The following is a 576716-nucleotide window of genomic DNA, read 5'->3' on the forward strand; positions in this document are numbered from 1 at the left end:
GCTATTTTTTTCTTACCCTAATGCCATCATATGGAAGGATACATGGGAGACTTCGGCATTAACCCTCAATATCTGCGTTTGTCTGCAGGCAATGCAGCCAGGACCCAATGAATTCATGCACAGGGGAGAATTGTGCACACAGCTGGAGTTTCTGCGACGTGTATTTCCAGTGAAGCTGCTTGCACTGCAGAAGAGGCAAGCTGCTTTTCAGAGTAGTTTAAGAACAACTGGGAAGCAGGATGCCTCTTCCTCTATGTGGTAGAAACCACAAAGGTCTCTGCCTTTCCAGCACCTTCCCATTTTATTTATTTATGATCAAATAGGAATGCCTCCCCAGAACCAGCAGTGATCCCTTGATCACAGAAGAACCACTGCTTTAAATATAGGATGGGGTGGATTGATTGGCCTAGTATGATTCTGTAGTTATAAAAACTTTGCCCACACTGTTTCCTACTTGGCAGGGGGTTGGACTGGATGGCCCTTGTGGTCTCTTCCAACTCTATGATTCTATGACTGCTATATACGAACAAACCCCACAAACAGCTGCACATGAAGTCCAGCTGTTGAGATGCAAATTTGCCCTTTAGATGTGTACTTTTGGGGTAGGGGTGGGTTGTGGCACCAAGGAGTGCTTGGAAGTCACAGGGAGTAGCAAGAGGTACGTTCTCCCTGCAAGGCGAACGAAGAGTGGAGAGGAGGACAGACCAGCGCTCTGATTGCTTGCCTCTGCTTTCGTATATTAGGCAGCCAGTGCTTTTGGCTGGGAGCCCAGACAGGGCTTTTGTAATCAAAACATGATCTTGTATGCTGTGCAGCCAGTACTGAGAAAGGCCGTCTGATGGCTCTCCTCTTTTAGCTCTGCTGTGGAATCCGCCGAGCTTCACCTCTGATGTCCAAAATGCACCGATCTGTGAGTGCTGCCTTTGTTGTAACTGGGAGGGATGTGGGGGAGTCAGCCTTGCATTCAGCAAAGCCAAGAAATGACTTCTTCTTCTTGCCTTTCGCCTTTTGCTTTGTGTTGTCATTTTGGGGTGCTTCGCTTTCGGCCAGCAGATGTGTATCTGAGAGATGTGGGAGGGCAGAAAGGTGCTTTTTTTTGGTACAGCAGGTTAGGATGTGACCAGGTTAGGATGTGAACATCCTTCAGGAGGATATCAGCTTCCCTCTCCCCCGCCCCCGCCACAAAGAAGGGGAAGGAGAATTTAAAACAACAACAACAACAACAACACAGAATGTTGGGTAATGATGGACACTTCCCATCCCAAAGACCGGGAGATTGGCGCTGCCTCGAGCAGCACAAAGGCCGGGCATGTTTACGAGAGCACTTGTGCATTGGCTAAGTAGATGACAAAATGCTGGGTTGAGAGGCCCTCTCTTCCCCCACCCCCCAGGCTTTCTTTATCTCCTCAGCCCTGCTTCTTTTCTGAGTCTTTCATATCATAAATAGCTGACTTTGAAAGCGGCAGGTGGGGGGTGGAATCCTGTAGCCAGAGCCAAGATCTGCGAGAGAATCCCATCCACCAAGAACTGACAGCGAGTGGGTGAACTTGAAATGTTGGGTACAATGCCAGCCCCCCCCCCCGCCACCCTCCATGAAGCTTCACTATCCTTCCCCCCTCCTTTTCTGTTGCATTTGGATAGCGAAAGATATCTATGCATGTCTGATCCTCCCTCCCCTTCTCCTCTCCCATTGGGCTCTCTGTTTTCCAAGCAAGCAAGAATGCCTTCTGATTCACAGCCACTGCACGTTTCTTCTGCTAAAGCCATTTATAACTCCCCCGAACTAGTCACTGTGGCATACGGGTACCTCACTCCCCAGAAGAGCTTTTATGCCAGGGGTGTCCCTTTCCATCCAAAGTGGCAGCGGAGTCGGCATTCTTTCCAGTAGCTTGGCAGTGGAAATATACCCTCTCGTTACTAACTGGCTGCAACTCAGCAGCAAACAGCCAGGAAGAAAATCGCTGACCACGCTGCAACGTGTTGGTCCATTTTCACCAGTGAATCAGTGTGTGTGCCAGCCATCAGTCAGGCCTCAAAGTGCTGCTTTGCACTTTTGGGGTCATTCAGCTAGGCTTATGTTGCTGCTTTGCTACTGCTCTCTCTGTGTGTGGGTGTGTGGGTGTGTGTGCATGTGCAAGGAAAGGAATTTCTTCTTCAGCCCCAAATCTTGGAGATAATTGAAAAAGATCAGCGAGTGGGCCTGCAACAAAATGTTGCAGCAAATCCTCATCCTGCACTCCAACAGTGATGATAGGAGTTGTGGTCCTACAACATACAGATGGCACCACTTTGGCTCCCTCTGCTTAAGGCTTTCTTGCTTGGTAACCCTTTATTTGACTACTATTCACTATTCCAGGTGTTCTGGAGACCAAGAAAGTGGTATAAAACTTAAGTTTTGTTAACATACATACATACATACATACATACATACATACATACATACATACATACACACAAACAAAAATATCAAAGCATTATGTTAAGTCCCAGTCACATTTCACCATGAATGTTATCCCCACTGGGGTGGAATCTAGACACATATTTTTAAAAGTTGTGAAAATGCTTTTTAAAAATAAACGTTTTGAAAAATATATTGAATCTGCCATAGCTCACTATCGCCATCTTGTGTCCCATTTGTATAAGGCATTTTAACACACTTAAAAATGTTTTATTTGCAGTCGTGTACCAGAATCCTGGAAATGAAAGTGGGGCTGGTGGGAAATATTATACAAATCAGAGAAATAATAATAATAATAATAATAATAATAATAATAATAATAATTTATACCCAGCCCGTCTGGCTGGGTTTCTCCAGCCACTCTGGGTGGCTTCCAACAGAAAAATAAAATAAAATAATCTATTAAACATTAAAAGCCTCCCTAAACAGGGCTGCCTTCAGATGTCTTCTAAAAATCTGGTAGCTGTTTTTCTCTTTGACTTCTGATGGGAGGGCATTCCACAGGGTGGGTGCCACTACCAAGAAGGCCCTCTGCCTGGTTCCCTGCAACTTGGCTTCTCGCAACGAGGGAACCGCCAGAAGGCCCTCGGCGCTGGATCTCAGTGTCCGGGCAGAACGATGGGGGTGGAGATGCTCTTTCAGGTATACTGGACCGAGGCCATTTAGGGCTTTAAAGGTCAGCACCAACACTTTGAATTGTGCTTGGAAACATACTGGGAGCCAATGTAGATCTTTGAAGACCAGTGTTATGTGGTCTCAGTCCCAGTCACCAGTCTAGTTGCCGCATTCTGGATGTAGTTTCTGGGTCACCTTCAAAGGTAGCCCCACGTAGAGCGCATTGCAGTAGTCCAAGAAATATTTATTTATTTATTTATTTATTTATTTATTTATTTATTTATACATACCCTGTGCATTTGGCTGGGTTTCCCCAGCCACTGTTCCCATTTGAAAAGTCTTTCAAATCATGTAGATAAACTAAGGTGACATATTGAAAGATCTTCATTGAAAGATCTACATTGGGTCCCAGTACGTTTCCGAGCAAAATTCAAAGTTTTGGTGCTGACCTTTAAAGCCCTGAAGGCAGCTCTGTTTAGGGAGGCTTTTAATGTTTAATAAATTATTGTATTTTATTTTTCTGTTGGAAGCCACCCAGAGTGACTGGGAAAACCCAGCCAGATGGGCGGGGTATAAATAAATAAATTATTATTATTATTATTATTATTATTATTATTATTATTATTATTATTATTATTATTAGAGATTCTCAGGCAGTCACCCAGACCTGCTTTGTAGCTTCAGCACAGTGGTGGCATAGTGTACCTTTTAATTTTTTTTACTAATAGCTGCATAGCCTGGCTCTTTTTGAAGTCGACTTTGATTCCCTGCATTCTTTGCCAGATTGAGCATTGTTATATTTTCACTAAAAGGCGCATTGCAAGAGCAAAACATTGGCCCTGCCTGCACCATACGTACATTTAAAGCAGTATCATACCACTTCAAACAATCATTGTTTCCCTCAAAGAATCCTGGCAACTGTAATTTGTTAAAGGTGTTGAGAGTTGTTGAGAGACCCCTCTTTCCCTTCACAGAGATGGAGCTCTCAGGGTGGTTTAACAATCAATCCCTCTTCCCAAAGAACTCGGAGAATTGTAATTCTGTGAGGGGAAATAGGGGTCTCCTAACAAATCTCAGCACCCTTTACAAACTACAGCTCCCAGGATTCTTGTCGGGGGTGGGGAGTACAAGATAGAGTCCTCGTTTTTATTATGATTATACATGCTGTATTATGTCTACCTGGTTTTTATCCCAATATGACTCTTGGAAGGTCGCCCATGAGGGAATAAGACCCTTGGGCTGAAAAAGCCCCCCACTGGAGATAATGGTCTGACTCAACTTATTACATTCCTAGCATATGTTGCTATTAGTATATGGCTTTATTAAATGGCTTGAATAACCAACCTCTGCACAATTTAGCAAAGGATTCTATGGAATGTGGCTTGGTCACTGCACATTTTTGTAAGATACACAATTAAAGGAGTGTATTTCAGAATCCACATTGCTCTGATTCCAGGGCTGGCCCACCCATGAGGCAACGTGAGGTGACTGCCTCAGGCTGCAGGATCCACCAGGGCAGCAGATCCTGGTGTTGATACCCCCCCCCCCACACACACACACTTAATCCTGATGTAGATCTCCCCTCCCCTTTTCTTCCCTGCTTGAGAGGGAAATGCCATTTTGCAGTCTGCCTCAGGTGGTAAAATGGCAGCCTTGTCTGATTCCATTCCGCCTACCTAGCCCCTAACTTCCCCCCTGATTATGTATGGATGTCACTCGCCCACACAAAGGTGACATAACAAGCATTAGGAACCGGGTTGGATCCAAATCTAATTTAAACAATTTTGCAAAAGTGTAACATCCCTGCCTCTCTCCACTGAATTTCCAAAGCTACCCACCCACTCTCTTTGCCAAGACATTTGATAATGATAAAAGAACCCAATATTTTCCTCACCTTGGGGGGGGGATATTTCTCATAAGGAAAATTTGCACATTAGGCAGACTTGATATTTAACACCTAAACTGAATTTGTAACTTAGGAAATTGTGATTTACCATGAATTTTTTTTGGGGGGGGGGCTGGTAAATATTTGGGGAGGGGAAATGTTTTCGATTAAGTGCCAAAATATACACAAGCTCACAGATACCAGCTATTACTGCTCTAACTCAACCCATTTTGCAGAGAAAAATAGTGCTTGAGAAGCCACACCACCTGCTTAATACAGATTCTTCTTTTGTCCAGATTTCACTGATTCCTTTTGCAAGGAAATCACATTTTGCCCTAAAAACCCAGTCTTACTTTATAAGAAGAGGTCTGCTGGATCATACTAAGGGCCCATTGAGTTTGTCATCTTCTTTCCAGGAATGGCCATCAAGATGCTTAGATGCTTTTGATCAGAGCCAGCATCAGTAACCTTGCATATCATTGTCCCAGGGCATTGTGGCAAATTTCAGTGGCAGCTGGAATCAGCCATCCAATGCTATTCAGTGTTGCTTTTGCCTACCTGCCCACCGCAACAGTGCCAGGGCTTACCAATAGAGGAAGTGGTTGACTGATTGAGGAGGGGGCCACTAGAAGTATTTACTCAGGATTTCCTCAAACCTGCAGCTGGCTCTGCTGTTGATCCTCCCTTCATTTAGAAGTGCTGCTCTTTCTGGTGGATATATTTGGATTTTGATCTTGTTAATGCTTCAGTAAACTACCCTTATTGTAGCATGCCTTATATCTTACATGAAACCTCTGCTTTGGCATACAGATCTTAGCAGAACACACACGCACACAGGTTTGTCAGTGTCAATATTATAGTATAAATATACTATTGCATATAGTAGGCCACATACTTATCCAAATTTATATTTTTTCATTACAATTTTAAGTTAAAATGCTATCTGGCTATGTTTATTCAAAATAGGACACTGGGTACCTATCTTCTGTGACTTTAAAACAGTGCTAAATGTTTGATTGCTGTGGGTGATGAAAACCTTTGTCTTCCATCTTTTTCTTGGTTGAAAGAGAGAAGACAAAGAAGAAGAAGAAGAGTTTGGATTTGATATCCCGCTTTATCACTACCCAAAGGAGTCTCAAAGCGGCTAACATTCTCCTTTCCCTTCCTCCCCCACAACAAACACTCTGTGAGGTGAGTGGGGCTGAGAGACTTCAGAGAAGTGGGACTAGCCCAAGGTCACCCAGCAGCTGTATGTGGAGGAGCGGAGACGCCAACCCGGTTCCCCAGATTACGAGTCTACTGCTCTTAACCACTACACCACACTGGCTCTCAAGAGATCCCATGGTATGGCCAAAATTCCTTCTTTGGGAGGAACAACTACATATGAATTTCAATAAATAACAAGGCTATCACCTTGCTGAAACTAAGACCAAATGGGTCCCATGATGGAAGAATGGTGGAATATAAATGTAAAAAAGTAAAATCTGTACTATTAACCATATGTGTATCTGTTATCTGTTTTACTGACCATATGTGGAAATCCCCTAAAGCTCTTTCGTTTCATTAGGATGCCACTGTGGATGATGCAGTGTTGCGGAAAAAAGAACAAAAAGATGTCGAACTGGATAAGAAAATCATAGCTTTGCGGAAAAAGAACGAAGCCCTTATGCGAAGATATCACGTATGTTTGACTTCTTAGCTCAGTTTCGGGGCCTCCTTGGTGAACGTTTGAAGCCCTATACGCTGATAACTCCTTTTAAAAATTCAGTTTGTTGCATTCTTTGTTCAGCTGACACCAGTAGCTTGATGAGGCCGAAGTAACTTGAAGTAGGTGACATAGGAATCAGCATTTATTCCGACCAGGATTGGAATTTCAAAATTATTATTCTGCATAAAAGATCAGGCTGCCAGAATTAATAAGGAGCCTAAACCAAGGAACCTAAGTGTCACAGGCGCGGTAGCGGCTACTCTAGAGTAAAGACTCCTCAAAGCGTTGTCTTTTCATCCTTTTATTTAGTGCTGATTATTTACAGTGCGGAACAGTGCTATGTACATGTTGTCAGTTAGGGGTCAGAACTTCCGAATGGAGATTCGCGCATTTTCTTCCAGCAAAGTAGTCTAGGAATACTGAATCTCCGCCCCCGTCGTTTCCTGCGCAATTCCGGGGTCGGCGGGATCGGCCTTCTTCCCTTGCCTCCCACTTCCCTTCCCACGCTAGGCTACCTTGCCTGAGCCTCGGTCACCACTTCCTGAGTCTCCGCTGGAGATATCTCCCTCCCCACTAGCACTAGCGCTGGGAGACGAACTGGTACTTAAGATGGGAGGGACCTGCCTGTAGCTTCTGTCCCTCACACTAAGGAACAGCAATCATGTTGGGGAATGGGGAGGAAGCCTATGGCCAATAACTTCTGCTTGGGCACTGTTGCAAGATACCTCCTCAATTATATAGACTTGAGGCCTATTCATACTGTTTGTCTCATGATTTCTAGTCACGGGTCCTATACTTTTTTTTTGTTCCGCCACTTTACCTGAGAAAACCAGCTGTTCACTGCTGAATGTCAATTGGGTTTTCTGTGGATTGGTACTTGTTCTGAATAGCAGTAAACATTAGGTTTTCCTGGGGAAAGTGGGGGCAGGACAAAGAAAACCCCTCTTGGACCCATGTCTAGAATTGGCGGGACAAACCAAGTGTGGAAGGGCCTTCAAGGTGCCCCATAGGAGTCAGAATACAGTAGTACCTCGACTTACGAAGGCAATCCGTTCCGCGGCGCTCTTCGGAAGTCGAAAACTTCGGAAGTTGAAGCGTCCGTTTTGCGCATGCGCAAAGCGCGATTTTGCACTTTGTGCATGCGCTGACCGCGCGCGGGGCGAAAATACTTCCGGGTTAGCCGACTTCGGAAGTCGAAACCTTCGTAAGTCGAGACATTCGTAAGTTGAGGTACCACTGTACTGTATGGTTTACCATCCATTGACATTTCTGGGTCAGATTAACCTGAGCTTTGGAGCGTGTTGTCATCAGTATGCTAATACCAGCTCTATATTTCATTCAGGAAGTGTGCAATAGCAGTCTACCCTGAATCAATGTATTGAGACTGTGTTTGGGCATGCAGGATTTAAGAGACTGAAAATGAGACTGGAGACAGGCAATAATCTTTGCAAGAGTGGAGGCATCTTTCTTTTGAGGCCTCTTGGTCAATCAGATGATGCCAGAATATAAAACCTGTGAAACCTGTTTACCAGAGGTGAAAATAGTGTCTACATACCATTGTTGTTGTTTAGTCGTTTAGCCGTGTCCGACACTTTGTGTCCCCATGGACCAGAGCACGCCAGGCACTCCTGTCTTGCACTGCCTCCCGCAGTTTGGTCAAACTCACGTTCGTAGCTTCGAGAACGCTGTCCAACCATCACGTCCTCTGTCGTCCCCTTCTCCGTCCTCTGTCCATATCAAATAATAATAATAATAATAATAATAATAATAATAATAATAATAATTCCCATAGATCTCAGGGCGGTTCACAACATAAAATCATAAAATCACAATATGAGAAACACAAAATACATAATAAAAACAAAAACAAAGACAACACAATAACCTTCCACAACACATTTTGAAAGGGCACTAGTAGATGTCAATCAGCCAAAGGTCTGGTTAAAGAGGAATGTTTTCTCCTGGCTACTAATAAAGACGCCAGCTGAACCTCCCTGAGGAGAGCATTCCACAAACAAGGAGCCACTACAGAAAAGGTCTGTTCTTATGTTGCCACCCTCTAGACCTCTCATGGAGGAGGCACATAAAGAAAGGCATAAGATGATGATCTTAGGGGTCCAGGTAGGTTCATATGGAGAGAGGTGGTCTTTAAAACTATCTTCAACTCTCTGAAGAAGAAGAAGAAATCACATGTCTCAGTAAAGCCTTGGTAAATATAGTCATCACCTGGATGTTGCTATTGTCAAATATATTGGCAGCGGAAAATGTGTGCTGATGAATGTACAGTTTCTCATAGCTTCCCTATGTTTCTCCCTTTGTTTGAGATTGCTTTGTTTCTAGCTTTCCGCTTGTTGTAAGCTGATCTGATAGAGGAGCTGGCTGTCATTTTTGCAGGAAATAGAAGAGGACAGGAAGCGAGCAGAGCAGGAGGGAATGGCTGTCACTTCGAGGAAAGCCAGGCCAGATGGCCTCACCATCACCATCACCAAAGCCCATAATGTAAGCATTATTTCCCCTTCCTGCTAAGGAAGGATTTTTATACGTTCCATTCTTGCAAGATTAGAGAGGTCTTAGCTGTGATAGATTATGAAATCAATATGTAATAAACATAGAGACCATCAGGCTTCAGGCTCTATCGGCTCTCGGAATGATTTACAGGTTCCTAAATGTAACAGTGGGATGCGGGTGGCGCTGTGGTCTAAACCACTGAGCCTAGGGCTTGCTGATCGGAAGGCTGGCGGTTCGAATCCCCGCAACGGGGTGAGCTCCCGTTGCTTGGTCCCAGCTCCTGCCAACCTAGCAGTTCGAAAGCACGTCAAAGTGCAAGTAGATAAATAGGTACCGCTCTGGCGGGAAGGTAAACAGTGTTTCCGTGCAGGGCCGTCTCTAGGCCCGGGTCAGGTGGCGCGGGGCACCAGGGCGCCAGGCCACCAGGGGCGCTGCTGCGCCCACTGAGAGGCGCGGCGGAGGCTGCCCCAGGCGCGCCAGATGCAGCCCTAGGTGCGCCTCTCACCTGTTCAGGCCGCTCTCTGGAGGCGCGCGGGCCTGGGGCCGCCTCCGCTGCATGCAGGGGCATTGCAACAGAGGCAGGCAGCTGGGAAATGGGGTGGGGCGGGGGGCGCCGGAGGGATCCGGCGCGCCAGGGCGCGGGCATGCTTAAGACGGCCCTGTTTCCATGCTCTGCTCTGGTTTCACCAGAAGCGGTTTAGTCATGCTGGCCACATGACCCAGAAAAACTGTCTGTGGACAAATGTCGGCTCCCTTGGCCAGTAAAGCGAGATTAGCGCCGCAACCCCAGAGTCGTTCGCGACTGGACTTAAGTGTCAGGAGTCCTTTACCTTTACCTAAATGTAACAGTAATACAGTATGTGCAAGTACATGTGTTTGGGGATGGCTCTCCATTGAGGAGTAAATTTAAACACCTCTGTGAACTATGGTTTAAAAATAATAATACAGTGGAACCTCGGTTAACGAATGCAATCTGTTCCACGGAGGCGTTCGTAAACGGAGGCATTCGCTCCTCGAAGGCACGCTTTTGCGCATGTGCGAAGCACCAATAGAGCGCTTCTGAGCACGCGTGTGCTGCGCAGATAGCTTCTGCGTATGCGTGAGCTGCGCAGAAGTGGTCTGCGCATCCGATGCCGCGGAACCCAGATGTAAACACTTCCGGGTCCGCGGCATTCGTAAACGGAGGCGTTCATAAACAGAGGTAGTTGTAAACCGAGGTTCCACTGTAGAAGAGAATAGACTATGAAAGACTGGAGTGAGCCCAGCACACACTATTGGATCAACTATTTCTCATGAATAAAGATCTACACCATGACGACCCTATTGTTTTCCTAAACCTTTGACATTTCCGCCAAATGTCAGATTCATAATTGAAGAGATGCTTTTTCCCCTCTCCAGATTTATAGGTTGCCTAGCAAATTGGACAAAAGGACCAGCTATTTCTTTGGAAAGAATTTCTCAGTATATGTATCACTGGCAAAAAGTGTGCAGTCATAGAGCCCTCCTGACATTTTCATAGCCTCTTCTCCCCAGCTGTTGAGGGAAAAGAGAAAGGAAGGAGGTTAATATGGTAACATCCTGACCATTTCCTAGCTAAGTGTTTGTCCTATTGGCAGGAGAAAAGAGTCGTGAGTGAGAAATGGGGAAGCAGCGGCCCTCCTGCCTCCAGTTTTGGGATCGGAAGTGAGGAGGAGGAAGATGACGAGGAATCTGATCACTTGTTTACATTCAGGATGGGGAAGAGGGTTCAGTTGGCTGTTACCATGGACAATAAAGCCAAGGTGAGTCCCTAGCCCGTTTTTTAAAAGTGCTGAATCTATAGAGATGCCAGCAAATTCAGGTTGCAATGATGAAACACAAGTAAAAGTATTCCAGTTGAAACAGAGCAACATACATTCAGCAAAAAAGGTGGGTCCCACATTGTTAGTTAGCATAGTGAACGCTTTGCCCAAAAAATCCAATACAGTTCATGTGCAAGCAGGGTTTGAATTTGGTTCTCTAATATCCCAACCCAGCATGATCCACAAGGCCACCCAATAACGCATACCTGCCAAGTTCCGGCCTGAGAAATAAGGGACTGGACCGGAAGTAGCAGACCGGAAGTAGCGCTGCCGCCATTTTGGAACTGGGCGGAGCATGCTCAGAAGCGACTTTTGATGCTGCTCTGCCCTGTTCCAAAATGGCTGTCACACCAGAGTCGCACTGCAGCCATTTTGGAACTGGGCAAAGCAGCATCAAAAGTCGCTTCTGAGCATGCTCCGCCCAGTTCCAAAATGGCCACTGCGCCAGAATAAACTGGGGAAAAACAAAAAAATCCGTTTTTTCGGCTGGGGGCAGCTGGAAAAATGGGGGTTTCCCGGGGAATATGGGAGACTTGGCAGCTATGCCAATAAGAGTCACGGTAGGGCAGGTTTTGAATCTGGTTCCCCAACACTCCATTCCAGCGAGGCCACCCAGTGAGCTTCATCTGTGAGCAAATGTATTTACAATCCACACAGGATAATTTTACAGGACTAATCAAACTTTTAATGAAGTCCATATTATTGCTTGCTGAGTAAGTCAGCATTCGGGTGGTAATCTTTGTGAGAATGTTCCTCCTATACAACATATAGGCTTTAGCCAATTTGGAGTCGTTGTCACAAATACCCGGTAGTAAATCTCCAGCAGTCGAAAAAGAAAGCAGCTTGCACTCAGATTGTAAGTGACCCTTCAGTCTTTTACTGCCTGATAGGATTGTAAATTCATTTCCACCACTTCAGAAAGCTCTCTAGACATCTTTGGGGACAGCTCGGTGACGACATCTGTTTCGTTCGCAGTGGCAGTCAAAACAACACATCACATTAGGCTGTGTTGACATACAAGCAGAGTGTAATATGAATCTCTTACAATAACATTAAAGAAGGCAATGGCAGATCCTTGACTTGAGCAACATGTTTGGGTTCAACTAAATACTGTCAGAATCAAGACCTCAAAGACAGGAAGAGGACATGGGGTTGGTGCTTCGAAGCTCCAGTAGCAGGGCTTCCCCCCCCCCAGCCCCAGTTCTGACACCTCTAAGGTGGGCTCCACGAGAAGGAGGGAGGTGTTCATGGTGAGTTCCGGCACATCTTTTTCTAGAAAAATAGCCCTGCCCAGCAGTATGAAAGCTTGAAATACAAGTCTTTTCTGTTCTTAGGCATTTCTAAAAAGAGCGTTTCCATGAGTGCTAATACAGGTTGAAGATGTCAGAAGCAAAGAGGGTTGGGGGCAGTATTTTACTAACAAGTCCCATTAGTGCAAGAATTTCTGCTTGTACAACAGGACTCCCCCCCCCCCGTCCCTTTCCACTATCCACCTGAAATCTCTTCCAGAGGGTTGGGGAAACTCCTAGAACAGATTAAGGGAGTGTATGGGAGAGGAAATGGGGGGAAACATTCTGTTGCACAAGCATAAATTCTAAAAAAGCCTTAGCACTACATTGGATTCCACCCTTCATGTGTAGTCAGATTTTTTTCTTGCAGTTCAAATCCTGTTATTAATGCTGCATGCGGTAAATTTTGGTATGAAAATGTGTTTCAGTCATTTCTCTCATTCATTTTCATAAATTACTGCAAAGTGAGCCAGGTGGAATGGTTCTCCTTTCCTGCCCTGGCATACTGTTCGGGGGTTCTCCCAACTCCCCTTGAGCCAATTTTAGGGTGCATGAGGGAAGATGGAGCAGAAAGCCCTGCTGTGCTAGCAGAAGTCTTTGACATCATTAGTTGATTCTGTTACTCTGAGTCTACGCGTTCTAAGTAATCTGTGTGCTACCCTCAAAACATAGTGATCTTTTCAATTACATGGAATAAAAATTATAACATCTCTGCTACATTTTGCTTAGTCGTGCTGGTTTTCATCCAGGAAAACAATTCCCATGATGAGAATTTTTTGGCTCGGAAGCTAAGAAAATTAATCAACCCCGAAGGGAGTTAGCTGATCTTTACACAGCCCTCCTAAATGCTGACAAAAAATTAAGAGAACACTTGTTACTTTAGTCTTGATTAGTTTAGTGCAACAAAACTAATAACTAATAACCTTATACGTTATCCACAAAGGTTCATTATCTTGAATTTCTGGCTGAAATATTTCTTTTCGGAATTAGATTGATTACAACTGGTAGCTATCAATGAATGGAATTTGCTATTTACTATACTTGTTTTTTCAGCGCCAAATAGGCATACTTACTCTAAATATGCACCTTTCTATACATACTGTACAGGGCAAGAAACAGCATACTCTGATTCTGCTTTTTCTAGGGAAAGCGGGTTGTGAGTGAAAAACGAGGGTCAGAGTGTCTTGTGAGCCCAGGGGAGGCCCCAGACATCAGTGAAGAAGAGATTGATCAGTTGGTTGCTTTCCGCAGGGGAAGAAGGATGCAGATTGCTATTACAATGGACAACAAAGGCAGGGTGAGTATTTTCCCAAATGGCTCCCTTTGGTTCCAGTTCTCTCCTTGGACTCAATCCCATCGCCCAGCCCCAGTGTTAATACATGTTTCCAAGGCTGCTACCTCCTGATGCAGAGGTGCTTTTGGGAAGCAGAAAATTATTTGGAAACTTGCTTTCTGCTCCAATGCTGCAACAATCCACTTATGCAGCTACCTCTCTGATGTCTTGTGGGGTGAACATGGAAATCTTGCTTACTGCAGCAGACTGAAAAGAGAAGGGGTGATGGAAAGGCTATACAGTAGAATGCAAATGCTCCCTCAGTCCATCTTAGGGGTCTCTCTCCCAGTGCAGTTGGGGAAAACTCTTTCCTGGCATGCTAGAGAGCTATTGCCCACCAGAGATGACAGTACTGAGCTAGTTGGGCCAGTGGTCTGACTTGGTATAACTTAAGGCAGCTTCCTAAGGCCCTTCCAAACTGATATTATTATTTTTTGGCAAGTGTCATCTGCAACATGTCATTGATGCAATAATAGTGCATTCGTGGTGTATTCATCTGGGAACGTCCATGCTTTGTTAGTTGTTCAGTGATGCTTCCTCAGCTGTGACATCTTGAGATAGCATGCAGTAACTGCGCTAGCGGAACTCAAGCAAGAGCTTTAGGTGCCAGTTTCTGACACCTTCAATGCTGCAGCTACAGCTCCCAAACCACTCTGTCTGCTCTGACTCTGAGTCTTCTACCATTTAAGTAGCCAGTGAAGCAGGTAAGTCCCTTGAAATGGCTCTGGGAAACAGTCCCATCTTTGCCCTTCCCTAGGATGTCGTCATAGCACTGTCCATGGCCTCCTTAGGTAAATCAAGAGGAATCACATCCTAAAGTTTATTTGTACAGTGGTACCTCGGGTTGCAGACGCTTCAGGTTACAGACGCTTCAGGTTACAGACTCTGCTAACCCAGAAATAGTACCTCGGGTTAAGAATTTTACCTCAGGATGAGAACAGAAATTGGGTGGCGGCAGCAGCATGGTGGCAGCGGGGGCCCCCATTAGCTAAAGTGGTACCTCGGGTTAAGATCAGTTTCAGGTTAAGAATGGACCTCTGGAACGAATTAAGTTCTTAACCAGAGGTACCACTGTACTGATGACAGTGGGTGATGCTGAGATCTAAACCACTGAGCTTATTGGGATTGCTGATTGGAAGGTCGGTGGTTTGAATCCGCACGACAGGTTGAGCTCCTGTTGCTCTGTCCCAGTTCCTGCCATAGCTGCCAAGTACCCCGTGTTTCCCGGGAAACCTCCGTTTTTACTTACCGTTTCCCAGAGGTCTCCCATTCCAGCTCCTCTCCCGTTAATTTCCCTTCCCCCCCCCCTGTCTGTGGCCATTTTTCTGGTGCCGCTTTGCCCATCTATGGGCACCAGAAAATGGCTGGCGCCAGCGCCAGAAGTCGCGCCGGCGCCAGAAGTCGCACCTACGCATGTCCGGAAGTACGTAGATGCAACTTCCGGTGTCACTTTGCCTATCTATGGGCACCGAAAATGGTCGGCGCTGACACCGGAAGTTGCGTCTACGCACGTCCGGACATGTGTAGACGCGACTTCCGGTGCCAGCACCGGCCATTTTCAGTGCCCATAGATGGGCAAAGTGACACCGAAAGTTGCATCTACGCAACTTCCGGTGTCGTGCAGCTGCCGATCCTGGATTTCTCCGCCGGGTACTTGGCAGCTATGGTTCCTGCCAACCTAGCAGTTCAAAAGCACACCAGTATAAGTAGATAAATACCGTGGCAGGAAGGTAAATGCCGTTTCCATGCACTCTGGCTTCTGTCATGGTGTTCCATTGTACCAGTAGCGGTTTAGTCATGCTGGCCACATGACCCAGAAAGCTGTCTGTGGACAAACACTAGCTCCCTTGGCCTAAAAAATGAGATGAGCTTTGCACCCCATAGTCGCCTTTGACTGGCCTTAACCGTCCAGGGGTCCTTTTTACCTTTTATTGACCATTTTTGTATTGCACCCTTCCCCTGAAGAACTCATGGTGTGGTACACAGAGTTACCCTCAGAAAAAGCTCGGCATGTGAGTCAACAGGAGAGATGATGACTTACCCAAGCCTAACCAGTGAGCTTCATGGCTGAGTAGGGTGTCTGTCCCCGACACCCATTGAAACTCAACACAGCTCTCATAATTCATTCTACAACACTGGAAAGTGGAAATGTTGGCTGGGCCCACTGCAATATCAATTGACTTAAGATAAATCTGTCAAATTATGTGATCATCTAGGCCTCAGGCATAAAAGCAAAACATTTTATAGGAAAATGTTCAGTCCCTTGCATCTCTAGCCAGGACTGGCCTCTCCTCCTGCCCTCACTCGCATGTCAGTTAGGCTTAGAGGAAAAACACTTCTCATTTTTGCCAATGGGAGGTTTATCTTTAATTCTAATTGTCACACTGTGGGGAAGGGGCACAGTTCATTGGGATGGCAGCTGTGGAAGGGCTTCTGTCCTCGTGCACTGTGAGAGCAAATGGGATGTTGGGTAGAGAAAGAAGATTTTGGCCCTCCCAATCATTTGTATGTACCCCCCAAAAATTACTCCTGAGGGAATACAGCTCTTGACACAAAAACAGTTCTGTTACTTTTCACCTTTAAGTGAGAATATTTTAAGATCTTGAGGACAAAATCCTGATATTTATAAACAAAACAAATCTCTTTTTTTAATGTTACTACCTCTACACCACCAACAACAATTGTCTTTTATCAGGCCGCTGTTAGGCACAGGAACAGGAACAGGAACAGGAATAATAATAATAATAATAATAATAATAATAATAATAATAATAGCACCCCTGTTTAGAAATTGCGCAACTAAGTACAGGGGAAAGTGATATAGGATTAAAAGGCGCAGAATCCAGTTTTTCAGAATGTCACTGATTCTAACCAAGAGGCAAGACTGTCTCCCTCAGAAGGACGTTGTCCAGCCACTATCTGAGGGCCCACTTCCTTGCGGCATCTTCTGAAGCGTGTGCTTCTGCGCTTTCTGGGCCAAGGTTTTTAAAAGCAGACTTTGGAGCCGAGCTCCAGCTGCCTCAAATAGATGGTGCCCGAGTGACATTCTGCTGACAGAGAAGAGGATTAGCCCAAGAAGAGCACAAGCTGTGCGTCCTATTCAGTCTTCAGGCTGTAACTCAGCTGCCGGGCCTACACTCTGCCCCACGCCTGCGAGGACAGAAAAGAAAAGGCTGTTGACATGGTGAGCGGGGGGGGGGGGCATGCGAGAGTTTTACAGCCCCAGATGGGCAAGGCTGTTTTCTCAGGCAAGATGGATGACGGGCCTGCAGGGAGCACATGGACACATTGAAGCAGAGAGTGTAAATCACGCTGGGAGAGGCGGCCGGCGCAGCCAGCTCAAGCCTCTCTCTCTCATGGTCTGCATTTCCCCAGAAACAGTGCGCCATTGTTCTCGGGCCCAGGCCCTGCGACGCCTCCCAGCGTGAAGTACATGCAGATTTGGGCCTGGAGTTTAAAGAGCTTTTAAACAGTACATTTGGCAGTAAATGCCTTTTTGTGTAAGGCTGCGAGTGACTCAGGGCTTTACAGACTTTGCCATACGGTTGAGGCATGTTAGATAAACACAGAGCTGGCAAAGAATGAAGAGGAGAGGAGGCACAAAAGTGGTTGGGAACGGGGGAAAGAGGGGGAGCTTTTTGTGAAATGTGCTCCGCTACTGAATAGCCTAAAGGTGATTTGTGTGGAAACTCTATCTTGCAGTGCGGTGCAAGCTCTTGGGAAATACAATGTCAGACCTTCCAAGTGCCTCTGTTTTCCAGGGATTTACAGAAGCCGTCCCTGCATGCCTCTGATGGGCCAGGTTTACATTGTAAATATACAGACATGTGGGGAATTTGTTCATGTGCAATGTAGCATGATGTTACTAGGATGTAAACTGCAGTTGGCTAAGTAGGGCAACCCTTTCCATTCACTGAATATTTACACAGCACTTTTCCCCAAGTGCTGAAAACATTTCCCAAATGGAACTTTCCCATCTGCCTTAGTGATGGGAGAGTTTGAAATACGAACTCTCCCAGTGAGAAAAAGGGCTGCAGCTCAGTGAGAGAGCTTATGCTTTCTGTGCGGAAGGTCCCATGTTGAATCTCTGGGATCTTCAGGTGGCATTGGGAGATACCTCAGGCTGAAATCCTGGACAGCTGCTGCCAGTCAGTGTGGACAATGCTAAGCTGGCGAGAGTATGGCAGAGGTGGCTAACCTGTAGCTAGGGATTTTGGAGAATTCTGTCAGGAACAGAAACCAGGAGTGTGCGGAAATTGCCACAATTGGCATGTTCATTGGATGTCAGTGGGACAATGTTCACTACTGTGTTTCTCCGAAAATAAGCCATACTCCGAAAATAAGGCATACCCCGAAAATAAGCCATAGTGTTAGGCAGTTTAACCTTGTAGATTAAACTGTACCATACTTAATAATAATAAAAAAGACATCGCCTGAAAATAAGCCACCGTGTTTTGTTTTGTTTTGAGGAAAAATAAATATAAGACGGTGTCTTATTTTTGGAGAAACACGGTAACACACCTACTCAAATTTAATTAAACAAACCACAGTCCCTGACCTTCAGATGTTACAGGGCACTGTAGTTTATTTAAAAGTGGAAATGTATGCTTCTCATTGGCTCCTGTTTTGCCTGCCAGAAAGCTGGGAGAATGGGAGAGCTTGTGACCCGGAGCTCAGGAAAACTTGTTCACACAGCAAGAAGCAATGTTTTCCATTATGTTGATCTGACCCATAGTCAAATTATCTGGCTACGGCGGAAAGTCCATTTCCCCAACAAAACAACATTGTATGCCTGGATCCTCACAACGAATGAATTGCAAACCAAGCAATTATTACGTGAAAAACTGATTGCTTGGAAGGGCCCCCAAGGCTTACTGTTCCTTTGATGTGCTATGCCATGCTCTAACCCCAAGAGGGAGCTAAAGGAGTAGAAATGAAGCCGGTATTTGCACATTCCGTCTCCTAAAAGGGCACCATCAAAGAAAGAGCTCTGCCCATCCAATTTTTGAAAATCCAGAGAGATGACAAAGAGCAGGGCCAGAGTAAGAGCACATGTAGTTACATATAGCTTGAGTTGAATGCAAGGAATAAGGGACAGAGCTAAACATTGCCAGGAAATTGTATGTTTTGAGGAGCGATATGATGGATGTGAGAAAAGCGGCAGCACATAAATATTGAGTGGTGGTGGAATTCAGAGTAGGGTTTTTTAACCATTTGGATCCCTTCCAGTTGGGATTCAGACCTCATAATGGGACTGAAACTGCCTTGGTCGCACTGGTCAATGATCTTTGGCGGGCTAGGGACAAAGGTGAGAGTTATTTCCTGGTTCTGCTGGATCTCTCAGCGGCTTTTGACACCATTGACCATAACATCCTTCTGGACCGTCTAGAGTGGTTGGGAGCTGGGGGCACTGCCATACAGTGGTTCTGCTCCTTCCTCCTGGGCCGCGTTCAGAAAGTGGTGGGGGGGGATGAGTGCTCAGACCCCCTGGGCTCTCCCTCAGGGCTCTGTCCTCTCCCCCATGCTTTTTAACATCTACATGCAGCCGCTGGGAGAGATCATCAGGGGGGTTGGGCTGGGTGTTCATCAGTATGCGGATGATACCCAGCTCTACCTCTCTTTCAAATCAGAGCCAGTGAAGGCGGTGAAGCACCTGTGTGAGTGCCTGGAGGCGGTTGGAGGATGGATGGCGGCTAACTGAGGTTGAATCCTGACAAGACAGAAGTACTGTTTGTGGGGGACAGGAGGCAGGCAGGTGTGGAGGACTCCCTGGTCCTGAATGGGGTAACTGTGCCCCTGAAGGACCAGGTGCGCAGCCTGGGAGTCATTCTGGACTCACAGCTGTCCATGGAGGTGCAGGTCAATTCTGTTTCCAGGGTAGCTGTCTATCAGCACCATCTGGTACGCAGGCTGAGACCCTACTTGCCTGCAGACTGTCTCGCCGGAGTGGTGCATGCTCTGGTTATCTCCCACTTGGACCACTGCAATGTGTTCTATGTGGGGCTACCTTTGAAGGTGACCCGGAAACTACAACTCATCCAGAATGCGGCAGCTAGACTGGTGACTGGGAACCGCCACCGAGACCACATAACACCGGTCTTGAAAGATCTACATTGGCTCCCAGTACGTTTCCGAGCACAGTTCAAAGTGTTTGTGCTAACCTTTAAAGCCCTAAATGGCCTCGGTCCAGTATACCTGAAGGAGCATCTCCACCCCCATCATTCTGCCTGGACACTGAGGTCCAGTACCGAGGGCCTTCTGGTGGTTCCCTCGTTGCAAGAAGCCATGTTGCAGGGAACCAGACAGAGGGCCTTCTCGGTGGTGGCACCCGCCCTGGGGAACGCCCTCCCATCAGATGTCAAAGAAAAAAAACAGCTACCAGATTTTTAGAAGACATCTGAAGGCAGCCCTGTTTAGGGAGGCTTTTAATGTTTAATAGATTATTTTATTTCATTTTTCTGTTGTAAGCCGCCCAGAGTGGCTGGGGAAACCCAACCAGATGGGCGGGGTATAAATAATAAATTATTATTATTATTGTCCAGCCATTCTGTAAAAAAAATAAAAAATCTAAGTTGGTTTGTTTTATTAAGTATAGCAAATATACCAAAATCAAAACAATATATTCAAAATCATATTAATCCTTCAAAGTAAAAATTGATTAAAAAATAAGAATCCTTTTTAAGAGCCAATGCCTTAAACGGCCTGATACGGGGAGGAGTTGGAGTCTTGGCTGCTCAGCGTAAAGCAAGCAGTGTGGAGCTTCACCTTAGGCAGAGTGCCCTGGCATCTTAATGCCACCGCAGAAAAGGTCGTGGCCTAGCGCAGGGATGGGAAACCTCACACCTGGGAACCAAATGCTGCCCTCCAAGCCTCTCTCTCTTGGGAATCTGCCCTTGGGATTCTCCCCAGGCCATACCCACCTCCCACTCAGCAACACCCATCACTGGCTCTGCTTTGCATTCTCCCTGAGTGTTTCTGGCCTGGCTGGAATCTGCCCTTGAACTCTGATAATGCTTCCTTATTGCTTGCCTAGACGGGGGATAGAGAGGGCTGGGTATGCAGAAATGAGCCTACCCTCTCTTCACTCTGGCCCTGCCTGCCAGTGACATGTGAAATACAGACGGGCCTGGCTCTAGGGGTAGTCTCGGGGGCGCCAGGGCGCCGGGCCGGCAGGAGGGCGCTGCGCTGCAAAGCCGCGTGGAAGCCATGCTGCGCGCTGCCCCCGCCCACCAGGGCGGGGGCGCCAGAGCGATCTCCGCGCCACGGCGCCACGGCGCCCGACCGGCTTGAGATGGCCCTGAATCCAGAAGATTGGCCTGAAGGAAATACAGCCCTCAGGTTGAAAATAGCTTCCTATCTATGGCCTAGGCTAGGGTTTGGGCTAATTCATATGTGTGGGTGCTTCTTGCGATACTCTTAAGATCCCAGTTCATCTTCACAGCAACACTTTAGGGTAGCTTAGGCTACTGAGTTGTCCAAGGGCTGAGGAGGATCCTGGCTCACCAAGAGCAAGTGTATGTGGGGTTTAGTGCTATTTCCCTTAAAATATATCCCTTGCGATTGCCAGCGGATACATGTACCCTCCTCAAACCAGCGCACTGCAGAAGGTTCCTGGTATTTGATATCAGCCTCTTTCTGCTTCAGTGGAGACTAAATGGAATTGCAGTATCATTTCCCTCTCCCATACATGACAGTAAAGCAAATCCCCATGGTCTAAGAAGGAGAAACCTTATTACTACCGGTATCATAGCCTGCCCTCCTGCCCAGTGCCCAATATTTTCCCTGGCACCAATATCCCAGTTGTCAGCAGAGAGTTGAGTAATCTCTCTCTCTCTCTCTCTCTCTCTCTCTCTCTCTCTCTCTCTCTCTCTCTCTCTCTCTCTCTCTCTCTCTCTGTGTGGGTCTTTTAGTATCGGGTTTCCTCAGAGACCTCTCTGTACTCTGCCCCCTCTTTCATTTTGGTAATAGCTGCATTTAACAGGCTGCTGTTTTATGCAACAGTGCATTTAAGTTTCAGAGTAGTGTATCCAGATCCAGTGAAGCATAATGGTTAATTAGTATGCAGCAAATCATGTTTAAATTGGACGTCTATGGTTTGTGGACTGTTTGAATTGCTTTTTTATTAACAGTGTATAGAGAGATCATATATCATGAGTTAATACGCTTCCTGTCTAAAGAGGTAAGTGCCACATCATGATTGTAGGAATGAAATGAAATTGGGGTCAGATGACAAATGGAGTAAATGGAGGCGAGTCCTTCTGAGCCACCCGATATTTTCAAAGTTTTCACTTTTTTTGGGGGGGGGAATCAAGGGGGGATGGAGGGGTGAAGGACAAAGAGATAATTAAGCAAACTTTACTTTTTACTAGCTCAGTAGTAGGGGAAGGGATATAGCTCAGTGGCAGAGCAAATGCTTTGCAAGCAGAATATCTCAGTCTCAGTCTCCGACATCTCCAGGTAAGGGTGGCAAAAATTATTGTCTGAAATCATGGAGACCCATTGCTAGACAGTGTAGTGTAGAGACAATAAAGAAGTAGAGGTGCTTTTAGACTGTCACTATTTTGGAGTGGGAGCCAATCACATACTGGCAAATTCAACTTGTGTAATAATAAACAAGAGGCCTTGAGCAACATACCTGCTTCCCCAAAAGATCAGACTTTTTGTGATAAGGGAAGTTATGGGAAAATGCATGGGAAAGTGTGATAGAACCTTATGACACAACAACCATCTAACCTATACTGTATAACAAAAATGATTGCCTTGTGGGAAGAGTCTCATAAGTGAAAATAATAATAATGAAATTTAATGACCATTCATTCTGATACGTTTGCAGGGTGGTTAGAATAGATTACCTCAAGGTATAAGGGTTATCCCACCCTTTGGCTGCGTTTTCCTACCCCTTTCACCAAAAATCTACTCTTTTGGGGAAGCAGGTTTGTTGCACAAGAACTCCCAGTCAGCAACAATCGCAGAACCTGAAGTTGCTGGTATTTGAGTGAAGCCCATGTCAATAGAGATTAAGCACTTAAATGGCTTTATTGCCCATGGTAGCAGCCAACTGAATCCTGTTCCCTATCCTGGATGTAAATAAGTGACTGGCTTTCTCAGCATCTTCTTCCTCTTCACTTCCAGTCTCACAGCTGGAGGCAGTAGAACGCTTCACCATCTCTTTTTGTTTTAATGACCCTGAACAATTTAGTATAATCAGCAAACCTGGCCACCTCACTGCTCATCCCTAACTCAATATTGTTTATGAACAAGTTAAAAACACAGGTCTCAATACCAATCCTTCACTTTCTGCACCCCTCCATTTGAAGAACTATTCGTTTATTACTACTCTCTCCTCCTTCCTGCTACATTACCAATTCCATATATTTCCAGTTCACTGCTGTTAAAGGCACAGGAGGAGAAACAGATAAAAAGATGGCAACCTTCAGTGCTGGATAGAGATGGGGAACAATTCCTCCCCTTAAATCACAGCATTTGTGTGCGTATTCTATTGCACTTCATGTATTTCTGCTGTAAAAAATAGACGAATTCTGCAATAAAATGGGCAAGCATGTAACGTAAACTATCTTTGGTGAAATGTGCTCTCTTGAGACATAGACAGAAAAAATGAATGCTAGATACGACACTGAAATGGGGTTTCTGCCTTGTTATTACTGTGCCTGTCTCTGTGACAGTTTGATGTTCAACTAAAAAAAGGCCCCAAGCAATTAGCAGGAATAAAGGTTGCTCATTCAAGCTCAGACTTGCCTTCTCAGCATCCTCTGTTTCTTTGAACTGCTCCAGGGAATTGTCTTCTTTGTATTTTACTCTTCTCTTCATGTTTAAAGCTCAGGAGAACTACTGACTCTGTACTCTCATGTAGCTTTCAAAAGCTACCACTTTCAGATGTTGCAAAATCAGCTCAGGAATACTTTTATGTCAGGAGCCTTGAATCAGCCCAATATTATTTCACTAGGCACAGGGCAAGAAGTGTGGGGCTGTATTTCTCCATGGGACAAGCTTTACTATCCACAGTCATTCATCTCTTCTGTGAACATATCCAGAATTAAATCATGCCCGACAGCTGTCTGTCATGTTTGGGAGGATATTACATGATATTTGCTCGTTTGTCTTTACCACTACGGAGAAATTGAAGGAGGAACTATCCCCAGCTTGCATTTACTGAAATATCAGGATTGCAGGGGTGGACCCTTGCAGGGTAAATTCTCCCTTCAAATCCCATGGGAAGTGGCTGTAGCTCAGTGGTAGGGCATTTGCATTGCACATAGATGGTGTTAAGTACAAACCCTGCATCTTCAGGCAGGACTGGGAGAGATCCCCATATGAAAAGCTAGAGACAAATCAATACACCAGCGTTTTCTCAATCTCGTGTGCCCAGATGTTGTGGGATTACCACTGGCGGAGGAAGAGGAGTGCGGGGGGAGCACCCTGCCCCCGGCAGCGTGATCCTGGTGGGGTTCCATCGTGGCTGCCCCCCCGCCCATGCTGGGTGCCCCACCCCCACAGGCGGCACCCCCACCCCCAGAACGCATGCCCCACCCCCAGGATGTGCACCCTGCCCCTGTGGGCAGCGCCCCCGGGACATGACCAGCCCCGCCCCCACCTGCTCTCCGCCACCCCCGGTGCCGGAGCTCCGCCACTGGGGACTACAACTCCTACCATCCCTAGGAGGATGGGAGTTGTAGTCCAACAACATCTGGGGACCCGAGGTTGAAAAAGGCTGCAGTTGACAATACTGAGCTAGATGGAGCAATGGTCCGACTCAGTATAAGACAGCTTACTATGTTCCCCAAACTGGTCTAGAGCCCCACTGGTGGGGGGAATTCTAAGATGAAGAGGGGACTTCTGTTTTTGGAAACCTTTAAAACACACATACACAAACACACAAACACACACACACACAAAACCTCTTTGCTTATAAAGTGGTGTTTTGCCTCTGAAAGTTGGGCTATATTTGCATCTGCATCCATAAATTAGCATATGCAAATTTTATGCAAATTTCTGTCATGGGCCTCCCTGAACGTGAACAAAATGTACAAAACCCCATTTAAATAAAAAAAATAAACCAGGATGGGTGAGACAAACTGGCTTTATCCTCTTTTTTCCTACAACTGTTGCCCTATAGTTGCGTGCGTGTTTAAACCCAACCAGTCACTTTCTATCACTCAGGATGCTTCCAGATGGGATGAATTGTGGGGTGGATGCTTCGCATGCATGCAGGGTTGCTGTTGTTTTTGTGGTATCTGCACAATGTTGTTCTTCTTTCTGGGAAAAATTTGAAACTGTTGGCAATGTCCCTTTTCTGATACCTCAAAGATCTGCTTACAGCATTAAATCCCTGTCTGAAAACACTCCAACCACGATACTTTTAAATGGATTTCATACCTGCTCTCCTGTGTGCATGATGATGTACTTAGTGTCAGCTCCTATCGCATTGGTTTGCCTATCTGCACAGCCAGTCTGGGTCAATTTTGTGATGTTTGGCTATGCAGTGTTGAATGTTATCTGTTAACTCTGTTCCATCCTGTTTCCCCCTTTGTTCTTGTTATTTTTTAAACCAATTCACAAACCAAGAACTTATACATTGACCGCTAATAATGAACCATATGTTGCAGACATTACTGCAGATATATTATTCTGTTTTTGTGATATACAAATGACATGCGGAAACTTGGTCTATTAATTTGCATCATTTATTATCCTTGTTTATAAAACCCAATAAAAAAGTTATGTTATAAGAAGAAGAAGGTAGGATTCAGGTAGGGGTGGATGACGATTTGGAGATCTTGAGTTCGCTTTTGCTTTTCACTCCTTCAGAAAGTGGTGGACTCTCCTTCCTTGGAGGTTGTTAAGCAGAGGTTGGGTGGCCATGTGTCATAGATACTTTAGTTGAGATTTCTGCATTGCAGGGGGTTGGACTGGATGACCCTTAGGAACCCTTTCCAACTCTACAATTCTATGATTGTCTGATTCTATCACTCCTAGTGGGACTGCCAGTTTGCACCCAGCACAGCTGTTGCAAAGTCAGGCAATTGTTCCTGCAGCTGCCATGTATGGTTACAAAACTCAGACCAACCAAAGTAATAAATAGTGAGAGCTTTTTGGCAGCAGAAGACCTAGAAGTTGACAGGATTCTGTATGAATTGGTAGCCAGCTGCATCAGCTAGACAGGAGACAAAGCAGCCCTGTGTGCTGTACGCAAAGCATGTCTGGCTGTTGTTAGGAAGCTGGCTGTCAGAAGAGAGAGCAGGATTCATGCTCGTACCAGTCTTTCTCCCATTCAGGTGAGTGGAAATAAGGAGAGCTGAATTTTCATGGAAACTGTCCGTCCCGGGTTCCGGTTTCCGCCTGCAGGAATGGCGGACCTGTTTTCCATCTCTCTGACCTTCGTGAGGAATTTGGCGGTTGCTAGGGGAGTAAATGGCAACCCCCTACCCTCTCCGGGGGTTACGGAGAGGGGCCGCTGGCCCGCGATGCCCCCAGACCCACTCCGACTGTTTTTGGAGTGGGGGGAGCTTGGGCTGAGCACTTACGAGGGCCAGGACTCCCGGACGCTAATCTGCATGGCGGGGATTTCCATGGTTAAAGAAGATAATTAGGCTTAAATCTATGGACATACTTCAGAAGGAGGGGAAGAAGCGCTGTTTACTGCTGAGAAATTTATGCTGCTGAGGGAGAGGAGTCAAAGACTGTACTGCATCTGGAAGAAGGATTGATGGGGACGGAGCGATAAGGGAAGTGAGTTTTTATTTTTTTTTCTTCATATTGTTGCCTCGTACCTTCCCGGACGCGATGTCCTGGCTTGTTTGGAGTGAAAGAGAAGCAAAAGACTGTGTGAGTTGAACTTTATAACTGTTGTTACTGAGCATATTTTTTAAAGATGTGGAGTTGCCGATGAGAAAAGCCCCCCCCCTAGTCGGACGGAAGGAGTTCTGGACGCGTTCGGAGGATTTATGAGCTGTGACGCACTTTAAATTGGAGCAGCGACCTGAAGCTAAGTTCAGCTATAGGGCAAGGAGATCCATTAATTTACCAAGAGTTTATGGTTTGATGTTTGGGTCTCCTGCCTGGAAAAGCTGTAAATTCTATAATGATCGTAAATCTTCATGGCTATGAGAGAAAACGAAAGTGATTTGAGCTTTTTAAGATGGCGCTGCTTCGAGCTGCTTCGACGCAACAGGGAGCTCCATTAAGAAGATTTATGGGGAGGCTGGACTGATTAACTCACACAGGAGAAAGAACATCTGTGAAACTTTGTTTGATATTTATCTCAGCAGCTGGGAAACAATCGGATGAAAGTGGAAAACATCTATGTGACTGTAAGGGGAAGATCTGGATTATTATGAACTTGGAGGACGATTTGAACTTTAGAAAAAAGACGGCAGTGGACAGTTGCGAGGAATTCCCAATTTCTTGAAGCATGGGAACCCAAATAAAAAATTCTTTAGATGATTTGGCATAACATTCGGTTTGATTGATATATATATGTGTATAATTTGAAATATTGAATGTGATATAATTGGTTTTAATTGGAAAATTAATAAAAATATTTTAAAAAAAAGAAAAAAAAAGAAACTGTCCGTCCCAGACACCAGGGTATTCTTCATTTTGGATAATCTGCCTGTTGCTCAGTTGTGACAATTGAACAACACATTTATAAAGTGCCTGGAGCTGTTCAAACAGACTATTAGTATGCCTACAATTGATGCTTATTTAAATTATTAGCAATTGGCACCTAACCCAAAAAAATCCAAAAATTATGTTCTTCTCTTGCAAGACTAAGCATATGTTAAGAAAGAGATTTGATGGCTGGTTTCTTTTAGAACATAGTATCATTTATTCTCTTTATAAAACATGCTCTTTGAAATGTACGGTATGTTTGCCCATATCTTTGATTTGGAGAAAGGCAGCGCTTTTTTCTTTAAAAATATTTAGGGATACTCTCATTTTGACTCAAGGAAATCACCATTTTATAGCTCAAATCAGGAAAAAGAAATACAGTAAATGGACAAAAGTACAAAGATTCACAAAATGTTTAGGGGTATGCATCCCCCTGCATTCCCCCCCCCGGGGGGGGGGAAGCACTGGAGAAAGGGCTATAAAAATCACCATGTCAGAAATTGCCACAAGGGCAAGGGTGGTACAAACCCCCAGAAGTTTGTTTACAACCCCCAGCCTGCATGAATGCATGCATGTCGATTGGTGGGAGAACGTGAATAAAAGTTTTTGGCCTCTGTATGGAGTCGTTGGCCTCCATGATGTCCTGGGAGACAATGGAGGAGAGTCCTGTTAATAGTAGCCTGAAAGCCCCTCTTCACTACCCCAGGAGAGAGTTGGGGTGGGTTTCTTGGATGTTTGAAGCTGAGTCTTGGATCCAAACTATGAGAGATAGGTGCATCTGGAGCATGTGGAAGTTTTGCATTCTACTTTTTATTTCTGTGTTGGGCATTATTCTCTCTCCCCTGTTTGGTTTCAAGCTGTCAGATTAGGTTTGTTTGTTCATATTGTTTCAAACAAACTTGTACAGATGTTTTTTTGTGTATTTATTTAGTGATGCTATTATTTCTCATTGTGTGTGTGTGTGTGTGTGTGTGTGTGTGTTTGTTATATATTGTTATATATCAGATGTCAAAGAAATTAAAAACTATCCGACTTTTAGAAGACATCTGAAGGCAGCCCTGTTTAGGGAAGTTTTTAATATCTGATAAATTATTGTATTTTAATGTTTTGTTGGAAGCTGCCAGAGTGGCTGGAGAAACCCAGCCATATGGGTGGGGTATAAATTATTATTATTATTATTAATTCAATTATTCACTTGATACGTTGCGAGCCACTTGGGGCACAGTTTTGTGGGAAAGTATCATACAAATAAATAGATGAGGCTGATCATGAAAATCTTGCAGTACGGAAGCCTCTGTTCAGCATTTCAGCTACCCCCATTTCACCATACCTGCCAAGTCTCCCGTTTTTTGTGGGAAACCCCAGTTTTTAAAGCCGTTTCCCACTGTTGTCCCAAATGGCGCAATATCCCGTAATTCCCCCGGATTTTCAAAAATTGGGCAGAGCGGCACCGGAAGTCACTTCTATGAGTAGAAGCGACTTCCGGTGCCACTCTGCCCATGTCTGGGCACTGGAAATTGGGCAGCGCCGGCACCGGCACCTGGACATGCGTAGAAGTGACTTCCGGTGCCACGCCGCTGCTGATCCCGGATTTGTCAATCCGGGAGTTGACGGGTATGCATTTTACCCCCGCCCCCAGTTTTCTGCCCCCTCCAACAGCCAGCCAAGATCCTCAATGGACTGTTATGAGGGCCTTCCACTTTAGGGATTCCCACCCCCAAAATATTTTTGCACTTCTGTGAGGTTCAAGATTCCTCCAAGTCTCCTTCCCTCTTGCGTACTGGGATGTGGGGTGGCTTTTGGACTACATAGCAAGATAATATCGGCTGATGTGAACTCCAGCCCTAGTGGAACATGAAGTTACTGTTTTCGAAATGGTGCCACTTGCTAAAAGCCTTTATTGTTGCTCAGTGGCTACTGGGGAACTTGGATAAATCAAGTGGATTATGTGTACATGATGCTGGGCTTTGAGACTGGCGCCAGCAGAGAGATATGTATTGTGGGTTCCTCCTCATAATAGTTCAGATGAACTGCTGTTCTCTGATTAATAATGTAAATATTACAAAACTCCAATAGGTCTCCAGCGACTGCTTTCCAAGAGAAACTAAATCTGATCAAGCATTGCCTTCCTGGAACTTCTCATTGCTCTGGGAAGTGGAGTGAGTGTAGCACGATAAATTCTAAGCATCGTTATACACTCCTCTCTTTCCCTGAGTGGTGATAAGTCCCAGGAATAGCATTTCTGAGTCATTTCCTTTGGCTGAGAATGTACCGGAGATTTATGGTGCCTTGGTAATATCTCTTTGTTTACAAATAAGCAAGCAGAGATATTGCAGACAACACAAGTGCTAATCTCACACGAGCTCCTCATGAAGCTACAGCTGTACCTCTGCTTTAGCCAACTGCAGCGAGGAATATAGCAAGCTGCCATATTATCAGGGCCAGGCTATTTGCCTATTTAGCCTAGTACTGTCAACTCTGACTAGCAGTGACTCTCCAGGTCTCAAACTGAGAGGGCTTTCCCATCACCTGTTGTGGGGCCTTCAAAATGATAGGATGTGTTCTGCCACTGAACAATAGTCACTTGGCAAAGTTTCATCTTTCTGTGTCTCTGTGGCAATTCTGATGCTTCCACTCCAGATGTCCTCCAGCTGCATGCCAAGGCCCCACAACGCAGTTGCTCCCTATGTAATGAGCAACTATACAAGACAGCAGCATATAGATTTTTAGTTCAAATAGGCCACAAGTTTATTGGTTACAGGTGTTGTTCAGACTACTCCTGAGTAACGAGCTTCCACATACTTGTCTTTCAACAGTCTTTATTGGTGCACGTTATTTACAGTGTAGTGAGCTGTCGGTTCATGACTTCTCATTCCGTTTCAGAATCCGGCACTGCCCCTTTTCGCGACTTTGACCAACATAAAAGCCTCGGGACAGTGAATCTCCTCCCCTTTCTCCTCCTACGATCTGCTTTCTCCCTGTCCACCCTTCCCGCCTCTCTCTTCCCGCCTGTGGAGCAGGGGCTCTCCCATGCTGCCAGAGACCTGGCACTCCTTCTCCGTCTCCTGACTAGCCCCTTCAGACCCCGCGCTTTCATGACTGCTTGGAGACGGACTGCTCCTGATGAGAGGGGGGGTTCTCTATAACTTCTCCCCCTTACAGGTGTGAAAGGTTTGGCATTGGGTGAAGCCACTGCTTTAAATCCAGCCCATCTACTGTGAGTGTATCTAAGGGTAAATCACAACATGGGGGAGGCCCTATGACCTACATCAAATAGGAGTACCCCCGAGGGTGTCCCCTGTGGAGAAGTTCTATGGCCCTAGTCCCCATCTGGGCATCAGACAGAAGCAACCCTTCATAGATCCCTTTAACAGAATAACCTTAACCAAGAAGGGGAGGCAGAGGCTACAACATCACCTCCAGACCAGACTAAGACCTACCCAATGCCTAACCTCACAAAGTTGTGAGAATTACTATGAGGTTGGTGAAAACCAAGTGGCCAATGCCAATTGGCCAAGAGGGAAAATTCCTGCCCAGCCCTGAATAATGGCGACTGATATGGGAGATCCAATGAAAAAATCGAAGAGGAATGCCTGGCCACAATTTATTCCCTTAGGGGCAGGCCCATTGACTGGTTAGACCCTCCCCCTGGCAGGCCTGCAGTCTTCCCCAGCTGGCCACCAGATCACTGATGTTAAAGGAAAGCGGAATGTCCTTAATACTGCATATATATTTGTGCTCATGATTAGGGTGGTAATGGGAGATTCCTCTGTCAATACTATTTGCCCTGGAGAACTTTTGAGGCAGTCATACTGCTTCTAAACAGCACATAAGGTCCTGTTAAAATCCTGTAACTATTCATGCTACAAATGCTCTGGGGTTTTTTATTGTCCTGCTTTTGTTGTGTTAGACTCCCTCTAGACAGTAATAATGTAGAAGCATTCAAGAAGAATCAAAGAACGATTAATAAAGCAAAATAAATTTACCACCAATGCACTATTACTGGGTCAAGAACATGTTTCAGAATACACCTGTAATATAACAGCCATCTGGAGAGGTCCTTTGTCAAGAGTTTTTGCAAACTCGTGTACAAGCAGAAGCACTTCTTTTTTTGTTTATGTTCATTTATCACAATGCATCAAACAGCCCTTCTGTGACTGGAAGGTGCTTTCTGCATGCAAAAGGGTATCATTGGGGCCAACCCACAACCAATGTGATATTTTCCCTCTATAAAATGAGAACAATAACCTGCATCACAAGATTGTGGTGAGGGCCTGCACGATAACTGAGGATGATCTAGCGAAAGCTAAGCACCTTGCAGTCCCACTGAGAATGAAAATTTTGCTTAAATCATTCCCATGGACAACCAGATGGCTTCAGAGTGTTTAACTCTAGCTGAATCATGCTCAGAATTTGTAAAGCACTTTTCAGATCAAAAGTGCTATCGAAATAGCAAGGACTAACTAACTAACTAACTAACTAGAGAAATGTTCAAATGCTATTTGTGTGTGCTAATTTTGGTTGGAAGTGCTCATATTGATGGTAAAGACAAGGCTTTTAACTACAGATCTGCTTTTCCTTTCTGGCAGCAGTGTGGAATAGAAAGGATTTGGTAAGAATTTTGCTCTTCTTCCACATCTTGTTTCCCAACCTTTTCCTCTGTTCCATTGTCTGGACCTGAGAATCCTTGGTTTCTTCTGTATTGTCTGTTCTTAAAAAAATAAAATAACAATAAAGAAAAAATCCTGGCAGGAGAATCTGATCTTGTGCTGATGCTTCTTTGCTCCTGAATAAATGTTCCCTTTTGTGTCCTTGCAGGTGGATGAAAAGAGAATGGTGGAGAGGAGGTGGTCAGAGGGTGACAAGCATTCAGAGAATGTGCTTGTCAGAAAGGTGAGAGCAGTCTTTAATGACGATTTCCATGAACGGAGCAGGGTTGACTGCCTTAATTCACTAACCATCAGTGGCTGGATGTTGACAACATAAAACACCAATTCACAAGTCAATTCTGACTAAATGCACAAGAAGATTCTGATTAAACCTAAGGAAGAACTTTCTGACAGTAAGAGCCGTTTGACAATGGAACAAACTACCTTGGGAGGTGGTGCCCTTGCCTTTATTGTTGGTTTGCTTTTTTTTAAAAAAAACATTTTGTGGTTTGCCTCAGGTGCCAAAATGTCTTAGGCCAGCCCTGACAGTAGCTAGCAAAACATGCACAGCTGAACTACTTAAATCAGCACGGGTTGGCTTTGTGCCCTGATTTGCTACAGAGAGCATCCGGAGATGGCCCTAGTGCTCATGCCTTGGCCACAGTATTACCACCAGTACTGCATGGTCAATGACAGCAGTGAATGTAGGGAGAGACAGAGCTACAGGAAATTTTACTTAAAGTCTTTAGAAAGAATTCTTCCCCATCAGCGAATAAGGCAATTTTGCTTGCCACTATGTTTATCTCACACTGAGGTGACTTGTGGACACAAGACACGTGACCTCATTGTAAACAGAGATGTGTCAGACGCTAAAGGGGGGGGGGGAAGCAAGCACCTGATGCACCATTAATCGATGGCTTGATCCAGCCAATCTGTCTCCAGTACAGTATGGTGCAATGCTAAGTACCTGTAATGCCGTTTTGTGGAATGCCATCACCGTGCTGTTCAGCACACAGGCCACCAGAGGGTGCCAGAAGCACAGCACAGCTTTAGCCATCCCCACCTGAACATTACATTTTCAAACAGCAAAGGAACAGGAGGGGGAACTTGCTTGCCAAGTCCACTGCTTTAATTTGACAAGGACGGGAGGGACCTGCTTTACTTCGAGTGCAAAATGAAGCCATGGTGCTTTGCCTGAGGTTGAAAAGGTTTGTGGCAGGAAAATGCTCAGGCTGGGCATGCGACGCCTGTTCTGTCCCTGCGCCATCCTTGCACCACCGTGGAAATTCTTTCACTGCTCCATCAAGCCTTATGACTAAGACCTGTCACACACTATTCATTCTTGCAGCTGTAGTAAGCTCTTTGGGAAGGAGGGGTGTTGATCCAGAGGCTGCTAACTGCCGGCATTAATAACGAGAAACATGTCACTCTCAGAACGCAAGGGGGTGACTCTTTTTTTGCAATAGATTTGGCCCTGCTCACTGTTCAGTACAGACCCAGAAGGAAGCCTTGGCTCCCTTGAGCCGACGAATGCTCGTAATTAACGGAGCACAAATTGAATAAGCCTCCCTTTCCCGGTGAAGTGATTCATTAGCCTGAGCTCCAGCTGCAGCCCAGGGAGCACGGTGAGCTGATCTGATCTGTGTCACTCCCTTATGGCCCAGGAAGCGCAGCTGTGGCCAAGCTGAGCTGAGGCCCTGGTCAGTATGGTAAACAGCTCCCTGCCCTTGCCCTGAGCTGGCTCCCACAGTGAATATCTGCTGCTCACTTCCTTAATACAAAGTACAGTCATCCTTGGGAAAGCTGGGGTGCTCCTTACATCTCACATTGCCCAGAAGATATGTGATTCAAGCAGGCAAATCTGTAAACATGAGCTGCCACACTTTCAGTTAGAGTTGGCTATATTCTACAAAGCAGTTCACCATCCCTTCTGATGGCAGTTCCACCCCTCTTTTAGACTGAGGGGGTGTCGATATTTGGGGATCTACCACTCTTTTTTAAGCTATTAAAAATAAACATATTCTGGCTAAATCCAGAGTCTCTCACTTGAGCTCATAAGTCAACAAACAGTGGACTCCAGCTGGGATTCTTGCTGATTGATTTGCCAGGTTTGGAATATTCATTCCAATGCTCCTGCACAGTAATCTCCTAGATGTCCTGGATTCCCCCCACGATTCATAGATTTCATTCACATGCTATTCCAGTGCTCCAGCATGCTCTCTGATATAGAAATATATCTTATTTCTCATTTCCTCCTCCCAAGCATCAGACTCCTGAGTCTGGCAGTGGGAAGCAATTTTAGGGAGGCCAGAAACGGAAGTGGCTGGAGGGTGCCCTGAGCCTCTGAGGTGCTTTTCTATTGCTCACAGTAGAGATCCTAACTTCTTGCTTCTCCACCCACATGTGGGATGGGCTTGTCAGGCTCCTAAATTCCCTTTGGTAGAGAAGTGTTGCTGTTCTTTCTCTCCTTTGCCCACCCACATAGGTGTGTCTCCTTGGCAACAGGTTCCTCAGCCTCTAATTTTCCTCAGTTCTATTCTGATCTGCAATGAAATGCCAAGGATGTTAATTCTTGTTCATGGTGTGTGTGTGTGTGTGGGGGGGTGTCTTTGAAGGGGAGAAATATGGAATATTGATTTATCCACAGATAATGAACGTCACAGGACGTGTATATTCAGCAATATATTCTGGAGCCTCCCTTCAGTTCAAAGAGCTGCTGGTTGGCTCCCACATCTGGTAGGCTACACTAAACTCTTGCTGTGTTGATGGCTTTTCTTTCAAATTCATTCCTTCTTGTTCTGAGCAGCCACTTTTCGCTAAGGTCTTAAGCATTCAAGCAAGACCAGCATTCAGCTGCTACAACGCGGAATGGAACAATAAATCATGAGGCCTCAGGCAGCGCAAGCAAACAAATTTCCTGCTCAAAGTACATTGTTCTGACTTGTATACTGGAGGCTCATTATGCAGCATGCTCTGAGCTCCCTGTCCTTCTGGGACCAACTATACAGGTACAAACATTTATACGTAATGCACCACTAGAGCACTTTCCCCCAACATAGTGCCCGCCAGATATTTTGGACCACAATCCCCTTCAGGCCACGTCAACATGGCAATGCTGCCTGGGGCTGATGGGAGTTGTAGTCCAAAATATCTGGAGGGCACCAGGTTGACGGAGGCTGCTCTGTAGTGTGGCATAGTGGCTCGTTCATGAGGTGTTAACTAGGAAGGCCCAGTCTCAGCTGTCATCTCACTAGGCGGCCAGAGTTGAGCCACTCTCCCTCAATCTCACAATCCCATCTGCGGTATGAGATATATAGTGCCCTGCCTAACAATAGGACTCTCCTTTTGTTTATTTTACATTATTGTATTTTTCCTGCGGGAGAGAAGGAGAGAGGGTGGTTTTGTTTTTGTTTTTGTTTGCCTCAAGGTCCAAAAGAACCTGTTCAGCCTTGGGTACCAGGCCCCTTGATTTGAGGAGGGCACTGTTTACTGCTCCAGCTCAGGTAGTGAGCATCTGTTTTAACAAATCTTGTGAACAATGAGCTGTGCAAGCCATTTGTGTAACTGGGTGTGCCAGATGAGCAGTTAGCCATTTGCATTTGCCACCTCAGGAGTGTGTGTGGTGTCAACTGTTTGTTAATCGGCATTAGGTGCCTGTGCAGAATTATCTGTTCTGGCAAAGCATTTTGTCAGGTGTTGAATCTTGGAGTGCTTCTTGGAAGAGCATCAACACAAAAGTGTGCCTGGGTCGTTTGGAAGCCCACACAGAGGAGATAGTTCCTTTGTTCCTTAGGGTCCCCAAACATTGGCACCTAGATGCCTCCATTGCAGGCCCCTTTGACGTTCTGCAGCTCAGGAGGATATAGGAAATAAAGAGCATTTTAGCTACCCAAGACTCTCAAATTACTCAAGCAGGGGATTTTGATTGGGGTGATGTGCAACAATTTATTCCTAGCCACAATCTCCAAATGATACAAGTTTCCATGGGGTTCCAGGTACTTACCCAGGCTTTATGTTTCCTTTGGAATGAGGCACAGCAGAGACTGTGCTGTCTTTAGGTTATATGACTTATTTACACATAATATCCAGCCTATGATGGAGGGGTTGACTCAGGCTTTGTCTTCAGAACTATCAAAGAGCTGAAGGAGGGGCCCCACCCATTTGTTGTCTGGCAAAGAGCCCCTTTTTCCTTTGTTCTCTTAATGGCCCATTCACCAGATAATCACCTCATGAGGAAGCTAGCCTGTTTTATATTTTAACACTTGCTGGATTAAAGGATTAAAGGATTCTGGCACCCACAAACTCATAACAATATAAAGAGGAAAGAAGGCAGGTCAATACATTGTTTTTCTTTTAGGTTGGCCATTTATAATTAGTGTTTTATTCTCTTTTATAATGTTCCGCTGTGCTGTTTTTCTTACTTTGCTGCATTTTAGTTATTTGATTGTTTTAGGTTTTTTTTTAGTTTTTGTAGTTTTGTAAACCACTGTAATATCTCCATGAATTGTGGTGTATAAATACTTTAAATAAATAATAAGCTAAGTAGTATTTTTACCTGGTTTTTTTAAAAGCATAATTATACTGCCTTTTGACTATACAGTCTTTGAGGGGGCAGGACACGAGTGGTGCTGTGGTCTAAACCACTGAGCCTTTGGGGCTTGCTGATCGGATAGTCGGCAGTTCGAATCTGTGCAGTTTCTGTGTGTTCTGGTACTTGTCATGGTGTTCCATTGCACCAGAAGCAGTTTAGTCATGCTGGCCACATGACCCGGAAAGCTGCCTGGTGGACAAATGCCAGCTTCTTCGGCCTGAAAAGCAAGATGAGCACCGCACCCCATGGTCACCTTTGAGTGGACTTAATCCAGAGATCATTTACCTTTGAGATGGCTTAAAATATTAATAACCAATAGGCTCAGTTTGCAATAAAATCCAATTAAAACAGCACGAAACAGTGGGATATGTAAGCAAAACAACAAAAATAGCAGCAGATAAAAATAGCTTCCCAAACTGGAGCAGGAGCCGAGAAATGGAACCGCAAGAGAATAGCAGCTCAGCCATTCAATACGGAGGTGTAAAAAAACTGCCTTCATTTAGTCCCTAAAAGCCAATGATGACTTAGCACCTTATGATTCCATGGGGGGGGGCGGCTACAGAGATGACTTTCTTCCCTGTCAGCACCTACCTTATTTCTGAATGTGAGGGCGCCTGTCCAAAAAAGACAGCTTCACGGGGTCAAGCAGCACAAAAAACCCCAACGATCTTTATAAAAGCCCCTCCAGACATCATTTTGATTCTGCGTTCATGATTATGGTGCTATTGGAAGTGGCCATGCGCAATCCAGCTTTCAATGCTAGTTGCACCTACAAACATTTCAGGGTGGCCAGACTGCATTGTTTCTAATCGGTGTATATCCTGTAGCCTGAAATCCCATAACTTTTCACATCACAAATGTTCTGGGTTGGTTTTTTTATTGTCCTTTTTTGTTGTTGCACCTGAGCCCCTCTGGACAGCAATAATGTGGTGACACTAGGAAAACAGCCCAGAGCAACTAAAAAAGCAGAATAAATCCACCACTGAGGCAATTCTTATTATGTCAAGAACATGCTGCAGAATATGCCCACAATAAAACACTTTGCTTGCGACACCACTTTTGAGAGCTGATCAAACTAGGCCCAAATAGTAGCTTCCTGACTGGTAAACATGATGGTGAAGTGAAACTTGTGCAAGCTTAGCGACACCTACTTCCTCCTTCGCATTACTTCCCCTTTGACTACCCTTTCTGAAGCCAGGATAGCTGCATCCAAGTGCTGATGGAGCCGAGTTGTCATTGAGAAGCCCTTCAAGCAGCCACCCATATACGAATTGGATTGGCCATAACGCAAGAAGGTGAGATGGTCAGCCAAAGGAACAGCAGATCGAAACAGTCTAAGTCGAGATTCATAATTGCTGCAGTGATCATCAACATGAACTCTGGATGCCCAGGAAGTCCTTCCACGTCAATCACATATTGTTTTGTTTCAATTAGGAGAGAGGAAAATCTCCCCAGAAGAGCCCAGTGGATAAGGGCTCTACCCTGACCGGGAGAGAGCGGTCAGAATACATGCGGTGGAAGCAGGAACGGGATCAGATTGACCTGGAGCGACTGGCACGCCACAAGAACGCAAGGGGGGAATGGCGGCGCGCTTGGGACACAGAAAAATCAGAGCACATGTAAGTTGTCTCCCAGTCAACACACACTCTGCATGCTGTAGGCCAGGCATGGCCAAACTTGGCCCTCTAGCTGTTTTGGGACTACAATCCCCATCATCCCTGACCACTGGTCCTGTTAGCTAGGGATGATGGGAGTTGTAGTCCCAAAACAGCTGGAGGGCCAAGTTTGACCATGCCTGCTGTAGGTCATCTTTTACCAACACAGTGCCCTCCAAATGTTTCGGACCAGGACTTTTTCAGCCGGAACTCACCGGAGCTCTATTCTGGCACCTCTCAGGTGGGTGCCATTGCCATTCAAAGAGAACAAGTGAAGTGTTCATGGTGAGTTCCGGAGCATCTATTTTCTATAAAAAAAAAATAGAACTGTTTTAGACTAGAACCCCTATCAGCCTCCCTGTGCTTGCACTTGATGGGGCTGGTGGGAATTGCAGTCCAAAACATCTAGAGGGTACCAGGCTGGCCAAGGCAGATTGTAGCTTGCAAAGAGGTCAGTGATAGGAAAAATATCCTGGTGGGAGCTAGAAAGCTGATGGGAAATAATATGCTTCATGCTACTCTTGGGCCTTTGTGGGCTTTATGGGGCTTGTGATTGCTAGAGAAAGAGGGTAGTATATCAATGTCTCTGCCTAAATAGATGGCTCAGAGTCAACTACCCACAGAGGATCCATTATAAAATGGACTCTCCTTCCTTGGAGGTTTTTAAGCAGAGGTTGGATGGCTATATGCCATGGATGCTTCAGCTGAGATTCCTGCATTGCAGGGGTTGGACTAGATGACCACCGGAGTCCCTTCCAGTGCTACAATTCTATAATTCTATGAACATCAGTGCATGTGCAAGTTAAGGAGAAGAAGGCAACTCATGTTCATAAGAAAAGGGCCCGTTGTAAAGGAGGACCTCACAATTTATATTCGTTTAACTAAAAGCCAGTCTAATTTATTACTGAATGCCCTCCATATAGTCCAAAGGGATTCCGAAGGGAGATACTGGTTATTTTGTATTTTAAAACTGACCTAAAAACACAGAATTTGCAGCCAGCCACTTGGCAAAACTGTTTGGCAGCAGTTTTCAGGGCAGGCAAAAGCAAGGATTGTTTTATAACAAGGGGTAGGTTCACACAGTCATTTGTTAATGTGTTAAATTTAACATGAGCAGCCTTTTGGGAAGATTCTTCTCTGCCCCAGCTTCATACCTGAACTATTACTTTCATTTGCAGGTTTGATGATACTAAAGATGGAGAGCCAGCTTTGGATTGTGTCCACAACAAGAAAGGTGAGCAAAGGACTGGACATGTATTTACCGGCAACTGCTTTTCTGACAGCATTTAACTGTTCTAGAATTGCCTTCCTTTTCCTTTTTGTGCTTAAATTGTGGGTCTGTTTGCCCCCGCTCCCCAGACTCCTTCACGAGGAAGGACAGAACAGACATTCAATAAGTGAATAAATAAGTTGATGTCAGGGTCAAACAATGCATCTCTTGGCTATCTCATTTGCTCTGTCTCAGATATCCAGCCCTCTCCCAATGTGGCTCCAAGTCTGAAGGCTACTTCTTTCATACCTTTTAAAAGTCATGCCTCTGTCAGAAGATGCTGGGCCCTTGTCACTCCCATCCCAGTTTTTCATGTCTTCATTTTGAGGTGTGACTCACAGTAGTAGTTTTATGTCGTTGAAGTGGATGGTGGAAGACACCCCTAAACCTGGTGTGCAAACTTTCAAGAGCAGTTGCTAAGCCAATGCTGTTTCTGTGTGGCTCTCTAGGTGGGGGGGAAAAAAAGCAAGTGTCTGGGAATAGCAGTGTTAAGCAGTGTGTCCAGCGTTTTGGAATGGGGGTTGGGGAATCATGGGCAACTCTCAAAGATTCTTGCACTGCCTTCTTTCTTTACTCATGTGAGTTCTTTATTTCCGTACGGGTCGGGGATATGAGACAGCTCCAGCGTTAAAGTGCAAATAAAACAATAATTTTTGTTCTGCACCATAAAGGAAAAGTCGAAGTACAGCTTGCTTCTTAGGGCTCTCGTGTCTGCTGCATGGTATTCTCTTGAGACGTTCCCCAGAACTCAATCCCTGAACTCTACATTCACCAGAAGGGACACTCCAATTGCCTATATTGACTAGGTCAAAATCCACTGTTGCCTTTGTAATATGATGAACCATAGACTCTGACTACTTTGAAAATTGAAAAGTTTCTATTTGGGGGGTAGGGGTTAGAAAAAAGAGACTGAAGACAATGCACAATGCCTCTAAGTGAGGCACATAGAAATCAAATTCCATGTTCCGATTCACAAAACAAAAGATATTTGGAAGCAACTTTCCAATAAATGTTGAAGATTTCTACCTGCACGTAGATTTCTAAAAAAAATGTTCACCTTTTTTTGCTCACCACTGTTATACTAGTTGCTTTCTTGGTTCCCTTTTCACCAATGTACAGATTTTTATATTAACCTGATCCTCCCTTTCCTAGATGTGCAAACGGTTTTGACGTCAAATTAGGCAATCTGTGCTCTGCTGCTGCTGCTGCTGCTGGGGGATGGAATTTGTTGTTACATGATCCTGCTCTGTTAAATGCTTTGTCCTTTCAAGGAGGAAGAAGTGCCAGGAAGTCCCAGCACCGATCCTTGCCTTCTGAAGGAAAAAGTGAGTAAGTCTCAGGAACAGGGTTGAGTTGAGTTCAGCTGTAATGTAAATGCTGGCTTTCTTTTCCATGTCAGAAGTATCACAGAAACATTTCCTAGGTAGGAAGTTATTGCCCCCAAGACCATCTTGCCACCACTCCAGGCCGCTGCCCCTTGCAGCGCGATCCCAGTGGGGTGCCATCGCGGCTGTCCCCACCCCTGCCTGCGCTGGGCGCCACACCTCCACAGGCAGCATGCCACACCCCCAGAATGCGCACCACGCCCCTGTGGGCAGCACACTATGCCCCCAGGACGTGCGCCAGCCCTACCCCCGCCTGCTCTTCCCCCCCCCCCGGTGCTGGAGCATGAAGCTCCGCCACGGCTCCAGGCCCAGAGTTAATGTTGCATTTGTAGAGGCCCTGGATATCATACAACTTTCCCTGACCTTCAGGTGCTAATTGCGACTATTTCTGTGGGTTTATGCTTCCTTCCATTGCTACCGTATACTGCTGTTGCTATTTCTTGCACCTTTCTGTGACATCACAGCTCGATGGGATTATTTGGGACACTGAAGTAAAGGAGAACTGAAATCCCCCTCCCCCAAAAGCAGGATTCATCGAGCCTATCCTGTCTCTTTCCTTGCAAAGAGGGCACACTGCTGGCTAACAGCCAAGGACAAAGCTGACGAGAAGCAGAGCAGAAATGCTGTATGCTAGGAGGCAGGCTGGGAATGGTTCCATATAGGACAATCAGAGTGGGCATGTTGCAGGGGTTATAGTTTCCAGACATGCGAGCCAAAGCTTTGCAACCAGGGAGCATTCTGGGAATGGTTGAAGAGGACTGCACCAGGAAGTTCCATGGACTTTGTGGCTGAATAGCATCCAGAGATGGCACAAGGGGTGGGGGAAAGAGTGGTATTTGGATAACCAAAGAAGCAAGCAAGGAAATAACTGAATCAGGACAGGAAGGATCACAAAAAAACACTCCCACTGTTTGATTTTGGAAGTTTGCTTATACATTTCTATGCAGCCTGCCTCCCCCTCTCCCCACTATGAAGAGCCAGGCAATCTCCCACCTCTACACTGACCAGATCCAGACCTGCTTAGCTTCAGCAAGCTTGCTGAGTGGCACACGCCTTCAGACCAAAATCCTGGAACCCCATGAAAATGGACACTTTTATCTTTCTCAGTGCAATCCCCTCATCCCTGGCTAACTGCATGGGTGACATCCAACTAAAAAAGGCCAGTGCAGTGATGTTCAGCTGCACAATGTAACTTCTCGACCTTCTCCTCATCCCATGCTCTCCCCTCAATCTGCTCCAGAGAGTAGGGAGAACCCCTGGAACAGAGGTGCACAGGGAGAAAAAAAGGTGGGGAGGTTACACTAGAGCAAAATGCTTTAGCTGTGCAATGTAACTGTTTCATTGGATACCATCCAAGGATTCTGTAGCCCTTCCACTTCCAGTCCTCATGGCTGCTGGGCCCTTCTTTAGCCATGGAGGTCAGAACTGTGGCGTATTGTGGCCTGGTGCTGGACTGGCTAGCCTTGGCTCATGGCATTTTTCTTTTAGGTGGAGGTCAGCACAGAAGAAGCACCAGTGAGTCTGCTGCCAGAACATTGCCAGTAGTGAGCAGTAAAGCCAGAGGGAAGGACAGACTAACAGGCAGAGCCAGAAGGTAAGGGAGCAGCTTTCAATGGGACTTCACTGCCTCTGGTGGGAGTCCTGCTCAGTCAAAATGGGCATCTCCACTCAGGCCTTATCCACACTTAGGGTTGCCATATTTCAAAGAGTAAAAGCCAGGACATCCTGAAATTTGTTGAGCTTTTTTTTACGGAAACCCCCAAGTTGTTGAGCTTCTTTAAGGAAAACCCGCTTTTTCTGTTGACTTGCCTAAGATCCAGGACAAAGCACCGCCTTTCAGAAATCCCCTTTCTGTCAATTCCACCTTTGAAATCCCAGTAATCTCTGGGAAAATCCAGACATATGACAGCCCTATCCACCCTTACCTTTAGCCCCATGTTTTCCAAGCTCAGGTCCACGCTTCAAAGCTGTTCTTTTCCCCCACCCTGGAGCGTTAGTTCCCCACAAAAACCCGCTCTATAAAGCGGAAGGGAAACAAATGGCAATTGGGGTTTCCCACAAATTGCCATTTGCTCCAATTCAGCGGTTTGTTGAAAGGGAGACGTCAGTAACATAAAATGTAATGGAGACTACTACTCCCAATTCTTAAGAAAAGGGAAATCTTCTTTACTTATTACAGTGCCATCCTAACCATGTGTAATCTGAAGTAAGTGGATTCAGTGAGGTTTACTCTTGGAATCGTTTCACAAATTAACTGAAACAAACTATTTGCAGAACAGTTTCCCTAGCGCCCAACTTCATACCCACTGCCACCGTCTCCAGCTCATGTACTGTTTGGTTAGTTGCTGATCTCAGGATGGCTCTTGCCATCCATTCAAAAAATTGACTTTCAATGGACAAGCTTTAAAACTTACCAATTACAGTCCGGGGGGGGGGGGCAGTATCATGAATAAACTGTTTCAAGACTAGATTGTATCACTAAGGGAAATGCACATAAATACCCAAAGGCAATGACTCCAGGAAGATAATTGCAACAAATCATATTTCCTTTTTCCAGACTATACTGAAAATGAGTTTAATTGCATGAGTAATTCTTTGTTAGTCTTTCCCAAATCCAGGGTGGGGGCTAGAATAGTGCCAATGGGAGGTTTCCCCCCCCCCCCTAGCTGCATAATTTTCATCAGGATTGTGGTTGGGTAGGAAAGTGTTAAACTTTCTTTCTCCAGTACACTACAGTACAGTACTGTGATCTCAGTGAAAATCTTCCTGCTCCTGTAATTAAATAAAGCCCCCTGGTCCCCACCCCACAAACATATCCTGAGTCAAGGAGTGCCAAGACCAGAAGCTAGAATTTGACTTACTCTTTTTGGAATTTTCTAGCTATTAGACCACACTATTGATAGAAGCAGTTTATGTACATCAAAGATGGAGTGGCATTATCAGGGCGATTACACTAGGGGGTGGGGGGAAAGACCACAGTATACATATGCACAAATTGTGCCTTTTAAAATGAGACTATAACAGAATCCACAAATGAACAGAAATTCCATGCAAGTATGATTAGATTCCTCCTATCCTAAATTCCATTAAAATCTAGTCCAGAACATCAGAATTGCTCTTAAAAGTGCACTTGGCACATTGCCAATCGTCTCCTATGATTTTAGTCTCAGAATTGTCCACATATGGACAGTAACGCAACTGCAAAGCAGGACAGTATTTCCACGGCCACAGTGGGAATGTGCCGCTCACATTAGGCAAGCAGTTGTTATGCATGAGAAGGGAAACTTATTCCAGCAGAAAGATGTTGTTGTTGGGCTTTTATGGCCTATTAAATATAGTCTGCTTATTCAACTTTATGTGTGTATCACAAATCACACCTGTTTTTTTTATTCCTTGCTGGTGTTTGGGTTAGAGCTTTCAAATTAAATCGGTGTGTTTGGACTTGCCTTTATAAATAAGATTGTTCCTGAGACTTAGCCCCTACCCGTACAGCAAACTTAAATCTCTTGCTTCTTCCAATAAGTAGCATTGCTTCTGTCTGTAATTAAGTGCAATTATGCCATTTTCGTTTCTCGCAACGTAAAAATGCTTTAGGGAAAGGGTGAAAATACAGCTACATTTGTGTTTTAAAGCTCCACTGGAGTGCTGAAACAAAGCAAACCTGTAAGACCAACCACTACAGCACAGGCAAACCGAAAAATATAGATACGGTTTGTTAAATCAGGGGTAATGGATGGCTTATTCTTTTATCAGCTTTGACTTTAACTCCCCCACCCTGAAACCTGATAAACTAGATCAGGGGTTAGCAACCTTTTTCAGCCATGGGCCGGTCCACCGTCCCTCAGACCATGTGGTGGGCCGGACTATATATTTTTTTGGGGGGAGGGGAATGAACGAATTCCTATGCCCCACAAATAACCCAGAGATGCATTTTAAATAAAATCACACATTCTACTCATGTAAAAACACCAGGCAGGTCCTCCCACAAATAACCCAGAAATGCATTTTAAATAAAAGGACACATTCTACTCATGTAAAAACACGCTGATTCCCGGACCGTCTGCAGGCCGGATTGAGAAGGCGATTGGGCCGCATCCGGCCCATGGGCCTTAGGTTGCCTACCCGGTAGATAACACCATAGCAGTACTTGGAAAGCAGTTCTTCCCCACTTGTAATCATTAGGGTGGAAGCTGAGGCTGGAAGACAAGAAGTGACCATTGAGTCTGGTAATAAAGTAAACAGTGGAGTACAAGAGAAGAATGGTAACTCTGATCACAATGCCCACTGAGCAACTACTTTCAGTGCCACCATAAGATATATACAAGGTTATAGCCACATCCATAAAATACCACTGTGCCCCTCTCATGAAAGTGTACTGAAGTCATTGGGATCGAGTTCCTGGGACAGTCCCTTGCTGGAGACACAATTCCCAGCCCAGAGAGTGTAACTTCAGCACCAGAATCAGGCCATTTGCAAACCCAGCTTCTCCAAGCACACCAAGGTGAAGCCCGCCCTCCAGCAGAAGATTGTGAGTGCCCCATCATACACTGCTTCGCCAGCAGCAGGTGTTGTCCAGCAGTGGCAGTGGTGAAATGGCATTTATTTCAGAAAGGCAGTTTCCCACTCACCTCCTAGAGTGCTACGAACAGCAATTCCCTATAGGAGTTCAGAGTAGTGGCAACAGCACTGCTCAGTATCCAACAGTGCTGCTGCTTCCGCCACCAACCTCTGCTGATGAGGTGTATTTAATTTTTTATAACCACCCACCTATCTGCTGACACACCTGAAGTGGCGGCATGGTGATGTAAACACTAATGACTGAAGTCCGTAGCATGGCCTGGGTACCAACAGTGCTAGAACTCATATAAAAATAGTAATGCACATGTGACCTGAAAACAGGTACAAAAGAACAGCTGCCAGTGGAACAAATGAACAGGAAAAATCTCAGCTTCGTGTTCATTAATCTCTTTTTCTAAAGGGCATTAGCAACGCCCTCGTTCTGTGTTAATACAGTACTGTAAGATTGGGGTTTAAACAGAAGGGGTTTAATTTATCCAGGAGTAGTGCTAGAGATTGACAACAGTCCTAGCAAAGTTGCCAAGTAACAACTCCCCCCTATAGTTTGGAAGATTGGCTGATAGTTCTAAACTGCTGCTGTTCACAATGGCTAGGAAATATCTGAAGGGGAAATAACTGTTATGACTTGGTGGGGGGAAGAGGGGCTGTACGCCCTTCTAATTCCTGGATCCAGCAAGTGTTAAAATCTGAGCAAAGATTCGAATTCCTGGAATAGCCAGGCTAGTTTCCTGGTGAGGTAATGGGTCATTAAGGAAACAAAGGGGGTGACTCTGTGCCAGATGATAAATGGTACAAACTTGCTGGGAGTTAGAAAGACAAATGTCAGAGTGGATGGAATCAAAGGCTGTGTCTATGGGAGAAGCAAGACCCTCTTGGGGTGTTAATGCTGTGAGCGCCTCCATCACAGGGTCACAGGGTCAGGTTGTATTTATGTGTAAATAAACCACATATCCTAAAGACACCACAGTCTCCACTGTTTCTCATTCCAAGAAAACTGAACCCTGGGTAAGCACGTGGAACCCCTGGAAACTTGCACCGCTCCAAGATTGGGGTGGCATGCAACATAATTCTTGCATGCACCCCCAGCTAATAATGAGGTGATCTCCCTGTGAAGAGAAATTGCCTTGACAGTGACAAAGTCTGGCACAGAAACGGAGATTCCTTCCAAACCTCCTGTCCATTGAGCATTCATCCCAATTTGGTTGCACAACATTTGTGGGAAGGTTCAAAGAGGGCCATTTAGTGAGCATTCACAGGGAGGTGATGCAATATTGTGTCGTGCAAGTAGTATTCCACATTTCCCACTGCATTTTACTTTCCTTATTGCAAAGTCCGATTTGAGTGGGGAGGGAGAGACAATTCAGCTTTAACTGTGCAACCTGAATTTGTTAGTATGAACTAAGAAATCCCTGGCTTGGGTTTTAGAGCTGCCTAATCACTAATGGTCATTTTAAGCAAAGCACTACATATGAGCCTGAGGCCCCCATCTGCAATGGGGTGTGTGCAGGAATAATGTGACCTGCTTTCACATGTAATAATAATAATAATAATAATAATAATAATAATAATAATAATAATAATAAATGTCAAATACTTTGAACATTTTTAAAAAAGTTCTGTATCAGTTATCCTGATCATCAGAGTTCCTGGGCCTCGAGGTGCGACACGATAGGCAGAAATTCAAATAGTGAATTTTCCTCTATCACTCCATCTGCACACTGGGGAAAACTGAGTCACTTGGATTCCTACTTTCCTGGAAAAAGTGCTCCAATTACCGGTAGTTGTATTTTCCCTTGTATACTGAAGAATATAACCTCCCTGTAAATATACTGTATATATTGCTTTGCTAAATTTTGTACTATTTTAATAGAAACTTTAATAGAGTCTGTGTCAGGAAAAAAGGCAGCAACTGACCTGTCACTTTGCGTGTGAAATAGAGGATACTCTGGAATACACTCCTTCTCTTGGTGTTAGTTCGCAAACTGTGGCAGACAGCTCCATAAATCACTGGTACATGCTGTTAGTCTAATGACAAATGTCTGGGAATAGAAATTTGATTTTATGGTTTTTATTATATTACACTTTTAACAACCAGCTTGTGAAAGATTAATGGCCCCTGATGAACCTTTGGAATTAAGATGAATATGCTCTTTAGGTGCTGCGAGTGCAAATGTTGTGATGAATCTGGACAATCTGAGCATCTTTATAAGAAGGATTGCTGCAAGAGCTAATATGGTTTATAGGCAGTTTCCAAAAACAGAGGCAAGCATGAGCAAGAGCAGACCTCCTGTGCTCTCACTCCCTGGTTTTTGAGAACCGCTTAAAGAAACAATAACAAGGAACACAGACTTAATCCCAACTCATCCTCCTCATCCTCTGATATCATAGTTAGTAGATAGTCAGTGGTTACATGCTTCACCTTTTCTTCCTAATGACTGGTTGTTACTGGTGGAAAACTTGGAATCTTGTCTAGGGTTGTGTTCAAGACCCTCTGCAAGGAGATGGAGCTCCCAGGTTAGGCAAAACAGCTATTATCCAAAAGGGAGTCCTATCAACATTTGACAACCCTCATTTTTGTGTGTGCTGTTTTACAGATGGGATGCCAAGGAAGGTGAAGAAATGCCCTTTGTAAAGGATGAACCTGATAAGCAGGTGAGTCTCCTCTATAGAGTGTTGCTTAGATCAGGAATGGAGAACCCTTTTTGATTCTGTGGGCCAGATCCTTATCAGCATCTATCCTTGCAGGCCAACTGTGATGGTTGGGTGGGGCCACCTACCTGTCCTTTTGGAGCTCTTTGCAATCCATTTTTGTTTTAACAACCCTGGACAATTTGGTTTCATCAGCAAGCTTTGCCACCTCAGGTGGGCATGCTTTGAGGGAAACAGCCTCCTGAGAGAGGTTGGCACCCCTGGCAAGCCAGGTTTGGTCCACTGATCAGAAGTGCCCGACCAAACAAAATAACACCAAGCCTTGCGCCATCCTTGTACTTTGCATTAATCCAGAAGAACTACAGCCCTTGGTTCTTAACTCATCAAAGTTAAGAGTAGAGTCTCGCATTAACTGGGGGCCAAGCTGGATAAGATTCCCACTGATGCCTGACCAGGCTACTGGAGGTTTTTGTTTATTGAACTGAAATGCATCTAACAGGGGGTTGCAGATCTGATTAGAGTAAGGCAGTGGAGGAGAGAAAGAAGATGTTTAACTTTCCCCCCTCACACTGCTTTAGTGTAGATACACACACACACAGAAACACATCTAGTTGCTTTCCCTCCCATGATGGGAAAGAAACGATCCTGTATCCTCCCTGCCCACCCTCAAGGATTGGGTTGTAACGATGATGTAGCTATGAACTCTGCTGTCACTGCTCCCAGATTTCCAGCTTCATATAGCTACATTTCAGTTAGAAGCAGCAGCAGCAGATTGATCAAACAGCTCCGAGCATCCCCTCTACTTTGGCACACAGAAGCTTGCACTGGGAAGGTGAGAAAAGCTAATCCTTTAACCAATGCTTATGAGTATGAGGGAAGATCCCTGTGTTACCAGAGTGGCCCGGGAATTTCTTCAACGTTGCCTAGTCCCAGATCACTCCAGGGCCGTTGAATTAATTCTTTATTACAATAAAACAATGATCTTATATTATATATGTATAATATATGCTGTCTCTCCAATAATAAATCATTAATAGGCCAAATCCTATGCAGTGTATTTCAAAATATGCCAAATTGATTTTGAAGGGTTTGGCCTAATATGGAGATAGTTGGGTAAATGAGAAATTATTTCATTGCAATGAAGAACTGTGCATATTTTAAAGTACTGTACATTTTCCCACTCTGGTTGCTAGGTGTTGTTTTTTAAGGGCCACTTGTGCCTCAGTTGTTTGCATGCCCCAGCACTGCTTATAAACAGGAATTATGTGAGCCAGGCAAATCATTTCCTGCGTCAAGTGTGGTAGTGTGGTTAGAGTGCTGGGCTAGGACCAGGTCCAAATCCTATCTAAGGCTGTAATCCTATAACCCCATGTTCCCTTTGAATTCAACAGGGTATAGTTCTGAGTAGGAACGATTAGGATTATGTTGTAAGCCATGAAGCTCACAGGAGAAGGAGAAGGAGAAGGAGAAGGAGAAGGAGAAGGAGAAGGAGAAGGAGAAGTTGTATACTACCCTAGACTCCTGTGGGTAGTGATAAAGCGGGATATCAAATCCAAACTCTTCTTCTCTTCTTCTATACCCACAAGTCTCAGTAGCTGTGCTTTAGTTTTCTTACTAGTGAAAGGGAGACTTAACTTTAGCTACCGTACCTCTGGTAGCCAGCTACTGATACCGGTACCAACTGCTTTGTATGGGTAATCTGTTGTTTCTTTAAGTCAATTTTGTAATAAGTAAGTAAGCAAAGTTTTGTCTTCTGTCATTCTAGAGATCCTCAAGCAACGAGCAACTGAAAAAGCAAGCTCTGGCTAGTGAAGCAGTCAAGGAGCATAACTTCTCAGCAGGCCTAGAGAATAATATAAAGCCCCCAGAACCGAGTGCTCCCTTGCCTCAAGCCCAAAGAGATGAATGGAACCAATCTGCAGGTGGAGAGCAGGGTGCAAATGAAAAAGCCAGGAGGTACCTAACCCAGGACATGTCTCCCACAATTAGTGCAGATGAGACCGGAGCAGATCTCAAACTCAGTAAGTCAGTAACTGGGACTGATTTGTCTCTCAAGGGCAACTATATGAACAGCAGCTCTTGTCAGGGAGTGCCTGGGAATGTGGTGCAGACTTCTGGGTACAACCTTCAAGAAATCAATTCCATAGTCTATGAAGGTGGCTTAGACAAAAGTGCATATTGTGAACAGAACCCTTGTGGGGAGCAGGCAGGAAACCATAGTGAGCTGTTGAACAAGGAAGAAGGAGGTGGTGAAGGCCAAGGGCTGATCACAGTAGGACAAGGAGAAGAGAACCAAGTTGGTGGCCTCCAGAAGGAGATAATCCCTGCAAAGGAAAGTGACGCTGCAGCCTGCCTTGTTCAAATGGAGGAGTCCAGGCCTCCATGTAAAGAAATTCCAGACCCGATGAATGAATTTGTACAGGAAGGGGCACAAATGAGGAACAAGGAAGATGGCCAACCTCAGTTGTGCAGTAACAAAACACAGGATTAAGACCGAACACACAGGGCTCCGTAGAGGTCAAAGGTGAGTGCAATGCTAGTCCCTCCACTTGGCGTTTTATGTAGATTTCTAGCCTGCTCTGTCCCAAGAGCTCAAGCCTGGTAGCTCAGTTACACCTAAAAAGATGAGACGCCACCATCCAGGAAGTTCTCCTGCCCATCCCCTACTGAAATGAATCATACTTGCACTGGTAGGACTGTTTGCATTCACTACACTGAGGTTTAAACAGGAGAACCCCCTCGTGGATTCAGTCCTTGTCGCTTAGGAGCACAGCTCACAATCTTTGACTGGCCTCTTTGTGTTGAAGGCATTATTGTGATGACTCTTGAAAGCTGCATTTTCTATAGGTTGGTCAATTCCCACTTACTAGGCACAGATCCTAATATTATATGGATGAATCTGCCATTACGCAGCTAAACAGTTCACAGCAGAAGATAGTAAGCAACAACCGGCTTCCAAATGATTGCAAGCTGTAATGAGAATGCAGCTCTCTTCTTCAAAGCTGCAAGTCTTAATCTTGGGCAAGCCTGCTGTGATCCTACTAAAGATAATTAAGACGATTCATTCATTTGTTCAGATTATCTAGTTGGGGGTGAAAAGGAAACCCCCTGCAGAAGCAGAATGCTCTTCTCCAGCAGTAAGGTAGGTCTTTTCTTACAGGTTATACTTTCCAGACTTTTAGGTTCAAACAAACATATTCAGCTGCCATTCCCAACCTTGCTCCGAGATGTTTCCTTCCCAGAAAACCACCGATATCCACAGAGCAAAGCTGAGAAACATTGAGTAAAATGTCTAAACTAAGATTTTCCTGGCAAGTGCACAACAGCTTACAAACACGGTATTTTAATAGCAGCTACAAGCTGTGACTTTGGGAGTTAAAATTCTTCTTATCTTGCTCCTTTCCTTGCGCACAGTCTCCCAGAGAATTCAGCAGACTTCCTCCAAAGTGAAGAAATTGTGGCAGCTTCCTAACGAAAGCCCAATATTACATAAACTGGCAGTATCTCATGTGACATACTGGGAGTCATGCTTGTTCTTTTAATAACAAAATACTGAATACTGGTAGTACAGAAGGTCAACAATTTGAAATCTGTTTGTGGCTAGTTATTGGCTACTTTAAAAAAAGTTATTAGTCATTCTTTTAAAAATTCAAGGGTCTATCTAAAAATTTGTAAGTCAAAAAATCCCTATCTAAAACCGCCGCAGTTTTTTTCCGGATGTCAAGATATTTGTAAGCGTGCGGCCATTACCCCCATTCGTAAGTCAAAAAATTTGGTTGTCGAGTCGTTCGTAAGTCGAGGTACCACTGTAAATAACACAGAAACTGAAGTCTCGGATTTTGAAATGGATCATATGATATTTCAGACATAGGTAAACCTCTGAAGAGCCGAATAATCATACTTTTGAAATGTTAAAGCTGTTTAGTGTGCTTACAACCCATGTTAAAACAATGTTGATGCAAATTGTTAAAACACACTTACACACATACATGACTTTGCAGAATTCTTTTTGTATTTTATCATTTATTTTATTTTATATTAGTCCTGGTCTTCTGATCTGCAGATGTAAGAGATGGTGCTAAGAGGAACCATATGTGAGAAACTATAGCAAAACCCTTTGCTTGTAACACACAGTTTCTTTTTTATCATCAGCACCATCAATCACTATTACTTATTAATAAGACTTGTCTAACTTGATGATCTGAAATTGCCTTAGGTTAAAAAAAAATTACAACTTGGTAGAATGTTGATGTTCCTGCCCATCCCACACATTTCATGTCAAGTTGTAGGACCATCTTTCTTCATATTGCCATCCATCAGTGGAGCCCTTATGTCGGTGACAGATTTCGCACATAGAGTTGTTAGCTGTGACCCATTTCTCCAAGAAAAAGCTCAGGAACACGTGACTTTAACTCTTTGCAGCCGGTATCTTATCCATTGATGCAATTTCTGTCAGAGAATGAGGAAATGCTGCTTTTTTTATTCAGAATGAAGATTGCCTCCAAAAGCTGCCTAAGCATTTCCCACAGGTCTAAAGAACATCACCTCCAACCCTTAGCACCGTTTATACATGCCATTGTATAAAATAATATGCACAGACTAACAGACACTCCAGATAATACATAATGGGCGAAGCAGACAAAACAGAGGCAAGGAAGAGCCTTCTTTTGCCCTCATCTTCTACCAACCCATCCCTCAACTGCTTGCTAGAATCTGTCCCTGGTAGCTGCCTCCATGGGCATGGCCAGGATTTTTGTTGGGGGGGGGCAGAACCGACGTGATTGGTCAGTTAAGTGTTTCTATTGTTTTACTTGATCAGCTGCCCCCCCCTGCCCTCCCCTTGGCTATGCCCATGGTGAGAGAGCCAGTGTCCGCCACTGCCAGAGCAATCACACTGAACTCTCAGGAAATCTCAAGGGTCAGTGTGGGGTATTGTGAGTGTCAGACTAGGATTCCCCAGATCCTTGCTCATTGAGCTCAAACTCCCACTCAGCCATGACACTCACTGGCTGGCATTTGTGGAAGGGACATAACTCAGAAGAAGAAGGCCTTAGGTTGAATCTCTGGCATCTTCAGGTGGAGCCGGGAAAGGCTCTGGAACTCATCTATCCCACATCTTGTTCCCTTACGGAAGATGCAATACACACCCCCAGGCAGATTCCACCTTGCAAGAATGTTTATTTCACTCTGCCCCAGTTGGCACCAGAACCCTAATGGGCATGTTTGTTCTTAAAATTCAGGACAATAATATATAGATTATCATCATGGCCAAGAAGGGGCAAAAGAACCTCTTACTTAGGCATAAGAAATATCCTGGGTGTATCACACATCTACAAACTTCATTTCTCACTTGCCCCCAGCAGACAAATTGAGAAGTGCTCATTTTTCACTCTCAGGCATATGCACAGAAGGAGGGAAGACCTGAGGCACAGGGATCCTCTCCTTGCAAGGGGTAGCCCAGTTGGTACAGCATAAGACTCTTCATCTCAGGGTCATTGGTTCAAGCCCCATGGTGGGCATTGTAGCAGGTCCGACTAGATGATTCTCGGGGTCCCTTTCCAATTCTATGATACTATGAAATAATCAGGTTACTGTAGATAAATGGTGGGTTTTCTTTTCCTGTGGTGTCCGGCTCCTCCCCCAATAATTGCTTCAAAAGATTTACATGTAAAATCTGCAACAAGATGTTGCTGTGTGGAGTGCTGCTGTTCACAATTCCAGCCACTCCACTCCATTCCATTTCCCACTTTGCCATGGTTTTCCTTCCCATGAGAAGAGCCTTCTAGATCAGGCCATTAGCCCACCTAAGTCCAGCATCCTGTTCCCTCAGTGGCCAACCAGGTGTCTCTGGGAAGCCCTCTCCCCAACAGGCAGACAGACAACCTTCCATGGCCAATGGAGTCAGTTTGAAAATCCCACTGGAGGCTAAGTGCAACCAGTACCTCTAGCCTTTCTTCACACGAGTTGCTATCTTAAAACTTGATCGTCCTCATAGCTGCTCTCATCCTCTGCTTCAAAATGACAACAACCCAAAGCACAAGCCCAGAATCCCCTGCAGAACACGCCCCCCCCCCTGTTTTTAAGTTAAGAGTGCCAGGGAAATCAACAAAGGAAACAAACTACAAAAGCTTTTCATTCAGTTATGTCGAGACAATTAATTTCAGAATCTCAAAGAGAAAATACAGCTGGGGTAAACTTCCAAAGCACAGTGGGGTGCTGACGTCAGCGTTCTCCCCTGACGTAAACAAGAGCAGTACAGCCAAAGTCTTGCGAGCTGCGGAGGTCAGTCTTAGAATGCAAGGCAGTGCAGAAGGAGTTGGCATGACTGAGCAGTACACGGAATTCCTCCCCTGATTAAAAGCATAGGAACTTAGGCAACAGAAATGTTAACTCCCCCCCCCCTCCATTCCTCCATTATATCTGAAAAGATGTGGGTATAATATAATAGCTAGAAACTGGGTTTTGTTTTGTTTTTTTAAAAAAGAAGAGGTTCTTAGAATTTGCACAGAAAGATCATGGAATAGAAATGACAGGCTACATGGCCCATTTCTCAATACCTCTTAATACTAAGCCGTGCTTACAGTAGAATGGACTGTACTGCAAGGTTTAGGACTGCAGCCTTACTCAGAAATATTTAGTGGGGGGGGGGTCATGACAGATTTGGGGGTGGGAGGCTTTTCCTTACCTGCCAACACCCATTTTGTATAAGAGTTACCCCGAAAGATTTATAACAGGCTGCCACACACTAGTCAGTCCAATTGCTTGGAGAGATCCTGAGTCCTGATGCCAGGGACTTCTCCCTTCAGCCAGCTTCAGGGAAAAATAAACCACTCTGGACAGCTCCCAACAAAATATTAAAAACACAAGAAAACACCAAGCGTTGAAAACTTCCCTAAACAGCCAGGACCGCCTACTGAACAGGCTGTAAGCAAGAAAGCAGGTGAGTGGGGCTAGCTGGCGTTGGTGGGCCTGTGCCCCATTTACCCTAATGCTAGCTTCCACTAACTAGCTCCCAGAGGTACTCAGCTTCTACAGATAGGATCACAGCAAGAACTGATTCAGCCTTTGCCAAGTAATTGACTTTTGGGGGTGGTGGTAGGGAGAGGAGATGGGAAAGGTTCGTGTTTTCCATTAGGGGGTGTTTACAGCGTGCTCATCCTCACAGCGTCAGAACCTCTCAATGATCAGCAACTTGTGCTGGACGAACTCTCAGCTGGGTGAGTAGCTCACACAAGAGGCCTGCTGCAGCGTTAATTTGCCACACAGCAGTTCCTGACCACCCTGATGTTGCTTTTGTTTGTTTTCCAGGACAACGTGCTGAAGCAAATCTGGTTGCAAAAGAAGATGAGCACAATCTCCCCCTCTGACGCTGACCTACAGCACCTGGCCTTCAGCTCCCAGTGACTCCTCCCCCTGCAGGTGTTTGCCTGTCTAGAAGCCACTTGTGCCCTGAAATTGCCTATTCGGTGCCGAAGGACAGAAAAGGCCTACTTACAAGCAGCCTCCTGAGGAGAAAGGAAAGGAAATCATGGCACTTGTATTTTGTACCTAACTCCCCCCCCCCTATTGTGGGCATGTGATGGGCCATGTGTTGTCTACTGTATGCACTTTATTTTACTGAATAACTAATGATATTTATAAGTTGGGTTTGCTTTGAAGATAATTCCCCTTATTTTTCTCCTCAGCACTGACCAACGGATCTATTCTTTTGTTGCTTCCAAAACCAAGTGGCAAACTTTACAGAGCCTCTGGCTGGGCTTGAGTTTTATGGATGTTTGGCCAGTTAGAGACAATTAAGAAGAAACCATTTTCTTAACAATAAAGGTGGCTGAGGAGATAGTAGATCCAGCAGCCAGGAAGACTGCATTGTGGCTTTGCACAAGTGTGGCAGAATGATGAGAAGGGACCGGTGGTGTCACAGGTTCCACACAATTTATGGCTACAAGTTCATTGAGGTTTCTCTAGAATGCTTTCTCTCTTCAACCTTCCTGGTTTTGAACTCGTGACTACCATGAACTTCCTCGTTTAATACAGGAAACAGTACTCCCTTCCTAGGTATTTTGGCTCTAAGAGGAGGCAGCTCCTCCTCACTGCCGCCTGTTCCCTTGGCCTCTCCCTCTGAGGGTAGAGGGAAAGTCGATGGTCATGTGTGTATGAAGGAAACAGGCAAATTGTTATCATTCCCAATAGCAAAACATCCAGACTGAACTCCTTGATTTTGGCTACACTCCCAAATCAAAACATTCGTTATCATTCCCAGATAGCAAAACATCCAGACTGAACTCCTTGATTTTGGCTTCACTCCCAAATCAAAACATGGTGGAAGAGAAACCAGATGTGCAAATCAGATCAGACAGCACCGAGATATGACCGTGCCGGTTGTGTGTCATTTCAGTTGCTGGCCTGCAGGGTTCCCTGTACCTGGGAAATGGTATTGCAGCATAATTCCATAAAGCAGAACAAATTTTTTTGCAAAGCATTGTCTCCTCACTTCTAGGATATGATAGGAGCCAATTGCACTTGAGCACCAGGGTTCTGTGACACAATCTAGCTATGTGTGAGAAATGGCTGGCAGAGGCGACTCCAAGCACCAGCAACAAACGTCTGCATTATGGACTGGCTCTCCCCTAACAACCCAATGGGCACAATCCAGCTGAAGTTACACACCATTGCAGCTCATTGATTCCAATTATAACGTTGAAGAATGTGCTCAGCACTCCTCTCCCAGGAAAACAGCGGGACCTGACTCCAGATCACTTATTAACTTGCTCATAAGTGATCGGGAGGAAGGGGTGAGCAGGGAAATGACCAGGTTTGCTGGCAACACCAATTTTTGTTCAAGTTGGTAAAAACAAAAAGGGATTGCAAGGAGCTCCAGAAGAATCTGTCTGATTTGGGTAAACGTGCATTAAAATGGCAAATCTGGTTCAACGTAAGCAAGCGTAAAGTGATGCATGCTGTTTGCGGCAAAAATTCCTAACTTTACATACGTTTTGGCAGGGTCCGAGTAAGAGGAAACTAACGAGGGGGAAAAGATGTAAGCTATTGTGGATTTTGCAATGAAAATGTTGACCCAATGCACAGCAGCTGTGAAAAGGTGACATCCATGCTGGGGACAATTAGGGAAGGGGTTGAAAATAAAACTGCCATTATTGCTATGTCCTTAAACTATTTTATGGTGGGGCCACGCCTGGAATACTCTGCGTAGTTCTGGCCCCACATCTCAAAGAGGATATTGTAGAGCTGGAAAAGGGCAACTAAAATTATATTAGTTCTGAAACCCCTCCACGGAACCGGGGCTTTTAAATTTAGTAAAAAGGAAAGTAAGGCCGGGCAGGATAGGATAGTTTTGTAAAATTATGCATTGTGTTCAGAAAGTGGGTGTAAGTTTTTCCTCCCACTTTCATAACACTAGAACTCGGACTCATCCACTAAGGCAAAATGATGGGAGATTCAGAACAGACAAAAGGAAGTACAGCACAGAGTTAACCTAAGGAATCTACTACTAGCAGATGTGGCAACGGCAGTCAAATTAGACAGCTTTGAAAGGAGAAGGGATTTAATTTGTGACAATTTAATGTGAAAGAGAGATGCCATTATTATATAAAGTAAATTAGTAAATTAAGTGTTATAGAGAGCTGAATAATTCAGGTTGTGTGTGGATGCTGTTTGCATCTGATAGGTCAGAAGAGAACACCAGCTTGTGGGCACAGCAGTCATATGGGACTTATACAACAGTGTATCCCTGTATGGAGTAAAACACAATATTAATTCTCTTTCACTAGATCGATTCTAAAAGGTAATGTTCAAGTGTGCAGAATTACACACAGCTTACACCTAGTTAAAATTCCAACTTTCAAAGGAGCATGATAGACACAAGCTTTCTCTAATTTTTGCTGGGTTAAAGAGATATCAGCACCAGAAATCTGTCACATTAGAATTGTTCTCCCCATGATGTCAGCATTCAGAAAAGACATACCTGCAGCAGACCTATTGTTATTTATGACCACCATGTGGCTGGGGAGAGAGATTGCAAAAGAAGGGCTCTGCATTTTTTTGCAAGAGATGTCTGGACATCCATAGCTATCCCGTGACCCAGTATTTTCAGTGAAGCAAAGCAGCATGTCTGGAGTGTGCATGCAGAGATATTTGCTTGGCTTCTCAGCAACAAACTCTTACTAGCCCTAATAGTAATAGTGCTTTACTTTTGGGCCAGAATAATGAGAGACATTGCATTTGATATTATTCAACTAGCAAATGTGTTTTGGTTTTCCCACTTACTCAAATGGAAAGCACTCAGATGGCACTCAGATAGGCAGCCTGTTAGCAAGAAAGCAGAGAATGTTGTGCAATTAGCATGTGCTTCAGTAAAAATAATAGTTTGAATTTCTGAGAGCCAACATTGGCCTCCTTCGGAAACAAACAGATCAAATGATTTTTAGGTTTGGAAGTTCTTAACCTGAATAGATTTGATTCCTATGTCCCATAACACTCAGCATTGATTGATTTGTGAATATACATAGACATATTACCAGATTATGAACTAGAAATATATATATATATATATATATATATATATATATATCCCACTTTTCACCATGTAAGGGACATGGTATGACTGAAAGAAAAATAAGCACAATCCTCATTGATTTTTAGTGGGACTGAAACACACATAAATGCTTTGGGTACGTATCGGTTGTTAGTAAATCAATTTGTTTATATATCACTTAACATAATTTTGAGCAGGATTTCCACCAGTTGTTCTTCCAGCATAATTGTGAGTCATCTTAATAGTGCAGTGTGGAAAACTTGAATTTTAGGTTGCCTCGTTGGCAAAAATAAAATAAAATAGAGAGCTATTCTCAAGCCTAGTAATAAGCTCCATTAAGTTCCACTTATGGAAGAGGAACTGTTAGTCAGCCTTTTGTTCCAGAAGACTGAAATCATGTAAAATCCAGCAAAACAGTAAGAAGCATATGGGCAGGAAAAAACAATGTAATGTATGAAAAGGCACTAAGGGGTGGTACCTTATCAAAAACACTGGTCCTTCCCAAGTATAGAATCTTTATGCTTATCTGCACAGTTTTATAGCAGTCTATTGAGGCTTTCCCTGGGAATTGTCTTAAGAGATCCTTTCTCTCCGCCCCTGCCACCAGCCCTACCATTTAAAAACTAGTTTTCCCTTTGAAGAGAGAATTGATATTAAATCAGTTTAAGGCTATGTACACACTAGTGGCTTAACACAGCAAGGCCATTTCTACCCACTCACCCAAGTCGTGTTTTTACATTGCTGTATACAGCAGGTGGGGGGGAGGTATCTTCACTCAATGTGCAATACTTGTTTGTTGCCCTGCACCTGCAACCCCCCTGAACGTCTCTTCGTTGAAGCTGTCATCTGCACATGTGCAACAGCCACCTCAAACGGACACACCTCAGCTTACATTTTCAAGTTGGATGGAAGCTGGTTTGAAGGAACAGACATTAAACAGCAGTATTTCTCAATAAACTACAGGATACCTATGGATTGTGGCTAACAGCATGTGTACTCTGCTCCAAACACCATCGGTGGAAACGCACTTGAGTAAATGGAAATTTAATGGAAATAAAACGGTCTAAGACTGCACTGTTAATAGTACCGATTGAAGGGTCTGCATTAACTCTGCTTATTGACATTTTTTAAATATAAAAAAAAACCTTGATACCGATTCTTGTTTTCCAGAATTTATATGTGATGTTTGAGAGGCGAGTGAAATGATTAGAAATACCGTGCTTATTTTTATTAAATAAAATGGTCGAGGTAAAGAAAAGTTTTGTGGCTTCAAAACTTGGGTAGAATTTTGAGAGATTAGCAACTGCTACATTGCTAGGAACAAATAAAAGATTCTGCTAAAATGCAGGTAAACAACCGTTTTCAACACAAAGATTGACTTCTTGACGTTTACACAGCTGTGTTCTCCATTCCCGGAAATAGTTGTGTCTGTACAGAACACCACCCAGAACATCTTTTCAGCAAAACAAAATGAGTGGCTCCCTCCTCAGGAGCCTCAGAGCCGATTCACATTATCCCCGTAATGAGGGAACCTGGGACCTTGTGCATACAAAGCAGATGCTCTGCCACTGAGCCAAAGCTCTTTCCTTGTAACATTGTATGGTAAAAGCCCCTGCATAGCTGTATAACCTATATGCGAATATCTAGAATACTTGGAGGTGGTCGAAAAAGGAGTTAGCTAGACTGGCACACTCTGGCTACCTCAGATCTAGTCAGTGCAGGTCTTCAGAGGTTTGGATGTGCCACTCCACCTGGCACCTTCCTCCTCCTTGCCAGCCTTCTGGTTATTGACATGTAACCATTGGGAACCCCCCTTGATATTTCCCAGGATCCTTTATCAGATTCCTGTGTCTGCTTGTGGATGAGTGTAAACAAGCATGATGATCCAGACGAGTGGGGTTGGACAAATTGCAGCAGGTAGGTCAGACTCAGTGGTGTGGAGAACAAGACATGGGAGGACAGGTTGAAGGAACTGGGTATCTTCAGCCAGGAAGATGCAGGGAGGACATGGCAGAATAATTCAAATACTTGAAAGGCTCTCATATAGAAGAGGGCAAAGACTCTTTCTCTTCTTCCCCGGAGGGCAGAAACAGATTTAATGGGCTTAGGTGACAATAGGGTAGGCTTTGGGTGAGAACCAGGAGCAATCATTTGATGATAACAGCCAATTCCCTAAAGGGGCTCTTCCACGGCGGAGATCTCCAAGCAGAGGCTGGACAGCCATCTGTTAGGGATGCTTACGCTCTGGATTTCTGGCACAGAGTAGAAAGATGAATTACAAAAGTCCACCTCCAGCTCTGATTCTGTGGGTGCTCCTGGGCCGTGCTTTAGGCAGAGGGCATAGTTCTTGCACTGACTTGGCTATGGCACAGTCTTCTCACCCTCACACATGCACCCTCAAAGATGGATAAAGCAACACATTGGCCTCAGCTTTCAAAGTTGCTGTTTCGAAGGAAAAGTAACCTACGTACACACGCACACGTGCACGCACGCACACACACACACACACACAAACACTGCATGCTTATTGTGCTATGAACTGATAATCCCGACCAGGACTCTTCTGTGGAGACGGCAAAGCTGCCTTGGAGATAACTGGAACTCAAATGGAGCAATGAAAGTTGGTTCCACTCAAAGTCATTCTCTCCAAGAGGTAGCTGTTTCCTCTCACAATATTGGCTGGCAGCCAGAGGTTCTTGTTCCTCACTCTTTGAAGCTTTCCGCAAGGAGGGGGAAGCTGCAGGAAGTACCCTGGGTGCAACAAACACAGTACCAGCCAGGAAACCTACCTTACTGGCATGGGCTGCTCAGAAATGGTGAGATTTATGATCAGCTCCCAACAAATCATTACAGTAGGTCAATACTTACCTTGTGAAAGAAATCAATATTGCAGGCTGGAGAATTCTTAAGTCCCTGTAAGAACAGATTTGAAGGTAAACAACAACCCTTTTTTTAACATAAAATTAAATAAAAAAGCATTGCATTGAATCCAGATTGCAAGTGGGTGGATTGGAAATTCCACAAACAGTTCTGGGTCACTCAACATGGATTTGTTATCCTGCAGTTTCCCCCCTCCATTGATGTGGCTAAAGCAAAAAAATCCCAGGTATTCCTCAACAAAATCAGCAATGCCAGACAATTTCCTCACTTTGCCCTAGAATCCACCATTGCAGGACAGTGCAAAGTGCATTTGGTGCAAAGATTCTCAAAATACGGTCTGCAATCTCTGTTCAGGTGGTTCACAGCAATGTTGCAGAACAGCCAATACTAGCCTGCACTTGGTTTATTATTGAACAATCTAACAGTGCCTTGGGCCTTTGACTGTCATAATACGGTACTGGTGAATATTACAGCTGTACCGGATGGGTCTCATTAGGGTTGTAGTCCCAAACATCTGGAGAGCTCCATGCTGGGGAAGGCTATTCTATGCCTTCGGAGATGACAAGCAGAAATCCAGCTGGTGCTCAGGATTATGGGAAGGAACATAGGAAGGTGATTTATACCAAGGAAGACCATTGGTGCAACTAGCTCAGTACACTGGCTGGCAGAAGCTCTCCAGAGTTTCAGATGGAGGACAATCCCAGCAATACCTTGAGATACCAGGGATTGACCATGACACCTTTTGACATGGAAAAATGCAACTTCTGCCAGCATGATTCAAGCTAAAGGAAAGGAGATTCGGACTACACATCAGGAGAACTTTCTGATGGCAAGAGCTATTTGACAGTGGAACAGACTCTGTTGGGAAGATGTGGACTCTCCTTTCTTAAGAGGTTTTTCATCAGAGGTTGGATGCTCACTTGTCATGTATGATATAGCTGAGATTCCTGGAGAATGGACTAGAAGACCCTTGGGATCTCTTCCAAGTCTACAACTCTATGATAAATGGTGGGTTTTCCTTTCCTATGGCGCCCAGCTCCTTCCCAAATAACTACTTCAAAATATTTACATGTAAAACCTGCAGCAAGGTGTTGTAGTGTGGAGTGCTGTTGTTCGTTCACCATTCCAGCCACTCCATTCTGTGATGGGAACACAAAGAGTTCACAGTATGCGCTTGAACAAGCCACTGGAGTCAAGTCCTATAGAAATTTGCAACCGCGGGTGCTTGAAAGATTCAATTTCAAAATCTCTCTATGGTCCAGAAAGTTCATTTTCACATGCATATTTTTTTTAAGGTATGCTTTAATTATCAAACAGCATCTTCCAACAAAATGACCAACATTTCAGAAGTTAGAAAATCACAATAATAAAGTTCTGAAATCCTCCATGAAATGACCAGCAGAAGACAATGCTGTTTCAATCGTTAAAGTTAAGCAGGTTTCACCCTGGGCAGTGTCTGGATGGCCCTACTAGAAGCTTTGTGTAACTCTCTCCAAAATCCTTGAAGGAAGGACATGTAAGTACCGGTATATGAAAATAAATGCATACCCTTGTCAAAAAAGAAAAAAGAAAAAAGCTCCAGTATTTGTTGGCAGTATTTCATCTTAAGAGACACTTTGGATTTGAGCCTCTGGTCTGCAAACCCCACCCAATAATCCTTGATATATCACAGGGGTTCCCAACAAAATTTTCTCGAGGACCCCTCATCGAGCCGCTATTGTGACAAGGACCCCCATTAATTCCTAATCCTAAAATTAAAAAGTGAGAGCCAAATTAAGAGTCTTTTTATATTTTATATTTATACGTTTTTTTACAGTTGCTTGAACATCAAATGCATTATCTTCCTCTTCATCTGTAGGCCTTTGTCGTTTTAACGAACCACTTTTTAACCAAAGGTCCATTTTTAACTACGCGAGCTGTAGCTTCCGCGAAAAACAATGCCTTGTTTACAAACACTACTGTTTTGCAAAGAGGCAGCACACGCCAGGGAGGAGGGAGGGGAATGGAGAAGACAGGGTACCTACGCAGTAGCACACAAATGAAGCCGACGCGCGCAAAGCATCTTGGGGAGGTGAGTGTTAGTAGAATGCGCGCGCTGCCTCTTTGCAAAACAGTAGTGTTTGTAAAGCGCCACCTAACGGCATACAGCAGAACTACTGCCTCTATCTAATTCTAGTTTTGTGCTAGACTCTGCTCATGCAGGAAGCGGCCAAAACAAAAAATCTGTTATCATACAAAATATATTTAATATATTTTTTATTCTAATAGCATCTTGCGGACCCCTCTGGCATAGCTCGCGGACCCCTGGGGGTCCCCGGACCACCTGTTGGGAACCACTGATATATCAGGACTCGCCACAGCAAACCATTGGTGAAAAATACTTTGTATATGCTCAGAGGACTCCATCATTGCTTCATTAGAACACGGCTGGGTACAAGCATTAAACAAAGAAGTCTGAATTCCAGTTCTGATAAGCTAAAAAGTAAATGTGATATTAGGAGCTCATCCAAAGAGGAAGATAATGGATATTGTATAAATTAAATAAATACAGTTGACGGGCACTGGAGGAGAAGTCCGCTGCTGCTGGACCTACTAGTCAGTCCATCTTACATACGAAGGGCCCCAGCAAAATCAAATACTTCCTATTTTCAGTCAAAAAGCTAGGTCCTTGCTATCTTTTATGCTGCATTAACTGCTGTTATATTTTTAAACTGCTATTCCATTGTGCTCCATTGGAAAGGAGATCTTAAAATTATTTTCCATACTGATTCGTCCCTGGACCCAACTGACTGAAATTGGCTTGCAAGCCTGAAGGAAGCTATAAAGACTTTTAATTAAGGGAATTTAAATTACAGAATACGGAGCTTAAATAAAACATGGGGAGGCTATTTAAATCTGGCTACCCAGCACAAAGCTTCTGTTCGGCATCATCACCGTACACCATTTGTCATGTAGCCTTCAAGAAAAGGAGGTGCTTGGCAGCAATTCACACCGGCAGCTACTCCATCCTGGTCCCAGAGGCACTCGATATTCAGGGCTGATTCTACATTTACCTTTTGTACTGGTACACATAACGGAGTACCCAAATGCATGCATGCCCCGTCAAACCCAATGTGTGCATGCATAAAGCAAAAGAACAAAAACGGGAAGCAGCAACCAGGAAAGGTTCGGGCCACAATTTCTGAGTTTTTTATACCCTGCGCACAATTGATGGAGAGCATCTGTAGTTGTCATGTGTGAACCCATGAAAGACAGGCATCAGAACTCTGGGTACCATTAAAGGAATTATAGTATTGTCATACGATAATACTATCGTATTCGCTCCACAATGGCAGCGTCTGAAGGGAAGTTGCTAAATAATGATTATGATCAAAGGTATCCCTAAATAATTTGAGAGGTGATTGGACTTGAAACATCTGCTGGAATGCTCATTCAAAAGTGACTCTGCACAAATAAATAAATGCAGCCACATCTCTGCAGTAATTTTGCCCGAAATATCTAAATACAGAAGCGTTTCTGCAAGATTTGAGTCAAAGCCCAGGTGGTGGAAAGGCGTGTTCTCAAAAAGGGCATAGATGGATAGATCCTCAGTCGGTACAGCATGAGACTGAATCTCAAGGTCATGGGTCTGAGCCCCATGTTGGGCAAAAGATTCCTGCATCGCAAGGGGTTGGACTAGATGGCCCCTGTGGTCCCTTCCGGCTCTATGATCTTCAACAGGAACAAGGCACACTGCAACATTTTGCTACAACGTAACACGCCACCTGTGTAACACAAAACTGAGATTCAGAAAATTCAGTGAACCCCTGATGTCTGCTGCACCTCTGCTCTTACAGTTATTTTATCTACTACAGCAGCACTAGATATTTGGTTGGGAGTCGCCCAGAGTGGCTGGGGAAACCCAGCCAGATGGGCGGGGTATGTATAAATAAATAAATAAATAAAAATTAACTCCTTGGCTGTGGCTGTTTTAAAAACAGAACACAAAACAAAGACAGAGAGAGAGAGAATACAACTTCAGACTTGTTCACACCAGACCTTAAAAACCTTTAAAAGCACCTTTCAATTTGATTTATCATGCCAAAAACAAGGTGTGACTCTTAATCTCAGGGTCATGGGTCCGAGCCTCATGGGCAAAAAGATTCCTGCATTGCAGGGGGTTGGTCTAGATGACCCCCGTGGTCTCTTCCAGCTCCACAATTCTACGATTCTTTGATATCTAAGAGCTGTTTCATATGTTATGGCTATCATTTGGAGGCTGCTTTCAAATGCTTCATGTGGTGACTGCCACCATGTGGGAAACCACTCATCTACAGAGGCTTATGCTACGGAGATTGATTTTTCTCCATGCCATTTTCACCCTCTCCTTTGAACCTTTGTGATGCTATGGAGAAAATCGCAACATCCATATGGTTAAGAACACAAACAGCTCAACATGCAGTGACACAGATCATCTGTAGCAATGACCCTCTGCAGGGCCACCATGCTTTGCAAGCCAAGCCCAAAAGCCCCTTCACAAGCTTCTAAATGCTTAGAACCGCTAGAACAGTCAGGCTTCACTAATACGCTCATCTTGGACTAAGACCCCACCTTATTTTACACAGTCCAACCTTTGCTGCAGAGGTTCCAGAGGAAGAAGCAGTTCATCAAGTGATGCATCACCCATTAAATCAAGGGCAATATACCTTAACGTATCAGGCTTGAGACTGGTGCCCAGAAAGGCTGAGCAGCCCAACCTTCAACGAGGCCCAAGGGAAACGCAATGCTCAGTATAATATATAACACAATGGACTTCATGTCTGCTGCAGGCATCCCATTATTGAACCGCTAAGGATGCTTTTAGTAAGGCATTTGCTTCCATCCACAATTGCAGTGCTTTTGCAAATCAGAGTTACACGGAATACCACCAGTCAGATGAGATCTGTGGCGGAGCAAGGTCAGGTGGTACCCGGTGTGGAAAATTTCTTGTCTCACCCTCCCCATTGAATTTTTTTTTTACCTGTAACAATGGTTTGACTTTATATCAAGGGGGGAGCCAAAGTTATTGAGCTTTTTGGGGGGAGATTGCATGTCTTGCAACGAGGAACCTGCTGGCTGCCATAAAGCTGAGGGAGAGCCGGCGGATGGACCATATCGGCAACGGGAAGCCTGCGCACGCCAAAGCAACAGCATCTCTCACAGCCGTTGACTGCCGCACAGCATTTTGTCACCCCCCTCGGAGATGGTACCCGGGGAGAACCGCACCCACCTTGCGACACCTCTGAATGGAACCCAGTTTTGATGCAGGGAATGAACTGACTGACACCTGGTCAGAGTCAGGCCAAGCAATTATTATCCCTTGATGTAGGAAGCAGGGGCCCCTTTTCGACCAGAGGACCGCATTCCTTTGTGGGCAGTCTTCCGGGGTTGCATGCCAGGGGTGGGCAGGGCTAGAAGCGATAACTGGGTGGAGCAACAGATGCAAGACTTATCATCATCCAATAGGCGACATTCTAGCCACACACAAAACTGAAGTTTCTACACCACTCACATTAACAGCTCTCCATCTAGGCAACCGAAAGTTCAAGGACCAATGTCAGCCAGGAAAGGAGCAGGACCAGTGAGATGGCATGACCTGGGTAGGGTTCTAAGGGCCAAGTAGAGCGACCTGGGGGGGGGCACATTTGGTACCCCCACCCCTGCCTTAAAGGGGTAGCTCTCGCAGTTCTACGAACCAGGAAATGTTGCTTGCTTATGAGCCTATCGAGCATTTAAAGTCGTCGGACAGTTTTCTAGCAAACTTCCATCTTGCCTCTTTATTCAACACTCTGTCTGCCGCAGATATTCTTGTTTCTCATTTGTTGTACACAACCTGACCATCAACTTTTAAGGCTTTCGGCAGCGACAGTTTCCAGCGGTCAGGCATGCATCTAATGAAGTGGGCTCTGCTCTGATAAAGTTTATGCGGCGATTAATGTGTCATTAATGTGCCACAAGACCATTTTAAGGCTGTGCTCCTGCTCCTGGAATCTCCCATTCGCCAAGCCCACAAGCTGCCACATCGTTTCACCTAAAAAAAATACTGCTCTCTCCCCAGAGTTCACCTGTGGTTATCACACTGGAAGTGCAGAACATAGCTGCACAAGTTTCCTGGCATTTATTGCAGTTTGTAGCATAATTATTAGTGATAAGCAACAGCAACTCTTCTGCATGTGCTTCTACATGATACCGTGAAACCTTTAGATCTTTTAAAAACAGTGTTACCATATTAGAAATTAACACCCCAGTGCTCACTCCATCAATATATTTTTATGTAGGAGGAATGCCACCAGGACTGCTGCACAATGATACCCTGACATTTTGTGAACGTTTTCACTAATGTTACAATACCCTTTAGAGCAGTGTTTCTCAATCTGGACTGTTGCTGGACTACAATTCCCATCATCCCTAGCTAGCAAGACCAGTAGTCAAGAGTGATGGGAGATGTAGATCCAACAACAGTTGGGGACCCAAGATTGAGAAACACTGCTTTAGAGGCTTATCAAAAAAGGGGAGCAGGGGAGAGAAAATGCAGCATATTGCAAAATTGTTTGTGATCTCTTATGGTACTGAAAATCCAAATATCAAATGTTCCCTAGCACAACCCTGTTTCTATATTACAAGTGGAAGAGATCTGACAGCATCATTATATAAAAGGAAATTATATAAAAGGAACTCATATAAGCATTACACAAGGGAGGGCTGACACACAGTTTGACCAGGGGTGGAGAACCGGTGAGCCTCCAGATGTTGCAGGACAACTCCCATAATTCCTGACCATTGTCCATGTTATGCTGGCTTCAGGAACAAAATAGAGCTGGGGGGAGTTGGGGGGCACATCTGAAGGGCCACAGGTTTCCCATCCCTGAGCTGTGAGCCATGCATTCTGCCTATCCTCTGGCCATCAAATAGTGGCACACAGATTCATGAGCCATTAAATTGTCCATGCAGCTGTAATAGTTGATACAGTTAGCTAGGTAAATGTAAAGGTAAAGGTAAAGGACCCCTGACAGTTAAGTCCAGTCGCAGACGACTCTGGGGTTGTGGCACTCATCTCACTTTACAGGCCGAGGGAGCTGGCGTTTGTCCGCAGACAGTTTTTCCGGGTCATGTGGCCAGCATGACTAATCTGCTTCTGGCGAAACCAGAACAGCGCACGGAAATGCAGTTTACCTTCCCGCCGGAGCGGGAAGGCAGCCCTTTTTAGGGAAGCTTTTAATGTTTAATAAATTGTTGTATTTTAATATTACTGTTGGAAGCCGCCCAGAGTGGCTAGGAAGGCCCAGCCAGATGGGCGGGGTATACATAATAAATTATTATTATTATTACCTGCTTGCACTTTTTGGGGTGCTTTCAAACTGCTAGGTTGGCAGGAGCTGAGATTGAGCAACGGGAGCTCACCCCATTGTGGGGATTCAAACCGCCGACCTTCTGATCAGCAAGCCCAAGAGGCTCAGTGGTTTAGACCACAGCGCCACCTGCGTCCCTAACAGTTAGCTAATCTCCAACAAAGTCAGCAAATCCTGGATGTGTTAAACAATTAATAAGCATTAATTGTTCTGACATGCCCCGGGCTCATTAAAACAGCTTGATTCCTAACAACCATGAATAACCATTTCTTTAAAAAAGAAAAAAAAAAGAAACCAGGATTTACCGTATATATATATTGTGTATATATATTGTGTGTATATATATATATATATATATATATATATATATATATATATATATGTATGTGTGTGTGTGTGTGTGTGTGTGTGTGTGTATATATATATATATATATATATATATATATATATATATATATATATATAAATTTCTGCACATCTGCACTCTTTGAAGTGGGGCTGCTGCATCCCAAGCACCAACCTAGGCAGGAAAAGAAGGTCTAGACAGCAAGACACGCCTGTTCACAAGGAATGTTTACAAAGAATCAACAAAGGATTTAACCAGTTTCATCATCTGACACAGCCATGAAATTCACGGCAATTATCTTGAAAGTCTCCCATGACATATCTCAACCCTATGTTCTTTAGCTGTATTTTGGGGAGAAAAGCAGCCAAGCTCACAAAGAAGGAATTTGCAATGTGTCATAGTTAATAACTACCCTAAAATCATACCCATGTGGCTATAATTTTGTGAACCAAAATAGGATTGTTATGGGCTGTGCAATGCATGCAGCTAGCTTCCTATGGTCAGCATAAAGACGGAACCTGCCTGTCCCCCATAATGTTCACGGTGTTCCTGGTTTTGAGAACAAATACCCTACCAAGACCTTGGTCAGTTGACTTGGGATGCAGCCAGGGGATATGGTCCAACCTCCTAGGGACTGTACTATTGACACCTCACCTGCTGCAATCAGCAGCTCAGGAACAAGACCACTGGTCCATCTAGCTCAGAATCATCTATACCCTGATTGGCAGCAGTTCTCCAGGATTTCAGACAGGGAACACTCCCAGACCTACCTGAAGAGGCCAGGAATAGAACCTGGAACCTTCTGCATGCAAGGCAAATGCTTTACCACTTCACCATTGCCCAGTCCTATGCAACAGGTGGCAAATGGGCACATGAGTCCAAGGGGTGCTGTCAGTGTTGCCTGTCAGAAGTACCCCAGCAAAATAAAAAGCTCGGGGGAAAGGAATCATAGAATCGTAGAGTTGGAAGGGTCTCTGAGGGTCAGCCAGTCCAACCCTCTGCAATGCAGGAATCTGAACTAGATCATACATGGCAAATGGCCGTCCTACCTCTGCTTATAAACCTCCAAGGAAGGAGAGGCCACCACCTTCCAAGGGTCTTCCACTGCTGAAAAGAAAGTTTTTCTGGTGTTTCGTCGGAATCTCCTTTCTTGCAAGTTGAAGCCATTGGTTTGAGTCCCACCCTCCAGAGCAGGAGGGGGAAAAAAGCTTGCTCCATCTTCCATGGGACAGCCCTTAAGGTGGTTGTCGCAACGATTTCAAACTATTCTTACCTCCCTAGCATGGGATTGCTTACACTTTCTCTATGACAGTATGATCCACGCCAACCTGAACTGTTTTGCAAATAAATGGGCCGGCTTTATAGCACTCTTACGTGCATCATCAAGCAGTGGTGGGTAGATGAGATGTTTTCTACACGCGAGTGGCGTGCATACTTGGTCGCTGGAATGTCAGAAACAAAAGTAGCTTTCAACTCCTGTTTGAAGAGTGAATTTGCTGACTTTCAACTCCTGTTTGAAGAGTGAATTTGCTGACACGTTAACAGCCAGTCGACAGGACTTTAGGGTGAAGCTGCCCTTATATGGCAGGCAGTTTTTCAAGAAAGGGCCTTATTCTGAATGTATATGAAAAGATGCCCAAACACAGGAATTCTAGCTTCTCTCTGACAAAGTGGCGAGAACATTAAGCAGTGCTCATTTAATTTAGTTCACTTCTCTTCCCCTTCCATCTGCTTTACCCAGCAGACTTAAGAAAGCCATTAGCTGTTTGCAAAAAGAAAACATGTTTGCTCATAAGTCCCTGTCCGCCTTCCCACAAACATCCCACAGCCTCTGAGGAATCCCCAATCACAGAGCAGTCCCAGCCACAGCAGCTTCCTATTGAGTCTTTTCTAAAAAAATGTTTTAAAGCTGAATGATTTCTTAAGTGCCATGGGATCTTGGGAATGCACATTTCCCATAAACCCAGCTTCCAAGTATACTGAACTGTCCTGGCACGCGATGAGTCTTCTTCCTTCCTTCCTCTCCCACTCATTCCCATTTGATGAGAGTGAGCAGAGATGAATCCCAGATCAACGTATCGAGAAAGCAGCGTTTCTCACCAAGTCTGTTCCTGCCAACTCGGAGGTCCAAACAGCACAATAGTCTAATCCTACCCACAACATAAAACCATCGCCACCACAATGGTCCCCTCCCACACATCACCTTCTGAATTGTTAGTAGCGTGCAGCAGGCATGTAAAAAGTCATGTATGTGGGATCAGACACACATTTTCCCACACTCTGCACCCGCCCACTGGGAAGCCACAATTGGGCCCACTGTGCAAACAGACATCAAACAAAACAACCGACAAGCTAACTGTACATTTCCTTTGAGTGTCTTCCATGTAGGAATTTTTTATAACACATGAAACAGTTCAACTTTCTACAGTTGCACCCTCAACGATCAAAGACATGCAAAGCTAGTCCCAAACAGGTTGCCCTTAATCCACAGAAAACCAGGCTTGCTTTAATCTGAATTAAAGCTAATTGGAGTTCCTGTGCCCACAAAGTTCTTTTTTCTGCCATTTGACTGTAGCGCTTCTCCTCCTGACCCCTGCAACATACAGTCCTCTCCAAATCACATAAATGTTCAGATTTCCCCAGCCTCATGTCTGGAGTAACATGCAAACCAAACAGCTGGTTAAAAGAGGATCTAGAATCTAGAGAGGAAGCAATTTTTTCCATGGTGGGTAAGGCTGACAGGCTACTTGCCATTTTCTGCATCAGTAAATAGGGAAGGGTAATACTCTCTTAAGGAATGTGATTTTTTAAATAAAAAAACAAGTCAAAAACATTTGAGTTTAGGCAGAAATCTCTCAGTGTATTTTTTTCACCTTAAAAATATTTTTTAAAAAATATACAGAACTTCTGAATACAGACATAGCTTACATGGCTGAATTAGATATAGACATAGAGCATGTTCACAACTTCGAACTTAAACCTATTCAAGCCTGACGTTCAGTGACAACCTTACAGAAGGTTACCGGTAGTGGCTTGGCAGCCCAATATCAAAGCAATTTTGCCAACATTTCATTTCGTTTCTTCCCCCAGAGTAAATCACTCAGAAGTATCACACATTTGTCCTTGCGTGTTCAAAATGTCTGACTAGCAGTATTAACTGTACAACATATCAAAAAATATACTGGAAATCCCTCTAAGGGCACATTTTTTTTCTATTTATTTGAATCAATAAAGGGGGGTAAGGTGGAAACCTTGTATTTTCATTCAAATGCCTGTGGCCTCCCCAAAACAACACATCCATCAGTGGTCAGTTCACTATTACATCTTCAGCTTTAAAAAAAACCACGGCTGCTCTTTTTTGTTTTTTGTTTGCTACTACAGCCACTGGATCCAGCTGATCAGAAGGGGGCAGCTTGCAAGCTTGCTTAGTTCAAAGCAAGTCAGGGAGCAGCTACACAACACCCTGGTCCAGTGGTTTCCTGGGCCGGCATGCTGCTACCGGTACCAGTGCTCAAGACTAGTTCAGACTGCTCACACATACCATTACCCAGGGACTAATTCCCACTGTGAAAGCAGTGGGGCTTACTTCTGAGCAGGCATGAATAGGATTTGCATTGCATGCTTCCAAGCTCCCCTCTCCTGCTGCACAGTGGACTTAGGGTTACAATTTTGGAAGGAAAAATCAATCCCCTTGTCACTCACTGCAGGAACACAGATCAGCTAGCTGATATACACAGCAACTGCCATCCCACAGCAGACAATACACATGTGTGACACATTGCAATGCACATGTTCCAGAGAGGAAGCCATATTTATCTTTTCCAGGGGGGGGGGGAATCAACAAGAGGCTTGTGGAACCTCTGACTAATATATTCTGGGGTAAACTCAAGTGTTTATTATACCCGATGCAATAAAGTTTTAAGAGACTACAAGATTCTTTGTGCAGATGCTTTTCCTGACAAAAAGATTTATGCGCCTGTGGGAAAAAGAGTACTGTACGAAGTGATGGAAACGATCAACTATAGAACTAAACGCTATGAGCTACGGAGGGAAAATGCATGTTTTAAAAAACCTGAATATCAGCTATGTCTAAGCACTACAGTGGGTTTTAAACCATGTTCTGCTCTCATTAGATTCTTCAGCAAAAACGTCAATGTTGTCAGCTCATACACTAATGTATTTCAAATCCCTAACAGACAAGTTTAAAAATATAAAAGATTAGGCCTCTGGCATAGGTTCAAGAGAAGAGACTAGATTCAAGTCAGGTCCTGGGGAAACTAACCTTGGCCATTTACAGGTATATATTTCTATGTGGTTGTGTTAGCTGCTTCACTGTTCCAATGCTCAGAAGTCTGCACTTACAGGAATGGTCCTATGGCATTAAAATGCAATTGTTTTATTTCTGGAAGCCCCAGCAGCAGTTGCAACCAACCAAGGGGAACAGAAGTGGCAGAAGGATGGTTTGGGGATTTCCAGACAAAAACCGTGACCAAAGGGTAGCTGTTTCCACTTGCTCTCATTCTCTGCTGGGAAGCCGGTTTGTGTGTGTGTGTGTGTGTGTGACCATTTGCAGTGGGCAGGGTAGAGTTAACCCAAATTGGGAAGGTCAGCATCCAGGCCAGCAGCAATATCAGTTTATGTCAAATAATTTAGGACTGGCAGCAATGACAGCATACAGCTGAAACAGAAGGAAAGTTAAACGAAACTCAAATCTGATGTAACTGGCCTGGGAAAAGGTCAGGAACAAATACACCAAAGGTTAACTCTCAAAAGCAGCATCGCCATGAGGCCGGAGAAATATGACAACAGAATGAATTCCTTTCGGGCATGTTTACAGCAAAATATTAACCGGAATGCCTCTTCCTTGCTTACAATTTGGAAAAGAATGGTTTAACAAAAGAGGTGCTGAGCAAGCAGTAATAAAGCACAGGGTCAAATCAGCAGTGCTATACCCAGGGCTTTAAGGAACTGGGCATCCTTTTCCACCCCAGATTAGCTGTGACTTGCAAAGGAAGCTTTCCCCAATAGCCCTTTAAACACCATTCAGCACCTGCTCCTTCTCTCTGTCCGAGTGTGTACAGAATATAGATTATATAGGTCCTCTCTATGCATTAACTAATGGGATCTGTATACAAATAGGTTTATGCACAGGGATACAAAGGAAATGCCTCGGGATACATTTCAGATAGGCTGACATACCTGAGCTCCATTCCACGTGGTCCCCCCCCCTTATTTCGGGATTAATAAAGCGTATTTGTAAAAACTAAAAACCGGTACAGTTTTCCCTGCTCGAGTCCCAGAGAGAGAGGCGGGGAAGCCAAGGGCCAAGACAGGAGGAGAAGCGTCCTTCATCTCCCAGCCTTTCCGAGTCCACAGCCGAGAGCGCGCGCTCGAGTCCGGGGCGAGGGGCGGTCCAGGCTCCCTGCTTGCTCCAGCGGCCGTCGGGGCTCCCGGTCGGATGGCTTCCCTTGTACTGTACTCCGCAGTCGCTGTCTCCGCCGGAGTCGGTGCAGCACGGTGGGGTCGGTCGAGGGATGGGGCGGCGGGGAGAAAGGTTGTGCCTCCGGCCTCCTGGGCCGGATCGAGTCCCTACGGCGCCGAGGCGTCGGGCTCCAGCGTGGGCGACACGGCAGCGGCGCCTCCGCCGTTCAGCGGCCTCGTGGTCTCCCCGGGGTCGGGCGCGAGCGGGCCGGTGCCGGGGCTGGGGGCCGTCCCGGGCGGCTGTGGCGGGGTGTGCGGCCCGCCGCGCACGGGCTGCCAGATGAGACTGTAGTAGACGGCCAGCACGATGGCGGCCAGCGAGACGGAGAGGACGTAGGCCAGTACGGTGGCCAGGCGCACCCACTTCTTGTTGGTCTTGGCCGCCATGCGCGCCTTCTTGTCCCCGGTGTAAGTGGCCGGCTTGCCCCGCTCCCCGCCCGCCCCCGCCTCCTTCTCCTTCATGGGGGCGCGGCCTTTGGCCCGCTGCTCCACCGCCCTCTCCGTCTTGCTGAGGCTCCCGAGCGGGATGGGCCCCGAGGGACGCGCCGCCACCGCCGCCGATCACATCACGACATGCCCCGGGGCGCCAGGAGAACGAGGCGCTGCTGCTGCTGCTTCTGCTTCTGCAGCGGGTGGGCCTCGCAGGCGGGCGGCGGGCGGCGATCGACGGCCTCGGCGGCGAGCTTGCGACGCGCCCGGCTGCAGGGAGGCGGTCGTGGGTGGAAAAGCCCGTCGGCGGAAAGGCAGCGTCGCTAGCCCTCGACCCGCGGCGAGGATGCTGCTGTCGGGGCGCGCGCCTCCTTCTCTCTCTCTTTCGCAGCAGCAGCAGCAGCAGATGAATCCTCGGCGGCGCTCAGCGGCCGGGCTGTGCAGGCAGCGGGTATTAAAGGGGCAACGCGGAGCGAGCGCCGACGGAGGTGGGAGCGGATGCTGTGGCGCCTTAAAAAGGCAATGCAAGAGCAGGAGGACCACCGGCCCGCCGCGGCTCTGCACTGGCAGCAGGCCAGGGGCCGCCGCCCCCTCCGTCCAGGCAGGGGGAGGGGGGAACAGCTCCGGCGGATCACATATTGGGAGGGGGAGCGACTCGGGGGGCTGCGATCCCAACTCCCTTTCCCCTGGGAGTAAGGCTCATTTAATGGAGTCACTACGTACTTCCGAGTACATGCGGTAGGGTCGCGCTGGGGGGGGGGGAGAGAGAGAGAGAGAGAGAGAGACAGGAAACGAAAGGTACACACGCAAAGCTGCGATCCGGCTAAACAAATTTGCAATCTTTGGCTATTGAGGCTGGTGGGGTGGGGGGAGTCGCATTGAATGAAATGGGACTTCCTTCCGAATGTCCCTGCATTGCTGAAAGTCGCTCTAAAGTCCTAAGCCATTCGAGAGAGAGGTCCGCTTCAGACACTAGTTTTCCCTAATCCCTCCTCTAGCTGATATTAGTGTGCGGGCGTGTGGGAATGGTCAAATATTGAGGCGCCCGTCAGTGATCCCGAAGTGACAGGTATGGAAGACAACATGGGGACTCCCGGATTTTGTCCGGGAAGAACTCCTGAACTAGTTTGGGGGCCCGTTCATCTCACTGTGGACAACATTTGTGAGTCTCATAGCTCCCATTTCTCACATAGCAAAAGAAGCCAAGAAAGCCGCTTTTTCAATCTATCTAGCCATTGGGGGGGGGGCTTTGTACCAATATGTGAGCACCTGGAGTCTGGACACTGCAAATTGACCGTTTGAAAAACGCTTTCCTGCCTCTAGAAATCTAATCTGCCCTGCCCAGGATGCTGGTGTGTCTATTAGAGATTCTAGTACACACAAATGACTTTGGCAGAAAGTCTGATTAGCCTCTTGATTGGCATCTGGAAGGCGTGTGTGATCTTGGTTAGAAATCCAACATTTTGTATTTTTGTTTCATGGGAGCAAGGAATTGAGGGGGAAGAAGCTAGAAAAGTGCTCAATGGTTCCAAACGTTCAAAACAGATTTTAAGAACAGGACTGTTAGAATGAAGTCACCTTAAGATGCTCTGTTACTGCCATTTGACTCTTAATGCAGTGATGTGCCAATATGACATGTTGAGAAGAAAGGATTGGGATGTAATAATCCCTCTGCTGATTTTATACATATGTGACAGAACTGCCCTTTAATATAGGCATATTGGATCAAAATACTAAATGAGGTGGGTAAATGAATGACAGTATACCATTTTATTAGGACCATTTGATCTCTGATCTGCTGGCTGGCTAAATTCACAGTCTTAAAGTATAAGTATGTGACAAAAGTTTGAAATGTTGCACAAATGCTAACATCCAATAAATTGATGAAATGTCTAGATAGAAAAAGGACTGCTGAAACATCTTTGAAATGCAGTGTTCATACACCTCAATCACTCAAAAGTCCTAAATGGATTTGCAGAAGTTCAATTACAATATAACATTTCAAACTGTTTTAAATCTTTTTTTTAATAATAAGAAAACTGTTCTGTGATATGAATCTACCGTAATTTGTTCTATCTGAAGGTATAGGAAAGGAATGGTTCTGTATTTCCTCTTTTTTTAATATGACAGGCAAATAGCTATACATTAATTCAGGTGGGTATCATCTACGTCCTCTTGCTTGCTTGAGTCTGTGATAGGCTGCTGTGTGTTTGGCTTTCTCTGGAGAAGTGAACTCTACCCATCAAAGGTAACAGGGGAGCTTGCTGTTCTGTACAACAGCACACACCTTCAACTGAAAGAAGGACAAGTCAAGAGCTGGTCTTGTAGTGGGAAATTCCACATTCTTATCACTTCAAATAATTGATTTGGCTTTTGAACATGTATAAGCAAATGGCTGAAATAAGTTCAGGGACCTTTATTTACATAAATGCTCCATGTATCACATGTCTGGTGCTGGAGGAGACTCTTGAGAGTCCCATGGACTGTAAGAAGATCAAACCTATCCATTCTGAAGGAAATCAGCCCTGAGTGCTCACTGGAAGGGCAGATCGTGAAACTGAGACTCCAATACTTTGGCCACCTCATGAGAAGAGAAGACTCCCTGGAAAAGACACTGATGTTGGGAAAGATTGAGGGCACTAGGAGAAGGGGACGAACAGAGGACGAGATGGTTGGACAGTGTTCTCGAAGCTACGAGCATGAGTTTGACCAAACTGCAGGAGGCAGTGCAAGACAGGAGTGCCTGGCGTGCTATGGTCCATGGGGTCACGAAGAGTCGGACACGACTAAATGACTAAACAACAACAACAAATCACATGTCAGCAACTAGTGGCCCTAAATTCTAATCAAGCCCTCTGACTTCCGAACATAGCTGCCAAGTTTTCCCTTTTCTCGCGAGGAAGCCTATTCAGCATAAGGGAAAATCCCTTTAAAAAAGGGATAACTTGGCAGCTATGCTTCCGAATTGTCAACTCAAATGCAAGGGGACAGCATATTTAAAGAGAGGCCCTTGACATGTGAATGGCTACCAGTTCCCTTTTACAGGTGAGGTGGGACCCTGGGCTTCCAGTTCATGCCATTTCTCAAAGTGACCCTCTGTTTATACAGGTATTACCAACCTTTATGGGCCCATTTGCAAATCTTGTGGGCATCACACACCAAACTGTTCCATAGGCTACAACAGAATGCACATTTCAAGTCTAATTTCAATGGGAGAAGAAGACCCTGTGGGCACCAGAGGAAGCCTATGTGTGCCCCTGGGCACAACTTTGGCAACACCTGCTCCAGCAAAGCATGTTTTGGAAACGGGCCTTTTGAGCATCTTCCATTATAGCTGCTTAACACCTCTCATTCTAAAGAACAGCCTTATGTTTTCAGTCACCTTGGTCCCGTATCACAATGGAGGAGCTTTATGTCACCCAAGCCAATGCATGTCTGCTCAGATGTAAACTGCATTAAGCTCACTGAGGTTTACTCCCAGGTAACTGCGCACAGGGTGGCAGCCATATGGTGGCATTAAACTAATTTTTACACAGAATAGTTCCACTAAAATGAATGAACATGACTAAGTTAGGCCCATTAATTGAATACCATCCATAATGACTAATCTGTATGCCACCTTAATTAGTTATTGCCACTCTGTCCTGAAGATGTAGCTTTGCAGCTTCACACAACTTCATAGTTGTGGGTGGCTCATTTGCCATTATAGGCTTGGATTGCTGGCTGACTAAAACAGAACAGTTCTTGTTGTCAGGATGTTATTTCCCCTCCATATTAAAATCCAGAAACAAATGCATAAGGGGAAGTGAATACACACACACACACACACACCCCCCCTAAACACACATTCATGTTAAGGAAAATAGGATGAAAAATTAGTGTAATAATAATGGGCAGGGGGAATTTCCCCACTACTGTATTAAGATTCTCGTTATTTGAATAACAATCCTACGTATGTTCAGCCTCCAACATTTTCCTTCTTGTCTTGTAGATCTCTCTCTCTCTCTCTCTCTCTCTCTCTCTCTCTCTCTCTCTCTCTCTCTCTCTCACACACACACACACACACACACACACACACACACACACACACTCCCCATCTTTGTGTTCTGGCTGGCTATTGGTGAAGGAAATCCTTATTAAATGGGAATTGGTCTTCCGGTTCCCAGGAGCCCAGCAAATCTGTCTTAAGTGGGCAATGCTATTGAATGGAAGAGAAAGAGCAGCACAGTCACAGATGCAGCTATTCTGCAATATGGTAACAGCTGATCGGAGCTCCAGCAGGATATGAAATTATTGGTTTCCAAATTGCACTGCTCATTAAAAGGCTCTGCTGTTGCCCAGCAGCTGCTGGGAAACCTAAAGAAATAAAGTGGATCAGGCATATATGAGGATGCTGGGCTATGAGCATGGCTGTCAGCGGTGAGAGATTCGGTATGGTGATAGTATTTTCGTCATACAATACATTAGGGGTGCCTAATGTGGCCTGTGGGCCATAGCTGCCAAGTTATCCCTTTTTTAAAGGGATTTTCCATTATGCTGAATAGGCTTCCTCGCGAGAAAAGGGAAAACTTGGCAGCTATGCTGTGGGCCTTACATCCCCCCTAAGGTTTTTCATGGCCCCCAGAGGACCCCCTCTATTTTGTCACTGTCAGCGGTATTTAATTTAATTTAATTACTTATTCGCCCATCTCCTCTCTGATCTCCTGTGTTCTGGGTGTTCTCCATTTGTTTCTCCAGGCAATTTGGGACCCAAAATTTCCCTGCTGAAAGTGTTGAAACAGATCCCTCTTCCTTGTTGAGAGGTGCCAGTGACTTTCTTGTTTCAACTGCTTCTGCAGCACCCTCTGAGTTTGTTGGAACCCCTGGAACTGTGACACAGAAAAAGCATCTGAGAATCAGCCTCTAGTTCTTTTTTTATATAAAAAAGGTAAAGAAAAAGAGACTTCAGAAATCAGAGATTTAGATCTAGGATGTTTTCCTTAGAACTTGTAGGGTGGAGAGCTGGATCAATGACTTAAGATGTCTGGCTACTGCCCTGGCAGTTGGGCTTTGGCTTTTCTCTTTGCTGTCAGCAAATCAATGGATGTGTGCTTTTATTGATACCTCTTTGAGATATACTCAGTTGGATAAGGAGATGTGCTTTGAAAATAGCTTTGTTTATCCTACAGCAGCTCTAAGGTACCATGTGGGTGATGATGGGCACAATTAACCTTTCTCCTACGCAGATCTGGGGGACATGGGTTGTAGACAAGAGGCTGGGAATGGGTAAATTGAATCTGTCTGATGTCAAAAGGCAGGGAGTTCCAAAATGTGGGTGCTGCAAGTATCATGTGGCACCTGTGACTGTGCCAGTTCTGTAGATCAGAGTAGTCAAGTGGGCATATATGGGGTAAGGCAATCTCACAAGACATCTGCACTCAGTTCACAGATGTCAGGGGCACGGTTACCCCTATAGTGGCTTGACATTGAGGGCTGGGCCCAGAGAGTGGCCCTGATTGTGCTTCAGACTGCCAGTACCCTCCATGAAAAGTTATAAGGAGCAGGGCTTGTGCTTAATTCTTCAAGACCTGGCATCACTAACCCAGCATATTTCAAGCTCCTGTCCTGGCCAGGTCAGTCTGTTGCAGCAAAAACGAGAGAGGGAGAGAGTGCACCAGCCCTAGGGCGTCATCAAGACCAATGGATTTTATACAAGACGCAGTACAAGGGAAAGAAGCCCACCCAAAGGTCAAAATGGGGCATGGCTTAGTTACATATAATAATAAATAAATAAATAAAATTATTTATACCCCGCCCATCTGGCTGGGTTTCCCCAGCCACTCTGGGCGGCTTCCAATAGAACATTAAAATACAATAATTTATTAAACATTAAAAGCTTCCCTAAACAGGGCTGCCTTCAGATGTCTTCTAAAAGTCTGGTTGTTGTTTTTCTCTTTGACATCTGGTGAGAGGGTGTTGCACAGGGTGGGCGCCACTACCGAGAAGGCCCTCTGCCTGGTTCCCTGTAACTTGGCTTCTCGCAGCGAGGGAACCGCCAGAAGGCCTTCTCGGTAGTGGCACCCTGTAATCACTTTGGATTACTGCAGTGTGCTCTCCAAGTGGCAGCAAATGAGATCTAATTTAAAACAACTGCTCTGTCATCTGTTGGGAACTGTTCGCTACAGCCCTGTACATGACTTCAGTAACTGTGTAAAGATCCTTCCAGGTTCTCTATTGTCTCCTACACAGGGAGCTTCCTGTCTCAGAGGTGATTTTCTCGAGCATCGAGTTCTACCTGAGGCCTGGTGTGTTGTATGTTTCTGCTCCTGGTTTTATTCTTTGCTTCTGGCTCTGAGTTCCTAGCTTCTAAGTCCTTCGCTTGACCCAGCTATGCCAGCATCCATTCTGTTTCCGGGTACAGTTTAGAGTGTTGGCCGAACTTTAGACCAAGGAAACATGAGTGATGTCTTCTGTCATATATGCCTGCCTGTTTTGTTTTGTTTTGTTTTGTGATCTGCAGAGGAGGCTCATGTCTGCATCCCAGCAGTGATGGGAGTTGTGACTTGCTGGGATTTGGAAAAGGGCTGTTTCTGTGTCTAAATTATGGCTCTCCCCACCTTGGAAGGGCAGCCTGACCCTTCCCTTCCGACCTTCCACTGTCTTATTGATTTTATTCTGGCAGGCTTTTGATCGGCTGACTAGTTGAGTTATAGCAGTGTGGTTCCTTATTTTTAAGCTGTTTTTATCTGGTGTCTTGGGATTGTTGTTTTGCTTATGTGCTAAATTTCCTATGTCGGATGGAAGATTTGATCCATTTTTAATCTGTTGTTGTAAGCCAGGGGCTGGGACATATTTGTTTAGCCCAAAGGCCACAAATTTAACTGTTCCCATTGTAGAGCAGGCTAGCTTCTACACACTCAAATATCCCTCTCTTTCCTATAGCCAGACAAGCATAGCTGCCAAGTTTTCCCTTTTCTCGTGAGGAAGCCTATTCAGCATAAGGGAATTTCCCTTTAAAAAAGGGATAACTTGGCAGCTATGGACAAGCAAAAGATACTACCAGAGTTCAATGACACATTCCCAGGCAGCCTGGGGAGAGTTCTGAGAGTCAGATATAGAGGCCTGGTTAGTTGCATTTGACCCCCGACTCCTGTTGTGAGCTGTACTTATGGCAGTGTTTCTCAACCTTTTTTGGGCCACGGCACACTTGTTCCGTGAAAAAAATCACGAGGCACACCACCATTAAAAAAGTTTAAAAAATTAACTCTGTGCCGCCCTATATTATAATTATGACTGTAAGAAACACTTGCCAAATATTGCTTTCCGGCGGGTCAGTGTTGTGTATTGGCGGCCGCCAGGCTCGTTTGCACTGAGCTTTGGGAAAGAGGAGGAGAAATATTGCTTTCCGGCGGGGTAGTGATGTATATTGGCGGCCGCCAGGCACGTGACAATGCAAATCGCCCTTCTCGTCGCCGCATGTCGCGGCACACCAGCCAGCGTCTCGCGGCACACTAGTGTGCCGCGGAACAGTGGTTGAGAAACGCTGACTTATGGTACTGAATTTACACTACTGTATAAAGATGGGGATAGTGCATTGTGCAGACGACGACTGAAATTCAACCACCTAAATAGAGTAAACCAGCACTTAAGTATTCAAAGACATGCATATGCAGGCAAAACATAAAAAGAACAAATCTATATTTTGCGATTGAGAAAATGGAACTGAAGATATAGAAAAGGCTGCTAACCTGGACTTTGGCTTGGTATTGATCGCAGGTGCAAACAGCAATGGCACTGAGCTTGGGTTACTATGGTACAAGAGTTTACAGATCCCTGCTCAAACAAGACACAGCATCTCCCAGGCAGACACTTCCTTTCTCTGCCCAGGCAGTGTGGATCATTGTCCATCTAGCAAAAGCCAAAAATTTATATTTGTGTTAAAGACTACAAAACACCGTGTGGGAGGAACTGACAGTACAACTTCAAACAAATCCAAGAATTTTTTTGCTGAGATTCATAGAAAGAAGAAAATGCATAGGATTTCTTGAAAGGGATTTGTGCATTGCATAAGTCGCTGGTGCCAAATCGGGCGGGGGGGGGGGGCTGGGTGTCTCCATGTCTCCACTCCCAGAAAATTTCCAGTGTGGGTACCCAAGCATATCCATGGCCATAGCAGAAGCAGAGGCCCTGGCCCAGTCGCTTCCACTGCAGCACCGGAGAGTCAGTAGAGAGGCAAGGCAGCAGGCAGTTTGCACACAGCGCATGCGCCATGACACCATGACATCACACACACGATAGCACAAGTGACATCATGAGTTCTTGGGAGGAAAAAGAGGGCATAAATGGAAGAAATAAGAGGTTTTGGTTTTAAATAAGAATCCTCCACATCTGTTAGAGTCTTAACAATTAGAAGTTTGTGAAGGCAAAGCTGAGGTAAATCCCTGGCACTCATATTCCTGGACAATTCTTAACACAAAGATCACCTAGAACAGGGGTCAGCAAACTTTTTCAGCAGGGGGCCGGTCCACTGTCCCTCAGACCTTGTGGGGGGCCGGACTATATTTTGAAAAAAATATATGAACGAATTCCTATGCCCCACAAATAACCCAGAGATGCATTTTAAATAAAAGGACACATTCTACTCATGTAAAAACATGGTGATTCCCAGACCGTCCACGGGCCGGATTTAGAAGGCGACTGGGCCGCATCTGGCCCCCGGGCCTTAGTTTGGGGGCCCCTTACCTAGAAGATAGTAACACACTTCTCTTGCCTTTAAAAAAATAAATAAGATTTCCTGAACTCTCACCCAACTGTCTTCACATTATTAGAATGGAGCTCTGGAGTCATGCAATGCTCAACAACTGTGGGTCTTTGGCACTGAAAGAAGCAGACAGTTTGAACCCCCTGAGGGGCTGAGCTTCCTTTACCCTCATTAACCTAGCTTGAAATGCAGCAAAGGGATGCAGACTAGACTGCTGTAGAAATTATTCTGTCCTCATAGAAGCTCAACCGCAGGATTCATATTGCTGGCCCCTGGCAGTGGTGTGCCTTCCAAAGGGTAATTACAGTCTCTTGAGCAGCGATCACTCATTTTTACTGGCTATAAATACGCTGCCTTTACAGAGAATCACTTCATTCTTGTACTACGCACGGACTTAAAGCCACGCTGTGTGCCTTCTAATTTTCACCCCATCATGTTCCTTCAAGTTCAGCCTCGTTCCAACTGCAGAACTGGGACACTTCATTGCTTAACTTTGAGGCGAGGGGCGGGGGTTGCCCTAACGCTACAGATTTTTCCTTTAATATGTTTACTCTCTTCCTTCTCTGGTTTTATTTCTTCCTGCAAAAATAAAATAAAATCACATTTTGCCCTCTGATTCCCACACCCCATTATACTTTAGCTTATAATTGCTTCTAGAAGGAAATATTTTCTCACACAGTGGAGTCCCCCCAGTGTCTCACAGGGAAAAGTACAGTCTCTGGCTACACCTTCCCTGTATATTTGAAGCACTATTATACCATTTTATAATAGCCATGGCTATTATAATCATGGCTCCCCCTGCCTGCAAGAATCCGGACAACTGTAGTTTGTTAAGGGTACTGAGAGTTGCTAGGAGACCCCTATTCTTCTCACAAGGCTACATTTTTCAGAGTAGTTTATCAACCAACCAACCAACTCCTCTTTCCAGGGAACTCTGAGAATTGTAGCTCTGAAAGCAGTATCGGGACTCTCAGCACCATTAACAAACAGCAGTTCCCAAGATTCTTTAGGGGAAACCATGACTGTTAAAGTGGTATCATAGTGCTTTAAATATATGGAAAACAACAGGATATGGCAGTGTGGTGTAGCTTGAAAGAAGAGCCTCTTCAGTAGATCTAGCTGGGTTGGGGGGGGGTGGAAAGGGACACGGCAGTCGTTTAAGGGTCCTGGTCCTAAGCCAAAAGAGATTTTTCCAGAGGAGATTTCCCCCAAAGTAAAGGCATGAAGTAGCCTCTTGGTAGGAAAAGCACAGGCACTGTGCAGTCTGACAATGAAAGAGCTTTTTTGGAATCCCTTGGGCTTTCAAAACGTTTAGCGGTTGTGCACTTCACAAATGCCAAAATGTGCAAAAAGTGACATCTCCCTGCCTTTGCAAAGTGCTTGTACTGGAAAAATACACAATAGTTTTACACTTTTCAAGCTTCAATCGTATGCAGTCTATGAGGGCTGACTTATGAGTAAACGGGGGGAGGGGGTGTTATGCTACATGAGAAGCCGGGGCTTGAGTTTTGGGGAAGAACTTGAGAAACTGGAAGCTGTCTAGAAGTACCAAAAACATTATTAAAATATTTTATTTTACTTCAGCCGTGTTCTCAGATGCTTCCATTTTTAAACTTTTCAGCCTTCGTTGTTCTGTTGTGGATAGGTCGGCCACTTCAACATTGCTATGAAAAAAGAGAGCACTGAGGACACTGTATTTGCATAAAACTTCCAAATGCTGATTTATATTGTCTGGGTGAAAGTTTAGAAACAGCGGCTATGATTTGAGCAAAATTACAATGCATCTCACTGGAGTGGGGGGGGGGGACTGGAAGTGTAAAGAAGCAGAGGGAATGTTTTGTCATAAAAAGGTAAAAGTGTATTGGGAAATGATTTATAATGAATTGGGAAAAATGTTAAAACTACTTTCCTCCCAAAAAATCCAGAGTCCTTTTTCTTGGGAATAACCCAGACAGAAATTCTTAGGTGTCAGAAAAGTTATTTATGTATGCAACAACTGCAGCCTGTGTTTTGTTAGCCCGCAAATGGAAAGTGAGTAAGGTTCCAACCAAAGGAATGGCAAGTTAGGAAGGTTCCGGTTTCCGCCTGCAGGAATGGCGGACCTGTTTTCCATCTCTCTGAACTTTGTAAGGAATTTGGCGGTTGCTAGGGGAGTAAATGGCAACCCCCTACCCTCTCCGGGGGTTACGGAGAGGGGCCGCTGGCCCGCGATGCCCCCAGACCCACTCCGACTGTTTTTGGAGTGGGGGGAGCTTGGGCTGAGCACTTACAAGGGCCAGGACTCCCGGACGCTAATCTGCATGGCGGGGATTTCCATGGTTAAAGAAGATAATTAGGCTTAAATCTATGGACATACTTCAGAAGGAGGGAAAGAAGCGCTGTTTACTGCTGAGAAATTTATGCTGCCGAGTGAGAGGAGTCAAAGATTGTACTGCATCTGGAAGAAGGATTGATGGGGACGGAGCGATAAGGGGAGTGAGTTTTTATTTTATTTTTTTTCTTCATATTGTTGCCTCGTACCTTCCCGGACGCGATGTCCTGGCTTGTTTGGAGTGAAAGAGAAGCAAAAGACTGTGTGAGTTGAACCTTATAACTGTTGTTACTGAGCATATTTTTTTAAAGATGTGGAGTTGCCGATGAGAAAAGCCCCCCCCTAGTCGGACGGAAGGAGTTCTGAATGCGTTCGGAGGATTTATGAGCTGTGACGCACTTTAAATTGGAGCAGCGACCTGAAGCTAAGTTCAGCTATAGGGCAAGGAGATCCATTAATTTACCAAGAGTCTATGGTTTGATGTTTGGGTCTCCTGCCTGGAAAAGCTGTAAATTTTATAATGATCGTAAATTTTCATGGCCATGAGAAGAAAGCGAAAGTGATTTGAGCTTTTTAAGATGGCGCTACTTCGAATTGCTTCAACGCAACAGGAGCTCCATTAAGAAGATTTATGGGGAGGCTGGACTGATTAACTCACACAGGAGAAAGAACATCTGTGAGACTTTGTTTGATATTTATATCAGCAGCTGGGAAACAATCGTGAAAGTAGAAAACATCTATGTGACTGTAAGGGGAAGATCTGGATTATTATGAACTTGAAGGACGATTTGAACTTTAGAAAAAAGACGGCAGTGGACAGTTGCGAGGAATTCCCAATTTCTTGAAGCATGGGAACCCAAATAAAAAATTCTTTAGATGATTTGGCATAAGGAATGGCAAGTTAAGTTGACGGAATATGCAGAACTTGCAGATTTAGCATATAAAATAAGAGAGCAAGCAGAACATACATTTAAAGAAGAGTGGAAAACATTTATTGAATATATGGAAAATAACTGTATACAGCTGAAAACGCTGACAGCATTAAGATAAATTCAAGAGCAAACATCTGAGAGGTTCTGGAACTGAGTTCCTGTGGGTTCCAGCTGAAAAAGTGCTGAATAAATTTATTCAAAAACAGGTCCCATTCAAAGCCATGGGACATACCTCAGAGTACAGTACACATAATTAGGACCACACAGAAAGTTCATTCCAAAGGACTTACTCTTTCCTGAAGTGCAGGGGTGGGGAAGCTCAGGCCCAGGGACAAAATGTGACCTTCCAGGTCTTTCCATCTGTCCCACAGGACCTTCCCTGACCTCACCCCCTCCTCCCTAGCCACACACCTTCTCCTCAGGCCACACGCCATACTGGCTCTCCTTTGCACACTCCCTGAGTGAGTTTGCCTGACTAGAATATGCCCTTGAGATTCCTTAATGCTTCTTACTTGCATGGATGGGGAACAGAGAGGGGTGTGTGTGAGTGTGTGTGTGTAGAAAGCTGCCTATGGTAGAAAAGTAAAATCAGCATTTGTTGCACCACCCACTTTTGCTTATGGCTCACCCACCACTGACAAAAAGGTTGGCCTAGAAGGGAATGCACCCCTTGGCTAAAGGAGATGGTAAATTAGAAGCAGGTGGGTCTGCAGGGTTGGCCCAACCTATTTTGCCCCGTGACAAGGCAGACCCTCTTGCTGCTGCACCAATTGGAAGGTCGGCGGTTCGAATCCCCGCGACGGAGTGAGCTCCCGTTGCTCGGTCCCAGCTCCTGCCCACCAAACAGTTCTAAAGCACGTCAAAGTGTAAGTAGATTAAGTAGATAAATAGGTTACCACACCAGTGGGAAGGTAAACGGTGTTTCCATGCGCTGTTCTGAAGTGGCTTAATCATGCTGGTCAGAAGCGGCTTAGTCATGCTGGCCACATGACCCGGGAAAACTGTCTGTGGACAAACGCCGGCTCCCTCGGCCAGAAAAGCGAGATGAGTGCCGCAACCTCAGAGTTGTTTGCGACTGGACTTAATGGTCAGGGGTACCTTTCCCTTTACCCCCTAATATTTGATAATATCTGAACTGGGGTTAGCATAAAACATTAAGCAAGAAAAGGGAATTGTTCCACCTGTTCCATTGAGCGTAAGCTGGATGCAGTGATCCATGCTACAAAGACACAGGACATCCAGCCACTACTCACAAGCTCGATGTGTTTGGCAAAGGCATTGTCCGAATGAGGTGCACATCCACATGGAACCATGTGTCATGGTGCTCCCTAAACCTGCTCACTGCCTCCTCATAGATGGAACAGGGAGGTGATTGGGCATACTTGTCAATCTGACTCTCTATTTGCACATATTATCAGACATGGAAGTGACTCATCATCCGGTGTCTTTAAACGGTACTTTGTAAAGCAGTCCCCAAGGGAACCCAACGGAAGCGATTATGGTTTATGCAACCAAGATGTTATTTTGCTGAGGTGTTATTCTTTTCAGCAAGAATTGCTGCATAACTGTTTTTTGTTTTTGTTTTTACACTGTTTGTTCTGCTCAGCGATGTTACCTAATATGAACCTAACCTCTTTTCAAGGCTAAATTTTCCCTGAGAAAAATAGCAAGATGGAAAACATGCTGTGGCAATTATGTCCATGCAGAGCCAAACATGGGAAAACTTCGTAAAGTGTTTATACTGCTGAATAGTCTTGTTGGTTACAATTCTGAGGTGGCGTGTTTAGTTTTAAATGCACCAATAATGCCAGAAATGAGGGAGCTGTAGCTGTTGAAGCCTGAGTCTCTCTTGCCGTGCCATCCTGTGAGAATTTACTCAGACATCCATCCCACTCTGTTCAGTGGGGTTTTCTCCAGACAGGAATGGACAGGTCTGCCAATTCCAGTTTCTCATTTTTCTAGTCTTCAGTTCATTTTTCCACATTTCAGCATCGGTTTGTGAATTTTCTTTCAAAGTCCTAATAAAATTTAATCAACGTCCTAATTCAATGAACATTTTTTGCAAGCACGCTTGCCTCGTATGATGCATTTTTGTGCTATTTTCACCAATGTATACATTTTTATGCAGCCTTCCCCCCACCACACACCACTTTTGTACACATGATTTGGTTGTAGAACTGCATCGCAAAATTCGGAGAAGTGCAAATATATGTGTTTCGGTTCGTCTATTGTTTCAGAGAGTGTGAATTAAGAAATTTGCATTAAAATCCAAACACCAGCCAAATTTCTCTCCCATCCCTACTCCCAGGTAAATGTGCACAGGATTGGAGCCCTAATCTTGTCTGCTCTGCTGTCCCATCTACAACAGAGGGCAGGATGCTGGGTTTGCACAACTGCAAGAGAGGAATATGGACCAAAGAACTAAGGGAGGGATGGTGGAATCAGAAAGGAACAGAGCACCTTGCTCCCCCCCCTCCTCCTCTTCTTCTTCTTCTTCTTCCTCGAAATTTCTATTTGGTTTTACAATTATAAAATTATAACAATACCATCATGTATTTTTCCACATTTGCAGATTCCTCCGAATCTCTGGATTTCCCACCTTCCCTCCATGGGTCCTATTATTAAATCTTTTCTACTGCATCTTTTGCAGTAATCTATATTTTATATCATTCCGTTGTCTCCATAGTACTTGCTACATTACAAGTGTTACTGAAATCCTGCTAGTGTTTTCATTTTATTATATTTTTAATATTTTGTTGGAAGCCGCCCAGAGTGGCTGGGGAAACCCAGCCAGATGGGCAGGGTATAAACCAGGGGTGTCAAACTCAAATTTATCGGGGGCCGCATCAGCAGTTTGGTCACCCTCAAAGGGCCGGTTGTATCTGTAGGACTATGTGTCCACTCTTTATTATCATAAATTATTGTCACTGCATTCAATTATTACTGTTTTTTGTAATAATGTAAGTAATAACTAGCTCTGAAAGCAGAAACATAGTCAGAATAATGGCAAGTAGATATTCAAATGTACAATTATTGTACAATTTATTGAAAAATGATTTTTGGTAACTGCACTGGGTGGTGGAGGCTCGCTAGGGTTTCATGCAGGACCTTTGCAGAGCTACTAGTACCTGGAGATGCTGGGGTCCTTCTGCATGCAGGACAGATGTTCTGCCAGTGAGCCACCACCCTTCACCAAAGGGACTGGCTGAGGTTGACTCACTGGAGCTGCTCTCCTGGTTCCAGGGTTTAAGGGCCAGAAGTATAAAGCAGCATCCTATGTTTCCGAGGAGAGGGAGAGGGAGGGGAGGGAGGGAGGGGGGAGGAAGAAAAGAGGGAGTGGGAGGGAGAGAGGAAGGAAGGAAGGAAAGAGGGGAGAGAAAGAAGAGTAGGAAATAAGGAAGGGAATAAAGAAGGAAAGAAAAAGAAAGAGGGAGAGAAGACGGAAAGGGAGAAGGAAGGAAGTAGAGGGAAAGAAAGAATAATAATGAGGGAGAGGAAGAAAGAAAGAAAGAAAAGAGGGAGCAGGAGGGAGAGAGGAAGGAAAGAAGTGAGAGAAAGAAGAGTAGGAAAGAAGGAATAAAGAAGGAAAGAAAAAGAAAGAGGGAGAGAAGACGGAAAGGGAGAAAGAAGGAAGGAAGGAGAGGGAAAGAAAGAATAAGAATGAGAGAGAGGAAGAAAGAAAGGGAAGGGGGGGTCGCCGCCTTGATTCAGCGCCAGTAAAGAGCGCGAAGGGACCCAGGGGCAAAAAGCATTTCCCCAGCCCCAGCTGTTTGTCGGCGCTTTGTTGGCGCGGCGCTTCAGCAGCAAGGTCCCACTGCTGGGTCCCGCTGGCTGGGGCGCTCGGCGGGCCACATGACGAGGTCTGGCGGGCCGGATTTGGCCCCCGGGCCTTGTGTTTGACACCCGTGGTATAAACAATAAATTATTATTATTGTTGTTGTTATTATTATTATTATTATTATTATTATTATTATTATTTGCTTCCAGTGGGCTCCAAGATAAATGATAAATTTTCCCCATTCTTTGTTAAAGTTCTGGTCTTGATTCCTGAGTTTTCCGGTCAGCTTTGCCATTTTGGCATAGTCCAACAATTTGATTGGCTATTTTTCTCTGGTAGGGACTTTATCTTCTTTCCATCTCTGGGCTAATAGCATCTGGCCGGCTTTCGTCGTATACATAAAAAAGTCTTTTCTGTACCTCACTCTTCAAGGCAGCCAAGCTACCGATATTAAATGTTCCTCCACCTGAGAGCATGGTCACAACTTTATCCATTGTGATATGGAAATTGCCACCATGTTCTGAAATGAAGAGATTTTAACAAAGCCCAGCTTGGGAAGAAAGATATAAAAATTACAGAAAGTTACACTACTGCACAGTATCAGGTTTGGCCAGGCTCCTATGACACAGCATGCTTAGCCTAATGGTTTATCCAGTTCCCTTAGAACCTGATATTTTATTTTTTATGATTTTCAATTTTATACATTTCAATAATTTTACAATCATTTTAACATTTTGAAATTTGACTTCCTCGCCCCTCTTTCTGTGGTTCCTTAAATTTATTTTTTATATTTTCTGCATATTCCAAATTAGCTTAACAACTTAATAGTTTATTCCTCTATTTTAAATGTATACTCTTATAAAACTGCAGGTTATTACAATGACCCTGCCAATGTTCTTATCTGTTTACAGTTTGTTTGTAAATATTCAATAAACCATTTCCATTCTTTGATAAACAGTTTGTTATCTTGATTTCTTATTTTTCCAGTAAGTTTCACCATTTCTGCATATTCCATAAGTTTTTGTATCCATTCCTCTTTCGTCCTGACTTCTTCTTCTTTCCATTTTTGGGCAAATAACATTCTTGCTGCTGTAGTTGCATACATGAATAAATTTCTATACAGTTTAGGTAGTTCTGTCCCTATAATTCCCCAAAGGAAAGCTTCTGGGTTTTTTTGTTTTGTTTTTACAAATGTTATTTTAAACATCTTTTTCAATTCATTATATATCATTTCCCAGTAAGCTTTAACCTTAGTACAAAATCACCACATATGATAAAAAGAACCTTCTTTCTCTTAACATTTCCAACACTTATTTGTTTTTGATTTATATACTATCGATATCGCATTTTCATATAATTTTTTCTTAAACCATAGCATGCTGTGAATTTTATATCTGTATTCCACAATTGTTCCCATGCTTCCATATCCATATTGTATCCAATATCTAAAGCCCAATGTATCATTGAGAATTTTACAGTGGTACTTCTACTTACGAATAACTCTACTTACGAATGTTTCTACTTACAAATGGAGCTCCGTCCGCCATCTTGGATGCGGTTTAGATAGGATTTTTTCTACTTACGAATTTTTAGATAGGGTTGCTTCGACTTACGAATTTTTTCTCCCAATGCATTCCTATGGGATTCAACTTACAATTTTTTTCGACTTACAAATGTGCGTTCGGAACGCATTAAATTCGTAAGTAGAGGTACCACTGTACTTGCTCATTCTTTGTCTTCCATTCCAATAGTAGCTTATACATTTTAGACAGCACTTTTACATTACATTCCAACAGATCTCTCTCCAATTGTGATGTTTGTTTCCCAAACCCTCTTTCTTTCTTAAATACTTTGTTCAAATGATGATATTATATCCATGTTAATTTTCCAGATAAATCCTTAAATTCTTTTAACTGATACTCTCCACCCTCTTTTAATAAATTTCTATAACTTGTCCAACCTTCTATCATATTCTTTTTCTTTACTGTTATGCAGTGCTTTTTTTTCTGGGGGGACGCAGGGGTATACATACCCCTAAACATTTTGTGAATCTAAGTTTGGCCTCATTGAGGGGCAGTATTTCAATATGAGTAGGAAAATGAGAGTACCCCTAAACATTTTTTTACAAAAAAGCACTGCCGTTAGGGCTTCCAGCGGTGAGAGCCAAAGTGGTGTTTTTGCCTCGAATAGATTTTTCTATTTATCCCATACTCTATACAGATTTTTCCTAGTTATATGATTTGTAAAATCCTTTATGTACTTTCACCTTTTCATACCATAAATAAGAGTCCCAACTGAAAAGATTATCATGACCGTCTAAATCTAAAATATGTGAATTCTCCGATGTCATCCATTCTCTTAAATGGGAGAATTTAATTTTGTTTTCAATGCTTTTTATAGCAAGAGTTTTCTTTAGAGGCAAGAAGCTGCAGCGCCAGCAGGGCAGGCAAGGAGCTCCAAATGGATGTTCTTTGCACCAGAAAGATTCACACCAATTTGAAAAACAGTGTGATAAGAGCTTTTAAGGGAGTACATCGCCTTCTTACAGTTATACCGCCAAGTGCTACCAGATGGGAAGAAACACGAGCAGCCCATCAGAAAAATCGAGTGATGTAAAAACATCTAGAGAATTAGAGGTTATTTCAGAGAGCCATTTTATGTCCCACAGAGACGAGTAACAACTTTTGCAAGCATCTGAGGTAGCGGCACCATCAGGGCAGGGCTTTGGACGGAGCAGGTGTCCAGCGTTTCACACAGCAGAACTAAGCAGGATAGTTCCCAAATGTGGCAAGGGTTATCCCATTTTGAAGTGAGCAAAGCAAAACACTCTACCATCTAAAGAGAGCCCTCCTTATAAAACTAGAGACTGCAGAGTCAAAAATCACCTAACTGCTCTGAGTCTATGGCACATGATTTAGCTTTTTTTCTTTTCTCTGGCAGATATAGACTTTCTTGTTCCAACTGGCTTTTAATGAAAGAGCTGGTGCCATGCTTTTTTTTAAAAAAATGTGATTATTGATGTCATTTAAATAAATTTTATATATGTATATAGTTTTAATTCTGTCAATGTTTAATAGTTTTTAATTATTGTTTTCTCTATGTTTTAGCGGTTTTTGTTTTTATCTGTCTTGAGTCCAGTCAGGGGAAAAAAGTAATAGTAAAAATATTAAAAACTCTGAAAGTTTGGGGGACTCCTATTATGATGGCTATTTTATTATTAGGCTGTCTGTCAGTACAGTCATACCTCATGTTATGTCCACCTTAGGATGCGTCTTTTCGGGATACGGACACGCCAAACCCGGAAGTCCTGGAACGGGTTACTTCCGGGTTCGGCGCGTCCGTGACCTGCGCGCATGCACAAAGTGATGAATTATATCACGCGCCTGCGCAGCTGCGGCACTCAGGATGCGACCTGTTCAGGTTGCAAACGGGCCTGCAGAACGGATCCCATTCACAACCAGAGGTACCACTGTATGCTTTTTTATTATGATTTATGATTTTATTATTGGTGTTCTGTAATGTGTTTTTAATGTTATACACCACCCTGGGATCTGTTGATAAAGTGTGGTATATAAATTGAAATAATAATAATAATGGCATAGTTTTTACAACAGAAGACGGAGAAGTTGAGTAGAGCACAAAGCAATGCAGTTCTGCACAACTGAGGCCTCTGTTTCCAGGAACATCTATGAATGTCTTGCATTTTAATGCCTATTGCAGAGGGAGCTTGAGGTTAGATATGGGAAAGTGCAGCATTTAGGAAACGTGCAAGGCCGTTTTGGCTTAGCATCTCATTGGCTTATCATGAGGTTGTCTGGCATAAGGCCATACACTGCAAATACACTTTCTTAGAATTTCTCAGGTCAGCAATGAGAAGCAAAGGTCAGGTCACGCTAACCCAGCATTAATTCTGGGCTACGTATGTACAGTGCAGCAGGGGTGCCAACTTGAATAAAATATTGGGGAGGGAGGCACATAGTTGATCACAAGATGCGGTGCACACACACCATTTGAATGGCAATGCCCATCAATTATTATTTTTTTGGGGGGGAACCTCCTCAAATATTTAATGGGGGGGGGGGAAGTGACCTCAGCCCCTAGGAGTTGGCTCCCATGCAGAACAGAGATGTGGACTTTCTGCATCCCTGGCACCTTAGCAGAGCCTGTTGTATGCTGTCATGGCAGTGTATGTAATTTCACAGGTCAGCCACTAGATGCCAATATTTCATGCAACTGTTGAAAATCAAAAAAACACTTATAAGGGAAGTGGAAGTACAAAGAGGCTGAAGTAGCATTTAGATATAGTAAGAAGGGAATAAGTTTAAATGCAACATAATTACCAAGAGTTCTAGATCCAAATGATATTTTGAAATATTGGGGATGTGCGGTTAAAATGGATCAGGAAAACTTTTTATAATAAGTATTTTAGAAGAAGAAATGGTTTAAGAAGTAGAGAGTGCTATATTAGTTATTAATAGAAACGTGGAAGGGGGGGAGGAGGAAGTTCACAGAGTAAGAACTATACATGATATTGTTGAATAAATATTTTTTCTTTTTACCTTTTTTCTTTGTTTTTGGTTTTTTCTTTTTTTTCTTTTTTGTATTTTTTCCATATTTTTTCCTGTATGTGTTATAAAATCAATAAAAATATATTTTTAAAAAAGAAAAAAGAAAATCAAAAAACGTAAAAGGGAAGGTTTTATTTGGTATTTAGCCAGGTATCCTCAGAATACTTTGATAGAGAGAATGAATAGAATAGAATAGAATAGAATAGCTCTTTATTGTCATTGTCCCCTTGCGGAAACAACGAAATTTTTTGGTTGCTATCTCAACTCAAATAAGACACTCCACATAAATTAAAATACTAATAAGCCAATGCAATACAGATCGATATAACAAATAAATAAGATGACTTCAGAGTCCAGAGTTTCCATTTAAGGCCAAGATTGCTCTAGGAAAGAAACTGTTCTTGAGATGGCTTGTTCTCGCCATCATTGTTCTATATCTTCGTCCCGATGGCAGGAGCTCAAAGAAGTGATGACCTGGATGCGATGGGTCTCTTGATATATCTAATGCCTTTCTGTGGCACCTGATGGTATAGATATGTTCTAAGGTAGAAACCAGGGGGGAGATGCGATGGAAGAAGAATGGAAAGATTTCAAATTATACTTTAAAAAAATATGCTAAAGTAACATATTAGATCAGAAATAAAGTTGTAAATAGACTGTGGAATTTATGAATATGCAATATGAAAGAAAGAAAATAGATTATATAAGGTGATTAAAAAGGTATAGAATTTGCTAAGTATAAATGTATTAAAGAACCACAGGGAGGGGAACCCGAGGAGGTCCCAATATACAATGTGATGTTAAATAAGAATTTCTGTGTTATATGTATTTGTTTTTCCTCTATTTTTTCTATTTTTCTATTTTTGATATTTTTTCTTTTTCTTCTTCTTTTTGTATTTCTGAAAATTCTAATAAAAATGTCTTTTTTTAAAAAAAGATATGTTCTAAGGTAGAGAATGAACAGCCAATGGATACTCTCTGCTGTTTTAATAATTCTACACAACACTATCCTTTCCCGAGAAGTGCAGCTTCCGTACCACACACATAAGCCATAAGTGAGCATGCTCTCAATGGCACAGCGAAGGAAGGCAAGCAGCAACTTTTGTGGAAGATGATTTTTCCTTAAAATTCTCAAAAAATACAGGGAGCGTTGCTGGTATAATGGTAGAACTTAGGGGAGAGGCCAAAATCTACATGAGTTTGTGACATACAGAACAAGTGTTTATCATTAGATGTGTCTCTAAGGCAGGGAATGCCTTAGCAGCCATAGTTCCTCTCTGGCCCTTCCCTTTGCTATCTTCCCACACCTGGAGCCCAAGCATCAAGTAGCAGAGAGGGTGGAACCACATTTCCTTCTTTACAGGTGATAATTCTAGCAGGGCAGCTATGTTAGACCCTTATAGAAAATGAAAGAGTCACCTTTAGAACTCACTGTTGACAATTATTTCATAATACTAGAACTTGGGGCCATCCAATGAAGCTGAATGTTGAAAAGAATTGGGACAGACAAAAGAAAGTCCTTCAGAGGAAAAAAAGCGAGGTCCCAACTAAAGAATGGCAACTTAAACTGATGGAATATGTGCAGCTTGCGGACCTAACATATAGAATAAGAGAACAAGAAGAACATAGGTTTAAAGAAGATTGGAAAATGTTTATTGAATATATGGGGGGAAATTGTGTGCACTTGAAAATGTTAGCTGCATTAAGATGAATTCAACAGTGTAAATAAGTTTTGATGGATGTAATAATGGAATACTGAATGGTTTAGTTTATGTAAAATATGCAGAGATTTATGTTATGCAAAATGAACCATGGAAAGAGAAGAAGGAAAGTCATTGCTATTTCAAGGCTGTTATATGAATATTCTAAATTGTAAAACGGAACATTTAATAAAAAATTGTGTGTGTGTGTGTCCTTCTTTGCACAGTGAACTAAACCACAGAATTCGCTCCCTCTAGAAGTAGCAATGGCCACCAATTTGGATGGTTTTAAAAAGGGATTAGACAAATGTGTAGAGAGACGGCTATGAATGGCTATTAGCCACAAGACATTTTGGCACCTGAGGTAAACCACAAAATAGTGCCCCCTCCCTGCCAAGGAAGAAGGAGTGAGTGAATATCTACATCAGGAACAAGACAGAAATAAATATCTATCTCTATCGGCCCTGTGAATCCAGCCACCTGAGGTGGTCACCCCACTTTGCCTCATGGGTGGGTCATCCCTGGGACTCCCTCCACTGTCAGAGGCTGTAGGGTTAGGAATACCTGTTGCTGGGAACCATGAGTATGGAGCACACTGTTACACTAACATCCTGATTGTGGATTTCTCATAGGCATCTGGTTGGCCACTGTGAGAGCAGGATGCTGGACTGTGTGGGCCTATGACCTGACCCAGAAGGGTTCTTCTTATATTCTTATATTAATTTAGTAGTTCATGCATCTGGATGTCTCCAAACTGTCCCTATTTTGCAGGAGGGATTCAAGAACATACCATGAATTTTGGTTTGAGCAATTAAAGTGTGCTGTTGCCCTAGTGCAACAAATCCACTTTTAAAAAGAAGCAGGCTTTTCATGGTTAATACTGATGGGGAAAGTATGGAATGACTGAACAATTAACAGGAAGGCAAATAAACACTCCACAAAAATGAATGCAGGATGAATGCTCACTGTCATACAACTACCCAGTAAACAAATCAGAATAAATGCTGAACGAACGCAAAATATACCAGTAGTTTAACCTCTGCATAAGCTTTGTGGAAGCAAATCAGGATGAATGCTCAATAAACAGGTTGTCTGGAGGAGTCCTGAATCCATGTCAGTTTATTCCACAATAAATCCTTTCGATGTTAGGATGCCACAATCTTTTTCAGGTGAATTTAAGGTTAAGGCTCGCTGCAACCTGGCAGCCCTCCCCAGAGGGACCACAATCAAATGCAAGACTTTTGAACGGAAATCTTCCTGGGGCGGGCGGGCGGGGGGGAATAATTATAGGCAAGATGTGGCAGATCAACTCTTGCACTTTGGAATGTGCAATGCCCGTGGATTTCAACATATCCAAACCTTTTTATGTGGCTCCACAGATTCTTCTTTTTCTTCCTATTGGTTACGACTGTAATTGTCTCACAGCAGAAGGGAAACCTAAGAGTCCAGTTATACAAGAGGAAGTAGGTCTGGATTCCCATCACCTGAACACAGGTGGGGAACTAAGCAATGTGTGTAGGTCAGGGTAGATTGCAAGCCCAACTTTCCTTCTGAGTTTCAAGGTCAGTAGCACATTTTTTTTACAGCTAATAAAAGCAGCCACAAGAGCTTATTTGTGCTGCCGCACCTCTCCTAATCTGGCTTGCTTCCCCCACCTCCCTCACCCATGCTGAAGTAAGATTCAAGTACCTGTCTGTCAGCTTCCGTATGTAAAATTAATAGGAAACACCATCTTGTCTTTCATCTCAGGCAGGTCTTGGACCAGCCCTGGAAAAGAGAGAGGAACTGCAGATGGGAGAAAGGTTTAAAGTGACTCCAGAGGAACATTTCTGTGTGAACTGGCCTTTAGGAGCCAAGTGATATAAAATGTTCCAGATGGTGATTGGTCTTTTGCTTCTGATTACAGCCAGAGAATGGACAGAGAAACCTCCCTATATTGTTAATGTTGCAATGATTTCCCACAAATAAATGAATCAGCAATATTCAGAGCTGTGCCATAGAATCTTAAAACTGTCTTTCCTCCAGATACAGCCCGATTTTCACTATACTGTACAGCTAAAGCATAATAGCTGATCTCTGATTTTAAGATATTTATATTGTTTTGTTTTGTGTATTATTGTTGTAAACTGCTCTGATATTTTGTGTCTCTCTAGTGTGTGTGTGTCTGTGTGTGTGTGTGATTATGATACCAGGTTTCATAAAAAGTGATTGAACGATGTGTGGCAGTTCCATCCTCATTTTCTCACACTCACAATGGGTAAAATAACACTTTTGCATAAGGGAGGATTTTTATGAAATCTCAGTTTGTATATGGAAATCACTTAGATAGCAAGTTGGGTGTTTGAGCAAACCTCCTGTTTGCTGTAGTCAAAAAGGCAAAATGCTTTTACATGCTTCCTTTCGATGCAGTTTGCTCTTCTCTGTTTAGTCACCGCAATGTGTTCTGCCAGTGCATAAAACATTGCACTGGAAATATTCCAAGCTACGTTCAGGATGGCTTAGCCATTAGGCCAGATGAGGCAGCGTGCCTCAGATGGTAGATGATTTTAAAGGGCAACAAACTGTCATGAATTCGTTTTCAAATTACATTTTGTAATTACCATGAAAGTCACACAATTAATATGGATTTGAAGGTCTCGTGCAACTTTTCTGTGATCAGGAAGTGATGGGGAAATTCTCTGGAAAGTGTGGGATAACTCTTGCTCTGATGCAACATCATCTAACTTCCCTACAAACAAATCAGGTTGACTCTTGTTAATTAGCTGGCTTTAGTCTAATCTCTGTGCAACGAAATCAGGATGAATGCTTAATAGAAATAGGTTCCCTTAAAGCACACTCAGTTCACACTGCAAAATACGGCTAATTGATAGCTGGGAAAATGCAGTATCACAATAAAAGAAGCACATATGCTAAAACTGGAACAATACAGAGAACAGATACACTGAAACACTTCTGTTTCAGTGTATCTGAAGAAGTGTGCATGCACACGAAAGCTCATACCTACGACAAACTTAGTTGGTCTCTAAGGTGCTACTGGAAGGAATTTTTATTTTGTTTTGTTTCGAATACAGAGAAGATTAACATTGCCCCTGCAGAACAAAAGAAGTAATAATTTGAGTAATAATAATAATAATAATAATAATAATAATAATAATTTTTATTACTTATATGTCTGGACCCTTGCTACAATGAGCAATGCAGGCATTCATAATGCAAAGGTATACCTATCTGCTCAGAAGTAAATCTCATTAAGTTCAATGGGAGTGACTTCCAGGTCACCGTGGTTATGCTTATTCTGTCTATTAGATATTGTTCATAAACAGGGCCAGCCCAACCATTAGGCAGAGCAAGACAGCTGCCTCGGGCAGCAGATTTTGGGTGTCATGGAAAGACAGCAAATGGTTTGCTGTCTAATTTATTATAACTGTATTTTGCTACCATGCAGGAGGGGTGTTTGTGGGATGTTCTATCTCAGATGCTAACATAACTTGGTTGACCTTAGATACTATGCACCTTGGCTTTGGGTTGGGGAGGGGGGGTCACCATTTCCTATTGTGCCACAGGCAGTGAAATGTCTAGCGGTGACCCTGTCTATATAATTTTGAAAGCAGAATAGAGCGCCATTTTTAAAAAAATCGGTTGTACATCCATGTGGGCCTCCCATACTCTGAAACATCGTTTTAGCTACCATTCTTTAGTGCCATTTGTGAAAAGACTTTGTTTTACCCCAAATAGTTTTCACTGCTAGTGAGATATTTTGGTACCAACAAGCGCCCCCCCCGCCCCGCCCCAAGTTTCCAGGCATACCGGTAGCTGTGCGCGTATTTGTGTTGTGCGGATAATACCACTCCCTTAGCTTTTTAGGGAGGAAATGTTACCAAAACAACAGCTTTGAAAAGGAACTCTGAAATCCTTCAAGCCCTTTTGAAATACTTCATGAATCAACTCTAAAGTTGAGAGGAGGGAAGCAGAAGCTTTTATGAGGAAGTTCATAACAGGAAGCCCTTGCTTGTGGGTTTCTGCAAGGAACAGCCTGCTGATCGACTCCGCCTGCCCACCCCACATTCTCTGGGCTGTTGGCTCCCCAGAGCTCACCTGTTTCTTCTGGAAAGCTGATAATTTGCCATGCAGATCAGCGTCTCTGCTTTCAGCCTGTGGAGCCGTCCTGGTGTTTTCTCTGGCCTATAAAGCATCTCTGGCTCCTGAAGCAACAGAGAGCGTTATGTGAGGAGATCCAGAGAGACAGGAAGGAGGCAGCTGAGAACAAGAGTCCTACGGGTCAGGATCTGAATGCCAAGATGTCAGTGCTTACCCCTATTTTGAGCCCCCCTGAGGTGAAGGAGTACATGTCCAGAGGCGAACGCTTTATCAAGTGGGATGATGTGAGTACCGTGGTTTTTAATTCACCCTGGTTTGGGGCTCCTGGGAAGCAGGAAGTGGAAGGGTTCTAGACATAACTACCCAACTGTGTGTGAGAGTAAATCTCTCCTTCTGTGGTTGAGGGCAATAAATGAATGTTTGCATGTGGTAAGATTTAGGGGGAAGCAATGAGTGATGAGTAAAAAAGAGGAAAGCTATGCAAAATAATTATAAAGTTGTGGTGCACCCACTCCTGCATTTTTATTGTGCATGTGAGATATTATTATTATTATTATTATTATTATTATTATTATTATTATTATTATAATATTCCACCACTGCTATGAAGTGTGGAGGAATAGTATGTATCTATCATCTATCTATCTATCTATCTATATCTATCTATCTATCTATCTATCTATCTATCTATCTATCTATCCATCTATCTATCTATCATCCTCTTCTTCATTTAATATCTATCATCTTCTTCATTCTTCAAGCTTAACCTGTTGAATACCCAAAGTAAAACATATATCAAATAAATAACTATAATAATAACAGCATCGAACAAAGAGCAACAAGCCATGTTCATACGAAAGAGCTGGTCCCCAGCCAGTCGAAACAAATTTAAGTTTTGACAGTTCTGTAAATAACAAATGATAAAGGTGAATCTGCCCTGGGAAGAATCACATTAAAGAGGCCGCGGTTCTGCAAGTTCATCCAATTATCTGTGAGATCTTTCAAAAATAAGTCAACCACAGTCTTCGTATACGCTGTGTTATCTGGCACAAATGACAAATTCACCGAGTTGATCTATGATTAATATCTGTCTTTGAATGAATAGGAAACAACTGCATGTTTCAAATGATGTGTCTGAAGAATATTGGCAAATGCAGAGGCCAGTGTGGTTCTTCCACAGGTCTATGTGGCTCTGCAGCATCTCATAACCTTTGTGCAGAAAGCGACATGATGTGGGGATGTCATTGTGCCACTTTATGTGCAGTAAGCCATAGCATGCTTTGGTGGTGTCCTCAAACTATGAAAGGTCTTTAAAAGAGGGTTAGACAAATTCATGGAGGAGAAGGCAATCAATGGGTTTCCACTATCAAAGGCAGTATACCTCTCTGAATACCAGTTGTTGGAATCGCTGGTGGGGAGAGTTATCTTGTGGCCACATCCAGCTTACATGCTTCCAACAGGCATCTGGTCGGCCACTGTAAGAACAGGATGCTGCACTAGACAGACCACTGGCTTCTTCCAGCAGGCTCATCTTCCGTCCTTTTTGAGGCCTCCAGTTTGGCACTGGGGTGATTGCATCATTAACCTGTGTTTCCAAGTAGTGCTTTAGAGCAGGGTTAGTGAACCTCAGTTCCAGGGGCCAAATGTGGCCCTGCAGCCATCTGTTTTTGGCCCTTAGGTCTCTCACCAGCTAGCCCCACAACCTTCACTGGACCTACTGCGCACTCCAAGTGTTTGGAATGTGTCCTTAAACTCTAACAATGCCTCTTGCTTATCTGGATAGAAAATACAGAGAGGTGCGTGAGAACGTGTAGAAATGTACAGAGGCAAAGTTTACATCCATCGCTCGACACCCTTTTGCCTCTGGTCCCACCCACCATTATCACGTGGCTCTCTGGAGGAAGGAAAGAAGGAAATGTGGCCCTTGGGCTGAAAATGCTTCCCTGCCCCTGCTTTTAGGGCTTCAGCTGTATGGAATATTGTTCTGCGTTGGTGACGATATTCATTCCCTGTGTTGGAATTCAGGTCAAACCAGAAAAATGTTTCCCATTGTTGATGCCCAAATGCACTCCTTCCTGTTTTGTTTTGGTGTTTGTTTGTTTTTTGTTTTTTTAAAAAAAACTGGTATAGATTATATGGATTCACGTATGTTAATTAAGGAGATACCTTTGGATGAAGTTAACTAATTATAGAGGGCAAAAAAAAAGTTATTGAGTACCTTTATATTATCATTGCTCTTGAATTCTCAAGCAGAAGTTTCTTATTGACAATGTAATATCCCAAGCCACTAGCTGTTTCAATGTGGGTGGCAAAATCCACAGGCAGGAGTGTAGCACACAATGGCTGTGCTAGTCGATAGTTTTTCCTTCAGCAGCCTTTCCCCTTCTCCAACTCGGATGCTAAAGTGCTGAATCAGTCATGGAGGAATCTATCACCTGGCTGCCCCTTCAGGTAACAACTGTGTCGGTTGTTACTGTCAACTGACTCAGCAGCCACAAGTTTTCTGTAAGTGGAGATGTGTCACTTGGAGATAGACCATGTAACTATGACTTTAATGATGAAACAGAAAGCTCTTAAGGGCAGGCTTCATCATGGTCTTCATTCTGTGCGGTGCGATGCTGCTCAGTACATCTGAGTGTCATAGATACTTTAAGAACTAAAACCAGCTCAGAGTCTTGGATGATGCAGAACAAGGTTGATCACACAAAACAAGGCCGGCACACCTGTCACCTCTATCATATTAATTTCCACTCCTTCCCCATTTCCAAATCAAGGTGTTTGCTGTCAAAGACATCCAAATGCGGACTGAGTAGTTAGTTTAAACGAATACAATAAAACTGCAAAAACAAAGCAGTAAAACCACAGAAACTCAGAAGCTGCAGCAAATCTACCCCACTAAAAGTCCCATGAATTGGATTAAGACTTCAGGATCTCTTCTTTTATACAAGTGTGACTGCTGCACATTTTTACTTCCACTTTCTTCTCCTGATGCTCTGAGATGAATAAAAGGGAATTGTAGCCAAGGTAGCAGCTGATTCACATCAGAGCATCTGGAGAAGAAAGTGGAAGTCATTATTACACAGTGAAATTAGCAACTAATAAACACCTTTAAAAAATAGACTCTTAAGTTCTGGGATCCAGAACAAACTTTTTCTGAAGTTCTATCCCATGCTTTAAAACCTTCTCCCCCAATCTCTCTCTCTCTCTCTCTCTCTCTCTCTCTCTCTCATGGGGGGAGGAAGGGAAAGGAGAATGTTAGCTGCTCTGAGACTCCTTTGGGTAGTGATAAAGCTGGGTATCAAATCCAAATTCTTCTTCTTCTTCTTCTTCTTCTTCTTCTTCTTCTTCTTCTTCTTCTTCTTCTTCTTCTTCTTCTTCTTCTTCTTCTTTTCTCTCTCTCTCTCTCTCTCTCTCTCTCTCTCTCTCTCTCTCTCTCTCTCTCTCTCTCTCTCAAAAACCAAATAATGAAGAAACTGGGGTGGCAGAATGGGCAGGAATAAGGGCAGCACAAGAATTCCACTCAGTTGTAGAAAAGTTTGTACTGATTTAATGTGGGATACATTCCTCTATTTACCATACAGCAATTCCTAAATATATGTGGATAGAAGTCAACTTAAATGATAAAGTCATCAACATAGCTGCCAAGTTATCCCTTTTTTAAAGGGATTTTCCCTTATGCTGAATAGGCTTTCTCGCGAGAAAAGGGAAAACTTGGCAGCTATGGTCATCAACTTAAATAAAGTCATCATCAACAACAACAGCTAACATGGAGTCACCCAGATGTTGATGGACTCCATCTCCCATCATCCCGCTGGCTGTGGCTGATGGGAGTTGGAGTCCAACAGGTAAAATGTCATCCAGCCCACCTCATGCAGCTATGCAGCTAAAGTGACATTTCCTCTCCCTCACAGATAATGTATATTAGAACACTTAAAGACAGTTTCTGAGCTATTTACTACCTTTGTTGCTTTCTTTTACTATATAACTTGCTTTGATGCACTCGAGTGCAAAAAGTGACTAATAAATACAGATAATAAACCAACCAACCTCCTATTTTTCTGGTTTTGTCAGGTTACAGCAAGTGCCTCTCCTGTGATTCTGCGGGTAGACCCAAAGGGCTTTTATCTCTATTGGACTTTGCAGAGTAAGGTAAGCCCTGATCCTCAATCTTTAATTGGAGATGTTGATGTCAAAAGATACCAGAGTCATAGAATCATAGAATTAAAGAGTGTCATCTAGTCCAGTGCTCCCCAACCTTTGTATCGCTGTGGACCAGTCAACGTTTGATAATTTTACTGCGGCCCGCTGAGGGGGGGACGTTGATTGTTTATATTTTATTTAGATTGTTTGATTTAATAATTTTAATTTAATTGTATTTAATGTTCCTTGGGCAGCCCGGTACCAATTGATCCACGGACCGGTACCGGTCCATGGCCCGGGGGTTGAGGACCACTGATCTAGTCCAACCCCCTTCAATGCAGGAATCTCAACTTAAAGCATTCATGACACATGATCATCCAACCTTGGCTTAGAAATCTCTAAGGAAGAAGAGTCCACCATCTTCCGAGGGAGACTGTTCCACTATCAAACAGCTCTTACTGTCAGAAAGTTCTTCCTTAAGTTTAGTTGGAATCTCCTTTCTTGTAACTTGAATCCATTGATTTCAGTTCTCTGGAGCAGGAGAAAACAAGCTTGTTCCTTTAGCCCTTTAGATATTTGAAGATGGCCCCCATATCTCCTGTCAGTCTCCTCTTATCCAGGCTCATGGGTGTAGACAGGGGGGGCAGGAGGGGGCAGCTGCCCCCCCCCTAGAAGCAAAAAAATATTGTATTTTACAGACCATAACCAGCACTTTGCCCCTACAAAAACTTAAGGGGAAAGGACTTTGCTTTAGCAAGAGCAGCTCTCCACTTGCTGGGGGCGGGGGGGGGGCGGGAACACAGCTGTAACAAAAACACATCAAATAAATAAAGCAAAGTGGCTACCGGTACTTAAGCAGTTAAGACAATGGAGCAGAATATCCCTTCAGGCAAGGTTCACCCTATTCACCCTATTGTTCTTCAGTGGGAGCTGTTAATGAGCATTCAGGGATCGCATTAACAGTTCTATTGGCGATTTAATGAGGGTGCAGAGGATTCAATTTGACTAAGGTGGCCCTGCAAGGCTAAAAGGAAGTGAATAAGAAGGGGGGGCTGTAGCTTTGATAGACACAGTGATGTTTATAAAAAGCAGTGGTGTTCCAGTCTGCCCCTCCTCCTGCATCTGTATACTGTAAATCAGGGGTGGCCACCTCCCAAGAGACTCTGATCTACTCACAGAGTTAAAAACTGGGAGTGATCTACCCCCTTTTGGGTGGTTCAGGTCAAAGCTGTTGAGTTTTTTTAAGGAAGGGGGTTTAGGTCAAACTTGTTGAGCTTCTTTTAGGAGGGAGGGAGGCCCATTTTTGTTTAGGGCTTCAGGTCATAGTTCAGCTTTTTTTAGGGAGGAGGAAAATTTTGGGTGAGCTTTTTTTAGGGGTGCCAGTGATCTAGCAGTGATCTACCACAGACATCCAGTGATCTACTGGTAGATCACAATCTACCTGTTGGACGTGCCTGCTGTAAATCAAGCAGAGAAAAAGCTGCTTACAAGGCTCCTGTTGCTGCAGAGTTCTAGCATCACAGCGTCACCCAGAGGCACCCACAAATGTGAGTTATCCCTCTCTCTATTTCTTCCTTCCTTTCCTCCCTCTTCCATCCTCAATAAAATACTGGGGGGGGGGCAGATAAGCCCAACGTAGAAAGCCCATCAACATGGGGGGGGATGACTCTTTAAAATACTGTATTTACCAGTAATTTTTTTTTGGGGGGGGAGGCACCTAGGCCTCTAGGAGTTGGCTGCTATGCCTAGGACAATTCAAGAAAGCAGAATGATGCATATGCTATGGTAATATATCAATAGAATCATGGAATTGTAGTCGGAAGGGACCACAAGGGTCATCTAGTCCAACCCCCTGCAATGCAGGAATTTTTCCCCAATGTGGAGCTTGAACCCACAACATGGTTGAAATATTATGCTGATATGCAGCAACGCCTCGGAGCCGTCATGACTGCGGCCCTGTCTTGCCTTGCCCTTGCCCGCCCTGCCACCCCCTCTCCCATGCCCGACCCTCCCGTCCTCTTGCTGCAGAGTTCCAGCTTCACAGCATCACCCAGAGGCACCCACAAATATGAGGTATCCCTCTCTCTATTATTCCTTCCCTCCCTCCCTCTTCCATCCTTAATAAAATACTGGGGGGGGGCAGATAAGCCCCACATAGAAATCCCATCAAAATGGGGGGGGGGTGACTCTTTCAAATACGGTATTTACCAGTAATTGGAGGGGGGAGGCACCTAGGCCTCTAGGATTTGGCTGCTATGCCTAGGAGTAGGACAATTCAAGAAAGCAGAATGATGCATATGCTATGGTAATATATCAATGGAATCATAGAATTGTAGTCGGAAGGGACCACAAGGGTCATCTAGTCCAACCCCCTGCAATGCAGGATTTTCCCAAGGTGGGGCTTGAACCCACAACATGGTTGAAATATTATGCTGATATGCAGCAACGCCTCGGAGCTGTCGTGACTGCGGCTGTGCCTTCCCTCGCCCTCACCCGCCCTGCCACCCCCTCTCGCCTGCCCGACCCTCCCGTCCTCTTACTGCAGAGTTCCAGCATCACAGCATCACCCAGAGGCACCCACAAATATGAGTTATCCCTCTCTCTATTTCTTCCTTCCTTCCCTCCCTCTTCCATACTTAATAAAATACGGGGGGGGGGGGCAGATAAGCCCCACATAGAAAGCCCATCAACATGGGGGGGGTGACTCTTTAAAATACAGTATTTACCAGTAATTTTTTTTGGGGGGGGGAGGCACCTAGGCCTCTAGGAGATGGCTGCTATGTCTAGGACAATTCAAGAAAGCAGAATGATGCATATGCTATGGCAATATATCAATAGAATCATAGAATTGTAGTCGGAAATGACCACAAGGGTCATCTAGTCCAACCCCCTGCAATGCAGGAATTTTTTCCTAAGGTGGGGCTTGAACCTACAACATGGTTGAAATATTATGCTGATATGCAGCAACGCCTCGGAGCCGTCGTGACTGCGGCCGTGCCTTGCCTCGCCCTCGCCCACCCTGTCACCCCCTCTCGCCTGCCCGACCCTCCCGTCCTCTCCAGCCAAGCAGGGTAGCCGCCGCCGTTGCCAGCCCCAGAAGCACAACGTGGCCGCTGCCGCTGCCGCCACGATGTCGTCAGGCCAGCTGGCCCTGTAGCCCCGCCCACGTTCCCGCTTTGTGGCCCCGCCCCTGAATGACCATGGCTTGCCCCCCCCTAGTTTTGATCCTGGCTACGCCCCTGTCCAGGCTAAATATACCCAGCTCCCTCAACCATTCCTCATAAGACTCAGTTTCCAGACCTTTGATCAACTTGCTTGCCCTCCTCTGCATATGTTCCAACTAGACAGCATCCTTCTTAAATTGTGGTGCCCAGAATTGGACATAGTACTCCAGGTGTGGTCTGACCAAGGCAGAATAGAGTGGTATTGTTACTTCCCTTGACCTGGACACTATACTTCTGTTGATGCAGCCTAGAATACCATTAGCTCCACACACACCCTCTGCATCACACTGGTAACTCATGTTAAGCTTGTATCCTTTTCACACGTACTACTGGCAACCCCATCTTACATTTGTGCAGGTGGTTATTCCTGCCTAAGTGTAGAACCTTTCATTTGTCGCTATTGAAATTCATTTTGTTAGTTTTGGCCTGGTTCTCCAATCTGTAAAGGTAATCTTGGATCCCGACTCTGTCTTCTGCAGCATTAGCTACCCCCTTAGTTTGATATCATCTAAAAATTTGATGAGCACCCCCTGAAATCCTTTATCCATGAAATTTATAAAGCTGTTGAACAACAGCAGGCCCAGGGCTGAACCCTGTGGGACCCCGCTTGTCACTTTTGCCCCCAGGATGATGAGGAACCATTTGGATTTGAGTCTTTGAAGGGCAAAGCACATAGGTCCCATCTATGAAGCTCCCATCTCCTAAATCAGACCATTCAGTCAATCTATCTAACCCAGTCCCAAACATCTTCTCTGACTGATTTTGGGGGCAAACTATGTCTTAAATGCAAATGTGTGAAGCACACAGTCCTCGTGCCTCACCTTTTTCCTGAAGAAAAGCATCTTTGAGAGGAACCCATTGTGAGTGATGAAGCAAGAAGTGGGGAGAGGGTGAAGGTGTGCTTACTTTTTTCTCTGCTGGCTGTAACTTGGTAGTAAAACATCTGCTTTGCATGGACAAGGAAGGTCTCAAGTTCGATCCTCTGCATCTCGAAATAGGACAGGGAGAGACCCCTGTCTGGAACCTGTGAGTCAGTGTAGTGACCCTAGGGTAGATGGACCAACAATCTGACTCTTTGTGAGGCAGCTGCTTGCTATGCAGCTGTGGTTTCCAACTCCTGGTCCATTCATGTGGAGTTCTAAGCAAATGTTTGCACGTATGGTTGTGGGGGGAACAGCTTGGTGGCAGAAGAAAAATGCGAACGATCCCCTTTATTCTAACTCCAGATGGGCTCTTCTTGGAGGCTTCAGAAAAAGCAGCCATAGCATTACACCTATCTTTGTATCATGCAAAGTTTTGAATTTATGACGGAGGTCCCTGACCCAGTTCTGCTCTTTGACATCCTTTTATCTGGAGATACCAGGCACCAAACTTCTGCATGTAAAGAGGGTGTTCTGCTGCTGAGCTCTGGCTCCTCCCAAGCTAGAAGTGCATCAATTACATTTGCTGACTGACCAGCATGTGCATCTGGGGAATTCTGGAGAAAAGCAGTGAGTCAATGGAGAGTAGAAACGAGAAAGCTAACTATTTTATGTATGGAGATGCTTCATGGGAAGTGATGATGGTGATTTTATTCTTAATTGTGCGAGAACACTCTTTTCTCATGCAGTAGTGTTCTAAAATATTAAACATAGCTCATTTTAAAAGCCTATATTAAATGCATGAAGATTTTAAATCTGTTTATTTATAATGGTGTGTTGTTTCACCACATTGGTGTTAGCTGTCCTGGACTCTCTTGGGTGGAAGGGCAGAATAGAAATGCAATAAATAATACCCCCTGCCTGTTGGCCACTTCTTTCTACTTCAGGCAACCTCCAAACTCGCTTTTTCTCTCAACCTTATACATCACCTATGATGTGGCTCTAAGCCTCATAGGAAGCTGACTTATGCCAAGTCAGCTAGAAGCTTTGTCTACCCTGACTGGCAGAAAACTTTCCTATCAGCTGTTACCTGATCATTTCTAACTGGAGGTGCCAAGGATGGAACATGGGTCTTTCTGAGTACAAACCATGTGCTCTTTCATTGAGTCACACTTCCTCACTTGGAAGGGACATCACAGACATTAATTCTGCACTTAACCTTTCTGATGCTCTTAATCTTTTGCTCCTGATTTGCATGGAACTGTACCTGCGCGGGGGTGGGTGGGTAGAAAACACAAAGTACTTGTGCATCCTGTTCTCCAGTATCTCTGTCACGGCTGGAGGTGCTACGTGTTCTTTAGGCACCCTCTTATTCTCAGTTTCTCTTTGACACATCCAATTTAGCTCTTCCAAAGAGCCACTTCCCACTGTCACCTGGCCAAAACCATGTACTTGTTGTTCACTGTTTGTGTAAAAGTTGGGACTTATAGAAGCACTAGGTGGCCTTACATGGAGAGATGCCTTGAAGATCTGAGACTGGGATAGATTTGTCCTGCGGATTTGGCAAAGCAGAGAAAAGAAGGAACATAAGAACATAACAAGGGCCTGCTGGGTTAGGCCAATGTCTCGTGGCATCTAGTATGCTGTTCTCACAGTTGCCAACCAAATGCCTATTGGGAGCTTGGAAACTTGCCATGGGTTCCTGGATATTTGGTATTTGGATACCAAATGGATCATAGAGTTGTTGAGTTGGAAAGGATCATGAGTGCCATCTAGTCCAACCCCCTGCAATGCAGAAATCTCAACTAGATCACACATGACCAGTGACCATTCAACCTCTGCTTTAAAACATCTACCTTCTAAGGGAGACCATTCTACTGTCAAATAGCTCTTACTGTCAGAAAGTTCTTCCGAATGTTTAGACGGAATCTCCTTTCTTGTAACTTGAAGCCCCTGGTCCTGTAACTTGAAGACCTACCCTCTAGAGCAGGAGAAAACAAGCTTGCTCCATCTTCCATGTGACACCCCTTTAGATATTTGAAGATGGCTTTCATATCTCCTCTCAGTCTCATCCATTCCAAACTCCCTCAACCACTCCTCATAAGGCTTGGTTTCCAGACCCTTGATCATCTTGGTCACCCTTCTGTGCACCATTCCCAGCTTGTCAATATCCTTAAACTGTGGCACTCAGAATTGGACACAGTACTCCAGTTGTAGTCTGACTGAGGTAGAATAGCGTGGTACTACTTCTCTTGGAACACAATACTAGCCGAAACCATGGCTTAGATCCTGTGAGCACAGAAGCAGCATGAAGAGGAACAATCAGCTGTAATTCTAGCTCCATACACCAGTGCACTCCACATTTATTCCCAAACCAGTTAGGCTTAACTGTGGCTCCAAGTGATATGCATGAACCAGCCCAGCGTAAGGATGTTTGGTATGTGGAGCAATAATCCATATGAAAAGGAAGACCATCTGTCTCCTCCTCCTCCATGAAAACTGAAAACGCAGTGAGATAGAGCAGGCCGGCAGGCACTGAGCGCCTCTGATCGTTTAGTTCTGCTTTCCAGTTAAGTATGATACTGTGGTTTGGGGCTGCTTCCTTCTCTTAATTACAGGAGTAACTGAAGCTTGAGAATAAGACAATAGCAGTAACTATGCACAGTAGAACCATGTCAGGAGGTTGACAATTTGTCAGATTTCACTTCCTCTTAGAAGACTAGAAGTGGTAGAAATCCAACAGGAGGGATCATTCAGTTTGTAACGTAAGGGCTAACTCTGCTATCAGTAGGTCTGCTAACCAGATAGGGTGGCGGAGGATTTGTTTGGCAACAAGGCAGAGTGGCATGATGTTTGCTGAGTCAGCTCGTGCCCTGATTGGCTATGTAGCCCTGAGGGCGCTATGTACAAGACCTTAACCAGTGTGGTGTAGTGGTTAAGAGCGGTAGACTTGTAATCTGGGGAACCGGGTTCGCGTCTCCGCTCCTCCACATGCAGCTGCTGGGTGACCTTGGGCTAGTCACACTTCTCTGAAGTCTCTCAGCCCCACTCACCTCACAGAGTGTTTGTTGTGGGGGAGGAAGGGAAAGGAGAATGTTAGCCGCTTTGAGACTCCTTTGGGTAGTGATAAAGTGGGATATCAAATCCAAACTACTCTTCTTCTTCTTCTTCTTCTTCTTCTTCTTCTTCTTCTTCTTCTTCTTCTTCTTCTTCTTCCTCTTCCTCTTCCTCTTCCTCTTCCTCTTCCTCTTCCTCTTCCTCTTCCTCTTCTTCTTCTCTAAGAAAGGCAAAGCTTCTCTCTTTCTTTCTCTTCAAACTATACACTGTTTTCATTCAGTTTTGTTCTGCAACGTGTTATCAGGACATTCCTCTCTGAAACCTGTCTGCATTTTTTAAGTGACTTTGCTGACAATAAGAAGATCCCAGGTGGATCAAACGAAACACACATCTAGCCCAGCACCCTCTTTTCCACAGTGGCCAACCAGATGTTTCTAGGGAGCCCACCACAAGGCATGAATGCAATAGCTGTTGCTTCCAAGCAAGTGATATTCAGACATATAATTGCATTTGGACCTGGAAACTCCATTCACTCATCATGGCCAAAACTGATAGTTGCGCCTTCAAATGTTTGTCTAGAATAACATGTCACACTAAATTGAGACAGTTACCTTGTAATCATGTCAAGTCACACCCTTAACATGCTTAACAAACTACAACACCCAGAATTCTCTGGGGGGAGCCATGAGTGGTATCATAGCGCTTTGAATGTGTGGTGTGAATCTGGCCAGGGTTCTCCACCACACCCAAGGGGAACTGGCTAGCTTAGGGGTGCAGGGCAGGCCAAATGTTGGACACAAAGCTCTGACCTCCTGACACCTGGTTGCTGCTTATTCACGGCTCTGCCAGGTACTAGTTTGCTGCAGTATAGGGACCCTTTGAGTTAGGGGTGAGTTTTCTAGAGAGTGAAGTGGGGCCTCTTGGCATTCTGCTGCTTGTAGTTACTGGCAGATAGCTCACTAATTTGTCAACGGAAGAGATGGGTTTGTCTGAGGGTAGTGATAACTCAGGTGTCTCATTTGCCTGGAAAATCCAATAGTCTTATGATTAGAATACTAAGCAAAATAAACAAATATGGGAGTAGGATGGTGGTTTGTTTAATTTCACACTGGGGAGAGGCCAGTGGCAGGCTGGTTTCCCGCTTGCGAAAAGAGCTTGTAAACAAAGGTGAGCTCAAATGCTGTTGGGTAAGCTAACAAACAGTCCAGTTCCGAAGCCAGTTTTTGTACAGGAGGGGTGACTTTTTGTACAAATGCATAGCAGTATACAAAAAGTTCCGTAAGAATGGTTTATCCATGTAGTTCTCTTGGGGATAAGAATTCTATTCCTATCCTTTTAAAGGTGTTGCCAGAAAGGGTACACGAAAATGTAACATTGACATGTGTTTGTCATCAGATTCCATGGGATCCTGCATCCTGTGAGATGCCAGATTTTGAGTGGTGAAGTTACTGGGCGGTGGGGTGATTAACTTTCCCCTCCCTGTTATTTTCTCTCTCCCAGTTACACACCTCCTGCTGCTTCCCCCTTCTAAGTTTTTCTTCCAGAATGAATGAAGTGAGCAATTTGGAGTGTGGAAATGGCCAGCAGGGAAAGGGTTGCACACACACACCCCTTCTCTGCTCACAAATTGAAGTGGCTTTTAAGCTATTGGTTAACACTTTGGCACGATGAGTTTACTGGCCCTTGGGCTAGTAAGATCCACGCCAAACTCTCGCTTTTTGGAATTTCGCCTTTAGAAATTCTGAAGTATGATCTTACTACAGCAAAAAAGATTATTACCCAAAGATTGGACGATATAGAGATGCAACACAATCTTATGCTTGGTGGGGGGACATGTTCTCTGCGACATTTGGGCGTTAATCCTTCATTTCATGTGCCAGTTTACTTATCATCCCTTCCTATTGCCACTCATCGTTTTGCTTTTATTAAGGCACGTTTTAATGTCTTCCCCTCAAATGTCCTCCTTCACAGATTTTCTAAGGGCCAAGTTTCGGTTTTATGTGCCTGTGATAACTCCTCGATTGAAACCCTGCAGCACATAGTGTTTAGATGTCCTTTATATTGTGCTGTCCGTAAGAATTTATTGCTCCCACTAATTCAAAAACTCCCCGGGCATCTGGAAGATTCTCACCTTGCTTTTTTATTGCAAGACACAAATGCGTTTCTAACTCTACAAATGGCTAAATTTTTAACTTCTGTTTTGACATATAAGAGACAGAATGGATTGTTATAAACCACTTGAAATTCTTTTATTATATCCTTATCTAATTCTGTATACCCTTTAAGCTATTTTACCTTTTAATTGTAAATCAAATTGTACGCGTTTCTGCTCTTGTTTTATTATGTCTATGAGCTTAAAGCTGAAATAAAGTGATTTGGATTTGGAGCTGATGCATCTAATATGCCATTTGGCTTGAATCAGCAAACAAGAATTGTGATATCCTTGGAAATTTGCTTGTCAGCATTTTAAAATACAACCAAGGGAGATTTAGGCTTCTTGAGCTCCCTGCTGTTATACCCCATTATGAAAGTAAAAACAAAACAAAAAAGATCTGCATTGATGCAGATCAGTGGCATATTACATTAAAGCTTCCATCATTTGACTGCTGTTGCTAAGCAGTAACCAGGGAAGGGGGGGGGGGTCATGCCCATGCTGATGGGTGCTAATGCCTCTGACAGCCAGCAGACTTAGAAAGTGTAAGTACAAGAAGGAGAAGAAGACATGCAAAGCTATTGTGTGGGTTACCCTGCTCACTGTATTTGCAGAGTAGCATGAACCAATGACGTCATCACAATGCGTCCTCAGCAGACTAAAGACCTCTGCAGAGGCAAATTCTCCCAGCAAGCTCCTCTTTCAGATAACCTAACACAATGGCTCATAATCCTGCATGGAAAATGCAATGGAGGTTTAAAAATGCAATGGTCAGATTACTGGCTGGGGTTCCGTTTAGATCTCTCATGTTTTAAAACACCTGTATTGGTTGTCAGTTTGTTTAAAAGGGCATACATTAGTATGTGATACTCAAAAGAAGACAGCTAGTGAAAGATCCAGTTGCCATTTGAGTATAATACACAAATGTTTCAGAACCCTGCATTTATCTCGCCAATATTTCCACATAATACTCACGTGAGAGTCGCTGTAGTAGTTAAAGCTAAGAAGAATTCTAATTTTCTGAAAATATACCTTGCATTTTATATACTGTAACAGTTTCCAAACATCAAAGTGATACTGGGCTAGCTGTTATGTTTTGGACATTACCAATTACTGCTTAGTAGTGGTAACATTCTCTGGGCCTGACCCTAATGGAATCTGTTGAAAAATGGGTAATGCTTAATGCATGCTGTTTTGTACATTGAAGATGTGATTAGGCTGCTGAGTAATGGGTTTGTGAAGGCAAGTGCTTTCCTTTCCTTTGCAATTGCTCATGTCTTGAATGTTAATTTCTGATATTTTGCAGGAAATGGAATTTTTGGATATTACAAGCATTCGAGACACTAGGATAGGGAAATTTGCACAGATTCCCAAGGTGAGTTTGTGGCATAGTGTATAGGATTAGTAATTGTTATCCATGCAGTGCTCATTGGGAGATGCCATTGCAACTTGTTAATTGACTTCTTCCTCTCATATTGACTGAGCTGTTCTTTTCATTTATGGTAGCAAATTGTGTGTTTTGTAACACTGGACTGTATGAAATGTGTGACCAGTGAAACATGTATCCTTCTTTGCACTGCTAAATTTGGGAGTGGACTGTGGGTGCAAAATCTGAAAATGTTCAGGAGAAACTGCTAAACAGTGCCTGTGTAAGAGGTTACAAAATAGGTAAAATCAAATGGGGGGGGGAGTTTAAGTCTGGAATAAATGGGCATGTGTAGGCCCACATTTAAAAGAGAAAGAAAACATTCCCAAGAAAGCTAAAGTTGGTGCAAGCAATATCCAGTGTGCATGGGGTGTTTTTGTCAAAGTCCCACATTAGCAAGACAACATCTCATAGTCCTTGTTTTTAGGGCAGAATTTTACATGGTGAAAAACACAGGATTGCTGCAAAAATATTAGCCCCATGAGAAGTTTGTTCCCTTCCTTTCCATAATATGTGGTGAAACTTACCTGTGGGCTGGCATCAGGAACCAAAGGTGTGAAACATACACATTTCCTGACAAGTATGGTACTGTAAGTTTCACTATAACTTATGGAGGAGACCATCTCTCTCTTTAAAAAGTATGATTATTATTAAAAATCAAACCAAATTACTTAATTTAATACAATTTCTTAAAACCAGGTTTCCCGCTCTTGTTGCAGTCATATGTCCAATATATTCCCCCATAGCTGCTCAGTTCTTATTTAGTCTCCAGTTGACATCCTTCACTTGCCATTAGACCATACTTCCAGCTGTCCTCTTTTTCACCTTACAATCAGCGCCTCATTTCCCTCTTGTAAATATATAATCCATTTCACTTGTAGCCCTTCATGTACATTTTTGTTGCAGACTTGGAGTGCTAAAAGAGTTCAGTTCTTTCTCTCGTTCGTTCACTTCTTTGCAGTGTTTATCTGAGGGGCACAAGGTCACATTCCATTCAGTTCCACTGTTATCAGGCTGTCATGCGAGCTACAGCCATAAATATCTCACAGAGTGAACTCTCCAGACATCTGCCATTAAATTCCCCTCTGGAGTTCTTTCTCAGCACACACTTTCCTAAGAATCACCCTCTCTTCAGCAACTATCCAGTTTCGTTTTTCTTTTCCCCTACTGCATTTCTCCAACAACACCCTGGTCTGGCGGTGGTGATGAATAAAATCCATTCAGCCTTGGTCAAAGGGGGGGGCATAGCAAAACCTTATTAAATGCCTTGTAAAGCATAAATCAAAAGCCCCCCACCCAGGGGCGTATGAAGGGGGCAGGGGGCGGTCCACCGCAGATGCCACCCTGGGGGGGGTGACAAGATGGCCCGCTGCCTCCTCCCAGCTGTAGAGCGGCCGAGGGTATGGGTGCCGCATGTGCGGCGTCCGTACCGACTGCGCTTGCGGGGCAGCCCATACGGATGGCGCTCAAGCAGCAGTCCATACGGGCTGCCATGCATGCGCTGCTGGGCGGTTTGCCACGCCCGGGTGATGGAGAGGCTTCCTCCGCCACTGCCCCTCCCCGTTTTTGAAGAGTCAAACAAAGTAGCAACTACCCATGCCTCTTCATCGTAGGGGAGGACAAGAAATAGAAAGTCCATTGGAAAACCATAACAAAGCACAAAGCTCCTTGTCCTCTCTCTTTCCTTTGAGGCTGTTGTAAGGATTCTCAAGCTTCAGAAAATATTCAAATACCTTCAGAAAACCAGTCCCGGTTATTTCAGCAGCTGATTGATTGCAGCCTCTTAGCATGTGATGCTTAGAGAGCGCCTCTTGATTAATGCCAATTATCTATATTGAAGAGGAACCTTCCACAAATCATGCCGGTAATGGAGGCTTGTCCATGGCAGCAGCACACTCCCAGATCGCTCCTGTTCTGCCTTTCAAGTTGGCAGACACGGGATTGCGCGACACTGCGGGATGCAGTGAACTCCCCACTGAAGAGCATCGAGAGGATTTATGCCTCATTTCCTCTCTTCCCCCTGCCTGAACTTCTCTGCAGCCCCCAGAGGGCTGCGGAGAACAACCGCCATTGATCGTGGGCATGGCCAGAAACAATGGAGGAGACAATCGCAACACAAAGCTGCTATTATTTTCTGACAGCTCTGAGCTTATGGTAGCATCTGATCCTGTTATAGTATTTCTATAAGAAGTTGAATAATCTATGCTGGGATGGGAGCACGTTAAACTTTTCTGTAAACTAGGAATGGGGAACAAGTGACTCCAGATGCTCCTAAATCACATCCGTGTCAGCCAGCACTGAGAAGATAAGAGTTGTAATCCAACAACATCTGGAAGGCCACAGCTTCCCCATCCCTTCTATAAACAGTAGATGAATAAAGTCCTACACTATTCAATGAGTAAAGGGAATTATAATTTTTTAAAAAATGCTATATTGGTTAATGTTTTCTGATTTTCAAGCTGAAACATTCCACTTTGAATTTCAAGCAAAAGGTTGACCCACTTCTTCTTGTTTCAGGCAGGCAACCTGTGCTCCCCTCTGCATTCCTACTTGGAATGTTCATGTTTGTTTATCCTTTGCAGAGCCAGAAACTCCGAGAGGTTTTCAACTTTGATTTCCCAGACAACAATTTCTTTCTCAAGACATTGACTGTGGTTTCTGGTCCTGATATGGTGGATCTCACTTTTCACAATTTTGTTTCCTATAGAGAAAATGTTGGAAAGGTATTGAAAAACTATAAAAGGGGTTGGGTTGGGGCATCATGAAGAGTTCTGAAATTGGCACCAAAGGGAGTGATGGGAAGATGGGCAAACTGTCCACTAGTGACTTACTTTTCAAAGAGTGATCACATGTTATTCACAAAAAGAGCAGTTTATGCTGCCTTGCTCATCAATTATCCTGGAAATTTGCGCAAGCAAAAAAATAAATGGAGCTTCCATGCTGAGTCACAGAAAGCCAGTGCTGGGTTTGGCTATTTGGGTTTTAATCCCTGCCTGGCCATGAAGTTTGCTGGATGCTTTGCAAGACTATTTTCAACTTGAGAAAACAGGAATTGAGAAAATAATGTCTGCTTATTTACCTTCAGCTTTTTGGAGGAAAGACAGAATATAAGTTAATAAATAAACAAACTTTTGTGGAGGTTTTTTTTAACCTAGATGCTCTTTATTTATTATAGACAGGTACCTGTAAGATGTACTGAAGTGCACTTTTTAATTTTGAGAAGGTGGGTCAAACAGGGAAAAGAATAATTTGTTCCACTAAAATCCTGATTTAAAGCTTATATACCAGAAACGAAATATCATTTATTTCAATGGCTGTCTAGCTGGAGGGCATCACTTTAGAAAGGATAACAAGGGCAGAGAACGAACAAGTTCCATGTGGAACTTGGCCATAACACACTTGCTCAGCGCCACTGGAAGTGAGGGTGTTGCACAGTTCATTTCCGAGTCTTTCAATGTGTACACACATCTTGTTTTTTCAGGCTTGGGCAGATGATATCATGGTCATTTCTAGGAACCCCTTTGTATATAATGCTTCCCGCTATTCCTTCCTGGAGAGAATGTAAGTAGTTATCAAATAACTTCATACTGTACTACCAAGTGTTTTTTAATTATTCCTTCAAATAGCATGCTAAAGTGTTGAGTGCCCACAGAAAGGGTGGCCACTGAGAAAGAAGGGATAAGACTTGGGGTGCTTAGGGAAACCCTAAAGTTTGCAAAGTACAAAAAAGTAAGGTGTCAGTGCCTCCCCCCCCCCAAAAAAAGCCAGCCCAGTGGGGACAGAGCATGTTCTGTAGTTATGGAATACTGGATGTCAGCTGGGAAAAGGAAAACTGGGGGAGAGGGTTGGATGTCTTGTTTCGGTCCCCTATGTCATATAGTGTCCCAAAGGAGGACGTGGCTAGCTAGGACCTGATCTGGTGGTGATACACTGCAAGCGTGTATCATTCCAACTGTTACACTTCTTTTGTATTTTGATGACATGAAACTAGTCATGTGCTGAGATGAGAGGAATGTACTATAAACAATTCAATCCAGAAAGCTTAAATATGACATCAACAGAAGATTCTTTTTAGCATTGTGATGCTAATTCTCTGGCAAGTTCTACTGACTTGTATTAATCATCTCAATATGAAATGTTGTTGCCTTTGGGTTTAGCTTGGGGTGTCAGTAAACAAGTTGCCCAAATCTCTGTTTCAATTCACTTCACGATTCCCTGTGACGCGTCTGTGGAATTTAATAACTTTTCCAATCAATGTGGAATCGAATTCCAGCTTTAAACCTAACAACAATTCACCTCAGGCTTTTTTTAATGGTTTTCTTACTTTTCCCTATTGTTAAGGCTACCATACTTCCCTTGTTCCGTTTTTTTCCTCTTAGCCAAGGATTGTCTGTTTTGAATGTTTCCACAGACTGGTGAAGCTGAAACTGCAACTTAATAGTGAGGGGAAAATTCCTGTTCGGAAGTGAGTATGACATGTGCCTTGTGCTTCTTTTGACTAATGATGCTGTGTGGCAAACTTGAATGACTGCACTATCTATTAAGGGATCTTCTTGGACAAATGGCTGCCCAGGGGTTCTTTTGAGAGGGGATGCTTAGAGAGGTGCAGTCTGATATACAGTTCAGAGGGCTGAGGTAAAATTTATCATGTTTCAAATCCCAGGACAAATCAAGCTGTTCTACAGCAGTCACTTTATGTTGTGAAACCAGCTTTGCCTCAACTTAATTGTTTATTTATCTGTTTGTTGCATTTTTACTCTGCCTTTCCTCCAACGACCTTAAGGTGGCATAAGCAGTTCCCCCTACCCCAAGTATATCCTCACAGCAAGCCTGTGAGGTTACATCCATACCATACTTTTAAAGCACATGGCTTCCCCCAAAGAATCCCGGGAACTGTAGTTTACTCCTAACAGAGCTACAGCACCTTTAAAAAAAACTACAGTTCCCAGGATTCTTTGGGGGGGGGAGCCGTGTGCTTTAAATGTATGGTGTGGTGCACATTAGGCTGAGAGAATGTGACTAGCTTAAGGTCACAAATTTGAAACTGTCCAAGCCTTGAACAACTTCATCCCCCTGGCTTCCAATCCCAGTAAGACTCACTCTCCCTGGCTTCCTCACTTGGGGAAAATAAATAATAATAACAATTTTAAAATATATAATAATAATAATAATAATAATAATAATAATAATAATAACAACAACAACAACAATAGTAAGGATAGCAGAAGACAGATTGCGTTTTCATTTATCTGCAGAGGAACCTAACTTGGTACCATTCAACGTCAGATTGGCAAGAAAAAGTAAACATAGAAAAGAAGAGTAGGCTCCTGAATTTATGGAATCCTCAAAATCACTTCCATTGCCAGATGCCAGATTGCCAGAAACAAAGAACTGCTGAGGGGTGTGACACTTTGTCTCTTAGTGAGGCAAGTCATCTTCTCTTTGTTGTTGTTTAGTCGTTTAGTTGTGTCCGACTCTTCGTGACCCCATGGACCAGAGCACGCCAGGCACTCCTGTCTTCCACTGCCTCCCGCACTTTGGTCAGACTCATGTTGGCTTCCAGAACACTACTCTACTCTACTCTGCCACAAAAAAAAAAAGGATAGCATGAACTGCTTGGCTTTTCTCAGTCACAGTTACTCCTAAAAGAAAAGGGGAAGGAAATATCAGATAACTATTGCTTATAGTTCTGGTTGCATTATTGGAGCCTTTGCTGAACTAGTTCATTGGAGACAACTAATGACCTCTATGTTGGGCAATTTGCCACTTTCTCTGTATGGACTACCTTTTCCACTGGAAGTTTCCCCAAATAGCTCTTCCCCAATAACTTTCCCTCTCACTTGCCCTTTTCTTTCTCTTTCAGTATTTTTCAAGCATTTCCTGCAGACAGAAAAAGGGTAGAAGCAGCATTAAGTGCTTGTCATCTTCCGAAGGGCAAGGTAAGAAGCATATGTCTGCCCAACAAATTTATATTAATTTTATACCGGCTTATGTCTTCTTCCAAAGACTTTTGGGAATTGTAGGTTGGAAAGTTCTGTTACAGGTGCAACAGTACAACACTACCTATTTAGAGCTAAAATGCACATAATGTTAAATGTATCTTTGTATTTAACTAGCTGTGTCTGATGATTATTTGGATTGCAGGAACTGTGAAGAGAGAATTTACCAATGTCCAACTCAATAGATCCCTTTTGGTTTGGCTCAGCCTCGGAATCTCTGAGCTCAGCCTCAGAAGGTATTTGTGTTCAGCGAGAGGTCTCAGTCCTAGAGTACACATTCTCCACTACTGAGGGATGTGGATCTGGCACATTATTATTATTTATTAAATTTGTAAGTTGCTTTATCTTGCCAAGACAAACCAAAACGACTCACAAACAACCAAATGAACAACAACAACAAAACCCCACATAGATACACTGAGACCAAGTGGTGTTGGAGGTAGAAATACATTTAAAGCATGCATATCTGGGCTTGGGCAGGACAGGGCATCCAGGACAGAGGACCCAACCTCCAGGGTAGGCTTTGGATCCCTTCATTTTGGAAATGAAGTCCACAAAAGTGTTAATAACAGTCATCAAGAATTGCTGTTCTGCTTCCAGAATGATGGCATCAATCCAGAGGACTTCCCTGAAGCTGTGTACAAAACGTTCCTGATGAATCTATGTCCTCGCCCAGAGATCGATGAGATATTTACCTCACAGTAAGCCTCCATTATGTAGCAGCCAGCATGTGTGGGAGAGAAGGGATACTGCACAGGCAAAAGGAGGCAGTGAGATCCAGCTTGAATTTTGCAGACTGCTAAACTGACAGCACTGTTACCTTTTAAATGAAAAGGTGGTGAAGGGTAGCAAGATTATCCATATTCCTCCCACCATTTTGTTAACATCCAGTACAGAATTAAGTGTGCTTATGGTCAGACTAAATGTGAGCATGCTGTTGCCATCGTTAACTATAATGCCTAGTTATCCCCATAATTTCTACTTAGGCCAACATTGCAGTGCATGTTTCTCCAGCACTCAATTCATGCTATTGGATGACCGTTTTAGCATGATAATAGAATAGAATAGAATAGAATAGAATAGAATAGAATAGAATAGAATAATTTATTGGCCAAGTATCAACCATACTTGGAATTTTGCTTCGACTACATTGCAATGTAAAGAAAAACGTACCTCATACAAACAGTATTCCCCTCACAATACAACAGCACAGCGAAAAAGACCCCATACCACCAACTGGTAAACCCCCGGTCCCCCCACATCTTGTAGTACTGCTGATACCAAATGTAAAGTATCAGATAGGGCAAGGGTAAGAAGGAACTAGTCATGTCAAAACCACAAATGAGTGCAGGAAAAGTTGTCTCGCTGCTAAGAGGGATTTTCCAGAATATCTAAAGACACCACTCTCTCTTTGTCCTTTTTCCATTGTCTTTGCTTAGCCATTCGAAAGCCAAGCCGTACATGACCAAAGACCACTTGACAAAATTCATTAACAAGAAACAGCGAGATTCTCACCTCAATGACATGCTTTTCCCTCCTGCCAAGCCACAACAGGTACAGGGTCTCATAGACAAGTATGAGCCCAGTGGGATGAATATTCAAAGAGGTGAGTTTATTTTTTCCATCAGCAGAAGTATGTATCGTAATATTGTTGTTATTATTTCTGTATCACTACAATTCCAGGGGGGGGGGGAACACCCTAAATGGATTACAACCATTCTTAAAACATCAAATGTAACATTACAAAAGATCAAAATAAAACATTACAAATGAAAAACCAGATAGAGATGGTCATAGAGGTCCACTTTTAAGGCAGCCAGGGATGGCCTGCCTACAAGGCTCAGTGAGGCAGTTGCTTCAGGGCAGCAGGCTCAGGACAGCTGGGAGGTACAGCAGATCTGGGTCCCTGAGGAGCTCCCTCCCTGCCTCCTCCTCTGGCGCCACCTCTGCCTCGCCTCATCCCACTCACCACGGGCCTCCATTTTTTAATTGGCGATGGTGGCAGGAGGTGGTGGCAGAGGATGAGGAGTCGTGGGTGGTCGTGGGTGGTGTAAAGTCATCGGGGGAAGAGGAGGAATCTGTTTATTACATGGAGGTCTTTCAGTAGCCTGGGCCTAGGGCAGCTTAAAATCATTGGGTGTAGGGACTTCCGGTTCGTCGCGGCGGTGAGAAGGACGCAGGGACTTCGCGTGCCGAGGTCCCTGGCTTCTCGGAGGGGGGGGGGAAGTCCGCAGAGCGAGCGGACTCCCCGTAAAAGCATCGGATAGAGAGTTCCGATGACTTAGGCGTCCAGCGGCTGCTCCGTTTGGTGGATCCCCCGCCGCCCGAGAGCTCAATAGAGCGATCGTGAGCCGGCGGGGTTTAACCGCGGGAGCCATTTTGGGCCACATCTTACCTCCGGGAAGCGAAGCTCCGAGTCCTGACCCGGCAAGCGGCGGATTCTTCCGATTTAAATTAAAGATTTCCAAAGAAGTAAGTGGAACTTTGATCTGATTCTAAATTTGCCGATTGGAAAAATAGGAGAGACCTTAAAGCAACGGAAGTCGGTCTCTTCCTAATGGGAAACTGGGAGGCGATATAAAAAAAAAAAACCTAAGCCGAACAACGAAAGAATTTGGAGTTGTGGACCCGAGAGGGGAAAAAAAAGACTTTTTTGGAACCATCTCAGCCCCCGAGTCCGGCACCCCTTGAGGTACAGCGGCATTAAGGGGAAGAGTGTTTTGACAGCTGTCAAAAGCTGTCAAACTGTCAAAAGACTGGGTGGATTGATTGCATTGTTGAACAGTTAAAAATTGTTTGAAAACGTGATAGAACTATTTAAATTGGAAGTAAGAACGGATTTGGGATTGAGTTAAGAACTAAGGAAAAGAACAGCCAAAATGGAGTCGATCGTCTGAGAAAGGAATTTTCCAGTACCCATTGTTCCCTACCCCCTGTTTATCTGCGGTTACAAGAAGTATGAAAACAAAGCTTTCTCGAGCATTCCAGGAGACTGTGCTGAACTATTTGCTGTCATGGGAAGACTTTTACAAGGAACGGCAACATCTCAACTTATCACCAGTCGAGACTGAAGTCCAAGTCCAGGACTTAGAGGACAATTTAGATTTGGAGATTGCTGAATCTGAGACTGTGTGTGAGGAGAAACAACTGGATGAAAGTATTGAAGAGGACTTGGACTATGACAAATTTGTTTGGGATGAAGCAAAATATGATTTCCAAAAGGAAGAAAAACAAGCAGAACAAGAAGATGAGAGGCAAAGGAATTTAAAGACTAATGGAATTGAGGATCCTGGAGGGGTTAAAATGTGGAGTGGTGTTTTTGAGGGATGGGAAGGACAGGGGCAGGGGGGGGGGCAAAGGTCTGGAGATGGATTTGGGAAAGAATGGGTGTGGGGTAAAAACTTTAGTTAAAAGGTATTGTTTTGGTTTTTGAAAGACGGTTTTCGAAATCTTGGCATGATAATGGAAACGCTGAACCAATTGGGGGGAAAAGACCTAGGGAGAGGAGATGGAATGTAAAAAAGAAAGGGAAAAAAGTTATGTTTTCTTAAGGGAGCATAAGAATGGTTTGGGAAAGAACTTTTAAGTTATTGTAAATTTTTGTAAGTTAAGTGAGGTGTTTAGGCAAGAAAGCTGCCTACCCCCCTCTCCTTATTCTGAGGCACTCAGTGGCAGGGGGTGCCCAGATGGGTGAGGAGGAAATGGAACCTTGGAAGTGCTGTGCCCTGTGGGTTCCTCTTGTGGCAGGAGGGAACCTGTGGGAGGGCAGCATGAAAAAGGAGGAGGATTGAGTTAATACTATAAGATTAAGATTTGAAACTGAGTTGGAAAATTCGCCACAAGTATCAGAATTTGTTAGGAAAACCATGAGGAAGACTACCGAGGGAGTCGCAATTAAAATGTTAAAATAACAAGAACTGGGAAGTTTCAACTTTTCCCAATTTTCTTTTTCTTTTTTTTATGTTTGTAAATATGATTATGAAAGAGTTGGGGGATGCAAATCCCCATAACTCCTTCCTCCCTGTTCTCTCAGTGGCAGGGGGGGGATAGGGGGGAGGAGGGAGGGGGGAAGCTGAACTCAACTCACAATTGGACCCCTTTGATTCTTAAAGCACACGGGTTCCACTGGTGGCAGAAGTGGACCGGTGGGTGGAGGGAAAATGAAGGGACAGTGCTATATTGTATGTTTTGTTTGTGTCTGTCTTTTTTGAAAATCAATAAAAAATCTTTTTTTTAAAAAATAAAATCATTGGGTGTATCTGACTAAATAATACTCAGAGTAGCCCCACTGAAATCAATCACTCATTGCTTAGATGGGCAGGAATAAGCAAACTCAGTTCCTCCAGGCCCTTGTATTTTGTTACCAGCAATAGTAACATTTTAAAAATTATCTTGCAGGGCAGCTGTCTCCAGAAGGAATGGTTTGGTTCCTGTGTGGTCCTGAAAACAGTATAGTATCACAGGACAAACTCTTGCTGCACCAAGATATGAGCCAGCCACTCTCTCACTACTTCATCAATTCGTCCCACAACACCTACCTAACGGGTATGCAGCCATGAGGAGATATGTCCATTTCTACTAGCTGTTGTATTGCAAGAGGGTAGCTACTGACCCTTGACTTAGCTTTGTAGCTTACTTTCATTATGAAAACTGTTCATCAGACCATGACTTATTTATCACTGGTAGGGAATGCCTGGCAATGCCTGGGAATTTGTAGAAACCAAAAAATATTTCAATTTTTAAACAATTTTTAAATTTGTGAATGGACCTGTCACACCAGAAATCAGGCAAAGTCATGTTTTGGTCCAAAATGGAATCAAAATGGCACTCAGCATCCAAACATTGATGAAGACCACTGCCCCCACCTCGACAACCCTTGTGCCAATATTGGTGATGATATTTTGAAAGGTGTCCAAACAAATAGAGAACAGATGGACAAACTATTGTCCAAAATTTAAAGTAGAATAGACCATAACTAGCTTTATTTATGGGACGCAGGTGGTGCTGTGGGTTAAACCACAGAACCTAGGGCTTGCTGATCAGAAGATCAGCGGTTCAAATCCCTGCGACGGGGTGAGCTCCCGTTGCTCGGTCCCAGGTCCTGCCAACCTAGCAGTTCGAATGCAAGTCAAAGTGCAAGCAGATAAATAGGTACTACTACAGTGGGAAGGCATTTCTGTGTGCTGCTCTGGTTCGCCAGAAGCGGCTTTGTCATGCTGGCCACATGACCTGGAAGCTATACGCCGGCTCCCTCGGCCAATAACGCGAGATGAGCGCCGCAACCCCAGAGTCGGTCACGACTGGACCTAATGGTCAGGGGTCCCTTTACCTATCTTTATATGTATGACACTGGCTTGATTGTGGTGTAGATATTGTTTCATGTTCCTTTTACGTATATGCTCTACTTATTGTTATTTTTGTTTTGCTACAGTCCACATGTCTATTTCTGTCTACCTACCCTTCTCTTCATTCAAAAGATATGGCAACATAGATTATGATGACAGGCTTATTTTTCCTCCTCTCCCCTTTCTTTCCTTCTTTCCTTCTTTCTTTCTTTCTTTCTTTCTTTCTTTCTTTCTTTCTTTCTTTCTTTCTTTCTTTCTTTCTTTCTTTTTCTTTTTTGCAGCTGGACAATTTTCTGGAATCTCTTCTCCTGAAATGTATCGGCAGACCCTATTGGCTGGCTGCCGCTGTGTGGAACTTGATTGCTGGAAGGGGCGTCCTCCAGATGAGGAGCCTATTATCACCCATGGATTCACCATGACAACCGAAATATTGTTCAAGGTACAGATATCTTTAGATGGTTCTTTTTTTTTACCTTTTTTTTTAGAGATTTCACAAATTTTCAAAGCACAAATTTAAAAAATACTGAAAACACCAACATTCATAGAAGAAACAGAAAAACATAACAAACCTAGTCAGATAAAGCAGATAAAATCTGTGAAAATAAAATAATCTTCGCCTGGTGCCAAAATGACATCAGATTTGATTCCAGGTGAGTGCAGTGGCAGAGGAACCCTCTCTGGCACTTGGGGTGGGACCCAGTGTGCATGTGCAACGTCCGTACGGACTGTGCAGGTACAGCATCCTGTACAGATTGCACATGCGCAGCATCCCATATGGTCGCTGTGTGAGAGGCCGCCCATACAGACGCCCGTACGGATGGCGCACGAACAGCGCACAAGAACGGCAGCCCGTACGGACGTCACACGAGCGGTGCCCATAGTAACTACATGTGCGCCCTTGGCCGCTCTACAGCTGGGGGGGGGGGAAGCGGGCCATCTTGTCACCCCCCCAGAGTGGTGCCCGGGGCGAGCCGCCCACTCCACACCCCTTCATACGCCCCTGGGTGAGTGTACCTGGCAAGGACATTTTTAAAAATCAGTCCGCCACCACTGAGAAGCCGCTTCCTGATAGCCACTCAGTGTATCTACCTCAGGCAGTGGGAGAACCCAGAACAGGGACTCTGGTGACTATTTTAGTTGAGGCAGAGACACTGGGAGAGAGGGAATCTTTCAGGTGTTCTTGACTCAAAGGGCTTTAAATGTTAAAAATATAAATTGTTTACTCCATTGTTTTACAGTATATATTTATTTTTAGTCTGGACATTAACAGGGCCTTTAACACGCCCGCACAGTTGAAATGATAGAAACAAAAGATTTAAGAGGCACTGAAGCAACTGGGGGGGGGGGGAAATATCAGCATCCTCACAGAATAAAATCAAACTCAGCTGACATTTTAAAAATGCCTGGGATACCATCTTTCCTGCAAAGAACTCAAAGTAATGTCCCCTTGAGGTAGATATGGAAAACTGAAGCAACCATTGCTCCTCCGCCACCCAAGCCCAATACTAGCCATTGCATGACATTCACTCTTGACTGAGGCCTAGACTGGGACAAAGAATGTGCTGAGACACAAAAAACAACCTTAGCCAGACATTAGGGCTCTTCACAATGTAAAGTGTCCATATGTTCATATTGCATTTGCTTTATTGGTTTGTTCACACACACCCAGCCCCCATTTTCATTTATCAGTGTGAGAACTATTCCTTCTGGCTTAGCTTCTACTCATCTATGTCATCTAACATCAAATAAAATACAGTAAAATGTATTTTCTTTGTTGCTTACAGTTATGAATCTACTTCCTTTTTTATTTTGCTGGTTAAATGGGGCATGTCTTACAAAGCTAAATAGTTTTAATTTAACACCAAAGATACACCAATACAGCAAACTGAAAACCTGGGTCTTATGCAGGCATAGGCAAACTCGGCCCTCCAGATGTTTTGGGACAACAACTCCCATCATCCCTAGCTAACAGGACCAGTGGTCAGGGATGATGGGAGTTGTAGTCCCAAAACATCCGGAGGGCCGTTTGCCTATGCCTGGCCTTACATATGCAAGTTTAGTACTTAGAACATATAAATCATTAGTGACCCAAACTACCTGCTCAATGTCTGCTGTGACCGAGTCCTGATGTCTACCTGCATTTTTTTTCTCCCAAGCTTTTTGAAGACCTTGCAAAGCCCTTTTTCTGGATGCAAAAGTGCGCAAAGCATATCTGTCCTGGCAGGCATACCCAGCTAGATTATAGTGGACTAGTACCTCCAACAGTAATTGCATCAGCAAGGAATGAGCAAAGATGAAAGGCCGCTTTCCCTTCTCCTACTTTAATGATCAGCTTCTCTATTATGCTTGTGGTTTCGGTGTTCATAATTTCACATTCCAGATCTTATGACATCATGGCCCCCTTTACACTGCGCCACCCAATCTGCAAAACAAATAGAGTGCTATTGTGCTTCACTGGAGCTATAATTACATGGAAGGATTGCTCTGCACCACAACAATGAACCTTGCAAAGGAATTACAGGCCATTAACACAGCATGCACCTTTCATTATAGCTTAAGTAATGTATGTTTCCTCCCCTCTTCCCATGGCTGCCTTCCTCTCCAAAATATTGTAGCTGTAGGTGGGGGAGGTGACACTCTCCTGCTTTCAACCTGCAGCACTTTCCTTTGAAATGCAGATTAAGTAGAGGGGCACTGTAACAGCCTCCTCCTAGTTCTCTGCTGCTTGTTCAATCAGGAACAGTTGCTTAGCAAGAGGTAATATCAAGTCCTAGGCCATGTTGAACCTTAGTACTAACTCTGCGTATCAAGGCTCAGCTTCCACAAAGAAGTCATAAAATAGCACAGTATACAATTGCATGATGTCACAGAACGGAGCAGAAGAAAGAAGGCAGATAATTAGAGATAAAAGCAATCTTTACCGTAAGCTACCAATTACTTGTGCCGGGAGGGGGATAAAGAAAAGTTAATGACAAATGCACAGAGGTTTCACAAAAGTATGATTACAAAATAAATACAAAAAGCTGAGAAAGTGTCTGTGGGATTTGTTTGGAAATCTTACTGTGACTTCCATTCGTGCATTTCCCAAACTGTTGCTCTCTGAGAAGTGTTTTATATCTAAGGGATTTGAAGTCCATGTATTTAAAAAGTTGAAAGTGCAAGCTCAACAAACATGTGCTTACAGGTGTGCATGGCTCATCATGCAGCTGTGATTAGCTACAGGAGAACATGGTGTTCCTTCCTGACTTTTCTAATGCTAATACAAGGGCTAGGAAGGAATTCGAAGGGTAGAACTGATGGGCAAGAGGAGGAGGTGCTTAACCTTGGCCTACTGGTTTTCTCCAATCCACCCCAGAATTAAATACGTGGTAAAATAACAGTTGCATGATGTCACAGAAGTAATGCAACAGGAGAACAAGAAGACAGATAGGTTTGAGGGGTGGTGGGGTTTTTTGTGGGGCTGTTCATGATTTAAATCTGTAAAATGATCCAGAGTTACATTGACACTGTAAGACATAAGCCACATATGATATCACAATGAACACGTGTGGCAAACTCTCAGTGGGATGCTGGCTCTGCTCCTGACCATCATGTGTTCAGCAGGATGCATACAATTGCAGATGCATGTAGCAATATACACAAAAGGCTCTCTTTCTGAGATCACGAGCCACGTGTTTTCAAGGGTTCCAGTGGTGTAGAGGGAGCTCTATGGGAATGCTGTTGTATATGCAGAGGCCCTATTCAGATATCCAATGAATGCATAATCCCTCTGTCCCCTCTATGAATTCGCTATGATATCTACATATGGACCATGGAGGGACGTGTTCATGGTGAGTTCCTGCATCTCTGTTCACTGTATGCTGTTATGGAAATGGGAGGCCCTTTAAAAAGCTTTGGATATATCATAAGGTTCATACAGAAATGACTGCTGCCATTCTGAAAGCTGGATAACTAACAAGAACAAGGAGTTCCTTGGTTTGCAAAGTACCAATCTCTCTCTTTCTCTTTCTCATTTTCCTCATGCCTTATGCAGGATGCAATTGAGGCTATTGCAGAAAGCGCATTCAAAACCTCCCCTTATCCCGTGATCCTGTCCTTTGAGAACCATGTGGACTCGTGAGTATTAAGTGTCTGCTGATTAGATAAGAAGTTGAGATTGCACTCTGGACAAAGGGTAGAGAGGTGGGTAAGAAATGTGTCTAGTCAGAATAAGGTAAAAAAATAATAATATTGCTGCACTGTTAGAACCCACTTACCTGGGAATCAGCCCCTTTCAACTTAATCAAACTTACTTCTCAGAAGTTATTAGGATACAATGGCACAAGCGTGGCAGAGTGTGGCAACATTTTAATTTGCATAGGACAGCAAGCTTGGGCAAACCATGCATATGCTAAGAGACAGATGGGGATTTTGGGGTATGAAGCAGGGATGATGCCAGTCTTCAGGCGTGTGTGTTTTATACCTATATTTTCTTACAGGCCAAAGCAGCAGGCTAAGATGGCTGAGTACTGTAGAACAATATTTGGGGACATGCTGCTGACAGAGCCACTTGAAAAATTTCCAGTAAGTGAATAGGGGTGCCAAATTGCTACATGGGATGAGGTTATAGAATCATAGAATCATAGCGTTGGAAGAGACCACAAGGGCCATCCAGTCCAACCCCCTGCCAAGCAGGAAACACCATCAAAGCATTCCTGACAGGTGGCTGTCAAGCCTCCGCTTAAAGACCTCCAAAGAAGGAGACTCCACCACACTCCTTGGCAGCAAATTCCACTGTTATCATGCAAGCAGGTGTTTGCTTGGTCTGCAGTTGCCCTGGCAGTTTGTGCTGCGTCTTCACTAGAGGAGTAATGCAAAAACCTAAACTTTGCATGAATGCTAACCTCCTTCTTTTCTTCTGGGCAGTTAAAACCAGGAGTCCCACTGCCAAGCCCACAGGATCTCATGGGGAAAATCTTGATTAAGAACAAGAAGAATCAGTTCATACCTGGGGAGAACCAAGAGACTCTGAAGAAAGCAAGAAGTCTGGAGGATGTCGTAAATGATCAGCCCACACCAGTAGACAAGGATAGTATAGGTAGTATATTCCATAGGGATAGCCCTGTAAATCTTTCACAGCAAAAGCAACAGTCTTGTGGCACCTTACTGGCTAACAAATGTTATTACTGCGTAAGCTTTCATGGACCAGAGTCCACTTCATCATATACAGGGTACATTATGACAAGGGATGGGCTTTACTTGGGGAGGGGGGTGGGAATTCAGATAAGCCTTGGAATCAGTTTTTAAGGCTCTGACATATGCACAATGATTTGGTGTGGAAACAGGGGGCAACACTGCCATTTTAGAACAGAATTTCACTTATAAGAATGAGTGGCTTTATCAGTGGCTTCAAAAGCGCCTCCAAAGTAGGTATGAGGAAGAGGAAATCTGATTCAGTTCTCACTTAAAGGTGAGCCTGTAGACATCCAGATTTGGTAGATGGATTGGGAAGGATGGAAATTGCAGCCTGAAGGAATTTCAGATCCTAAAGAAGATTTTAGACAAACAGCTGGCAGATCTTGGTTGCAGTCATAGGTGGCAACTCCATGGGGCACTGGGTGCCTGAGCACCCATAAAATTCCCTGTAAAGGGACTAGACACCTACAATTTCAGTGCCAGGGCCAAGCACACTGCGTCGTACACATGGCCCTGGGCACTCACGGTCACAGGGTCAAGTTGGTACTCCTGGTTGCAATAATCACAAATGAACTAATTTCTGTTTTGATTTATCAGTCAAGTCAGGTGAGGTGACTGAAGAAGTACCTGAAGTAGAGGACGACATGGGGAACCTGGATGAAGAGGAGATTAAAAAGATGCAATCTGATGAGGTACAATGTACTGATCTTAGTTTAAAGAACTCATGAAAAGTAACATTTTTCTTTTTTAATCTTCCTACCTTCCTGCTGTTTGGTAGAATTGAGATTTCCACCTGTCCAGGACTGGTCCAAGACATTGTGCTGCCTGGAAGTCTACACATTCCCCACCCCCTGTTCTCTGTGGGCCAATTAGGAAGTCCCTGTCCTAGCAATACTGCTGAGGCAGGGGAGCAGCTGCACACACCCCACCCATTTGTGCACTCTGGTCCTCGTCCGACTAGAGAGACCCACAAAGGAGATAGCTTGCTTCTCCAGCTGGATCAGAGCAAACTATACTCAGGAAAAAGATACGTGGTTCTCATTGACTGCTCTTCTGAGTTCTACGCACAACTTTCTGACTCTAGTTTAGGGCTGTGTCTGCCACTGGGCTTTATCAATAAAAACCATTTTGTCTGTCTGTTTGTATGATATGCCTTTTCCTCTAACTGTCCTAATTTTGCTTAGGGTACTGCAGGTCTAGAAGTGACAGCATATGAAGAAATGTCCAGCCTGGTTAATTACATCCAGCCCATCAAATTCGAATGCTTTGAAAACTCAGCACGTAAGCGAAGATTTATTGTCTCTGTCCTATGTTTTCAGGTATTTAGAGCAAACCTAATATATACTCTATCTGCATGCATTTAGCTGTCATCTATTGGCTCCACTGCAAAGGTTGAACAACACATTACATGCTTTTGGAATACTGTGTAGGGAAAAAAAAGTCTTCCTAAGGTGGTGTGGAGCAGAGAATGTGGCAGCCCAAGAAAGGTGTTAAATACTTCCCTCTTGCTGATTCTGTGCTCCAGATTACCTACTTCACAAAACTGTATTTCCTTAAAAGAAAACAAACTAGTTGTTAGGGTTTTTATTTTAAGAAAATGCAGTTTTCTTAAGACTGGACAAAGGTGGTGTATCTGGAGGGGGAAGGGCAAATAGGCCAGGTGAAATCCAGAATTTAGGATTTAGGGCAGAGCAAGGCAAGGTGCGGTAGAAAATGCATCAGGTTTGGAGCACAGTCATGCAGCACTAACCAAAGCTACTAACCAGCCTCCTAACAGATTATTCCTACTTCCCTTTTATAGAGGTTATTAGGAGGCTAGAGTTGCAGAAGTAGGTAACCCTACAACCCAAAGCTATGCTGACCTGTAGATAAATGTTCCTGGCTTGCAGCCCCTGAATCAGATGCTTTTCTTCAGTATGGCTGTGTAAACCCAGAAAATTTCCCCTGCACCTGGAGTTACTCTGGTATCTGCCCCAATGTAATTGAGAACTGAAAGGTAGAAGATTGCATACTTGAAACCATGTATCATGAGCCATGTTTTCATTACATCTGCCAAGGCATATCAAAAGATTCATGAGCTTGGGTGAAGTATTGAGTGTCCTTGAAAGGATTTATGGAACTGATGGGAAGCCTGATGAAATGCAGAGCTTCCCCCTCTCCAAGTTTTGATTCCCAACTGATTTAGTGTCAGACAAAAAGCTGGGGGCTTATGAATCCTCATATTTTTACTAAATAAAATTGCGGGCTGCTCTATGCTACATAAAACTCCTGGAAAAGAAGTCTGGAAATGGAACAAATGACTAATTAAGATGATGCACTTACTATAAAATAAGCTTCTTCTTCTAAAAATATTAGGCAACAATAGCTGATTCTATTCCTAAAAGGACCAGCAGTTCCAGAAGAAAAAGAGAAATAAATGTCATGGACATTTAAAATAAATAAATGTCATGGACAGGTGCAGAAGCACCATGGAACACTTTGCAGTGAAGTTATGGGCACCATCCCTCTAGGTTTCAAAAATGTGCCAATCGTCCTTCTTGCAAGAAATGCTGTTTACCCACAGATTTGATTAGCAGTTGATTACTGATTACTCCCACAACCAAAACACTTGCTGAGGTGATACTGTCTGAGGGCTCAATGCTGCTTAAACGACTCCCTTGGGAAACGATCATGCAGAGAGTGGTCCTCAAATCCACCTCCATCAAAACCCAAATCAAACTTGATATTTCTTACTACTCTGCATCAGAGGATCATGCATAGACGATGTCTTTATTTGTGAATAGCAAGGGACTGATAGTGAAGAAAAAAATGGTAGACAAGGAAGGTCTGGAGATGGAGCATTGTGCATGATTTATGTTTACCTTGCTTGTTCTTCCAGAGAAGAACCGGAGTTATGTCGTTTCCTCCTTCACTGAGATGAAGGCTTATGACCTGCTGACCAAATCGCCCATCCAGTTTGTAGAGTATCCTTTTTCTTTTTTTTCTTTGGTGCACCTGCAAGTGCACCTATTCACATATTTAAAAGTTCGTTCTAGGTCATGGCACATGCAGCCAATCATAACGTTACTGTCTGGAAACAAGAGGTTGTATCCAACCAAGTGGTCCTGTTTGCACAAGGACTAATGAAACTGAACATTTCTCTCTCTCCTCTCCCTGCGTGGCCCTACACACACACACCCAAATTTGCTCTGCAGGATTTAGAGAACCCCCCAGAACAGATCTGAGAATGCACAGTGGGGGAAAAGGGGACGCTCTGTTCACACAAGTGGAAGCCCTTGCATGAACAGGGAAACTTCAGTGGATAGAATCCCATGATGTGAACTACTGCGACCTTCCATGACTCAAGGCCAGTTCCCAAAATGGAACTGTTGTATATAAGGTGTACCTATTGATTTCTACAGGATTCCCACAGAAGTTGTTGTTAGCTTTGCAGCACTGTGATATTAAACTTTAAAGGTAAAGGTAAAGGGACCCCTGACCATTAGGTCCAGTCGTGGCCGACTCTGGGGTTGCGCGCTCATCTCGCATTATTGGCCGAGGGAGCCGGCGTATAGCTTCCAGGTCATGTGGCCAGCATGACAAAGCCGCTTCTGGCAAACCAGAGCAGCACATGGAAACGCCGTTTACCTTCCCGCTGTAGTGGTTCCTATTTATCTACTTGCATTTTGACGTGCTTTCGAACTGCTAGGTTGGCAGGAGCTGGGACCAAGCAACGGGAGCTCACCCCGTCACAGGGATTCAAACCGCCGACCTTCTGATCAGCAAGCCCTAGGCTCAGTGGTTTAACCACAGCGCCACTTTAGTAAACCTTTAAAAACACTTTAGCAGTGTAGTGTTCTCTTTGAAGTGCTGGCCACAGCAATGCAAGGGCGGGGGGGGGGCAGGGGAGAGTGCAGAGTTCACAGCAAAGTTTCACGTTCTACCAAATGAGAGTCAGGCAAGTCAAGGTAAATAAAAACTCCAGACTGGTGAAGCAAGGGAAGAGTCAGAATATAGGCAGCACCCTGGACAGCTCCATGAAAAACCCATACTGGGAACCCTGCAAGAGCAAAACTGCCAAGGGCATATATATTGCAAAAAACTTTGGAGATGGGATTCCTATTAGGAAAATTCAGCTACAACAAGAGGCAGATGAGCCGAATTTATCCCAAGGGTACCCGGATGGATTCTTCTAACTACATGCCTCAGATGTTCTGGAATGTTGGCTGTCAAATGGTGGCATTAAACTTCCAGACAACTGGTAAGTGGTGGACCTCGTACAGCCCCTTCCTGTTCGTAGGCTATCAATAATTTTCTGACCCTTTTAATTTCACCACCACCCATAAATTTCACAGAGCTGCTTCACTACCCTGCTATGTCTATTTCTTTCTTTGCTTTTTCTCTTTTCTTTTCGCCTGTCCTTTCAGAATTGTGTCCCTTCATTTACGTTTATTATTATTACTGGATGCCCCCCCCCATATTGGATATTTCCCCATATCACCCCAAAATGCAAAGGGTCAGCATCAAAGTTTGCTGCATTTAATTAGAGATCTTTCCAATGCAAAGTATCCACATGTGCTGAAAACAGATGTTTATAGCCACAAAAGAAAGGGCTGCCAGATGTGCAGTTTGGCACACCTGATTTTTCCATCCCCTCCAACCTGCCAAAGCCGGTTGCCAATGCTCCTCCTGAGAGTTGGAAGACCCTCTGGAACAGAATGGGATGGGGCTGCAGTATTGGGGGAAAAGACTGATGAAAATCAGGTGCCCCCAACTTGTTCATGGAAGGGCTTTTTGCTAAATTAAAGCTACCTTTGGATATAATCCAGGTGCCTTTTCAAATGAAGCAGGTAACACGAATGCCTGTAACACAAATGGTCAAAGGACTGCCTGTAACACAAATGAATCTGCTTCCTTTTGCCCCAAACAGCAGTCCAGAGCCATCTGATAGAATATGGCAACCTAGAAATGAAGTTTCAACAGGCATTTTTTTACATACAGAGATATAGATATAAAAGTGACCCGCAGTGACTTACAAAATGATACAAACATTAAAGCCAAGTATAAAAAACCAGAACAAAACTAAAAGCTAAAAAACAACCCCACAATATATATATAAATGCAAGTCTAACACAGCCCACCCTACTAAACGTTAAACAAGAAAGAAACCACAAGTATTCCTATTTCCTAAAATCTGAGATTGGTAAGGACAAATTGCCACAGGGTGATTTTTGTCCCTGATAGAAATGACTATATAGACTCACCCTAGGGCTCAGAACTTCTTAGGATTGGGAATATATAGGAATATATAGGAAGCAGGCAGGGAGGGACACTGGAAAACAGTGGCAAAGTCAATGCTTCCTGATGGAAAGGCAGAAAGGCATGACTTCAAGATGAGCACCATGAAGGCAGGAAGCTAAATCAGCATACACAGAACAGTAAGTGGAGCTCATAATGTAATTCAGGCAGGAGGGCACTAACCTCTTTGGATATTGAATGGCCAGGTATAACTGAAGTAGAATTCACAGATTCTATTCAGATGTGTTTTGGGTTTTTTGTAATTGTGGAAATGGAGTATATATTGTGTGTATATTGACAGTATGAGTGCAGCACTTCATCTTGCCTACAGCAGTTACCATATGTTGCTGGTGCAGATGACATTACCAGATACTTGCTGCAGTGCTAGTATAGCAAGTCAGAGCACATGAGGGATGCCTGACCTGTAGTGGATGTGTAATGTAGTGCATACACCTGTGACCTCCCTCATAGCTGCAGCCTTGCATAGTTTCTACTCTCATTTCACTGTGAGGAAGGGCAGGGGTTCACTCTCCCTTGGAACACAATGGCCAGTATGACTTCTGTTCCATCTCTTCAGCAATGTTCCTTTCTTCCTTACACTCATGCATAGAAGAGCAGAGTTGTGTGATGAGGAGAAGAGTAGGAGGACAAGGAAAGGATAAAGCGAACAGATGGGAACTTGCGGGGAGGCGGTGTAATAAATTTGGGACTTCGTGGAAAAGGAGACAGGATGAATAAAAAAAAAGTACATGAGAGAATGAAGGTGTCGATAGAATTGTATGATGAATGGGACAAGGAATGTAGTGAGAAAGTGGACTGAGGTGTTCATTCATGTACTGTTAAAACTGGATACCCAATAGAAGATATTGGATACCCAATAGAAGTGGCAGGAAGATCCAGTTCCTTCATTATCTTCCATTCTTCCTTATTAGCTTGATTTATTGTCCTATGTATCTCAGTGCCTGTGTGCAAACATCCACCAGCACTTTGCTCATGAATGTTTTCCTACATCAGTATCATTTCCATTTAGGAGAAAGTTTTATATCATCACATGTGACAAGTACAGATGTGCTTCTTTCACCACATGTGTACAGTCTATTTGCAGCTTCCCAGCATGTGTACATGAAATGAAACATACAGCTTACATGATGGTGCCTATACACACACACACACACACACACACACACACGTGACATCAGTGTTGGAACATAATTATTAGTAAGGTATCCCTACATCTATACATCTCATGAAGTAGACTGCTGCGTGGAGTTAACTCTGCAATAAACCGATTAGAATGCCAATGCCATCCTGGGAGTTAGTACCACTGAACTCAATGGGGTTTACTCCTGAGTAGATGTGTGTAGGAGTACACTCATATAAAGGTGCCAGAGCATTTATAAACAAATGGGCACTTTCAGAATCTGTTCTGGCATGTGGCCCTATAGTTGAAAATTGAGTAAGCCCATAGGTACCGAGATGGCTAATCCCATTTATGTAAAGCACACTGAGGACTTTGAAATGAATATGCTGCTGAAGCACAATTTCATCTGCTTTTCATTCATACTGTACATACATGCTAACAGACACTCCTACCTTTGTTTATTCCTGTTGGCCTGATCCCTTAACAGATATTCCCATGCAGCAGAACCTGGCTCTCTTTGAATTCAATGGGCAGAGCGGCTATCTTCTCAAGCATGACTTCATGCGTCGCCCAGATAAGCAATTTGACCCTTTCTCTGTGGATCGCATTGATGTGGTGGTGGCAAGCACACTCTCAATAACAGTAAGTAACAACCGCTAGGTTGCTTCTGGATTTAGAGCCCTTATAACAAGTGTATAGTCTTGAGGCCCCAAGACATTTATCACCCAGCAAGGCTCTTCGTGGAAAAATGCACCTGCAGTACCGTGCAAGGTGGTATTTTGAAAAAGGCTAGTTTCCTTCAGTGTTTAAATGTAGTGAATCAAATGAAAATGGAGAATGAGCAACTGCCTCTCTGAATCATTCTTAGCTGCAGCAATAGAAAGAAAGAGGATGACACAAGTAGCACTAAAGCAAGAAAATGCATCTGAAGGATAAAGTAGAGAAGAACCACAAACTAAGGACTTTTCCCAATGAACTAATTATTGTGTAATCATCCTGATTTGTTTTCACAAAGTTTGCATGGAGGTTATACAACATCGTATTGAGCAGTCGTTATCTCACATTTGGCAGCTTTCCAGTGTGTTTTCCCATCAATTTCCTTCCTGCAAAAAGTTCAAGTTGTGAGGTGGGGGGGGGGATTGTTGCACCAGAGCGACAATTCCACTTTAATTGCACAACATGAGTTTGCCAGTATGTAACTGAATTCCATCTGCAATATAGTGACAGTCTCTAATGATATAACAATGGATGATGCAAACTGGGTTTAATTAAATGCTCCATTGATCTTGTTTACATGTATTCGTAGATACTTTCTGGTCAGTTCCTCTCAGAACGTAGCGTGAGGTCGTATGTAGAAGTGGAGTTATATGGACTGCCGGGTGATCCAAAACGCAGATACAGAACCAAGATGTCACCAAATGCCAACTCAATCAACCCTGTATGGAAAGATGATGCTTTTGTCTTTGAAAAGGTAACAGTGCCACATGCAACAGGTGTCTCTTCTAAGAACAAGCTTCTTTGACAGTTCTAGACTTCCATGGACTGAAATCAACTTTCAAACTATAGTGTAAATTGGGTTTGTGGGGTTAAGTGATCTAGGAGTCACTTGCTTACATTTTACATTTTCTTTGACAACTTTCATGCACAGCGTTTTTTACAATACTGATTTCCTTCTTCCTAGCAACCTTGTGAAGCATATAATTGACATTTCCATTTCACAGATGGAGAACTGAAGCTGAGAGACTGAGGCTTATCCAAAAAATTACCCACTGAGCTCCTGTCTGAACAAGTTTTTTAAAATTAAAATGTTCCAGATCCAAGTCCACTGTTCTTATTTTATGAACCCACAAAATATTTTGTTCTGTGTATTTAAAGGAGACCTTGCAAATCAAATGGACTGCTGACCTTCTGATCAGCAAGCCCTAGGCTCTGTGGTTTAGACCAGTGCCACCTGTGTATCAATTAGGTTGATACAATGCTGCATACAAATCAGTGTTGTGCAACTGCACAAGTGCTGTGTTTTCTCAGCCAGCTATAATCTTCAGGACAGTAGTGGAGAAAACATATAATAATAATATTTGTTTGTTTGTTTGTTTATACCCCGCCCATCTGGCTGGGTTTCCCCAGCCACTCTGGGCAGCTTCCAAAAGAAATATTAAAATACAATAATTTATTAAACATTAAAAGCTTCCCTAAACAGGGCTGCCTTCAGATGTCCTCTAAAAGTCTGGTTGTTGTTTTTTCTCTTTGACATCTGGTGGGAGGGCATTCCACAGGGCGGGTGCCACTACCGAGAAGGTTATTATAGGGAACAGAGAGCTAGCAAAAACAAATGAACTGGAAGTATAAAAGAAAAATTGCCCTCAAACTGAGTGAGCCTAAAGTCCAATAGTTGGACAATCCAGGAGTTCATGATTCTTGAGAACTCCATTTTCTAAAATACCGTATTTTAAGTCAATTGAAGATAAGCATCATTTGATTCTTCCTTGACAGATTTTGATGCCAGAGCTAGCTTCTCTCAGAATTGTGGTTTGGGAGGAAGGAGGAAAGTTCATAGGGCAACGTGTCATTCCCATCACTGCTGTGCGTTCAGGTGAGAATGGACTATTTTTGAGATTTCTGAAAATGGACTCACTTTCTTCGCTAGATCATTTGGTTGACTGGTAATTTCGCTGCATGAATCCATGGTATTAAACTTGATGCTTATAAATTTTACCAAATGCCCTCAGCTGCATCCTCTGTTAACTGAAAAATCTGTCAATTTAGTCTATTTGTATATAAAAGCTGTTTGGTCATTTTGCCCGTGCTTTTCTAGAGCCCCTTCACTAACTTCTACCCTATCATTTCTGCAGAGTCATAAATATTCATAGTGAGGGTGTGTCATGATTTGTATATGGAAATTATTGTTTTCCTCACCAGACTGAGACATTGCCACAGTTAATTGAAATGAACAGAGCTTCCGCAACGATAGCTCAGTTGGTAGAGCATGAGACTCTTAATCTCAGGGTCATGGGTTTGAGCCCCATGTTGGGCAAAATATTCCTGCATTGCAGGGGACTGGACCACACCAGATGATCCTTGTGATCGCTTCCAACTCTACAATTATGTGATCCATATATCTATGATCTGTGATCCACAACTCCTGGCCATTTCAATAGGACTTATACAGGATAACTTCCCGAGGGCCTGTGCTCCATGAGTCAGCTCCCATGAGTCAGCTCCTTACTGGCATGAGATAAGGTGAGGCAACCACCTCAGGCAGCAGGATCCAGAGGGGCAGAAGAGCCAGACTCCAGGGAAGGCACCGTGGCAGCAATGGTTGCAGTGTGCACCTTGGGGGTTGGCTCCGGCACCTCCTCTGTGCCTACCCCCCACCATGCCACCTCCACAGCACCCTCTTGGCAAATTGGAGGCACTACTGGTCTCCCCACACACTTAGTTCCTGATGTAGATCACTATTGCCCCTTGTCCCTGATGTGGATCTTCACTCACCCCTTCTCCCCTGGTGGGGGCACCATTTTGTAGTTCACCTCAGGTACCAAAATGCCTTGGGCCAGCCCTGCTTACTGGTACACAGAACCTGCCATTGCAGGTGACTTGCCGCACCTTGCATCATGCAAAGCTGATTTCCGATTGCCTCCAGCATTTTCCAAAACAGTCCCTCAGTAGCATTCTGCTTGCCACCTGTTTCTATTGGGATATGTGCTTTCTGTTTTAGGCTACCACCATGTTTGCCTTCGTAGTGAGAGCAACATGCCACTTACAATGCCTTCTCTCTTTGTGTATGTGGAGATGAAAGACTATGTTCCGGATTCGTGGGCAGGTACCGTATTCCAAAAACCTGAAAGAGGGGTGTGGTTAGCTTTTGTTTAGTGGCATCTTCATAATATCTACCCCAGAGTAGTTTACAATGAAAAGAAAATCTACAGTGATAAAATGTACAATGGCTCAGTTAAAATAGATACAAAATAGCAAATTAATTAAAGCAGCAGAAGCCTGCAGATATTACCAGAGTTTAAATCGCATCACCCTTATAATATTGAAAATATGCATCATTCAAATGCCTGAAGAAATAACAATGTCTTCCTATGACATTTCACCAAAAAGATAATCCAGCAGGTACCTTGGGAAGGAGTTCCATATTGGGGGTGCCACAGATCTGCCTTCTTGATCTGCAATGGTGGTGACACTCTGGGAGGGGGCCCAGTAAAAGTTCTTAATATTTGGGCAGGTTAATATGGGAGGTGATCCTTACAGTATCTGGATTCTGTGCCATGAAGCATTTCAAAGGTTTAACCACCACCATGAAGAAAAACAAGTTAGCAGTGTAGACCTTACTACAAAATGGTCTGACCGTAACAACTGGATCACAACAAACCATCCACGATTGGCCCATTTTCACCAACCCATTACTAGGGTTGCCAGACTCAATAGAGGACAGGACTCCTGTGCCTTTAATTGCCCTGCTCTCTTTTGAGTCTGGAAACCTTAAAGAGAAACCAGCAGACCCTTTGCTTGGAAATTAAACAAAGGGTCTGCTGGTTTCTCTTTAAGGTTTGCAGACTCAAAAGAGAGCAGGGCAATTAAAGGCACAGAAGTCCTGTCCTCTATTGAGTCTGGCAACCCTACCCATTATAAGCACCAGATCCAGAATGCGACTTGCCAACTCTGTAGGCCCTTTAACAACTTGAGGCATGTTGGTCAGGTGGTCATTATTTGCAATAGTTGTTTCTTAAGGGCTGGCTGAGCTATTCATAAATCCAGTGATTTTCATAAATTTCTGGGAGGGGTGAAGTGGAAATGTGTCCTGAAGTTTGGCTAATGTGGGTAGCCATCTCCTATCCATAAGGCATGTGTCCCAAGAATGTGTCCCTACTCAAAGAGATATACCCCCTTTTCAGGGTTTACACCAGCTTAAGTTCCACTGGGCTCAGCATAGCCAGCTGGGATGCAGGAGATCCTGAGCTGAGCATGAGAGAGTTAAGCTGGGGTAACCCAACTATGCTGAAAACCCCTGGCTCATCCAGATATATGCTGAATCCTAACCTGCTCATCCTGGCAGAACTTGCGGTAGGGTTGCTCCCTTAATGAACCTGCACTATTATGCATGAATCTGGAGACCTGAGAGAATCAAAGCTCAGGATATATCATCTCTAACATATTCCTAGAAACATAAGCAGTAAGGAATAAGTAGGAGAGGGATGATGTGATATTGTTGAAAATCCTGGATTATTTTCCTAGATCTCACCATGGCGCTCTCCAACCCAATAAAGTTTTTTAACGCACATGACAAAAAATCAGAGAAAAGCCAAGAGGACACTCCTGAGGTGAGTTCCACAGATACTTTTATTTATTTACCTACTCAGAATAATTGCATTCCACTTTCACTTGTACAGTTGAAGGTGACTAACAGCAGAATTAATGCAATAAATGTTGAAGTTATTGCAAATGGCACTTATCAAAAATGCCTGAAATGGTGACTAGAGAATGGATGGAGGTTCCATCTGGGTTTTATTTGCTTAGGGGAATCAAGAGCAGGAATGTGGGAAGGGGACCAGTTCTTAAAAGGAGACTTTTTCACCCTAGGAGGGGCCTATAGGCAGAAGCTGGCAGCAGAATTTGGATCCTGAATAAAGTTCAGTTCCCAAGAATAATCTTAAAATGATGATCCAGAATTCTACCCATTTTGGGTATTACAGAGTTGGCTTGAAATACATGGAATTAATTTTACAAGGGGGACACTAACTGAAAGGAATGAGTGAACACACTTGGACTTATATTTTTATTAGTTTCCTGCATGTGTACAATGACATCACAGCATCCTATACTGTGCATCTTTAAATGTGTGCATTTCCATATTGAATTAGAATATCCATTTTCCATAAAAGGAGAGGCAGCCTCAAATGCTAGTTTTCTCTATGGAGAAGCTAGCTACTGGCAATTTTAAAAAAAATGAACATTCATTCATTGGGATAGGAAAACCTACACCCACTAGATCTTTTTTAAAAAATTCAAATAGGATGTATCTGGGGACTATCTTTCATATCAAAAGCAGTTGCTTCAAGCATTGCATGCCGCATTAATTGTATCTACAGGATTCTTTGAAAGAGTTAGAGATGGGAAGGCATTCTTAGCATTGCGTTTGAAATTATTTATGCCACTGCAGGCAGTTAAGGTTTTAAATCAATGGATGGTTTTGACTGATTGACCAAGTTAATGGATTAAATATTGCAGTAACACAGTCTTCCGTAGAAGACTCCTGTGCCTGGCACATTAGTGCACTACTAGTAACCACAAGCATCACCTTTCCCTGCCACAAGCTGCAAGACAACCCCCTCCTCAATTCTAGTGTATTTATTGCTTGTTCCTCAATCTCCTGTTTGGCTTGCCTGTTCAGCCACATAGACACAAGCCAGTGTCTCCTCAGCTTCCAGCAGGGACAAGAAGGTGCCACCACCAACCAGACTAAAACCCAAAGTCCACAGTGAGGCAAGTTTGCAAGAAGATTAAAAATGCACCTTATGGCTCCCTCTTATGCCTCCAACAGTTTCAGTGTGGCAAAATACACAATGCCACAAAGCAAAACTGAGGGGAAAGTGTCCAGTTGTTTCTAGCGATCCGTTTTGCTATAACTGATGCACAATTAATTTTTGTTTTAGGGGCCTGACTTGCAAAAAAGTCTTTCATCTGTTCAACTCAATACCAACGGGATACATAATGCCACAGGGACCTTTAGTACCCCTCCTTCAAACGGGCCTGGAGGTAATGCTATGGATATGGTTGGGGCCGAGCACAGCAGCTTAAATATACGCTGTTCAGATTCTGAAAGGAAATGATATTGTTCCAGGAGACAGGAAGCAGGATTGACATTTCTCATTTCATTGGGACTCACTTAACATCCTGGTCATGATGAATTTCAATGGCTGTTATCTTTCATGAGACAGAATAAGCTCACTCATATGTCGTGTGTTTTCACCCCTCAGGAACCTTGACTGGAAAAGGAACCTCGACAGGAAAAGAAGAAACCACAAAAGAACCTACAAAGGGAACTATAGGTATTTCTAACCCTGTTCATTTTAGATACCTGATAACATTTAAGTTCAAATTAATTTATGTCCCGATTTTGCAGGGACAGCCAATATGGCAGTCTCCATATGTTGTTGGACTCCAACTTCCATCAGCCCTAGCCAGCATAGCTGATAGCAAGGTATGATGGAAGTTGCAGTCCTGCAGCACCTAGAAGGCAACATGTTGGCTAGCCTTGTGCTACTGTAACTGTGCTGGAAGTGAACACATTACAAAATGTGAGGTAAGTCAATCACAGGCCCCGATTCACCTTTCCCCATATTCTTTTTATATCCTGCACAGAATTGATAGCAGCTTCTGGAAATAGCCACAGAATCCTGCAAAGCACATCCCAACAGCATATTTTCATTTTCTGGGATTACCTGGACCTTAAAAATATGGAGTTGGACTGATTTAACTGACACAACAAAATAAAAAAAATCCTTCCAATAGCACCTTAGAGACCAACTAAGTTTGTCATAGGTATGAGCTTTCGTGTGCATGCACACTTCTTCAGACTGACACAGTTAAACAATCCAGCCAGTTTTCTTCATAGGAATCATGTAATCTTATACAGTTTTTTAAAAACTAAAATATTAAAACTGCAGGTTTATTGTTGCAGAAAAGTAGTTAGTGCTACAGATTCTTACTTTATTATTTCATAAAATGTATACACCGCTTAATTGTAAAATACCTCAAAGTGGTTTACAAAAATAAAACAATAGAATTGCCCATCACTTTTTATCTGCATATTTTAAGGGGTGGAAGAACACATGCACATACACCTTTTAAGTAGTTAGATGTGTGCTGGAGGGCCTCTAAAATATAAGAATAAACAGAAGGTTTGTAAGGCTAAGCAGAAGGTTCATAAAATTATGGAACAATGTTGCAAAGGTAGGTGTTGACTTTGTTATGGCTAGCCACTTTTTAAAAAGGTGTGGCTAAATGAGTGCTCCTGCACTGAAGACAGAAAATAGGAGATCTCACAGTGTCCATAAGATTCTACAGCAATATTTACACTTTCCAAATAAATAAATAAATTGAACTTCACACACAGACACACATTTTAAAAGTTAAAAAAAAGGTTGTGGGTTGCAATCTATGCAAGAGGGGGGAAATCATTAACCGTCTACTCTGCATTGCATATCTGGAGGATCCTGTGTCTTAGGAATGGCTTTCCAGAGGGCATGACAGACTCAGAGGAAAGGGGGTCAGGTAATCCCTGTAAGACAATGTGGATTCCAGCGTCACAAACAATATCCAACAAGGGCCTCTGATATTTGCAGAGTCCCATCTGCGCAGAACTCTTTTGTGGAGGCAAGTGTTACGTTTTCCCAGGGATAAAATATTGTGGTTTGTGTGCTGAGATGCTGTGATATTTGTGCAGTCATAGGATCACCTTGAGAGGAGATGGAATATACGCAGGCATGTCCAACCAGTAGATCGCAATCTACCGGTAGATCCCCGGCTGATCCTGGTAGAGTGCGGGACCCGTATCAATCGTGGGACTAAATAAAAGTTCACCGAAAGTTTACAAATAAAAGCTGAAGAACTCTGGGCAATCCTACCCCCAGAAAGCTCAACAACTCTGGGCTCAACAACTCTAGGTAATCCACCCACCCCACGCATGTTCCTCCTCCCTCCAATGACAACGGACTGCTAGATTTTTTTATACTGGGAGTAGATTGCAGTCTCTTGGGAGTTGGACATGCCTGGAGTATAGCAAAGAAAGGTCATTCAAGTGGACGGTGAAAATGAGTGGCAATTTAGCATCTCGTTTAAGCAGATGCATCTCTTTTTCATGCTGTGTTTCAGAGCTGCAGACGGCGAGCTTTGAGGAGCTGCAGCAGATGAAGAATTTTGGAAAACTGTTGAAGAAGCAAGAGAAAGACCTGAAGGAGATGGAACGGAAGACAGTCAAGCGCAAGGAAGAGCTGATGCAGAAATATGCCGTCCTTTTCATGGAGCTGGGCACGCAACAAGCTGGCAAAAAGAAAATGCCATGCCCACCTAAAACCCAGAAAAAGAAAAGGTAGAAATTGGATCATGAGCAGAAAAGGCTGTGGGATCCTTATTGGCCATCAGAAGACTTGCTTTTAACTGTAACTGTATTTAATACAATTCTTTCATGATGTATGTATCATGGCATAAAATGAATTTGTTCCACTACTGAGACATTATAGGACTTTAGGCTTTTCCAGAGGAGAGAGATTTAGGTATGTGCATTACAGAGAGATTTGGGTGTGTGTTACGGATTTGTGTGTTGATACTGTGTCAGTACTAGAAAAGAGTGTGAGGAGAAACCCTTGGCAGGTGGCAGGAACAGTGTACTACTATTCTCTACTATTCTCAGTGGTAAACATACCTGCCACACAAATACACAACCAAACAGAAGGGGAATGCCACAATGACAAGGAAGGAAGCAAAGGTGCAATTCAAAGCACTGAAGAAAATCCAATCACATATGCATCTCATGTAATTATTTCATCACAAAGTTCAGAGATCCCAATGCATTTTAAGGAAATGCCTCTTCACAAAGGAAAACAAATAAAAGGGTATTTAGTACACAACAGCTGTAATAAACAGCTGTTACATAAACAGAGAATTGCAATACCACAGTTTTGCTATGTACCCGCTTTCTAAATATGACAGCTGCAGGGTATAAAGGAAGCAAAATCAAGGATTAATGATGGCTCCACCATTCGCCTTCCTGCTTAAAGAGCAAGTTATTTATATTATTTATTTATATGATTTATATACTGCCTTTTTGAGAAGGCACCCTTGGCAGTTTACAGTTCTGCTACTGCCCCACCCACTCACCAGCACAGAGAAGCATACAATATTCCTGCACTGCAGGGGATTGAACTAGATAATCCCTCAGGGTCCATTCCAACTCTACAATTCTGATTATAGAGTTCTATAATCAATTCTACAATTCTATAATCATTGCAGAGTTGGAATGTCCACAAGGATCAGGAATCTTTTACCCCAATGTGGCAATCGAACCCATGATCCTGAGATTAAGAGTCTCATGCTCATAAAAATAAAACGCAAACAATTCCCTCTCCCAGCCGTTCATCTCCCTTTGCATGGGGCAGGTGATGTTCATTGGTCCTGAAAGGGGACAGTCTGACTGGCAAAGGCCTAAGGGTGTCCCTGCCTGCCTGCCTGCCTCTCTTCTTTCCCACATGGCAGAATAAGGCCCATAATCTACAGCTGTTAGAACATACTGGCAATATTATGCCATGCAGAGATCTCATGGAAAAATGGCTCCTTGGGGGTAAGGCAGTGAATTGGTCACAATATTGGCCATATTGTGAGAATTGTTCCTCTTTGTCTGAAGTTGCAGGAAGTGGACTGTGGATGACAGCAGCTCAGGAAGGAACGCCGGTGAGATGGCAGAGAGTCCTCCTGACAACAGAGTCTTGGAGCTGAAAGAGAAGCTGGAGAAAGAGCTAATGCAGCTAGGAGAAGAGCAGTATGATGCAATTCGGAAGAAGAAAGAGCTCCATGCCACAGAGGTACAGACAAGAGGTTTATTACCCTTTCCTTCCTTACCATTTGCTTGCAGTAGTTATAGAGCTCTCAACAGAGCTGAGTTGAGTTGAGTTGAGAACAACAGAGTTCTCAGAGCAGCCCACAACAGGAAATGAAGCCGTTTAAAATCTAATAGCAACAAAAGCAGCAATATAAATATAATACAGCATAAAAACATAAGTCACATAGAGTCATAGCTGTCAACTTCTGGATTGGAAAATAAGGAATCAGCAGCAGCGCGGCACCGGAAGTCGCTTCTGTGCATGTGTGGACATGCGCAGAAGCGACTTCCGGTGCCGGGCTGCCCATGTCCACCTGTCTGGGCACCAGAAATCACTTCTGCACATGCCCGGCCATGCGCAGAGGTGATTTCCAGCAGCACTCGGCAAGTGAGCGAGCAGCCAGCCAGGAGCCGGGACATTTACGGGGCATTTTACAATCCAGGTTAGCAGCGGGAAACGGATTTAAGTTCGGTGGTTTCCTGCCAAAAACGGGAGGGTTGACAGCTATGCATATAGTAAGCACAGATTGAAGACAGATTAAAATGCCTGGAAAAATATATATTTACCTCACACTGAAATGGCACCAAAATATGCCCCATGTGTGCCTTTTTGAGGAGGGCATCCCATAGTGGCAATGCCACCACTGAAAAGGCCCTAGTGCACATCATTTGGTTAGGGGCATTCAGAGGAAGATCTTTGAGGATCTCAAGGCATGAAGTCAGTGATCCCAAGTGCTACTGCCTGAGCACAACTCAGATCATTTTGTTGTAACCGAGTAGCTTCAGACAAATCTGTTCACAAGAAAGCATTCAGCACAGGAATGGCAGGTAAGGGTGAGGGAAAACCACATGTTTTCCACTTGCTTGTTCTGTAGATTTTAATACAAGAGAGCAACAGCATCTCATCCTCACTGCTATGCCCTGGTTGTCTGATGTTCAAGTCTATTTGTCACAGACAGTGTCAAATATGGTATACACCAAACTAGCTGTTATAGACCCCATTGAGGGGTTCCTATTTTATGGCTGAATTTAGGTTGGAGCCAGATTTATTGTAGGAACTCTGCTCATGGCTGTTCCTGCTGCAGCAAGGGAAGGCTACAATTTTGCTGATTCCTCCTTCTCCCTGCAGCAGGAGGTCTGTTAAGGTCTGTTCCAGCTTGTCAGGGACCCTTCCAGGACAATGAAAAAGGTGGCACAGCAGGCTGCAGTGCAAACAGAAGTAGGAACTTGCAGAAATTGCCGCTTTCTCCCTTCCTCCAGCAAGAGCTTCCACTGGATAAAAGGCCCTCCCACAAATGGAGGAGCAACTTGCAGTTTTAGAAACAAAAGAAAAAGAGTAAAATTAAATTCTGACATTCTACCCTGTGTTTTATTCTTTGGACAGCAAATTTCTAAAATAATTGAGCTTGCAAGAGAAAAGCAAGCCTCTGAGCTAAAAGCACTAAAGGAATCCTGGGAAAGGTAGGTAACAAAATAATGTGAGTTTTTCCAGCGTTTTCATCTACTAATTTTGCATGGCTTAATTTTTGCTTGTGTTTTCCCTGTTCAGACTGGGCTGCAGCTGATAGGAAGGGTACAGTTATTTTGAAACGGCTCTGTGCATGCAGTCCTGGTTGGTGCTAGTCTAGTTCATCTGTCATTTGGCTGGGCAAGAAATAGAAGGGATGGTCAGAAGGGATTTGCATGATGTAACCTGCACACAATACCTATGCATTTTCTCTCATTCCACTGGGATCATTTAACTCCAGCAAGGAACATTTTCAGGCCTGTAAACAAAGAGCATTATGTGGTGCTTCCTTTACTAACCTGTGCTCTATTACTGTGAAATGATTGAAGACATTAGGTAGACAAGAAGACAGCAATTTACAGAGATAAAAATGTGTTATTGCTGAAATTGATCAACTCTAGGTGATATCTTCCTCTACAGTGACACTAAAGAAATGAAAAAGAAACTAGAGGTGAAAAGATTGGAAAAAATTCAGACCATGGCTAAGAACACAACTGACAAGAGTGCCCAGGAAAGGTACTGTGGCAGACTGATTGGCCTCTTTGGAGTTTGTATCTGCTGAACTCTTTCACAGGGCTGGGCATTAGCTAGAAATAGAGGTGGACAAATCTGTCAATTTTGACCCTTTAAGTCATGGGTCAGCAACCTTTTTCAGCTGTGGGCCAGTCCACCATCCCTCAGACCATGTGGTGGGCCAGACTATATTTTGGAAAGAAAAATGAACAAATTCCTATGCCCCAAAAATAACCCAGAGATGCATTTTAAATAAAAGGACACATTCTACTACTATGGATGGCAGCTAACAGATTGAGGTTGAATCCTGACAAGACAGAAGTACTGTTTGTGGGGGACAGGAGGTGGGCAGGTGTGAGGACTCCCTGGTCCTGAATGGGGTAACTGTGCCCCTGAAGGACCAGGTGTGCAGCCTGGGAGTAATTTTGGACTCACAGCTGTCCATGGAGGTGCAGGTCAATTCTGTGTCCAGGGCAGCTGTCTATCAGCTCCATCTGATACGCAGGCTGAGACCCTACCTGCCTGCTGACTGTCTAGCCAGAGTGGTGCATGCTCTGGTTATCTCCCGCTTGGACTACTGCAATGCGCTCTACGTGGGGCTACCTTTGAAGGGGACTCGGAAACTACAACTAATCCAGAATGCGGTAGCTAGACTGGTGACTGGGAGCGGCCACCGAGACCACATAACACCGGTCTTGAAAGATCTACATTGGCTCCCAGTACATTTCCGAGCACAATTCAAAGTGTTGGTGCTGACCTTTAAAGCCCTAAATGGCCTCGGTCCAGTATACCTGAAGGAGCGTCTCCACCTCCATCATTCTGCCCGGACACTGAGGTCCAGCACCGAGGGCCTTCTGGCGGTTCCCTCGTTGCGAGAAGCCAAGTTGCAGGGAACTAGGCAGAGGGCCTTCTCGGTGGTGGTGCCTGCCCTGTGGAATGCCCTCCCAACAGATGTCAAAGAGGAAAACAACTACCAGACTTTTAGAAGACATCTGAAGGCAGCCCTGTTTAGGGAGGCTTTTAATGTTTAATAGATTACTGTTTTATTTTCTGTTGGAAGCCGCCCAGAGTGGCTGGGGAAACCCAGCCAGATGGGCGGGGTATAAATAATAAATTATTATTATTATTATATTATTATTATTCATGTAAAAACACGCTGATTCCCGGACTGTCTGCAGGCCGGATTGAGAAGGCGATTGGACTGCATCCGGCCCTCAGGCCTTAGGCTGCCTACCCCTAGTTTTCCTTTTTCCACTCTTAATTTTAGTTCTCCACATTTCTGCAGCAAATTGCAATTTATTTTTTTAATCCTCTTGAAAATTCATCTGTATTTTAGTGCAAATTTATCCTAATAAACACATTTTGACTAATGCATGCATTTTTGCAAGCAAATCCCAGTGATGTAATGCATTTTAATATTATTTTCACTAATATGTGCATTTTAATGCACCTTTCCCCCTAATATTTTTGTATATGGTTTGGATAGAGAACTGCTATTGCAAAATTTGGAAAAGTGCACATTTTGAAGGATGGTCATATTTCAGTTTGCATATTGGTTCAAGAAGTGTGAATGAGGTAGTTAAAATGGAAACAAAACAGAATTTCTCCTCCATGCCTAGCTAGAAACAATTTTTTACTTGCAAATAGCCTAAAACTTAAAAACAGTGTGAGAATTCTGGTATCCTGCTAAACCAATGATGGCTAACCTTTTTTGACTCAAGGGCAACCTTGGGTCATCCTTGAGCAACCCTCTAGGGGCCACATGTCAGCCATGGGTGTGACCCACACACTCTCCCGCACAGACTTGCTCATCCTCAGTTGATCTGCGTATCACACACACTTCACATACCCTCTCAGCAATCCTGAAAGACAGTGATTGACCTAAGGTCCCAAGTGAGTTTCATGGCTGAGTGAGAATTTGAACCTAACTCTCCCTGGTCCTTGTCAGACACTCTTAAGTACTGCGCAGCACTCATTCTCAAGTTACTACAACATAATTCATTTGTGCAGATTTCCTTAACTAATACACATTGCTATCATAGCTGCCAAGTTTTGCCTTTTCTCGCGTTGAAGCCTATTCAGCATAAGGGAAAATCCCTGTAAAAAAGGGATAACTTGGCAGCTATGATTGCTATCATCATCATCACTACAGGGAAATCCTGTAAATCTATCATTTTAGTACAATTCTCTACAACACAATGCCATTTGCTGGCAAATCATGTACCTTTAACACCCTGTCATTTTAATTCTTAACTGGGCATCTGTGATAAAACTCCCAGTCATGACTAACTGAAGCCTAATCCCTTCAGAATTATCAAAGTGTGTTGATAGGGTGGTTTTTTCCCTACAGACTGAAGAGAGAAATCAACAATGCGCACATTCAGGAAGTGGTACAGATGGTCAAACAGGTAAGGCTGTCACGAAAACTAGTTGGATAAGGCCTCTGGCAAATCTTAGTCCAATTGCACAACATATTTATTATGTTCATAAGCAATAGTACACTCTTGGGATCATTTCACTCAGCTTAGCCTAGGCCCAAACCATTTATTGGAGGACCTGCACCTTTACCATCCCACTGGAACTTTGAAATCTCTTTGGAGCTTCTCTCGCTGTGTCTGCCCCCTAGGTCAGGAAGGTGGGTGGCCACAAAGGAGAGAGGTCCTTCTCGCAATGACAGTATTAACTAGTTCTTTTTTCTTTTATAGTCCTTGGTTGCAAGCAGCTTTGGGTAGCCATTTGCCCAGAAAAGTGGCCTTTAATATTTAAACATTTTTTAAAAATAAATAGCTATGCCTTAGCTGCTAAGAAACCCTGAGAATGCACTCCTGCTTTGTCAGCTTAACACATTGCTGATGGACCACAGGGATTCTAGTCAGGGATGTTTCTAGGGGGTGGCCCAGGGGCCTGAGCTCTGAGTCTTCTTCTTCTTCTTCTTCTTCTTCTTCTTCTTCTTCTTCTTCTTCTTCTTCTTCTTCTTCTTCTTCTTCTTCTTCTTCTTCAGGTCCCAGAACTCCTGCCGCTGAATCACTTTTTACTGGGCACACTGCAAAGTGCAGTGCTAGTGTGAAATCCCACCCACTCACTAACTTAATTTGCCCAGAGGCAGTCTATACTGTTATGCAAACTTGTGCCATGAGTGTATGCCCCAAGTACCTAGCAATAACATTTGCCGCTTTTATACTATCTGAAGAAGTCTGCATGCACACAAAAGCTTATACCTAGAACAAACTTAGTTGGTCTCCAAGGTGCTAACTGGACTATTTTTTTATTTCGCTTTTATACTGTTGCTTTGAAGGTAATGGCTTTTAAAATACTTTCTTTCCCTGCTTCAAGATGAATGAAAAGCAGGCTAGGGATCAAGAAGTACTGGAGAAAAAGCAGGCAGCCTGCCTAGAAACTATCAAGGAGAAAGAAAACCAGGTATCTTGTAACCAAATTCACACCAAATGTTCCACACAGCTATTTAGCAGGCTGGTAAGAGGATGGGAGAATCAAAGGTCTAGAATAGACCCCAGAGATAATTTACTCCAACCCCCTGCTCTAAGAAGTATCCAGCAGAGAAAGCCAACAATCCTTTTGAAGCCCTAGTTTTGCTATGGAATGGTCGAGATGAAATGGGTGCTTGACACTATCGCTCCCAAGCATCCTCTCCAGCTTTGTGGCACCCAAGTGGGTGTTTGTCATTCTGGGGAGCTTCAGGCAATGAAGCAAGTCAGACAAAGACTAGAGGGCAAGTGGTGCAAACCTTACTCCGAAGCCAGCTGGGCACAGATTAGTGCACATAATCACGCAGGAGGCAACAGCAAACAAATTACCCAGTGTTGGGAGTACCACTGGGAAAGTGGTGTTGGGCAGGGGCTAACAGCACAGCACTCACACACACCAGTGTGTTTGACCGTACTTGCTGTGGTACCTGCTGAAGTGCTGAAGGTCTCAGCAAATAGCTCCTGAAGAAACCCCAATGCACAAAGGACTGTTTGTTGTCCCTGCCCAGCTCCTGTTTGCACTGGTTAAGCCTCTCCTACTTCAAACCTACCCCATCCAACATCCTTGCATTTCAGTGGGTGCCAAGTTTCTATGCCCACCCTCCTGTGCAGAGCTTCTCTTTGTGAGTTCACTAGTGGTGGATGTTATACCACAACCTCATGGCAGCCATTTTATGTTTTGCCACATGATGATGACAGCAGCCATTTTGTAACGGTCACCCACAATACTTTCCCAGTATTCCATATGTGCTCACTGGTTCAAAACGGCTGCTGACCTCTTGTGTAGGGTAAAGTCAGCCGACGTGATTCCAAAATCCTGGTTCCTACCCCCTTCCCCAACACTATTGGCTGCTGAGGTGCCTTGCACGAGAGAATTGGCATAAGGTGGGGGGGGCACAAAGTAATCCCTCCTGATCCAAATATGGTCAGCTACTTTTCATTTAAAAAATTATCCTAATAGCTCCCCATCACAAAAGTGAGCATGCCTAATTTGGCCCTTAACAACCGAGGCTTTGTAAAACAGGCTTTTCACCCAGCAGCGTCATTTAAAATCCCACAAACAAGCAGCTACTGGGCTTCTTCTGAGCATTTGAGCAACATGTGTGTCTCACGTACTGACCCCTCTCTCCGTACAGCTGCAACAGGAGGCGTACATGGAGTACGAAGGCAAAGTGAAAGCTCTCAGCGCAGAGGTGCAAGTTTTAGTGAATAACTGTGTGAAAGATGATGCAGCGAAGAAAGAGGCCCTATATGCTGCCAGTGAGGGGAGCGAGGGGATGAAACAACAGCTACAAGAAAACAACCTGATACCTGTTGCTGAAAGATGTGAAACTCAGACAGCTGAGAATACGGCAGAGGATGAGGAATCTAGCGATATACTGGTGAGCAGGCTGTGAGTCTCTCACCTGACCCTGTTCTTAAGGCACAGATTTTTTTTAATGACTCATTTTGTTCCAGACGTTACAGTTCCATAGAACTTAATGGGCTGTCTCTTGTCGGACTTCCACGAGCTCGTTGAATCTTTGATTATTGTGATCTGGTAACCCAGATTAGTTTGCGTCTACACTGGAGTTTCTGTCTTTCAGGATCTGTAGTGACAATACAGGATAGAAATAAACTTTAAAAAAAAAACCCCAAAACTTGTAGTTGGAATACAAAAAGAGCCCTGAAGGATCAGAATAAATGTCCAGTTAATCTAGCATCCCATATCCCTCAGTAGTTCAAAAGTTTTTCCTGGCAGGGCATGAGGTTTTTCCTCTTCCAGGGCATGGTTGCCCACCCAACCTACCGCAAAGTCCAAGGGTTTATGACTGTTTAACAAAAGAAGTGTCTTCTTTGCGGGTAATAGTATGGTCAAAAGGGAGGCCTGAAATAATCCTAGCTACCAGAGCACTCACAGATCAGTTGCCACTATCGCTAAATCACTTTTTATGCACACTTTACACAAGGATATGTATTTTTATGCACATTATTTAGCTAGTAAAAACTGCAAAGCAAAATTCAGATATATGTAAATTTTGACGGATGACTGCATTTTGGTTCGCAGAAAGTTTCTGCCCTTCAGATATTTGAAGATAGCTATACTATTTGAAGAACATCACCACTACTGAACATCTTACGAGCTTTGCATTTCTGCCTTGTCTTTCCTTCACACTGCACCAAGCAGTTGGTCAGCAATGTCTAGCGGTTTATTTCTTGTCCGACAAATGAGATACATTCAGATTAGCTCACTAGCCAATCCATTTCCTTTGTTGGCACCACCTCCTGTGTAATTCCTAAAATCTGTTGTTCAAAGGGTTGTTAACAGCTTCCAGAAAACAGTGCACTGTTTTCACTTGACAAATAATCCGTTCCTCCATAGGGCATTACAGTGCTATGAAATTAAATACCATGTTAATTAATCTAGGGATGCTTGGACCGCATGTGAAGTCACCAGAGGGAGACCAGTTTCACCCAAAGGGACCTACAATAACAATTGCAACTGGAAGAATAATAATCACAACTTCAGGGAGTGGCTTTGGGTTCTGCTTCGCTGCTGGGCTCATCACTGGCATTGCATTCTTAAAAGAGCACCCCACTTTATGACCAAGTTCTGATCAATATCAAAGCACTTGTCGACATTCTCTGCATTGTAAACAGCTGAATGAGTGCTGCTACCGGAATAGTATTTAGCCCAGATTAATTTAGATGAAAGAGCTAATCACAAGACACTATGGGTGGCATTTTATTTAGAGTAGATCCATTGGAATGAATAGACCTGACTTACTGATTGACCACATTTATATTCTTCAAGAAGCTCAAGGGGGCGTACATGGTTCCCCCCAGGTCACTCAGTGGCCTTCATAGCTAAGTGAGGGTTTGAACCCTGGTCTCTCGGGTCCTAGGGTCTGACTCTCTAACTACTACACTCATTAACTTCATTCATTTCAGGGGATCTACTCTTGAGTACGTAAATCTTACTTGAATGTATTGCAGGGGGTTGGACTAGATCAGGGCCGGCTCTAAGGCAAGGCTGGGTGGCGCCGGGCTGCCAGGGGGGCACCGTGCGGCTGCACCCGCCAGACAGCCGCTGTGGGAAATGGGGGGGCGCCAGAGCGATCTTCGCACCATGGCGCCCGGGCGCCCGATATGCTTAAGACGGCCCTGGACTAGATTACCATCGTGGTTCCTTCCAACGCTACAATCCTATGATTCTATGACACCCAATATTTTGTGTGTGCAAGTGCATATGCTCAGTGTATTCATATTGTATCCTAATTTGCAAATGCACAGAGCAATCTCACCTGCCTGGGTTGCAGAGAGGATTCATGGTGCAGCAACGACTGAATCCATAGCCCTGCTGCCCCATAGGGGCCAGGGGGGATGGCAACTAGTTCATTCTTAATTATACCAGCTTCAAAGCTGGTCAATGGGTTTGGGGGGAGGGCAGCTGTTCTTCAGATTGACAGTCTCCCCCAACATGCTTTGCTCTGTGCTCCACCACAAGCACAGCTTTCTGCTGCAGGAAGGGTCCCAGTGGTGGCTGGCTAAGTGATCCACAGCATCCTATATCCTCCCCTTCCATCCTCCCAGTGAGCACAAGATTGTTCCCTAATAGGCCAAACTCTATAGGTTGCTATAGATTGTTTTGCAGCCGGCAGGCTGGAAAGCAGCAGAAGGCACCTCACCTGATTGCTGGCTTATTAACTTCATTGTAATTATTTCCATGACACTTTCTCCAAGAGCTTTACAAACACCAGTAAGGAGCCAGAAGCAGATGCCTTAAGCAGAAGCTATTGCTGCGAGAAGACTTTTCAAGCAGTGCGGAGAGTCAGGCAACCAAAACGTCAAAAGCAAATGCCCAGAAACATACCCTCTGCAGCATTAGAAACTCATATACATAAGCTAGGCACCAAATGGATCCTTAAACCAGGGTTACAGTCACCAAAATGGAATGTGTAGTTTTCCTTTGGGGGCCAGTCAGCTCAAAAGTCGTATTTTTCAAGGCAACCTTTAGGTTCCTGAAATTTGTTCCAATTGTGCAGATGAAATATAATGGATAGAATTCTACAGGATGTGTTACTACCGTGTTTCTCCGAAAATAAGCCATAGTGATAGTCAGTTTAACCTTGTAGGTTAAACTGTACCATACTTAATTTTAAAAAATAAGACATCCCCTGAAAATAAGCCACTGTGTGTATTATTGAGGAAAAATAAATATAAGACGGCGTCTTATTTTGGAGAAACGTGGTAGTGTGTGAAAACAAGATCCAAGGATCCCCAGGCATGCACCTCCAGATGGTGGAGACGTCAGATGCCATCCTTGGTGCCCGGGCATCTTCACTTGGTCCCAAGTGGCTGATAGGCACCTGATACCCGGCCAATTTTGAACGCTGACCCACTGGAATTGATGTGATGCTGACACTGTTCTCATGCTCCAGACACTCACAGTACAATCCTTTGCATGCCTGCTGAGTTCAGTGGGGTTTACACCCAGTGTATAGAACTGAAGCCTGAAAGTCTCAAAAGCATAGCCATAATAAGAATGGCTAGAACACTATTTTTAAAATGTTTTCAGCCCTGGTATGTTGGTCCAAGTCACAGGACCCTGCCAGGTGCTGCTCAGCCCACACTTAATGTGGGCTCCACCAATTCACCCTAAAAGGCCCTGCATCTGATGCTAGTGGTGACCTCTGGCTTTTAGCATCCTACCACAAGCACCCCTTTGCATCTGACTGCAGTCATGTGCTGAAAGCTGGTGGGCGCAGAGCTAAGAATTCACCAACAGGCCACTGCACACCTGTCATGAGTATCCGGCTGCTGGAGCTGGTTCTTGACGCAGAGAAAGCTGTCTGGCAGTAGTAGCGGGGCAACAGCTGTGTGCTGGTGGGATGATGTTGCTTGGCCCTTAGAAACCATGATTAAAGAGGAAAATGCAGCACCTGACATACAGGGGCTCCCACTGAGTTGGTAGACTACCATGCATGTGGAGGTTCCTGCAGAACCTAGCAGGGGACAGAGAATAAGGGGAAACCTCAGTTCTCCTTTAAAAGTAAAAAGCAGTTTCTAGACCTCGTGGGTAAGTTTGCCATTGGCAACTTGACTGGCAGTAAGAGCATGGGGCTCTGATGTTCAGAGGTGGGTCCTGACTCAAGCGGCAAACTCATGCCACCAGCTGGTGTTGCCTAGCCATGCTCCCCAACACCCATGACATCTTGCTTCCTGACATGTCGCGATTTCTGTGCACTTTCTGTAAGCCAGATAATTGACAGAAATATTCAATGTATGCTGAATTCATCACAAAAATAAAAGTACACTACTACTTGCAAAACAGCCTGAATTTCTGCCATAACCTAAGGCAGGGGTAGCCAATGTGGTACCCTTCAATGTTGGTGGACTACAACTCCTGTCATCCCTGACCATTGGCCATGCTGGCTGGGGCTGATGGGAGTTGTAGTCCAGAAACTCCAGAAGCTCATGGATCTGCCTCACAACAGTGGGGAGCTGGTTACCAAGCTTGGGAGCCACCATCAGAACTGGGCTCCTCTTCACCTGCCAGAACAGGTGGGCCAGGAGAGTGGTTTTTCACCCAGTCTCTTGTAAAGAGATTCATGCGTTAACTATTTTTATATATGAAATTGTTTTAATTGTTAAATTGCTTCAATTAATTTCATAGGAAGACATTCATTAATGGAAATAAATAAATAACCAGGCTGCAAAACCTGAATGCTGCAAATGCAGAATTTTTGAGAGGGCAGCACAGAGATGAAATGAATGCAACTCTGGGCTGGTTACTGCATTTCACAACGCACAGCAAAAGGTGTGCACAGCCTCCCCTGTAAACCACTGACTTTGAGGTCATATGAAAGGATATGAAAATTTCACCTAGGATGGTGCATTTGCTGCAAGCCATCCAGGAGCCCCTGCAGGAGGAGGTGAGTACGAGGCAGTCAGCGCAATCATGGACCACTTTGGATTGTGACTACACCCCTCCTTGCACTGATCCCAGTATTGTTACTAACCATATGCCCTGCAGGAAAGTTGTGAACAAAAGACCCACAGGAGGTGCGTGGGCTACAGGAACTGAATGTACTGCATACACTGTACACACATTTGATCCTCTGAAAAGCTCATGCAGGAACAAAGGGTGAATTCACACATGCACAGTTGACGGCTGTAACTTTACAGCCACCCAGAGAGTCTTCCCATCACCTTAACAAAATAGTGGTCAAAAGGCACAGGTGAGACCTTCTTCACTCCCTGATAAGAACTACCAAGTGATGTGCAGATAGATTCTGTCCATGGAACCACACACTATCAATGATATAACCTTGAGCCCTGAAAAAGTTCAGGCATAAGGATCCCTCAAGTCATCTTCCAGGGGGCTGGACTTGATTACCCTTTGGGTACCTTCCAACTCTAAAAATTTTTTATTTTATTTTCTCGTCTCCCTCCCTCTCTGAGGATTTCACAACTAGGAGAACACATGCGTGTCTTGTTTCAAAATAATAATAATACCCCAATTCCCCGCATATCTATTGAACAAATACCGTTCCAGTGTTCCTCGGTTTTTAGACTGTTGCCACACTCAACCAATCCTGGCCAACTGAGATGTGGACCTGCCACCATGAACCAGTCACACGTCACACCACTGAAAGCACACTAATAACAAGGACAGCGCATTGAGCGCACGACATCGCCCTGCCTTCATTCGAGGTGGGCGGGGAGTAGCTGGAGGGGCTCCGGGAACCCTCGAAGATCCTTCCCCGCCGCCCGCCACCCCAGCGCGTAAACCTGAGAGCGGAGAGTGATTCTCCCTCTCTCTCTCTCCTGAAACTCCAAGGCGGCGATCGCCATGGCGACTTGAGGCGAGGTTATAAAGCGGCTCCGGGGAGTCGGCGCCTGGAGTCGCCGTCGGGCCATGAGCCGCGGGGGGTACGAGCAGCAAGCCATGCTGCGGCCGCGGGACCTTGGCCCGGGGGCGTCGACGCGCACTTTCCTGGAGGCCATGAGCGCGGGCCGCCTGCACCTGGCGCGCTTCGTGCTGGACGCCGTGGACGGCACCATCGTGGACTGCCGAGCCGACCGCGGCCGCACGCCGCTCATGTACGCCGTGGCGCTCAAGGACCCCGCGTGGCGAGTGGCCTTCGCCAGGCTGCTGCTGGAGCGCCGCGCCGCCGTCGACCTGCGCGACGACGCCGGGCGGAGCGCGCTGAGCCTGGCCTGCGAGAGGGGCTACCTGGACGTCACCAAGCTGCTGGTCCAGTACGGCGCCGACCCGGACGCAGCCGACTCGCGAGGCTGGAACCCGCTCATGTACGCCGCGTGGCAGGGCCGCGCGCCCGTCGTCGAGTGGCTGCTGCGCTCCTTCCGACGCCTCGGCCTTTGCCTCGAGCGCGCCGACCGTGCCGGGCGCACCGCGCTGCAGCTGGCCGCCAGCGAGGGCCACGGGCGCTGCGTGCGGGCGTTGCGGGCCTCCGGAGCCTTGATCCTCGAGCTCCCCGAGCCGGCGGCGCCTCCCGGCGGCGACCCACCGGCTGCTCGGTCGCCTCGCGGGGACGGCGGCGCCCACAGGTGGGAGCAGGACGACGACGACGACGAGGAGAAGCAACGGGGTCCAGACGCCGCAGCAGCGCAGCCCGGCTCCGACGCGGGGAAAGGGAGCGCCTCGCTGCGAGGCCGCCCGCTGATCCGCAGGGCCACTGCGCCCGACTGCCAGAGCCTGCTCGGCTACTAGGCGGCGAGGGCGGGAAGAGCGCGCCGCTCTCGGCTCCGGCTGCGCGTCCCCTCGGCGCGGCCAGGTCCCGCTTAGCCTCGCAGGCGTTGCTTTCCCCAGCGGATCCAGCCTTCTTCGTCGGGTTCCGACGTGCCGGCCCCTTCGTCAGCGACCATTTGGACCATTGCATCGTTGCCCGCGCCTCCGCGCATCCTGAGGCTCTCCCGATTTCGTTGAACAGCACCCGGGAAGCGCAGGTGTTAGGTTTTCTTTAGTTGAAACAAGTAGCAATGTGCACTGTAATAAGGTGCGATGAATTGTTATTTACTGCTTTCTCTTGTCAAGAATGTTGTAGAATGATAGGGCATAAGGGTTTCGTCGACTTCAGCAAGAGGTTTGAAGTGTACTTCCTTCAAAATCAACTTAAAAGCATAAAATGTCTTTTGTCACCTACACATTCATCAGTTTCCGCAAATGGAAAATCTCAGGAGCCTCATCCATGGCAGATGCCTCAAAATTGGATGGCAAAGTACCATTTTGTCAAACCCTAATATCTTCCAGCTATGAAAAAAATATATTGGTAATCTGTTGCTATATAGTATACAGAGAACAGTCAAGTAAAACTAACATGAACATGGCTAAATCAGTAAAAGTGCTGAAAGGTCAGTTCAGGGCACCACAGCAAAATAAAAATTTCGCATTTTCTGGGTATGCTTCTTTCTGTAATGGGTGAAATGGATCAGTGGTGATTTGGGTAAAGAACAAGAGTGTCTATATGATGTTCAGATTGCTCCATTTTCATGGCAGTTTCTGTAAGGGCTTCTAAAGAAGATTTTGCACCCTGTCTGATTCTTAGGAGATGTTTCGTGTTCACTTATATCTGTGTGGATTTCTTTATCTAAATGGAATTTCACTCGTGTACATTGTCTTTGAATCCAGCAAACAAGCCTTAATAAGATAGAAATTTATTTGTAACTAGGTGCCTCATTTGCCTGAAATGATTTGGGATGTTTGTGGACTTTCACTTTTTGCTGCATTTTTGTGTGCAAGTTTTATTTATTTAGTGACATTGCATAAACTCTGAAAGTAACAGGGAAGGGCAAACAAGATGTCAAGTGGGAGTTGTGTGATCAGATCAGCTGTTATTTAGCCACAGAGGGGGGAAATGATAAGGGCTCATATTGTACCTGTCTCCCCAGCCCCCTTCTGTGACTAAGGTAAAGGGAAGGTAAAGTTAAGGGAAGGTAAAGGACCACTAGACAGTTAAGTCCAGTCAACGGCAACTATGGGGTTGCAGCGCTCATCTCACTTTCAGGCTGAGGGAGCCGGCGTTTGTTCACAGACAGCTTTCCGGGTCGTGTGGCCAGCATGATTAAACCGCTTCTGGCGCAATGGAACACCGTGACGGAAACCAGAGCACACGGAAACGCCGTTTACCTTCCTGCCGTTTACCTTCCTGCTGAAGGTATCTACTTGCACTGGCATGCTTTTGAGAACTGCTAGGTTGGCAGGAGCTGGGCCAGAGCAACAGGAGCTCACCCCATTGTGGGGATTAGAACCGCTAACTTTCTAATTGGCGAGCCCAAGAGGCTCAGTGGTTTAGACCACAGCGCCACCCGCATCCCAGTTTCAACTGGATGAGTTATTGGAACACATTGTTGGTGTTATTTCTTTATTTACATATTTATTTGTTTGTTAGTTAATAGTATCTTATTTATTTGGTGGTTGTTAATGTATTTAGATATTTATTTATTGTTGTTATTGTTGTTGTTGAGGGTTAACCCACCTTCCCTGGTAAGGCAACCCCAATCCAAATTCTGTTTCTTCAAACAGCTTTTAACAAAAGAAAATTACATTGGAGAATCCAATCCTGGATTTCTCACATCATATCTTCCTTTTCCCCTGAAGTATACAAGGCTATAAAGAAGACTGTGGAGGTGGAGGAAGCTGTTTTAGAACAGTTTGGGCTGTAGTCATAAGCCCACTTACCTGGGAATAAGGCCCACTAAATTCAACAGTACTAATTTCTGGTTAGATATGGTTTAGCATTGCAGCCTTACTGTTTGGCAGCAGCTCTCCTGGACTTTCAGGTCTGGCTGCTACATCACTTGCTACCTGTTTGTTTTTGAGATGTCAGATTTAAACTGGGACTGATTTTTTATCATCAAAAATAAAATAAAAACACGTGGTGGTGTTTAAGTTTTTGAAAATAGGAGGGCAGTGCACTTGAAAAGAACATACCAACTTGGAAAATTATTAGCAGTTTAGATAATAGTGCGTGATCATTTTCTTTCATTTTCCTTTCATAACATCTTTGTAAATTGTAGTACAGTAGTACGGTTTTCCACCAGAAATAGAGTTGAAGCTGCATTGGTGTCCATCTGACGAGTCTGCAGCTGATCCCCATCTATGAATTTCTTAGAGCCAGGATTCTAGGAGTTGCATTTTAGTAGCATTGACTGCACAATTCAGAAACACATTGTAAAGCTTTGATCTAGGCCATTAAGAGGGACACTGACTGCAAAATGCAGTGTGTAGCTATAATACAATGTCAGTTCCATGCCCACTGTCCAACACACTGGTTTCATTTACTGACAGATGCTCTCACTTGTTTGCATTCAGTGTTGAACTTCAGTTGTCTATGAAGGCTGTGACTTGTTCCTTTTGTTTCTCTTTTTTAAAAGCACATTGTGTTTACAGCAGAATGGACTCAGAATTTTATTCTTTCAAATGTTGGTTTGTTCTGGTAAAGGGTTATGTAGCTGATCAAGATGACCTTCTACAGAATGCAATAAAACTAGTTTCCTGCTAATTGTATGGCTCTTTCTTTCTAAGGAATCCATTGCTGAGTAAACATTTCCCCCTGTCTACTTTGGCAGTTTAATATTCCACAGCCTTTAAATGTGTTGTGGGAAGAGGGGGTTATTGTTTTGTTTTGGTTATAACTATTTATTTTGTGCTTTTATCCTGTATATTTTTATCTTGTGAACTGCTGTGAGATCTTCAGATGAAGGGAACTATATATATTTAATAAATAAAATAAATAATACAATCAGATTACGGGTCCTCAGAAATGACACCCCCTCCTTTTTAGGAATTCAGTGGCAGAGTAACCTCCATATGCATTTTGGGAGTACTTTTTGTTTTCATCAGTCACAAGTATGGATGGCAGGATCTGTCCATTTCAGTTTTCTCTGTTCCATACTTTTCCAATCTTAAATTCAGGTTATCCATATTTCTGCAGCAATTTGTGATTTTTTTCCCCCTTCAGCATTTCAGTGCAAATTTCTCCTAATAAACACATTTTTGTCTGCACTTTTGACCAAGGTGCACATTTCTGCAAGCAATTTCTCCCAAGACGCATTTATGTTATTTTTCAGCACACTAATTTTAAAGCACTTTTGTACAGATTGTTTAAGTCAGGGAACTGTATTGCAAAATTTGGATAGGCGCAAATTTCAAAGGATGGCTGTGTTCTGGTCTTCATACCGTTTCAGAAAGTGCAAATTTGGCTCTAAAAGCTAGGTGAATTGAATGTCTTCCCCCACCCCTAAGTCACAAGCCTTTTTTATTTTCAGAAGATGGTGCCCATTGCCTGCTACTTGGGTTGTATTTTGTAGTTTAAATTCAAACTTTTATGTTTCTTTACAAATGATTTATAGGCACATTCTAGTAAGGTAGTTCTGTGACAAAGGCCACTGAAAACAAAGGAGTTCCACTGATTTAAATGGTGTTTGTCATGAAATACATTTGCTAGGTTGTGCTCTGTGTTTTTTCTGTGTTTGTGCAGTCAGAGAAATCTGACACATCATCAGAAGAATAAGAGAACATTGAGTTATAGAAGCTTGTACTGGTATTTTGTGATTGTTACTGCTTGGGGGAGGGGGGATTTTCCATAAAAAAAAGAAAGAAAGAAAGCTGCATGCTCTTTTTAAAGTAGTGCTGCTTCCATGTATTGTTCTAATGAAAAACAAACAAACAGATCTTCAGGATCTATAATGGAGTGAGGCATCTGCAGAACCTATATTCCCTTGCCTCCAGAGTAAAACAATAGGATCGTACCCCAGTCCAGGGGGGGTCCTTTTTTGAAGATCCCAGTCCTTCCAAATGGCAGGGCTGCACCTCTGCCTCATTGCTGCCGTCCGTTTCCATAATAAAGCACTACTGGCCCAAATGGACTTCACACACCCCTCACTGCCTTGTTGGCCATTCTTGACTGAAACTACATGGAACTCATTTGGGCCACTGATTTTGTCTGTCAAGTTTATAGGCCCGAAACTTTCCGTGGCAAGTTTTTTAAACTCTTTGAGTTAGGAACTCTGTGGAGCACTTTGGAATAAGGATAAATGTGTTTTCCAAAAACATTTCAGCATTGCCATGGGTTTATGAATAATCAAAATTGTGTTTTAATTTAAAACAACAAATGCAAACAACTCACGGAAAGGAGAAATATTTAAGTTAAAAAGAAGGAAGAAACCTGGGAGTTCTTTGCACAGGATTCCTGGAACATACAGACATATTGTACAACAAGCTCTCCCCACAATATTTCAAGTTTTTTTGTTGTTGCTGTTTTTACATGTTTTCATATGTTTACCACTTGGTGGATTGTGTAAGGGCAAATTCTGAGGCAGTAGAAGTGACACCTGACCCCCCTCCAACCTACCCCTCCCCACTTTCCATAACTCCTGCCCATATGTATCACAAAACTGAATTCCAGTTATGTTTACAACTATGCTCCACACAATAACACACATAATACAACCTAAACTAATCGGTGCCAACTGATCTGGACATTACACAGATAAGACTTAACCATATAAAATCTCTGCATCAATCTTAGATAAGAATATTAGAAGTGGTCCACCTACATCCAGGAGATTATAGAACCGTGAGCACACATTTAAACTCTGTTCCATGCATTTCCCCTATTCTCAACAACATAGGAGGTAGGTAGAGTCTTAACATTCTCACTGGCAAAACAAATATTGCTCAGTGGAATGGGAGAGCTTCAACGTTTTATTGACCTTGCTACAGAATTCAGAGCTGGTGAAAAACACCACCCAGCAGCTTCCTCAAAGCCATATCCTTGGTCAAGTCCAGTGTACTTAGAGGGGCCTTGATATAAGCAAACTGAAGTTCTTATCTGGACAACCCTTGTGCTGCCTTCTACTTCCAGTCTTCACTGGAGAAGGCACTACGTTTACATGCCACGGAGTTTCAAGCATCAGGTTCCAGCATCTCTGGAGAAATGTCTGCCATGAAGCACTGCTTGCCAGCTGGTGTAAGGTTGTGAAATGACAGACCACTCTTAAGGTTTGAAAAGCCATAGGCCCCATATTAGTCCCTACTGTAGAAAGAAAGAAAGAAGGTCGTGGGGAAATGATTTGAAAGCAAACAAGGTAGAAGAGTCTTTTGCAGCAGGATCAAGTAGCCCATACACGAGATGAGATGATTCTTTTAGGGAAGCCCATTGCCAAGCTTGTGCCATCCAGATGTTTTGGACTCCATCTCTCATCAGCCCCAGCCATCACTGTCCAAATCATCTGAAGGGCACCAAGTTGGAGAAGCCCGTTTTCAGGTTAAAGTAAGGATGTCTACCTTCAAATGTGTTTTAAAGAACAAATACCATCCTACGAGAGGAATGTTGTTTCAGTTCAGTCAGTAGATGAAGTCTCTGGAGGTTTCAGGTATGTACAAATCAAGTTGCGAGAATCTTCTTACAAACACCAAACATACTCCTGAAATAGGATCTATCCCAGAAGCTTCACAATATATATATATATTAAGACTTGTAGGAGTCCAGCTTTTGATTGTCTTCGGCAATGAAAAAGAGAAAAAGGTAAACATTAAAAAGCAGCTAAAGATGGTGAAAATTCCCTCTCGCATCTCGGAAAGGACGCTGACAAGTTCCAAGAGAAAGACTGCGTTCAAACACTATGATATACTAGGTGCTTCTCAAGTCTGGGGTCAGCAGGTGGAGGTCCGTTTCCTATACCGCTGAATAAGGGGCACCAGGCACTCTGGAAGTCCCGTCTGAAGCAAAAAGGGGTGGTCAAGGAGTTCTTGGGCTGTTGCTCGCTCTAACGGGTCTCGTGTTAACATCCGTTCCAAGAAGTCTCTTAAAACTGGAGACGTCTGTGAAAACAGAACACTTCAGATAAGCCATTTCAGAGCAGGAGGGTGGATGAAGGGCAGTATACACATTTAATAACAACTAGTAGTAGTACTTAAGGACATATTTAAATACAGTGGTACCTTGGTTTACAAACACAATTGGTTCCGGAAGTCTGTACTTAACCTGAAGCGTACTTAACCTGAAGCGAACTTTCCCATTGAAAGTAATGGAAAGTGGATTAATCCATTCCAGACAGGTCCGCGGAGTACTTAAACTGAAAATACTCAAACCAAGGTGTACTTAAACCGAGGTATGACTGTATACAGACTCTGCAAATGATGCTTGTGTGGAGAAAGTCCTCCCCTGTGTTGTTTCAGGTGATTGTGTAGAACTCTTTGCTCCATTGCTACTTTACTTAAATGTGATTGATAACGTGATCTAAGCAAAAAGTGGAACCAATGGGCCCAGGAAGCATTTTACTAGCAGCCTTGGTCAGGTCCAGTGTTTGATTTAAGACGCAACGGTGTTCCCCAAGCTTTTATTGTGAGAGGCATTTCTTGTATCGGCCACTAGATGTCAGCACCAGCCTGTAGAACCAACAGCTGGAATCAATACTAACTTCTTGATTCTGACTGAGTCTAAAGAAATCTCAAGTAGTCAGTATAAAAGGTGGGATACATAGACACAAAGGATACAACTATCATAAAGCAACAGCCCAATTGTACTTGGGTTCTATGGCCCAATTTTCAGGGAGCAGGAGCTGCACTTAAATGTTCTCCACGGCAGTTTCAAATATCAAGATCCTTCAACATGGAAAGAACTTTCACACAGGGGGAAAAATAGGGCAAATCCACATATATTACCTTGCGTGCTAATAACATGTGCCTTTGTTTCACTGTGCAGATCTGCTACATAAGATGTATGTGAGATTATCATAAGCAACCACCTATACTGGTTTTTTCATGCCTTTCAGTGTACAACCAGGTGCTACGAAGTACCTGGCTGTGATGTTTCTTACAAACTGACTGACCTTATGAGAATTCTTTATTTTGGGAGGAGGGCTGTCACGGAGCCTCTTCATTGCTTGGACTGGAGAATCACTGAAATAAGGGGGTTCTCCATCCACCATCTCGATCACCATGATTCCCAAAGACCAGATGTCTACCTGCAGAAGCAAAATATTGCATCAGTACAGATGGCCTGTGAGGTACGCAGGTGACACTGTGGATTAAACTACAGAGCCTAGGGCTTGCCGATCAGAAGGTCGGCAGTTCGAATCCCTGCGACGGGGTGAGCTCCCATTGCTTGGTCCCAGCTCCTGCCAACCTAGCAGTTCAAAAGCACGTCAAAGTGCAAGTAGATAAATAGGTACCGCTCCGGTGGGAAGGTAAACTGTGCGCTGCTCTGGTTCGCCAGAAGCGGCTTAGTCATGCTGGCCACATGACCCGGAAGCTGTACGCCAGCTCCCTCGGCCAATAACGCGAGATGAGCGCGCAACCCCAGAGTTGGTCACGACTGGACCTAATGGTCAGGGGTCCCTTTACCTTTACAGATGACCTGTAGAAATAAACCCATGGTCCTCTGGCATTTACAGAATGTCTTACCTGTGAAACAGACTAGCAAAGAGGTACTGGGGGCCTTATATCAGCAAAGAACCTAAAAGGCCAAATCAGTAGTGGGGAACCTGTGGCTGCCCAGATGTTGTTGGACTCCAACACCCATCATACCTGACTATTGGGTAGACTGGCACTGACTGGAACTGATGGGAGTTGGAGTCCAAAAACAGCTGGTTTCCCCCTGGGATAACTAAAAGGACTCATTCAACCTCCAAATTGTAGCACAAAAGCATTGCTTCACAATGTTCCTCTTAGGATTGTCATTGCCCTTCCTCTTCGCTTTTACACACAAACTCACACTCACCCAAAACTTCCAAGTTCTGCTAAACAACAATAATAATAAATAATGATTATATTTTGTTAAATAGGAAAGTTGCCTATTTCCATGTTTTATTCTGGATTTGTGGGCTTTACTTTGCTACTTTTAGACTTCCAAAGCTGTAAGAGCAGTTTTATATTCATGCTAACCTTTCACTGGGGTGGAGATGTAAGTGCTGCTGGAATTAACGCAAAAGCAACATAATCCAGATTCTTGCATCCTACCATCAAGCACGGTTCCCACCGTGGTGGGCCACACACTTCACAAGTAACAACGTAGCAGAGAGCAGGAAACACTGAGCCATGCTAGGTCAGATACGCCTATGTATGTCAAGGCATTGGTTTCAGAAACCATCGTAAACCAGGTTGAAACGGATATGCCCTGCTCATTTGCTGCCTCTTTTGCAGTCCAGGAATGATAGTTACCTCTGTGGTGTAGGGAGACCTTGAAATAACTTCCGGAGCCATCCAGTACGGTGTCCCCACTAAGGACTTCCTTTTGGGGACGTCCTTACTGATTTGAGCACAGAAGCCAAAGTCGGAGAGTTTCACCTATCCCAGAGAAGCAAAAGGTTACCCTAAAGTTACCAGGAAAATAAAATGGGGCAATGGGGCAACTAAAGCAGGTTGTGGGAAAACATGGAGGTAGCCTGGGTCCAGAGATGCCAACTTGAATGTTGGCATGGGGTGGGGACAAGTAAGCCCCACCCCACATAATCACAAGACACACCATTTGAATAGCAATGCCCATCAACTCAGGGGGAGGCAGCGCTCTCAAATATTTTATTGGGAGGGCTGAAGGGACCTCAGTCCCTAGGACAGGCACCCCTAACCTGTGGCCCTCCAGATGTTTTGGCCTACAACTCCCATCATCCCTAGCTAACAGGACCAGTGGTCAGGGATGATGGGAATTGTAGTCCAAAACATCTGGAGGGCCGAAGGTCGGGGATGCCTGCCCTAGGAGTTGGTTCCTATGCCTGGGTTGCAGGAGTAGGAGGTGTAAAGGGGGCAAAAAGTGAATATATGAAACTACAGTCAAACCTCAGTTGTCGAACGCAATCCGTTCCAGAAGCTTCTTCAGCTTCCGAAATGTTCGGCAACCGAGGCACGGCTTCCGATTAGATGCAAGAGCTTCTTGTACTCAAGCGGAAGCCGTGTCAGACATTCGACTTCCGAAAAACGTTCGAAAACCGGAGCATTTACTTCTGGGTTTTCAGCGTTCAGGAATTGAAATGTTCCAAAATGGAGCCATTGGAGAATAGAGGTTTGACTGTACTTCATAGAGTCAAACCCTTGGATAGCCTAGTGCTGTCTATGCTGAGCAGCAGGAGGTTATCCAAGTCCTCAGACAAAAGCAGGGGTAGCCAACTTGGTGCCCTCCAGATGTTGTGGACTAAAAACCCCATCAGCTCCAAGCAGCATGGTAATACTAATAATTAATAATTCTACCCCACCCATCTGGCTGGGTTACCCCAACCACTCTGGGCGGCTTTCAACAGAACATTAAAAACAGAATAAAACTCCAAACATTCAAAACTTCCCTAAACAGGGCTGCCAGGGATCATGGGAGTTGTAGCCCAAGGTGTCTGGAGCTTCATCACATTGGCTGCCCCTGGGCAAAAGTCTTGCCCAAACTGCTGCCTGAGGACCATAGTAGGCAAGACATCATCTATGAGATTAAAAAGACCCCCAGGCAATTGCTAAAGGTCAAGTGTGGGCATGAGAGGCCTGATCCGATTGGGACCCTGCCACCGAGGGAATGGGGCGTCAACCTTTGGCCTGATCCCTCCTGCTGGGGTTCAAATCTGGACTGGGCCCTCTGCTGCCTGCTATTTTCTTGGCATGGGGGGGGGGGAGTCCCCACTTGCTCCAATGGGAGGTGTGTGCGCCCCACGCCCTGCAGGTACAGAAGGCCCTATCTGGATTGGGAACACAGGGAGGCAAAGAGTTAAAGCCCCCAAATCCCCCCCCCACATACACTGGGTTCTTGATCTGGATGCTCCCCAACAGTGCTTGCAATTTACTTTTTAAAGCCATTGGCAATTGCAAATTCATGCGGAATGGATGTCCACCATGGGCCTGAAATGTATCTTTAACTACGAAATGAATTTGTGACTTTCAGTGCAGAAAACTTGCTATGGCCCAGGGGAGCTGGAGAGAGAGCGTTGTCAGGGAGGAGGGAAGAAGAGCCCAGACTGCGAAGGAATTATTACCCTTCCATCAAGGGTCAGGAGAATGGAGTCGCTCTTAATGTCTCTGTGAATCACACCTTCGGAATGCAGGTAAGCCAGTGCCTGCAGGACTGACTCACACACTGTAGCAATTTGCTCTTCGTTCAGCCTGAAACAAGAAGCAAAAATAAAATAAATCGGAAGTCATTTTCTTTCATAGAGCAGAAGCAATTAAATATCCAATTATGTTTGACGGCATGAGATTTAAGTGAACTTCCTGCTCCGTCCAGAGTATCGGAGCTTGTAATGGAATGGTGGTAGCCACAACCATTGATCTAGAAAAGATCTGTTCCTCAGATGCCCCCTATATGAAGAAGCTCGAAGGGAGATCCTGGACCCCATACTGGTGAGCTTAGCAAGCCTCCCGGAAAAGCAATTATACAACCTGCTCTTGCTAGGCAAAGACCTGAAAACAACCAGGGCGGTCGCCAGATTCTGTGCCCAAATATGCAGACACAGACTTTCTTCCCAGCCCGTCTGATTTTTTCCTCAATGGCACCCCGAGCGAGCTAGGCTCAGCTTTCTGCAGCCACTATTTTAAGGGTTAAACTTTTAGCACTGTTATATAATTAATAATTTTCTTTTAAATTTTGTTCAAAGCAACTTTTATACGTTATGCTCCCGGAAACTGTTTTTCAAAGGGATCCGTTTTATTTTTATTTTATTCTTATTTTATTTTACTTCTAAGAGCTGGTCCTCGACCGTAATAATAAATGAATGAAATGAAATGAATGATCTAGAAAAGGATTAGACAAATCCACAAAGTACGGGGCCTGCAGTGACTTAAATAGCTATGTGGAAGTTTCATATACAAAATGCGCTTGCAGAATTCCAGAATTTTGTGGGAAGGATTCATAGAATCATAGAATTGAAGAGCTGGAAGGGACCCTGAAGATCATCTAGTGCAACCCCCATTAATATGCAGGAATATGCAGTTGTTCCTTACAGGGATCAAACCTGCAACCTTTGCGTTACCAGCACCACGCTCTAACCAACAGAGCTATCCACAATTAAAGCGAATTAAAATGCTCTGTGGCCCTAGTACAACAAATACACTGTAAAAAAGAAATAGATTTTTTGGGAGGAGGGGTAGGAAAGTAGAGAAACGCATTGAAAAGTGTGGGATGAACAAATGATTAATGAAAGACATATACTGTAAACACTCCATAAGGAAATCAGGATGAATGCTCATTGTCGTATAACCTCCCCTTGCAGGGGCATAGCAAGGGGGGCATAGGGGGGCGGGGCGCCCCGGGTTCCAGTCTGGGGGGATGACGCTCAGCGCGACTCCCAAGCCTCGCCTCGCTCGGCACAGCGGCCGCTAAAAAGCCTCGCTGCCGCTCTGTCCCCTCGAACAAACAGGAACAAATGCTCAATAAAGGCAAGACATAGTCTAACCCCCATGTAAGTTTTGCACAAGCCATCCAGGTTGGGGCAGCATGCTGGAGTCACACAATATCACCTTTATACATTGCACCAGTGGGAAAATGCCAATGTAGAATTTATTAGCAATCTAACACTGTAGAACTTGATCTCAACAAATCCTGGGAGTGGGCAGCTTGCGACAGAAAGTAATTGTCCCTCTTTGTGTTTTTATTTACATTACCAATCTTGCTAGGCCTATTCACCCCCAGTGGCTGCTAGCTGGGTGTGGCTGATGGGACCTTGTGTATATTGGACTGCATTCTTATTTATTCTCACAGTGGCCAATCCGATGCCTATGAGAAGCAACAGCACACACCCTATTTGTGCTCTCCTGCAATTGGCATTCAGAGGAATATGCTGCCTCTGACGGTGGAGATAAGACACAGATACCAGGGCCAGTAGTTCTTGATAGCTCCATGCACCATCAATTTTTCTTATGCTCTGATGGAAGCTGTCATTTATTTATTACATTTGTATCCTACCTTTCCTCAAGTATCTCGAGCCAATTTACATCGCTCTTCCTCATTCTATTCTTACAACAACCCATTGAGGATTGATCAAGCTGAGAGACGGTTACTGGCCCAAGGTTGGGTAAGTTTAGCCTGGCTAAGAGGAGACAGAGGGGATAGGATAGCCATCTTCAAATGTCTAAAGGGCTGTCGCATGGAAGAGGGAGCAAGCATGTTTTCTCCTGCTCCAGAGGGTAGGATGGTGAACCCAAACTAATGACTTCAGGTAACAAGAAGGGAGATTCCAATTAAACATCAGGAAGAACTTTTTGACGGTAAGAGCCGTTTGACAGTGGAACAGTCTCCCTCGGGAGGTTGTTAAGCAGAGGTTGGATGGCCATCTGTCATGGATGCTTCAGTTGAGATTCCTGCATTGCAGGGGGTTGGACTAGATGACCCACAGAGTCACTTCGAACTCTACAGTTCTATGATTCTATGATATTTTAGGCAGGAAAGGAGGGAAGAAATGCGTTGCTTTAACCTACCTGATTTGGGACAGAATATCCGTGAGGGCTCCTCCCTGGAGAAATTCCATCAGCACCCAGAGCTCATCACCAACCAGATAGCTTTTGTACATCTCCACCACATTGTCATGTTGGTAGTCTCTCATTATCACCACCTGAGAAAGATGCGGATAGACATGTAACTGAGGCTTGCCTCCAGTGCAGTGCAAAGTAACTATCAGTGCAAGGATTTCTGTGTGCGCAATGGGATTTTCCATCGGATACAGTTTGCACTAAGCAAACTGGATCACCAAACGATGTAACCACACATCAAAAATAAACCCCATTTACATCCCAAACGCTGCAGATCAGTGGCCTGCCTGGAGTATTCACTGTCTTCATTCATCTCCCTACTCTATACTAGCTACTACCATCCTCTTTTGTAATCTGGCCCATATTCTCTTTGTCGACTGCCTTTAGAAATACAGGACTGGTTCCAGTTAGGCATGTTTTAGTCCCATTGAAATCAATAGGGCAATTTAGTCATGTCTAAATCAAGTCCCTTCGATTTCGGTGGACTAAAGCTCGGCAAACTTAAATCTGGATCCGCCCCATTCAGTTTTCCTTGCCATCCCATTCATCCCTTCCCTCATCTAGTCACCTCATTGAAAAGGAGCTCTCGTCGCTGCTGCTTCCGCAAGTCCATCATCTTCACTGCCACCTGCCGCCCAGAATGCTTCTCGCGTGCAATGCAGACAATACCTGTAGACCCCTCCCCAATCTTAACATAGTTTTCCAGCATCGTCCTGGGGTCGCCTTGGTCCACCACCATCCTCAAAGCAGCTTTGAACTGCTCGTGAGTTACGACAACCGGGTCCTCACTGGATGGCTGGGCTTTCGAGTCCAAGGGAAGGTGGAGGTTGCTGGAGCTGGTTTGGGTGTGTCTGTTCCGGGGGGAGCCCGCGGGTGACGGCCGGCCTGGAGGCAGGGCCGCTGCAGTCTCTGTGGTTGGGGATTTCTGAGGGGTCCCAGCTTCTGAAATCCGAGCATACTCTGGCGCTGGCTGGTCCGAGGGAAGGGACTGGGATTTGGCGGCAGGGATGTGCGGTGAACCCCAGTGCTGTGGCGGCCGGAAGAAAGGACTGGGCTGGAGGAGAGCAGGAGAAAATGGCATTATTAGGAGGGCTATCAATTCAGTTCTACAAAATCTCAGTCCATTACTCAAATGAATTTCTGTTGAATCATTAATGGCTTAAGGGTGCAATCTGAACCTGCTTTGCCCTGGGATGGAGGGTATGGAAGTGGCCCCTGGTCCAGCCCTGCCGGGTTCCACTGGCCCCTACCTGTGGAGTGATGCAAAGCTCTTCATCCCACCTGCTGAATGGGCAGGCAAGCAGGAGTAATAATAATAATAATTTATTATTATTTATACCCCGCCCATCTGGCTGGGTTTCTCCAGCCACTCTGGGCGGCTTCCAACAGAAAAATAAAACACAGTAATCTATTAAACATTAAAAGCCTCCCTGAACAGGGCTGCCTTCAGATGTCTTCTAAAAGTCTGGTAGTTGTTTTCCTCTTTGACATCTGTTGGGAGGGTGTTCCACAGGGCAGGCGCCACCACCGAGAAGGCCCTCTGCCTAGTTCCCTGCAACTTGGCTTCTCTCAACGAGGGAACTGCCATAAGGCCCTCGGTGCTGGACCTCAGTGTCCGGGCAGAATGATGGAGGTGGAGACGCTCCTTCAGGTATACTGGACCGAGGCCATTTAGGGCTTTAAAGGTCAGCACCAACACTTTGAATTGTGCTCAGAAACGTACTGGGAGCCAATGTAGATCTTTCAAGACTGGTGTTATGTGGTCTTGGCGGCCACTCCCAGTCACCAGTCTAGCTGGTATGAGCCCCATGGTTGGTAGCCGGCAAAAAGCCACAAGTGGGGTGTTCTGAGGGCGATGTGGGGCTGATCCCAAGCAAGCCCCCATGCCCAATGCATCAGGCCCAGTCACAGCACTTTGCTTATCTTTCCCTTTCCACTGTGGCTGGCATGCACAGCAAGACCAGGGGGAGACCTGTGACCTTGTGTGATGTCCACAGGGACACCCTGCTCCTCTAAAATTTGAACAATCAAAAACTATAGGATGAACTTCATGAAGTTTGTAACAGTGACAAACAAGCCCAAATGGTTCTTAGCTTACTGGTTGTGATTTCTTTGGTGTGAAACAAATTGCAACCTCTTGTTTAGATGTAACACTAAGTCAGCCGTTTGTTTCCTTTCCACGCTAGCAGGGATGAGTGAAAAGGCTCAGACAGGTGCATTCACAGGAAACTGCTAAGTATGGTTTACCATGACATGTGAATGAGGTCACCGATTTACAGTGACACCCACACCAAATGTACACATCTCTATCAGCAAACTGCTGGTTATGCTTGGAAAGGGGAGATTTGTGTTTTCCGAGGCACCTTCTAACATGCTGCAAACCTCCTGAAAAACTGGTTTGGTGATGACGGAAGTACAACAAGGGGAAATGCTTGTTGTAGACATCCAGAGAAGGCTAAGAACATGCCCTTGAAAACAAGTTTTCTGTGGTATATGCAAGAACACTCACAATGCATTAAAAACATAGTTGCTCAGTTTTATTTGTTAAAGCTAGTTGACTTTTCAAAACATGCCCACTGGAAACTTAAACAATTTGATTCCATGTAACAAAACATTTCACACTTCTAGTATCTGTATGACAACAAATCAATCAGTCATTAGCTCTTCCAAAAATAATAATAATTATCTGTTCTTCAAGGCAGCAACCAAACAAAAAACCTCAAAGTATACTCTCAAAAATTAAGTGATAGACCTCTCTTTGCCTGAGATCTGCAAGAGCCAATGCTAGCCAGAGTATCTATCCCCACGCCCTACCATAAAAAGTGAATATATACTTTTGGCCACTTTGTAAACGGATCTAAGATTGATGGATGAAAAGCACTCTGTTAAGAACCCAACTGAAGATGCAGTGAGAGATTCAAGTAAGAGAAAATGTAATTACCCAAATTGGAACATTGGCCATAATAACAGCGCTCTCTTGGGGAAAATGCCCAGAGTTTCAATAAATGTAAGTGATCCTCGTGTCACTGGCACAGCGACTTGCAGTAGTACTGCACTAATGCTTTTTTTTGCATTGGTTTTGGGTTATTTCAAAAGAAGTTAGATTTCTTTCCTGAAGAATACAAGAATCCCCCAGGCCACTGCCGAACAGAACCAGCCTTACTTTATGACACAACACAACACAACACAAGCGCAACCTAAGAAGAAAAGAGGTCTTGAAGATCAGCATTTTGCTACAGCTCAACTTTAAACACCTAAATTAATAGAGAGCAGCATGAGATGAACATTGTTGCTATCATTTACATTTATATCCCATCCCACTTTTTATCCAAGTAGTTCAGGGTGGTGTGGATGGGGGATTACTTCGTTTTATAATCACAACCACCCTGTGAGGTAGGCCCAGCTGACAAAATATGGGTTTCATGACTTGGTGAGGGAAGAGATTTGAATCAGTTGAAACCTCTCAGGATATGGACAGGTAAAGTGGCACCCAAGACACAGACGCATCAAGAAAGCAGCCCTTTGGTTAGCTGGGCTGGAGAAAGCAGTGTCTGTGGGGGGTTAAAGAAGCACATCCACTGTGGGCCCAGACTGAGTCGCAGGCCTCTTTTTCTAGGTTCAAATGCTGTGCTTATTAAGCAGCTGAAAGTCAGTGGCCTTAACCTTAAGGAGGTGTGGTTTTGACAAGCTAATACATAATATAAGAGAGAGGAGAGGAAGTTTTCCTGTTTTCCCAGCACTTATTATACTCCACCTTGATTGTACATAGTGCACTATCTAAGATAAGCTTTTATTTTTTAACCTATTGACCTCTGTGGGTACACACACACACACACACACACACACACACACACGGAAATGCAAATTTATTTTGCTTAGTAACACATTGTGGGTTGGGGACACATACACACAAAGTTACAAGTAACTGCCTGTTGAAAATTACTTTCCCGTCTTCTACCTGCACCACCCTTCCATTCCAGCTCAGACATGTTCCTGGAGGAAAGGTGTTTTCAAACCTCCAGCTTCGTTTTACAGACATGTTTTATGTAACCTAGAGCACCCAAAAAAAGAGGTGCCATTGCTCACCGAGGCCTTCCTTCCTAATGATTAGACCAAATATCTAAATGTTTATAGGATGCACAAAGTTCTCTGAAGGCAGTGAGCAGCACTATAAACATAAAAGCTCATTATCGTATTATAAACTTTCTAATTTAAAAAATAAAATACAAAAAGGAAGCAGACATACTTTGAAATATAATCCAGGCAGTAGAAACACTTTGCTAGCATCATAGAATCACAGAATTGTATAGCTGGATCCAATAAAAGTACATCAGTTAAAAGGTGCTCGAAAGAGAAAGGTTTTTAAAGCATTTATGAATGCCAAGTTTGAAGGGGCCAACCATGCATCACTTGGAAGGGAGTTCCACAGAGTATAGCTCACCACTGAAATGACCTGCCCCTCCTGCTATCAGTCTAAGAAGTGTTGGCTCCATAATTTGGAGGGCCCTCAGGCAAGACACCTCTGTGGGTCCCCCTCCCTGAGTGACTTGACCTCCTTACTGTCTAGGGATGGAGGAGAAAATAGATCAGTTCACACTGAAAGATGAACCCACCTAATTCTTACCTTCTGAAACGATATGCGAACTGAAATACCTTTCCACCACCCCTCCCCACCCTTTCTCTACATATAAGCATTTGGAGACTTCTATTCAGTGTATCTGAAGAAGTGTGCATGCACACGAAAGCTCATACCAAAATAAAAACTTTGTTTTTCTTTAAGGTGCTGCTGGAAGGAATTTTTTTATTTTGTTTCGACTACGTCAGACCAACACGGCTACGTACCTGTAACTGAAATACCTTTCAAAGACTATGCTTCTCCAAATTTTGCAATGTAGTTCTCCAGGCAAGTTGTGTGAACAAATATATATACCGGTATACCAGTGGGCATATAAATCTATTAGTGAAAATAATATAATCCTATATAAAAATGAGTTATATTAGGTAACGTGCATATTGGGCAAAATTACATACGAATATGGCTATACTGTACAGTCAAACGTATCTGAAGAAGTGTGCATGCACATGAAAGCTCATACCTATGACAAACTTAGTTGGTCTCTAAGGTGCTACTGGAAGGATTTTTTAAATTTTTGTTCAGTCAAACTTTGGTTCTTGAACAGCTCCATTTTCTAAAGTTTCCGCTCCCAAACGCCGAAAACCCGGAAGTAAATGCTCCGGTTTTTGAATGTTTTTCAGAACCCGAATGCTTGATGCGGCTTCCCCTTGAGTGCAAGCCGCTCTTGCAACCAATTGGAAGCCGCGCCTCGATTGTCGAACGTTTTGGGAGTCGAACTGTCTTCCGGAACAGATTACAGTACATTCGACAACCGAGGTTTGACTGTATTAGCAAAAATTAACTGATGATGAATTTTCATAAGGACTTTAAAGTAACACACAAACTGCTGTGGAAAGCTGAAATTGGAAAAATGAGAAACAGAGAGAAACCGAAACTGACAGAGTCACCAATTCCTACTTGTGTGATCCATACCATTTTGCTTTCCCCCCCTTTCGCTGAAAGGAAAGACACAGAATGAGAAACCGGCAGAGCCCTCAAGGTGCTCTGCAAACACCCTTTAGGGGAAAGAGTGGCGATGCTGCAATCTAGGTCAAGTTAACATGGGCTGCAGCCTGACTCGCTCACTACTTGCAATCTGCTCTCGCTGAGCAACCACAGTGTGTGTCATCCTCTTGCATTTATGAACATGTTCTGAGTCAGCCAGAACTCAACACACTTTCAGCTGAGCTTCCTTCTCTTGGCTGGCCCAGAACAAACGTGGCTAGTCAATAGCAGCAACCAGCTGACACTGCAGGAGTCGTGCACAACCAGCTTCCCAAGAATTCACAGCATTAAAGGCTGAATTGGTTTTTAATCCTGGATGTCTGAAAGCACCATACAGAATCAGATTGAGGAAGGGAAAGCCAGGAGGGCCATTTTTAAAATTAGAGGTATTCAACACGCACCCCATATACTGTCCATGTGCATTCTACTCACGCACAACCGTGTATATGTGAAGTGCCGGAAAATAATGAAATAAATAGAATCATATCAGGAAGTGGTGCGAGAGTAAAGAGTCCTTGTGGCTAGTGAGGAGATGGCTCCTGGAGTTCAAAAAAGACATCAGTGAGGGCAGAGGAAGCCCCAAAGAGGCCAGAGGTGCAATGGGGCTTTGTTTAGACTGCTCAGTCTCTCCGCCTAACAGCTAATGTGCAATAACACAGGGAATTCCGTTTTGGATTTTGTTCTGGCATCTGTAAACTGAAAGCGATTACTGAAGAAATCCTAGTTACAGGTAGGTAGCCGTGTTGGTCTGAGTCGAAACAAAATGAAAAAATTCCTTCAGTAGCACCTTAAAGACCAACTAAGTTTTTATTTTGGTATGAGCTTTCGTGTGCATGCACGCTTCGTCAGATACACTGAAACAGAAGTAACCAGACCCTTAAATCATGAGCTATACTCAGGTTGATTTAATACGGAGAACAGATGGAACTAGAATTGTAACTGAGGCATTTAATTTCATAAAAGCCGTTTTGGTAAAAGTAAAAAAGGCATTGGCACAGAGTTTGTGTGAGGTGGGAGACATCAGGAAGGCCAAGGATCTGTGTGGGGCCAAAGGAGATGTGCATACAGGAATCCTGCCTCCAGCACAGGGGTTCTCAAGCTTTCTACCTTCAGGTGAGACCGTGGAAAATTACTGAGGCCCACCAGCCACAAAATGACAGTGCAGGGGCAAAGCCCGCCAGAAAGTGGCAGATGGAGACAGCATTTGGCATATCCACCCATCAATGACTAGCATAATTTTCCATGGATATCAAATCAATCTTCGATAAATTCAAAGACAGATAACAGAAAGAGAGCTCAGACCAAAAAAATGCAAGACCAAAGCACACGAGTCAGGAAGAGAGTGAGGAAAGTGACTAAAAGCAGAAGGAAACAAAAACAAAACTCAAAATAAAGCAAATTACATGGCAAGGAAAGATATTCAATTCTAATGCTGGAGTATCTGCAACTGGCTAAATTGACCGACTCAGTGAGAGGTTTATCAACGCAAAAGGTATCAAGAGAATGGGTTATATACAAAAGTTACTTAAAATTATACTATCCAAACAACTCTTTGCTTGCAGAAATTGAATGATGTTTGCAAAAGATAAGCTCGATAAGAATAAAAAATGGAAGGAAAGAAAAGACAATACAAAATAAAAACCCGTGGAACAAAAGAAGCAAAACATTGTATAATGGGAAGGATGGGAAGTTAAAGCTAGAAGAGAAATATGTACTCGCTATGGTCTATTCACATTGCGATTGTTTATTTTTGTGTTTATTTGTTTGTTTGTGTTTGATAAATTGTAATTTTGTAAATTTAAATAATAAAGAATTATTCTAAAAAAAATTTTTTTATAAAAAAAGATAAATTCTTTACCACAGCATTTTCCTTGCTGCGAGAAGTTCCACGGCTCAACTTTCCTCAAGCTACTACAGATGTTGGCTCTGGAGGTATTGTGACTCAGCCTCTCCGATTTAGACAGAATTTGCTGGTCCAGAATCTCTACATGGAGAAGGCTTTTTCTTTTATATTTTCCCCTTCCCACTCCTACTTGCCCCTCTAAGTATTTTTACCCATCTCTTGTAGTTTCTTATCCCATTCTCCTTTCACACTCAACTTGTACCTTACTTTCAGCACATGCACCCCAGCCTGCCTGTTTTTTTCATCCTCCCTCCAGTCCTTCTACATTCACTTCTTCCTCCTGCGACAACTTTCCTCTCTTGTTCCCTTCCTTTGTATTCCCAGCTTGTTTGCTATATACATAAATAAATATAATAATAAAAAATATGACTGGGTTGCTTGGGGCAGAGCAGGCCAGGAAGGAGGGGACAATGACACTGCTTAAGAACCACTGATCTACCATTTTATTTTCTTAAACAAATGCAACCTTGAGAGCTTACGTGAATGAATGGCCATTTGAGGGCAGGGGTGTGATAAAGGAGCTGCATTCACCGTATTTCCAACGGGTATTTTCTCACTCAAAATTCAGCCCCAATTACGATTTTCTCCCCATGAGAATAATAATAGGTAGTCTCAAATTCAGGAACATCTGGGTCTTTAGTACACAAAGATCAAGTTTAATTGCATTTCCGTATCATCATGAGGCCTAGAAACATACGTTTTGAAGAAAAGTGGGGAGTCCAAGGACTAGTCGCGTAGCGGTCCAGAGTAATGGAGAGTCGAAGACCTGATACTATTCCGCAGCGGGGTCCCTGTCTCCAGCATCCTACAGCCACCCAATGAGCATGAAAGGGGAGCTTTTTAGTCACTTCATGCTCCAAAGCTAAGCATCTAGGAACACTGAAAGCATACAGTGCTCCAGTTTCAAAAGAATGGTGTGCAAGTTCTGCTCCATAACAATAGGACTTCACAGAAAACACAACTTAAGTCCCTCCAAAAGAGGGTGTTGGAGCTCCAAATCATTTGCCCACGTATGTGCACAGAAAATAGTAGATCTGGCTAAAAGGCAAAAGATGGAGATCTGCACTGATTGGGGCAATGCATCCCTAATTATAGCTATTGTATAATTATAAGATTATTGTATAATCCAAGAAAGTTGCATGATCTTAGAACGGAGCATGAGTGTGACCACCATGAATTCGTCACCACGCTACTGCCAAGGACAATGACATTGACAAGCAGATTACGATGATTGCAGACATAGATTTGCTTGTTTGTCTTGGCTCCCTCGACAGCTGTACTGTGGGCAACAAGAGGAAATACAGTTTGCCAAAGAATATACCAGCATATATTGTGCATCCTCTGTGGATTGTGTCGACGGTGTAACACCAGTGCAAATTTAGGCCAACAGCTGCTCCATAATGCAAACATAATCCCTGGCCTGACATTAACCATAAACTATTAGACGCCATATTGACCTTCAGAACTGTACTTGGAAGGAAACTGTAAAGCTGGAAAGGCACAAAATAAACATACCGTACCTTTATGTTTCAGGCTCTCTCAGGCACAATATAAACTTACCTTTATCTGTTGGCTGTTTCCAATCTTGTTTGAGGTGCTGGACGAGGGGAACACACTTCTCAAGAGCCTCCTCTTCAAGCTGTTGTCTCTCGATTTGGAGCCAGGACTGCCTTCCCCGGGTGGCCTCGAATTAGCTTGGCTCCCTTGGATAGGCTGAGCGTAATGCTCTTCTGAGCTCCATCCCCTTCCAGCATCTTCACTGTTTGCCCCAGGAACCGGGATGTATTGCTGGCGCTGAAAACCTGAGGAGAGTGGGATAAAGCGGCTGTTTGCGCCCTGGAATTCTGAAGGGCCAAGAGACTGCGCTTTCATTACGAGGCCATTGGAGTGAGCCTGTCCGTCCAATGCAGGTTTATAATCTGGCCATAAAGTCTGCCGTCTCGAGGACTTGCTCCCACCATTGCAGTTGAGGTAGTTTCCATATTTGTCTGCCCAGTCTGGTTCCGCACACTGTAGGTACATGTCAGTGGGTCCATCTTCTCCCAGAAGCCCCAGCGACTGGGCTCTTCTCCTGCTCGTGGGGCTTTTCCCCCTCAGGGTATTTGAACTGATGAGGGAAAGCTTCTGGATGTCATTGAGTATCCCAGAGATATATCCTTCCACTTCAAACGTACTGGCTCTCACAACCGTCTACCACAAAACAAACAAAAGCTATGTTAACATTCTGTGGTCACCTGTTCAGCCATTCTCAGAAGATTCTCTTTGACACTACTCAGTGTGTAACTTGAACCTACCGGATATTCCGGCTTATAAAATGACTGGGCGTATAAGACGACCCCCAACTTTTCCAGTTAAAATATAGAGTTTGGGATATACTCGCCGTATAAGAAATACAACCTGACATATAAGACGACCCCCAACTTTTGAGAAGATTTTCCTGGGTTAAAAAGTAGTCTTATATGCAGGAATATACAGTACCTCTCACCAGAATTAGAGATTTATGGGATGAAGCACATTCTGCTTTACATGCATACATACATATGCTGTGAAGCGCCTTGAGATGTACAGATGAAGGGTGGTATACAAATTTAATAAAGATTACATGCAAAATTTTATTTGTATGCCACTTTTCCACAGTTCAAACCATGCTCAAGGCAGCTTACAACATAAAAATATACATAACTACATGACAAAAGTAGTCATAAACAATAAATAAAACATTTAAAATACACAAGCAAACTGAAGAATTGCCATATAAACCAACAATCTAAAATAAAGATATAAAAAAATCAAGAGCAACAACTCCCCCCACAACAAAAACCCCAGTCCAAGTCTCTGTCCAGCACCATAGTTTTTGTAGCTGGAGTCCGTCAGGGCCCTGCCCTCCCAGGTAGGTGGAAAACGCCTGCAAGACTGGAAGCAGGTCTTCCAGGATTCACAGCCGAGATGGTCATCTACTCTGTGATGCTGAACTTGAATTGGAAAAAGACTTGGTGCTACCTACAAACAGACTTAACATGGCAAGGTGCTGAGAAATATACCTCATGCAAAGCCACTGCCCCCCACACCTCAGATAGACTGTTAGGATTCCTGCTCTGTGTTTGCAGTCATGGGATTGTTGTCTATCACATGATGGTGTATGTTTTCATTCCACAGTGTGGGAAGTGACGGAGACAGGATGTTTTGGTATTACTGTGTTCCGTGAAGTGGGACTATTGTCCTTTGTTCTTTTTCTCTTTGCTGTCTGGTGAGAAAGAGGAAGGAGCTAAGTCAGAATGCTCCAAGTGTATTATATGTAAATAAAGTAGATTGGCCAAAATGCTGAGCTATTGAGTCTGTTACGCGAGCCGCCAATACTCTGCAGGATCTTAAGTGTGCTGATGTCTGTTGGTATCAGTCGCTGTGATGTTCGGGCTGGAGAAAGCTTTTGAAGCTCCCGAACGACAGACCAGGAGGGATAGAACTTGCCAGTTGGGCATGTGTCTCTGCCAGGGTCCTACACGAGAGTAGGATGATCCTGACAGTACATTTGTGCCTCCTGCCATTTGCTTTTAATTGCCAGTTGCTTTTAAAACTGGAGACATGTTCAGTCATTGACAAACACACAACAATAGTTGCATTAATCCAAGGGGGGAGGGAGATGCACCCATTCAGCTCACCCTGCAGCAGCTCCAACCAAAGTCTTGCTCATGCATTAAAGACATATCTCTAGCAGTGCATCCTGCACGTCTCCTTTGACCCATGGAGAGCCTTTAGGAGGTTTTGGCATAGGCGCGAGGTGAATGCAGCCGTCCCCACTCTGGCCACTAACTCACATTTTTGACAACAATGGAATAGGGGTAGTATCTGAGGCTCAATTCAAGCAATCATAGGGCTGAGGGAGCGGGGCTTGTTTCAATCTGTGCAGACAATATGGGAAGGGAAGAGTTTGGAGTTAAGCCCACAGCAAATGCACACATGATGAACCAGCTATTTGGGTACAATCCACAGTCTTGTTCTATCTGCCTGCTACCCCTTACTGAGTGATGTCTCAAAATGCTGTGGGGGAAATCATCTGCAATACTAAATCTATAATAATGATAGCTTTACGTTTTCACCGACCAACTCGCCCACAGTAAGAAACTGGCTCCATTCTGAGACAAATCATATTGTGACCATGTGCAAATAATGTTGATTCTGGAACGTAATATAGCACACACGTCTCTCCATCCCAGACGCCTGCCCCTCCCACACCTTACCTACCTTGCAGCTTAGCCAACTCATTTACTTGGGAAGTAAGAAGCTTAAGAATCTATTAACTAACACCATCTATTTCACCACAGGGAAGCAGATACAATACCCATGCCTTCTCCTGGCACCATTGCCAATCCGTATTGCAGGGGGGGGGGGAGAGGACTTCCCCTGGAGTGAGAAGAGAATTTCTTCCCTTTGCTAACATCTCTGCAGTGCCTTCATAAAACACAAGCTGAATTAACTGCAGCAGTCAAAACAGTAGCTTCTCCTGACTACTGACTCCCTTACTCATGTAAGGATGCAGTTCACTGTAATAGATATAAATATGGTAGAAGACTACCAGAGAGCGTTCTCATATGCATATGTGCTACTCCGGTAATCGGTCAGGAAGGCCTGATCCAGGTTTAAGCCAATCCTATGACCCAACCATAACTACCTCTTTCCTCTCTTGCTACCTACTGTATTCTGGCTGGTGGTAGCGATTCTAAAATAGGTAGAGAAAAGCTCAAACAAATATGCTGCCCTATCAAGAACATGGGAATCTGCACCAGGACCAGGATGTTCTTCTCTCCACTTCTGCCATGGAAATGCATCCATCTACTTGTGCAGGCACGCATATGTCTCTCTTGCTTTTTGCCAACAGTCTGACTTGCTCTGTCAGCCACCCAGCTGGCTCAGGAGACGGGCCCTGGCAGGTGGGTTGGGCTTCTTGCTCTGTATGTGGTGATAATTTAATAAAAAAGAGTTGGGGGTGGGTGGGGAGGAAATGGCTGGAACAAACACTCAGGTCAAGGAGCCCACTCAACAGCGATTGCTTGGCTTCTTCAATCTCTCAAACAATAATCTCCCATATTCATAATTACTGGGTTACTGCAACAGAACGGGCTTCAAGATAGTTTGCTTCACACATGCTTTCCCAAGATGGAATGAGATTCTATCTAGTCAGTTAAAGAAAAATAAAGGACAACATCAATTCAGAAGTGAGATTAAGAGTGCCCAGACGGGAAAGAGAAAATTGCTCCTATACCATTGAAAGTTGTTGCTAATGTATTACTGTAATCACAAAAAACCTGTTTTAAAAAACCAACACCTAAAACCATATAAAATAGACACCCATGGCAAACATCCAGCTGGGAAAGCCTGTTGGAGCAAAGATGTCTTCAATTGTTTCTGGAAAGTGTGGATAGTGGGTGCCTGTTCGATCTCAACAGGAAGAGTGTGCCACAGAAAAGGGACAGTCACTAAATAGGCCATTAAGTCTAGCTTCCCGTTCTCACAGTAGCTGAACAGTTGCCTGTGGGAACAGGGCCGTCTCAAGCATGTCAGGCGCCATGGTGCGGAGATTGCTCCGGCGCCCCTGCCCTGCCCCGTTTCTTGCCGCGGCAGGTGGGCAGGTGCAGCGTGCCACACGGCGCCCCCCTGCCGGTCCGGCACCCTGGTGCCCCGCGCCACCCAGCCTACCCCTAGAGCCGGGCCTGTGTGGGAAACCAGCAAGCAGGATCTGACCAGCAAAAGCCCTCTCTCCTACTGTAGTGTGCAGCAACTGGCATTCAGAAGCATTGCTGCCTCCAACTGTGAAGGCAGAGCAAAGCCATCATGGCTAGTAGCCATTCATAGCCCTCTCCTCCATGAATTTGTCTAATTCTTTTAAAAAGCCATCCGAGTTGGTAGCCATCACCTCCTCTTGTGGGAGCCAGTTCCATGGTTTAACTACGCATTGCATGAAAAATTACTTTCTTTTATCTGTCCTGAATCTTCTAACACTCAGCTTCATTGGGTGTCCACAAGTTGCGTATAAGAGAAAAAGGAAGAACTCCTCTAGCCACTTACTCCATGCCAGGCATAATTTTATAAACTTCTATCATGTCACCTCTTATTTGCCTTATCTCCAAACTACAAAATCCCACACCTTGCAACCATTCTTTATAAGGGAGTTGCTACATCCCCTCCGTATCTGACAAACTGAAATGTAAAGGAGGGACTATTTAATTCAGATTCCAGATGATTGGGGAGAGTTCAGATATTTCCTCCTCACCTTCATAGGCTGAAGCTGCACCCGGGTGATCCTTGAAGGGTCTACGACGGGTTTGGGCCGCCTCAGAGTGTCCAATATATTCTGCCATTGCAGAGGCAGGCCAATAAATTTCCCCTCCTTTGGATCAAATGAGGTGTGCACACGGTGCTCAAAGTTCTGTGGAGCAGAGATCTCGGGGCGTTTCTTCTTTTTCTTGCGGAACATCGTGCCTGGATGAGAAAGAGAAGATAAGCTGATTTATTTATTTTTGGACCACAATACAAGAAGCTGGTCACACGTTCCAAATGTAAGGCTCAGCTGGAGATCCACATTCCCCATGCAGAGCTTTCTCTCTTTTCAGATTTCAGTTGCTTGCACAGCTCTTCAACTTCACAAGGAGCTCTCCTGAGCCTGCTCACTACCACAGTTGGGATATTTTTGCTCTGAATTTGGGTCACAGGCAGAGCATGAATACAGTAGGAATAATGTCTACTGTAACAGCCACAGACTTTTCTGGCAATATTTGCATTATGCATCACACTTCAGTGTCACACTTACTAACATGATAGCATTCCATATTGTTCATTGGAATCGTCACAGCTAATGCCAGGCATCCCCAAACTTTGGCCCTCCAGATGTTTTGGACTACAATTCCCATCTTCCCCGACCACTGGTCCTGTTAGCTAGGGATCATGGGAGTTGTAGGCCAAAACATCTGGGGGGCCGCAGTTTGGGGATGCCTGGCTAATACTATAGCTCCAAGCAAAATATGTACCACATATTCTGAATGTATTCTTTGCCATCCTGCCCTATTTTCTGGGGTCAGCGCAGCCCGTAATAGCTGGATGGTTATAATACTGCACTACTGTGACATGCTGACTTCAGAGGGAAGTTCATTTTGTCGGCAAACTACATCACAGTGCCCACAAAAGAGCCTAGATTTAATTAACGAACAGGTTTTAAAATGGACAAGATTCAAATGTTGCTCATGAATGATGTAGACAGAGCAGCCATTCCTTCTCTGAAGACAGTTGGGAACCCAAAACCCAAGCATCTAAATGGTAAAGACAAAGGGGTGGTGATTAAAGGTAACCTGATTTTCACATAACACTAATAATAATAATAATAATAATAATAATAATAATAATAATAATAATTTTTATTTATACCCCACCCTCCCCGGCCAAAACCGGGCTCAGAGCGGCTAACATCAAATGTATAACACATTAACATAAAATCAGGCAATCAATTAAAATACACCCTAAAATCAGATCAGGATCAGAATAAAATCCAATTAGATGGCAACCTGCAGATTAGGGTTGGGGGTCTTAAATGCTCACCATGCCCAACTGTTTGTGCTGAACTTATATGAGCCTGAGAGAAAAATTGGAAGGCCACTTTCACGCAAGTTCTTATGAAAGGGGAGGGGGAGTCAGACTGAACCCCAACCAAAGGCCTGGCGGAACATCTCCATCTTGCACTAAACCATGGTTTAGTGTGAACACACAGGTTCCTGCAGAGGAGATCACAGCAGCTGAGTTCCTCCCCCAGTTCTGCAGCTGCCATGCTGCCCAAGGTAAGCCATGGTTTGGCTTAGTGTGACATCCAAACCTGGGTTTCTGGCTTTCTCTTGCTCCAGCTGCAGTGGCAGACCATGGGGTCTAAAATTTCAGCAGCACCCTGTGTGACACCAACATTCATACACACACACTCGCCTCCCGTGCTCCATTCTCACAGTGCGACCGACCCAACCATGCTACTCTAAATCTGCTTCTGCCAGCTGTAACCAAGGTAGTCCACAAGCTGTACTATGGTGGTTTACAGGGGGAGAAGCACAGCAGCCACCATCTCTCTAGAAATCCGCACATTTACACTTAGCCAAACCATATAACCACTCAGTCACATGCAAACCGAGCCTTTACCAGATTACCTTAAAAGGAAAACTGCTGAACTAGCAAACAGTGTATGAGATGAGCTGGCCACTCTGATCAGCAAACTGGTTGATAAATTCTAGCTCATCTATGTACGGTACCTGTCCAATGTACATCAAACCTACAGAATGACACACACCTGCCCAGGTTTGCATTCATCTAGATGTCAGAGTGTCCAAACACAGTGCTGGCACTACTGGGTTATCCTACTTTACACTGCCCCCCTGTAAAGCAGTATATTATGGTACCATACTGCAGTCATACACATAGATATACACACAAGAACATATGCCCTGTTCTTCTGCTGAAAAATGGCTCCCAGAGTAGTTAACTGCCCTGAGACCTCCAGGTATAGGGCGGTATATAAATTCAATTAATAATAATAATAATAATAATTTACAAAGATCAGTAATAAGACAGTCCCTGTTCTCAGGTTTGCAATCTAAAAGATACAACATAAAAGGAAGATGGAGGGAGGAGGATATAAGCAAATGTAGGTACCAATTCTTAGTTATTAATTCTTCTAATGACCAGTTGGAATGGTCAAGCAGAGGGCAGTTCATAACACTTTTGGCTTCTTTCTTTTTGCTATAGGTCACTCATGCTTCCACGTCTCCATTGTATCCAAAGTTCCCCAGAGATTTCTGTCTATTCTTTAGCTCTCTGCAAAATACAAACAAAAATGGTGTGATATCCCAGGGGTTCCCTAAAAGGCCCTGGCTCCTACCTGTCCACCAATTCTAGACTTCCCCTTAGGTCAGTCCCCCCCCCCAAAAAAAAATACACAGCTGCCTCCACCTATTGAGTTAAGCCAGGCATCCCCAAACTTCGGCCCTCCAGATGTTTTGGACTACAATTCCCATCTTCCCCAGCCACTGGTCCTGTTAGCTAGGGATCATGGGAGTTGTAGGCCAAAAATCTGGAGGGCCGCAGTTTGGGGATGCGTGAGTTAAGCACTACTTTTATTCATGATTACATTCATACCTCACCTTTTCTCCCATGAGCTCAAAGTGACATAAATGCTTTTCTTTCTCTATATTTTATCCGCACAATCACCCTCTGAGGCAGGTTAGGGCGTGAGATAGTGACAGACCCAAAGTTCTCCTATGGGCTTCATGCATGAGTCAGGATTTTCACTCTGGTCTCCCAGGTCCAGTACTCTAACTGCTACACTGCAGGAAGATTATTCTTTTATACAATTCACTATATAAGCCAAAGCCATTGCATGGGGTGAGATATGCTACCCTATAACCCTATATTCTCCCAAACCAAAAGACATTCAGAAATGTGAAGCGATGAAACATATTTATTTATAGAAAATAACACCCAGAAGAACAAATACAAAACAAGGAACAATGGATCTGTTTAGCCTCACACTCTGATTCCCCCACTGGAAAAGCTATTCTGACTACCAGCCTTTGAAGCAGTCCTCTCTCTCTTTTCCTGTTCCCACTCCTCTCTCTCTCTGCCCAACTGTCTCCTAACTGCCCTTCTCGAGAGATGGAGAGTATCTGTCACTCACTCTGACTCCACTCTCCATTCCATCACACACAAACACACCTGCTGTCACTCATTCTTCTGCTAACACTGCTCCTTTCAAATAACTGCCTGAATTTGGTGCTTCATGACAAGAAACAGAGGGTGATTTTGGTATAAATAGCAATATGCATTTTGGATATGCTCACTGCTTACTTATTACTCCCATCAGCAGGGGTGCCATCTTGAATAAAATATTGGGAGGGGGGCAGGTAAGCCTCGCCCCATAACTGATCACAAGACACAGCGCGTGCACACCATTTGAATGGCAATGCCCATCAACTGTCGGGGAGGGGGCTCAAATATTTTATTTCAGGGGCCAAAGGGACCTCAGCCCCTAGGAGTTGGCTCCTATGCCAATTACGGTAGTAAGAAAGAAAATGAAGACAGGAATAAAACTCCATAAGTGGGGTGTGTCAATGCTCTTAAAAAGATCACTGTAGTTCCCTCAGATATACTCCCAGTTAGTGAGGCAATCCATGAGGTAGAGATTGTTCCAAAAGAGTAATTTTGACTACTGTCAACAGCTTCGACTGGACTAAAGCTGGCAATTGGTTCATTGTGGGCGGGAAAGATTGATGGCTAAGCTTATAGTGTCAACAATATGGTGTCCAGTTCTGGGCACCACAGTTCAAGAAGGATACTGATAAGCTGGAACGTGTCCAGAGGAGAGCAACCAAAGGCCTGGAAACAATGCCTTATAAGGAACGGCTTAGGGAGATGGGTATGTTTAGCCTGGAGAAGAGAAGGTTAAGGGGTGATATGATAGCCATGTTCAAATATATAAAAGGATGTCATATAGAAGAGGGTGAAAGGTTGTTTTCTGCTGCTCCAGAGAAGCGGACATGAAGCAATGGATTCAAGCTACAAGAAAGAAGATTCCACCTAAACATTAGGAAGAATTTCCTGACAGTAAGAGCTGTTCGGCAGTGGAATTTGCTGCCAAGGAGTGTGGTGGAGTCTCCTTCTTTGGAGGTCTTTAAGCAGAGGCTTGACAGCCATCTGTCAGAAATGCTTTGATGGTGTTTTCTGCTTTGCAGGGGGTTGGACTGGATGGCCCTATGATTCTATGAACCTTTTAAAGAAAAAAATGAGTGCCCGCTCCTATGTCTAAGGATGATATATGCCTAGCAATGTTGCTGGTAGCAACGGGAAGATGCCAAGGCATCATGAAGCTTCCATCAATACAAATGAGCTACTAAATGAAAGTGAGTTAGCCAGGAGTCATAGGAAGAGATCAGGAAGTTGTGCCCTTGGTATTAAACAAGTGTCTCGGCTGTCAAGAGAGTATGAATAATTCCTACCATTATCTTGACAAATAGTCTGATGTAGGAAGTAATGAGATTGTCATCTAAAACATTGTCATCTACACCATTGCCCCCAAAGTCCAGTCAGCTGTGGTCCCCCAAGCTATTTTCAATATAGCCATAATTGTAAAAAGACAAAAACCACCACCTCCTATTACCTTGGGCATCGAAAGCAGAGTGGCAAGCCAACCAAATGTGCCCTTCAACATCCAACAGAAAGCCCCACCTCAGCACAAAATAAGAAGAACAACATAATTAACAGACTCAGTAATTTTGTGATCTTGCTACTTTAAACTTTGCTCTTCCTTTTTCTCCTCACTGGTTATTCCCTTGGAGCCACTCCCATACCAAGGGCCTGTGCACAGAAGGTGAAATGAACCACACTAATGTCACCTTAGCGTGGGAAATTGTGTGACATGTAGTCAAGTCACAGTCAGCCTTTTTGCCACGTTATGATTTCCCAACAGATTGCAAATGTCTCTTGCGTGACACATTCAAGGCAGCCCACAGACATGAGACTAACAGTACTACCCCTATGCATATTTACTCAGAAGTCCAATGAGTCGAAAGAGCCTTACTCCCAGGTAAGTGGGTATAACATTGCAATCTCAATGGCTCTGGATTCCAGCAATAGCGAACATTGCTAGAATCTAACGGTCACTATGGCCAGAACACAGGAAGTTGCCTTATACTGAGCCCAGACCATTGACCCATTTAGCTCAGTATTTTCAACACTGGTTGGCAGCAGCTGTCCATAGGCATCTGTTTGGCCACTGTAAGAGCAGAATGCTGGCCCAGATGAGCCACTGGTCTGATCCAGCAAAGCTCTTCTGATGTTCTTATCTTACATTTGGCCCATCCACCTGAGCCAGCCTAGTGAGTTTCTATAACTTTTTCCCCAACTTGCTGCCATGCCTCATTCAAAACATGCATTTGAAACTTCCTTCATTCTCAAGACAAAAGATCAACCAGTGACCAACATGCTAATATTCCTCCAGGTTCCCTTCGGCTCCAACTAATTTCAAGGTTCTTTGGATCCTGGACCATTTCTTTCTTCCTTCCAACCACACCCCCCAAAAAACGCTTGAGTAATTTCGGAAGCTTTGAAAATAAATGAACGAAGGAACCATGGCAGTGATGAGCAGCAATTAGCATCACCGTTCTATGACTCAAAGTCTTCTTGAGTTATGGACTCAACACTTTTACACTGCAGTTGTGGTCTGGAACTCTTGGCCAGCTCTCAAGCACACACCCACAAAGACTGCCAGAATCTAACCACAATTTCCCCCCAAAAAAAACACCCAAGGAAGGCAGTTACACAGATGCAACAGTTACCTGGCTCAGAGAGACACACGGGCACCTTCAATAGCAGACCCATATTTGCTCACAAGTAGTGAGGATGATGAAAATTTCATCCAATTTTGCATTCATAACACCTTGGGTTTCCTAGCAGCATTTGCGTTTTATTTCCACCAGCTATCTTAGACCACAGCCTCATACGAGAAAGGTGGGCATTGGTTTAAAAGGTCAGACTAGCAAGATTGCTGGGAGGGGGAGAGACCCACCATGCACAAAAACTGATTTCAAAGAGAGAGAGAGAGAGAAATCCTCCTGTTTCAGTTTTAATAACCTGCTTGCATTTTGCATTTTGCTGAAGCCACACCATTCTCGTGCATTACAGTTCTGCTCCCAGCACTCCTGGAGCATATTTGCATTTCTCCCCCTCCCCACCCCCTTTTAATATTAATATATATATATATACAAAAAGCCTAAATCAAACACTTTTTGAGCTGGTAGAAAAAGAACAAGAGACATTTTAATTCACAACTGGAATTGGACCTGGTAAGTAAATGTAAAATGCATACCTGAGGCTTAAGCAATTAGAGAAGGTCCCTTTTTGACATAGAGCCTGTACTTCCAAGACACTGACATTTCAGTAATATGCTAGTCTTTAGTCTCTGCCGCCCCCCCCCTCCGTTTAGTGCTCACATCTGTACTGAGAGAACAGCCACCAGCGGAAATAATCAGTCCCTGCCATAAAGGAAAAGGCGCTCGAGACTCAGATTCTCTCCACGATCCACCCCTGCTGCCCGGGAGCCACGTCAAGATTTTTTTCAACTCCGGATATAGCTTTTTCATAGATAATACAATCCCAAAGGCTGTCACATCTCCCAGTGACTGCGAGGAAAAGCACAGCCGGCAGATTCAGAGCAAGAGGGAGGAGGGACCAGCTGGGAAGGAGGGGCGAGGCAAGAGGGGAGTAAAAAAAAGGGGGTCAGGCACCGTCAGGAAGAGGGGAGTGGGGAGAGGGAGAATGAAAGGATCGGGGGCTGGGAGTGTGTGGCCCCCCGAGTCCCCTGGCAGCAGGAGAAGCTGGGAAATGGCCAGCCTGCCAGAATAGATGCCGAACTACTGGCTCTTGGCATGGACTCGCTGTGCATTTTAATAGCGGGGATCTAGCGTCACGTTTGCGATAGCCCCCTGGCCGCATGGTGCATTTGTGAGCTGTGTGAGAGCAGCAGAACCGTGGAAAAGAATGGGCGTGCCTAGCAGGTTCGTTCATTTCAATGGGTCTACTCTGAGCAGGGCGATCATCAGGTAACGCCCCTGAGCGGGGTTCACCTAATGAAGCCTATATCAGCTTCATTAGGGATTCTGCTTGCGTAAGGGGGCTGTCTCTGCCCCCCCCCGCACACCCCCTAAAATTGTCTTGGGGTGTGTGTCAGGAAAACCCCAGAGCTGGATGCGAGAAGAGAGGGGCGGATCATTCCATCTGGCGAACTGAAATGCTTGCACAGACTGAACGAGCACCAGAGCCCTAGTTTCTCCCCTCCCCAGGCTTATTAACTTTTCCTCTCTCTTTTTTTCTCCCTCCCCTCCTTCTGTTGTCTTTCCTGCTACTGAAATTTTGTTCTATGGGGCAGGGATCTCCCCCTCTTTGCTTATGTTGATCTCTAAAGCCTTAAGTGCAGCAACCAGTGGCTTTTTTCTGACCTCTTTGCTTTCACCTCCTGCCCTACAACTGCCCATGGCAGCCATTTTGTGCTGGCACCCACAGAATATTTGGCCAAGATGTGAGTAGCCTACTGGCATTTCATTTTTTTTACTACTATTACAAAAAGGCACTGGAGGTAACTACTGTTGTTGTTGTTGATGATGATGATGATCATTACTTTTAGCAATACAGTACTTTTAGTTCTTTGTCCTAATTTTTTTGTTACAGGCCGAAGAACAAGCATAGTATTAACACCACTCTGAAGGCAGCAGGTGTGAAGAATTAGGAAGAAGATAGATAGACATGAGGTGAGGTTAAATGCACCCCCACCCCCAATGTGGGGTGGGGCAGGTCAGCATGCAAATTGCATCAGCTGAGAGAGGGGAGCTGATAACTAATCAGATCCCAGCAGCTGCGGAGAGGGAATTTAACCCTTCCTCCCCTTTTGTGTACCTGGAGGCAGACCTATCCTCTCAAGCTAGTATTTGTTTTTGGGAGGAAATCCCACACTGCCACCAATGGAGCCCTCAAAGCAAATACAAGCATCATACTTTGGGATTTTCCCCGACTGCTGCAGAGGAAGAAAGGGTTACATTTCCTCTCTGTGCCAGCCTTGATCTCATTAATTTCCAGCTCTCCCCAGTGAATACAGTTTGCTTAAAAAAAATACACAGAACCTCACATGTTAGATGCAAAGTCACATTTAAGTCATGTGTACTTTTATTCCTAAGTGGGGTATATATTGAGGGGAAACAGAAGAAAACTTAAGACTTGTGCCAAATGAAAAAAGGTCCCATCTACTCATTACTGGAGAGATTACTTTCCTCTGGTTGCTAATTATTCAGCAGAAATGATTTCAGACATTTCCCTTGATCCTCATAGCTATAGAGATGCTCCAGATTCCCAGCTATTAAGACCAACATCTCATTAGAATGCTGATGAATGTTATTGTATTACTATGCAGGCCAGAGCTGCTAAACAGAAAGCAGGAAATTCTCCTGTACACCTGTATTTGTATACCCAATATATTACACTATGCCCAGCCTTGCAGACACACAGAAACCATTCTGTATTATCATTATTTATACCTAAACACAGGTGCTTGTAGCACCTGGCAGACAAGCAAAAAGGATGGGCCCTTTCCCAAAGGGGTGTAAATTAATAATGTAAATCAGATTTTACCTTGCAATCTTAGATTGGGAGGTGGGGAGACAGGGAAGGTGGAAGCCATGGTTTGGCATTCGAAGGGAGGTTCCTAAAGTACATGTGGTGGCAGTTGGGATGACTGAATTCCTCAGTCCAGAGCTGGGGGATCTTGTGTCCCTCCAAAGATGTTCCTGAACTACAGTTCCTATTGCCTCGACCAATGGCAATGCTGGCTGGAGATTACGATCCAGAGGATTGCAGGTACCCCATCTCTGCCTTACTCCATTGAAGAGCCAGGATGCTGTACATTTCTTTTGCTTCCTTACTTGGGAGGAAATTCCTCACCCACCTCCGTCACATTGTACAGTCACTTTTTGTTAGGCTGTTGCATTTTATTTCTTTCTCCCCAATAATGAAGCTCTGCAGTGCCATTGGTATCTTTAAAATGCCAAGAGCAAACTGATGATGGGATGCCCTAAATCCTTTTGTGGACACAGATTACCATTCCATTAGAAACAAGCTTAAGAGGGAGACAGAGAGTGAGTGAGAAGGAAAAACTATTTGTTTTATTGCTGGGTGTATTTGGGGACAGATAAGAAAGAAACTGCAAGAGTGCAATGTCTTGTGAAAAATTATACCAAGAGGGCTGAAAGGGTAAAAAAATAAAATATAAATGAAAGCCTAAATTGCATTGTTGTTTTGTTCTTTTTCTCATTTTTAAATGAATGGTATCTGGTGGCTAGGGGGTATATTGGCTCTTAATAATATGAATGGCAAATTCCATTTAGTGAGCCTGTGTGTTTCTGTAGATAAAATCTTAGGGTGTGGACAAATGGGAGTGATATTCTGAAAGTGACCTCTTCAAATGTGACCTTGCTGTGATCTAGGGATGGGCAACCTCTCCCAAGCTCACCTCAGTTTGCCTTGGAATAGAGGCGTGTTGGAAGTTTCAGGAATAACTGTTTGCTTTGGAAAGGTGGTGGTGGAGGAATCATAGAATTGCAGAGTTGAAATGGAACCCATGGTTCATCCAGTTCAACTCCTAGAAATGCAGAAATCACTGCTAAAGCTTCCAGTGAAGGAGAGTCTACCACCTTCCAACTGCCAAGCAGCTTTTACCATCAGAAAGTTCTTGCTAATGTTCAGTCAGAATCTGCTTTCTTGTAATTTGAATCCCTTGGTTCAGGGCCTACCCTCTAGAACAATAGGAAGCAAGCTTGCTCCATCTTCCATGTGACAGCCCTTCAGATTTTGAAGATGGCTATCATATCACCTCTCAGCCTCCTGTTCTCCAGGCTAGACATCCCTAACCCCCTCTTCTAACATCCTTCTTAAATTGTGATGCCCAGAACTGGACTCGGTACTCCAGGTGTGGTCTGACCAAGGCAGAATAGAGGGGTACTACGACTTCCATTGATCTGGACACTATACTTCTGTTGATGCAGCCTAAAATAGAATTAGCTTTCTTTCTGCTGCATCACACTGTTAATCATGCTAAGCCTGTGGTAAACTAAGACCCCTAGGTAGGGAACATTCCTGGGTTTGAACCTGCGACTTTTTGCATGCAACACCATGTGCTGTACCCCTGAGCCATGGTCCTTCCCCCAAAGCTTTAGCTCCACAGTTTCCCTCAGTTCCACAGGGCTGATGGCAAGTATAACTGCTCCGGTCAGTTCTGGAGAGTCCCATGGCTACTCTTAATTATTGGCAGAACAAATTACCGATCTCACATGTTGCATGTAGTTAGAATGGGCAATACAGAGAAGAAGAATGCAGAGAAGCCTTGAACTGGAGCTTATGTTGTAATCCAACAAACTTTTGGTCAATATGTCTTACACTATATTTTACAACCAGCCATTGCTAATGATTGCCAAACTCCTACACATACAGTGTACCAATTCAGCATTTGCATATAAAATTTCATCACTTAATGACTGCAAGTGATAATTTCCATGGGTGAAACAGCTATCATCAATGAAACAGAGCGAGCTTTCATGTCATCGCAAATCGCCTGAAACACAATGGCCTTTAGCGGAGGCCATTATGTACATGCCTCTCACTAAATGTTTGGGGGGAGGGTACCCCTGGGTCCAACATTGTCACAGGAGACTCTGGTGGGCTTGGAGTGTCTATATCCAGCTCTAACTGGTTTGCGATGCCCAGAACTAGATGAATCTAGATGAACTAGATGAACTAGAACTGGACTAGATGAATCCCAAGCCGGAATTAAGATTGCCGGAAGAAATATCAACAACCTCAGATATGCAGATGACACAACCTTGATGGCAGAAAGCGAGGAGGAATTAAAGAACCTTTTAATGAGGGTAAAAGAGGAGAGCGCAAAATATGGTCTGAAGCTCAACATCAAAAAAACCAAGATCATGGCCACTGGTCCCATCACCTCCTGGCAAATAGAAGGGGAAGAAATGGAGGCAGTGAGAGATTTTACCTTCTTGGGCTCCTTGATCACTGCAGATGGTGACAGCAGTCACGAAATTAAAAGACGCCTGCTTCTTGGGAGAAAAGCAATGACAAACCTAGACAGCATCTTAAAAAGCAGAGACATCACCTTGCCGACAAAGGTCCGTATAGTTAAAGCTATGGTTTTTCCAGTAGTGATGTATGGAAGTGAGAGCTGGACCATAAAGAAGGCTGATCGCCGAAGAATTGATGCTTTTGAATTATGGTGCTGGAGGAGACTCTTGAGAGTCCCATGGACTGCAAGAAGATCAAACCTATCCATTCTTAAGGAAATCAGCCCTGAGTGCTCCCTGGAAGGACAGATCGTGAAGCTGAGGCTCCAATACTTTGGCCACCTCATGAGAAGAGAAGAATCCTTGGAAAAGACCCTGATGTTGGGAAAGATTGAGGGCACTAGGAGAAGGGGACGTCAGAGGACAAGATGGTTGGACAGTATTCTCGAAGCTACCAACATGAGTTTGACCAAACTGCGGGAGGCAGTGGAAGACAGGAGTGCCTGGCGTGCTATGGTCCATGGGGTCACGAAGAGTCGGACACGACTAAACGACTAAACAACAACAACAACTGGTTTGCCAACTATGGCCCCCTTTTGAATAGAGATGACTTGGCCACTGTACTCCATGCTTGGATAGCTTCCAGATTGGATTATTGCAACGTGCTATACATGGGGCTGCCCTGGAAGACAACTCAGACACTTCAGCTGGTCCAAAATGCAGCAGCCAGATTACTGGTTGGGGGTCCATTTTGAACGTGTATAACCCTGTGTTAAAACAGCTGCACTGGTCAGCAGTTCATTTCCAGGCCCAATTCAAAGTGTTCACATAGGTATATGAAGCCCCAAATGACATAGGCCCCAAATATCTGAAAGACTGCTTCCTTCCCAACAGACCCTCTTGGGTGTTAAGATCAGCAGAGGGAGCCCTCTTGATAGTTCAACTGCCCTCTGAAGTCCAGGGAGGGAGTGGCGGCCTGGTGAAGCCGTTGATGTGTTGAACAGTGGAGCTTTTGTTTCCCCAGCTTTACACATCGCTGGCCTTTCCATTAGGAGGTGGAGAGCGGCAGCAAGGTGCTGAAGGAAAGATCACTCTGTGTGTGGCATGTGGCATGCCTGGCACCACCCATGCTAGCCTGCACTGTGCAATGGAGGATGCTATCATAAGAAATAAGGAGAAGCTGGTGGATCTAGGCGAGCATCCTGTTCTCACAGTGGCCAACCAGATGCCTGTGTGAGACCTGCAAACTGGGCATGAGTGTAACAGCGCTCTGCCTACATCCGATTCCCAGCAATTGGTATTCAGCAAAATGTCTTGGGCCAACTCCTATGGACAACCTCCCCCCCAAAACAACAACAACAACAACAACAACAACAACAACACACACACACACAATAATTGCACCTCTCTGACCCTTTGCATCAGACCTTACCTTATGTGCATGACAACAAGAGGTACACAGCACCACTTCGCCACACAAATACCGGTAGGTCCTACGTTTTAAACGCCTGTCTCCTTATCCTGCTCAACTTTCCCAGCTCCATGACATTTAGAAGTTTTCACTCACCAGGTGAACAGTCCGCTGTCTCTTCTCTGTTCGGCCTCAAATCAGACTAAATCCTTAATACCCTGGCAAAGAGGAATACACGGCAGTCAGCAAATGTTACCAGACAATTCTCATGTGGGACAAGTAATTATATACACACAGACACCACAACATGTGGCAATTACCTTTGGATCGTGGGAGATGTGGGTTGGCATCTCGTCTAAAATCATACAAAAGAGTTTCAACCACGTTTTGTCAGTTTTCCTTGAGAGTTTAAAATTTAATCTGGATTGCGCACGATTCCAGGAGATACGGCAAGTGTATGAAAGGCATATAGGTAGGGGATTTCTTAGTAAATTTAAAATAGGTGGGTATGGGGTCCCCCACCCCCACCCCCAGGCAGAAGGCCCTCAAAAGACAGATGATTATGTCTTGCATACATACAGGCAGCAGGCAGGCATGTTTCTTGCATGCTGTCTGATTTCAGAAGCATCACTTGGAGCATCTTTTAACCCCTTCCCCTCTCCTTGTCAGTTTCATCCATGCAATTTCCCTTCCACGTATTCTGACAGTTTACAGAGTCAGCCCCCACCCCCAATCCTACCCCACCCACCAGACAGGCACCACATCCCCACCCCACCCCTGTAAATGGCGTTAACAGATATACTTGCAGGTCCACCTCCCACAGGTCTTGAAAATGACAGGGTGAGAAAGGAGATCAGGGTGCAACTGGAATGATGCTGGTGAGGACTGTTCCAAGGGAAGAAGGAATAAAATACTGCTAGCAAACTCTACTTCTGCCATTGAGCAAAGCTGATTGGTGGATGGTTGTTGCCGGGTTACAGGAGTGAAGATGGAGTAAAGGCCTTCCCAAAGGAGTTCAGCTTTCAGTTTTCTTCCCCCCCACCCACTCAAGAATAATCCCTGAAGGGGGAGAAGCTGCAGAAGCCTTGCAAACTGCTCCCCGCCCTCACCGTACAAGCACATCAATGCTCAGCATATTCCTCCTTGGCACTCTGTTGTTTTTTTCCTTCTATCTCTTTTTTCGAATGCAGCTCTGCGTACGAAGAGTTAATCCTCAGCAGCAAAGCAACTGGAAAGCGAAGATGTTAGTTGAAACTGACAAATCCAGTCCTCCGTAAGCAGCCAGCAAATAGGATGTGAGAGCAGCAATCAGAAGTCAGTCTCATAAATAAGCAAACCTGGTTGTGTGCTCCCCAACAGGAGGAAGAAGGCTCCTTCTGCCAGGGCTGCCACCTGAGAACAAAAGTAGGAGCTCAAGTTCACGCCGAATTCCTTGCTGACGCTCCAGAAGGAAACTTAGGAGAGAATGACAGAAGGGGAGCGGAACAGTGGAGAAGGAGGGGGCGGAGGCCGACTTGGCATGTTTGTGCAGGGCTCCCATCCACCTAGCGAGGAGTTTGACTTCGGGGAGTGGCCCTGCAAGCACACAGGAACGCGCTGCAAAGGCATGGATTTGAATTTTAACGAACTGAATAATGCTGACATTGGGATTTGCAGGGCATGAGTTTTCCACTCCAGTGTCCACATCCGGGTTTGCAACCAAAGGGACAGGTTGAGAATCCCTGACTAAGGTGCTGAGATTTCATGCCCTCCAACATTACTCTGGTGAAAATAGGGACAGTCTATTCAATAATAATAATAATAATAATAATAATAATAATAATAATAATATTTACTATTTATACCCTCCCCATCTGACTAGGTTGCCCCAGCCACCCTGGGCGGCCTCCAACATATATAAAAACATAATAAAACATTCAGCATCTTAAAAAAAACAAAAACAAAAACCCTTCCCTATACAGGACTGCCTTCAGATGGCTCGGGATTGGATAACGCCGCCAACATTTCTCCGATGAAAATAGGGATGTCCTAAGGGAAAGCGGGATGTTTCGGGATCAAATCAGAAACCAGGACGGCTTCTGTAAATCCAGGACTGTCCCTGGAAGTGTCTGAGAGTTGTGAGTGGGTTCTCTGATGTGGTTGCATAGCCGGTGGCGCCATTGGGGAGCGCTAGGGGGCAGATGTCTGGGGACCCGCTACACAGCAGAATGAGCAGGAGGGCTCCCTAGTGCAATAGGGCTGGCTTATTGTACTTTGAAGCCATTCACATTGCCGTCTAAAGAAAGAAGAAGAGGAGGAGGAGGAGTTTGGATTTGATATCCCGCTTTATCACTACACGAAGGAGTCTCAAAGCGGCTAACATTCAACATTCTCCTTTCCCTTCCTCCTCCACAACAAACACTCTGTGAGGTGAGTGGGGCTGAGAGACTTCAGAGAAGTGTGACTAGCCCAAGGTCACCCAGCAGCTGCATGTGGAGGAGCAGAGACGCGAACCCGGTTCCCCAGATTACAAGTCTATCGCTCTTAACCACTACACCACACTGGCTCTCTTTCCCCACCCTTCACCCGCTGCATAGCAGGTAAGTTCAGGATCCAAAATCCCTGCACTGCTGTGCACAGACCTTCTTAGCTGACTGACCTACTAAAACTTTGCTGAGATCATTAGCTCTTCTCTCTCCCAATCCCCAGAGCCTCAGGGCCTTCGAGCCTTCGCTATCCCTAATGAATCTTGACATTTCTTCACCATGTCACCCAGCTTGCAAATTTCGAGACCAGCCCTGAATTTCCTAGCTATTGCCTAGCAGAAGCAGTCTTGCTTGTTGATATAAATATATATTAGGAGGAGGAATAATAGTTAATTAATGCATGGGTTTGCCTTGCAAATCCACACAACACACGATCTGGTTTAAATGCTTTGAGAGTCTCTTGAGAGTCTGCGTAGGCTCCTAGAAATGCCCTCAGCCCCCAGCAAACCAAGTACACGGAAGATACTGGAAATGCGCCTGAAGAGAGATAAAAGTTCAGAGTTCATGTCATCCAAAGCCATCGGCAAATAAGAGAGGCTTGGTTTGTTTGCAAGGATCTTAACGCAAACAATGGACACTGCACACGAAAGCTCTTAGGTCCAAAGACCTCAGATAGAACGCCCTGCGGTACACATAGTATCTTGTCTATTGATTTAAGGTCTCGCAAGAACAGCACATTCACTCTGTTCAGTTAACTCCATCCAGCTTTTTGAGAAAATAGAGAGTCACGCTTTTCGGCCTTGTTTTTAGGAAAGTACAGGATTTGGCTTCTTTACAGATGCTGCTGTTTACCAAGGGTCCTTGGGAAAGTCACTTGAGCCCATCAGCCGGTGTACAAACTATTCAGTGCACAAATGTCCAGGCCCTTAGTACACTAACATGAAGCATGAGCCCTATGGAGCTGGGAAGAGGCTGATGATACTGGTGATACTGATGCTTTAAAAAAAATCCGTGTTAATCTAACCTTCATGTAAGCTTTCTGCAAGCCAATCAGGATGAATGCTAAATAAACAAGTTATCTAGAGGCACCCATGGATGAGGCTCAAGTTGCACTGCATTTTATTTATGCATTTATTAAAAATACAGATTTGCAAAACTAATTCAGTTCTGCAAGTGTAATTTTTTAATTGGTGCTTTGTAGTAGTTATGCACATAAAACTGGGCCATGGAAAGGACTCAACAAACTGGCCTGGATTAAGAGGAAGGCAGGCTTGGCAAATCCACACTGTGATCAACTCCCGCCCAGAAACCCATGTCCCCACTGTGGAAGGACATGTGGATCCAGAATTGGCCTCCACAGTCACTGACCCATTGTTAAAACCGTGTTTATGGAAGACAATCTTACTCGGTTATGAGTGATCGCCAAAGAAAGAAGAAAGTAACCCTCAAAAATTAGGCTTCCAGGAGCACACTTGAAGCACAAAATTGCTGCAAGAAGTCAATTTACAGTAGGGAGAATGGCTGTGCTATCTTTGGTATTGTTTTTACACAGCAGCCTTCCATATTATTATCTATTGTCTGTACTGCAATAGTCACAAAGATCACTATCAAAATAATGACTACTGTTCTGTCATCACTCTAAAAACTGGACTGTGGGGGTTTTTTTGGGGGGGGGGTAACAAAAGGCATCCTCATTCCACATCTCTGACATGGGGAAACCTGACTTTCATTTACGTGGGTGCCAGTGAGAGATGCTAGTGTTCAGGGTTGTCACTGAAGGAATGTGACAATATACAGAAGAGCAAAATACTTAAGACAAAAATTGCTTAAGGGCCTAACCAAACTGGAAAACCTTGCAAGAAAATGACTGCACATAGAGCGTTTAGTGTCCTGTTTTTTTGGCAAGGCATTGAAACAGAAGCTATCCCATGATTTACAGTAGTAACTATCCAAACATCTGAGCAATGTTTTCTGTAGATAATATTGTCCAAGTTTGGTCAAAAGCCAATTCTATACTCTCTTTCAACATATTGCTAAAATAAATAAGCCATGTGGGTTGTTGGATTAGCAAAGAGCAACTCCCATCACAGAAGCGTTCTAACTTGTGTAATCCATTTCCCACTAAATCCGGTATCGAAAATTTCTTTCCAATTATTATTGGCTTGAGATTTCACTTTGAAAGTCGACAATGTCAGGGGTGCCTGGAGAACATATCTGGGTGCAGAAGTGCCAACTTGGCCCCACTACAGCGGGTGCCTGGGCCCGTAGGTAACATGCAGCGTGCATGGGCCTGGCACCAAAATTTGTGGGTGCCTGGCCCCTTCATGGGGAGCTTTGTGGGTGCTTGGGCACCCAGGGCCCCAGGGAGTTGGCACCTATGCCCAGGTGGCTCATATACCCAAGTCCATATTGGTACCCTAAGTTGCCAGTCAAGCTGATCATTAGACAATCGTAGCATGGAAATGCTCGCTGAGCCTCCCCAAGAAGCCATGATGACGTGGGGCTCTGTGATGTCCCAAAAGGAAGTATTTCCAGACGCCAGTAGATGCCAACTTAGCAAAGCAGATCATTTTTGGATGAGACGTTAGTTGTCAGGACTGAGTTATCTTTATTATCATTACATTTTAGACTACCCTAATCTTCAAAACACACGATGTGGAAGCAAGTCCTATTGATCTCGGTGCTCTAAATTTCCAAGCAACATGTTTAGGAGTGGGTTTCAGAATTTAATTTCATACAAAATCCCACGAATTGGGGTGCGTGTTGAGCTTTAAAATGCAGGCAACTTGTGCAGGAATGGTGAAGCAGGTTTGAGAGCTAACATGCATTCTTGGCATGGAAAACAGCTCCCTGATCTAGTATTTCACATGATGACGTCTCATTACATGTTATAAAGTTCAAAGTGTTTGCATTGACTTATAAAGTCCTACGCAGCTTAATACCATGATACTTACTAGCTTCCCTACTCCCAATATAGCAGCCTATATACATTAAAATCAGGTGGCAACACCCTTTTAACTGCACCACACTTACAGAGTGTGCTATTTGTGTGAGAGCATTCTCCATAGGGTATCCCAGTTATGCAATGCCAACCCTCACAGATGCAGCTGCTGCTGACCATAATAGGTTTTATGCTTATTTTGAAGACATTTCTATTTACTCAGGCCTTTGGATGATTTATTGGGAAGTGATTTCACCTTCACTGAACTGGATTATGACTTGATTTATGTTGTTTTTGTTTGTTTTAAGACTGCATAATGATGATGATGTACTTGCGCTTTGGTGTTGTTCCCCTGTCTAAGATTTATTTTAATGAAAATAGGACCAAAATGCCATTAATAATAATAATAATTTCATTTTTCTGTTGGAAGCTGCCCAGAGTGGCTGGGGAAACCCAGCCAGATGGGCGGGGTATAAATAATATATTATTATTATTATTATTATTATTATTATTATTATTATTATTATTATTATTAAATACCCCGCCCATCTTGCAAAATCGTTGCAGGAGATCTTGGAGTCCTTACTAGGCCCTGATGGTGCAGGTGGTTCCGTTAAATCTGAAAGAGTCTCCTGCTGCTGTTTTCTGCAGATGCAATAGAGGCGGTGAAGAAGGTCCTCTTTACCATCGCTATCGCCACTTGGTAGGCTCAACGTTGAGCAAGTCTAACCCATGTCCGGTCCAATTCAGAATGAGTTTTTCTCCACCAGCGCTCTAGCCATCTCAGCAATTGTTTCATCGCCCTCAGCTCTGGGCTCCATGCAATCAGAGAGGGCGCTTCGGAGCCAGACACTCAATAGCCTTAGTTAACTCTGCATTCCAGCGGACCATCAGGGAATCAGCTGAAAGGCCATCAACATGGGATAAAACATCCCCTACCACTCTCTGGAAATAAAAACTTAGGAAGCTGGGTTCGCATCGTGGGTGAAGAACTTGCTTTGTCTTGCCTTTGAATATTACATCTGCTACAAAGGGGCATATTTCCCCATGTGAGCTTCCCCCCCCCCCCTATGTATCTAGAATTGTTAAGGAAGCCTGTGAATACAGATTGCAGTAATATTGAATCTACTAAGGCGCTATGTACCTAAGCCATATTTAGAGTAGACCTACTGAAATCAATGTACTTAAGCCTGCCCTAAGTATGACTATCGGTGAATAGCAACCTTAATTCAGAACACTATACGCTGTAATTTAGTGTGGGGCACAGATTAAATTACATGGAATTTGTACTTTCTGAATTGAAAAGAGAGGGCAATTAAAGCAAGAACCTGTCTCTTTTAAAGCATTCACAGGACATAATGAATACTAGAAGACTGTCAATAAGACAACACAGATGCTACTTAATGAGGCAGAATCTTTGGGGGAATCTTACTGAGCCTACAGTAATCAAGCTGCCATTATTAACTTATAAAAGCACAGAGGCCTCTGCCTCTAATTCAACCTTAATAAAATCACCATAGCAGCCTCAAGGAATAAAATTGCTCAAAATATTTAGTTGATGATCACTAATTCCCAAAGGCTCGGGGTGAGTAAAAATAAAATGGAATTAAAAAAACCCATAAAACTATCCCATTAAAATTGCAATTAAGCTGCAAATTTAAAATCTCAGAAAATGTGAGCGCTTCTCTCCCCAACATGTGGATTCAGACTCTCGGGCTTCAAAAGCCAGCCTTAATGAACAGGGTCTCGCAGGATTCCGAACGAAGCTTAAAATTTGGGACGTGCATTTCCATCACTGGTTGACATCTGGAAGGACGATTCACTATGGACAATTTTATCATCCCTTCATGTCAATTCAAAAACCAATACTTAAATGGAGATAATTCCCATCAAATGTTGATCAAGGTGGCTGGGGCAAACTAGTCAGATGGGCAGGGTATAAATAGTAAAATTCTTCTTCTTCTTCTTCTTCTTCTTCTTCTTCTTCTTCTTCTTCTTCTTCTTCTTCTTCTTCTTCTTCTCCTCCTCCTCCTCCTCCTCCTCCTCCTCCTCCTCCTCCTCCTCCTCCTCCTCATCCCTATTTTCATCAGAAAAATGTTAGAGGGTATGTAAATGTGAGGATGTGCAGAGGGAGGGCAGGTGGTACAACTACTAGCTTCTAGCAGATATAAGAAGTGGAACTGGGAATCCACAAGTAATCTTTGAAACTATGCTAAAGGTACAGTTTCAAGTTCTGTGCCTTCTTAGTTCCATGATATCAATGGAATCCTCTGGTTGTTGGCTGCCTTTTAGCAAACGCCATCAAGTTTAGTAACAGCCAGTGGGCACTTGGGTGGCACAAGGAAGGAACAGTCAGCTAACCCTAGCCTTCTGCCATCAGTTGTGCCCTGCTATTGGCGTTCTGTGGTGAAAAACAACCACCTTCTTAATAGCCAGTTTAGATATAAGAGAAGCAACAAAGCAGAGCTCACAAATCTCACCAAGGGAGAGATCATGATCTCTCCACAAATTGCCACAGAACTACAAGACACACACTTTCCCAATTTACCTAATGTCTGAACTGGTTCTCAGCAAAGCAAGACTTTCTTTCAGGATGCTTTGTTCTAGATCTACATCCCTAGAAGATGCCTGCTTTGATTTAAGGTTGCCAAATCTTCATCCACAGAGATTATCCCTGGCACTTTAAACCAGGGGTGGCGAACCTGTGCCCATCAGCTCTAGCCAACATAGGCAGTGCTGAGGAATGATGGAAGTTAAGAGTCCAACAACATCTGGAAGGCTACAGGTGAGACATCCCAGAGCATGTCCTCCAGATAGACTACAGAGATTATTCTGCCCCACCTACAGGTACTTTCTTCTCACAACAAACAACCACAGCAACCTAGAATCCTGCTCATTACTGCAAGAGGAATGTAAGCAAAGAGGCTGGCAGAGGAACAGGGGAGGGAGTAGAGTATTAACATCCTCTCTTGGTGCTTTTGATTTTACTGAAATAGACCAAGGGATAAACAGCTATAAAATGAACGAAACAAATAATTGTGGGGTTTTATTGGTGGTTTTTTAAAATTATGTTACTGTATGTATTTTGTGTTTTCATTTTGTATTTTTAGGTTGTAAACTGCCCTGTGGTCTTCAGATGAAGAACAGTATATTTATTATTATTATTATTATTATTTCAAAATCAAGACTGCTACATTTAAATGATAGTGGCAGAGGGAGGAAATTGGCACTATTCTCAGGGGGCAACTTCAACAAGAAATCCTACTTGGTCTTACTGCATGACTGAATATTGTTTAAAATACAGTGGTACCTCGGGTTACAGACGCTTTAGGTTACAGACTCCGCTAACCCAGGAATAGTACCTCGGGTTAAGAACTTTGCCTCAGGATGAGAACAGAAATTGTGCAGCAGCAGCGTGGCGGCAGTGGGAGGCCCCATGAGTTAAAGTGGTACCTCAGGTTAAGAACAGTTTCAGGTTAATAACGGACCTCCAGAACGAATTACGTTCTTAACCTGAGGTACCACTGTAGAGACAGGGAACCCTCCAATGTTCCTGGACCTCTCCAATTCACACCAGCCCCAGCCAGCACAGCCAAGGGCCAGGAGGAATGTTGCAGGATATAGTTCAGCAACATCAGAAGGACCACCATTTCCTTGTTCCTGCATTAAAAGGAGGGCTAGAGATTAGAATCCAATGACTGGCCTGTTTAGTGCTATCCTAGCAAGAGTGTCAGAGTTAGGGAGCACGCCCTAAACCCATATCCATTCTCAGACTTTCCAATCCAACCGAGATAGAACACAACACTGGGAATCAGCAGATTGTCCTAGAAAGACCTTTGGAATTACTTTAATATCTACCTGGACACCTGCTTATTATCCTGATTCTTCAGTTTGATAATGACAGCGCTGCGGCATCAGTGACAGCCCTGCCTGCAAACTGAATGGTTCAGTAGGAAATGAAAGGAGATCAGCAGAGACCAGCTGAAATGTCTTCGCAAAATTCAGCCACTTCCACTTTGAACTGTATTTGAACTTAGTGCCATGAGAGTTCACTCTCTGGTTCTTCCACCAAGTAATCCACACACACACACCCTATCCACCTCTCACACTGCTTGCTACATCTATGCAACCGTCTCTCACACATCCCCTTGAGAGGTCTTATTTGTGACTGGTTCAAGAGGTGTTGCTAACAATTACTCACAGATACAAATGGCCTTTAATAACCTGCGCTCTATTTCCCTGGATTTCACTGGTATCTTTAACAGAGAGCAGCAATCAATATTAATTAAGAGCACGTGGTTCTGGCTTGTCGAGCTCTTGCATCCCCAAGGAACATTAACGCCGTTCCTCTTAATTATCCTGCTCTCCCTAGATAGCAAAAATGCCCCACAAAGTGAACCAAAGGAGAAAGAATGGGAATGGCTGGAATAAAGAACTGTGACCTTTGTAGTGAGGCAGCCAAGTTGCAAAGAAGGACGCAGAGGGCTCCTCTACCTCGAATGGTTATAAACAAAATAGAAATTTCAACAGATGCTACCTTTTTCTTCCATGCATTAAAGCTCCAGCTTTCAACATTCCCGCTTCTACACAGCCCTGTTCTCCATTGTGCTGTTCACACTCCAGGTGCTACTGAAGTCCCATCACCCCTGACCATTGACCACACTGTTCAGGCTGATGGGAATTGGAGTCCAACAGCACCTGAAGGGCCTCCCCACCCCTTCCTCCCTTCCTTCCTTCCTTCCTTCCTTCCTTTTGTATACTGCCCTATACCCGTTGATCACAGGGCAATTCACAACATAAAATCACAATATAAAATACATACAGCTCAGGACCGCAATACCTCAAGGACTGCCTCTTTCCATATGAACCTACCTGGACCCTGAGATCATCTTCCAAGGCCCTCCATCATGTGCCCCCTCTTTGAGAGCTCTGGAGGGTGGCAACACGAGAATGAGCCTTCTCTGCAGTGGCTGCCCATCTATGGAATGCACTCCACAGGGAAGTTCGCCTGGCACCTTCATTATACATCTTTAGGTGCCAGACAAAAATGTTCCTTTTTAACCAGGCCTTTGGTTGACCTGATTGGCATCCTATGCCCTTTTAAAATGTGGCTTTTTGGGGAGGGGGGTGTTATTGGGTTGTTGTTCTTATTTTGATTTTATATATTGTGATCTTTTCTGTGAACTGTCCTGAGACCTGCAGGTACAGGGCGGTATCAGGGCCGGATTTGGGTTTGATGAGGCTCTAAGCTACTGAAGGTAATGGGGCCTTTTATATGTCCAGCTGTCCTTTGTCAACGACAAATTGCTGCTGTTTTTTATGTTGATTATATGCTATATAGTAATTTATGGACCTAATTGGTATCTAAAGCCATTTGCCACTGTTGCTGTATGTAGGTTTTATTTTATTTGTTTTTTTATCTTATATTTCAGAAATGTACATCCAGGGGTTTTTTCCTTTAATTTTTTTAGCTTATACTTAAATCCAGCACTGGGTGGTATATAAATTCAATCAATAAAATAAATTAAAAACAAAGACAACCCAATAATCCCCCCATTGTCTCCCAAGACAGAGGGATGCCAACAGATGCTTCCCCGGTGTCAGTGGAGGACCCTGGGGTCTCAAATTTCATTGGCGCCCTGTGCAACGCCAAAATTCAGTGCCCCCTCTCCACCTCTTGCCTTCCATTCCACATCATAGTTGTGGCGCCCCCTGCAGCAGCCCTTAGGCTCTGCGCCCAGTGCACCCAAACTGGTCTTGTTCCCCTAAATTGGTCCCTGCCAATGTGATTGCATTATTGCCATCTGAAGCAGCACTCTTGAGCTATAAAGCAAGATACAAGAAACCTGGAACATCTATATACAGTGGTACCTCGGTTTATGAACACAATTGGTTCCGGAAGTCTGTTAATAAACTGAAGCGTTCATAAACTGAAGCAAACTTTCCCATTGAAAGTAATGGAAAGTGGATTAATCCGTTCCAGACGGGTCCACGGAGTACTTAAACTGAAGCGTTCATAAACTGAAGCATGGGTGTAATTGGTTCCGGAAGTCTGTTCATAAACTGAAGCATTCATAAACTGAAGCAAACTTTCCCATTGAAAGTAATGGAAAATGAATTAATCCGTTCCAGATGGGTCCGCGGCGTTCATAAACCGAAAATTCATAAACCGAGGTGTTCATAAACCGAGGTTCCACTGTACCGTCTTTCTCCGGAAATAAGACACCATCTTATATTTATTTTTCCTCAAAAAAACACACTATGGCTTATTTTCAGGGGATGTCTTATTTTTTCCCTCCTCCTCCTGCCGCGGCTGGCATTGCTGCTGTGCCTAGCAATATGTCTTATTTTCGGGGTATGGCTTATATTCCTTGAATGCTTAAAAATCCTGCTACATCTTATTTTATGGCTACGTCTTATTTTTGGAGAAACAGGGTACTGTATATATATACTGTAGTGGCACCCGTCCTGTGGAACGCCCTCCCAGCAGATGTCAAGGCAATAAGTAACTATTTTACTTTTAGAAGACAACTGAAGGCAGCCCTGTTTAGGGAAGTTTTTAATGTTTAATGCTGTACTGTTTTAATATTCGGTTGGAAGCCACCCAGAGTGGCTGGGGAAACCCAGCCAGATGGGCGGGGTATAAATAATAAAATTATTAGTATTATTATTATATAAATGTAAAAAGGGCATGTGGGTGTGTCTCCACTTTTCACCAAAACCGCTTGACCGATTGAGGTGAAATTTTGACACAACATCCCATGTGAATGTCCGAAGGATCTTATAAAGTTTGCTAAGACAGACATCACACCTCTGCCAGGCAAAACCCAAAAAAATCCTGTTCCAGAACGCATCAAACAGCCAAAAGTGCATGCTGGGGAAAAGAAGCCAGAAGCTGCGTCTCCGAGGGCAGGGCCAAATCATGATGTCACCCCACCCCCAATCTGGTATAACTGCCACAATGTTTTATGTGTTGCTGTGGCCACCCCTGGGAGTCCCCCCAGGGTGTCCCAAGGCATGAGGTATCTCGCCTCCTCCCCCCCCTCCCCGGCTCATCCCTATGACTGTTCCAAGGGTGTCCTGATCCATCAGCTATCCATCCCCCTCCTCCCCTCATCACCCGGCTCACCCCTGTGAAACCCCCCCCATTCTGACCCATGAAGTATCCCGCCCCCTCCTTTCCCCACCCCCGGCTGACTCATGAGGAATCCTGACCCTGGGGGGGGGGGACAACTCCCATGGATGGCCACAGCAACACATAAAACATTACAACTAAATGAAGGGGGACTCTGAAGGATCCATTTCACAGACTAAGCCACAGAAACGCGTGGCAGGGCCGGCTAGTTGCAGTATAAAAAGTTACAGGCTTTCAGCGGGAAGGTACATGCGCTGTTTGAAAGTAAAGCAGTCTGTCTGCCCTGAAACCTTTGCAGGGGAAAAGGCGCCTGACCTGACCCTACAGTACATCATCATGAATGCACAATAAAAAGGCCCCAGGTTGGGGAAAGCTTCCCAATACTAAAACTATCAGACTTTTCAGATATTGCATATGAACCAGCAAAGCAGGGCAATCCCAATCCCAAAACAGAGAGGTAAGTATTGTGCCCACCAAGTACGTACAGTGGCCTGTCACCATAGCCAAAGATTCACAGAGAACAGAACCTAAATAGATGGATGAAGGATCTCTCTCTGGCAGAACACAAGGCAGGATATAAATTATTCCGGACATTTCCACTGTGTGTCTCTGCACCTGCACTGAGCAGACCAGTTTCCCTACATCTAAGTAGATTTTGCTTACGAGAGCACACGCAGTTGACAGACTAGTCAGAGAGAGAAATGGAAAGCATTTCTAAGCGCAGGCATCTTGAAAGTATGTGCACAGATCAAGCAAATGAAAGTGAGGGAGGGAAACAGCACGGAACATATCTAGAATCTGTTCTGCCCAGACCAGTGAGCATGTCTGTTCTGAATATATTAGCAGAAACAGAAGTTTAATGGAAGAACGATGCAGGAATAAGAATTAATCTGGAACATATTCCCAGGTTGTTGTTTTTTTATAAAAAAGAATCAACAAGAGTCTTGTGGCATCTCAAAGATTAACACATGTTATTACAGCATAAGCGTTCATGGACCAGAGTTTGTCCACAAAAGCTTACACTATAATAACATTTGTTAGCCTTTAAGGTGCCACAGGGTCCGTTATTAACTTCACTGCAACAAGCTACCATGGCTATTGCTCTAGAAACCATTCCCACTATTTTACTCTTTTAAAAAAAAAATCGTTTGAAGATGTTCTGATTAATTTCAGGGTTTTTTTGGGGGGGGGGCGCCTTCCCTTCCCTTCCCTCTGCCCAGACACGTATATGCAGAGCATTCAAAAAAATCCGATATTAAAAACCAACATTGGTTATACCCCTTAAACTCAAAATAATGGCTGTCAGTAAGCTTGAATAATCTAGAGAGAGCAGCTTGTTTAGGCTACTAGTTTGGTACTGTTGGAGTTTCCTAATCTCTTGTTCCTATTATATGGAATCAAACTGCAAAAGAACAGGAGCTATCCAGTTCTCAAGGACTCTGGAGGGGCCATTTTCAGCCCACATTTTAAGTACATAAAAGGGACCCATTAGCAGCTTAAAATTATTACCGTAGCTTTTAAATAAATAAATAAATAAATAAAAGCAGAGCCCCGTTCCCTCCCCCAACACACACAAACACCTCGATCTCCTATGGTGGCGTGCTCAGCTTACAGAATTTCAGGCTCAACAATTCTTATCTGTTTTTAGTATTCTTCAGTAAAGTCCCTGACCCTTTGGATAATGGATGTAAACCAACCAGCTCCTGTCTGCTGTGGTTTGGCTAAAGCTAAAGGCAGCCTTTCTAGGGTTAAAAGTCTTCCCTCTACTTGTTGGTGGTTTTAGGTTTGAAAAGATGGCTCCCATTGGCTGATTTAAATTGTTAAGTCTGAGAAGGGAGCGGCAGCTAATAGCGCAGACAGGTCTGGAACATGACAGCTTCCACTTTCCCCAGGCACACCCCACCAAAAAAACTCCCCACACTTCTACATAAATACTCTTGTTACATGAAGGGGAAGTTGACCCGGACCCTGCTCCTTTACTAGAAGTGAAAATGGGGTCTTACCTTGAAGATCGGCTCCTGCCCTGTGTGCTTCTGTCTTCAGAAGATTCAGCTTAGTCCCTGCCCATCTCTGACTGCAGGCTGCTGCTTGTCTCAGGAGGAGGGAAACATCCCTCGCTTCAGGCAAAAATTCCCCACAATTCCATCTCTTGAGCTTCAGAAAGATTCTGGTTCAGCGTTACACATGCTCAGAAATACATCCTCCTCGCAGCTGCTTCCTCACCAACACTCTCCTTCTGCCAGCTGCAGCGATGGAGCAGATATGAAAATGCCAAACGCCCCCCTTTGCCCAGGCAGGTGTTGAAAAAGCAGAACTCACAAGGAAGCCTCCTCCTTATACTCTTCGGAAAGAATCAGGCCAGAGTTACACTTCGTTTTTTGCTGCGATGACCGGCTCATACGCGGCACACCTCACGAGCAATATTTTATCTTACTTAGGCATGATATTGCGGCAAATCAGAGAATTGTAGAGTTGGAAGGGTCATCTACATAGCTGCCAAGTTATCCCTTTTTTTAAGGGAAATTCCATTATGCTGAATAGGCTTCCTCGCGAGAAAAGGGAAAACTTGGCAGCTATGGTCATCTAGTTCAAGCCTCTGCTGTGCAGGATCACAACCGAAGAATCCCTGACAGCTTGCCACCCAACTTCTGTATAAAAGCCTCCAATGAAGGCAAGTCCATGCCCCCAATTCCAGTTTTGAGCCAATTCTGTAATATCAGCAGAAAGATTGGGTTAGATCCTGAAAGAGAACTTGTATTCCATGTTAAGATTTTTATTAAAGCTTTTCATAATACAATAAGATATATAAAACTGAAGTAAACTTTTTTTTAAGGCTACAGAAAGTTCAACTAGAATACAGAGTCCTCTCTTAAAGGTAGTTCTTAACCCTTACCACCCACAGAAGGAAGTAGTCCTTCCCATTTCTCACCTGGGATCATAGCTTTCTCCTCCCAGCCTCACACCCTGAACACGTATTCTGGAAGCAAGCCAAAAGAGGGAGAGTTTGTGTTGTGTTCCCACTACTACTTTTACAACTGAATCTCGACAGGGCAAAGTTGGTGCGTTGCAGACTACCCTGAGTTGAAACAATAAGTACAATTCCTCCAGGTCTCCAAAAACGGGAAACAAGAGGGTCATCTGCCAAAGAAATTTCAAACGTCAACAACATTACAAAGGGGTTGCTGCCATGAGCAAACAACCCGTGTGGCTTTTGACCCAAGATAAGAGGAAGGCTTATCACACTGAAATACTCCTGGACAGGGACCCGTGTCACATCTGTATCATCACTAAATAAATATGGTGATGAGGATAGCAGTCAACTGTCACGTAGCTCTTTCACACCAGCTCTCCTCAGCAAGGCTGTCTTCAACATTTTTCCATATCTGAAGGAAAGTGTCTGATGGAAATCCTCCCCTGCTCCATTGACTGGCATACGCAGATTTTGAGATTAGAGACAGGGGGAAAAAATCACGCCCCTCTTTGGAATCTCCTGCCTGAAGCAACTCCTTCAACTTGCTTCATGGCAAAGCCTGCCCTGCAATTTTTAGATTGGCAGATGACCTCGAGGAGGAGTCTGCACCTCTGAGGCTGCGTACCTTTAAGGTACATTTGAAGCACATTCTTTCCCTCAAGGAATTCTGGGCACTGTACTCCAACCTTCGCAGAGTTACAATCCTCAGCAACTCTTAGCAAAATTGTTTTTTGGGGGATGTGCTTCAATTGTGCTTTAAATGTATAGTGTTTACACAGCTAATTCAAATTCAGATAACAAATCTAAAGGAGAAAGAAGAGTTTCAAAAGATAGAGCTTCTTATTTGGAGTCTGAGAAGCCAAACACATCTCACGCAGTCACAGCTGATGCTGTGATACATTTCAATTAAAAATATTTCTGTCATGGTATTGCCTTCCAACAAGATCCAAGTTCTCAGCAAGGCCCCAGGTTAAACAGGAAACTAAAAAATAAAATAAAATAAAAGCCTTGCATCAGAATAACTTCCTTTCCCATTCAAGTTAAAACCATTAGAACTGCCAAATAAGTATTTCCTCTTTTTCTGGCCTCCTCCCCAGGTATATTCACAACAAAGACAGTTTAGCAATCTGTCAGACACCTTGTACTTTTCTGGAAGAAAAGAAGAAGAAGAAGAAGAAGAAGAAGAAGAAGAAGAAGAAGAAGAAGAAGAAGAAGAAGAAGAAGAAGAAGAAGAAGAAGAAGAAGAAGAAGAAGAAGAAGAAGAAGAAGAAGAAGAAGAAGAAGAAGAAGAAGAAGAAGAAGAAGAGGAAGAAGAAGAGTAGTAGTAGTAGTTTGGATTTGCTATCCCACTTTATCACTACCCAAAGGAGTCTCAAAGCGGCTAACATTCTCCTTTCCCTTCCTCCCCCACAACAAACACTCTGTGAGGTGAGTGGGGCTGAGAGACTTCAGAGAAGTGTGACTAGCCCAAGGTCACCCAGCAGCTACATGTGGAGGAGCAGAGAAGCGAACGTGGTTCACCAGATTACAAGTCTATCGCACTTAACCACTACACCACACTGGGTTTTCCATTTGATATCCTCACCTGTGTGCCTGCAGGTACATATTCTCATGAGCAGTAAGAAACTATAAATAAGGCCCTATGCACATTGTAATGTTTACCGCTAAGCATGCAGTTAGACAAAACTTAGATAACAATTCTGTAAACATCAGCCCTTCATAATAAGTTCAAGTAATGAAGAACTAAGTGCAAATTCTAAGAGAAGGACACTGCCAGACATAAGCAACGTTGCTCATGAAATACTTTTACCTGGGCTAGCAAGCATGTCCTACATTTCTTTGAGTGGAACAGTATAGCACACTCATCTGGGTCTGATTGGGGGGGGGGATAAATGGCCGGTCCAAAACTTAGAGATGAAGAAGTGCAGGAAGCGGAGCGAAAGAAATAACTCCTGAGTGACTCATCCTTGAGTCTTCTGCTTAGTCACCTGTACATCTTCTCTCCAGCTCACCAGAGTGAGCGCAGATGCCCTGCCAATGCCCATCCACTTCTTCGTTTTGACAAGGTTAGTTATTGAAAAGAGAAGGGGGAGAAACGAAGGGAGTTCGAGAGATCGGGGGAAGATGAATTTTAAAAAGCTGCAATAATAGAAGCAACCTTTCCAGAGCTGACAGCAGCCCATTTTGCCAGGGCGCCTCCCACACCCCAAGCCCCCTCAGTTTTATTTCTCAATTAAATCATGAATCAACTCGTTCACTCGAGAGCATTACATTTCCTAAATGTTGCCTGGTGATTTTGACCTCGTAGGAAGTTGCCATGGGGAAGAGGATGATGTCATTCGCAGGAAAAGCACAGAATTTACACATACAACAGGAACAGAGCTATTTATAAAGAGCCTACTTCTCCACCCCCCCTTCCCCGCCCTGAATCCCTGCACCTCTTTCAGTGCGGGTGTCAGGGGGGAAACAGGCAGGCAGAGGTTCTTGACGGCCATGTCTCAGAAATGAACTTTGCTAACCTGTCAATAAATGCTCCAAGTCCCTGAAATGCTGTCAGGTTTCAGGCGTAATTCATTGCATACAGCTTGCTTTTCAGCTCTTCTGCTCAGAGGTGATTTCTAGCGAATCCCTAAATAGAGGTCAGGTGGTACTTGGCATACATACACCAGCAGAGCATTCAGAATTACTTATTCATTTGCCACCAGTTAAATCTGTGCTCCTGGGGAGTGGTATTCTCAAGGTGAAGACCTTGGGTGCTTCAAGACTGTTGCTGTTTTCAGGTGGGATTCAATCACATGTGGCGCTGTGGTCTAAACCACAGAGCCTAGGGCTTGCTGATCAGAAGGTTGGCGGTTCGAATCCCCACAGCGGGGTGAGCTCCTGTTGTTCGGTCCCAGCTCCTGCCCACCTAGCAGTTCGAAAGCACGTCAAAGTGCTCCAGTGCGAAGGTAAATGGTGTTTCCGTACACTGCTCTGGTTCGCCAGAAGGAGCTTAGTCATGCTGGCCACATGACCTGAAAACTGTATGCTGGTTAAAGCTGATTTAGAGGTCCTGTACAACCAGGGACGCAGGTGGCACTGTGGGTTAAACCACAGAGCCTAGGGCTTGCTGATCAGAAGGTCGGCGGTTCGAATCTCTGCGACGGGGTAAGCTCCTGTTGCTCAGTCCCAGATCCTGCCAATCTAGCAATTTGAAAGCACGTCAAAGTGCAAGTAGATAAATAGGTACCGTTAAAGCGGGAAGGTAAACGGCGTTTCCGTGTGCTGCTCTGGTTCGCCAGAAGCGGCTTTGTCATGCTGGCCACATGACCTGGAAGCTGTACTCCGGCTCCCTAGGCCAATAACGCAAGATGAGCGCCGCAACCCCAGAGTCGGTCACGACTGGACCTAATGGTCAGAGGTCCCTTTACCTTACAACCAAGGCACTTCCTAAAACTTCAGGGGTTTTTTGATAAGGAAAAGGATGGTCAGACAATTCATGCCTGACTCTACAATTCAACTCCAGGTGAAGTGCCCAGGAAGAATTCTGACTGAGACAAACAAGAGCTTGTCCTAGTCTCTGATTACTGTTCATAATAATGGGCTGTGTGAACTGCTGGCAGAACTCCGTATAAGCATCTTAAATCTTGATTTTTCAACTTTCAAAGAAGGTGCACCTTCTATTAGAAATCCACCATGCCTCTTTAGAAATCCACCACGCCAGTTATAGCCAGAGATATTAGCTTCAAGAACAGGAACAAATCACTCACTTTCATAATCTTCCTGGTTTAAGGTGTTTTGCTGACACTTGCTTTCAGTGACTGAAAACATTGTTCAAACGTTATCTGCCTATTTCACAGGAAAATCCTCTGTAAATATATTAGAAACACGTTACAGCTTATTGCACAAAAGGTGCTTGAAAAATGGCTTGTGACATTTTGCTGGGTGTCCAATGTTAATCTGTTTTAAGCTATCCTCATATAGCCTGGTCCTTGATGTACTTGCATTTATTTAGCAAATTTCATAACCTGGCCTTCAGTTCTTAAGAACTCCAGGGGACTAAACAAGAAAAGAATTGAAATCAAACACAAAAGCAGCAAAGGCAATGCAATAATATTGAAACAGTGAAGTAACAAAATCACATTAAAAACAAATTCCATAGGTCTGGACAAATGAAAAGCGCTTTGCCTGATGCCATAAAGGCTTTTAAGACTTAGTGCTAGGCAACCTACCCTGGGGAGATAATTAAAAATGGGGGTGGGGAAAACATGTCTAATAATAATAATAATAATAATAATAATAATAATAGGTAAAGGGGGGTCTGACCATCAGGTCCAGTCATGTCCGACTCTGGGGTTGTGGCGCTCATTTCGCTCTATAGGCCAAGGGAGCCAGCGTTTGTCCGCAGACAGCTTCCGGTTCATGTGGCCAGCATGACAAAGCTGCTTCTGGTGAACCAGAGCAGCGCACGGAAATGCCGTTTACCTTCCCGCCAGAGCGGTCCCTATTTATCTACTTGCACTTTGATGTGCTTTTATTATTTATACCCCGCCCATCTGGCTGGGTTTCCTCATCCACTCCGGGCGGCTTCCAGCAGAAAAATAAAATAAAATAATCTATTAAACATTAAAAGCCTCCCTAAACAGGGCTGCCTTCAGATGTCTTCTAAAAATCTGGTAGCTGTTTTTTTTCTTTGACATCTGATGGGAGGGCGTTCCACAGGGCGGGCGCCACTACCGAGAAGGCCCTCTGCCTGGTTCCCTGCAACTTGGCTTTTCGCAACGAGGGAACCGCCAGAAGGCCCCTCGTTGCTGGACCTCAGACCCTGTCCCTAGACACCATCCATCTCACCTCAGCAGAGCCCCCTACCCTTGCAGGAAGATAGGGAGGGGGTCTGAAATATCTTTCCTCCCAACTCCAAAAACCTCCAAAGATTCACACGCCTTCTGCATCAGGGAATATTCTGGTGCTAGCTAGTTGGCTAGGAGTTTGGTGGGGGCTATCCTAACAAAGATTTAGAACTTTGCTACCGGTATGTGCTGCCTGTAGAATGTTGTCCAATTTCCAATTGGTAAACAACAGTAAACACAGCTTTGCGAGACAAAAGGATAGCAGAGAATCGATCTGCCTACGACAACTATTAGCTGTGTTGTAGAAGCGTGCAAAAACTCCTTGCCCAGTACACTTCCGTTGCGAATGTCAAGCCTTGTTTTTAAACGGTCCAGGAATTTTCCTCTGAAGTTCAGATAACAGTCTAATTGCAGCGAAAGTCTTATCCAGCTTTCAATGCCTGTGAAAATAACTCACGCTCACTCCCTTGTTCATTAAAACAAAGATTTATTGCTTAGGGCAACTCCAGCCAGGAGAAGTCAGGTCCATCTCGGCTGGAACTGCGACACGAACAGAACAGAATAAAACATACGGTGTCATATATTACAGAACACAACAGCAACAGGTACTACTTCCTGTTTCCTGTTTACATGACACATCACAGGGCCCCTCGTGATACAGGACGACTGCTGAGCTATTAACCCTCTCAGCTCACACTGCTTCCACAGTTGGAGGTGCCAATGCTTCTGAACACCAGTTGCTGGAAACCACGGGAGGGGAGAGTGCCCTTGGCTCACATCCTGCTTGTGGGTTTTTCACAGGCATCTGGTTGGCTACTGTGAGAACAAGGTGCTGGACTGGATGGGCTGCTGGCCTGATCTATCAGGCTCTTCTTATGATGAGATCGCACTGCGGCAGTGCGCCCATGCGCTTTCCTTGTGGGTGCATATAGAGAACAATAGAGCACTTGCCCACAAATAGGTAAGTGCATAGAAAATTAGCTTAGTGTGTGAAAAATGCAATGCTGAGTCCAAAGAGAATTCTTGCTTGTCAAGTTTGTATTTCAGCCAGTACGAACTTTCCTATAATTCACCCAGGTGCTAGGTCGCTCATATGCTTGCAGTTTTAGTGCCACAGCACAACCACAGAAAAAGCCAAACCGATAATTTGCCCTGCACTCACAATGGAATGATAGCAAATAATACCAGATATAGATAAATTAGTTCCCCAGTCCCCTTGCTAATTAACCATGCATATACATAATTTCAATTTAACTTATTCAAAGTGATAAGCACCCAGAAATATTATTCAGCCCCCCAACTGCCCAAGCAGAAAAAGATGACTTCTTCTCTGACCTTCTGAATCTCACCTCAGTGACTCCACCTGCTACAGGACGGATCCATTTACCGGTAGTTCATGAACCTGATTTATTGCTTCAGGTCCCGTCTCATAGCATTTACAAGCCTACAAAGAGAAAATCCACAGAGCCAGGAAAGTGACAGCACTAAACCTTAGGCATTCAGAGTATTTTCATCACTTCTGATTTAACTCTTCCTGCTTCTGAGAGGCCCAAGGGTGACTCCAGTTTATCTATTTGTTTGTTTGTTTTGCATTTATATCCCACCTTTTTCTCCAAAGAGCTCAAGGTGGCATACGTGGTTCTCTCCCTCATTTAATCCCCACAACAACCCTGTGAGGTAGGCTAGGCAGCGTCTGGCCCAAGGTCACCCAGTGAGCTTCATGGCCAAGTGAGGATTTGAATCCTGGTCTTTGAGGTCCTAGACCAGGCATCCTCAAACTTCGGCCCTCCAGATGTTTTGGACTACAATTTCCATCTTCCCCTACCACTGGTCCTGTTAGCTAGGGATCATGGGAGTTGTAGGCCAAAGCATCTGGAGGCCCACAGTTTGGGGATGCCTGTCCTAGACCAACAATACTGCACCACAGTGACTCTCACTGGCTAATAAGGGGAAATCTTCCCGACAGCCCCAGATGCTCCCCAAGTGCTTGGGAAATTAATAAATGGTTCATTTTAAGAAAGTTTTAGAAGTTGAAAGTTGAAATGAAAGCAGGGCCTTTGAAATGGCCTACTAACAATCAGCACCTAGAGATCAGGCTGAGGAGGTAGACCGGTCACCTCACTGAAACACAAACATGCCCACAAAGGTGAGATGCATAATATATATCTGCTTCAGTTACTCTATTTATTTTTAAGTTTGCATAGGCACATATAAATTAACACAGCTCTTTTGTCCTTTGCAGGGATGTGACACGCTTCCTCTTTTTTCTGGTGATGCAGAAGTGGCCAGCCTCCTCCAGTCCAATCTTGGCACAAGGCATTCAGCACTTGGCAAAGGATGCTCAAGGGTGAGAGGGAAGGCGGATAGGCAGGAGTCCTTCCACAGAACAGCGTTTTCTAGCCACTGTTGTCAGTGCAGCCTGCTGCGAGACTGTGTTCTGTACCCTACACTGTTCAACTCTCCCCAGTACTCACTGCCTAGGGCTAAATGATAGCCTAACTTTCAATAATGAACAACCTAGGTTAGGTAACTGGCTGAAAAAACAACAGCGCTGAACCTACTGAAAGCAGGCACCAATGGGGAATTTCCCCACCACAGCAGCATGCAGCACTGCACATCAAACATGAGAATTTCGCCAAAGGCTATTCTGGAATATTTATTATTAGGGAAATCAGATACAAGACTAGAGACAGATAGAGAAATGTCAGGCTTTTTTACACAAGCAAGGACAGAGAAACCTTGTTGGAAGCTGTTGATTTTTAAGAAAAGATTTATAATTTGTTAGAGTTTGGCTATTAATAAAGAATTTTGAGAATTTCTGCATATACCTGTACTCGTGAGCATAAATCTAATCGTTTTAATTATGCTTATTAATGTTTAAGGCTACTTAAACTGTAAAATAACTATAAACAGATAGTGGCGAAATGTCTACTTCCAGACAGTATAATCCAGGACTTGTTTACTTTAAAATGTATGACTCATCTCCACTTAAATAAACAGCCAATGGTTGCTGCATGAGAGACACACAGTCTCAGATGAGCCAACCTTCCTTTGAGGAATTGTTTGCAGATATAAATTAACAAGTTTACAGAAGCTAAATGATATATTTTTTAAAATTAATATTGTTAGTGAAAAAGTTACAAGCCTTTAGCAGTTGCATATCTGAACGCTGTGTTTGAATCAGTGGTACTTATTATTGGGGGCAGTGCTTCTGGCCCTCCAGATGTTGTTGGACTCTAGCTCCCATCGTTCCTGACCATTGGCCATGCTGCCTGGGCATGATGGGAGCAAGAGTCCAATCACATCTGGAGAACTACAGGTTCCCCGCCCCAGATTTATGTAAATGCTATAGGACTGCAGCTAAGGATTACAGTCCAGCAATTATATTGTATGGCGGTCTCGCTACAGTTCCATGAATTGACACACATCACTTCCACAGCTGTATACAAAGACGAATAGCTTCCTTGTGGTGTCTAGCCAGTATTTCTCTCCCTCCAGGGTGTCTGCGACAAGCCAATGTTTGGAAATGTAGGTACCCTAGGTATGCTCACCGGCAAACTGGGATTGGCAGCATCGCGTGTAAGAGAGAGACCCAAAATGCATTGTGTGTGCCAGCTGAGTGATTCAAACACATGTGCAAGACCAGCTGCAGTACTATGCAAGACAAGAGATGCGGGTAAGGATAACATTTTGTTGTTTGTGTTGTAGCAGTCACACACTCCCCATTCCCCATTCAGAATTCTGTTCATGAACCACCGCTCAGAAGAGCACCTCTTACTGAAGTGACACCTCAGGCTGTCACACCAACACCTTTGATGGATAGGCAGAACTTGAAAGCCTGCAGGCCCATTAATGCACCTGTTTTCTTTAGCTACCTTCTGTAGTAAGGAATCCAATTCCTGAAATCTGATCAACCTAATTTGCATGTTTGCTAATTATGTGTCAGGACTGGTTCAGCTACAGGTCAGCACAGAGTCTCAGAGATGAGCATTAATAAAGTTAATTCTTTATTCAAGGAAACAGAATACAGACAGGGAAACCTACAGTCAAGATTGGCTCCCAGTAAAGCAGTTTCCAGAACTGAAAGTCTATGCTTCCCACTTCCCTCTACTCCTCCTCCTCCTCAGCTGGATGTTTTCCAAGCAGCCTTAAACTCCACTGAGGAGGAGCTCCCTTTCCTCTTTGTTCTGCTACATGCAAGGCCCTCCGTGCCCCTGGAAACAAGGGAGGAGGGGATCAGCAGGCTGCTGTGAAGTTGCTGCAACTTCTGTGCTCTCTTCCTCCTCAGCTGCCTATCCTGCATCTGCACTGCTTTCTGCCTCTGGTTCCTCTCTCTCTCTCTCTCTCTCTCTCTCTCAAGCCTGTTCAGGGCCATCTTAAGTATATTTGGCGCCCTGGCGCCGTGGTGCGACGGATCTCTCCGGCGCCCCCGCCCTGCCCCGTTTCCCAGCGTGGCGGGCGCAGCTGTGCAGTGCCCCCCCTGGCGGGCTGGTGCCCTGCGCCACCCAGCCTGGCCGTAGGGCCGGCCCTGAGCCTGTTGCTTGTTCAACATCCAAGCATTCTGCTCCTACCCGCTTCATCCTCTGACCTGTCTTCAGTGTCCCACTACCACTGCCTTGGCTCTGACCCTTCCTCCTCTGAGGCGTCCCTGGTGGGTTCTCCAGATGGAGCCTCCCACCACTCCTCATCATAGCCAGTCCCTGACATCATGCAAACCATGCAGTGGGTTGGGAAGGGGTTATTTCCCATGATTTGCATACTATGCAAATGAGCAGTGTATGGCATCTTTGGGCAGCTGCTAGGGCCCCAATATTCTGGCAGGGCCCATTGTTGATGCCTAACTTGGCCTCATCTTGACTTTTTTCGTCCTGGCCCAACATTCCACAAACGCAAGGCAGCTGAATCTAGCCACCCTTTTAATTTTACACAATGCTTCTGGCCTAATGTGGAATTAGCAGGGCTGTTGAAGCCAGCCACCCAAGACTGCTTGGAATGCTTCGCAGGAACATGCTAATTCCTAAGGAAGAGACTGCAGCATGTTTGCTCCTCCCTGGGATTTGTAGGTTAGGGTGGCGTGGCAGCTAAACTAAAGTTTAGCTTAGTATATTTATCCCAGTCTAGGAACATGAGTAATCTCCTTGGTCGCAATCTGTAAACAAACCTTGGTTATGGATCATGGATCATGGTTAATGAGAAACCTTCATCATGATCCCAGGTCTGGACAACACACCAAGCCTAACTTGGTTTACCCGACACACTGCACTGAACTAAAAAGTCAGGGGAGGAGCGAAGTAGCTGTGATCTTCACCTAGGGAGCTAGCATGCTCCTGCTAGGGCTAAACCATGGTTTGCAAACATAATTAATAACTGGTCTTTGTTTGGCCTCAATAGCAGGTTTCCTCCTGGGACAAAGAGCAGCCACTAGCAGATGAGATGCAGCTCAAGACTGTCAGGAGGGACAAAGGGTTAAAAACCTTTCTCTCCCTCCCCCAATAGGTATATCTCCCTTTTGTCCTTGCCTTCGGCTGATTAACATTAAATGCGCTGAGGGGGGTTATTGTTTTGTTCTTGTACTTGTCTTCTATTATGTATCTTGTATTTTTATGCCGTGAACTGCCCTGAGCTCTTCGGTGGTATACAAATTTAATTAATAATAAGAAATAGTACAGAAAAAGCAAGCAGCCAACTGCTGATCAGGCAGTTAAAACCATGTCTAGTCAGAGCCCGACATTGCTTTCCTTAATCTCACAACTGTCTAATACCTAAAACAAAAATCCACACCCTTCAGTACTATTAACAAATACTAGTCTGATATTGACGTAGTCTACACAGAGGTGTTTCTTTACAGTCTTTTATAGAACAGATCAGTGGCATAGCTAGCCGCTAGGGTGCCCAATGCGGCACCCATGTCCTGCAGCTGGGGCGGGGTGAGCTGCCCATGGGGGGGGGGCAAGCCAAGGAAGGGTGCACTGCATGGAGCCTCTCCACAGCCTTTCCCTCAGCTATAGCATCATAATCTTACAGATCACACTCAGACAGGTTCACCTTCAGTTGTTACTTTTATCATCTTTTAATCCAAGCGTTTATTCACTAATTCATTCCTTTCGCATCAAAGTATGTACTATTATAATCTTGTGGGGGTTGCCTATACCATGAACACTAAAGGAAGGCCAGTTGTGGTCGCTGTCATTTCACTGGGTGAACTCACACAGGGGTGTGGAGGGCCTAGGAACCCAGACAGAGCAAAAGCAACAGAGCAGGATGGCCTCTGTGACCTCAACTGTAGCTCATGATTCCAGCAAAACCCAAGATACGCCTCCACACATGCAAGAGTTTATCACAGGTGATACCAACACAGAGACAGACCTTACCTGCACCTTATGTAACACACTCCCCTCTGCAATACAGCAGGTGCCAATGACAGTTTGTTTCTGGCACCTATTAGAAATAGTTCTTTGCCCAGGTGTTTCCCAGTCATTGCTGCCAGGTGTGACTTCCTTTGGGGGTGTAGTGACATTTTGCTGCAGTGACACCTCTTTTACTGGCTTTATGTTTACTGCCCCCCCCAATAAATCACTTTATTTTTTGAGTTAAACAAAAGTCTCAAAGCAGGCAGATAAATAAAAGTCCAGCAAGCTGCATTTGCTGCGGGACCAAACCGTACTGCATGTGGGAGACTGAATGTTCAACTGCTCCTTTTCTTTTTTCTCTTTTATTAGCTAGCATTAGATGGCCACAGTTGTGGCTCCCTGTTAAGGAAGAGTCAGCTGAATTGCATTCTGCCATTATAATGAGAAAATGGGCTCACAGTGGAAATCAGTTTTATAGTTAGAAAATGGTTCAGTGGACTTATGTGATACAGTGGTACCTCTGGTTACAAACGCTTCTGGTTACAAACGCTTCTGGTTACAAACGCTTCTGGTTACAAGCTCCGCTAACCCGGAAGTAGCTGCTTCTGGTTGCAAACTTTGCCCCAGGATGCAAACGGAAATCGTGCACCAGAGGCGCACGTGCAGGGGGAGGCCCCATTAGCAAAAGCGTGCTTCAGGATAAGAACGGTTTCAGCTTAAGAACGGACCTCCAGAACGAATTAAGTTCGTAACCAGAAGTACCACTGTACTTTGCTGTATAGCCGAGGTACAGTAAGTATGAGGGTCATTCATGCTAAATTTGTGGTGGAGCAGATAAGAAATGACTTATTTTGAACAAGTTGATGGAGTGACTTTGGAAAGTTGGCAGGTGGTATGCATTTTTCTTCCTGCAGTGAGTTGGGGGAAAGATTTTGCCATTCATACTGCATCTTTCGGTAAATCATTGAGCTAGGGAGATGTCTAGCATGTGCTGTTAGCCACAACTTGTGTAACATGGCTGTAGTTTTTATTTAAAAAAGCATTTTTGTGGCCAGTGTTATTCAATAGGAGACAGATCAGGTGTCAGCCTTGAAATTTCTACAATTCAGGTAAGCCAAGACGTTCCACTAAGTGAAAGGAGGCAAGATGAAACCACAAATAAAATAGTTTAAGGGGTACACAGAGAATATCCCTGAGGTGAACAGCAGCTGGATTTCTTTATAAACAACATATGAAGGCGCATGAGAATATTCACGGTGGGATGGGGAGTCTTACAGCACACTCTTAGCCTTATCTACTCAGAAGTTAGTCCTATTGAATTCAATGAGACATCCTTCCATTTAATTGCAGCCTTAGGGGTAACTTGTTTTAATAATAATAATAATTATTATTATTATTATTACCCTGCCCATCTGGCTGAGTTTCCCCAGCTACTCTGGGTGGCTTACAATGTATCTAAAACACATAATAAAACCATCAAACCTTAAAAACTTCCCTAAACAGGGCTGCCTTCAGATGTCTTATTAAAGTCAGATAGTTGTTTAATAATAACAACAAAGTTAGTTGCTGAATTTCCTTTTTCTGCTGCAACTTTTAAGGCTAGTCTCACCAATTGACCTGCTTGGCCTTCTCCTCCTGCGCCTTTAATGACCACACAATGTGCAGAGGCTGGGGTGATTATAGGGCATGGGAACCAACATGAGCACCTGCTCATGTTACCCAATGAACTGGCTGTTATGGGCAGTAAAGCAGCAGCGCACAAAAGTTTGCCAGCCCATTGAGGGCACAGGGGTCTAGTTAGGAAAAAAACTGGCAACCTTTGTTTCTAACCTTTTTTCACTTAATTAGTCACCTAATGGCTGTAAGTTGTTTGTGGATTGCTAAGTGGTATGTAATTTCTTATTGAGGCTATTTCTTCCTTTATTTGCTTATAATAAATATGTAACATGCTCTACAGCCAGAGACACCCAGGAGTGTGTCCAGTAGCAAGCTCTTTTTAGACGAAAATGTTTAAAGAAATATCAGATATTCTTAAGGAACCTATTCAGTTTCCTCCACAAGTAGTACTCCTTTATTTGAGGGTGCAAATGATGGCATTAAATTTAAAGACTTAACCTTTTATTTGGTAGATGCACAAAAATGGAAAATGCTGTCCAATCTTCATGTTTCGTCTTGGTTACATAACACTTGGAACATCACATTTCTAGAAAAAGAACTTGGCATATTAGAGCTATAAATGTAATAGCAAAACTGGACTCCTTCCAAGTACCTTGATGGAATTTTGTTTCCTATGTCAATGCAGACCAATTACAACAAATTACAAATGTACAAATTACACATGTCACCTTGTATGCATGGGAAAGGCGATACTGTGAAAATCCTGGTGTCACCTTCTGTCTTTAGATATGTACTGGATCTTCTTTCTTGCTATTTTACATTATGTATTCTACTTTCTTTACTCTTATATTGAAAATTCTGTTATTTTTATTAGATTTTCCAAAAATGTTACTTAAAAAACAACTCCCAGAGTTGCTTGCAGCAATTAAAAGAAAACAGTCCTTGCCTACAGGCTTGTAAACTAAAAGATATAATGCATAAGGAAAAAAGTGAGGAAAGTGTGAAAAAAGCAAACAAAGACACCAATTTTTAAAGTTAATTGTTGTTGGAATCAGCATCTGTCTGTCTCAAGATGCAATGATTGCGTCTCTGGTGGTGAAGTCAAACCACTGTGTTGGCAGCACTGAAGTTATCTTCCATGGAGTGCAAGCCTGGGCAGTGTGTGGAGGTCCTGGGCTGCCCAGATGACAAGTTATGGTTAACTTGTTGTCTGTGGAATGTAATTTATTAAATTTGTATACTGAACTTCATCTGTAGATCTTGTATTTTTATGTTGTGAACTGCCCAAGACCATTGCCTTAGTGTTGTGTTAATCAAGCCACTGAACCAAAAGCATATATAATGGGAAGTGGAATGCTCTCCGCAGACTGAAAATCATTTTTACCTATGCAGAATAGCAGTCATAGGGATCCCACTGCTTCTGCTGTAGCTCAGCACACACACACACCCCACTGTGCTATTTGCTTTAGGAGAGAGTTCCCATTTAGCACCAATATGGGTTTACTTCCCACTGTAAACAGTAACTACAGGAGCAGAGGTTACACCCCTCAGTTGCTATTTACTTAAATAAAAAACCAACCTCACCATTAATTATGTAAACAATTATTATATCTAGTTTTAACTTAAGTCCTGATATTTCAGTTCTTGAATTTTGTTACAGCTCAAACACACTTTTAGTTGCTGTGCCTACTCAAAATAAACTGGCAAATAAAAAAATACTTAAAAACAAACAAACAGGCAAAGCAAATTGTTGCAAGAGCCACCAGCAGCATAACATTTCATCCCATTGTAAGTCACAAAAAACCAATAGCCTCAGCAACCAGGTGACAAATTCTGAAATCCAAGTGGCTGAATACAGGTGAGCACAACATAGTTTTATTGAAAGGTGTTTACAAGGAGTGGACAGAACAGGCCACGTATTTATAAGAATGCAAGGATAAAGAATTCAAGCTGCTATGAAACAATATTTAACAGACATTTTAGCAGCTGTACACAAGGAAGCTTTAATGTGGCACAGAGGGGTACCTCCAAAGAATAGATGAACTGTACATGTAAGTAAGGCATCTTTTACAAACGTACTTTTACAAAGACATGAAGAAATAAATGCAAGCAGTATTTCAACTGTTTATACACTGTACACCTCAAAGTAAAAGAAGATCAAGCAAGAACTCTCACTTGTGCTTGGGGAGGTGAGAGAGAGTGAAGCAAGGAGGGGTGTAGAAAAACGGGGTGGTCTTAGAAGGGTATATCCTCTAAGTCAGAAGAGGTTCCAGATTTGCCGAGGGATCACTGGGGAAGAACTGAAATGCAGCACTCAGTTCTTGTCTTAGCTCTCTCAGCAGAGGCACAGTAGACTCGCCTTTTGCGTTTAGAATTCTTTCAAAGAATTTACTCCACAAGTCACTGCCAGCAGACCTAAAACCAGATAGGAAAGTAATTTTCATTCAAAATGTCACATACATGGATGCTTGAGGATTCTTGCTTATATGTCAATCTCTCAATTTTCACTGAAAATGATATTTTGAGTCCATAGTTAAGAGTAGATAAAATTATTAAATTTCTAGCCTACAACTTTTAACACAAATTTTAGAACATAATTTACAGTAATATTTACAGTAATACTGTAAACTGTACACTGACTGAATGTGGCAAATTTGAAACTTACTGCAGATCACCTGGGACTAAAAACCAGCTAGTTGCCAGTAACTAATACAGAGCTACAAGCTGAAAAACTTGCTCACTCTTTACTGTTTGCTTCATTATGCCATATTGCTTCACTCAGTTTGTTTACCCAGAGGGCAGGCCCAGTTGAAGACAAATAACTCCAAGGAGGTATATATTCACTGCAGCTCTTGCCTCTTGCAATGCACCTTTTACCTGTTAACCAACATTTTTTAAAAAGTGTACTGGTTGTGTACAAGAGTCATACTGTAATAATTTTCACTGGCTAAAAAAGCCAACCCCACATTTGCATTCACATGCTTCATTAATTCAAGATGTCTACTCACAGAGAAGGTAAAGGTACCCCTAACCATTAGGTCCAGTCGCGGATGACTCTGGGGTTGCGGCGCTCATCTCGCTCTATAGGCCAAGGGAGCCAGCGTTTGTCCGCAGACTGCTTCCAGGTCATATGGCCAGCATGTCTAAGCCGCTTCTGGCGAACCAGAGCAGTGCACGGAAACGCCGTTTACCTTCCCGCCGAAGCGGTACCTATTTATCTACTTGCACTTTGACGTGCTTTCGAACTGCTAGGTGGGCAGGAGTCTACTTGGAGTAGTGCAACATAATTCAGACTTGCTTATAAGATATGTGCATTGTGTAATGGAATTTGAACTTTACGTCTGGTTATTAATATTCTGCCATGTTTCAAAAGCAATAGTATATATACACAGCTCTTTAGAAAGTTTGTTTGCTTTAATGCTACAGGCATGCAGAGATCTCCATTCTAATTTCATAGATAGTAAATGCCAAGTACTGACCATCCACCTTTAAAATGGAAAATATAGTTGTGCTTAATCCAACAATCTTTTGCATGGAATGCAATTTGGCAAATATTAGTTGATATTTGATCACTCAACTTTGTCAGCCTACAGCTTTCCTGCTTAAACAGCAGCACTGGAAATCTTTGAGGACATGATAACATTCAGTATAAAGCTTTGCACAAGAAATCAAGTAGGAATGGGGAACCTATGAGTCATGTTCAAATATATAAAAGGATGTCATATAGAGGAGGGAGAAAGGTTGTTTTCTGCTGCTCCAGAGAAGCGGACACGGAGCAATGGATTCAAACTACAAGAAAGAATATTCCACCTAAACATTAGGAAGAACTTCCTGACAGTAAGAGCTGTTCGGCAGTCGAATTTGCTACCAAGGAGTGTGGTGGAGTCTCCTTCTTTGGAGGTATTTAAGCAGAGGCTTGACAGGCATATGTCAGGAATGCTTTGATGGTGTTTCCTGCTTGGCAGGGGGTTGGACTGGATGGCCCTTGTGGTCTCTTCCAACTATATGATTCTATGATTCTATTCTATGAATGCTCCAGAAGTGCTGGGCTACAACCCTCACCATCCCTGATCATTGATCATGCTGGCTGGGGTTGATGTCCAACAGCATCTGGAAGGTTACAGCTTTCTCACCCCTGACCTAAAGCATTCCTCCTACCAGCTTCTCAAGAAAAACCTCACCCAAGGACCAGGAATGAAACAAGTTGAAACAAAAAGCGTAACAACACCAGCAGCTGCAAACCCCATGTAGTGCAAATGTGTTTAATATCTGTATTTTAGAGAACCAGGCTTGCCTAGACAGAGTGTTAAGTGTTAACTGAAACACCTTAGTCAGTTTTGCCTATCTGGAAATCTTCTATCTACGTAATTTAAGATTCAATTTAAGAACAGGAACAAGGAGTTCCTGCATACATACACAAACACTTTTGGCAAAGGTATCTCTTTTTCTGCAATATTCTGAACCTTCCAATCAACGTAAGCAGGCACTGAATATACTGCTCCTTGCAAACCCATCACACCCACACCATGAGCCAGCTCCATGAAGAACTGCTGCTGATGTAAAACTATCTATATTAAGCCCATCTATAAAAGCAGATGGCTATAAAAAGGCAGCTTTGTTCCAACTCTTTAGAGCACATAAAGTGCAACAGATTTTCTTCTGCATTGGAACAGACTTAAACAGGAATTGCCAGGATGGTTGACAGTAAAAAGGAAAGGCGTCAATTTGCATCAAACAACCATCTATATACCCCCTTGATTCTACTTATGTAGGGGATTAAAAGCAAAATATAATAAAGAGACAGGATAAGTTGATTGGTAAACATTGCACAGAAGATCACTCTCTTGGGCAGCCTTCACCATTCTGAAGCCCTATGGATGTTCAATTCCCATCAGAGTCAGCCAGCCCAGTACAGTATACAAAAGTTAACATTCCTCCTTCAGAGAAAAGATTGGTATGCTACAGATCTAAAACACATATCATTCCATGTCTGAGACAAGTTAGCAGGCGCAAGGTCAGCCAAGTCAGTTTGCTATGGCAATGGCCCAGTGCCATATTTATAAGTTAGGCGAGTCAGTGAGTGCTGTATATGAGTTGGAGTCTGTGTTATGTCTTGAATTGCTGGAGCAAAGAAACACTTCCTACTTGCCTATAGATGTATCTGAAATGCCTACAAGCTGTATGTATACAGCAATGTCCAAAACTGAAGCTTGATCTTCTGCAGTGGTTAACAATTTTGGACCTTAAGCTATCTCTATGTGGTGACTAGAACGGGGGGCAACTTCCACTTCGTGGGTATCTCACCTAAGATCTCCAACACATCATCCCTGACCATTGGCTATATTGGCTGATATCATCTGGAGGGCCACAGGTTCCTCATCCCTGGGTATAGGGCATTGGGAAACAGAGAAGCAATGGTATCACAGCTGATGTCTGGCCTCTGCAACCTTGGCTTCCAAGCTAAATATGTTGGCCATACCTGACCCAGAATGTAGCTGTGGTGTGGCTATGAATTTGCTCCAGAAAATCAAACATTAAATTGGCTTGAAATTCAGTTGCGCAGCTACATTGGTATCCCTTCGCCTCCCTCAAGACCTGTTAGCATCCCTCACCACTTTACAATATAAATAGTTGGGGAATAGGGATCTCCTAACAACTCTCAGCACCCTTAACCACACTTCTCAGTGTTCTTTGGGAAAGCCATTGCTGTTTAAAGTGGTATGATATTACGGTACTTTAACTATACAGTGCAGATGGAGCCTGCAATTTTCTCTGTTCATCAACTGATCAATAAATGTAGCCCTAATTCAAACATGCACATACCATTAGCTGGCAGATGTTGTCACTTCTACAACTATGAATCAGAACCAGACAATAAAGAGGAGATAGAACTAAAATAGTATTTGCTTGTCTGTCTAATACTTACTGAGATAAGTCTCTCATCGTTTTCCAGTGGCCTTTCTCCTGATAAACTTTCATGGGCTCCCGAAACAATATTAGATGTATTGTGTCTGCAATGCCAAGCAAGTCCACCTAAAACCACAACATCATTAGTCAGACTTGGTACTGTCCTCACCTGCAGTTTTAACACCCATCATCATTTAAGTTGCACAGTAAAACAATTTGAAAACTACTCCAGAAATACCATTATCAGCTTCTACGATAAGTCATCATGGGGTCTTCCAGTAAGTGATGCAAGAATTTTTTTTAGAAAACAATTCTTTCAAATAAAATATAAAAAAGCAAATAGTGGCAATTAGCTGCACATGGGAATAACACAACAGGAGAAGTAGGCTGCCACCTTCTTTTAGCCAATAGAAAAAAGGAAGACTGAGGTGAAAGGGGTGTTCCCATGTCAAAGTCTTGCATGGTTTGTGCAAACAGCTCCACAAATCTAGACTACATGCCACCTACATAAAATGTCAGCACATCTGATTTTTCATAATGGCCAAGGACTATCAATAATTTTTTTCTACAGATATATGTATTTACCTGGTGAGGAAGTGATTTTTCATCAAGGATCTGTTGCCCGTTCTGGGTCTGAGCTATTGGAAAACTTTTTAGTGAATTCACTGCTGGCTGCAGCTGCAGATCTAAGCTGTGGGAGAAATCCACTATTTTCAGAGCACTGGTGGTCTCAGCAACAGCATTCGATTTGCAAATTCTGAGGAAAGATTTGTGACCACAAGTTTGTTGAATGCTCCATTGCACTTGCACTTCGCTATGCTGCTAACTCCCTCTAGTGTTTGTCTTAAGAACTGGTACTTAAAGGAGTTTACACTGACAGCAAATTATTATATTATAGTTCTCAGTGTATAATTACTGTGGATGAAAAACACGTTTCTGCTCCTTCTTCTGTCCTCTTATTTGCCCCGTAAAATCTTCTCCAGAGGTTTGGGAGAAGGAGTTGAAGGAAGAAGTCCTATTGCATTAGTGCAAGTACACTTAACCAATGTTAGCTTTTTCCCTATAAGAACACATCATTACAGACTGTAGAATAATTGGAATCTCACCCTCTGTTGGCATCAACCAGTATAGGACCATTTCTGCTACAATTCCTACATTTGAAAGCCAACACCCCCTTGGTACTTGTAGAAGTAAGCACATAGTATAGCTACATATTTATGATCGAGACCATCAAAGGCTACTGAAAGATTCAGCCAGGTCAACAAGCTGCTTAGAAACCTCAAAGAAAGGTAGGACAAAAATAGAATCAACAAAGCTTTACTATCAACAACTTTCTACATTATGATACTGTAATGATACAGTATATTAATAATAATATTAATACTCTGCATATTCTATTTACTCACAGCACTAGTACAAAACAAACATCCTACATTTAAAATTCCAACCATCTGAACACATTCTCCTCCCACCTATCCCCATCCAAATGACTTGTATCAATTCAGGATTAACTTTAGAAAGCACAAAGCCCAAGGCGTGGGGTATGGGGTCACTGGAAAGGAGCAGCCAACCTGTCTCCCAAGAATAGTGTCCTTGGATGCAGATTTCCATGGACTATCTCCACTCTGTGTAATTTCTCCACCACTTCTAGAAGATTGTTGACAATCAACATGACTTCTTCTTGGGGCAGGGTATGAATCATATCCTGAGAAGGAAAGAGCAACATAAGCTATTGCAGTACTATGCCGTCATGGTCCAAGCAGGTACTTTAGTTCATAGGTGGGAACCTATTGGGCTTGAGGAGGGTGATTTTGTCAAAACATAGAAAATAGCAAGCATAATGTGTATTATAAGGACTCAAGATTAGCTTCCCCTTACTCAACTAAGTGATCCCATTGATAAATCAAGTCTCTTATACTTTTCCACATTTATATGACCAAGACTCTGGGTAGATTATTTAAACAGAAACATGTACTTTAAACCATTTAGCACAAGTTATACTGGAAGCGTTTGAGTTCATGCATAAGCATAAGCATTCTACTAGCTGGGGGCAGAGGGATCTGCATTCTTCTTCTTTGGCGTTCACTCGTATCCGAGTAAGATTGTCTTCCATAAACACAGTTTTAACAATGGGTCCATAAGTGACTGTGGAGGCCAATTCTGGATCCACACGTCCTTCCACAATGGGGACATTGGTTTCTGGGCGGGAGTTGATCACGGTGTGGATTTGCCAAGCGTGCCTTCCTCTTAGCATGTTTCTCCCTTGTGCCCTGAGATTGAGTGCCTTCAAAGCCCATGACACCTTTGGTAAAGGCTGTTCTCCAACTGGAGCGCTCACAGGCCAGTGTTTCCCAGTTGTCTGCATTATTAACTATATGACTCTGAAACCACTCAACATTATAGCAATGTGCTTTGGTACAATTGAGGTTACGGTCATACTCTAGATCACAAGCGTGGAAAATCTCAAGAGTGCCAGAAAACAATGCCAAGAAGATGCATATATCACCTGCAACTTAGGATTGATTCTCACATACAAGTCCTGCTTGGCTTTTTCCTGCACTGTATTGCTTGAAGATGCAAACTGTAAACCGAGGGATTTATTTATATGGCACCATCCAAGTTGCACATCGTACTTGATGCAAATAATGAGGTGACTTTCTGCCCAACCACAGCAGACTTGCACTTTAAACAAAGGCAAATGGGAGGTGACGGGAGACAGGAAAGGAATTGGAGGCAGGGATAAACAGAAGAATATGCTGTTGCTGCAGTTCCTCCAGCTTAGTCATGGTAGGGATATGGGGGGGGGACTCCTGTAATCACTTGGTGGGGAAAACTAAAGATGGCTTCCAGCTCTGTCTATGCACTGCCTAGTTCATAGTAAACATTTCTTCACACAGTTGTGTCTATGCTCACATGGCCAGAGGGGGGAAGAATAAGTGAAACCAACATTTTTAGAATCATTTTCAATATGCACCTCAACTCTGCCCATCATACTAGGGTTATCCACACTGACCTGGACAGTAACATCACTTATCCCCTTGTGCAGAGTCACACAGCCATTGTGGTATAAGAAACAAGAGAAGTTTGCATTAAAGCTCTGATCAAACTCAGTGCCTAGACGCTCTTGGAGTTTCAGCGTGATATAGAAGTCCCATGGCAGAGGTTCTGAATGCACCTAAACAGAAGGAAAATAAAAATACCTATAGTTGAAACTGCACCATTGACCTTAATGATTGTTCACACGGAATCCAGGTGACTTCTGTGCTGGATGGCAGCCTCTATGCAGCAGATTAAAATCCTGAGTTGAGATGACAGGCCTCACAGCATAACTAGCAAGGCCATTTTTATACTGTCATCTCACCCAGCGACATCCATGCTTACACAATGTGCTCTGGAATTACTGCCAATACAACTTATATTGGATAACACAGCACAGCTCCACCAAAGCAGTATGGAAGAGATGTGAATGCAAAGTGCCCCATCCCAACCTAAACATCTTACAGAGAAGTTATAAAGGACTTGAACTAGAATGTTCCCCTTCATGGAGATGCAGGAAAACGGTAAACAAAAAGAGAAATCAAAGCACACGAGGACTCCTCATTAAAACCTGCAAAAGTAAAGTTATGCTATATTACTTATTTAAATTAAACTGCTAAAAGCTGTTTTCCACACACACCACTACCAGTAATGTCTGGAACAAGCAAGCCTTCAATAGCATGAGAGAGCCCATTCAGAATACTAAATATAAGATAAAGGTAAAGGTAAAGGTACCCCTGACCATTAGGTCCAGTCGTGACCGACTCTGGGGTTGCGCGCTCATCTCGCATTATTGGCCGAGGGAGCCGGCGTATAGCTTCCAGGTCATGTGGCCAGCATGACAAAGCCGTTTCTGGCAAACCAGAGCAGCACATGGAAACGCCGTTTACCTTCCCGCTGTAGCGGTTCCTATTTATCTACTTGCATTTTGACGTGCTTTCGAACTGCTAGGTTGGCAGGAGCTGGGACCAAGCAACGGGAGCTCACCCCGTCACAGGGAATCGAACCGCTGACCTTCTGATCAGCAAGCCCTAGGCTCAGTGGTTTAACCACAGCGCCACCTGGGTATAAGATAATAACTAGTAAAAACAGCACATGGCAGAAATAGTATATCATTTAAACATTATAAAACCCCAAGAAGTCAAGAAAAAAAGAAAAGGAACCAAGCACATTAACCATAGGTGATCAAGGATAAGACCTTCTGCACTATAAAACCTGTGTTGTTGAAGTGCCTTCCCAATAAAACTTCCAACTGGTATGAAGTCTGTTATGGACACCAGGTTAATACAGTTTTATTCTCACATGCTATTAGCTGAACTGAACTTACGGATTTTTATAACTGCTGCTCTTTGGATAGGCTATGCCCTTACATTTCAAAGTTGGTTTTATGGTGCCTTTCTGCTTTTATGCTGCTGTAAATTTAAGGTACTTTATAATATCAACACAGCAACATTTTATTGTGTATTTTTGTTCCTAATTTGGGAGCTACCTTGGGGATTTCAACAAATTGAAATTCAGAAGAGAAATAAGAGGGCCCCAACGCAAGTCAAGCAAAAAGATGAAGGGGATTGATAAAGGAGTAGTGAAGATATTGTGGAGTTGGGTGAACTGTAAGGAGGACACTTATATACCTTTATTAAAAATGTATTTTCTTCATCTGCACAGCTGGCTGTTACAGCAGAAAACAGCTTGTCACCTTCACTGATCAGATGCTCCTGAGTGATACAGTATTTCACACTCCCTGTTGAAACAGAATTTTAAGACTGAAGTAATCATGACCACTACATATTGAAAACAACCTCTGGAGAGAACCTTCTACAATATAGATAATAAAAATTTAAGAAAGCTGACTTCTGTTGCCTTTAATGTTTTCAAACCTGAAGTGTGAATCATAGATAAGATCATCCACCCCTTTCTACAAATGTGTAAATAATATACTTTTCAATCACTGCCTCACAATGGGCAGGAGTCAACTAATGAGTCCCACCAGCAGAAGCACTGTGCAAGGACTTCCACTTGCACAATGTGGCTCCCCCCCAAAAAAGGCTTTGGGGAGGGGAAAGAACCTACAGAACCACATGTGGAGGAGATGGAAGGGGGGGTCATTCTATCTGGCAAGCCAAAATGTTTTCCCTGACATATATTGTCTTACCATGACATCAAATTCCTGCCCAGAATTGACAGGTGCTGTCATATGTTTTTTAAATTAATTCAGACAGGTACAGCTCGCTTTGCTTATCTACTATGTATTTTGGAAAATGGCCCAAGTGTTCTCTATGCCTTTGGATACCTCTTAAGATATTGTAACCAAACTTTACATTTTGGTTCCTAAGCTCAAAGAGCAGGCTTTTGTCTGCTTGGATACAATTTTGCTTCAAAGCTGGAGGCTTCACCTTTCAAAACTGTACTAGTTTTGGTATTTCTTAGAATTTCCGAACAATGCCAAGTACAAGGCAGCTAGTGTTACATAAGAAAATACTAGTTAAAGCAAATAAGTAGTCCAAATTCAAGATACCACAAGCTAGGCTTATGAAATATTCATGAGACTACAAAGTTTACTGACAACTATTAAACCACTGAGCCTAGGGCTTGCTGATCGGAAGGTCGGCGGTTCGAATCCCTGTGACGGGGTGAGCTCCCGTTGCTTGGTCCCAGCTCCTGCCAACCTAGCAGTTCGAAAGCACGTCAAAATGCAAGTAGATGAATAGGAACCGCTACAGCGGGAAGGTAAACGGCGTTTCCATGTGCTGCTCTGGTTTGCCAGAAGCGGCTTTGTCATGCTGGCCACATGACCTGGAAGCTATACGCCGGCTCCCTCGGCCAATAATGCGAGATGAGCGCGCAACCCCAGAGTCGGTCACGACTGGACCTAATGGTCAGGGGTCCCTTTACCTTTATTCTTCCACACAGCAGCATTATGAGACCAAGCAAGGTGAACTAGGTGGGAAAATAAAGCATACTGGTTTGAGAGCTTGTGTGTGTGTGCATTTTTTATATTTCAAATATAAAAAGAATTCTAGCAAAAAAAAAATCTAATCATCTTTACCAATATGAACTTCTTTTCCTAGCTCCATCCAAGGCATAGGCTGAGCCTCCAATTTAAAGTCAGGAGACTTTGTCAACAAGTCTGAAAAAGGTTGCAACAGTTGTTTGCGCCGCTCGGCATTCCACAGCCCGTCAGGAGAGTAACCTAAAACAGGCAAACAAGCAAAACTATCAGTTACAAGTTACAACTATTGATAAGGACTGCATGGGCATCCCTCCCCTATTGAAAATATTAGTATTTCTATTATTTCCAAAGACATTCTCAAAATTCAATCATTCAAGCAATTTAAATATTTTTATTCTAGAATCAGTTCTGCCTTTTCTGCCTTAACACTTAAGATCATTTCTCTTTTAACCTCTGCTTACACTACTTGCTAGCTTTAGCTGATTTTTCACTGTCATTTGATAAAGCTGTAGGATATACCCCATACCAAACACTGTCAATCATTTAGATAAAAATATTTATTGTTCTATCGGTCATTTATAAAGGTAAAGGTAAAAAGGTAAAGGACCCCTGGACGGTTAAGTCCAGCCAAAGGGTGCGCCGCTCATCTCACTTTTCAAGCTGAGGGAGCCAGTGTTTGTCCACAGACAGCTTTCCGGGTCATGTGGCCAGCATGACTAAACCACTTCTGCCGCAACAGAACACCGTGACGGAAGCCAGAGCGCACGGAAACACCATTTACCTTCCCACCACAGTGGTACCTATTTATCTACTTGCACTAGTATGCTTTTGAACTGCTAGGTTGGCAGAAAGCTGTGGCAAAGCAACGGGAGCTCACCCCATTGGGTGGATTTGAACTGCCAACCTTCTGATTGACAAGCCCAAGAGGCTCAGTGGTTTAGACCACAGCACCACCCACTCCCTATGGTCATTTGTAAAGAACCTGGAGGAAGAAAGCAAGCTATCAGCAGCATACTCACTAGAGCCATTTTCAACATCACTGACAAGTTCATCAGTTGAGGTATGAGCCAACTCCAGCTTCTCTGGGATTTGTTGAAATTTAGAGATTTGTGTAGGGGAACATGAAGATGCTGAAGATGCGGTATCTTCCTGACTTGCCTCCATAATTGGGCTATACATAATTGGGGAAAGATATTAAGATTTACATGTGACAAATTTATTCAGACTCCCTTGACAATTCATAATGCAACAGTTTAAGATCATATCCCTTTAATGAAAAGAAGTTTCAAAAGCATCATATAAAGCATAAATAGAAATGCACTAGTTCAATTTTTAAAGAAAGTATTAACAGGTGCTTCAATATTCATTCAAAATTGTCCTACTTGGAACCTGTTCAGAAGCTATTTCACCCCAGGATTCTGCCCAGGATTATTTTGGGAGTGGGCCTCAAGATTGTGCACTCATCACCCATGCTCCTTACCTCCTTACCTACATTTTTGATACAAACCTGGGGGTGAAATAGCATCAAAGCAGAGTTTTCAGTATCATGAATCCATTAAAGCTTTCAAAATACTCATAGGACCCACAGAAAATGAAGAGTTGTTTTAGAAAAGAATCGAGAGAGAAAAGGGCATTGCAGGCAAAAAAAATTAGATGTATGGGCAATTTGAAATAATAAGCAATTTGGGAAGAATGTCTCCACGCTGCAACTTGCATTGTTGCCAGTAGGCAAAGAAGGCCACTGAAAAATTCGAGCCACCATCGAACACTGAATCATGCAGTTCCTAGTACAGTGGTACCTCTGGTTGCGAACAGGATCCATTCCGGAGCCCCATTTCCAACATGAGCAGTACGCAACCCGTGTCAGCGCTTCTGCGCACACGCGGGTCACGATTTGGCGCTTCTGCGCATGCGCGAACCGCCAAACCCGGAAGGAACCCGTTCCATTACTTCCGGTTTCGGCGTGTTTGTAACCCATGTTGTACGCAACCCGCAGCATTCGTATCCAGAGGTATGACTGTATATGAAGGCAAGGCAGACATGTGTCCCACCCTAGATAAAACCACATGAAGCCCACTGAATCCTCTTCAGGTACCTCAGCTTCTTCGTAGAGAGGGCCTCAGCATATTGATTTTCATCAAGAATTGTCTGCTGGCTCAGAGATGTAGGCTTAGATTTTGGGTGTTCTTCCTTTGGTATGTCTTCAAGCTTGTCATCAAGATGATTCCTCTGTTCTGTTATCTCATGGAAAGGGGTTGATGCCAGGTGGGCAGCCCTAACAAAGTCACAGGTGTCTTCAGGATTAGGGCAGAGGGTTTTGTTCTTATACGGGCTTGTGAGAATTGCATCTTCACTCAATGGTTCGATTTCACTGAGTTCAGCCTAGAGAGAAACACATAATAGCCACCACCAAAAGGTATTTTTTGTTTTCAGAAATTTTGTCAAAAAAATCTACCTGCTGAACAGCATGCAGGTACATCTATAGTAAGAATTTACTTCTACACCACTTTGCTCATTACCCAGGCGAGAGACCCCCTTCTAAATGAAACATGGAACTAAGAAATTTAATTCAAGTCCAGCATCCAGGAGGGACCCAATGTTTATTGCAGCCATGCAATAGGGCAGACCTCAACTTAACATGGTTCTTCTAGCCGAATCACCAGTTAAAGTCTGCCACAAGGGGCATCAGAACAAGGGTTTTATAGGCAACACATAAACAGCTAAACATCTTAACATTATTAAAACAAACATCCTTAGGTTGAAGTCTGAATTAGGTCACCCATATGTCTTAAGTCAGGGAGTATCAATTTTGGTTTTCTCGGGGGACATGCTCTTCTCAGATACTAGTCCTGAGAGCCAGAAGGAATTACGCTAGACAAACCAGCCCCTTCACGAAGTCAGCAACAGCATCAAGAAATAAGAGCTTTACCTTGGGAATGCCTAGGTTACTGAAATCAAAACATTATTATTAAAGTGTGGAAACAGAATTATCTTTAAAACTGTTGAAATTTATCTCTCATACTTATGCTCTCATAGGGTTGCTAGAGGCCAGACAAAATTGGTTTAGTGGTCTGACCCAGCTCAGAATTGTCCCGTCCCACCCCCGCAAGTCTACACTGGTGTAAAACTGATTGAACACAACAGATCCTTCACACATGATGGGTGACATATCTTTAAAGGTAAGCAGTGCATACATATGTACACTTTGGTCAATGTGTGAAGTGGTCCTTAGAGACAAGATGCCACAAGTGTTCATGTGTATGCCTTAATTCAAGAGGTAACAGGATATTCTACATAGATCTAAATAACTCCTAGCAGTTCGAAAGCACGTCAAAGTGCAAGCAGATAAATAGGTGGGAAGGTAAACGGCGTTTCCGTGTGCTGCTCTGGTTCGCCAGAAGCGGCTTTGTCATGCTGGCCACATGACCTGGAAGCTGTATGCCGGCTCCCTCAGCCAATAACGTGAGATGAGCACCACAACCCCAGAGTCGGTCCTAATGGTCAGGGATCCCTTTACCTTTATGAAAAACTTACAAAATTTTCAGGGGATATATTTTCCTTGGCAGTTATACTTTCTGAAGGTTTGCGAACACCAAGAACTCGTCTGGAACGTACCACTGGAGGGCCAGTAGAAAGACTAAAGGAAAAAACAAATAAATGCCAATTCATTCCATTCAAGAATTTCACCACTTGCATTCATTTTCTTCTGGGCTAGAGGATTACAAACGTACTGTACAAATACAGCTCTATATGTACATTTTAAAAAAATGTAGGTGGTATAAGCATAAAGATTAATGAATATTCTTGATCATGAAATTGATCCGAACATAGAATGCTTTTAAAATAAAATTGAGATCGTTCTGTCTCCTGCTGAGAAAAAATACACAGTTACCTGGTACTCGCATTTTCTGACGCAGATTCTTCAACAAATATAGAAAATGTCAAAGGATTCACTGGAGGAGGAATTTCAAAATCTGTGGAGGGGAGAGTCAGTAGACTTTAAAAGCTGTTTGGAGTTATTTGATAATATACTTTTTACTGAACACATTGCAAAGGTGTAGTGCAATCAGCCAATTCCAGTGGCCCATCTTCACATCAGCTGACAATCTAGCTCACCAGCAAGATCCACTATAACAGTGAGGATGAAAACCTATACTGTAGCAGGAAGCACATGGTATCCACTAAAGAAGTTCTCAAAGCAACACATGTGTGAAGGAATGCAACTGCTTCAGTCATTTTACATTCTGTTTGTTGTAAAAGGTTTAGAGCTTTCTGTGCAGGAAGATAAGATTTTCTTCCTATGACACTGACACACAAAAGGAAAAAGGCAAGTCTAGCGACTAAAAGGGGGAGAATAAGCAAATGTAATTAGGGGAAAATGGACACACATAGAATCTACTGTCCTGATTGGTGAAAAGGTTGCAAAAGGGATTGACTTAGACTGAGTAACATGATGAACTCAGACTGGATGTTCTCTTGGCCTAACCTACGTCACATGCTTACAGTTTTGCGGATTTCAGAGTGGCTAATAGATTTTTAAAAAACAAAATGGGTTTTGTTTTTAAAACTGAAAATTCTACACTTCTGTTAAATAATTTAGATAAACATGCTAGCTCCTACAGTTAATCTATAAAATGCATTTGAGCTAAGGGAGACTTCTCTTGTCAAATGAGGAACCAACTTTATTGTTTCATGTATTTACACTCATTTTCATCTGAGGAAAACAAGCTGTTCTGCTGTGATCAGCAATTTTCAAGATTTTATTTTTGCTTCCTGCTTTGTTTTTGTGAGGGTGATGATGGATCAAAGCAAAGTAAGGCAGGAAGGAACAATACTGGAAAGAAGAGATGGGTTGCTAACTTCCTGTGGGTCCAGGGCCAGACTGCCTTATTGCAAACCTTCCAGGTCGCACCCCAAAGTGGTATGCCCAGAGTCAAAGAGCAAGCAAGGCTTCAGACAATTTTAACATCTACATGCAGCCGCTGGGAGAGATCATCAGGGGGTTTGGGCTGGGTGTTCATCAGTATGTGGATGATACCCAGCTCTACCTCTCTTTCAAATCAGAACCAGTGAAAGCAGTGAAGGTCCTGTGTGAGTGCCTGGAGGCGGTTGGAGGATGGATGGTGGCTAACAGATTGAGGTTGAATCCTGACAAGACAGAAGTACTCTTTGTGGGGGACAGGAGGCGGGCAGGTGTGGAGGATTCCCTGGTCCTGAATGGGGTAAATGTGCCCCTGAAGGACCAGGTGCGCAGCCTGGGAGTCATTCTGGACTCACAGCTGTCCATGGAGGCGCAGGTCAATTCTGTGTCCAGGGCAGCTGTCTATCAGCTCCATCTGGTACACAGGCTGAGACCCTACCTGCCTGCAGACTGTCTAGCCAGAGTGGTGCATGCTCTAATCTCCCGCTTGGACTACTGCAATGCGCTCTACGTGGGGCTACCTTTGAAGGTGACTCGGAAACTACAACTAATCCAGAATGCGGTAGCTAGACTGGTGACTGGGAGCGGCCGCCGAGACCACATAACACCGGTCTTGAAAGATCTACATTGGCTCCCAGTACGTTTCCGAGCACAATTCAAAGTGTTGGTGCTGACCTTTAAAGCCCTAAATGGCCTCGGTCCAGTATACCTGAAGGAGCGTCTCCACCTCCATCATTCTGCCCGGACACTGAGGTCCAGCTCCGAGGGCCTTCTGGCAGTTCCCTCGTTGCAAGAAGCCAAGTTGCAGGGAACTAGGCAGAGGGCCTTCTTGGTGGTGGCGCCTGCCCTGTGGAACGCCCTCCCATCAGATGTCAAAGAGGAAAACAACTACCAGACTTTTTAGAAGACATCTGAAGGCAGCCCTGTTCAGGGAGGCTTTTAATGTTTAATAGATTACTGTGTTTTATTTTTCTGTTGGAAGTCGCCCAGAGTGGCTAGGGAAACCCAGCCAGATGGGCGGGGTATAAATAATTTATTATTATTATTATTATTATTATTATTATTATTATTATTATTAATCAGTAATTAGTCAAATATTGGCCACCCAAAAGAGATTAAGCATAAGTAGACATAGGGATCAAGTGACAGGAAGGGGGAACTGAGAAGTAGGGGGAAATGAGAAAGGTTAGAAACAGTCTCAGATTCTATTCCATCAGGGTAAAGAAAAACCTCAAAAACAAGCAAGCAGACACACACTGCTAATTGCCCCCTCCTGCTCCTCCTCAAATGATTAAAATTAGCCTCAGTCATTTAACAGTGTGCATACTGCTTAATTGTAACTAAAACCTCTAAGTGGTTTTATTGAACACATAGGAGGAAATTCAAGAGACTTCCTTCAAGCAGTAGTCTATGGACAAAACTTACCGCTAGAGCTTGATTCCTCGTGTGGAACATTTCCAACCATATCAAGATTGCTATAAAGAAAGCATTGGATTAAAAAAAAATACAGGGCACCATTCAGATCACAAGAGCAGACAATATAGTAAGCCACCCCACACCACTCTGAAACATATTTTGAACTGGAATATCATTTAAATATCTGACAATTTTAAAAAGCCTTTTCTTTTCTCCAGAGCCAACTCCCACATTACCTTTTCAATGAAAAAATATCTGAAAGGCATTCTTCAACAAATGCTTCATCATCTGCCAGAGAGAGTTGTCTTTCCTTTAAAGGATGCTTCAGAATCTCAGCCTCTGCCTTGTCAGAAGGCACACCTGCAGGCTCCTGCTCCACTACTTGCTGAAATAGTTGAAGAGAACAATCTGCTCACAAACCACACTCCAAATTACGTTCCATATGCACTAGAAAGGCCACTGCCAACAAATAGCCTACCAGAAATTAAGGTGGGATATTACCTGTGCACATGATCTCTGCTCATCATTTCCTTGCCGCTCTCTCGCCATCTTCTCCAACTCCTCAATTTTCCTTTGTAACTCAGCTTTTTTCTGTGCTAAGGCCTGTAGTTCCTCTGTATGAAAGAGAAGGTAATAAATCACCACATATTCTCCACAATAGAAGTATAGCTAGAAAGACCATGTATAGTCCCAACCCTTTTCCCAGGTTGCCCTGTTGTAGACTTGGGGTGGGAAAGGGACTGCACATCTGAAACACAAGGCTCCCACCAAAAGAAAAGAAAATGGACGTTACTCCCATGTCAAGTTTATTTCCTACCACCTGCAACATGCAGTGGAACTCTGTTGTTGATTAAGTTGAAATACATTTCTCAGAGGAGAGGGAAACTGAACTGAAGGCTGCTATGATCCTACACAAACAAGGTTGCTGAATAAATACATTTACACATTGAGTATTCTAGATTAAAGAGAAAGGGGGAACATACTTTGTTCTTCCTTGACTATCTCACCTTCATCTGTTTTTTCTTTGGTTAGAAAGAGGATTGCCCCAAGGCATAGAAAGGTAAACCTGCTACTTACGCAGAAGGGCTTACTAGCAAACAAAGCAGGACACTACAGTGCACTCTTGCCCAGCTTAGAAAAATAATCTACAGGACGAAAATTCTATGAAGAAATAGAGTATTTGATGATGAAAGCATTTCCTTGACTTGTAACATGATCCAAAAGTGCTTTTCAACCAAATTCTTTCTAAGAAACTAGCACAGGCTCTGGAAATCTATACATTTTCTGACTAACATTAAGCAACACTGGAGGATTTTCCTGTATTTGCCCGTTTCTAATAGATACCTTCTCTTCTCTTTTTTGCTTTCTGCCGGTAGATTTCAGCTCTGATCTCCTCCAAGGAAAACTCCTCCACTCCAGCATAGACTTTCTCTTTACAATACATTGGCTTTTCTTTCTTCTCCTGGCCATCCTGTTGATGACTTTGCACACGATGTAGGGGATCCTCCTCCTTTCCAGGCTTCCAAGTGCTTAGCACACAGTTTATGCTAGACTCTATTTTACAAGGAGTCCTAAGGGAGGCAAGTATGAAGCAAGAGTGAGGATTGGACCAGGTACGTAAGAGCAAACTATTAGGAAGAGTCCTCTATCTAATGGGTATGGGATTATGCAATGGAACAAATAAACAGGGTTGTAATTTTGGTATTTAAAACTGCCAACTATGTTACCACAAATATCATTGGGAAGTTACTGCCGTGTTCAACAAGCAAATGTTTGAAACCAAAAGGAGGAAATGGTGATATGGTATAGCAACATACTCAACTTCATACGAATCAAATTATAAACTACTGTACATTTCACTATGTGTTCAGGAGCAATTTAAGGGCAAAATCTGTCTTGGTCATCCTGATAGATGCCCTTCTTTGTGAGAGGGACAGGACAAGTGCAACACTTGCTCTTGCTTGATCTCTCAGCAGCTACTGATACTGTTGGTCACAGTATCCTCCTGAACTGTCCCTGTGAGCAGAGGTGGCACTGTGTTTGCGTTTCAGTGTTCTACTTCAATTAATGGGGATTATGCATCCATGCCCTTGCAGTTGTTATGTGGTGCCATTATGTCCCCAATGTAATTTAATACCTATTTGAAGCAGCTAGGAACACTCATTAGGAGCGTAAGCTGATGACTCTTTCTCTGCAACATTTGAATCAGGAGAGAGTGTGACTGTTTTGAACTGGTCCTGGATGCAGTGGTGAGCTGGATGCAGACCAGCAAGTTGAAACAGAATTCTGTTAAGAGGAAGACGCTGTGGGCAAGTGGTTCCCAGTTCCAGGCACTCCGTTCAGAAATAACAGGTACATTGGGCGGTGTTTGCGGGGTAGCGGTGTTCTAGAGCTAACCTTGTCAATGAAAGCCAACGTAACTTCTAGGGAAAGGAACATCTATCAATATAAGTGATCCACTGATCTAGGAGCTGTAGCTGATGCAGTCAAGTTGAGATTACACCAGAAGGAATTGCACTGGAAGTCAACTGCCTACTGGGCCATGTTTAAAGTATTGTTACTAACACATGAGAGCCCTCAACAACTTGGGGTCAGATTACCTGTGAGACTGCCTGTGCCTTTCTAAACCTATAAAATCATTTATTTCCCCATACAATCATTTAATCATAGCACCGCACTCTACAGACTATCACTGAGTGGGTGTGTTACCCAGGTTCAGGCATTTTCCTGCTATTTGCCCTGCATCCCTTTACCATGCATGAATCATCATCAGTTGCTTCCGATATCTTGTAAAGAAATACTTTTGTCCAGGCCTTTCCTAACCCATAAGATTGAACATTAGTTAATACTGAGTTTGTTTTTATTATACGAAGGCATACAACCTACATTGTTTGTTGTTGTGCAGACTCTTCAACATATGGAGTAAAGCTAGGGACTACAGCAGGGGAAACAGTAGCAGAAACCAAATTGTTCCGAGGACGCTAAAGAGAAAGAAAACCAGTATCAGTATGTTCACATATGACCATACCAGTCTGTCATAGTGGCCTTTTAGATACTTCCATCAGATAGCCCTTTACAAAAAAAAAGTGCACCACACCAGTCCTGCAAGCATTCCTTAAGAGTACCTAAATACAAAACCTGGGAAGCAACATCACTAGAGACTGAAATTTATTCTTCATTGGTTCATTATAGCAAGATAAATCAAAGCTAAATACAAGGCAAGAGCCTTTTCTGTCTCTGTGTAGAACCCACTACTTTAAAGCCATGACTTCAACCTTCTGGTCCAAGCCGCAAAGTATACCTTGGGTTTTGCCTCCTATAGAGCAAATTTCTTTTCCCCACATTTCTTTCTTATGCAAAACAATGCACAGAGCACCTTTCACATCCAAGGATGAATGGCAAAGCATTTTGGAAAGTGTTTATATATCCCATCTAAGGCCTAGAGTGTTAATAACCAGGAGCTGTAGACTCTCCAGAAGCCCAGGAGGTACCCCACACCCAAGGTTAAAACAGCAGATGCTAACCAGTGCTGCATGAAAAAGGACTGCAAGATAGATTTAACTACCAGGACATTAAGACAGGAAATACTCAGACCAAAAACTTTGAATGGTCTGAAATAGTCAGAGAGAGCGCTTTAGTTTTAGACCGAGCCCAAGATTAACATTAAAAAAGTGAAGGTGAATTCCCCACACTCAAAATAAGCATTCACTTTTGAAAGATATTTCTACATAGGCACCCATTATGTTCCAACTGTAGTGGGAAGATTCACCCTTTTTCCTTACCCTGCCTGTGTTCCAAGGTCCTGCCTGCAGTTCATTCTCCTTAGCCTTTACTGCTGGAGGTACAACCCATGGCTGTGGTACAAGTGCAGGAACCTCAGCTCTAGGAGCTACAACTCTGTTCTCATCAAATATGGCAAAGCCTGGGCGATGTGATGCTTGCTGAGATGAATTATGGAGTCTCTGTTCCTGGCTGGGGACTAGAAAATGACACTGAAGTTAAAGGTAAGTGTTCATTGTTCACATGTGAGACTAATTGTTTCCAACATAGCCAAGCTTCACTTACGCTTCACAGCATTTCCTACACGGCTGATTGGTGCTTTCACCATTTTCTTTCCTCTTCCCTTCAGTTCTGCCAGTGTAGCTCTTTGAGGTTCAGAAGCAAGAGCACCCAACTCCTCTTCTCCATCAGCATCTTCTAGATCTTGCAAGGCCTGTCGAGACACACGGGCCTGGAACTGCCTAGACACAGAAGTAGGAAGTTCTTTGCAGTGTAAATGACATTACTTGGGTTTTCTTTTTGGTTGTGCGGGTGGTGGAATTGCTTTCCATATTCCCACAGGCCCAGTCTCTCTTGTGATAGGTTACCTGTGATGGGACTGTAGTTTATCTAAAGGCTCAGCTTTGAACTGCAACCCATCCTGGAATATCAAGTCAGCTTTCTGGTAATTCCCTCTTGCCTCAAGTTCCTCGGCCCAAGTGATGAAGAGTTGTGCCAGGGATGTGCCTATCCCTTGGCTGTACATATAGCTATATAGGTCCAGGGGTTCACTACAACAGCTACCCTGCAAAATGAAATAGAAAATTAAGGCTTTGTTGTATCAAAAGAGGGAGGTACAAATGTTCTTTTTCAGAGCAACTCTAGACTTCAGCAACTTGCAATGCTCTGCAGCAATATGGAACAAAACGAAGCACACTTCTAGTCCTCGGGGTCTCAGAGACATTGAAGTATGGGAGAATGAAGTGTTCTTTAAGCTGTTTACTCTCATTCTGTGATGAGCATGATCACCAGGATACTAAGCAGTGCTCAGTCTGACCTGTGCTCAAAATTCAAACTAGTCCTCATCAAAACATGAGAAGCAATTTTAAATTCTAATCATTAGCCCTTAGTCTTTTCTCTTTTTTGGCTTATTTGTTATTTTAATATTTTTATTTTTGTAAGATGCTTAGAGGTTATATTGTAATCAAGTAGAAATTAATACGGTTATATTTACATACGGTTAAAACAATGTTTCAAAAGAAAGAAACATGCTTAGTTATTAGATAATCCACACATGACATAGCAAGCATCCCTTCCTGAATGAAGAGAGGAAGAATGCTTCTTAAGAATCTACTTGGCATTGACATATTTTAAAGAGATCTCAATATCCCTTATATACTGTGGGAGTTTCTCCTAAAGGTCCCAAAGAGATCAGAAGCCTGCTCCACAGTAAATAGGAGCAGGGTGAAAGCAGGTGTATCTGCCCCTGTTCTGTAGAGCAGCATTCCTATTGAGATATGGCAGGTATATTATATACTACACTTTCAAGAAACAATTGAAGGCATTTTTATTCTGACAAGCTTTCCCAGTTGACCCAAGAAGTCCCTGCCATGAGCATCTCATTTTCTAATTCATCTGCTGTTATTTTTTGTACTGTTCTTAAGCCATTTTTATTATATTGTGTGCATTGCCTTGAGACATATTTCAAAGGTGATTAACAATCATTAACAACAAATATATACTAGCTGACCCAGCTATGCGTTGCTGCGTTTTCTGTTTTTTTTTAAGAGTATTGAAATCATTTTTATTTTGAAAGTTAATGGCTTAATACCTTTGTTTTTTGAATTGTAAGATGTATTCTGTTTGTTCGGATGTTTCAACTTTGTCCTTGTATTTATGGTTTTGTTTTTTGTCTTCTTATGATTGTGTATGTTTGTTTGTTTTGGTAGTTTTATTTGTATTTTCAATTTTTTGAAGTGTGATTTCCTCCACCCTGTTCTGAGCCATGACGTTTCCCAACCCTTTCTCTCCCCCCCCCCTCGGCTTATCCCTGTGATTTCCCCTCTCCCACATGCCCTTTTTACATTTATTATTTGTGTGTGATTGTGGGTTGGGGGGGGGGCTAATTGATGAGAATTTGTTTGGTTTTTTTGTTTTGGGGTTTGAGTTGGTTTGACGGTGTTTGTGGCTCCCTACCCTCGGCTTATCCCTGCGATCCATATGCCCTTTTTACATATAGATAGATGGGGATTAATGGATTTTTATTATGTGGTGTTTTTTTAGAGGTTAATTTCCCCCACCCAGGCAGGCCCCTACCTCCACTTGGCCTGGTCTGGAAAGTGGCCTAGTCTGCAAAGCCGAGGCGAGATACTGTGGAGAGGGCAGGTTTCATCCCTGTGTCTCCCCCCATCCTGTTCTGACCCATTACCTATCTCTGCCCCCTATTGCCCCCCCCCAGGCAGGCCCCTACCTCCACTTGGTCTAGTCTGGAAAGCGGCCTAGTCTGCTGCGGCCTATTCAGTCTGCTGGGCAATGTTGGGCCTTGTTGCTACAAAAGGCCTATTTTCAGTTGGTTGCTGTGGAATTTTGTTATGTCATCTGGTGGCGCGGCTTTGGAGGCAGCAGCGTGCAATCTGCCTTTCTATTGGATGCTGCTGGAGTCTTCAGAGCTTCTGCTGGTGATGTATGATTTGCGTGCCACTTTTTTGTGTTTAATCATTATTTTAGATATGAAAGGTGTGCTTTTGGGGGGGGATTACGCCAGATCCCTCCCTGGTGGGCAAGGTACGCTTTGCCCTAATTTGATGCAATTTGGTTCAGCAGTTACAGTGAAAGGTTGCTACATCTGCGCGTGCAATGCCTACATTTATATATATATATATATAGATATAAACTTCCTGCCAACCTAGCAGTTCGAAAGCACGTCAAGTGCAAGTAGATAAATAGGAACCGCTACAGCGGGAAGGTAAACGGCGTTTCCATGTGCTGCTCTGGTTTGCCAGAAGCGGCTTTGTCATGCTGGCCACATGAACTGGAAGCTATACGCCGGCTCCCTCGGCCAATAATGCGAGATGAGCGCGCAACCCCAGAGTCGGTCACGACTGGACCTAATGGTCAGGGGTCCCTTTACCTTTAGATATAAACTACCTACTTAATCAGGGCTCATTCACAGTTTATTATTACATTTTATATTGTTATAAAATATTATAAATGTTATAATAATTTTCCTGCCTTCTTCCCAGTCTGGGACTCGGGATAAAAGGGTTTGAATCCACACCAAGTGCTGTTCCAAGTATTTTTGTATTTATTGTTAAGGGTTTCATTAACTCTTGAAGAATACTGCAGCATATGTGTAAGGGAGTTGTTGCGGCTACTCCCGAGTAAAGACGCTGCAGTCCGTTGTGTCTTTAAAAGTTTTACTGTGCATGCTATTTACAGTGCAGATAGAAGAAAACAGAGATAGCCTAGTCACTCTCAGAACCCGGCAATGGCATCCGTCGGCTTCGGGGCCAGCATAATAACCTGGGCACCCTGAAATGCCACCCCTTCACCCTGCGTTTGGGCGCGCACCTCAATCTTAGCTGCCAAGTATCCAGTTTTTCGTGGGAAACCCCCGGATTTTAATTCGTTTCCCGCTGTTCTCCCGAATGGAAAAAAATCCCAGAAATCCCCCCGATTTCCTACCTGCCAGGGAGCCTCCATTTTGGGTGCTGCTCTGACCATGTGTGGCATAGCTGCCAAGTTATCCCTTTTTTAAGGGATTTTCCCTTATGCTGAATAGGCTTCCTCGCGAGAAAAGGGAAAACTTGGCAGCTATGATGTGTGGGCACTGGAAATAGGGCAGAGCGGCCCCGGAAGTTGCTTCTACTCAACTTCTGGAGCCGCACTGCTGCTGATCCCGTATTTTTTAGCGGGAGACTTGGCAGGTATGGCCTCAATTCAGGCGCCGGAAGGAGCGGTGTCCCTTCTTACTCTTGCTGGCTGGAGCGGTGCCTGGGCTCCGACGCCTCCCTGAGCCATCCCTCCCTAGATGGTCAGAGTGGTGCAGGAGCTCCGATACGTCGCTGAGCCCTTCTTCCACCGTCTGTTCCCCGGAGCGTTGCCAGGGCTGATGCCTTGCCTGGCGAAGTGCTGGTCAGGATGATGGGGAGAGGCCTCCTGACAATAGGGGAGTCCCCCTGACAATACTGTATGTAAAACCATATTTTTGCACCTGCCATATTTTGTGAAAGTGATATGTGAATTGTTGCTTAGCATCTAGCTTGTCTCATGGCATTTTCATCAGTTTTGAAACGTATGGTTTTGATATTGTAATAGATGCAGTACAAGAGACATGTCCTATTAGTATTAAACTCTTTTGGAAAACTAAGTAAGTCCAAACAGGATACAGTTAGAGTATTCAGAAGAGAGGATCAACTAGGTAAAGGTTAGAATCTCCCCCCCCCCAATGAAATGCTGTGGTGCGTGTGATTTCATCATAGGCAAGAATTGGCCAGTGCAAATGAATGCACACATCCTCCCATAAATGGAGACAGTTCATGTGGAGTGAGCTGCCTCAAGAAAACTCATGAAGTACAATAACTTATGTGATGGAATAATAAAGTCAATGAAACTTATTGATGTTCAGAGCATAAAGTAACCTACTACAGTCTGACAAGGTTTAGAGCTCAGCAAGCTGGAAAAGAATACACAAGAAAATTCAAATAATATATCTATCACTCACAAACTTAAGCCAGATACTGAGATAGCGGGGGTCTTGGTAATATCTCTGCTGCTCATTCAGTGCTTTAACAGCTCTCTCCAAAACAACAGAAAGGTTGCTCTCTTTACCACCTTGAGGAAAGGTTTGCTCTGTCCATTTAATATACCTAGAGATAGCAGAACAATTATGAGCACAAGGAAATGACACCTTTATTTGAGAATTGCCCGTGTTCTTGCTCTATTATTTTATGTTATCCAAAGATCATCTGAAGACCTTAGGATATCAATACAAAATAAATAAAACAAAACTAGAACAAATAACAACCCCCCACAACAAACCAATAATGCCCCCCCTTTCACAAAAGCTTACCTGTCCCAGACATCCAGTGGATCATCTCCATTATAAAAGCGAATTTCAGATTCAAATTCCCTGGAAGTAAAGTAATCAATAGTTAAGTAGCTAGAAATATATATATTTACTATTTCTTAGCATAATTTAAAAATCAACATCAGAGGTTTTTCCTCAGTTAAGTCTACTTTTCCTCACAATATACAAATTATTTGATTAGCAAGATACCACACTTTGGAAAATTCTTTTTCAAAAGATAGTAAAGATTCCAGGTTTATAATAGTGATTAGCTTGTTTGAAATACTATTTTGAGGAGAACAGACAATGTTTTACTTGACTAACTTGTGCTATTTGGATCTCAGGTAGCAGAGCTAGGAAAATTCAGATCAAAAGTCACTGAAAGTTGAAGGAGACAATACTGAACTAGATTGACCAATGGTCTGAATGAATACAAGATAGCTTCTTATAGCTGGCTTATACCGTGTTTCCCCTATTTTCCCCTAGTCATAAAATAAGCCGTAGCACGATTTCTAAGCATTTGAGAAATATAAGCCGTACCCCCAAAATAAGCCATAGTGATAGGCGCCGCGCAGAAGAGAGCGCTGAGCGCCCTGAGCCAGCGGGACCCAGCAGCAGCAACTCCGGCCACGGCAGGAGAAGGCAGGCACCCGGAAAGCCACTTCTGTCCTTAGAAATGTCTCCCTACACGCTGTGGCTTACCCTGCTCCTCCCCTCTCCACGCAGTGCTGACGCAGAATCAGGACCATCGTATCAACGGATTGAATAAGCCTCCGACGTCGGCTGCGAGCTGCTTCAGCGCTCGCTGGAGGCTTATTCACTGACAGGGTTAGCGAGAGGGGTCACCTACGGTAAGCATTTGGGGGGTGGCTCTGTTCTGGCTTTCTGAAGCTGTGTTTGCTGAGTCCTGTCTTGCTTTTGGGACTTGGGTACTGTGCCAGCTTGGGATGGCGTGCGTGCAATTGCTGTTGCCACTTCGTGTTTTTCAGCGGGATTCTCTGGGTTCTCAGCGCTTTTCCCCGTTTGTGTGCGAAGCAACACTCGGCTGCAGCCCCTGCCTCTCCCGGCAGCTGCATTAATAAACACCTGGCAGCATTAGGCAGATTTTTTATCTTTAACTAACTTTCCTTTCCATATTTTTCCATATATACCTCTACACTTTCCCATTCCTTCCTAACTCTTTGGATAGAGCGCCCCCCCCCCAATTATTGCTGTTAATTTTGCCAATCCTGGGTTGTTATGGAACCGAACAGCTTGGGTGCTTCGAAACGCGCCTTCTGTTGCTACCGGGCTGTGGGGCTTCGCTATTTGACCCCCCCCCCCCAGGTCGGGATTTTAAAAGTAGTTATGTGGGTCCCAGGGCGCAACATCACCCCCGATCCTTTCCTTTGCCTAAACGGACCTCTTCCCCCCTGGCTTTGGGAGGCTATGCTTCAAGGGTGCTACCAGGGGTTTTTAAATATCTGTGCCTCATAAGGATTGTTACGGTCCATAACTTTTGTTGCTTTCTACAGGGTTGTGGGTTCAAAGCACTGCCACCACCACCCCTGCAGGCACTCGGAACTGGCAGTGCCGACAAAGCACCCAGCAGCGCGCGGAAGAGAGCGCCGAACATCCTGAGCCAGTGGGACCCAGATGGTGTCTTATTCTCAAAACACGGTAGTAAATATCAGGTTCCTGGATCCAGCACAGATTCAATTGCTGGAATAGCTATGCCAGCCTGGTTATGGCCCTATGGATCCTTAAGAGAACAAAGGGAGTGACTGTGCCAAAGGGCAAATGGGTGGGCTCCTTTAACTGTTAGAAAGACAAAATGTCAGAGTTAGGAGTCATGTAAGCCCAAAGCTGGAAGAACAGCTGCAGGCTGCAAGGGCAGAGGCGGCCATGTTTGATTTCTATTTGAATCTAAGGCCACTTAAAGACAAAGACCTTTAGGCAGTGGTTTCCAACAGGTATGGCACCCTGGGGTGCCTTGAATGATAGTCAGGGGTACCGTGGGCAACACTGGCCTCCATTCCTTTTTCCTTCCCTCCCTCCTGATACCCTTTTCATGTCTCTGCCTCCCAAAGGTTTGCCTGGCTGTTTGTTGCAGCAGCCCTGGCTACAAGCTCCTCAGGTGAATGGTGCCTCTGGGGCTGGCCAGAGGGTGCTGGTTGCCAGGAGCTGAGATAGCCTCTGAGTAAGCAAGGAAGTGCTTGAGGAAGCCCAGCCAGCCAGTCCACCAGCCTTTGCTGTTGGGATAAGTGGGAGGCCAGGCAGGCAGGCGCTGCACTGGCCTTTCTTGTGCTTAATTGTGCAAGGCCTGTCTAGGAGCTGAGTGCCCAGTGCTGAAGGAGAGCCTTTCTGCCATGCAGGCCCAGTCGCACCCGCTGCTGTCAATCAATGTAAGGTGCTGGCCGCACGTTCACCTTTGGCGTTGGGCCACTAAGGCTGAGAGCATCCACTTCCCAGGCCCCTGTGGGGCAATGTGAGGAGGCATCTCTCTTTGGGACAGGGAGGGACAGCTCAGAGACCAGGGGCAGCAGCTCAGAGGACTCCCAAGGAGAGGGGAGAGGAGATGGGGGGAAGCTGAGGGAACTGCTGACATAACTGGGCTCCTGAGCCCCACAGGGGTGTCACAGAAAGAATGTAGTTGGTTTAAAGGGGCAGTGGACTCAAAAAGGTTGAAAACCTCTGCCTTAATGGATAGAGACACAAACCATACTATGCTCACCGCTTTTGCTGCTGGATGGCTGTATGGCTGGAAACATCTTGCTGAGCCAGAGCTTCCTGTAGGGTAGCCATCACTCGTCCTTGCCTAAGAGGCTGCACATTCTCCTTGCTCAGCTCCCACTCGCTCCCATCCGAAGACATAGTAAACTGTATTTTATGCACACAAGGCAACAGCGCCTAGGTGCACGATTTCAGGATTACAAGCCCTAGTGATAAGGAGAAATGAAAACAATGAGGATATTAATTTGTGTGGAATGAAAGCAGACATTCAGCTTGTTGGTATACAGGTGAAATTAGGAAAATGTTCTCGAAGCTACGAACATGAGTTTGACCAAACTGCGGGAGGCAGTGGAAGACAGGAGTGCCTGGCATGCTATGGTCCATGGGGTCACGAAGAGTCGGACACGACTAAACGACAACAACAGGAAAATTAGAACATCATCGAAAAGTGCATTTATTTCAGTAATGCAACTTAAAAGGTGAAACCAATAAATGAGATAGATGCATGACATGCAAAGCAAAATGTGTCAAGCCTTTATCTGCTGTAATTGTCGTTAGGCGGGTCAATTATAAATGGAATGTAATTAATGAAATGTAATAGCGATGTTTATTTTTGTATTATTGTGACTATTTGTTTTATTACTGTGGAATTTCCAAAAGAAAGCATTTGTAAAAAATAAAAAATAAAAAGTTGCATTACTGAAATAAATGCACTTTTCGACGATGTTCTAATTTTCCGAGTTTCACCTGTATTTCCTAGCAACCTGACAGTATACACTTGCAGGCCACCCCAATCTGAGTGGTGCAAGATTCCAGGGGTTCCAGGTGCTTACCCAGGGTTCATGTTTCCTCAGAATGGGGGACAGCAGAGACAGTCTTTAGGATATATGGCTAATTTACACACATACTGTATATACAAGCTGAGTTTACGATGGAGGGGCTCACAGAATTAACACCCCAGAGGCTCTTGCTTCTCCCATAGCCACAGCCTTGGATTCCAGCAGAAATCGGGCATGTCTCTCCCTCACGGGCTTCTGCCTGCCACCTGCTTCTAGCTCACTCTTTCTCACACACAACTCTCCACTGTCTATTTGCGTGTCACAACTGCAAGCAAGCAAAAACGTGGGAGGAGAAAGAAGCGTGTAGGCTCTTATGCTCTTGCCATTCCCTTCGCGGGAGCAAACGGGTTAGCAAGAGCCTCGAACCTCCCCCCGCCCCGGCGTTCCTTGGACAGTTGCTGCCAGGGCACTAGCGAGCGCCGTATTTGTCCAGCTTAAGGACTGGCGCTCCACGCCAAAAACAAACAGGGAGAAAGCAGAGACTCCCTGCCCCGCGGAAGAACCGGCTCAGCTAAAGGAAAAGCAGAGCGACAACCGCTCACCTCAGCCTCTCGCACGGCCTGGGCCCAGGGAGGGAAAAAGGCGCCTTCCGAAGGAAGCGGCTTCTCCGGGCTCCAGCTCCAAACTCCCGAGGCTCCTCAGCAAGTCTCTCCCACGTCCACGTTCAAATATTAACCGCCGCAAACACGCACACCCCTCACGAGACCCCGCTCCGCCTTAACGGCTGCCTCCGAACACCGCCGCCTGCCATTGGATGGTAGGGAATGCAAAGCATGACGGGTCCGCCGGTGCATGATGGGAACGGTAGTTACCTCTGGGTGTCGCGTGAAAGGGAGGAGAGCGGGCGAAACGGAGCTCGCTTTGCGGTGCGGCCTTCTTCAGGACGACGTTCTCTCCCAGCAGCACCCCCGCTATCTGAGCGATAGAAGACACTTGGGAATATGCACAGTGGGGCGTCCGAGTAAGCAGGCGCAGGGTCGGGGGCGGTGACCGAGCAGTGTGCATGGTGCTTTAGAGAGTACAAAAGAACAGGTCCCGAGGGCCTTACCATCTTAAAGTACAGTACAGTACCGTACAGAGAAAGAGAAGAGGAATGAGTGTGTTGCAAAGGGCAGGGGCGTACACGCAAGCCCTCGTCAGGGCCGGATTTAGGTTTGATGAGACCTTAAGCCATGCATCCCCAAACTTCGGCCCTCCAGATGTTTTGGACTACAATTCCCATCTTCCCCGACCACTGGTCCTGTTAGCTAGGGATCATGGGAGTTGTAGGCGAAAACATCTGGAGGGCTGCAGTTTGGGGATGCCTGCCTTAAGCTACTGAAGGTAGTGGGGCCCTTTATATGTCCAGCTGTACTTTGCCAACAACAAATTGTCGCTGTTTTTTTGGGTTGAATATATGCTATATCAGGCATCCCCAAACTTCGGCCCTCCAGATGTTTTGGACTACAATTCCCATCATCCCTGACCACTGGTCCTGTTACCTAGGGATTGTGGGAGTTGTAGGCCAAAACATCTGGAGGGCCGCAGTTTGGGGATGCCTGTGCTATATGGTAATTCATGGACCTAATAGGTATCTAAAACCATTTGCACATGCAGAATGTAGGCACCCTATATATAGAAATGAGCAAACCAGTGATATTTTAGGGAGCAGGCTAGCAGGCGGGGCCCATTACTTACATCATAGGAGCCTACACAACACAAAATACTGTTGCTGTATGTAGGTTTTATTTTATTTGTTTTTTATCTTATATTCTGGAAATGTACATCCAGTTGTTTTCCGGCACTGTGCCTCATGTTCACGCATGGGGACACTGGAGCGCCAGGTTTGCACATATGTATGCACACACATGCTCTTCCGTTTTGCTCCTAGTATTGCCAGGAGTGAAATATGTCGGGTGGGGAGAAACTGGCTTTCCAGATGTTGCTCAACTCGCATCATCCCTGGCCTTTGCCATTGGCTATCCTTGCTGGGACTGATGTGAGTGGCCGTTCAGCAACACAAAGGACTGCTCCCCTCGGCCCCCCCACACCTGTGATATGTGATTCTTTCAGTGAATTAAGCTTGTATTTTATTATTATTATTATTATTAAAGGTTTTCTTTGTTTGCAAATATATGTGCAATGTCTCTCATAACATTTTTACAAATCAGTTTCATTTGTTGAGACATTGGCAAGAAAAGGGGGAAAGAGGTAGATGGGGGGAGGGTGGGTGGGGCTAAGGCGGGAGCTAGGGAGCTGTGCCAAACGCTTCATGGAAAGAAGAGTATGTAGTTCTTTGGGCAGCCTTTCGAATGACAAAAGCATTTCTGGGTGAAGCAGAACGATTTCCTGGCTCCACACTTCTTTTCCTACTTCTCACTCATATGGTTTAATTCAATCCCAGAGAAAAGGAGTCATGTTTTAGCAGTATATATTGGGAGTAAATTGCAGTGAATACTGCAATTGATGGGGTGGGGGGAGAATGGAACCTTTGCTTGGCTCAGCTGCAACTTGTAATTCTTGGTTTTATTTTATTTTAAAAGGTTTTTGTTACGGGTGACCGAGGAAGAAGTAGATGCATCAGGAAATTATGCACAGAGCTGATGCATCATCAGCCTCAAATGGCTTTCATTTCCCAGAGTTGGTGAAGAAGAAGAAAAAGAAGAGGAAGGAGGGCCTTGATGGACAGGGGGATGACCAACCTGTGAAGGCTGCCCCTTGCTCGCCTCCATCTTCTGGACATTCCTCAATTTTTCCTTTGCTTGTTGAGGATACAGAAGCTACTGGGGTCTGTAGAAAAAAAACAAAGAACAAAAAAGTTGAGAAAGAGATTCCAGACTCTGAGTCAGATGCTACTTGGATCCCAACAGACAGTGAGCTGAATAGCAAGGCTGGAACAGATACCCACGTATGTAATAAGAAAAAGAGGAAGTATCAGCCTAGTGAACAAGAGGGTGGCAGAGACTTTTGCATTCCTGAGACTCCAGAACAGGTCAGCAGCCTGTGTCCTGTGGTACCCTTAAATCAGTGCTTTGATCTTTCCCTGCAGGAGAAAAAGCAGACTGCTCAGTCGGACAAAACTGCAGAATTTTATATTCCCATTGCACGGAAGAAGAAAAAGCGTAAAAAAGCTGAAACTCCAGAAGAGGCCAGCAGCCAGCTTGAAGCCAGTGACTTGGAAAATGCCGGTTATGTCTCTGAATCCACACCTGTTCAGAAGAAGAAAGCAAAGGTGCTCTTGTTAACAGAGCAGGCTGAGACAAATAGAGCTTCTGACAGGCTCACAGATATTAGGGCTAACCCTCCGAGTTTGCACAAGCACAATAGAACAGACTGCAGTGACACAGAGGACACACAGGACCTCTTTGCACCTTCACCTCCTGCACTAATCTTAACACAGCACTCAGACCTTTCCCATGAGGAAAGAAAAGAGACAGCTGAGTCAGACAAAACTGAGGAGTTTTGTAGTCCCATTGCACGGAAGAAGAAAAAGCTTAAAAAACCTAAAGCTCCAGAAGAGGCCAGCAGCCAGCTTGATTCCAGTGACTTGGAAAATGCAGGTTTGCACAAGCACAACACAACCAACCGCAGTGACACAGAGGACACGGAGCAGGACATGCTAGGGCCTCCTCTTGTGGCCCTAACACAGCTCTCAGACCTTTCCCAAGAGGAGAACAATGAGGCGAATAAGTTGGACAGAACTGTGAAATTCAGCAGCCCTGCCACACGAAAGAAATCACATAAGCGTAAAAATGCTCCCAGCACGAATGATTCTGATGATGGGCCACAGAAATCTCCAACTCCTGTCCATTCGGATGCTGAGGAATCATCTTCCAGCAAGTTTTCCCTTGTGGACAATGAGTTTGTAGAATTTTCCCAGCTTGCAATGAAAGATCTGGACTCTGCCACCAAGGAGCTGGAAGAGTTCATTCCTCATGTCAGGACCCTGAGTGATTCAGCGATCAAACAGCTGGCTGGTCGGGACCTGGTCAGGTTTAGAAATTTTAAGAAAAAAGGCATTGCAGTGCGGTTTGGCAGATTTTCCAAGAAGGAAAATGACCAGCTGCGGCAAAATGTTGAGGCCTTCTTGAAAGACACTGGGATAGAGTCTGCAGAAAAACTCCTCTTTGCTCACAGGTTCCCCGAAGAGAGAGAATCCATCAGCAAGCTGAAAACTATAAACTTGTTTGGTGCAAAGATTGCTCAGGGAATTCCAAGGCCTTGGAGGCTAGTATATTACCGAGCAAGAAAAATGTACGATCCCAAGAATTATAATGGAAGGTATTCTGAGAAGGAGGAAAAGAAGCTCAAGAAGTATCAAGCCATGTTCGGCAACAACTGGAAAAAGATCTCGGACCTGATGTCTCGCAGCAGCCATTCAGTTGAAACAAAATTTTCTGAGATCAAGTGTGCATTTAACTCCGGTCCCTGGGGTTCTGAAGAGAAAAGGAAGCTAGTTCAAGCCATCAAGGAGACACTGCTGTCCAAAATGAGAGACTCAGACTCTGCTTCAGAGAAAAAGGATGAGGATGGAGCACTCGCACTCAAGTATGAGAATCTCTGCAAGGGCATCTCGTGGTCCCAAGTGGAAGCCAAAGTGGGCACCAGGCACTGGAGGCAGTGTAAAAACAAGTGGATTAATATTGTAACCGAGAAGATTATGGGTAAGCAGACGAGGAGCAGACTTGAACATCTGCGGATAAATATTGCCCTCATTGAAAGGTTGTATGAAGTGGACGCTGATGATGTGGAAGAAGTTGATTGGGAAGAGATATCCAGTGCTATAGGGAATTTCCTTCCATATTATATTCGGACCAGATTTTACAGACTCAAAACTTACCGTGTCCCTCATTGGAATAACAGAAGCTTCATGGAAATCATCAGTCATCTGTATGAAGTGACGCTTCCAATGTTAAAGAAACAACAGACAGAGCTAATGGCAAGAAAGAATATAACTGTGGAGCCCCAGCAAGCTGAAGACCACAGTTGGAAAAGAGGTTTCAAGTTCAGTGACATCTTTCATGACGGCTACGATATCTCTGATGATGACTTAGACGATGATCAGGAGAATTAGGACCTGGAGCTTTCAATGCTAAGAGCCAGCAGAACTCTCTGAATTCCTAACAGACAGACAGTAATTCCACTGATAAAAAGAAAGAATATAATTTTTTTCTTCACTGTTTATAAAAAGATAAATAAAGCTTTATTTAATTTTGGAAAAAAAGGTTTTTGTTACAGTTTTTGAATAATACAATTTAAGCAACATGCAAAAAAATAAAAAAGGGAAATGAAATAGGAAAGAGGAGCATGGTTAAGGCAGGGGTAGGCAACCTAAGGCCCATGGGCCACAAGCGGCCCTCTCAATGAATTCTGGGCAGTTTGAGCAGGGAATGCACTTCAAATGTGTTTTGAAAGTATAGTATGTATGCAGTGGAGCAAGACATTTCACTGTTTGTGTGTACCTGTTTCAGTGTATCTGAAGAAGTGTGCATGCACACGAAAGCTCATAACTATGACAAACTTAGTTGGTCTCTAAGTGCTACTGGAAGGATTTTTTTTATTTTGTTTTGACTGCGTCAGACTAACACGGCTACCTACCTGTCAGTGTTTGTTTGCATTTCTGGCCACTAGGTGCTGCTATTAGGATAGGAGATGTATACAGTAGATATAGATATAATTACCTACTAAACATTTCTTGTCACAATCTAGCTGCAAACATTTTTTCTTTCCTAAGACAAGTGTTCAGAACTGTACAATGTTCACCCTATTGAATATCTCTTGTGAATATAAACAGGGCCAGTCCAGAATAAGGGGCCTGTCCATATGGCTATTGGTAGGAAATCATTATTAATCCAGGAGCACTTGGTGAGTTTCATGAAGCAACCGGTACCTCTTCACCTGACATCATGTCAACCATGTTAAATGGCATTACAGAAGTGCAGGTTGGTATCCCTCTAGCAGAGGAAGATGAGATCAGATACAGGATTCATATTTTTAAAATTAAAACCTGCGCTATTCTACTAGGCTAGGAGTCTTTGAAAGTTACTTCAAAAAGGAGAAACGTCCTCAATTAACTATCCACAACAATTGGTACTATGTATCGTGACTTAAAGGAAATTGTTTGACCTAATAAACTTGTCCTGGTTACAGGTAGGTAGCCGTGTTGGTCTGACGTAGTCGAAACAAAATTAAAAAATTCCTTCCAGCAGCACCTTAGAGACCAACTAAGTTTGTCATTGGTATGAGCTTTCGTGTGCATGCACATGAAAGCTCATACCAATGACAAACTTAGTTGGTCTCTAAGGTGCTGCTAGAACAAACTTGTCCTGCACACTCTTGATCAAAAGCAAAAGCAGTGTGTTAGAAACATATCAGAGGCACTATTTAGGCATGGAACGATTGCCCCACATTCCATGTTACATTGAACATGTATTTATTTTTGCTTTTTGTTTTAATTGTATTTATTACTTTCATTTATATCCCACCCTGCCTCCAAGGAACTCAAACTTGGATCCCCCCCCCAAATTTTATCTTCACTGCAGCCTTGCGAGGTAGGCTAGGTTAAGTGAGAATGACTGCTCAAGGACATGCAGTAAGCCAGGAACCGATGGTGTGATACTGCAAAGCTGCCATCCCCAAACTGGCATTGCTGCAGCTTACCTGAATGCTATGGAGGTGGGGTTATGACACTAATAAGAACAGAGTTGTGCAGGCACACCAGCAATAGCTCCAGATTGGCTGCTCAGCCTCAACCACACTGCAGCCTCCTCCTCCTCCTGATAAACAGCAGCAACACTGCTTCTGGGAGGCTAGTGCTGTGCCTCAGCCCCATCAGATGAACTGTCCTGCACATCCTCCTGAAAGCCTGGCATGGCTCCCTTGAACCTCATTATCATCTTGAACTAAGTGGTGGTGTGTTTCTACACAAGGCATGTATTGTGGAATAGTCACACTTCGTTCATTCACGGCAATGGGTCAGTTTTGTCTAGCTGTTAACAAGAAGATTGGTGGTTTGAGCCTACCCAGGGACGGCTGTGGGCAGGATTCCTGCATCACACAGATTTGGACTAGATCAGGCACCCTCAAACTTCAGCCCTGCAGATGTTTTGGACTGCAATTCCCATCATCCCTGACCACTGGTCCTGTTAGCTAGGGATCATGGGAGTTGTAGGCCAAAACATCTGGAGGGCCGCAGTTTGGGGATGCCTGGACTAGATGATCCTCAGGATCCCCTCCAACTCTACAAATCTGTGTTTCTATGATACAGGACATCTACCCGACATCATCCAATTGCTGTACTCCTGTGTCTCTCACCCCCGTCCCGCTGCTTCCATCTTTTACAAACTGTTTAAAATCTTATTTTCTTTTAAAAGAACGGCAGTAGCACAACCTTCATAGCTGTGGATGATCCTTTGTGTTGCTCTTTTGGCTTTTTCAAGATGTGGGCAAGTGAGTCTATCACCTTCACTGTTACCTTTCCAGTCAGCACAATATCAGCTGCATATTTTAGTTAATCTTTTAATTAACATTATTACTGATACATTTATTATTATTAAAATATTTGTGCAATAGAGTTTAAATGAAATAGGATGGTTGCATACATTTTAGAAACTGCATTGTTTTAAGAAGGAATATTGCCATTCCGTTTTTTCTGCTCATTGCTATTTTTATGACTGTGTTGTTGTTTTTCCAGGTTTTTAAAGTTTATTTTCTCTTCTACCTTTAACACTGAAGTAATTATGGAATTCCTGCCAACCTAGCAGTTCGAAAGCACGTCAAAATGCAAGTAGATAAATAGGAACCGCTACAGCGGGAAGGTAAACGGCGTTTCCATGTGCTGCTCTGGTTTGCCAGAAGCGGCTTTGTCATGCTGGCCACATGACCTGGAAGCTGTACGCCGGCTCCCTCGGCCAATAATGCGAGATGAGCGCGCAACCCCAGAGTCGGTCACGACTGGACCTAATGGTCAGGGGTCCCTTTACCTTTAATTATGGAATACTGCTGAAATTCAAAAAGTACTTCTGCAGGTTGAGGCTAATAGACGTTGTAGTCCAAAACATCAGGAGGCCACTAAGTTGGCAAAGTCTGGATTAATGTGTTGTAAATCTTCTCCTTAAACTGCTAACATAAATTGTCAGTGAGGGATGTATTACAAGGGAATGATGTAGAGCTGATGGTTGTTCTTTGGGAAGCTGTTCAAAATGACCAGGGGTTTCATTATTTCATTGTTTTCACTTGTAACAAATATTTTGCAGTTTGGTAATGATAACCAGGAACAGCCTCACCTCAAACATTAACCTTTAATTAGAAAGTACTGTACAGGAACTGGAAATTTCAAAAGAGTACCAAGCAGCATTGGGTTTTCAACATTCATATGCCTTATCATTATTGAGCCCAGTTTGGATTTCACATGGCTGCAACTCAAAGCAGTAACAATGACATAAAATTCACAGATTAGAGGGCTTGTTGCTGCCTGTTTCATTAAATGCTTAACATCTCATCCAATTGACTATCCACGTGATACAAGCAACAGAGCTTATCATAAGCAGTACATCATCACAAAAAGCAGCGATTAGGAAGAAGTTGTACTAATATTGTTGACAGAATGGTGCTTGTGATATCAGAAAACTGTAACAACCTGCATGTTACATGCTGCAGAAATAATAAAGTCTGATAATACCTGAATGCATGCACACACACCTTACCCGGTACCACCCACAGAAACAAACATAGAATCCAAATAAATAGAATTCAACTTGTTTATGATGGGCACACATTCACACTGGCTTTTCCTAAACTCCCTGGGAGTTGCTATCCCTATTTTCTCTTTTGAACCGTAGCCCTAGTTAGGCGATATGGCTCTGGGAAGCTTTCCCAGTCTGCAGATAGTTACTCCATTACTGTGCATTTGTTTAATTAATTGCTCATTTTGTTCTCAGGCTGTTGTGTTGGCCTGGTGTGTTTAAGGTATGCATGAGTGCCTAAAAGGTGACAAGCCTCTGAAGGATGACTCTGTCCCTTTCATTTATTTATATGACTTAGGCACATGATCCCCTGTTAATTGCAGGCACTGTTAGTTTAGTGTGACTTGAGATAATGTAGTGTTGGCTCCAGGCCTCTTTAGCTGGCCGTACACTGGTATATTAACTCTAGCCTATATAATCAAGATCCAAACCCCCAAAGTGGCAGGCGTTCTCCCACAAAATGGGCATGTGAGTTCTAAAAATGTTTATTCTTCATTTGGCAGTGGAGGCAGACAGGTTGAAACTAACCTACAGGCAAGTTCAGAAATTGCAGAAATCATATTAAGGGCAAGGTGTCAAGAGGCATCAGAACAGAGTGTCTGTTCGTAGAGAAAGCGTAGCATACCCAAAGAACCCACATCCAAGCACAGGACAATGTTAATAATATTCCCTGATTGCTTGAAGGCAATTCTTACTCGCAAGTATAAATCAGATGATCAAGCAAGTGGTGGTTTTACTAGTCTGGCATTGGCCATCAAGACTTTCACTTCCACTCCATGCCAGCAAGGGTGATCTATCAATGGCAACAGGCTTCTGGATGTGGATCCCTGCACTGGAGGCAGAGGAAATGGGTGCTACAAGGGAGAAAAACGCTTGAAGCAGCTAGGATCCAAATACAGGTTATCATGCTCTTATTCAGTAATGGGAATATTTTAACAAGCCTGTTCAAAGATGGTAGTGCTGATCATCCTGTTCTCTGTTGTTATAGATGACCACAGTTTGAGACACAGTCACCCTAAGGCAGTGATGGCGAACCTATGACACGCAGAGCCCTCACTGCTGGCATGCACCCCATCGGCCCATTTGCACTGTTGTTGTTGTTGTTGTCCCCCCCATTTGTTCTCCCACTCCTCCTCATGCTACAGCTTGTTTCCGCTGTTAAAACCCACCTGGAGCCTTTGTTGTTGTTGTTGTTGCTGTTTTTTAACCTATTCTGTGCTGGTTTTTTTGGCGCTTTGGCAAACTATGTCGGTGCTGCATGTTAGTTCCAGCGAAGGTATTATTCGTTATTTGTTTCTGTTCTCTTTCGCCCCAAAAAAGCGCTGCAGATTTGGGGCATCCTCCCAAAAAAAACAGCAACTTTTGGACCCCCCAAAAAACCTCCAAAACTTTGGTCAGCGGCTCCCCCCAAAAAGCTCAACAACTCTGGGCACTTTGTGATAAATAAGGGTTTTTTGTTTGGTTTGGTTAAATAATTGGTTTTTGGTTTATACAGTTATATATTACAATTATACATTTTTGTTATTTAAACTATAAATATTGTGAAATTATGGTGTTTTTTTCTCGAAGTGACACACCACCCGAGTTATGCTCGGGTTTTTTTTGCAAATTTTGACACACCAAGCTCAAAAGGTTGCCCATCACTGCCCTAAGCAGTGGGGATAATGTTAACTCCTTCTTCACTGGAGTTTTCCTTTCTACATGTTCTATGCACAGAATGAATAGTCTGGAACAGCTACCCTGGAAATTAGGATGGTGCCAACAATTCATTTTAAGGCATATACATAACAACAACAACAACAACAACAACAACAATTTATTATTTTTACCCCGCCCATCTGGCTGGGTTTCCCCAGCCACTCTGGGCGTCTTCCAACAGAAACATTAAAATACACTAATTTCTTAAACATTAAAAGCCTCCCTAAACAGCGCTGCCTTCAGATGTCTTCTAAAAATCTGGTAGCTGTTTTTCTTTTTGACATCTGATGGGAGGGCATTCCACAGGGCACGCGCCACCACCGAGAAGGCCCTCTGCCTGCTTCCCTGCAACTTGGCTTCTCGCAATGAGGGAACCGCAAGAAGGCCCTCGGAGCTGGACCTCGGTGTCCGGGCAGAACGATGGGGGTGGAGACGCTCCTTTAGGTATACTGGACCGAGGCCGTTTAGGGCTTTAAAGGTCAGCACCAACACTTTGAACTGTGCTCGGAAACGTACTGGGAGCCAATGTAGATCTTTCAAGACCGGTGTTATGTGGTCTCGGTGGCTGCTCCCAGTCACCACTCTAGCTGCCACATTCTGGATTAGTTGTAGTTTCCGGGTAGCCCCACATAGAGCGCATTGCAGTAGTCCAAGTGGGAGATAACTAGAGCATGCACCACTCTGGCGAGACAATCTGCAGGCAGGTAGGGTCTCAGCCTGCGTACCAGGTGGAGCTGATAGTCAGCTGCCCTGGACACAGAATTGACCTGTGCCTCCATGGACAGCTGTGAGTCCAGAATTACTCCCAGGCTGCGCACCTGGTCCTTCAGGGGCACAGTTACCCCATTCAGGACCAGGGAGTCCTCCACACCTGCCCGCCTCCTGTCCCCCACAAACAGTACTTCTGTCTTGTCAGGATTCAACCCAAATCTGTTAGCCGCCATCCATCCTCCAACCACCTCCAGGCACTCACACAAGACCTTCACCGCCTTCACTGGTTATGATTTGAAAGAGAGGTAGAGCTGGGTATCATCCGCATACTGATGAACACCCAGCCCAAACCCCCTGATGAGCTCTCCCAGCGGCTGCATGTAGATGTTAAAAAGCATGGGGGAGAGGACAGAACACTGAGGCACCCCACAAGTGAGAGCCCAGGGGTCCGAACACTCATCCCCCACCACCACTTTCTGAACACGGCCCAGGAGGAAGGAGCGGAACCACTGTATGGCAGTGCCCCCAGCTCCCAGTCCCTCTAGACGGTCCAGAAGGATGTTATGGTCAATGGTGTCAAAAGCTGCTGAGAGATCCAGCAGAACTAGGAAACAGCTCTCACCTTTGTCCCTAGCCCGCCGGAGATCATCGACCAGTGCAACCAAGGCAGTTTCAGTCCCATGATGAGGCCTGAATCCTGACTGGAAGGGATCCAAATGGTCCGCTTCTTCCAGGCATGCCTGGAGTTGTTCAGCAACCACCTGCTCAATCACCTTGCCCAAGAATGGAAGATTTGAGACTGGGCGATAGTTGGCCATATTGGCCGCATCTAAAGATGGTTTTTTAAGAAGCGGTTTAATAACTGCCTCTTTCAGTGGGTCTGGAAAGGCTCCCTCACAGAGAGAAGCATTCACCAACCCGCGAAGCCCATCACCCAGCCCTTCCCGGCTAGCTTTTATAAACCAGGATGGGCAAGGTTCAAGGAGACAGGTGGTTGGTTTCACTCGTCCAAGCAGCCTGTCCACATCCTTGGAGGTAACAGATTGGAATTGATCCCACACAACTGGACTAGACAGGACTCTAGCACTCTCCCGCCCCAGCCCTGCTCCCACGGTGGAGTCTACCTCTTCCCGAAGCTGAGCGACTTTATCTGCAAAAAACTTTGCAAAATCGTTGCAGGAGATCTCAAGACCTTTTCTTTTATTCATCCAGGCTTTTCCAGGGCAGCACAACTGGATAGTGTTCCTACTGGTTTTACAAATAGATTTAATGTGGGGTTCCCCCCATATGCCATAACAGTCTTTTTGAAAGGTGGGTGGTTTATCATTAAAAAAAATAAAAATAAACTAATATAAAAGGAGCATATTGGCTATTTTGGCTAGCATTCAGTATTCACTAGAGGCTGGGAGGAAACCCTCTCCCCCCCCAATTGATCTCTATTCAACATAAAGATGAGATGCATATCTGTGAGCATCAGGGAGTTAATTACATTGATGATATGCCGGCAATGTAAATAACACCTGCTGCCTCCGCAACTGAATACTATCAGTTATAACCACACCAGTATGTTTTCACAGTTACATATTACTAGTGGTATGGGCACACTATAGATCCGATAAACACACCCTTGTTACTACATTGTGCACTAGATTCTGCGTGACTAGGGTTGCATATGGATGACCAAAAGATACCCACTTGGGTCTCAAATTTCTTTCAATGCAGCAGACGCTATTCTAATTATAATTAGGGTGACATTATTTACTGGGGTAAATAATACTTTAACACACAAAGCTTCTTCCAGGAAGGTTGCTGACTTTGTGTAATTTCTGTTAAGGTGGTCAGGTACCACTCAGCAGAGCATGTGATAGACAGATGAGATTAGAGTTTTAAAAATGCCAGGATCAAATGGCCGTTTTCTGTTACTGACTTCCAGACAGCTGAGATAGAGCTGAGATACGACTATGATACGCACCGTAGAAAGGTTTACAACTGACATTTGTCATTGAGAAGCCACTGAATAAACCATCTACTCCTTACACAACAGTGTAGTACAGATGCTGAAATATCAGCTATCATCTTTTGATTGACATTTCTAGCTACACTGATCCCTGTCTCGCAAGATCTGGTGACTGCCCACTATTCACGCTCATCGTCTTTAAATGTCTTGGGGAAAGTAAATGGATCTACATTGTCACAGAAGTACATTTCTTTTCCCTTCCTTAGTTGTCCTCCAAGGAAACCAAACATTAACCATTTACGGGAACATAAACATAAACTTTCCCTTGCACTCCGTCTCAGACATCGAAGCTTGCGTGCGCCACTGCACAACCACACACCTTCAGAATGTATCTGTGAGGATTGTTTTGTGAAAGCACTTCCACGTCATTCGTTCCTTGAATTTATTGGTTGCTTTTTTTGCCACAGCAACTCAAAGCGACTTGCAATATTGTAAACAAACACATAATACATTAAAATCGGGGGGGGGGATCTTAAAGGCAATTCTGTTTTTAAAAAGCTACGTACCGTAGATTAAAACTTCCCACTCAACTTCATTGGACTGGTCATGTCATTCGGATGCCTGACTATCGTGTTCCAAAGCAACGACCCTATTCCCAACTTAAGAATGAAAAGTGAAACACCAGTGGACAACAAAAGAGGTTTAAAGTATAAGCACTGATAATTGGGAAACACTGGCGTGTGAGTGCTCCAATTGGATAATAGCCTCTACCAAAGGCATCATGGACTTTGAAGAAGCACGAAGTCAGGACAAAAGGGAGAAATGAGCTACAGTAAGAGGAAGGCACGTCTGGCAAATCCTCACCATGATCCAACTCCCGTCCCCACTGTGGAAGGGTGTGTGGATCCAGAATTGGCCTCCACACTCACTTACAGACTCATTTTTAAAAACGTGTTTATGGAAGATCATCTTCAAGTATGCATCTTCAAGATCATCTTCAAAGAAGATTATTTTTTATGCTTTAGTGTTGTGAACTGCCTTTCCATCCTTGGATAAAGGGGGTTTTATATAGTTGATAAATAAATACATAAATCATTGACAAGCATTTATGAGTCAGAGTTGACAGCACTGAGCTAGATGTGCCCATGACCTACCTCAGTGTAACTTTCTTTTTGAAGGGCTAGTGAGTAATCATTTGCATATGTCCATAATCACCATCTTTCACGTACTAAAAATAAAAGTTTCGGAAGCATTTGGACCTCTATATGAGGTCCTCCATATATATAAAAAATCCTTTAATGTGAACTGGGACCTGCCTGTCCGCATAAATAAACACCTGCATGAATTGACTGCATTCAGGTGGGCTGTCCACTGCAAAATAAATACGAAAGGCTGGATGAAGTGTATGAACAGAGCTCACTTGCCATCTTTTGTACAGGCCTCAGTTCATACTGCCGGTTCTATTCCTTGTGAGCTCAAGTTCACTCCCATGCCTCAGCACAGGTGAAAACTGTGTGTTGGGCCCACATGTAAACGTCTGGACCTAAGAGATGTGTGACAGTTCTGTGGTCGAGAACGTATTGTGTAGGTTCAGTTATAAGAACATTTATCTTTCAAAAAGCAGGCAGGAGGTGTGCAAACAGCCTCTCAGCAGCTTCTGCTGGAAGGGTGTTCAGTAGCAAAAGTGAGTGAGAAGTGATTGCGTGAGTCTGTCATCTCCTTTGGCATCTCTGCCGTCGAAATCCTGGCACTCTTTCCTCGGAGGCCAGCTCCTTGGCTGCCCCTGGCATCGCTGAACAATTGCTTTGTGAGGCTGTGTTTAGACTTTGGACTGGTGCCTGGTTTTCAAATCCGACGCACTTTGTGCAGTGAGTTAAGGTACCCCCCTCAAGGATTTCCTCCCTCCGCCTGCTGCTCAATCCCTGGTGTCACTGTTCCACAACAGGCTGAGACTACAAAGCTTGAGGCCAACAACTTCTCCATTACCTCTCAGGTAACAGTCAGTTCTTCCGATCAGATGCAGTCTCCAGAAGTCCCTGATAATGTGGTGTGCATTCCAGATTCCACTTCAATTATTCACACTGGGATTGTACTTCAGTATCTTTCGCTCAGATAGTCTCTATCTCACTTTTCTTTCTTGCTTCTCTTTTTAAATAAGACATGCCCCGTGCTCAAACACAGAGAAGAGTCACCAGTATTTATTTCTCAGCTTTAGTTTCTACCTCTTTTATTTATTTATTTAAAGAAATCAGTCTGAGATATATTCCATAAACTGTCTGAAAAACAATGTTGTCTAGAGATACTGATCAAATATGTCTTTCCTAAGTTTTTAGGCCCTTCACCTCCTCCACCTGCTCAAAGATGGCTACAGCTAAAAATTGGGGCAGCAAACATTGTGGGCTAGAGTTAGTTAACAAATTGAGGCGACAATCCTAAACATATTTACACAAAGGTTGCATTCACACATCAGTTTATTCCATTTCCCTGACGTTTCTGTAGCTGTTAATTTCCACTTTATATTTGAGCTTTCACGTGAAGTAAAAGCCACTTCCAGAAATATAGTGGAATATATTGCAAATTTAGCACTCATTTCCATGTTATTTGCTAATGTTACTTGCTTTAAACAAAATTCCATTTTCGAATAACATGAAAATGAGCAATAAACCTGCGCTATATTACACTATATTTCTGGAAGTGGCTTTTATGTAATATGAAAGCTCAAATATACAGTTATAGAATCATAGAATTAGAAGGGACCACAAGCATCATCTAGTCCAGGCACCCCCAAACTTCGGCCCTCCAGAAGTTTTGGACTATAATTCCCATCATCCCTGACTACTGGTCCTGTTAGCTAGGGATCATGGGAGTTGTAGGCCAAAACATCTGGAGGGCCACAGTTTGGGGATGCCTGATCTAGTCCAACCCGCTACTCTGCAGAAATCTCAGCTTAAAGCATCCATGACAGATGGCCAACCAACCTCTGATTTTAAACCTTCAAGGAAGGAGAGTCCATAACCTCCCGAGGGAAACCATTCCACTGTTAAACAGCTCTTATTGTCAGAAAGATTTTCCTGATGTTTAGTTGGAATCTTCTTTCTTGCAACTTAAAGCCATTGGTTCGAGACCTACCCTCCAGCGCAGGAGAAAACAAGCTTATTCTCCCTTCCATGTGACAGCCCTTGAGATATTTGAAGATGGCTTTCATATCTCCTCTCTCTCTCCTTCCCCCCCCCCCAACTCCCTCAACCACTCCTCATAAGGCTTGGTTTCCAGACCCTTGATCATCTTGGTTGCCCTCTTCTGCACACATTCCTGATTGTCAACATTATTCTTAAACTGTGGGAGCCCAGAACCGGATATAGTATTCCAGGTGTGGTCTGACCAAGGCAGAATAGAATGATGTAATAATGTTAAAATTAAATTAAGGAAACGTTGGGAAAACTGATGTGAATGCTGCCTTACGCTATATTCCAGGTGTATCCGAAACTAGAGCAAGCATCTCCCAGGATTACTTTCTTTAGATTCTCAGACAAAACTGAAGAGAATAAATTCCTCTATGTTCAATGGGACTTTGCTCCTTAATAAAGTGCCTAAGGTTTCAGCCTTACCGGATCAAGAGGGATTTATTCTGTCACTATCCAGTGAGAGGCAAACATTTCTAACGTTAAAAATTCAATGAACTATTAGTACACAGAAAGCAAATTGAAAAACGTAAAAGGAAGATGATCCCTAATAATACTTTAATGATGCATTTTTTCATTCGTATCGCTGACTTTGCGTGCATATTGAAGGGTGTTTTAATGCACACTGTGCTTTAAGGTATTGCCTCAGGTTAGAATGAATCCCTGGTGCAGGCCCCTCTCAGCAGTAGCAGGTTACAGTCTGAAACTGGTCTTTGACCGACAGCTCCTTAGATACAGCAAGACTGGCGAAACCCAACTACAACCCATCACTCTCTCTGTCTAGCCTTGGAGTCACTTTGGTCAGCAGTGGCCTGAGCTGAACAAAAGAGTAAGGAGACATTTGAGGAAAACACCATGCAAATTTAATGGTGTTCCAAGAAGGCCAAGCATAATAGGCAAGAGCCAAGATCTCCCCACCCCCACCCCAGTACATTCATGAATACTTTTATTTACAATACACGGAAGCACACAGCGTAGAGCAGGCATAGGCAAACTCGGCCCTCCAGATGTTTTTGGGACTACAACTCCCATCATTCCTAGCTAACAGGACCAGTGGTGAGGGATGATGGGAGTAGTAGTCCCAAAACATCTGGAGGGCCGAGTTTGCCTATGCCCGGCATAGAGATTATGCTGATATATGTATGCACAAATGTGCAAATGCTGTAGGACAGGGGCAGGCAATCTCATGCCCGGGTGCCGGGTGCGGCCCAATTGCTTTCTCAATCCGGCCCATGGATGGTCCGGGAATCAGCTTGTTTTTACATGAGTAGAATGTGTCCTTTTATTTAATATGCATCTCTGGGTTATTTGTGGGGCATAGGAATTCGTTCATTTTTTCCCCAAAATATACTCTGGCCCACCACATGGTCTGAGGGACAGTGGACCGGCCCACGGCTGAAAAAGGTTGCTGAGCCCTGCTGTAGGAAAATCTTAGCACATATATGGACAAGTGTATAACTCTAGAAAGTTATGATGCATGATAGTCACCAGATTAGTATATGAAACAGCTGCAGCCTGATGATGAAATGTGCTGCTGATCATTTCCATAACCCCAAACTGTAGACATAGGAATGACCCCCCAGGATAGACATGAGATTGCTTATTCACATCACTGAAGCAGCCTACCCATCCCTTCCTTCATCCAGAGCTCAGATCATTGGCATCAGTGCAGTGGCCTGACATAATCTGTAGGGGCAGCTAAAGAACAACTCTCACTTGTAAACCTGCACTGAGCATGGGTACCAACCCTGAGCTGATGCAGACAGTGATCCATGCCTGGTCTGGCAGGCCTGCTGTTTGTTTTAATTAGTGATGGCCTGTGCATGCTGAGCACCATTAAAATGCAGTCTAATTATTCATTTAGCTGAAAGTGCACCTACTGATAAAGAACAATTTATATATTTATTTCAATAGTGTGCATGTGTAATTGTTTTAAATGGAAAGGTAAAAAACATATGTGTGTGGTATGATGGGCACTGCCCATCAGAAGGTGCCACTACTCTTGCCAAAAGCTGAACATCTGCGAAAGAGGCATCAGGAAAGCAAATAGATGTGAAGCACTAAAACAATGCCAGGAGCTAAAAAGGAATGAGTGCAAATTAGCATGTGGGAGGCGGGTGAAAATTCCATGGTCCAGAACGCATTAGAAATCAATGGAAGAATCAATGGAAATTATCAACTCATTATGTGAACGCTGAGCTAATGAACTATTTCCAGGGAACGCATTGTGTTTGGGACAGCGGGACCTGGGTATTTAATCTTATACACTCATATCATTTCCCCCTTTCACTTGCCTTTTTGCTAAACTCAAAAGCCCCAAATATTGTAACCTTTAATCCTAGTTGATTTTATTGTTATGAAAGAATTTATATCTCACCCTTCCTCCTAAAGGAGTGCAGGGAGTCTTGGTAGAGGTGTGTCTCATACTCGCATTTGACCAAACCCAGATGGTAAAGAATCACAACTGTAGCCGCTTTCCTCTTCTTCATCATCATTTTATTTGTATGCCGCCTTTCCACAGTTAAAAACAATGCTCAAGGCGGCTTACAACATGACAAGATTTACATAATTACAAAAGTCATAAACAATAAATAAACCACATTAAAAAATACATAACCAAATGGAAAACAATTTCCACATAAATCAGAATCTAAAACTAAGAATACAGCATTAATATCACAGTTTAAAATGACATACTGTAGATAAAAAAACCCCAGCAATTTTAAAAACAAAAACAGAGCCCTCTCTGCCCAGCAGCAGCAGCAGTCCTCTATGGAGCCTATCATAATTTAGCTTTATGAACGAAATTCCTTTAGTGCATTAAAAACAACAACAACAACAACAACAACAACAACAACCTCTACAAATACGTAAATGCAGAAGAGTGGCTTATTAGTAACTCCAGGATCACAGCATCGTCCTCCAGCTTTGGCTCAAATTTTGCTGTTTAATACTCATAGCCAACTTCTTTGGAGTTTTCTTCTTCTTCTTACTTTGGTGATCATTCGTAGCCAAGTAAGATTGTCTTCCAGAAACATGGTTTTAACAATGATTCTGTAAGTGACTGTGGAGGCCAATTCCGGAGCCACATGTCCTTCCACAGTGGGGACATTGGTTTCCAGGCAGGAGTTGATCACGGTGTGGATTTGCCAAGCATGCCTTCCTCTTAGCACGTTTCTCCCTTGCATCCTGAGTTCAAGTGTCTTCAAAGTCCATTACACCTTTGGTAAAAGCTGTTCTCCAATTGGAGCGCTTGCAAGCAAGTGTTTTCCAATTGTTGGTGTTCATATTACATTTTTAAGATTTGCCTTGAGACAGTCTTTAAACCTCTTTTGTTGACCACCAGCATTACGCTTTCCATTTTTAAGTTCAGAATAGCGTAGTTGCTTTGGAAGACAATAATCAGGCATCCGCACAACATGACCAGTCCAACGAAGTTGATGTTGAAGAATCATTCCTTCAACACTGGTGATCTTTGCTTCCTCCAGTACACTGGTATTAGTTCGCTTGCCTTCCCAAGTGATGTGTAAAAAATTTCGGAGACACCATTGATGGAATCTTTCAAGGAGTTGGAGATGGCATTTATAAGCGGTCCATGTTTCACAAGCATACAGTAAGGTTGGTAGTACAATAGTTATTTGGAGTACAGGTCTACTGGATCAAAAAAGAGGAGGGCAGAAATCCATCTGTAAGCAAAAAGCACAAACTATTCAGGGGACCATTCTCCTATGCTTAACTGATGGATGGATTGCTAGCAAGCTCCCTGTCTTAGCACTATCAAGGCAAGCTAAGGGGATGCAACAAAATGGGGGCAACCTATCTTATCTGATTTAGGGAGGTGTGTTTACAAGGGGTGGGATGGAGAGGGGGTAGTAAGAGGATCTGTTCTGTCTCTTTAATAAATAAAGAATTTGGGTGACACAAGACCTTCTTGTATCCAATGGAGAACATTTCTCCCCTTGGGAACCTGAAGCTCAGTTGTTATTAAAAATGAAAATCTGTTTCTGCCTTGCAACCAATTTTGTAGAAACAACACATGCTTAAAAGGAGCAGAGGAGGAAAAGGAGAGAAAGGACAGCGGAGCCTTCCTGACACAGGGATCTGAGGGGCTGTGCCGAACAACCCTAAGAACAGGCAGGACAAGCAAAAAGGGTGAGCTGTTCTCGTTTGTTTCTTTTACACATGGTATATTTCCATTTTCATGCACAGTGTAAAGGATTTGTCCCGGCAGCTGTGCCAGCTAATTCTATGCATGCTTACTCAGAAGTAAGACCCACTGAGTATTACTGCCTACTCCATAGCACAAACTATAATTTCAGAAAACTGCTTGGTGCCATTGTCTGGAAAATAAGCTTCCTCCTATTATTCCTAGGGTCACTTCCAGATTACTTGTTTAAAGAGCATTCAGTCTGATTTGTCTGCAGACATATTAGACGGATGTTGCCTATTTAATGAGCATTCAGCCTGATTTGTTTGTGGGGAGATTATAAAACCATGAGCCCAGCAAGTGTTAACCGGCACCATTCAATTCATTTCCCTGTCAATTTCTGCATTGGAGAGAGTCAGATCTTTGGAGAAAGCAGGTTCGTTTCACAAGACATCCAAATCTTCTTTAATTGCAGTGCTTAAATTTGCCAGATTGTGATTGAAACTCATCCCAAAAGTGACTGCTTGGAAGCGCCCTTCGGCCAAAGAAGCTTTTAGTATTTATGGGAGTGAAAGCTAAATCAAAGGCCATTAGTAGTGGCTTTATAAAAAAAACAACCCACGCTAACAGAGTAACCCCATGTATGTCTGATCAGAGGTAAGTCCCCTAGTGTTCTCTGAGACTTACTCCCAGTCCCCAATAAAGTGTAAATACTTTGTCAAGGACATTCTGAGATTTTCATATTTGTTTTCAGCTTCTTTTTGGTTTTCCCATTTAGGATTAGGGTGGAGAACCTTGCAGGAAAGGGGGCTGTGAATCCCCAGTGAAAATGGAGGAACTTTTCCATAGTCACACTTCACTGCTACAAAGATTAATTTATGTTAGCACCCTGAGTAAATTATAACGAGATAAAAGGATAGCAAATTTACAATAATTTTAGGAAAGGGGAAACATTAGTGCACAACAGACAGTCAAAAAAGCAGGCATTTGTATATGCATAACACTTTTGAATGGGAAAATGGGGAGGGCACTTTATAAATTTACTGTTATCCAACATTAAAACTTAAGGGAGTTTAAAAAATAAGTATGCAAAATACACTTAGGTCAAAACAGACCCTCTCCTTCACTTGTTTCCATGCATTGCTAGATGTGTTGCTAACTATGTCTTTCAATTTAACCTGAATGTTTTAAAAAATGCAAATTGCATCAACTTGGCGTGGGGCTGAGAATTAATTGTTTCAGAGCCTGCATGGAGGGAGAATTTAGGTCTTTCCTTCCATCCTATGTTCCTGAGTAAAATCCCTCCTCTGATGATAATATCTGCTTTGCGAGGAAATCTCCCACTGGTGCCAAACCTACATTTATTAGGGTATAAATCACATTCAGTGTAATGGAGTACCAGTAAATATGCTTTACAATTGTGTTGTAATGGCCTTAAACCAAAGTACTGTAGCCTAATTGATTGCTGGGTTATAATCTTAGTGCATTTAAATTATTAATATATTTATTCCTTCTGTTTCTGATATTGTCATCCTAAGTCACCTTGGTTCTCAAACTGGAGCCCTGGATGGTAGGTGGGGGGGGGAGCCCAAATAGGTCACAATCCCCTACCTTCCCCTTGCCACTTCCTGGGTTTTTTATGGAACTGAACAACTCGGGTGCTTTCAGAACGCGCCTTCTGTTGCCAGGCCCTTGCAGGGCCAGACAGAAGCCCGGCCCAGGTAGATAATATGGCCCTGTTTTTAACCCTTTTGTTACTTTTTTCATTTTACTGATTGTGAATATGCTGACCGAGGCCCCCTTTGGATTCGGAGGCCCGCGCCAAGTGGCCCATATGAGCCCCCTCCTTCTGTCTGGACCTGTCTGCTTTGCTATTTGACCCCCCCAATTGGGATTTTAAAAGTAGTTTTCTGGGTCCCAGGGCGCATCATCACCCCCGATCCTTAATCTAAAGATATAGAAATGTTCACGATGCATGCGCAGGGGCCAATGTATGGAGATACAGGGGGGAGGGGACAACAGAGGGCTCACACAAAAGTAAATATTGGGAAATGAAACCCAGAAACTGACAGTTCCTTCTCCAAGGGTGGGGGGCAATGTAGGAAGATACTGGGGGTAGGCGCCAATACCCCCCAGGGACAACAGAGGGCTCAGACAAAAGTGCGTGCTGGGAAATAGAACGCAGAACCTAACAGTTCCTTCTTCAAGGTTGGGGGCCAAGGTATACAGGGGAGAGGGGCCAACACTCCCCAGGGACAACAGAGGGAAGGGTATCCTACCGAAACACAGGGATGAGCCGGGGTGGAGGGAGGAGGGGCAGGATACGTCATGTATTGGGACAGGGGGGGATCACAGGAAAGAACCACAGCAACGCGTGGCCGGGTCAGCTAGCTGATCCATAAAATGAAAGCAATAATCAATGTACTGAGGTCACACACTCAATCAATCAGTAGCTGAACTGGGTTCCACACAGTCACAAAAGCAAAAGCAAAAAGCCGCAAAAACAAAAATTGCAAAATAAATAGCAAAAACAGACAGACCCTCAGCGTAACACTCAAAACAGAACTGTGGCAATCAAATCAGAAATGTAACACTCAAAATGGAAGCGTGGCACTCAAAACGGAGGTGTGGCACTCAAATCGGAAGCTAAACACTCAAAACAGAGCACATTCAGCTTCCCCAAAAAGTTCACAAACCAGAACACATACGTCCGGGTTTGCAGTGTTTGGGTTCCAAGTCGTTTGAGAACCAAGGCGTTTGAGAACCAAGGTACCACTGTACCGAGTAAGGGCTCGTCCACACTTCCACTTGTCTTGTGAGTAGAAAGTATGGGTCCGATTGCTTCAATTCAGCGGTAAAGAGCGGGTTTTCCCTGGGGGAAAGCAGCAGGACAAGTGGGCGTGTGCACGAGCCCTAAGACTTGGTTCGTACAGAACAATGCAAAAGCATGTACCAATCCTGTTAACTTGGGAGAGAAAACAAAAAAAGAAATTGCATTCTCTAGCCAGTGTAGGCATCACATTTTAACTGCTGCCACGAGAAACACAAGAAGCCAATTTTTAACCATGTGAAAAGAGCCCAAATTTGATCCAGATGGGTAGGCAAACTTAAGGCCCAGGTGCCGGATCCGGCCCAATTGCCTTCTAAATCCAGCCTGTGGACATTCCGGGAATCAGCGTGTTTTTACATGAGTAGAATGTATCCTTTTATTTAAAATGCATCCCTGCGTTATTTGTGGGGCATAGGAATTCATTCACACACACCCCAAGAATATAGTCCGGCTCCCCACAAGGTCTGACGGGACAGTGAACTGGCTCCCTGCTGGAAATGTTTGCTGACCCCTGGCATAAAATATTACCAATGATCAAGAAATCTGGCCTGCCAAATCAGGAAAGCAAAGGACAGAAAATCTAAAACTTGCTGAAGATATTTAAGCAGAGGCTGGGTGCCATGTATCAGGGATGCTGTAGTTCCATCCCACAACATAGTTCCATTGTAGACCCTGCATGGAATGGGAGTGTGGACGCGATGACCTCGAAGAGTACTACCAGCTCTGTAATTCTATGAGAACAGATGAGCTTGAAAGAAACAGGGCCACAGAGGAAATGCTGTTTAAACAATACACACACTTTTCTGGATCTTATCCAATGGTTACTTTGTGCTGGCAGAAGAACGGCTTGCACACAGCAGAGCACCGGGGCTGCCAACAGGATTTTCTGCATCCAGAATTGGACCAAATATGGGCCCTCTGTTGCACTCAAAAAGAAGATAGATATTTGCCTACACAGTGGTGCCTCGCTAGTCGAATTTAATTCGTTCCACAGGTCTTTTCTTATAACGAAATATTTGTCTAGCGAATCCCTTAGGAATGCATTGAATTTTTTTTTGCCCATAGGAACGCATTAATTGAATTTCAATGCATTCCTATGGGAAACCGCGATTCGCTAGACGAATTTTTCATAAAATGAATTCGTCTAGCGAGGCAACCTCCGCTAGAAAAAACCTTTCGTTAAGCGGAAATTTCATTAAGCAGGGCATTCGTTAAGCAAGGCACCACTGCACTTGCAAATGTGTACCCTCTTTTGTAGATGGGGATGGCAGGCCCAAGGAAATAATATGTCTGACGGATATGATGTCAACAGTTGAAACTTCCCCTTGATTGTATTTCCACACCTAAAAAACAATTTCCCTGTTCAATTTCTACTTGTCACCCAGCTGTTAAAGGGACGAAGGCCCTGTTCCCCTACTCCAGGCTTCCTCAACCTCGGCCCTCCAGATGTTTTTGGCCTACAACTCCCATGATCCCTAGCTAGCAGGACCAGTGGTCAGGGATGGTGGGAATTGTAGTCTCAAAACATCTGGTGGGCCAGATTTGAGGAAGCCTGCCCTACTCCATGTCAGCCTTAAACCATGCAAATAACTCAGGTGTCTTGAGTTGGGAACCAGTTATTATTGTAGGTCTTTCACCAATTGATCTTAGGCCAGCAATACAGGCAATGGCCATTTTGCATGGGGGTTCTGTTCACGGCCCCCACCCTAATTTTGTTATCTTCTGGTTCCAAAAGGACCCACACGGTGCCAGCGATTGTGCATCAACTGGATGCGCCTACCTACAATGGTCGCCACTTCTACTACATCCAATGCAAGACCAAACGTGGTATTTCAGATGGAGGGGCTGAAAAATAATAATAAGATTTACAGCAATCCACATGTTCCTGCTTGGATAAATTCAAGTTTGAAAATGGTAAAAAAGCAAGCTGTGTATTGTAAGATAAGTTGTGATCATTTATTAATATATCATAATAAGAACAGCAATGTTGTCACACAGATGAGACAGTCACCGTGCCCATTTAAGGGTTTATACCACAGGCAGCAATTACCTTATTTTCCCCTTAGGAATGATAAAGCAATTAATCACCCCTCCCTCCATCCTACTGCTACAATCAACTTCAGCAACACACAAAGCTTTCCCCCCACCCTGCCTCTGAACTAATGTGTTTGCCTGGTTTGGGTATTACTGTATTACCATTGGAGGTGGATCACATTTGGATATTCTTTCTCTAATACAGTATTCTGAGTGTGTGTGTGTGTGTGGACAGTTCTGGCTTCTAAGATCAGTTACTGCTAGCAAGGTGCCAACAAACAGGGCTGCATTTGTTCATTGTGGACGCTTCAGCGCAATGAAAGGCAACCGCGCAAGAGCGCTATGCTTGTGCTGTTTCCATTCATCTTGAATGGGTCTTGCGCGTGCAGGAAAAACTTCTCGGCTGATTGTTTCCTTTTGTCTCCCCTCTGCTATTGTGGCAGCTTCGTTATCAACCTTGAGCAAAACCACCGCTGCACAACTTGCTTCAGTTCACTGTTTCCTCTTTCAGACACACTGTCTCGGTCTTGGTTTTGGTCTATTTACTCAGAGCCAATGCTTAACAATGACTAATTTCCTCAAGGAATTCCTCCGAGTCCATCCTTTCATTAAATCCCGCCGTATCTCTCTGTAAATCATTGCAATGCAAAATATCCTTCCAGACCTCTATTACTGTATTAGGCTGTCAGACGTGCAACTTTTACTTCTCATCTTAAGGTGCAGGCAGGCTTCGAATCTTTTCCTTTGAGCAGTCTCACTAAAATCAGCGACCCACAACCTATTCTTCACATTCTGCTTACTTTTTATACCTGGGGTTGCCAACTTGGTGCCTGTTGGTGTAACAATACTAACAATACCCTTCAGGTATTCCCTTTATACCCACAAAACTCCGAGTCCCCTTGATCATGAGGAGGTGAAGGTGGTGATTCCCCCCCCCACCCCCGCTTCATGCTTCTTTGAGAAGGACATATTGCTGAAGAAGGAAGTTAGAGAGTGGCACTCTTTTCCATTTCCTCTTTTAGCTCCATGCGATTTTCTACGCTCAGATTAATTCTACTGGATCAAACTACCAGATTCTTGAAAAAGTGACACATGTGCCCATGCGTGCGCTTTCAGCAGGGGAAGGGATTTTCTGGCGAGTGGCCCAATTCGGGGAGGTGGGAGTGAAGTGACCAGAGGATGGTGTCTACAGCACTTGCTCAAAAAATCCAAATGTGCCCAATCAGGCTTAAAAAGGTTAGTGATCCCGGTACATGGGGGCATTTATGTTAGGCAGTTGCCTCCCTAAATGAGGTAAATCAATAAAACTACTTAACTAACTGAGGTTCTGCCCCCCAACATAAATCCTGGCTATGCCCATGTCCCTGTATTATATACTGTAAGTTAGATGCCATAACACCACCTTCCTTCCTTGATGGTTTTAAGGTAGTACAGGTTGAATTCCCACCTGGACTCTCCTCCAGGCACCGAGAAGACCTAGACCTACCTTTAGCTTCAGCACATCATGTGTCTTCACCCCATGCCAGTAGAGTTCAAGGCTTTATGAAGCAACTTCATCGCCTTTGCTCTGTAAATGAGAGGGAGTCTGAGGAAAGTCTTAAGGACCCAGTCTTTGTAGCATACACCGCTGGGCTAAATGCCCACCAGCTATGAATTATGAGCTGCCAAGATGTACCCCTTGCCCTCTTCCTGTTTGTGCAGTTCTAGGCAAGCATCAGAAACAGCAGATTTAGTTAGCACCTGCAAGGCCACCCTATATGGCTGGACACATGCATTGCAAAGAAGAAGAAGAAGAAGAAGAAGAAGAAGAAGAAGAAGAAGAAGAAGAAGAAGAAGAAGAAGAAGAAGAAGAAGAAGAGGAGGAGGAGGAGGAGGGGGAGGAGGGGGAAGAAGAAGAAGGAATACATCACAAAAACAAGACATAAATTTGCACAAAATATGCATACACTAATGTGTGTAAACCTAGAAACAATACATCTCATCACTGTGGAGAAGACTGTGACCTGTGTCCCTGCTCAGTCTTCTATCCAGGTACGTACAGTGGTACCTCGCAAGATGAATGCCCTGCGAGACGAATTTTTCGCAAGACGAATGCGTTTTGCATTTTGCACGCTGATCTGATGGTGACTTGCAAGACGAATTCATTTTGCGAAAAATTCATCTTGTGAATCGCGGTTTCCCATAGGAGTGCATTGAAATTTAATTAATGTGTTCCTATGGGCAAAAAAAGCAATTCCAATGCATTCCTATGGGAAACCGCGATCCACAAGATGAATTTTTCGCAAAACGAATTGACTCGTGGAACGAATTAAATTCATCTTGTGAGGCACCACTGTACTAACTGTTGATGGGCAACTTCAAGACCCCTGCTCTCCCTTCTTATATGTATATATCAGGTGAATGATGCTGAGGGGCAGGAATGGGCAGAGCTGTGGGTGCCACAAACCCCTAAGCCAGCCTGCTGCCCTCAGGGGCATATAGTTGTTCCTTCACCAGTGTTCAAGTAAAATTTACTGTAGTTGCCACTCTGTGTCCGAAATGGGGAGAGATGCAACTCTGATCAGCTTCTGTGTCCGAAATGGGGAGAGATGCCACTCTGATCAGCTTCTGTGTCCGAAATGGGGAGAGATGCCATCTTTGCCTCAGGCAGTAAAATGTCTTGAGCCAACCCTATTTAAGAAGGACTTTTGTGTGCAGTGTCTGTTCTCTTTTGTTTCTTCATTTTTTTGGAGTTGCTTGATAGGGCTTTTCACAAAGGAGTCTCCCGAGAAATCTTTGCCCCGTTACTAACCTCTTTTGTTCCTACGGATCATTAATTTCCCCCCTCATATTAGGCACATCGGCATAAAAGCACATAAACACACATTTAAAAGTGCTCCATTGTTTCCTTTAGTCTAGTAGTGCACTGCTCAGACTTCAAAAGCCTCTGGGAGCCTCAAAAGCCCAAAACAAACAATAGTTTGATTTGGAAATGACTGGCTGTTGTAGCAGAAGTCTGAAATCAGTTGCAGGCCCAGCCAAGAGCTTCCAGAGCATCTGTTACGATGGCACTGCTTTCAGAACTGGAACCAAGGCTGTCAAAAGTGGAGAATAATCCAAGGCTTTAAACCCAGAGATATCTGGCTAGCAAGATCAAATGCAATTTTGTTTTGCTGCATATCCATTATGTTGTAATTTGCATTCCATTCTTGTTAGTCATGCATTCTTTTCGATTCATTTAGGATCACAACAATTAGGAATGGAAAAGGACAAATCTAAAGAAGATCTGCTGCAGGGCCACAGGTTCCCCAGCCTTGGATTATAAATTAATTAATTAAATTTGTTTATGAAATTAAAAGATTGTATGATGTCTATTAGAAAAGCCCCCATCTCTCTTTCTCTTTAAAAAAGGCAAAATTTAAGGGAGATAGTGTGGGTGGGATAAATATTTCAGAGCCACCTGCTTCTAGCTCACCCAGAGAGATCTCACTGAAATGAGTTCTAGAAAAGAGTAAGAACATTTGACATCAGGGTGATGAGTATGCTTCTAGAAGAGCAGGACAACTTCCATTTTTAGGTGTTGCCCAAAACCCCACATTTTTAAACTGGTTTCAGGTTGCCATAACTCTGGGAAGTGTAGCTTTGTGATTCTCTGTTCTTAGTCTCTAGCCACTTAATGAATAATCCCAGGGTGCCTTGTTTAGAATACATACTTGAAATCCTTTGAAATTCCTGGTGTAGATCTGCAGCTGGATTTTGTGTAGAGCCTGGTGACTGGGAAAAAGACCACCTTAAAAAGGTGATACAACTTTGGTTATTGTGCCTGAAAGCTTGCCTTTAAGAAAGGTACAATTGTCAGATGTGAGCCTTCACTTTCATACCTTCGCTGAGATTTACAGCAAAGCCTGGTGTTTTTCTTTTGCCCCTTACAAAACAATTTTCAGCATTCTTTTATTTCCAGTTCACAAGTGATTAAGGATATTCTTGCCTTGCAGTGCACACCTGCCAGAATCAGATCCTGTTGTTAAAATATTTTTAATGGGATCAGTACTGGAGCCAGAATACACGACAACAGGGAAGAAACGTGTTTCCTACTCTAATGTTGATGATACTGGTTTTCATTTCGGTGCTTGTGACATGGAATAGTTGATTCATCTGCAAAGGTTACACATGCCTATTCCAGTGAATAGACAAATCTGGGACTATGCCCACAATTCCGATTGTCCTGTGCTTTCTGGGCAGTTTTGTCTTTGCCCTGCCACTGCCCCTGGAAAACCTGTTCTTTACTGCTAAATCAGAGCAAACATCAATCCGGATAAAACTTGATTGACGTTTGCTCTGATTCGGCAGTAAAGTGGGTTTCGTGGAGGTGTGGAGCAGCCCTTAGACTTAGACCCACCACCCTGCCACTGACAGCCTCCCAGCTCTAAGGAAGCGCTGAAGCTGGGACCAGTTACATCATTCCATATCAATATGGCCTAAATAATGTGTCTCTTAAGGGTGTGGCCCTTAACAGCTGCAATTTCCTGCTATTTTGGAGCTTGAGTGAACATCCGAAGTCCTTAATAAACCATGTTCAACTGAAAGGTTTCTTATTGATTTCTTTCAGGAAAATCACCACCGCAGCCTTTATTATGCAGAGAGGTAGAATTTATCATGCAAACATAAATAATTATTTCACCTTTGGGGCCCTTGCCCAAACATTATGATTCGGGCTCCCCAAGCTGTAATTCTGAACTAAAATTACTGTAAGTACCAAAACTGTATCGTGAGCTTGGTTTGGTGCATGTTACAGAGCTGCACAGATCACTATTATGCATGTTGAATCAGAAGTAAGTCCAACTGTGCTAGAACTCACCATGAACCCCTCCCTTGCTCTCATGGAATGACAATGGCTTCCACTTGAGAGGTGCTGGAACTGAGTTCTGGCGAGTTCCAGCTGAAAAAAAGCCCTGCTCACTAGCAAATGGATTTTTAGATTTGCAGCCTTGAGAGCACATAACATTTAAGACTTCCAGTGTAGTTCAGAGCATCAGAGGGTGGATGGCAAGTCTGGGCATGCCTCTATCCCAGAAGTACTTCATGGTGCATAAGAGCAGCAAACTGAAGAGGGGAACTTCCTGACTATGATGTCGCTGTGACCTGGTTTTCTTCAGCAGGTGGTCTTTCATATATGGTAAGTAAAGCAGACCTTCAACTAATATCCATATTGAGCATGTAGCTGCACTAAAATGTTTGCTCTCCTACTGAGTTCAGGACCTGCTTTTGCCTTAAGAGCAATGATGTAACTACCGGTAGTTATTTCCATACCAAAGTCAGTTTCTCAATTCTGTGCCTTTTCCATTCTTGGAATCTGGCAGCACGCGATTATGATCCCCTCCAAACTGTCAGCGTTTTGTGTGAGGGATTCAAGGGTCTCCCAGGAAATTTAGATTTGTGTGATTAAAGGGTCCTATCAGTATCAACTAACAAAGATAGTCATGTTGGCCAATAAGAAGACATTTCGTTGGCCCAGTAACGGTATAGCCCTACCATGGATTTTGAAATTCTTTTCATCATACTGACATTTCAGCAACAATTTATGGGGAAACGTAACTTAAGAAAAATCAGGGCAGTGCTCGGCATAGATATAAGAGCATGCAAAAGCACCGTCTACAATAGTCAGCCCAGTAATGATAGCTTCCAAAAACCCAACAAAATGATTTGGCAACCCACCTTACACCTAGATTGCCTCCCCCCATCTCTCAGCTGTGGCCATTGCATATCCCTTGCTCCCCATGGTTAGTCTAAGGCAGGGGTCTCCAAACTAAGGTCCAGGGGCCAGATGCGGCCCAATCGCCTTCTAAATCCGGCCCACCAACAGTACGGGAATCAGCATGTTTTTACATGAGTAGAATGTGTCCTTTTATTTAAAATGCACCTCTGGGTTATTTGTGGGGCATAGGAATTGATTCATATTTTTTTCCAAAATATAGTCCGGCCCCCCACAAGGTCTGAGGGACAGTGGACTGGCCCCCTGCTGTAAAAGTTTGCTGACCCCTGGTCTAAGGGCAGGGGAGCAGCCCCTAGTCACCCAGTGAGCTCCACAGCTGAGTGAGGGTTTGAACCTGCATCTCTGCAGCCCTAGACATTGTGGTAACAGTAGCCTTTTTGCACAGGGGGTGGCTACATGGGTAATTTGTGGCTCACAGACCACATGCATCACAAGCCCAGTGGAGACTTATTTGGCAGGACTGGTCAGAGCAGCAGGAGGAATTGGAAAGTGTTGAGCTGGATGCCGGGGAGCAGCCGAGTAATCTGGCAGATGATGTTCCAGACATCCTAGCAGAGGCAGGAGAAACATCTTAAGCAGTGCCCACCCTGCCTCCTGCTAGTGTAATCTCCCCAGCAACTGGGTAGGCAACTGGGTCAGATAATGAACTAGTTGGGCAGACGGACCCCACCCTCTGCCTCCAAAGATGGACTGCTGACAACAGACTCAGAAAAGCTGCCTTGCTTGCCCAGTCATGTTGTTTGGGATGCAGAGCACACAGATGATTTTGCTTGCTCTACTCTTCCAAAGGAGGGCAAAGGGGGCATGTCAGGTGTTAGGACAACATCTCGCATCGTGCCTAGCCATGCATCTTAGAGCTCTGCTTTGAACCACTGAGCTGCGTCACCTATACGCCGATCTAAGTTTAGGCCCTGTAGTGATTTTTGGTTGGGTAATGATTGAGCCGAGAGTCCAAGGAATGTGGCTACAAGTGGGAGCCAGGAGAACATGCAGCTAGCTCCCAAGGCAGTCTTCCAATCCCCTGCCCCCCTTGCCCCTCTGATCATCCATCAGCCGTGTGGCAGGAAAAAAGACTGCTATGCTCCTTGCAGCTAAGCAGCAGAGGATCAGTAATAGTGATCTGTATCAGTGCCGGGGAAAGTAGCTTTTAACCTGCCCCACTCCCCATCCCAGCACTTCTGACGCAGCCACAATCTCTGGCCCCAGACTGCTGATAGCTAGCTGCATAGGAACAACGATTTTAGCTGCATTGGGAGTGCTGGGAACTAGAATAGGTTGGAACCTGCAGTCCTGATGCCTCTGAGGAAGGGAGGCATTTGTGAGAGTGGGGAGGTTATATGTCTGTGTGTATGTCTGGGTGCATATGCATGAGTGGGGCAGGGAAGGGTCTATGTCTGTGTGGATGTTGTCCCTGGTCCCCTACCTGCTGCCTGGTTTTGCCTTGGCATGTGGCCTCTACCTGCCCACCCACTGCTGCACATTGCTCTTTTTTGCCAAGAGGCTTTCTACCATCCTTGGCCTAAACCTTGAACGCAAAAACTTTTATTATGTCTACAAGGCCGGAACCGGCTGGTGGAGATCCAGGTACTCTGATTTAAGGATGCTTGTTTCTCTCATTAAGAAGAAATGAGGATGTCAGCCATGCCCACCCACTTAATGCGCCTTGGGATTCTCCAGAAAATGGAATTGTTTTAGTGGCAAAGCTACCTGAAATCACCTCCTGCAAAATAATATCATAAGAGGACTGAAGAACTGCCTGTTTCTTTAGAAACGGAACAATGGTTTTAGGCAGCAATCCAAACTGAAAATGTGCTTATGAAGCAGAAATTCTGTTTTTGTGGCCAACGCCATTAAAACACATTATAAAAAGGGGAACTAGTATGGATTTAAAATGCTGGCTCAATTAGCTGGAAATGCAGTGGTGATCCTGGAAGCACAAACAACATCCTTTGCACATCAGTCCTGATTTCAATAGCCGGGATCTCTAATCCGCCTCATAAGCTAATATAATTGTAAAGGAACTTTTGCATTTTCCCAGCCATTGTACATTTGTTTCATGTTGGTGATGTTGCCCTCTACTGGTAGTTTCAGAGAAAAATAGTGTATTTCAGAGGGCATTTCCCAACTACGTATACCAGTTTTTCTGTAGTAAATGTGCAGCCACTACTGCTCTGTTGCATGCAGTCTAGACATCCGCTCTCTTGATTTTGGGGGTATCAGCCACATGGCTATCATATCATCACATTTTCCCTCACTATTGGCTGCATTATGTTTTGTCCTTGGGGAAAATGCAATTCTTCTTTGTGGGATTCTTGCTTTGTGGAAAGTAATTGCATGAGTATCACAGCAACTGTTTTGCACACTGCAACATAAATGGTCACGCACAACAACAATATTCTCAGAGTGCCCATGAAGCAGTTATTAACCTGAGAGCTGTGGCCCAGAATTGCTTGCAATGCCACACAAGGATAAGTGATACAACAGCAACTGCCCCCCTCCCTGCCACTCCTACTCATACAGTGACTTTTGTTTAAAATACTGTATGCCTTTGTGGCTTTATACCTTAGAAGAGGGGCACTCCATTGTTATATTACACTCTGCTGCAGGAGTGTTCATCTAGCTCTTTTTTAAAGCATGTCAAACATCAGTACAGTGGTACCTTGGTTATCAAACTTAATCGGTTCCGGAAGTCCGTTCCAAAACCAAAGTGTTCCAAAACCAAGGCATGCTTTCCCATAGAAAGTAAAGCAAAATGGATCAATCTGCTCCTGACTTTTAAAAACAACCCCTAAAACAGCAATTTAACATGAATTTTACTATCCATCAAGACCATTGATCCATAAAATGAAAGCAATAATCAATCAGTAGCTGAACTGGGTTCCACACAGTCACAAAAAAAAAAAGCTGCAAAAACAAAACGCAAAATAAATAGCAAAACAGACAGACCTCAGTGTAACGGAAGTGTGGCACTCAGATCGGAAGCATAACACTCAAATTGTCAGCGTAACATTCAAAACAGAAGTGTGGCACTCAAATCAGAAGCGTAACACTTAAAATGGAAGCGTGGCACTCAAAACGGAGGTGTGGCAATCAAATCAGGAGCGTAACACTCAAAACGGAGCATGTTCAGTTTCTGAAAAAAGTTCACAAATGGGAACACTTACTTCTGGGTTTGCAGTGTTTGGGTTCCAAGCTGTTTGAGTACCGAGGCGTTTGAGAACGAAGCTACCACTGTAACAATATCTTAGCCTATTCTCAGCAATGCCAACTGGCAAACACGAGTGAGGCTGCCTTCCCACATTGTTACCAAACTGTAAATGCCAGCAAGGTTATCTCTTTGGCTTACCAATGCTACACTAGCCTACCATTATTTTTATTCCATTCTCTCTGAAGGCTCTGTACACCTCTTTCCCTTCCCAGTTTGGAGTTGGTTCTAAAATTACCAGAAGCAGGGCCTTCTCAGTGGTTGCACCCACTTTGTGGAGTGCCTTTTCAAGTGAGGTCTGTTAGGCCCTGGTGTACTATAGTCCTTTAGATATTTTGCCAAGTGATGACTGTTTAAGGCGGTGTTTTGCTGAGTAGTACCTTTTAGCATGTTATGTTATATTAATGCTGTCCCTTTTATGATTATTGTTTTGTGATTATTGTTAAAGTCACGACTCAATCCTGTTCCCTTTTGTAATTGCTGCTCCATGCTTCTTATTTTCTATCCATTGATGCGTATGTAAGCTTTGTCTTGCTGTTGCAAGCTGCATTTTAAAAAGGTGGGCTGTATGTTTTTAAAATAAAATAGAGATATAAAATTGCTCCCGATTGTTCCTTTAAAAGCGTGGCTTGCACGCACCACTGTTTAAATAGGATGCTGACTGCCAGTCACTCTACCAGGTCGGATCCACTTGGGAGCTCCTGACTGGGAGCTCCCATGTGAATCTGACATAGTCCGAAAGCAGCATGGTTTGCAAAGCTTGCAAACTGTGGCTTGCATTTGGTCCAGTTTAAATTAGCACCAAATACAAGCCACGCTGCCAAGTTGGATCTACTCTGAGTGAAGCTTCCTTGTGGATCCAACCTAGGCCAAAAGCAGCATAGCTTGCATCCAGTGCCAGATTTAAACAGCACAGAATGCAACCCAGGTTTGCAAAGGAAAAACTGGGAGCAAAGGCTTGTTTAAATTTGGCACTGAAAACAGGCCGTGTTGCATGTAGTAGACATTGGATCTACTGGAGAGCTAATATCAGGAGCAGCTGAGTGGATCTGACCCTAGCTGTGCAGCTTGCCTTTGGTACCGAATTTAAATGGCAACAAATGCAAACCACATTTGCAAAGGAACAATTGAGAGCACACCCTTAAGGCTCCTGATGGTTCATTTGCAGCTGTGGCTTTACCTGCCCCACACCTGGTATCATGTGATGTCATGTAAGTGACAGGAGGGCATGACTGGGAGAAGATGGCCTTGCCTGTTAAATCAGGAACCCTAAAAATGCTGTATGTTTGTACTTGGTACCATGTTTCATAAAAAGGAACCGTTATACAGTACTGGTATATGAGTTGAATTTCTCCTCTGGGTAATTGATGACTAGGATTCTCAAGGCTAGAATTGTTGAAGTTCTTAACCATAGAACAGCATCTGCAAACAAAATCTCGCCTCTTCATCCTTTTAAAAGTCTGTGTGGCAGCACAATTCTATGCATATTTACTCATTTCCATCAGTGGAAATCACTTCTGGGTGCATTTGAGGTTGTAGCTTGAAAGTCTCAACAAACCAATGGAGACAGACAACGATATTCAAAAGGGAAAGTTACAGGGGACCTTGAAAAACATACTTTTGGGTGCCCCCTCTAGTCAGCTCAACCTGACCTACCCAGGGCCAACCCGCTCATGCATGAGGCAAGGTGAGGTGACTGCCTCTGGTGGCAGGATCCACAGTGGCAGAAGATCTGGCCCACTACTGCTGCCAGTTCCTTGGAGGCTGGATCCGCCACCTCCTCAGCAGCATCGCCCATGCTGCCTCCACAGCGCCTTCTCAGTCAATAAGAGGCACTGCTGGTCTGGTCTCCTCCCACCCCGATCCCAATGTCATTCTTTCTTCCCTCTTGTTCCTGACGTAGATCACTTGCTTCAGGTGCCAAAATGTCTTGGGCTGACCCAGCCCAACCTTTAAGAGAAGGGAAGCAATTGGGGTAGAAGTGGCAGAGCATGAACACACACTCTCGTTGCAGAATGGCAGGGACAGTTGGACTCTGTGGAGTGCCTTTGCAAAACTAAACAAAAACACTTAAGCTGTTACTTCTGCTCGCTTAATTTCTGCCCTTGCAGCACGGAGGATTGGCACCCTAGCCAAATATCCTCGCTACTTTACCACGCAGAGGGAAAGAAAGGGTGAGCAAGCAGAGGCTTGCCATTGCATTTGTTCTGGGGTACTTCCTTCTGAGCCCGCTCCTGACTGCGCACAGAGGCAGGGTGAGCAAGCAGGTAGGGATTCCCAAAGGGAGAGGAAGGTGAATGATCAGGAGCGGTGGCTCTTTGTATCCCTTGCTTCCCCAATCTGCTCGAGTTAAAGGGTTAACAGTCGGAAGGGGAGGAAGTGTTGCTGTGCACAGTGCAGAGCAGCCCCCCCCCCCAAGTGGGCCCAAACCTTCCAGGGACTGATGCATCTCAGCAGCTGCTCATCAGCAGGCAGGACAGATACAGGAAACCTGAACAGCTTGTTTTACAGAAGCAAACATGATAAGGAGTGTGCATATCTCAAGCAGTAATCCTGTCTCTCTCACAAACCACCTCCAGCTCTATGGAAAAGCTGTAATCTGTTTCCAGCCTTAGAAAAGTGTAGTCTTGCAGGCGATTATATACTTTGGCTGAAATCCCATCACAATTACAAGGGGGTAAGTCCCATTGAAGTGGACAGAGACCTTGACCGAAGCCTCTTAAGGATGCTTACTTAAGACTAGCTCTTTACTGAGCCCCATCAGATTTACTCCTGAATAAACACTGCTATTGATGGTGTTGCATCAATGGGCAGTGTGCTTCACAGAGTTTCATGAGCAAAGTCGGATATCCTATGGAGCTCACCAGCTAATGTTGACAACGGGGAGAAGATATGTGGAGAAGGGAGACTTATAGGAAAAGGGTAGCAATAATGCAAAGAATGAGTGCAGTTACATATAAAGTACTTAACATATACTTCATGGACACTGGTCCTGAAAGACCTACATTGGCTCCCAGAACGTTTCTTAGCATAATTCAAAGTGTTGGTGCTGACCTTTAAAGCCCTAAACGGCCTCGGTCCAGCATACCTGAAGGAGTGTCTCTCCACCCCCATTGTTCTGCCCGGACACTGAGGTCCAGCGCCAAGGGCCTTTTGCCGGTTCCCTTGCTGCGAGAAGCAAAGCTACAGGGAACCAGGCAGAGGGCCTTCTCGGTAGTGGCACCCACCCTGTGGAATAATAATAATAAATTTATTATTTATACCCCGCCCATCTGGCTGGGTTTCCCCAGCCACTCTGGGCGGCTTCCAACAGAAGTATTAAAATACAATAATTTATTAAACATTAAAAGCTTCCCTAAACAGGGCTGCCTCCCATCAGATGTCAAAGAGATACACAACTCCCTGACATATAGAAAACATCTGAAGGCAGCCCCGTTTAGGGAAGTTTTTAATGTGTGACATTAATGTATTTTAATCTCTGTTGGAAGCTGTCCAGAGTGGCTGGGGAAACCCAAGCGGATGGGCGAGGTACAAATAATAAATTATTATTATTATTATTGACAGTACCTTTGTTACAAGCAACCAAGATGTCACAAATTTAGTGAGCAAGCTTTTGAGTTCTCCAGAATTCTTCATCGGACTGAATATTAAGCAGGTGGGGGGGTGGGGGGGAGGAAAAGCTGACTTTATGTTGAAGCCACAATGTCTGCATTTAGTCCAAGACGGCATGTATGAGATATAATAGAGCCTAATCTAATGATGTCTGCTGGTGCTGTGCAGGTTTCAAGTTGCACCTAAGGACTGCCGGGACAAAGAAGCAAATGATGGCTGATCCCCGTTTATGAAAGTATAAAACCCAGCAGTTATCTGGAGCTTTCTCCAACCCTTAAGCGACACACACAGATGGAAAGGGAAACAAGAGATAATTGACTTGTTATTCATTGTTGTTGTTTAGTCGTTTAGTCGTGTCCGACTCTTCGTGACCCCATGGACCATAGCACGCCAGGCACTCCTGTCTTGCACTGCCTCCCGCAGTTTGGTCAAACTCATGTTCGTAGCTTCGAGAACACTGTCCAACCATCTTGTCCTCTGTCGTCCCCTTCTCCTAGTGCCCTCAATCTTTCCCAACATCAGGGTCTTTTCCAAGGATTCTTCTCTTCTCATGAGGTGGCCAAAGTATTGGAGCCTCAGCTTCACGATCCGTCCTTCCAGGGAGCACTCAGGGCTGATTTCCTTAAGAATGGATAGGTTTGATCTTCTTGCAGTCCATGGGACTCTCAAGAGTCTCCTCCAGCACCATAATTCAAAAGCATCAATTCTTCGGCGATCAGCCTTCTTTATGGTCCAACTCTCACTTCCATACATCACTACTGGGAAAACCATAGCTTTAACTATACGGACCTTTGTCGGCAAGGTGATGTCTCTGCTTTTTAAGATGCTGTCTAGGTTTGTCATTGCTTTTCTCCCAAGAAGCAGGCGTCTTTTAATTTCGTGACTGCTGTCACCATCTGCAGTGATCAAGGAGCCCAAGAAAGTAAAATCTCTCACTGCCTCCATTTCTTCCCCTTCTATTTGCCAGGAGGTGATGGGACCAGTGGCCATGATCTTGGTTTTTTTGATGTTGAGCTTCAGACCATATTTTGCGCTCTCCTCTTTCACCCTCATTAAAAGGTTCTTTAATTCCTCCTCGCTTTCTGCCATCAAGGTTGTGTCATCTGCATATCTGAGGTTGTTGATATTTCTTCCAGCAATCTTAATTCCGGCTTGGGATTCATCTAGTCCAGCCTTTCGCATGATGAATTCTGCATATAAGTTAAATAAGCAGGGAGACAATATACAACCTTGTCGTACTCCTTTCCCAATTTTGAACCAATCAGTTGTTCCATATCCAGTTCTAACTGTAGCTTCTTGTCCCACATAGAGATTTCTCAGGAGACAGATGAGGTGATCAGGCACTCCCATTTCTTTAAGAACTTGCCATAGTTTGCTGTGGTCGACACAGTCAAAGGCTTTTGCATAGTCAATGAAGCAGAAGTAGACGTTTTTCTGGAACTCTCTAGCTTTCTCCATAATCCAGCGCATGTTTGCTATTTGGTCTCTGGTTCCTCTGCCCTTTCGAAATCCAGCTTGCACTTCTGGGAGTTCTCGGTCCACATACTGCCTAAGCCTGCCTTGTAGAATTTTAAGCATAACCTTGCTAGCGTGTGAAATGAGCGCAATTGTGCGGTAGTTGGAGCATTCTTTGGCACTGCCCTTCTTTGGAATTGGGATGTAGACTGATCTTCAGTTCAGCTGGAATATCATCACTTCCACTGGCCTTGTTATTAGCAATGCTTTCTAAGGCCCATTTGACTTCACTCTCCAAGATGTCTGGCTCAAGGTCAGCAACCACACTACCTGAGGTGTACGAGACCTCCATATCTTTCTGGTATAATTCCTCTGTGTATTCTTGCCACCTCTTCTTGATGTCTTCTGCTTCTGTTAGGTCCTTACCACTTTTGTCCTTGATTATGGTAATCTTTGTACGAAATGTTCCTTTCATATCTCCAATTTTCTTGAACAGATCTCTGGTTTTCCCCATTCTATTGTTTTCCTCTATTTCTTTGCATTGCTCATTTAAGAAGACCCTCTTGTCTCTCCTTGCTGTTTTTTGGAAATCTGCATTCAGTTTCCTGTATCTTTCCCTATCTCCCTTGCATTTTGCTTGCCTCCTCTCCTCCGCTATTTGTAAGGCCTCGTTGGACAGCCATTTTGCTTTCTTGCATTTCCTTTTCCTTGGGATGGTTTTCATTGCTGCCTCCTGTATAATGTTACGAGCCTCCATCCATAGTTCTTCAGGCACTCTGTCCACCAAATCTAAATCCTTAAACCTGTTCCTCACTTCCACTGTGTATTCATAAGGGATTTGATTTAGATTGTATCTTACTGGCCCAGTGGTTTTTCCTACTTTCTTCAGTTTAAGCTGGAATTTTGCTATAAGAAGCTGATGATCTGAGTTACAGTCAGCTCCAGGTCTTGTTTTTGCTGACTGTATGGAGCTTCTCCATCTTTGGCTGCAGAGAATATAATCAATCTGATTTCGATGCTGTCCATTTGGTGATATCCATGTGTAGAGTCGTCTCTTGTGTTGTTGGAATAGAGTGTTTGTGATGACCAGCTTGTTCTCTTGACAGAACTCTATTAGCCTTTGCCCTGCTTCATTTTGAACTCCAAGGCCAAACTTGCCAGTTGTTCCTTTTATCTCTTGATTCCCTACTTTAGCATTCCAGTCCCCTGTAATGAGAAGAACATCCTTCTTTGGTGTCATTTCTAGAAGGTGTTGTAGGTCTTCATAGAATTGGTCAATTTCACTTTCTTCAGCACCGGTAGTTGGTGCATAAACTTGGATTACTGTGATGTTAAAAGGTCTGCCTTGGATTCGTATCGAGATCATTCTGTCATTTTTGAGATTGCATCCCATTACAGCTTTTGCCACTCTTTTGTTGACTATGAGGGCCACTCCATTTCTGCTACAGGATTCTTGCCCACAGTAGTAGATATGATAGTCATCCGAACTGAATTCGCCCATTCCCTTCCATTTTAGTTCACTGATGCCCAGGATGTCGATATTTATTCTTGTCATCTCATTTTTGACCACATCCAGCTTACCTCCACTCATGGTTCTTACATTCCAGGTTCCTATGCAATATTTTTCTTTACAGCATCGGACTTTCCTTTCGCTTCCAGGCATATCCGCAACTGAGCGTCCTTTCGGCTTTGGCCCAGCCGCTTCATCAGCTCTGAATCTACTTGTACTTGTCCTCCGCTCTTCCTCAGTAGCATGTTGGACGCCTTCCGACCTGAGGGGCTCATCTTCCAGCGTCATAACTTTTATATGCCTGTTGTCTTTGTCCATGGAGTTTTCTTGGCAGGGATACTGGAGTGGCTTGCCAGTTCCTTCTCCAGGTGGATCACGTTTAGTCAAAACTCTCCACTATGACCTGTCCATCTTGGGTGGCCCTGCATGGCATAGCTCATAGCTTCTCTGAGTTATTCAAGCCCCTTCGCCACGACAAGGCATTGATCCATGAAGGGGGACTTGTTATTCATAATTAGCAGCATTATTATGCTGCTCCGTAACTGAAGTTCTGACGGTGGCATATATAAAAATTGTTAAAACAATGAACATCTTTCAAGAAAACAATATACAGTATAAAACACAGCACAGCAGAGATGACCAACAAAATTAAATCAAAACAGGCCGTAAAAACTTTAAGAACCCCAAACATCAACATCTATGGGAAATCAGAGAATAATAAATTCTCACTTGGCATTGAAAATACCATAGAAAGCAAGGTTCTGTCTCCTGTCCCACATTATGGACGAGGATGATTTCCCTTGCTTTTTATTTGTCTTGGGGAATATGTGTATAGTTACAGGAGTGAGGTGCCAAGAGTCATAGGATATGCCAAGTCCACTCGTGGAGCTACAAGCAGTTTCAAAACAGGAAGCAAAGGCAAGAACAGACAGAGATTTTACAATGGAGGGAAGTAAGCAATGGAGTCTCCAAAGGATCTCCGCTGGGAATTGTGCCATCTTGGTGACTTTAAAAAAATATGAGCCCAATCTAGGGAGGACTGATCTACATAGCCACGCGCCGCTGTGTAACAACGAAATGGAACATCCCTGTTTAGCAGCAGTATACGCGAGTCTCAGATTGGGACTCGGAAACAAACTTTGCCTTCTAAGTGAGATGATGGGGCCTCGTGAATGAGAGTCCAAGCAACTTGTACTGTATGCACACGGGTGGGCGGGAGCGCAAGTTTCCCGCAACATCGATTCTACCCATCTCCAGGGGGGAAAGTCCGTTCGTGTGAAGGAGGCCTTCCGGGAGCGAAGAGGGGAGGCTCGCAGGGAGAGCACCGGGGCAGCTGGCGTTCGTTTGGAAGCCGCTCCGCTCTCCCGTCCCGCCTCGCTGCGAGCGGAGATCCCGAGCGCTACTGGGCAAAGCAGCCACGTTGTGTCGCCCCCAGCGCCGCTCGCGGGAGCCCGGGACGCCTCCGGGGATCCCCATTGGCCGGCTCCCTCCGACGCGTCACGGCGGGGGCGGGGCTCCCATCAGCTGTTTGGGTAATGCCAGGAAGCAAGTGTATTTTGGAAACAATGCCGTGTGCGGCTGGCGGCGGCGGCGGCGGCGCCTGAGGTTGCAGCCCGGGGACTTTCCGGCTCCCGCTCTTTCCGCTGGCCGCGCTCGCTGGCGCTGCTGTTGCAGCAGCAGATCAGATCAGATCAGGCGAGGGTTCCGCTTTTCAGGGTTCTCTGATCCCGACTTGCAGCGGCTCCCGAGCCTCTTGCCTAAAGGAGACGCTCGCTGGCTGCAAAGCCCCGAAAACAGTCCCGCCCAGGCGGAGTCGCAAGTAGGGCACCAGGTCAGTAGTGACTTCGGGGTGGTGTTTGTTAGTGTGTGTGTGTGTGTCGCGCGTGTGTGTATAGATATTGGTGTATAGATGTTTGTGGGTGTGTGATATTATTTGATCCGTCAGAGGCGTTGCCTACAGACGGGGAGGACGAGTTAACTCCTGCCTAAGCATCACTCTCATGGGTCGCCTTTGATCAGATCTTCATTTCAACTTTTAACGGGATTGTTGCATTTCCTAAGTAAGTACCTACTGTTACTCGGCTTCAGCTTTCACGATTAGGTGGGCTGTAAGTTTAAACGAATGAATGAATGAATTCTCTGAAGGGCTTCGTTAGAGGTATATGGATCTTAATGTTCTGCGATCTCAATGCAGTGTGAGCTGATAAGTAGAGCACACCCCCCCCACAATCTCTCTAGTTTAGGGGTGGTGCTTTTGGGGTTTTTTAATCTTACTTTTAAAATTTCAGCGTCTACCGTTAAGAAAAACGTTTGTTGGCAAATGTATATCTGCTTCACCTTTTCTTTCCATGCACCAGAAAACTGGGATCTCATGAGGTCACACAGCCTTACCCCTTCCACTTTTTCTCCTAACTTTCATGGGAACAACATGGGAATAACATCATTCCAGTTAAGCAGAATGAGAAGTATCAGTGATCACTGAGTTTTCTATGAAGGCTGCCACTTTTTTCTGGCAAGGCTTCTGTGCCTCTAAAACAACTACTCTGCAGTCAGAAACTCAAAGGGGAAAACTTACCAGTAAATGTGTTGGATTTGTACCTGTCAGCTAGCTGTTAGGACTGCCACTTTTGTTCTGGGACAACTCCTATCTCAGACAGATTAAGTGAACTAGTGGTACCATAAAACCTTTGATACCAACAGTTCAACCATCTCAGTGGTTCCTAATGGCTTCCTTCACTGTGGCTTCTTGGCATGCTGTAAATAATATAGTTCAATTCATCTTTCACTATCTCAAAATAGAAATACTTGAGCCTCTTCCCTTGAGAGACATCCGTAGTAAAGAGATCTTGAACTCTTTACATAAAGCAACGGTTCAGGCAGGTGCCAAAAGGAGTGACTTTTTAAAAAACTGCTTATTTGCTTTGTGTTACTAATAAAAAAGGAGTCATTTCCTTTAGGTGGTTTGGCCACTAATGTGCTGCAGAGACAAATACTTAACTAAAGGATCAAATGACTTTATATACCAGATGCGCTCTGCAAAGTACTGCATTTTTCAAATGGTCTTAATAACTTTGGAGTTTCTTTGTGTGTGTGTGTGTGTGTGTGTGTGTTTTGTAAGGATGTCTTTTGGTCTCATCCTGAATTGAACTGATGCATTTCAGTCTTAAATCTCTGAGGAACAGAAGGTGCAGGGAAGAGTTAAAAAGGGAATTGCTTTGTTTTGGTTAACTGGCAGTGCATGTGTGTCCTATAGCCTTCCTCTTTGCTTCGCTCTTGAGAGCAGGCAAGTGGCTGCAATGTTTTGTTCGAGGCTTCTTTTTTTCTGAGGGAAGGCTGGAGGGAGATGGAAGAATGTATGCATTGTATAGTCCCCAACAGGTGTTTCCAAGTTGGGAGAACTGCAGCACTATTCTAATTTTACATGATTTTTAAAAAAGAAGTTGCTTGCTGAACTGACTTCCTTCTTTCAAAGGGATATGATTATTATTTATTATGCTTTGACAGCTCTTTCAGGAAATGTAGAGCAGCTTATGCAGGGCTCCCAGCTGCTGACCAGGCTGGAATTTTCTATAACGTTATAAATATATCAGCATCAAGTGCTCTCAACTTGCCCTCCTAAGTGATTTCTAGGGTAGGCCATGCCTGTGGTCTATATTCCTTATCCTTAAATAACCACTGTAAAGATTTTCCTCCCTTCAAAAACCTGTTCCTTCTCCAAGCTTATTTCTTTCCATCCTGTCCTACTTCCAAGGATCGGAGACTCTCTTGTCAGCCTCCCAATCTGGTGAGGTGGATAGCCTGAAGCAGAGTGCAGAGTTTCTCCCAAGCTTCATGCTCAACCAATCCCAATGTCCCCGTCACTGCACAAAACAACCCACACAGGCAGCCCTATGGTCAATCTCTTGGACTGAGCCCCACTGAACACAGCTGAACTTGCATCAGATTGCAATGTAAGGGAACACTTTGGCTTTGAGATCTGCTGTGCATAGAATCTTATTGAATGTTCAGACAAGTGGTAGGGAACCTGTGCCTCTCCAGAAGTTTTCATAGGATCGTGGAATTGTAGAGTTGGAAGGGCCCCCAAGGGTCATCTAGTCCAAGCCCCTGCAATGCAAGAATCCTGCCCACAGCTGTCCATGGGTGGGTGGTGTTGGGCTGCAATTCCCATCAGCCCCCGCCAGCATGGCCAGTCATCAGGGACGAAGGGAGCTGTAGTGCAGCAAGCTCTGGAGGTCCACAGGTTCGCCACCACTTTTATAGACCTCTGCAAGCCTATTTTTTATGGTGGGGTATATAGTATAAGGCCCTGACTACAGTGACAGCCAGTGTCTCGAGACATTTATGGAGATTTGAGGCCTACCCTACTAGATAACCATGCTTCAGTCATGAGCTCGGGTGCAGGGCCGGTAGGAAGTACTGTGAGTGATAGCAAGGGCCAGCAATATCCTTCCTGCCCCCAGGCCCTATTGTTCAAAACATGGCCAGCTCTGTTCTCCTCTTTTTTACTTTTACAGCCACTTGTCCTTCCATTTGCAGTTTCAAGACTTGTCCTTTTCCATTTGCCCCTTGCTGACTTTTCACTTGGAAGGTTGTCTGAATTCATGTAACCGAAGGCACCTCCCAAGAAGTGGAAGGAAAAGCTGAGAAGATTCTCTTCTGCAATGTGTATTGCGAGCTTCCAATGCAACTACAGTAGAAGGAAAAGCAGAGCATGTGATACTCTCCCCTCCACCCCCGCCTCAGCCTGGACCAACAAGATATTACTCTTACTGTTTCAGGAAATGTTGACTCCTATTCCACTTACTTGTAATCTGTAATCTTCATCTTTCTTCTTGTACTTTAGATATGGTGTGTGCATGTTCTGGAACTTTGAGCTTAACAGCCCAGTGTTATGAATTCCTATACAGTATAGAAGTCACATTAACCTCAGTAGTAATGGACTTGTTTCCAGGTAAGGGTGTTTATGATTGAAGCCATCTAGTACCAATTTGCACATCTTGACTCTGAAGGAAGCTCCGCTGAGTTCAATCGGAAGCTTCTCCCAATTGCAACTTTTAAGCAGAAGTTTGGGATGTCTCTCCCTTTTTCTTTCCCCAGAGACCTTGGAAGAGGGATTGTTAAATGGTCTCCAGTAGTGACATCCTATGCTTAGGCTCTGGATTTATAATACCAAGTGGCGCTGTGGGTTAAACCACAGAGTCTAGGGCTTGCTGATCAGAAGGTCGGCGGTTCGAATCCCTGCAACGGGGTGAGCTCCCGTTGCTCGGTCCCAGCTCCTGCCCACCTAGCAGTTCAAAAGCACATCAAAGTGCAAGTAGATAAATAGGAACCGCTACAGTGGGAAGGTAAACGGCGTTTCCGTGCGCTGCTCTGGTTTGCCAGAAGCAGCTTTGTCATGCTGGCCACATGACCCGGAAGCTGTCTGCGGACAAACGCCGGCACCCTTGGCTTATAGAGCGAGATGAGCGCTGGAACCCCAGAGTCGAACACGACTGGACCTGATGGTCAGGGGCCCCTTTACCTTTTACCTATTTCTCTTGCAGTGAATTCAGAAATTGTTTATGCTGCAGCCTACTGGTCTGTTTTAAAGTTCTTCTTACTGCTAGTTAAACTACAAATCTATGGATCTGAATAGTGCCATAGGTGACATGAAAACCAAATCGTATGAACATCAGAAGACCAGGCGAGCATCCTAACTAGTCCAGCTTCCTGTTCTCACAAGCAGGAGCTGAGCTCAGCAGCATTCTCCCCTCCTGTGGTTTCCAGGAACTGGTATTCAGAAGCAGTATTCTGTTTAGTGAGGATACACCACATAGGTTGAATCATTCAAACCTAAGACAGCTTCACAGCACAGTGAAACTTAACTGGAATTGGACTGTATTTGCAGCTGAATTCTATGCAGGTTCAGTTGGAAGTCCTTCTGATTTCTGTAAGACCTACGCCGGTATTCCCAAGGAGAAGCATGCAACACTCCTCTGTGCCAAGGCTCTTGATAAAAGTCTTGCAGGTTATATTGCACAAACCACAGCAAAACAAATGACCCAAAGATTGAATTTAACTTCCTTGTTCAGGGTCTGGAGGCATTTATTTGTGTGTGTGTGCATGTGTTTAGATTATGCTAGTTTTAAAAGGAATAGCAAGGGACTTAATTGCTGGTTGTAAGGAGCTTTAAAAAACACTACATTGCCTGCTCTTGTAATCTCTGACCCAAGGACATGCCCGTGGACATCTCTGGTTTTATATGTTCAAGCATTTTATGGAACTGCTAAAAGGAACTGAAGCTTTTTCTTGCCTTGGCTTTTCTTCAGAGGTGGTCATCAAAAACTTCTTATTTTGAGCAGTTCAGTTTTAACAGAGAAGGGAGAGATATTTGGATTTGGGAATTCATCAGAAGAGATGTTCTACTCCGTTGTCGGAGGCAGTATGCCTCTGAATACCAGTTTTCGGAAATCAAAAGTGGAAATAGGACTGTTGCACTTGTGTTTTGCTGGTGGGCTTCCGCTGGCATCCGTTTGGTCACTATCAGAACATGATGGTGAACTGGATGGGCCTTTGACACAATCCTAGCAGAGCTCTCCTTATGTTTTCCTGTCTTAGACTTATGGCAATACTCTGTCTGTCCATCTTGGTGCCTATTGATCTTTCTGTGCAGAAGAATGAGAATTAAAAGTTGTTGAACTTACGTGCACTGCACAGAGGTGGTGGGTGGTCTTTCTGGCAGCTGGGACACTCAGTACTTCTTATATACACTGTACCACACAAGGCCATCATCATGTTGGTTCTTCTGTATTTCTCTATGCAGTCTGCTGGCATTTTGGTGGATGCAGAAGTTTTGGGAGAGGGGCTTGGTCTTACTTCTTCCCTGATTATTGATAGGCCAATTCTGTTGGGCAACATCCCAACAAGCCTCTTTCTCCCCAAGGCCCTCATTCATCCTAACCTTTCCCCTGTTGACTACATCATTCAGACTGGCAACAGCACCCGACAACCTTCACTTCGTTGGGTTCCATCTTGTGTGGGCATTTTCGGAAATCAGGTGTCTGATCAGATGGCTAGGAAGGCTCTGGGATAGAGAGACATTGATCTTGGACATAAATGGGCATAAATTAGGCGAACAGCAAAAGCAGTGGAAGGTGGGTTCCATAGGTTGGAGGTTATTCTTCTTTTCTCCAATATTGGATGATTTTTGTATTTTTACAATGAAAGGGTGACAGAGACAAGTTAGTTTGCTCAGAGTTTTCATGGGGCATTGTGCTCTCCAGAGTGGCTTGTACTCTGGATGTTGTGAGGTTTGTGGGATGGAGAAAATGATTCATCATATTCTACAGGATTGCTTGCAGTATATGGAAGACTGAGGACCTCTATTACGTAGTTTTGTGATGTGTGTATGTTACAAGTTTTCTGTGGGGTTTTTCTCTGGGGTTCAATGTTTGATAGTTTATAGCAATTCATGAAGGATACAACACTGTGGTTGAAATGTGGCCTTTCCTTGGACTTGCTATGCCATTAAACCTGGATGAGAGGCTGCAGTTATGAGCAGTCACCAGCAATTCCCAACTTGTTACTCAAGAAGGAAGCAATGCTGTCTCCCACCAAGAAGCAGTTATAAGCCTCTTATTGAGAACTTCTATTGATCTGATCCCCTTACGCTGGGCAATAAGAAGTTCATCTTCTGTCTTGTCGGCTAAGGTGTTTTGAGTTGCCAGTGACCGATCTGCTCCAGGTGTTTATAGGATTATAAGCGTTCTCTAGATCCATTTTGATCTCGGTTTGGAATATTTCATCAACGTGGGGTACGCTTTGGATTTCTTGGCTTGGTTACCAAACAGTCACCACCCAGTCCTACTTGATCCTCAAGAGTTTCAGCAGTGTATTGCAACTAAATCCCATCATTTTGTAGATCCTGCTAGTTGTGATTAGGTTCCAGCACCTGGTGTCCCAATTCTATTCTTCAGGTACATCCATCAGACCCGACTAATACCTTGAAACATTTTTGTGTGATTGTAGAATCCTCTGGATTTATTGAGGACTTTGAAATCTAAGCACTGGGTATGGAAGGTCTTTATACATGTACATGTGGTTGTGACGAGCTAGCATGGTATTTGGATTCTAAAATATTCATCATTAAAGGCTTTTCTTGGACTTCCTCCTTGTGGCTACCTAGTTCATAAAAAGTCTGAACCTTTGGGTGAAAAGGAGGAAAGTTGGCTTCCATCATTTATCTCTTATCCCAAGCCTAATTCATAGGCTGTTTTGTGAAGAAGGTGCAAAGAAAATCATGCATCCTCTCTAGAATATTCAGTGGCATTTTATCTATTTTCTTTTTAAAAAAAAAAAAATTGCAGGTGAAATGGATTCCCCTGACTACCTAGAGGAGGATTTCTCCAATCTAGATGGGCTGGAGGATGATGTCTTCCACTCTGAAGACTGTGGACTTGCCAGTCAACCCAACCCAAATGAGATGACATTTCCTGGCATTTTCACACAGAGTAAATCTTACAACTGCCTTCTGGGGAGATTCCAGCTCTTCCCACTTACACACTGTTGCGGCCCAGGAACCAGGCATGCCAAGCAGCAAGATAAGGCAACTCAAACCCTCAACCCATCCTCTTCTAGCCAGGATGTGATGTTACCTTGTGGGGTCACTGAAGAGCCCCAGAGACTCTTCTATGGTAAGAATGCTGGATATTTCTATACTTTTGCACTCAATGAAATCTCATGTGTTAGTATTCATGGCATTCTTGGGTTACTTCTTATTCTTCTGAAGAAATATAGTTCTCTCTTTGTGTGGGACAAAGGACTGAAGTTGGAGGATCTTAAAATCTATACGGTCAGAACTGCACCATGATGCATGAAATTGAATTTGTGGAAAACACAATTCTTTACCACAATTCATTAGAGATCTGAAAACCTCAAAATATATATGCTATTTTAAAGAAGCAAGTTCCGTTCCTCATGGAACTTAGACTATTGTCAAAATAGCTCTGTTACATTTCTTCTAAAGGCAACAAACTGCTTAGAGCAGGGTTTCCTAAATTTGGGTCTTCATCTGTTGTTGGACTACAATTCCCATCATCCCTAGCTAGCAGGAGTAGTGGTCAGGGATAATGGGAATTGTAGTTCAAAAACAGCCTGAGACCCAAGTTCAGGAAACCCTGGCTTACAGGATCTACCCTGTTTCTCCGAAAATAAGACATACCCATTAAATAAGCCGTAGCAGGATTTTTAAGCATTCAAGGAATATAAGCCATACCCCGAAAATAAGACATAGTGATAGGCGCAGCAGGAATGCCGGCCGCGGCAGGAGGAGGAGGAAAAAAATAAGACATCCCCTGAAAATAAGCCACCGTGTTGTTGTTTTTTTAGGAAAAATAAATATAAGACGGTGTCTTATTTTCGGAGAAACGCGGTAATTGAAGTGTGGACATTTCAAGGTGGGAGATGCCTGTCCTATATAATCCACTACAACTCACCAACTCCACAACAAGGAACAAAACCTTGCAGCATACCTGAATGCCTTCTTCTCAACATTAAAAAAAAATGGGTTGGTTCAGTGGTACTGTCCATCACATATATGGCACTTATACCTGTATGTCTACCAATGGGATGCAATTAAGTTCATGCATCAACATCATCATCATCATCATCATCATCATCAACAACAATAATAACAATTATTTTTTTATTTATACCCTGCCCATCTGGCTGAGTTTCCCAAGCCACTCTGGGCAGCCCCAGTCGAGTGTTAAAAACAATACAGCATTAAATATTTAAAACTTCCCTAAACAAATCAAATATCCACCCATCAGCAGTTTATATTAGACACACAGACCTATAATGTCAGATATAAAGAGCAAGAACAGTAAGATATCAGCGGCTTATCATGTTAGTTTCCCTGGACGCAGTGTTGTAGATCTCAGAGTTACTGTTCTTAGGAACATCAAATCATGGGGATAAATGGTGCATGAGATAGTAAAACCGGGATTCATTCAGAAATGTGAGAGAATTAGCCTGGGCCTTCATAGAGATTGTGGTTTCTTTGCACAATATTAGCACTAAGCCTGCACCTTATGCACATTTAACTTGTGCTCATTCAGCTTCATGCACTTGGCAAGTTTTTAAAAAATAAATAAAAAAAGGGGATGGGCATCTGGGAAAACAGACTCTGGCAATCCCACCCACCATTGAACCCAATGTGTTTTGACTACAGTGGAACCTCGGGTTGCGGACGTAATCCGTGACAGAGACAGGTCCGCAACCCGCAGCGTTCGTAACCTGCAGTGCTGTGTCTGTGCACACGCGTGACGCGATTTGGTGCTTTGCACATGCGCGAGCGACGAAACCCGGAAGTAACCCTTTCCAGTACTTACGGATTTTCTGTGGTTCGTAACCTGAAAACGTGTAACCCGAAGTAGAGGTACAGTGGTACCTCTACTTACGAATTTAATGCGTTCCAAACACACATTCGTAAGTCGAAAAAATGTGTAAGTCGAATCCCATAGGAATGCATTGGGAGAAAAAAATTGTAAGTCGAAGCAACCCTATCTAAAAATTCGTAAGTAGAAAAAATCCTATCTAAACAGCATCCAAGATGGCGGACGGAGCTCCATTCATAAGTAGAAACATTCGTAAGTCGAATCATTCGTAAGTAGAGGTACCACTGTATATGCAATTTTAAGCGAGATCCATGAAATGTACTCCTCGCCCCACCCCAAAGTTGTGGTCTTACTGAGTTGCTATCCCTTTAAGAACTGCATACAATATTTTCTTTTGATCAGCTTTTAACAGACTAAATTACCTGGCTTTCCCTGGTTTCAATTTAGCATCTGAAGAGCTTTTGCCTATGCAGGCTCATGCAATTTAGCAATTTAAAAGCTTCTTCATAGTGGAACAAATTTCTGCCCCCCTTCCTTATTTGCGATCCCCTCTCCCCTAGCACAGAGCTCAGAAGGAAGTCCCATTAAATTACTCCCAAGTAAGTATGTTCAGGACTGCAGTCTAATTGATTGAAAATCTTTTGTTGAAAAGGGGAACTTGGTGAACTGGGCAGGAGATCTTTTGAAAAGGTGTTAATTATTTTTAAAGCAGCAGTGCTTAGGAAGTGTGGGGACTTGGAGTAAATATTCTTCTGCCCCATGAAGGAGGGAATTCCTCTGCAAAGAGATTGCCTGCTGGGACACATTCAGGTACCAACTAAAAACAGAGAATGCCTTTTTCATGAGCACCATTGTTCTATCCATATGCAGATGCCATCATTAAACATGGCAATCCTAATGGGAAGGACAACTCAGAGTTGGATCTAGCACTAAATACAAAACCCAATTGGTGGGTGATGGGTCAGTGGGATGCATTTTTTCCTCTCCCACTTGGTAGAGAATTAACTGTGCCAGCTCCAGGGCTGACGTACTTTAGGGCTATGGAAGGGAGTCTGAGAAACAAGATCCACAGCATCCTCAGACATGCAAACCTTCCAAATCTGATGGCAGAGAGCAGGCCTAGGCAAACTCGGCCCTCCGGATGTTTTGGGACTACAACTCCCATCATCCCTAGCTAACAGGATCAGTGGTGAGGGATGATGGGAGTTGTAGTCCCAAAACAACCAGAGGGCAGAGTTTGCCTAAGCCTGGCAGAGAGGGAGGCCCACAGCATCCAACAACCCCCCAGATGTTGGGCCTATTTGAAATAAAATCAATCACATAACATGGGCAATTCAGGGTCCATGATTCTGTTTGGTGTTTTTTTATATACAGAAAAATAATGCAGCGTTTACGGTGTTTGCATGTTCTTCTGTGGGTTTAAAGCAGAGGTGGTGAACCTTTAGCCCTCCTGATGTTGTTGGATTACAACACCAATAATCCTTGACTGTTGGGGCTGGGGCTGATGGGAATTGGAGTCCAAGGACACTTGGAGGGCCATAAGTTCCCCACCCCCAGTTTAAGGGGATGGTTGATTTTTTTAATCTGCTCCAAAATGGTGCCCACCTGGCCCCGTGATACTTCTCATGAAATTCTATGAACCGCTGTTGCAAAGAGCAGGGAATCTGTGGTCTTCCAGATGTTTGCTGGGCTTCCAACACCCACCAACCTCTGCCAGCAAGACCAGTGGTTGGGTGTGATGAGAGCTGAAAAATCAAGCAAAATCTGGAGGTCCACAGATTTCCCATCACTGGTTTGGAGACTAAAAGGGACCTATAATGTGACACGTCCAAGTTTGTCAAACACACAAAGGTTTGTGAACAAATTCATCAGAAAGATACAGTAAAACCAAATTTTATCCAAATGCTCATCCAACAGTACTATAAGAAGGATAAATCCCACCCCACCCTATGATAAGATGAACACCACAAACAGGCCAGAAATCATGCTGAAGTATGATGCCAATTAATAACCAAAAGCTTGGACAACCAGGAAAGTCTTCTGGTGTTGAAAAGCTGACAGTGATAGTGCCGTGTGTGTTTCCCGGGGGGGAGCATTCCACAAACAGAGTGACCCATTTTTGCACTGCCAACCTCCGCACTTCCCTCTGGGGCGAGCCACTGGGGAAACTGCCCCATGGAGGTCTTCTTCTTTTACCTGTGAGCATCCTTAGGTTTACCCAGCAGAGGCAGCAGTACTCTAGGGTGACTATGAGTGTCATTGTAGTTTCCTACAAAAACCCAGAGGTCACAGTGTAGTGTCATTCTAGAGCAGGCATCCCCAAACTTCGGCCCTCCAGATGTTTTGGACTACAATTCCCATCATCCCTGACCACTGGTCCTCTTAGCTAGGGATGATGGGAGTTGTAGGCCAAAACATCTGGAGGGCCGCAGTTTGGGGATGCCTGTTCTAGAGCATTGTGGGAAATTAAAATGGAGTCTTATAGACCCAGTTGCCCAATGTGAAGGGTCCTGAGCAGGTATCGCCAGTAATGGATCCCTTAGCTTTCTAAAAGGTGATGGGAGTTTAGCTATAATTGCTTTGCTTAATTCAAATGAGACATTTTATTTCCTTGCTTATGATCCTGATTTTGCTGTATTCTCTTCCGGTGTGCTGCTCACGGCAGAAGGATTGTTCACATACGTGAGAGGCTATAAGCGCCTGACTCTTCTCTGATGTTTGGCAGGGAATGCCGGGTTCCGTTTACATGTCAACCCCATTGGTTTCTCATTGAGCCCACACCTCCAGGAGGAACCTCGGGAAAGTCCACAGGAACTGCGAACTGAAGTTCAGATTGCACGGAAGTTACAGTGCATTGCAGACCAGTTTCACAGGCTGCACCTACAGAGGGTAGGTTGTCTTTTGGGCAAGGAAAGTGGGATGTTGGTGGTGGAGTGGGGGGGTGACTTTATTGACTGTCGAGGATGCTTTATTTGGTTTGGCCAAATGTGTTCTCTTCTTTTTCTATTAGATAGCCTACACACACACACACTACTGTTTTAATAATATACATTTGGGAAATAGTTTTTTTGAACCATATTTCCTCTTTGTCCAATGGTCTTTTGAAAAATAATCATTCTGCTTTATTTTTGGGGGGTTTTTCCGCCCTCCTTCACACAAAGCGTCAGAGTGCAGAACAATATTATTTCTTTACATAGAGCCCATTTCTCTTGCAGCACAACCAACGAATAGGCCTTATGAGGAGTTATGAAGTTAGGAGCAGGCTTCATTCTTAATGGCCCTCACCGAATCCTGTAGGACCAAGTGAGAAGTCAGCAAAATGGTTGAGGGAAGGGCCTATCTGCTCTTCTCAATAAACTGTGGGTTAGCTCATGCCAGAGAGCAAGTTTAGCCCCCACCCCAGAGATATGCCTCCGTACCGTACATACCTTTGGTTTCTCACATGCATTCTTCCCCCTCCTCCTGCTCCTCTAGCTTTTTCACTTCAACTATCCCAAAGTCTCCTTCTCACTCAAATTCCCCTTGTAGAATCATAGAGCTGGAAGTGATTTAGTCCAGTCCCCTGCTCACTGCAGGATCTGCAAGCCATGATGTGAATGGGTACCCCTAACAACTCTCAGCACCCTTAACAAACTACAGCCCAGCCCCCAGAATTCTTTGGGAGGAAGCCATGACTGCTTAGAGTGGTATTGTAGTGCTTTAAATGCCTGGTGTAAACAGTGGTGGAGCTTCATGCTCCGGCATGCGGGGGGGGGGGCGACGGGCAGAGAGCAGATGGGGGCGTGATGCGCGCCCTGGGGGTGGGGCACGCTGCCTGCGGGAGGATGGCTCCCAGCGCGGGGGGGGCAGCCGCGATGGCACCCCACCGGGATCGCGCTGCCGGGGGCCGTGTGCTCCCCCCCGCACTCCTCTTCCTCCGCCAGTGGGTTTAAACGTGCCCTTGGGCTAGACTGCAGTGTACAGTATTGATATCCACATTAAAGGATCCTGGCTCCAACCCACTATTTAGGAGTATTGCTTTGTGCTTTAATTTCTTTGCAAGGAAAGGCACCTGTATAACCACCAGGTGTCAGAAGTTTCACCTTGGGCTTTTCTGATTTTTTTTTTCATATGTCAAACCAAAGGAAGAAAGTTAAGGTCTTGAACTTCTGGCCTCTCATCTTTGCAGCCTGAGAGGAGCTACGGTCACCTCTGGGCATGGGGTGGCCCCTCTGCTCTACATCTCCCCCAGACCGCCCAATTACTTCTCTGTAAACTACCTTCACTGTTGCTGTGGCTTGTCTGTCCTCAGCCCATGCAGAACATTCTTAAACAGACATCTCAGTGCTGCAACAAAAATAAAAATTCCCAGAATTCTTTGGGGGAGAGCCAGGACCGTTAAAACCAGTTTGTTTTAACATACCCAGAATGATCCTATCTGGGCCTGGGCAGATTTCCACTTCAGCTGTGAAGACTTGCATGCCAGAGCTTATCATTGCTGGGGGTTCTGCTTCTCTTCCAAGGATGAGTGCAAGTTGCGTCACAGGGCCAAAGCCTTGGTCCGGGGCCAGAGAGTTCTGTAACCAAGCATAGCAAGCTTTCTAAAAAGGACACCTGCACCTTTTTATAACGTGGATGTCTCTTTGTAAGATAAGATGCTCATCTGAGCCGTTTTAAGGGACGTAAATTGAGGCACATTGTCTCGCTGTGGCTGTTTCCAACTGGACGGGAGTGGGCGTAAGATTCAGGAAGTTCTTTTTTTATTTTAAAAATAATCTTTATTTATATCATTAAAGTGCAATACATAGAAAAAAGAATATATTGTTTACACAAATATTTGTTAAAAAGAAATAAAAAAGTTAACTTCCCAGTCACCACACATCACTTCGCTTCTAAATTCTCTTTAGTTTGTGTACCTAACCATTGCATTACATCTCTAATTGAAATTGTACAATCCCTTGTTATTTTCCATTTTCCCATCCTTTTTACAACTTTCCCCATTACAACTTAATTTAGACAGATCATCAACTCCGTTTTTATATCCTTTTTCTTAAAATAAGAAAAGATTCAGGAAGTTCTTGTGGGTTTGGGTCACGTGCGGAATGGATCTGGGCAGTGGTTGTGGAGGGCAAGAGTCTGACATTCTGCATCCATAGATGTTTCCTTTAGGCATCCTGGGACAGCTGTCTATGCAAATTTGGGATCAATCCAGGGAGAAGGAGGTGCATGCACTTTCTTAGGGCTCATGTCCCACATGGGGCTACACCAGGCACGTCCAACAGGTAGATCGTGATCTACCGGTAGATCACTGGATGCCTGTGGTAGATCACTGGTAGATCACTGGCTCCCCCCAACAAAGCTCAACAAGTTTGGCTCCCCTAAAAAAGCTAAACAACTTTGACCTGAACCCCTAAAAAGGGGGTAGATCACTGCCAGTTTTTAACTTTGTGAGTAGATCACAGTCACCCCTGGGCTACACATTCACAGTCCAACTGCCCATTGTTTATCTCAGAGTCTTGTGCTACCATCATATCTATTCCATTCCTTCCCAGGACTTCTCTCTACATTGTTGGTTGGGGTATGGTTGGCACTTGAGCTAGGGTTTTTCTTTAGTGGGGGCGGGAGGTGGTGTTCAAGACAAAAGAGTGCAGTATCCAAAAATATTTGATTGAAGAAAGCAGATGTGAAAAAAGGTTAACTGGAACATTTTAAACCTACTGTTGATACTGTCTGGAGGCATCCTATTTTGTTGCTTTTTGTGCACGTGGAACATTCACATGGGGAGGGAATTTTTAAAATAAAAAAACTCCCCTACCACCACTATGACCATCACCATCTCCCTCACCCCTGCCCTTAGTATTTCTTCAATATCCATCCTGAAACTCATCTGTGGCGTAGCTAACTTTGCCCAGAGTAGTAAAGGTTAACTGGGTGCCTTGTCCCCCCTCCTCCTTCTGTCAAAAGAGTCCTGAAGGGAAGCCACAGAACTGGTTGTAACTCGACCCTTTCCATCTGGGGAGTGTAGCTATCCGATGTCTTTGTCTGGGAAATGTGTCCAAGAATGCCCCAGGAGGAGGGGGGGAAAATAAAACCTGTAACCAAAAAAAAAGAAAATTGGCCGGTCCCCTCCCTTTTCTTCATCTTCGGGCAAGGAGTGTGTGTGTTGCCGTGGCACCCGAGCCCCCGAGGAACTGAGCGCAGAGCAAAAGGAGGGTGAGAGAGAGAGACTTTCTGTGGAGGCCGGAGAATCGCGTGTCAGCCAAGCATGTGGAAGAGTTAGTAAACAAAAGCATCCCTCTTTACTACGACCTCATGCAGCCAAGGGAGGAGGGGCTCTTTCCCTTTCAGCTGAAATAATAGTGTGTTGTAAAGGAGAGGGAGAGTCCTAGCTGAACACTTGTTTTGTTTTTAAAGAGAGAGAGAAGCCCTGGACACAGGTGGGGAAGAACTTAAGCACTGGGTCTTCTGGACCGATAACTGGCACTCTGCTGGCAGGGAGACTTTTTGTGTTTGTACGGAGCAATGTTTGAGACCATTGAAGGTTTTATTTATCGCTACGCTTATGCTAATACCGTCTTTTCCTTCCCGCCTCGCTCTTTGGCAACTTTCTCCTCTCGTTTTTTTGGCAAAGATAACGGAGCGCTGTCCAGTCACTTTTCTTTCGGTTGGGAAGGACGTCGGAGGCCAGGGAGACTTTGTCTTGCCCGTGCAGTTGCCTCCGTCTGCTTCAATGGCTCCAAATGGCACTTTTGGAGCAACCCAACAGTTGGCCGAAGGCTGTGGCAAGCAGCTTCTGTTCTGCTTCGTTGACAGGACGGCACGTAAACCGCTGGGGGAGCCTCCAGGGTGCCAACCAAAAGCTGAACTAGAGTAGATGTACTTCTGGTGGTGTCCCACCAGGGGCAGTGTCTGAAAGTAGAGCAATCTAGGGGTGAGACAGGGCGGCCTTCTATCCACAGGATGTGAAGCTCCCCCATTCCCCTAGATGCTCATAGATCTGGCCTGATGTTATGGAAGCCAGCATAGATAGGTCTCAAGGAGATTTGCAAGTATACCACAAAACAGCTAAAACAGTTTTTAAAAACAACTGAAGATAGGCCTAAAAACAGTACAAGATGAACACCTAAAGCAGAGACCTTTTCCTTGTCAATATTGGAGACCAAGATTCTCTGTAAATTTATCAAAGAAGACAAGCTATGGAGCTGCTCTTTGAGGTAGAAGACTATCCAAAACCAGGCTTCCTGCATTAAAAATGTACATAATTCCATGTGCATATTGTCCATGGGAGTAGTTTCATTGGGGTTTGAGCTGACACATATTCAAAAAGATGCACCCAGCTCTCTTCAACTGCTCTATTAATTTATTAGACAAATTACACTCTTTAATATTCAGTTTAGGTGCTTTCAGTGTAGTGGGCCCAAGTCTGTTGAACTCCATGCTAACTGAGATTAGACAGGCCCTTTCCTTTCACATAACTAATACTTCCTTGCTCCATTTTAAGGTCATTTCTGGCTTTATGATATGTTCTCATTGTCCCATTTCCTGTGGATTTATTTTTACGTATACTGCATAAAAATGCAGCTAAGCAGTATTGAAACAGGGTAAGTAGGCAAAGAGGGATGTGGGGTGGCGCTGTGGTCTAAACCACTGAGCCCTAGGGCTTACCGATCAGAAGGTCAGCGGTTTGAATCCCCGTGATGGGGTGAGCTCCCATTGCTCGGTCCCAGCTCCTGCCCACCTAGCAGTTCGAAAGCACGTCAAAGTGCAAGTAGATAAATAGGTACCACTCTGGTGGGAAGGTAAATGGTGTTTCCGTGCGCTGCTCTGGTTTGCCAGAAGCGGCTTAGTCATGCTGGCCACATGACCCGGAAGCTGTCTGCGGACAAACACTGGCTCCCTCAGCCTATAGAGTGAGATGAGCGCCGCAGCCCCAGAGTCGTCCACGACTGGACCTAACGGTCAGGGGTACCTTTACCTTTAAGTAGGCAATGTTAAAGTCAGGTTCTGGTTGGCAGGATACCAAAGTACATTAATCCATCTTTTTTAAACATTAAAAAAGAACCATTTTGAGCTTCTTTATCAGACCTGATTGTGGGATGCCAACCCATCTAACCCATCTAAGGAACACGTGTTGCAGAACATGGACCTATAGTGTTTGCTCACAAGTAAGACCTGCTGAGTTCGCTGAGGCTCACAGTGCAATCCTAAATACTGTATAGGAAGCTGGTGCAATTTATGACGGATTAAATTAAGCTGGTGTTAAGTTACCATTATTCCAAACTCCATTCAGGAGCAAGGCTACTGCTGGCTGATCTGGCCTTTAAAATAGAGTTTGACTTACACAACAACCCTCTTCGCTTGCGTATGATCCACCGGGTTGCCAGGTCACGTGACTAGGCTGGATGAGATTTTGAATAGGTACAGGTCTATCCTTGTCCTGCCCCACTTCTGGACCCCTCCCTATTTCAGACTTAAGTTGGCTAAGCCAGAATAGCCATGTTAAGGGACGCATGCCGGCATGTTGCTGGCTGAGCTGGAATGAGGGAAATATGCTCGCGTAGCTCTTGTTCAGCAAAGACAGCCCAAGATCTCCCTATTCTGAATGTACACACCTTGATATTAGATTGCTCTATCAGTCCCAAATGAGGATGCATGGGATTATAGCAATGGGTAAGACCTCTTGCAAATGTTAACTCAACAGCGTGCAGCCTTTTAGAACAGCAACAAAAGCAATCAGTTTCCACTTGACTGTATTTTGGCTAGAGTCTCCTGTAATAGACAGGGAGTCTATAAGAAATGGGAGGCGATTTATTCTTGCGGTACTGAGGGCTGCATAACTGTCAATAAAATCCAGGAGACCTGACTCCAGTCCCCCTGCTCTGGCCTCCAGATCTTGCTGAGATAATGCTTTGGGGCTTCGGGGACATTTATGTTGAAAATGAGTTGCAATTGAGAGTTGTATATATTGACCAATAAAAGTTTATGGCAGTGAGGCAAGAAGGGGAGAAACACAAACTGTTAAATTCCTCCCTGCTTCTGCAGAAGACACACCAAAGGGAGGCAAACCTGTCACAGCCTTTCAAAGGTGCTCTTGTCAGTGGCTCTAAATGGGATCATCAGGTGGACCTTTGATTACCAAGGGCTCCCCCCAAAAGGGGTTTCATGCAGAATGAAACTGCATTGCACACAATCGCCCCCCTTTCCCCCCCAATGTTGCTTTTATTAACCCTGATTAGTATGAGGCAATGGAGCCCCAGGCGATGACAACGAAAAGAGCCAAGAAATGTACCTCTTTAGGCTGCTTGTGGGGCTTTTTTTGGGGGGGGGGAGGGTTGTTTTTTGAAGTTAGACATAGGAAGAAGGGGAAAAAAACCGTCCAGGGCGTATGCATGTGTATGACTGTGCGTGAGAGATGGAGAAGCTGGGTAGTATTTGCTCTGCGGCCAGCACTGTTTAAATCGCTCTCTATATTTAGCCTCTGAGTCATCACAACTGCTGACAAGAGGCTGAATTAGCCGAGACTTTGGTGCTGCACCTGACTGCTGGCCTTTGTGTGTCTCCAACAGAGAAGGAGTGTAGTCTAAAGATTTTCTGAGTCGCTTCCTCCGGCAGATCTGAAAGTTCCACTTCTACCTCCAGTTCTGTGTAGCGTAAACACTTCCTCCTTCTCCTTGGGGCATCAGCTAAGAGGGAAAGATGGCTTAAGTGAAAGGATCCTCGTCCGTTGGCTTCTTAGGACAAGGAGGATTTTTTTGTGTGCGCATTGCAAAATAAAGCCGTGTGCAACCTGCTTCCATTGACTGGCTTGTACTAAATCTTAAGAGCAAGTTAGGAATCGATTCTCAGAACTGGATTGTTGCAGGAAGCATCACTCCAAGTTAGAGAACTGAAGGAAGTTTGCACTCCTAGGGCTGTCTGGTCTCCAACCAGGGGCCTTGCTGCCTTCAGATAGCTATGGTACCTTGGCAAACTGCCATTTTTCACTCTTTGTGCAGCAGTAGTTGACCAGTATTAGCTGCTGTGAATAAGTGTAAAGGGGCCATCCCCAAATGCTTTGGAAAGGTACATAGCAAGGAAGTGCAGGAGCTTCTCCCTGGTGTGAGCATTCTGAATGCTCATTTATCCTTCAAACTCGGTCTTCATCACTGAGGAAGATTGTTCACACCTGTACTGTAGTGGGCCAGCATCTGACATCCATTCTAGAGGCACAGATGAGGGAGAGGATGAGCTGAAGAAGGAAAGAACTTTTTTTAAAGGCAGTTGGAAAATGAATTGTAGTCTGGAGCATGTATCCTATGACCATACAGCACATGCACAGGACCAAACTTGTGCAATTGTGCTGTAGGTTGAGAGGAGAGATGGCTCAAGGAAGGCAAAGGATGTTGCCCTGCACTTTAATTCCCTCCTAGTTTCAGTTGGGCAAACTCAGTGCCAATCCTGCTGTTGATTCTTAATGCATAGGATCAATGGGGAAGCCATCTGGTGGCATATACACATAAAAATTCACATTTTCCTAAAGCTTTTTGGTTTGGCATCTTAAAGCACACCTTGGGTCAATGAAATGAAGCCACATTTCCCTGTTTTGTTTTGCTCTGATTGCTTCTCTTTTTTTAGGCTAGCCATGAGTATGCTTGCCTTAATGTTATTTAATATTAAGGCTGTGTTTTAACTGTTATAACTGGCCCTGGGACCTTCAGGTGAAGGGCAGGCAATAAATTGTTACAACAACAACAACAACAACAACAACAGTTTGTGAGGCTTGTATTGCTTGACTTGGAAGCCTATTTTCAAAACCCTTGAACAGAGTCTCGGGGATTGCCAATTCCAAAACCAACAGAGTTGAGAGCCTGTGTTTGTTGCATACAGAGCAAGAAACTAAACATGCCATCAGAGCTACGCAAGACAAAAAGGGCCACGTCTTGTGGGCCTGGGAAAATGGTGGCCTGCAGTTATCCTCTCTGGCTTGGAAGTCAACTGGCTCTTGCTACCACTTCCTGCAGCCTCAGTCCTGAAAGACAGAGATGGAAGAGGATGATTATTTTTAATTGTAAGCATACCGAGGAATAGTCCACTTATACAATCTTCCAGCAAATAGACTGGGTCACACATCAGAGGTGGATTTAGGGGAGCACGACCAGTTCGGTCCTCGGCAGGAGGAGGGCTGCAGCTATGATGTAGAATAAAAGGCAAGAGGTGGGGGTGCCAAATTTTGGCATTGGACAGGGTGCCTCTGACATTTGAGAGGTCAGCCACTGCGCACACATGCACACGCGCGCACACACGCATGCACACACACACACACACACTGCAAAACCCTTGGGCAGTGTCTTTCCCCATACAGACTCTGTGTTGGCCCGTATTATTGCTTATGTGGCCAGGATATACCTTTTACCCCTCCCCCTGCCCTGCCCCTGCTTACCAAGTCACTTTTTCCTGAAATATACAGCACTGTTCTGAAATGCTCAGTGGCATCCTTCTTAAAATAGTTTTTTTATTATTATTTCAAGTCTAACGGGAAGGCTAAAGTGAATTAAAGAACCTTTTAATGAGGGTGAAAGAGGAGAGCGCAAAATATGGTCTGAAGCTCAACATCAAAAAAACCAAGATCATGGCCACTGGTCCCATCACCTCCTGGCAAATAGAAGGGGAAGAAATGGAGGCAGTGAGAGATTTTACTTTCTTGGGCTCCTTGATCACTGCAGATGGTGACAGCAGTCATGAAATTAAAAGACGCCTGCTTCTTGGGAGAAAAGCAATGACAAACCTAGACAGCATCTTTAAAAGCAGAGACATCACCTTGCCGACAAAGGTCCGCATAGTTAAAGCTATGGTTTTCCCAGTAGTGATGTATGGAAGTGAGAGCTGGACCATAAAGAAGGCTGATCGCCGAAGAATTGATGCTTTTGAATTATGGTGCTGGAGGAGACTCTTGAGAGTCCCATGGACTGCAAGAAGATCAAACCTATCCATTCTGAAGGAAATCAGCCCTGAGTGCTCACTGGAAGGACAGATCGTGAAGCTGAGGCTCCAATACTTTGGCCACCTCATGAGAAGAGAAGAATCCTTGGAAAAGACCTTGATGTTGGGAAAGATGGAGGGCACTAGGAGAAGGGGACGACAGAGGACGAGATGGTTAGACAGTGTTCTCAAAGCTACGAACATGAGTTTGACCAAACTGCGTGAGGTAGTGGAAGACAGGAGTGCCTGGCGTGCTATGGTCCATGGGGTCACGAAGAGTTGGACACGACTAAACAACAACAACAACGGGAAGACTATTGTGTGTTTGTTGCATTTCCACACACACCTCTTTCATAAGCTTGCATTTTATGTGACAGGTGCGTGGTACCTGAAAGATCCCTCTCATATTCCCTTCTGAGTTTGGGTTGAAAATTAAATATTGGAGAACCATTAGCACAGCTGGACAGTTTTCTTCCTGGTTCGCTACCTTCTTTTTAATAGTAAGAACAGAGATGTCTATGGTTGTGCTTGTTGTTCTGTGACTACTTCTGCTTCCCCTCACTCTGCCCACTGCCTGCCAACTTCCTTCTCCAACATGTTCCTGACCTCTGTTGCCTTGGGGAACTTGAGTGATTTCCTTGTTTTACCTAATGTGTAATTTGTCCTGTGGCAGCAGAGTTTGCCTCTAGGCCCCTGGCAGGCAAAACAACTTTTCAAGTGACTCAGCTTCTGGCTGCTGTGCGCTGCATACTTTGTTTTGCATATCATACTCATCAGTTTGTGTTTTGGTTATTGGAGTCCCCTTGATTTTCTGCTCCAGTCCTTTGTGTTGTTGCAATGGCAACTTCAGAGTTAATGCAGACTCCGTCTAGTGCCATAAAAGCTTGGCTGAAGGTTTGGAAGTGGCCACACCTTGGTCTTTTTTAAAGATTGGGCCAAAATGATTTTTTTGACATCCACGCCATTAATAAAAGTTCGCTCTCTTGTGTAAAGTGCTCAGCTGCTTCAAAAAAATATATTCTATTGCACCAGATGTCCCAATTAGCAACACTGTGATGGAAATAAGATCTCAGATATTTTGAAGAATTACTTTTAGATTACACTCTGTGGGTATTTCATCCAGCATTATTCCTTTCTTCTGAATTCTTTCTCCGTATCCTCAAAACACACACTTGCACACCTATAAATATCTTAGGAAGTTTTCTGAATTCGACACTGGCTGGAATTCCTTGATATTTACAACAGCTGCTGGATTCACCGTATCACACAAAGGAACATAATTTATATCATGCAGGACAAAGTTGAATGGCACTTTTTTTGAGAGGTGGGGTGAGGTGTCTGCAGTGGTCATGGGAGAAGCTGGACCTGTGACACTTAAGCACTTTGAAGTTCTGGAAGCCTGTTCTTTGTATTTCATGCATACTGTTCTATGCTGCCCATTTCCTCAGTAGTGAGAAGTTTCCGTAGGGCAGGAGTGGGAACCTTCAGCCCCAGCGCCACATTTTCTGTGGGCAACCTTTCAGGGGCCCAATTTGAGAGGGGGCTAGGCAGAGGCAAAAGTGCATCAGATAGGACTCTTGGCTATATACAGGAGGAGGGCTCATTCCAGTCAACAAAACTCTGAGGTTTCTACACATGCATCTCTCCATCTAGGCAAGCAACAGGCATGATCACAGTGCCAGGACACATTTCCACCAAGGAGGGCATGGAGCAAGGCTGGAGAGGGATGTGGCCTGGGGAGAATCTTGAGGGCCAGGAAGAAAGGCATGGAGGGCCACATTGGGTCCCTGGGCCTCAGTTTCCCAATGCTTTCTGTAGCTGCAGCAATGCTCCCAAAATACACAAGGAGAACATAAATGGAGAAACAAGCAGCATTGCACTCCTGTTGTGCATCCAATGTACTACCTGACAGCTCATCCCCAGACAGAGGGATGTCCCACACCTCAAGGTGTTTCTTGCCTTCTTTTAAACTCTCTGCCTCTCCCCAGAACTGCTGTTCTGCACACATAATCCCACTCCTCTTAACTGGGTAAAAAGGTTGTCACTTCCTGGTTCTTGTAGAGCAGGGGTCAGCCAGGTTTATCTTGCCTGGGCCGGATCGGTTCCTCAGAGATCCCTACATGGGCCAGATCGTGCACGCCCCCGTGATTTTTGGCGTCTGCGTGTGTGCACCTGCAATTTTCGGTGCATGCGCAGATGTGATTTTTGGTACCACAGAAACGAGTCCCCGTGCCGTTTAGTGCAGTGTGCGAGCAGGCGTCTCGGTTCAGGGGCGTCTCGTGGGCCAGTCAAATGACCTCCACGGGCCACTTCCAGCCCATGGGTCTTAGGTTGCTGACCCCTGTTGTAGAGTGAACCTGTGTGTGTGTGTGTGTTCTTGTTGTTGTTTAGTCGTTTAGTCGTGTCCGACTCTTCGTGACCCTATGGACAATAGCACGCCAGGCACTCCTGTCTTCCACTACCTCACGCAGTTTGGTCAAACTCATGTTCGTAGCTTCGAGAACACTGTCCAGCCATCTCGTCCTCTGTCGTCCCCTTCTCCTTGTGCCCTCAATCTTTCCCAACATCAGGGTCTTTTCTAGGGAGTCTTCTCTTCTCATGAGGTAGCCAAAGTATTGGAGCCTCAGCTTTACGATCTGTCCTTCCAGTGAGCACTCAGGGCTGATTTCCTTCAGAATGGATAGGTTTGATCTTCTTGCAGTCCATGGGACTCTCAAGAGTCTCCTCCAGCACCATAATTCAAAAGCATCAATTCTTCGGCGATCAGCCTTCTTTATAGTCCAGCTCTCACTGGACCATATATATATATGTGTGTGTGTGTGTGTGTGTGTCCTCCACAAAGGTAATTATTGGGAGTTCAGAGTTATATCCATCATTAGAGCAGACCTGACTCCTGAAATCAGGTCAGTTGGGGGAGTTGGTGATGCTGCAAGAGAACCAACTGGTATGTTTTCAGATCCCTGCCAATGTCACGGAAGATACTGGAGTGCTGCTCTCAGCCTGGACGGCTGAGATGTGAGCTTTTTCGGTCATGTGGCACAGCTGCTTGGGCTTTCTTAATGTCTTGGGTCAACCCTGGTCAGCTTAAACCAGGCTTCCATTCTCTGCCACTTTGGAAGGAAATAAAAGGCCATTGTTAACAAATGAGGCATTATGAATGAGAATAAGCAGACTTCATGCTGATAACTGAAGGGAACCAGAAAGAGAAACAGTGCTGGAGTTGCCAGGGGTCCTTTGTTTTAAGGGGGCTGCCCCTTTAATCTACATCACAGCGTTATGGGATATAAGGGAGGCAGCACATGTCATAAACGTGCAGCTGTGTAGAACAATGAGAATGGCTTGAATCCAGAGTCGGTCTTCCACAAATGGAAGAGCTCTTTCCACCCTCAGAAGGAGGTGCGATCCAGCACTTGCCCCTGCTGTTTCCTGCACTGCTTCCCATTCTGTTCTGGATGGCCTTCTGACACTCCAGAACAGATTTTGGGGGGCTGCAAAGGAAGGGAACTCTGATAAATCTTCTCCCCCTTCCTTCAGCAGCAGTGTGCCGTGAGCACAACTCTACTCACTGGATCTCTCGATCCAACCCTGTGTCTGCACACGTCTCTGATTTTTGAAACTGGGATCTGGCATCCAAAGGTGCCTAACTTTCAAAGCCTGATTACGGCATTTGACAGGAGATGAGTGGCCGGGTGCTCTTGTCCAAAGGTAGCAGCATAGGGTTTCAGGTTCTCCCTCCCCACCCCAAACCAATTTTTCTGCATTTGCTGCTTGATAATGGGACCTGAAATAACCCCTAGGTTTCCCCCCTGTTTTTGTTTTCAAGTGTGTTCTTGCTTAAGGTTTAATTGGCTCCAGTCAGTAGGAAAGGGCTCCAAGACTGATTATTTATGGCTTACTGTCAAAAGGAGCTATAAAAAGGGGCAGTATTATCTTGGAGATGCTGGGAAGCAAAGCATGGGGGGTGGGGAGAGAGTGCACATAGGAGTGTGTTTTCTTGTACTGGATAAAATCAGTTTTGCTGTCTCAGCAGTGTGGTTTAAATTGAAGATTAACCCTTTGACCTTCACGGTGTCAAATCACTTACAGATGGATCACCAGCTACACTTCTCTCTCTCCCTACCCTCTCTCCCCCCTTCTCTTTCTCCTATGTTTTGGGGGGTGGGGAGGGGGGCACCCTCCTTTTTAAAAAAAAGGAGGGGAAAGAAGTTGTTTGTTCTTGCAGCTGGGGCTTTGAGTGGCTCAGAAGCCAATCTGATTAAAAACAGCACTTGGCTAAACTCTGCAGAATCCTGCAGAAAGGAGGAGAAGAAGAAAAAACCTTAATCCTTTTGTGCACAATACATAAAGGGTCTGCTCTTTTCTTTTTTACAACGTTGGAGCTACAGTGATTCCTGGAGGATCTCTCTTCTTCTTCTTCTTCTTCTTCTTCTTCTTCTTCTTCTTCTTCTTCTTCTTCTTCTTCTTCTTCTTCTTCTTCTTCTTCTTCTTCTTCTTCTTCTTCTTCTTCTTCTGCCTCTTCTTCTTCTTCTTCTTCTGCCTCTTCTTCTTCTTCTTCTTCTGCCTCTTCTGCCTCTTCTGCCTCTTCTGCCTCTTCTGCCTCTTCTGCCTCTTCTGCCTCTTCTTCTTCTTCTTCTTCTTCTTCTTCTTCTTCTTCTTCTTCTTCTTCTTCTTCTTCTTCTTCTTCTTCTTCTTCTTCTTCTTCTTCTTCTTCTTCTTCTTCTTCTTCTTCTTCTTCTTCTTCTCCCTCTTTCACATTTTCCTTCAGACATGCAGTACTGCTGGGATTGAAGGGCCTGCCCCTGAAAGCGTAACTGGAGTTTTCATTGGAAACTTGGGCGATGAGTTTAATATGAGTAATCGTTGTTTAGACTCTTTCCCCTTTTTACAGCACCAGCAGAACCGAAACCAGGTCTGGTGGCAGATCCTCCTTTTCCTCCATAATGTGGCATTGAACATGGAGGCCAACAGACACCACGCGGGTCGGAGGTGAGAGCTACCCTGCTTCTTCCGGGTCCCATCCAGTCTTCTGGGAGCACTGAACAAATCCAGGGCAGACATGCATATGCCACTAGGCAGGCGTGAGGCTCCTGTGAAACTGTACAAAGGACTTGCTTTCTCTCTCCGTGGCTTCCTGTCCTCTGAGGTGGGAAGCTTTGGTCCAACACTGTTGAAGAACAATCCTCCAATCAAATGTGTGTGGCTTTCACTCAAGAAGCAAGCAAGGAAGGAAGGGGCTGGTATTTGAAAGCTTTGGTTTTAGCCAGTGATGGGCACATGCAACATTTTGCAACATTGCTTGCTGGTTAGAAATTTAGGGACGATGAGTCACAACGAATTGGGGTATTTTACAAATGAGGCACACTTGTTTCGGGAAACCTTTTTTATATAAAAAAAATATGTTCAGGAACAACTATGAAATGGCATACGTGTACAGCTGGGGAATATTGAATCCTTACATTTTACTGCTGGAAGACACTGGTTTGAAAAAAAGGAGCAAAGCTTGACTGGAAATATACCTTCTCTGGAATTTACAAAGCCATGAAGCTGGGTCCCCCTCCCATTTTTTTATTTTGGGGGGGGGGGGAAATCGAAAAATAAGCAGTATCTTCTCATTTAAAGTACTAACTGCACTACTTTGAGAACACAAAAGTGTATTATGTTTAACCCAGCAGATAATATTGTGCTGTATCATATATTTATGAAAATTTTCATTGCCTTAATCTTATTCAAATATATCCAGTTAGAGGTGGAGCTGCAAGCCTCTAAGATACCTATCTTTATTTTTGTGAGTTGGGGAAAATAGGAGTAAAAATGATGGGAGAAGATCACCGTCACAATCTTCCAATCATTCCATCAGCACAAGCAATTTCAGCTTGCCCAATGGAATGATACTCCTTCTCCTCGCTGCACAAACTATTCTGGACTTCTCCTGGTGTCCCCCCAGAGCCAGTTTGAGAGGGTCCTGGGGGTGCAATGGGACTTCCCCCTCCCTCCACTGGCTCCCACTAGCACACCTACTTAGTTGAATCCTACCCATGTTGACAAATATATTGTTGATGGACTACAGGAACCAGAAACATCACAGTAAAATTGGGGGGGGGATATTACCAGGACTTAGAGAGACCTTGATATATAAAGCTATGAAACTAAGTTTGGTACTCCAGGGCAAGTTTGGGACTTGTGACATTTTCAATCTCATTCAAGTAAAAGTCAGAGGGTCTCTTAAAAAAAAAAAAAACCCGCCTTGCCACAAAAATAAGGGATCAGCAGACCGGAAGTCGCGCTGCGGCCATTTTGGAACTGTGCAGAGCAGCCTCGAAAGTCGCTTCTGAGCATGCTCCGCCAAGTTCCAAAATGGCCATCGCTCCAGAAATTGCTTCTGCGCATGTCCAGAGACTCCAGACATGCGCAGAAGGAGCCTCCCCCGGGCGGTAAGTAAACCGGGGGGAAACAAAAAAAAATCCAGCTGGGAATGGCTGGAAAAACGGGGGTTTCCCGGGGAATACGGGAGACTTGGCAGCTATGTATACAGTGGATGCTCAGGTTGCGAACGTGATCCGTGCGGGATGCATGTTTGCAACCCGTGTCTGCGGACGTGCAGGTTGTGATTCGGCGCTTCTATGCATGCGCAAAGCGTGATTTAGCGCTTCTGCGCATGCGCCAAACCCAGAAGTAACCTGTTCTGGTACTTCCAGGTTCGGTGTGGAGCGCAACCCAAAAGGACATAACCCACAGCAGACGTAACATGAGGTATGACTGTATCAGATATTTGGCAGCACTCCTGCGCCAAATTGCCACAGATATTCTGCATTCTGCAACATTTAGAGGTCTCTTTGCCAACATCTAAGAGTATTCCTCATTTGGTGATCCAGCCCAGATTAATAGCAATTATAGCCTTGCTAACTCTACTTATTTTTAATATATCGGATCTAAGAAAATAAAAACTGAATTAATTGACTGTGTCAGTATGATTCTTAAAGGCTGCTTTTAAAAGCAGTTCACTTGTTGTGAAAGAAAAAAAATTTCGCAGGGGTTTTTGATTCGATATCATCCCAAATTTCTAATTTTTCAACTTTTCCTTTTGGGGAAAAAGCAGGACATGGGGAGAGAGAGTTCCCCCCCCCCCGCCTCTTGCAGGCCTTAATTCTACCGTACTTCATATTCCCCTCATGCTGCCTCATGCTCTCGTGAAGCTGACCTTTGCAACATTTGCACGAATCAGTGCAGCTATTTCTTCTTAGATTATTTCTCAACGTTTTCCAGGATGACTTGGTAGCTTACTGCTCAACCGACTGTTTTCATCCTGTTGGAAAGTGGTCTCCCTGGACCCAATCCAGACCCTGGAGAGTTTCTAATCATCACAATGTGAAAATGGATCATTTAGGGTGTGTGGTTATGACGATGAGACTTTGTTGGCAGACTCCTTTGGGAGGTCAAGTTTGGGCTTTTGGCCATATAAATATATGCATACTCAGGGAGTTATGCTTCTCAGAGTAACTTCCTGGGAAAATCAGTTGCTGAATGAGATTGTGCAACCTATAATAGCCTACGGAGTTAGTGATGGTGTTGGTGGATTATATCTTCTTTTTTAAGGACTCATCTAGTTTCATTTTTGGCAACCCCCTTCACAGCTTTTCCTGATCAATAAAACTTAATTCCTTTCCCATGTGTTACAGAGCTAATGCCTAAAGTCCATTCAATATATCCCCATTTGCCAGCAGTATTGGAGGTTGCCATGAGTGAATATTGGCTAGCAAAAAATAAATGTCATGAGAGTTCTTGTTGGCTTTGAATCTGAATAATATACAGTATTTGAGCAATATGGAACAACGGATTATGTAGAACAAAGGATGGGCGTCTTTAGCTAATATTGATACATAATTATTATCGTTGAGTAATAAATAATATTTGATTGCATCCAACGAATTGTCCTGATAGCACGAGGGCTTCCACTTGCTCAACAGCTCCTCTTCTCCTCATGCTCCCTCCCCCAAATTTGTTCTGAGGTTCCCCCAACTACCTGGAACTCCCAACTATGGGAGGTGGAGAGGGAGAAGAACTCCTATTCAAAGGATGAATTCATTGGATAGAACCCTTCATGTGTTAATTACTATTATCATTGTCAGTGTTGGCTGTTGGTTAATACTGAACAATTATAATAATCAATACATACATACTGTATTTAAAAGTGTGACCGAGAAACTTGGGCTGCATAATAGGATGAAAGCAGTCAGTGGCTTCATCCTATCTTGAATATATAAGGATGCAAACATCATTCCTGAGTGACGATCTGGGGAGCCTACAAGGACTTTCAGCTTCTCATTTCCTGGAGAACAGTAAAAGCTGCTACTTAAGATATGGTAATAGAAAATGAGGAGTTCCACATCTGCTGCCTCCACTGTCCTTAGGCTCTTTTAAAATTTTAAACTCAACTGCACAGGCTAGAACAGGCATCCCCAAACTTCGGCCCTCCAGATGTTTTGGACTACACTTCCCATCATCCCTGACCACTGGTCCTGTTAGCTAGCGATCATGGGAGTTGTAGGCCAAAACATCTGGAGGGCCGCAGTTTGGGGGTGCCTGGGCTAGAAAGACTTGGCTTGTTATGGATATTCCCTATGATTTCTGCAACTCCATCATGTTTCGTTTGTATACTTTAGCTGATCTGTTTTTTTTCCTCTCTGTTTCTGGATAGTGTACATATTTTAACCCTCTTGTGATGCCATATTAACATTTTGTTATTGGATTGCCCTCTCCGGGAGACAGCTGTCTTCTCCAAGTGTCTAGAAGTGTAATCATTGGGAGGAGTGAGTGCACAAGTGTGTAAATGTATAACCATTCATTGCACACACTGCCCCTGCATTTGTACAGCACTGGAGAAGGATTTTCCCAGTGGTCTTCAGTGCGAGGAGTACAGTACTTGTCCCTATTGCCATCTGTGAAATGTAGGAGGGCATACGTTTTGTACTCTGTTGTGCATTTGAGGACCTCTCTGTTTTCTCTCAAGTAAATATTTCAGGCTGTAAGGCTGCATTTCCAACCTCCATTGCCCTGGGCTGGGAAGAAGGGGCAGGCTGGGCATGTGGCCTCCACTTGCAGAGTGTCGCCAGCATCACTCTCTAGCGCAGAGCTTCTCTCCTGCAGGTGATATGCCTGCTGATGGCAGCCCCCAGAAAAACCCCAAACAGGAGAGGGGACAGGGCTGAGATGGCCTAGGATCCACTGGATCCCAAGCCAGCCCTGCCCCACTGCCATAACATGTGACAGAACACAACTGTTGCTGTTGTTTGCTATGAATGTGGTGGTAGCATTGGGGTGTTAAACAGGTAAATCAGTTAGACATTTGTGAATGTTGAAGTTTTGGAGTGACAGCTATCACCATTGGACTGTTCGGAAGATAGTGAAATTTGTACCTTTTAAAGTATCTTTATGCATGTTTCCATAAAGCCATTGACTTATTTCATACATGTGCCCACTTTTTCAAGCACAAGTTTTAAGGTGAATCTGACATTGTTGTTGTTATTATTATTATTATTTCATGTTGCATTCTGCACACCCTTCATCATCATATTTGTCCTTGACTAAAAGTGCTTCCAGGCAGGGGTTTATTGTGGATTTGGTACTGTCATGCATCCAACTTTGTTTGTAGGCAGCATCCACACAATGTTACTGGCAACAAAACACCAGCTCATATTCCCTCACTGCCCCCAGCTGCCAAAATATAATCCGGATTTACCCTTTCGGTGGGGGGGGGGAATCCAGTAAGGAGAAAGAACCCTATTGTTGACTACCCGTTTGTGGTCTCTCAAGGGCCTACTTGCAAATTAAGTCCCCATCTGGAAGCATCCTCAGAAAAGAGGATTTAAATAATAATAATAATTCTGGGCATCTTTTCCTTTTCTATCTCTTTCTTGTTTTCTGTTCTTTCTTTGTCAGTCCTTTTTAAACTTTCCTTGGGTGTTTTAAAGCCAGGAATAGTGCTTTTGCTGCAATTCTTGGAAACTGAGACAGAAATCATAACAAACGGCACTGCCTAAGGTAGTTTCCAGCTGCCAGGAATTAGGGCAAGGTGGGGAGAGAGGAGGGGAAATGGTCTTCAGATAAAAAGAGCAGCCCTTGGGAAGACCGGCTTTTCACAAAGTGCTGATGGTCTCAGTGCTAGCAGTGCTCTGCTGCACAACTTCTGTGGCTACAGATGCACGGCGACCGTTTTTATGTTGGTTTCTGAGGTTTCTCTTATGTTCCATGGCCTTTTTATTTTCCCCATTGTACCAGGCCTGCCTGTCTTCCTCTGCCAACCTAAGCAGCCTGTTGGCAGCAAGCTCTTGTCTGTGTTCCTGAAGGATGGAAGTCTCTCTCATTTTGCATGCTGGCCCTGAAGCAAGGCTTTCCTGCGCTTCCAGCCTCTCCGCCACTCGCAAGCTTTGTCCCTATCAGCTGCTAGAATAAGGGAGCAGTAAGGGTAATCCAGCGTCTGCCTAGGAGGCCATGCCTGTAGCTTTGCTTTTTCCTCAGATTGGCTACTGGTCTTGTTTTGCTCCATGCGGAGCATGAATAAGGGCTGTTTTGGCATGGCGATAAAGCCCGAGTTAGATAAAGCACCAAGGTGCTGTCCAAAAGGGACTACGAGCCGGTATTGATTCACATTAATAAGTACTTTGCACAAATAAGCACATACATAGCCCCCGATTCACAGCAATAGCTGGCTTCGAGCCCCCTCTGACAATGCTGCCCTGTGGAAGTGGGCCGAGGATGGCCTTAATCGCACATTCTGAACCTGGCACAACAGGTCGAATGTGCTCCATGGAATTTGACATAACACAATGGTTGGGGGAATCTTGAGCAGAAAGTTGGAAGGATCAATGCCAATGAACAAAGACTTATGGTAGGGCTTAATAGAAATTGCCCACTAGCCGTAAGCGGAGTAAGTGTATACTAATGCTGTAATCACCACAGATGAAATCAGTAAATATATTTGCTACTCCACATTGTATTCACAGATTGCCAAATTGCATTCTAGAACATGGGAAGGTGTATTCTGCTGGCAGCCCATTGGTCCTTTCAGTTTAGCTTTGTCTACACTGATTGGCTCTCTGGGGTTTCACAGCCCTACCTAGAAATACGAGGGATTGTCCCTATGCCCTTTTTTTTTAAAAAAAATCCAAATGCACCCATAGAGACTTTGCCCACCTGAACGTGCCTGTGTGTGCTGCCGGCTACTCTTCCACCACGCACCTGTATCGCAACCCCACAATCCGCCTTGTCACGGGGAGCAGGGATTGGGGTGGAAGGAAGATATCATTGCAGGGCCAGCCCATTGGGGGAAATGGGGCAGCCGCCTTGACCAGCAGGTGCTGGTGAGCAAGGAACAGCTGTGTGGGCCTGGAGTTTAAAAACGCCTTGGGATTGTCCTGGGCCGCTGCCTTATCACCTTGTGCATCAGGTGATTTAAAGGCATTGGGTAGGTTTCTGGGTGGTAACGTGGCGATCCAAACACTGCTTTTCCTGACATGGATTTTAATGCCCTTTGCAGAGCAAGCATGTTCCTGATGTCATGTTGGGTTTTGTTGGGTTTTATTATTATTGACATCCTGGGTGTTGTTGGGTTTTATTATCTCCTAACCTGCCCGGTTTTGTGTTCTGAAAGCAGGCATTGTTGCTCATTCTCCTATTACATCATATTTTTAAATGATTGAGTTCCGCACATTAGCAGTGGGCAGAGAGCTTGTTGTTGTTGTTTAGTCGTTTAGTCATGTCCGACTCTTCGTGACCCCATGGACCATAGCACGCCAGGCACTCCTGTCTTGCACTGCCTCCCGCAGTTTGGTCAAACTCATGTTCGTAGCTTCGAGAACACTGCCCAACCATCTCGTCCTCTGTCGTCCCCTTCTCCTAGTGCCCTCAATCTTTCCCAACATCAGGGTCTTTTCCAAGGATTCTTCTCTTCTCATGAGGTGGCCAAAGTATTGGAGCCTCAGCTTCACGATCCGTCCTTCCAGGGAGCACTCAGGGCTGATTTCCTTAAGAATGGATAGGTTTGATCTTCTTGCAGTCCATGGGACTCTCAAGAGTCTCCTCCAGCACCATAATTCAAAAGCATCAATTCTTCGGCGATCAGCCTTCTTTATGGTCCAACTCTCACTTCCATACATCACTGACCTTTAAAAATGTCGCTGCAGTTTACCAGAATGGAGCAGGGGGCAATATGCAGCAACAAGGTCAGCACTGTGCAAACGCCAATCCCACACTCCTGCCAGTTCACTGGCAATGTGCCCACTCACTACTGGGGACGGGAGGTCAGCTACGTGCCTCCACCCTGCTGACAGTGGCTGCTTCCATTGTGGGTGATAAACTCAGTAGTGGAGCTAGAAATATGCCAAGCAGGCCTGAGGATTGTTCTGGTGGAAGAGACCAATTGCTGTCAGATTCCGCCAGCAATTTATTGGGCGGATGGCATGGAGGGCTTTCCTTTATTGGCAAGCTCGTTCCATCTGAATTGTTTTATATTAGTTGGAGATGAAAGTGTGTCCTCAAAGTAGCTGCTAAAGTCCGAAGTGAGCTGGAGGCGCAGTCCCGTTGCACACCTGAGTTGAGTAAATCCTACTGAGCTTTGTAGGACTTACTTAGTAAGTCGGTAAGGGATTGTGCCCCATGTCACGTCAGTATCTCTGTGGCTCCTTCAGAGGACTTCAGCAAATCCTCAGAAATTTACCTTTGAAAACCTAGATATGTTCTCAAGCCACTTTCCTTTTGAGACATCCTTCTCAGTTGAGGGCTCATGTGCCTTAGTTACAGCTCATCTATTTCATAGCTTGGAAAAAAGGTTGATAGGGATGCCAGCTTCTCAGCTTGTTGGTGTGCCACTAAAAGCTGCTTGATTTGCAGGATTTAGCTGCTGACAGCCCAAGTTATAAAAAGGTATATTTGCTGGTTTCTGCACATCTAGCTGCTCTGAAATGTTAAAGTCTGAATGCTTCCCTCCCCCCCCCAAAAAAAAATCAGTTGGCAACCCCAGTTGTCGTTCCAGTGATTATAATCCAAAACTGCTTAATACGGCCATTAAAAATAATAAAAGGTTGCTTTTGATTGTTTAGCTAGCAGGGGGGAAATGCATCAAAAAGAATTTCTTAATGAGCTGTCCAAGAACTCTTTCAGCGTATAAAGCACAGACTAGGAACCTGTGGCCCACTGGATAGTGCTAGACTGCAGTGTCCATCAGATAGCATGTCCAATGGGCAATATCTGGTAGGTCACAGTTTCCCCACCCCTGACCAAAAGAGTGCTTGTGATCATTCTGTTTCATTTGCACATGGGCTCAGAACTGGTACAATGTTCTAATTCTTAGCTGTAAGTATCGGGAGAAAGCAGGCCAAGGGTGTCTCCAGATGTGTGTTTATTGTGGAATTGGTGCTCCTCATGCATACAAGTTTTATGCAGCAGCCACACTATGGTGTCAGCATCTGAATGCCAGCCTGTCTCCCCTGCCCTCTCTCTGGAGAAAAATCCAACAAATGAAAACAAAACCCTGTTGCCAACAAGCCATTTGCAATATCTCAACAACCCATTTGCAAATTAAGCCCCCTTTGGGAAATATCCCAAACACGAAATGTTCTGGAATATAATTCTTTATGTGTATAAATAAAATGTGGCCTCTAAAGTTCCTCTATCCCTCTGCTTGAGATACGGTTGCTGCTGTTTCAAGTGCCTTGCTACCCTGGACCTCTATCAGCAGCTTGAGTTGTTGGGCTTAGAAGGGGGCTTGATGTTCATTTACATGTTGTAAAAAGCTGTACCCTGTTATTTCATTCCAACCATGCTGCTGTTGAAAGGCGCAGCTGCAGAGACTAGTTCAAATATTGGCAACCCTCCCCTCCATCATGCTGCTCGACTCCCCTCTGCCTGCACAGACACAAACACACACTTGTATACGAAACACTTTTCCTTTGAAATTAATTTTGGAACTTGGCATCTTCCAAAGAAAAATCTGAGTGGAGGTTGGTTGTGCTTAATTGAAGCTCTGCTGAAAGCAAGTGAACATCAGTAACATCAGGCCTAACTTTTCCCATTGATTTCGATGGGTCTTAAGTGCAACTAACTGTCTCTGGGTGGTGCCTGTGTCTCAGGAGGGGGCATTGGAGATGATGAAAGCCATTTCCTGTGTTTATGAGGAGGGCATTTGTCTATTTGAAGCCTTTGAGTAAAGCGGGGTGTGGGATGGGGGAGGCAATAAGGGTGCTAAGGGGATTGAATTGTTTAGATGGTTTAAAATGGTGTTATGAAAATTATTGCATGTACAATGCTTTTTCTAAAAAAAAACCCAAAACCTAATGATTTCTTCTGTATGGTTGTTTTTTTCTAATGAAGAGCTTCAAGGAGTCAGATATACCGTAGGCATACACAACCCGGAAGGCAACTGTTACACAACATTTTTTAGATCCCTTTTCAAAGTGCAAGGTGCTTTTTACTCTTACGATCTTGTTCACCTTCACAAGAGCCACTTAAAGCCAACCTGTCCAGAACGTCTTGGCCAAAGGAGAAATAGGCAAGTCTAGTTTGTCATACAGGGATGAAGAACAAATAAAGAATGAAGGACTATCCCCTGTAAAGAAGGACACATGGCCACTGTGCCTCCCCTTTCCAACTCCGTGACACCATATTCATCATATTGATGTAATATCCAGTAAAGAAGGCTATACTATTTCTCTCCCCTCTTCAGACAGGTAGTCTGTTCAAGCGATGAGAAGAAGACCAAATATAAGTCAAATGTTTTGAAAAGTAGGGTTCCTAACCGAAGCAGCAGCCTTTTATCGGGGTTTTAGAAAATCCTGTTACTACAGGTGAAACTCGGAAAATTTGAATATCGTCGAAAAGTGCATTTATTTCAGTATTGCAACTTATTAATTTTTTTTACAAATGCTTTCTTTTGGAAATTCCACAGTAATAAAACAAATAGTTACAATAATACAAAAATAAACATCACTATTACATTTCATCAATTACATTCCATTTATAATTGACCCGCCTAACGACAAATAATTACAATTACAATAAATAAAGGCTTGACATATCTTGCTTTGCATGTGGTGCATATGTCTCATATATTGGTTTCACCTTTTAAGTTGCATTAATGAAATAAATGCACTTTTGGACGATATTCTAATTTTCCAAGTTTCACCTGTATAATGGTGTAACTTAATGGTGAAGTTTAAATTTGGTTATTGTGCCTTTTTCTTTTTTTCGTTTGCAATCATCTCCCTTTCCAATTGCAGATTTTTTAAGAAAGGGATTTAGATATGCTCCACGATTCTTTTGGGAGTGTTATAGAAAGAGAAGTGTGTATTGCTCCCCCATGGGACTCTTGTACTTTTTATAGAAAGAAGTTAACTTGGCAATAGCCAATTGCACTGGGAAAGCAGGTAACCTTTCTAAAATTAAAATTAGTTTTAGCATAGAATTCACTCATGCTGTCTACCCTTTGATCCTCCCAGCTTGCAGGATGGTTCTCCAGCCTGATCCTTAGCGAACCTGGTCCTGAAGCACACAAACCTCCTTTTCCATGGTCAGAGACCCAGCGAGAATGTAGCATTTTGTCTATCCTGGTTGTGTGCCTTCAGGACTCTTCTGCCTTGACCTGTGGCAACTTTAGAGGAGATCCTTTTTTCTCCCCCTTTTAGTTTTTGGTACCTTTGCAATATATTTAGCTCTGGCTTTTCTCTGTTTTGGTGCTTTAAAATATATTTGAAATTCGTCTTGGATTCTCCCCCCCCAAAAAATAACTGGTACAATTTTTAATAAAATGCTTAAATCAAATCCTCTCGTTCTGTGTGTTAATAATAGCTGCTCTTGAGTTCTTATAGTTTTCACCTCTGTAAAAGATGGGAGATGCAAGGAGCACCTTTCCTAAGGCTTGGAGGGGGCATGGGGGGTGCATATGGGAGGAAGTGCACCTTAGGGTACACAGTTCCCCCTGCAAGTCTTTGAAGGGTGTTGAAGGTCATCACTGACATTGGGCATTCAGTACTACAGGCTTCTGAATCTTTTAGAAATGCAGCTCAATCTAGTGCAGGGGTGGCCAACTACCAAGAGACTGCGATCTACTCACAGAGTTAAAAACTGGCAGTGATTTACCCCCTTTTTTGGGGGGTAGTTTGGGTCAAAGTTGTTGAGTTTTTTCAGGGAGGAGGTAAAATGTTGAGCTTTTTTAAGGGGAGCCACAGTTGTTCAGCTTCTTTGCGGGGAGCCATTGATCTACCAGTGATCTACCGCAGACGTCCAGTGATCTACCAGTAGATCACGATCTACCTGTTGGACATGCCTGATCGAGAGCGTCCTGCAATAATCGACTTGAGAGATTAGCCAAAAGGAACTCTGAGGTCAAATATTTGTATTAATACATGGGCGGGGCACCTTTTGGGGCTCCATGGGCCAGATCCTTATCTGTATTAGCCTCACGGACCAAATCTGTGACAGGTGGATGGCCTGTCAATCAAAAGAGATAATTATGCCAGTCAAAATCCCTTGCATGGGGTTCCCAAGTACCTGACATCCAGCTCGAGTCCCTTGCCCAGGAAAGGGAATGTTAGCGTCTGTCCTACAGTTGTTTACATCTTCTAAGTTTAGGACCAGGACCAAGAAGATGACAGTGTGTTTGACGAGCAGAATCAAAGAAGCTCTTAGAGCTAAATCTTCTCCAAATGAGGAGGGAGGGAAAGGAACATAAACTCTGGCAAAGAAAGAAAGAAAGAAAAGCTGACAATAAGGGATGCTAAAAGCGAATTTGAGGAGCACATGGTTAAAAACATAAAGACTGCCATCAATAAAATCTTTTAAATAGTAGCAGGAGACCATTTGGGAGGCGTTGGGCCCTTGGATAACAAGGGATTCAAAGGTGTGCTGAAGGAGGACAAGGAGAAGAGAAGCTGACTGAATTCTTTGCATCTCTCTATAATAATAGTAATGATAATTAATAAATAGGGTGGATCCTTGTCCCTGAACATTTGCAAGAAGTTCAAGGCTTACTAGACAGACGAAATAAATATGAACAAATTGTTGGGACTGGATAGCAGCCACTCAAGAGTTGTCAAGGAACTCCAATGTGAAATTGTTAATATGCTAACAAAAATAGGTAACTTGTCCCTAAGATCTGGGAAAGATAGCCAACGGAACACCAATTAAGTGATCTGGGTTGGTAGGTTGGTCTTCTGGAAATTACAAGCCTGTTAGTGTTCCATGCTAGGGATAATGAGAAAAGAAATTGAAAATAAAACTGCAGATATCATAATACCATTATAGAAATCTATGGTGTGACCGCATTTGGAAAACACTGTATAGTTCTGGTGACCTCAACTCAGAAAAGGCATTGTAAAGCTGGAAAAGTTTCAGATAAGGGCAACCAAAATGATCAAGGGAATGCAGAATATCCCCATGAGGTCAAGTTATAGCATCTGGGGGGTTTTACTTTAGAGAAAAGGTGAGTGAGAGGCAGCATGATGCAAGTGTGTAAAATTAGGCATACGGCATGGAGAAAGTGGACAGAGAAGAGTTTTACCCTCTCCTGCACTAGAACTTGTGGACTTCCAATGAAGCTGATGTTGGAAGATTCGGAAGAGACAACACTGTGCATAAACTTTGGAGTTTGCTCCAAAGGCTGTGATGCCTTTAAAAGAGGACTGGACAAATTCATGGAGGACAAGACAATCAGAAGCCAGTTTGTGGGCATCTCATGGACCGTTGGTTGGCCACTGTGAGAACAGGATGATGGACCAAATGGACCTGGTCCAGCAGGGCTGTTTTTATGTTAGGTTTCTTCAGGAGCAGTCTAATCACTGTCCCTGTTAAAGAGGCTAGGACTACACTCTCACGGAAGTGTCTACTTCCTGGACCCAGCCAGCCCATAACTGTATCCAGTTCAACAACAGAAGTACTGCTTCTGGCTTTGATGAAAATGGCAATTGATGAAAATACAAGTAGGTTTCGGCAGCATCCTATACTTCAAATACATGAACAATTGCTCCTGGTTCAACTATACAACTAGAATAGATAAAAGTGACATTACTTTTAAAGTAGTAGATGGGTTATTTCATTTGACCTTTCAGAAACTACAGTGGTACCTCGGAAGTCGAACGGAATCCGTTCCAGAAGTCCGTTCGACTTCCAAAACGTCCGTGGGTTCCGATTGGAACCACGCTTCCAAAGGCGTGGTTTCCGATTGGCTGCAGGAAGGTCCTGCAGCCAATCAGAAGCCATGCTGGACGTTCACGTTCCAAAGAATGTTCGCAAACCAGAACACTCACTTCCAGGTTTGTGGTGTTTGGGAGCCAAAACGTTCAACTTGCAAGGCGTTCAGGATCCAAGGTACGACTGTACTGCAGTCCTGATGCTGGAAGGAAGCGCATGATCCACTCATCTCATTTGACTTTTGTAAGTGTCATTATCAGTGCACCAGGGACAAATCCACATGAAATCCGGATCCCTTGCCACAATGGCAACATGAATTGACCCCATAACAGCTTGATTTCTTATGTACAAATTGCAGCCAACACTCTAAACGAGAGCAGGGCAAAATCCAGCTAAATGGAAGCACCATTTAAAGTGCCACCTCTTTCCATGAGAGGGTTAGGCATGTGCTTAAATTTGTCACATTCAAATCAGTGTGATTGAATGGGGCTTAATTTTACCTGGCTTCTGACTCATTAAAAATAAATAAACTATGGAAGGAGGGGAAATCTCTCCTTGGATTTTCTGAGAAGGGTTGCTTCAGCTCAGAACCCCCTGCCTTGTCTCAGCTTCTAATGAAAGCTCTGACTGTAATCCTGCTTGCAGGAGGAGAAAGAGGTGGAATTGATTCAGACAGCAAGAAATTCAATCTGAGTTGTTTTCAAACTCTCCTGTAATTTTTTTAAAAAAATAATAATCTTAGCATGGGTTATAGTTGATGAAGCGTTTTGTTTTGTTTTAAGAGCTGAGTGTGCAGGTGTTGGTATAGAAAAATACAATGAAAATTGATGACAAGTCCTTCCCCTGGAGACAGAACGGGACTCTGGCACATTGAGCAAGCATTGTAATAATAAACAATTTTGCCATGAAAGGGCCAAGCCCATCTTTACTCAATTGTAAGAATAAAGATGCTATCGCAGGTTGTGCTCGTATGAATACTGAAAAGTGAAGTATTACTCTGTAGAACCTGAGATGATGAGATAAGCAAAACCTGGGCTCTCCTAATGCGCTCCAATGCTATCGCTGGGCAAAATGTCAATGATGCAGCCTTTTATTTTGAAAGGATCTCTTTAAATCAACAGAGGATAAATTCAAGCAGAGGTTGCTCCAGTCCCCTCTCCACATACTAACGAAATGTGAACCTGAACGCGTGTCAAAATTCAGTGCAGTCAGACTGTCAGTTGCTGTAATTTAGGTTGGAAAAACGGCCACTTGCCTCCTGGGATGGCAGAACTGCTGCTGCTTTATATCTTGTGCTTTTATTTTATCTAGGACATGAAGCTGGTAGGATTTTGTGTTATGTAAAAATAGCACTCACCACCCTGTGTAAAAAAAAAAAAAGATTACCCTAAGTTTTAGTAATACAGTGGTACCTTGGTTCTCGAACAGCTTATGGTAGTTGTCGAACAAATCAGCTCCTGGACGCTGCAAACCTGGAAGTAAGTGTTCCAGTTTGCAAATGTTTTTCGGAAGCCGAACATCCTACGTGGCTTCCGCTTGAGTGCAGGAAGCTCCTGCAGCCAATCGGAAGCCGCACCTTGGTTTTTGAACGGTTTTGGAAGTCGAACGGACTCCCAGAATGGATTAAGTTTGAGAAGCAGGGTACTGCTGTATATGTGATGCACACCAGTTTCCAGAGCAGACTGTATCTGACATGAATTCAAGCCACACCAAGAACCCACTAAATGCCTTTGGAGGATCACAACAGCATGCTTTTCCAGCACGTGTGACAAAACTGTCTCCTCTCTCTTCCCCCATTCACTCTTCTGGGGATTCCCTGCCTCCCTGAGCTGAGTGGTGGGCCCCTAGGAAGAGGGAGGAAGTCCCATTGCTCCTGATAGTGCACCTACTTAGTTGAATCCGTCTGTTGGTGTTTGTTACAAAAGAGTAACTTGATGCAGTTCAACGCATGTACTATAAGTATGTATAGGAAATGTGAGGAAACGGTGTGCATCACATATGGGACTCCCAACTCCCATCATCCCTGACCATTGGCTATGCTGGCTGGGATGGGTGAACATTGGGAGCCCAACATGGGATTGTTCTTGAAGTACCAAATGATGGAGGGAATGAATCACACTGGAGGCAATCCTACTGTTACTGTTGGGGCACCCACAAGGCTCAAATGATTTGCAGGTGGTCATTGTGGCCATGGCTATTCAGAAACCAATATGTCCTTTGAAAGCTGCCAGGCATTCTTCCCTGAATTTTTTTCTTCACTTGGAATGAAAGCAGCAAGAAAAACATGCAACATGATTTTTCAGCTTTCCCTCCAGTGACCTCTCTCCTTGACAAATTATTGCCTGCAAAATGGGTGGGAGAATGGGCCTTCTGTGTTTTAATTTAAATATCTTCTTCATTAAAATATTGCCAATATAGCCAAGGCTAATATAGTTTTCCCTTGTGAAGGCACTGTAAAATTCTGATTTTATCTTCAATTTTTCAGTCTTATCGCCCCCTTGTCTACCCAACAGAGATCTGTCTGTATTTTCTGCCTCGCCCAATTTTGCCTCGGGATTCTTGAGGTATACAAAAGCTTCTGTGTCCGCTGCCCCTCGCTGTCACATGCTTTCACTCTAACCTTAAGAGAATCCAAAAGAATCCCATCCTTCTGTTGCTGGAGAGACCTCATTTGCAGCTGACGCTCAAACCCTGTGTGTGTGTGTGTGTGTGTGTGTGTGTGTGAGAGAGAGAGAGAGAGAGAGAGAGAGAGAGAGAGAGAGAGAGAGAGAGAGAACGAACACAACAAACCCACATTGAGCAGATATAATTGGCTTTCAGTAAATAGGTCAAGTAGAAACTGAAGACCGCACCCACCAAGAAACACAAAAAAGAGGGGGGTTTCCTTCCCTCTCTTTTTTTGAGTGTTTCAGTACACAGACAACCAATTTTATTTCTGCACAGCTTAATGGCTTTTAAAGGTTGGGGTGGGGAAAATTGTGTGAGAAAGAAGAAGGAACCATTGACTCAAGAGTCACACACTCGTAACTGTATCTATTTTTATTTCTTTTTGCATCTGCCCCTGTTAAATAGCTCTTCCTATTTTTGCATTTTATGATTTTTTGATAGTGAAAGGGCCCCTCCAGGCTGGCGGGGTGTCTGCAGGTGTATTCTGCAACATGTCATTGAGGTAATAATAGTGTGTTAGTTAAATCTCTACCTCTATCCCTAGCCACACTGCCGCCACCACCCAAACACATAAGCAGCGAATTTCTCACTGGACAGAATTCATCATACCTATGCTATTTGTAATCATATGACATTTAGTGATATGAATTATGACAGCATGAAATAAGTAATTTCTTGGCAGCAAATGATCTCACAAATGAACAGGAGCAGAGATCTGGAATGAAACCAAACAATGCTTCATCTTGTGCCCCAGAACAAGCAAGCCAGATCAAATCTGTCCATATGTTCTTACAGAAATACAGTGGAACCTTGGTTTTTGAGCATCTCGGAAGCGGAATGTTTCAGTTTTCAAACGCCGAAAACCCAGAAGTAATTGTTTGCGTTTTCAAACACGCCTTGTATTTTTATTAAAGATTTCTTGGTTTACCAAAGTATGTGCAATGTCTCTTTTCAAGTTACATTTTCTACAGATCAGTTTCATTTGTTGAGACATTATTGTTACATTAGGAAGAAAAGGGGGAAAGAGGTGGAAATGGTGAGTGGGGTTGGGTGGTGATGTTTCTATATTACTTAATGTATGTGTGGGGTTTTGTGTCAGCGTTGCTTGTGCAGGTTCTCTTTGCTATTCACTTGTGTTCCTTTGGTGGTGAGAGAGGTTGGGGTTGGCCTAGGGCAGGGGCCAGCTAACTTTTTCAGCAGGGGGCTGGTCCACTGTCCCTCAGACCTTGTGGGGGGCTGGACTATATTTTTTGGGGGGAAATGAATAAATTCCCATGCCCCACAAATAAAGCACACATTCTACTCATGTAAAAATACCAGGCAGGCCCCACAAATAACCAAGAAATGGATTTTAAATAAAAGGACACATTCTACTCATGCAAAAACACACTGATTCCCGGACTGTCCGCGGGCTAGATTTAGAAGGCGATAGGGCCAGATCTGGCCCCCAGGCCTTATTTTGCCTACCCATGGCCTAGGCCCTAGGGTGTGTTTGTGTGTTTGTGATTGGCTGTGGTGAACTTCGTTTTCACGTGCAAGTGGGGTGTGTGTGTGTTTTGATTTGTATGGTGTTGGTGGATTCTTGTCGATGTTTTGTTGGGCTGTGTATGTGATAAAGGGGAGCCATACCGGGGTGAAGGCATCTTCTTCTCTTTGTCCCTGTGTCAGTTTCAGTTTCAGTTGATTGGTTAGTTTTTCTAGTAAGGCCAAAGCGCATTTCTCAATTTTTTCAATCGAATTCTGCAACTGCCCATTGCGCCTCGGTTGTCGAATGTTTCGGAAGTCGAATGGCCTTCCAGAACGGATTACATTCGACAACCAAGGTTCCACTGTACACTTTAGGTCTCCTCTGTTTTACTGTGCTTACTCAGGAGAAGCTGGCTTGAGATACACACCGGGCTTTTTTTTCAGCCAGAACTCACCAGAACTCATTACAGGTAGGTAGCCGTGTTGGTCTGACGTAGTCAAAACAAAATTTAAAAAATCCTTCCAGTAGCACCTTAGAGACCAACTAAGTTTGTCATAGGTATGAGCTTTCGTGTGCATGCACACTTCTTCAGATACACAGAAACAGAAGTCACCAGACCCTTATGTATAGTCAGAGGGTGGGGGTTAATATTAAACAACCCCTCACCCACAATAATACCACCACCAGACTTAACATGGACACTGGTACCAGAGCCTACAATAAACCCAGATGCCAACTTTGCTGCCACATATACCCGGACAACACCATCACTGGCCCCAACAACATCAAACATACCATCTCAGGACTATTTAATTGCTCATCTTCTAACATTGTGTATGCCAACAGTGCCCTTCAGCTCTCTATATTGGACAAACAGGCAAAACCCTACGTCAAAGGATAAATGGACATAAATCTGACATCAGGAATCACAAGACAGAGAAATCAGTAGGAGAACACTTCAATCTCCCAGGACATTCTATACAAGATCTCAAAGTAGCTGCCTTATTACAGAAAAAAATCCAGAAACAGACTGGAAAGAGAAGTTGCTGAACTGCAACTCATTACCAAGCTTAAAACCATGGAGAGACCTGGTCTGAATAAGGACACTGGATTCTTATCTCATTATACATGATAAAGCTTTCTTTAGCCACCTCACCCATTGCTTTTTCCTGCAAGACCAATTGCAGTCATTAACAGTCATCAACAGGTTTACCACTCCTTTCAGCCAATCACCCATTCCCACCACCCTTCTGAGTAATACCCCTCCCCACCCTCTGACTTTACATAAGGGTCTGGTGACTTCTGTTTCAGTGTATCTGAAGAAGTGTGCATGCACACGAAAGCTCATACCTATGACAAACTTAGTTGGTCTCTAAGGTGCTACTGGAAGGAATTTTTAAATTTTGTTTTCACCAGAACTCAGTTATGGCATCTGTCAGGTGGGCACCACTGCCATTCTTAGAGAATGAGGGAGGCATTCATGGTGAGATCCAGCACCTCTTTTCCCAGAAAAATACCACTGGATACTAGTTCTCTGAGTTCAGAGAATGAGGCCTTCTGAAACATGAATGGCTGGATGGAATTCTCCGATATGTTGGGGACTAGTGGTGTCACTGAGGAAACTGGACTGCAAAGTGCAGGTCCATGTGAGCATGCATGCACAGAGTGGCAGCAATCATCAGCTCGGTTGTCAACCTTTCTCCCAGCACATCTAGCTGTGCCTTTGGCTGCAGTGTGCTCTGTGTGCATTAGCAGGCAATCATACTCACCTCTGGGTGGTAGAAAGCTTCCCCAGCTTATTTTGGTACACCGCACACAGGCAGGCTTAAGGTTTTTCTTTGCCTGGTGAGCTGACAAAGGAAAAGTGTCTAACAGAATTATCCTCATGAGCATTATTGATATTATTATTATTATTATTATTATTATTATTATTATTATTATTATATTTTGCCAAGTGAAAGGATATATGTAGTGAGTTTCATGCAAAAGAACCAAAATTGATAGCAGAACATGCAAAGCGGGGGAGAACCTGAACGGGAGGAGGTCATGTAACATGTATTAAGCAGGCTCTCGCCCAAACATCTGTACGTGAATCCCGTGTTTTGGTAGTGCCTGTGACGCTGCATGTGTAATACATGAAGCGCCCTTTGCAAATCATAACACAAGTTCTGAGATGTGGGCTTGATTTCAAGGGCCTCGTTTCCTGTGCTGGCAGCCGTTTAATTCCCTGGCAGCGTGCAGCCCTTCTTCACCTTGCCAGGTACTGATTAAGCAGCTATATTGCAGGTTCAGCATTTTTCTGTACGCTTACCAGAGATCATGGAGGGGCATGTAGCTTGATTATTAATTTAAACTGTGTATTTTATGCATCCGTTTCCCCTTCCTTTGCAGAAATCTAGTTTCTCTTCGCTGTTTCGCAATCCCAGAGACAACGCTGGATGAACTACCCGCTTTGCCCTCCCAGAATTCCTCTTGGAGGACTTTGATTAAACTCACAAAGTTCAAGAAAATGTGTTGCTTATGTGTTGGATCCCACAAGCTCTCTCCCTGTGCCCTTTTGACATAAAAATGTTAAAAGAGCCTACTGAATCAGACCAGTGGCCCATCTTCTCCAACACTTTGTTGTCACAGTGGTCAACCTATAGGAAGCCTGCGAGCAGGACCTGGGTACCACAGCACACTCTCCTCTCTTGCAGTTTCCAGCAACTGGTATTCAGAAGCAGTTCTCAAACAGTGGAAGTTGGACATAGACTGTCAGAACACGCTGGGGGGGGGTGGCACCCGCAGCCCCCAGGATGAGACAAACCTCTCTGGGTGTCCTCCGGTGTGGCGTAGCTCCAGGATGGCCACAAATCTTCATCCCAGCATGCCTTAGCAACATGTCGGATGACGATGTGCGCACACTATTCAGCAGAGATAGCAGACACCCAGCCTATCTGGGTGTTCACCCTAGGCTGACCTATGCTGGTGCCCTGGGTCAGCGCTACCTGCAACGGTGCAGGGAGCTAGTCGAACCAGAGCCTCTGCACAGGTAGGTAGCCGTGTTGGTCTGTCTTAGTCGAAGCAAAATAGAAAAAAATTCCTTCAGTAGCACCTTAAAGACCAACTAAGTTTTTATTTTGGTATGAGCTTTCGTGTACAAGCACACTTCTTCAGATACCTGAAGAATATACCTGAAGAAGTGTGCATGCACACGAAAGCTCATACCAAAATAAAAACTTAGTTGGTCTTTAAGGTGCTGCTGGAAGGAATTTTTTTATTTTGTGTAGAGCCTATGCTGTAATCTCACATGCTGTAATCAATAAAGTTGTGGCCTAAATTCTGCCCAAAACCAAACCAAGATTTGAGTCTTGTCTGAATTTATTTAAGGGGGAGGTTTAAAGGTCTTAACACGCAAACCTTTGTGCTGCTTATAGCCCCTTTATTTCTGCTGGAGTCTTTTTGCCTAGTGTACGAGCAGATGCCCTTACAGCTCACTTATCGGTTCATCGGGGTATGTATTTCACAGTTGTAAAGGATCAGCTTTTGGCACCAGTTCACATATAAACTTTGAGATGTACAGCCATAATTATTCCAGATCATATATGTTTATTTTGGATGCGTTTCAGATTTGCATGAAGGACCTGCATTTTCCACTGCTGTCTGTGAAGATCAAGGTCCGTTTCCCCCCACCCCACCCCACCCCACCCCACCCCATATCCTCAGCACTTGTTCAGCTATTGGTAAGAAAAAAAGGGATGGTGAGGTATGCAAGAGTTCTGGATCCTCAGAGAGAGGGTACATACCCTCAGGTAAGGGCAGGATGCAAACTTTATTAGAAAGAAAAGACTCACAAATCAGAAGCCCATATGTTTAATAGGGCTGACAGGAAGTGTGTTTAGGCTTGCAGCCGTATGTCACCCAATGTATTCATGGGGTTGCCAAGCAGGCATGGAATGGTGGTGAGTAACATGCTGATTATTGTGGGCCCATAAGAGGAAGAAGCAAACATTGCAAAATTTATTACTATTGCTTTATTTTAATGTATTTTCTATGTTCTGCTTTCGCTGAACCTTCCGTGTGTTTTCCATTCCCTGAAAATCTGCCAAGACTCTGTCCGGAGAGTATGAGGAAACCTTACTGAGGCCAAACTCCCATGAACTGCATAAGAAGCCTCTTCTCCCCCTCAAAAACCTTGAGCCTCATGGAAACCGTCTATCTCTATTAAGAGCTAGGAGATTAAGAGGGCTCCTCTTCAGCTTTGTTACCAAGAAGCCTTTTACCCCTGTCAACAGCCTATGAAGACTCCCCTTCTCAATGGACTCTCGTAGGTTCTCTTGGGATCAGCTTTTTCAAGTGCACTATGAAGCTGGGATAGAACTGCATGTCGGGGGGGGGGGGGGAGAACATCAACTCTCTATTCAGGATGATTTGGGGGTAGGGTGTGTTTCTTTTTCAGAATGAGCACAATACAGCCAAATACTGCATGCATCTGTTCTGCTTGCTAGGCTTGAGGTCCTGCAGAATCTTGAATCTGATAGCAAGAATTAGGGCAATGGCAATAATGGAAGGGGAGTTTGAAGCTTCAGAGAGTTGAGGGAAACAATACCAGCAAGACAGTGGGCACTGGTGGTCTGGCAAAGGGAAAGGACTAGAGCCGTTGGCTTCCAAACAGTGGATTTTGAAGTGATCCTCAAATTTTATTATTTCATATTTTGAAGTGACTGAAAAACCACAAACAGCAGGGCCAGCCCACCTGTGAGGCAACTGCCTCAGGCGGCAGCATCCACAGAGCCAGCAGACCCCGATGTATTAAGGGCCAGCCTACCTATGAGGCAAAGTGAGGCAACTGCCTCAGGTGGTAGGATCCAATGTTGATGTTTCTTCCTCCCTCGTTCTTGGTGTAGATCTTCCCTCACAACATCTTCCCTGGTGGGGAGGGGGTTGTCATTTTGGGCCCTGCCTCAGGTGCCCAGAATGTGGTCCATCCTAGATGAAGAGTAGATTTAATGAGTTTTGGTTCACTATAGTGAGACAAGAGTCAACATGAGTATACCCCAAAGACGCAGCCCAAAGAGACAATAGGCTCTGGCATCACCCCTTTGGGGTTGTCTCCAGATGGGCTGGCTTTGGGGGGGGGTGTCTCCTGAACACCTTCAGCCACTCAGGCTGATGGTCTATAGCAGTGGTTCTCACACTTTTTTTCTCTCAGCCACACTTTCCAGAATAAAAGTTTGCTCACTGGAAAACAAAAGAAAACAACTCCTAGCCATGCCTGATTTATAACAAAAGAACGCAACTACTTTATAATATGATCATGGACATCCAGAAGCATAAAACAATGCAGCTACATAAGAATATAAATCCTTCTCAAAATATAAAAGAGCCTCTCACCTATGTACCTTAAGTATGTATACAAAGTGAGTGAGAGGTGTGAGCTTGCTTTTGTCGGGTAATCTCATTTATTTTAGGTCTAATTTGAGACAAACTCTCATCTCCTCATCAACTCAAGGAGTCCGTTACGTACAATATGTTGTGGAGAACTATAGAATAGGCAATGCTCTTGAAGAGAGTTGTGGATACTGTTTCTGGTTGTATATCACCCCCCTCCAGTGTTGATTACTACAGTACACTATACACTATACACCAGGCACCCCCAAACTTTGGCCCTCCAGATGTTTTGGACTACAGTTCCCATCATGCCTGACCACTGGTCCTGTTAGCTAGGGATCATGGGAGTTGTAGGCCAAAACATCTGGAGGGCCGCAGTTTGGGGATGCCTGCTATACACTATACACTATACTAAACTATACTAACTATACTATACTGAAATGTTTAAACATTTCTGATTGTCCTTGTATCTTCCTGCCACACTTGCCATCATCTCCTGACGCACCCCTTGACAATCGCTACTTTATAGGCTCAGTTGGGGCTAGTCCTGATGAAAATGCCTCCCAGAGACAACAGCCTCTTTGAGGGAGCTGCTTTTGGAAGTGGGATAGTGGGCCTGATGTTAACCAGTACAGTCAAACCTCGGTTGTCGAACGTAATCAGTTCTGGAAGACCATTCGACTTCCAAAATGTTTGACAACCGAGGCACAGCTTCTGATTGGTTGCAGGAGCTTCTTGCACTCAAGCGGAAGCTGTGTCAGACATTCAAGTTCCGAGGAAAACCGGAGCATTTACTTCCGGGCTCTCGGCGTTTGGGAACTGAAAACGGAGCCATTCGAGAACCAAGATTTGACTGTACCAGTACCTCTCCCTACTCCCCCTCTTCCTGCCAGATGCCCCTCTTGATTCCTGCCTTCTGCTCATGTGAGAGGGTGGAGCCTGGCTGGCTAAGAGGACTCCAGAAGAAAACTAGTGTTTGTTGTAACTGCTACTCAATTGGACACATTTCTCAGGAAGTTGATATCGCTGGTGTCTATGGTGCAACTAACTGTCTGGATTCATCCCATTCTTGACAACAGGCAGACCCCACTATGAGAAGCAAAGGAACTCAGTGGAAAAAGAGAATGCTGCAGACAGCAGATGGAGGAGTTTCGGAGCAGGAGGTGCACCCTAGGAAGCCTACAGAACACATAATACCAAAATAAACAGCAAAAACCAACAAAGAGAAATGTAAGCCTCTGCACAGTGAGGGAAATTTTCAGAAGAAGAGACCAATACGGATCAGGCTTTGAAGTGAATTGACATTTTCAAGCCCAGGCAGGTACACGTGCAGCTCGCAGAAACATGAGAATAAAGCAATATTAAAAATGAAGATTACCGAGTGGAAATTTCAATCTGGAAATCTTCTCCCTCCCTCCCCCTCCGCCAGTTAGTGTAACTATAAGCAAGAAGCAAGTGCCCAGAGGAAATGAGAATTTAAGAAAACTTAGACAATCTGGCAGGGTCCTGAAATGCCGTGCTTTAAATTTGGGAACCACTGCTTGAATAAAGGAAAAACAGAAAGCAGGACCAGATATTAGCTGGAGACAAAGACAAGAGCACTATACCTTCTTTCTGGTGAAATATTAAGATATCCCATATTGTGTTAAAAATCAAACAATATGCTGCATTAATATGGAAATGCTTAGAATCATAGAATCAGAGTTGGAAGAGACCACAAGGGCCATCCAGTCCAACCCCCTGCCAAGCAGGAAACACCATCAAAGCATTCTTGACATATGCCTGTCAAGCCTCTGCTTAAAGACCTCCAAAGGAGGAGACTCCGCCACACTCCTTGGTAGCAGTGTGGTGTAGTGGTTAAGAGCGGTAGACTTGTAATCTGGGGAACCGGTTCGCATCTCTGCTCCTCCACATGCAGCTGCTGGGCGACCTTGGGCTAGTCACACTTCTCTGAAGTCTCTCAGCCCCACTCACCTCACAGAGTGTTTGTTGTGGGGGAGGAGGGGAAAGGAGAATGTTAGCCGCTTTGAGACTCCTTCGGGTAGTGATAAAGCGGGATATCAAATCCAAACTCTTCTAGCAAATTCCACTGCCGAACAGCTCTTACTGTCAGGAAGTTCTTCCTAATGTTTAGGTGGAATCTTCTTTCTTGTAGTTTGAATCCATTGCTCCGTGTCCGCTTCTCTGGAGCAGCAGAAAACAACCTTTCTCCCTCCTCTATATGACATCCTTTCATATATTTGAACATGGCTCTCATATCACCCCTTAACCTTCTCTTCTCCAGGCTAAACATACCCAGCTCCCTAAGCCGTTCCTCATAAGGCATCGTTTCCGGGCCTTTGACCATTTTGGTTGCCCTCTTCTGGACACGTTCCAGCTTGTCAGTATCCTTCTTGAACTGGGATGCCCAGAACTGAACACAGTACTCCCGGTGAGGTCTGACCAGAGCAGAATACAGTGGTGGTACTATTACTTCCCTTGATCGATGATATACTCCTATTGATGCAGCCCAGAATTGCATTGGCTATTTTAGCTGCTGCATCACACTGTTGACTCATGTCAAGTTTGTGGTCTACCAAGACTACTAGATCCTTTTCACATGTGCTGCTCTCAAGCCAGGTGTCTCCCATCCTGTATTTGTGCCTTTCATTTTTTTTTACCCAAGTGTAGTACTTTACATTTCTCCTTGTTAAAATTCATCTTGTTTGCTTTGGCCCAGTTGTCTAATCTGTTAAGGTCATTTTGAAGTGTGATCCTGTCCTCTGGGGTATTAGCCACCCCTCCCAATTTGGTGTCATCTGCAAACTTGCTCAGGATGCCCTCAAGCCTGTTATGGTAAAAATGCCCCTAAAATGTGCAGCCTTTTAGGAAGGACAGACTTGGGTCGGAAGCTCCAAAATTTGCACTAAGTTCAGCTCTGCCGGGAAATGACAGAGACCACACGATGCTGTCAGGAATCCAAGTCATTGATAAAGATGTTGAATAAGACTGGGCCCAATCTTGTCATATGGATTTGCCATATGGATTTTAAAGGCTTGTCATATGGATTTTTAAAAATCAATTTTCTAATGGGCAATATTATCTAACTTTCTGCAGGCTTTTCCTTCATTAAAATTGGAATTGTGTTGATAGATGTATACTCACTATTCTCTCTAGCAGAGAGGTTGAGTTGGATGGGAGAAGACTAGACAGAATGCTTAAGCCATTTAGGCAACATTTGCTTTCTAACAAAATATACAAGCAGAGCATAAATCACATGCTTTCCTACATGCTGTGCAGGAACTGTATCCCTTCATCCACCTGCTCTCCCTCTCTTTCTGCTTTTTGCAAACTGCACTACACACAAACAAACACACACACACAATACCTTACCTCAAGCTCTGATGGGTTTCTCATTCATATGCAGAAAGTTTCACAAGTAGCCATTAGCTCCCATCAACCAGTCATTCTGGGTTCTTAAGAATAACCTGCCTAACAAAAGGAACAAGCGACCTTTTTGATCAGATCAATGCATGGCCCAGAGGAATGGCTGGATAACATCCCCTCCTCCCATTGTACCCCCCTTTCCCCAGTCAGCTGGAGCTCAAGAACAGGACTGCCTTTGGAGCAAGGTGGTTGTGCTTCTTAAAGTGGTTCTGCACTTGTTAGCAGTGGTACAGTATATTCCTGCGTATAAGACTACTTTTTAACCCAGGAAAATCTTCTCAAAAGTCAGGGGTCGTCTTATACACTGGGTCGTATTTCTTATAGAGTGAGTATATCCCAAACTCTATATTCTAACTGGAAAAGTTGGGGGTCGTCTTATACGCCCAGTCGTCTTATACGCCGGAATATACGGGGTAGCTCAGGCTGTTTCAGGGAATTCTGGTACAGCCCAATGTCCTTCTTTAGGATAACATCATTGTCAATATCCTAACAGACTGCCTGCTGCATACAGCCTGCCTGCTCAGAGACCACAGCAGAAAAGGGCAACCAGAATGATCACGGAGCTAGCTGGGACAATTCCAGTGCCCCTGAGCATGTCCATCGCCACATTCGTTGGTCTGAGCTTCAGGTCTTGAGCACAAAAGGTCTGCGGGAGGCACTTACATGAAACGTCTGGGTTATTGGCGAGCATATTCTATCGCCCTGCTCCCCCTCCCTGCCCCGATCAAGCTGAGGGATCTACTCACACTCAAGCAAACAGGAGAAAAAGCCCTTAGCAGACCTTCCGCCCTCAGCACTGGAAGGTCATGGGTTGACCAGGAGGAGGCAATGCACACCGTGGAGGCAGGGCTTGTGTGCATCTTCCTGCCCCTATTTTTAAACGCCGTGTGCTCAAGCAAATGCCTGACCAGTTATTTACACTGCTTAAAAGGCATCTTGCATTAATGGGGGATAAGACTGTCAGTGACTATGGCTCATGATGGCCATATACCAGAGCCATAGCTACTGCGGGGTGGGAGGTGAGGCTAGCAAGGTTTTTTACTGGCTCCAGAGGGGTGCCATTGAGGCTCCCAGCCTGTGTGTATGTGTGTGTGTTTGCGCACGCACACACACACACACACACACGGGGAAGAGTCTAGTTTTGCCCCTGCCCTATACTGCCCCCAGCATCTGAAACACTTTGCCTCCAAATGTCAGTCACTGGGGGAAAATAGGGGGAGAGGGCTGTTGTGCCCATGTCCCGCAGGTGGGTTTCCTATCAAGGCATGGAGATGGCCACTGGGTGGGTTAAGGATGCTGCACTAGATTTTGTCTGGCCAAACAGGCATATATATATATATATATATATATATATATATATATATATATATATATAAGGTAAAGGGACCCCTGATCATTAGGTCCAGTCGTGACCAACTCTGGGGTTGCGCGCTCATCTCGCATTATTGGCCGAGGGAGCCAGTGTATAGCTTCCAGGTCATGTGGCCAGCATGACAAAGCCGCTTCTGGCAAACCAGAGCAGCACATGGAAACGCCGTTTACCTTCCCGCTGTAGCAGTTCCTATTTATCTACTTGCATTTTGACATGCTTTCGAACTGCTAGGTTGGCAGGAGCTGGGACCAAGCAACGGGAGCTCACCCCGTCACAGGGATTCGAACCGCCGACCTTCTGATCAGCAAGCCCTAGGCTCAGTGGTTTAACCACAGCGCCACCTGGGTCCCTATATATATATATACATATACATATACATATACATATACATATACATACATATATATATATATATATTCTAGAAACAGACATAAAAATATTCCAGTTGGATGGAAACAAGTCCTCTATGGACCTAGCTACATGTTAATGATGTGATTAGTAATCACATCATGGGTTGAAAAAAAATTAAATATGAGGCATGGGCAATAGCAGTTGTCCTCCTCATCCATATTATTAATAAGAATCACTCCCCTGTGCTGTAATTAACATTAGAGAAAGAAGTTATTTTCACCAACACTAGGGACGTAGGGCAAGCTCTACCAATACTGCTGAATGTTGTGCTCCTGAAGACAGCTCCTAAAACTCTCTCTCTCTCTCTCTCTCTCTCTCTCTCTCTCTCACACACACACACACACACACACATTGCATTAATTTTTAAAAGTCCCAAACATGATTAATATATTGTGTCATTAGGCTGTATTTCTTCCAGTTTCTTTGGTAAATCTACAGCTGCTGACTATTTTTCATTTCTGAAGGTTTGATCTGTCAACCACAGGAAGACAGAAGAGCTTCCCTGAAATCAACCCCAGATATAATATTTTATTCCGTTTGAGCCAGCATTTACCTATGTTAAATAGCAAGAGAGTATGTGCCAGTTTAAAAGATCGAGGAGGGAATCCTACTACAATTCCCAGTCACATCAGTGAAATTTGCAATCCTTCAAGGACTAGAAAGTTGGATTTGGAGAATGGAAAGATTGTTATTGAATCTTTCCATTCTCCCAATCCAACATTCTAGTTCCCCCTTACGAAAGGCAGTGAACATAAAAGGCGCTCCAAAATGTTAGCTATGAGCAAAATAGCCACCATTATTATGACTGGCGTTTGAGCGGAAAGAAGGCTTGTGCCTTGCAAAGGGATTCCTGCCAGTGAGGGCTGAGTCACCCACTGTCAGGGTGGGTGACTACCTTCCTTGCAGTAGTATTTCCAAAAAGGTCTCTATCTTTACTTTTCTCCACAGGCCTGAATCACAACCATACTCTCAGAGACACTACTTCATGCAGTGCCTAGTTGAATTATGGTGCTTGTTCCCGCAGGAGGCAGTGATCACCACCAACTTGGATGTCTTTAAAAGAGGATCATATATAAATTCATGGCGTATAAGGCTCCCAGTGATGATGGATATGTTCTGCCTCCAGTGAGAGGCAGTCATGGTTCTGAATCCCAGTTGCTGCAAATCACAGAAGAGGAGAGTGCTCTTGTGCTTGGGTCCTGCTTAAGGCAACTGGGTGGCCACTGTGAGAATAGAGAATAGAGGATAGATCACTGGCCTGATCCAGAAGGTGGTTCTTGTGTTCTGATGTCCCTAGGTTCTAACTATGGGTGAAGGCTAAGCCTCTCCCTACTCTTGTTCTTTCCAACCACTGAGAATCCAGATTTAATCTGTCTACATCCTGGTTACTGTTTTTGGTGTTGCTAAAATGGGACAGAATACCGAGATGAAGCTTTTCTCAACAGAGAAAACCTAGTCATTTTAAAAAGATTTATACAGCAATCCTACGCTGTGCTTTGGGGGGTGCTTTCAGATTGTCGTTGTTTGATTCAATTACACACCAGCCAATTCAGCTTGTGCAATTAAAATCTCAGCATCTACTTAAACATTTTTTGTTTGGAGCAAAATAAAAAAATTCCTTCAGTAGCACCTTTTTTGTTTGGGTAAGCCTATTCAGACATATAAAAGTTACATGTGTTTCATCTCTTTATAGCTATTTTAATCATCCTTTGAATGCTTTTAAATACCTGTTTTTAAAAGTTTTCTTAATGATAATTTTAACGTTACATATCTTTGTAAACTGCTTAAATGTTGTTGCAGTATATACATTTTGATAGATATAAAAAAGTTTATTTGGAGCTCTTACACATCAAACCTGCTTCACCCTCCCTCCCCCTAAAAGAAGAAGAAGAGTAGAATAAGAGTTTGGATTTGATATCCCGCTTTATCACTACCCGAAGGAGTCTCAAAGCGGCTAACATTCTCCTTTCCCCTCCTCCCCCACAACAAACACTCTGTGAGGTGAGTGAGGCTGAGAGACTTCAAAGAAGTGTGACTAGCCCAAGGTCACCCAGCAGCTGCATGTGGAGGAGCAGAGACGTGAACCCGGTTCCCCAGATTACGAGTCTACCACTCTTAACCACTACACCACACTGGCAAAAAGAAGACTTCTTGCAATAAGGAAAGTGGTGACAAAATGTACTGGGAAATGTGAGATAACATTTCCTCAATGCAATGCCATGCCATCTAACTTCCCTGCAAGCAAATCAGGATTAATGTTAGATAAATAGCTGATGTGGTCTAATCTCCTTGCAAACAGGATGAATGCTCAATAAACAGGTCATCTGGAAGTGACCCATGTCTCTGAGCACGTCAACAGGGGGCTGCGACTGTTCATATCCCCCTTTCAGAATAGAATCTTTATCCTCAGAGCACCATCTCAGAGCACCATCTTTTATACCACATAGCCATATGTCTCTAAGATACTTCAATTCTTTTTGCTCTGAAGGGACACAAGGGCAAGGCATGTTTCCAATCTTTGCACCAGAAGGACACCAACAAAATCCAGGTTCCAGTTCCAGTAAGTAACTACTGGCTTCTGCACACCAAACAAGAAAGCAGAAGACATTTCACACCTCTTCTGATCGTTTAAGGAACCCATTGAGATGCTTGGCCTGAGCTTAGTCTAAGAAGTCCCATATCAACTGTTCATTCCACCACCTGTTATTCAGCCTTCTCTGGTGCACTCAATTCTTTCACTGCATTTGGTCAGAATGCTTGCAATGCCCCATAATCTTTATAGGAAGGAACGTGCACTTTTTGTTTTGTTTTGACATAGTTTGTCAAAGGCTCTGGAAAGGGCGTGAGCAGAGAAATGTCAAAAACTGCTCATGAAGCAAAATGCTAAGACACCAAATAAAAGTTTCAGAACAATACGGTATCTCTGGGAAAGTAGAAAGTGGCAGGTGACATTAAATATCCATCATATTTCAGAATGATTTTTTTCCGGTCAGCAATCACACGAACGGCACAATTCTGTACAGTGGTACCTCTGGTTAAGAATTTAATTCATTCCGGAGGTCTGTTCTTAACCTGAAACTGTTCTTAACCTGAAGCACCACTTTAGCTAATGGGGCCTCCTGCTGCCGCCGCGCCGCCAAAGCACGATTTCTGTTCTCATCCTGAAGCAAAGTTCTTAACCTGAGGTACTATTTCTGGGTTAGTGGAGTTTGTAACCTGAAACGTTTGTAACCTGAAGCGTTTGTAACCCGAGGTACCACTGTACATGTCTAATTAAAAGAAAGTCCCAGTGAATTCAATGGGGTTCACTCACATGCTGGACTGGATAGATTTTTGGTCTGTTCCAGCAGATTTTTGGTCTGTTCCAGCAGAACTCTTCTTATGTTCTTAAGACAGGATCCTTTTCAATATTGTAGAAGATGCAACTGGACTTGGACCGGAAAACCCTGCAAATAGAGGACTGTCCTCTGTAAATTAGGAGACGCAGCCACCCTATCTATTGGTGAGCTCCCCATCCGCTTCCCATGTCCCCACTGAATAGTGTGTCTTCCCAACTCCTGTTCTGTTAGTGCAACTTCACTTATGCTTTACAGAAGAGCCTCCTGCATTTACACTGGAGTTGTGTGTTCTCCAAATTTCTGCAATTTCATTTCCCCCAGTCTATCTGCTGCCGCATGCAGCCTGGTGGCACCATGAATACCCATACGCCTAGCCATGCTCTCAGGAAGGGACAGAGATAAGGAAAGATACTTTGAGCAACCTGGACCTTCTGCTGCCATGACATCCCACTTCCTGCTCCTTATTGTGCAAGGTGCATATCCTGCGGCTCTTCCTCGCAGTCTCTTTGTGAGAAGGAAGAGCCTAGCGATAAGAGCTATTTTTGAATCCTTGTAGCTTCAAGCCACAGAAAGCTCATTTCCACAAAAAGAAAAAAGAAAAGAAAAAACAACCACCAACCAGCTCACACGCAATACTGGAAGTCTGTGTCTGGAATTACGAACACAGGAAATTAAACACAAAACTAGGTTACAATAGCAAGAAAAGAATCAGACTCAAACTGACCCAAACAATAGCAAACAGAGTTGACACAGGTTCTGCAAACCGCATTCCCACCCCCCCAATCTCCAGGACAATTTGTTTACATGAGTAATGTAAGTCAATTAAGGGTGCATTTATTTTTATTTTATTTTTTAAAAAAAGCCTGATTAAATTACCAGAACACTTGAATGCACCTTGTTGAACAGGTGTGGCATTTGAAGTTGTGACAGGAATTGTGACACTTTTAACATGGGGAGGGTGTCAGTACTGTGTACCCTTGGGTACCCCCAGAAAAAAGCATTGGGTACAGTGTGGAGCTACAGTTTTCAGAGTGCTTTAACAATTAATTCCTCTTCATAGGCAGCACTGGAAATTGTAGCTTTAAGAGAGGAATAGGGGTCTCTTAACAACTCCCAGAACCCTTAACAAACTGCAGGTCCCAGAATTCTTTGGGGAAAGCCATGCCTGTTTAAAGTGGTATCATGCCACTTGATGTTAATGTGACTTGATATTTCTGGAGCCAGTTAAAGATTTCCCAAACAACCCTCGTCTTCAGCTTTTCCTTCTTTTATTCTCAAACTGACACTCTAGCATCTCTGTTTTCTACTGATGCTGATTGTGTGTGTGTGTGTGTGTGTGTTTTGCTCTTGAAATTAAACAAAGGCCCTTTGGGATGAGGATATGATGGGAGATTATTACTCTTTCCCCCTATGGTTCACTAAAAACAGGCTCTTGCGAAGCGGGCCTCTTTTCTGAATGTTTTCTATAGCTCTGCAGAAGGTCTCACGTCTCTTCCAGAAAAAGGGTCCACCGTCTTCAACAGAGTGTCCCCTCGCTTGCTGTTTCTGCATAAATGTGGCCCATATTGGAGTAAATAAACAGCCAGGCAGTGTCCCAGACAATGGGCCTTGGCGATGAATTAATAAACTCTGCCTCTTGCATTAGCAGAGTGTGACTGGAACTGGCAGGAGTCCCTGGCCGGACTCCAGAAACTATTATTACTAGACAGAGCCAAAGGAGACTTGGCACGAAACAGGGCCCACAGCTGGAGATTAGGTAACAGAGTCGGAGCGCTCAGTGAGCTGCCAGGGTGTTGGCCATTGTGCCTAAAGAGAGGGTCAAAATTCTGTTTCTGAAGCTCACAGCCGCACGCACACATTACCTTCGTAACGTGCAACAGTACAGCCTGTAACAGCAGTGATTTTCCTTTTTCAAAAGGAAAGGGATCTGTTCTTCCAAACACCACAGGGTGCTTACACCAGCAATTTATCTCTGGTTTACTAAGTAACCTTGGAAAGGCTTGCCAAGGTACGCTTTGCAGTTCTCAGGTGATGCAGTTTGGTTTCAAGTGCAGGTATGTTAACTCTGGCACTCCCGAGTTTCCCAGGGAGAATCTATATTAAACGAACAATGTGGGTATTACCTTCATTTATTTTTTGAGGGTAATTTTCAGTGCACCCTCCAGGGCTGGCCAAGGACAAGACAGCCTTCCCCATCTCATGTGCGGATGCTGGCTGGGAAGGCGGTTGAAACTCACTTCAATGCTGGCAATGGGGCTAGTTTAGGTAGGGTTGCCATACATCCAGATTTTCCCATTTGTTTTCCCCAAAATAAGCTCAACAACTTCCCCAAAAAAGCTCAACAACCCTAGTTTAGGGAGTGCATGACGCACGCATACAGGGTGGAATTCAGTGTTGCACTACGTAGGGTGTGCAGGAAGGAAACGAGGTCTGCTTGTGCAACAGACTTTTCCTTCCCCACTGTCCCCACAAACTTGTTCTGGGTTCCCCTGAAAAAAACAACAACACCCTCTCTGGCAGAGGGCAAGGGAGTCTTGTTGCACAAGCAACAATTTGGCTGAATCTTGCCTACATTGAGAAAGGGTTAAGCATGCAACCTGCCATTTCTCCATGGCAAAAAGCCTTCTTTCAAGGATGATTTACAGCAGACAAGCAGCCCTGGGACAAACGGGACATGCAACTGCATTTGTGAGGGAGTTTGAGCAGCAGCTTTCCAAGCCTACACAGTCACCGGTGTTTTAAACCACACTGAAGAATGCAAAAGCCTGCTAGATCGGGCCAATGACCCATCCAGTCAACTTCCACAGTGTCTAACCAGGTGCCTATGTTATATTCAAGGGCACAGAGTGCAACAGCACTCTCCTCTCTTGTGCTTCCCAGCAACTGGCATTCAGAGGCATGCTGCTTCTCTGACCCTGGACGTAGTCCTTCTTCCTTATGGTGGGAATGAGAATCTTGCATGAGAAAGTTTAAACTACTTACACCAAGATAAGGCACAATAATAACAAAGCAGTTAATAAAACAGATCTTGAAGGAATTCAAGCGAAATAGAGCAGGCCAGCCCTTAGAACTCTGGCCTCCTTTGTCTCTTGCCATGCTAAGCCCTGTGCTTCTTTAAACTCTGGAGGGAGTAGCATGCAAAGAAGGAATATAGGGACATTGCTGGAGATACTTGTTGTTTAGTCATTTAGTCATGTCCGACTCTTCGTGACCCCATGGACCATAGCACGCCAGGCACTCCTGTCTTGCACTGCCTCCCGCAGTTTGGTCAAACTCATGTTTGTAGCTTCGAGAACACTGTCCAACCATCTCGTCCTCTGTCATCCCCTTCTCCTTGTGCCCTCCATCTTTCCCAACATCAGGGTCTTTTCCAGGGAGTCTTCTCTTCTCATGAGGTGGCCAAAGTATTGGAGCCTCAGCTTCACGACCTGTCCTTCCAGTGAGCACTCAGGGCTGATTTCCTTAAGAATGGATAGGTTTGATCTTCTTGCAGTCCATGGGACTCTCAAGAGTCTCCTCCAGCACCATAATTCAAAAGCATCAATTCTTCGGTGATCGGCCTTCTTTATGGTCCAGCTCTCACTTCCATACATCACTACTGGAGATACTATTCACTTGGATAAAGGGAAATCAGGTGTGCAGGGCCCTCTGGGCTGCAAAGGTGCAACACAGCTTTTGCCAAAACATCTGGAGTTCAAAACATCTGGAGGGCACCAGGTTGGCAAGGCAATGGAAATGGCAAAACACCATGGAGAAACTCATCCATTCTCTTACCTTTGCTACGATACATGCCAACCCATCAAAAGTATATAAAAGGAGGGGCTTATGTTTCTTCCATTTGAAAACTTCCAGTGCGCTGCCCTCTGCGCTACTGCCCCTGGCATAATGGTTATGGTCCTTAAGAGCTTAATATGAATAGAGCCAGAGTGGTGTAATTGTTGGAGTATTGAACTAGGGCCTTTGGTGTCCAAGTTTCAAATCCCTATTGAGCCATGAAGCTCACCAGGAGACCTTGGGGCAGCCACCATCCTTAAGCCTTGTAACCTACCTGGCAGGGTTGTTGTGAGGAGAAAGAGAGCCATGTATGCTGCACTGAACTCCTTGGAGCATAAATAAATGTATAAGTAAAAAAACAACAACAGTCCGCCCTCCTATTCCCTAGCACTGCCCACCAATTTTTCAGTCTCTCTCAGCAGCATAGCCACCACATGTGACGAAACACTGTGGTATTCTGTACATGTTCTTTAGTTTGTACATTCATATTTGCATTTTCGTGAGGCTATTTTCCTTGAAAAGCGGGATAAAAAATATATTAAATAAATGAAAATGAATGTGCTGTTTAAAAACAAGAGCGGTTAGAGAGCTGGAAAGGCCTCCCAGCAAAAAGACAGGTGGTGAGTCTAGAAGATTAAAATACAAAGTGTGAGGATAAAGATATTGTCATAAAAATTGATAGTCCTCTAGCCCAAGTGGGAAAGTTGGCAGGTGTGAGGCCATCATCTGCATCTAATTGAGATCCATGGCAAAAGATCCATTGGTTTTCATGGCTGTGGATTGTATTCCATGAGCTTGTAAAATATTCTATTTATATCTGTTGAATATTGGGAGAGAAAGAATCTATAATCCCTCAGCTGTGCTGGAGGAAAATTAGATTCTATTTTTTTTGTGGTGAAACAAAAGTGATGAAGTTCCGTATATATAACGAAAGGTTACATGGGGAACAGCCTTTCCCTCTGTTGGGCCCTGGCTGGGACATGAATTGTTGGGATCTCGGCACCTGGCCTAAACTCTTGGGAAAGGAAAGATACTCTGTTGATTTGCAGTGGTCCACTGACTCCTTAAAAAGGAGCACTTCCTGCCTGCCACCGCTGAAAAATGATCACCAGAAGGCATGGCCCTTTCAAAGGGGAGTCGTAAATATGGAGAAAGTGAGGCTAGATTAGGAGCCGTAACAGAACACATGCATAGCAGAGAGAACGAGAGAGAGAGAGAGAGAGAGAGAGAGAGAGAGAGAGAGAGAGAGAGAGAAGAAAGAAAACTGGCACACATATTTGAAAATGCAACTTAATTTAGGAACCTGTTTGTGGCCAAATTATTTCCCTGTATATTCCCAATAAAATGCCGGTTGCAATACAAAATAGATGCCTGTTTCTAAATAAAACTGCATGAAAAATCAATAGCCAAAGGAAGTGGAAGTACCTTCTTCTGAGTGAATTCAACATAAAAACAAGAGAAGAGCCTGCTGGATCAGACCAATGGCCCATCTAGGCCAGTAATCTGTTCCCACAGTGGCCAATCAGATGCCTGTGGGCAGAGGCATTAATAGGGTCCCTTTGGCACACACACACACACACCCCGAAGAAATCACTTTACCGCAATAGCCACATTAGAAATTACTACATTTTACGTGAAGGCAAGGCAAGGAGGAAGGGCAGAAAGGTTCACACACCCTTGTGCCACAGTGCGAGGACAGGAAGCTTCTCCTGTGTTTGATCTTGCTGTGACAGCAGAGGCAAGGCACCACACACATAAACATCATAAACTCCCGAGTCTGATATTGTGCCATCCCTTGGCCTTAAACCCTCACAGCGGCCAGTTTTGCCAACCCCTAGGTCACTGGCGGAGGAAGAGGAGTGGGGGGGAGCGCACCGCCCCCGGCAACGTGATCCCAGTGGGGTGCCATCGCGGCTGCTCCCCTGCCCGCGCTGGGCGCCACATCCCTGCAGGTGGCGTGCCAGCCCCGCCCCCGCCTGCTCTTCCCCCCCTCCCCGGTTTCGGAGCATGAGCTCCGCCACTGCCCTAGGTAGGCCTCTGCCTGTGGAAAGCCTGAAAGCTGAGCATGAGTGTAACAGCACTCTGCCTACCTGCAATTCTAAGAAGCCTCTCTGAACTCTTGTTTTTATTTTTTAAAGTATGCATAGACCCAAATTAGTAGCATGATAAAGAGATAAGCTATACATTACCTGAGCAAGACAGAAACTGTTGCCCTGCAGCTCTTTTCCACGTCCTTCCAGCTGCATCTTTATCATGAAGTCATTTGTATTGCATTTGTCTTTGCTACAGTTGTATCTCCTGCCTTTCCACCAAAAATGTCTAGCTAGAGTAAAATCCACAACCAAAGACAACATTTCACATTCAGCTACATGACAATGGCTGCTATCCTATACAAACATAACCAATGAATAAGACCTGTTGAACTCAATGTAACTTCCTTCTAACCATAGATGCATAAAGGTAAAGGTAAAGGGACCCCTGACCGTTAGGTCCAGTCGCGGACGACTCTGGGGTTGCGGCGCTCATCTCGCTTTACTGGCCGAGGGAGCCGGCGTACAGCTTCTAGGTCATGTGGCCGGCATGACTAAGCTGCTTCTGTCAAACCAGAGCAGCGCACAGAAATGCCGTTTACCTTCCCGCTGGAGCGGTACCTATTTATCTACTTGCACTTTGACGTGCTTTCGAACTGCTAGGTTGGCAGGAGCTGGGACCGAGCAACGGGAGCTCACCCCATTGTGGGGATTCAAACCGCTGACCTTCTGATCGGCAATCCTAAACATTTTTTGTGTGGTTATGTTTTTGTACCCTTTAATGGCAATATCAGTATTATCAGTTCTGGTCAAACAATCAACATAAGGTTTGCATGATAAATTCTACTCAGAGCAGAACCACTGTAAGTCATGAAACTAAGTTAGTCATGTTCATTCATTTCAAGGAGTCTACTCTGAGTATGACAATGAACCTGTGGCTCTCCAGATGTTGCTGGGCCCCAGTTCCCATCATTGCTGACCCCTGGCCATGCTGGGTGGAGGAAGTTGTAGTATCATAACATCTGGAGGACCGCAGCCCAAGTCTTATATGTTGTCTGTAACGCAGACCAAAGTAGATATTTTAAAAGGAGAAACAGGTTATTTTCCAGCTTTGGTTCTACTATCAGATCAGTGAAGGGAAATATTATAAACCCCTCTGATTTCATGAGATTTCACCACTTCCAAGATATTCATGGCATTGAACCAATCCTTAAATGCAGGACATATGTGAACCCAAACAGCAACCATTTCTGAATCTAGCCATCATTTGCTCAGCTTTTCTCTAATTAAACAATCCACACTCCTCATGGGTTTCCCATTTCCTACCCCCAGACCGTTACTTTTGATTTCCCCCACTTTAATCCTCCTCGCGATTTCCCTTTAATCTTCTGTCTTTTCTTCACTTCCATCCACCTTTTAGTCCTCCTTCTTTATTTCCTGTGAAGATCTCCACAGGGTTCTCTCTCCTGCCTAGTGTGTGGTGCAATATGGCCTTGCTACACCAGCATATAGCTCGATGGCATGAAGGTGCTTACCTGACCTCCCAGCAGGTGAGTCACTGCTGCTCTTGGGCAAGAGGGAGGATGAGGTGATGAGGAGGGCAATGAAATGTGAGTGTGTCCATGTGGCTTGGCTGGAGTGGTTGCACCGCACTGACCTTGCCCCTTCCAGTAAGCAGCAGAGACACACCTGCTGGGAGGTCAGGTAAGTTGCTCTGCCTCACCATGCCAGACACTTCTGCCTAGCTGCCACTGTACCATACACTGCAATCTGCCTGATACCAGATTTAATTCTTCCCTGGGTTCTAACCACCTGAGGAAGAATGGGCTGTTTTATGTTACAGGATGCCTACAACATACCCTCTATGCACCCACACTTTTCTTTGATGTTTCAGGATATACTGTACAGTACTTCCAAGTATCAGGGACGCAGGTGGCGCTGTGGGTTAAACCACTGAGCCTAGGGCTTGCTGATCAGAAGGTCGGCGGTTCGAATCCCTGTGACGGGGTGAGCTCCTGTTGCTTGGTCCCAGCTCCTGCCAACCTAGCAGTTCGAAAGCACGTCAAAATGTAAGTAGATAAATAGGAACCGCTACAGCGGGAAGGTAAACGGCGTTTCCATGTGCTGCTCTGGTTTACCAGAGGCGGCTTTGTCATGCTGGCCACATGACCTGGAAGCTATACGCCGGCTCCCTCGGCCAATAATGTGAGATGAGCGCGCAACCCCAGAGTCGGTCATGACTGGACCTTATGGTCAGGGGTCCCTTTACCTTTTACTTACTTCCAAGTATCAACACTTACGGTAGGTTTGTAGCATTGAATTCTCCACTCATTTGTGAGTAGGCATACAAAGGCTTTTATTATTTTCAACACAGATGCCTTCGGCTTTCCCCCTTATTTCTCTTTTGATACTCTGCTGGGCTATGTGCTGCTCAACACGGCAGAGAAAATCAAAAGTGGGATATATGGAAATGTGCCGGGTGCATGAAACATTTCTGAAGGGTTTGGATCTGGCATTCCAAAACAAACAAAGGGGTCAAATGACCTTTCAGCCTGACTTCTCACACTCTTTCCCCCCCCCTCCCCGACATTAAGAAAAACATTTCAGAAAACAATGAACGCTCATGCTAATGTAACCTCCCTCATGGCCTAGTTCCTGCCAAGAGCAACATTTCAATGGCTACAAGGTGCGGGTTGTAGAGGGGAAGGAGAAAGAGACAACTAAGGGCATTTTCACACGTAAGGTTTAAATTGGCTTTGTGTTAAACTCTTTTTGCAAATGTGAAGCTATGTTCAGTTACTCTTCTGAATTCTTCCTCCTCTCCCCACATTAACAGTGCATATACATGCTCCCCCCCCCCACTCACACAAAAAACCCCAAACCCATGAGTTTCAAACACACTATTTAGGGTCACTTGTGAAAATGCCTGAAACAAATACTGGCTTTCATTCATCATTGGCCACCTTTGGCTGCAACAGGTCAAAGGTCAAGGAGTCAAGAGAACAGATTATTACTAAATGACTTATTCATGTGAGTACCAGAAAGAGCATAATAACTAAAGAAGGGGGATGAAAATGTCCACTGAGGACCATTCACGCTTGCCAGACAAAACAATAAGGAGTATTGGGTGTGTGGTCTTAAAGGGAAAAAATGTATTTTCAGACTCTGCCAGACAGTTTTGCATCACGAATCACACTACATATCTATTGATAAGAACACTGGAAATGCCCATTGATCTGGCACACAAAGTCAGAGCTGTGCTTATTCCAAAGAGGACTGTCCTTTTAAGGGCACTAAGCCAGGTGGAAGTTCCACAGGCGCAGCTTCTCCCATCACAGTGTGGCAGTGGCAGGAAATCCCCACCTTGGCTGGTTTTGCTCTGCTTCAAAGCTCTTAAAGGGGAAGAATTTCTTTCCTTTTTGGAACAAAGCCACCTGAATTAAATCTGATTCCAGTGCCAGGCAGCAAATGCTACATGTGATGATATAGCAGAAAATCTATTTATGAAAATGTAACCACATGTTGGAAGGAGCCATGCTTTAGCACGAAGGGCGGGAGGGGAGGGGGGAAGAGAATGCTTTTTGGACCATTTAGCAGCATCAGTTCTCACAGTGCGGACTGCAGCAGCTCTGGTGTAACATTCCCAGCTGCTAAAGAAATCAAGAGCTTTGAGGCTTGAGCTTGCTCTGGAGTCTGTAACATTTTCTGGAACAAATCTTTGGACTGTATTTCTACTGGAAAGGGTGGGAAGCTGCCTCTTATATGTACCCAAGAGGGTTCCTGGTGGCTTTTGGTGCTTCCAGGCTGGTGGCTGTTAATGCTATCCCATAGCTCTTCCTCTGTAAGCTACATGGAATTGCAACTGAATACCCAAACAATCCCCATTTTAGGCGTTACCAACATGCGCACAATCATGCACATGGCGCCAAACCTGGAAATGACATGGAAACATCATAAAAGATGGCACTAAAAGGCGGATTGGGGGTGGAATGGGGTGTATCATTTTCACGCCAGCACACAATGACCCTGATAAAATGATACCACTGGGAAGCATAATATAATGAAAATGCACCGAACAAATTGTGTGGTGACTTTTTATGATTGGGAAAGTACTGTGGTGGCGAAATGCAGTGAAAAGTATGGGTTGAATGAATGGTGAATAGGAAGGTGTGCAAAGACCCTGCAAAGTCAACCAGGGTGAACGGTCATTGTCATATAACCACCCTGTAAACAGATCAGAACAAATGCTCAATGAAGACTCCTGCGCAAGTTTTGTGCAAGCAAATCAGGATGCTGAATTAACAGGTCATCTGGAACAGCCATAAGAAAAGACAGGAGAACCACAGAGGGGGGCGGGGAATAATTGAATGACACCATCATATAGTTGCCTCAAAAAAAAGTGAACAAAAGCACAATCATTCTGGAGTTAATGCCAAGTGCGGAACTCAATTTTATTTATTTGGCCAATGGGAAATCACTTTCGTATCCTTGAAGGAAAGGTAAAGGGAAAGGGACCCCTGACCATTAGGTCCAGTCGTGACCGACTCTGGGGTTGCGCGCTCATCTCGCATTATTGGCCGAGGGAGCCGGCGTATAGCTTCCAGGTCATGTGGCCAGCATGACAAAGCCGCTTCTGGCAATCAGAGCAGCACACGGAAACGCCGTTTACCTTCCCGCTGTAGCGGTTCCTATTTATCTACTTGCATTTTGATGTGCTTTCGAACTGCTAGGTTGGCAGGAGCTGGGACCAAGCAACGGGAGCTCACCCCGTCACAGGGATTCGAACTGCCAACCTTCTGATCAGCAAGCCCTAGGCTCAGTAGTTTAACCACAGCGCCACCTGAAGGAAAGGTACAGAATGCAATAGAAACATTGGAAGAGCGGTGGTCTTTTCATGGGAACACAGCAAGTTGCCCTATACCAAGTCAGACTGGTTTTTTTTGTTTTTTTATTAAAGATTTATTAGTTTACAAAAGAATATGTGCATTGTCACTTTTTTCAAGTTGTGTTTTCTACAGATCAGTTGTGAGACATTAGTGTTGCATGCAGTATTAGGTTAGAAAGGAAGGGGGAATGGTGAGTGGGGTGGGGTCAGGTGGCTATGCTTCTATTCTTGTACTTAGTGTATGTGTGGGGTTTTGTGTCAGCGTCACTTGTGTGGCTTCTCTTACTATTCACTTGTGGTATTTCCTTGGTAGTGAGAGAGGTTGGGGGTGTCCTAGGGTGTGGTTGGTTGCGTGTTAAAACATTTAAACCTCCCCCTTAAATAAATTCAGACAAGACTCAAATTTTGGTTTGGTTTTTGGCAGAATTTAGGCCACAACTTTATTGATTACAGCATGTGAATGGTTGCATAGGCTCTGGTTCGACTAGCTCCCTGCACCGTTGCAGGTAGCGCTGATCCAGGGCACCAGCATAGGTCAGCCTAGGGTAAACACCCGGATAGGCGGAAAGCCGGGAACAGACTATGTCCGCCACCCAGATGTCCCCCTGGACTCAGGCACGGGTACAACCCCCTCACAGGGTTGACCAAACCATTGAGTCCCTGGATTCCTTTAACGGAATACCCTTCACATAGGGATGGCGAGAACATTGCCCCATCCGTATCACCTGAACCAGAGCCTATCCGCGACCTTACAAGTTGTGACGATTTGCTATGTGGCAAGCGAAACCCAAATGACAACAGCCAATCAGCCAAGTGGGGGAAATTCCTGCCGTGCCCCTGTCCCAGCGACAGACGACACACGATGGTATAGCAAGGTCAAGCGCACAAGCCCTAAAAGTAGGGAGAGGTGGGTAGGTGTTCCAATGCACACATCAAAAGAGGAAGCTCTGGATCATATAGGTCCCTTGATACGTTTCGCCTGTGTCCCATTCGCCCGATTGAACCCTGCATCAAGGGACCTACCAATTGGGTGTTGTGGCTATCCAATTTTACCCACCCACAACACAGGGTTAGGTGGCCAGGTTTCACCGCAACATGTGCCCTCTTTAAGGGAGGACCCGATTTGTCTTTCGTTGGCTGTAGTGAGAACCAAGTTGGACTGTTGATCAGTATTGTTGCCCCTGACTGCTGCAGGATTTCAGACAGGAATTGAAATGTGGACCTTTTGGAGACAGAGCATTTCAGGAATGCAATGATATGGTTTCTGTCATCTCTTCTTCAAGACCAGCAATACAAATACAAGGAAAGGACTGGCTAAATTGGCCATGTAAAACCAGCAACCCTGGGAATCTGTCCCATAATTGGTAATCGGCATATTAGCAGGCCTTAGGTCCTGGTGCGAGTAGAAGGGAAGGTTAAGAAGGTTACATAAACAACTCATCTAGAATCTTTTGTTAATGTTCATTTTTTTATGGCTCCTCTGTGGCAAAGAGTTTCTCAGGAGAAACACGATTCCGTGGCTCTTCCTCTAGACTCAGTATAAACTGTATTAGGCATTATTTTTATTATCTGAGCCCCAGTGAGTAATGTTCAGTTTATTAAACAGTGACTCAACCCCACGTTCTCCCTCTCCCTCTCTTTCTTCTTAATGGAACACTGTTTTTCCTCAGTGGTGGGATTAAGCTGACCTGTTTCATCAGAATTTACCTAACAGTTGCCCTCATGTTGCAACAACTAGCTTCAATTTCATCCCACAAAACATAACAAAACAAAAATCTCTCTTCTATCATATTGTAAATTATTTACAAAAGGGGAAAAAAATGATGAATCATGATAACTGTGGCTGGAGACGAGGTATTTATAGCTTTAAATTGGTCTTTCCCACATAATACGTAACAAGATCCCCGCCCCATACTACTGACATCTAGATTTGCCAGATTAGAAGTTCACAAAAGGGTCACTTGGGGTATCTGAAATAAGGGGATGTCCAGTATGTTCTATGGCACTGTGGTGCTCATTAAGACTTACAGCATCTGGCAAATGTAGCCCAAGCCTTGGCCAAAAAAGAAAAGAAAAGCCTAACAACTTTTGTGTCCGGATTTTCACTTTTTGAAATATGCCAGCCTTAAAAAGCTGAAGCTGTTAGTTGATGCCACTGGGAAGCCTTAGAATCATAGAATCATAGAGTTGGAAGAGACCACAAGGGCCATCCAGTCCAACCCCCTGCCAAGCAGGAAACACCATCAAAGCATTCTTGATATATGCCTGTCAAGCCTCTGCTTAAAGACCTCCAAAGAAGGAGACTCCACCACACTCCTTGGCAGCAAATTCCACTGCCGAACAGCTCTTACTGTCAGGAAGTTCTTCCTAATGTTTAGGTGGAATCTTCTTTCTTGAAGTTTAATAGGCCAAACTGCAGGCTGCAGATACGGGGGGTGAGGTGAGGGGCAAATCCACACCGTAGTTTATTTAACACCTATTTAAAGGGCATGGCTTCTCTCAAAGAATCTTGGGAACTGTAGTTTCTGCCTCATAGAGCTACACTGTACAGTGGTACCTCATGTTGCATATGGGATCTGTTCCGGAGCCCCATACGCAACATGAGCAGTACGCAACATGAAGCACCGCATCTGTGCATGTGTGCGCGACGCAATTTGGCGCTTCTGAGCATGCACATGACATTATTCGTCACGTCTGCGCATGCTCGAACCGCCGAACCTGGAAGTAACCCGTTCCGGTACTTCCGGGTTCGGCACACATGTATCCCGTGTCGTACTCAACCCGCAGCATTCGTAACAAGAGGTATGACTGTAATTATCAGCACTCTTACCAAAATATGGATCCCAGGATTCTTTGGTGGAAGTCATGTGCACCAAATAACCTCTGAAATTACCTACATGAATGTGGGTGGTTGGGAGACACGCACGCCTGTATGCATCAGTCACCATGCGTGAAAACCACACAACTGTTTACTCTGGCACTTATGTGTTCTGATGCTTCCCAACATATGACAGTACATAGAATTTTGGGTATAGTTATATAAGGGGAAAATGTAACATATTAAGCAATTCTGGAGAGGGGTGGATCTACTATGAAACTAATGAATCTTAAGTTTCAGGGCCTCTAATCCCAGAGGGGCTCCAGAAGCAACTTTAGTCCACATTGCTTAATTTTTTTGGGGGGTCTAGTAGACCCAATTTGAGTTACATGACTCAAATTGATTGCCATTCCATTGCCATTTGATTCAGGAAATATAAAATAATGTTGTTTTTCTTTTCATGCAGCACACAATTGACTCTTAAATTTGACTCATGATCACTGGGGCAGATACATCTATCAACAGCCATTAGCCATGATTGATTGATTGATTGATTGATTGATTGATTTAAAAGCATTTCTAAGCTGCTAGATGTTTTAAAATCTCCATGTAGCATGCAAAACACAACATAAAAACAGAAAGTGAGTAAGAACAGGATCTGATTTTGGGGGACCAGGGAAAGCCTGAGCAAAAAGATAATGTCTTTACTGGACACCTGAAACTGACAGATTTTGCTTCAAGTATGGTAGAGGGTGGGTTTGTTCCCCATACAGGCCATTAAAAAAAATATTGCAGAGAGAATGGCATTCCACGGGTCAGGGCAATGGCAAAGAACACCTGTTTTTGGGTCATCAATCTGATATTTTGTTGGGTGCAGTGCCATGAGTAAATTTTCCCCAGATGATCTAAGTGATCTTACAGGTCTTCACAGGGTCAGGTGGTCTTTCAGGCTGTTGTTGTTTAATCGTTTAGTCGTGTCCGACTCTTCATGACCCCGTGGACCAGAGCATGCCAGGCACTCCTGTCCTCCACTGCCTCCCGCAGTTTGGTCAGACTCATGTTTGTAGCTTCGAGAACACTGTCCAACCACCTTGTCCTCTGTCGTCCCCTTCTCCTTGTGCCCTCCATCTTTCCCAACATCAGGGTCTTTTCCAGGGAGTCTTCTCTTCTCATGAGGTGGCCAAAGTATTGGAGCCTCAGCTTCAGGATCTGTCCTTCCAGTGTGCACTCAGGACTGATTTCCTTCAGGATGGATAGGTTTGATCTTCTTGCAGTCCATAGGACTCTCAAGAGTCTCCTCCAGCACCATAATTCAAAAGCATCAATTCTTTGGCAATCAGCCTTCTTTATGGTCCAGCTCTCACTTCCATACAGGCTAAGTGAATTCTAAACTGGACCATGCACTATTAGTTACAAACCTGAACGCCTCTGAATACTGGAGTGGATGGAGATGTGGGGGATTGGGTTGGGAGGTAGGTGGCTAATGTTTCCTTGCCCTGGTTGTGAACTTCCCAGAAACATCTTTCTGACCAGCGTTGGAAGTGGGATGGCACTTTGGACAGATCCACTAGGGCTCTAGTGAATACTTGGCTAGTTTAGATGTATTCAAGTCTCCAGGGCCAGATGAACTACATCCAAGAGTATTAAAAGAACTGGCAGAGGTGATTTCAGAACCACTGGCAATAATCTTTGAAAATTCCTGGAGAACAGGCGAAGTTCCAGCAGACTGGAGGAGGGCAAATGTTGTCCCTATCTTCAAAAAGGGGGAAAGAGAGGACCCAAACAACTACCGCCCAGTCAGCCTGACATCAATACCAGGAAAGATTCTAGAGCAGATCATTAAGCAAACAGTCTGTGAGCACCTAGAAAGAAACTCTGTGATCACTAAAAGTCAGCATGGGTTTCTGAAAAATAAGTCATGTCAGACTAATCTGATCTCATTTTTTGACAGAATTACAAGCCTGGTAGATGAAGGGAATGCTGTGGATGTAGCCTATCTTGATTTCAGCAAGGCCTTTGACACGGTGCCCCATGATATTCTTGTAAAGAAGCTGGTAAAATGCGGGCTAGACAATGCTACCATTCAGTGGATTTGTAACTGGCTTACTGACCGAACCCAAAGGGTGCTCATCAATGGCTCCTCCTCATCCTGGAGAGTAGTGACTAGTGGGGTGCCACAGGATTCTGTCTTGGGCCCAGTCTTATTCAACATCTTTATCAATGACTTGGATGATGGGCTTGAGGGCATCCTGAGCAAGTTTGCAGACGACACCAAATTGGGAGCGGTGGCTAATATCCCAGAGGACAGGATCACACTTCAAAATGACCTTAACAGATTAGACAACTGGGCCAAAGCAAACAAGATGAATTTTAACAAGGAGAAATGTAAGGTACTACACTTGGGCAGAAAAAATGAAAGGCACAAATACAGGATGGGTGACACCTGGCTTGAGAGCAGTACATGTGAAAAGGATCTAGGAGTCTTGGTAGACCACAAACTTGACATGAGTCAGCAGTATGATGCAGCAGCTAAAAAAGCCAATGCAATTCTGGGCTGCATCAATAGGAGTATAGCATCTAGATCTAGGGAAGTAATAGTACCACTGTATTCTGCTCTGGTCAGACCTCACCTGGAGTACTGTGTCCAGTTCTGGGCACCACAGTTCAAGAAGGATACTGACAATCTGGAACGTGTCCAGATGAGGGCAACCAAAATGGTCAAAGGCCTGGAAACGATGCCTTATGAGGAACGGCTTAGGGAGCTGGGTATGTTTAGCCTGGAGAAGAGAAGGTTAAGGGGTGATATGATAGCCATGTTCAAATATATGAAAGGATGTCATATGGAGGAGGGAGAAAGATTGTTTTCTGCTGCTCCAGAGAAGCGGACACGGAGCAATGGATTCAAACATCAAGAAAGAAGATTCCACCTAAACATTAGGAAGAACTTCCTGACAGTAAGAGCTGTTCGGCAGTGGAATTTGCTACCAAGGAGTGTGGTGGAGTCTCCTTCTTTGGAGGTCTTTAAGCAGAGGCTTGACAGGCATATGTCAAGAATGCTTTGATGGTGTTTCCTGCTTGGCAGGGGGTTGGACTGGATGGCCCTTGTGGTCTCTTCCAACTCTATGATTCTATGATTCTTCATCAGTGGTGCTATCAGTTTGGGACAGGAGTCCTGGGGCCCACACACTCAGCAAAATGAACAGGAGGGCCCTCAGATCTAGGACGAATGATTTAACAGATTTTTTTTATTAAATGAAGTAATGCACATTGCCATCTGAAGAGATGGTTCTCCATAGCATCATTAAGTCCAGAGTCTAAAATTGCCTGACTGTGCCATTGCTCTTCATGTATTGTTAAGAATAACTGGCACCCTGCAGCAGAGCAGAATTTGGGAGCAAATTATGTTAAAGATCAAGGGGACATATTTCTGTGTGAATTCAAAAAGAGCAATCTGTAGAAACAGATGTGTGTGTGTGTGTGTGTGTGTGTGTGTGTGTGAGAGAGAGAGAGAGAGAGAGAGAGAGAGAGAGAGAGAGAGAGAGAGAGAGAATAAATACTGTATGAGTGTTCTCTGCCAAGGAAAAACTAGAAATGAAGAGGCAATAGTGAATATGAAATTGTTATGTACTGAGCTGAATCCTAGAACAATAGGATCCAGAATGCAGCAGTCTGATTGGTCCGCAGGAGCCACCCAATCCAGCTCCAGGTGGAAGTCAATCTGCAACGTGATTGGCCTGCAGGATCAACCAATCAGGCTGCTGGCAGAAGTCAATCCGCAACCTGATTGGTCCACAGGTGCAGCCCTGAAGTAGCCAATCACGCAAAGCCATTGTGTAAATAATGTATATAAGCAGACGTTTTGGGGGAAAGAGCCATTCTTCTCTTCTTCCTCTATTGCTACTACAAGCTGAATAAAGAGCATGAAATTCACTCTTGACTCAGAGTATATTTCAGAAACATTAATTAAAACTTAGGAAACTAACAACAAACTTCTGACTGGATTTCCCCCCCAGGATTGCCACACTTAGGGGCTGGATGGAGAACGTTCTTTTATTTCAGGAATCCTGTGATCTGATTCATGAAACCAGTTAACATTCTGCTGAGGTGCTCAAGAACATGATGCTCTAATAGGTTCATGCTTCCATCACTGCCATCCTCAAAGGAACACTGCTATCATATAGCTGGGCTACTGCTGCTCATCCCTAATTGGCCGGGAAATTAATATGAATGATAAATGCAACTATAACCATTTTTTCCCCATTTTTGAAGTAATTAATTCCGATCTGAGATGAGACCACAGCCACCGCTCATTTATTTATGCAAAGTTTACATAATGAAATCCTTTTACTTATCCAGCCTACTTTACGACTCATGCCTCTATGTATCCAGCATGCTTTATGCGCACAATCAACACACATACTCAAACACACAACATACACCATGTCCCAGTTTTCCTATGGCCATAGACAATTTCATGTACCTCGGCATGTCCAGATATTGGTGGCTGTACTGTGAAAACTGTAAACAGCTGTCACAATGATATTTTATTAGATCAGGGCCAGATTTGCTGCAATCAGAACTGATGATCTATTGAGGAAAGTCTGTTTCCTATTATCAGAACAATCTACTTTCCCTTTTCTGGATTTCTCTCTTATATTTGAACTGTGGCAGGCTGCAAATCTTATATCTATAGCAGCTGCCTTTCTCTATCCAAAACTAAACAATCCTTTTAAAGGCTTGCCTAACACACACACACACACACACATTTTAGTCTCATCTATTCTGATCTAAACCTAGCAAGTAGGAACATCTGAAAATCAGGGCAGGGCAAATATGGCAAACAATATTGGGCCGGCCTTGAGAACAACATCTCTATGACAAATTATCACAATAGCAGCATGGCACCAACCACAGTATGATCAAAGAATCATCGAATTGTAGAGTTGGAAGGGACCCCAAGGGCCATCTCTTCCAGGCATCCCGAAACTTCAGCCCTCCAGATGTTTTGGACTACAATTCCCATCTTCCCCGACCACTGGTCCTGTTAGCAAGGGATCATGGGAGTTGTAGGCCAAAACATCTGGAGGGCCGCAGTTTGGGGATGCCTGATCTAGTCCAATTCCCTGCACTGCAGGAATCTCAGCTAAAGCATCCATGGCATGATGGGAATAGTGTTTTCCTCTAGTTAAAAGCAATGTGGGCCACCACCTGGGATAGGGCAGCAGAGAGATGTCTTCTCCTACCCTAGCTAGAGTGGCTGCCTTACATTTTAATGCGAAAGCATCATGTGGAGTCTTGTTCTGCCTTAGTTTGTGTGGACTGAAGTAGGGGATTACCCCAAGTGATCATAAACACTTAAAAAAAATGTATGCCTGGATAGCTCAGTTGGTTAGAGTGTGGTGCTGATAATACCAAGGTTGCAAGTTCGAGCCCCGTATGGGACGGCTGCATATTCCTGCATTGCAGGGGGTTGGACTAGATGATCCTCAGGGTCCCTTCCAGCTTTACAATTCTATGATTCTATGTGTGATTTCAGTATCTGACAAGCTACAACCTGTAGACAATCTATGATGCAAATGTAGGCTAAAAGTTGGCTCTGATCCAGTGGATAGCCTCCCCCAGCAACCAATTGACTAGAATAAGCACTTAATGGATGTGTTTGGACATTTATCTAGGAAGCCTTCCAAACAATGTTTTGATTGAACAAAACTACATATGGAAAATGAATACACAATATGGAGGGGGCCCCTTTCATTGGCACGAGGCTCTGAGAACATTCAGCAAGCCCAATTACCCTCCAAAGAGGCAGTGAAAGGCAACTGCACTCATGAATGTGCCAATGGAAACTCAAGGTGTGGGACACTTTATCTGCAAAACCAACATTTTGTACAAAGTAAACTGAGCCAGCAAATGGCATTGCAGCTTGCAAATCTCGGACAAAAGCATTCGGCATAACCTATGGGTGGCCTTCGACCTTCCCACTGCTGCTGCTAAGGCTGAGCCCTTTCCTTTGAGTTAGTTCATGGCCCTGAGCTTTTTAATAAGGGAGTTTCTGTTTTAGTGTATATCTGCTTCATTAAACAACCTTATAGTGCACTAGACAAGGCAGAGGGTGGGCAGCTTGTTAAAGGTTTAATGAGTAAACACTCTTTCTCCCTTTCCCCCTTCAGCTTTATCCGTGGCCACTCAGCCTGAAACGGGACTCTGCTGGGCAGCCGAAAAGGCTCCTGTGCTCGTCTCCAGCTCAGAGGAGACTGTGGTGCATCTCAGAATGAGAATGTTGTCGCAAGAGACATTATGCATGTGAACATTAGAATATATGAACAGCCTGCTGGATCACAAAATTAGCTTATATAAGATACATAAAATAAGCCTGCTGTATCAGGCCAGTGGCCCATCTAGTCCAGCATCCTGTTCTCACAGTGGCCAACCAGATTCCTGCAAAAAAAAAGCTTGAAGTTGGGTCTGGACAATTTATATTCCAAATGGATTCCATTTTTATGCATCCAATTGCTTCATGCTGCCCAATATTACTGTTGTGTATTGATTCAAAGGATTTTATATCTGTATTACTATTGTCTGTGTTTGTCTGAAGCTCAACATAAAAAAAAAACCAAGATCATGGCCACTGGTCCCATCACCTCCTGGCAAATAGAAGGGGAAGAAATGGAGGCAGTGAGAGATTTTACTTTCTTGGGCTCCTTGATCACTGCAGATGGTGACAGCAGTCACGAAATTAAAAGACGCCTGCTTCTTGGGAGAAAAGCAATGACAAACCTAGACAGCATCTTAAAAAGCAGAGACATCACCTTGCCAACAAAGGTCCATATAGTTAAAGCTATGGTTTTCCCAGTAGTGATGTATGGAAGTGAGAGCTGGACCAAAAAGAAGGCTGATCGCCAAAGAATTGATGCTTTTGAATTTTGGTGCTGGAGGAGACTCTTGAGAGTCCCTGTAGACTGCAAGAAGATCAAACCTATCCATTCTGAAGGAAATCAGCCCCGAGTGCTCTCGGGAAGGACAGATCGTGAAGCTGAGGCTCCAATACTTTGGCCACCTCATGAGAAGAGAAGACTCCCTGGAAAAGTCCCTGATGTTGGGAAAGATTGAGGGCACAAGGAGAAGGGGACGACAGAGGATGAGATGGTTGCACTGTTCTCGAAGCTACGAACATGAGTTTGACCAAACTGCGGGAGGAAGTGGAAGACAGGAGTGCCTGGCGTGCTATGGTCCATGGGGTCACGAAGAGTCGGACACGACTAAACGACTAAACAACAACAAAAGTAACTGCCTTTTGGTTCCAGAAGGTACAGCTACTATTGGTTCATTTAAGCTGCTGTATTTGGATCCTCTGTCTTATTGGTTTCCTTCAAAAGGCAGCACTGTGATTGCCTGATATTGTTCCCTCCAAAATGTATCCCTTTCTAGCTAGTCCCCGGTCCCTATAAATGTAGCTTTCCTCCTCTCAGAGTCTAGTCTTGTTTGCTTTAATAAAGAAGTGTTACCAGAGAACTGTCTCCAGCATATTATGTCAAGAGAGCTGAAATCACGAACCCCACGTCACAACAATTAATATCTGCAACAAAGGATACCAATCAGGGCCGTCTTAAGGTCATCGGGCGCCCTGGTGCAGGGATCCCTCGGGCGCCCCCCCACTCTTAAAAAAGGAAAGCTCTTACCTGGCTTGCCGGGGGCGGGGGGAGCCTCACGGCAGCCCCCGCACCTCACAGCGGGGCCACGCTGTGCCGGAGGCCATCCGCCTGTTCGATGCCGGATTGAGTGGAGGGGCACCGCTGCTCCGTGTGGCCTTCCTCCCTTCTCCCCTTCCCGGCTGTCTCCCCGACTCCAGTGCTTGCTGGGTGCACGGCCATTTCCTTCCCACCAACAGGGCGCTGCGTTTCATTGGTAGAGCTGCTGCCATGTGGCGTCCCCTCTACCAATGAAACACAGCGCCGGGGTGAGGGATGACCCTGGCACTGCAGAGCGGAACAGGGTCCTAGTGCCCCTGTTCCGCTCGCTTACCTCCCTGCTCTCCCGGCGCGGCTGATGGAGGGAAAAGGGAGGCTGCCGCACAGCTCCCCCACTTGCTGGGGCACCCCTCAGCGCCCCCTGATCGCCCAGGCGCCCTGGCGCAACGCGCCACTAGAGTCAATGGGCGAGCCGGGCATGATACCAATTAGATCATTACTGCTGCCTCAGCCTATACATTGTGACTCTTTATGTGCCTCAACCACAGCCATACAACCTGTTGGGAAGGGCAATGGCTCAGTGGGAGAGTGCAGGCTCTTCACACATAAGGTTGCAGGTTCAATCCCTGGCATCTCCAGGTAGGACTGACCCTGGAGAGTCACTGATGGTCAACGGAGACAATATTAAGCTAGATGGACCAATTCCTGCATTGCAGGGGGTTGTACTAGATGAGCCTTGGTGTGCCTTCCAACTCTACAGTTCTATGATTCAATGGTCTGACTTGGTATAAAGCAGCTTCCTATGTTTGGTGATGATCAGTTTACCCTGTGAGGAAGGGAGAGGAAGGGTTATGTGGATCAAGTGCAGCTGGAGTTCACCCTTCCTCCCCAAACACACGTTACATTTATATGCTGAACATATTTACCCTTCAAACAGAAAGTACACAATCAAACGGTGGACAGTTGCTCCAGATTTCTGCAGGCCTACTTGCTGATTCACTGCCATTTTATTGTTTGGTTAGTGAGTGCTAATGCTAATCATTTGCAGAATGAGACCCTGAGGGGCAACATATTGGCTGTGCGAAGGTACAGCAGGTATCGGAACAAAACCAGAGGAACAAACACTCCGTCTCCCACCGCGGAGACCTTTTCCATGGTCAAACGGCAGAGATGAAGGTGAGTTTACAGTGCAGCGAGTGCTAAGGCAGTTAATGTTTAACATGATTATTACCTCATCTTCCAGGGGTTGCTTCTAAGCATAACAAACCGATGACAGGCCCCTGATAGTTCAGAGGAGAGCAGGGAAGGCCGAAGGCGATGATGAGCGTACTGTAATTCCCCACCCCCACCCCCCTGTTTTGATTTTCTGCTCTGTTACTCCCAAGCTTTGGCTGGGCATGACCCCTGGCTGCTTTTTCCATAATTACCAGCTCCTGCCAGATTTACTGTGGAAGTTAATGTCTGTTCCAGCCAAGTCAGCCCATACTGACTATTACACTGCATCGAGACAGTAACCCCTTCATTACAAGGCAGGCCGTTGCAAAAAAAGAAAGGATGGCGGGCAGGGCAAGGGATGATCTGCAGGAAGAAGACTCTGGAGGAAGCTGTTCTACCATGTGATGAAGGCCTTGAAGTATTGCTAACATTTCTCTGCAGAGATTTCTAAGCAGATGGATGCTGGGGAAAATATTTCCCATAGAGTTTTCTAATCCAGAAAACAGTAGGTAGAATGCTGATAATCAAGGCCAAAATCTTCTCTCTAATTTTTTTTTTTAAAAAGAAACACTTTGGTTTTTTCCTCCCCATTGTCAAGTTATTGCGACGTTTCTGCAGCTGCAAGTCGTCCATGGGAATTTCCTTCTAACCAGTGAAAATCCCACTGATTTGCCCTCCAAGAGCATTGATTAATAGAATTTCTAAAAAATAATTCAGCACACAGGGCTCTTGAACTTTCTTCGCCCCCTCGAAACTATTTATTTATTTTTAACATTTATATACTGCCCGTTGTCAAAAGATCACAAGGCGGTTTACGACATAGAACATAATAAACAATATATGTCATTACACAACATACTAACCATACAATGCAAAAAAATTGAAACAGTTGTATAAATTCAATACATAATAATAAGTAATACAAAATAGTTCACAATACGTAATTGTACATTATGCATAATGAACGTAATGAAAATATAATAAGCAGCAATGTCTCATTATACCCAATATCATCCCAGCAATAACCCCTGTAAAATAGTGTCTCATAACTTAAGTGATTACCTACTTATCTCAGGTGAATGATAAAACATGATACACATCTAGGGCCAGATTTAACTAAACAGCTGCGCTAGCAGGAGCCAGTGATAGAATTTCTGCTAGTGCAATGGGACTCCCCCGCCCCCGTATCACCTCCACTGCCCCCCCCCCCGGCTCCACCTTAATTTGGTTCAGGGAGTCAGGAGAACCCCTAGAACAGCACACAGGGGGAAGAGAAGGGAGTAAAAGGAGGGGGGAATCAGCTGTAGGATATCTAAAGTTTAGAAACAGTGCACAAGTGCCTCTACTTCTGTCTGTACAAAACTACCAGTAGTTCTTAATAGAAAATAGACCAGCTGAGAGCTTTCCTGTCCTCTCCAAGTCTCTCACCCTGAGAGACCTCCACTTCCCTGCCTCTCTCACTCATGGTCCTTCCACCGTCTATCTACAGTGATGCAGTAACTAACCCCATCTCTTCCACCAACTATCTTGGACTACGTGTCCTAAAATATTCCCAAGTCCCCTTGTTTCACTGGGTCAAGGCAGAAGAGAATGCTGGAGACGTGTTTGAAATACCTTATACAGTCAAACCTTGGAAGTCGAATGGAATTCGTTCCAGAAGTCCGTTCGACTTCCAAAATGTTCGAAACCCAAATCACGGCTTCTGATTGGCTGCAGGAAGCTTCTGCAAACCAATCGGAAACCGCAGAAGCCCCACAAGACGTTCAGGTTCCAAAGAATGTTCGCAAACCGGAACACTCACTTCTGGGTTTGCGGTGTTCGAGAGCCAAAACATCTGAGTACCAAGGCATTCAGGATCCAAGGTATGACTGTATTGTGACACCCACTCCACTTCTCTGGTCAGACTTCCAGGCATACAGTATGTGGGGCTGGGGCCTGCCAGGCCTCCCCATGGCGGCGGCGGGCCTCCGCATGGCAGCAGTGAGCCTCATGGGGCTTCATGGCCTCCTTCTGACGCATGTGCTGTCACACACGAACACAACGAGCCCCTCCCCATATGTCAGGTGAAACTCGGCACCTCTGCCTTCTGTTAAATTTGGGGGGGAAACTGAGATAGTTGCTGGGGGTACATTTAGCATCACACACAGTTTGTACTTGTGTTTTCTCTTTCTCGGTTTCAAACACTGCAGTCTATTGTTCTCCTGGTACACAGACACCTAGATTACATCATCCATAAAGTGGGGATGTCTAATATGCTTTCAGGCATTTCAGAAGTCTTAAGGAAAATGGCCTAATAATTAGTTCCCATGGAAACACATTGCTGGGCTATTAACTCTCTTTTGTCAAGTTCAAGGCTCTGGCCAAGTATTGCCTCAGGGCAGCCCATACTGATAACTCTACCCACAGAAAACAGTATTTTAAAACAGGCAGGCAGAGCAGGTATTTATGTTGTTAGCTGTTCTGAACATAATAAGCAGAAAGTGGATGCACACACACGAAATAACGCCAGCCAGGCACTATTAGTCCCCAAGCAAGTTCAGCCTCCAAAATCAGGATCAGTACCTCTAGCAAAGCAGCTCCAAAAATTTAGGATTATAGTGTTCTCTTGCAAGACAAATTATTTTGATTTCAATCTTGGTTGTGGTCAGTGTTTCTCTGCAAGAAGGACATTGCAAGAAATCTGTTCTGAGAGGGGCAGTAGTTACACCTTTACTAAGAAGCCTCCTCTCAACTTGGTGACAGTCTCTTTATGACTTAGGGTTGACTTTGGGCTCATCCGCTTGACTTACCATTTCCCCCAGGGGCAAACCCACTTTTTACCTCTGGACCAGAGGAAAGTCAGTGGGTTTTCTGTGGAATGATGTTTATTCTGATTTAGAGTAAAGACAAAATCTCATGGACCTGTGCTTTTCCTACTCTAGGTGACCTATTGTGGTTTGACATGTACCTTCTTTCAGTTGATATTATCCTTTAATATAGCCGTCTCCAACTCCTCGAAAGATTCCATCAACGGTGTCTCTGAAAATTTTTACACATCACTTGGGAAGACAGGCGAACTAATATCAGTGTCCTGGAAGAAGCAAAGATCACCAGTGTTGAAGCAATGATTCTTCAACATCAACTTCGTTGAACTGGTCATGTTGTGCGGATGCCTGATTATCGTCTTCCAAAGCAACTACTCTATTTCGAACTTAAAAATGGGAAGTGTAATGCTGGTGGTCAACAAAAGAGGTTTAAAGACGGTCTCAAGGCAAATCTTTAAAAATGTAGTATATACACTGACAACTGGGAAACACTGGCCTGCGAGTGCTCCAGTTGGAGAACAGCCTTTACCAAAGGTGTCATGGGCTTTGAAGAAACTTGACCTCAGGACACAAGGGAGAAAAGTGCTAAGAGGAAGGCACGCTTGACAAATCCACACCGTAATCAACTCCCGCCTGGAAACCAATGTCCCCACTGTGGAAGGACGCGTGGATCCAGAATTGGCCTCCACAGTCACTTACGGACCCATTGTTAAAACCGTGTTTATGGAAGACAATCTTACTCGGCTACAAGTGATCGTCAAAGAAGAAGAAAATTATCCTTTAATATAGGGGTAGCCAGGATTATACCCTCCAGATCAGGGGTCCCCAGACTTACCGGCGTTTGGGCCGGTTCCCACCGCGCCAATCACGCGGCGGGCCGGAGGACGGGGGAGCGTGCGCCTGAGCGGGCCGGCGGGCGGGGGAGTGCGTGCCCGTGTGCATGTGCACGGGCGCTTACTGGCGTGGTGGCGCGCTTCCAGGGTGGAAAAGGCGCCGAAAATCCGTTGTGCGCATGCGTATGGGCCTCCAGAAATGCACCAGAAATGACCGATTCCGGGTCGGGAGAGGCCCATACGCATGCGCACAAAGGATTTTCGACGCTTTTTTCCCGACCCGGAAGAGCGCTGCCGCGCTGCGCGCCATAAGAGCGGGCGGCGGGGGTCGCCGCGGGCCGGATTGGCAGGCCAATTGGGCCGCATCCGGCCCCCGGGCAGTAGTCTGAGGACCCCTGCTCCAGATGCTACTGAATTACAACACTTCTAATCCCTGTCTATTGGCCATGCTGGTGGGGTTGGGAGTCCAGCAACATCTGAAGGGCACCATAATGGCTACCCCTGCATACACCAATATCCTGCCTTTCTTTCGACACAGACCTCAAGGTTAGCATTCATGGGGTTCTCAGGCAAACTCTCATCAAAGTGCGGACCAGAGCCAGACCTGCTCAGCTTCAGCAACATGACTGCTTGTATCATGTGCCCTGATATTCTGCCTGCATCCCTTTCTGGAAAACAACAATCCTGCCTGGCTTGCATATCCTAGTGTCTTCTCAACCTGATTACTATAATAAATTGCCCCTCGAGCTGCCCTTGAAGACAGTTAAAAAAAACTTTACTGTTACGAACTTTTCCCAGTTCGTAACATAGAGCAAAGCTTTCATCCAGTGAAGAGACTAAGATCTAATAATAATAAAAAATAAAGAAATATTTTTCCTGCTAAGGTGACTTTGCAGGGCTTAATATAATTTTAAATATGTTTGATGTCTTTAGAAGGCTGCCTTCATGAAAACTATTCCATATAAAAAGGCTACATTTTGTTTTCTGCATATTCACCAGTTTTGTTCCCACAATAGTCCATGTTGGGGAATTCTCCAGAGGCATCCAGTATGGTATGAAGGACTGCAGTCTGCAGTGAAATATTTCAAAAGCCCTGAAGCATCTATGTGTGTGCATGCAAGGATCTCTAGATTCCAAGCCTTATTATTACTGTATTGTGAACCAGAATAATTGCTATAATTAAACAGGTATTACAAGTTCAGCAAGCTGTTTGTGCTCAAGCCTTGTTTGTTTTGTAGGTTTCTTTTTGTAAAGTCAGGAAACATCCTTTTAAAAGGACCCAGCCACAAGGTTCAAGACGTTTCCCAGAATTAAAGGCTTCTGATAGTTTATGATGTTATTTTTTGATCCATACTTGCATTCAGATGTTGATTTGGGAAATGCATCCACGTTGGGTCTCTCGCAGTGACTGTTATAAACAGGCGGCGACTCACATTGGAGGCACTAAACATGATTTAAGTGATTCAGTCTGGGAATCTAGCCAAACAGCAACTCCTTCTGTTTGCAGCTGAGCTTTCTCCCCTCCTTCTTCTGGCTTAAAACAAAACAAAACAAAACACACAAAAAACTTCACATGCAAAATTCTTAGAGGCTGCCCTGTGAGAGTTTCCCCCTCACGCTTCTCAAAACAAGCTGCAACTCCAGATGGACAGCTGACCACTGCTTCTTTTGATGTGGCTTTTATCTCCTAGGCCAGGGTAGACTTGTCTCTCTCTCTCTCTCTCCCTCCTTCCCTCCCTCCTTGCCTGGGGCAGTGTTCCATCAGGGTCTCTAAGGAGCTTTGTCTTTCATACAAGTTTTAAAGGAATTGTAAGGCTGGTACAATGGCTCCACAACTTGACCTTTCACCCTTCCCAATTATGAGGGGCCATAAAGTGGAGGCCGCTAGTAACCGGGCTGGTGTCTAGGGCAGATCATGGCTCTGGATACAGATCGAGTTTCTCGGGATTAATTTGGCCAAAAATAAATGAGAGGGGAAGGGGAGAGAATGGTCCAAAACAAGCGTTCCCCCCCCCCATTGCCTTTGTTGTGGTTGGTCTCATCATGATTAGCTAAAATAAATGGTGCCAGCATTATAGCAAAGCCACTAACAGATAGGAAAGCTACAAACTCTGCCTTTGGTATTCGCAAGGAAGAATCAGTGTTAATATGGTGCCCTGTCTAGATTCCTGAAATGATTGATGGGGGAGTGAAACCACCAATTTGACTCCAACCAAAAGGACCCGTGAAATTTGGCACCCTCTCTAATAAAAGTAGAAGGCTCCTGAATTACGTAATTGAGATCCAGATTAATGTACATATTGTTTTATATTATGCATTATTGCCTTGTTGACAATTTTATTTCTCTCTTACTGTTTTTATTCTGTTAATTTACTCCTGGGTCCAGATTGAACTGACAAACCCTGCTAATAGAAGCCCTTACAAGGACTTCTGCTAGCACTACAGGGCTTCCCCCCTTGCCCCCCCCCAATGGCTCAGGGGGGCTAGGGAAAACCCCAGAACAATGCTTGGGCAGGAGGAGAGAGGAGATTGTTCCATCTAGCAAGCTGAAACGCTTGCAGAACAATTGCTATATATGTTGAATTCTGCCCGAATACTGTAAATTGCTATAAAGCAGGGTTGCCATATTTCAAAAAGTGAAAAGAACTTTTGGCAAAGTTGAGCTTTCAGCTATTGTCACCCAGACATTGTTTCAGATGGCCGAATCCCAGCCATGTCTGGGAAATTCTGGATGTGTGGCAACCCTACTACAGTATAGAGAGACAACCCATAAATGTATGAATTGTTTGCACTTCTGTCTCAGCAACATCTATGCTGCCTTGGTCACATACACAGAATGGAAGATGGAAGGATCCCTAAGGATGTGATTTACAGGGAGCTGGCTTCAGGCACTAGGCCAGTTGGCAGACCAACTCTGTATAACAAAGATGTCCGTAAACGTGAAATGAAGGCTGGCAATCCCGGGCTACACTAAACATGCCTCTCCTGTATTGGTCTCTACAGCCACAGCAGGCGCTGTAACTCTCCAACAGCTTGATTGCACCCCCCCCCCCCGAAGGCTCACTCTTTCATTGTCTCCCAAGATGGATGCCAACAAGATGCCTCTGTTAATAACAAATATTTAAAACGAAACTAAGGTCTTTGATTCAGATTGGTGAAAACACGGAAGGTTAGTCATGCCATAATCCCCAAAATGTGTTTTATTCAAGAACAATCTGATGGCATATGAGTCTACCACCCTGCTGAAGTTCTGGGTCTGTTCAGTGCTTGCATGGGAACCACCTACACACTGCCTTGGGTTCCATGGTTAAAGAAATTGGGATATCCCCCCCCCCAAAAAAAACCCTGAACACACCACCAATGAGTTCACTGTGTCCCCTTAAGAAGCAGCTATACAACAACAACATACTTTGTACACTTTGTACTTGGTTCTACTATGTTAGATGCCCACAAAGGCTCTGAACTCCCACTGAGTCAAACAAGGAGCTCAGCATAACCCACCAGCACAGGCAGCATCTCCATTACACAGATGTATGCAAATAGAAGCCCTGTACACTCCAGTTATGAGTCATTTCAAGCCCAAAGAACTGAAGGGCTATGATATGCCCGCAATATGCTATCTCTTTTTGTTGTTTGCAGAGGAGAAGTATTGCATTCAGGCCCTGTGATTTAACTACCGTATATTATGGCGTATAAGACGACTGGGTCTATAAGACGACCCCCAACTTTTCCAGTTAAAATATAGAGTTTGGTATATACTCACTGTAAAAGAAATACGACCCGGCATATAAGACGACCGACCCCCCGACTTTTGAGAAGATTTTCTTGGGTTAAAACGTAGTCTTATACGCAGGAAAACAGTACACATTACTCTCAGTTAGCGGCACTCATGTGCCATATCCTCCGATTAATTCCTTAAAAGCATTTTAAAAAGAAATCTGAGATTAACAGAATAAAAAAATTCCTTCAGTAGCACCTTAAAGACCAACTAAGTTTATATTTTGGTATGAGCTTTCGTGTGCATGCACACGAAAGCTCATACCAAAATATAAACTTAGTTGGTCTTTAAGGTGCTACTGAAGGAATTTTTTTATTTTGCTTCGACTCAGACCAACACGGCTACCTACCTGTAACTGAGATTAACAGCACAGTCTTTTTCATGTTTACTCAGAGGTAAGCTCTACTGTATTCAATGAGACCAACTAAGTTTGTCATTGGTATGAGCTTTCGTGTGCATGCACTCTTCTTCAGATACAAACTTAGTTGGTCTCTAAGGTGCTACTGTAAGGAATTTTTTTTACAGTATTTTGTTTCGACTATGCCAGACCAACACGGCTACCTACCTGTATTCAATGAGAGTTACTCCAGGTAAATGTGTGCAGATTGCAGCCTGATGGCACACTCCTCTGCCATTAGAAATAAGTCCTGGGGCTTACTCCTTTGTAAGTGTCTAGGATTACAGCCTAAAGCAAGGAAAGGGCCCCTTAGCCCTAAAATATCTGTGCAAACAACCCTGAGATACATTCAAAGGCTGAGCTGTAAGCCAGCCCACAGTGTACAATGACACCCAGGGTGTGCACAGAAATGTCCAGCAGCTTACAAGTGCCAAACACATTTGCTGTTGCTGTACAAGGACATAGGCATTGGGTTCTGAAGACAATATAGTTAGTGTAAAGGGATAATGGATGGTAGACCTCAAGGTCAAAGGGTCAGCCCAACAGCTGAGTCCTGAACAAAGACAAAGGACTAAGAAGGTGAATCATCTTAGCAAAATATTGTGGGGCCGCCATTTGGCCCAAGAGGTTCTGCAATGGGGCTGAAGGGGAAAACACAAGCGGCTTTTTAGATGGGAATGCTGTAAATGCGGACAATATTTTGATAAGAGCTGAGAAGTGCACTTTATTGAAACTGCTTAACCCACAAAACCTCTTCTCTCTGATGACAGTGGTTTTGTTACCACAGCAATAGGCCCCTAGGCGGTCTTCACGCTGCAGTGTCATGCCGCAAACTCTCCATTTACAGTTTTACTGCCTCCATCTCTGCTGCAGAATCACAGATGCAGCTGGCAGGAGAAACCACACGCCACAGACCTGCAGGTGCGCCCAGGCCTTGTGGGGAAGAATATTAACTATTTCCTGTTAAACGGAACACAGACACAATACTCCAGTATAAGAGCAGAACAATCACAACAAGGCTGAGGGGCTGCACTTGCACTGCAATGCATTATTGTAGTTTGAACGTACGGGAGACTGTTGTCTAGAGCAGGGATGGCCAACTTCTGTATTCTCAGAGGCCCTTTAGCAAAAGTCTCCAGACAAACACAGAGCCTGGACAATGCACAGGCTGACGCCCTCACATGCTTCTAGCTACCATCCCAAACATACCAAACAATCCATCGTATACAGCCAGGCCCTACACTACAACCGCATCTGTTCCAACTCTACAGACAGAGAATCTCACCTAAGAGATCTACAGCAAACCTTTTTAGAACTAAAATATCCACCTGATGAAGTTAAACAACAGATCAACAGAGCCAGACTGATACCTAGAGAGAACCTGCTGCAAGACAGACCCAAAAAAGAAAATAACAGAACACCACTAGTCATCACATACAGCTCCCAAGTTAAAACAGTACAACGCATCATCAGAGATCTACAACCTCTCCTGGACAATGACAGCTCTCTTTCTCAAGCTCTGGGAGGAAGACCTTTCATTGCCTACAGACAGCCACCCAATCTTAAACAACTCCTTACCCACAATAATGCAACCACCAGACTTAACATGGACACTGGTACCAGAGCCTGCAATAAACCCAGATGCCAACTTTGCTGCCACATACACCCGGACAACACCATTACTGGCCCCAACAACATCAAACATACCATCTCAGGACTATTTAATTGCTCATCTTCTAACATTGTGTATGCCATCAAATGCCAACAGTGCCCTTCAGCTCTCTATATTGGACAAACAGGCCAAACCCTACGCCAAAGGATAAATGGACACAAATCTGACATCAGGAACCACAAGACAGAGAAACCAGTAGGAGAACACTTCACTCTCCCAGGACATTCTATACAAGATCTCAAAGCAGCTGTTTTATTACAGAAAAATTTCAGAAACAGACTGGAAAGAGAAGTTGCTGAATTGCAACTCATTAGCAAGCTTAAAACCATGGAGCCACCTGGAATGAACAAATACATAGGATTCTTATCTCATTATACATGATCAAGCTTTCCTTAGCACCTCAGCCCTTGCTCCCCCCCCCCGGCAAGACCAATTGCAGTTGTTAACAGTCATCAACAGGTTTACCACTCCTATCAGCCCACCACCCATTCCCATCACCCCCAACCCCCACCCTCTGAATATACATAAGGGTCTGGTGGCTTCTGTTTCAGTGTATCTGATGAAGTGTGCATGCACACGAAAGCTCATAACAAAATAAAAATTTAGTTGGTCTTTAAGGTGCTACTGAAGGAATTTTTTTAATTTTGCCCTCACAAGTAATAATCTTGGAGATACCTAGCAGTAGGAGCTTCACATCTATGGAGCACACATCACACAAAAATTCCACAGAGAGATTGGGACTGGTAGAGCGAAAGGCAGGTACGTGGAGCCAGAGCCAGTGACAGGCAGAACCACCCTCTGATAGGTTGTAAGTATGAAGGCAAGCAGGTAGGGCCTGGGTTAGAATGAGCTGGGTTGGTGGGGCAGTGCCCCATTTGTCCTAAGGATCAGTCTGCACTGGATTTTGGGTGAACTATTTCTGCATGCCTTTTCTCTCCTCGCTGATGAATGAAACTCGATGACGGGGTCTCAAATTTCAGTGGCATCCTGCGTGATGCCCAAATTATGTGCCCCCTTGCCTCTTGCCTTCCATTCTACATCATGGTTATGGTTTCCCCTGCAACCGCCCTCCCCTAAATCTGCCTCTGCTATGGACAGGAGAGGCTTGTTGGGAAAGAAAGAAAGGGGTGTCGATGAGTTAAGGAGTGGTGGGTAGTTCTATCTCTGTCCTTTGTGCCATTTCTTTCGATCCTCCAAGAGAACATCACAAAAAGTGATGGAGAAAGAGAGCCCTAGCTACAAAAAGCATAAAGAGAACCATCTCAGTGTCTGGATAGACCATTTGCTGGTTCTTACTGAGAGACTTTCTCAGAAGTGTGACAGCTGTATACTAACCTCATTGATCTTTAAATGTGTTTATATATTGCAATATCTTGCCGGAACTAGAAGCTGGGTCTGTTTCACTTGCTTGTTTAAGGGAGCGTATGAGAGGCAGAGAAACTAGAGAGTTCCAGAAAAACGTCTACTTCTGCTTCATTGACTATGCAAAAGCCTTTGACTGTGTCGACCACAGCAAACTATGGCAAGTTCTTAAAGAAATGGGAGTGCCTGATCACCTCATCTGTCTCCTGAGAAATCTCTATGTGGGACAAGAAGCTACAGTTAGAACTGGATATGGAACAACTGATTGGTTCGAAATTGGGAAAGGAGTACGACAAGGTTGTATATTGTCTCCCTGCTTATTTAACTTATATGCAGAATTCATCATGCGAAAGGCTGGACTAGATGAATCCCAAGCCGGAATTAAGATTGCCGGAAGAAATATCAACAACCTAAGATATGCAGATGACACAACCTTGATGGCAGAAAGTGAGGAGGAATTAAAGAACCTTTTAATGAGGGTGAAAGAGGAGAGCGCAAAATATGGTCTGAAGCTCAACATCAAAAAAAACCAAGATCATGGCCACTGGTCCCATCACCTCCTGGCAAATAGAAGGGGAAGAAATGGAGGCAGTGAGAGATTTTACTTTCTTGGGCTCCTTGATCACTGCAGATGGTGACAGCAGTCACGAAATTAAAAGACGACTGCTTCTTGGGAGAAAAGCAATGACAAACCTAGTCAGCATCTTAAAAAGCAGAGACATGACCTTGCCTACAAAGGTCCGTATAGTTAAAGCTATGGCTTTCCCAGTAGTGATGTATGGAAGTGAGAGCTGGACCATAAAGAAGGCTGATCGCCGAAGAATTGATGCTTTTCAATTATGTTGTTGGAGGAGACTCTTGAGAGTCCCATGGACTACAAGAAGATCAAACCTATCCATTCTGAAGGAAATCAGCCCTGAGTGCTCATTGGAAGGACAGATCCTGAAGCTGAGGCTCCAATACTTTGACCACTTCATGAGAAGAGAAGACTCCCTGGAAAAGACCCTGATGTTGGTAAAGATTGAGGGCACTAGGAGAAGGGGACGACAGAGGACGAGATGGTTGGACAGTGTTCTCGAAGCTACGAACATGAGTTTGACCAAACTGTGGGAGGCAGTGGAAGACAGGAGTGCCTGGCGTGCTCTGGTCCATGGGGTCACGAAGAGTCGGACGTGACTAAACGACTAAACAACAACAACATGAGAGGCAGAAATATAGCAGGCGAAGCTTTTCTTGGTAACTAGGCAAAACGGTGTTAAAAGTTTCACCTGCTACTCAGCCTGTAGGCAACTGTAATGGCACAGGAGCCCAACAGGGGGGGGAGTTGGCAACCCCAACTTTGACAAACTCTGAAGTCATTACTTACAACCACAAAATGATGTGTGGGTAAATAATAGATGAAAGCGTTTTCAATAAAATCAGTTGTGTTTAGACTTTACTGACAAATTCTTCTGTTAACTGAAACTATCCAGGATTCTGGTTTTGGCTCACAGGCTTGGCGAGTTGTGTGGAGGATACATACAAGCTGACAAAAATGTATGCCTTCTTGGGTATTATTCCCAGAGCCATACCATGACTATGTTGGGACTGGCTCTAAGTCAGTGGCTGCAGATGATAGTTTTGCCTTCCAGGATGATGAAGATCACAAAAACATCTGACCATATTGGCTGGGAACTCTTAGAAAAGCACAAACAATTAAAACAATGAAATAACATTAAAACAAACACCTCAGATCAAACATCTTCTTTTTACAAAAAAACAAACCCCAAACAGCAGAAGTGTAAGAGCATCACAGGAGGAGTATAAAATCAGTTCAGATGCCATTTTAAAATATCTTTGCCTAATAGCAAAATAAATGAGCCTCCCTTTCCAAAAGGGTTGTCTGGGCAGGTCCTTACCTATGGTCTGGCAATTTACCAGCTGGTTGCTTCCTCCCCCCCCCCAAATATTTAGTTAGGCAATATTTCATTTGCACCATCATGAGACATGATACCATTGCCATGCACAATGTCCTAGATGACTCAGTCTAAAGCGGGTCTAATGGGTCAAATCTAGGCACATTTGGAACTAGATTAGACATTGGACACTCAGGGTGACATCCGGAAAATATTTGTTCAGGAATGGGGGCAGACATCCCAATACAAATGTTCAAGGCCCACCCCCACCCCCATTTTCCAAGAATGCTGCCAGAACTCCTTTGTCTTTTCCAGCTTCTGATCGATCATCCTGAACTAACTTTCTTGATACCCCCATATTTTTGAGGGCTTCAGCTGCTTCCACCAGCATCATATCCTCCAAGTGTCCCTATTTTCCAGGGACAGTCCTAGATTTACAGAAGCTGTCCCAATTTTTTATTTGATCCCGGCTTTTCCTTAGAATTTCCCTATTTTCATTGGAGAAATGTTGGAGGGTATGGTAGGACAGCCCTATTTTAACCAGAGAAACGTTGGAGGGTATGGAGTTATGCGACCCCTGAGCCAAGGAGATAAGTAACTATACAACCTTTAGAAGACACCTGAAGGCAGCCCTCTATAGAGAAGTGTTTTTTAATGTTTAATGTTTTATTATGCTTTTATGTATGTTGGAAACTGCCCAGAGTGGCTAGGGCAGCCCAGTCAGATAGGTTGTTGTTGTTGTTGTTGTTAAATAGGACATCCTGATTTTCATCAATGTTGGAAGGTATGCCCCTGAATTTCAGGTGCTGGAGACAAACACCAACTTTGGCATGCCAGCCCTACCATTAGGCAAGGTGAAATGGCTGCCTCGGGCATTTGATTTCGAGTGTCAGGAAATGGCAGCAAATTGTTAGTGACTTAATTTGCCGTTGTTTTACTGACAGGAAAAGGGAAATAGAATTTGACCAATCTTGGGTACTACGCACCTCACTTTGGGAAGGATGGAATGTGCTGCTCTGCCTCAGGCAGCAAATTGTCTTGGTTTGGCCCTGGGGTGAGGCCTTAAGAGTTTCCAGAGGCACCTGGCCGACTGCCATGGGAGACAGAGCACAGGACTTAATGTCTCTTGCCCTGATTTAGCCAGGGAATACTTCTGTCAGAGAATAACCCAACATAGCGTCAGTAGGAATTTGTTTTGTTCTTTTAGTTTCTTCTTTGTTATTTGTTCATCTTTAAAACAATGAAAGAGGACAAAATAAGATGGTTTATATCAAATAAAGCCATTTTTGTAAAAAAGAAATAAAGAAATAAACGCCAAGTTGCACCTTGGACTCTCAGCTGTGTGCGCTCCTGTTCTGTCTGCTCTTTCACCTCTTTGTAACACTAAACTCCTGAAAACGTTACTGCGCTCGCTCCTTAAGAGGGGCTGCACTCTTTGCCCAGCTGTTGACTTGCCTGAAGGTGAGACCTCTACTTAAATTCATGGCTCCAGCTGTCAAAAGCAAAGAAAAGCAGCTTTTCCTTGGCGGCTCTCTGCTTTGGGTAGAGCTTGACATCTTCCTCAGTCAGCAGAATTTAATCAGCAATGAGTACCCACAGCTTCTCAGCTCCACCACAGCTTATTTGGGAGGGAGGTGGAGGTAGGGGGCAAACCCTCACTAATAGAAAAGTGCGGGGGGGGGGGGGACCGAAGCCATGACATGCCTGAAGGCACGTGCTCACCCAGTGCCTGTAGGAAATCTAAAGCCTAGTGCTGCTGTCTAGAGGCAAGTCCCATTACGCCTTTTGATTTAGTAATTGCTGCTTCCATTAACCACAAAACTGAACTCCCACCAGATTAGGGAAGACCTGCCTCCCTTGCAAAGAGTTTGCTGTGGTTCCATGACCTGCTTCAAGTCGCTCATGAAATACTGCTTTAATTTGCAGATCGTGGTGATAACGATGAAGCAATTTTAAGAGAATCTCCCTGGAGCAAATGCAGGAGCCACCAAAGAATCTCACGGGGTTCTAATCAGAGCTGGAAAAGCTCACGAAGACTTCTATTATTATTTTCTTCTAATTCTGATCAACTGGGTTCAGAAAATCCCACCCCTCCTTGCATAGTTGACCTTGTTTTTTCACCTCTCTTCTGTCCAAGCATTGTTGGCACCTCTCCGTCTTGGAAGACAATGGAGTTGTACACCTTTGGGGGTGAAGTCAAACCTTTGGAGAGTTACAGAGTCTGCAGTGGCTGTAGCGATCGATAGGGGAGAGACATGTTTTGTTGCAGCTGGGGCAGATGAAGGCATCCGGTTGTGCTGATGCATGTGTACCATGGCGTGTCTTCTCTCCGTGCTTCTCCCAGCGGTCATTCCTTCTTTGGTCACTGCTGTGGATACACAACTGGACTATCTCCAGGCACTGTGGCTGTCCGTAAGAGATTCCCAAACAGTGGGGTTGATGTTCCCAGCCGTCATGTGTCATTTGCAGACATCAATATAACACAGAGTTGGTCTGCTAATAGACCAGTTTCTGCGGTGTCGCAGAGGGCACTTAGGTACGATCTCATCGATGGCTGCCAAGAGCCGGATATTCCAACCCTCGACAAGCTCAGTCAATGAGTCACCAGGGGGACAGGGTCCCACAAGGCCTGATGGAATCCATCAGGGTCCATCAACCTCTGCGGGCAAGCCCAAATAGGCTCACCACCTAAGCAGGGTTAACCTAGCGAACCCCATCAGTGGAAGCCCTGTGCAAGGACTTCGGCTTGCTCAATGCCTCTTTCCACCCTCTCTTCCCCCTGCAGACCCACCACACCCACAAAATTGGCTCTGGGAAGGTTGGGAGAACCCCCAGAGGAGCCTGTGGGGGGAAGGAGACGGGGATTGTTCCATCTGACAAGCTGAAATGCTTGCACCCCAGATATATTATCATTAGTCAGCACTGAAGATACTACAGGATTTGCAGTTTTGTTGAAAATATGCGTACGTTGACCATGATCAAGGAAGGCTCAAGATATACTTATTGGCACCCAGTGATTGCAGAAACTGTGATAGTGTGGTTGCCACTGGTTACAATCTATACACGTTATAAATGATGTGTAGCTTTGTTCTTGTAGCTTGGTTTCAGTAAATTTCCACAGGCCCAGAACTGGAAGTACAAAAGTTAAAATGATCTTATCAAGCGCTGCCTAACCCACATCCTCCCCGTAGGTTTGGTGCCAGCTCCGCAACTGCTTTTGCTAAATAAATGTACAAATAGTAGGACCGCGGGGAAATTCTACAAGGTCGTAGCTCATGAGCTCATTCTTCAGTTCAAGACTTTAAAGAGGATATTATACAAAGGAACTAATTTTCAGTGTCTGTGGGTTTTCTCCCAGGACAGCCAGTTGGGAGAACACCTGACTGGCTTCTCAGCCAAACCCAATCTCTGCTTAATCTGATATTTCCCCCTCCCAAATCCCTCCCATTATGTTTTACCGTTGTTTTAAGTTGTTGGTATAATTATTTTCTTCATGTCTTTATTGGAACCTTGGAAAGCATACCTTGTCTCTGAAATGGCCATGTTCCTGTTCTTGTTCTGTTATGTGCATATGTTGCTGTCTTTTGCTTTGTTGTACAGTCTGGGTTTTATAAACCCTTGTAAACTGGATTGTTCATTTCTCCAGGAGGCCCCATGGAACAAAACCTTGGGAGGGGAAGAGAATATCTTTCAATGGGAAACACTCTTCAGAATTGCAGGTAAAGGCTCTGGGAAGAAGGTTGTGTTATAAACCTATCATGAAATATTGAAATAGAGCAGAGATGGAGAACCTTGGGCCTCTGGTGCCAGAGGCTGTCCTCTAAGTCTTCCTATCTGGCCCACAGGAGTCTCCTCGGGCCTCGCATCCTCCCAAGCCACACCTCTCACTGGCCCTGCTCTGCATCCTCCTTGAGTGTTTTTGCCTAGCCGGAATGTGCCTTAGAACTCTAGTAACGCTTGTCTACCTGGTTGGAAGACGGAGAGGAAGGTGTAAAGTGTATGTAGAAACTAGGTGAGCACACAAGGGTAAAATTCACATTCAATGCCCTGCTCACTTTGGCCCTGCCCACCGAATGCCTGTGGCCCCCAGAAGGTTGCAGTGAAGCAGATGTGGCCCTTGTGCTGAAAAAGGTTCCTCAGCTGCAAGGAGGTACAGGGGCCAGTTTCCCATTACAGCACCCTCCTTGCTCCCTTAAAGGAGAGGATAATGGAAATTGGTTGAGTTACATGACCTCCAAGATCCCTTCCCAAGGCTATGATTCTGTGACTAGATTGAAACACTTCTGCTGTGTATAGAACTCAACATTTTGCCTGCTGTTGAGTTAGGCTGTGGAGGGCTCGAGTAGCTAAGGGTGAGCACCACATGTTTTGAAACAAAAATGAGTCGAACCCCAGGTTGTCTTGCAAAGCTAATGAGGTGGGGAGGAAGTGCACTTTCAGGAAGAATCAGCAAGCAGGAGATGGTGCTGGTCTTGTCTCCCCCCCCTCACTAGACACGGTAAGTCACTACTCCTTCAGCCTGAGCCCCCAGAGAGAAAATGACACTAGCCAACTTTACAGGGTTGTTGTATGGACTAAATGCTAGGTATTGTTTCAAAATACAAATCAATAAATTTGTATTTCTGGAGCTATTTTAATAGCTTTCTTGAGCTATTTTAGTAGGTTGGGCTGGGTGAGCAGGTCTGCAGGCAGCTTGGCATCCGTTAATCAAACTGGTAAGAAACTCAAACACACACACAATTAAGAAGCTGAGATACACTGGCACATCCATCACCACAGTTATCTCCCAGAAATGCAAACTGCCCTGAGGTTCTGCGCTTCCAGGCAGTCCAGAATGGTTTGCCTGTGCCTGTGGCTGTGGCAAGCACACATAAACCTCTGCAGATGGACATGCACCCCTCTTAAACTTCACAGGCCATCAATTAAGTTCAGTGGGATACACAGTAATGAGCTATGTTCTATTAGTCCCTCTCTGTCTTGTCTCCTCCTCCTCCACCTCCGAGCAGCGATGTTCTGCCAGCACACTTGTCTTGGCAGGAGTAAATCACTATAAAGCAAAACCAAATCCAGCTCCAGCTTGTTCTGTGATTCACACAATCTCTGACAGTGCTCTTCGCCCCCATCCGTGAGAGACAAGTGCAGATTGTGAGATACAAAGAACAGACACAAGCAGCAAGGATTCTGCGCAGCCCTCCAAACGGCACTTCGTAAAAGGATTTATGCACTGAGCTCGCCTCTCATAAATCAGGGCTTGCACCTCAAGCATAGCTGTAAATGTGTGTACCACATTGACCGAAGCGCCAAAGACTCTTCAGTTCGGCGCTGAGAGATGAGTGGTAATGCACCATCAGTTCACGAGGCAGTTTTCCTTCCTGAGGCATCTCTTCGCACCTCTTGCTAACTAGTTATTTATGTAAGGTAAAGGTAAAAGGTGAAGCTGAGGCTCCAATACTTTGGCCACCTCATGAGAAGAGAAGAATCCTTGGAAAAGACCCTGATGTTGGGAAAGATTGAGGGCACTAGGAGAAGGGGACGACAGAGGACAAGATGGTTGGACAGTGTTCTTGAAGCTACGAACATGAGTTTGACCAAACTGCGGGAGGCAGTGCAAGACAGGAGTGCCTGGTGTGCTATGGTCCATGGGGTCACAAAGAGTCGGACACGACTAAACGACTAAACAACAACAACAACAAAAGGTAAAAGGGGTGCAGGTGGCGCTGTGGTCTAAACCACTGAGCCTCTTAGGTTTGCCGATCAGAAGTTCGCAGTTTTTGCTGCTGCTGCTGTGTCCCAGCTGCTGCCAACCTAGCAGTTCAAAAGCACACCAGTGCAAGTGGACAAATAGGTACCATTGTCGTGGGAAGGTAAATGGCGTTTCTGTGCACTCAGGCTTCCGTCACGGTGTTTTGTTGCGCCAGAAGCGGTTTAGTCATGCTGGCCACATGACCCAGAAAGCTGTCTGTAGACAAATGCCAGCTCCCTTCCTAGCTCCCGCAAAGTTCATTTCTGAGTGGTAGAGCATCTGCTTTGCATGCAGATCTCAGGTTCACTCTCCAGGTAGGGATGGGAGAGCCATGGCCAGTCAAACTTGGCCCACCACAGGTCCCAACTTGGTCTACGGGGCCAAACCCCACCTACCTGCCCCACACCTGACATCCCAACACCTGAGGTCCCACACCTGAGGTCCCAACTTCTGGTATAAGACATACCAAATGTGTTATTCAGCAACCTCAGAGTGTGTGTTGGTTCCTTCTTACATAGCACCAATGATAGAACATTACACACCCCAACTGTGAGGAAAGCTTTGAAGCATGCTAGGCCAATAGGCCCGCTTTTTTTCTGCACCTTTGGGGTTCCACCTTTCCTTTATCCTAGCATTTCCTTCCTTCCCATCTTCTGTCTTGTTACATCCACAACGGCCCATTCAAATATGGACGTTATCACCTGATGCTGGCATTATAAACATGCATGTGTGAACCAACCCACATGTGTGAAAACAGGGAGATGTGAAGAGACCCAACGAATCATCTAGACAACATGAAATCACAGAACCATCTCTCACCCGTGGCAAACCTATAACCAATTTTGAAGTGGTATAATGTAAACCTCTGGAAAGAACTGGAAGAGATGCTTTAGGCATGAAGTTTCATTTTATTTATTTATTTTTTAAATAAATATCCTGCCTTTTTCTCAAAAATGCTTCAAGATAGATAATAACCATACATTTAAAATTTCACCGCAAGAAATAAAAAGCAGAAGTTGAAACAATAATCAAAACATATCCAGTAAAAAAGTTTCAAATGCTTCCAGTAAATTTGAAACACTTAATCAAAAGCTTTATTGAAAAGGTGAGTGGGCTTGACTCACAGAGGAGATGTGCTCTTGAACATAGGGCTGCCAACTTTTGTTCTGGCAGGGCTTCTTTGCTTTCAGCAGCTGAACAACAAGCAGAAATTTAGCAAGTGACACTTTCACAGCATCAGCAAGCTTTTCCTGGCAGGAGGAGCATTGCCTGCAAATATGTTTGCTTGACACAGAGCTCTTAAAGGCACAGGAGCCCTACTAAAGGGGGAAGTGGGGGAAAAGGGCTGCCTTGCATGTGGCCCTCAAGGCCTTTTTGAGGCAGCCCTCTGCAACAGCCCCAGCCCTCATGCTGCCTTCCCAAAGCCAGGTAAGTGAGCCACTGGGATTTGGGAAGGAGGTGGGAGGGCTAAGAGGGGCATCCTCTTGGCTCCTCTTGCTACCTTGTATGACAAGGTTGTGTGTTGCCCATGGGTTCTGTGGCCCCCTTGGTATGAAAAGTTGGACCACCCTGCTGTAGATCATATCCCAGCTTCATAAAGGGGGTGTGTGCTCTGCATGTTGGGCTGGCATAGCATTGACTTGAAAAGAAATTAGATTCAGGTAGGTAGCCGTGTTGGTCTGACGCAGTCGAAATATATAAAAAACCTTTCGCAAAGGTTAGGCGTCTGGCAGTGGGCAGGGGGTGGCAGGCCAAGTCGACCTGGTTGGGTTTTTTGGGAGGTGTCGCATGTGTTATGTCATGCATGTGCAACACCCCCCCCCCCAAAAAAAAATGTTGGGTGCAACTCGGCGCCACTGGCTAGTGGGAACTCTTGTGCTGGCTTCTTCTAGCATGCTAGGTCAAAGTGTGGATATCACACAAATGTCTATATACATCTCTTAAACTTGTTTACCCAGGCCCAAGTCTCTTTAAATAGATGTTTAAAAGTGTGTTTGTGTGTGTGTATTTGTGTCATGTCTGCCCTTCATTTCTTTGTAGCTAAATCAGTTTTTTAGCCAAGCAGTCAGTGTGTGTAGATCTTCTTCAGATACGGTACCCTGAAACATAAGTCACCAGAACCGTATACATAGCGGGAGGGTGGGGTGGGGTTTTTCTCAGAAGGGTAGTAGGAGATGGGTGATTGACTCAATGGGTATGGTAAACCTGTTGAACTGTTAACAACTGCAATTAGTCCTACAGGAAAAAGCAAGGGATAGTACAGTATGCAGGTGATTAGCATATGTAATGAGACAGGAATCCAATATCTCTATTAAGACCAGGTCTCTCCATAGTTTTCAGTTTAGTGATAAGTTGTGAATTCAACTGAAAATTACACTGAAAAGAATAAAATTGTTGAGCTACAGTTCTTTCTCTTTCAGAATTCTAATGTGGGGGCAAAGCTTTCCCTCCCGCCAATGCACTTTGCCTCTTACGTGTTCCCCAATATATTTTCTCCTGACGCTCTTCCTATGCTGTTCCATCACCCACTTCACTTGATCAGTTAGTTGCACAACTTGGGCTGGACGAGTCATGAAGGGTTGCACGAAAACAGAAACGGAAAGGAAGTGACAGACAGTCAGAAATGAAAAAAGAAAGAAATCAAATATTAAATGGGGCAGGGGGCAGGAAAGCAGGAAGTATCCCAAAGCTAGAAAACAGGTTAACAGGAGTACGACTGCATTATTTGACTTAAAACCCCCCAAAGTCCCAATACTCAGTTACGCCTCCTCTTTCAATATCAGCAACAAGGCATGTTTCCTGCAATCACAGAGGACTCTCTGTGTCATGTATTCCACAGCGATGCCATAGAAACCCAATAGTGGTCAGTTCTTCAAAGCAGCAGCACAAAAAGGTAGGATGCCAAAGCGAAAGGAAGAGCTGAAAATATTTTCTTTTTCATCTACAGACATTTGTTGCAAGGACTCAGCTATTCAGCTGCAAATAAAACGTTTTGTGTGTGTTGAAAGGTGCATTATGCAAATGTGACACTAGATGGCGATGGTGAGCTCTGGCGAATTCAATACACTTTTCAAAAGTGTAGATTCCACCCGTGTTGACTCAACAAGCACAGAAATTATCACGTCCTTTATCCTTTGTTAATGTACAAACTGACCTGAGCTAAGCTGTTCAGGGTTAAAAGATTCAGCTCTAGCTAGGCCTGATCCCCACAGCAGCAACTCTGAGGTGAAGAAAAAAAGAGATTGGGGTTTTGTACACACTTCCACTTGTGCAGTGCCTAGAAAACATGTGTCCGAACGATCTTTCCCTTGTTCTCCTTCTTTCCAAGGGAAAATCTGCTCTTTAGCAATAGATCAGAACAAATAGCAAACCAGGGGAAATCCAAATTGCTGTTTGCTCCAAGTGAGCACTGAAGAATGGTTTTTCCTGGGGTGGGTGGTAAAGCAGCGGGACAAGTGGATGTGGCCATAGAAACCTCACTAAGCACATGCAAAGGTGCTGCTACTATGCCCTTTCAAAATGTGTTGTGTGGGTGTTGTTGTTATTTTTATTAGGTATTTGGTGTTTTATATCTTGATTTTATTCTGTAAACCGCCCTGAGACCTCCAGGTATAGGGCGGTATATAAATTCAACAAACAAACAAACAAATAATAATAAATTCCATAACTGAAGGGCACACTCCAGGGTTACACATGCCTTTGTGTCAGGAGCTTAAAAGCTTTTATTGAACACAGGGAAATCGATGAGGGTCTGGAGAGCTTGTGCTCTACCCCATTAGCACCTTGCCGTACCATAAATTATGTGTTTTCCTCTAGTATTGCTCACTGTCTTCCTGCCATTATCTGTTCACATCCCATAATAAAGGCCTGATCACCCCCACTTCTTCCCAGCAAGAAATCAAAATGTCAGCCACTTGCATGAGCCCAATTCGCACCAGAAGAGGCGGAGAGATTTAGGAGCCAGGAATAGATTGAAGTCTAGCAGGGGGAAACGTTCAGAGATTATGTTCCTGGGTCACATTCCCACAGCAGCAGCAAAAGCAGGAGGAATTTGGGGGAAGGTTTGCTTTCGCTGTCCTTTCAACAACAAATGCGATTCCACAGACACAATCCCACAGGCAACAGGTCTTCCCTCGTGGGGTTCCATAAGCTTCCCACCTTCCAGGAAGCAGAAACTTTATCCACAGTGTTTCCAAATCTGTCTGCTTCAGAGGCCAAGGTCAGCCCTGACATCCTTCATCATGAGGAGTTGATTTAAATTTCTGCAAAATATCCCATCCCTTCAGCTGGCCAGTATTTGGAAAGCATGAAATTGTGCACTGTAAATGGAAAACCACTTGACCTTTGTAAGGGGTTGGGGTCTTGTCCCAGGCAGCTTCCAGCCACAGACTGTGCTGCAGGAATCATTTGTCACTTAGGCAGAGGCCAGGCATTAGATCTGCTAATCTCCTTCAGATTTAAGAGGCTCTGCAGTGCCAGGACTTCTCTGCCAAAAAGATAACTTTACAATCCTGATAATAAGGCACTCAGCTATACTTAAATGTTGGCTGCCTGAGTTTGTATGAAAATCTCTATTCTGACAAGCTTAATAATAATAATAATAATAATAATAATAATAATAATAATAATAATAATAAATGGAAACCGTTTTTGCTGTCATTTCAGATAGAGAAAAACAGAGGCCAAATAAAATAAAAAAATTCCTTCAGTAGCACCTTAAAGACCAACTAAGTTTTTATTTTGGTATGAGCTTTCGTGTGCATGCACACTTCTTCAGATACATGCACACGAAAGCTCATACCAAAATAAAAACTTAGTTGGTCTTTAAGGTGCTACTGAAGGAATTTTTTTATTTTACTTCGATCCAGACCAACACGGCTACCTACCTGTAACCAGAGGCCAAATAGTTTTACTCAAAGGTGCCTGGGTGCTACTGCCAATATGACAACAGAAGCAGCGGGAAAGAGACCAGAGAGATCTCCCAAAGGATCATGGTCCCCACCCCCCGGCAGTAATAAGCAGCTGCATTGTAAAGTAAACATTAAATATATACTTGACTCATTTATGATACTCAAAGGTAGGGGAGTATAAATGGGCCTGGACAAATGCTCCAGTTCTGGCATTGCACAGCAAAGTTTTTTAAAACGCTAATTTTAAGTAGGGACATACGAAGCTTTCTTATACCGAGTCAAAAACCATTGCTTCATCTAGCTCAGTATTGTCTTCACTGAAAGGCAGCTCTTCTCCAGAGCTTTAGGCAGGAGTATTTTCTAAACCTGTCTGGAGATGCCAGGGATTGACTGCTGGCACCTTCTGCATGCGAAGCAGTCGTTCTACCGCTAAGCTATAGCTTTCTTCCCATGAATGCATATATATATAGCCTGTTCAAGAAGTCAAGTGTTCCAAAATGGTGGAGCTCTGTGAGATTGCCTTGCTGACATCTGGAGCTTTCAGACAAGGCTGGGCTTCCTATTTACCCCACTGTGGGGGCAGCACAAGCATACCCTCCAAATTTTACACATCACTTGGGAAGACAGGCAAACCAATACCAGTGTACTGGAAGGCAAAGATCACCAGTGTTGAAGCAATAATTCTTCAACATCAACTTGGACTGGTCATGTTGTGCGGACGCCTGATGATCGTCTTCCAAAGCAACTCCTCTACTCCGAACTTAGAAATGGAAAGTGTAATGCTGGTGGTCAACAAAAGAGGTTTAAAGACTGTCACAAGGCAAATCTTTAATAATGTAGTATAAACACCAACAATTGGGAAACACTGGCCTACGAGCGCTCCAGTTGGAGAACAGCCTTTACCAAAGGTGTCATGGGCTTTGAAGAAACTCGAACTCAGGATGCGAGAGAGAAACGTGCTAAGAGGAAGGCACGCTTGGCAAATCCACACCATGACCAATTTCCGCCCGGAAACCAATGTCCCCACTGTGGAGGGACATGTGGATCCAGAATTGGCCTCTACCGTCACTTACAGACTCATTGTTAAAACCGTGTTTCTGGAAGACAATCTTACTTGGCTACGAGTGATCACCAAAGAAGAAGACCCTCCAAGTGTCCTGATTTTTCAAGGATAGCCCCAGAATTATGAAAGCCACCCTGGCTTCTGATTTGATCCCAGAATCTCCCTATTTTCCTCACCAGTGCTGCCGCCACCGAGCTCAGGGAGGAGGATGAGCCGGCGCTTGTTCTGAGTGAGGGATCATCCCGTTGCCTCTCCATGGCCGCTGCTGCCAGTCTCCTCCCTTCGGCAGCTCATAGCAGCTGCTGGAGAGCAGGCAAGGAGAAGGAGAAGTCGCTGCCACTGAGGCCCTGCCCCATGTGACACACTGGCTCTGAGGGGCAGGTCCTGGGGGCAGGGCTGCCCTGGGTGGGAAGAAACGGGGAGCAGAGCACAAGAGTCTTGATTTTTTTCTTTAAAAAATGCTTTGTGCGTCCATGTCTAATCTTACCCCTTTCTAAAATTTATTTATTGGTGTGTGCTTTTCTTTTTGTAAATGTACCAAAGAATACAATACAGCTGTACCTTGGTTCTCGAACGGAATCTGTTCCGGAAGTCTGTTCGACTTCTGAAAACGTTCGAAAACCAAGGCGCGACTTCTGATTGGCTGCAGGAGCTTCCTGCACTCAATCGGAAGCCGCGTCAGATGTTTGGGTTCCAAAGACCGTTAGCAACCCGTTTGCACTTCTGGGTTTGTGGCATTCGGGAGCCAAAATGTTCAAGTCGCAAGGCGTTTGACAACCAAGGTACAGCTGTGCAATACAATCAATACAATACAATACAATACAACACTCAGGATTAAGGGCACTGGAGAGAGTGTGTGCTGTGTCCCATTGGTGTAGTTGTGGTGGGACTCGCCCTTCTGCTAGGCTAGGAAATGCTTTGCGAGGGGCAGGTGGGGGGTTGAGGAGGATCAGTCTGGCAGGAAATGAGAAATGTCCCTATTTTCATGGGAGGAATGTCTGAGGGTAGGCACCATGTGTCCAGTGAGGATTTGCATGTGATCTCGCTGAAGTGAATGTGGAAGTTTTTGCTGTGCGAGTGAGTCAGATCCTCCCTTGTGTGCAAGGAACTGCTGGGAGGGAACAGTGATGTCCTACCTTAGGGCAGGCTCCTTGACTGCTCTTCCGACAGACCTTGTATTCTCCTAGGGTTGCCAGACTCAATAGAGGACAGGACAGGACTTCTGTGCCTTTAATTGCCCTGCTCTCTTTTGAGTCTGGAAACCTTAAAGAGAAACCAGCAGACCCTTTGCTTGGAAATTAAACAAAGGGTCTGCTGGTTTCTCTTTAAGGTTTCCAGACTCAAAAGAGAGCAGGGCAATTAAAGGCACAGAAGTCCTGTCCACTATTGAGTCTGGCAACCCTATATTCTCCTATAAATATGCTGCGAGCAACAAGAAGTTAAAGGAATGTGCAGGCCCATTAGACAACATGAAAGGCAGGTTAATAACTGATGGGGGGTGGGGGAAGAGCATGAAAGTGCTCGGCGCCTTCTTTCCTCCAGATCATTTCAAAATTACAATCAGCTGTTCCATACATTTGACACTAATAACAAAACAGTAAGGCATTTCCAATAGGGGAAGTACCCATCAAATATACAGGGAAACAACATCTATGATTCAATTTGTGGCGGCATGATGAACGGAGATAGTTTAAGAGGCACTGCTTCTCCCCTTTGAGATCTCAGGCAACACAGGTGAAGTCCACAAGAACTGGAGAAGAGTGGAGAGGTTAGCAATTATTAAGGAAAAAAATGTCAGAAGTATCCTAGAAATTGCAAACCACCAAACCTTGATTTCTAGGATGGGTAAATTAATAGAATTAATAGCAACTAGGGCAACAGACTGCATAAATCCACTTTACTTGTGGGAATCTAAAGTTCTGGTCTGGCTTAAATCCCTTCCACAGAATAGTGGCCATTCAGAGACAACTGTAATCAAGAACGAAAGGAACAAATGGTTTTGAGATGACTAAGCCAGATGCATTGGATGAAGTGGCCTGTAGACCACAGGTTTGTGGCATACTGAATTTGTCAGCCTTTTAAAGTGCTACAGGACGCTTTCGTTGTTTTTGAAATGCAGGTACATAGGGTTGCCAGACTCAATAGAGGACAGGACTTCTGTGCCTTTAATTGCTTGGAAATTAAACAAAGGGTCTGCTGGTTTCTCTTTAAGGTTTCCAGACTCAAAAGAGAGCAGGGCAATTAAAGGCACAGAAGTCCTGTCCTCTATTGAGTCTGGCAACCCTACAGGTACGATATCAAGGAGGCACCATATGGAGATCTGGATCACAGGAGCCATGATGAACAGGGCAAATAGGGATAATGGATGCCACCTCCTGTTGGGCTCAAGCCTAAAATGCCTGCAGACAGCAACCAATCAGGGGGTCCGCAGAGCATTCTGTGGTAGGGAGGCATTGAAATTCAAGATGAAACTCTGGTTCAAGACAGGGCCCAATCAAAACAAAATGCAGGCACCTGTCTTATTACACAGGAAGTTAAAGTAAGCAAAGGGAAGTGAGCAGGTTGCAATGTTCATGTTTACATGAATGTGTTCATGTTTGCAGAGCTTAGAAAGTGTTCTTGGGCATTCCTGGGCAAGGCCATGGAGTTAAAGCCAGCAACCTTGCATATGAGTCATGCTGCCCTCAGCCCGGCCTTTTTTCTTCCCTTCTCATGTCACTTTAACCTGATTCCCAATCAGTTCGGAGAGCTCACCAGGAACATTTGATTTTCTCTGCACCTTCCCAGCAGAATGTTCTCATTCCATAATGATGCAACACCGTCTCAGTTTCTGATGGGTGTTCCATAAAACACAACAATGCTTTTTGAAAGGGAGCCAAGAGCCAGCAGGACTGTTTGTGATGATGTTGGGGTTCTTAAAGCGGCTGCTTCTTTAAAAAGAAAAGAAATGACATTTACAGCCTTTTGTTCCACTCCTTTAGATTCCAGTGACTTAATTGTAGGTTACCTAATTCTGTTAAGTAGAAATGATTCACACTCTCTGTGGGTCAGGTGTTGAAGAAGAGCCTGTATCTCCCCCTGCAGTCATTTTTGGGTGCCTGTTTTGTAAATATTTGAAGATATATGCTCAGCAGTAGCTGGTAAGGGGTTCAGAAAATAATAGAGGGAAGGGAGCAAACTACCCACATTCCTGTACTTCTTTGTTCAGTGCTGAGACACCTCTTTGTGTTATTGAAAAACCAGTTGTTATGATCCTGGGTTCAAATCCTCCTTTATCAGGGAATGAGATCAAGAACTCTGAGTTGGGGTGAATTGCATGCAGGGTCCCACCCAGGGCTTTTTTTGGGGGGGCACACAGGGGTATGCATACCCCTAAATATTTTATGAATCTTTGTACTTTTGTCCATTTACTGTATTTATTTCCCCCCGATTTGAACTATAAAACGGTGGTTTTCTTGAGTCAAAATGAGAGTACCCCCAAACATCCCCCCCACCAGAAAAAAGCACAGGTCTCACCTAGAAGCATGTCAGCAATATGAGCCCAAGGTACCAGTGCCCCTCTGACCCAAGGATGTTGCCTTGCCATCCTGACCCAGAGGACTCCATCACCGAAGGCCCAGCACAACCTCTGCTCCATCAAAATTAAAGACTGCTGGAGTAGGATGTGCTCCCTTTAAAGTGGCTCCTTTCAGTAAAAGCAGAATTCATGATTGAGACTGAACTGCTACTCTTGCATAAGGCTCAGTCTAAGGCTGACTGTTGCTGAAGCAGGAGCAGGGTGTTGCTCTCAGTTTGAATCTGTGCAACAGGGTGAGCTCCCATTGCTTTGTCCCAGCTCCTGCCAACCTAGCAGTTCAAAAGCATACCAGTGTGAGTGGATAAATAGGTGCTGTGGTGGCGGCTATTTAGACTGGCTCCCTCGGTCTGAAAGCGGAAATGAGAGCTGCACCGCATAGTTGAATTTGACTGGACTTAACTGTCCAGAGGTCCTTTACCTCTTTTTTTACTACAGGATGAAACCTGCATAAAGGCAGGCTACCAGCCTGAGCTGTGGATGGGTCAGTCTGGCATCGTAACATTTTAAACCCAAACTTACTTGCAGATTTACACTGTATTTTGCCCCGGCGGCAAAACTAATTAGTATGCACTTCCACCAAAATATCAAGTCAGGAAGTGTCCTAACTGGCATATCTCAGAAGTGATTGTGTCCTGACTTTGCTCTTACCCCATTCAGTTTGTTCATAATACTGTAAAGTCTTGCTACAGCATTCTTGTGCTCACAGGTCAAGGAGCCTTGCTCAGATGAATGAAGGACTGCAAACCATTCCTTATTATTAACTCATCTGCCATACAGTATTCTACAGTATTCAAGCAAGCCCATTAGGATATTTAATGCATCACATTATGGTCTGCACAAAATTCAGTTTTTACATGGCACCCTATGCATGCCTATTCAGACATAAGCCTGGCTGAGCTGTTCAATATGGCTTCCTTCCAGCACTGCAGTTACAGAGCAATCCCATGGAGTCAAGGGCACCCACAGGAATTTTGGAGGGTGGGAGGGAAATGAAATTAAATATATAAACATACGCAAATCACATCAGAGAACAGGTCCAGCATTTATGTTAAATCTGGTGATCGAGTTGTGGGGTAGATCAGGCCTCTGAGAAATTTATATTCCAGGTTTCCACCCAAGGCAAGTCTAAAAAAGAATCTAGTACTGTATAAACACTGACAATTGGGAAACACTGGCCTGCGAGCGCTTCAGTTGGAGAAGAGCCTTTACCAAAGGAGTCATGATGGGCTTTGAAGACACTCAAACTCAGGACAAAACGGAGAAATGAGCTAAGAAGAAGGCACGCTTGGCAAACCCTCACCTTGATCAACTCCCACCCAGAAACATATGTCCTCACTGTGGATCCAGAATTGGCCTCCACAGTCTCCTAAGGACACATCATTAAGACTGTGCTCATGGAAGACAATCTTAATCGGCTACGAGTGATCACCAAAGAAGAAGGGTGTGGATCTGATGTTCATCCTCTAGTACAGGCATCCCCAAACTTCAGCCCTCCAGATGTTTTGGATTACAATTCCCATCATCCCTGACCACTGGTCCTCGTAGCTAGGGTTCATGGGAGTTGTAGGCCAAAACATCTGGAGGTCCGCAGTTTGGGGATGCCTGCTCTAGTAGACCTGGCATCCAGACAATATCTTTCCACTCATTACTAAAACTCGTGTTATTTTCCTTGCTCCCTTCATACTAACAAGCCGTTAACTAATTGCTTTGTTGCTGCAGTCAACTTCACAGACTCTCCCTGCTGTTAAAGGCACAAGAGCCCTGCCCAGAAAAAGAGTTGGCATTCCTCCTTTAAGACTAGGAGGAGAATGGGCCCCAGACCCCACTTGGAAACCATAACGTACAACAGCTCTTTCCCCAACTTCACACTCACTATGAAAAGAAAAAGGACAATGAAGTGATGGTAATAATTAACACAATGTGGGTGAGGTCTTTACGTAGCTCACAAACCAACAGCATCATTAAGTTAACATAACATTGTCAGAATGGCTGTAGGTAATATTATATTGCAATTCCAGAAGTATTTGTGGCACACTGTGTGTCATTGGAAAAGCCATTCTATAAAATGTGATCTCAGATAAAAACATCTTTCTACTTTGAATGCTCTGCTTAGATAGCCATCAAAGATGATGGATGCTTGCTATTATGCCTTCTGGGTAGTGTGGTATTAAGTATTTTAGCGTAAGTTAAAGACCAGATATAAATGCTCTTACACATCAGGACAGAGAGGATTAACTTTAGTTTCTTTATGCGGTCACAGTGCCTCCTACTGCTTTTGACAGCAAAATGCAAGCATATTTTGATACAAGGGTCAGTCAGTCAGAAAGGAGTTGATTGAGTTCTTATGATGTTTTAGAAAAATTAAAACAGGAACATTTTTGCAAGCCATGCCCATAGCTGAAAATTTCCTGGACACAGCTGGAATATGACAGGGTCCGGATGAAAATTGCTGAAACGTCCACTATATTTTTTTTTTTGAACTTTGCCATTCAACAACTTTTGTGTCTGGGTTTTCACTTTTTGAAATCTTAGGCAATTCTAAGATATGCAGTATTTATTTTATTTGTATACCGCCCTATGCCCATAGATCTCAGAGTAGTTCATAACATAACATTACAATAGAAACACACACATATATAATAGTAATAAATTAAATAAGACATTCTGCCGAATGTGCAGCCATCAGGTGTAGTTCCACCCTGTCTCCGTCCATTTCCTTCTACAAGGGGAGGGAATGGCTGGAAAATCTCCCAAGAAGATTTTCCGGCATTTCGAAGGACAGACCTAGAAAACATTATGCTTCTCATACCGAGTTTTTTGAAACCGAAGGAATGCGCTTGACCGTCAGTCTACTATCCAGAGATGACTTTGGAGAAGGTGCTGCACTTTCTCAGTGCCGGATTTCTGTATAAGCTAAACAAGCTATAGCATAGGGTCCCACTCTCTTGGGCCCCCCAAAAAAATTTAAAGGAAAAAAACCTGGATGTACCTTTCCAAAATATAAGATAAACAAAACAAAACAAAACCTACATACAGCGGCAACACTATTTTGTGTTGTGTAGGCTCCTATGATGTAAGTAATGGGCCCCGCCTGCTCCCTAAAATATCACTGGTTTGCTCATTTCTTTATATAGGGTGCCTACATTCTGCATGTGCAAATGGCTTTAGACACCTATTAGGTCCATGAATTACCATATAGCATATACAAAATAAAAAAAAATTCCTTCCAGTAGCACCTTAGAGACCAACTAAGTTTGTAATTAAGCTTTTCTGTGCATGCACACTTCTTCAGATACAAGGGCGTACCCACCATGCGGCAAGTTAGGGCAGCTGCCCTACTCTAGAAGCAGGGCTGGTGGGCAGAGGCGGAGCACAGCCCGGCGGAGCGCGAGTTCGCCATTCCCGCCGCACCGCGCCGCACCCTCCCTCCAGCTCCCCGGCGCGCCCTCAGGCAAGGCCAAGCGCGGCGGGGAACCAGGGAGCGCGGCGCGGTGGGCGGGAACGCCGAACTCGCGCTCCGCTGGGCTGGGCTCCGCCTCCGCCCACCAGCCCTGCTGCTAGGGAGGGGCACAGCCCGGCGGAGCGCGAGTTCGCCGTTCCCGCCCGCCGCGCTGCGCCCTCCCTCCAGCTCCCCGTCGCGCCCTCTGGCAAGGCCAAGCGCGGCGGGGAACCAGAGAGCGCGGCGCGGCGGGCAGGAACGCTGAACTCGCGCTCCGCTGGGCTGGGCTCCGCCTCCGCCTACCAGCCCTGCTGCTAGGGAGGGGCACAGCCCGGCGGAGCGCGAGTTCGCCGTTCCCGCCCGCCGCGCTGCGCCCTCCCTCCAGCTCCCCGTCGCGCCCTCTGGCAAGGCCAAGCGCGGCGGGGAACCAGAGAGCGCGGCGCGGCGGGCGGGAACGCTGAACTCGCGCTCCGCTGGGCTGGGCTCCGCCTCCGCCTACCAGCCCTGCTGCTAGGGAGGGGCACAGCCCGGCAGAGCGCGAGTTCGCCGTTCCCGCCCACTTTGTGGCCCCTCCCCTTCCGTGCCTTGGCCCCTCCCCTTGCCCCCCCCCCTAGTTTTGATCCTGGGTACGCCCATGTTCAGATACCTGAAGATAGCATATATTCAACACAAAAACCCCGCGACATTTTGTTGTTGACATAGGACAGCTGGACATATAAAGGGCCCCATTACCTTCAGTAGCTTAGGGCCTCATCAAACCTAAATCCGGCCCTGACCTTCCCTTAAGGAGCCTATAAATAACAGGTTCGCAGGTCGCTCCGTTTGAAATCCCTGCTTGTTCCTCCAGAGCCAAATCGGACGGCGGAGCAGTACCGCCTGCAGCCAAGCGGGGGCAGCAGCTAGCCAGATGGGGGGAGGGGTCCCCTCTAGGCGCACGGAGCGCTGCGTCCTTCGTGGCGGCGAGAAGCACTTCCGTTTCCGGGCCGCTCCTTCGCTCCGTGGGATTGTGACGGGGCTCTTGCAGGCGCCGAGCGAGCGAGCGACCAAAGGAGCCGGCTATGGTGCTGCTGGAGAGCGAGCAGGTGCCGCAGCATCGCGTTTTCCTGGGTCCCTTGGCCCGCCTCTGTGGAGTTGGGGGCCGGGTAGGCAGACGTGCCCGAGCCAGGATGGGTCCACCCGCTTCCTGTGCTTGGCCGCCTCATAGGGGGCGGATGGTGGCGTGGCACTTCCTTAACTTGGCGGTGCCTCCCGTGAGGATTCCGGTGCGGAGATCCTGGCTCGCTTTAATGAACCCCAGAGTTGCGTTACCCTCGCTTAGTTAAACCAAGATCCATTCATATTTCAGGCGTATCGCCCCTAGTTTGTTAAACGAAGACCAGCCAGGATTCCCACCTTTTGGGGGCTGTTTTTTTTGGGGGGGGGAGGGATTTATCAGCCCTGATAAATTACTGCTTTGTGAAGGTGGGGATAGAGACCCGAAAATGCAGGCATTGCAATCGGATGGCGTCACTGGAAACTGCAATAGGGGAAAAAATCAGGGTTATTTCCCAGCTCTTCATTGTGTTAAGAATTCCATAAACGTCATTCATCCGCGATTGTTCTTAATCAGAAACGGGTTTCTCGTTTGCAGTTTCTGACGGAGCTTACAAGATTGTTTCAAAAATGTAGGAGCACAGGCAGCGTCTATATAACGTTAAAGAAATGTAAGTATTATGTTAACTATTTCAGCAGTTGCGAATGATGAATATGCCTGTATATTTGCCTAGTACTTGTTTTTCAATATCACCCCTTAAAAAAAAGTGTCTTGAGCCAATTTGTACTGCAGAAGTGTGCATGCACACGAAAGCTCATACCTATGACAAACTTAGTTGGTCTCTAAGATGTGACTGGAAGGAATTCTTTTATTTTTTGTTTGTACTGCAGTTGTTACCGGTAACATAAATGAAGTAACGCTGAAATGGGCATGTATGAGAACTGAAAAATGTGTGGTTAATCAAAGAAAACCCATATCCGTAGCTCTCAGCATCTTTAATACATGCTTTATTTTTGCTAGATTGAGGAAATTCTAAAGGAGGGACTGGGAGGTGCAGAGCAGTGAGTACACTGTCACATCCTAGGTCCTGCCAACTCCCGTTAGCCAAGAAAGGAGGGAGGGAGCAGGTGGCACAGCTGATCAGGTCCCTAATGTACGGTAGATTCAAAGTCTCCAGTGCTCCAACCAAAACAACCTGTTCTGAGTTTTTGTAGACTGCCCTCAGCAGGAAAACTGCCTGCAGAAGTGCCCTGCAGTTTAGGCATCCACTACAGTAGAGCTCCCACCCTAAGTGCTGGTCTCTGCCAGCCAAGCCTAGAAAGTAGCAGCCACACTTTTCCTCTATAGCCTGCTCCATCCCAGATTTAGGAGCAGAGAACAGTAAATGGAATGGGGGTTTAAAATTGATGAGATCCCTTTTTAGCTAAGCACAGTAAATACTAAATCTCAACTCTCAACTGTTTGCACATTGGAGCCCCAAAGCCAAGCCAAATAAAATCTTTAAAGGCTTTAAAAAAAAAAGCATTCTGGCCTAAGCAACCTTATTTTGGGGGACAGGGGGAAAGTTTCCCAAGAAATAACTAAGGGGTTGCTGTGGAGTTGATGAAAGAATTAAGGTGGCAGTAGTGATCTTTTAGAGCAGTCTGTTGCTGCCACATCTGAGCGGATTCCTACCCTCCACTCCATGCCTATGCCTGAATCATAAAAACTAGGCTAGGTTGGTCATACTTCCCCTTGTTCCCCAGTGTTTGCTTTTAAGCCAGATATTTGAGGCACTCTTAGTGGGATTGGGGGATGAGATGACTATTTGTTTGCATCTCACGGTAGCCATTATACACTTAAAAAAAACCACATACACATTTGTGTCCAATTTAAACATAGCAAAGCTATTGTTTCTCAGCTTCCACATTCAGAATTCTCCTAATCTTTGACGCAAACTTCAAAGCTGTAAAAGTACAAACCTGCATTTCAGCGTTATTTTGCCCCCATTGGATGTTGTATAAGTATATATCTTTAATGTTTGTGTTTAATATAGATGATGGTCGGACAAGACCCATCCCACGAAAGGGCCATATTGAGGGCTTTGAACCTGTAGACAACAAATGTCTTCTTAGAGCAACAGATGGGAAGAAAAAGATAAGCACAGTGGTAGGTACTAGGTAGGCTTCACTCAAGTTGGGTCCTAACATGACTGAGGATAAATGGAAATTTCTTTTTAGTGTGGGCAAGAAATTACTTGCTAATTGTCACGAATTAGATTTTGTTTAATCAACCTTATTATAAGTGTTTATATGTAGATTCAGTACGTTAATCTTAGAGACTATAGGGTTCCACTGTCATAAGGATTAAAGTGCAATTCCTAAACATCTTAATTCCATTGGCAAGGAGAGTCACAAAATTAGAGTCCTTTGTTTGCTAGGTTACCTGGAAACAAAAGAACTACAGCAAAACACAATAAATAGGAATGCCATTTGCTTGCAACATTGATTAGTGCAATTCTTTCCAATGCACTGCACACATAATTATCAAGAGAGAGAGCATTCAGTGGATGGCAATTTAAAATTTGAGACTTGCTTTAAAAATTCATTTGGGAAGTCCTTTTTCAACTCCATAGCCTTTCAAGTTACTACCTGAAGCTTTTTTGAGAAGCAATTGTCTCCATTTCCCCAAAACTCAATACATGGCATTAAACCACAAAGATGCTCTAACCCTTATTAGAATTTGATTTATTCAGCTGAAAGTGGTGGTCACTGGGATTAGTTCTTGAAGAGGTTGTTGACATTTTATCTTGTAATTTTTAAAATAACGACTATTTTTTTTATAGGTGAGTTCAAAGGAAGTCAACAAATTCCAGATGGTAAGTGTATACCTGATTCACTTCCATTTCAGAACATTTTATGGATTAACTTCAAATTAGAAAATCAATAAATGAAGTGCCGCACTCTGAGAAAGATGTGCACTTCTAACTACAATATTTTAATTCTGCAAATGACTTGCTACTGTTTGTAATCCTTCTATGGAATTTGAATGCATTTTCTGAAATGTTGTGATTGTTTTGGTTGCAGGCTTATTCAAATTTGCTCAGAGCTAACATGGACGGTTTAAAGAAAAAAGACAAGAAAAGCAAAAATAAGAAAAGCAAAGCAACACAGTGACAATACAGAATGTTTCTACCCCTACAGTGGATCTGAATTTTGGCATGTAAACAGTTTTTTCTTCATGCTGTTACTTAACTTTTGACCTTACTTCTGGCGGATAACCAGAATCTAGACTTCTTAAATTGAAAACACTCTTTGGTTTGTGATATGTGGGGTAGAACCACAATACATATATTGTAGATGATGTTGGATATTGTATCTGCTCTGAGTTGTTGGTCTGAGTGGGTGGTTGTTGGGGAGAACCCATCTTTTGGGCGAAATAGTACAAAAATAAAGGATTAATATTTGAAATCATCTTATACTGAAACTTTCTGTCTGCCTTTAAGACTGATCAAATGAGGCCTAGTGTACAGCAAAAGTTGTAATAGAAATGAAACTAGATAAAAAATTGCATTGGTGTTAACAGCTTCAAGGTTTTTTTATGATTGGAGTTAAGTTGGAGGTGAATACCTTTGTGAGCCACAAGAATTTGCCATGGAATTGTGCTGCAATTTGCATTGAAAACTTGACTTTAAATAGTTTGTGACTCATGTTCTAAATCACTTTTTAGTATGCTTGTGTTTAACATTTTTCAGTATTTGTGCTGCAGTGACAGATACTTTTACATTTACAGATACTCCTGTGCAGCATGGTGCAAGTGTTACGTCAGTCAGATTTATTTTGCTGCTTAATTGTGGCGTGGCAAGTAAGATTTAGATTGTGCATTGCTGGAATGATCTTCAGGTGGTAATAGTAGAATATTAACTTAGCCAGTGCTGCTTGCTTTTAAAGAGGAACAATGAATCCAAATTTAAGACATAAGGAATAGTAAAGCTTACTTTCTTCAATTAGATCAGGGATGTCCAACAGGTCAGTCATGATCTACCTGTCGATTGTGGGGTGTTGCTCAACAACTTTGCTGAAGCCTCCCCAAAAGAAGCTCAACAAATGTGGGTGTTCCTTCCCCACCCCAAAAAAAGAAGTTGAACAACTTTTGGTGGTCTTCCTCCCCCAAAAAAGTTCAACAACTTTGATTATTGATCAATCCAATGGTTAGATCACTGCCAGGGTTTTTATAGTGGGAGTAGATCGCTGTCTCTTGGGAGTTGGACATCCCTGAATTAGATGAAACTATTAGCAGGAGTCATTCTTAAGAACATGTACATAATGCAAGAGAAGCTGTACTGAACTATCTTGATTCTAAATTCTCATATAGAAAGTACATTCCATTACAGTCAGTATTATGGGTTTCTAATTGTGCTTACACATAGGTTGGATGTGTAGAGGAAACGTAATAGGAAACCTACATTGTACTTGAGACTGAGATGAACTTGGATCAGAGTTGTTAGTATGACTCTTCTTTCAGCAAGCTAGAACTCTATTACTTAGCAGTCCTTATGGTGTCAATTGGGCAGTTAACCTGCAGTCCTCCAGATGTTGGATTCCAAACCTCATGGCCAACCTCAAAGGAATACTCTAAATGTTACCTTCTTTGTCAGCCCTGATTTAACCCCAATGAATACTCCCATTTACAGTAGTTTGCCAACAGAAAATGGGACAGACACAGCTTAGAGGGCAGGTTCCTTATTGGGCTGTATAGGAAATTTGTGGGGAAATGGGAATTGGTGGTCTCTGCTGTTTGCTCACTGCAGCAATTGAGGGCCACACTCTTCACCCTTCAAGTTCAGTAGTGGCAAGTAGAAAGCAATTTAAATCCTAATAAGGGGGAAGGGTTTTCTGCCACTATAGATTGCAGCCGTGTCCTCTTGATGAATGAGAAGACTCCTTCAGACAAGGAGATTGAGATTCTAAGGCTTGGTGCTATGGATACTAAAACTCTTGTTTAAGTCACTAGTTGAATCTTCCACCCACTGCTTTGCTTGAAATAATGACAGCAATACAGCAAGATACTCAAACAGGACTTTATAAAAAAAAGGGCTACTGTACAATACATTCTGGAAAGATTTACAGCTTTAAAGGAGATACAGGAAGTATGGCACAGGAGCTAAATCCTTAAGCTAAATCCTTAATACTTCAAAAGTTGTCCCGACATAGTCCCCGTAACAAGTGTGTGCAAAACATTTCTTCACATTAGCGTGATTGGAAGCATGTATTGGTTCCAAGTAGTACTCCAGTTCATTCTCTTTGAACATTGGGTACTAAAATATAATTTTGTAATAGTCATCTCTGTAGGTGTAGAGGATGAGCACAGGCACTCTGCAAGAAAGAAAAAAGGCAGAAGATTTAAAGTATTACTCCCAGTCATTTAGAATATTCCATAGTTTGGATAATCCACTCTTACAAGAGAAAGTAGATGCCTTAATTTCAGTGGCTGACAAACACTCCATTCCTTCAAATACTGACCACAGGGTATTGAATGAATTATGTTCACATGCAGCAGCCACTCCTATGGATGAAGGTTCTACGCTGCACTTTTATTTCCTCCCTGTCAAATCATCATACTGGCGTGGGGTATAAGGGAAGAGGAAGTCCTGATGCTAATGTGATGACTTTGTTGGGATACAGCCCAATGGTTAGTTGCTTAACAAGCCAAGCAACTGTTGTTTGTTGTAAACCAGGATTCCTGGTTCACACAAAACAGTAAGCTGGGATTTTTTGAAGCCATAAGTAAACTGTAGAAGTTCTCTTTCTGGTCATGCGGCAGGGAGGAATAGGAGAGGCCCCAGTGAACTGAATGAGCCTTTATCTGACTATCCCTATCAGTGTGGCATATTGCCTGACCCTTAATGAAATTTGCAAAATGACTTGTAGGTTTCCATATGAGAATTCCACACCATCTAATCATGCTTACAAGTACTGTATGCTTACCTTTTTTTCATTTTAATATTGTGGATTTCATCGCAAATCAGTTCAATGTATCTTTGTTTCGGCAATCGTGACATCAGCTGTTTGACAGTTGAATAGAAGGTTTGTTCATCTGCATCACACTGAGAAGAGGAAATAATAATTAACTGGCAAATATTTTATTGTGGAGTAGGAATGGCGTGTAATATGCTGAGCGCCTAATATGTTGGTATGATATGATAGTGTGCACTGTGATGAGAATATCAGCTTGATTGTTGATATTAGTTCTTCCCGCAGTGTAGCGTATACAAAAGTACAGGTCTGGGTTGAGGGGACAGTTATACATAACCTTTCTGTAGATGTTTGGCTTTAAGTGGGCATAAATTCTACAGCAGGAAATATTGCTTTCCTTGCTGTACCTGACAAGTAGGCCTATTTAAATTAGCATGGGCTTTCGTTAAGAACTAGACAGAGTCATAGGTTTTTTTTTTACCTCTAATGATAAAAAGTGCATTATAGATTCCTTTGGAAGATCCACCTGCAGGAAAAACAAAAATTAAATCCATGTAAGTTTGGAATATGTATGAAAAGCAACTTGCATTTGAGTTGATCCATATAAACATTTTAAACTTCTCAAATCTTTCATCTAAATTTTAAATTCTAAAGACGGCATAGTCTTGGAAACAAAGTTAAAATTAAATTGGAAAGGGGATATGGGAATAATAACTTGAACACTTTGTTCCTCTGTTTTCTATTTTTTATTGCATTTATATCTCATCTTTTTCTCCCAAGGAGCTCAAGGTGGCATGCATTTAATCATTTAATTCCTACTACAAAGTTACTTACTGCTAAAATTTCAACTTCACTTTTCTGTTGCAGAGTAGCAATGCAGGTCTGGAGTTTGGTTTGTACCTGAAAATTACATATGGTTTTAGCGATGCACATACAGACAAAGCTGATGATTCCTTTTCATATCAAAACAAAAACGAGCAATCCTATTGAACTGTATACTCTTAAAGCCAAGTCTCTCTCATTGCACTGTGCTACATGTTACAGTGTTTTCACAGAAGACCCAGGTGGCGCTGTGGGTTAAACCACAGAGTCTAGGGCTTGCTGATCAGAAGGTCGGCGGTTCGAATCCCTGCAACGGGGTGAGTTCCCGTTGCTCGGTCCCAGCTCCTGCCCACCTAGCAGTTCAAAAGCACATCAAAGTGCAAGTAGATAAATAGGGACCGCTCCGGCGGGAAGGTAAACGGCGTTTCCGTGCGCTGCTCTGGTTCGCCAGAAGCAGCTTTGTCATGCTGGCCACATGACCCGGAAGCTGTCTGCGGAAAAACGCCGGCTCCCTCGGCCTATAGAGCGAGATGAGCGCCGCAACCCCAGAGTCGGACACAACTGGACCTGATGGTCAGGGGCCCCTTTACCTTTACATGTTACAGTGTTTTCACAGAAGAATCAAAATGAAAATCCACATGCATATCAAACATCCAACAACCAGGTGTGCAGGGGGCTTAACTGCATATCCACTTGCACATCCAGCCAATTCTACAAATTTAATTGTTTAAAGTATTCAAAGGGCAGGGTATAAATGTGTGTGAATATTATTGACTCTGTCCTGAAGGCATCAAAAAGCCTTCCAAACAACTCCACTAGGATGGTGAGCGGCAATGGGAATTGCACGCCTCTCAGAATCATGGATATTTTGATGCACACATGCCTCTATGTTTATTCTTCAAAACAATTTAAAAGCAAAAAAGATTCAACGGACTTAAGTTGTCAGTATTGCTTCTTGATCACATTCGCTGGTTGGAAATAATGTGAAGCACCTTGCTGGCAACCTATTTTGCAACAGAATGACCCTGAACAGACACCACAATCCAAGATGGAGTTCAGTATGCTTAAGCCTGCTGAAATGATGAGGCTTGTATGTGCATTTGGTTTCCATGTAGATGGTCTTGGGTTTAATCCCTGGCATCTCCAGGCAGCGCTGGGAAATGTTCATGTCTGAAACTGGAGAGTCGCTGCTAGTAAATGTAGACGAGAGATGGGGAACCTCTGCCCCTGCAGATGTTGCTATACTCCAGCTCCTGCCAGCCCCACAGAGCATGGTCGATTGTCAAGAATGATGGGAACTGGAGTCTCATCACCTTTTGGAAGTCATATCCTGGTATAAACAGAACTGAGCCTGATTTGACTTGTGACGGTCTGATTTGGGGCAAAACAGCTTCCTATCTTCTTTTCTGTGTCCCTGACACATATGCCATTTGGGGCGAGACCTCACTGCTACAGAAACATCGTGATGTAGCTACTAAAAGGAGAGCTGCATTCATGATACCTGAACTTCATAGCGCCGCCTGGCACTTGCAGACAACTTCTCTGATGGTACAATGCAGACATTTGGTACCACTACAGTTCCATGTGGCTCAGACACACCTAAGATGATTCAAAATATTTAGTTAGAAACACCTCTCATACACATGCACACTTAAAAGAGGCAAAAAAGGTATATAACAAGTCTTCATGTGTTATGTCCTTGAAAGCATTTTTAATGCTAGCCTGCACTGAACTATTGTAGTTTCTTGAAAAGCTGAATGCACACATAAACAACTAGGTTTCACTATTAGATGAGACTTCGTATCTGCCCTTCAGCAAGAGGTCCCAGGGTGGTTACAACAATTTATATATACAATATTAAAATCTGTGAAAACAAATTGCAGTAGAAAGAGCAGGGTGGGTCCTGAAAGATATAATTTAGGTGCCAAAGAACTGCATTTTCCACAGAACAACTTGCTAAAATATAAAACTGGTTATGTTCGATATACAATTAATGTGCAGCTTCTGTTGTAATGTATGTGATCTGTCCAATGAACACTACTAAATATCTAGTCTAACTGTTAGTATATACCTATGTATAAAGTACATACCTGAAGTACTAGAAAATGATCCTTTTAGATTTGGTGTTGGCTGATTATCAGAAATTTCCCTAAAACAAAAACAGCAAAGAGGTTGCTCAAAACATTTGGTGGTATGAACTGCAATATCACATAAAAGTAAGACATTCTGAACAATGAAACATTCCTTCCCTCAGGTTTTCTGGCTGGAAAGGGTTAGGACACAGTGGGGGTGTCTGTCAGCAGCAATTAGCTTCACTGGTGGAGGGGGTGTCTCCTACTACACCTCTGAATAGGTCTGCAGGCGAAGCTCTCCTACTGGAAGTTCTTTTGGTGGTGGTAAGGCCCCAAATGGGGCATTCAAGGGGGTGACAGGCAGTCTTTGATCCCCTGGATCTCTAGATTCATGAGAGATGTCTGATGACTGCCTAGCCTCGCAACACCTGGGATAGAGGGAGAAACCAATGGCTCTGGAAGTGGCAGTTCAGACGATTGCCAATTTAGGTAATAAATCAAAAGGTGATGCGATAAATTGTTATGTTGTTCAACATATGACAACTTCTGTATTTTACTCCAAACAATATGCACTTATTTATCCTGAGCTGTTTGCAAAATCAACCAGGAAGCCTGCTCTTCAAAGAGCTGCACCTGAGCCTAACAACACTGCTGGAAGGATTATGCCTGACTGTCTAAAACACACACAAACATATATAATCAAAATGTGGTATTTGTTGCCTTGTGAAATTTTGAAATGATTTTGCATTTGATTGTTATTGTAACAGTGTACTGATTTTCATTTTTGTTCTGCTGTGAGCCACCTTGGAACACATTTATATGGAAAAGTGGCATACAAATTTTTACTAGTCCTCCTCCTCCTGCTATTGTAATTAGTGTTTATTTCCCCAAGTTACTATGCATTATAGCTACCTGTTGCTTCTTTCGTCACAGAATTTGGTCCTCAGTTTCTGAGCCAGATGATCTACAAGATCAGATTCCAAAATCCTTTTCTCTGTCTGCCTTTCCTTCTCAAATGATTTCACCTACGAAAATGCAAAATAGGTGTTTGATTCCCCTTTGTATTACTCCCATCAAGACACTGACCAGACTCGGACCTCCTTGAAGCATCACCAGCAAGGTGGCTGCATTATGTGCCCTCAGACAACGCTGTGCAAAAGAGCACTGCAACATTTGGGAGTGTGAGCAAACAGGGCAGGAACAACAGGCGAAGAAAAGCCGAAGGGGAAAGGTGCAACCCAGGCACTTTTTACCTTTACATGATTTCCTTCTTTATCAGAGACGAGGGCCACGTAGGTGATCCCGGAACACCTGCAATATTCCTGCAGTTCCTCCTGGGACTAAAACAAACACAAATTACACAAAAAATAAAGATTAGATTTCACACCACTGAATGTTTTCTGGAAAGACACACAGAAAGACAGTGTGGCTGATGAGAATGATGCACTGATGAGAGGCGGGTTCAAATCCCTCCCCACGAAGCTTGCTTGGGGCCAGTCGCTGTCATTCAGCCTGATCTACTTCACAGAGTTGCAGTGGGGCTAAGGGCAGGGCGGAGAGGAAGGATAACTGCACCCCACTCTTAGTTCTCAAGGAAGAATGGAAATATTTTTTAAAATAGTAATAAATATAATCCATACCAGGCAAAAGTATCAGGTTCTCTCTGCTTGGACAATCTTTAGGAGGAGTGCTCATACAAGATATGTTGTTGAGCTTTATGAGGTTTCAACAATTTTAAAGTGAGAGGCAAGGGGTGGGATTCAACTAAACTCTTGTACGGATGGAACGGGTTACACAACAGGAGTCACACCCTGCAACATCCCCAAATCTGTTCCGGGGGGACAGAACAAATCAAGGGGGGGGGGGAGTTGCAGCTGGAACTTGTTGAGTGCTATGATGAATATATTAGATAGGCGATTTACCTGGGACCAGTCATACATGATTTCAGCTGCTATTCCTGCAGTCCAGAGCTTCTGAACAATATTGAGAGCTCTTGCCATTGATGTTTGGCCAACACTAACGACTAACAGGTCGCAAGAGCTCACTGTAATCTGGAAGAAAAGGAAAGGGGGGGGGGGAGGACCAAATGGTTAGAATCCTTGAGGAACTGCCTCACCACTGTTTTTGAAACGATTAAGTCAGAATGGCAGTGAAGTTTGCTTTTGATAGAGATAAAGCAGTCGTAGCTGCTAAATAACAGTTGTATTCTTGGTTAATAATCATAATTATTTGGACATCTTGGAAGGTGCACAGGCTGGGGGCAAACAACAGTTTGGAGAAGCCGACAGAGACTTTTTGGAAACAAAGAGTTTAACTGTTTTTTCCTCCAAATAAAAAGTTTACATGCATTTCTACATTACACAGTTGGAAGCATCCAGGTATTAGTTCCACCCTCACCATTTGCATGACCCCAATTACAGCAATGAAAATCTTAAGTGAAACAAGCATTGCCAGTCTTAAGATTATTTGCTATATTTTCATGTAACTGATAATGTTTGAGAGAGATCAACACTTCTACAGCTTTGTTATTCTTTACTGAGTTTACATTTAAATGATTTTAAAAATGTAATGCAGAGGAATGCAAACGTACAGGCTCTTCCATACTCAAAACTGCTGAGCTTATTCTGTCTATAGCTATGCTGACTCCAACTGCCAAAGGAACTGGACCAACTGCTTGTGGGCCTCTAAACTGTGGAATCTGAGAAGACAAAAAGCAGAGGTATACTAGAAAAGTATCAATCATAGCTTAAATTTATAAGCATAAATTAATAAGCACTCACCAAATGATCGTATCTTCCCCCAGCAGCGAGAATGTCAGTAACTATCCTATGTCTGCGTTTAATATATGCAATAAACTGAAATATAATTCCATTGTGTTGCTGTATTTTATAAACCAGCCCCAAATTTATGGATACCTGCAAGATAAAATGTTGCGTTTATGTCGTCATCTTAGACTTAAGGCAACTGCAGTAAGCAGAATTGGTACAAATGTTCAAATTAACAAGCATGTAAAGTTATTTCAGGTACTAAAATGAGAATTAAAATTCCCTAAGGAAGGCAGTGGTGATCCTAAACAGCATCTATCCCCTCCTGCCTGGTTTTTCATAGGGTGGGATGTGCAAGAGCTATTGTTATCCATCTGTCTCAAGCTTATCCTCTGCACTGGTGTACAACTGGTCATTTTCAATTAAGACCTAAGTAAACTCCTGCCCCCTTTAAAGTAAAAGCCCCTCCAATACTACATATTGTAAATTTTTTACATGTTGCGCACTTTAGGTGACTAGCTTCAGTAGGTGTTTTCTTTATGGCAATTAAATCCGAGAGATCTGTTACGATTAATCAGTGGCCTGACACAAAAGAAATACCGTTCTAACCCATTTATTTGACTTTTTTAACTCTTACAAACCTGAATTTTTATGCCAAGTTTCTTTAGCAGACCCACTGTTTCCTCAAGCTCTTTCATGCCGAGTTTCACCAGCGAGGTGGCCCCCGTCTTTTGCTTCAATATCGTGTTTAACAATGGCATCAGATCTTGCAACTCCCCTTTCTGTTCAATGAATTTGTACAGTTGAACAAGCTGAAAGGCAAGAGATGGGTATCAATAAAGCACACATGTAAGAATTGCTATGTGCTGGTTGGAACTAAAGGCACAAGAGCAGAAAGCCCCATCAGCAAGACAAACTGGCAAACAAAGCAGCTGTTTTAAAATGGGACTATGTGACTTCTAAATGGAGCTGCAGCCAGTATTCTGGACCAACATTTTGTACCAGTTGAAGTTTCTGCATCACCTTCAAGGGCAGCACCATCTAGAGTGTGTTGCAACAACCTAATCTGGAAGTTACCAGAGCATGGAGTACAATGGACAAGTCATCTCCACCCCAAAGTAGCCAAAGCTGGTGAATCAGCTTGAGCTGGAAACAGGCACTCCTGAACTTCCAGTGACCATGCTGGAGCATACCTGCTTTTCATGATTCAGCTTCCAATTTACTGACCTACTTCCAGCTCACTGCTGCCTCTGAGCACTAACCTTGCACCTTGGTGCTCTCTCCTGATTTAGAATGTAAAATGAGTGTGATCTGTGCATTGGCAACAATTCCCAGTGGTTTCAGTATGTTTAAATATTGTCTGTTTCCAATAGAGAAATCTCAGCTAGGTTAAGTATAAAATACATGCAGGTCAAAGACAACCAATGTAAAAGACTGCAGTATTGGCAGTGAGTAGCTATGTCTTGCCTGTTATAAATGGGAAGAAGGAGACTATAAAAAGAAAGGTTAAGTAAAATGCTCATTGAAGTATTTGCACGCTCTCTTGAACCTTCATAGTACTATCAAAGAAAACTGAACATGTTGCTTTTAATTTTTAACCACTCTGAGAATCTCTCAGGGCTCAAGAGTGGGGTATAAATGTATCTGTACATCAAAAATAACACACACACATAACCAAGGCCTTTTCATATTACTTACACTGTTTGATGACAGAGAAATGTTGCAGAACTTGGCTTCCACTTCTCTTTTAGTTAATTTTTCAGTCTGCAGCAAAATAAATGATCAACATACAAGCTGTTTGATATTCTCTTATTTCTAGTTTGGGGGTGACTTAAAACAGAATTTGTGTTTTTTAAAACCAAGCAGTGCTTAAATTTTATGAAATAAAATAAAAATGTGACATTTAAATTTCTGTCCTGTCACCCATAAAATGCTCAACATTTATATGCAGATTATTATTAAACTTTATTTATGTGTCTCCTTATATTGGAAGGTCTCAAGGAAACTTACATAGAAAATGAAGAAATATTTAAAAACCATACACCAATTATAACTAAACGTGATCGCACTAAACATCCCCCAAATACATATTTCCCACAAATGATCACTGTGACAGAACATTTTGTTGTATTTGCAAATAAAAAAATACAAGAAACAGTTAAAAATAATCCACTGTAAACAAGTGGTACAGTGACAATAAAGTATTTCTAATAAGCATCCACACCAGTATCTTCAGGGTTCCTGAACCAGCAAGTGATGTGTGTACAAATCTCCTTTGCTGAATCACGGCAAGCAGAGCTAGTGCATCACAGCCTAAAGGCAGTTGGGGACATTTGATCCAATGTTCACTTTAATGTTACTTCCCTGCTACATGAACCCATTGTCTTTTCCTCCTCTCTGTGATCCTGGTGAACACCTACTCTTCCTTTTCCCTCTGGTCCCTCCTTCAAAACTTGCTGCAATGATTTATGCAGCTTGTCTGCAACCAATAAAGGAGCCTTGTGGTTACTGAACACATAAATGACTTACCACAGCATCGTACAGAATGATGTAAACTTGATTGAGTTTATCTTCAGGTATCCCGCAATGCAGGAGGATAGCTTTCAGTAAGGCAGTGTGATTCAAGAAGATGCTATAGTTTCTTTCCTAATAAAGAGCAAAGTTTGGTGTTTATGCCCATTACCTTTTTAATGATAGACAAATTTGAGTTTCCTTAATTCAGGGGAAAAAGTTCACTAATCATTCGATCTCCTATAGCATTGTGTCTTGCACATCAGAACTTAGGTGTACTTCAAACTTGGAAGAACTCGTTTGAAACTGCAGTTAAGCCGTGTTAGCTGTGTACAGCTTGAAAACAGCGGTCAGGATCCAATGAACCATGAAACTTGTTCTGTGAGTCTAAGCAGGCTTAGGGACAGAAGCGTTCTCCCTCTGCCCTGGAACTACAAAAAGTGGTTTTTGAAATGGGGTAGAGTTTGGAACAGCTTGGAATATGGTATTGTGGTGTGAAGAGAGTGTGTCAGAAAACATCAAAAACTCTGTTCAGCTAATGCAACTTCACTGCATAAATCTAATCAGTTCTTGGCATCCTAACCAGTTATTCAAATTTGGTATTTAATATATAAATATTTTAGAATCATTAACATTTAAGCTTCAATAAAAATGAAGGCTATGTTTATGCGATGATGGATTGTGGCTACTGTGTTCTCGGCGTGATTATCCAGTAATCTTAGCTGGTACAAGTCCCCTGCAGTTTCATAACATCTGCTTCTCCTCTGCAAATTTTTTCTTAAAATGTTTTGAGATTTTCCAAGGGAAAGTATGTAAAAAATCTTTGGAAAAATCCAACATTTTCTCATTAATGTCTTGCTTACAGATATTAAACACATACAATCCTTGATTAGAAGTCTGGCAAAGATATGTTACAGTTGGGTAGAGAGGGAAGAAAAACTAAACTGCATAAAATTTTGAAAGACTTCTGTAAGGCAAGCTATAAAATGGACCAATTTCATTCCTACTCTGCTATTTATACAATGCCCTAACATTAAGAGCAGGCATCCCCAAACTGCGGCCCTCCAGATGTTTTGGGCTACAACTCCCATGGCCCCTAGCTAACGGGACCAGTGGTCGGGGAAGATGGGAATTGTAGTCCAAAACATCTGGAGGGCCGAAGTTTGGGGATACCTGTTTAAGAGGATAAGTGCAGGAGAAGAAAGAGACTCCTTCTTTTAAACTAAACAAAAACTAAAACACTGTGTATATTTTTTTGGGGGGGGCAGAGGAACACTTACCTGCAACACAGGAAACTCTTGGATTATTTCAGAAATTGTGTAGATTGCTTCTGCAATAGGTAGAAAACTGTTGCCAGCAGGAGTGATGATATCCAAAGCACATTCTAAGAGCTCTCTTGGATGACAGCGGTCTAATTTCCGAGGCCTGAAAACCCGCTCGATACAATATCTGGGAGGGCGGGAGTAAAATGTGAATATTTTACATTTTAAAGCATTTTTATTTATTTTTAGTTATTTGACATTTATTACTATTTTGGGGGGAGGGAAAAAAGCTCAACCACTTTGCGGGTGTCACGAATTTTACTTTTTGAAATATGGCAACCCTAGGTTCCAGGGACAATTACAACACAATAAAAACAGCAACGTACAATATATTGATTGCAAACAATTAACACAGCCAATAAAATCATGTGCAGGGATCAACCATCAATCACTGGACATTCCCAAAGGTCTGGGCAAACAGATATGAATCTGCCTTTTACAGTGCTATTGACTCATCTACCCCCATTCTGCTTGCAACAATTGGCTGTGACGAGATTTCTCCAGTGCTGCTACTCAAGATTCTTTTTGTAAATGGAAATGACGGGGAATGATACAACATGCAAAGTGTGAACTATGGCCTCTCCTACTTAGGTCAGATTTATTTTTAAAGGTACAAAAATTAGACAGGCAGGTACTACATTTGAAGAAAGAATGAAATAATTCCTGGGCCATTCCCTTACCTTTTCAAATTTGTTATGTTATTTCTAGCTACATATCTTGCAAAAGGAATCTGGAGGGGGAAACGTAAAATGCAGAGTGTAAATTAAAAAATGATCATATCAAACAAAAGTAGTTGAAATGATTATAGTACTTCAGAAATGATTTCCATACTTGTCAAAAGTTCATTTTAATGCCAAATAGGCAATGCTAGTGAAAGTTTTCCACCAAAATTTCCAGTAGGTTCATCTACATAGCCAATCATTCTAATTTATGTGGTTTCAGATTTTGTGAAATTCTTCCAGTAATCAATACTTTATGAACAGAACAACCCTTTGAAATTGTTGCTAGTTTAATCCTATAAATGAGCATTTGATTTTTAGCAGAATTGACCAGAACTATGACATGATTAAATAAGGAGGGGAAAAGGAACAAGCGCGCCAGAGCACCTTTTCAATTGCAGCAATTAGAATTCTTTAAAACACTTCCTCCAATCAGACTGCACAATCATTTACTACTACTACTACTATTATTTTATTATACTGTAGTGACAAAAATACTAAATGAAACTAATTTGTCACACTGGGAATGTGTTGTTGACTACGTGAAGCCAATTCTGAGTTAATCTGCCTTTTATAAACGCTAGAAATTGTTTCCTTAATGCGTCAGGTTTCCACATGAGAGGGAAGGGAGAGCGGTTGCAAAGTAGTACGGTCTTAAAGGAATTCAGCTGCATGGAGGACCATCCTACAATGCCAACATCAATGTCTGAATCAGCCCTCATCGTCAACCAAGGAAAGTCGGTAAAGTGGCTGGGCAGAAACTCTAAGATCACTTAACTCTACACTATTACTCACCCTGAGATCATAAGGAAGCATCACCAGCATTCCACTGTGATCCATTAAATATGAAGCTTCGTTGTGTTCATACAGTTTTCTGTTCCTAGGCATAAGCAAGGGGGTGTGCAGCTTGACAGCTCCTGTTCAAAAATGGTTGAGAGAGTCTAATTTCTGCACCACAAACGGGAAACTAACAGACAGTTTTAGAAAGCCAATGCACTCGTATGTAACATTCCTTTTTTTTCTTAGTGAGAAAGCTGTATGTTCATGATTGGCTGGTCAAGACTCTGTGAGAGATATTGAGCCTACCCCTGTAATAGGTGCAGAGAAGAAAGAGGTCTCTCTCATTCCTAAAAGATGGAATTGCCACTGTAGTTTTGGTGACCATTTAAATTCTCTTTGCATAGAATTCACACGTACTTTTCTTGTGAAAACCTTACTGGAATAAACTGGAACATTATGGGTTCTGGGAAGAGTCCATTAATTTAATTTTTTTTAAAAGCAAATTATTAAATTTTTCAAATAAACACATTAAACAAAACAAAACATTCAACAACAAACACAACACACACAATTTTTCTCTTTTTAACATCTATTCACCTATCTCAAATTCCCAATGCTCTGCCGAGCTTTGACTTCCCCTCCCTCCCCTCATTTGGTTTTCTTATCAACTCTTATCTCACAGTTCCTTTACTCCTTCTACTTAAAGTCATTTCGTAGGATTTATTTCAATCCTGCAAGTGTCTTTAAACTTCTGCAATTCCTCTCCATATAGTCCACAAATTTACTCCAGTCTTTTTGGAACTTTGCCTCTCCCTGGTTTCGGATCCTGCTAGTCAGTCTTGCTAATTCCGCATAGTCTATCATTTTTGTCTGCCACTCTTTGATCGTCAGTAACTCCTGAGTTTTCCATTTTTGGGCTAACAAAGTCCTTGCCGCGGTTGTCGCATACATAAATAATACTTTATCTCCTTTTACAATCTCTTGTCCTATATGACCCAATAAAAAAGCCTCCGGTTTTTTGGGAAAAGTATATTTAAAAATCTTTTTCAGTTCATTGTATATCATTTCCCAAAATCTTTTAACTTTTTCACATGTCCACCACATATGATAAAATTCACCATCCTTCTCTTTACATTTCCAGCATGTTTTACTACTCATCCTATACATCTTGGCTAATTTTACTGGTGTTAAATACCATCTGTACATCATCTTCAAGACATTCTCTTTCAGGGCAGTACATGCAGTAAATTTCAATGTTTGATTCCACAATTTCAACCACGCATCATATTCAATATTATACCCAAAATCTTTTGCCCATTTTATCATCACATCTTTTGTCAGTTCATCTTTCGTATACCATTCTAACAACAAATCATACATTTATGACAACAATTTTGTTCTGCCTTCCAACAATTCTATTTGAAATTTGGACCTTTTATCTTCAAAACCTATTTTTTTAAATCATTTATAAACACATCATTTACTTGGTGATATTGCAACCATCCAGTCAGAAATTCTTTAATTTCATCATAGGGTTTCAGCTTCCATCCCTTTTCTGATTTCCTCAATATCTCCTCGTAAGTGGCCCTCCTCCCCGGCTCAATTTTTTTTTTAAGATAGAAGCAAAAACTAAAAAGGCAAAATCTTTGAGCTGATCAATGTCCCTGGCCCCACTTTTTTTTTTTAGAGAGAGAGAGAGAGAGAGAGAGAGGAAAAAATAGTTCCCTAACCCAATTTATGTATAAAACAAATTCAAGAACCAATTGTGTAAACATACATACCGTGTCTTTTAAAGATTCGGCTGATTGTCTCACATACATGTTGCTGGATCTTGATTGATTGCACTGAAAAACTGCCCTGGAATCAAGAATGATCATGATGCATAAGGAATTCTGAACACTGGAAACATCCAAAGTACAAGCCACCTCAAATCAGAACGACCATACTGTCACACCATGAGAAAGCAATATGGATGTTATACTCAGCAAAGAGTCTTACATTAGTTTTAACCAGTGGATCATTTCACTGAATATTGGCCACTTTGCACTCTGCTGGGAGTTTTTTATACCAATAATTTAAAGTTTAAAAGTTTAACCATTACAGTATTCCTGGAAATATGATGGTTAGGCTCAGAAACATGCCTCAGAAACTGTCCCACGTGAGGCTCCAGGGTTAAAAAGGAGAAAATCCAGATGGTTTAAAAAACAAAAACAGGCCCTAGGACATAATGGGAAAATGCAACAGAGGTGTCAGAACAGTAAAAAGGTAAAGGTACCCCTGACCATTAAGTTCAGTCACGGACGACTCTGGGGTTGTGCCGCTCATCTCCTCTATAGGCCGAGGGAGCCGGCATTTGTCCACAGACAGCTTCCAGGTCATGTGGCCAGCCAGAGCTCTGGCAAACCAGAGCAGCGCACGGAAATGCCGTTTACCTTCCCGCCGGAGCGGTACCTATTTATCTTCTTGCACTTTGACATGCTTTCAAACTGCTAGGTTGGCAGGAGCTGGGACCAAACAATGGGAGCTCACCCCGTTGCGGGGATTCGAACTGCCAACCTTCTGATCGGCAAGCCCTAGGTTCAGTGGTTTTGACCAGAGCGCCACCTGCGTCCCTTGTCAGAACAGTACCATTTGCTAAGAACGCTGCTAAAAATAATGTCTCCCCTGCAACACCTGTTTTTCACATTTCTAGTCCTGTAGAAAGGTATTAAATTGGGAGCAGGAGTTTTTATGCCTTCATCCCTTAACAGCATTTTACACCTATAAATAAAAATAAGAGCGGCATTGGAGACAGGGCACAAAAAGCTTTTGCAAATGTTTTGTGCCTCCTCCATGTAGCCTGGTAAAAGAAAAAAAGCATGTAGTTATAACTGGATGTTCTGTGCTTTCAACATAAGAAGGGGACGTGGATATTGACATCTTCAATGCTAATGTTGGAAGCACTACTACTGCCACTTAGTTTTATATGGCACATTGTCAAGTGTTGAAAATGTTTAATTTCCATAAGCTTGTTTCCTAGCAAGTGTAGAAAGCAGTTCTGCTCTCGCAAGGTATATACAAGACGTTAACACCAATTGGCCCGAGCTGCTATTGTTCCATAGGTACCCTCCTAAACCTTCAGAAACATCTTTATAGGAGGCTGCAGTGGGAAGGAAAAGTTGGGAAAGTCTCAGATCTTAAGTTCCAAGCAATTCTCTGTTACCTGCTATGCAGATAAGTTGACCTGCTCATTGGAAATGTACATCTATGTGCAACCACCACTGGTGTGATGTATTTGGGGGCACAATCAGGAGTAGGGAATTTATTCACCCATATTATCATCTAGTATCTGCATCTAGGTGGACATGCATAACCTTACGTAAGATATCAAGCAAAAGTACAGTGGTACCTCTACTTACGAATTTAATGCGTTCTGAACACACATTCGTAAGTAGAAAAAATTGTAAGTCGAATCCCATAGGAATGCATTGGGAGAAAAAAATTGTAAGTCGAAGCAGCCCTATCTAAAAATTCGTAAGTAGAAAAAATCCTATCTAAACTACATCCAAGATGGCGGACGGAGCTCCATTCATAAGTAGAAACATTCGTTAAGTAGAGTTATTCGTAAGTAGAGGTACCACTGCATTCAGTTCTGGATCACTGTGACATCCGAAGACATTCATATAAACTGGACTGCAGCATCGCCTAGCCCAGGCTTCCTCAAACTCGGCCCTCCAGATGTTTTTGGCCTACAACTCCCATGATCCCTAGCTAGCAAGGCCAGTGGTGAGGGATGATGGGAGTTGTAGTCTCGAAACATCTGGAGGGCCGAGTTTGAGGAAGCCTGGAGTAAATTGTAAGAGCTCAGATTTCAACAGCAGCTGTGGGTTATTTATTTATTTTATTGTTCCTGCACGGTACTAGTCATTAAATTTAAAGCAAACCTTGAGAATGTCACTGTCATAGGTGTAATCAATTGCAGGAGAGATGCGCTGTGAAAATATCTGACCCATCATTGTCCGGTAAGCTTTCCCATCCACATTTGCTAAAGTATGATGAAGCACTTCATGAAGTTCAGACTCCTCCATCTGAGGTGGAGGAAGGTGCTCACTCTTTAACAACTCCATAGCAGTTGGTCTTTTGGAAGGATCATGGTTCAACAGCCAAGCAATAACCAATTTCTAAAAAAGAAGCAAAAATAAAGTCGTGGTGTGTTTTTTTTTAAAAAAAAATTATTGCTCTTTTCTTTTTAGTCACATCTTCCCAACACCACACTTAATATAAGAAGGAGCTAAAAGTTGCAAATAATTGTAACGTTAATATTCCACAAGTGGCATAATTTCCAGAGTAAAATGTCAATAAATCTTTTGGAGCCATTCTAATGAGCTCTGCAGACTTCACACTTCAGTGTCAGTAGTTTACTTCCCCTTTCTATAATTTATTTTCCTTTGTCTCTAGTGCTATATTGTAATTGCTTGGGCATGCACTGGTGTGAAACAAAGAGGGTAAAATTATGATTAAACTTTGAGAACACAGAACACAGCAATTGAAAAAGGTTTATGAATACCTGTTTTGCATTCTTCACTTCATCAAAGTCTTCTGGAAATTCAATAGAAGGCTGGGAAATAAAGCAGAGTAGTATCAGACATGAAGAAAGTTGCAAAAGATATGCTTCCCCAAAACCAGAATGTTTTTTGCATTCAGAACAATAATTTAAAGATTGCAAGTACTTCAGTCAAATCCCCAAGTGCGTATTTCCAGGGTTTTAACAGCTGATGGATGCCACTCAAAACTGAGTTTTCATTGTTGGCAAAGCAGTCACACCAGCAATTCTGCCAGATGGTGGTATAGATTATACAGCTATTTATTTGTACTATCGCATAGCAAACATAGATCCCACAGGGCAGACACTGGCTCATTATGCATTGCATCAGGTACATGTCTATTAATGTACAATACCACTGCAAATACTTTCCCTTCATGCTTTTTACAAGTAAATGTAAGAGCAGTAGAGTTCTCCTCCCACCCCAGGCAATGTTGAAGGTAGCAGCCCCCTTTCTTATCACAAACAATTTTTGTAACAGATCTAATGTATTTTACTTAACACAGCAGAAAATGAAATCTATGCTCTATAAAGACTTTGTATTGGCTTAGTGGGTGGAGGGACATGATTAAAAACGAATAATCTCTGGAAACGGTCAATAGGAAGTTCTGGTCTAGATATTTATTTTTTAAAATATATTTGTGTTAAGTTCTGGAACTAGAGTTTTATAATAGGTTTAATGCTGGATCCAGAGAGAATTCTGTATGTGACGTAAGCAACAAGTAATATTTGACAGGTTATTATGAAGCTTTCATACATACAAGCCTTAGCTGACTGAGAACAAAGATCCTTTCCGATGCAGTCGTCAACGGATGGTAAGACATCTCAAAGAATATTATGCCCAAACTGAAGAGGTCCACTTTCTAGTAGAAAAAGATTGAAAGTATAAGTAAGTGTAGTTGCAAAGAGGGAAATTAACACATTGCTGCCCATTCCCCTAAGTTTACAACCATTCTAATAAGGCTAAGCACTGAGCCACAATCTGCTCGCTTTACCTTACTGCAGACCCATTCCCTTTGCTGAATTTGATTTAAGTAAGGAGAGCAGAATCTTAAACTCTCCATGTGCTAGACTAGAGGAAGGCACATCTACAATCCCCCCTCCCCCGTGTGCGTTGCCAATCCTATCTCTCCTTGCTGGGCTCCCTTGTCATAATGGGCAAAGGAACTTCAGCAGTGCCTTTGGAAGGAGCACAGGAATTTCAGCATGGAGAACTAGCACCAGACAGGCACCCTATGCACAGAAAGATCTCTACAGTCAACTCAGAGACCTGGATCAAAAAAGCCACTTTTGGATCCCTCGTACCTAACAGTTTCCAAAGAGACTTTTACCTGATTGTAAGTAGATTTAGTACTTCCTTGGACCTCTGGGCTCACATAAAGAGCGGTGCCAACCATTCCTGTTAAGTTACCTATTAAGGACAACACTTAGTTATCAACTACGCCACCGAAGCATTGTCTAAGTCTAGGCATTTCATAGTACTTTCTTTAAATGGAGAAGTTGGTTGTTGTTTTAAAGTATTTCTCCAAATAGTGTTATTAATCCAAATTTTTAGCAATCCTGTAATTACCCTCTTATAGTACATCACAAGCAATTAATGTTTTGTAGAAATAATTTTCTTATACCTACCAGAAGGATCACTTTTTGCCAAACAATCCTCTCCTTCTCCTTGCCTTGTGTCTGCCTGAAAAAGAAACCCCAGAAAACTTGAATTGTATGCCTCCCCAGATTGTTAGATGGTTCAAAACTGTGGATATTCCAAAATCTATGCAACAGGCACAAGTACTAGATTCAAATCTCTTCACAGTTATGAAACTCACAGGGCCAGTATGTACAGGATAGCACTAACTCAAAAGGATTGATAATGTGAAGGTACAATGTACAGAGCTCTGAGTGCCTTAAAAGAACAGTAGGATTAAAATGTAATACATACTACTGAAGTGACAAAGTACAAAGAAACAGTGCAGTGAAAAACCACAATTATCTATCAAAAAGAGGCTCTCCCACACTGTGCAAACAAACAAAAACTACTACACCTCTTTTACATAGCAATAATTATTTTTCAAGATGGCTTACATTATACATTTTTATAGTTCAACTTTTAAAAAAGCACCTACTACATATGCTGGGTGATCAGTTGCCAAACCAAAATCACCAATTTTCACATGGTCTTCGGAATCTAAAAAAATGTTGACAGGTTTCAGATCTCGGTGAATCATTCCCTTTTAATAAAATAAAACAGTTTGATATGAGAGAATTGGTATGTATATGGATCACATATCAATATATGGTATGGGTCCTGGATACCTAAGAAACTGTTTATTTCTATATATGTCTGCCTGCTGATAAAATTTGCAACCCAACAGTGGCCGGAAGTGCAGTTCATTGGGAAGTTGGAGAAAGCCATGTCCCACTGAAGCCAAGTGGAGCCTCTCAGTGAACGATGCAATTTTATGCATGTTTATTCAGAAATAACTCCCACTATGTTCAGTGGGAGTTACTTTCAGGAAAGTGTGTATAGGACCATTCCTTAAGTTAGCTGCATCAACTCGAATCAATAGGAAAGTTAGTCATGATTTACTTCCCAAGATGGCTGGACAGTGTTCTTGAAGCTACAAACATGAGTTTGACCAAACTGCGGGAGGCAGTGGAAGACAGGAGTGCCTGGCGTGCTATGGTCCATGGGGTCGCGAAGAGTCGGACACGACTAAACGACTAAACAACAACAACAACTTCCCAAGTACAGTGGTACCTTGGTTTACAAACAGCCCTGTTAACGAACTATTCAGTTTATGAACTCCGCAAAACCAGAAGTAGTGTTCCGGTTAGCGAACTTTACCTCAGTCTACGAACGGAAGCTGAACGGTGGAAGGGCACTGGTGGTGGGAGGTTTCATTAGGGAAAGCGCGTCTCGGTTTAAGAATGGATTTGGTTTAAGAACGGACTTCAGGAACAGATATAAGTTCTTAACCGAGGTACTGTACCACTGTACTGATATAGGATTGCAATGTAAGTTTAGGTTCCACTGATTTCAAGGATTAAACAAAAACAAATAGGAATACAAGCCCAATTATTTTAATCGATTGAGCTTGGCATGAATGTGGCTCACCTTTTCATGGATATAAGCTAATCCATCCAGAATTTCCCGGAAAAATCTCCAGAGGCGATTGGTATCTTCATATAGACCTTGGTCAATGGTATCCCGCAAAGTGCTCTTTTCACAATATTCCATCTTCAGATATAAAATGAAGAAACAGTTGAAAAACAGGAAGCCACATTCACTTCATGGTTATGCTTAGCACTGAAAACATTTCTAACTATATCACTGTGATGGTATTAGCATATATAAACATTTACTGTTCAGGTTTGTAGCCTCCCCGTTTGACTAACATGTGTGATTTTAATAAACGTTACTAACCGGCTACACTTCATATGTACAGTGTTTGAACCCCAAATGCAATGAGCTTTTGTGATAGGGTGAAACAGAAATCTAAGCCAAACAGTTTTGTTTTCAGAGAAAATCACCACCGCCAAATAAATGCTGGATACAGAGATTAAAAAACAAAAAAGCCAACCCTGTGAATTCATCCCTCCTAGATAACTAGGGGAAGTGGGGAGCGGGAATCATTTGCACAATCATGGTAAACCATTAACTATGATCTACCTGTGATGTACAAATGCTGCCTTAGGTTCAATTAAAATGCAGTCTTCTACACCATAGTCATTAAGTGTTTCTAACCTGAATGTACAGATGGTGAACAGTCTGAATTGCTGATGTTTCATCCTCTTCACTGTGACTATTTTTTCCTTTGTAGCCTTCATCCTGCGTCAGATAAACACAAAAGTAGAATGCAAGCAAACAGAGATTCTCCACATATGTAGCGATGTTCACAAACCATGCGAGTGCTCATACTTTTTAAAACCACAGTGGTTTTCATGTGCCAAATCAAATTGCGCTCTGTTTCCATTTTTACTTGGATTGAATTTTATTTTTCTTGACATCAAGCACTGGCATGAGCCCCCCCCCCCAAATCACTGCATTTTACTTGCATATGTGGCCACATGAGCTTGTATGCTAATACCTATGCCTGCTTGTAGGATCACTTAACATAAGACTGGGGTGGGGGTACTGGAATCATAATATTAACAGTATGTACAAGTCTACCCTCAACCATGCAAACCTTTAATGAAGTATTCTATCATTCTGAGATCTGGACCATTAGCCTGTCAAATGTTTTACCTTCATAACCGGAGAATGCTGCCATGTAAAACGCAACACTGAGGAAACACCCTTAAGTTTAAATGCCTATAAAAACTATGGCGCAAAAATGCTGGACTCATTATTAGGCAGTGACAATAGATTTGGCTGGACTTGCTGGCAGGCCACTGTGGGAGGAGGTTTAGTCCACCTGCCCAGACTATCCAAGATACATTGCCAGCAACATGAGCAAGGATCCAGGCAGAATGCTTAATTCTTTTTTTCTTTGTTCCTTGTACAGCCAGAAATATAACTGGAGATCTAATCAATATTTTTATGGCAGGCGGAATATGTTTTCTGTACCAGCCCTTTGGAAAGCTCTACATTCCAGAATTCAAAGGCACAGCTGCTGCTCTCAGAGCGGAACAAGAATTTGACTTCGCTCCAGAAGAAGTAGTGTCAGTAATGCTCTTGAGTAGAGCCCCAACTGCATAGGGATGCAAAGCAAGAGTGTTTTGAGACAGTTCTATAGGCAGTATCCTGAGGAACACTTAGGGGTGTGAAACTTGAATTGTCAAATCTGGTCAAAAAACTGGCCAGTTTCCCCCCCCCTAAAGCATTAACTTTATTAGAACATTTTTTAAAAAATTCTGGAAACTTCAGCTCAGCCAAAATGGGGCAGAGAGATTATTAATGGGGACTAGTAGATATCAGCACATCATGTCAATGTTTCATCATTTGCATGGGCTTCCAGTCCATTTCAATTCAAAGAGGTGGTAATAAACTTTAAAGTCTTAACAGTCTTGGGGCCAGGTTGCCTGAAGGATCCCCTCTTCCAAGATATATTGGCTCAGACTTGTAAGATCTTCATCAAAAGTCCTTCTTTAGATTATCCCAACATAAAAAGCTGGATAGGTGGTACTAAGGAGTGGGCCTATTGGCTAGTGGTGACACACTGGTTATGGAATGCCCTCCCCAGTGAGGCTTGCCTGGTACCTATATTAATGCATTTGGGGCATTATAAGAAAACATTTAAAGTTTTTTTTAATCATGTTTCAGTATCTTTAGTCCTTGGGTAAGTATTTTTAGGATGCTTTAATGCCGTGTTGGATTGATTTTGTGCTGTGTGTTAGTTATGCAGACAGTTATATTGATCTTGGGGTTTTTAAGGGCAGGATTCGCTTAACAAAATCCCAACAGCTTTATCAACTGCCTCTATTTAAACTTGGCTTATTTTGCATAGCATGCAAGTTTTAATGCAAAGTGACAGATGACAAATTACTGGATGCTGTATTAGTTCATAGTATCAGAACAGGTGCAACTGATGAATAACATTAGAGATTAGAATTGTTCGTAATAGGACACAGAAAGGTACTTTTAGTCACAGTATTTACCATCATAGGATTTTTGCTGTTGTCATCTTCATGATCAAAAATGATATCACTTTCAGAATCCGCTGCTGGCCTAAATCAACAGATGAAAAGGGAGAACATCAAAATCCTTGAAAAGCAGTGCTTTCCAAGCAACGTTCCATGGATACCTGAATTTCTTCAGAAGCTTATTAAATGTATCCTGAGGGAGTCTTTGGCAAGCGGACACAGGAACTGAGTGCTCTTCCAACATTAAGAGGAATCCCACTTAATTCCAACCCCTTCAAAACCAGTTAACATGGGAATGTCCATCACTCAAATGACTTCAAATGAAAAACTGCATGGGCAGAAATACCCATCAAGAGATTAAAAATTACAGACAGAACTTTCACATCACCTCAAAACACAACCTTTTATAAGAGAGGTAGTTCAGAATTCAGATGCACAGCATTTAAGTGATAAGGTACTGAGCGATTAGGTACCATGATGTGTAAATGAATGTGCAAATTAACTTTATGGAGGCTTCCAATGCATTTCATAGACTGATATGCTAATAAAACGAAAGATCTAGCGTTCCTAGGAGTGACTCTGCTCACTGGATGCTCCTAGTGAGAGATGGAGACATGAAGCAATCTTTACTGATTCCTTCTTCCCACCACACACCCCTGTAAATCTGTTCAAGGGGGTTGAGGGGAAATCAGCAAAAGCCTCCCTGGTCCTTTAACTAGAGGGAGGACCACTGAGTTTCCACCGGATTGCTGTTTTATAGATATGAATGTTGTACTTTGTGAATCCTATAATATGATTTTTGGTGTAACTGTGATGTTTAGCTTATTTTTTAGTTGCTTTGTTAATAGTGTTACATAGATGGTAATTGTTTTATTTGGGATTTGGGATTGTTTTGCTGATGATTTGTTAAGTATTCTATACGATTTATGACGTGTTTGTGATGTTCCATTATGTTATTTTAATCTTTTGTTTGTAAGCCGCTTTGGGATTTATTTGAACAAAAAGCGGCATAGAAATAGAATTGATCAATCAATCAATCAAAACAGAAGGAGCCCTTCCATCCCTGGCAGCTCAGGACCCAATCTACAGACAGTAAATGCCTTATAGGAAAAATGAAAAAGAAACCTGCACCCCTACTCACAAGAATGACTGTGCAAATACACCTCCATCTTCATCCTCGTCATCATCACTGGATTCCTGATCCCCTCCACTGAACCTGGCACTTGAAGATCTCTCACATGAGGTGCTCCACTCCACTGAACTGGTCAGAACCGGAGGAGGGGCGTTTGCTTCTATGTCATCCATAGATTCTGCTTCACCCTTCCCATTCTGAGCCAGTTTGTCAGTGACTTTCTTCCCTTCTGTGGTTTCCGATGTCGGAGAACTGAGCAAAGGCCTCTCGTGCTTCTCTATCCACGCGTTGTAATAGCGCACAATGTTCTCATGGTTCAGGCGTGATAACAAGGTCACTTCCCCTTTAATTCTTCGAAACTGCTTGCTTGTGGGATTGATGTGAATTCGCTTTACTGCGTAACAGCAGCCATCCAGTTTGTTCTGCACCTGCCCAATGGAAATTACATGACAGATGTTTCAATCAAAATAATAAAAGAAGCTCCTTCCGGGAAACTCCACATCCCCTTATCAGCCAATTGCACGCTCCATGGAACAAAATTTGTCTGACGCAGCGTACTGTATGTACCTTGATGACAGCTCCAAAGGCCCCTTTACCAAGCAACTGTAACTCTTCAAACTCATTGTAATAACGAGAAAATTGCCTCTGTGTTTCTGTGACAAAGACATCGCTTGCATACTGACTGCAGGGGATAACAGTTTCAATATCATCTATTCCTGTCGAATCTGAAACAAAACAAAAAAGTCACTGAGAAGGAAAGAACAAATAAGCAATTCCACGTTAAATGATGACAATCAATAGTGTGCATGATGCATAATGTGATGTGTTAAGAACCTCTGTTGAGATGCAGGCCTATTCTTCTCCATGTGCTGTGTTTGCTGCAGCAGTCATTGCCAAGTCACATTGGCAGATGTTTCAAACCACTTCAATCAATATAAAAGAGGCAAGTTGAAGCCAATTCATGAAAGGAAATGCCAAGGACCATGTAGAGATTTATATTTTATAGCCATCTCAGCTGTGTTTACAGTTTAAATTTAACTCAGTTGACAGACAGGTGCCAACCGCCACTACTAAACCTGTCGATCTAACAGAAAAGCATTGACGCTCCAACAGTAGATAACACTACCTGGCTAAGCCATTCCCACAGTCAAGGTTCAAAACAAAGTATCCTTCTTTAGTTACCTGGAAAGATGAGAGGCTGGGAAGATTTTCAAGCTGATTATAGAAGGAAGGAAGGAAGGAAGGAAGGAAGGAAGGAAGGAAGGAAGGAAGGAAGGAAGGAAGGAAGGAAGGAAGGAAATTATCCCCACAGGCAAAATCATAAAGCACTAGTGGTAGCAGGAACAGCCTATTCTGTTTCATCACCTGAGGCAAAACAGGAAGGTGCCATTCCCTCCGCTGCAGCCTCACTTAGCGGAGCTGCGTACCTGCAGCTTCTGGGTTCTGGCAACATCTTGTGAGAGGTCCACAAGATCTTGTCAGAACCCAGAAGCCGTCAACACTTCTCCTCGCTTCTCTGGTGGCAGGCACCTGTGGAGGCACCGCCCCTTGGATTCCAGTCTGAAGCAGCTGCCTCAGCCTGCCTCATGGATGGGCCGGCCCTGTGAGATAACAATCCATTCAAGAAAATAATGTAGTCAGGAGCCAAATTCCGTAAAATGACTGAAATCTGTTTCAGTGTTATACTTTGGCTACTTCCAGCGTTCAAATGCTTGCCTATTGTGTCTTTTTAAGGCTGACTATGACCGCATTGAAATAGCATGAGCTTTCATGGATTCTTCCTTCCTTAGATGCCAATGTGGAACAGCAGGCTAGAGTTGGAGGTTGGTTGATATACTTCAACAATTTTGCTTTTATTCTTATCTATGTATGCAATATGTTTTGTTTAGTGAGTTATTTAGCCTACTCCTAGGGCTTTACTTTCTGCCTCTGGGAACATTTTAAAGTTGCCATCAATTAATAATAATAATAATAATAATAATAATAATAATAATAAATCTTATACAATTGACTATTTACCTTCTGGGCTTTCTTCCATTACAACTACCTGTGGTGGGTTTATAAAACTGTGTTGCAATAGCTGCTGAGGGCTCCACCTTTCTTTATCTTCCAAACAAACACACCTGAATGAAATTCAAAATAATGTATGTTTAATGATGGTTTTAGGAACATGGGAAGCTGCTGGATGCAAAGTCAGATCATTGGTGACCCATTTTTGCAGAGCACTGTGCACGCCAAGGGCCAGCTGACCTCCAGTGCTTAAGAAGCGCTATGCACAGGGCCTTGAAGGTGCATCTTTAGTGGTCCTGCACCTGATGTCATAAACAATGTCAGGTGCAAGGCAGGTGGCCATGGCTTGGCCAGAATGATTTCATGGGCCAAATGAGGGCCTGGCAGGCCTAACTAGACCTGTAGCAAGAGTTCCCTACTGCCAACCCAGACCCTGAAATAGTTCCTTTGCTTTGCAATCTTTGCTTTGTAATGTTTGAGTAAATCTGTGATTCTGGGTCCCTCCAACTCTTCAGTTCTATGATTCTGACTTTAAAATACAGCCGTACCTGGGAAATTGAACGGAATCCGTTCCAGAAGTCCGTTCGACTTCCAAAACCAAAGCGCAGCTTCTGATTGGCTGCAGGAAGCTCCTGCAGCCAATCAGAAGCCACGGAAGCTCTGTCGGACGTTCAGCTTCCAAAAATAGTTCGCAAACAGGAACAGTCACTTCTGGGTTTGCGGCTTTCGGGAGCTAAAACATTCAGAAACTAAGCTGTTTGACCTCCAAGGTATGACTATACCATGAGTCCCCATCCTAATTTATGCTGAATTATAAGCATTCTTGTTAAATGTACAGTATATGTTTTTTTTTTGATGGCAAAGCCTAAAAAATAATACTTAGTTAGGCACATACTTTTTCAAAAAGTCTTGAAAGTCAGCAGGCAAATCATTTGGAACTGAGACTGGATATTCCTTAGTTATTTGTCCCTGGCTGAGAGAAAGCAGCATCAACCCTAACCGCCAGACATCTCCCTTTTTCCCTGGCTTGTTCGGCAAGGCATCCTCACTAAACCGAACTTTGGGTTGTTCAAAAACATCCTCCTTGCAGATATCCGCCAAGCGTTTGGAAATACTGTAGTCTGTCAGTTTGATATTTCCTTCACTATCCACCAGAATGCTGGACGCACTCAGAACCTTGTGCACCACTGAATTGCTGTGTAGGTAGTCAAGAGCAGACAAAACTTGGCTTGTGTAATGACGCAGCTGATCCATAGGAAGGGGGATCTCTTTGTCCAAGTACACAGAAAGGCTGGATGCACCAATGTGTTCCACTAAAATGTCGACCGTGATTGAGTCACTGTGCTCTTTAAAGGCCATCGATAGGTAACGGACTATGTTGGGGTGGCTTAACTTCATCAGAGAACTGAACTCCGATTCTGCTCCCTGTATCTGTTCAAAAGAAACAAAATCAGTGACTCACATTTGTTTCATGTCTCATTTACCCTGATGCCCAATAGTGAACAAAATCCTGTCCCAGGTGTACTTTTCACTGCAGAATTTACACAGAGGTAGTCTACAATGAAGTCCATCTAAGGCACTGACATCTGCATAGGAATAAGCCACACCCTAAATTCCAGCCCCTTTCCATTTATGGTTTTCTGCTTCTACGCAAAAAAACACATGGGGCAAAAATAAAAGTAAAAAAATCCCAACTGATTTTGCATTTGGGGTATTTTTTATTTTTGTCTAAGCCATTTTGGCAGGCTAGGGAAAGTAGATTTACAATAAAAACTGATCCAGAGCAGCAGTTTTAAGTACCCATATACAAAGGTCTTTTTTCTGAACCCTCAACCACAACCTGGGACCAAAAAAATTACGAAAGAAGTTTATCAATTTTGGCCACTGGGGTGCTTTTTTGTCCTACCCAATGGCAAGTATTCTGGTGATGATGATGATGATGAAGCAGCAGCAGCAGCAGCAGCAGCAGCAGCAGCAGCCTCGTGGAGTTTTACAAACAAAAACTGATCCCAGGAAGTAGATTTACATGCCCCTCTGCAGGCATCACACACATATAGATTTGTTTGGGGGTCATTTTACCTCTCAGAGATATGTTGAAATTTGGCTTGGAGTAGTAAAATGTTCCCCAAAGTCTTTGTGTGTGCTTTTTAGTTTGAATCATGAAGGAGATTTTCATACAAGGCTACACCTCTTACAGATAAACTGAGCCAATACAAAAAGCTGAAAGCAAGCCAAAATACACACATACATCCCTCCAGGTTTTAAAAGCCCTTAGCAAAAAAACAAAACTCTCGACTCTCTAGAAATTCCTCTAGTGTTTTATTGTGATTCTTTCCAAAAACGATTGATGCAGTTTTCTACATAAGGGCTCAACAGCCAAACAATGAAACATCGTTTTCAATGAGGTCGTTTCAACTTCTCAATGATCCACTACTATTTCAGTATTAAGAAGTGCCCACATGAGCACAAGGCAGAACAACACACACAAATGGGTGATTACCTGCTTTTTGCATTTTTCAACCTTTTCCTGTTCTTGACTTGTGAGAAATTTCCCCATTTTCTTTTGCCACTGAAGTACCCATTCATGGACCAGGACAAAGTTGCCAGTGCACAACTCCAAACCATTGTAGACTGATTTACCAAGCTGCTCATCCTTGTCTGCACAGAGAAATATGAAAGCCTTGTGTGTGGATGTTTCAGCTTTTGAAGCAGATGCTTACAGATTAACAAAGATAATTATAATTAGCTCCTCCTGTAAACCTCTATGTTGGTCAATACATCCTTTCAACATTCCTTCAAACAGTTAAAAGCCACACAAAAGGAGGTTTGTCCAACATCTGTATTCACTGTCAAAAAAGGAAAAGAAGGCCACACAGGCAAGGCAGAGAGCTGCCACTAGGCTTTGCTGGCTATTACTGCCAATGTTTCTAATTCCAAGAGGGACAAGCCACTATTCAGTTTAAAATGTGGTTTGTCTCTTCAGCAGCAGCAGCGAAGCACTGGCTACATATATGGCTCTTTCCCCTGCATTCATTCCTTTCTTTGGATCCTTGGCACATATATTCCCCATGTGAGCAAGTGTGCTAGAGAAGTGATCTTTAATGTAAGTGGAAGTTTCTTAAATTGCACCTTAGTACTGTCAACCCTCAGCTCCTGAACACCTCCGTTTTGGAACGTTTTGGCTCCTGAACGCCGAAAACCCAGAAGTAAATGCTCCAGTTTTCAAACGTTTATCAGAAGCCGAACATCCGACGCGGCTTCCGTTTGAGTGCAGGAAGCTCCTGCAACCAATCAGAAGCCACGCCTCGGTTGTTGAACATTTCGGAAGCCGAATGGGCTTCCGAAATGGGTTACGTTCGACAACCGAGGTTTGACTGTATTTGTTTCATTGCCTATCACAGCAACTCACTAAAGCCAAAATTACTTCAAAAGTTAAGCAAATGTGTGTCCTTATTAATTAAATCACAACTAAAGTTTTAGCTGATTTTTTTTTAAAAAAATCAACTAAAAGCATTTAACTCTAATATTAACATGTTGTTTCACATAGTTGAACAGCTTTGACTCCTTACTGCCAGTGATTGAACCAAATACAGCTTTCATTGCTCCCTCATTTCTATACAGCAGGGGTGGCCAACTTCCAAGAGACTGCGATCTACTCACAGAGATAAAAACTGGCAGTGATCTACCCCCTTTTTGTGGGTTCAGGTCAAAGTTGTTGAGTTTTTTTAGGACGGAAAGCCCTGTTTTGGGGGGTTCACGTAAAAGTTGTTGAACTTCTTTAGGGAAGAGAAAAGCGGCGTTGAGCTTTTTTGCTTTTTTTTTAGGAAGGAAAGCCCTGTTTTGGATGGTTCAGGTCATTTTAGGGGTGCAGGGCAAAGATGTTGAGCTTTTTTTAGGGAAGCCAAAGTTTTTTAGCTTCTCTGGGGGGAGCCACTGATCTACTGGTGATCTACCACAGACATCCAGTGATCTACCGGTAGATCACGATCTACCTGTTGGACATGCCTGCTATACAGTATAGAAAAAAATGCACCAAAGGTTTTCAATGCATGGCAGTTCTTCTATTTACCTATGCACTTTCCTTTGTGTACCCTGAGTAGACCAATACTACTGGCATTGAAATTCAGAATTTCAGGCGTTCCCAGAGATTCTTCATTACTGCATGCCGAATGCTGACGCTCTCTTCTACAAAGCAATCAAACACCATTATGTTTTGAGGTGCTCATATATGCTCAAGAAAAGCAATTTAATTCAGCGGCCCCAAGTACTACTACAAGTGAACAGTCTTAACAGCAAGTTCCTGCATTTTCAACAGCATTAGGTTCAGGGCCGTCTTAAGCACCTCTGGTTCCCTGGTGCGACGGATCCCTCCGGCGCCCCCCCCCCCGCCCCATTTCCCAGCACGGTGGGCGGGCGGGCGCAGCTCGCAGCGCGGCTTCCGAGGGCGCTGCTGTGTGACGGGCGGGCGAGCTCAGCATGCAGCGCTGCTGCCGAGGGTGCTGCTGTGCGGCGCCCCCGTGGCGCCATGCGCCACCCAGCCTGTCCATAGGGCCGGCCCTGATTAGGTTCAGTGGCATTTTCAATTGTTGCTATTTAAAATATTCAGAAAAGCCACAGCAACACATAGCAAAGGCCTGTGGTTAAGTGCCAGTCACTGCACCTCCCAATTTTATATTCTGCCAGGCAGGGCACGAATCCTGCAAACCTCTTTGATAAACCTGCCTGGCAGAATATAAAATTGGGAGGCATGGTAACTGATGTGCTTGATGTGCTGTGTGTCCATTTGTATTCATCTGTCACCATACAGCAGTCTGCATGGTCGACAGATGGCACTGTGGACTCCTGTGTGATGAGAGACATGGCAGGAAGATGCCCAGAAGCAGTGGCCAACTGGTTTGATAGGCCACCACAACCTACCATGAAAAGTGGCAGGAGGATCGGCACAGAAATGAGGAGGGTGCCTAGATGTGGCAGGCAGCTATACTGGTATTCTACCACTGCCTATTAGAATTAACAGTCAGCCTGGATATGGTGGTAGCAGCAGCAGCAGCAGCTGCCCAGGCTGGCTACCTCTTTGGGCCTCTTCCCCATGCTAATCCTCCTGCCAGACCGACTATTCATCCCACTTGGCTGCGGCAGTGGCATGAGGTAGGTTGGGAATGGGGTTAGTGGGTTGGGAATGGGGAGGGTTTGACGGGGGGGGGGCTGGCAAGCAAAGCAAGCAGGGACACAGCCCCTAGTACTCCACAGAAACCTACCCAATAAAAGTTCAAACGCACTCACTCTATTTGTAAAGCAAATAATGATTTTACACCCCTACATATAGTTGTAAGATTGTTAGTGCTATGCATAAGTACAGTATGCCTGCCTACAAATCAATCCGCACAACTAGAGGCTGATAACTTTGTATGTGTGCTTGTACATCGTGTCTAATGGGGTACAAGTGCACACATTTTTACTGAAACACTCCCATTCCATTCACAGGGACAGCTATACATACTTTGAACGCCCGGTGGAATTTGCACGGTATTTATTGTTCCCTCCATGTTCTGTAGCACCTCCATTTAAACTGGATGTTACTTTGTTCCCTGTGGTATCTCTACTGGCAGATATTTCCTGGTTTGTCAAAGCAGCACTTTCCAAACGCTCCTGGAAAGACAGAAACACAGGGGATATCTTGATTGCACCCCAATCCTTTCAATACCTGAACATGCAAAGCCCCTGCGAACCTCCGCTTTCGGTTTTCTGGAGAAGGAGTTGGCCAGCATCTCCTTAAAGATTCAATATTGTTTCTTCTGCAATATTACTCACAACGTTAAGATCAATAATGTGCACTTCTGGGTTCACAGTGATGTGCGCATGCACGGTCGTGCATTGTTTGAATGCACAAAAACGGGGTTGCCTGTATATTTTGTATTCCGCCTTGGGACATATGTGGAAGGCGATAAATAAATAACAATGGCAGCAACACCAGAGGGAATAACAGAAGTAACACTATTGTGTAACATCCAAAGGTAAAACCAACCCATGCTAGAAGCATTTGGGGACTTTAAGCAATGGATAGATGGATACAGAATCCACACCGCACAAAATCTACTTACTAAATAGTATATATTAAGCCATAGATGGCGACCCAATAGGGACTACAAACAGCATTGCTTCTCTGCCTCAACCCTGATACACACTATGCAGCTGTCACATGGGGGTAAGGAAGAATTATGTCTTCATAACTTTGAAAGCTCGTTGTTCACCCACTTCTGGTATGGAGAAATCTTTATTTCTGTGTTTGCAGGCTCCAAAATGAGATTGTAGACATAGAAGTTTCAAAGCAATTTGTAAGGAATTCCAATACAGTGGTGCCTCGCTTAACGAATGCCCTGCTTAACGAAATTTCCGCTTAATGAAAGGATTTTTCAAGCAGAGGTTGCCTCGCTAGACAAATTCGTTTTACGAAAAATTCGTCTAGCGAATCGCGGTTTCCCATAGGAATGCATTGAAATTCAATTAATGCGTTCCTATGGGCAAAAAAAAATTCAAAAAAATTTCAATGCATTCCTATGGGATTCGCTAGACGAATTTTTCGTTATGAGAAAAGACCTGTGGAACGAATTAAATTCGTCTAGTGAGGCACCACTGTAGTTACAAAAGCATGATACCTACTTCTAATAACTTGGCATTACAAAATGAGAATGTTTAAAATACCTGTTTTGCTATTTCTTTCCTTTTTCTTTCTTCTCTCTTTTCTTCTTCCCTTCTCTGAATCTCATCAAGAATTTCACGTTGCTGAAATAAATATTACTGCAATGAAATTATCTGTAATCTTGCTTCAGTAAGAGTTTATTGAGAAAACCTATCTGCTGAAGCAGACACCTTTAAACCAGGGGTCAGCAAACTTTTTCAGCAGGGGGCCAGACCACTGTCCCTCAGACCTTGTGCGGGGCCAGACTACAGTATATTTTGAAGGGGAAAAAATGAACAAATTCCTATGCCCCACAAATAACCTAGAGATGCATTTTAAATAAAAGCACACATTCTACTCATGTAAAAACACCAGGCAGGCCCCACAAATAACCAAGAGATGCATTTTAAATAAAAGGACACATTCTACTCATGTAAAAACATGCTGATTCCCGGACTGTCCGCGAGCCGGATTTAGAAGGTGATTGGGCCGGATCCAGCCCCCGGGCCTTAGTTTGCCTACCCATCCCTTAAACAATATCCAGTAAATATTGCTCTGCCAAGAGAGAATGGAAGGAAAAACTTGTCACCAAAACAGAGCTTCTTAACTAAACTTAGTTTCAAGTCTACGTGTTAAAGACAGGCTACTACAGAAATGCTGCAAATAACAGTACTGGGTCAAAATCTTTGATGAAGTTCAAAAGGTCAGCTAAAGTTTAACTTCCTTACATCAGCAAAGAGGAATGTGTATGACCACATGGGCTTGATCTGCAGGTACAACAGGCCATGACTTATTTTGAAAACAAACAGGACCCACTACCATCTATCTCTCCTATTTTCAAATCTAGGTGGATTCAAAAACAACATGAGATATGAGGGTTGCTATTCTGGAAACACAACAAAACCGTATTTTTAAAAAAGGGACTCCCTAAATGAGACGTGCAATTTTCATCCCACTGTTTTCAGATACAAAAACGATTTTAATAGTTCACAACCGTAGATTCCAGCTGATTGAGTGCTCATATGAAAAGGGTGGGGCAGGACAAAAATATTAAATTTCATGCTCTCACCATTTGCTCTTCTTTCCTCCTAAGGTCTTGGATTCGCCGCTCTTCTTCCAGAGCAAGCCTTTCTTGTTCTTTTTGCTGATTCTTTAGCATTTCTTCATGGAAAGATTTTAAAGGTGGTTTATTGTATTCACTGAGAAATGATTGTACGTAATCTGCTAATTCAAATATCATCACCTGGAGAGGAAAGGCAAATGCAAAATCAGATTTTAGCAAACTGCTCTCAGCGTGTTCTAATGCTATTTGCAATTATGTGTGAGCAAGTACCAGCGACTTCAGTGGAGCTCAATGCCAGCGTCAGTAAATCTCTGCCAAACATAGCAAAATAAAAGCCAATGCACAGCCACTCATCTTTTTTTGCATGTATTTTAGTTCTGAAAATCCAAACTGCTTCTGCTGAATGTATTACTTGCCACTAAAAACAGCCATGCATGGAACCAATTTAGTATTACATTTATATGTGCCTAAATGATGCTGGTAAAAAAGTAGAACCACCACCATTTCTCAGCAGTGTGTTTTAGAGCATAGTTATAGAAAAAAAGCCACATCTATTTTTTCTTCCCTTTTTAATCTGATCATCAGTCAGTATTTGACATTCATGTTAATCATTAGGTAATGTATGTGAAACATTATTAATGATATTCTGTCAGAATGGTGACAATTAAAGATGACATTAATCATATCAGCGAAGAGAAGAATTTTATTTCCCAATCACACTAATTGAATTCTTTACAATTATGCAGTCTACCTCGTGAATAAGATCTGAACATGCATTCATTTTCATCTAAGTATAGAATTAGAAGTATTCTGATATATCTGTATTTTAATGTTTTGTTGGAAGCCGCCCATAGTGGCTGGGGGAACCCAGCCAGATGGGCGGTGAATAAATATAAATTACTATTATTATTATTATTAGATAATCAGGATTTTCCACGTACCCGGTGATTGTCAACATTCTTTTCTGTAAATGATAATACAGTATACTCTAAATTGCAACTGTTGTAGGAATTAAAATATCATGATCCTTCTCAAGGCCAAATCTGTATTTGTAACTGTGGGAAATTGCTTTTGGTCACAACCACATCACTCAAAGGACCATGGTAACTCTAGTGTCACTCTCACAGAACTACAATTCCCAGCCTCCTTAACAAACTACAGTTCCCAAGATTCTTTGTGGGAAAGCCATATGCTTTAAATGTATGATATGGATATAACTCTAGTTCAGACTGGCTGAAAACATTCGGATGGACTAGGGCAGTTAGCAAGGCTTCTGCTTAGTTCTGAAAAGTAACATTCAGCTGGTACAATGCTCATTTCCTCTAGCAATAAAATTGGATTTTCTAATTTATCAAAATAGATACAATCCAGATGGCTGCTAACAGGAAAGGCTTCTTCCAACATGCTGGCTGTAGCAATATTAAAGCAGTTGCTTGCAAAACAGATCTGTCCCTATTTGTGCTAATCTTTTGATTTTTATATTGTGTAGTAAAAAAGTAGGATGGAGATGCTATGTAAAATAGCCAAAAACATTAGTTTTTCTTCTCCTGTCTTGACATGAGGGAAACAAGTATCATTTTGTATGTTTCATATAGCCATGAAGCACTTCTAGTAACAATATCCAGACACTTAATATTTTGTGACAATTTATACTATACATTTACCATATATCCTATTTTTCCATTAACACCTCATAATACTATAATATAAGAAGCACCACCAACCTACAAAGCATCCAATTGAGAGCAATATAAAAGTTAAAATGCCAACTAGTACAAACAGGTCCTCTGGGAAAGATAGTGCAACAGTATCATTGTCACAGCCAGAAAAGGCTCTGCTTCACCTCCCTTAACTTTCCCAAGCTTAACCTTACAAACAGTGGAGAACTAAACACGTCTACTTTCACACTGAAATAAGTTCCACTGTTCTTGGCTAACCATCTAAAGACAAACTCCACATAATGGGTTAGATTTGTTTTAAATTAAGTCATGGGATTAACCTAACCTCATTCAATACAGATGTATCCCCCGACTCTAAACCAGTTATTATGAATATGCTATTGTGTGATTTATGAACTGAAATAACTCAATTCATGGGGTGCCAGGGAATTACGTCATTCACTTTTGCTTCTAACAGATATTTCTGTCAACTTTCAATAGAGTCACTTTCTATTAACCATGGCCATCTGAAATGACATGTCAAATGAGCTTTATTGTGCTAGGCCAAGTCTTGATATGGCCTCCCCTACACCTAGCTAGGCAGAAACCCTGCAATGTGGTGGGTACCAGCACCAAACATAATACAGTAGCAATAAAAGCACACATACAAAATTTGCTATAGTGACAATGTCGCTCAGTATCAAGGGCAAAACCAACACACTTACCTCTCCGCAACGTTCTTTTGCCAATTCCTCTAGTCTGGATTTTAACAAGTTAATGTTTTCATTTGACAACCCCTTTGCATTTTGAAGCTCAATTTCTGGAACTCTAGAGGAGGCGGAAAGAGTAACAAGAGACAAGACATGAGATTTGCAGATGCTTAGGCAGTTATAAGCTAGCATTCACGGTACATCATCCAAATAAGCCGTACTTTGAAAGTGTATAGTTTTTATTCACCCTGTTTTTATAAGCAGCTGGCTCACAAGAACTATTGTCAAATTACAAAAACTGACCAGCATTCTATGGTAAAGACACACAACACACATCTTCTAAGAAGACTAATATGAATTCCATCATGTTTGTAACCTGTGCATGCTAAATTTCTAAATATGCACGGCAGCAAGCATGGCAGGAAACAACTCAGAGAGGACACAGGATGGGATTTTAGAAGGAATTGACTGTGAATCCTAACAGAAGAGAAAATATTCAGTTTGATGTTGTAATATCAATATCAGTCTCTTTGATTTGGGTGTCGGCAGTATGAAGCACTACCTCAGTTATTCCACACACTCAGAAACACATTTTGAATAAATTTACAGAAAAGCAACCCACAGTGACATCTTATTTCAGTATGCCTGATTAAATAACAAAAACTGGGCAGGTGTGTTCTTCTTACTTAGGGAAGTATAGAATAGATTTGCTATTTACTTACGTATCAGGGTAAGTTTGGGGACATTGGACCCACAGGTCAACTTTGGCATAGACTTCATGGTCACCTGTCAAGCCCTGAGGGTACAAAACTAGATTGATTTCTGGAGGCTGCTGTACCTGAAACATTTAAAAAGATATAAAATAATTAACTACATTAGAGGAAAGCAGCTGGCAGCCTGGGAGCTCATTGAAGCCTTCAGGGGCTTTGTGTCTGGCTCCCAGCAGAGATAATGTCTTGTTAAGCAACCTCCGCAGCTTTCTTCAACAGAAGCAGAGAAATAAACTGTGCATGACAGACAGATACAGGTATGCCTGAAAACCAACCACAGAAGGCTGAAATTAGGAAAAGGCAGTGGATCAGGCTACCAGCATTTGTCCATATAATTGCCCTTCGTGTGTAGTTTGACCCAGAGACATAGATAGAGCTTTAACTCCTCCTTCCCCAATGTGAACAACAATAGAGAATTTGACAAAAGCCCTCCTTTTAAAAATGCATCTCAGCTCTTTGCCTGCTTCTGGGGAAAGAATTCTGGTGGAGGGTAACAAAGGAAGGGCTCTGCCAATGCCTCCGCTCCGAAGAGGATGGAGTTAAAGAGCTTTTTTATCCAAGATGGATGGGTGAGAAAGCAGTGCCGGTGTTGTTAGCTCTTCAGCCTTTGTTCAATGCAAATTATGGCTGGTTAAAAATTAGCTGCCAACCACGGATATATGTACGAACGGCGGTAACCCGGTAGTAATTGCTTCCGTTTTCGAACGAGCCTCGGAAGTCGAACGGCTTCCGCTGCGTGTTTCTCCATTTTCTCAATGGAAACTGCAGATGACCCTTTGTGCCTCGGTTTTTGAACGTTTCAGAAGCCAAACGGTCTTCCAGAATGGATTACATTCAAAAAAAAATTCCCCCTCTTTTGTCATATTATTTTTCTTTTCTTGTATGAGTGTGAAATTTTGTATTATTTGATTATTGTATCATATGATTTTGGGAATGTGTTTTCCTTTTTGCCATTTGATGTTTTGCTTTTGTATTATGTTTTCCTATTTTTTCTTTCTTTTTTTCTCTTTTTTGCTGGACCTTTTTAGATTTTTGTAAGTTTTAAAATTTAAATAAAGTTTATTAAAAAAAAAAACACCAACAACAACCAAGGTACCACCATACTCATATTATGTGATCACATTATAGAAGAGCAAGGGAGCCCTTGACCTTATTATTGACTTGTATAGGATTGTGTTTACTGCTGTCGCTCCCCAGTCTTGCGTTCTCTCTGTCCACTACTGCATCAGCTCAGATATAATATTTTTAGTCACAGTGCAACTGGCTTCCTTACCAACAAACCACCCTGTACTCATACAAGAGTCCATTCAGCAGAAGAAGAGGCTGGGACACGTCTATAATCCAAATGTTTATGCCATAATAAATTTTAAGGTGCCACAAGACTCTTTGATAGTTTCTGCTACAAGAGATTAACACAGCTATCGCCCTGGGAATTCTATAATCTGAATAGTTTAACTGATTTGTGGGCTGAGCCAGGTGCTACAGGTACAGGTACAGATATAGTCAAAGTCAAATGCCAAAGAAAGCAGCAAATTATGTTTAACTAGCAAAATGCCTGTGACTATAACAAGCAGGGTATAGAAGCATATAGAGGAGGAATGAGCAATTCATCTCCCTCAGCACACCCCTGCAGAAACCCATACAGTAGTCAGTGAGAGAGTCAGGCCACCCAGTGTCAGTGGGGGAGGGTGCCTTCACTGAAACATTGCCCCTTATTACACCTCTTTTTAAAAACGAAAAGCACTGATATGCATGGAAGCAGCAAGAGGAGACCACTGTGGTGCAGGCTAAACTTTCTCCTCAGTATCCCTTGTCATCAAGAATTAATTCTGCTCCTATCTGAAAAGCTCTGAATTCCATTTCCTAGTTACATTAAACTGCAACAAACCTTGTAAAAATGTTTTAAAATAGATAACCACTGTTTTCAAACAAGACTCCCAAAGTTTAACTTCAATTTGGGGGAAATTGGGGGGGGGACTATGCCGTTTGTGGGATGCAATATGGTTTCCTGACATACACATGTAATAGTAGTTTAATAACTTGGGCATTTGCATTCAAAGGAACATCATGAGCAGATTATGTTTAAAAACACGTGTTTCAAGTGTCATACACAAATGCCATGGGGTTGAAAACATAGTCTTTGGGGAACCCACATGAATAATAACCCTTCTAATTATGCCTAACATAACAGCACACAAGAGAAGTTATTAGTGTTCACTTTAGTACATACAAGATGCTTCACAGTTTAACAGGGACACTTGGGAGAAGCAGAAAATGACAATTCCCTTGGATACTTATTATATCACTGCTCACTTGGGGAGAAAGCAAATGATGGCTAATAATAACCATACATTGAGATACGTCAGGCTTAAGAAAGGAGGAAAATAAAGGAAATGCTAGGCTGTGCACACTAGACATGTTTGCTTAAAACTATCAGTGTAGAGGCACCAGCAATGATAACCCTAGGCTGCATTCACAAGGCAGCTCTCACTGCCCCGGAGTAGTTACTCAAGGTTGAATTTCAGGAACAGGCAGGTTCCATAACCTGTTTTTCTCTGCACAACTTGTGAGATGCAAATCTGGATACAGCCCACCAACCCTGAATGATTGCCAACCAGGATTTCAATTAATTTCCTGCTTTTGCTGCCTGCCTGTGGCAGTGACCATGCTTTCTAGATGACTGGCATGTCTCCTAATGCACAAGAGCTGACTGATGGACTACTTTAAATTTGGTAAATCACAAATTGTGCAACTGAGTTCTGTGAAGATTCTGAGGAAAAACTCCAATACAGGTATCCCCAGGTGGGGCTTTGCAACCAGCATAGACGACACTGAGCTAGGGGACCAAGGATGTATCTTGACATAAGCCAACTTCCTATGTTCCTAACCGTAAGCCTTCCATGATGACGCACCCTTTGTGTTTACACGGAAATCATCAAACGGGAAGCACTTGTCTTCTCCAACGCAACTGTTATGACCCGTTACCAATAGAATGAGTGATGCACAGTCAGATGAAACTTCTGCCCTGCCTTTGACATGCCTTCCGTAGCACATTACAGGCGCTGGTTGCTTCTGCATTCAGCGGAACACGGATGTTAAGCTTCCCCGTGCATCGAAAAGTGAAGGCAGCAGGGCCTCGGTTCTTAAAATACGGAAAGGCTGCCGAGCACACCACTTTAGGAAACGCTTTGAGGCAGCAAGTTCTGCTAGGCTGGTGAGGCAAAGGCCGTGCCCCTCGCCCCCCACCCCGAGATGAGAAGACGACCCCGCGAGCATCTGCAGGAAGCTGCCCACGAGAGGCAGTCGCGTTGCCCTTTACCTTCCACGGCTTGCCGTGGCGCAAGTCCTGGAAGTCCCGCCCGTAGATAGATTCCAGCACTTGCAGCTCGTTCTCCTGGCGAAGCTGGTAGCTCTCGGGCTGCTCCGGGGACGCCTCGGCAGCCTCCCCCCGCGGCTGCCACAAGCCCCTCACCTGGGCCATGTCCGCTCGGGGAGGGGTGGGGTGGAAAGCGAAGCCCCCCCAGAGAGGCCGGCTGCAGTTCGCCGAGCCAGGCCGCTGCCGCCGCGGTGGGCGGAACCGCGCGGCCTGCTTTTCCCGCCCTGCTTTGCAGGCCCCACCAAACACCGCGGCTGCCCGTTGCGGCGGCGCGAGAGGAAGCCGGGGGAAGGCGCTGCTCGGCCGAGGCCTGGAGTTACCACGCCGGCCCCACCTCCCGTTCCAGTTTGCAAAACGAAACTAAGGGCTTCCTTTATAGCCCTTCTTCAGGTCTCTGCTCTGCACAGCCCGTTAACAACCATGCAAATAAAGAAATCAGAAACCGTCGCCTTCATAGATCGCCTTTCTCCAAACTGGTGCCCTCCAGATGTTTGTTGGACTACACTGCCTTCCTCCCTAACTACTGGGGCAGTGGTAGTCCAATATTTGGAAGGCACCAGGTTGGAGAAGACAGCTCTTGAATTGATTCGAGGGAAGGGTTGGGGAGGGACCCATCACCCCAGGAACCCACCCCCTCACTTCTGGATTGGATTCACTCATCTCTAAGGACAAAGTATTTACCTTTATTAAATTAACATTTTAATGCAATAGTCATTGCAGATCTTTCAACCACTAAGCACGTTGTAACTGAAGTGGGAAAATAAATGATGGTGTTATATGTTGGCAGCTACTGAAATGACAGCTCCCCACATCAAATGGGGGGCACCTTTTGCGTGGTCCCGCGCAGGCCCCCCCCCATCCCAGTGCACCTCCTGGTAGTTCGGGCTGGCTTCATCCTCCCCAGGCTGGATACCTGGAGGTCTCTGCATACCTCAGCCAATCACACAATCCCGCCTGGGGAGGCGTTGCCAGGGGATCGGCCAGGTAAGGGGAGGGCCCACCCTGCCCACACAACAGAAGGTGAACCTTACCTGCGAAGTGGCAGTTGGTTCCAACCCTGCCCTCCCTCCCTCAGTTAAGCCTTCTTTTGCTGGTTAACCTCTTCTCCACAGGTATGCAGGCGCTGCTACATCAGGGCCTGTTGGAGGGCCAGAAAGGAATTTTCCTGCATTGGCAGGTTTTGCCTTTCCCGTCACAACTTTGGCAGTTTCAGGCCTTGGGTGGAATCCTTTAGTCTATCTTCCTAAATGGGGCGTGAAGCAGTGACCCACACCCCCTTTGTGGCGGTGATCTCAGGGTTCCCCGTTAAAGGCCATACACCGAGAGGTTGTCATTGCTCTCCCTTCCAACGGGGGGGGGGGGCTCTCTGCTTGAACATATGTTCTCCAGAGCCAGCCCAATCCCCACACATTCTGGATAACCCTGAAGTCCCCCAGATCCCCAGCTGGGGACCAGGTAGGATAAATGCCCAATGCCTGAGCCAAGGAAACTACACCTGAAACTTAATAAAGCTGTGGCCAATTTTAATCCCATAGCACGTTGTCTTGTGTCATTCTGCTCAGGGGTCGCCTGGGGTTGGGGACTCCGCCTGTCTTTTGATTTTAAAAAAAGCCCCATAGAAAACTAAATTAAAGTTGCCTGGCTTAAATTATTTTGTAAGACATAAGATATTTCATTTTTCCTAGTGTAAATATTTCTAGATTATACTATTATTGCTCTATATATTCCCACACAAATGTTATGGATGCACAATAGTTTCACATTATTTCAGAGAGCTACCATTTTAATTCCTTCATATTAGATTTGCCCCACTTTGTGGCAATTAGCAAAGGTCAGTGTACATTCTGCCTGACTTAGCTCTGGACATTCTTGGATGGCGCTGATCATCTTGGCTCATTTAAATTTGGCTTCTTGACCATCTTTGGCACAGAAACTGGTAGTCGTCATCCTGGATGATCTATGCCAGGAGTAACAGAGGAGTGCACCTCTACTGATTCTCTGGAACCTCCTCATTAAGCAAGGTTTCCTTCTCAGCTGCCTGTCTGAGATGTGAATGGAGGCACTGATCTTCACCAGTTCTGACAGATCACTTTTGCAAAGCCAGATGGTTGCTTGATGTCTGATAACTGGGAACTTATAGCAGGATAATGAAATTGATAGCTCAGAATATCTCTAATGGAGTTTTTAGAATGAGATACCCATCAGCGCTTGACCCTAGAGTAGGGACAAAGAGACAGCAAAAAGCAGTTCACATTTTAAACTGGGAGAGAAACAGCAGCAGTCAATAATTTTCTAGTTAGAGTTAGCTGGATTTTAGGGTGCAGTGGGAGAAAGGTTGCTGCACAAGGTATCTGGGTACCTGCTATCTGTTATAGGGGTTCTTGTTCGCTTCCACTATGTTATGCAGGCATATCTGGAAACAAAACAAACATTCCAAGACATCTTAAGTATCCAGTGCTCTCACCCAAAGGAAAACTTCTGGGCTATCCCTAGCCCTTCTATTCATTAGGAGAACAATATACTGTTGGAAAAGTCTAAGATAGTTTTCTTAGTTTGAGGTTATGGCCTACATGCTGCTAGTAGTCAATTGCAAAAATAAAACTGTGGAAGTCCACATCCACATTAGGCAACGCATGACCTATTTTGCACGTGCAATATTTAAAAGGCTTTTGGTGTACGTGCTTTGCAAGTGGGGTGGGGGTTAGTCCAGAAAGTGTGAAGTATTCTAAGGCACCTGTATTGTACGGTATTTAAACACAGAGACCCCTTTTAAAAAAAAACACCAACTAAATGTAACGTTATGAATTACATATCCCTCCCTTTTTCACGTGCACTGCTATTTAAGGAACTTGTATAAACTTTCTGAATTCTGAAGACGATCCCCCCCCCTTGGGGGTTTCCCTCAGATATTGAACTGACAGCTCCCCAAAAGCAATATGGCTGCCACACCCAAAAAGACACACACACAAAAACAAACCTGCCCCTCCCCTACCCCAGCTGAGCGTCACATGACTCGCTCGCTCTTTCTGGCTCTCTCTATGAAAAACGGCAGCAAGGAGCCCAGGCGGCCGCGCTCACAGCAAACGAGAGTTGCTCCCTGCTCATTCTGCAGCCTGTCGAGCGGCGCAGATACAGAGCTATGCCAATGCATAGCGTTCACCCAAGCGCTATTCGGCCGCTATGTTCCAGAGAGAACTGTGGCATAATTTAAAGGAGAAACAACATCCACACATGGGAGTTTGGGGCTTGCTGAAGACCCAAACGGCACCTGCCTGTGAGGATGCCTAAGGCAGAGAGATGCCGCTTCCCTGTGCAAAGATGTGAAAGCGAAGCAAAAGCTTGGCACTGGAAGGCCCAGCACCAACTGGGTTAGAGCTGGTGTTTACCTTTTGGATGCAAGCGCGGTACGATCCCCGGAGCGGGAGGTAGCAGGAGAATGGCGTGCGTGTCGCTTTGGCTTATGTTTGTGACATGCTGAGGATGGATAGGGGTAAAGGCAGCTGGGGCAACCACGGAGCTACAAGCAGCTTCGTTTCTCCTCTTTCCCCTTTGCGCCCTGAATGCAGCCCCTTCCTAAGACACCGGGCATGAAAAGCGAGACGCGCCTCGTTCTTCCCAGGGTCCAGAAATCCAGCGGAGATCCAATGGAGCAGCCTGCCGTGCGGACAGAGGCGGCTCCTGCCCGCCGCCGCGTGCTTCCTTCGGTGAGGAGCGCTGGACCCGCGCGGGGGGATTGTTAGGTAAGGCAGCCCAGGAAAGAGACCCCTCGCCATGGGGTCCAACGCGAGCTGGGCTTCCGTCAACGCGAACGAGCGCGGGCCCTACCACGCCGTCGCCAGCGCTTTGAACGCGTCCAGCGCGCAAATCGCGGGGATCAACAGAAGCGCCCACGGCAACGGGACTTCGCAAGGGGAGGCATATCGGGACGAGCAAACCTACCGACATTTTACCACAGCGGTGCAAGTCATCATCTTTATAGGCTCTCTGCTAGGTAAGCAAAAACCACAGAGGCAGGTTGTTGCTTTTTCCTGGCTGTGGGCTTCTTTTCTACCTTAGTGCGCAAGGGATGACGCCAGAACCAAAGCTAACCAAAACAGAATTACTGGGGCTTTTCCTTTAGCAAACCAGCAGGCAGGACAATTCAGCTTCGTTGCATTATCTCTTAAGATAAAAACATTGGGTGCTCCACTTTCAGCCGCCTTGAGTCCCATCAGGGAAAAATGCCGAGGTATAATAAATATATAACAATAGTAGTAAACTTTAGGTGTGTGAAAAGTTGGTATTGATTGAATATGTGTCAGTTTTCCTTCACAGCCTTGTAAGCACATGTGTAGGTTTTTTAGAATATTTTTTTTAAGAACTCAAACCGAAGAAGAAATTTGTTTGTGTGCTCTTGGTTCTTCAGTACAAAGGAATACTTTATTGTGATAATGTTTGGGACAATTATATAAGTGCACATTCACATTTTAAAAAATGCTCTACTTTTCGTTGTCCAAAATAGCTTGTTGAACCTCAACCCTGTCTCTCTCTCTCCCCCCCCCCCCGTAAGGTTGTGCAAAAATGGGTTTGAATGTTTTCACTGGAATAAGAAACATAATGGGTAAAACAATGGGTAAGGCCTACAGTTGTACAATTCAACTTTTTAAGTTCTCTCAAAGGCAGTGGGATTTAAGCAGGCTAACGTTGTGTAGAGTTACAGCCTAAATCTTTGCAAGTTCAGTACTTTTTGGTACTTTTGGAGGGATGTAGGTTGAGGGATAATGGCTTCTCGAGACTACCCCAGTCAGCTTCATTGGTGAACTGTGGTTTCAACAGGAGAATCCCAGTTCAAAGTCAATCTGCTACACCAGTCCCATGTACTATAGCTCCACTAGAGAGAAATTTATGGGCAGCAGCAGACTGACTCTTGCTTTAAGGTGATCTTCCCCAATGAACATATATGTGGCTCTGATGATCTCTTATGAGGTCAGGGGAAAGTGGGTGGCTGGAATTTCCACCCGCCCCAAGCCCCCATGAGTGTTTATAATTGACTGTACTGATAATGTGTTTAGCAATATGTATGCTCTGCAGGAGCATCCTAGACACACCCTTAGGTATTGAGTCCCATTTTTCTCTCCATGCAGCGCCACCCTTCTGCATATTTAAATTGCATAAACATGTGTGAGCCACTTGGGAACACCTATTTTGGTATATGGAGATCTCTTGCTGAATAATGACCTCCCTCCTCCCCATGAACATTTTAAAATGCTGTGGATGTTGTAGATTAGTTGAAGTGGCTGCTGAAGAATGCTGCAGTTTCTTTGTTTTAAGGTAATATTTGGAGTAAACCATTGTATTTACTTTTTTATTTAAGGTGTAAGTTTATGCAAACATCCAAACCTTTTTTTACAGTGGTACCTCGACTTACGAATGCCTCGACTTCCGAAGGTTTCGACTTCTGAAGTCGGCAAACCCGGAAGTATTTCCGCTGCGCGCACATTCTGCGCGGCTTGCGCGTTCTGCGCATGCGCAAAGCGAAAAATCGCGCTTCGTGCATGCACAAAATGGACTCTTTGACATCCGAAGGTTTCGACTTACGAAGAGCGCCGCGGAACAGGTCGCCTTCGTAAGTTGAGGTACCACTGTATTCTCAAATGCAGTTATTTGGAGTTTTCACAGATTTTCAAACCAAAATAAATATTGTGGATTGTGAATTTATTAAAAAATGTTGTACTGACTGGTACAGTGGACCCTCCGGATACAAACTTAATTCATTCTGGGGGTCCGTACGTACCTGAAAAGTCCCACATCTAGAGGCACTGTGTCTGTGCACGCGCATGGCGTGATAGAGCACTTCTGCACATGTGCACGGTGTGCAGAGCACTTCTGTGCATGCGTGCACATTCGCAACCCGGAAGTATACACTTCCGGGTTTGCTGCGTTCGCAACCCAAAAGTTCACTGTACTGTATAAGTTGGATTCCTTAATATTGTTACACACCACCCCAATCTCTGAGCATGATTCCAGGGGTACCAGGCGTGCTTACCAGGGTTTGTGTTTCCTTTTGGGCAATTGTAGAGATGGAAAAGCTTTAGAAAAGAGTAACAAAAATGATCAAGGGCTCAGAGCAATTCTGTTACGAGGAAAGCTTATGGCATTTGGGATTTTTTTAGTTTAGAGAAAAGGCACATCAGAGGTGACATGATAGAAATTTAGCATGGCATGGAGAAAGTAGATTCAGAAAAGTTTTCTCTCTCTCTTTCACAACACTAGAACTCGTGGACTTCCAATGAAGCTGAATGCTAGAAGATTCAAGACAGATAAAATAAAAGTACTTTTTCACGTAGCACATAGTTAAACTGGGGAACTTGCTCCCACAGGAGGCAGTGATGGCTACCATTTTGGATGGCTTAATAAGAGAATTGGACGGATTCTTGGAGGATAAATGAAATAAATGGCTACTGCCTCCATGGTGGGAGGCAGTAATACTTCTGAACAACTATTTCTAAGGTTACCAGACGTCCCCGTTTCCCAGGGACAGTCCCCAGATTTACAAATCAGTCCCCTGAAAAAATCCACTGAATTCGACTGAAGTTTAAAAGTGTCCCCGGTTTCATTGGAAAAAATCTGGTAACCGTAAGCTATAGGAGAGGAGACTGTGCTTGTACTTGGATTGTGCTTGAGGATTTCCCACAGGCATTTGCTTAACCACTGTGATGGTAGGATGCTGGACTAGATGGGTCATTGGCCTGATCCAGCAGGCTCTTCTTATGTTTCCCCCCCCCCCCCGGGCAATATTTTTGGGGCCGCATGCCAGGGCTAGAGGCAGTGAGTGGTGCAGTTAATGTAAATTTTACCTTTGTAGGTTAGGATAGTTTTTACACATACTCACAGAACCCTCTCTGTTCTTGACCCAGGCAAGAAAGAGACATTATCAGAGTTTTATACCATTAATCTGCAAAAGGGCACATTGAGGTGGTGAATGATTGCAGGCTGTACTAAATATTCTGGTTGCCCTGAGACCATTGCAAGGCTCACATTGGTCAAGGGTCATATTGGTTTTCGAGCATAACGTCACACAAGAAAATCGTGCGGCGTCTTAAAAAGACAAACAAATTTGTTGTCCTGCAAGCTTTCTTCATCTGATGACGCAGGCTCTTGCCAACGAAAGGTCACGCCACAATAAATTTGTAAGTCATTCATGTGCCAAAAGGTAGTGCTGGATTTGCTGCAAGAGACTGTTGTGAACTCTCATCTAGAATTTCTCATTTTAGTTGACTTATTATGTTGCTGTTTCCAATAATCGCCATTCATTTTGCTAAATGATTGGTTTATTCAAAGGATTAGCTAATTAATGGGGCCCTGAATGCAAGATGTGAGCAAGTGTTCTGGCTCTGTTTCCTTTTTATTGAACTTCTGGTTCCTGTACTGAGAACAAGACCCGAGACCAGCTATGTATTTTGCCGTAATTTTATATCTAGAGGGTTGAATAGTTTTCTCCCTCACTTTGTTCAAGACAGTCACATTGATATAGAATTCCACTCTGAACTCTCTGGCATAATCTGTACTGAATACTACATTAATGGAATCATAGAATTGTAGAGTTGGAAGGTACCCCAAGGGCCTTCTAGTCCAGGGGTCAGCAACCTTTTTCAGCCATGGGCCGATCCACTATGTGAAAGACAATCTAAAGGAAGTGGGGGTTAAAGAATGGAATTCTGTGATCTTTTCTGGCTTTCTGTTGCTATGGGAACACTTTCCTCATGTGCTTCACCAGAGATGTCTTCTTCAATATTCTATTGAAAGGCACTTCTGAATTGTATTCACTCATTAATGAAAGGATGGCCAAGAAAGAACCTCCTTACACAATAAAAATGTGCAGAATTTAATGCCATGTATATAAGAATTATGTGTCAGTGTCTAATGCAGTAATAACTACGGTATGTGCTTCTGGATTACGCATGGTAATCATTAACACCACTGTGGGGCAGTCATGGGATATGAAGATGCAGGAATATGACTAAAAGAGGAAAAGAGAAGGAAGTAGGCATTTAGTCTGTACTATGTACATTGCTGGAAGTCCAGGAATGGAGCTGGCCAAAATACAGAATTATCAAGAATGAAGAACGGAGGCAAGATGGCTAGGAATGTAATTGTTCTTCCTGATATATCAGGAAACAGCCACACAGATATATTGTTTGTTGACCTCTAGTAGTGTAGTAGTTGGAAACCTAAGCTATGAGCTGAGAAGGTCTGGGCCATTTCCAGCTTTTGAGTTCCCGAGCCACAGTTAAAATAAAAGTGATGACAAAACAAAACAAAAACTAAGGCACCCAGAAAAACACATCTTTTGAAATTCTTATTTATTTAAGAAATGCTTCTGTAGCTGAAGTCACATTTTGGTCAAATGCACAAAAAAACAAATTGTAAAACTTATCAAATGCCTAAAAAGTAACAAGTGTCTCAATTTGAGTCCTCCTTGAGGATGAGGCCCAGGTTACATAACTCTCCTGCTCTGCCCTCATATTGCCCCTGGAGCCTATGGGTTATATCAGGCACCCCCAAACTTCGGCCCTCCAGATGTTTTGGACTACAATTCCCATCTCCCCCAACCACTGGTCCTGTTAGCTAGGGATCATGGGAGTTGTAGGCCAAAACATCTGGAGGGCCGCAGTTTGGGGATGCCTGGGTTATATCTATGGGTTATATCCAGAATAGCACTGGGTAACCTGGATCTCCACCTGTGCAACAGGATATCTTCTCTTCTCTCCCCAAATGTCCCCTAGATCTGTACTGGGCTTCCCCTCAACCCTCTGGAGCAAATTTGGGGTGGGGAGCAGGGTGCACACACAGGAGAGGGGGGAAGATAGCAATGCAGAACCTGAAATACTTGTCTGAATGGAACGAGTGTATTCCATATTGCCCCAACTCTGTAAAAATCATATGTGGGAGAAATAACCTAGGTTGCTCCCCCCATACCAGCTATTTCCTTTTGAATCAACACTGCTGTTTGAAGACTTTGCCCAGGAAACAGCTAATGGAAACAGGCAAGGGAAGCAGGAGCTGCTTTGAAATTAAGGCAAGCAGTGCAGAGAGAGGTACCGCTTCCTTTTACCAGGTAACTCATAAGCCTTTTGTAGGTCTATATAAACAGTGGTGCTACAACTGTGTTTTCAAAGTGAGACTTCTCCCCCCCCCTACCCCCCAAGGATATTGAAAAATACAAAAACAAATAAACGGGAAACACCAAAATGCAACTGCAGTGCTATATTTATATTCCCCCTATTAACTGAGCAAACTAACTTTGTCTGGATGCCTGAGGAAGGATGGGTAGGTGGAAGAGGGTTGCAGAAAAGGGCAGAGGAGACAGGAGGCAGCTGAGACCAAGGAGAGAAGGGGCTCATCACAGTGCTCAGGGCTGGTCCCAAATGCTTCGCTGCCTGACTCATGTTCACTCCCAGCCAACAGACATGCAAATTACCAATGCTGGCCAAGTTATTTTGGAACCCAAGGAAGAAATCCTACAACTGCCTCTTCCTGGGAGTACAGCAATTTTTAAAAAATCATTTGCTGCCCTTTCATGAAACTGAAAACCGGCTGCCTGAGATGACGTTTCTCTGTCCAATGGTAGGGCCAGCCCTGGGTAAGATAAAGGTGGGGTTGTGTGCTTTGGAGTGGGTGACACAGGTTACTGGATAAAGTTTGCAGTGGCCCGAAAAGCAGAGACTTACTGGGGTGGGGACATGAAGTTGAAAGAAGGAGACGGAAAGGAGAAAGTGTGACCGGAGCAAATCTCCATGTTGCGCCTATAGACAGGGTGGCCTGTACGCAATTGGCAGGAAGGAAGAGGCCAGGGGAGGAAGAGCCAGGGAGGGGTATAGGGTTGCTAGGTCTACAAGAGCCTTTTCCAAACTGGTGCTCTCCAGCAGTTCTGGATTCCAACACCTAATGGTCCCAGCAGTCCAAAACAGAGCTGGAGGGCATCAGATTGGGGACGGCTGCTTTAGAGTCCAGACCCTGGTGGGAATTCTGTCAGCTCAGGCTTCAGCATTGTGATCTAGCAACACCCCTAGAATTTCACAATACAGTACTGATTTGACTTTCTGTCCATAGTCAGAAACAATTGTAAAAATAATCCATCAAATCATCCGAATACCCAGCTACAGGCTTTGAATCTTCTGTGTGATTTTTAATATCTGGCAACTTAAGCATTTCTTCCAGTTGTATTCCTAGCCTTGTTTCCAGTGTAACAGATTTCTACTGAGCATGACAAAGATAGAGGCCCAGAATGAAATAATCTATGCTGGTTAGCATAGTCTTGTCTCAGTTGAGAAAAACTGGTGACAGATACCTTACTTAAGCCGCAGTTGACATATTTTGGTTTTCACTTTCAGTGACAACAGCTGTGATACCTGAGGCCATATAGTTTTTCTTGCCAGAGGCTATTTTTGTGTGAAAACTAGTTTCTCCGATAAAGAAATGGAGCTTGGGCGTTTCTTGTGAGAATTTCAAACTGTCTTCCAAAGCACTTATATGTATGTTATTTCAGAAGCTATGGGAATTGCTTCCAATTAAAAAATACTAAATTGGGATGTCAATTGTGTGACAACCCTTCAGATATTTAAAGACGGTTCTGTCTTCTTTTCTCCAGGGTAAACATACTCAGCTCCCTCAACTGTTCTTCATAAGGCTTGGTTTCCAGACCCTTTATCATCTTAGTTACTCTCCTCTACACATGTTCCAGCTTGTCAATATTCTTCTTAAACTGCAGTGTCCAGAACTGGACACAGTACTCCAGGTGAGGTCTGACCAAGGCAGAATAGAGATGTACTATTACTTCTCTTTGATGGAGACATTATACTTCTGTTGATGCAGCTTAGAATTGCATTCACTTTTTTTTTTTGCTTCTGCACCATACTGTTGACTTATGTTAAGTGTGTGGTCTCTACAAAGACTCCTAGATAACTTTTACATATATGTACTGCTGTCAAGCCAGGTGTCCCTCATCCTATATTTGTGCATCTGATTATACCCGTGTAAGTACAGAACCTTACATTTGCCTCTGCTGAAATTCATTTTGTTAGTTTGGACCCTGTTCTTCAGTCTGAATCCTGAATCTATCTTTGGAGGTATTAGCTATCCTTCTCAGTTTGGTGTTGTCTGCAAATTTGATGAGCATCCCCTTAATTCCTCAGTTCAAGCTGTTTATAAAGACATTGAACAACAATGGCCCAGGGTAAAACCCTGTCGCTTTTTTCCAGGGTGACGAGGAAGCATCGGTGAGCACTCTTTGGGTTTGTATTTGCATGGTACCAGTATGCAGGTCAAACAGCAATGGGGTGGGTGGGGATTTAGATCAGGAAAATTAGATTAGGTGAGATCCTAATTATGGATCTCCTATGTTGTACAGTGGTACCTTGGTTTACAACCATAATCTGTTCCAGAGGTCTGTTTGTAAACCAAAATAGGTTGTAACCCAAGGCGCGCTTTCACCAGTGAGGCCTCCCAAAAAATTTTGTTTGTAATAATAAAAAAAGGGTTGTAATCCAAAAAAAAAAGGTTGCAAACCGGGACACGCACTTCTGGGTTTGACGTGTTTCTAATCGAAAATGTATGCAAACCAAGACGTATGCAAACCAAGGTACCACTGTATTTAGTTTGGCTAGTAGAAATTCCACCCAAATGCTCAAGGGACTCGAGTTGTGTCCATTTGTCCTGCGATTTATCGGTTTCTCTTTTGTCCCACGGCTTTTCCCAAGAAAACTCACTGCTTACTGCTGAATCAGAACAAAAATTAAATCACAGAAAAGCTGATAGCGGGTTTTCCTGGGCAAAGTGGGGGGACAAAAGAAAACCCCCTCGGACTCCTAGAAATCACAGGACAAATTGAGTGTGGATGAGCCCTGAGCAGGGTCCTCCTGCCTGGATGAAGTGAAACATTGCATTCAGATAGCACACCATGCCCCCTCGTGGGAATCTGTTGCTCAGCTCTGCAATCCTTCATTCACCATTAGTTTGCTGAGCAGTGGGGATTGCAGATTGTGCCATGTCAGGGACTCAGATCAGTCAACCCATCAAACTTCCAAGGGCTGCTCAGGGCAACTGTCCAGCCTTACTAGGCTACGCAAAATGTAGAAAAGATTGCAAAATACTAATCTCCTTCAAATGGCATGGCGTGCTGACCCTCTTAACGTTGTTGTCCTTTAACGCAGAGGTTTTCAACCTTTTTGAGTCCACGGCTCCCTTGACCAGCTGCAGTCTTTCTGTGGCACCCCTGGGGGGCTCAAGAGCCCCATTATGACACCCCTTGCCTGCAGAGCTGGCAGCCTCCCACCCTTTTTGAAAACCCTCCCTTGTGGAGTTTTTCCCCAGCCTCCTCTCCTCTCCCCTCTCCTTGGGAGTCCTCTGGGCAGCCGCCGCCGCCCCTGATGACTGAATTGTCATCCCTGCCCCAAAGAGAGATGCCTCCTAAGGTCTGGGGCCTGGGAAGAGGAAGTTCCCAGCCTTAGTTACCCAACAGAGACTGGCCAAAGGTGAATGTGAGGCTAGCACCTTACGTTGGGCATTGGGTGCTACTGGGCCTGCATGGCAGAAAAGCTCTCCTTCAGCACTGGGCACTCAGCTCCTAGGCAGGCCTTACACACAGAAAGCATAAGAAAGGCCAATGCAGAGTCTGCTTGCCTGCCTGCCCGGTCTCCGACTTATCTGTCCATTCCCAACAGCAAAGGCTGGCTAACTGGCTGGCTGGGCTTCCTCAAGCACTTGCTTGCTTACTCAGAGGCTATCTCAGCTCCTGGCAACCAGCACCCCCTGGCCGGCCCCAGAGGCACCATAGCCAGGGCTGTTGCAACTAACAGCCATGCAAGCATTTGGGAGGCAGAGACATGAAAGGGTATCAGAGGAGGGAGGGAAGGAAAGAGGAATGGAGACCAGTGTTGCCTGCGGCATCCCTGACCATCATTCAAGGCACCCCAGGGTGCCACGGTACACTGCTTGAAAACCACTGCTTTAACCTTTAGGACATTTTGTTTGTTTTCTGTGCCTTTTGCATGCAGCAAATTATGTGTAATGAGTCTTAACCACAGTGTAATACAGGATCCTTGCAGAGACAATGTATGGCAGGCAGCAGTCACAAATACCACATTTTAGTAGTCAATAGGGAGCTCTAAATGATAGCAGAGTGCTTTCTCAAAACAGAGCATCAAAAAAAAGCATCACTGAGAATTGTAAAGATTATGGATTGATCTCACTGCCTCTGAAAGCATTGCCCATTATGATGTACATTTAATTTACGGTGGAGGAGACTCTTGAGAGTCCCACGGACTGCAAGAAGATCAAACCTATCCATTCTGAAGGAAATCAGCCCTGAGTGCTCACTGGAAGGACAGATCGTGAAGCTGAGGCTCCAATACTTTGGCCACCTCATGAGAAGAGAAGACTCCCTGGAAAAGACCCTGATGTTGGGAAAGAATGAGGGCACTAGGAGAAGGGGACGACAGAAGACGAGATGGTTGGACAGTTTTCTCGAAGCTACGAACATGAGTTTGACCAAACTGCGGGAGGCAGTGGAAGACAGGAGTGCCTGGCGTGCTATGGTCCATGGAGTCACGAAGAGTCGGACACGACTAAACGACTAAACGACTAAACGACTAAACAACAACAACAACAACAAATTTCTCTTAACCTCATGGAAATCAGACTGATGGCATAGAACAATATTCGACTTCCTCATTTATCCTCAAAAGAAATCTGCCACATAGGGCACTGTTATTCCCATTTCGGAACAGGACTATATAGATAAAGGCAAATTGGATTTGTATTAGCTGCCTATATGAATCATTTTTGCCATAATAAACTGCACTGTTTAGAAGGATATCAAATGCTGGCATGAATTATTGATGTGAATAATCTGCTCTGAAGCTTGCCAAAACTGGTTTATGGGTGGAAATTTGCTATGAGATATTTGCAAACTGTCTCATTAATTGATGAACATTTAGGGACATAGGAAGCTGCCTTATACTGAGTCCATTTAGCTCAGTCTTGTCCATGCTGACTGGCAGTAGCTTTCCAGATGTTTAGACAGAGAGTCTCTTCCTGCCTAGTGATGCTATGGATTTAATCTGAGACCGTCTGCTTGTAAAGCAGATGCTGTGCCGCTGAGATAGTGCAGTATATAGCAAATAACTAAAGAGTGCTCTTGTATCACCCCCAACCTTCTGTAGGAGGAAAAGTAACAGAAAACTACAGTGGAAAATGCAGGATAACCATCACTTGATGGTGATGTCATCTATCCTCTGTGCACATTTTGTGAAAACAAATCGGGACGATTGCTCAATATACACTTGCTTTGGGGGTGATTTGTGTCTCAGCAGTGGAGCATATTTCATTTGCTGCATGACTTGCAAAACAACTTGCTTCAACTTGAGAATTTCCCCAGTCCACATTCCCAGGAACAGTTGGGACATAGAGGTATGTAGAGACTCATGGCTTAATAAGTGGGCAGCTGCATACTTGCAGACGTTACAGTAGGTTCAGGGACCACGTGCAATGGAAAGACCTTTTTTTTGCCACATCCCCATGCAGATCCAACCTGATGTATACTTCTGCCCTCAATTATACAATCTGTTCCACTTGGCCCATAGTAGTATTAGCGACAATGAGTTCAACTGTGTTGCCTGTTTTGTGCTTCACTGCCTTTTCTCCATTATCACTGCTAATGGGCAATGAATCAATCTGTTCAGACTGATTTGACTTTGCATGGAGTTCTACGCTTTTGAAATCAATTTCCCTCTATGGTTTCCAGTTCTAAACCGCATGGTGGATGTCCCTTGGTTTCCTTCTTCCTACCACTGCCACACAATAGTTTTGACATTGTGATTGGGGCTGTTGTTGACTTTTGCTATGTGGTTATTGCTTAATGGTGTCTGATGAAATATGAAACTTTGCTAAGAAATTATGTACCTTAGCCATGGAAATTCAGCTTCCTAGTTCATATAATTCAGACATTTAAAGTGCAAATCAAATTTAATTATGTCTGTGCACAGAATGCGTAGGGGAGACGGACAGAGCTAATATTTCCTGGAGATAACATCTTGAATGAAGTAGAAAATGTGCACATATTCTTTATGATGTGTACTAAATTTCTATGCTTGGGTATTGGGGTAAGGGGGTAGATCTGATTTTGGTTCTTAAGGTGCAGCCATTAACACAATAACAACAGGCTCAATAGTAAGTTCCACTGAATTTAGAGGAATTTACTTCTGAGTAAAAATGCTTAGCATTTCACTGTGAGAAATCCAGTCTTCTACCTCTATTTTTTTTTTTAAAAAATTGCATAATTCTACGGTTTCAACACACCTCACCCTGATGTCCATGCTAGAATTCTATGGTCCAAATGAATGAATCTCTTTGGATGTTAGCATTGTTGTTTAGTCGTTTAGTCGTGGCCAAAGTATTGGAGCCTCAGCTTCACGATCTGTCCTTCCAGTGAGCACTCAGGGCTGATTTCCTTCAGAATGTTAGCATATTCCATGCAAAACCCTGTGGCTGCTCAATACTACACTGCTGCAGCAAAATCTAATTGGCAAGGAGACACTCCAAGCCTACTGGGCCCCAGTTTGGATCTAAGGGCAGTTGCTCTTAACATGAATGGCACTCCAAGTACTATATTAGGTGTATTCATGCTGCTGTGGGCCACACAGCAGTAGTCCTTTATGTGCAGTGCAGCATAAGTAAGCCATATGCAGAAACCATGCATAGGTCACTGTTCACTGAATTGGGGCCATTGTCCTTTCCTGCTTTAATCTCCGTTCTGTTGTTTGTGATTAGAAGAAATATTGGGAAGTAATGCAAACTCTGGGCAGGTGTGTAGGTGTGCATAGGGGCGGGGGGGGGGGATTATTTGATTCTGTTGTTGGCATTTGTTCTCCAACATGATGTTCTGTTTCCTAGCAACATGAACTAAATGAAAGGTATCTCTTCATCTTGAATAAGATAACAAAGTAAAGAGAGAAAAGGAGAAAAATAAACAAAACTTACCCTGAAATAGATTTCATCTTGATATGCATACATACGCATTTCACTAACAGGTTATGTTATCTGCATGCTGTTTTTAATGGCAAAGCTTTTATGTGAAGTAATCAGCAGGGCTGCCATTTTTGTAGGTGAAGCCTGTGTGTCACTTTCCAAGCCAGTTTTTAATAAGCAAAGTGGAATGCAGGCACTGGAATGATCTTAATTGGCATCAGTTAGTTAAAACATGTCCCCTTATAGGAGGAAAATATGGAAAAGTCAAGTCCCGTATACAGTAAAAGGAAGTTGATAAGACTTGGGTATTTGATTACACAGAATGGGAAGAAATAATCTGACACAAAAATCCTCCCCCCTTTTTAAGAGGGCATTTTGGTTATATAAGGATCAGGGGAGCTGCTGAAGCTCAGTATGAAAAATTTGAACAGAATTCAACTCAGTGCGGGTGCTGAAGATATATGTGCCACGCCTATATTCAGATTTAGCTAAATCTTGTCAAGTGAGTGCATGGTGCAGTAACAGAGTCACACTTTTTCAGCCCTCTCTCCCCTTGTGTTGGTGTTCCTTGGTGCCTGCATATGTTGGGCATTGACTTTACAACCTTTCCTAAACAAGTGCATAGTCCTGAGGCACAAGTTGCTAGTTGCTGGCTGGAGGTAATGGGAGTTGTAGTCCCAAACTTCTGAAGGGTGCCAGGTTGGTGAAGGCTGCCCTAAGGTCATTTCCCAGTCTTACTGCCTGAGATCCTCTTAACTGAGGGTGCTGAGGACTGAACTTGGGATCTGATGCGTCTTCTTTGGCAATCACTTGTAGCTGAGTAAGATTGTCTTCCGTAAACACGGTTTTAACAATGAGTCCGTAAGTGACCGTGGAGGCCAATTCTGGATCCACACGTCCTTCCATAGTGGGGACATTGGTTTCCGGGCGGGAGTTGATCACGGTGTGGATTTGCCAAGCGTGCCTTCCTCTTAGCATGTTTCTCCCTTCCGTCCTGAGTTCGAGTGTCTTCAAAGCCCATGACATCTTTGGTAAAGGCTGTTCTCCAACTGGAGCACTCGCAGGCCAGTGTTTCCTAGTTGTCAGTGTTTATACTACATTTTTTTTTAGATTTGCCTTGAGACAGTCTTTAAACCTCTTTTGTTGACCACCAGCATTACGCTTTCCATTTTTAAGTTTGGTATAGAGTAGTTGCTTTGGAAGACGATCATCAGGCATTCACACAACATGACCAGTCCAACGAAGTTGGTGTTGAAGAATCATTGCTTCAACACTGGTGATCTTTGCTTCTTCCAGTACACTGATATTAGTTTGCCTGTCTTCCCAGTGATGTGTAAAATTTTTCGGAGACACCATTGATGGAATCTTTCGAGGAGTTGGAGATGGCATTTATAAGTAGTCCATGTTTCACAAGCATATAGTAAGGTTGGTAGTACAATAGCTTTGTAAGCAAGCATTTTGGTTTCCCTGCACTTCAATCGGGAGAATGCTGCTCTCACAGAGCTCAGGCGATGCTGGATTTCGGCAATAATGTTCACCCTTGTGGAAAGATACCGTAACTGCCTAGGTAGGAGAAGTGATTAACATTTCCAACGTTACACCATTGAGTTGGATTTGTGGCTCTGCAGAGGGGTTATTTTGTACTTGTTGGTGCAGCACTTTGGTTTTTTGGATGTTGAGTGATAGGCCAAGCTTTCCGTAAGCTTCTGCAAAGATATTTAGGATGGTTTGGAGGTCATCCTCTGAGCGTGCACACTCTACATTGTCATCAGCATACTGAAGCTCTATGACGGAAGTTACAGTAACCTTACTCTTTGCTTTCAGCCTGCTCAGATTGAAGAGCTTTCCATCTGTTCGATACAGTATATGATTTCTATTCCGGTGGGGAGTTTCCCTTCGACAAAGTGTAGGATCTGATGTATACAGTGCATGAGTCTGACATCTATATTTACAAAAAGGCTAAAAATGAAAATCTCATTTCTTTTTAACTGAAACTCTTTCCAAGTATTTCCAGTGGAATAGCCATGATTAGTCTGCTGCCTTAAAGCAGACTTCAGCAACCTGATGCCTTCTGGATATTTCAGGCTACAGTTCCCATTAGCTATAGGAAGGCCACAGGAAGGCTTGCCTGGCACTTTCATTACCGATATTTAGGTGCGACGCAAAAATGTTTCTTTACAACCAGGCATTTGACTGATTGACCATTATATGGCCTCTTAAATGTGTTTGTGAGAGGGGGATTATTTTTTGTTTGTTTCTTTTATTATGTATTTTGTGTTCTCGTGTAGTTTTATGTTGTGAATCGCCCTTTGATCTTCGGATGAAGGGAAGTACACAAATTTAATAACAATATGTGGTCCATAACATCTGGAGGGTACCAGGTTGGTGAAAGCTACCATAAAGACTAATAAATGTCGGGCTTCCGGTTGACCACGCCATCTTGCTCAGACGGGGGTCCGCACAGCGGAGCGGACCTCGGCGCTTCAGAGGTGGAGGGAATCGTTCCAGCGAAACGAAACCTCCTTAAAAGCCCCAAATCGTGCTTTTTGGGGACAGATTTTGCCTGGCGGCGCCAAAAGCGGGCTCTCTCCTCCCCGGATCGGCTTTGTTTAAGCCCCCGAGAGCGAGGAGGTGAACCGCGGCGGACAGGCTGACATTGCTGCTCTGAGAGTGCGAAGCTGCGAGTCTGGGAAGTGGAGGTGGCCAATTCTTCAAAGAACATTCAGCAAATGAATAGACTGTGAGTAATTTGGATTCTTTGGAATGTAAATTAAGGCAACAATTTGGACCTGGGAGAGAGGGGAAAAGAGGAAGCCACCCCCCCCCACGGTAACATAAGAGACAGTAAACAGAAACCCGAAGCCGTAAACAGAAGATTTTAACTTAAAAGGATTCCTCAAAGGCATCAAAGAGAATCTCCCCTAAATGCAGGGTAAAAGGGGAGAGAGACTGTTGTGATTGACTAAGAAAGACCTTTCTTTTTCTCGGGAGCCGGCAGCCCAGAAAACCCAGTGAGCTGACCAGGATTTATAGTTAAATTTTATTTCTATCTTTATCTCTGGACTTTTTGGGAATTTTTTTTTTGGTTTATATGCTTTTGAAATGTGAGTTCGAACTTTATTTTTAAGAATGCAGCCAGCTTGTTAAAATGGAGTCGAGAAAATAGACTGCGATCATATTCCACCCCATGTGACAAGTTTTGACCTTGACAGGACTGAACTATGTCAACAAAAAGGTACCCGCCTGAGTTTCAGCGGACTGTTTTGACCTTAATGTGGGAAACAAGAATAGAACTATGTCAAGAGGAGACACAACGGCTAGTGTTACAGCAACAATTCCAGATTGTGATGACAGAATATGATTTCCTAGAAGATGAAGCTTTTGAAACTGAAGAAGATGAATGTGAGAATGACAATGATGACGACTGTGATGATTTAACACAAAATGAAGCCCATCACGAAAAAAATGATGATTTTACTCTACAAAAAGTTGGATGGAGTGCCTCCCCTTCGAGGGGGGCACGACTGGATTTACTGGAACTCCAGAATGACCACAGGGAAGAAGGAAAAATTAAGCAGAGAAGAGAAGAAGCTCAGGGGTCTGATATGGAGGCCTGGATGGCAAAAGACTGCAAACAGGGGGTGGGGTGAAGGGAAAGTGAAGTGGTGATTGTAAGGATGGGTTAATAGGACTATAACTGGACTGCTGACTATGGAACTTGCTGGATTGGAGGGGTGGAGCAGGTACTCGGGGGGAGTAAGGTTAGTTTGGGAATAGTTATAGGTTTAAAAAGTGAATTGATTCTGAAAAAAGGTGAAAATATGGAGGCCTATAGAGGGGTAAAAACTAGGCACGGGAAGAAAAAATGGGAGTTTGATTTCTCAGTGATTGGATAATAGGCGAAAATGATAATAGTTTAAAAGTGGTATAAGATATAAAGGTGTATGTTATAAAATATGAACTATGAAACTGTTGAAGATGATAAATAAGGGAGGAAAACCGGGGAAGGGTGGGAGGGTGGGGAAGCCCACAAAATATGGTTTAACAATTATGAATTTAACAATTATGATGAATTTTTTTTTTGTCTTTTTTCCTTTTTGTCTTTTTTTTCCTCTTCTCTTTTTTCTCTTTTTCTCTTTTTGTATTTTCTTTTTTTTTTGGTATGACAATAGATGGTTGGATGGATGAACTCCTGCGTACTGCCCTGGTTCACTGGAGCTCCCTGGTGGCAGGGGGGGGCTTGGGGGGCAGGGGAGGGGGAGGAGGACAGAAACCCAATCATAAAATGGACCACTTCTGACTGATCACCTGCGTGGGATACTTCTGTGGCAGGGGAGGACCCATGGAGGGGGGTGGGAAGAAGGTGGAAAAGGTGTTTATGTATGTACCATCTTTTGTAATTTGTAAAAACCAATAAAAATTATGTTAAAAAAAAAAAAGACTAATAAATGTCAGCTATAAGTCAGTAGATCTTCAGATATTTGTAGGCAGAAAATTATCTGCTGGAGGCTCATTAACAAATATGCACGATTTTACTCTCAGACGCTTAGTTAGCTGTCAATCAAAGATATGCAGTAATAATCGACATTGTATACTTTCTGCAATCATTTCTTGGACTTTTCGGTAACTATTGCAGTAACATCATTTGATATGCTGTATAACTATTACAGTGATCATATTGTTTTTTTGCTGCACAGCAATTCAGAGGAAGCAGCCCTTTCAAATCCAGCAGATCAGACAGCTAGAGCAGAAAGCAATTGAAACACAAGCAAGTTTAATTAAAGTTAATCCCATGCAACACTCTCCTTCCAGAACAAAGTGGTTGCAAGTTAGCTTTTGGTTTCTCCAGCACGCAAGAGACGCTCAGATGTGCTTTTTAGGTCTCATGTGAAAATGGACTTAGTATATGATTTGTCTAATTGGATTAATTTGCAAAACTCTTACTGTCTCATTTCCTAATTAAACGTTTACTTTCAGCTAGCTATCTTTGATTATTTGCACCAGTGAAGTTTTTGCTTGTGTCAATATCAATTCTCCTGATATGTAATTACATAGTTATTAGATAATATATTGTTCGTACACATTACATGAGGGCCAGTCTGTACAGTGAGATTATCAAATGATCAAACTGTTCTTGTATTGTAGGCTGCAGGTATGGGATGGTAGCTGCACTGCTTGGCTTATAATAACCTGTAGCATTTGATAGCAGTAATGTAATATACAGCTTCACAGTATCTCTGAGCAGAACTCTGTGTTTTCTTTCTTTCTTTCTTTCTTTCTTTCTTTCTTTCTTTCTTTCTTTCTTTCTTTCTTTCTTTCTTTCTTTCTTTCTTCATTCAATGCCCGCAGTTCTCAAACAAAAGTGCTTCATATTTTTCGGGGGGGGGGGGAATCTCGTATCGGTTTACATTAAAACATTAAAACATCAATTACACAATCCAGAATAAGGTATAATCCAGAATAAGCCGCTTTGGACATTAAAGGAAGATTCAACAGCTTCTATCACAACTACATTTGTCTTGCAGCATTTCTGTCTGATGTCTGAAGCAGATCATCTTCCTCACTGTGCTGGGGAGCTCCTGCATCTCAGAAGGAGATGTCTAAGTTCCCCTTCAAATATTATGAAGAATGCAGAAGTGACTGTGAATTCAGTTCTGCCAACATTTCTTAAGGAGCCTGAAGCTGCTCTTACAAAACAGATATTCTTCCTGTATAGCGCTATCATATTACATCGAATAGAAAGGATAATAGGATGCTTTAAGTACTGTTTTTGGGGGATGGGGTGGGTGGGTGTGGGGGACTCCCTGGTCCTGAATGGGGTAACTGTGCCCCTGAAGGACTAGGTGCGCAGCCTGGGAGTCATTTTGGACTCACAGCTGTCCATGGAGGCGCAGGTTAATTCTGTGTCCAGGGCGGCTGTCTACCAGCTCCATCTGGTACGCAGGCTGAGACCCTACCTGCCCGCAGACTGTCTCGCCAGAGTGGTGCATGCTCTGGTTATCTCCTGCTTGGACTACTGCGATGTGCTCTATGTACCTTTGAAGGTGACCGGGAAACTGCAATTAATCCAGAATGCGGCAGCTAGACTGGTGACTGGGAGTGGCCGCTGGGACCACATAACACCGGTCCTGGCTCCCAGTACATTTCCGAGCACAATTAAAAGTGTTGGTACTGACCTTTAAAGCCCTAAACAGCCTTGGTCCTGTATACCTGAAGGAGCGTCTCCACCCCCATCATTCAGCCCAGACACTTAGATCCAGCGCCGAGGGCCTTCTGGCGGTTCCCTCATTGCGAGAAATGAGGTTTCAGGGAACCAGGCCTTCTTGATAGTGGCACCCGCCCTGTGGAACGCTCTCCCAGCAGATGTCAAGGCAATAAGCAGCTATTTTACTTTTAAAAGACAACTGTTTAGGGAATTAGTTTCTAATGTTTGATGCTGTATTGTTTTTAATATTTGGTTGGAAGCCGCCCAGAGTGGCTGGGGAAACCCAGCCAGATGGACGGGGTATAAATAATAAAAAATTATTATTATTATTATTATTATTATTATTATTATTATTATTATTATTATTATCATCACATTAAACCAGTGGTGGTTTAGTGGTCACAGTGCCTCACTAGGACCTGCAAGACCAGGGTTTGTATCCTCACTCAAACATGAAGCGCACGGGGGGGGGGGGATGGACCAGTCCCTGCCTCTCAGCCTAACCTACCTCACAGGGTTGTTGTGAGGATAAAATGGGGAACAGTAGTATGTATACCACCTTGAGCTCCTTCGAGGAAAGGTGGGATATAAATGTCATAAAATAAAATAAATTATGTTCTTTTACTGAATTGTTTTGTATTATTACTCTCAGGAAGATTTATGTACAGTGTAGTTCCCCCCATTTATTTTACAATCGATGGGTATCCTCTCCATTTTGTGGTTTTTAATGTTAAGGATAGATATCATTTAGTTATCTCCCCCCCCCCCCAAGTGCATTGATGTCTGACACATGTTCAGCTTATGGTAGCTCAGCATGTCTTTCACCTCACAGTATGTATTCTTTGATTCAACAGCATCCTTTGGAAACCATTTTTGTTCCCAGGAACTGCAAAAATAATCCTGTTACAAAAACAGCATGAAATCAGAGAATTGACACAGGTCTGATATCTTTCTGCTGAGATCACAAATGCAATATGCTTAGATATTTCAAGTTTAAATAATCCTTCATATAAGTGTGGGGGGGAGGGTTGGAATCAAGCAGTTTTAAGGACACTAGCCAGGATATTTTAAAACAAGATATCACATATTCTTCAAAAGTTTACAGCTTTTGTTTTGCTGTTCAATTAGTGTGACATTTTTTGGGGGGGGAGGGCAGTCAGTTTTCTTCAGAATTGGCACTAGTTTTTCACTTGCTGAGTTAGGTGTAAAACAGAAATAAATGACTCACAAAGTCTGTGATCTGACCAAGGAAATGATTTTTGCTTTCACGCAGTTGTTGTTGCCATGGAAACTGTGAGTAGCAGCCTGTGTTGTTTGTGCTCCTAAAGAGAATAAAACTTGATGCTAATGGGTGAGAATTAGACAGTTTTGGAGAAAAAGAGGAAATAATATTGGAGGAGCTTGATTTGACAATTCAGAATGGACCTGATCCATCCAAACTTAATCACTTTAATTCCCATTTCTTTCAACAGGAGAGGCAAGCCCATGCTTAACACTGCAGTTATTTTTATCTGGGAGGGATGCAGTTTACTGGTAGAGCATCTGCTTTGCATGCAGAAGGTCTCGGTTCAATCCCAGACATCTTCCTGTAGGGCTAGGAAGCCTGAAACCTTGGAGAAGGAATGGTCATTTGGTGTAGACAATACTGAGCTATCTGGAAAATGATATGACTCCATATATGGCAGCTTCTCATATTCTCTCATTCTTCGTATAGGAAGTACCGTGGCTCAGAGGGAGAGCACATGCTTTGCATGCAGGGCCGTCTTAAACGCCCCTGCCGCTGTGGTGCGCCGGATCTCTCCGGCGCCCTCCCGCCCCATTTCCCAGCGCGGTGGGCGGGTGGGCGCAGCGGTGGGCGGGCGGGCAGGCACAGCGCGATCTCTCTGGCGCCCTCCCGTCCCGTTTCCCAGCGCGGTGGGCGGGTGGGTGCGGCGCGCAGCGCGGCTCCCACAGGCGCAGCTGCGCGGCGGACCCGCGGGGGATCAGCCGGCCAGCGGGCGGGCGCAGCTCGCGGCGCCTTTCTGGCGGGCCAGTGCCATGGTGCCCTGCGCCACCGGGGGTCTACCTAGAGCCGGGCCTGTTTGCATGCAGAATGTCCCGGGTTCAATTCTGGCGTCTCCAGGTATGGCTGGGAGGGACCCCTGCTAGAAATCCTGGAGAACTGCTGCCACTCAGTGCAGACAATACTGAGCTAGATGAACCAATAGGGACGTGGGTGGCGCTGTGGTCTAAACCACTGAACCTCTTGGGCTTGCTGTTTAGAAGGTCAGCGGTTCGAATCCCTGTGACAGGGTGAGCTTCCGTTGCTCTGTCCCAGCTCATGCCAACCTAGCAGTTCGAAAGCACAGCAGTGCAAGTAGATACATAGGTACCACTGCGGCAGGAAGGTAAATGGCGTTTCCGTGCGCTCATGGTGTTCCGTTGCACCAGAAGTGGTTAAGTCATGCTGGCCACATGACCCAGAAAGCTCCCTCGGCCTGAAAGTGAGATGAGCATCACAACCCCAGTCGCCTTTGACTGGACTTATCCATCCAGGGTCCTTTACCTTTTACCCAGATGAACCAATGCAGGGGCGGACTTTGGTCTTTCAAATGTCAGTGGCACCCTTTGTGAGCCCAAAATTTGGTGTGCGCCCCCGCCTCTCACCTCCTTTATTCACTATTTCATAGTAATGTTGCCCTGCAGTGTCCCCTAGGCTCGGTGCCCAGTGTGGTGGAACCAGTCGGGATGCCCTAAATCTGCCGCTAACCAATGGTCTGATTTGGTATCAGGCAACTTCCTATGTTGCTATGGATACATATACACTGGACTGCATGTATCTACAATCGAAATGCATGTGCTTGACTTTGGATGGATGTTGCCCAAATGCCTCCCCCTCTTTTTTTAGTATAGTGGTCTTTGCAGATAAGAGGTCATTTCATAAGAAAAACTCTTTGCTTTATAGATAATCTCCTATGTGATGAAGCGGAAAATTTGTATGCAGGTGCCTTGGCTTAAAAGAACATCTCACCCAGTAGGCTGTTAATTGGTACCAAGTAATTTCAAATCTTTATTAGTACATGGAGAGTGCAGCTTGTAAACAGAAACAGCACAAGCAAGGTATAAACTTAATAAGATATTTGTGTTATGCAGTTATAAAAATGATGCGAATAATCTCTATTTAAACTGAGTTCAGATCACAAGTGTATTCCAAACAATGGCTTAGTTCAGCCTGATGCAGCAGCAAAATGACCAGGGTGAAGCGAGTCAGCTGTGATCTAAGATCCTGAAGCCCATGTGTTTGCTTAAGCCATGTTTTGGCTTAGTGTGACATGTGAACTAAGTTATGGTGTCTTCATCACTTTGCTTTCACATTTGGTGTGCTTATTTGAGATGGTAAAGTTGTGAGATTACAGCATCTCATTTTCACATTTAGATAGATGTCTCTGAAACAACATTCCAGAATGAAAATCATTAGTGATCACATCAAATAAACCCCTCTGACATGGTAACAATTTCCAGAGGAGGAAGTTTTCAGGGAAACGTATGAACCGCTTGCTCACGTGAAAAGGATCTGGCAAAACCACTATTCAAGGATATTATCACAAAAATGTAAACACATGAATCAGCTTTAAGTGAATAATATCTGTTATAGAATAAACTTAACAGCTCATTGTATCTTAACTCTGTGGAACGAGGTAAAAAGGTAATGGGAGCAGTGAACATACAGTATCCAATTATTTCAGGAGACAGCGATTCAATATTACAAGTCACAGATAATATAGTTGCAGTACTGTACACATAAGAGATGGAAAACATACTCGAGTAAATTGTACCACTATGGGTCAGAAATAGAGGAAGAATATTGGATTAATGTGACTCATAGGACAAAAGGCAAGTTGAACTCGACCCACATCAATGTAAACAAGAACCCCGTTGAGTCACAGCACAATGCTGTGTGCCAGCAAAAGGGGAACCTGGCAGAAGTTGGAGTGGGTGTTAATAAGCCTCTTCTAATTCAGTAGTTGGAATGTGGAATTCTTTGGGGTTTTCTTGTAAGGATTGGTACAAAACAAATTAACTTTGCAGGTTCACAGAGGGGAGCCTATTGAATGCACTTTGAGTCAGGGTAGTAGAGACTTTTCAAAAAAATGATCCGTGCCAGTTGTTAATTGTCGACATTATTCTAAGTTGACTGGCAACAGAATCTGGACCAGAAAAGAGATGTTATTGAGGGGAAATGCCAAATTGCCTCTAGATTACACTCAATGTCATTTTATTGTCTAATTAGCAAGCTTATTGGGATTTTAAAAGTTAAAACTAGGCACATTTTAACGGGGCGGGGGGAGCAAGATGTTCATCAGGACCCCAGCATACAGGAACATGAGGTTTAACCCTCAGCCAGAATCATGTGGAAAATGGCATTGGTGGCAATTGTTACTCCCCTTCACTAAGCTAATTGTCATGGGGTGGGGGATTTTTTGTAGAAATTGACTTGGTGACGGAAGGCTTAACTGCCCCACCCCCATCCAGCACTGCAGTTCCAGTAAAAAAAAAAAGAGAAAAAAATGAGAGTATCAGTAGCTTTTTATATTGTAGAAGATGTCTCCAGGTCCAAAGACGCCACCAGCAATTTGTTTGGAAACAGCCTGGAATGCAGTGGTGTTCCTTAAGTCAGGTGTAGGGAACCTTTTTTATTCTGAGGGCCACGTGCCCTTTTGGGCAACCTTCTGGGAGCCACATGCCTGTGGTGGGCAGAGCCCAAGGCAATGTCTTATCTCACACCACCCTCTCTCCTTCATCTAGAGAAGTGAGAGACAGCAGTATGCATTCAGGACTTAATGGAACATGGATTAATGCAACTTACTTACACTTAGTACTGCATGCATTTTGGGTAATAGTTTGCTTACTGCTATATTAATGGGGGGGAAATCACAGTAATCTTCTGTAGTGGATGACTTTGACGGATGAAGACTGTGTCTGGCTGAAGATATGAAAACATATCTGTGTAATGGAACATTACAATAAGGGTTATGGTAGAAACAGAGATTTTTGTTTAGCAATAAATGCCATGGATTTTGGATGTACAGTATGTTTACCTTGTTAGATTTGAACATTAACTCCCAAAAGCTATGGGGGGAGGTGTCTATAGGGCAGGGGGATGTAAGTGTTGTGTACTGAAAATTGTGTTGCTTTAACATTGATTTATGCACAGAGCCAAATAAAGAACTATCTGCAGTGTATAGGATTGGAGAGATAGTCATAAGGACATGGTTTCTTGAGGAAATATTTCAGTAAAATGTTAAGCTTACAACATCACCACTGATTGATTGAATATGCTTTTAAACCACACTTCATCCCTTAGGATCTCATGGAAACAAAATGTTAATAATGAAAAAACTGAGGGCCCACAGCTCACAAACACAAAAGTGGCTGTCCTCTGCAGAAAACTATGTGGTTCACATTACCATAATTGGCCTTATTTCAGTATGAGCCACAATATGAACATGCAGCCAATGGGACTGTGTGCATTGGGATCAGGACTAGCTATCATGACCCAACAACCTCCTCTCACATGCTTGCAATGCACACCTTTTCTGTGTGTGAATTTACTACTACAATTCATAGTTTCCATTGTGCATATAGGATTCCTGCTTACTCTTGTTGTATGCAGAAAGTGATCAACAGTCAGTTCAACATGTGCACATTACATTCAGCTCAAAAGATATTGCTGCGTGCACTAGGGGGAAAAAATCCAGTTTATGACTACAGTATGTGAATTGCCTCTAGGGGGAAAACCCAGTATTGTTCAGTTATTTAAAACTGCTTTTCAGCCATAGCTTCTTTCACAGTTTATTGGTGTTGAAATATGTTTTGACTAATTGATAGTAAGCCTTCTGCGCTATGAAAAATAAGTAGTGTTTGTTTTTAAGATGCTGTGAAGTCTGATAGTGTCAATATCGCAGAGCTGATAAATCCTGCCACCATTCCAACCACTTCTATAACCACCCACACAGAAGAAGATCCTAGTACAGTAAAGATTTGAATAGCCAAAGTAATTCCGAGGCACCTTGAACATTGGGCAGCCTTTCTGACTCATTGTGCCCCACCCTTAATACCAAACAGGGATTTTTTCTCAGCCAGAACTCACCAGAACTCAGTTCCAGCACCTCACCATTGCCATTATAAGAGAACAAGGGAGGTGTTCATGGTGAGTTCCGGCACCCCATTTTGTATAAAAATAGCACTGATCCTGATATTTATCATAGTCATGTACATTAGAATTCAATGAAAAAAATAAATTCAGTTTAACAAGCTATGTTAGGAACTTTCGGGCCCCAAAATGCTTGGAAATTACAACTGTTGAGGGCCATGCATTAATTAGTCAGTATTGATATGGTGTTATAAACTATCCCATAGTTAGCTCCAGCTTCACTCTTGCCTTGTAGCTGGATGGCTGCTAGTGGCAAGAGTAGTGGACCTATGTCCCACACTTCACTGGAATGGAAACATGAAGTCCATGCAACTGAAACTACCATTCCACATTGCAAATGAAAACTGTGGGAGGATGATTACAGAGCATCTGAATTTATGTATTTACTTACGTCAAAAAAAAATTAAGCCTGTCCTTCTAGTTAGTGCTTTTGCACCACTCAAGGTGGTTAAGAACAATTAGAACTACATTAAAAATAAAAAAAAATGGTAAGGAAGCTAGAAACAATGACCATTTAAGAAAGAGCCTGTATAAGTGAATAAATTTTATGCTCTAATCTTATTCAAATATTTTAATATATAAATCTGTGTGTTTATATGGGTGTGCCTAGTGTGTGTGTGTGTGTGAGAGAGAGAGAGAGAGAGAGAGAATCTTTCATGTTTAATTTTGTTTCCCTTCGTCCAGGAAACCTCATGGTCTTGTGGTCAACATGCAGGATGTCAGTTTTTAAGTCGGTAACCAACCGATTTATTAAGAACATGGCCTGCTCTGGGATCTGTGCCAGCCTAGTCTGTTTGCCTTTTGACATAGTCCTCGGTGCCAGTCCACATTGCTGCTGGTGGATCTACACCATGGTCTTCTGTAAGATCATAAAGTTCTTGCACAAAGTCTTCTGCTCAGTGACCATCCTTAGCTTTCCTGCCATTGCTCTGGATAGGTAAGACTGTGAACTTACTTGTAAACTGACATTTATGACTTGCCCCTTGCAACAGATATGGGTTCTACGTTACTTGTTGCTTAATTGTGGGTTGCTGAAGTGGTTCAACAGCCCTCTGCCTTCAGCTCTAAACATGTTTATTTTTCTGTTTGGCCAAGTCACTCAGAGCAACATTTTCACTTTGCAACCAACCTGTGAGCTGAGTTATTCTGAAAGAAAATGACTTGCCTAAGATAGAAATGACATACATTGGCTGGATTTTTTAAGGTCTGGACAACTTAACCTGAATAGCTCTTTGCTTTTAAGGCCAAAAAGTTCAATTCTCAAGTATCCTTATTGCCAATGTACAAATTTATTTATGTGTTCTTCCTGCCAGGGGAGCTGATTACACATTTTGAGGTCTTGTTGGGAGGTATGGCAGATTCTGACTCTATTACTTGAAATCCCTGCCACAATTATAAATGTTATTCTAGTTAGTAGGCAGAAGTTCCATTTGGTAGATTTCTACTTTTAAGTTCAACAATCTTTCTGTGGTGCTCTGCGCACGATTGATACTGCAGTTATGCAATTTTCTCCAGAATCATTTCATTTCTTTGCAAAGAATTCTATAAACAAGTTAATCTGCAAAGATGATTTGCCCTATTTTCCCCTTGCTGTCCATGGTTTAAGAGCAAGTCTTTGGAATGAAAAGCTTTGCTGGCCACTGACTGGCTCATCATTTGTATTAACAATGTCCCACTGACTGGTAAAATTTTAGTTTTTATGCTAGAAAAGAAACTCACTTAGGATCTGAGGAGAGGGAAGACTTTACTTACATCCAACATGCTGATGAGAGTAACAGACCTTACTATAAATTAGATCAGATTAATATTGGGTAGGTTAATTGCCTATTCCTATGGAGTGTGATATTTTATAGTAAATGAAGAAATCTAGCTGCAATTCAGTTGAGGATCTGGGATTTTATTGCTATGGCCCCAACATTGTTTTGCTTATTCCTAAATGATCTAGAAGAGTGCCTAATGGACGCAGATGGTCACCTTCCAAAAATAGGTATAAGAAGGACCCCCTTGCTGCTTTATGCTGATGACGCGGCCATAATTTCACGCACCAGACCGGCTTTGAAACACCTGTTGATGAAGTTTTCTGAATATTGTCTTGGAAATGGCTTAACAATAAATTATGAAAAATCAAAAATCTTAGTATTTGAAAGAAGCTTTTCCCGGTTAAACTGGTCGCTGGATGGCCATGAACTTGAACAGATTAAACATTTCAGCTATTTAGGACTAACATTCCACCATACAAGATCATGGAAGTACCACTGGCAAACCTCCCTTCAAAAGGCGGAGATTACAAAACTAGCCATACTCCGATTCTTCCATACAAAGGGCGGCAAGTATGTACCGGCAGCTCTAAAAGTATTCAATGCAAAAACTGTCCCCCAAATCCTGTATGCAGCAAATGTCTGGCAGAATGGGGACCTGCCTAAGCTAGATGGCTTCCAAGCACAATTTATTCGATCCTTGCTTCAGGTGCCCAATTGTGTGCGAAATTCCATACTCCTGCTAGAAACGGGTGAATGCCCAATTTCAACAAAGGCATGGTGGGCTGCACTAAAACATTGGCTCAAGATTGTAGTATTTGAACTTGGGGAGGGACTGTATAAATACCTGAACAATGAGGAATACATCAGCCAATGGCAGAAAACCATGGCGAGAAAAGCCACTGCTTTAGGTCTGTCACCCACCCAACTCTATTGCCTGGGATATGAAGGTGCCCTAAAGACCTTAAAGCAAAGACTTTGGGATAATTCACACAGTGATCTACGACATCAATCACTTGCGATCTGCAGTCCATTGGCAGTAGGAGTACAATATGGGCATGTCTTTAAGCCAGCAGCCTATATTCAAAACTTGACAGTGCCAAACTACCGAAGGCTGTTCACAAAGGCAAGACTGAATGTATTCCCCTCTGCAGTGCTGGAGGGCAGGATGAGAGGAGTACCCTACCAGGAAAGACTGTGCTCGTGCACCCATGATGTAGATTCTATAAAACACATTGTGCTGCACTGTGGGAAGTTTGAGCAAGCTAGGGCTGAAGTGATTTCACCCCTGCTAGCCTTGCTCCCAGGAAAATCAGAGGATTTCTATATCAGGTTCCTATTGGAAGACCGGTCAAATGCCAGAACACTAGCAGTGGCAAAGTTTTTATCGGTGGTCACAAGAACTAATGTTTCCTATTCCGAATTTGAGTAAGATGTCTGAGTGGTTTGAGGGCGGGGTGTCCCAGCTGTGTATTGCTTGGTAACGAATTGATGGGTCTATGGACCGTAATAAAGATTGTTGTTGTTATAAAATATATATAAAGGACCTCCACTGGTGCAATGGGGTTCACCCGGGTTTCACCCTGCCCTCCCAGAAATTGGTTCCCATAACAGTACACGGGTCAGGGGAGAGGGGGGTCATTCTATCTGGCAAGCTAAAGTACTTGCATCGATGGAACATTCATCATACTGCGAGGCTGAATTCTACCTATTGGCTTAATATTTTTACAAATTGTGCGGTCGTTGAATACAGAACCTTAAAAAACATAGTATGCTTTAGGAAAAAGATTTGATACTACTTGATTAGATATTCTTTCATGGAAGACAGAAGTTGTACCACATCTAATTTGGCCTTTTCCATTGATGACATATTTTTATCAAAATAATGGCTTGGGCAATTGATTTCTGTAGGTAAAGAAAGAGAAAGAAAGAAAGAAAGAAAGAAAGAAAGAAAGAAAGAAAGAAAGAAAGAAAGAAAGAAAAAGACTAACTTCTGTATAGACATGTGTAATACTGTGCTGTTGAAGATCTGGTGATAAATGATACTTTTATATCAAGGAAAGAAACAATTTAAATTACAGGGCTAGTCAAGACCAAATCACTCAAATTTAAGTCGATCTATCCAAGGATAGAGGGGAGGTAGGAAGAGTTGCAACTTTACTCTTTACATGCATTTATGCATCTCTTACAGTCCCCCTTCCTTCTTTTTTTTGTAGGTACTACTCAGTTTTATATCCACTGGAAAGGAAAATATCGGATGCCAAATCTCGAGACCTGGTGATCTACATCTGGGCTCATGCAGTGATAGCCAGCATTCCTGTATTTGCTATGACCAATGTACTGGATATTTATGCTATGTCCACTTGTACTGAACCTTGGAGTTACTCCATTGGCCGTTTAGCATACATCATTATTTACAACATTACCACTGTGATTGTGCCGGTGGCTGTGGTCTTTCTCTGTATGATCCTCATCCGCAGGGCACTGAGTGCCAGTCAGAAGAAAAAAGTCATCATAGCTGCCTTAAGAACCCCTCAAAACACTATTTCTATCCCTTACGCCTCTCAGAGAGAATCTGAACTTCATGCCATGCTGCTCTCCATGGTTATGGTTTTCATTTTTTGCAGTATCCCCTATATGACTTTGGTGATTTACCACACTGTTCTCAATACTTCCGACGCTTCTGTGTACTTGCTTCTCACTGCCATCTGGCTGCCCAAGATATCACTGCTAGCCAACCCTCTGCTGTTCCTGACTGTTAACAAGTCCGTGCGGAAATGTTTAGTAGGGACAATGATGCAGTTACACCGAAAGTATAGTCGGAGGAACACAGTCAGCTCCGGAGGCGCTGGGGACATCAGCCTGGAGCCTCATGTTCGTTCTGGTAGCCAGCTTCTAGAGATGTTTCACATTGGGCAGCAGCAGATTTTCAAGCCCACAGAGGATGAAGAAGAGAACGAAACAAAGTCCATTGGCTCCAGTGGCTACCAACAGAAGGAGATACCCACAACCAGCTTAGACGTGGAGCAGACTTTAGTTCAGAGGCCCATGCCTCACGCCATTGCAGACTCGGCTGCGCAAGTGGCTCCAGCAATGCCAACAGAAGCCGAATTGGCCAGTGAGAAGTATTCCATGCAGCTGGGCTTTGGGCCCTTTGAGTTGCCTCCCCAGTGGCTGTCAGAAAATCGGAACAGCAAGAAACGACTCCTGCCTCCTTTGGGGAATACGCCCGAGGAGCTAATCCAGACCAAACAGCCCAAGGGTAAAGCAGAAAGAAAAATTAGCAGGAGCAATAAAGTCAGCATCTTCCCCAAGGTGGATTCCTAGTCAAAGCAGGAGCGCTCTGTGATGAGAGATGGGACTGCCTTCTTGCATACATGTGATCCTATGGATCTTTGTTAGGTTGAAATTTAATAAAGGCTTATTTTTTTTGTGCCAATTTATGTAAAAGCAAATGAAAGCAAGTGTTCCTCAGGAAGGGGTTTCAATACAAATATCTCTGCCTACCTATTTCTTTACATTAATTTATATAGACTCGTTTAACTTCCAAATAGGCGTTTTTGGACCCTTTCTGCCCCAAAGACTGCTTACCACATTATACCTTGTAATGTACACACACACACACACACACACACAGAGAGAGAGAGAGAGAGAGAGAGAGAGAGAGAGAGAGAGAGAGAGAGAGAGAGAGATTGGGGTCACTGTTCTGTGATTATGGAACTCGGGGGAAGAGAGCATAATAAATATGAAGCTTCCTTCCCTGGAGGTCCATATCTCTTTCTGCTCTTTCACAGAAGCACTGAGCATCTTTTAGGAGAATTCCATGGCCTGGCTTCAAGTGGCCAGGAATAAACAAGGACCTGATATTTCATTTATATTTGATAATTTAATGAGATTTTTCTTCCTCCTTGTTTTTTTTTGTACATGTATCTTAAAAGTATTTTAAGCTGTTTTATGCTGTTCAGACAATTGTGGGCTAAATAGGATCTTGGTTACTATCTATGACACACTTCTGTTCAGGGGCTGACATTTAGTGGGCTAAGTACTGCAGGTTTTCAGCAAAAAAAAAGGAAAAGATCGGGGAGAAGCAACCCCTTAACAGAGGTAAAATATACTAAGCACTTTCAACCACATGGAAAATGGCACAGCAAATGTTGAGAGTTTTTCTTCTTCATGAAGTATTGGCCAATGTGACCCTTAATTTAAATTTATCACTGTGTTATAAATATTCCTGTGATTCTTTTTGTACAGAGCATTTTCTGTGCCTCCACAATGTAGCATGGTCACTTTCTTGGTGAACTGGCACATAGGTAACAGTTGCTATTTGTCTGGCATGTAGTGCATTAATAACAGGCTCTACGGTGCAAGTTTTAAGTTCTCAGCTGTAACACACTTGCAGGTCCTTCATGGATTCCATATAGAAAATGCTTCTTTGGTTGGGCTTATGAGCCTCACGCCATGTGGCTGTTCAGTTATCTACTAAGTAATGGATGCATCTTGAATTCTAATTATTTGCACACACTGATTATTTTGCATGCGATTCTCCTTGTTTGATTTATCTGAAATTTCACCCACCTTCATTGGTTAGGAAAAGGGAAATGCAAGGTGGATTTCATTAACATTCTGAGTTTTGCTTTCAACCAATAAGGTATGCAAACAGAATATGCAAATACAAAGCAAAATACCTTGGATAATTATTTGCACCATTGGAATCATATTTGCAAAATTGTAATATCTGTAGGGAAAGATATCGAGTTGTATCCAATGAAGTTTTTCCTCAGAGTTGATGCATTACAACGAATTGACCTAAGTTAGTCACATTCATTAATTTTAGTGGTTTACTCCGAGTATGACAAACATTGGATACAACTGATTAACTGCACACACCCAAAGGTTTATAAGACCAACATATTTACATATTGGAGCAGAACCTGCAGAAAGAACGAGAAATATTTTAATCTCAAATGTGCATTTTTCAACAGTTTTGTGGCTATGAACCTATATGCCATTGTGAGGACAAAAAACGTTGAATTCCACGAGTATGAAAGCATAGCAGGTTATAAATAGCTGAACTGGTAGGTTAAGTTCTTGTTTAGGTAAGATTCCTGGGGGGGGGTTGGGCCAGATGACCCTTGTGGTCCCTTTCAACTCTACAATTCTACGATTCCTTTGAATTCCAAGAGCAATTTTCCTGATCCGGCAAAATAGATCTGCACACCAAAGCAGTCTTATCTGTGTGTAGCTGGTGTGGCTGCATATCTGGATGTTCAGCCATGTTGGAATTGTTGGCTGTCTTTGGAAGTGTCTGGGGGTGCACACCTGTATCTACAGCCACCTTTTGTTATGTGTGGCAAGCTACAAGCACTGGCGGAGGAAGAGGAGTGCGGGGGGAGCGCACCGCCCCTGGTGCCATTGTGGCTGCCCCCCCCCCCGTGCTGGCCACCACGCCCTGTAGGTGGCATGCCACGCCCCAATACATGTGCCATGCCCCTGCAGGCGGTGTGCCACGCCCCCAGGATGCACGTCAAGCTGTGTGCCACACCCCGGGACGCACGCCAGCCCCGCCCCCACCTGCTCTCCACCCCCTCAGTGAAGGAGCATGAAGCTACAAGTAACCAGAAGTAAACTGGGCCTACTTTCTTTTATTTATTTTTTTAAAAAGTTCAAACATTAAGACCTATTTATTTCATTTTTCAAAATACAAAACATGCCATATATAGTATATAAACTAAATACAGATATATAGAATACTAGATTATAAAATATATTATTTCTACATATATATTCCCCTATACATGCTATACATGAAGTAATATAATCATATTCTATCACGTAATAAATACTCTGCAGCACAATATAACCAATCCTAAATGCTTCAGATCCGAATTCTCCCTTAATGCGCTATATCACTGAGTACCAATTACCTGGAGCAGGGGTCAGCAACCTTTTTCAGCCGTGGGCCGGTCCACCGTCCCTCAGACCCATGTGGTGGGCTGGACTATATTTTGAAGAAGAAAACAAAGAAGGAATTCCTATGCCCCACAAATAACCCAGAGATGCATTTTAAATAAAAGCACACATTCTACTCATGTAAAAACACGCTGATTCCCGGACCGTCCGTGGGCCGGACTGAGAAGGCGATTGGGCTGCATCCGGCCCAGGGGCCTGAGGTTGCCTACCCCTGACCTAGGTTTCCTTCATATTTTTCCTCTTGGGACCTTAGTATCATATTTAATGTATGGTAACAAAATCTAACTTTTCCCATGCCTATCTAAGTCAGTTTCCAGAATGCAGCAAACAAAATTCTAGCTAGGGTATATATATAATAACACCTACTTCTAAAAAGCCATAGGAATACAATTTTAATGTAATTTGGTAAACATGCTTAAGGATTCAAAGCTAAGTCTATCCAAAAGATAATCTGCAATGGCTACAGCTGCCAGTGAGCAGGAAGATAGATGTTGTAGTTCAGCAACATTTAGATTGGCACAGGTAGCCTCCCTTGCTTTAGATGAAGAACAATTTTTTACTGTTGTTCTGCATTTCCACATCAGGTGAGAAGAGTCACCCTGAATTCCTGAAAATTTTAAAGAGAGAGTTCTCCATTAGCAGTTAGTGAATTACATAAGATTACAATTGCCAAGGTGTCTCCTCTTCCTTTCCTCCCACCCACATCATACCTGAAAAAAAGATAATCCCTACTCCTATTGTGTAAAATAAGTATACATCTAAGTATAGATTTGTAAACCATTCCTGACTAAATGCAGTGATCAAACATCATAATGTTAAACACTTCACAGATCAAAACCTGTCATAACGAGAAGAAACCTATGTGTCCAGGGCAATCTCCAGTATACAGTATCATGAATGTTGGTTATTAGATGCTGCGCCGTCTAATTCAGTCAAAAAACTAATATGAGTTGTCTGGCAAGCTGAAATGCTTATGCAGATGAAACTACTGGAGGTTGTTTCACTTCCACGCTCTGTCTGTTCCATGGTTTACTTTGCAAATAGACCCTTTCTTTTCCATAAACGTGGCCACTGTGGTTCTGCAAAAAAACACAACACTGATAACGTTTTTCAAGCACTTGCATTCTGCTCTAGAGTATTTTGTGCATGCTGAGCCACTGGGCGAGATTCTGCTTGTTTTCCTTGAAGGGTGGGTTTGACACAAGAACAAACATCTCTTTGCCACGTTTGAAAAAAAAAATAACCATATCTGAGCAGCACAATCTTAAAGCAAGAGCGGGGGGAATATTAGATAAGCATTACTTACGGCACACAGATATTCTTCCTGAGGTTTGAAATGGATCTACAGATTCTAAGGGATCTTGAGAATTTTTTCTATATGTTACTGATAACAAACTTGCAATAAAATATGTAAATGCTTTATTAATACAGTGCTCTTTCCCTCTTTGTTTTGCCCCAGGCAGTTTTCTATCTAGAAAATGCACACAACTTCAGAGTATGACTGCTGATTTCACCATTGCCTCCCTTATCTTCATTTTTTAGGAGTTTCAATAGATTTGCCCTGACTGAATAAAGTGTAAGAACTCAATCCTGTAAACCCTTTCCTTTCATCATGTAGATCAGGCATGTCCAACAGGTAGATCATGATCTACCGGTAGATCTCTGGAAGTCTGTGGTAGATCACTGGCTCCCCCTAAAGAAGCTCAACAACTTTGGCTCCCCTAAAAATGCTCAACATTTCAGCCCTTCACCCCCCCCCAAAAAAAACAGGGCTTTCCTCCCACCTCAGAAAAGCTCCACAACTCTGACCTGAACCCCTAAAAACGGGGCTTTCCTCCTCCCTAAAAAAAGCTTAATCTGAACCCCCCCCAAAAGGGGGTAGATCACTGCCAGATTTTAACTCTGTGAGTAGATTGCAGACTCTTCGGAGTTGGCCACCCCTGATGTAGATTATCTGATGTTACAAACTGCCTGGACTGCCTTATTCAGTCTTAGTGTTTGAGAATCCAACCTGCTTTATGGCTTTGCTAAGTGAAGACAACATTCTAGAGAAAACTTACTTCTGAATTCATATCCTTCACTAGAGATACTGGTGGCTTCTAGACTTGGTGGAGTAATATCTTTCTAGTAAAGGTAAAGGGACCCCTGACCATTAGGTCCAGTCGTGACCGACTCTGGGGTTGCGCGCTCATCTCGCATTATTGGCCGAGGGAGCCGGCGTATAGCTTTCAGGTCATGTGGCCAGCATGACAAAGCCGCTTCTGGCAAACCAGAGCAGCACATGGAAACGCCGTTTACCTTCCCGCTGTAGCGGTTCCTATTTATCTACTTGCATTTTGACGTGCTTTCGAACTGCTAGGTTGGCAGGAGCTGGGACCAAGCAGCGGGAGCTCACCCCGTCACAGTGATGAGGTGGGACCCAGGTGGCGCTGTGGTTAAACCACTGAGCCTAGGGCTTGCTGATCAGAAGGTCGGCGGTTCGAATCCCTGTGACGGGGTGAGCTCCCGTTGCTTGGTCCCAGCTCCTGCCAACCTAGCAGTTCGAAAGCACGTCAAAATGCAAGTAGATAAATAGGAACCGCTACAGCGGGAAGGTAAACGGCATTTCCATGTGCTGCTCTGGTTTGCCAGAAGCGGCTTTGTCATGCTGGCCACATGACCTGGAAGCTATACGCCGGCTCCCTCAGCCAATAATGCGAGATGAGCGCGCAACCCCAGAGTCGGTCACGACTGGACCTAATGGTCAGGGGTCCCTTTACCTTTAATATCTTTCTACCTCCAGGTAAAAGGTAAAACCCCTTGACGGTTAAGTCCAGTCAAAGGTGACTATGGAGTTGCGGCACTCATCTCGCTTCAGGCTGAGGGAGCCGGTGTTTGTTCACAGACAACATGACTAAACCACTTCTGGTGCAATGGAACACCATGACGGAAGCCAGAGCGCACGGAAATGCCGTTTACCTTCCCGCCACAGTGGTACCTATTTATCTACTTGACATGCTTTCAAACTGCTAGGTTGGCAGGAGCAATGGAAGCTCACCCCGCCGCGGGGATTCAAACTGCTGACCTTCTGATTGGCAAGCCCAAGAGGCTCGGTGGTTTAGACCACAGTGCCACCCGCGTCCTAATAATGTTGCAAATAATTGCCAATATTTGGTCCCTAGTTGACCAGATTGCCATGTTCACAGCCCCAAAGCTGCAAGTATCACCAGACCTCACTGATACTGAGCTCCCTTTATCCTCTTCTTAGAATTAAGTCGACTTCTTGGTCAAAAGCAGTGCCAATGCTTGAGCTGCTCAGAATCACAGCAAGTCTAGGCATCCGGAGATGTCACGCCCACTGTGACTGCAATTAGCTTACTGGTTCTGCCTTGAGGAGTTATATGGCTTCAAAGCTAGGCAGCTGGGTGGAAAGGGGGCCTGCAGAAATCTTATTACAGAGATGGGGGGAATTTTTCTTACCACCCTACCTCTGGCACGCCAAATTTGACAGGTGGGCAGGACTGACACATTATCAGCAACCTCTGCAGGTGAGGTGACTGCTCTACTTGTGGAGGCTTCCTGTGCAATAGGAAACAGACCACACCTGGGGAGCCTCCATTGTGTACAGTAGGCTTGCCCTGCATAAGTTAACCCTCCACTGAGTGGTGAGTGCTAGGACACAAGCGATGGGAACACAATTTTTTGTGGGGAGGGGGGAGAACTAGGAATTGGAGAGAGTTTAGTTCACATTTAAAGGTGAACCTACCTAACCAGCACTTTTCAGAACAATGGAAGAACCAAAACACAGCCATCGTTTGAAGTTCCTTTGAATTTTGCAATGCCTTTCTCCAGCTAAATCATGTGTTCCAAAATGCATAGACTGAGGTAGAGTGTCCTTAAAAAATCTCGTATTTGTGAAAATAGTCTGCAGAATTGCATTATTTTAGAGAAATTTGCTGTGCCAAAGTGTGTATATTACGTATCTCACAAACGGATATGGAAATATGGAGAACTGAATTGAAGATTAGAAAAATTAGAAGCAGAGAAAAAAAATGGACAGCTTAATTTATTCCTAGTAGAAACACAGTGGAAGGTGTGTGTCTGCTGTCTCCCTCATACAATACTAATCTGTGAGGAGAACTCCTGCCTAGGGCTACAGTCTGCCAGACATCTGCCCATCTGATCTTCTGGGGGGGGGAACCAAACCCTTACTTTCCACTGGTAACGAGTCGTGACTATTTTACATGCGCTCTTGAATTCACTTCCAATATATAATTTTTCTGTTCTATTTGTTTTTCCTTCCATTAGGCTCCCCCCCCTCCAACTATTCCATTAAGGGCTTGTACTCATTCCACTATAAATTCTTCAGCAATGCCCCCCCCCCTTTTCTCTATTTAATATTCTTATCCAGGGCCTCTAGATAACAATATTCTTAATGCAGTCATTTCTTTTATACCGAGCATCTCGAAGTGGGCCAAAAGATGAGGCTTCCAGCCTATTATGCTGTTTGCCACTGCAATACAGAAAGACAAAAACGAAGAAGAAAATTAATATTCCCAAGATATCAAAGCAATGACGTACACACCACATTAATATTGAAACGCTGTTCTTGCGTTAGTTAAAATTGCGTTCAGCGAAAGAACCTACACAGTATTAACAGGAGGAAGACTTTCGGAGGCAAGACTTTACACCCCCATTGTCTGTCAGGGTGAGCTTAAAATGAAGTCTTTAAAATTTTATTATTTTAAAATTGAAAATGCCAGGTAAACTCATTACTTGTTTAGAACATTTCTATGCCTCCCTTCAACAAAGCCTCTCAGGGCGACATACTGGAAGATGATAGAAGCCAGTAAATAGATAAAACACCACAGGAAGCAATGAAAACAAACCTATACAATTCAGCAAAGCAGAATATTAATATAAAGCTAATTTCTATTCCCTGCTGAAATGTCTGGGCAAATAAATAATGTATTTGCCTGGCACTGAAACGACATCAAGGTTGGTGCAAGGTGAGCATCTCTCGGGAGGGCATTCCATAAGCTGGATGGTAGGATGGAAAAGGCTCTCTCCCTCCTGTGTCAGGGGTAGCCAGGAAACACAGAGGAGAGCATTCGGTGATAATATAGTAGAGAGGTGTGGGCAGCCCATTGACAAAATACAGAAAAATAAAAGATAAGAGCAAGCAGGCAACTAAACAAATCCCAAGTATATAATACATATTAATAAAGCAATCTGTTGATAGATAGAACTAACATATTAATCATAGCAGACAAACTGAAAAGCTAAATACCCGTGGAAGGTAAGAATGCAGAGAAGAAGTATGTTTAATACAGAGAAGTATGTTGAGATTAAGCAGGAGTGAATACATTAGCATTCACCGCTGGCAAACGTGAAAAACCCAAGTAACAGGGAAGGAATTAAGAGTTGTTTAGGGGTTTGCTGGCTTGTTCATGACAACTAGCTTCTTATATAATTGTAATATCCCCCCGTTTCTCCACCCACTGCTTCAAGGATATTTATTTAAATAAGAAATGTTTACTAACAACTGTAAATTAACGAAGAGCTGTTTATAAGAGGATAAAGGGGACTCTGAATAAATTAAATTTACCACTGCCCTCAGAGTATAAATCCACAATGACGTTAAATTTCTAGACATTCGGGGAGAAGAAGAAGAAGAAGAAGAAGAGGAGGAGGAGGAGGAGGAGTTTGGATTTGATATCCCGCTTTATCACTACCTGAAGCTAACACTCTCCTTTCCCTTCCTCCCCCACAACAAACACTCTGTGAGGTGAGTGGGGCTGAGAGACTTCAAAGGAGTGTGACTAGCCCAAGGTCACCCAGCAGCTGCATGTGGAGGAGCGGAGATGAGAACCCAGTTCCCCAGATTACGAGTCTACCGCTCTTAACCACTACACCACACTGGGAGATTATGGGGCACACCACACTAGGCATTAAAGCAATCCCAACATATCACAACCTTTCCAACATAGTGTGCTATGCTATTTGTGTAACATCCAATTGTGTAATATCCAATGTCACTTGAGTGGGGTTCCATCACGTGACAGGACTTCCTCTTCCTTTCTTGTATGGCCCCCATGTGTCTTCCAAATCGTCAGAGTGGTACCTATTTATCTACTTGCACTTTGACGTGCTTTTGAACTGCTAGGTTGTCAGGAAATTTTACTAGTTAAGCCTGCCAATTCAGCATATCCCTTCAATTTCATCTGCCATTCCTCTTTTGTAGGTACCGCGTCAGTTTTTACCATATCTTTTGGCTAATTCACGATGATTTGCTTAACTCAATCAACCAGCAACCCAGCAAAGAGGGAAGTGCCTCTGGAAGTCTTGCTCCCATTAACCCCACTTTGGTTCTTCCACTGAACTCCAAATTAAACTAATGGAGAGGAATTATAGCTACGTAGTATCAATGCAATGCGAACTACATTTGCCTTACAGCAGACTTTGTGGCAAAATGTCAAGAACATTAATTTCCTTCTGCTTCATATTAATCTACTTTCCAGTCATGTTTATCAAACACTTCTCCTAGGTCCATTTTCGGAGCCCAGGATTATAACGGAAACATCCTCCCTCAAATTGCAACTTAAAGCTTCAGGAGCTGGATTCAGTGTAGTATTTTACATTGCAAAGGGCAGCATATGAGCTAAGGGTTCATGGAAGGGTGCAATTGGATACAACCCCAAACATGCTTCAAATTAAGGACAGAAAACTGGTCTTAACAAGTTGTTCCTTTTAGAGCTGATGGAATCCTAAATGTTGATGAGGCTAAACCAGGTGAATTAACTTGGAATAAACTACCAAATTGGCCCAAATATAAGCTGCACTTGAATATAAGCCACAACTTTAAAATTGGAGGGGGGGGGGAAATACCCGAATATAAGCCACTCACTTTCCTTGCTGCTCCTGGCTCCATACTGGGGGGGGGGGGAAGCTGTGCTGTGTTGTCAGCGGCCTTTTCCCTTCCTCGCTCTCCCTTCCTGGCCTTGGGGGAGAGGACAGGGGACTGCGCGTGGGATGGGCACCGCTTCGCCACACTCCTGCCGCTGTTTTCACCACACTCCTGGCTGCATACCATAAGGTCGCGAATATAAGCCACACTTATATATAGTGGAGCCGGAAACAACAATACAAGTCTTGCCAAGATATTCATAGGAATAAAAGCGATATGAGCAGACGAAGGGACACTCTCCCGAGGTGAGAATTGAGTGCCCCTCACAACGATATAGAACAGAGGCGAATAACCGGTGTCTAATTGTTTCCAACAAAAGAACACACAAACAGCAGAGTGGATTGCAACTGGTTTTTAATATCAGCAGAAGATTAGCATTAATTATTTCCAATTTACTCTAATTGGCCTCATATTTTGAAATGGCTTCAAAGTGTTCTAGCTCAAAAATGTCTTCAGTTAAAGCAGAAACAGGCTTGATTTTGTATAAAAACAGTATTGTCAGCCAACATCAAAAGTTCGTGCTCTGTGACGCCAGCAGGGCTCTTTGATTTAGCTTGCTTTACCAGAACAGAATACAGAGCCAGCAGGAGACAGATAAGCTGCAACAAGTCCAGAACGTTTACAACATATTTTGGTTTGTATCACTTTCCAGCATTATAGGATTCTGCATGAGCACTGGCAGATACGCAAAATCATCTTTGCTTCTAGGTCGCAAGATCGCCTTTGCAGACAGACACTTGCTCCTTGTTGAGAATCCCCAGAGACTGATGAGCCCAGCAGGTCTGTTCTGATTTAAGAGAGCCTTATTAAACCCATTTCATCAACTATTAGAACGGCACTCTGGCTGGTGGCAATTCTTGCCTGTCTCTGTGTGGAACAAGCAGCAATAAAATAATAATAAATGTGCTCATGAGTGCCAGAGAGCTCTCGGAGGTTTTCATGTCAGCTTGTTAGGAAACTACTTTACAAGCAGCTCCACTCACACAGATTGCAGTATGGTGATCCCAAACAGTGTGTGGTGTGCCTATAGGAACTGATGTTCTCAAATTCAATAAAACTGACTAGGGACAAAAATGCATGTAAGCATAAAGTTGCCCAGAAAGTCCAGCATGGTTACATTTCATTTCAAAAGAGAAAACTTATAAAAATGGGGGCATTAGTTAAAACAGGGGGTGGGGAACCTCCAGCCCATGGGTGAGTCTTGGTCTGCCTTGAGGTCCAATTGTCCTGCAAGGCCACTTCTCCCAAACCATGGCCACCCATCAATTAGATAACATCACTGGGGGGGGGATGTGCTGGCAAAGCAGACCCCTGCAGAGAGCAGAACTGGACCCTCCATTTATCAGCTGGGGAGCAGACAGTTCAATCCTGCTTAGTGCTACTCAGCCAGCATGTTCCCTACAGGAAATACGGTGGCAAAAGAGCCCTCTCCCCACCCCCCTGCAGTCACCTGACACCACCCACCTATCAGTCACCTGACATTATCATGATGGCAGAGGGTTGGTCTGCAGGGTGCTGGGAGTGAAAGATCAGAACCCCTCAAAGAGGACAAAAAGCTTCCCCATTCCTAAAGTAAAAGGAAAGGCCAGAAGGATCAAACACATTGGGGGGTTACTTAAAACCACAATAATAGAAGTTCACCTAAAATAAGGAAACATACCAAGACAATGCCAGGATGGTTAAGCAGCAGAATCAAGGAAGCTATAAAAGACTAGAAGACTTCCTTTACTTAAGTGGAAGTCTTAACCAAATGAGGAGAGCAGAAAGGAGGGAAATATTATGGAAAAGCAAGTTTAAGCTGCTGTGAGAAAGGAGAATTTAAGGAGCAGGAGCAGATCGTGATAAAAAAATATATATGAAGGATTGCGTTTAATACGGAACCAGATTGAAAGCATATGAACAGAAAAATATCCTGAAAATGATGGAATGGTCCATTGGCAGCCCAGAAGCCTCCTTTGGTCCCATCTGATCTAACTGTTCTGCAGCCGCCACACAAGAAGATGTCGAGAGATAAAGACGGATAGCAGAACTGTCTTTAGCCCAGCAAGTACTGCTATTGGGCTACCTTTTCAGCCCTGAGGCTAAACTCCTAATACTGTCTTGCAGAGCAACAGGAAGTGGTCCAGCCTCACAGCCTGCTACAGTGGGAAGAAGCTGCAGAGGTCTCTGGACCATCTTCCCATTTCATACAGGTCAGTATGCACGCCAAGACAATGTTTTTGACCTCACAAGCAGGTGGTTAGAAATGGAGCCTCATATGGTGCTCTGTGGCTTGCAAAGAACAGCTTCTTACCCTCCAGGCTGTCCCTCCTGAAATATTTAAGAGTATGCCATGTGAAGGAAGGCCGAGAGTGGTGCTATCTAGCCAAAATCAATGCTGCTCTTTGGGTTCTCTCCCAGCTGGCTGGTGCTACTTGCACCAGAGTGCAGCTACTTGCAGCTCAGAGTGATAGCTCAAGTGGCTTTCAGTAATATATCAGAACGTGGTGTAGTGGTTAGAGTCGGACTAGGACCTGGAAGACCAGACTTCGAATTTCCACTTAACCATGAAACGCACTGGGTGACCTTGGGCAAATAACAACCTCTAACCTACCTGACAGGGTTGTTGTTATGATAAAATGAGGAGCAGGAAAACCATGTACATCATCTTGAGCTGCTTGGTGGAAAGGTGTGAAATAAATGTAATAATAAATCCTCTCAATAAGTATTAGGAAGGGTTTTCACCTTGGGGCTGTACCTTGCTTGCCAATGCTCATGGGAGAGCAGTGATGTCAAGGGTGGGGCAGTGTTCTGTTGATAAGCAGCTTGGCTGAGAAAAATCAAACCTCCCCCCAGGTTCCATCCTGAGGCTGAAGACACTGGTTCATGTTTAGAGATCCCTCACCTATGGTGGCTGCATGCAGTCAGACATCCCCACCCCAATAACTGTAGAGCTCAATGCTGATTTTGGCTCCATGATGTAGTCAGTTTCCCTTGCCAGCAGCTCTGTCAATGAAGAGGCAGATTCAAGGGGGAATCACAATTTAAATTATTAGTAGGGGTGGGGATGCTTGCCAGGGAAATACCAGTCTAGAATTCCCAGCCTGTAAACATGTTAGTACAGCCTAAACAGGAAGCATTCCTGCTCAGACCCTTTTAGCTTAATGGGTAATATACTGAAAGTCAGACGACGCCACCTTCTGGGTGAAAGAGTATATATATATTTTTATCAAAGAGCAATTACCATATCACTCTGACGTGCATTATAGCCATAAATGCATGTTTTAACATGGGGTTGTTTCTTCTTTAATTTCTTTATTGAACCAGATCTAGTCTCACAAATATACAGTAATAGCAGCATGGAATGAGAGACTAGTGGATTTCCACCTCTGAATCTTTTCTCTCTCCCCACCTCAACCTCAGTGGGGTGTGGTGTAGTGGTTAGAGTGTTGGACTAGGACCTGGGAGACCACGGTAAATGCCCACTTCAGCCATGAAGCTCACTAGGTGGTGAGCTTGGGCCAATCACTGTCTCTCAGCTTAACCTACACCACAGGGTTGTTGTGGGGGTTCACTGGAGATAAAAAAAGGTAGGATGTAAATGCAACCAACCAGCAAACAAACAAACAAACAAACAGCAGTTTTCGGCAAGATAGCTAGGTACCCTGATCCTGGCTGAAGATCATAACTGTCAAGTTCTCCCTTTTTTTCAAGGGAAATTCCTTATGCTGAATAGGCTTCCTCGCGAGAAAAGGGAAAACTTGACAGCTATGCTGAAGATTATCCTGAAGCCTAAAGGTAAGGGCTGGTTAAACATGCTTCTGCAGCACATGTGGGGTAAACGGACGGGCCTGAGTGCAGGAGCCAGAATCGAGGACATCCAGATTAGTTCATAATAATACAGTATGTAAGATCAAGAACGTCTCCAGGCTCCGCAACCACGCGCTCACTTAACTGTTTTAGAACGTCGCTAAAGGGCTTCAGCTGGCCTTTCCCAGGTAAGCATGGTCAGCAGCATTCCGAGAAGGCACAGGGCTCACTTCCGCCCTTAGTGTCTACCTTATTTCCGGGTTCTGCTCTTCGAATGGGTTGCCATAGTAACTGAGAAGCGTATCGTCTTCATGGCCGTCTGTTTACAGAGGCGTTTTGCTCGCTCTGTCTGCCCGAGTACTCTGCAGAGAACCTGCGTGGGGTGAGTTAAAGCAGGACGAAGTTTGCAAATTATGGCCATTTTAGATATTATTATTATTATTATTATTATTATTATTATTATTATTATTATTATTACTTTGCGGGTGATTAAGAAGGCAGGCAGGTGTGGGGCTGGTCGAGGGCATGCCGAAGTTGGTCCCCAACGGATCAGTCTCCACGGGTTATATCGCCATATTTCCCAATGTTAGATGCATGTTTACTCGGGAGTCTCTCCCTGACCTCAGGCTTACTATCTAGAAGTCACAACGCAAGAGGGAAAAGAGATGGGGGTTATTCAAAGTATGCCCTGAAGTTTCTGTTTTATATGAGTTCTGTTTGGTTTCTTCCTCAAGCTTAAAGGTTCTACCCTTATCTTATTTTAACAGCAGATGAAACAAGCATGGCCTTAAAAACAAGATGCCATACATTTTGAATTTGGCATTCCTTAAAATTTTATATATATAGAGAGAGAACACATCCCTACAAATGCAGTATCCCATCCCCCCCGCCCCACACACATTATTGATAAAATACAGGGAACTTTCAAGCCAACTTTTTAAAGTTTCTAGTCCTTAAAGGTTGAAGAAGGGAATTTTTTTGAAATGCTGGTCGATTTTAAAGCAGCGTGAAGATGGCTTCAGGGCAGAAGTAGATAACCTTTTTTTTGGTCTGAGGGACCAAACCTCTGGGGGCTGCATCTCCAAGTGGTGTGGCCAAAATATAAAAGTTGATGTGAAAGAAATGTAAATGTTGGTGTAGTGAGAACTGCAGTTCTCAAAGCGGCTTTCGCTAAGGGGACTCTAAGGAGTGATCAGTAGTTTTGTTTTTTAAATTAAGGAATGGACAAATCTTGGGAGCATTGCACGTAGCCTTTGAATATCATAGCATCACATCAGGGTACCCACAGGAGTGGTCAATACATTAAAGCCTATTAACATTTTTTTTCTTAACAAAATAAATGGGGGTGGGAAGGGGGTCCCGAGGGCCCCAAATATCCTTTTTGACCAGTATATAGCCTTCAGTCTATTCTGCTCTTTGCAGGGTTCTGCTTCGCCAGCATATTTCCTCCCCCAGAGACTTACTGTGCATTTTGGAACCAAAACTTTCCAGAATATTAAAATGAACAGCCTCCAAGAATACAAAAGGCTTCCTTGGGAAATGATACATGATGAATTGAAGAAAAATGTTTAAAAGTACTTTCCCAAAAACTCAGAGTTCTTTCTGTTGGGGATAATTCAGACTGAAATTCCCAGGTGTCAAAAAAGGTTATTTATGTATGCAACTACTGCATACATACGGCCCTTGTTTTGTTAGCCCCAAAATGGATAATGACCGAGGTCCCAACCAAAGAAGAGTGGCAACTTAAGTTGACAGAATATGCGCAGCTTGCAGATTTAACATATAGAATAAGAGAACAAGAAGAACATATGTTTAGAGAAGATTGGAAAATGTTTATTGAATATATGGGAAATAACTGTGTACAGCTGAAAACGCTGGCAGCATTAGGATAAATTCAGCAGTGTAAATAAGTTATGGTGGATATAATAATGGAATACTGAATAGTATAGTTTCTGTAAAATATGCAGGGATTTATGATATGTAAAATGAACCATGGAAAGAGAAGAAGGAGAGTAATTGATATTTTAAGGATGTAAACATGAGTGCTTTAAATTGTAAAACAGAAAATGTAATAAAAATTATATAAAAACAAAACAAAAGTCTTCCCACTTCACAAGTTTGCCCTCCTGCTCATGAAGGATGGCAAGAACAGTGACAGGATGCAGAACTAGCTTGTGTATCCTTGCTGGCCTTCCTCACGTTTCCACCTAAGTTATATCAAGAATATCCAAAGAGGGGTGCTGTTTCCATCAAATATATGCTGTGTGGAAAATGGAAGAGAACAGCAGGTTGATGAATATCAAATGAAATTAATACATGGCATGTAATGTGCTCCCTTTATCTGCTTATTTAAGTTTTTAATGGATATTACAAGGGGAAGCCTGGATGACATTTCAAGGCCAGCATCTAGCTCAAGAATTAATCATGGGAGCAAAGTTTTAAGCACATCCTTAGAGATTTTAACACCAGCGCCAAGCCTGCCTAAGGTAACTATTATGTCCACTGTTTTTCTTGCTCTTTCTTCTACAGTGTTTTCAAGTTTTTGTGACAGATGCTGTTAATGTTTATAATTATAGTGACATTGGTGAAGTACAGTCCTTGAAAAACCCGCATTTGGTACCTGTATTTTATGTTTACATAATAAAGTGGTTTTGGGTTGGATCCACCCCTCAAATCTTCTTTCATGGCAGAGACTCTGATCCATCAGAGGATCTTGTTGGAGGAATGGGACAGGTGATTTTTGCCAATTCCTGTCCCCACCCCAATCCCCAGTGCCACACCCCACACTGTTCTGGAGGGCCCCCCAGCCACCTGAAGTAACTATTCAGGGGGAAGAAGGAATGTGCAAAAGTCACCTCCTTCTCCACCTGTGGGAGTATCCTATATTTGTTTCAAAATAGACACCTGAAATGATTAGGTTCCACCCATGTTTTGAAACTATTTATGAAATGAAGTGTGTGTGTGTGTGTGTGTGTGTGTGTGTGTGTGTGTGTGTGTGTGTGAGAATCATACTTTGAAGGAGGGACATGTGTCTTGATACTCTTCTAGTTTTTTGCTCTCATTAGTGAATGTCCTCCCCGCTCCTTTCTTTCTCTTTCTCTCTTTCTCTCTCTCTTTCTCTCTCTCTCTCTCTCTCTCTCTGCTTTGTTTAAAAGAACCTAGGAAATAGGGCCATAAACATTTTGCTAGACTGCCTGTGCACTGATAGACACTGTGATTTGTGGCATAAACTAAAGAGAGAGCCAAACTCTGTAAAGCTTACTTGTTTGGTCACTTGGAGGTGATTCTTTTCACAGGCAACTAAATAAGTAACTATTTCCAATACTTTTGTTAAATAAAAAAATACAGTAGTTTATAAATATTTGCAATGTATTATCAAATCTTTAGATTTCAAACTACATTAAAAAGGAAATTTTATCTATGTTTCCAAATGATAACAAGGAGAAATTGTGACCAATGTGCTTGTTAGCAAATTTCTATTTCTGCAATCATTTCTAGGTTGCTTTTTATAATGATCACAAAGAACATGAGTCAAAAGAAAATTATGATGAAAATAGAGAGGAATATGGAACCAAAAAAATGAGAACCTCGGAAGTCATATCTGAAGAAAAAACGAATAGTAGTTTCCAGCTGGTAATACAGAGTACAAATCAGGTAAAAGGTATGAAATTTAGTATGTGTACAGTGCTTGTTTACATGCAAGTAAGTTCAACAGCATTTGTTATTTTATTCATAGAATTTATACACCGCATGATTGTTTTTTTAAAAAAAAGCCACCCTCAAAGCAGTTTACAAAAAGGTGTTCTGTGAGACCTATTCCTTAGAGTGTGTGTTAGGGTTGCCACCTTGGTTTTTTAGGGGGAAATTCAATATTAAAGTTATAGAACTATGTAAATATTCTTCTCTTAGCTTTATAGAAGCTCAATTGAGAAATTCTCTGTAGATAAAAAAGGGTTAAATATATTTGAGAGCAGAATTTTGCACTTTGACCTGCTTCTGCTGCTTTAAGTATGACTCAAGTATTGTACAAATTAATCAAATCGCAAGAGGAAGACATATTATTTATACAATGAAGAGACACCCAGAATTACCTCCCCTTTTCTTGCTCTTCTATTTCAAACCCTCAGTATGCTTTTAGACTTGGGGCCAATTCACACAATCGAATAAACTGTTGCTAATTAAGTGATAAGTCCTGTCCTTGAAAAGTCACTCCAGCTTAATGGATACTGCACATGATAAAAGATTTTCACAGAAGTTTATCTAAGTTAATGTAATAGTTGGTTCCCTGGGGTGGGGGAAACAGGAAGTTTTGCTGAGAATGTGCTCAGTTATTAAATGAGTCTATGAAACCTAGATCCAATCAGAACTAGAGCAGTACATAAGGGAGGATGTGTGATGAAATCTTGCAGCTTCAAATATAATAGAAAGGGGGATGATATAAAAAGGAAGGTGAGCAGCAAAGGAGAAATAGCAGGCTGGGTGAACAATGACTGCTGGATGACCCCCCCCCCCAAAATTATTTCATAGAATCATAGAGTTGGAAGGGATACCCAAGAGTTATCTAGTCCAACCCCCTGCAATGCAGGAATACCAACTAAAGTATCCATGCCAGATCTGCCATCCAACCTCTGCTTGAAAACCTCCAAGGAAGGAGAGTCCACAACCCCCTGAGAAAGTCCATTCAACTGTTGAACAGCTCTTGCTGTCAGAAAATTCTTCCAGATGTTTAGTTGGAATCTCCTTTCGTGTAAAATATTTGTCGTACAGCATGTGCCCCTGGGATCAGAGCACTATTTTATATTAAATTTTGTCACAAATGTAAGTGAAATGCAAAATACTGGGCAGAAGTGCAGTGAATGTTGGAACTGATTGAGACATACCGTCACTGGTTTTGTGCACACTCCCCTAGATTGCACCCTCTGCTCAAAGGTTGCTGAGTAGAGGGGGTGATCCTATGGGGTGGAGGGTGTAGAGGGTTTTCCTGTCCTGCCCAGCACTCCTTTCTGCCTGATGCACAGCCCCCTAACAGCCATAGATCACTCTGGGCCAGCCAACCTGACTGTAACTATCTGTGGCTGTCTGAACCTGACTCATCCAATACCTGAGTCCCTCCATATGGGCATAGCTGCCAAGTTTTCCCTTTTCTCGCGAGGAAGCCTATTCAGCATAAGGGAAAATCCCTTTAAAAAAGGGATAACTTGGCAGCTATGCATATGGGTCCAGTTTGGCTTGGGACTCTGCCAAATCTGGTTCACAGCCCTAGCAAGGATAGTTTCTGTAATGGAATATTTTAATAATAGTTTGTGCACCAAGCTCCAGAGGGTCAAACTAATGCCTCTTCTTCACTGGAGATGTATTGCTTGTTTCCTAACATGATTGTATAGGCCTTTAATTGCTGCATTACAGACAGAAATGAAGTAGATGGTTGTGTTATCACCATAGTATATTCATGCCTGAGAAGCTTTGCCTGTTAAATTTCTGCCTGTCCAGCACCCATTTAGATAACATATTGTGCCAGAAAAGGGTGGCAACACCATTCTCCCGTGAGCTACAAAATATATTACTATAATATGGTGAGGTAGTTAACAATCAGTATGTAAGTAACTGTTAAAAGTTGTTCAAGGCTACACAGATATCTGACAGAACTTTCTCCTTCATATACTTGTGTACTGTTCCAAGTTGTTCTTAGTTTGTAGTAATGATGATTTCACTGTTGGTTCAAATCTAAAGGTGCTGCTAATTTCGTGCATGACTTCCGTTTTTCAGAATATTCCTCAAGCTCAGCAGATTCTGAAGATGACTGGGCTGAAAACAGACGGTCTTGTTGCAGCAATGCTTCTCAGAATGAACTAGCTAGATTAGCAAAAGGTATTCCCAATGTTTCCCCTGCAGTTGAACTTGGAGAAGACATGCTGTTGTGCATGACATTGTTTGTTCAGTGTCACAAATAAATAGTGGATAAAGAGAACTTGGGGTGACTTTATTTCCATATCAAGCAAATAGTAATTCTGGAGGGCCACAGGTTCCCCACCCCCTATTGTAATGATTTATTTTTGTAGCACATCTAACTTTGCCAACTTTGTCAGCCTCTACTGCTATGCTTTCAGAATGCACAGGAATCTAGAAAGTGAATGGAGATACAATGGTAGGGAGAAAGTATAAAATTTATTCTTGTCAAACTGCTGTGAGAAGCAGAGGATCAAGGCTAGCAAAAATGTTAGCAACCCTACCAGAGACTAAAGTCTAGATTTTAGTTCTATTCACGCATTTGTTATCATAGTTCATGGGTAGGCATTTGTTCATTATTATTATTTTCCCAAAATATAGTCTGCCCCCCCCAAGGTCTGAGGGGCAGTGGACCGACCCCCTGCTGGAAAAGTTTGCTGACCCCTGTACATAGTTAAAGAAACATTGGGGGCGGGGTGTGTGGAGAGATAGTGGGCACAAGTCTGTTAGCTCCACCATACTTCTCCATTTCCCTTTATGACCTCAAGGGTAACTCCATAGCAAAATCTGTATTCCCGGAGGCTTCTGCACAAAATTTATATATGAATTAATTGTAAAGACCTTAAAGCTGTTTACATCAACCATATATTAAAAATTATGTTGCTGTGTTTTCACTGTTCTAAATAAGGACAGGGAGGATTTTGTATTGCTCCCCAATTTGTAGCAACAGGCTATGCCTGAATCAGAATGTATACATACAGATTAGATCAATCTCAGGTTTTCAAACCTTTCTGAGTGTGATTTGCTAGTCCTCCTTTTTTAAACATGAGATGGTCTAATGGTTCTTTTTTCTTTAAAAGCAAAAGTTTTGCAGCAGCTAGAAAATGTGGTACTTAATGAAAAAATAGAAGGAAAATTAGTATCTCACACAGGAAACGTATTGGATACAAACTCCTTTTGCAGCAACAAAAGCTAATAAATTTGTAACTACGATTGAAAGTCAAGAAACCATTTGAACTGTTGCAAAAAGCAAGAAGAAATAAGAAGTTTGTATCCTTATACCAAGTGCCTGGGAAGCCACCTTAAATTGTTTGATTTGGTTTATGAATGATTGGCTCTGTGCGTTTTTTTAATTGGATTGTAATTTGGTTTGCGATAATGTGGCTATTATTGGATTTGTATTAAAATTAATATAAATTATTGTAAAAAAAGAAAATAAGAAAATGTGGTACTTAAAGCACTTGTTCAAAACTTTTGAATAAAAAGCACCTAGAAGTGGCAGTATATTATAGGTGAATTGTATGAAGAGAAAGATAGCATCCTCCATCTAACTATGGGGCAGATATCTTTTTTCTGCCCTGTTACCAGAGATCTCTGCTTTTAATATGCAGTTTGAAATGCTTCTTGAAATGCAATTTATAAGAATTATTGTTAATATGTTTAATTTTAAGTGACAGTCAATTCTGCATACCTGCAAGACTCCAAGGAGAAAGATGTAGATCCTCGCATCCTGAAAGCTATAAAGAAGATGGAAAGGTTGGATCAGATATTGGCCAACAAACAGTCTCAAGAAAGGGCAATTAAAAAACAAGGCAGGGAAATGAGAACTAAACTGTGGGAAGATTTTCAGGTTAGAAATAATTGCAATAATTTTGATATATGCACTTTGAAATAACTTTGTTAATATATTCAGAATTGTTTATCTGAGTGTTTATAGTTTTATAATTTTATGTAATTGTTGCATGTTCTATGCATGTAAGCAAATATCTATCTTAATGCAACCATGTTAAACAGTTTAAAGATGAAAATGAATAAAACCCATGTTATAAAAAATTACAGGTTAGAAACATACAATTTAAGTTCAAAATACTTCTATGAGCAAACGTTTATGTAAACTGGCATGATTTAAAACTAAACACTTCACTCAAATTTAAATTACTCATTGTCTTGAGAAAATCAGATCCCAACCTTATATGGGAAAACTGTAAATAAGGCCAGGTAGAAACCCAAGATGCGGGTGGCGCTGTGGGTTAAACCACAGAGCCTAGGGCTTGCTGATCAGAAGGTTGGCGGTTTGAATCCCCGCGATGGCATGACCTCCCGTTGTTCAGTCCCTGCTCCTGCCCACCTAGCAGTTCAAAGGAAGCACGTCAAGTGCAAGTAAGCGTTTCCGTGCACTCTCTGGTTCACCATGTTGGCCACATGACCTAGAAGCTGTCTGCAGACAAACGCCAGCTCCCTTGGCCTATAGAGTGAGATGAGCACCGCAACCCCAGAGTCATCCGCGACTGGACCTAATGGTCAGCGGTACCTTTACCTTTAGAAACCCAAGCAGTTTTGGCGAATGATTAATGTTACACCGTGGATCTTTGAAAATCTTTGAAAATACTGGTTTTCAAAGGTCAACATGGAATGAATCTTACCGGTACATTTTTTGTGCTAAACCTGTGTAAACTGTTCAAGTATTTATTGATCTTATGACAAGCGCTACCCTGATGCAGTATTCACGAAAGCATGTGCTACTCGGTACTTAGTCATACCTTTAAAATAGTGGTAAAGGTAAAGGCGCCCCTGACCATCAGGTCCAGTCGTGTCCAACTCTGGGGTTGCGGCGCTCATCTCGCTCTATAGGCCGAGGGAGCCGGCGTTTATCCGCAGACAGCTTCTGGGTCATGTGGCCAGCATGACAAAGCTGCTTCTGGCGAACCAGAGCAGCACACGGAAATGCCGTTTACCTTCCCGCCAGAGCGGTCCCTATTTATCTACTTGCACTTTGATGTGCTTTCGAACTGCTAGGTGGGCAGGAGCTGGGACCGAGCAACGGGAGCTCACCCCGTTGCAGGGATTCGAACCGCCAACCTTCTGATCAGCAAGCCCTAGACTCTGTGGTTTAACCCACAGCGCCACCTGGAAATAGTGTTACTAACATACATTTCAGAGATCAGTGGTAGGCAGGGTGGAGCTGCTGAGCCACCCTCCCAACACTAGTGTTACTGCAGCTTGCTTGGAAGGGGCAGGTCAGGGGTGAGGTCAGGGCTGTGCAGATGCACTGACATGAGCATTCAGTTGACTTAGCCAGTGCATCTGCACAACCCCAACCCAATCTGCAGAGATGAGAGTGTTGGGAGGGTGGCTGTGCCTCATTATGCTCTCTGTCACTGTCATTTACCAGAAAGTTGTCACAGCTATGGGATCTTCTCGTCTATCTTTTCTCTGACATGCAGTATATAAATATTTATTTATTGCCCACATACAGTCTATGACATCTCGAAGTTCTTCTGTGGTTACTGAAGAAGCAGAAAACACCAGCAGATTTTTAGCTTTGACCACACCGTCACCGGAAATGCCTGGTAAGTATCAAATCAGAGAATGTTAATCATGTTGTTCTCCACTTTAAAATGTCACTGTTGTTTAGGCAACGTATGTAGATAAAAATTAGAGAGGCCTTTGCTACAGGCTTCTAGCTTAACAAATCCACATGTGGCATACTTGTATGTAACCTTTTTCAATTACAGTACATTTAAGACCTCATGTGTGGTGCTTTAAATTGGTGCAAACCCACTAAGGTACCATCAGATGGCAGTATTTGACAATGGAAGATGCTTGCTGAATCTTTCATTTTTATTTTTTTAAAGTAAGGAGAGATGGTTTGCCCAGGTGCTAAAACCGAAGAACTCCACCCCCACTTTTTACTTTACAAAGGTACCTTTTGCTGTAGAGATCATGTTTCTCATTGGTATTGGCCAAAAGAACTATGCATAGTTTAAATAGTTTAGGATCCTCCTTGCCTAAGGCATTTGTACTGCATATCTACAGTCAGGCCCATTCCGTCTGAATTTTGCAAAATAGCTTAATTTATTTGAAAATAAAGGTTGGAATGTAATTCACTAATTAGCTCTTGAAGAGGTTAGCATTTAATCAGTCTTGGCACTATGAAAGGTGAGCTTCTGAAATTAAGTTTGCAGTTGACTGTCCACTAGGCAGGGGGATTATAGGGAAATGCAGAAAGGCAGTGATAATTTCCCAATTAACAGTGGTAATTCAAAACAGTCGTCTTTAAGGTGCCACATGAGTTTGTTGTTTTTGCTGTAACAGAGTAACATGGCAATTAAATATATTTCAGTCTTTCTGAAATATCCTATGCACCTGCAGTGCCTGAATTAAAATAAGAGACTGTATTGTATAGTCTACTTGACTAAAAGGCACTCTATCTATCTACTCAAGCTGGCTTGTATTATTCATGTCATTGTCTGTCTTGTGGTTCTTGCTCTGCATGTTCTGTAGAGTTGCCAGAGAAGGGCTGTTATTTCAACACGTTTACTTTATAGTTTCTGGCTGATTCTTGGCTGACGTTTGAGAGCTTTATGAGCACTAGCTAGTTTCAGACAATGAAAAGATAAATTTCTTCACCGAACTGTTCTGACAGCATTTGTGGGTAAATAATCAAACTGGCTCTGTGCAAAGTGCATGACATAGTGAAATGGTTGTGTTGCTGCTGCTCCATTTATTCAGCTAGTCCTCTTAATACACATATACAGTGGTACCTTGGTTAAAGAACAGCTTAATTTATGAACAACTTGGATTAAGAATGCTGCAAACCCAGAAGTAGGTGTTTTGGTTTGTGAACTTTGCCTTGGAATAAGAACATGTTTCGCTTCCTGTTGAGTGTGTTCCATTTGTATGGGAAAGCACACCTTGGTTTAAGAACACTTTGGTTTAAGAACAGACTTCTGGAACAGATTAAGTTCGTAAACCAAGGTACCACTGTATTGTGCTACTGCTCAGCCTACTGTAAATGTAGGTGTGGATACCCATTTAACCAAATGCAAGTTTGTTCATGGGTCTATTCATGGGTGTAGCCAGGATTTTTGTTAGGGGGGACAGGCCTTTGTTGTTTTTTGGGGGGGTTAGGTCTTTTGTATCTCTCGCTTGGACTACTGCAATGCGCTCTACGTGGGGCTACCTTTGAAGGTGACCCGGAAACTACAACTAATCCAGAATGCGGCAGCTAGACTGGTGACTGGGAGCGGCCGCCGAGATCACATAACACCGGTCCTAAAAGACCTACATTGGCTCCCAGTACGTTTCCGAGCACAATTCAAAGTGTTGGTGTTGACCTTTAAAGCCCTAAACGGCCTCGGTCCGGTATACCTGAAGGAGCGTCTCCACCCCCATCGTTCTGCCCGGACACTGAGGTCCAGCTCCGAGGGCCTTCTGGCGGTTCCCTCATTACGAGAAGCCAAGTTACAGGGAACCAGGCAGAGGGCCTTCTCGGTAGTGGCACCCACCCTGTGGAATGCCCTCCCACTAGAGGTCAAAGAGAACAATTACCAGACCTTTAGAAGGCATCTCAAGGCAGCCCTGTTTAGGGAAGCTTTTAATGTTTGATGGATTTCTGTATTTTAGAATTTTTTTTTTTTGGAAGCCGCCCAGAGTGGCTGGGGGAACCCGGCCAGATGGGCGGGGTATAAATAATAAATTATTATTATTATTATTATTGTTAGGTGGGGCAGAACCTCAGTTAGCAAAGTACAGTACAACTTCGACTTACCACCACCCCTACTCGCAAACAATCTGACTCGCAACCGTTTGCCACGATTTGCACATGTGCAGAAGTGGCCGCCACTGTCTGCACATGCGCAGAACGGCGCTGCCGCCGAATGCACATGCACAGAATGGCACTTCACCCAGCGACCCGGATCGACTCATGAACAGACCTCCGGAACGGATTCTGTATGTGAGTAGAGGTTCAACTGTATTTTTATTGATTGGGAGGGGCAGCTGCCTTTCCCTGCCCCCCCTCCAGCTACGCCTATGGGCCCATTCTTGACACATCAGTTGTGTTGTGTGATTTGACTCTTTATCCTATGCCAATTGGGTAAAGGAATTGGTCTTTGTATCTCTTTGTACTTACAATCTATTTATATTTTTTTCACTGGATTTCTCTGTCTCCTTTTAAAAGAATTAGACTAAAAATTGTCTTGTCTCTTATTCATCGCTACTCAGTTTTGTGAAAATGTAATTTTACATGTCACAGGAATCACCCAAAAGCTACCTTCTCACACTCCTGAATTAACACTGCAACATTCCCTAACTAAAGCAGGCATATAGCACTAGTATGACCCTATGTGTCTGGACTGTTGGAAGTGGAAATACAGCAATTATGTGCTTCTGGATAATATAGCCATTGCTTGACTATGCCATTACTGTAAATATCTTTAATCTATATGGCTCCCTTCCTTCAGTGAGCAGATGGGATGTTAGGGCATTTCCATATGTACTAGATAACTATATCAGATCATTTCTGAAGGAGTAGAAATCTTCATATTTCCAGAAAGTAATGCATAGCTCAAAGCACATGGCCAGCCTTTGAGAATGAGGAGTATATAGAAGAAGTCATTTAATTATATTTCCAGGTTGTTCTGAAATGATAATTTTAGGGTGTGGGAGAGGTGGCACAATGGCATTCCCTTCTGTGAAAACTAAATAATTGTATATTCTGTTGAGAGAAAGAAATGATGCTCAGTCTCAATGTCGGTGTCTCCTTGATCCCACACCACTCTATCAGTGGTCTGGTCGTTGAAGCTAACTACAATGCCAATCATCAATACGAAACTTTACAGGCTTCCATTCTTAAGTTGATATAATTGTCACACGTACTGGTGAATATGTGACTCTTAATCTTTTTGTTTTGAAATGTAAATAGTTATGCGTTATTTAATGCCACATTTTCTTAACAGATTCTCCAGCTGCTGAAGAAGATGAAATGTTTGTTAGTGTATTTGACACGCAGATTCATCCAGAAAATTATGGGAATAATAGTAGACAAACCAAGCAAGGTACAAGTTATATCAGTTTACCTTTGTTCCATAGATCCAGTGACAATTCTTCCTTTTGCCTAGGGATTCTGGTTTAGATATAATGGGTAACCATATTGTCCTGTTACAAGAATGATTCTGCATGCATCTTAGACTCAAGTGCTCTCATATCTTCTCTACTCTTTTGTAGGTGTGAGGAGGTTAAACATGTCACTTTTGCTTTTGAACAGAAGACAGTTTCCTGTTATGATGAACTTGGGGACTTGTGGTTGACAAACAAACCATTATAAACAAATGAAGATATAACACTATAGTTAGAATTCTGGGCTGCAGGACTGTGTGTCAAAGCAGCCTACCTGGATATGTGGTGCAGTTCTGGAATTGTATCCAAACGTTTTGAGGCAATTACTACAGTCATACCTCAGTTAAAGTCCGCTGCAGTTTGAGTACTTTCGGTTTGAGTACTCCGTGGACCCGGAAGTGTTTACTTCTGGGTTCCGCGGCATGTGCAGAAGCGATCTACGTGCTTTGTGCATGTTCAGAAGTGCTCTATCGGCGCTTCGCACACACGCGCTATTGCAGCTCCGTTTAAGTACTTTTCGGGGAGCGAATAGCTCCCCGGAACCAATTGTATACTTAAACTGAGGTACCACTGTACATCATGTTTGTAGTGCCTTTAACTACATTTCCTTCTGAATGATGAGAAAGGCAGTGCTATTAGAGTACTAACAAGTTGAGTGCTTTGGCAGAAAGGCAATGTTTAAAGAAGTAAATATAAGTTTATAGCACATTCAGAAATATGTAGCATACTACAGTTTTACAGGTTTGAATTACTACATAATCATAAGTAGTTTTCTCTTAGTGGTTGCAGACCACGTTCTTGTTTGCAGGAAGTATACTTGAAGTATAATGGCAGTCATTGTCCTGAGCAGATTTATGCTAAGGGTAGGCCTATTCAAATAATGGGAGTAACTTCAGACATAGATAGAATGAGACCAGTGGTTCCCAAAGTGGAATTACCAATGGGGGCACTAAGAGGCAAGAAGGTGGCAGGGGACGCTAGAGGTGTAAATGACTATCAGATAAATATCACTGGATCAAGTTCATTAGTTTTGTTGAATTAATTTTAAACTAAATAGTTTTAATTGGGTTTTGCATAAATGTGCAATTAAATTGTTACTGTTTTGAATTTTATTGTGTTATCTTCCTTAGTGAGTCGTGCAAACCACTATTCTAAGAAATGCTTTTTATAGGGTAGGATAGGAGGGGGCACTGGGGATCAGTGGGGATCACCGGGGGCGGAGACTAGGTGTGCTGCCCCCAGGGACGTGGTGCGCGTTCTGGGGGCGTGGTGTGGCATGCGTTTTGGGTGCGGGGTGTGCCGTGCGCAGGGGCAGGGTGTGTGTTTTGGGGGCAAGGTGCGATGGTGTCCCTGGGATCATGCTGCCCGGGGTGGCACACCCCCACTGCCCCTATCTTCCTATGCTACTGCTGGGGATAAGGGGGTGGTGGCCCCAAAAAGGTTGGGAGCTACTGGATTAGGCTATAGTTAGTTGCTTGAAAATTTTTGTGCATGACTGTAACAAATGACTTGTAGTGAAATCCATCTAATTTTGTTAGTCATATTTTTGAAAGTTTACTGAAATTAATATAGCCCGAAATGGATAATACTGAATTATTTTTGTGTATTGTAAATAGTGAAATGGTAAACTGGATGAATCGATTGTTTTTTATTTATTAATTTGCCCAGTTCTACTTTTAGATTTTTTTTCTTCTGAATTGCATGTTGTTTAGGTGACGATAGAACAAGAAGCTCAATAAAGAAAATGGAAAAGATGACTAAGAAAAGTGAAACAAGCAGTAAAAAAACTGATTTTGTTAAAAAGAACATAGAGGTATGTGTTAACAATCTGCATGGCAAATCACAGGATTAGAACTCTTTGTCAAGTCTCATCATGCTACTCATTTAGAAATTAATAATGGATGATTAACTTTGCTACAAAGGTTATCCTATATATAGCCTGCCTGAAATTTATAGGAAAAGGATGATAACTAGATTGCTGATCACTTCAGCTAATCATGTATTGCTGGGAAAACATAAAATAATCTACTGAACTGGCATTTATGGAGCCCATGTTGTTTATTTTATAATATCAGGCTCTTCTAATGCTATGCCTGTGGTTTGTTTTTTTCTGCTGTCAGGAAATGGAAAGAAGACTTATGATGATTCTTATACCTAAAAGTTGTGAGTGGTATGGTGGAAGATAGCCCCACTACAAGACTTGTATGGAATTTGTTCAGATCCTTGAACATCAGATTCACATAAATTACATTGTGGGCAGTGCAGAGCCTATGGTTTAGTTATGTTGTAAAAAGAGCCTTGCTGGATCAAACCAAAAGCCTGCCTAGTCCAGCTTCCTCTTTCCCACAGGGGCCAGCCAGATCATTTGAGGAAGCCTAGAAGCAGGGCAGTAGCACTCTTGCTGTTGTTCCTCAGCAACTGATGATCAGATACAGTCATACCTCGGGTTACAGACGCTTCAGGTTGCGCGATTTCGGGTTGCACACCGCACTGAACCCAGAAGTACCGGAACGGGTTACTTCTGGGTTTCGGCGCTCACGCATGTGCAGAAGCACTAAATCGTGCTTTGCACATGTGCAGAAGTGCTGAATCGCGACCTGCACGTGTGCAGACGTGGCGTTGCGCTGTGGATTGTGAACGCTACGGGTTGCGGACCTGTCTCCCGCACGGATCACGTTTGCAACCCGAGCGTCCACTGTATATTGCCTTTGATTCTGGTAGTATCATATGGCTACTGTTACAAGAAGCAATTGATAGCCTTATCTTTCACTGATTTGTCTAATCACCTTTTCAATAATCATAAGTTGGAGGTTCCACGTGAATTTTGTAGTTTAACTATGTGCTGTGTTAAAATGTACTTCTTGTCTCTGTTTCTCCCGCCTTTCCATTTCATTGGATGGGAGAAGGAGAAAAAACTCTCTCTCTCTACACCTTCTTCATTCCATGTCATTGTGGATCTGCGGTGTCATTAAGAGCTTAATTACATGAGATGGTAGTATCATAGAATTATAGAATCATAGAGTTGGAAGAGACCACAAGGGCCATCCAGTCCAACCCCCTGCCAAGCAGGAAACACCACCAAAGGATAGGTAGTAGACCTATCCTTGAAGCCCTTACCCAACCTCTCCCTTTCCTGTCCTATTGTACCCATGAAGACCATTTTTTCCACAACTGCACTGCAGAACTGGGAATGATCCTGGATCAAAAGCAGCTCTGTGCATGTGTTTGTGGGGAAGAGATCCGCAGATAAGGATTGGGTTGAATAGCTTCCACCCACATAACCCTTTGATCTGTCACTGGCTTGCTACAGTCATGTGTACTCTGGCCCTCGGCTATTGCTTGTGCTGTGAATGGCATAGGTTGTTTGAGCACTGAGGTCAGCCATTATTTGTGCAAAGTTTTTCACCTTCTGATAAAATTATCTGCAACCCATTTGTCCTTTCAAGTGGATTTGTTGATACATATCCTTCTGTATCAAAAATGTGAAGAAGGTTTCAAAATATTCTTCATAAGCCACCACATTTGTTATCATATATTGCAGTGGGTGGCTTGCTAGCAGCAGCTGGACTTTATTTTATTTTTCTAAATTATTTTTATTTTATTTTATTTTCATTCATAAATGTAATAATAAAAATGGAAATATAAAAGATGTAAATATAATAAAAGACGATAATGCCATAATGGAGGTTAAAAGCTCATCATTCCATCATCAGTCTTCCATGGCTTCCAGCTTGCAAATTACTTTCTTTATTCAGCTGGCCAAGGATTCAGTTAACCAAGTAGTTATGCCAGAGGAAGATAAGAAGAGGCTGTCAGAATTGCTGAAAGATACTGAAGATGAGAGCAGTGAACTTCAAGTCACTAAGGTACACAGATATGCATCCAGATTGATCCAAAACAGTAGTGTGTACTCTCCATTTTAGAGGATTAGTGCAGTGCTGGATTCTTCTTTGGTGGTGGCATAAAATTTTACATTGAGTGGAACCTTGTATCTGTGTGGATGCTTATATGTAACATGCAAGCACTACTTCTTTGCCCGAGTGTACACTGACATTTTCTGAGTACAGTGTTGCCTCGCTTAACGAATGCCCTGCTTAACGAAATTTCCGCTTAACGGAAGGATTTTTCGAGCGGAGGTTGCCTCGCTAGACGCATTCGTTTTACGAAAAATTCGTCTAGCGAATTGCGGTTTCCCATAGGAATGCATTGAAATTCAATTAATGCATGGGCAAAAAAAAATTCAAAAAAATTTCAATGCATTCCTATGGGATTCACTAGACGAATTTTTCGTTATAAGAAAAGACCCGTGGAACGAATTAAATTCGTCTAGCGAGGCACCACTGTTCTGGGTAGTGAGAGTTAAAAAGTGATTTGTTTGTTCAGTTTTGTTTTGTTTTTTGCTATAAAAGTGGCTACAAGAAGAAAGAAATTTTCTGTATCTTAATTGTACATAAGTATCTAATATATTGGGATTTGTCTCCTCTTTGCTTTATAACAAATTTTAAAATAATTAGTAGTTTCCCAAGCACTCTTAGGAATAAGAGCCTCTAGCCTGCCAGTAATCAGCATTCTTCTGGTGACCTTGCAAAACCGTTCTCAAAACTTGTGGACCTCTTATGGTTGGCCTGTTTGTCGGCACCCAAGCGGCGATGCAGCGTGCCTCTGAATGGGTGCAGAGTGCCCCCCCTCCACCCCCCTTGCTGCTGAGCAGTACCAGTACCTTTTTTTTAATAGAAAAAAGCATTGCCCCTATCCTTTATGCAAGTTACGTATAATCAGTATTTTTATGAAAAGTTATGAGATGTTGCTTGATGAACTAAAATTTTAACACATATGGTTTTGTATCAGATCTGCATTTATTTGTGCTGAGGAGAATCTTTTTCTCTTAAAAATAACATGGCAGAGTTTTTTTTTGGTCCTAGTTTATATGCCCAGATAGTGTGCCTAATTCATTATTCCTTTTTCTAGGAAGAAGCAACTACAATGCTAGCACCAGGTGAAGGTTACACACCTGAGCCATTGGAATACCATCACCTTACTGAAATCAATGCCAAACTCAAACTAGTAATCTCTGATGGAAATTTATCTGCAGATCAGAACTCCTGTTCAATAGTCTCTAAACAGATTTATCAGGTACAGTGTGACTTGGAATATACCTTTAAATGCTCAGTAGCTACCGCTTAACATGGGAATTTGGAGATGCTTTAATTCTAGTGAATTGCTTCCCGTTTTCCTTGAATCCCTATCAGCTTATCCCTCTTGAACCAATCTAAGATATATTGAAGCCATTACATTCCCAATTGGGACATGCAGTCAGACCCAGCTGTTTTCCAAAAGTTTGTGATACTCCCAAACCAATTCCATCCCACCCACTGTTCTGAAACTCCCCTTTCTACCACCCATCTGCATATTCACCTTGCTTTTTGGGCTGAAGTGAAGGACAGATCTTTCTGCTCCTTCCCCAGTGCCTGAGCTGCTATGGCAGGAGCACTGAGAAATGTTGTTTTACATTTCTCAGTTTTTCTGGCACCTTGGTCATTGCTGTAACTGAGGGGAGATACCTCTATTCAGCTGCTGCTGCTGCTGCTACAGTAAGGTCAGCAGAGTGGTAAAGGCAGACCACTGAGTGAAAGGGAGGAGAGTAAAATCTGAGCAGCAGAAGAATTCAAGAGGTTGAAATGCTTATCTCACAGTTGCTAAGGTTTGTGTTCTGATCATAGAAATTGTTATGGTTGGTGACATTTATTCTCAGTTCCTTGTACCAAACCTAGTATGAGCACAACATACTAGCACAAAGTGAAGGTAGACATTAAAAGTTAAACTCTACAGCAGTTTTGGCCAGTAAACAAACAAATAATAATAATTAGGAAATTGGAATTATTTGAACATGAAATAAAAGAGAGCCTTTCTGGAATCCTGTCTAAAAGCTAACCCCACCCCCCTGAAGATAAAAACAAGTGACAAGGCATATACTTGCTTTCTTTTAAGATTATAGAAGCATGATTGTGCTCAAGTCCTGCTTGTGGGTTTCCCACAGTCATCTGGTTGACCACAATGAGAACAGGGTTTCTGGACAAGAGGGACCATTGGTTTGGTCCAGCAGGCTCTTAAATTCTTAAGTTAAAGTCCACTGTAACCTCATAGCTGCAGGCTTCCAGCAAGGCAGTTTTAGTTCACCTGAAGCTGTGCATGTAGTATTAAACAATGGTTTAGCGTTTTGTGTGAACCAACCCTATAGCAGTGCTCCGGGTCATATTTGGAAACCAGTGCTCTGCACTTAGCTCCCATGCCTATATCTCTCTCTGCAAGCTATTGAGCTCTGGAGCATCTATGCAATGTTTATGTAAAATTATGCTCTCTTTGTAATATAACAGAAAACTGTTTTGTGAAACCATCAAGGTCAGTAAGACTTCTGAGGGAGTGTAAAATGAACAAAAGGTTAATGCAAACTTCTAGGGTGCTTGACTTTCACACACTATCATCATTTGGCAGAAAAACAGCAGAACAATAATCAAAGGAAGTTTCCTCATATTATTCTAATGTCTTGGAATAGGCCTGAAAGCAAGAGCCTAATTCTGCTGTGCTCCCAGGGAGCCTGTGGACCTCAAAGCTGTCACTGGCCCAGGACTGATTATTATCCTTCCTGGGCATTGAGCCAGATCAGTTTTATGGGAAAATGCCTTATTTTTTTTGAGAAACAGGAGACATTAGTTTAGAAGGCTAATTAAAGGAACGCAGTTCAGAGTAGGCTTCAAATGTCAGAATAGAAGGTATTTGCAATAATCATAGCTGTCAACTTTTCCCTTTTCTCGCGAGGAAGCCTATTCAGCATAAGGGAATTTCCCTTTAAAAAGGGAGAACTTGACAGCTATGGCAATAATGTGTTTAGGATTGTCAGAGCTGTAGTCCATCATAGCTTATGAGTGTGTTCATATCATTATGTGCAATCAAACTGTATTTTTGCACAGTGAAATACAATGTTGTCCTTAGATACATCAGTGCAAACTATGTTTTCTGGTGAAACAGGTAGGTTGCAGAAGAAGTAAACGTTTGCCAGCAATCTTTAAACAGCCAATCTTTTTAGCATAAATTACTGTCCATAGATTGTGTGTGTTGAATGCTTTTGCTGCTCAGAACAAGTGATGGAAAATACATTTGCTGTAGGAGTACAGACAAGGCCATTATCAGAGGAAAAGCCACACTGGCTGGATGCAGTTTCACTTTGCTTTGTCATGATGGTCTCACCATCTTATTTCCTCTCTCTCCTTATTTTTGTATTTGTGGTTATCCCTGTCAACTGAAGATAACATTTCATGCATGTGTTGAAGTGAATGCAGAAGCTTAAGCTCATGCCATAATGAATTCGTTAGCCTTTAAAGTGCCACAAGGCTCTTGTTTTTACTGCAACAGAGTTTATGTAGCTGGCACTCTGGGACATATGCTTGGGGAATATGCCACCAAATGCAAAGGAGGAGAGGGTCCTTGTCTTTCAAGAGTTGTGTAGAAAAAGGAATTGGAGCATGTGCAGCTTTTTTTTTATAAAAGGATGGGACAACTTTTAGAAATCCAGTCTTTCTAAACAAATATGAAAGGTGCAGAATCCCTCTTTTCTTTTGCACCTGACAATCTGTTTTTTTTAAAAACTGTCAGAAATAGTATCTTTATTCTGATAACTAGCTTTTATATAACTGTGCCAACTTTGTGTAGAAACCTTCATCCATCTTAAAAAGGTAAAGGACCCCTGACAGTTAAGTCCAGTCGCGAACAACTCTGGGGTTGCGGTGCTGGCCAAGAGAGCCGACGTTTGTCTGCAGACAGTTTTTCCACATCATGTGGCCAGCATGACTAGGCTGCTTCTGGTGAAACCAGAGCAGTGCACGGAAACGCTGTTCACCTTCCCGCTTGGAGTGGTACCTATTTATCTACTTGCACTTTGACGTGCTTTCAAACTGCTAGGTTGGCAGGAGCTCGGACCGAGCAACGGGAGCTCACCCCGTTGTGGGAATCAAACCGCCGACCTTCCGATCGGCAAGCCCTAGGCTCAGTGGTTTAGACCACAGCGCCACCCGGGTCCTATTCATCCATCTTAATTAACTGTAATAAGAATACTTTACTGTTGTAGAGTGTTCTTTTATTGGTTTTCATATTTTAAACCTTTCTTTGCTGCATTGGGAATATTGGCCTAAAAGTATCATGGAAACAATCTTTAACAAACACCTTGCACAATACCTTGATATCTCAGGATGGCATTGGCAAGGATAATCGGAGAATCTTAAGTATGGGACTCCTCAACCATGGAGAGAGGAATAGGAAGAAGATGGGAGTGAAAAAATCGGCAGCTCAATCTTGAAATTTCTAGCACTGCCTCCACTTAACTACTGTTACTGGACAACTTGTGAAATGGTGCGATACTCCCAGTGTTTTGTTTCCTGGCAAGCATTTATCAAGAAGCTGAGAGTAATACTATCTTATGACTAAGGGCCAGTGCATACATTCCAAAGAATCGGAATGCACTCATTTTGGATATTGTTTTAACAGGAAAGTGGCTAAGAAATATTTAAAATAAATTGAGAAAGAATTGGTGCAAGTGACTTGTACTCCTTTACCTGCTTCTTCGTAATGTTAAAGCTGATCTAAAGCACCCTACTACAGGCAGGTAAAAAAGGAGGAGGAGGATCATCCTTGAGCAAAACAGGGTTGTTTTCACACTTCCTCCTTAGCTCTCTCATATTATTTTTCATATCTTCTTTATTATTGTTTTTGTTTGCAGTGAATTTTCTCATTTCTGTGCAGCACTCTGGAGTCATATTTACCTCTCTTGTTAACTGGTTTATGTGATGCACCTTCTCAGATCCTTCCTTGCAATGCCTTCCTTTGCATCTAACACAAACTAGTTGCATTTACTTTCAAAGTTCTCCATAGCCTTGTCCTACTCTGTCTTTCTGACCTTATTTCCCAGAAGTCTCCTGTTCCCCTAAGCTACCTTGAGCTTGTTGGAAGGTTCTAGCAGGGGAGCGCAGCTATCGTATACACTTGACCAAAGAACAGTACGCTCCTTCTATCTGGGCTGGTCGTCCTCTTCCACCAAGCGCACAGCTTTGGTAGGGACGCACATGGAGCGGTGAGGCAGGAAGGGGACACCTGCCTATCCAGCCCGATCAGCTGAATCAACCCTGGCGATCAATGGGGTGACAGATGTTGCAGCCCGATCGCCCTCTTTTCTTTTGGCTAATGTTTTGTGCCACTGGGGAGGTGGTAATTCTGTATTGATTTGTTATGGATGTTTGTATGTGATGCCAATAAAAGGTTTGATGATGGTTAAAGTACCTTGGCTCAATTATTGCTGCCCTTAATAGTTTGAAACTTGGAGAACACCTACATGATGCCACTTCTCGCCCTCTCTCGAAATGCTTCTTCAAAACCAACCTTTAACTGTGAAGCCTATTCCTCACGGAAATAAAGCGTATGTGCTGCAGTTGCTCACAATAATCAATTATTACACTTAACCTCTGTTTCCACTTCCTTCTGTTGTCTTGCTTACTGTCAACATTTTAAGCTTCTTGGCAGATTCCTGTCTCCATGTTACTCTGTAAAGCGTTGTATATAGTCATGGTACTAAAAATAGCAGTCAATTTTAATTGATTTTAGTAGTAGTAGTGTGGAACAACTGGGTCCCAAAAGAAAATGTTGCAGTATATTCTGCCACCCCCACCCCCATTCCCAGTAGCAGCTATTCTATTCAGAGTACTAGTCAGCCAGCCACACCTACGTCTGGGAGGTATTCAACTAAACAGTTATGCTAGCATGACTTTTAGCTGTGCAATGTAGCCCCTACCCCCAATCTATTCTGAAGCGCTGTGCTATCATAACTGTGTAGCTGGATATCACCCTATATGCTTTTAGAAACTAAAGCAGGCCAATTCATGCTCTACCCTGTTTTCTAGCTTTCTTTTCCAGCTAACGCTCATCACTGTGTTGCCTCTGGGCATCTCATTGAGCATGATTTAGCCTCATGAGTGTTTTCTTTTGGGGGGGGTGACCCCTTTTGGTGAGTCCCTCAACCTTTTTGTTGTACTTCTGCAAAACTGAGGGATCTCTCAAGCATGCTTGTTTTTCAGTGGCCCTATTTTGCTTTGATTTTGGTTGGTACAAGGAAGTACAGTAGTAATACTTCTGATGTTTACTAAGCTCATGTTCTGCTCAATTGTGGTCCAAAGCTAAAATGCAATTTTCTATATAATTTATGCTGCATATGAAACCTGTGCCTAGTTACTTACCAAGCAATACAAGTGCATGGTAGCTTACACCTAGCATGTATCAGACTGAGCTGCAACACCTATAAAGTGCATACCGGTAATTGAGCCAATTGTTTCAATTGACTTCCTTCAAAACTAGTTTGTTGTGGTTGGCACCCCTAAAGATTTGGTGAGTAATCTGAAATAGTTGCAGACTTAACCATCTGTTTTTATTTCCACTTAGCCGGAATGAACTTCAGTTATTTATTCTCATGTTATTTGCTCCAGATTTTTGTCTGCCAAGGACTGTGTTTAATGATAATTTCAAAGCAAATTCCCAAGCTAATGTTTCATTATGTGCAAAAATGTAATTATCAACATCTTAGAGATTTGGTTCCTACCACTTGTTACTATATTTGAAGAATATAGGAATTCTATATTTGTGTGTCCTTAATCCTTAACAAATGGTTTTAATAAATTTGTATAGGAGTATTTCATCTTGGCTGTTATAGGAAAGTTGGATCTACAACTCTTTCCCATGATTGTATTGTTTTTCATTTAGGAAATTGGCGTAATCAAAGCCTTCTTTCTCTCTCAAGCATTTCCCCCCGTATGCCAGATTTAATTAAATTATTATAGTTATGCATTTCTCTTAATTTGGTTTGAGCTCTTAAGTATTAGCTCAGTTGAGTTCCTTTCTTTTTTAAGGAGAAAGGTTATGCACAATAGAATCGCGGACTTAGGAGTTTTGTTTCAATGCTAAGGAGTACCCCATACTGAACACTTGGCAGTGCAGAGTGTCCTGGATGACTGGCACTGCTGTGGAAGGACGAGTAATCTGTGATGCAGAATCCTTTCATGAAGATGGTTTCCATCCTTAACAGAAGGAAGTTGAAGGTTAGGTTAAGCCTCTCTATTCCTGTGGATGCCTGTGGAAGCCAGACTTTCAAATAGCCCTGCATTGTGCTTTGGCTGAGCATACCTGTTCCCAGCAGGGGAACAGGCATGCATAGGCAAAGCAGTGGAATCTAACCCCCACTCACTAGCTGATGAGGAGGGATTAAAAGCCCTCATCAGCTGATGAACAGGGGTTAAATCCTACTGCTTTGGCTGCATGTACCAGCTTCCAGCGGGGGAACTGGCATGCTCTACCAACGCAAAATTAAACCATGCCCCCTCCCCATTAGCTGATGTCACCCTCCCATCAGAGTGCTGTCAGTTGACTGGCAGGTGGCCATATAGATATATATAATTTTTTTTAATGCCTTGCAGGCCAAATTTTACCTCCTGGCAGGCCAACCTTTGGTCTGAGGGTGGGAGGTTTCCTATCTCATGTATTTTATTGATTTTTCTATCCCCTGACCCCCACCCCCACCCAATAGTCAATTTATATTTTCTTCTTCCAATAATTAACATGCTCAGTTTTCATTGGGTTGTTTTGGTCTTATGTTCCTCACCCTAATTATTATTATTATTATTATTTTGGTATTTCTGCAAACATTGGTATTCCTCCAAGCTTGCTGATACTATCTCTTGTATCTAGGTGGTGTTGGCAACATAAGGACACACAGATAATGAATTTGCCACTAATATATATGATGATATACAATAATGTATTACAATGCATGTTTTATGGTACTATAATGGGTATGTCAGTGTTTAGGGTTTATCTTAAAATATGATTCAAGAATCTGGTACTATTACTGATAAATGCTATTGTGAAACCCATCCCTTTGTTAACAGAGACTGGGTACACCAGGAAACGTTATTTATTGGTAATAATAATAATAACAGTAATAATTTATTATTTATACCCCACCCATCTGGCTGAGTCTCCCCAGCCACTCTGGGCGGCTCCCTGCTGAATATTAAAACAATACAGCATTAAGTATTAAAAGCTTCCCTGTTATGGTTTATATCTAAATGTATTTTTTAACAACAACATTAAAACATCCTGAATGTGTGACTAATCATTGCTTTCAGATGCCATCATGCTACATTTGACTTGAGGGCAGTTGAGCTAAACCTTTTGGCATGACATTTGGCTCTCAGAAAAACTGCCATTACTGGCATTGCCACATGGTTTGCATTACAGTAGTAGATGTTAGATGTTAACAAGCAGATTAAAATAAGGATTTAAAAGGAACTACATAGAGCTAATGCCAGCTCTGTGCAACCAGACAGCTATCTGTAAGTCTGAGCTTTTCCACATGATAAAATGGGTGTCCCAACTGCATTTAACAATTAGTGTGCTACTCTCACAGGCTTGTATCTTGTGCCAGAAGAGTGATATCACGTCTGTGAGTAATGGGTTGGAGGGAGAGTGGTGGCGGGAATAGGCACAATGCTGTCCACAATTTATTTTATAGGGTCTGGATCAGGCATCCCCAAACTGCGGCCCTCCAGATGTTTTGGCCTACAACTCCCATGATCCCTAGCTAACAGGACCAGTGGTCAGGGATGATGGGAACTGTAGGCCAAAACATCTGGAGGGCCGAAGTTTGGGGATGCCTGGCCTGGATGAATAGTGGATCTCCACAACCTGAAAATAAATAAAATATTTAAGCAAATGTTTCTGAAATGGCTGTTCAATGCATGATAAGCCTTGCTGCTCTTGGAACTTAAAAAGACACTGGCTGAGCCTTCCAATTTGGGCTTGCACAGTAGAGGTATACACAGCCATTATAGAATTTAAAACAGTGTTTTAATACTCTACAATAGTGTGAGCATGGCGAGGAAGCTGTGAGTCTTTAATTACATCCCATAGGTGCGTATGGCACTTGTGTAATCACAATTTGCACCATAATTACTATAACAGTAGTTACATTTTCCCAGATAAAATATAGTGCAACCAAAGCTTAGAAAATGTGACATCTATCAAACAGAAGAACAAGCTCAAAAATATTGGGTAACAGATTAGGGTTGTTTTTTTCCTCCTTGTGTTCTCTGTCCAGTTTTATTTTCCATTACAGTATGGTATCCTTAAACGAAATCCCAGATGTCTGCAAACGAGTTGTTGTTGTTTAGTCGTGTCTGATTCTTCGTGACCCCATGGACCATAGCACACCACTCACTCCTGTCTTCCACTGCCTCCCGCACCTTGGTCAAACTCATGTTTGTGGCTACAAGAACACTGTCCAACCATCTCATCCTCTGTCGTCCCCTTCTCCTTGTGTCCTCAATCTTTCCAAACATCAGGGTCTTTTCCAGGGAATCTTCTCTTCTCATGAGGTGGCCAAAGTATTGGAGCCTCAGCTTCAGGATCTGTCCTTCCAGTGAGCACTCAGGGCTCCTTAAGAGTGAATAGGCAAACAAGAGTAGCCATGCACATTTCCATGGGAGTAAGCTCAACTGAATCCAGTTAAGACTTAATTCTTACTAGGCTTGCATAGGATCAGGTTTTGCAGAAGTACTTTTGAGGGCAGAATTTTACTTGGATCAAAAGGTGTCTAGTTTGAACAGAAAGACACTTCTGCTTGCTGAAGGGGACATGCTATTTTTGGCAACTCTCTCCATCTACAGATGACATCCTACATTCCACTCCATTTCTGAGGCTCCTCCAGTCTTTAGGCTTGGCTTTTGGCGGAACAGAGGTGCTGTAGTGGTGGTAGCAGGAGAGCTTCATTCCATGATGAGAACATCATCTGCAGTTCTTAGGATGTAGGCCATTATATATACTTTTATTTTTAGCAGGAGGCATTTGCAGGGCTGACTGATTAGTTAGATAAGCAAGTACGGTATTTGTTTTGACAAAGGAATGGTGGCTCCCTAGAGGTTTGTGAAAAGCAGTGACCTCACTGGCATATCTGTTGACAGAGCCTTTACTTGTGCTACAGAGAAAAGTCTACCAACGGCTTCTATTTTGTTGTTCATTAAATCTAGCCACTTTTAATTCCAGTTGATATTTTGGCTTAACATGCACTATATTTTGGGGAAGAAGTTTGCTTTATGTCGTAAGTATGTGGCTTTAATTAAAATCTGGACGGTTTTATTTTGGCAATTTTTAAAAAGACATCTAGTTTCTTATGTGTAGCCAAATATAACTTTTTGATCATTCATATTTGCCAAATATTAACTCAGTTGCTTTAGGCTCAGTAAGTAAGTGATGTCATAGCAGCAAGTGAGGAGGGTGGAAAAAATGAAGCTTGACTTTGTAGAAACTTTCATTCCAGTGGTGAATAATACTATCCTTTGTCTCTTCTTCCTGTTTCCATTCCTGATAATCTAACAGATAAAAATAAGTTGATTTTCTCATATAATATATTGAAAAGATTTAAATTAAATTGGTGGTTTGTATGCAGCATGCAGTACAGATGATATTAAATGCAGGAATGCTCATAGTAGTTGAAAGCCCATTGTTAAAAGTAAACCTTTGTTTAGTGCAGAGGTTTTCAACCTTTTTGGGTCCATGGCTCCCTTGACCAACTACATTATTTCTGCTACACCCCTGTGGGACTCAGGAGCACAGTTATTTCACCCCTTGCCTGCAGAGCCAGCAGCCCCATACCCCTTTTCAAACACCCTCCCTTGTGGAGTGTTCCATCGGCCTCCTCTCCTCTCCCCTCTCATTGGGAGTCCTCCAAGCAGCCACAGCTGCCGCCCCTGGTTTCTGCCCTATCCTCCTGCCCCAAAGAGAAATGGCTCCTCACACTGCCCCACAGGGGCCTGGGAAGCACGCTGTGGCCAGCCCCAGAGGCACCATTCGCCTGTGTAACTTGTAGCTGGGGTTGCTGCAACAAACAGCTTTGGGAGGCTGAGATGTGATAGGCAGGGCCGTCTCAAGCATGTCGGGTGCCCTGGCGCCGTGATGTGGAGATTGCTCCGGCGCCCCCGCCCTAGTGGGCGGGCACCGTGCATAGCACGGCGCCCCCCTGCCGGCCTGGCGCCCTGGCGCCCCGCATCACCCAGCCTACCCCTAGAGCCGGCCCTGGTGATAGGGCATCAGAGTAGGGAGGGAAGGAAAAAGGGACAGAGGCCAGTATTGTCTGTGGCACCCCTGAGCATCATTCAAGGCACCCCAGGGTGCCATGGCACACTGGTTTAAATCCACTAGTACAGTGTATTAAACAGTATTCTGTAGTAAATGACCAGCAGTTGGAGTGCCTTATCTGATGGAGCAGCCAAGTAATTTTGTTGTTCCCACAGGGGGGCACTGACAATAAATATTATCTTAATATGTTATATTCATTAGTAATTTTTGTTACTCTTTCAGATAATCTAACATGCCTACAGACAGCTTTAATTGTCAGAGAATTGCTACATGGAAGATATTACATGTGGGGATTTTAGCTGTTTAACATACAGTGTATCAACTGTAGCATGATTAATCCTGCCTGCTTGTACAGTATATCATTATGGGTACACATGCTATGGGGAGCCTTGGTTACAGAAAGATTCCCGTCCTAAAGTGTTTTCAGTTCAGAAATGTCATAACATTTCTGTTTCTCCTCTGGAAAATAGTGAAAAGGAACAATTCCTGAATTTATATTCTGGCTGACAAATTCTGCTTTTCAGTATGCAAAGCCTATGAAGAGCCTAGGTCAGGGGTGTCAAACTCAAATTCATCGGGGGCCGCACCAGCAGTTTGGTCACCCTCAAAGGGCCGGTTGTATCTATAGGACTATGTGTCCACTCTTTATTATCATAAATTATTGTCACTGCATTCAATTATTACTGTTTTTTGTAATAATGTAAGTAATAACTAGCTCTGAAAGCAGAAACATAGTCAGAATAATGGCAAGTAGATATTCAAATGTACAATTATTGTACAATTTATTGAAAAATGATTTTTGGTAACTGCACTGGGTGGTGGAGGCTCGCTAGGGTTTCATGCAGGACCTTTGCAGAGCTACTAGTACCTGGAGATGCTGGGGTCCTTCCATGCAGGACAGGTGTTCTGCCAGTGAGCCACCACCCTTCACCAAAGGGACTGGCTGAGGTTGACTCACTGGAGCTGCTCTCCTGGTTCCAGGGTTTAAGGGCCAGAAGTATAAAGCAGCATCCTATGTTTCTGAGGAGAGGGAGAGGGAGGGGAGGAAGGAAGGAAGGAAGAAAAGAGGGAGTGGGAGGGAGAGAGGAAGGAAGGAAGGAAGGAAGGAAGGAAGGAAGGAAGGAAGGAAGGAAGGAAGGAAGAAAAGAGGGAGTGGGAGGGAGGGAGGAAGGAAAGAGGGGAGAGAAAGAAGAGTAGGAAATAAGGAAGGGAATAAAGAAGGAAAGAAAAAGAAAGAGGGAGAGAAGAGGGAAAGGGAGAAAGAAGGAAGGAAGTAGAGGGAAAGAAAGAATAAGAATGAGGGAGAGGAAGAGGAAGAAAGATGGGAAGGACGGACGGACGGACGGAAGGAAGGAAGGAAGAAAGAAAGAAAAGAGGGAGCAGGAGGGAGAGAGGAAGGAAAGAGGTGAGAGAAAGAAGAGTAGGAAAGAAGGAATAAAGAAGGAAAGAAAAAGAAAGAGGGAGAGAAGACAGAGATAAAGAAGGAGGGAAGGAGAGGGAAAGAAAGAATAAGAACGAGAGAGAGGAAGAAAGAAAGGGAAGGGGGGGTCGCCGCCTTGATTCAGGGCCAGAAAAGAGCACGAAGGGACCCGACCCCCCCGACCCCAGCTGTTTGTCGGCGCTTTGTCGGCGCGGCGCTTCAGCAGCAAGGTCCCGCTGCTGGGTCCCGCTGGCTGGGGCGCTCGGCGGGCCACATGACGAGGTCTGGCGGGCCGGATTTGGCCCCCGGGCCTTGTGTTTGACACCCATGGCCTAGGTGTAGATAGAAGTGTCTATTGGTGATCTATTGGGGTATGATAAGAGTCCACAAGAGTTCCCACCCCCTTCTTCAGATATGTTAAATTTAAGGATCACAACTAGAGAAGCACTATCATGTGGGGTATTATTATCTAAGGATGGAAACAGGGTTCACATTCCCTATCTTTCTGAAGGTCTTGTTTCTAGCTATATTTGGAGTTTCACCATAGGTGAAATTTACCTTTGTAAATTTTCCCTTTTACAGAAATACATAGCACAACTCATTTGTTTGAGCCCAGCTGCCTATGTTTTATTGAACATATTATTCAGCTCAGCAGTCACTACTGCAATCTACTGTTGATGATATCCTATAATCTGTTTGATACAGATTAATCTGTAAGCGACATTTAGCATGGAGGGGGCCCTAGTAGATTGGTCTAGATGGTCTCCCTTTCTTTTTCAGCTTTACATGTCAATGACTCCATTATTATTTGCTTCTGTTAGGAATCTTTGGCTTATGCAAATAGAAAGCTGGAAACAATTCCAGGTGAAAAGGTTTTAAGAGACACTAAAGAAGAACGAGATCAGCATAACCGGCTTAAGGAGATTGACCAGCAGCTGAAAAACCTGGAAGGGACTGTAAGTCTTCTAAAGTTTCCTCATTTGCTACAGTCAGTAGATACCAAGAATAAGAAGAGAATGACAAAAGGTTTTGTTTTGTGTTCTTGGTAATATTATTCTGTGTTACAAAAATAGATAAATTACAGTGATGCTTCTCAATTATAATATCTGTATGAAGCTCAAGTGCTTTCTCACTGCATATATAAACTTGTGGGATTTTACATACTTGCGTTATGTTAATATAAAATGAGGGCAGGTTGAATTATATTATACCATGAAGTCTAATGCTAAAAGACAACTTTCCAAATAAACAGAGAAATCATCCCCTCTATTTCCCTTGTTCATGGTGTGCTGATGCTGACGTAGCCAAAATGGCACCACCCACCCACAAGAGGCAGGCTCAGGGGAACCCCAAGTTTTGCAGAAGTACAAATAAAAACAAAATATGGGCCAATAAAGAGGAAAATAAAAAGAGGCCAAAAAGCCACCTCGAAAGCCACCTCCCATCAGATGTCAAAGAGAAAAACAGCTACCAGATTTTTAGAAGACATCTGAAGGCAGCCCTGTTTAGGGAGGCTTTTAATGGCCCACCCCTCGCTTTTGCCCGAGCAGGAAGAAGCAGACCGCGCTACGGAGCGGGTTGTCGGCGCAACATTGGGGTGTCTCCACAATGGCGGTCGCGCCGCGGCGGCCGTCGTCGATGGAGGGTGGGGAGGGGCTGGGGGCGCTGCCACCCGCCAGGGTGCTTCCCGGGGCGCTCAGCCCCCATCGCCCCTCCCTTGCTACGCGCCTGTGTCTCCCTTCCATAGTATGTTTAACAATGGTGTAGTATTGCACCTGCATTGTGTGCTTCATTTAAACATTTCTTGAAGCACTAAAAGAGAAGAGGCTAATAAAACCTTCCCCTACACACATGTGCAAATTTGATTTCTTTACTACTCCAGAAGTCAGTTTTAATTTAGTTCAAATAATTTCTGACAAATTACCTTTTCGTATTCCTAGTAAGTACATGTTATGATCTATATGAACTTGGTTCCTCTTCTGACGCAGTATTTCCCTCCCGCAACTCATGCTTTTGCCTAGAACAATTCCTGTGAAGGCACAGATGCAGAAAATAGGTTGGAGCTGAAAATCCATGTGGATATTATACCAAAAAAATATATGATTCAACACACAGAGTTCTCAAGAAGAGCTAATCCGGGAATGTTGTAAATATGATGGAAACATATTTCAAATGCTTTCTTGTTAGTAGTTCCACCATGTATCTGATGAAATAGTCTATGAAAGCATAGGTTTTAATAAAAAATAAGACTTGTAACATGCTACAAGACTTTTTACTTGCAGGCCCCAAGACTAAGATGCCTTTTCACTTAAATGACTGTCCTTGTCAATGGAATGATGGTGTTAAAATAACTTACGTCAGTTTTATAGCTTCAGTTTAATAAGTTAAAGAAAATAAACCCAGTCTACAACATCCATTTGCCTTTTGGTCACTGACCCTTGCTATTTATGGGAATAAAAGTCTGGACAGTGATCTGCAGTTTGGTGGCTGGGTCTACAATAAGCAATGACTTTGGAATGCAGTGGGCTACTGGTTCATTAAAATACAATGAATGTTAACAGGTCAGTTCCGAGGTCTGATTAGTACAAAACATTTCATTGGAATCTGCTATGGTATATACCCCCTCTTGTGCATACCAGACATTTTTTCTATCTTAAGAGGATGCCCACAAGACCTTACAGGGGCAGAAACTATTCTTCACTTATTAAATGGTAAATGAATAAGCCACCTGTACTAATGCATAACCCATAGTCAGGTTGGCATTTATTTGTATCATGAGAAAAGGGGATAAATTGCAGGATTAACCAGATGGAAAGTCAGTCGCAACCTGTAGGGCTCTAATGCATATCCACCAAACAGTGCACAGATGAAAATGCTTGTAAAAACCATTTCTCATTTGGCCTGGTTTTCACCTTCTGATCAGCTCTGTAATTGTTACTGAAGGTTTGATTCCTTTCCCCGTATGCTGTATTAATTTATTTTTAGCTTTAATGCTTTTTTTATGCAGCTAATATGGTGTTTGATCTTTATATTAAATAAGTGCTACAAAAACATACGGTAATTGTTCTAAAACTTACCGTATTATCAGCAGTTCAGAATGACCTGATGAATGCACAAAAATGTGTGCTAATATGATTAAGTATGTCCCATCTTATTATAATAATGCAACCTATTTAATAGTATTCAAACAGAACACCTTTGGGGTTGTTTCCCCCCCCTTCTTTATATTGGTTATGGCTTTATTTTTCTACATAGATAGAAACAAGATGCATCCACTATCCACTCCGATATGTAACTTCTAGAGATAATGGTGAGGGGGTTTAACCCTGAAGATTGGCAGGAATAGTGATTTTGCAAGGACAGTTACTGGAAAATAATGTCTCTTTCTGATAAACAGAGACAGAATACATGGAAGTGCAGGATACGGTGGCAGAATCCATTGCTTAGATCTGGGGTGGACAAGCAATTGGTCCAGAGGGACACATGCAGCAATAGATGGTGGGTCAGGGGCTTAAAATATAATTGGCTTCTAAGGGCTTGTTGCTGAACATGGTTGAAAAGGAATTCCCTTACAAAGAATGTCTTAAAAAATTTAAATACTGAAAATACTCTGGAAATTTTAACAAATAATTTAATTGGGTCACTCAGGTCAGCTAAATTGTAATCCCAAATGGCTGAACTGGTCCATGGGGCTGTGCTTGCAAGATTAAGTACACCAACTGAAACCAGCCCTGCACTATTTATTTTAAGAAATGTTATTAATAGCATCATCAAAAAAAACCTAAGTGGTATACCCAAACATAAAATAATTATCAATAAAATACAGAAGAAACCAACAGAGTTTTAAAAAACAAGTGTATATGACTGAATTATGTATCTGGGTAGGCTTGCTAAAATAAAGTTTTTTTGCAGGTGCCTAAAATTGCATAATAAAGGTGCCTGCTTAATGTTAAAGATTGGGAGTTCCAAAGCACAGCTGCTGCCAAAGATCAATTCTTCACAGATGTGAAGCAAACATTTTATGGCAGATTGAAGGAGGCAAATTGGCACATATGATGCAAGGCGATCCCTCAAGTAAACTTGTGCAAAGCTGTTAAGGGTTTATATATTACTAGTATAACACACTGAACCAGTAACAAATAGGCAGCCAGTGCTGATCTCACTCCTGTCAGTAATCATGCTACCTAATTCTACTACACAAATGGCACTACTAAGATATTCTAACAGTGAAATCCTATCAAGAAGAAAGTTACACTATATTAACTATATTTTCGTGTGCTTATCTTGTATTTTTTATTCTGTGAACAGATCGGATGAAGGGCAGTGTACAAATTGAAAAAAAGAAAAATATTCAGTGGGGGTTACTCGCAAGTAAGTGTAAGGAAGGAACACCAAGCCTAAGGCTGTCAGAGCCTTCATAGACTCCTTAAGTCCAAACCACACCTCAAGCTATTCAGAAAGCAAGAAATACTCAAGTAAATGCAGAACAGTTAACTCAAAGGAAGTCTAGCCACTGTTATACACACATGTGGGACACACTATGCAGTGCATACTGGTGCACATGCAGGTAACAGCCACAACTGACAATAGATGTGATACAGCAAACACACAGTAAGCAGCAAACACTCCCTTTCCCTATCCTGGTGTAACTTACCCAATGCTAACCATCACCTCTGATGTGCTGCAGCCACCTTTCAGCACCAAGCAGCTGCATCAGCACCAGCAGCTCTGCACAGCTTCAACTTCCCCAGCTGCCCAAAGCCTGAAAGCAACCCCATTGTGGCCCGCTAGTCCGCTAACTGCAGCAGCACCACATCCAGGCCAGGCTGGAAAGCTGAGATGCCTCTCCTGCTGTCTGCCACTTGCAGCAGCTTCAGGCCTGAGGCGAGCTCCAAAGCGTCCCCAAACTGAGTTGGTAGCAATGTCACCACACTGCTAAACCAGCTGCAATGGCCTCAAGCCCCGAGTGCAGCCTGAAAGCTGTGCTGCCATTGCTACCAACTCAGTTTGGGGACGGTGGGTGGGAGAAAGAGAGGGAGAAAAGGCACAGCTGGGGCTATTTAAATTATAACTCTTGTGAAGCTGATGCTTCCTTGCCAAACATGCCATGCCTCACAGCCGAGGCAGTTTCCCACCACCCAGTTGACAGTCACTGAGCATTCCAGACATCATTGTGGGTTTTACATGGTGCTTTTATTTGGAGAGTTAACAGCCTTCCTGTAAATTTGTTGTTTTGTGGTAGTTAGAAGGCTATCTATCCGTTAATGAAGCTCTTCATTACGTCATTGGGAATAATAACAATGATTATACCATTCTTCAATTGTAATTTTGCTCTTTCCAGCTAGCCTAATAGACTATGCAATGTATCTCTTTTGCCTCATATGTTATTGGCCAATGCAGGCTAACAGCATAATGCCTGAATTGTGGTCGTTGTTCCACAGCCAACCTAGTAGTTTGAAAGCAAGTAGATAAATAGGTACCACTGTGGTGGGAAGGTAAACAGCGTTTCCATGCGCTCTGCAACTTGTCACGGTCCTCCGTGTGCCAGAAACGGTTTAGTCATGTTGGCCACATGACCCGGAAAGCTGTCTGTGGACAAACACCGGCTCCCTCGGTCTGAAGCAAAATTAGGGCTGCACCCCATAGTCGTCTTTGACTGGACTTAACTGTCTAGGGCTCCTTTACCTTTTACCTGATCCGCATCAGCAGGTATGCACAGACCTTTTCTTTTCGGTTGATTCTTAGCAGTAGCATCTGCCATAAGACCACAACATGTTTTGTACCTTTAATTTCTAAATTTATTATTTGGTATTTCTGCATTCCAGGACCTAACCCTTTCTCACAACTATTTTCTTAACTTAAAATACAAATTTAATCATTTTTTTGGTGACTTAGTGAAGACACTGTAGAGTTTCTTATGATGGACATGAATATGCCAGAGCTGGGAGGATGAGTTGCGTGAGTCATCCCATGTGTTTTTAGTAAGAAAGCTGTGATAAACAAGAATTGCTTATGTAAGTCTGTACTGTGTTTTCTTTTTATGTAGAACCCAGAACCATGTGAGAATAAAACTGGTGGCACATTGCTCCTGGAATTAATTATTAGGATGAAAACCAAACATTCCACACATACCTTTTTGCCACAAACATCATGCATCAGGGGAAAAGAAAAGTTAACTTCTGAGCAATTATTTTATTCAGATGCTTTGAAGCTACTTACAGTCATCATATTCTATATGTTGGCCCACTTCAGACATATGAAAATTAAAACATTATTTGTTTAGTACATTGACTAGGCAGAAGTTCACACTTCCACCCTAACTTTTGTATATGAAGATACAATTTATAAAGGCTTCATTCTTTGTTAGGAGTAAACAGCAATTTGTGTGAACTTGGCAAGTAATTTATTTAGTTATCCATTGTTTAACACCCAATATATCAACCCAGGAAATATCCTGACTTAGTGAGCAAACCACTGTTTGTCAAGTTCAGGTGCAGCCAATTGTGGTTTGTTCCTAAAGAGGAATTGAAGCTTTAAATCTTTTCCTCTCAAGTAAAGTGGAGGGGAAAGCTATAATTTGTTGTTCTTTAACTGGGCCGTTGACTTTTTTTCTTTCGGTATCATTGATGAAGATATGCAATAGATGTTCAGCAAGTAACATCCCCCACCCCATGAAATTGGTATTGAAACTAAAACATTCAGTGTCCATGTTAGTCTGTCTTTGGCTTTTTAACAGGCAGAAACAATCTCCACATAGAGGAAGTTGAGGCACTGGTCCCTCTTTTCTACTATGCACCCAAAGTAATGTTGTACAAGGAAGATGCTGTTATTTTTCCTCTACCTCCTCCACAAAGCACGGGGCAGGGAAGAATGCAAATCAGATTTTTATTCAGTGGAGGGATGCATGCTCTGTAAATGTCTGAACAGAGCCTTTATGCTGCAGTGCACAAAAATAGGTTCTTTCAACCTGGTAGGTCAGTTAAATTGGATTGATTTCTAGAACTCTTACCCCTTCCCCTTTATTAATTGGGTTCTGAGCCTGAAACTGGTGCGTCCTAAGCAGGCTCCCAAAAGAATTTTGAACAGACTCAATTTATCATGCAAAGCTGAGACAATTACATTCCTTGGGATTCCAGGCATTAATTTCAAATATGTTTTAAAACATGTAGCTCCCACATTAGGCCGAACTTGAGCTATTCTTTTAACATTGTAAAATCCACAATTTTTGACCCTGCCGCCAGTAAATATGGTAGACCAAGGCTTCAGATCATCTCTAGCACTTATTAGCTCTGGTTTCTCAGAATATTATTATTTATTTATTTATTTATTTATTTATTTTATTACTTTATCAGTTGCTTTACTCATGGAAATAACTCAAAGCAACTTACAGACACAATCAGTAATCCGTTATTCAGATCTTTTTATTTGTATTTGCTGTGCCAAGACTCCTGGGGTTCTCCGTACTGATTCACATATAACAATACAGTATATTAGTTTGTTAATGATAACTACCTACATATTTATAACTCAGTAGTAGTATACTCAGCCTTAGGGATGGGCGAGCAGCCTTCTTCTTATCCTGAAAATTAACTGGACCATGTGAATGGTCCAATCAAACACTGAAACCCTTTGAGGATGCTCAGTTCCTCTCACTTTCCACTAGCCCATCTCATTTTATTACTCTCTAGTCAGATAATATTTATTGTGATGTTTTCACACAGTATTCATTTGAAACTCTGTTTGGATGTAGTTTTTAAATGCATGTGTAAATGAGCATCCTGGTTCACTTCAGTAGAGGGAAAACTCAGTGCACAACAAAGAAGCTCACCTTCATTTAAGTGAACGAGAAAGCCCTTGCTGTCAACAGTTAATTCCATCTCGGGGCTTCTGCAAGAATTATTAGATTGGGGGTGCTTTAAAAGCTGCTCTAAAAATACATAAATTAATGCATTTGTGTAAGTGACTTGCCACAGGTGCACAGAGGATAAAGTCACTGAGCAGGTTCTTTTGGTTAAGCCATAAATATTCACCATGTCCCATTCATCAACTAGATCGAATGCAAATACAAATCAATTGTTTCTAGCGATTTTTCTACTGCTTTTGTGGTGTGTGTACTCCGGTGTTCTGATGGTCAGATGGAGCTACCAGACCATAAAATCCAGCCAGCGAGAGAGTTGGAACTAAGGGGAGCTCAAGGATTTATTAAGTGATGTGAAACTCTTGTTGTTTTGTGCATGTGTTACATAATTGCTGTATATCCAAGGCTGTTAAAATACCCTGCTAGTAATAACATGCACACCATTTTATAGCTGCAAGAGGAGATAAAAGAAGCTTCTTAGTCAGCACTTCAACAATATCACAGCACATGTCAGTTTTATTATTGTGGGGCCTTCAGTTTTGGCAGATGCACACTATTCTGGGTGTAGTGTTGTAATTACCATATAAATTAAGCAGTTAAATGAGGCTGGTACAGCCTTATCCCTTCTGCCACTAACCAGATTGCCAATACGGTGCTGTGAAACAGGCATAATTCAGGCTAATTATGTTTAGAAGGCCAGAATTTGAAATGCTGGACCTTTCTTTCCATTCAAACTGGTCAAAAGTAAATTGAAGCTGTTTAGCTGCAGTGCAAACAGAAGGATCATTATTTCTGCACAACACACTGTCCATAATAGCATTCCAAGAATGGGTTTAATCCGCCCAGGTTTAATTCATAGCTGCTAATTATATTTCAGCATACATTCTTATGCTTTAAACTATGTGTGTCTTTACTTTAGTGAATTGTAACTAGTTCTTAAACTGGGTAGGGGAGGGGGGACTTTTTTCTTTTTATTCTTAACAGGCTTTGTAATATTTGATGGGATTAAGCTTTTTGTTGTAGTTCAAGACACAATTGAGACTTATTTTTGTCTTCACCAGCAGAGTTTGATTAGAGCATTCTGAGCAAAACCAGAGTCAAATCAAACACATTTTGGATTTTAGGTTTCTAGTCTATACTATCTTGTGTAAAGGAAAATAAAGTGTATTGCATTTCAAACCATAAAACGTTAGAAATTTACAGCAAAAAAGTTGTATGTTCCACTTTAGTGCCTAGGATCAACATGATACCTTTCGCTAAAAAGCTCTTGAATTATTTTACAAAAGTAGTTGAATTTCAATGATAAGAGGGTAAAGTTCATCTAAAAGAAGGTTCTAGTGCCATACTGCCAGTTTCTGCACTCTGGGCAAACCCCAGATTTAATGCTTAAAAAAAATTGTTTCCCAGTTGGTCTATTATTATTCATTTCAGATAGGCAATATGTAACTTCTGTGCCTTCATTCATATTTCCAGAATTAAACTTAGGGGATTTCTTTAGCATCTCAGTCCATTTATCTGAAGTCTGAGTACATCTGATCACTTGTACAGCCAATATTTGAACATGGGGGAAGGAAAGAGAGGTTTTTTCTTCAATTTTGTGGGTAGAATTCTTAAGTCCCTATTGCAGGGAATCAGGATAGATTGCATGGTGCCCACCAGGTGTTGGTCCATTGCAAGTCTCATCAAAGACTGCCTCTCCCAAAATGAAGCAAATGTGTTCATCTGATACCCTAGTCTGTGTGACCCCTCTGAGAGAGGGATGGAGGGGGGGTAATGAGAAAATGGGTTTTCTCAGTGGTGGTTATATGTTTGTGGAATGCTCTCCCCTGGGAGTCATGTCTGGTACCATCACAATCTGTTTTTAGACTTCCTGCAAAACATGTTTATTTGCCCTGGCCTTTGGAGCTTATCCCCCCCCCCCCCAAATCTTCCAGTGGAGTGGGGTTCAGTTGGATCTGTTCTTTTATACATATTATTGGTGTGTATTTTGTTTGGTTTTTAATGTTTGTTTTAGTAATTGTAATTAACCATCACCATCATGCCTGACCCCTTGGCCATGCTGGCTGGGGTTGCTGGGAGCAGTAGTTCAACAATTTCCAAAGTGCACAGTGTTGGCTCTATTGCAATAATATTAGAATCATTTTAGAACAGCAGACTCAAGACTTAAACTGCAGCGTGTCTTTCCAATGTTGAGAATGAGTGTGAACTTTTAATGAGTATTAATACTGCATGAGGAAGCGGTTGTGAGGCATTTAAATATTTCTATTGAAGTTTGATATACAAGTAAACAAAGCAAAAAAATCTTAATCTCACCATTACAGTGCTCATTATACCATCCAACGTGAAACTTGGCATTTAGCCAGGTACAGAATGTTTCCCTGAAATCAGGGCTGTACTTTCATGCTTGACCTCTCATCAGAACATGAGTCGTATGGGGGTGGGGAATGTCACTTGTTAGCAGTGGTCACAGTGAAAAAGTATTTCATAGCTGGGATAATCACACATTGCCATCTTTTCATCTTTCACCCTTTGAAAGTGTATTGAAAGTATTTCTACAGAGATGATTATCCTTACGGCCATACTGGATGTGACAATAAGGCATATCTGCCCCAATGACAAAGATTCTGGAAATTGTAGAAAGAGGTGGATGGAGTCCAGCCTTCAGGGATTTGTGGTTGGATGCTAATCAGAAGCTGCCACTCGGTGTAAGACCAAAGAAGGCTTGGGTTTTAGCACATCATTACAGAAAACAGTTGCCATGTACTGAGATGGGTATATGAATAGACTCTTTATCATGATGGTACTTGAGTGGGTGGTATTTCAAGGGCAGTGCTCCACTGGTATTCCCCCCTGTTTTTCAGTATTGTTTTCAGATGAGATTTCAGTATTATTTTCAGATGAGATTTTGCCTTCTTTTGAAGGGCATCCTGTTTCCTTGTTTCCCCTTCTTTTTCTGCTTTCCTGTTCCATCAAACAGTTGTCTCCCATATACAAAACACTAGTGTACCCTACTAATGATTTAAACAGCTGCATGCTATTGATGATATGAAATCCCTTTTGTGCCTTTAAAAAAAATGCCATGTTACATAAAAATTATCATAGCCTATGGCTTTTGTTTAGTGTACATATTAGAATCCAACCTCCAGTGCGTGCAGCTCAATTGAGGTCTTTTCTCTCCTTCCCATCTTCCCTGCCAGACTAACACATATGCCATGCTGTACTAGTAACTACTATGGGAGGCTTTTAGTAAGACAGGCTTTGCTCATGGGAAGAGCATGCCCCATGAGTTTATTGAAGTTTTGAATGCATTTGTTTCATTTCAGTTTTGAATGCTTGTGTGGCATGAAGGTTATAGTGTGGGACTTCGACCTGGGAGAGCAGGGTTCAAATCCACACTCAGCCATGAAGCTCACTGGGTGACCTTGGGCAGTCACCATCTCTTAGCCTAACCTACCTTACAGGGTTGTTGTGAGGATGAAATGTGGAAGAGCAGAACTATGTGTACACCATCTTGAAATCCTTGGAAGAGAAAGGTGGTATATAAATATAATAAATAAAAACAATATTTTAAGACTCAACATCAACACTCATGTTTACTGGGAGAGTTGTGCTTTTCAGCTGTGTTCTTGGGTATTTCAGTGTTGTTCGCCACAAAATGGACTTGGCCTATTTCAGGTTAAACCCAGACAGTCCTGGGTGTACTTACTTGGGAGTAAGTTCACTAAACCCAGGAGGACTTCTCTGAGTAGACATATATTGCACTTAGTTAGTTGCATTTAGTTCACATTTAGTAATGACTTTTAAGTTCAAGTAACATCTGGATACAATCTTATCTCTCTGTAATATATATCATATGCACACACACACACACACACTCATAGTGAGGGGGTAGATGCACATATCCTGTTACTTATGCATAGTTATTCCTCCATCTGAAATCAATATGAAAGCCCTTGTAAACTGTGGAATACAGTTTCAAAAAGGTAGAGAAATAATTTGATCAGGTTTTTTGGTAATGGTTTCTGAGCTATTCTTGCTTCATAATTTTTGAGCACCAGTATTAACAAGAAGAACCTATAGTGTTAAAACTAAATATGCAGTTTTGTTTTTGATTTTTGATTTACCATAATCTTATTATTTTCCCTAATCGTATAACTTCTGGAACAGAATGTACACAAAGCATTCTCTTTCCTCACACTTTTCATTGTGTCCCTTCCAAATGGTATGGTTTTAGTAAAGACGCCCTCAAGCTATACTTTGCTAGTTGACTAACTATTATAGAACATACCTACCATTCTATACTAAATTGTTCTTTTTAAATAAACATTGCTGAGGAAAAACTTTGAAAACAAAATGAGTATAAGAAAATTCTGTGCACCAATAGGGTCAACCTGTCGAATGACCCATTAGGCCACGTCCTTTCTGTGAGCAATTTCTCTAGGGAACATTGCCCCTCTTCTTTCCTTGCCAGCTGTTGGCATTGGGCTATGTGACAGTTTCAGAGGTCTTTGGGGTGCTCTGTGGTGGGGAAATGTATCTTTGTGATCTTTTATTAGTTCAGCTTGTTTTTATATGATGAGTAGAATTTCTCTGTTACTTTGACTACACTTTCTATGCTGCCTTGGAGAAAGGATTGTGCACAACTATTCATTCAACAGCAGCAACAGCCTTTAGACCAGGCATCTCCAAACTGTGGCCCTCCAGATGTTTTGGCCTACAACTCCCATGAGCCCTAGCTAACAGGACCAGTGGTCAGGGATGATGGGAATTGTAGTCCAAGACATCTGGAGGGCTGAAGTTTGCGGGTGCCTGCTTTAGACAATCCTTCAGTGAAAATGAAGAAGAAACAGAGTGTAGACTGCAGAGATCTCTCTTCTTCCCCACTCCTTTTTTTTGTTGTTAGCTAGGTGAAATTGTTAAATTTAAAAAGTTAATTATTATAACAGGGTGAATTAGCTAGAAATTGCCTACAGGAGCCACCACATTTTAAAATACAGTGCAATTAATCATTAACACAAACTTAATAAATGAATACCCCCTGCAAGGAGTTAATCTTAGGCTACAAAGGCTGCAACCTGTAATATGAGCATTTTCAGTGAAACCTTATGCAACTGGGATGACAGTTGATGAATTATTTTTGCCTCAATAGTTATGCAATCTTTACCTGTAGTGTTGCTTGTTTCAATGAATGCAGGTTGCAAATCATTAAACCTAGATTGTTTTCAACACCTGCACTGAAAATATTGCTTTATAGCAGAAAAGTGGGGGTGTGGGGGAAGGAATGTGTATGGGAGGGAAATAGAATGAACCAAAGCATGGTAGAATGATAACGGGTTTGGAAGAGTGGCAGCTTTTTTCCAGGGCAGGAGTAACAATCCAAGTTCTGCGGAAAAATCATCATGGGCTGTTTGAGGCTATTTATATATAATGCCCATGGGTTCAGGCATCCAGCTAAAAAGAAGAGGGTGATTGACAGTTGCCCTTCAAAGGATCTCATTTTCAGTGCCGATCAACTGACTAGTGCTGAGAGTGAGTCCCTTTTAAGCTGCATGTTCAACTGACATTTGGGTGGCCCTGCGTACCTGTCAGAGTTGGCCCATGGGGGGTTGGGGAGGTAAAGATCCTGGACTGCATTTCACAGCCCTGAAACATAGAATCATACATAGGTACATAGAATCATAGAGTTGGAAGAGACCACAAGGGCCATCCAGTCCAACCCCCTGCCAAGCAGGAAACACCATCAAAGCATTCTTGACATATGGCTGTCAAGCCTCTGCTTAAAGACCTCCAAAGAAGGAGACTCCACCACACTTCTTGGCAGCAAATTCCACTGTCGAACAGCTCTTACTGTCAGGAAGTTCTTCCTAACTAGGAAGTGTCTGAAAGAGAAACAATAGCTTCAGTAGGAAGGCGGTTTTCAAGACAGCTGTCTACCCAACCACATCAGGTTTATTTTCCCCATTTCTTTATATATGGCTTTGTTACAAGTCTAGTCCAATTTTCTAACATAGCTATATTGTATGGGTTATCTGAGGTCTTCGGGGGCGGGGGGCGGGGCGGAGAGAAGGGGGTAATTGTTATGTGGCCTAACCTCCTTCCACTCCAGTTTGCCAATTTAAAGATAGTATGCCATGCCTTTAAGTGTTAATGCATTTGTGCCTGAGTTATGATCCAAAAAGAGTCCACCTGCTTTCTTGCTGATTGCAAGCATCCCTTCTTCACCTAGCCACTTATTCACCTGCATGGTCTCATATAATGCTGCCAAGCAGGTTATTAAATGCAAGGCTGCTTTCGTTATCAGTCATAGAAAAGAAACAATCGCCCGCTCCGCCCCCCAGTTCGTTGGCGACTGACAGCTGTGAGATAATCTTTCAAAATATAATGTTTTCAATTTTGCAAAAGAAATCATTAAAGGGAACGCAGAAAACATCTTCAACAACTTCACGTGGCCATTTTGTAATCATTTTTATTTTGCAATCATATTTTGCAGTTCTCCACTGAGATTACAGTAGGAGACAGCTGCATATTCTTTTTAAAGGAAAACTCATTAACAAAACTGTTTATCAAAAAAGAATCTGAGGAAGCCTTGTTTCCAACAGAGAAAAGGCAGTGTGAGCCAATTCAAACATTATGTTAATATGTACTCATTAAATTGTGATATGTGAATTAGAGGAACTGGCATTTGGGAATATGTTAATTATACAGGTAAACTAATCAGAGCGGCAGGACTGCTTACAGTTCCCTTTTGAATGTTAGCATGTAGAAAAAAGACTCCAAAATACAAATCACGTTTTCAGATACATTCACAATGGAAGAGCTGGTCAAGGAATGAACTTTCTTAAGTTGTAGTTGTGTAGAATAGTATGTTAGAATGAATGCTACAGTAAAAGTTCAGTTCATAGAATATTCTAATGGAGTTCCTTGTTCTTCAAGTGTTCAGAAGCATAAAAGTAGTTGTGGCCATTTAAAAATAATAATTACAAAACCACATGGGGGTCATGGGGGGGGTCATAAAACTATTTTGGCATTGTAGTATTACAGTAAGGTACCTGTTTGTGTATTGGACAAAAAAACACCCACACCCATTTGTGTGTCATGACACCACAGTGGACAATTGATAGGAACAGTCATTTTTTAAAAAAGAAAAAGAAAAGAAATATATAATAAATATATAATTGGTTCTAGTATATGTTGACGCATATTGTGACAGTGAGACACAAAAACTTCTGGAGCATGTCTGTGATTATGCATTTATAACTCAGTACAGCTTTCTCAGTTCTAACTTGTGAGACACTAGACAAAATATTGAACTGCTTGTCAGCTTTGGCAAGCAGTTTAAATTTACTTTATTTACATTGGCAGTATATTGGAAAGAAAACCCACGGGGTTCTCTGAACACTAGTATGGTATATGGCAACCTTAACTGAAGTTAAGCAGGTCAGGATCTGGTAAGTGTCTGGATGGTACCACCTAAAACTTCCCATCAAATATGCTGCCTGGGGTTCCATAGAAGAAAAGTAGGACATAAATGTAATAAATAAATAGAAAAATGTAGCAGTAAGATCAACAACTCTCATCATGCTTTGAAAGAAAAATTGTATCACAGATTTCCTTTCTGTAACACAATAACAGTGCAGTCCTATGCAAGTCTACTCAGAAGGAAGTTCCATTGACGCCCTTTCTCTAACAAAGTCTCAACAAATTTTGAGGGATAGATTTCAGTATATTTAAAATTTTCACAGTGTTATTAAAAACTTACGTTTATCCATCCCAATCAGAGAAAAGGCTAAGCTATATTTATTTTTTAAAGTTTTAATTTTGGTCTTTCTTTAATGTATCTAGAATAACATTAAAGTGTGCATGCACACTGGTATCTGAAGAAGTGTGCATGCACACGAAAGCTCATACCAAAATAAAAACTTAGTTGGTCTTTAAGGTGCTACTGAAGGAATTTTTTTAGAATAACCATTATCTTCTTTCCCTTCAAGTGCCAAGCAGTTTATTCTATTTCTCTGTCTCTCCCTCTCTCTGTCGCTCTCTTGACACTTAGAAAGGCACACCATGCTTTATCAGTCTGATTAAAAACAGACAAAGCCAGCAAATTCAAAGTATTTCCATACGTCTTGATAAATGTGAAGTAAGAGCATGACTCTCAGAGGTATTTGCACATGGGCAGCGTACTTCATCACATCGTATTTTTACAAACGACATCATGCAAACTCCCGATAAATACAATCTGTGACTTTTGCCACATTTAGGTAAGGTCAGGCTAAGGGGCAGATCAGAAAATAGAATGTGTGGAAACTAGTCTAGACATAAATATCTCTATCTGTGACCTAATTCTATTCAAGTGTATGATTTATGTGTGATTTTCAGATGCCTTAAAAAGGGGGGGTCCTCTACCAAGGTTTCCACCCCACCTCCCCAAAAGCTAAGCAGAGCAGACTTTCTATTTTCCTCCTGCTGCATGTTAAATAAGGCAGTGCAATAGAGGTCAAGTATCTTTGCTAGCAAAGGGCAGTATCCCTGTAGTCACATTACCTTTCAAAGCAAATGTGTGATATCTAAAACAAATGTGTAATACCTGTTCTTGGTAATCCTGTCTAAAGGCACTGGATAGTATATTATTTGGAGACAATAGGGACTTGGAGTCAAAACCCGACATTTTCCGCTGGCTAAGCAGTGACTACAAGTGAGTATCTGGCAGAGTGTTTTGTCTCTTCTTACTAGTTGATGTAAACGCAAGTTGATTTTGCTGTTATTACTACGATGTATTGCTGTAACTGAAGCTATACAAACTTCAACAGCCTAGTCAGCTTAGAAGCCCCAATGTTTTATACACTTCTGTGCCAGCTATATATTGTCGCCTACCAGGTGCTCTGTTTTTTTTTTTTAAAGATTTATAGCAGGTGATTTGTGAGACAGTTTGCTGAAAGGCCCATTGCAAGGTAGGGCTGAAGGCTTGAGGGCTGCTATTTCAACCAGGCAGGTGTGGGACTGCTGAGTCGCTTGCAGGGACCAGGACAGATACCTACTAACACCAGGATTTCTAGGTGTTGTCAGGGCTAGTTTATGCAACTAGCAGAATCAAGCTGTTCCTAGCCTATCTTTTTAAACTGTAGGTGTGGGATTAAACATTACTGTGTTCTGCCTTTAGAATTTTCTTTCTCCCAGTCTTGCCAAATCCTGAGCATCTTTTGGAGATACCTTTTTTTGTGTGGCCACAGATGTCAACATAGATTTGGACTGATGTGTTAGAGACATTCTGCCTTTGCTACTGGAGGTAAATACTAGATTCCGGAGGGAAAGCAACAGAGAGAAGCTGTTGCTTTCATGCTCTGCATCCCAGGAGCATTTGGCTAAGCAGTGTTGGAAAAGAGAAATGCTGTACTTTAGAGCCCTATTCAGCAAAAATTATTCATTACCATGCCTTGTTGAAATGAATGCAACAAGTTAGTCATTAAAAACAACAACTTTTATTTATTTTTGAACAGTTGCAATAGACAAATATACAAAAACTAAATACATGTGGACAAACGTGTAATAATACATAAAGGGGACAGGTGACAGAACAAGTTAGTCGTGATCATCTGAAGCCTTAGTGCTGCCCGGTGGACTGATATAACTAATGTTACTTGAAATGTCACGAAATTAAAAGACGCCTGCTTCTTGGGAGAAAAGCAATGACAAACCTAGACAGCATCTTTAAAAGCAGAGACATCACCTTGCCAACAAAGGTCCGTATAGTTAAAGCTATGGTTTTCCCAGTAGTGATGTATGGAAGTGAGAGCTGGACCATAAAGAAGGCTGATCGCCGAAGAATTGATGCTTTTGAATTATGGTGCTGGAGGAGACTCTTGAGAGTCCCATGGACTGCAAGAAGATCAAACCTATCCATTCTTAAGGAAATCAGCCCTGAGTGCTCCCTGGAAGGACAGATCGTGAAGCTGAGGCTCCAATACTTTGGCCACCTCATGAGAAGAGAAGAATCCTTGGAAAAGACCCTGATGTTGGGAAAGATTGAGGGCACTAGGAGAAGGGGACGTCAGAGGACAAGATGGTTGGACAGTGTTCTCGAAGCTACGAACATGGCAATAAGGTAGCATGAACACAAGGCCCATTCAGATGGGTACTTGGAATAATTTTTAAATTCCACTCTTAAAGTTCCTTGATGCACGTGATCAAAGAGTTTTTGAGGCTTTCGAGGACTGAGGTCCTTGATCATTTCTCTTGTAATCGTGTGTTTGTATACACATCCACACACACACACACACACACACACACACACACACACACACACACCTTCTGGCTCCCTAAGGATATTGGCACGCTACAAATCCAAATAAATAAATGTCTCATATGTCAGCCTATTCATCTTGAATAGTTTGCCTGAGAATTTTGAAAATCTTTTCTCAACCAGCTTCAATAAATAGTTCCATTAAATTCATCAGTGCTCTTGGCAGAATGAATTATGACAGTTAAATGACTTTCATCCACCCTTAAGCTACTATAATAATGTTTGAGAAATATTACCAATAATTTTTCCATAAGAGCCCTCTGTTATGAAACAAAGCAGCCTTCTGTTAAATCCTTGGAAGACCTATCCCAAGTATTTGACACTTACATTGCCTGCCGATTAAGTAACCATGATAATAAAAATTCCTCTTGAATTTGAGAGAAGTGCAGTTCTTTGCTAGACCAAGCTATGTAATTCAGTTCAGAAATCCAGCTGTGAATGTTAAAGGATTCTTATTACTTATAAGAGTAGAAGAAAATTCCACTGAGTACTGATGACTTTGCCAAGAGTTTGGGAAAACATATTGTTTTCCATTTAAACTAATGAACTTCCAGTTTGATTTCCCAGCCAGTGGCTTAAGGAAATTTTATCTGATCTCTTTAACGGCATTTGAACCTCAAATTTAATGGGAATATATATGTGCAGTGCCAAACAAACAAACATGTTTACCCTGCATTTAACAGAAAACCCCAAGGTCGTTAACAATAGATTTTATAATAAAAAACAATAAAACATACTAGCCAATGTCCTAGTAATATATGAGTAAAGGGCACTCATCTTGTGCTATTGGCCGAGGGAGCCGGCGTACAGCTTCCAGGTCATGTGGCCAGCATGACAAAGCCACTTCTGGCAAACCAGAGCAGCACACGGAAACGCTGTTTACCTTCCCACTGTAGCGGTACCTGTTTATCTACTTGCACTTTGACGTGTTTTCGAATTGCTAGGTGGGCAGGAGCTGGGACCGAGCAACGGGAGCTCACCCCGTTGCGGGGATTCGAACCACCGACCTTCGGATCAGCAAGTCCTAGGCTCTATGGTTTAACCCACAGCGCCACCCGCGTCCCATATATATATATATTTAAAGGTAAAGGTAAAGGGACCCCTGACCATTAGGTCAAGTCGTGACCGACTCTGGGGTTGCGCGCTCATCTCGCATTATTGGCCGAGGGAGCCGGCGTACAGCTTCCAGGTCATGTGGCCAGCATGACAAAGCTGCTTCTGGCAAACCAGAGCAGCACACGGAAACGCCGTTTACCTTCCCGCTGTAGCGGTTCCTATTTATCTACTTGCATTTTGATGTGCTTTCGAACTGCTAGGTTGGCAGGAGCTGGGACCAAGCAACGGGAGCTCACCCCGTCACAGGGATTCGAACCGCCGACCTTCTGGTCAGCAAGCCCTAGGCTCAATGGTTTAACCACAGCGCCACCTGGGTCCCAATATATATATTTAAAGAGGAGCAAATAAAATGTCAGACAATGGGTTAAGTTACATAATGAAGTACAGTACAGAGCAGCTTAGTGGTCAAACATCTATTTAAGCAAAAAGCCTTTTACCCAATAGCAGAACAATATCTATTGGTAGGGTCTTACAAAATCAGGATGCAGCCACTAAGCATGCCTTCAGATTTCTGCCAAATACATATCAGATGTCGGTAGGACAGAGAAGAGCCTAATGTCTTCAGAACTATGTTGGTAATAACCAGGACTTTGAAGAATTCCTTCAATTGCTTCAACACTGGTGATCTTTGCTTCTTCCACACTGATCTCACACATAGGTTTAAGGCAGGCATCCCCAAACTTCGGCCCTCCAGATGTTTTGAACTACAATTCCCATCATCCCTGACCACTGGTCCTGTTAGCTAGGGATCATGGGAGTTGTAGGCGAAAACATCTGGAGGGCCGCAGTTTGGGGATGCCTGGTTTAAGGGCAAGGTGGCCAATTCTAAATGGTTTGCAGATAACTGCCACTGTAAGAATTAAAGGAATTTGTTTCTCCATTGTTTTTTTTCAGTAGACTGCTATTCTGGGACTTGAAGAACAGAGTATCTTTAATAAAAACAAGGTGCAGAGAATTATAAGAAAACTAAAGCAACATCAGTGGCATGAAAGAACAGGGAACCTCATTCTGGCTGGATAAATAAAACACTGCAAAATGTATCAAAGTGTCATTTGTAATATAAAACTGTGCAAGTTTTGAATGCCATAGAATGGCAAAATAAATTCTGTGAATATCTTCGGGCGAAACAAAGCACAGGCTGTGCATCTGTCAAAAGAGGCCCTCGCAGCTGCAGCAAAGCTTGTGGGGTGGGAGAAGACGGTTGGGGCTCAAGAGGGAAGCGGCAGCAGGTGGCGCTTTGGGCTGTGTTTGCCCAGGGTCTTGCCTGGTTGTGAGCAAGAGCAAGAAGTGAGGCTCATAAAAGCCTGATTCCCACCTGGGCAACCACTTGGAAGAAGCAGTGCAGTTTACGCACTGGCCCCTCCTGCTCTGAGGAACGCATTGGCCTCTTGAGGATCCAGAAGCAATATTTCTTTTTCCTGCTAGCCCCTGCTGGCTTTTTGTTGATTGGGCTGTCCCTTTTCATGAAGGTTTTTTGTGTCCATTTAATGTAATTGGACTATGATAGTTCGTTCTTTCTTTCATCAGAACTTGGACAGGAGGATCAGTGTGGATATAGAAAATAATTAATTTTTGTGAGAATGTCCAGTGAGTCGTGGCTGGGATGGGAGACAGTGGAGCACAGGGCCATGGTCAGACTTCAGGGGGGCCCTGGAATGGTGCCAACAATGCCCCCCCCCAAAATAGGGCATGTTCTTTGAGGGGAATCTAGTCTTACCCTTGCTCACTGCAGTGATCTGCAATGCAGGATGCAACTGCAGCGGCATCCTTGGCTGTTTGCCATCCAACCTCTTCTTAAATCCCTCTAGCAAAGGAGAGAGCACTCCTTCCCAAGGCAGTCTGTTTCATGATCCACCTCTTAGCATTAGGAAGTTTTTTCTTACGTTTTGTCAAAACCTGTTTCTCTACCATTTCTACCCATTGGTTCTAGTCCTGCCTCGTGGAGCAGCAGAAAACAAGGGAATTTGCTCCTCTTTCCAGTTCAGCTGGGATATCTGTTCTAAACCACCATTGGTTGAAATAAATAAAGGGCCCCCATGGTCCCTTTGAAATAATGCAAAAATTGAGCAATTGATTTACCCAGCTTCAGGAACTGGCAAAATTACCTGGACAATACTGCTAAATTTTGTGAAAATAAGTGTAATAAGGAGGGAAGTGAGTGTAACCAGAAGACCCCTCCCCCATGAAGGAATAAATAAGAGCTATTGAAAATAGAATGGAACTACACTAAAAAATGGTGCTAGCGGGACCTAAACTAAATAGTCATGCAAGCACATTGCGCAATGAGTCCTACAATTGCAAAGGGGCTTCCCCTCCCCCCACGTGCCCATGTATTCTCCCCGAATCTGCTCCAGAGGGTCAGGAAAAACTCCAAAACAGTGCAAGGAGGGGAGGTTGTTGTGGCTGGCAAGCAGAAATACTTGATGGAATGGTTTCCTTAGTGCTACGTTGATTCTAACTCTCTGGTTTTTAATTTCAATTATAATATAATATAATATAATATAATATAATATAATATAATAATTAATATACCGCCCTATACCCTCAGGTTTCAGGGTGGTTCACAGAATAAGCTTGCACTTGTTATTCCCACTTCTGGATATTTAGTCAAAAAGAAGATTCACATTCATTGATGTCATAATTGTGATATATATATATATATATATATATATATATATATATATATATATATATATATGGTATACTTTGGAAACCTGGATTGGGTTTCATTTGCTGATCATTAAAGTCATCTAGTCCTTAAATTTGGAAGAAGGTGCTGCTGTTTCAAAGCCTGCAGTTGCAGGAATTGCTTTGCAGAAAGCCATAATGTGGTTGCAGTTCCCAAAAGGCTTTGTGGGTGTGTGTAGATGTGAGTGTAGTTTGGCAGAACTGAAGAGCTCAGTTTATGAGAGGTCAAGGACAGAGTTAACAAGGAATGCGAATACTTTTGCAAGCTCCGTGAGAATGTTTCCTCCAGGGCTCCAGCGAAGGTATTGGTAAGCTACTGTGGGGAATGTCAGATTGCAGCTGTGCTCAGCAAGGTATGTAAAATCTTTCAGAATTCCAACTGAAAGAACGAGGATAGAAATCCCCGAATATCTATCTTACCAAAATCATATTTCACCTTTAATGTAGGAGTTTTACAGCCATCTCTTATGTCACTGCACAACAACAATAACAACAACAAAAACAAAAACAAAAAAACAGGCAGAAAGAGGGAAAGAGATGTGTACTGCAATGAAAATGGTGTTTCCTTTTGGGAAAGCTGTTTGGATTTTTTTAATTGTTTGAGTAGGATCTTTGAAAGCAAGGTGAGTATTCTTTAAACACCGGGCCACATTGAATTCTGCATTGAACAGTGCTTTTTGTACAGCCTGCCATATAGACAGGAATACCTGTAGTTTGGCTACAATTATTCACACTGCATCCATTGCGGTGTGTTTCCTGTGGGCTGCCCTTCTTGAGGGCCCAGAAAACGTACAAAATATGGCAGCTAGATTACTAATTGGGACAAGGCATACAGAACACATCATCAGTGGAGTAGCAAGGGGGGGGCGATTGGGGGCGGGTCACCCCAGGAGCCGCGTTGGGAGGGGGGCAAAAAAAAATTGCACCGGGTACATAGCTGTCAAGTTCTCCCTTTTTTAAAGGGAAATTCCCTTATGCTGAATAGGCTTCCTCGTGAGAAAAGGGAAAACGTGACAGCTATAACCGGGTACCACCTGAGCTTGCTATGCCTCTGCACATCATAGCAATTTAAAGGAACTCTGTTGGCTGCCATTCCATTTCTATGCCCTGTTTAAAGTGCTGGTTCTATCCTTCAAAACTCTACCGGTAAGCACTTTGGAACCACACTGCCTTAAAGATCACTTCCTTCAAACTAAACCTGCCCAGCTTAAGTTTTGAGATCTCCCCACAATCAGAGGTTAGGTTAGTGGGATCTATTAAGGGCCCTTTCAGCAGTTGCGCCCCAAATTTCAGACCTCTGTGGAGTGAGGCTTGCCAGGCACTGTATGATGTCTTACCAGTATCGAGCAAATAACCTGCACCTTTGCCATTTAGTTGCTTTGTTTTTTTTAAGTTGTTTTAAACTTGATTCATTTTCTGCTCCGTTTTTTCCTAGTTGTGTTTTTATGCATAATTTAAAGTTACATATATTTTAAAGTTATATGTAAGCTGAAAGGCTTTTTAAAAAATACATTGTGAATGCAGCAAACTGGGTTTTTTTTTGCCATAATGTGAAATGACTGTAACTTTTGGCTCTGAATAAATAATGATAACATAATGGTAATAATAATAATCTGTGTTAAGTAGGTTATTATCTGTCCATATTTTCTAATAATAATAATAATAATAATAATAATAATAATAATAATAATAACAACAACAACAACAATAATAATTTATTTATACCCCGCCCATCTGGCCAGGTTCCCCCAGCCACTCTGGGCAGCTTCCAAAAAAATATTAAAATACAGAAATCCATCAAACATTAAAAGCTTCCCTAAACAGGGCTGCCTTGAGATGCCTTCTAAAGGTCTGGTAATTGTTGTTCTCTTTGACCTCTGGTGGGAGGGCGTTCCACAGGGTGGGTGCCACTACCGAGAAGGCCCTCTGCCTGGTTCCCTGTAATAATTGACACAATTAAATGAAAATGCAGGCAGTTGATTCTTACAAGCTGACTCTTGGCATTCCTCCACAGAGCAAGTGTACTAAGCTAATTGCGTTCATTTTGCCCTTTAAAAAGGCAAAGAAAAAAATTCTTGTTCCTTTCTTAGTTACATAATTGGCAGAAAATCAACAGACTAAAGTCAAAGTTCCCCCATCATTGCATTGTTATGCTGCACTTGTTGTATTTCCCTTGTTGAAATCCTGTTTTAGCCCCACCCCACCCCAAAATGTTCCATTGCCATCTGGGCACTCAAAGTTTTACTAACATGTTATCTGAATTGCTTTGAAGATGCGTATGAAATAATAAACTTTTAGTATGTGTATAATCCATATGAAATGAATTATATGCTTGATTGTATCATGATTTTGAGATGCGTGTGCTCATTTAAGTCTTAAGAAAGAAAAGTTGCAGCGTTTCCGGTAAAATTATTCGCTATTTAACATGGGGGGATGAAAAAATGCCCAGGGGGTCCTTTACCTTTACCCTTTTGCCTATGAAAAAAAATGTGCCCTACACAATCATATAACAAAGAATTATCTACCGTATGTCGAAAATTACTGCTTTTTCTCTCTCTGTCATCTTTAAGTCCTTCATGAGTTCTATATTTCATTTCACCAGGACCCACTTAATGCTAAATATCTAATAGCACAATCATATGGCTGCGTACTCAGAAGTAAATCTCACTGAGTTTAATGGGACTTACTTCCAAGTAGAGATGGGGGAGAAATTTGTTTCAGTTCACTTTTCAAGGAAAGCAAATCTAGTTCTCACTTTCCCAAAAAAAATATCCAAACTGAAATACAGCTGTCATTTGAAATTTGAAATTCGAAATTCTCCAGATTTTGTCATGTAGGTCTCTGGCCAAGTAATGTTTATCTACACAAAAAAGCATATACTGAGGGAGAGTGTGCATAAATGTGTATCTTCCTGAATAAAATAAAAAATTTTATTCCTGAAGATAACATGCAAAAGTGCATTATGTTAGGGGAACTGCTGTGCAAAGAATTGTAAAAAAGGTAAAGGTAAAGGGGCCCCTGACCATCAGGTCCAGTCGTGTCCGACTCTGGGGTTGCGGCGCTCATCTCGCTCTATAGGCTGAGGGAGCCGGCGTTTGTCCGCAGACAGCTTCTGGGTCATGTGGCCAGCATGACAAAGCTGCTTCTGGCGAACCAGAGCAGTGCACAGAAACGCCATTTACCTTCCCGCCGGAGCGGTCCCTATTTATCTACTTGCACTTTGATGTGCTTTTGAACTGCTAGGTGGGCAGGAGCTGGGACCGAGCAACGGGAGCTCACCCCATTGCAGGGATTCGAACCGCCGACCTTCTGATCAGCAAGCCCTAGACTCTGTGGTTTAACCCACAGCGCCACCTGGGTCCCTTTTACATTAGGGACCAATTTTACATTAGGTAAAATGGCAAACAACCATATGTTTATTAGGAGAAATTCACACTAAAATGATCAATTTTCATCAGGACCTTTTTTTAAAAAAATGTGAATATGTGTGGAGAACTGAACTTAAGACTGGAAAACTGGAAAATTACAGTAAATGGAGAGGTATGCTCATCTGTGTACCCAAGTATATATAGGTTGGCAGCTGCACTCAGCAGGGTTTACTTCTGAAATAGGCATCCAAAACATTCAGCAATAATATTCCTTCTGCCATAGTTTTGGCCTGGATATTTCTTTGACACGTCTAATACATGCAGACAAGCCTGCATTTCAATGCTGCGCTACAGCGGCTGCGTTTCTTTGTGCCTTTGCAGAACAGAGCTCGTCAAGACAAGAATGCGCTCATGGTTTGTCGGATTGGAGCTTTGTGTCAGTGGGAACTGTAGCCGGTACATTTGGGATTATGCTTAGTGAAAGGTGCTGTAATCGGCTGCATGGCGAAATGCGTGAGAGACAGGCAAATGGGGTCAGCGAGGAGGACATAGGTAGGGCTCCAGAGCTGTGCGCTTGCAGGACCAGGCATCGGGTTCCCATCCCCCAACCCATGCAAAGAAGAGACCAATGAGGCTGTTTTTTTGGGGGGGGGTCAAAACAGGCCACAACTTTATTGAATACAGATGAAAGAGGTTTGGCATGGGGCAATCAAAATACTTACTCTCCGGAAGTGACGTGTGGTAAATCCAGATGGGGGTTCCTAAGACTTACATCCAATAGGGTGACCCTCACAGGGACCTCCGTCTGGGGGAGTGCCTTTGGCTCTGGTCCCCGCTTGGGCACACGGACATGGCCATTCGCTCCAGACCCCTTTAACGGGATACCCCAGCGTTTGGAGGGGCAGGCGGAGACTACAACCTCCCCTCCATCCAAAACAAAGGGTTTCCCCCATGGCCAACCAGTTGTGACGATTGCTATGAGGTAGGCAAAACCACCGGGTCAGTGCCAATTAGCCAGGCAGGGCCGGCTCTAGGGGTAGGCTGGGTGGCGCAGGGCGCCAGGTTGGCAGGAGGGTGCTGCGTGGCGGAGCCGCGCAGAAACCACACCACATGCTGCACCTGCCCACCAGCCGTGGGGAGAAATGGGGCGGGGGCACCGGAGCGATCTGCGCACCACGGCACCAGGGCGCCCGACCTGCTTAAGACAGCCCTGTAGCCAGGTGGGCAAATTCCTACCCGGTCCCATAAAGGACGGCGACCGCCCTAGCCACAGCAAAGTCATTGACTATCAGCTTAAACTGAGGGTGGGTGGGCAGGGGGAAAAACCTGACAAAGGGACAAACAGGTAGTACCCCAGGTGCGGGCTGCTTAAATGGGCAAGGGGCGCATCCAAGGGAAGCCTACCTGCTCCGTCGGCTCTGCCCCTGGCACAGCCCATGTCCCCAGCCTGCATCCCCATTAGCCAAAGCTCAGTGCAAGCTAGGATCCAATTCCTGATAGGCGGGGGGACGGGGGACGGGCTTAAGCCCCCACTACCTATCAGGAAGGGCACCGCTGTTCAAGTTCCCTCGTCGGGGCCCCGGTGAAGCCTCTGCCTTCCTGCAACACCACTGCACCAAAAGGCATGAGCGGACTTGTCTTCTCAGACCCCTCATAGCAGGCATCGGGGCAGGTAAGAATTGAGTGGACTTTAAGAGAAGGACACATCATTCCTCACCTCCTCACTGCTGCTTTTAGCTGAAAAGCTAGGGTAGAGTCATTTTGTATTTTTATGCTGTGAACCACCCTGAGATCTTTGGATGAAGGGCAGTATGCAGAATGAATGAATGAATGCTACCCTTCATCAATTGGATTGAAGCTTAACATTAACAAAAGTGTCTTGGTTACTTCCTGAGTGGTGTCCAGTATTATATCCTTACTGTCCTCATCGTTTATGGGTTGTAGTTGAATCATTCTATCAGATATCATGGGTTCCTCTGGCCCAGGTCATCGAGTTTAGTTTCAGACTCCACTAACCCAGAAATTGTACCTTGGGTTAAGAACATAAGGATGAGAGGCCCCATTAGCTAAAGTGGTGCTTCAGGTTAAGAACAGTTTCAGGTTAAGAATGGACCTCTGGAGCGAATTAAGTTCTTAACCAGAGGTACCACTGTACTATGGTTAGGTAATGCTTTAGTCAGGGTTGTCACATTTTAGCCGATCTTGCAGTTCCACTGAAATCTTAGTTGATATGTTTAGAATGGTGCTGTGAATTGCAAGATGGTGTGGGAGGCTCATTAGCCATTGTTCCTCCCCTTACACACACACACACACACACACACACACACACACACACACACACAGAGAGAGAGAGAGAGAGAGAGAGAGAGAGAGAGAGAGAGAGAGAGAGACTACCCCCTATTTTGTCTGTGCTCTTCCCCCACCTTCTGTAGCAGGGGTGGGCAACATACAGCCTTCTGGAAGTTGCTGAGCCACAGTCCCCACCATCCCTGACCATTGACCATGGTAGCTGAGGGTGATGGGAGGTCTGAAGAGCCACAGGTCACCACTCTCCTACAGCAAGCAGGGCTTCAGGTGCATTACACACAGTAGATAGGGCATGTAATGCACACTCAAACATGTAGGAAAAACTGACTTCTGTGTCTCCTGTTTCATCTTAATGCTATTGATTTCTAGTTGCAACCTGATGAAGCTCTACCTATGGTACAAGCTCAGAGGCACTATATTCTTCATTCTTACGTTACAAAATCCCAGGGCTAAACCCTAGCCCCGAAAATAAGTGCTGGGCTGTGCCTTGGTTAACCCTTTCTCAGATTCAGGTCTGGCTGTAAATCCATATAAAAGCTCACGCTAACGGCCTGCAATCAATCCTCCTCTTTAGGTGAACGGAGGCGTAGAAACGGTGAGCCCATCTTCCAAGTTGGCAAGATGACACAAAATTGTTCACATTGGCGGGGTGTATACATTATGCGCCTGTACGCTTGAGGAGATGGGAGATATCTGACACTTTGAATTTAATTATGCAGCTGCTGATAGAGGTGCTGACAGTGATTATTTGTACATCTGGCATAAATTTAAGAAAGGGGGAAACAATGATCCAGTGTTCAGTCTCATTTTTCTTTGTCTCCGACATATACTCGAATATTTAAGGAATTGCCGTCTTCTATGTAGTGGTTTCTAAGGCTGCAACCCTATGTGCACCTTTAGCCAGGGTTGCCTAGCTGGGAGTAAGACCCAGTGGGATTTACTTCTACGCAAACATAAAGAGGATTGTACTGTAAGATTACATCTTTTATGCAGTATTCCCCGCCCCTGGATTATTTTGTTCATTTCAGTGTGCTTTGGGCATAGGAAGCTGCTTTATAGTGAGCCACTGCATTAGTCTGTTTAACTCAGTATCGTACTGGTGGGCAGAAACTCTTCTTTTTTTTACTTTAGAATACTCCTAAAGGGCACTGTATAAATAATAATTACTATATAGGATTAAAAGGGGGAAGAGTAAACCCCATATCTTTAGTGTCTGCACAAGCACTGTAGATGTTAGGATATGTTTCCGCTGCAAAGAGAAGTCCCTACTGTTGTATATTCATATACCGTGACCACCAGTATATGAATGAAATAACTCTGAGGTTTAATGCACATTTGTTAAACTTTAAGTACCTCTCTGTGTGAGCATTATTCAAAATTCCTTGTTAAGCAGGGCATCGATTAACAAACACTTCAAGAAAGCTACAAGAGGAATGGATTTTATTCCTGGATTTTCCTAACATCTTTCAGTAGTTTGTGCCAGAATATAAACACTGAGATAGTGGGCACTGACGCCGCTTCATATCATACTCTGCGGAACATGAAAGCAAGCATGTGCAAACTTGATAAGCGTATTGGCTTTTTGTAATTGAAAGCAGACAAAACCACATCTAAGCATTCTTGGCTCTCTGTGTTGGCTTCACTGAAGTTTGGAGCCATAGCTGTGGTGAAACAATATTCATATTTTGCTCTTATAAAATCTGTTTGCCTGCAGTGCTAAATAATTAAAGGGAGGATATGTATATATTTGTATATAAATGAGCTGGCTGAGAATGTCAAGGAATAGGGGATGGGGCTAAGAGACTAGCTTCTCCTCACTACCTTCTCAAAGTGTACCTTTTGTGAGCTCTAGTTCTGATGTGAGCTGCAGAACGTCCTTGTTGTCATCTGATTTTGATAAATTTATACTTTGCAGGATAGATTAGTGTCAGTTCTCTTCGCTTGTAAAATTTCAAAATATTGTTCTGAATTTTTTGGTAGTGTTTCACAATTCCCCAGGTTTTTTGGGGGGGCTGGGGCTGGCACGGGGCACAGTCCCCAACTGCCTGTGCCGTGTGCCCTTACCTGGCCTGCCCCACCTTAAACACCATACCACCCCCCTACCCTCAACCACTGTGATTGGCCCCCCTGGTCCCCGAGCTCCTTTCCCAGACCCATCTTCCCTCCCCCCCAAAAACAACAACAGCGACAACAACAATCAAACAAATTAAGAACAGTTTCAAGAGATCATTGAATGCTCACAATAATTTATTTCAGCAAGGAAGGAGCAAGTTAGTGCAAAAGAGATTAAAAGTCATGTTTATAACATAATGTACGTTTAATACACCTCAGCAGTTTAAGGGTGAGAAGGGACCGGAATAAAGAAAGAGTAATTAGAGTGGATTAATGCTTCTCTGAGCCAAAGTTGTGAAATGTAGAAGCAACATGCCTGAACTATTCCTCTGGTTCATTTTTTTTTCTTATGTGAAGAATACACATATATCTCATGGACTGTATATTGTAAATCAATATGACTTTTAAAATTAGACACCACTTTGGTGGCACATTTTGAGGACTGGGCTTTTGACAGAATCTGTTTTTGGAGCATGTCTAGCTATCATACTAATGTTCTGGACCATGAAAAAAGCAACATATATTAATTTTTGCTGGTTGCCTGTCTCTTTTTCAGTACCGACCCTGAAAACAAGCCCTAAACCTTTGAGCTCAAAAGCTTGGAGTCACAACAGGGTTTGTGCAGAAAGTAATTACAAGTGCACATTCCTACCACATGCAGCAGGATTTATCCTATAGACTCATGCAGCTGAGGAATTCAGCTAAGCTTTAAAGACCCTCAGGTAGAAAAAGGCATCTGGGGTCAGGGAAATACCATGCTAGTTGGGCTGCAACTTACATAAAGAGAACCCTGCAGGAAAGATCATTAGGAAGCACCCAACACAGCTGGCAATGAATGTTCCCCCCTCTCAGCACTAAAAATTGTAGCACACATAGGGACATTGTCCTGTTAAAAATTAGGAAGAATAAGGAGCACATTATCTATTCTAATAGGACCCTCCCCCCCGCAACAATAATGTTTACACCAGGCATGTGTGTCTAACCAAATATTTAAGTTTATTTAAGGCTTCTTCCCAAAGTTGGGTACTAGGGTGATGACCTTTTTACAACATCATTTTCCTGTATCATAATTTGATGAGCTTTCATTAAAGATTAGATAAAATCTTACTTTCAAAGAGATTTGATAAAAAAAACCTCACGCACAAAATGATTTGAAAAATTTTATTTATCAATTTTTTGACCATTTTTGAAGTCACTGTAAGCAGATATAAAATTGAACCCAAGCTTTAGAGTCACATATATACAACATTATATAGGGTCATCAAACACACAAGGAGGCTTTTTTTAGCTGCAGTAACAGTATAGGCGCCGCTAGAGGACGATGTTTTGCTACCTCTTCTGTAGGTTCTTTTCCCAGCATGTCCGGCAGGGTCTGCTGGCTGAGTTTTGAGGTCCCCAAAAGGGGCTTTTACCTTGCGCAGGTGTGACATTTGTATACCCTATGTTGCTAAGAACACTCCCCATTGTGGAATGTGGTGTTGTGTCCAAATTTGATACATAATATATATATTATTGTTAATACAATTTTATGAAATGGTAAAACGGCATACAAAAAAAAGTAAAAACGGTTTGTGCGTAACCTTTTTAAATATTTCAGTGGAATATACCTCATTTTAGTCATTAATAGGCAAAAGTTCATCCATTTGTGCTACAGGAAATAATTTTTGAGGGGGGAAAAATGAAAACGTCATCACCCTATTGGGTACACAATAATATATAATTAATCGTATAACAACACAATAAAATATAAATTCATTGAAACAATAGGAACAACTAAAGCCAAAACCGCAGCTTCAAACCAGGCCATGTACAAACACATTCAGCTCCAACCCTTTAAAAAAGCATGGGCAAACAGATAGGCCTGTGCTTGGCACTGAAATGACAGAAGTTTTGTGCAGTGTCAAACTAGGACTAAGGAAACTCAGGGTCAAATATTCTCTAAGCTATGCTGCTAGGTGATCATTGGCCCATCACTATGACTCAGCCTAACCTCTCTCAAAGGGCTGTTACGAGTATTAAATGGGTGGCAAAGAAACACGTATGCCACCTTGAGCTCCTTACATGGAAAGGCATAATAAAAAATGTAATAAAATAAGTAAGAGGGAAAGCTTTTAGACCCAACCAAGGCTTCTGAGAGTGGAAAGGAAAGGAGATGTGATTTTAGCTTGTTCTTACTTCCCAGTCAGCTCAAGAGGGTTGAGGAACCATTTGGAACAGCATGGGAGGTATATATGGCAGACATCTGAACGTGTCCAGAAGAGGGCAACCAAAATGGTCAAAGGCCTGGAAACGATGCCTTATGAGGAACGGCTTAGGGAGCTGGGTGTGTTTAGCCTGGAGAAGAGAAGGTTAAGGGGTGATATGATAACCATGTTCAAATATATAAAAGGATGTCATATAGAGGAGGGAGAAAGGTTGTTTTCTGCTGCTCCAGAGAAGCGGACACGGAGCAACGGATTCAAACTACAAGAAAGAAAATTCCACCTAAACATTAGGAAGAACTTCCTGACAGTAAGAGCTGTTCGGCAGTGGAATTTGCTGCCAAGGAGTGTGGTGGAGTCTCCTTCTTTGGAGGTCTTTAAGCAGAGGCTTGACAGCCATCTGTCAGGAATGCTTTGATGGTGTTTCCTGCTTGGCAGGGGGTTGGACTGGATGGCCCTTGTGGTCTCTTCCAACTCTATGATTCTATGATTCTATGATTCTATGATTCTAAATGAATGGAAATCATATCTCGCTTTCTGCTCATGGAAGCCTCTCCGGAGCCAAGATACAATTGCATACACCCCAATGGCAATAAACAGGATCACTAAATATTAATCTCTCTCTTCTTAAGATCTCGAAAGCATCACTGTTAGTTTTACTACTCAAGTTTTATTACTGTTTATCACTTCTATAGTAGTGTGCAAGTCATGAGGTGGGCCATAGAAGTAACACAGCCCTTCTGCTGTCCAGAAATCATACAGTTTTCAGTAAATGAACAATACAGGAATGGTAGTGGTGGGAATAATAATAATAATAATAATAATAATAATAATAATAATAATAATATATTTATACCCCGCCCATCTGGCTGAGTTTCCCCAGCCACTCTGGGTGGCTTCCAACAGAAATATCAGAATACACTAATTTCTTAAAGATTAAAAGCTTCCCTAAACAGGGCTGCCTTCAGATGTCCTGATTAAGGAATGGCAATGAGTATTGGTCCTTTTGCGACCTTTTGCCCCCTGATGAAGCCGCTGTGTTTTTAGCAGCTTTGTGAAAAGTAAAATTATAAGCAGGTAAAGCTTTACCCAGCATGGAAATGCAGCAATGAGGAGAGTCACCTGTTGAATTTCTGTCCAGCCTGCCATGGGGAAAAGCCAAGTCCTGCTTGCCGTGGCTGGTGGATTAGGGCAGCCTTCTTCTAATTCAAGTCCTTCAACTCCCATCAGCTCCAGCCAGCACAGCTGTGAGGGAAGCTGTGGTCCAAAACTTTTGGAGGGCTCCAGGTTGGGGGAGGACGGCTAGGGGGTGCAAAGGGAGCAGTGAAATCAAGTCCCACTGGTTTTAATGGCAGGATTAGGCATGTGCTTTAATCTCTCCCATTGAAAGCAAAAGTGCTTGACTTTGGCAGGATCATTCCCCTTATTTGGCCTGCTGTAAGAATCTATCACCTCAATAACAATTTCGATGCTACAGCAGGTACATTATTTAAGCAGGTCCTTAGCAACCCTTAAACCCTTGAACATTAGGATAGCTGCAATACATTTCTACTCGCAAGTGTTTAAAATGCAAAAAGAGAGATTCCCTCACAAGCGTAACTCAATCTTTTAATTATTTGTCCAAATGTCAGCCTGTGTGCTGATTGCCTCAGCTGATTTACTTCTTGACAAGAAATGTTTGTATAAGGACGCCAGCAAGAAATATGAGAAGAAAGGAAAGCCCTTAGGGAGGTTTGAAGAGTTCTTTTACGGCTAAATCTACTGAATAGCAGTTGTAGCTGGACACAGAAGAGAAAAACCCACACACTATAATTTGGAGAATTACATTAAAATCGTAAGCACATTTGCTTGGAGTAAGGATGGATATGGTAACTTATATTGGTGATGGACTCTATTGCCACTGCACTTGCAAAGCTGGAATTTTTTATTTTTTATTTTGGAAAAGTGAACAAATGATGGGAAGAACTAGTAAGCCATCCCACTTGGCGCTACTAGAAGGAATTCACAGGTACTTGGCAGTACAATATTTTCATGAAAGGGAAATATATTGTTAAATTTTTGCCCATCCAAAGGTTTTGAAAGGCTTCACACTCAAAAATGGTAACCCTATATGTACAGTAATTTATCGTATTATTCTCATAATAAAACACGAGGTCAATGTTTATACTGGTATTTCAAGAAGGGAAATGCTTCTGTATATTAAGGAGTAGTGGCTTTTTTGTTTGTTTGTTTAACATATCTATTTTGTGACCACAAAACAACAACAACAACAAAACAACATATTTATACATACATACATACATACATACATACATACATACATACATACATACATACCCGGCCCATCCGGCTGGGTTTCCCCAGCCACTCTGGGCCAGGGCCAGCCCTATGGCAAGGCTGGGTGGCGCAGGGTGCCGGGCCGCCAGGGGGCACTGCACTGCTGAGCCTGCGGCAGCCGCACTGCGCGCTGTGCCCGCCAGACAGCCGCGCTGGGAAACGGGGCGGGGCGGGGGGGCGCCAGAGGGAGAGCCAGTGTGGTGTAGTGGTTAAGAGCGGTAGACTCGTAATCTAGGGAACCGGGTTCGCGTCTCCGCTCTTCCACATGCAGCTGCTGGGTGACCTTGGGCTAGTCACACTTCTCTGAAGTCTCTCAGCCCCACCCACCTCACAGGGTGTTTGTTGTGGGGGAGGAGGGGAAAGGAGATTGTTAGCCGCTTTGAGACTCCTTCGGGTAGTGATAAAGCGGGATATCAAATCCAAACTACTCTTCTTCTTCTTCTTCTTCTTCTTCTTCTTCTTCTTCTTCTTCTTCTTCTTCTTCTTCTTCTTCTTCTTCTTCTTCTTCTTCTTCTTCTTCTTCTTCCCACGGTGCCAGGGCGCCAGATATGCTTAAGACGGCCCTGCTCTAGGCGGCTCCCAACAGATTAAAAACAGAATAAAACATCAAACATTAAAAACTTCCCTAAGCAGGGCTGCCTTCAGATGTCTTCTAAAAGTCAGACAGTTGTTTATTTCCTTGATATTTGATGGGAGGGTGTTCCACAGGGCGAGTGCCACTACTGAGAAGGCCCTCTGCTCTAAGAGAAGTCATAATTTCTGTGTGAGTTTTCTGTTGAATTGGTCAACAGAATTGGTCAAATGTATACTAAAATGTGTCCATCACTTACTGAGAGCATGGCCCAACTTAAAGTTAAGACTCAATTTCAGTGTGATGGTTCACTATGTGCATAAATGTATTCCATTGAAGCCAAGGAAATTAAAAAGTTTGGCTGGATTGTGTCCCTTTTGGCCTGCCATAAGAATTAGTTACAAATCTGTAAAACTCAGACTGTTGCTTCTTAGCACTGGCAAGAGGGAATCTCTGATTGGCGCATGAAATATGTATTTCCTCCTTTTGGTATCTTAGTCAGAAACAGGGCCTTTTCTCCGTGATGCCTGACCTGTGAAATGTCCTAAATGGGGAGATCTGTCAGACTCCATATCTTCTGGTGTTTAAGCAGGTACTTAAAACCCACCTACTTGCCTGTATAATTGTTGTTGGTTAATTTTTAAAAAAGCTTTACATCTGATAACAAATTCAAGTTGCAGGCTGACTCCAAAACAATGATTAAATTGAGCATCTGTATCATCCAGCCATTGAGTTTTGATCATTGCTACATTGGATTGTTTAGTTGATTTATTGATGCTGCTTTTATATATTGCTTATACTGTAAGACTTTGTGGATTTCATTAAAGCATATGCCTTTATTCCTTTTTAAGCCAGACTGTTAGCCAATTTGAACATAAAGAATAAAGTGGACATCTAGGCAGATAAAGGCACAGTCAATAGATCTACCATAGCTTTAATCATCTCTTCAGTAGACCATATGAAAGGGTGACTGAAACTGTGATTGGGCTTCCGGATGTTTTCTGGCTGACAAAGTCACATTATTGCCCCCTATATTTTCCACAACATATAGAGCGCAACAGGCTGAATGGTAATGTTTGTAACAAATTTTTACTGGTTACTTCCTAACATACGAATCAAGTCCAGGATGTACACCATATACTATCCTTAAGCAAGGTATATAACCTATTTAATTAAAGCCAATGCAGATATATTTATTCCTTTCTTTATACATTCTTGTTTGAATTCATATATTACACAGTCCTCGAATGTGATTAAGGAAAGGTCCACGGAATGTCATGGATGACACAACTGATGAGGTTGGCTAGCATTGGCGGCAGACACAGGCAGGCTGGCTCAGGCACCTGGGTTGGGCAGAACAAGGTTTCTGGATATTTCCTTGTTTCACACTCAAGGACTGTGTAACATATGAATTCAAACAAGACTGTATTAAGAAAGGAATTAATACTATCTGCATTGGATTTAATTAAATAGGTTATTATTTACCTTGCTTAAGGATAGTACAGTGGTACCTCGGGTTACAGACGCTTCAGGTTACAGACTCTGCTAACCCAGAAATAGTACCTTGGATTAGGAACTTTGCTTCAGGATGAGAACAGAAATCGCACGGCGGCAGCGGGAGGCCCCATTAGCTAAAGTGGTACCTCAGGTTAAGAACGGTTTCAGGTTAAGAACAGACCTCCAAAATGAATTAAGTTCTTAACCCGAGGTACCACTGTATATGGTGTACATCCTGGACTTGATTTGTATGTTAGAAAGTAACCAGTAAAAATTTTGTTACAAACATTACCATTCAGCCTGTTGCGCTCTATATGTTGTGACTATTGCATCTGCGTAACAAGGTATTGTATTTGTTTTGACCCTATATTTTCCACTCCCATATGCAGGCATCTCTGCATTGGCCATTCTTACAATGTTCAGCATTCATATTAGGATCTGTGCACAAACATGCAATCCTTCACAACCACATTTGGAAACTTTAATAGGTGGCGCTGTGGAAGCGAATGGCGCTGTGGGTTAAACCACAGAGCCTAGGGCTTGCCGATCAGAAGGTTGGCGGTTCAAAACCCCACGACAGGGTGAGCTCCCATTGCTCAGTCCCTGCTCCTGCCCACCTAGCAGTTCGAAAGCACGTCAAAATGCAAGTAGATAAATAGGTACCACTCTGGCGGGAAGGTAAACGGCGTTTCCGTGTGCTGCTCTGGTTTGCCAGAAGCGGCTTAGTCATGCTGGCCACATGACCTGGAAGTTGTACGCTGGCTCCCTCGGCCAGTAAAGTGAGATGAGCGTCGCAACCCCAGAGTCATCCGCGACTGGACCTAATGGTCAGGGGTCCCTTTACCTTTACCAGCTTTCACTGTCACTGTTCTCGCTAGGCCTCTGTACGGCCTATAAAAATGTCACTTAAGGACTATTGTGAGTGCTGCAATGTGGTGGGCTAGGAAACATTGGCTCCATTGTGGCTAAGGTATTGATGCTGTTACAATTAGACCAGTCGTGTCCTCACACTATCAATAGGACATTTGTGTCTAATTCTGTGACCGGTTGCTTCCCAAAAGCTCTTCTGCTCAGGCTGGTAGCAAGTTGCTGCAGGTATTATTATTATTTTAATACACAGGTGGGAGGTGTATTTCCAGTTATAGATCATATTAAAACATTCTTGGTTCATTGTCTGGTACTTTTCCTTCATTTTGGTGCCTGGTTTATGCTCTTTGGCATGAGAGATCAATGCTTCCATTATTTCTGTGTGTCGTCAAGCTGTTTTATGCAGGCGTTATTTATAGTTATATTTTGACAGGGAGAATTTTTCCCTTGTTTTTCCAGCCAGATGTACTGCCTTGTCTCTCAGAAGAGCAGCTTAATGCCCTTCTGGAAGAATGTATGCAAACCCCAAGAAGAGTAAACAGTCTTACCTTGCCAGAATCTCAGGGATCCTTTCTTGAACGAACAAGTCTCTGTTGCAACACAGCTAAAGACATCATTCCATCAGATGATGCCCAAAGTGTGGAAAAGCTGGCAAACCCAGAAATGATGGATGCTCAAGATAATGATACATGTTCAAAGGAAATGATGGAAACCTCTGACTGTAATCTCAGCAGAGCATTGGATGAATCTCACCTGTTAGAGAAAAAAGAAAATGAGAATCAAGAAAGCCAAGAGGAGGAGATTGTGCATGCCAGTAGCTCTGAGGACTACTTCATGTCAATAGCCCTTAGCACAGACAAGCTGAAAAAGCCTTCTTTTCTTGATGAACCTTTTTATTGTATCAGCACGAACAATGAGCCATCCACAGATGTCAACATTCCTAGCATACCATTGAAAACCAGAGGAGGTGAGGTTCTTAATAAACCATTGGAATAGGCTTTTGATTGTGATTTTAAAAACCCAAGCAGGTTCTCATCGAAGGTATGCACTAATGTATGATGATTACACTGGTGGGGCAAAAAAGCCCTTTCATAAGGCACAAAACGATGCCAGAAATAACACAAAATTTCAAAATGTTTTCTGACATTCTTGAACTGACATAAATAGCTGTGAGATTAGTTCTCAGGAAAAGCACTAAAAATAATGATTGATTATGTCAGCTGGCAATAAAGTTGGATATACACAGATGAATTATCTCTTTAATAATATGTAAACCTGTTTCTTTTGTTCATTGTGTCGATAAAATGTGTAAAGGGTTGCAGAAAAGGTCAACTGACTGCATTTTTTTTAAAAGGAACTGGTAGCATTGCTCAATAATAATAGAGAGGTGATGGGTATTTCTAGTTAGAGATCATTTTGAAATTTAATTGGTTTAGTGTCTGGAAGTTTTCCTGTGTTGCCCAATAATATTAACAAAGGGTGGGAATACATTGTCTCTCTATTCTGAGCATACCACTGTAATGCACAGGAGTCCTTAGAAGTCAATTAATGTGTATAAGTTGGCCATAAGTTGTCCTCTTTAGTTGTGGCAAAGTGTTCTGAGTACTCATCAGTCATTTTGACTTTTCTAACAGAAGCCTCTGCTGCTGAATGACACTTGAATGAAGAATGCATTTTAACATATTTTGTTGTTGAGTCTTTGCTGTGGGTTAAACCACAGAGCCTAGGGCTTGCCGATCGGAAGGTCGGCGGTTTGAATCCCTGCAACAGGGTGAGCTCCCGTTGCTCAGCCCCAGCTCCTGCCAATCTAGCAGTTCGAAAGCATGTCAAAGTGCAAGAAGATACATAGGTACAGCGGGAAGGTAAACGGCGTTTCCGTGTGCTGCTCTGGTTCGCCAGAAGCGGCTTTGTCATGCTGTCCACATGACCTGGAAGCTGTACGCCAGCTCTCTTGGCCAATAATGCGAGATGAGTGTCGCAACCCCACAGTCAGTCACGACTGGACCTAATGGTCAGGGGTCCCTTTACCTTTACCACCTTGAACTATCCAGGCAAAGAAGAGTAGAGTAAATGCAAGACATAGAATTCTCACAAGATTTTGGCAAATATGTAAATATGTGGTTATTGCAAAAAATAAATCAGTGTCTAGCACCCTTTCTGCTTCCCTAATGTCTCTAGTACATCTAGGGATGGTGTTGGACCAGCATGACCAATGGTCAGGGATGTTGAGAGGATGACTGAAACATCTCCTGTGCTATGGTTATTCATAGAGCAGCAGTTGACTTTCCCAAGTGAGAATATAGCCGAGCAAGGATTTCCTAGGTCAAACTCCAGTATTCTATCAAATGAAACATTTACTTGGAATACAGAAATATTGCTTAGCTAGACATGCCACATTTTCATAATGTAGTATCTTTGTACCCATCTAGTGGCCATCATGATTAAATGTTTGGGATTTGCCATTTTTAGTAGGCTGTAAGGAATTATGTGACAGGGACCCAGACATACAAGCTAGAAAGCACATGAATTTTGCATAATACATGGTATGGAAAAAGTGGATAGAGATAAGTTTTTCTTCCTTTCTCTTAATACTTGAACTTGGGGCCATCCAAGGAAGCTTAAATGTTGGAAGATTCAGGATTGGCAAAAGAAAGCACTTCTCCACACAGTGCATAGTTAAACTATTTGCTTCTCCAGGCAGTAGTGATGATCACTTTGATAGCTTTAAAAGAAGATCAGGCCAGTTGTCAAAGAACAAGGCTTCCAACTAGCCACAATGTTTTACCACCTCTTTTGGAGGCAGGATGCCTTTGGACACCTGTTGCTTGGAATCACAAAGTGTGCTCTGGACTTGTTTCCTGGCTTCCCACTGGCATCTGGTTGGCAAATACCCTGGGCCAGGAATAGTCAATGCGATGTCCTCAAAGACTCAGACTTCCATCAGAATAGCCAGTGTTCTCAGTGTTCAGGGATGATGAGAGTTGTATTCCATCAACATCGGGAGGGCACCATATTGATTACCCATGGCCTAGTCTGTGGCCAGCAATGCCCAGGGTGGGCTGATGGCAGCAATAACATCCAGCTGCTTTTTTTCATTTATACTTCTGAATACTGCAGGCCTTTCAATAAGCCAAGAATGGTTTTGTTTCTGTACAGATGAACAGCAAGATGAAGACATGACTGAAGAGTAAAATGCTGCCACCTTCAGTGCATTGGTAAAGTCTATTTTGTTGGTTATTGATTTACTTAGTGAAGATCATTTCAGAAATCATCCAGATCTGAGCCATATTCGGTGAAGATGTTTTCC

General features: G+C 43.7%; 12 protein-coding genes and 3 long non-coding RNA genes across 36 annotated transcripts in view; 10 read left to right on the forward strand and 5 right to left on the reverse strand.

Moving 5' to 3' along the window:
* The first annotated feature begins 790 nt into the window (after nucleotides 1-790).
* CCDC9B (coiled-coil domain containing 9B) lies at nucleotides 791-55683 on the forward strand. The gene is made up of 13 exons (XM_035111128.3): nucleotides 791-910; nucleotides 6526-6639; nucleotides 9061-9165; nucleotides 10791-10955; nucleotides 13449-13601; nucleotides 32085-32159; nucleotides 37941-38125; nucleotides 39340-39395; nucleotides 40703-40756; nucleotides 42305-42410; nucleotides 47989-48046; nucleotides 49809-50567; nucleotides 55352-55683. Exons 1-12 carry the CDS (start codon nucleotides 890-892, stop codon nucleotides 50532-50534), a joined length of 1818 nt encoding a protein of 605 aa, XP_034967019.2. The 5' UTR covers nucleotides 791-889; the 3' UTR covers nucleotides 50535-50567; nucleotides 55352-55683.
* A 16341-nt stretch (nucleotides 55684-72024) lies between these two features.
* On the reverse strand, nucleotides 72025-78942 carry INAFM2 (InaF motif containing 2). The gene has a single exon (XM_060273363.2). The coding sequence runs from the start codon at nucleotides 75126-75128 to the stop codon at nucleotides 74775-74777; it is 354 nt and encodes a 117-aa protein (XP_060129346.1). The 5' UTR covers nucleotides 75129-78942; the 3' UTR covers nucleotides 72025-74774.
* Nucleotides 78943-101164: 22222 nt separating this feature from the next.
* PLCB2 (phospholipase C beta 2) lies at nucleotides 101165-156762 on the forward strand. Its single transcript, XM_035111090.3, has 32 exons — nucleotides 101165-101506; nucleotides 105294-105371; nucleotides 115962-116030; nucleotides 118664-118804; nucleotides 119563-119642; nucleotides 120493-120546; nucleotides 121945-122020; nucleotides 122681-122781; nucleotides 123520-123686; nucleotides 126479-126625; nucleotides 127707-127864; nucleotides 131459-131541; nucleotides 131904-131988; nucleotides 132331-132502; nucleotides 133198-133292; nucleotides 133785-133881; nucleotides 135479-135563; nucleotides 136716-136840; nucleotides 139506-139660; nucleotides 140325-140489; nucleotides 141512-141611; nucleotides 142737-142841; nucleotides 144260-144345; nucleotides 145678-145780; nucleotides 146002-146073; nucleotides 147899-148115; nucleotides 149427-149604; nucleotides 151006-151082; nucleotides 151549-151644; nucleotides 153992-154049; nucleotides 154975-155061; nucleotides 156263-156762. The coding sequence occupies exons 1-32, from the start codon at nucleotides 101423-101425 to the stop codon at nucleotides 156521-156523; spliced, it is 3657 nt and encodes a 1218-aa protein (XP_034966981.3). The 5' UTR covers nucleotides 101165-101422; the 3' UTR covers nucleotides 156524-156762.
* A 4995-nt stretch (nucleotides 156763-161757) lies between these two features.
* ANKRD63 (ankyrin repeat domain 63) lies at nucleotides 161758-165634 on the forward strand. The gene has a single exon (XM_088670923.1). The coding sequence runs from the start codon at nucleotides 162028-162030 to the stop codon at nucleotides 162841-162843; it is 816 nt and encodes a 271-aa protein (XP_088527049.1). The 5' UTR covers nucleotides 161758-162027; the 3' UTR covers nucleotides 162844-165634.
* Nucleotides 165635-167196: 1562 nt separating this feature from the next.
* Nucleotides 167197-216924, reverse strand: PAK6 (p21 (RAC1) activated kinase 6). Of its 10 annotated transcripts, none has more exons than XM_035111015.3 (11): nucleotides 216687-216815; nucleotides 202299-202360; nucleotides 191775-191936; nucleotides 189364-189572; nucleotides 184656-185285; nucleotides 176141-176626; nucleotides 175522-175655; nucleotides 173085-173211; nucleotides 171298-171423; nucleotides 169968-170102; nucleotides 167208-168957 (listed from the first exon to the last, which is right to left on the reverse strand). In XM_035111015.3, the coding sequence occupies exons 4-11, from the start codon at nucleotides 189565-189567 to the stop codon at nucleotides 168790-168792; spliced, it is 2010 nt and encodes a 669-aa protein (XP_034966906.2). In that variant the 5' UTR covers nucleotides 189568-189572; nucleotides 191775-191936; nucleotides 202299-202360; nucleotides 216687-216815; the 3' UTR covers nucleotides 167208-168789. The 10 variants fall into 10 exon arrangements, with proteins under 10 accessions (XP_034966916.2, XP_088527088.1, XP_060129333.2 ...); XM_088670935.1 differs by lacking the exon at nucleotides 216687-216815 and adding an exon at nucleotides 203252-203703; XM_035111034.3 differs by lacking the exon at nucleotides 216687-216815 and adding an exon at nucleotides 202463-202492.
* A 6259-nt stretch (nucleotides 216925-223183) lies between these two features.
* Nucleotides 223184-226154, forward strand: LOC148687673 (uncharacterized). The gene is made up of 3 exons (XR_015951253.1): nucleotides 223184-223444; nucleotides 224726-224830; nucleotides 225982-226154. It is a non-coding gene; the product is annotated as an uncharacterized LOC148687673 (long non-coding RNA).
* A 6149-nt stretch (nucleotides 226155-232303) lies between these two features.
* On the reverse strand, nucleotides 232304-261810 carry BUB1B (BUB1 mitotic checkpoint serine/threonine kinase B). Of its 2 annotated transcripts, XM_035110977.3 has the most exons (23): nucleotides 261601-261810; nucleotides 260221-260425; nucleotides 257511-257570; nucleotides 257163-257307; nucleotides 253048-253244; nucleotides 252746-252921; nucleotides 252463-252659; nucleotides 251567-251661; nucleotides 250025-250251; nucleotides 249182-249294; nucleotides 248917-249065; nucleotides 248690-248739; nucleotides 246236-246317; nucleotides 245878-245980; nucleotides 244439-244725; nucleotides 243363-243514; nucleotides 242440-242583; nucleotides 241025-241134; nucleotides 239371-239532; nucleotides 237929-238062; nucleotides 236943-237114; nucleotides 236377-236483; nucleotides 232304-232865 (listed from the first exon to the last, which is right to left on the reverse strand). In XM_035110977.3, the coding sequence occupies exons 2-23, from the start codon at nucleotides 260358-260360 to the stop codon at nucleotides 232703-232705; spliced, it is 3165 nt and encodes a 1054-aa protein (XP_034966868.3). In that variant the 5' UTR covers nucleotides 260361-260425; nucleotides 261601-261810; the 3' UTR covers nucleotides 232304-232702. The 2 variants fall into 2 exon arrangements, with proteins under 2 accessions (XP_034966868.3, XP_088527100.1); XM_088670974.1 differs by lacking the exon at nucleotides 239371-239532.
* A 68-nt stretch (nucleotides 261811-261878) lies between these two features.
* On the forward strand, nucleotides 261879-266261 carry LOC118083015 (uncharacterized). Its single transcript, XM_035110964.3, has 2 exons — nucleotides 261879-262019; nucleotides 263581-266261. Exon 2 carries the CDS (start codon nucleotides 263613-263615, stop codon nucleotides 266109-266111), a length of 2499 nt encoding a protein of 832 aa, XP_034966855.2. The 5' UTR covers nucleotides 261879-262019; nucleotides 263581-263612; the 3' UTR covers nucleotides 266112-266261.
* Nucleotides 266262-281336: 15075 nt separating this feature from the next.
* On the forward strand, nucleotides 281337-349839 carry BMF (Bcl2 modifying factor). Of its 6 annotated transcripts, none has more exons than XM_088670986.1 (5): nucleotides 303423-303705; nucleotides 306718-306825; nucleotides 310220-310546; nucleotides 314976-315139; nucleotides 348891-349839. In XM_088670986.1, exons 2-5 carry the CDS (start codon nucleotides 306720-306722, stop codon nucleotides 348939-348941), a joined length of 648 nt encoding a protein of 215 aa, XP_088527112.1. In that variant the 5' UTR covers nucleotides 303423-303705; nucleotides 306718-306719; the 3' UTR covers nucleotides 348942-349839. The 6 variants fall into 6 exon arrangements, with proteins under 6 accessions (XP_088527118.1, XP_034966826.1, XP_088527112.1 ...); XM_088670979.1 differs by lacking the exon at nucleotides 348891-349839 and adding an exon at nucleotides 329076-337172 and having other exon boundaries at nucleotides 303429-303705; XM_088670992.1 differs by lacking the exons at nucleotides 303423-303705; nucleotides 306718-306825; nucleotides 348891-349839 and adding exons at nucleotides 281337-281481; nucleotides 329076-337172.
* A 1314-nt stretch (nucleotides 349840-351153) lies between these two features.
* Nucleotides 351154-382951, reverse strand: LOC148687674 (uncharacterized). 2 transcript variants are annotated; one of them, XR_015950311.1, is made up of 3 exons: nucleotides 382843-382951; nucleotides 355242-355340; nucleotides 351154-351467 (listed from the first exon to the last, which is right to left on the reverse strand). It is a non-coding gene; the product is annotated as an uncharacterized LOC148687674 (long non-coding RNA). The 2 variants fall into 2 exon arrangements; XR_015950312.1 differs by lacking the exon at nucleotides 382843-382951 and adding an exon at nucleotides 360392-360660.
* Nucleotides 382561-387792, forward strand: LOC148687675 (uncharacterized). Its single transcript, XR_015950310.1, has 2 exons — nucleotides 382561-382787; nucleotides 385748-387792. It is a non-coding gene; the product is annotated as an uncharacterized LOC148687675 (long non-coding RNA).
* A 27495-nt stretch (nucleotides 387793-415287) lies between these two features.
* SRP14 (signal recognition particle 14) lies at nucleotides 415288-418784 on the forward strand. 2 transcript variants are annotated; one of them, XM_088671013.1, is made up of 5 exons: nucleotides 415288-415441; nucleotides 415930-416002; nucleotides 417368-417480; nucleotides 418157-418189; nucleotides 418398-418784. In XM_088671013.1, the coding sequence occupies exons 1-5, from the start codon at nucleotides 415358-415360 to the stop codon at nucleotides 418485-418487; spliced, it is 393 nt and encodes a 130-aa protein (XP_088527139.1). In that variant the 5' UTR covers nucleotides 415288-415357; the 3' UTR covers nucleotides 418488-418784. The 2 variants fall into 2 exon arrangements, with proteins under 2 accessions (XP_088527139.1, XP_034966813.1); XM_035110922.3 differs by having other exon boundaries at nucleotides 415288-415381.
* Nucleotides 418785-420377: 1593 nt separating this feature from the next.
* EIF2AK4 (eukaryotic translation initiation factor 2 alpha kinase 4) lies at nucleotides 420378-461268 on the reverse strand. Of its 2 annotated transcripts, none has more exons than XM_035110899.3 (39): nucleotides 459778-461268; nucleotides 456411-456526; nucleotides 455704-455806; nucleotides 453327-453500; nucleotides 452281-452361; nucleotides 451079-451227; nucleotides 449648-449763; nucleotides 448079-448236; nucleotides 446474-447009; nucleotides 445588-445691; nucleotides 444136-444293; nucleotides 443578-443996; nucleotides 442452-442521; nucleotides 440599-440682; nucleotides 439969-440091; nucleotides 438977-439081; nucleotides 438489-438543; nucleotides 438191-438270; nucleotides 437621-437722; nucleotides 436824-436874; nucleotides 436201-436437; nucleotides 434059-434134; nucleotides 432293-432414; nucleotides 431459-431508; nucleotides 430737-430905; nucleotides 429475-429591; nucleotides 428644-428709; nucleotides 427587-427757; nucleotides 426961-427095; nucleotides 426771-426878; nucleotides 426103-426231; nucleotides 425434-425520; nucleotides 425093-425205; nucleotides 424199-424257; nucleotides 423610-423707; nucleotides 422121-422186; nucleotides 421768-421812; nucleotides 421299-421417; nucleotides 420378-420686 (listed from the first exon to the last, which is right to left on the reverse strand). In XM_035110899.3, exons 1-39 carry the CDS (start codon nucleotides 459937-459939, stop codon nucleotides 420629-420631), a joined length of 4971 nt encoding a protein of 1656 aa, XP_034966790.2. In that variant the 5' UTR covers nucleotides 459940-461268; the 3' UTR covers nucleotides 420378-420628. The 2 variants fall into 2 exon arrangements, with proteins under 2 accessions (XP_034966790.2, XP_034966800.2); XM_035110909.3 differs by having other exon boundaries at nucleotides 456411-456484; nucleotides 459778-460060.
* A 1592-nt stretch (nucleotides 461269-462860) lies between these two features.
* On the forward strand, nucleotides 462861-493433 carry GPR176 (G protein-coupled receptor 176). Its single transcript, XM_035119243.3, has 3 exons — nucleotides 462861-463825; nucleotides 488922-489174; nucleotides 492211-493433. Exons 1-3 carry the CDS (start codon nucleotides 463606-463608, stop codon nucleotides 493319-493321), a joined length of 1584 nt encoding a protein of 527 aa, XP_034975134.1. The 5' UTR covers nucleotides 462861-463605; the 3' UTR covers nucleotides 493322-493433.
* Nucleotides 493434-506957: 13524 nt separating this feature from the next.
* The window catches only part of FSIP1 (fibrous sheath interacting protein 1), a 74987-nt gene continuing 5228 nt past the window's right edge, over nucleotides 506958-576716 (forward strand). Inside the window, exons 1-13 of one of the 4 annotated variants that reach the window (XM_088671047.1) lie at nucleotides 506958-507081; nucleotides 509054-509185; nucleotides 510198-510360; nucleotides 512466-512567; nucleotides 514097-514275; nucleotides 515902-515995; nucleotides 519386-519484; nucleotides 521258-521358; nucleotides 523301-523411; nucleotides 524514-524678; nucleotides 537012-537146; nucleotides 573869-574376; nucleotides 576566-576624. In XM_088671047.1, coding sequence (XP_088527173.1) covers nucleotides 509060-509185; nucleotides 510198-510360; nucleotides 512466-512567; nucleotides 514097-514275; nucleotides 515902-515995; nucleotides 519386-519484; nucleotides 521258-521358; nucleotides 523301-523411; nucleotides 524514-524678; nucleotides 537012-537146; nucleotides 573869-574376; nucleotides 576566-576600 — 1818 coding nt within the window. In that variant the 5' untranslated portion in view covers nucleotides 506958-507081; nucleotides 509054-509059 and the 3' untranslated portion in view covers nucleotides 576601-576624. Of the gene's footprint in view, nucleotides 507082-509053; nucleotides 509186-510197; nucleotides 510361-512465; nucleotides 512568-514096; nucleotides 514276-515901; nucleotides 515996-519385; nucleotides 519485-521257; nucleotides 521359-523300; nucleotides 523412-524513; nucleotides 524679-537011; nucleotides 537147-573868; nucleotides 574377-576565 lie in introns of all 4 variants that reach the window. The other 3 variants (XM_060273310.2, XM_060273317.2, XM_060273323.2) reach the window with 3 other exon arrangements.

This window comes from Zootoca vivipara, chromosome 1, assembly GCF_965207765.1.
Source record: "Zootoca vivipara chromosome 1, rZooViv2.hap1.1, whole genome shotgun sequence".
NCBI classification, from domain to species: domain Eukaryota; kingdom Metazoa; phylum Chordata; class Lepidosauria; order Squamata; family Lacertidae; genus Zootoca; species Zootoca vivipara.

Coding starts and splice junctions, on each gene's coding strand:
- GPR176 (XM_035119243.3), top strand. CDS start 463,606: ATGGGGTCCAACGCGAGCTGGGCTTCCGTCAACGCGAACGAGCGCGGG. Junction 463,826..488,921: donor CTTTATAGGCTCTCTGCTAG/GTAAGCAAAAAC, acceptor CCCTTCGTCCAG/GAAACCTCATGGTCTTGTGG. Junction 489,175..492,210: donor CCTGCCATTGCTCTGGATAG/GTAAGACTGTGA, acceptor TTTTTTTTGTAG/GTACTACTCAGTTTTATATC.
- INAFM2 (XM_060273363.2), bottom strand. CDS start 75,128: ATGAAGGAGAAGGAGGCGGGGGCGGGCGGGGAGCGGGGCAAGCCGGCC.
- BMF (XM_088670979.1), top strand. CDS start 306,720: ATGGTGTGTGCATGTTCTGGAACTTTGAGCTTAACAGCCCAGTGTTAT. Junction 306,826..310,219: donor AGTAATGGACTTGTTTCCAG/GTAAGGGTGTTT, acceptor AAAAAATTGCAG/GTGAAATGGATTCCCCTGAC. Junction 310,547..314,975: donor GCCCCAGAGACTCTTCTATG/GTAAGAATGCTG, acceptor GATGTTTGGCAG/GGAATGCCGGGTTCCGTTTA.
- PLCB2 (XM_035111090.3), top strand. CDS start 101,423: ATGTCAGTGCTTACCCCTATTTTGAGCCCCCCTGAGGTGAAGGAGTAC. Junction 133,882..135,478: donor ATGCTTTGAAAACTCAGCAC/GTAAGCGAAGAT, acceptor TTGTTCTTCCAG/AGAAGAACCGGAGTTATGTC. Junction 135,564..136,715: donor TCGCCCATCCAGTTTGTAGA/GTATCCTTTTTC, acceptor AGGAAAATTCAG/CTACAACAAGAGGCAGATGA.
- BUB1B (XM_035110977.3), bottom strand. CDS start 260,360: ATGTCTTCGGATGGGAGCGAGTGGGAGCTGAGCAAGGAGAATGTGCAG. Junction 244,726..245,877: donor ATATATCCCCTGAAAATTTT/GTAAGTTTTTCA, acceptor GTTTCTCTCTAG/GCTGAACTCAGTGAAATCGA. Junction 236,484..236,942: donor AAAAATCACTTCCTCACCAG/GTAAATACATAT, acceptor TTGTGGTTTTAG/GTGGACTTGCTTGGCATTGC.
- CCDC9B (XM_035111128.3), top strand. CDS start 890: ATGTCCAAAATGCACCGATCT. Junction 13,602..32,084: donor CAATGGACAACAAAGGCAGG/GTGAGTATTTTC, acceptor GTGTCCTTGCAG/GTGGATGAAAAGAGAATGGT. Junction 32,160..37,940: donor AGAATGTGCTTGTCAGAAAG/GTGAGAGCAGTC, acceptor TGTTTCAATTAG/GAGAGAGGAAAATCTCCCCA.
- LOC118083015 (XM_035110964.3), top strand. CDS start 263,613: ATGCATCAGGAAATTATGCACAGAGCTGATGCATCATCAGCCTCAAAT.
- SRP14 (XM_088671013.1), top strand. CDS start 415,358: ATGGTGCTGCTGGAGAGCGAGCAGGTGCCGCAGCATCGCGTTTTCCTG. Junction 415,442..415,929: donor TCTGTGGAGTTGGGGGCCGG/GTAGGCAGACGT, acceptor TCTCGTTTGCAG/TTTCTGACGGAGCTTACAAG. Junction 418,190..418,397: donor AAGTCAACAAATTCCAGATG/GTAAGTGTATAC, acceptor TTTTGGTTGCAG/GCTTATTCAAATTTGCTCAG.
- ANKRD63 (XM_088670923.1), top strand. CDS start 162,028: ATGAGCCGCGGGGGGTACGAGCAGCAAGCCATGCTGCGGCCGCGGGAC.
- EIF2AK4 (XM_035110899.3), bottom strand. CDS start 459,939: ATGGCCCAGGTGAGGGGCTTGTGGCAGCCGCGGGGGGAGGCTGCCGAG. Junction 437,723..438,190: donor CTAAATCTACTTACAATCAG/GTAAAAGTCTCT, acceptor TTTTTCTACTAG/AAAGTGGACCTCTTCAGTTT. Junction 436,438..436,823: donor AAGTGAAGAATGCAAAACAG/GTATTCATAAAC, acceptor CTTCTTTTTTAG/AAATTGGTTATTGCTTGGCT.
- PAK6 (XM_035111025.3), bottom strand. CDS start 189,567: ATGTTCCGCAAGAAAAAGAAGAAACGCCCCGAGATCTCTGCTCCACAG. Junction 176,627..184,655: donor GAAACAGCCAACAGATAAAG/GTAAGTTTATAT, acceptor GCTCTCCTCCAG/CCCAGTCCTTTCTTCCGGCC. Junction 173,212..175,521: donor GATATTCTGTCCCAAATCAG/GTAGGTTAAAGC, acceptor TTCTTGTTTCAG/GCTGAACGAAGAGCAAATTG.